Below are 567,683 nucleotides of genomic sequence, written 5' to 3'. Positions count from 1 at the left end.
TCTTCTCCACAACTCAACAGATCAACAATATTTTTCAAGCTCGTAGTATTAACACAAGCTTGGTGTTGGAAGGATTTTCTGTGTAGGAAAGCTCTTACATGCAACTCCTAATTAGTAAAAATACTGTGAATCGGAGCTTCCTCCCTCAGAACCAATAAATCTATTCTGAACAATGTATTGCCTCTATTTTACCCTACAAATATCAGCACAGTAACATCTCTCCCAGAGGACAAGGGTTTTTCATTGAAGATGTAGGAATGAAGAGGGTGAGGGCTTAGATTCAGAAAATTCTAGGCCTCCAATACTGTTGGTCCTTGGGAAACATAATACTCAGGCGCCAATCAAGCTATATGCATCCAGTTCAAGGTTTCTAATTACTGTGATTTTTTAAAAAATAAACATTAAATTATTTCATTAGCCTTTTCAATTTTGTAAGTAGAGAACATCCAGAATTTTATGGCAAGAAAAACACAAATTAACACCTCCTACCATAGCCAAAACTCAAGTGATATCAGCCATGGAAGAAGATACTGCAGAAAATCAGATGTATTTAAATTTTCCAAACGAAAGCTTGTCAGTGTCTTCTTTAGTTTGATATCTGGCCAGGTTTTCCCCTATATTATAACTTCAGCTTTCTATATATCCCCATATGCTCTTCTTTTTTATTTAATTTTTGTTCATAGACATGTTTAGAATGAGGTCCTACCACTTTTTTATTCAAGCTACACACACAAGTAACTTTATTATAGTTATAGTCAAACTTTCCTGTTTAAAATGGAGTATTTAAAAGCTAAAACATCCAATATGGTATGAGACTTCTCCCTCCCATGTGACAGAAAACAGAATGATTTTAAGTCAGAGAAGAATGGAGATAATTATTCTGTTGATTTGACCAATATTGAGAGGAAGAAAAGGATGATCTACTTGGGCCTTCTGTATGACACTTTTGATATCTCTGACACCCCCTGAAGAAAGGAAAGGGCTCAAGTAGTCAGGCCATCGCTAGAATCACCACTCCTCTCTACCCTTAGTCTGTACATTAGTGAGGAGAAGAAAACTTAAATATGTTTTCTACACCATCAGATTTCAAGGATGATACAGAAGCGTCACAATGTTCCCTAAAAATACAATCAGGCCAAGATTTGAGGAAAACCAGTGTAGGCTGAAAGAACAGACAATATTTCAGAAGCACATCTGAAATGTATGAGAGAATACCATCAACATAAACATTTGTTCTAGAAATAAGTGCCCCTTATGGTCCATGTGTGTCCTCCGCTGCTGCCTGAGCCAGAGTGCTCTGCATATCCCCAGACCTTACTGCACTGTGCAGTAGGATACCTGAACAGAAAATTAATAAGGCTTTGGATGACTTGCATGTAAGAGCCCCCACTCATCACAAAACTCAGGTTTAGCTTCTCTGCCATCCTACTCCTCTCTTCTCTGTCCTTACAGCTGTAGAGAATGATGAGGAAAAAATATCAAGAATAGCCAGCCAATCAATGCCTGGCTACAAGCCTGGTGTTACCAGCAGAATTTCAGGATCATGGGTTGGTTTACAAACAACTGACCTGCTGGAAATAAAGGGTACACCTGTCTCCAAGGGGAAAAAGGATCTTTGCCCAGGAGTCAACAGGGTTCATTGAATGAGCTTTAAGCTAAACTTGAAAGGAAAAAGACCTAAAACTCAGCTCACAAGAGATAAACCAGGAGCCAGCACACTGAGGTCTGAGGGATGGGCTGCCATCTCAGTGAGGGCAGGGAATGGAGAGCTGTGTGGCAGCAAAGACACAAGGGTTATTGATGTGCTGGAGGCCACAGAAGCACAAGAGAATAGTGATCTAGCAATTAAGGCTTCTCCTCCCCAAGAAGGTGGGACCAATAGCCCAGCTGAAGGGCCTGTACACCAATAAACACAGCACAAGCAACAGACAGGAGAAGCTGAAAACAACCATGCAGCAGGAAAAATGCCATCAGTTTTCTGAGACTTTCCATCATGGAAACATGGTAGGGTGACTCACATAACCAGAGTGCTACAATGGTACACTCTTCAGAAAGGATAAACAAGGAAGGAGAGGCAGCTGAGATACTACTTTGCCTCGGTCTCTATTTAGTAAGACAAACTGCTCTCTGGGTACCCAGTTTCTTGAGCTGGAAAACAGGGACCAGGAGAGGACTAAAGCCCCCATAATCCATAGGGAAATGGTCAGTGACCCAACAGATTATTGAGATATTCACAAGTCTGAGGACATATGGGATCCAACCCAGGGTACTGAGGGATGTTGTGCAAGTGTCCACTGACACAATTTTCAGCATTTATCAACAGCCCTGGCTGACTTGGGGGTTGCCAGGTCACTGGAGGCTGGCAAAGGTGATGCCCACCTGCAAGAAGGGCTAGAAGGAGGATCCAAAGAACTACAGGCCTGTCAACCTAACCTCAGTGTCAGGGAAGGTCTGCCACAGAGCAGATCCTCTTGAGTGCTATCACATGATGCATAAAGGAAAACCAGGGGGTCAGGCCCAGCCAGCACGGGTTTGTGAAAGGCATGTCCTGCTGGACTAAAATAACCTCCATCTAGGCTAAAGTGACCCCATTTAGGAGACAGGGCTGTAGATGCAGTACACCTGGACTCCAGTAAAACCTTTGGTACCATTTCCCACAGCATGCCTCTGGAGAAATTAGCTGTTCATTCAGTTTCACTGGGTAAAACTTTGGTTGGATGGGCAAGGCCATGGTGAGGAGGTGAATGGAATTAAATCCAGCTGGTGATCAGTCACAAACGGTGTTCCCCAAGGCTCAGTATTAGGCCCAGTCCTGTTTAATACCTTTAATCAGATTGCAGATGACAGCAATTTAGGCAGGAGTATCAATCTGCTGGAGGACAGGAAGGCTTTTCAGAAAGATCTGGACAGGCTGGTTCAATGAATAAAGGCCAACTGTAGGAGGGTCAACAAGGTGAAGGGTCAGGTCCTACTACTGGGTCACAACCACACCAGGCAGTGCTACAGGCTAGGAAAGCATGGCTGGAAAGGTGCCCAGTGGAAAAGGACCTGGGGATGGTGCTTGAGAGCAGCTGAACATGAGTACCTGACCAGATGGCCAAGCAGGCCAATGGCATCCTGGCCTGTATCAGAAATAGTGCGGCCAGCAGGGCTACAGAAGTGATTGTCCCCCTGTGCTGGGCACTGGTGAGGCCACATTGCGAGTCCTGTGCTCAGCTCTGGGTCTCTCACTGCAATAAAGACATTGAGATGCTGGTGCATGTGCAGAGAAGGGAAAAGATCTGACTCTTTTCTCTAGCAACAAGCAAAAAGACAAGAGGAAACTGCCTCACCTTGGACTAGGGGAAGTTAAGATTGAAAATTAGGAAAGACTTCCTCACCAAGATTATCCAAGTACTGAAAGAGGCTGTCCAGGGGGGTGGTGAAGTCACCAGCCATGGAGATATTTCAGTGTGTAAATGTGGCACTTAGTGACATGGGTCCAGTGGTGAACTTGTCAATGTTAGGCCAGCAACTGCACTTGATGATCTTAAAGGCTTTTCCCCAATATAAGAAAAGTCAATGGGGAGGCTTCTTTTAGTAAAATTGACAGTAATCTCATCCATCTAGAAGGACTTAAAGCATTTCTAGGGCATTGGAGTATTAGATAAACTGTATTAGAAAACCTGTATAGTCACAGTCTTTTTTTTTCCCCTTCCAACACACAAATATTATAAAGAAGCACTGACTGCAGCAATCATCCATATTGATTATGCTGCTTGGGTCTGATGTTCTGCTGCATTTTATACACACAAAGTATAAACAGTTTTGAAAAAGTACCTGCCCTGAGGTTAAAATTGTTTCAGAAGTCCATTCAGACAGTAGTTGGCTCACATCTACTTTAACATACATAGTTTAATCTTTTTTTTTTTAAACTACTCTGAAATTTAATACTCTTTACATAGAGATCATCAGGGACCTCTGTCTAGGGAGAAGATACTAAAACCAGATAGTTATTCTTACATAGGAACCTGACTTCACATCGATTAAAAAGTAAGCTTAGTAACTGCTTTCAAGTTCAGCAGTTGAATAGTTTTACAAGTCTTGTCCTGGATCCTTTGCAACTAAAAACATCTGCAGTTGAGAAATACTATGAGGTGAAGCCCAAGGTCAAAGAACAGGTCAGCAGCACACAGAAATGAAGTGAGGTCTTGAATTTCCAACCCTTAGACCATCCCCAGCTGAAAAGGTGAGTGTTCTCAATACTTGAGCATATGTCAAATCCATTCTGAATCTTTCTGTATTTTTGATATAAAGAATGTAGAATGCCTTGAAATTCAGTAATTGATCATAGAGCATAGGAAGGGAGGTTGAAACTATTTTTGTATTCTTAAACTGTAAACTTGCACTTTATAGCCACTCACATCTCCCATTATCAGCATAATAAACAGGAGGATTCAGTATATATCACTATTTTTTGTCATGTATTTCTCATTTTATTTTTCTTGATACTTACCCAGCCTCTTTGCATTAAACACAAGTAATTTTTGTAACTTCAGACTGACTTTATTTCTGCTATATCTTTCTCAGATCAGAACTGAGCGCATTATTCAAGTGATGTTGTACCATTGATCTATATACCACAATATATTTGTTATAATGCTCACACTACAGTATCATTAGATGCATTTTCACTACAATTTTCTACCCCATCCCTCAGCATTGCTTAACATTTTGTTTGCTTTTATGTTTAGTGTTGCACAGTAAAGCAAAGATTTTTCACTGAGCTGTCCTCAGTGACATCCAGGCATATTTCCTCTAGGTTATAGTTAATTTAGAACCCAGCAATGTGTATGAGTAGTTCAAATTGTTTTTTTCCAATGTGCACTACGTTTCATCTGTCAGCAATGAATCATTTGTCATTATGCTGCCTGTTAGCTCAGTGAGGTGCCTCAGAAGTCTCTCACAGTTTCTTCTAATCTCTATAAACCTAAGCTGAAGTGAGCTTCTTGCATATATTACTTTTTAAAATACTCATAACTGTCCAAAATTTTCCACAAAAAATTTCATGGGGGACATATTCAGAAACTTTTAACAGTCAGAAAATATAACACCATTTCCCCCTCATCCTGGTTAATATTTTTTAACAATTTTCTAATAGATTAGAAAAGCACTTTTTAAAAGCATTAAAGGCATTCTAGTTTCTTCAGTAAACTTAAGTTTTTTGTCTTTTTTTAACTTTCAAATACATTGTGGATGTTCTATTGTGAAACACTCCTTGGCTAGTTTTACTCATTGTTACTGGTAAGCACTTCTAAAAAATGTTTGAACACTGATTTCACCATTGATTTGGCAAAAGAGAATCAGTGGCAGAACTAGAGCCACAGAGCTAAATGCAATCTTCAGTCCATAGTCTAAGTGGTCTGAGTAACACTGCAGGTTTCATTTCCTGACATGTGAACAAGGAGAAAAAAAAAACTGCTTATGCAATACACCTTCCACAAGTGTAAAATCCTTATCCTTGGGGCCCCAGTATATGCAATATTTTTGCTGGTGGATTAATGCAGCTAATAGCCATCCATTTCTGCTGGCAGGAACTTCTAACACAGAATGATGCATAAAGCACTTATGCACAGCTCTGCAGAACATAGGGGCAAATAAATTTCCAGCTGTACATCAGCGCTAAAGGTTTTCAAACCCCTCAGATGAAGGGATACTCCAGTTTGGCAGGTTTCTCTCAATTTTTTTTTCTTTTTAAAAAAGAAGAATATTAATAATTTGTCTCTAAACCTTTTATATGATCTTCATGCTCTCATTTTGATGTTTCTGTTTCAGGAACAAAAAGTAAACAGGTAAAACTCATAAGTAATACCTTGATATGTGCATTCTATTCATTATAACAATTAAATTTACAGAGATAGGGAATATGCTCCTGAGAATAAGCTTCCTGAAGTTTGACTTGGGCTGGAGCCAAAACATTTCAGGTTTAGTACTCATGAGTATTATTTAGAAGATAAATTGCTTGATATCAGATTTTGGGAAAAGTAGAATTAGCATCAAGTCTTGTTCCACAGTAATTCATTGGAGGGAACATACCCTGTATTACTTGCTCATGTTCACAATAATAATTAAAAAACAAAACAAACCTCTGGCTCAGGGAATTTAGCTTTAATAAAATGTTTTGAAAATCCTGTTAGGGAGTATTCAATTGAAGGAAAAGCCATAAACACTTTCCTCTTTATTTTTATGTTATAATATTTTATGGCTTCAAAAAGATTTTGTTCACTATACAGTCTTAAAAGTCTTTCACCATTAAAGCTGATCATTCCTATGAACAGGGGACCCCATTATTGATCTTGAACTTTTGAGTGACAAAAATAATTATTGAACCACTATGCAGCAATTCCTCACAAAATACACTCTTGCAGAAAGGATTACATACAACTAAGACTGTTTTCATGAAGAAACAACAGCAGCAAGGAAATACAAACTGCTTATTTTCCCTTTGCTTCCTTGGAGACTAAGCCTTTGCAGATGTTGAACTTATGCTTGTAGCACTACACGTGCAGAAATGTGCACACACACCATTCACATACACACATCTGAACAGGAATTGACTCATAAGTAACAAATATGCTTCCTCTTATCTTGCAACTGCAATTTTCATCATGAGTATGTAAACCTTCTTTTCATGCAACACTGTAAGCAACCATAAAACTTGTGTTTGTTTGCAGATAAAACCACATGGATATTATTCCTTGAAACTACACTACTGCACACATGCTTATTCTTCAATATCGGGTTGAGCTGTATGTATTGCATTATGTCACTTCATTCACATTTCAAGTACAACACAAGTTTAAAATTACTTTGAAAAACAAAAACAGATCAATCTAAAATTAATGATAATAAGCCTGAAGTTGTACAGGAAACCGCAGATGTCATAGAGCAGTCAAAAAGAATGATGCTGAAGTTTAAAAAATGGTCTCAGGAACTAGTACTCAAATATATCAACTACTCACTGCCTACTGCTGGCTTGGACCTATCCTGAAGGTCATCTTTCTTGAGATACACCTCTTTACGAACAAGGAATAAAAACATGAAACAATCTAAATGTATTAATGGGGAGAAAACAGCTGGTGGCACTGAAAGCCTCAGAGAAGAAGGCAGTACAAGTGCTTTTTTATTTTTAAAAAATTGTTTCAACTTGCTTAGAAGGGGAAAAGAATAAAAAAGCTTCTCAGCAACACCACCTGTTTATTTTACTTTTGATTCCCACTTATGTGATTCTTATGAGGCCATTTCAGCATGCTTTAAAAGAATTCTTAAAGCAGCTCTTTTTTCCTTTTGGTTGGTTGCTTTTTTTGTTTGGCTAAATTTTTTTTGTTGTTGTTTGTTTTTGTTTTTTTTTTTTTCATACTACTACTAGACAGTGATACTGCACCAACAAATATGACTTGAGCCTCTACTTTATAATGATGTGATTATGTTTTGGAAATGTGGTCAGTTTCACACCACCCTTGTGGTTCTATTTTACAGACTCCATTACTATGGACCTCTTGTTCCCCAGATTCTGACAATGCAAGAAATCTATGTTGGCAACAGCCAAAATTAATACATGAAGGAGCAATAAAAGGATCAGATTATTTATATGGCTAAGTATTGCTAATACATATAGAGATAGCAATATTCTCTTTTATCAATTTCATTGTAAACAGTTTCACAAATTAGTATATTCCAGAAAGTCCATTTATCATTACAGGGTTTAGCACTGCTTCGTAAACTGCATTACGTTGAAAGTGGTTTTTTACTTCAATCATGATGGCAAAATTACTACAGTCACATTTTTTGGCGAGGGGAGAAGAATAACAGAGGAATGCTCCATTAAGAGACATTCATTTTATTACAGAAAATCATAGATATCCTATTTCCTACCACAAAATTTTGGGAAAATTAATGTTTATCCAGCAGTTCATGCAGTTTCTTGATTTCAAAGTCAGTAAAGGCTATCAAAGCAATCTAGATAATAGCACAATAGACTTCTTGGTGCAAGCATAAATGCCCATTATATCTTCAATTTGTCTTTGCTTTCAGTAATCCTTAAGTAAATCACACTCAAAAATAAATAAATAATTAGTCAAAATCCTAATATTTAGTGAATAACTATTAGCTAGTAATCAGGAATGAAGAAACCACTTTATTTCTGATGGTTTGTTGTTTTTTTTTTTCTTTTAAGTAAAGCACTGGGTTTTGTTTAGTTTTGCAACAGCTTTAAAATATCTTATTTCAAGAATGGTCTCCTTACTTCAAATGTAAGTATTGGATAACATGTTTTTACCTTTGAAAATTCAAATATTAGTAAAAAAAAAGGGCTATATTAGTCAATGATAAAGTCAAAGGAAAATGTGCAGTCACTTAAACATACTTAACTATTTGACACATTTTTTTTCCTCAGTAACAACATAAACTTTATCAGATACATTTAGGAACAGCACTCCTCTGTCTTCTCAGTGAGGAGTTACTCTGGCTGCAAACATGCTGCACATGCTATTGAAAGTGTTTAATAATAGAAGACCATGCACTTTCATGTAATTCATAATTAGAAGATGACTACAACTGCATTATTTAAAATCAAGCCTTTGTTATCAGCACCAGTTTTAGACAGAAGCTGAGAATCATTTGTGAGCTGTGGCAGACCCAGACTGTTCAAAGCAATTGCTGTTCAGCATGAAAGCTGCAATGGAGGTCACGGAACAGGTCAGGAGGAAAGATAGTGTATCGATTTCACACCAGGAATAGAGGCGAAGCCAGGGCCCACTGTTGCTGCATGTGATGTATTTCACTTCAGTGTAAGGCACATTTCATTCCAATTCAAGAGGGGGTGGGGAGCAAAGGGTGAGCGGATTTCACACTGAATCATGATGAATTCTGGACTTGTGTATTCCAGTAAATATCTCCTTCCTGACATTAAGTATTTCTATAGAAGACTGAATACAATGGGAATTAGACTGCAATCAGATAGCAGAAGAGGACTCCTGAGGAAAGAAAAACCACCAAAACCAAAAACAAAACAAAACACAGCCTCAAAGAAAACCTGCCACCAAAACCTATAAAAGATTAGTCTACTGCCTCCCAGATTAGTACATACAAATCTTGTTTCAAACCCAGAAAACTGTTACAGATGAAGTCCACTAAAGAAACAAAGAAACTGTACTTTCTTCCAACATTCGTGTTGCTGAAGACAACTTTTTATGATATTCTAATATTTCATTAAAACATCGTTAAGTCACATAAACCTAAGCCAAAAGGCTTCAAAAACTAAAGGACAGAAAGTCTGTTCACACAAAACTCCCAGCTAAGCACACACAAAGGCATACTTGCTGCAAAGAGAATAGAATTCCTGAAAAAATATTGTAAATGCATCAGTACAATAAACACATTAAAAACTGGTGGGTTTTCATTTTATATGGTAATATAAATTGATATTCCAAATGACCCTGATTACTCCAGCAAAGGATATTAGCAACTATCCCTAACTGTTTTATAGGAGAGGTTTGATGATTATTCATACTTCATTGCCTAGTAATAATGACCAAATTCTGCTCCAGCTTCTTTTTTAAATAAAAAAAATAAACAGAACATAAAAACATCCGTTCTAATGAGAAAAGCATTAACTGCAACTAGAGGGATATTTCTCAAGTTACCTGGATAACAGGCTAGCCTTGTTCATTTTTTTTTCCAACACTGAGCAACTTTATTTCCAGTACTTTTGCCCAGTATACTGTAAAATTGTCAACATCTAAACTGTTCAGTTCACATACAGGGTAATGGCCAAATGCTAAGATTTTTATGGATATAAGTGCTCCCTCCTTCCCCTGATCTTATTTTGCATAATTTGTTCTCTGAAAAACTGCTCCTCTTTTTAAATGCTGACTCTGCTCTTCTGCTTGTGACAATATTTTACAACTTTTCTAGATCTTTATATTGGCTCCATAACACTACCAAAATAGCCAGACACTGACATATTTCAGAACAAAAAAAGGACTATATTTGAGACTGCACAGAGATTTCCTATTAAATTATTTATATTAGTTCACTTCCACGTCATTATTTCTTTTCAACTGTTCTAAGGCATCAATGTCAACTTCTTGAACCCTCTCATGAAAGCTTTGCTGTCATCAGGCTCTATTTCAGCATCCTTAATTCTGCATAAGGAATCAGTTACCCAGCAAGTTTCCAATCACAAAGGGCCAGATGTTCCTCTCTGCTACATGCTGGAGCTGGCCAGACGGGCCCCTCACTAAGACTGAGGGGGGCAAAAGGTGGCTGTGCAGAGAGAGGGAGTGTGAGTGTGTGTGTGCTACTGGCCGGCCACAAAACAGCTGAGCCTGCAGCACACGAACAGAGAAAAAAAACAGTGGAAATTGTTAACAAACGCAAGTGATAGTAGCAATCAAGCACTCCATGATCCACAGGGAAATATCACTAACTTGCACTGTGAAATTCCATAAGAGTTACCACTTCTAAATAATTTGACAACTTTGATGATGCTATGCTGTAGAAACATGTAGAAATCTCAATGCTGTGCTCTATAAATGTATAGAAAAGTTCCACAGGCTTGAGTGAGGCTTCAGTGGATTAGCACCTGCTGGCTACAAAGTCAAAATCCACTAATGCTATTTGATCTACAGACTCCTGCTGACACCAGGCATCATGAGATCCTCCCTCCTCTGATATGTGGTATATAGTTAAACTGCCTGTGATGGCTCCTCTCAGGAACATCCAAAAGCATTGTGGTGCTGATGATTGTTTCCTAAAGACCATGAAGAGCAGAGTACCTGCAGACACAGTTTCATGAGCAAAGACCAAGAGGACAGACATCTCTCTTCATGGTGCTGATATCCAGAACTACCTCCTCCCATTAAAGAAGGGACAATGCTAGCATTAAGATCTCTTTCTCACACTTTTTACTGGACTTTCAGATAGTACCAGCAGCCAAAGTAGTAATTTTTCCATTTACACTTGGACAGACAACTGCTATTTTTTAATGGATGAGGATTTTAGCAAGAGGATAAACCATTAAAACCAGTGTAGTCTAAGCTATTCTAATAAGCAATTTGAAAAGAGCTTGGAAGTCACCCTTAGGGAACAGAACATAAATCCCAAGTAGTTACCCAAAACACAGTAATTCAACATAGTCCACAGTGATTGCCGGGCAATATTTCAACTCCAAACCTAACCTGAAACTCAGTGCTATCAGTGGCATATCAGTTTTATACACCCTCATATTCCTCCTGAATGCTGACACGGCAGTTTTGCTAAAGTGGGACCCATCAGCTGACACACAGGGAGAAGTGTACAGCTGTGGGACTTGCTTTCATTGCAGCTCAAGCCAAGCCCAAGGCTTCCACATGCCACTGATAGGTTTGTGCCATGCATTGCTGCTGCGATTCCGTGCTCAGGTGATGCAGCACTGCAGTGGGGGTTCCTCAGAGCTCGGCACCAAAAGCTGTACCAGCTGCACCCACACGCTCCGTGGCTGGGGAAACATGGCAGGAGCACCAGTGGTACCGTCAGCTGGAACGGTGATTGTGGCTGTGGGCTGGGGAGGATGTTGCATTCTTCCAAATTTCTAGATCCCGAGTTTTTCAGTACTGGCACAATATCTATCATTCCCACAAAGCGCTCCATTACTTCATTAACTGAACTGACCTGTGCTGCCAAAAAGAAGCTCACTAAAAATTCAAAGAAATGTGAAATTTGAGTATTTTCTTTTTCCTCTTCAAGAGTGTGAAGAAAGGGGAATGAGAAACAAGAGAGAAAAGCAAAGGGGCTTGGGTTAAGTTCAATTAGCAGTAGAGCATACTCAGGAAAGGTGTGTGCAGAAAATACAGGCCTCAGGGAATAACAGTGGTAAATAGATAAATTAAACTTCAAGAGTCTTTCTAACCTCTCATATAAATAATTTTTCTTTAATATTTACTGAGTGTAAAGAGATCAGCCTTAGACACTTGCAATGAACATGATAAATGGTTATATTGCATATGTGTTAATTAATACTAACCCCTCTCTGGATAACAAAAAAAAAAAAAGCAACACAAGAAAATCCATACAAACCCCAGAACAAAAAAGCCTAAAGCATTTACAGACAATATACATGCTTTTAAGCAAAGTGAGCCTGGCAGGTGGGTGTGTTCCAAGTAAACTGCACCACCATTTACTTCCTATATGGAAACAACAACCTGAAAGAACGATATTCAATCAAGTGCAAAGCATTAAATTGCATCTTCTACTTGTTAGATGCTTTTACCAAAAAATTCAGCCACTTCAACAACAATCACATCCAAACGACAACATTTGGAGTAAATGGTGTGAATAGAAACTTTCAGTTCTACACTAGGCATTTTCACAGATTGACCTAAAACACAGTGAGCTTCTGCACAGTCGACTTAATCCCTAGCCAAGAAGTAAATGTGCTAGAAGCATCCTTTACAACACTGTATATTAATCCACACCATTTTTGCTTCTGCTTTGTTTTTTCCAACAAGGATACCAACACCCAACATATCTCAGTTAATACAAAAATATGTCACCCAGTTCTTTTGAGAATGAAAGAATTCCCCTCAATGGCATAAACAACAAATATTTTTTTGAAACATCCACAAATTATTTTTTCTCCTAACCATTTGCCTAAGCAAGAAAAATCTCCAAAGATAATACTTAGAAACATCATAAGTGTTACTCATTCAAAAGAATGGCAAAAATCAGTATTTTAATCAGGTTTATTTGATTACCTTTTTCAGCCTTACTGGGGTCTGGGGTTTTTTTCCCCCACTACATAGCCAGAAGAAAAGTCAGAACTGAACCAAGCATACTAAAACCCACAAAAAACCCACACAAACTCCCACCCAAAACACCCCCCACCACATGTAAGAAACTCAAATCCTGAAAATAACTCTGCAGCCTGACGGTTTGAGCTTTCTGTGGAGGATTACTTAAGGACTACATGTAATTAACCACAATGGCACATTACCTTTCTCAGTTTAAAGAGGGAAAACAACCAATGGGCTCTTTCTGATCACTGATAACATTGTCACCTGTACTTTAACAATAATTTATTTGCACTGCAAAACACAATAATGAATAAACTTCTGAGATTTCCACCAAGTACAAGTAGCAAGACTTGGTTTAGAACCAATATCAGAACAACTGATCACAATGCTGCAATTGCTATCTGCTTGCTTAAAGGATGACTAAAAATGAGGTGGTATTCTGTTAAAGCAAAACACTCATGGACTTGATATTTCAGAAAAAGGACTGCATTATAATGAGTATTTTTAGTATTTTCATTTATTGCAGGCATAGAGGGTGCTATTAGTCCTTCCAATTCTGAGGGAATGAACACTTTAATAATGTGTAATTCAAGGATGAAAAGGTTGAGAGCAAGGGTTTTGAATAGATATTTTAGGTCTTCCAGTTTAGAAGACATTTCAAAACAAAACTGTTTTTGTGATCCCTTGGCAGAAGGGAAAAAAAAGGAAAAGAAAAATCTGAAAGGCAAGCAATGTACTTTTTATGTAATATTAAAGAAAACAATGCTGTTTAAAAGAAAAAAGCAGCATGTCTTTCCCATTTTATGTCCTAAGTGGGTTTAAGTAGTGCCTATTACTTGTCAAGAATTCAATAGCAAATAGAAACTTTCCAGGTTGACGCGCTGGGGCAGACGAAGGTCATTCTTTAAAGCATTTTCTCCCCTGAGAGGAAAACCTGGAAGGATGCTGTTTGAGCAACTTATACCAAGCACAGCAAGTCATTAGATGTCTGTGCTGCAAGTCTGCCATGGTCCCAATTCCACAGCCATGTGTGGTTACCATGGTGGGAACCAGCTCCAAAAGCCAGTGGACCAAAGGGGCTCAGAGGTGTTTTCTTCTCAATGTGCTGAGCAGATATAGGCACTGTAAATCTCACACAGAACAGCAAGGCAGCAGAAAAGGTGCATTGCAGAGATGAACACCACACATTCTTTTTCAAAAAAGCAAATTTTCAGTTTTGGAAGGGGACACCTGATTGTGGAGGGGGAAAAAAAAGCAGTTTGCAGGTAGGAAAACATTCTTTCTGGTTAGTGTTTTAATGAGAATTTTTCTCCTGATTCAGTTTGACTTCTAAGCAAAAACTAAACAGTAAGGTATCTCAATGCATCAGTGAGTAACTACTATACTCTTAATTTCAGAGTCAAGAGACTTCTATTCTAAATAGCCAAAACCATATAATTCCTGACCTGTACTTTGTAAAGATTTAAACTCAGCATTTTTGGAAAACCCAGCCATCCAGGAAGAATACATGGCTTGCAAATAACTCCTTTTTACTGGAGCAGGTTACAAAATGATGCAAAGACATCAAGTTTTTAGTTATAGCAAGCAATACACATGAGCTCATACAGAATATGACCTTATTCCATTTGTATGGGCAGAACTTCAAGTCTAATACAGATCTATATGTCCAAAGAGGAGCATAAATGGATCTATTAAGTACAAAAACTCCTGTTATGCACACAACATGTAGCACTACCTAATGTGTGATTTTCACTGTAGATTTCAAGTCACACAAAACCAAAAGCATTTTACCCAACAAGAACAGAGTATGGACAACCCTACTCCTCCTCCTCTCAGGGCTTTTACATCCCAGTTGGCACACACTCCTCTACTTGCTATCCCCAAGGACAGCCCCATCTTGGATATCTCAGCCAAGCCAGAGACTTCCCTTCTTGTCATGTACTGCTTTACTGGCTTGTTCAGAGTCCTTCCTATGCCTCTAAGCCATATCAAAGGAAAGTTAATCCTCAAGTTTTTGACCAATTTTATCCTACCCACACTTGTGGAATGGTTTTGTGTTTACAGGTTCAGCGTGTCTGAAAAAGAAAACGTAGGAACAGAATTGTATGCATATACATTATTATTTTTAACTCTCAAGCTTCATTACAGAATTCCTACATTTCTATACAAGCACAGTATAAGTGACTTCATATTTTATGGCCTCCTCAGAATACTTTCCTGTAACATCTGAATTTGTCCCTTTAGCTTAGGGAGCAATATGAGCAAATTTAATATCCTCTAAGGACATCCTGCATTTCTTGTACATTTGCATATCCCAATTCCCTCATATTTCTAACACTGGGAAATTCATCAAGTTAAAATTTTATGGAAAAAAAAAACCACTTTAAAACAGGAAATTAAGCCACCAGAGTCACCAAGACAAACAAAAGTAGAAAAACCAAGCAAAACACCATGATTAGCTGCATGCTATCCAATTAGCGTCTCCAATAGTCTTTGTTAAACAGGACTACTGTATGTTAAAGGTGGGCAGAAGACATGCTAAGTCTTGCTGTTTCCTAACTCTCTTATTATTTAGTCAAACAAAAAAGCATTTCTGTACTCTACATTTACTTATCTCCACCATAAAATAACGAATAGAATGCATATCACGCCTAGAAATCAGTTTCCATTAACATCAAACATCAGCTCCATGTATAACTTTATGTTCTTCTCTCAATAGGAAAGTATGAATGCTTTTGTCCACATGAAGATTATCCAATTACCTCTCTAACATCAAAGGGTCTTAAAATAAATTATATATGCAACCAATTCAAACCTTAGGACACACAGGAGAAAAAAGTACTGAAAACAAGGGAGATTTTAACATACATATGAACATTAAGGCACTGATATTAAATTTCTAACAGAAAATTCCTTTTAAAAAGCCACTGCACCTCTATAGCTATATTCTTCTCTATGCATGGTCAAAGTCCCACAGAAATCAACATCAAAACACATATGCATTAAATAAGGACCAACAACAGTCATCATTCTGTTAAAGCAGAAAATTCACACCACATTCCAAGCAACATGTTATTCAGAGGTTCTTACTTCAAAAAAATCTGAGAGCCCACCAGCACATAATGAACTGATCACAACTTCCTCAAAGGTCAGAGTATATATTTCATTTCTCTCTTTTTTTCCTAAGCACACCCATGACCAGAAAACTAAGGTCTCTGGCATATTTATTACGAGATGTCTGCACATGTAGAAGCACTATGTATGCACATACACACATGCACCTTTAAAGCATTATTATAAGGCTTCCCTTCCAGTATTATTAGCAGCTGCTTGCATATATGCAACTTCTTGTCCAGAGTGACAGCTGTATTTTCGCCTGTTTTGACATTGAGTCTGATCTGGGTGAATAGCTCATATCCATTAAAGTGCTATTACAACACTGAATGACTGCCAAAATACTTCCTGATCAATTTTAAAAGCCAGCTAGCTGTCATCATGTAATCGCAACAGCAGAAAACAAATCTTTGGGGAATAAAACAAGATTTTAAAACATTTTTTAAAAGCAGGGTATTAAGTCTAAAACCTCCAAACTATTTAAATAAAAATCACAAGCTTCAGCAATATCTAGGTAAAAACCTCTGCGCTTTGAAAACCCATATACTTGTTACTGACAAGCATTCTAACAGTCTCTAAATCTACCATTTCAACAATCTCTGCAGTTTGAACCCCTGCCATTACATAACTTAATAAAGCAGCACTGAAAACAATCACCACAGAGTGTGATTGCACTCACCATTAAATTTACTTCTGTAAAATTTAAGACTGAATTCAATCATCTTTGTGTCTTTGGTTGAATGATGTGCTGGTTCAACTCCTTACTTCTGAATAGCTCTACCATATGCATATTTTTTAAGTTTCAGTACAAACATTATTTCAGCCTTTCATTTATCAAGCACTCTTGGAAGGCTATATAATTCAGAGACAGTTAAGACCACTTGAAGAGAAGGCACAGTTGGCACAAATTTGGCATGGCTTTCAGAGAGCCTGAGCAGTGCTGTACTTGTAATACAGCACATTAAAAAACCACAAAAATGGGTTGTAAGAAGTTACATGTTGTATATGAAAGATGTCCAGTAAGACAAGCAGGCAATGCCTTCATGCACATATAGTGACTACTCAATGTACAGATGTCTTTTTAATTTCTCCTTACTGCACTGTTTTCTCCCCAGCTCTGTGCAGAATTGCCAATTTGATGTGGTCAGTCTGTTTTCATCAGTGAAATATGAAATATTGCTGTATCAAAATATATTATGTATGAAACTAGCTCAAAGAAGTAGACCCACCATCTACTCCACAAATATCCACACTGGCTCAAAAATTAAACTCTGCACTTGTCATTAGAAAAACACCATGAATTAGAAGTTCTTTGAAGAATTTCTTCTGTAGCTCTACTCAAGCTGAAATATCAAACAACAATTAAAAAAAACAAACCAAAACACCAAAACCACCTCACAAAAACTACACTAGGTAAGACTGTTAACATTCAGTTTTACACCAAAATAACTGAGTAACAAAGGGGAATGCTCTTTCAGTTCTTGTTCTCAGTTAATTGAACTCTATGTTTATAAAGTTATAAAACCTAATTAGAAAGATAATTGCATTACTGCCTGCCAAAAATAACATTATTTGACACTTTACAGCATAATAATAATTAAGAAATTTTGAAAGTGTTATTTTATCCAGGATGTTCATGACAAGAAACCTCTCTCTATGTAAAATGAGAAGCTAGAGGATTAGAGAGGGTTCTGCAAGCACAGGTACAATATATTTTATCAAAGAGTGACAATTCAGATGTGAAAATGCTGAAGGTGTTTGTGCAGAATACATATCGTAAGACTTTACTGGTTTTGGCAGCATGTCAAAAAATGCAAACTGCATAAGAAGGAACATTGACAGTGACTCCTGCATTTAAGGGACAACAAACATTTTCAGAAAAGCTACAGTGATGTCATACTAATCATTTAATAAAAGGAGTCCCCCTACCTCAGGCTTTGGTCCAACCCCAACAAAGTAGACAGAATCTAAGTAAATAATTTAAATTCATTTATAAAAATATAAATACAGAGACTTGTTCAGACACACATGCAACAACATTTGTTTTGTATATTGTAAACATTTAAAATTTAAAACAAATTTGTATCTATGCATTCTGTCAAGGAAGAGGAGGTCTAACACGAAGTAATAACTAGCATTATGTCAGCTCCACATGAATATGGCTGTATTTTCATTTGTGGTTTAGACATTTAAGTAGAGAGGATCCCAATTTCCAATTAGATCCTCTAATGTTTTTTGAGAATAGTATTAACCTAAAGCTAGTTAATAACATTTACCGGACAAGTACCTCCATTTATGTTAGTTTAGAAAAACCCAACATATTATTCTATCACATGTTCTTAGAAGATCTAGAACCAACTCATAAATTTTACAGCATTTTTTCATGGTTTTTTATTATAAAAATGTGTTTTAAAATTTAGCTTAGGAGGATAACATGTTGATTAACTGTTGATAATTCTGGATAATAGCACTGGTGATGAGTAGCAGCTGCATTAATAACTACAGTAGGAAAGGACTACTGGGAATCTGCATGTTTGCAAAAGGATTCTGAACTGCTAACGTACAGATTGCTACAAAATCCAGTGCATGAAAATATACATTGCCTCCTAACTTGACATCAATAGTGCTGCCTATTAAAAATATAATCAGTATGATATTTCCATTATTTGGTCTTATTCTATTTTTAATAAAATTTTTATGGTATCAAAATTATCATGGGTTTTCTGCCAATAAGATTGTACAGTAGAAGGAAGGTATCAAGAACTGGCTTAGAGAGGCTGAAGAAAACTGATCTTCATCTCATCAAGCAAAGCCATTTATCAGCCAGAATGGTCCAACTAAATAATAGAAGAGTTGAAACTCAGCATAAACTGGCTAAGTCAGCTAGTTAGCATTTATCCATTTACTGTTTTGGAAGGAAGGCTTGGAACACATCATAATGAAGATCCCACTCCCAAACTGGCAGGCTCCCCAAAATAGACTGGCATGCTGCCACAATGTTTAATCTCAGCAGGAATACACAGCAGCAGGAACACTACAAAAGACCAGTTCAGGAAGGAGGGACACCAGCATTCTACAACCCTGCTCCTCTGTGATATTTGCAAAGGAAGGAGATCATCTTTTAAGAGACACCCAAGTCACATGACAGTGACTCTAAAAAAAAAAAAAAAACCAAAAAGAATGAACCTTCCCTCCACAAACACACATTCATATTCCAGCAGATAGGAATGAAGGGTGATATTTGATTCATGATGCCAAAAACTATCATAATACTCTATGATACAAGTATGAAGTTACTATTAAACTAATTTTAGAGGTATTATAAAGAGCATGAGTCTGTCATATTTATTGCCATCTGCCAGAAGTGATTACAGTACTAAGCATACAAAACAGTTATTAGAAAACCTATCTAAACAACCAGCTTAGCAATTTCAGTGTTAGGAAAGCTTCATGATGTAACACCCATCTTGCTCGCACAGGTATTGGCTGAGCACATATAATATCACATAATGTAGTATTAATAATGACAGTAGAGAGGACTTCGCTCTATTTACACAGTGTTGCAGGAGAAGTTGCTTATTACATCACAACCCCAAGCCAAAGGAACAGAGCAGAGAAATATATGCAATTCTGCAACAGTTTAGCTAACAGTCATTATAAGTACCATATCAAGCTTCATGCCAATTTTATTTTTTCTTAAATGAAATTAGTTTGTCACACTGTTCATGAGGGAGATAGGCAAGCCTTAGACTGCAAGTAAATACACCAACACTAAAACCTCTTCCAGATGTCCAACTGCTCTCTGCAGCACAGAGATATTGCTTAGCCTTTAAGCAATATGAATATGAACTACTAACTGAACTGAGTAACTGTCATATGATAATTTATCAGGAAAAAAAGTCACTGGAGAGTCAGGGGACTGCGCATACTACCAGGGATGTTTCACCCTTTGACTCTCTAGTTTACAATCTGATTGTTCTGGAATGTTGACCTGCTTGTCAGCTTTATAGGATCTGTGCCTGGGGTCTTCATCATGGAGATGCACTGCACAAAGACATGGCCTCCATTTCCTCCCTCAACACCCTTGTCTCTGACTCATAATCACTAAGAATCTATCTTCTCAATATTACCTGCTTCCAGAGCAATTCTGTCCTCCCAGTTTGGAATGAAGGCTCACCTTTCCCTGCAGTGTTCTTCCCTTAGTTATTTTCCTCCTGATTCAATCAACTCACAGGGCATTGCTTCAGCTAAAGGTGAGACTGGGAAGACAGAGACAGCACAGGTGATGGAGCACCCAGCTGCTATCATAAATGGATATCAAGAATCACAACAGCACCACACAGTTTTCGGTTTTTTGGAACAATGCATCTTAAAATTAAGCTTCTATGGAAATAGTAGTGACTACTGTACCTCACCCCTGTTATTACACCTGAAAGTCTCCACCCATCACTGTTTTATTAACAAGGACCATATAAAAGTCTGGCATTCAACTGCACTTCCATTTATGGTTGTCATTCATAGGAAAACTTGGCCTCTTTTTTGCTTGGGATATTTTCTATCATTTACAAGAGAAATAAAGAAAAGTTGCATAGCACATGAAAATTGAATGCCTTCAAGTCATATTTTTTGCCATTTTTCCAGTTCTTTTTTCAGCAAGAGAGAGATACTGGCCATGACACCAAAATGGTTCGATATCATTCTATGTATGAATCGTCTCACTAAAAATGCCTTAACTTACCTCTCATTCCAAATGCATATAACTGATCAGGTCTCACAGAGCATCATTCTAATATACTAGGAAAGAGAACATAATTGTAAATAGCTGGTAACACTAACCTCCCCAGCAACAGAAGGCAGAAAAGCATGTTCACTAGCAGCCTAAAGAAGTACAGCCAACTATTTTTGCCAATCAGCTAAAATACTATATGTAAGGGGTGGGTGGGTGGAGAGATCACCTAGGACTTCATATCAAAAGAAAGAAAAATTCAGTTCCAGTTATGTCAGAGGCCATCTTTGAATTAAAAGTCACACTAATATTGTGACTCAGCTACCCACAAATTATTTTGATGCCCTATTATTTACATCTGAAGTGACCACCACAAGCAGACCTTGTTTCAAAACCTCCAGACTGTTTCCTGCCAATGATGGTCCATAGCTTTGATGGTGTCCTGACCAGAGCAGGTCTGTGGGCCTCACTGGAGGCTGGCAGCCCAGCACCTCAGAGCTCTCTGGCACTGTCAGTCCTATGGACTCCTGGGCCAACCTGACACAGAACAGATAGAAGGAAATGTGGAAAAAGCAAAATGGGTCGGGGTTAGGATGAGCATCATTCCATGACTTCATGTCTATAGCAGAAAAGAATTCTTAATTAAGCTGCCTTGTGTTAAAACTGACAACTAAGACTTAGATTTAGATTTATACCCAAAATTTCCATATTGGGCAGCTGTAAGGTATTGCTATGTAAGCTACCAATCACTTGATATACTGCTATGGGGCTCACCACATGAATATTGTTAGATACTGTTATTCAGGTGTAACATTCAACAGTACTGTAATTATGGGAGCACCCCCAAGTGTGGGCTTGATATCTACCAAGAGAATTCATTCATTCATAGGTTGTTGTGAATGTAAACCTATGAGAAAGGGGGATTATGACTCACTTTGCAACTTTTAGCACTGGTACCTCATCTATGCCACATGTCTTCCCTATTAAGCTATATATTACATATATATTTGAAATTCGGAAGGGATGCTGTTCAGAGGGTCCTTGACAAACTTGAGACAAGGGCCAATACAAATCTCATCAAGTCCAGCAAGTGCAAAGTCCTACACCCGGGTCACAGCAGCCCCAGGAACACCTAAAGGCTGACCAGAGAAGTGACTGAGAGCAGAGCAGCCTTGTGAAGGACTGGGGTGGCGGTTGACAGAAAATTCAAACTGAGCTGGCAATGTGGAACTGCAGCCCAGAAAGCCAAGCCCATCCTGGGCTGCAGCCAAAGCAGCATGGCCAGCAGAGACAGGGAGGGGATTCTGCCCCTCTGCTCAGACCCCACCTGAAGCACTGGGGTCAGCTCTGGTGCTGAAGCAAGTCAGAGGAAAGCCATGGAGCTGATAAGAGGACTGGAGCGCCTGTCCTGTGGAGACAGGCTGAGGAAGTTGGGGCTGTCAAGACTGGAGAAGAGAAGGCTGCATGGACACTTCACAACAACCTTCCAGTATCTGAAGGGGATCTACAGGGAAGCTGAGAGGGTCTTTGCATCAAGAACTGCAGTGATAGGACAAGGAGTAATGGTTTCAAGAGAAAAATAGGAGAAATTTAGGTTAGATATTAGGAAGAAAGTCTTTACTGTAAGGGTGGTGAGACACTGGAACAGGGTTTTCAGAAAGGCTGTAGATGACTCAACCCTGGCATTGTTCAAAGCCAGATTGGATAAGGCCTTGGTCTTAAACCTGTTCTAGTGGGACATGTCCCTGCCCATGGCAGGGGAAGTTGATCTTTACTGTTTATTCCAATCCTTAACACTTTATGACTCTATTCTATGACTAATTTTATTTAGGATTAAAAAGCTTTCAAGATCTCAGATTTGTTGAACTTTTTTCCCTCCCCAAAAAATAAAGTGCAACTCTCTTTTTTTGAGTGTACATAAAGAGAAGTGGCATGTTGCCATGGAACAAAATAGGAAGGCAGTCTAGGCACTCTCTCTAGTGAAGTCTTGAAAAACTTCCAGTTACCAAAATAAAGTGTAAGTATGAGCCATCATTTCTACATCTATACAGGTGGAGTTAACAATCCCCTTTTCTATCTCCAGTCTAAGTGGACTTTTTGTGCCTCATCTCTCTCCATCACTTTCATATTGCTCATGCCGGCCATCCAATCTTTACAGCAAATATTTCATTTTCCTCTCTAAGCATTTAAGGTGTTTGCATGGGTGCTTCAGAAACTCTATAAAGCAACATGTGTTAGTAATTCTTGCCTCAACTGCACCAACAATCACCCATGGGGAAAAAAATTAATATAGTTAATTCCTACTTCAACACCAAAAAAAAAGGCTAAATGCCTCTGTGGACTTCACCTTCAGGTGAGGTGGGAAGTATGTGTGGGGCAGGGGTGGTAAGAGGTCAGACAAACCAAATATGCACACCTCTTCATGAAGGCTGCCCTCTGCATGTTTCACAGAGCAAACACTTTGGATACCTTCAATCATATAACATGCAAAATGCTGTGACATCACTTACAAAAGAATCTAGTAGTGAATTACCACTCCATTTATTTCAGAGCTCCTTTCATTGAGTCAGGTGTGGGCGAGCTTGTTGTTTCAACATGCCAAAGTTATCAGCAGTGAGGATTACCATGAGTATCAAGAGAGCATGGAGTGGGTGTTGACACTTCAGAGCAAGAACTGTTAACACTTCAGAAGCACATCATGAAAGAAGGGACTGCAAAAAGTCCCTGCCCTCACAGCTCGCTGAACTTCTACACCTGAACTTAACAGCTTAGCAAAGCAAACAGATGACAATAGGTGTTACACTCAAATCAAAGTAATCAAAACTGGGTGTATAATTCCTTTGCAAACTACCCAAAACAGTCTTATTTGACAATGTCCCTTTATCTACCATGCCCTCTAATTTCCAAGTTATAAATGGTTGAGTTCATTACAAGTTAGAGGGCTTGTCAGCACAAAATAAAAAGAAAATTAAAAAGCAAAGAAAATCTTCATGCCAAGTTACCCTACTAATTAAAGCTGTATCCTTGTTACAAATAAAGTACTGTGTTTACAGCATTATAATTTTGCAATAATCTATTTAGACAAAAATTTCTGTTTTATACTTAGAAGGGGAGTTTTTTGTCTCCAAAATATTACATGTTTTGGGATCTAACATTCACTGTTAGAATAGATAAAAGCATAGTGAAGCTTAGCCATGCAGAGTTGCCATCTATGATATACAGACAAAGAATATTTGTAGTAGTAAATAAAATGATGAATAAACTATCAGTCATTCATAATAAAAAGAATACCTTAACTGTGCACACAGCTTCAGACCAGACTGTTTTCCATATCTTGTTTGTATACTCTTAACTAATTCTTTAAACATACCAAAACATGTATCAGTTGCTTCTGAACAATCTTCTACAAAACTGAACTAGAAATGGAGCCAGACCAATGCTTACACAAGAAATGCAGCTTATTACATTTGTTGCACTCCAAATAAATATTGATTTCAATCACAGAATGCTATGAAAGGGCTTGCATCAATTACACAGTACATCTCAGTCATGATGCAAGTTACCTCATTCCAGTGATGCACACAGCAAATCAATCATTCACATCCACACAGCTTGGTGAACCAGAGCCACCACTGCTTACCTTTATCTGAACTTTTAAATACTGCATTCATTTTGGAGTGGCATTATAAAGGAAAAGGTTTACAATGAAAAAAATATCAGCTAATCTGCCAAAAAACCTGCAGTAATTATAATTACCTCTATTCATGTCATGTGTGTTTTAATACATACACAAATGAGTAAAAGAGCCCTTAATGACAACAACATTATGAGGGGAGGTTTCCCTTTTGCATTATCTATTTATTCAACACAAAATTATTAGGCTATTGTGATAAAGCAGCTAGAGTACAATGACTTTCCTTTAATCACTAATTAAAATGCTGATTGCCTGTTGAGTGAGACGTGCAGTTATGGTCAAACACCAAGTCCCATTGTGTGATAACAGCTTGGGCTGGCCTTACAACTGGGTGGGGTTGAATCACTACTAAGTAAACAAACCCTCTATGGCTGAAAAACACAATCCCTTCAGCTCAATAAAATCCTTAAGTAACTTTTAATTTTACAGCCTTAGACAAGCTAATATTGCAGAGCACAAAAGTTCAGAGATAAAGAGACCTACCGGGTGCTGGTATAAACAAGCAATTACACAGATTGTAGAAGAGCAATACTGAGTCTGTATGAATTAATTTATTCTGTGTACAAGCTGAGGTGGAAATTAATTTCATGGGGCCAAATTCAAAGGACCACTGGGACATTATTGGCTTCATCTATTCAGCTTCTGAAGTATACTCAAATTGCACCTCTGCAATCGCACTGAGAGCACCCCAATGTCATTTAGTGGGGTTTCACAGATATAGGCAAGAGAACCCACACACTCATATTTCCCTTACATACTTGATTTATTGCAAAATAAATTAAGTAAAATAAGACCCATTTATCTACAGTCTTGTATTCCATGTAATCATTTTAAATGGCAGTAAAAAAAAAAGAGAAATCTGCAAAATGACATGGTTCACATTTGAGGACATAAGAAAAATCAGTAACATTGTACTTGTCATTTACAAAAAAAAAATAGAATTATTTTTCAAGAGACAGTAAAGTAAATACTTTTCAGTTAAAACCAAACTAATGTAAAAGCTGATTCTAGTATTATGAGCTTAATTTCATGAGCTACCCAAGTACCAGTGCAGCATTTAGCATTTTCTGGAATAAGGGGGAAACCCCCACTTTCTTTCAAATATGGCTGGTTGATATTTTAAGAATCAATTTAATCCATAAAGTTAACATAGCATAGAAGAAACAAACACATCATTTTTCAGCAGTAAACTCATTTCTTTAAAAGGCCATTTCAAACACCTCCATCACATAAGAACAAATTTGCTTTCTTCCAGTTCAACAGGTTTATTTCTTAACAGAACAAATAATAATGAGCTGTTTAATGGACTAACCTTTATCAAATTTCAAATAATCACAAAGTTTGGTGTATTTTGGCTTTGTTTCTTAAAATACATGGTAAAAGATATTTTCTGAGCATATTTTTGTTATAGTTATACATGTATACTCACATATTACACATAATTTGCAGTTACTATTACAGAAACCTCAAATTAATAATTTCTTACAGTTACTTTATATGTGCACAATGCCACAAGGAGAGAAAAAATTTTCATTCTATACCTCTTTCATTCTATAACTCTTCCGCCTTTTGCTAGTCTCTTTTCCACCAGTTGCCTTTTATATATATATATACATGCACAATCAGTTCAACTTCTTCACAAGAATAACAGTTTTTAAACAAAGAAAGAAAACCTTGACCACATCACGACTCTTCACTTGCTGCCACCTTTCTCCACCTTACTTGTAAGAAAATCCAGTTCACCTCTCTACCTGTAAAAACAGCATCTCTCACACTTAAAATATCTTTACTGTTTTTCTCTCATTTGTCTGTAGAAGACAATCTTAAAATAATTCATTGTTTTAAAAATGCAAACTGCAGCGAAATACTTGCTTTTGGCATTTTTCCTTCCCTTTTGCTTGAACGCACCTGAAATCAAAATGTTTTGGGGTTTTGTTTGGTTTTTTTTTTGGTCTATATGCAGCTGCTATTTATATAATAAATCACCTCACAGAGGAAGAAAAAGTCCATACTCAGTTTTTGGAAGGCACAAGTGCACAGGGATCTCTGCTTCCCTTCTGCTGCTGTACAGAGAAGCCAGTGGACATGCTACATCTTGCAGAGTGCCAGCACTACCCATACAGAAGGGAATGTGTCAGACTGTCTCCCACACCCCAGGACTATTATTACCAATTGCAACCGATGGCATGCTTCACTTCATTCTTTCACGTTCAAATAAATACAGCTACTGCTCTTCTTTTACACAATTGTGCTGCAAGACCAGTGTCAGGAAACTGCAGCTGATGTAACAGCCAGGATCCAGCCTAAAGTGAGTAAAATCCACCCGTGACCCAAGGCAATGGCTCTGCTCTCAGTGCCTCTATCAGTGGGTACGCTACATAATAAAGACATCATCAAAAATATATAAAAGGACAACATGAAAATCTGAAGTACAGAAAACCGCCCAAATATTGTATTTTCTACCAAAAGTTTACAAAGTTTTGTTTCTAGATTTCTGTAGAGCCTTTAGTGATCTAGCCAGTGCAGAAGGCACTGCTATAGTTAAAGGATCAAGAACATTTTAGAAATAGGGCAAATTCTGATGGCAGCTATTGGTAGAAGTACTTCAGAATGATGGATAAAACAGCTCAGGCCCTAATCTTCCATGAAGACATACATCATTCTCTGAATCCCTGCCTATGTTTTTCAGCCTTTGCAGAAGGAGGTGGACGTGGCATCCAAGTGTCAGACTAGAATCTAGAGGCATGAAGTCTAAGGGGTTTATTTCATAAGCATTCAACAGAACTATAAAACTTAGTTTTATTCTAAAACCTCCTCTAAGGCTTACAACTCAAATTCTTTTATCCATTTAACACATTCAAATATTTTCCACAGGGTATCAGTTTCCCAACCAGTGAACAAATACTGATTGAAGGCAGTGACCCATCTTTCTAGACAGCACTGCTGTAGCTTTCATTTGATCACTATTTCTCAGCTGTCATCAAAAAGTTCTCTTACTGCCTGTAATACTTGGGTAACTTGGCAAATATAAAAGTTGATTTTTCATATTGATTATTGAACATTTCACTTATTTAAAAACACATCCTTATTTAAACAGGAGTGGACTCTATACACCAACAGCTTTAAACTTCCGTAGCTTAACACTGAACTTGCAAAGATATCTACTGACACTTTTAGAAACTTGCTACCTCTACCCTCTGTGACCTCCACCAAGCTTTGGCATACAAGTAACAAAAGTTTAACCAAATACACATGGATCACATAAGATTATTATTCACGTGTGCAAAACTAGTATCCATTTAACTGCAAACAAGAAACATTGATGAGAAGCACTACTATGAACACATGCATCATTGGAAAAATCTTTCTAAAAGCTGAGTGTTAAGCCATAGAACTGCCTGATTGGTAGGTGGCAGAAACCCACTCGCTTTTGATGATTACACCTGAAAAAAGTAGACTAGAAAATACACTTTAGAGATTGACTTTATATACACAGAAAGACTGGATGATCCAACTGGTCGTTTGAATTCCATGATTCAGTATCCTGAGCTTTATGTAATCTTTTCCAAAGCCTCACATAGTAGTAAACCAGAGAAGCATTTCATATCAAACAAAACACTTTTATTCCACTTCCAGACTTTTATGAATGTTCACTTTCTCAAAAACCAAAACCATTTGGTTCGTATCTACTCTAAATAATCTGAGCACAACATTTCATAAGACAAATATTATATACAAACTAGTACATACTAGAAGACGTGTTTTATCACAAAACAGAAAGGAGCAGAAAACTCTCACATACAAGAGCAGCCTTTTTGACTTCATTCTGATCATAGACGATAAGGGAAACAAATAGAAGGATTCTCTAGCATCATATCCCAAGACACGTTGTGCCATAATTTGAAGAGAAGTCATACAGTCTTGTGTTTTGTGGAAAAAAAAAAACCAAGCCCCCCCCAAAACACACAACCAAACAAAAAAAACCACACCCCACCACACATGTGAAAGCCCAAACCCATAGGAAAACACACCCTTCTAATACACACCAAGTTCAGTTACATGCCACAGTACATATATGAAGAGAATGTGATTACTATATCAGTTTTATAATGCCAATATGAAGATTGCATATTTGTGAGTTATTAGGAACAGAATTAGCATTTATGAACAGGTTACATGTCAGTACATAACTTAATTCTTACTTTATTAGCTGTTGAAAAGCACAGATATGCACATCAGTATATTTTCTTTTTATGAAAGGAATGTTTTCAATCAATAAAATGAACCAGTTTGAGATGGTAGTTATTACATGGACTGGGAAGCCTTTCTAAAGCAGTTCAAGAAGCTGTTGCCATTACTTGTACCCAAAAATGATTTTGTTTGACCTTTCACAGTGTTCGAACACACTTTTATGAGACTGAGAAGAGAGGTTGTGGTTTTTTCCATTTCCTTGTCCTAGCTCCAGGCTGTCACATTTAAAGATTTTTATACACGGTTCTATATGTCTCCGTCATTAGGATTTCCTTGTTTAAAAAAAAACCCTCAAATATTTTACTTTTAGAAGGCATTATTCAAAATTCCCATTTCACAACTCAAAATGATGATCCAAATCATGGTTTTTGTATTAACATGCCATACTTAGCCTCAAGGCCAGTTTGTTACCTGGACAGGACCCCAAGTTACTTTTTATCTAGATCATCATCTCACCAAATATTTAAAATCTTAGCATTGCTTAGCTCTTTAGTGAACTGTATATATTTTATTTCTTCAGTTTAACAATAAAATTCAGAATTCTATCCCTGCGCTTTAAAATGCCCACAGACCTTTCCCTCTGCAAGTAGCTCTAGGTTAACAATTGCAAACCAAACAAGAATTTCCTATTTCTTCATCCAAGACATCAGTGAAGGCAAACATTACCACACCATGAACTCCCTCTGCATTGTTTAGGACATCAGTTTAGTACCTCTGCTAGAATTCTAGGCTTTCCAGCAGAACATCACTTTTTCTCAATCATCATCCTGACCCCCTTTTTATGGTAATTTCATCTTCATTATGTTCATCATAGAACAGCTGAACAAAATGTCAAAACTAAGATATTTAATAAAAGCTAGAATTTTACTAAAATCTATGTCTATCAATTTTGTTTCTCTAATAAGGCATGCTTATTCTATTACTGTAGGTAGGCACTGTTGACACTATGTTTGCTGAAGAAGTCATATTGACTTTTTCCAGATATTGAAATTGGTCTGTTATTTCTTAGGTCAAAAAGATCTTAAAAGAAGTTTGTCTGAAAAAATATTACCCACTGACACCTTCTTCAGGAAGTCAATTAAATGCCTAAATGAAAATTTCCAATAAGGAAAGACACTGCCAGAGGAGCCCCCTGCCCCCACTAGGAACCTTGAGTTATCTTTAGTCACTATTTGAGGCCCGGAGTCCTAACTTAGGGATCAGACTTGTGCTGAAGTGAGCTAAGCTCTACACCTCCTAGCATGCTAGGAACCTTACCAGTGCTCCAAGAGTTTCACAGATTATATTGTCAGCTGTTTAAGCTGTCTGGTCAATTCTCAATTACTCCTGGATAAATATAATTCATTACATAAAAAGAAAAATATAAAAAATCGCCACACTGCAACCCTACTTAGGCTAGGTATTTTTCATTCCTTAATTTTTTATACAAACACCTGAGTTTTTCAAATTTGACACAGGTGTAATTAGTAAGAAATCTCATGACATTAATACTTCTAGTGAAAATTACGCAGCAAGAAATCTCAAAATTATTCTATGAATGCCAAGGCATCTCTACCTACTCACTGGGCAATGTGCAGGCCCTTTTCTCACCCTCCCTGTCTCAGTGCTTTGTCTCTTGTAAATGAGCTCCTCTTTGTGCCCAAGCCTCTCCAACTTTCATGTTCATTTTTCCATATCATTTTTTTATGATCATCCATAATAATTTGACCTAGTTTCAGCTTCTGACAACATCCTTCAAATTTTAGGTTACTAAAGAGCTCATGTTTAGTTAACCCAGACTTGTGTTAAACTTTATTTCTTTGCTCTAGTAAAGCTAGTGTTCAGATATTTTGAATGCTTCACTAAAGAACTGTCCACTGTCTTCATATGAGGCCACACACTTGCTTCCTACAGAAAGCTACGTACCAATTTTCCAAGTTCAATCAAATACACTTTCTTGAACCCTGCCGCCTTTATAGCATAGGATACATTACATCTGCACACTGCAAAAACTGTCCAAGTATCTGACAGCCAGAAAGGCAACAGGAAAATTAATCAAAAAACTGAAAACCAGCCAAATGGTAGCCATGGAAATTCTAGAGACTAGCAAATAAGGCCAAGCAACTGGAAGCATAAAAACCTAGAACTGCCAAGGTTGAACGAGACCTTTAAGAGGAGTGACTTGGAAGTCACTCAAGAAATAGTGACAATATGAAAAAGATACAAAGGTATTAGAAATCCTCCAAAGGAAAGCTACAAAGATGGTAAAGGGCCTGGAGGGAAAGCCATAGAGACAGTAGCTGAGGTCACTTGGTCTGTTTAGCCTGGAGAAGCAGAGACTGAGGGGACACCTCAATGCTGTTACAGCCTCCTCGTGAGGGGAAGAAGAGAGGCAGGCACTGAGCTCTTCTCTGTGGTGACAGCGACAGGATCCAAGGGAATGGCCTGAAGTTGTGTCACGGGAGGTTTAAGTTGGATATCACAAGAGGCTTCTTCCCCCAGAGGGTGGCTGGGCACTGGAACAGGCTCCCAGGGCAGTGGTCACAGCACCAGCCTGACAGAGCTCAGGAAGTGTTTGGACAATGCCCTCAGGCTCAGGGTGTGACCCTTGGGGATGGTGCTGTGCAGGGCCAGGAGCTGATGGGTCTCTCTCTCAGGGCTTTATATAATTCTCTGAAAGGCTATACATTGCATACAGCCCAGCACTTTGGTCCTGAATTGCAGTAGTGGATTTTTGGACCCATCAATTACATTACATTATGAAAATTAATAAGGTAATTTGACCTAAGAAACGTCCTATTTCCTTGGCACTAAGCATAAGTACACACCATTAGTGTAAGTAAACTCTGCAGTAGGCAGAGTTTGTCATCACTATCATTGGGAATACCCAGCTTTAAAAGTTGTGTCCATTCAATCAAGGAATAAAATGGATCATGAACTGAAAGAGCTTATATTTCACATCCCAACTAGTCTCCTAAATAGCATCCCTAAATCACTAAGAACTAACTTTACTCAGATTTTTGTTGAAACTTTTGAGTAGGTAATATGTTTGAGGAAATATTTACAAATAATTGGTTATGACAAAATCTGTTGTGAATTAGTCTTTTTTATTTATTGCCCATTAGCTGCAAATAAATTAGCTTGTTCATAATAACACATTGCATTCTATATCAATTGCACACTATATTAAATGAGCACATCAATGTGCAAACTTTTGAAATGCCTAAAACAAAAGGTAGGCAAAAATTTCCAGTTACTAATGCTCTAAATATTCGACAAATTGTAAGACCAGTCAGTCTGAACAGCATAATACAAATAAGACAGGCAGAGAAAAACAGCAAAGCCTCATAGGATATATTGCAAATAAGCTAAATGTCCCCCACAGCTGTGGTGGTACCAGTAGTCCAGAATGCAACAGATTTTTGCATCATTTTATCAGTGGGAAGCCAGCCAGATCTGCTTACAATTGGATGGAAGGCAGAGCTATGCCCTACCACTTGCCAGGCCTCTCCATCTCTGTTTTAATTTAGTTTCAACTTCAAGCAAGTTCTGCATCTGCACCTCCCCTCCCTGTGCTGGAGGCTTCAGCAGAGTCCCACATAACTATTGTGCTGCACTTAAGTAATTTTTTTAAATATTTTTCAGTATAAGAAATAAATTAAATATTTTATCTTTAATAGTATTTCAGTTGTAGTTAAATATTTGTATCTTGAAAATTCAAAAGCATTCATATTTCCCAATTTACTGAGATGCTTGCTTTTCCAATAACTTTGGCTAGTTTCCTTTGTGCAAAAGTCATTATGGAAAGAAAGAGCAAGTTTTTTTTGTAAAATGATACATCCTGTCCTTAGTGCTTGTGTACTGTTAAGGTGTGTAAAGCTCATCAGGCCCCTTGCTCATATTAAAAATCGAGTATTTGAAGATGCATACTTCTTTAGGGGAAGAAACATTTTTATGTGCCAGAAGGAAGTAAATCTTTAAAATATTTGTTACATTGCAAAAGCCACTCTGGACTACAAAGAGAAAATAACAGATTTCTGGTAACCAGGTTAAAGGCCAAGGCCACAGCTTTATTGAAATACAGTAACTCACACTACAGAGTTATCTGACAGCCAATAGTCCTTGCAGCAGTAAATAATGAGAGCTCAAGGCAAAGCACCACTGGACCCCAAAGAAATGCAGGCCAGCCCTAATGTCAAACTCTTAAGTCTATCAATACTGATGAAACTTGTTTTGAGGTATGAAAGATGCAAAAACACTTGTATATGGCAATAAAACTTTACAGTGGCTCTTCCTTTCCTGTCTTCATACTGCACACATCAAAAAACATTGTTGAAAGTCAGCTTTAACAAAAATTAAAAAGCAATAACCAGAAAAATCAAACATATTTGACTGTTCACCACCAAATCCATTCAGAATTCAGAGCACTGGATTCCTAGCAACCTTTTACAGGTATTCAAGAACCTCTGCCATATTAGATAAGGTATAAATTACTTACTACTCAATTTGATCAACGTCAAAAAAAACCCATGCACATTGTGTCATTGAAGCCACCAGAAATTTGTACATGCACTAATATATTTTGCTGAAAAAAATAACTTTGCTGCTTGCTAATTTCTCAGCTAATACACCTGCATATCTTGAGACAACTTCACAAAATTACTTTAGTAATCTTATACAAGGTCAACATTAGACTCCTGTACTTCAAGGGTTATTGATCCCTTTTAATGAAAATCAAGAAAAGGACTCATTCCTCATATTAAGTTGTTCCATTTCAAGCTCAACATTTAAAATCAAGTCCATCAATACTGTTTGTCTCCTGCCCAAGACTATCATTCTGGACAGAAAAAGACCACTTCCAGCCTTTTTTCAGAAACATACTCCTTATTCTAAAATGTTTATTAGTTTTGTAATTAATAAGAATAAGAATGAATAAGAAGCAGAACAAAGTAAATTAAAAAAATAATAATTTGAAGTGTTATGTCCTCAGGCAAAAATGCTGGGAAGAGCTGATTTTGTCTGCAATTCATATTAGCTTGAACAAGATATTAAAAAACTTTGTATATATAGTAGATTTATTTGTCCACACACAGATGAACCAAGCAATAGTTCAGTTCAAACATAAATTAAGATGAGCAAACTTTGATCTTTAAGTTTCCTGCTTACCCAAGCTATTCTTTGATGCTATGAACTTGCAATCCACAAATAGGAAGAACAGACCTCCTCAAAGAAACCCTCCTCAAAATGTGCATGTACAGGAGCCACTGCAACAGGTACATACTCTGATTTAGCAGGGATCTTCTCACAACCTCATGACTTAGAGGCTCCTACTACACACATTTGATTGCTAAAATACATAAGCAAATAAAAGGCTCATCATTCTCAGTCACACATAGGTAATAGACCAATAACTGGTGTTCTTACCCGCAAAATCATGACCTGAGTTAATATACATGGATTGTTATCAGTCACACAGAAGACTTGCATCACTCCTGCTCTTTATCAAGAAGATCTACAAACTACTGCAATGTTATTAGCATCTGAGAAACAAACCACTCATCTGGAACAGCAGCTCCAGCTCAGGATTTGTGCAGGCACTTGAGTACCCATGCTTTTCCCTCCTGGTGGCTCTCCAACTCCTAGTACATAATTTTTTGTCACTGTAAGCTGAAGGCACTGCTGTCATTTGCAGATCTCATTTAAACCCTGTAGCATGTCTACAGACTATTTCACAAACTGCTGCTGCTACTCACTTCTTCAGGCTAGCTGCTACAGGGTCATAAAGGTCACTAAAGCCAGATCAGTCACTAGGATCAATTTTCCCTTGAAAGATGGGAAGAAATGCACACAAGAAAAGTGGTGAGAAATCCAGGGCAGGTGTGCCATCCCTACAGTCTTTGTATCAGCAGCACCTACAAGGTGCTAGAAGTCAATTCCCATGCAGGCGGGGATCCCTGTTTTTGCTAAGATACTGTGCCTTTAAAAGAAACAGTGCAGTGGAAATGAAAAATTTCTGCTTCAATATTTTGCTGTTCCTGGTAAAAAGGAATAACCTTTCAATCTTTTTGCAACTGCTATGAGGCTTAAACAGAGGAAATCCTACTTGGATATCTTTTAAACCAGAATAACCTGCCAAAATATTCAAGGGAAAGAGCTCATGATAGTGTTATATTCTTTTCTGAAAGCTTAATTTAGACAACTACCAGCAGATCCCTTCATGGACACAGCAAAATCTTAAACTCTCTCTATTTGACTGTGCTAGCCTAAGGCATTAAGTTCAATCCACCATGTCGCACCTCAGTAACTCGACACAGACTAGGAAATTCTTACAGTCAGCTTCCCCAAGGGATTTGTTAAGTTTCACATACATTTAGTTGTGCAGTTGGCCTGTTCAAATTGATAAACTTGTTGCTCAGTGCTTGCAGATTTTGTCACTGGGAAAAATAAGTACTGGAGTGGGGGAAGGGAGGCTACTATATTTCAGTAATAACTTTAAAAAATAGTAATTACACATGCATTACTGCTCCTATCTCTTCTTGAGAGACATTTATTTTGCAGAAGAGACAGGCAGATACTCTGGTGATGGGCACATTAAAAATGCCACAGATAGACAAGATGAATGTCATTAATGTGTGAAAAATGAATAGAACAGACAGACACAAAAATTCTACTCAATCCTATCGAATATAAAGAAATAATTCGCCACATGAATATCCTGTGTATCTGAACAATACACATATGTAATATGCAGGTTACTGAAAAAGACCTCAATCTGGAAAAGCACTTAAACATTCTTACTTTTTAGTAAGTGAGCAGTGCATTGGAATCAATATAATTATTCTCTGGATTAAAGCATATGTCTGAATATTTTTTTTGGTTGAAAGCTGTATGACTGACATGTAACTATTAGATTACTTGAACAATGTTGTAACATGCCATAGTGATGTTTATGGTATTACTGAGTAAAAGCAACTTCCCTCACATCCAACTGATGCTTATGGGTATAAAAATTACTAGCCTATGCTATGTACATCATGAAGCAAACCAGTTCAACCCAGTATCTGCAATGGCTTTTGCCAGCATTGGCAGGAAACAAATGAAGCAGAAAAGACAGGCTGAAGAAATAAGAAGCATGAGGAGCCTCCTTTCCAGAAGGGTAACTATGGACCTACAGCAAGCACAAAGCCTGTGGCGCTGGCAAGAAAAACCAGGCATGGTCACAATCAAACCAAAGGAAGGTATGATGAACAGAACACACAAATTAAACACACAAATTAAAACTCTCTGTAGCCTGCAGAGCTCCTCAATTACTTGTCATTACTATTGTGTGAGATAGAAAGCATTCAGTCCTCAGTGTGTAGCACAGATAGCACACCAGACTTCTCTTTCAGCTATAGAGTCATGTATTTTGATGACAACCCAAAAAGAAGCAATTGCTTTCTCCATCTTTCCTCAGATGCCTTTGTTATGAAACACAAAAAGCTTTATTATCAATCCTTGCGCCTAAACTGCACAAGGATTTCCAATGATGAGATTAATTTACCAAGTTGATGCATTGCAATACCAATGACAGAGCCACCTAAATGAGTGCCTTAGCTTTATAGTTCTGCAGGGACTGGTGATCTGCAGTTTGTGTGATAGTCTTAACAGTTACAGGCTTACAAACACTATGTAACTGTCCCTGTGACTTGTCCAAGCTGAAGACTTCCAATTTCAGAAATGGGAATCACTGCCTTCAAAGAAATCCAAAGTGTCCCATAGCCTTTTTTTTTAATGTGTTTTAAAAAATCAAGTTTATTTTGCAGTATGTAAACTGAATTTAACAGATAAAATAATGTAAACAGAAATACATATTTTCTAAAAGAAGATAAAGAGCACTTAAGTTATGAAGACTTAATAAAGGTAAGAGAAAATATAGACATATATATATATATATATGTATATATATATATATATATATCTCAGAGGCCATTCAGGACATAGAGCCTATAAGGTCAAGTGTTTTAGTCAAGTTTAAAGACACATTTTCAGGCACATAACCTAAGGGCCAGGACATGCAAATTGGTATTCAGGTGCAACAAGATATGACTTAATGTTATTTTCAGAGGCAGTTATAATACCTGGGCCAATAGACAAAATTGCATAAGTACAGGCTAGAATCAGGCTTATCTCAGAAAACAACAACTCTGCAAACAAATAAAAATCCCAAACAGACAAACAAAACGACACTAAAACTCTATCACCAAAACAAACCAACAGCAAAACCCCAAAATACTGCACTTGCATTTTGGGGTCGGTGTTCCCTGCTTTTTCTCACGGCCAAGTCAGGTGTCTCAGTAAGCAGACCAGGTTGCAGAAGCTTTCACCTCACTGCACCTGACCTGTGAAGAAACAGGAGCTCATCTTCAACTGACTCAGGGATTAGACCTTCACAAGCAATGAATAGCTAAATTTGGGGCAGCTACACCTTTCTTCACACTTGAACTAACGATTGTCAGCTTGTGAAAGAGAATCTATCCTAAAGGGAAATTTCCTCTTGCCAAAGCACAAAAGAGCCAGACAGCCCATTTGCAGTAAGCTGTCTTTTGTAATTACACTGCTGTATGTACTGCCACAAAGGTTTCATACCTACTCAATTACATACTTATTTTTAATTTTGAAAAAGTAATAAAACAACCGACCCTTTTTCCCCCCTCCAACTTGTTATATTTTCAAGATGCAAACCTGTAGCATGGTTATAAATTACTGATAAACAAACGTCTAAGCATCTTGTAACTACTTATTTATCCTAATTTAACATTAAAGGATTGCCTTTATTCTGCCTAAAAGAATGAATGCATTCATAACAGCTTTGCAACCTGATAGGAAACTTTTCTCAGAAACATGTATAAAATGTCATTTGCATAGAAATTTTATTTCATTCTTTTTTTCTATGGACACAACGTTCAGCTTGTCTTTCAAATACAAGGATTGGCATATCAGCTAATCTCAATGACAGTGATAGTTCAGTTAAACATACAGTACACTTGGGAGATTAAAAGGATCTTCCTCAAAAAAAGTTAGTTTTTCATTAAGAAGAATTCTCCTAAGGTGGATATGAGCCACCTTTGTCTGGAAGAATGGAGTCTCCCACCAAAATGCATGCACTGATTGAGCAACTACATAAAATGTACTTCACACACTTGGAAGATAAACTCTGGGAGTTCTCATTTAAAGAGGTACAGTAACTAGTTTATCCACTCAATTGAGCTATTTATAATTCTCATTTCAAGCCAGTTGTAGTTTATTGCTAAACTGAAGGTTTCTGTACTGCTCTAAAAAGAGGTATTTGGTTTTCCTGTTTGAGAATATCAGTTTTCAAACAACAGTCTGCTGGCTATCTTTAGTCACAGTCAGATCTTCAGCAATTCTTCACATCTTTCAGAATGAGGCAAGCATGAACCAGGAAAACACCACCTATAGTACTTATAAAGATCTATGATCAAGTTCAAGCCTTGATAAACAGATTTTTGAGTAAAGGTAAATTTTATTTTATCATCATGAAATCCTCAATTATTAGCAACCAATGAAAAACATACTAAATAGTGATTATAGAAGTAAAATAATTCCTTCTATATACGTACCCTACTATAGTACTACTGTTCTTGTCACTAGCCATAGGGCTTCCTTTTATGAAACTTTCATCAGTAATTGAACTCTTCATACCATAAGTACAGACTGAATCTTGGAGTGTTTACTTGCAAAACTGGCCCTTCAAAACACAAAATTCCTCCTCTTAAACATGAATTTAATCAAGTATCACAAATACTTAGCTCTCCAAGACATGTTATTGGATTTTTGAATATGATACAACTTCTGAAGGCAGAAACAGTTTTCTCAAGAATCAGAGTCACCAGAAAACAAAACAGACAGTAAATTCTCACTCCTCCTAATTTGTTCAACACTCTACTCCATACACTTTGACTCTAATATCAAATTTAAAAATTCTGCATGTGCTATATTTTGTAGCAAAGGACTTCTGAGGAAGAAACCACAGCACAACAAGAAAAAGACCACCACTGTGTTTTTTGTGAATTCAGATAGTCAAACTGACAATACTACCATTAATGCTTGCAGCATCAATGTTAAGCAATAACATGAAATTTCACCAAGGTGGACACAGAGAGAAATAATGCAAAGTTCTGTACTTACTTGGAACATGTCATAGCATACAGAAGAGTAGAAGCCAGGAACACCAAACACCCTATTCCTGCAAGCATCTTTAGAGCAACCACTCTCTAGAACCATCCCCTAAATAGCTCACAGCCAGCTCTGGGAGGCAGCAGTTTAGAGCCAAACCCACCTGCTTTACAACCCACCTGCTCCACCTACAACGGCCCTAATAATGATTTAATTGGGTAATCCTGCTCTGACCAGTTCACAGCTGATCCTACTGCCCCACCCAGCCAACCTGGCACTTGTGTGCTGTGTCTTCTCCACTGCTTGTTGTGCAAGAGGAACAGGCACAGGCTCAGCCACTTCCTTTGCCACACTGATACATGATGGACTTGCTGACCCCTGCAGCTGCTTCAAATCTGAATAAAATTAGACCAGACAGCAAATTCTTCAGTGAACTACAGGGTTACTGAACCAGCAGAGCTGCAAAAGAGCAAAAGGATACCAAAGCCGTTTCTATGCACTGACTCCATCCTCCCACAATTGAGATATAACCTATAAATTATGTTAACAGTTAAGCCATGAATTGATGCTGACCTCTTCCTGTACTTTGCTTTTGTCCACCTGCAAAACAGGAATAATAGTTGTCGACTATCTCCATTAGGACAATAAAAAAGGGTTTATTACCATCTGTAGCATAGTGGCACATACATATATACATATATATATATATAAAAGAATACAAGGAAACATAGAAATCTACATAGCATAAAGTCCTTTGAAACCTCCAGATGTCCCTCCTAAAAATTTGAAGACAAAATAGGAAAATACAGTAAGGAAATAACAGAATAAAAGTAGGTGTCATGCAGGAATTTCCAATTTTTTTACTTTTTTTTTAAGTGTGCAGAACAGGTGCAGCAAGTATCATTTCCCTCCTGCTGGTTGGCCCACCTGCTGTCTGCCTGATGGTTCTATCTTCACTACCTTAGTATTTATTTTCAATATGCAAAGTTAAAGATAATAACTTTATTTTTGCATTTTTTAAAATCTCAATTTATTCTAGGTATATGTCTCTCCAAATAACTCTGTGTATCAATGCAACTTTATTGTTCTTTCAGGTAATGGTAAAAAGAAAACACACAACAAAATTCTCTCTGAAGTATTCTGTTGTACAGATATGACTTGCTGCAGAGAGTCCATACAAAAAACATTATGTGCCCCTTCCTCTGTTTTGCTTTTCATGCATTGTGATGCTTCTCAAGCTGCCAGATGTGAAAATGGGTGGTGTCTCATTTGGTGTGAGACATTGCATGGATTCATTGAACAGGTACCCAGTGTAGAAGGGCTGACAACTGCAGCAATAAAAATCTCATGAGAAGCATGCCAGGAATAATAAAATAGTAATAATAACAATAAATTTTAAGGTGTAAGATTTCCTGGTTTTGAGCCTATAAGGATTTCAGAGTCTCAATAAAGTTTTTGGCTGAAAGAAAAAAAACATAAGCACAGGATGCTAGGGCATTTCAAGTAAAACATTGAGTCTCATTAACTCATAATTAGATGAGAATTAGCAACATTATAGCAATTCTTTCTTATCATGCAATTCTCTCTCTCCTTCTTCTCCCTTCTTCTTCCACAAGCTTTATAAAACAACACATACTATTCACACAGATGTTTACAGAACTGGGGAAACTTACACAGAAACTTGCCTTTCTGAAAAAAAAAATCTGTAATTCCCTGGTTTGCTTCAGTGCTGCAGTTCAGCTGATACTCAGCTTCTTGGACACCTTGGTTCATGTCTCCCCCAGCTCACTGGGCTCCTACTCAAAGATTGCTGGGTGAGAAAGGTGCAGAGCAGGCAGCACACTTCCAGGAGGGGATGCAGGTGCCCCAACAGCCTTTCAACAGCCACACTTGCTCTCCTTTCAGCTAATGCTGCTGCTTCGGGGATGCATTCTCATTTGTCTGCTTAGATGACAGACCCTTATGTTGGTTTAATTTATCAGAAAAAAATCTAAATTTAAGGGAACTCATAATCAACACTAAAACCTGGATGACACCTGCAGCTTATGGCCCATTCCCACACAGAACAGCTGCAGGGCAAGGAAGTTTCACTGATGGTGGGGACTGGCAGCTCTCCCATCTCCAGCCCTCCATGCCTTCAGTGCAGGATGTGACTGACATCTGCATTTGTGAAATCCCTGCCACCACACGCTCTCAAGGACACTGTTTGGACCTTTATTCTGTCCTAGAAATCTATGTAGGTTTTCACAGCAATGCACCAATGGTTTGATATGAAAGCATTCATACCTGATCACGTGAACTTAAGCTTCCCTTCTCTCCTATGGGCTGAAGTGCATCTTAAGCCTTCTCCTTTTTTTGACAAGAAATCTATTGATCTGCAATGAATAATTATTCACTAAAATACAAGAAGTAATTAAATTTGAAGTTTCATGATTCTGAACAGTGATATCCCTACATTTATAACTGGTGTAATTCTTAATTTGAAGCAGTTACTAATTTCATTACTTTTATTTTACATTTTGTTATGTGTTTTTGTTAGTTCAGAAGATACTTCCTTAAGCATCACCTTTTGCTATTTTTAACAATTTCTCAATTCTTTCTTTGACTATCCCAAGTGCCAGTGAAAATTACACCATGCCAAAGAATAATGTAACAGCTACTGTCCAAGCAATAATGTATTTGTTATTGCTCAAGAAAAATAAACACTTTCATAAATGCAGAAGTTGTGAGAATAATTAGCTTTCTTTATTAATATTACGTGAAAAAATAAATTGAGGTCAGACAAAACAAATATTAACTGGCAATGAAAAAACCTTAGGATTTTTGCACTGAGTAAATATCTTTCTTAAAAATTTCTCCCATCTAGAGTAATGTATTAACTTTTCTATATCTATGTACTTTTTATATTTCCATTCCAAATTTTTCAATCTTTACCTGTGGCCACATGCATTTCAGCACACAACAAAACAGCAGTTTTCTTTATTTTACTGTGCTGTTACACAGGGCATAATTTTATTATTTTAAAGAAAACACTTCTATAAAGTCCAATAAATCAATGTTTCTTAAAGATAAAAGTTTGCAGAAACATTATTTGCTCTGTTTTTTTTCTCTTAACTGGCTTTCTGTTTAGCATTAATTTTAAATGTAATGTTATTTCAGTCAACCAGTACTTTTAAGCATGCTGAATAGTGTGGAACATTCCTTTATTCTGATGTCATGCAGAAAGCATTTTTCTCAGAAGACATCTTTTGTAGTTGTAACCAAAAGGCAAAAGAAACTGGAGATCTCAAAAGGTGGGGGGAGGCAGGGAGGGGGGGTAAATGGGGGGTAAAGGCTTAAAACTCCTCAATCCTGTCACTTCTAAAACTGTATTAGAACCACACATATTTTTGGCAGTGACATCTTAAAATAGTCCCTTATAAGCCAACACTTCTTTGCCACATTCAAGGTATTATACTCATTTTTACAGGTTTTGACTAAGAATTCCTCGCATTATTGTACTGTATCACAGGGAAGTTCGCTATAGTTTCATGAAAGACGTTTTCATTTCTGACTGGCATCTCCTCAATAGCAGGGGGCCCAGGCATACCGCTCTCTTCCAGGCAAACCTTTCTGCTCTTAAACAGTACAGCATTCATAATTTGCTTTCAGCACTGCAGGGCAGCTACACAGAGAAGTTTCTGCAACTAAATAGGTTACATCACAGAAAAGTCCACTATTTGGCCAAGGTGTAAAACATAAATACACCCCTCGCTCAGTTCTGCACCTTACAAAAATAAAATATTATCTAACCTAAAGACATGCATTTTCACATTCAGCCTGGTATGCTCTCTATTTTAATGTGTTTATTACGTATCATCACTCCCAATTAAGTACATGAAAGGGAAAAATCAACTACAGAAAAAGGAAACTTAAAAAAGGTCTCAACAGGATAAATATGTGTACTGGCAATAATTTTTCTTTCTGCAAATAGTCTGAATTCTCACTGCATGAAACTGTACTTTATGCTGAATGTTACTCTGTCTTTACTTCCTAGGCTGTCTTACAGGCATAAACATAAAGGGAGGGCATAATAAGGTAAAATTGCTGAAAAGCATCATCAGCATAATTCAGGAACAAGAACTTCTCTTACAGGAAGGAAACTTTGGGTGATCCCAAGATAAATAATGAAATTATAATTAAGAAAACTTTGATATCATCATATACTAGTCTACTGGAGCATTCCACCAAGATATATTTAGAAAAGGAAAAGAAAGCATTTTGCAAGTACATTTGAAAGATAGCTATGTTCTCAAAATCACAGAATATGCTGAGTTGGAATGGACCCACAATTACATTGAAGTAATCTCCTGGCTTTGCACTAGACCATCCCAAGGATTACACCATGTGCTGAGAGTGGTGTCTAAACACTTCCTGAACTCTGTCAGACTCGGGGCCATGACTGCTTCCCTGGGGAGTCTATTCCAATGTTCCACCACCTTCTGGATGAAGAACTTTTCTAATATATGATTAGAATGCTAAGCCCAGCCTTAACAAAGACATCATTGTACCAGGGAAAATGGCATGTTATCAGTATAGAGTTACACACTGTAAATGCAGAGATATATGTACTTAGCCTGTTGGAACTGAGAAATTCCAACTATTGTTGCAATCACAAGTAATAAGACACAATGTGCACGAACTTATGTGTACTTCTTAGAAATAAATATGCTTTAGCTTGTGCATGTTATTGGATGTTATTACTGAACTGAGATATAGGTGATATGTGTATATATATATATATGTAAAGTAAAATAATACACAGCTGAAAAAGATGTTACCACCCATAATAAACACGTGCCTGTTATTTTCCTGAATACCTACCAATACCTACACCAGCTACAATATATTCTGCCAAAAACATACCATGTTTCAGGTAGGAAAACACCGCAAAAGTGTCAAAAATCTGCAACGTTAAAACAGGAGAAGCCTGGTTTCTATTATCTTGTCTTAAGAAGTATCCCTGGAACACATTCTGCCAGAGGTGGGACTTGAGAGAACCTTGACTTTTCATGTGTAAATTGGAGCTGGGATCCCAGTCTTTTCCTTTGGAAAGGGAACCAAGCTCCAAACAGATCAATAATACTATATCAAGGTAAATCAAAGAATCTTTAAGGTTTGTAGGGACCTCCTGAGATCTGTTAGTCCAACCTCCCTGCCAAGGCAGAGTCACCTAGAGCAAGTTACACAGAACCACATCCAGGTGGGATTTGAATGTCTCCAGACAGGGAGACTCCACAACCTCTCTGGGTTGTGCTCTGTTCCAGTGCCCTGCCACCCTCAAAGTAAAGAAGCTCTTCCACATGTTGAGAGGGAATTTCTTGTGTTTTGGTTCATGACCATTGCCCCTCATCCTGTCTGGGCACCACTGAAAAGTCTGGCACCACCCTCCTGGCACCTGCCTCTGAGATATTTATAAGTGTTAATGAGATTCCCTCTGCCTTCTCTTCCCCACACTAAACAGGTCCAGCTCCCACAGCCTCTCCTCATGAGAGAGATGCTCCAGACCCCAAATCATCTCTGGCCTCTGCTGGACACTCTCCAGTAGCTCCTTGTCTGTCTTGTACTGAGGAGCCCAAAACACTCCAGATGTGGCCTCACTAAGGCCAAGAGCGAGAGGATCACATCTCTCAGCCCTTTGGCCACACTCTTCCCAATACACTCCAGGATAACAAGACCTAATACTTTAATACACTTCTCCAATGCAGGAATGAGATGTGACTGTTACTACCATTCAAAAGAAAAAATATTTTAAAATATCTTTAAACACAGTATCATGTTATTACAACTGCTGGGAATATTCATAATTGCTTTAATGGGAAAAAGTGTTTTTCTACTTTCAATTTTTCTTTATGAAGTCAGCACAGCTACAGGAGAGTAAATGGCTTATGCATCAGCAGAACTGGTAGGGGAAAATTCCAGCAACCAAGTCCTCAGTGCTGGTGGTCCATACACCAGAAAGAATATAGATAGACTTTTAAATTCCAGATTGAGCTTGTGGCACTGGCAGTCAAGAAAAACACCTCTTTACTTACTCCTTTTTCCCTTTAATTCTACAAAATTAATGAAATTATCAAAGGAAAAACAATCCACTGCTTTATGATTATAGATTTTTTTTAAAGAAAAGTTTTTGCTTTAAGAAACAACATCATGCACTGAATGCACACTGTTAGCCTGTTGTTCATCACAAGTACTGTGCCATGTGCTCACTAAAAAGAGCATTAAAGCATAAAGGGAAAAAAAGTGAGACTGCTTTTGAAGGAAATCATGGTAAAAAACTTCAGAGAAGCAGTCCAAAATCAAGAGTTCTAAATGTGAAAATAATGTAAGATTCTCTGCCACAAGCAGGATCACTGAACAGATGAAGGCTAAACAGGGCAGGATTTCTGCGTGTTTCTCAACCATTGCTTTTGTGTTGCTGTGGAGGAAAAAAACCCAAACAAAATACTGTTTTGTGTTTCAGTCATTTCGTCTTCTTAAAATTATTATTTCCCCTCAAAATTTAAATTAATGTGTAATACAGACCTTTGATACTAGAAGGGACTACGCAGCACCATGAAAGTTAAGCAATAATATGGTGTACCTATATGTTTTTGGAAGATATACCAGACAACATTTTAAGTTGAAACTCAGTAGAATAAACTAGAACTATACACAAAAGATCATAAGTGTCTATGAAAAATACTGCAGAACAGCCTCAATGATCAGTGGAAAGACCATGCTGAAAATGAAGTTTACCTCCTACACCCTCAAAAAAAGGCATAAATTCCTATGTAATTTTGTTTCACAAGCTCAATAATAGCAGTTCTCCCCAGCCTCCCGACTATGTATCCCCTTAAATGACAGCACTGACACCTGACAGTGCAAGTACTTCTTTATTTTCTTCTACTACTAATCACCCTTAAAGTTTATCATTCTTCATATTTATAACATATCCACCAAAAGCAAAAATTCAGTGTTGTTCATAATACTTTGAAGAGATGCAGCTTCACAAATGATAGGAACCTTGGGGCATTTAAAATTGAATGCATTTTAAAAATTGCTTTAAATTTCAACTATGGACTGTAGCTAGGCCTGCTAGCCTAAAGATAATGCTCTGTATTACCATGCCATAGATCTGGGTTAAATTTCCAGCCTCTATAGCTTCCCAAGCTGGCACAACCTGGGGTGAGACTAGTACCTCTTGTTATCGTGCAAGCACCACTTCAGCCGATTAAGGAGCAGCACTGTTCAGCTCTGAAGAGAATCTCATCCTCCTCACCAAGAAGCTGTGTCTTTGAGCACAGAGAGAGGTTAAAAACAGGGTTGAAATGGAGTATATCCTCAGGGCTCCATCAGGGACATGAAAGACAACCCCACAAAGTATGTTATATGACAACAAAGACATCAAATAATTTTAGTGGAATAGCTGCCTTCTACCTCTACAAGTTTCCCTGGCACTTCCATATGCATACAGTACCTTTTTCCCTTTCCATCACAAGATTTTTGTGTATTGCTCTTACATGCTATGAAACAGATGCTGTATTTCACTCTAGATAGCTAGATTACAATGGTGGATTAAGTTATTCACACATAATGGATCAATTACCAGGATCTTCTGTACTCAGTGAAAAAAAGGAACTACTTGTAAGAGGGCATGGCTGGGTTCAAGTTTTGCTACTTAGTCCTCTCACTCCCAGTCCTAAAATGTCACACGATCTTGTGCACTCAGCCCTGGTTACAAGGTCAAAATTTAATTTACATTAAGGAATGAAGGGGTTTGTTTCACTGCTCCCAGGTGCCAGCTAAACATTCAAATTGTTGCTACGATGATAAACAATCTATGTGAGTAAATGTGGTATTTACACAGAGATTCAAAGGCAGTCCAGACACAGGAAAGAATTTCACTTAGTTTTTGCCTGCCTTCTGAAGAGAAACAAAGAAATTCCATATTTGAACTGCTTGTTGCAAAGCGGTAAGGGATCCTTTAGAAAGAAAGGTATCATCACACTACATGGTGTTGTAAAGACAATGTTGCTACACTTAGGCTCACGGTACAAGCTTTTATCTGGTGACTTTAAAGCTTTGTAGTGTGACTACTTGGCTTGAAATCTGATTTTCTCCATTAATGCAGTGATATACAAAAGAAAAATGACTTCCAGATTAAGGTAAGCAGCTGCATAATAATACTGAGAGTAAAACCAGCATCTCTGGTCTTGTGCAAATCAGTATTAGTTTAAGAATGGATATTGACAAATAAATGGCTGGAAGGCTACATACTTGCTGGAATACAGAAAAAGCCAAAAATTCCAGTGCTTAAGTGCCTAAAAATTTGAAAGATATATACTGCTGAAAATTAAATTGAAATACATTTTCTAAATACCTTCTGCAACATAAGTGGCCTGTATCTTCTTTCAAGACAGAGTATCAGTTTATTTCAAATTTAGAGATATTGGCCTTGATTCAAATTCATGGCAGTTATAGAAACCAATGTTCCATGGCTTGATTCAGGTGGCAAGCATTAAATCTTTTTCCTGCTGTCATGCAACAACAACTTTAATACAAATTAGCACTGCCAAACTCAGTTTCCTGAGCTCAGAAGTCCTTGATGCTACTCTCTGAATTTTATTCATACTTTCAAATGGATTGTGCTCTGCTGAAATTGTTGTAGCTGACAAGAAACAAAAAATACAATTTAATGACACTGGATTCAGTATTATAATTCATGACATCGAAGAAAATTTAACATGCGGCTCTTCATTATTTTTTTAACTGACGTAAAGCTCAATCAAATCCATACAATGTTTGTGGAGGGTTTTAACGTGTAAATTTGGTTTCTATTGGTCCCTTCAGATCATTTGTTTATGCTGAACCTAATCTTGCTAGTCAACAATAACTCATTTTTCAAGATACCAACTCGACTTTTTAAATGTCCTTCTTAGAGTTCAAGAGAAAAGGATCCAAGCCTCTGAAAATATGAAGCAACAAACCAAAATCAACAGTTTTTTCTCAGTTTTCCTTCTCAACGGGAATATACAATTAACTAAACTTGACACTCCAGACAACTCAGAATGAGATCCAGAGGGTAGATCTCAGTCAGAGAAAGCATATTTCCACTTAAGAAAGAACCCTCTGTTTCTCCAATCAGCCACTCCAGACTGATGGGCCCTTAATTGCAGAGTTCCACAAAAAAGAGTGGGAAATGCCAATGAGTACCTAAGCCTCCTCGGTTTCCATGGCCATGCTCAAAAAACCCTGGCAAAAATTTGCATTTCAAGGAACGCCCAGTTCCAATTCCTTGTGACTCCCATAGAAGTAAACCAAAATCCAAAACCACTTCCTAGCAAACTTTCTGCCAAACCAGTCAACTCCCTGTAACTTTGAAATGAACAACTCATTCTGTCTGAATGCAGACTTCAATTTACAGCCAGTCATTCATAAGTCTGTTTTCCCTTTTTATTAATATTTTACCACTAATTTATAATCCAGGAGTATCAAAAGCTAATCAAGCTCTTGGTTTCAGTGTGCTGCCAGTAAAGAGGCATGTAATGGTCAGTCCTGGTCAGAGACTTACAATGTGTGAAGAAAAAAGAAGCAAAACAAACTAAATAACACCCCTTTTCCTTCTCAAAATACTGTAATGATGAGGATAGCCTTGCTTGTTCTATGACTTAACAGGATTTTCATTTAATATCTGACTTTAACCTTTTTTTATTTTTTAATAACTGCAGCCTAGCTATTTTCTAAGTGACTTGCTTTCGGAATTTTTTTCACTTCTTCATATAAAGAAGACAATCACCAGTTTCTCAGCTACCTCTTTATCTGCCTACCTGCAACAACCTTTGCCCAACTGCCTTGCAAGTGTGCATAAAGAAAGAAACACCAAAGACAGCCCAGGGTGACATCACTGAGGCTCTGAAGACATGATATACTTGTGTTCTGGCTGGCCCTTCCTGCTCCCTGTCCTCACAGGGAATGCTGGTGCTCTTCCTAATAACAGAGGAAATTATATTTATGATTCCACTCATAAATGGGTTTAAATGATTCTCCAACATAGGAGCAATTATTAGGACTAGAGTCATTCTGACTTGCTCTTCAAAAACAAAGAGACCAAAAATAGTGATTATCATGTTGAATTAAAAGTGTGCATGCATGTGTATATGTGTGGGGGCTATGAGTCTTTTGGAGCTACAAAACTTTACACCAATCAAAGGATAATGTTTTTAATAACTCATGTTAACAATGATACATGCTTACCAAGGATATGTAGCTATTTTGTCAATAGTCAGTGCTGAGATAAAGAGAATTTTGTGGAAACTCTGCTCCTACATAAAGGTCATATAGTAGAAAATAGACTTCAAAGAGCACCATAGGTGTTTACAAAAATAACAAAAAAAAAAAGGAAAGCAACAGGTTCAAGGCATACTATGCATTGATAAAATCTGCTCTATACCTTACTGCATATCAAGGATTTATCAATTGTCAGGAATATAAATACTCTTGTATTTATGCATTCCCATTTATGAGTCTTAAAAACATGCTGGTTTTAAGACTCATAAATGTGAATGAATAAAAAAGACTTCCAGTATCTACTTAAAATTTGGAACTGCAGAAATGGAAGGGTTATCTAGCTGACAGAGAAGGGTCTCTCACTGATTTCATCTGCAGTAGGCCTGAGTGATTAAAAAAAATTCGGATGTTTTAAATGTAAGTGCAAGCTTCCAAGAGAACCTGAACATCTTACTGGCACTGACTTATTTTGGTGACTAATAGCAAGACATTATATAAAACTTTGGCTCTAGTACCTACAGTAAGTGAATGCTTTTGCATCTAAGGCATAAAAACCTATACAGAGAGAAAAGAATAGGAAAAGCAGAAGAGGAAAGTTGGAAGGAATTTTGATGGGATTTCCTAGCTGCACTGCACATACTCAGCTGGATACTCAGCTTGTGTAAATTCACAACATAGCACTGGAGCCAGCAGAGCCACAGTACTCAAGGCAAACTAATAAACTGGCTCTGTGTACTGCTGTCGAGACAAAAATAAGCACAAGCTTTCCCACCACAGAGATTAAAATATAGAAGTGACTCTAATGAATATAATGGTGTTTGGGGAATTCCTGTATCTTTTGTGCAAATCAAAAGAAATGATGAAGGGACAGAGAGAGTAATGGTTGAGCAATAATGCCTCACGTACCCTCACTGCTAAGAGATTCATAATTAAAATCTTCTCTAGCTGTGTGCATAGTGCCCATGGCAATGTGTGCCTTTGCACTTCACAGAAACGGGGAAAAACTTACTGACAGAGGACTGTGGGGCTAAGATACAGCACTGAAAGAGGTATTTAAACCTGTGAAGTATGCTGCACACATGTTGAGAAATTCACAAAAATGAATGGTGATATTATGGGATGGGCCAAACATAAATAACTAGAGATCAGCTGGATGCTCAAGGATTAGAACAATTCAACTTTCTTTATTAATAAAAAAACCCCTTCTCTTTTTAAATAAAACTTTTTAGTGAATGTGAGTTCATAACTTTTCAAAAATTTTTCAAAATCTAACCAAAGTCGCAACATCTGAAAAATTAGTGCAACATACAACCTGGACAGATTATGTTTTGAAAATTCCTACAAAGATATTTTCTGGCCTATCTGATAATTCACTTTTTTTTACAGTTTTTCTTATGCTTATAATGTGAAAAGTATCTTGCTGCCCTAAACTTCTGGAATAACTCTCAGTTTCTGAGAAATAATGAGTCATTTCATAGGCACTATCTAGCAAGCACAGTGACTACTATGATCATTTATCAGACAAAAACAAAGTAAAATATATTAATTTTATTATTCTGTAAGCCTAATTAGAAATATTGACACATTAAAACTGAACTAAGCAGAGTTTTAATAAAAGTTATACTAAGAGAATAATTCAAAATCACTTGAAATCAGTAAGAGTCTTTCCATTAATTGACTTTTGTGAGCTTTGAAACAGGGCTGAATTGCTCAGCAATGATGCTCCAAGGCACATCACAAAATAAAATGCAATTAGGAACATAGAAATATGCAATCATTGTACCCCTATCATGACAGAAGAAAAGCCACCTCGTCAGTAATCTCTGTCAGAGCTTCACAAAGCTATACCTAAGTATACTTAATACTACACCGTTTGTCAGGGATTCTTTCTCCCTTTTTTGGGACACATCAATCTGAAGTATTTAAAGCAATCGTGGCATGGCCTGAACACAACAGGGGAATGTCCTCCATGAGAAATGCCAGGTGCTCCTGCCAGCAGAGCGATTCCCTGACCCCAGGAGCTGGCAGAACAGAACGTCTCCATTGGCTCCGAGCACCACCAGCTTTCTGAGCAGCCATTTAGCAACTTCCCCAGCCACAAGCAGAAATAAACTTGTGCCATGAACTTCAAATAATAGCAAGAAAAGGCTAGATGGGGACACAAAAAATCTAAAATAAAGCCCTCTGCCTGCTTGCTTCTGAATGGTAAGGATAGAACAGATCACCATTACAACACAAACAGAAGAATACAAATTCCCTAAATCAGAAAAATATTTAACATGAATTTATATCCCAATGCTCTTTTTTTCCTCCATTTTGTAGCACTGTATCTGTTTCATATTCTAGTTTTGCCTCTTTTAATTTTAAATAAGTCTTAAATGGATGCTCTGCTCTTTGGATAACTTGATGTTCTGATATACTGTATGTTGGCAATGAGCACTCATTTACTAAATATATGAGTGATTCTGAAATTCTTTAATTGGGTAACATCCCTGTACTATTAAATCTAAAGTAGAAATGCAAGGGTTTGAAAGGCTGGGCCAAAGAGTTATAACAGGAAGAGAATGTGTATCACCATTCTTGCTGCATTAGCATAACACTTAAAAGATCACCAGTCCATTTTGAAAGTTATATCATCTAAAAATACAAGATAATACAGAATTGGTTTTAAAATTAAACCTGAAGTATCTGCATATTTCATCTATTTTTTTAGGCTTTAAGTGTTCACATGTGAAATCCTGACACCCTTCACTACCTACATCTACTGCTTAGTATTGAGTTTTCACACCTTCAAAGAATTTACCCATTTCTTTTAAAAGCATTTCTTTCTGGCAGAAATAAGGAACCCAGTCCAGCTTCTACTGAAAACTGGATGAAGTTCTGTGATGCTGGCATGTTCTTCTGTGAAAATCCAAGTAGCATTTTGTTGCTAGTGGGCAAAAAGTTAAAAAAATAGTAGTGATTGGGAAACCAAAGTCACATTTTTCAAAATAGGCCCTTAAGCACCTACATATCTTTGTGCTTTTCAATGAGATTAACTGTTTCTGTAGATAAAATATATCTGAAAGTGAAATTTAAGATTCTGAACCACTTTGACTGTTTTGAAAATATTACCCTGCAATTTCAAATAATTGTTCAATAAAGAACATTGCTTATTTTCTTGCTTTAAATTAGCCTTTCTCTAAAGCTAGAAATTTTAATATCATTTACTAGGACTTATAGAAAATGTTCACTTAAACACATCTGCAAACCCAAGTTTCAATTTCTTGGGCAACTTCAGCATCTGCTTTGTTTATACTAGCAAGTGAAATTGAAAGCAATACATTATCCAGCCTTAAGGGCTTGCTTCTCTTTCTCCTTTCAATTAATCTTGTCTCCAAGGAGTCCTGCATTAAAATAAAATAAAATAAAATATCAATACTATTCTTTTTTAATTTCTATGTGTTTAATTATAAGCAGCAATTAATCAATTTTTTTCAATTTCACTACTTCTTGGGGGCATCTCACTGATAAAGCTAAAATCAACACCAATGTATTAATCAAATAATCACAAAACTTTGAGGCAAAAAAGTGTTTACCCCATCAAGATTTTAACCTAAAGCTAAGCAAATCCCATCTTCTACTTGAATTATTGGTAGAACTCATTTATTTTTCCTCAAAAACATTTTCAGCATATATATTAAATTTCAGTAGGAGAGGGCCAATTTCTCTTTTCAATTACACTCTGCAACTTCATTAACACCAGTGGAATTGTTTGGATATAAATAATGGCAAAAAATTACTCAGAGTTTACACCTATTTTTCTGGTTCCTTTCTATAAGTAGTCAGATACTAATACTTTCTATTAGAGAAAAGAGAGCTCACGATTAATCCACACTGATATTCCCAGTATGATCCTAAAGCCTGGAAAATGCAAATTTCAATCATTTTGACATTGTTGTTGCTACTAAATCCACTTTAAATGGAAGAACGTTAGATACTGCCTCTCTGTTCAACATTTTAATATCCGTGGATCAAATCAAATCTCTCTGGATAGGCTTGGATTTTGATCTATGTGCAAAATTAGTTAAGAGTCACCCAGATTTTCATTCAAACCCCTGAGTTTCTAAGAATTCTCAGTCTATCTGACAAGTTGGCCTTCCTACTCCAATTATTTTTTGTGACTATATATAAACTCCTCTGACAATGTATTTGACCTCATTTATATAAGAACTATCATTACATTTTTTAGGTACTGTTACAGATAAGAAATTCGACTATTCCAGGAGTTAATTTCAATTTCTAGAATAATTCTTACAATAGTAACCTCTTTTTTGTTGTTGTTTGTTTAATCTATTTAATTATTTCCACTCTCTTAATCAGTTCAGATAACTCAGTTAACTGCAGCAATCTCTTTACATTTGCACAGGCAAAATGTTGTCCATCAACAGACATCCTGAAGTATTTTCTTCTAATCTGTAAACTGATATTTTCCACTGAAAGATTTTAAAAACTTCAGTATATTTCTGCTGCACAGCTAAGTTCTCAAGAAAAAGTGTAGGCTGATTTATATTCATTTACCTAAATAAAATGCATCTGCCAAATTATTTTACATCATGCAGTAGTAAATTCATCACTAGAGCAGTAATGAACACCCTTCCAACAAGAAAAGTGTAAACACTGACATCTCCATCACAGCACATTCTGCCACACAACTTCCCCACTCACAATCACAGCCTCTGAGAGAAGCTTTGTGCTTCCTGCGAAGGAAATTATTTGTGATCAACTTACTACCACTACTACTTTTCTTTGTTAATATCTGGATCTCTTACACAAGAGGTGCCTTTATTTACAGATGTATATTTTGTACATATAAGACATATATACTTATCTGCCTTATTTAGCCTCAACCAGAAAACCTGAATATGTGAAAACATGTGTCTGACTGGCAAGTTACTTGAGAAAGTAAAAACTTCATCGTAAGCACAAAACAATTAACAGAATTTGTTTACATATTTTTGAAAATGTAGAACTTAAGTCTGCTTCATAAATTTCATCACTTTTAATTGCAAAAAGGCAGCCAAGGATTCTTTTTAATAATTTGTTTGTGATCAAGAGTGATCATGGTTTATTTTCATCATTATATTTCTAGCTCAGTTTCACACAAGTGGTAATATTTTATGAAAAGTTAGCTCTACATTATTTTGATTAGTTGTTTTGCTATCTCTATAGACAAATAAATAAATCCATAGCTCAATAAGAACTCAAATAAATACTGTGTCAGCAAAGCAGCTGATTACATTATCTTAAAAAATCTGATGTAGAGAAATGTATATTGACAATCACTTTTTTTTTTTGTGAACCTGACCATAGAGATAAAACCTCCAAATTCTGTGTTTTTAATGCTGCTGGCCTTATGAAAAAATGACATTTTTCTCTTGATCTGTTGGAATCCATTACTTAACACTAATAAGGAGTTTTCTAAGAAAATATTTAGGTGCTCTCCAGAGGTAAAAACTTTCAAGTTTGATGTAATAACAACCACTGCTAAAAACATCTCTGTCAACATGTGATCTTAAAACAATCTCTTTAAGAGAGGAATACCTCATGTATTATTACAAGACACACTTTTAAATACCTGTTAGCACTTTATTAAGCAGTTTATGTAGTGCTATTTTAATGATGAATCTGTTTCTTGCAAAAAGTTTTCAGCATCTTGATGACTTCCACATCTTTTAAATCTTATAAAGCATCTTCACAGTTCTCTAAATCCATACCAAGATTTTTTTAACTACCTATTCTATTGGGCCTCAGTTTAACAAGCCATCACTAGTACTCAGCTAAGGAAATCAGTTAAAAATAGCTGTCCAGAGCAGATATCTACAGAGGTGAATGATGATTTTAGTTCACTCTGTTGAGAAATAGTTCTACAAATTAAATAAAAGTAGTTTCATGTCGCATACCACAATGACATCTGTTTACCAACAAGGACCTGGGCCTGTAATGTCCACCTGTAAGAGAGTTCAGGCTTCACCCTTTAATTTAAAAGTCATGGAAAACACAAAAAGCATCAAGTCATAAAAAGCAAGAAAGCATACCAATTTTCTTTTCTTTTTAAAGGTGCTTATTTCAGACTTTGATTATAGTATATTTTACCTTTCAAAGTGAAAGCAAGATGCTTAAAGCACCAGCTGCTGGACAGCAGTGGGTCTTCAAGGCTTGGTCTCCTGTTTGCACTCTGTCCTGCTATCAGGAGTAATGCCTGCTCAGCCTTCCCCACCTTCTTCCACCCCACTGCTTTGATGGAGAAACACACAGCACTTTACAAATCCTTCCTTCTCCTTTTTCTACACGAGTACTTACTGTGACAAAGCACTGCAAATCTGATCTTGCCTCCTGCCTTCTCCTTCACTAAAAGAGCTTAGAGTATTTGGACAGCAATCCAGTTCACCAAACCATTCAAGGGACATAGGACGTCATCCTTGCCCATGTCCTGGGCTCTTTAAAAAAAAGGGAGAGCCCCATCTTATCACCAAAGGATGGGCAGACAGCCCCTGGAGCTGCAACACAGATGTGCTCTCACTGCACAGCCAGATACACCTTCATCAGGATACCTTGGACATTTTGGCCCATGGGATCAAGAGAAGAAGAAAGAAGTGCCCACAGCACATATAGCCCCAAATAATTCCAAATGGAAGCTAAAGAGAGTTCCAGAAAAATGCTGCCCACACCAACTAACATTCCTTTCTTCCTCCTGCAGATCAAAAGACACTTTCTGCCCTCAATTCAGCCATCAGGTTACAGTGATAATTTTCAGTACTTTTATCTGGTCCTTCTAGCAAAAGCTGTGCAGCTCATTGCAACCATGTAAGACTCCACAGTACTTTTACTTAGAAGGTAACTTTTCACCTGAGAGATTCCATCTGGGACCCTCTGTTTCACAAATGAAGCCCAGTTCCTTAGTGAACATGAAGCCATTTCCTTCTTTACCATGGTCAGCTTTCCCAGAGAATTTCTTCATTTCTTTTCAGCCCTCTGCCCTCCCACAAACAAGCACAGTGTTTCAAATGTAAGGGCAGAAGCAAGCACCAGACATGCAATGTGAAACAAACAGTGAAATCATCTGACTGCAGAGTAAAACAGCACCTAATTATATGGGTAGTGGTCTCACATGTTCTGCACTCAGTGTAACGCTTTATGATTCACTTCAAAAACAAAATGCTCCCCTTAAAAAAATCATGTTTAAATCTGTGTGCTGCCCATTTGAACAGTAGGCATTTCTCCAGCAGCTCGATGTTGCCACAAAACAAGATCTTCTTTCCTGTAATAATTCTATTTCCAGGAAATAATAAGCATTAACATGATATGTAACAGTGGTTTAAAAAATTAGGTTTTGAAGTGGTAAATGATCACAGGAGCTCTTTTTTAATGTCCAGAGCAGTTGTTAAAAATTATCTATCTACTTTATTTTATTCATTTCTATATGGCCAACTTGATGCAAAACATTTCTGTACAATTAAGGAAAAATTTAATATTTAATCTTGGTTTTTTCCATTCCTGAAGCACCTCATGTCTCTTAGAGACACATCAGACAGAGCTAACCAAATGCTTCAGCTTTTATGAGTTTTTAAAAGTTATTTGCCATTTTCTCATCCACCCATTTCTTATGTAGAAACAAACTTTTCATCCTATTTTCTTCCTGTCAAATTTCCATTTCCAGTGGACTTCTTTTTAAGGATTCACTGTCACTGGACCTCTGAAAAATTCTCACTTATTTCAAATTACCTATCACCTGCAATATAGAACTGACTTCCTTGGTTTCTTCCAGAATCATTAGGAACATACTTGTAGTAGCCATAAAAAAATCCCAAGTGGCAGGAGCCCTCTTGATGCCCAAGGCACAGCTTATAAGCAATTAAAAAAATATGCAGACACTGAATTTAGCATGAACCACTGATGCTAAAGAATGTCTGTAGCATGTTTCCATTTCTGATTAATCCTGTCCACAATGTTAGGTAGTAGAGGAACAAAAAAAATTCTACAGTTCCCAGAACACTGGAACTGGAAACTCTCTTGCATAATTTTGGCTATTAAAAAAACTTCTGATTAGTACCTTCCTGTGATTTTTCCTTCTAGAAAATAACTGATACTCATTACCTATGGATTGCGCTAAAGCCATAATTTTATGACTTATCTATTATGATCTCTATTATAATCATAATATATCTATTATGATCCTCAACATTTTAAAAACCTCTGATTTAATCTTTCTTTTCTAGACTCCCACTGTTCCATTGCAGGTGAATTTCTATCCCTTCAACTAAATATACTCAATTACATAATATCTAATATCACATATAACAAACTTCATCACAGTTGAAGACTGCCCATCTTCTGTGGTGTATCTTTTAATCAGGGTTTGTCCAGCCACTCAAAATTACTGCTGCTACTGACCCATCCTTAACATTATTGTTGCAAAGTTTGCATTCACTATACTGCACTAGCATGAAAAGATCAGTGTTTCATATTAAATAGCTCTAAAATTTCGGAGCTGGTGTACTCCCCACAAAACATCAAATCTCCGGGCTGTGCTGGGCCTCATCAGTGTGCAGCCCTGCAGCAGCAAAGAGGGCCAATGGCATCCAGCTCTATTAACTAGAATGCATGCAGTAGGTGCCCCTCTCTTTCCAACACCAAGACACAAAGAGGACTGTACTACTATGAGAGGCTGAGAGAATGGGGTTTGCTCATCCATAAGCACAGGAGGTGAAATTAAAGACATTCCTGTGTATAGCTATCTAGTGGACTGCAACACAGAGGATGGAGCCAGACCCTTTGCAGATGTGTACAGTTTTAGCACAAGAGATGAAGACAAAAGCTGTAATACAGGCAACTCCAACTGAATATTAGAAAAACCTCTTTTGCCATGAGGTGGTCAAACACTGCAAGTTGGTCAAGTGATTCTACAAGTTGTGTAATCTTCATCCATGGAGATATTCAAAACCTAATTTGACACAGACCTGGACACCTGATGCAGATGACTCTGCTTCAGCAGTGAGGGTTGGACTGCATGATCTCCAGAGGTTCCTGCCAACCTCAGCTCTCTGTGATCTGAAGCAAGTCATAGCCTAAGCCTCTCATGACATCATACAGTAAAACCAGGCCCCAGTGAGGACCGGTGATGGATGTTCTAACCTGAAAAGAAATCAAACTATTTCCTACACTTCCAAGTTTGCTGTGGAAGAAATCCAGCTTCCTTTCACTCTCTTTCCAACACATTCCTGTAGGTTTCTGAGCTGTATTTATCTTCCACTAAAGTCTACTTTACACAATGATTTTCTAGAATATACAACTATCAGTTTCCCTCTCAAGGTGACAGGAAATGTGCACACCCAACTTTCAATTCCCCTCCTGAACTCTCTAAATCTCTCCTTCTGATTAAAGACTTGGTTTCCAGACCACTGCTATACAATTAGTTATGGATACCAACCTCTTGATGAACAGCATCACACAATTCGTCTTTCACCGCCCTTTCCTTAAACCAATCAAAACAAGAGGAATTATTTCAAGCTAGAACTCAAGGAAGAGCAAATTGTATACCTGTAGCTACCTAGATAAACCTGAAGCTTTTCTAGTAGTGCCAAGTCTACATTGATACAACTGAAATAGATGACTTCAAATACTTGAGCATACAATTAATTAAACTCACATACATAACTTATCTCTGCTAACATGCAAACTTAGATATTCATGAAAAAAATTATCACAAATCAGTTACTTCTCAAAAAATGACATACAGAAATTATATGGGTCCAATCTTGCATACCTTTGACAAAAGTGATCAATGCATATTTCAATTACATATCCTTTAAACTAATGCCCATATCACTACTAGTTTATTTTGTTTACTTTTGTCATATATATAATAGCCTGTATCCTGGTCTAAAAGTATAATACTTGCTGAAGTTCACACGTGTTCATTGCAATTTTCAAGTCAGCACTGCAATTAATTTTATGCCATTGGGGTTTCACCAAGCAAAAATAATATCCAAGCATTTAATTTTGCTGAATTCAATCTGTTTAATATGCACTTTGCTTGATCATAAAAAAATAAAACTTCAAATAGGAGTGTAAAATTAACTGTGTTACAGCAAACCCTTTCCAACAAATGAAGAATAAACAGCAATTAAAACTACGAACTCTTCAAAGCAGGCACTCTTTTTTTTTTCCTAGGCATTGTATGGTATGATGCCTTGTCCATACAGTCCAAATAACATTTTCCTTAATCATATCAACATGAGATAAAAACACATTAGGTAGGAAGGGTAATTAAGCTGTGACACATCTCATATCCATTCATGAAATGCCCTGAAAATGATGGTAGCCAAAACTATTTAACTGAGACAATTTTCTTCAACAATTTTCTAAGTGAGAGAATCACCAAGGAAACTTGCTACAGCTTCCAGAAACATTCTACACAACAATGCAAGAACAGGAGTACTGGGTCAGACCAGTGTTTCCTGTATCCCATCTCCAACAATCCTCAAACACAGCTGCAAGGAACAACTTAAGAAAAGTGACAGCATATCTAATACACACCCAAAGTCTCCATCTAAAAATTTTCAGTGCAGGCATTTCCTCGAATAAATATGTATTTAGTAACATTCAGTGGATCATTCTGTCATTAATTTGTTCCATCTCCTCTGAATTTCATAAAAGCTTGTCACACCTTAGCACATTTAAAAGACATCACTTCTCTTACAGGAAGTCCTAATTCCAGATCAACCAAGCACACTGATAAAACACTCATTTTAGCAGCAGTAACAATAGTACTAACACATCCACTACGTAACCAAGTGCCACAGGACAAAACCCCTGCCTGAGCCTCCAAAATCCTAGAGAACAAGTATCAAATAAGAGATAGGAAAATATTTAGAAGCAGTAAGATGACAGCCGCTAGCATCACAAGAAATGATATCTAGTTAGAAGTAGCTTGATGCTTTTGTAGGCATTTCAAGTAAGGAACAATTTGGGAAGAAAGATGAATCCAAAAAGTGATGCTACAAAGGAATTCTAGTCCAAGCGCAAGGTATAAAACAAATGCGTGTTTGCAAAATAGTAAACGGGCAACAGAGCTGGTGTTACAGCTGGAAGGAAAACCTTGATAAAGAGAAATAGTATGATGGAGCTGGGTGAAGAAGGACTTCAAACTTAGGGCAAAATACTAATATTTCATATACCAGAGAAGAGATGTTAGGGGGACATAAAAGACATGGTCCGTGTGAGAGTCTGTCATTCTGAAAATGATCTCTGTAAGACAATTCTGGATAGTTAAGACTGGAGAAAAAATATTTCTCGGTGGTAGTGAGGATGAGCGTTTAACTGAAGAATAGGCAGGAAAGCATACAGCAGGAATGTTAGGCAGAAAAATCCTGCAAGATTTTGATGCAGTCTGAATGCAAAGAACTTCAGAATAGAACAAAAGTTACACTAGGTCAGTAAAAAAAACAATATAGCAGAGAGAGTATCCCTTCCCATGATATTCCATGTCAGCATCCAGCAGTCAGCTGTGTAAAAACTTCCTGAAGTTGCATCATCACCATCACACTTAACAGCTCCTCAGAGATGTAACAGAGTAATGCCTGATGCATTTTTGAGCCTGTTCATATTTTGACCTCTAAAACACCCTTTGGCAAGGAATTCCACTGAGCAATTCAATTGCATGCTACATGGTAGGATGGAAGGAAGGCACACAGAAAAGCCATGAAAACAAAACAAAAAGAAAAAAAAATTACAGCTACTGTCAAATGTTTTAAAAGTGCTTCCTGAGAATTTCACAGTATGTTTCCTTGTTCTCATAATATTAAAGTTAATGAATACTCTTCCCCAACTACCTTCTTGAGGCCTTGCTCAGTCATCTCTTTTCCAAGAGGAAGTATTTTATTTTAACTCTTCCTCTGGCAAAACTGCTTCCATCTATCTCATCAGCCTTTATGCCCTTATCTCAAACTACAGTATCTTTTTTGAAATAATGAAAAGAAAAATACACACCACAGATAGATTTCACACACTGGATTTATGGAATGCTTTCAGTTTGTTTTTCTATTTCTTTCCTACTCACACCAAATAATCTATTTGCCTTTTTAACTACTGTGCTACAAGGAAGAGGTCTGTATCAGTGAGACTGCCAAATTACAGACCTCTCCTAGCAGGCAATATAGCAATGTTAACTTGAAAAGTAGATGGAGGGCTTGTAAGGAACTCTAGGAGATCTGTTTTGACTAAGGGAATCTAAGATAGGCAATAAGGAGATGACAGAGAAGCAAGACTACATTTTCATTGAGATAGATATACCATAAGCCTATGAATCATCTGCAAAGAGATGATACTTAAATTGTCTTTCCACATAAGATTATGCAAAGATGAACAGCAGAATAAGGGGGGAAAAAGGGGGCGGTTGAGAGACAGCATGTTGCAGAACTCCCACACAAAGCTGGGTAATGAATGAGAAAGATCCTCCAAAAGATATGCTGAAGAAGTGATCAAAGTATCCAAAAGCAGCAGAAAGATGACATTTGCCAAGAAGTCACAGGGCAAAAAGAACAGGGACATGGTCAAATGTTTTCACAGCTGGCTGGCAGACTGAGACAATCAAAGCTTAAGATTTGAAGTGCAATTTACAATTATTAAAGTAATCTTTAGAAGTCCCTATCTTGCTAGGAGAGACAGTCTCAGAAGTGATTCACATGTGCCTCTGCTCTGCCTTTCGGCATGCCCTTAGCACTACTGCCCATCGCTGCCATGCACTCTGCACTGTGCCTGCTCCTGCTTCAGCAGCATAGGGCCGTGGCAGGATGCTGAGAAGCTGCTTTACTCATAGTATTGCAATACCCAGGGCTTTTATTTAGCAACTGAATTTGCCTTATACAGTCTCTGAGAAGAAGATCATATTGACCTGAGCTATTATGAATTCCAACTGGAGGTGAGTAGCTTTGCGAGGCTCCACCAGGAACCGGGACACAAGCGGAAGGGCGGCCCCACTGCTATGGATCTGCATCACCTTTTGTGACCCATTCCAGATCAGTCAACCACATCTGCCATCTTCTGCTAAGCTTTCCCTTGCCAGAGAAGGAAACTAACAAAAAATTTAACAAGTACAGTTTCGCAGCCCGGATTGTCTTCAAAGAATTGGTCTGTGAAGTGGAACAGCTAGAACAAAATAACTACTTAAATTTTTTTGATCCTCCTATTCCTCTCTATTTTGCATTCACACCTCCCAGGAAAGATGTTTTGTACATGGGCTGTGTGATTGCACAACAGCCAAAATGAGTAAGAAACTCTATAAACTAACTTGTTTTCCAACAATGACGCACGCACATGCAAATACTCACAGATCCTTCTATACACCAACTACTTCTGAAAATACAAATGGAAATAACAGTAATCTTCCAAGCTCTCTCTTTTTCATTGCACACAGCAAAGAAAAAGGGAAAAAAACAAAACCCACCACCATTCTAACTGATATACTTTATTTATTAACATTTTCTATCCCTTAGAAAAAAGATAAATTAATTATAATTAGCTCCCATTTGGGCAATTTTGTGTATAGCATTCATATCAGCAATGTGTTGAATAAAGAGCTAAAATCAACACATACATTTTCTTAAGTGAAGACTTGAATAAAACAAAGTCAGGCACTTGGTTCCTCTTTCATTCCATATGATACACAGCTGCATCAATCCCATCAGGAAACAGGCAACAGGAAATTCTTAACATTCTGAAGAGATATCTAAAGATGTGTCTCATCACCCTTCCTCCTGAAAGTGCTTTTCGATGTTTCGAAGAGCTAAAAGATGTTTATACAAGTTCTAAAATTATTAATTACTTTCCTTAGCTTTTAAGCAGCTCTAGGCCTCATTAAGTAGCTAACAATGAGACAAAAAAAAATTCTTTTTATAAGTTGCCTAGAATTTTTCATTTCATTCATCTCAAAATATAAATTGTTAAGGAAACCTTGACACCTACAGACAAAATCAAAGCCAAGTACTCTAGCTATTGGAAAATGTTCCTTCATAATGTGCTGCTCCTGTGTTATTTGTGTTTCTAACTACAGCTCTTGCATATATAATTCCATTATACTTTTATAAATCACCATTTTGAAAAATGCTTTTGAACCATTAATATATTTTCCTGGTTAAAATTCTTTGAGATGTTCTTAACAAGAGTCTTAGATAATGAATTTGGGCAAACTCTGGAACAGTCTTTAGAGTATTATCATTCTCATTAATTTTCAGAACTACCCACTGTGTTGAGATGATTGTCATGGGCCTAAGACTTCAATTTGGCTAAATATTTTTGCATATATTTCAACATATAAGTAACCAACAGATGTTTAAAATGTTAAGTTCACAATCTAGAAATAGTTAAATATTTACTGTAGTATCGTAATTTGGTTTTGCACTTATTTTTATTTTTCTGCTTCTATCTTTAAACACTCTTTTAGAGTCCTGCTTCGCTGTAGGCAAAATGCTTTAAAACAACATCACATGAAAACAAAACATACTTGATTTAGTAAATACAGCTGTGTTTTTAAGAAAGAAAAGAAATAAACACTTTAAGGTACCACAAATTAAAACAGAGAAAAGAAAAGAAAGCATTCAATGTAGAAATGTTACTTTTACCTGAGGTCCAGGCTTAATGTAAAACCTTTTAAATTGTTTGCATAATAAAAGCTCTAAAATTCATGTTTTATTTCTGCTTTAGAAACCTTATACATTCTACTGTCTTACACCATTCCTAGAAGGCTCTATTAGATGAAAACAAAATTACTTTCAAGATGCTCATACACAGCATATATAGTATCTTACTTTAGTCCAAAATATTCTTTTTCTTTGCCTTTTTTTTTTTGTTTGGGTTTTTTTTTGCTTTTTTTTGGGGGGGGGGTTTGTTTTGTTTTGGTTTGGGTTTTTGTTATCTTTGAAGACTGCTTCTGTTTCCATTGTTTCATCCTTAACCATTCACATATCAGAGCAATAAGTATTTCATTACTGGTTTATCTGTCCAGAGGCTTGAGAAGCAGTAACAATTAACCCTCCCTTCACAGTGATTGATACAGGCTTTGCTTTCAATTTGTTCCACTACACAGATCATGAAATTCTGAATGCGATCATCCTTATTGACCTACACTTTCAAACACACGGCTACAATGAGATGAAAGTAATTATTAAAAGGAACACAGGACTACTCAATGCTGAAACAAAGTCTTGAAAAATCTTTTAGATGACCTTCTCATTAAATTAGTGTCTTTTGATATAAAATAAAATTATGGATTATCTTCAAAATCTGGAAATATTCAATGTAAATCTGATCAAAGTACAATATCATTATATCACATAAGCCCAGTTCTAATGTCACATCAGTTCATATCTGACCCAATAAACAGAAACTTCAACCACAGTGATCAGAAGAGGATCACACCCTATATATTTTAAAAGTTCCTCTGTCAGCTTTATTTTATGCCAGCTCTGCTGGAAATGTTGTGTTGAAAATGACAAGACGGTAATTTCTATTCTATTGCAGTCTGTTTCAAGAAAGAAACAGTGTTTCCTTTTAAGATTCTGGACTTCTTGAGGCACCTAATGTAAGTAAGTAGAGAGGAAATTCAGACTGCTAAGGAAAAATGAGAAACTCAAGTCAGATTTCCATCATCAGCTGAGATGAACCAAGACCTATACACACCACTGCTGGAAACTTACTGCAGTGGAAAAAAAATATTTTTCATAAACCCTGGAAAAATAACCCCACAAAATGTTAATTTCTTTTAACAGATACATTTTTAAAAATTAAATACGATCGGTAGGTGAGCAGTAATGATAGAACTACTTAAAAAATGGGATGCAGTCAAAGAAAATCAGGATAGAAAACTGTGCAGAAGGATGTTCTTACAGGCCCGAGGCTCTAATCACAAAACAAAGTGATGGAGATGAACCAATACTGCCTGGATTAGCAATGAATTATTTTGAACTATAATCATGTGCCAGCACAAAGGGGGTAAAAACTAGCCATTACTCACAAGCTGATCTGCAGATAAGAACCAAAAATAAGTGAAAAAGGGAAAAATTTATATGCTAAACTGAGCCAGGAGAATAATGAAAATCTAAAATGTTGTTACACTTCAAGTAACATTATATTTAATGTCTTTCATGTACTGTATAATGTCGAGTATTTACACAATAAGGTCTGTAAGACACTAGGGCTAAAGCAGGGTTAAACTGGATAACTCTTCTGTAAATTAGTACTGCATAGTAATATGTGCTAAAAAAATATCCTAATAGATGAGTTAGTTTTAAAATAGCACACGCACACATGGGCACTAATTTCTTCCACTGTAAGACTGCAGGAAATACACATATATGTACACATGCATAGATAGAGCCTGGTACAGGTACGAAAATGTGTAAATACACACACTTATGTATACACAGACATATATAATGAGGGATTTAATTTCCATTAGTCCATCTGAGAGCTAAGCATCACCATCTTAAGGTTCAATGTTAGTTTTCCCTTCAGAACAAAATGTTTAGAAATAATTTTGTGAGAAAAGAAAAATCGAGATTGCTATCCACAAAGATTCCTGAGATTCTTATGAACAGACTGTTTAAATGAAGAGCACTTTAATCAGTAGAGGAATCCTCACGTTTCTAATGTCTTGCTGTGCATTCTGCAGGTTATAGTAGCAGCTGGTAGAGGTCATATATCTTTTGTGAGCATCCCAAAAAGGCTCACTGCCAGACTGTTAAATTATGAATAAGCAATGAACAAAAGAATGCAGATACGGTGGTGACAAGATAATCCAAGCAAATTTATCTATGACAAATTTCACAGGATTAACAAATTACATTTACACAGAACAATAAAAATGAGGAGAAAAAAAAGGGAAAAAAAAAAAAAAAAGAGCCTACTTTTTGCTCACAGCATTACAGAAAAAGAAAATCTCCATTCCAGTACATGTATTCACATTCAACTTTAGATAAAGTAAGACATAGTTTGCTGAAGATGAGCAACTAGAATTATTTCCTTTCAAGGAAATACATATTCTGTATCTATCTAATATACAACACATGCCTGCACTTTGCAGTATACACGTATATAAGTCAATGGAAAATCCTTTAAAGTTTTCCTCATAATTACTAAGAAGCATAAGTAATAGAAGCATGGTAAGAAGAGTAAATACTGAAGGACTCTAATTTAGCTTTTCAGGTGAAGTAACTTTCCATTTTCTGTCAGTTAAAACACATTTTTTCCCTTAATCATGTTGGACTTTTTCCTATTTGAATTAAACAAATATTGCAATAAATTATAATCTCCACAAGAAAAAAGTAATGGATAGAACTTAAATCTCTTTGGGTTTTTTTTTGGTTTTTTTTTTTGCAGTAGCACCATAATAAACTTTTTTTTTAAAAATCACTCCTAAAGGAATTCTATAATCTAAATACTGGCTGCTCCTAAATATAGACATTCAGTATGTCAAATAATCTGGGGGGAAAGTAAAGGAGATTTGCAATGTTTGCTACATCTTGCAGTCTCCTGTTCTGGTTTTTGAAAGTGATACCAAAAAAACTGAAATACTACTCTTAAAAAGCATGGAATATCAATTTCAAAAGTGCAGTTCTGTAGAGAAGCATTTTTCTTCCTATTAAAAAGGAATGAATAGGAAAATCATGATAGAAAAAACACTCAAAGGAAAGACAGCATCTCTTAGCTAGGAAATTTGAGCATAAATAGAGTGATTGATAAAAGAAACAGCATATATGTTTGACAGATCGGGAATCAGCTGTATCTTCTCTATCATGCTTCTCATCTGAAGTCTATTTTCTGTCACCTCCATTTACTTCCTGTTGTTTGTTAATCTGAAACAGTTGTTTTGTAAAAATAGATCTTGAATAAATATAGGCCTTCTGAAACCATATTATCATTTATGCATCAAATATATGTTCTTGTTACAGAGCACTGCCTACAAACAGGAAACCTCACTATTAAAGTGAACATCCAATTAATTAAGATACTTTAGTAAACTACTTGGATTCTGCAAACAACTACTTGAGTACCATTTATCTAGCTCATTCAGCCAATGGAAAAAATTACTGCACTTTTGATTTTTCCCAAGAAATATAAGTTTTGTTGTAAAACTGAACAGCAGCTCAGAAGGAATGAATAGATAAATTAGCCCAAAGTGCTTGTTTTTCTTTTTATGTTCATCTTCTGTTTGTTACTTAGCAAGAGAAAACAGGTTTGTTTTTTAAAATGCAGTTCTTTTTGAGAACCTCCTGTCCATACTGTTAGCAATTTATGCAAAGGTGAAGCAAACATGCCAATCCTACATCTAACTATAGTCAGACAAATAAAATCAGCTACTTTTTTTTTCAGCTGTGAAGGTTGAAGGATAAGTACCACTGGCAGCTATTCTCTTTTTTTTTTCTCAATACTTTTCCCCTTTTTTCATCCTGTGCCAGCACTGCACAGATTCAGTCACTCAGTTCTTTCTATTGACCTCAACCTTGACCTGTGAAAACTGCCCACTTACATTTTTTTCCCACAAAGTTAAAAATTCTGCTTCCCATCATCTCCAAGAAAAAACAGCTTTTTAACAAACATTTTTCTAGAATTTGGTGCATTATACTTTTGCTAAATGAACTACAGCTTTGGTATCTAACTCATATAGGTCTAGGTTGTGAGTAAACTGATTGGAAATGTGAATTTGTGCATGACTTTCAAACATGGCATTTAAGCAAGAGGGAAAGAATATCCCCTATCCCCTATTCTACTATGTAAATACAGAGTTCTGATATATAAATACACAGTTCTAATACACAGTGCCTAAATTTCAGCAAAACTATAACCCTTTTAGAGTTTCACCCAAAATGACTGTTCAAAGACTATTCATTACACAATAAAATTCAGCTTAAAACAATGTAATATCTAATGAAGCCTGTTCTAAATTTCTGTTGGAGACAAAATTCCCAGGCAAGTATCTTAAAGGCAGGTTATAGAATTTAGGTACCCATATTTCACTAAAATGCAGTATGCGTTTAATGCCTAAATCCAACAGGCTCTTCAGAAAATCCAAGCCCCTGGGACATTATCGTAGATTACATACATACATATTATTCTGACTATATCCCCTAAGTTCACTATATACATATGTAAACCTAACATGCCTGCAGGTAATGGAACAGTACTTTTCCACTTAAATTATTTAACATAAGTGTTGAACTTCCATTATATATCAAGCTAACAGCTAATTTTAAATTGCAATCAAGCCATTCTCTGAAAGCACTTTATTTCAGTGGAGGTTTTGCCTGTAAAAGAAATGTAAATCCCTTTAATGAAGGCAGTGTAATCTTTGAATACACAGTCAAAATGGGGGCTGGAATTTTATTCCTAATGCTAACATTGACATCTTTTGCCACTTCTGCTAGTTCTCAAGAATTTTTTGTGTGTAACTATCTCATCAGTAAAGCATGTAGAACAGCATTTTCAGACCTTTCGAAGCGCGCAAAGCCAAATAAAGAAGTATATCTACAGAAATACTCAATATTAATATTAAAGTCTTCTTCAGACATTGGCTGACATCAATGAGGAGTTCCCCAGAATAGACAAATGACAGAACATGACAGAACAGTGAAAGTCCAAAATGCATACAAGAAATTCTGGGAAAATAGCCTTAGTAAGAAAATCTTCACAACTCTGCTTTCAGTAATCTTTTCAAATTCTTTGTAACATATCACTTGTTCTTTAATGTGCCTGGCTCTCGCCTGCATGTAGTGCTGGGTAAGGGCTGGCATAACTCTCAGTATCTGGCTGCAGCAGGCTGGGATCAGGATCTCCTTGAGAATCACTCCGCTTTTACTTGACAATCTCGAGATTTTCGCGTTTACAATAACACACAGAGGCAGAGTTCACTCCTCCTCTCACTAAGTACATTTGTCATTGCTATCTCTCTCAGGAAACATTCACATCTATTAAATTATATGTTAAAAATACTTTTATCCTTGCTTGGGATTCTCTGTAGTGTACTTTAATTGTGCACATAATTTCATTTGGGACTTTTCTAAAGATTAAGGTACAACTTGAACTTAATATTCTCCCAAAGACAGGGTCCAGTTCTGCCAAGTTAGAGACACAAATACTATCCTACCCTTACTGTACCTTCTTTGTCCTGTGTAATATACTTCTGTGGCATACAAAATTAACGAATATTTGTACTACTCAAAGTCCTGTTCAAATGAATGGCACAACGGTCCTATTCATTTGACTAGGACTTTGTGTATTGCAGAACCACTGCTTGAGCTAGTCACAGAACAATGCTCTAGTCATATAAGACGTGGCAGCAACTATTATATTCTTACTATGGCACATCTTCTTATGCAGCAAAATACAATATTATTACAAATTATCCTTATTATGCAAAGTCCTGTTAAACAAAAAGTCGCACACCTCATTCACACTAATGGGATTTTGTATGTTAAAGATAACATACAGTAGCCTTATAAATATTACATAGAAAGAAACTGCCTATTCTGAAAAAATTTAATTCTTTTGAAATGAATTTTCAAAACATTTCATCTCATGGCCTTAAATCTTTGGCAGCTTCTTAAAAAAAAAAAAAAAACAAAAAGCCAAACATTAAGCATAAGCAAACAGACCAAAGAAACAAACTACTGGGTGAAAATGCAGTCTTTGCCATGTACCTTAAAAATATCCTATGTTAAGCATATGTAAACAGATTTACATCCTGCAGAACAAGTTTGTTTGATTCATTATAAAATATGCTATGACTATGCCGACATGACTATGCTGAAAACCCGAGGTGCTTTCATACCTGCAAGAGCTACTGCTGATAATAATATAAAATTGATCTGATGGAATAGCTGAATGTAAGGTTTATTCACATGAGATGAGATTTCAGGAAATGGTTTCATAACAGTAAACAGTTACTTAATTGCTAACAAATGAACTTTTGAACATTGATAAAATGGCTTAATTCTACTGACCTCAGTGAGAGAAAAATCATTCCAAAAATGTTAATAAAATGGTAACAGTTTTCATGATCAGTATCAGTTACTCAAAATTCTTATCTTAGAATACATTTTCCAGTAAAGAGGATATTGTTATAAAGATCATTTTATGAAACAAAAAAAAAAAAATTAAACACTCTTTACTTTTTAGGAAGTATGGTGATGAAACTAACACCTAGAATGTCAGTTTTCAACAACTGTTTTACATCACTCTTGCAGTAAAATTCCCATCTGGGCTGGCAACTTGTGTGCCAAGTTTCAAACAAATGCGATTTGAAATTGCCAGTATATAAGACTCTGAAATTCAAGTGAGATGCTAATAAAAAGAGATGGGTACTGACAATAGATTCTCATATTCTCTTAAAAACACCTATGGCTCCAAGTGTTGTACTAATCTGTTAACAAAATTCTCCAATTATTTGTAACTTGTAGTATAGCATTAGAATATAATGCCATCAAACTGTCAAAAAACAAACTAACTGGATATAGTTTGTAAGAAAAAAACAATTGTGCTGTATGTAGGTAAAGAATGTAAAAACAGTGCTGCAGACAAAACCTTGTTATTCAGAATCCCATTAGTTACTGAAAATACCTAATATAAGTTTTGTTGATCAATACTCTCATGTAAGCTCTAAATAATGTATGATTCCAGTGGAGAAAAATGCAGCAAATCAAATATGGTGGGAGAATGTTTCAAATTATGAAGAGTAGTATGACTGCTAATCCATAAATCAGAAATCAGAAAGATTGTTGTAATGTGGGAGGGCTCTATTTAATAAAGGTCATTATAACTCCTGGCTCTAGAGCTATAAGATCTAATATCCTCTCTGGTAGCTCTATGATATGCCCATGCATTACTGTTCTTGTTGACAGTCTGTTGCCTTGGAAATATTTCATTATTTCAGTTTTTCCATTTGTAGACCCTTGGCCTTGTGATATGAAGGCCACCCTATTTCATATTTTCGATTATCATTTAAGCAATCTTCTGGAGCTATTTATATAAAAGCAAGTGTTAGACAATGCATATCATCATTTATCACTGCTATGTTTAAGCTCATGCTCTAGAAAAAGTGCCAAAATAAAGGTTTTTTCTCTTTCACTTTAAACCAATAACACTCTAATATTATGATATGCTATACAAATCAATGCTGGCATATCATATGCATGGCACTTCTGTCTATTTCATTTTCTTGGGTGTTGAAAAAACTAAACTGTTGCTGTAACTGTAAAATTTGCTAACACTCAGAGTTTAAAAGAAAATCAAACAAATGTAAGTGCGTAACTTTTCATATATCCTTTTAAGATCCTAAACAGGTGAAAAAAGTTTCAAAACTGTTCAAGTGCCTGTTTACATCAGAGACTACTACTTTTTACATCTATTATGTAAGCACAACTTTTTGCTTGAAAAAATGTAACACAATCTATCTAAATACCTGCGGTAGTGAAGACTGAAAAACAATGTACACAAAATTAATTTAGAGGATTCTTAATCCTGAGAACTACTTTACTGAAGCAGTAGCTATGACACTGCAAAACCCTTTCAGTAAGTGATATGCTCCTGTATTTCAAACATCTTGGTTCCCACAGATGAAAGGATGTGTACAAAGACAGCTAAAATAGTTACATGCAAGACTTCATGAGCACATTACCCAACTTTTAATAAAATGTACATCAGTATCTGTTTATTAAAGCATTGATCCACTTTCTCCAAAACTTTAAGGAATAAACGGACTAACATTATTTTTGCTACAAAAAATGTCATCAATTCTACATGCAATACTTAAACCTAAACTATCCAGAACACGGTACAGAGTGACAACAAAGTGAACCCTAAGGGCAAAAACCAACTTCTTGGACACTAGGCCAAGTTTGTGGCTATTAGTGTTCTAGGAATTTAGACTACCTTTTCCCCTGAAATGATTACACCTCCCACTCCCTACAGGGAAAAACTACTCCGATCCAACCTTTAAAATGACAGCATCCGAGCTGAACAAGAAGATGCTATTAAAGGGCATTAAATTAAATACAGTATATCCTCCTACAACTTCAATCAGAATTTCAGACCAAGTGTTATTTAGTTCAGCTCTCAAGTGGAGCAGAATAACAAATCGCGCACTTTGATTTACCTTCTCCGAATGCCAAATGGAGACAGGTGATAAAGAAAGCACTCATGCACAGGCTATGAAGTTTCCCCTAGAAATTAATTCTATCTTCAAGATTCCTATCTCAGAGAAATTCCCAAAATGGCACACAAATATGCTTCTGCTGGAGAGATTACTGAAGCTATCCTGGCAAATACACTTAGCACTAATATAGTAACATTCTCAGAAAGAGGACAGCAGAATTGTTTGTTGTGGGGGAACAGGACTTATTCATATGAATTGTTTTTCCAACAAAGAATTCTGCAGGAGAAAAACCTGCTGCTTTAAGTGTTATTAAAACAGTAGAAACACCTTTGCAGCCACTGGAAGGAAGATTTAAAAAAATGTTTATAGTTGAAAATGAAAATCTGTAGTTAAGTCATTGACATCTGAGGATGCACTGTTTTCCCATTACGTTTATCTCCTAATTTTGTTACATATCAACATAGCCTTGTCAAAATGCAACAGTTAACACTAATGCATCCAAGACAAGCACACTAACACTTCAGTGGGAAATATGAGATATATAGGCTTTTTATACCACGCAGTCTGCTTTCTTAGGAAAAATGGTACAGCTACTTAGACAAAATCTGTGGGGTTTGGAAGCTGTACTACAAACGCTGATCATTCTAAAATATGCAAGTATGAAATTAAGGCTGAAATACTATTGCTTAAATATTTTTCAGACTTATTTGTGCTGCAAAATATACACCGACTAACACATGATCCATCTACTTTTAAGGGCTATCTAAATGGTAATTTTCATTTTTCTAACCAGCCAGGAACCTTTCTCACCCCTCACACTCAAGTTCACTTGTAACCCTAAAGGGGCGGGAGGGAAAGAGCCCACCCCAAACCCTCTGGCTGCTCTTCTTCTGGGCATATATCTCGTCGCAGTGTAGCAATGGAGCTTTGAATACTTTTGTAAGAATCACAAAGTAACATCACATGAACTTGTACTCTTGTCTCCTACCAGTCACTTCTAGAAAGATTCACTTTACTAGAACAAATCCGCTACGGGCAATTCGTGTCACCAGCAGAGCACATTAATCACAAACACTCTCTCCCAACAAAAGTACATGGGGCAGGCGGCGGGCCGGGAACCAAGCGGGGGGGCAGCGCGATCCCCCCGCCTCCCTGCCCGGACCCCGCGCACCGCCTCCGTGCCCGCCCGCCCGCCCGCGCTCGGCTCCGCTCTGCGCGCCCCGGGGGCCGCGGGCACCCGCGCCCGGCACGGCGGCGTTGGGCCGGGGGGGCGGGCCGGGCAGCCCCGGGGGCGCAGCTGGCGGCGCCCCCCCCGCTCCGGCCTAGCCGCACTTGAACCGCACCGGCGGGGCCGGCCCCTCCGCCCGGAACGCCGGGCCTGGCGCGGCGCCCCAGGGCCGCCGAGCGGCGGGGGCCGCCGGGGGGGCCTCCCGGCACACACACACACACTCACACACACTCACATACACACACGCACACGCACACACACACACACGCGCGCGCCCGCTCCACAACGCGCCCCGCCAAGCACCGGCTCCGGCACCGCGGCGGTGCGGCCACCGGAGCGGGGCCGCTGCTGCGCGGCTTGTTCTGAATGTGTGTGCGTGTGTGTGTGTGTGTGCTTGTGTGTGTGCGTGTGTGCGTGCGGCTGGCGGTGCGCACTAGGAGGAACTCACGGTGCCCGGCTGTGCGAGCGGCGGGTGCCGGCGGCAGGTCCCCCCACCCCGGCATGGCAGCCAGCCCCGGCCCCCGGCGCCGGCGGCTTGGCCCGGCCCGGCGGTGCTGCGGCGGCTGCTGCTGCTGCTGCTGCTGCAGGTTCAATAAAGAGAAAGTGTTACCGTTCTCGCCTGGAAGGATCCTGCTGAAAGCTTGGCTTGGTGGGCGCCATCTTCCTGGGATTTTTTTTTTTTTTTCTCCTCTCTCCCTTACTTTTCCCCCTCCTGATGTTGGTGTGTGTTGTGTGTCTAGCAGCAGCAGCGGCGGCAGCAATGGCCCCGGTTAGCCAGACAGGCTAAGGAAAAGTACTGAGGCCAAAGCATCGCGGGCTCCCACTCCTCCGCGCAGTCCTGGTGCAGGTTGCTCGCTCGCTTGCTTGCTAGCGCTGCTGCTGCCGCTGCCGCCGTCCATAAGCCGAGGAGCGGAGGGAGCCGGGGCCCCGCCGGCCCCAGAGACATGCCCAGCGCAGGCAGCGGCGGCGGCCGGCGGCGGCGGCGGGAAGAGCGAGCCGCGGCGCAGCCCCGGCGGGCAGCCCGGCCGCTGGCATCGCCCGGCAGGTGCGGCACACGCACACACACACGCACACACAGACACACACACTCTCTCACACGCACGCACACGCACTCTCGCACACTCGCTCACACACCCCCGCGCCCGCGGGCCGGGCTACGCGGGGTGCCAGGCCATCGGGCTGGCGGGGCGGGGGCGGGGGAGGGAAGGAGGGGTGTCAGGGATCTCCGGGCTTGACCGCTGTGAAAGTATTTCTGGGCATTTTCCAGCTGCTTTCCCAGCTCCGCTCCCGCTCGGCGTGCAGGGGACACAGCCTCTGCTGCCGGCGCAACAACGCCACTCAGTTGCAGTTTCGCACACTTTCTTCCTCTGGAGTCTGGGCTCCAGCGGCGAAGAGGAGCAGGGACTGTCTCTCCAACACCGCGGGCGCAGAAGCGCGGCGGGAACACACCGGGCACGGGCAGCGTGTCACCCGTGGGCTTCCACGGTGGAGGACGGGCTCGGGTGGGAGCAGCGGGCCGGGGGACGCGAGGGCCCTGCGACCCTCGGGGCCGTACGCGGGTGTGCCCGGAGCCAGCCCGGACGGGCCGGGCCGGGGGAAACCCGCGCATGCCCCAGACACCTCCGAGAAGGCGCCCGCACGTCCTGAGAGCGGGCATCGGGTACCAGCGAGACAAAAAGGGGTAATGCTGGAAATGTGAACTTAAAGCGATAACCCTATTTGTTGGCAAAGGGTGTAGCACTTCGCGCGGTTTTATTGGAGATCGTGAAACTAATCATGAAGTAAAGGAGCGGGCAAAAGAAACCGCTACCTTAATCGTTCCTTCCAGGACACCGGGAGGACCTAGTGCTGGCCCTGCTAGCCCTTATAGAGGAAATAACTCGTTCGCTTAAAGCTTTTCATCTCCAAGGTAACTTTGTGGTTGTCTACTGCTGTCCTGGAAGTACAAATGCCCGGGCCTGATCCTGCTCCCTGGGAAAATCCAACGGGCTTCCTTGGGGAAAGGGGCAAGCCCCGAAGGTCGGCCGCGTTTATTCACGAGAAACGTTTCCGCCACTACTCCAAAAGTTTTTTTGGGGGCAGGGGAGGAGGCTGGGGGCCGAGGGCGTGTGCGAGCCGCAGGGCAGAGCCAAGGGGCACAAGTTAGCGGAACACCTGGAAGTTTGGCTGCGGGGCGCCGTCCGCGCACCGGGCCCGGGGGATTCCTTTCCGCAGGACAGGAGGCAGCCGGGCCGGCGTCACTGGGCGCGGGGACGGGGACACGGCCGCGGTTCGGGGCCGCCGGGGCTCGGGAGCCGCGGGACCGGGCCGGGCCGGGCCGCGCTGCGCTCCGGGCGGCGCCAAGGCGGGCACCGGGGCTGCGGCCTGGGGGGGCTGCCTGCCTACGCAAAGTAGCAGATGCCGCTCCCGGCCGGCAGTCCTGTCTGCTCGCCTCCGAAATGAGGGGAAAAAAAAAAAAAAAAAAAAAAGAAGAAGTTAACAGGTGTCTCCTTGGCTGTGGCAATAGAGTAAGGAGGTGTTGTGTCTGCCGTATTTTAAGCGTTTTGAGAAAGCGCGGAGAAAAATCGTCCGACGTAAACCATGCTGTTTCATCCATAATATAAAGTGAAAATTTGGAAGAAGTGCATTAATGTTTCCTCTCGTAGGTTAGTGTGCGAGGCATCCAGAGTGGTCTGGATTCGTGGTAGTAAAAGTACTTGAATATCTATTAAGCACTGTTTGGATTAGAGGTGTTAGTAGTTTGTCAGAGAAGTATTGCTTTTATAACTTCTTCCTGATTACAGACTGATAGAACCAAACTATTAAACGCGAAGTACTAAAAAAATTGTATGCTGCCTTGTCTACATAATTCTGTTTAACTTAAAGTCTCCAGAGGTCTCTTTCATTTGTCTAAAAGCCAATCTGACATTTCTGACCCTTGACTTCCCCACTTCACAGACTAAACTATTGTGATTGCTGCCTGTACTTCCTCGTTAAAGTGTCCGTCAGTTTCCATTGTAATTTAAATATTTCATAAGTGACAAAAATCATACAGAATCCATAAAAAGAAAGAAACTTTAATCTGTTCTTTATAACTCTCACGTTCAAAAATTTTTTTAAATTTTTTTCTTTTTCTTTTTTTTTTTTAGTATATGAAGGATTTGGTGTTTGCTTGAGCAAAACAAGACTCCTCCTTAGTTTCAAATATTTCTTAGCTAAGAACGTCCTTAGGTATCATCAGAGCTTATTTCAGGAGTATCAGCTCCCCATTAACTCTCATTTGATAAAGCCTACAAAAGTTACCATCAAACGTTTTCAATCACAGGCATCAAAACTATGGGAAGCAACACAAGTTGCTGAACGACAGAGTAGGCAATGGTCAGTTATCTAAATCTGGCTCCTAAACTTACTAAGTTTGAAATATTATGCTGAAGCTTCCTATTTTTTTTTTCTATTTTACATCATAGGGATGTTTAGTTAGGACGTTTAAGATTATACAGCATTTTTTCTCGGTATTTAATTTAATGCAATAGTTGAAAGCAAGATACTCGAGGCAGTGCCCTTTTTAGAGAAATGTAAACGTTTTGTTCCGATTTCAGTAGATCTGTTGTAGTCTACTTTTTTTTTTTTTTTTTGAGGGTTCGGCTACGAATATAAGTTTACGTTAAAGCTAACTAACAGATTCAGACTTCAGGTTTAGAAACATAAAGAAATGTCAGGTAATTAATTAAGCTTCATGTTAGTATCAGTATATATCGATGAATTGTTAGGGCAAATGGGGAATGTCTTTAAACTTCGTGATGACTTACTGCCAACTTTCTACGCTCTGCTTCCTAAAGGCGCTCTCTGTGAATTTCCTGCATTTGCATTAGAATGCATTTACGATGAAAAAAAATAGCAGTGCTGAGTATACTTAGAGTTTCGGCTAAATTTCCCTGTAGTAACAGGTGACATGCTAAAACTGTTAAAACTACAATGTGGAATTGCAAGTGTGCAACCCCAAGTGAAAATTGTACTCATTCTTAGTTGAAAGAAAATTATCAATCAGCATACCATGATCAATTATCCCCCTGGCTGCCACACACTGGGATTTGCACAAGGCATTGACATTGAGAAATTCCTCTTTAGAAAGGATGAGCGGACGGGATCCCAAACTTTGCAGCAGCCAAGCTAAGATGCCGGGGTCTCACTTTTTTTTTTTCTTTCTCTTTTTTTTCTTTTTTTTTCCTATTGTTGCTTTACAGCTCATCCAGGACAAAACTAGGAGATTGTGTTTACTTCTCAGTGCATTTTAAAAGATGCTGTATTTTTAAAAAGTAAAAAAAAAAAAAAAAAAACAACAAAACATATACCCACCCCTTCAACCAAGCTCTCCCCCCACCCCGCAACAAACAGAAATGAGAGACTTAAAAAAAAAAAAAAAAAAAAAAAAAAGGAAAACAAAGAAACACAAAAGCACAAAGAAAAAGCAAGTGAGGGAGCCTCAGGAAGAGGCGCACACCCCTCGCCCAGCCGGTGCTCACCGTTGTTGGTAGGAGGTGATGCCCTGCACGTTTTGCGGGTTGCCGTTGGCCGCGGCGCCGGCTCGCCCCATGCCCGGCGCCGCCGGCACCCCCCCGGCCGCCCCGCCGGCCGCCGCCGCCGTCACCTGCACGCTGAAATCCGGGAAGATCCTGATCATCCCCGCGGCTCAGCACCCGGCGAGTGTCGGCGAAGAGGTGCAGCAGCAGCAGCGACTCTCCCTCCGGCGGCTGCAGCAGCAGAGCCAGGCACACTGCAATCCCATTAGTGAGTGGCGGCCACTGTGAGTGAGGACGGGCGCTTTGATGTGAGCGGCTGGGCTGAGATTGAGGAGTTTGGGGGGGCTAGGGGTGAAGGGGAGAGGGGGGAAGAAATTTACCGAATTGCAAACATGCAACGCGTGAAAATTTGGGAAGAGAAGTGGAATATCAGAGCTACCAAAAAAAAAAAAAAAAAAAAAGGTATGTCGAATACTACTGGAGCTGTAGATATAGGCGAAAAATCCAAGCTGAGGAGGGACGGGGAGGAGAGAGGGGGGCGCAATTACTTTAGCGGTGCAGTGAAAATGATGAGCAGCAAATGTTGCCTTTTTTCCCTCCTCCTTCTCGTCCCTCCACCCCCCACCCTCCACCCAAAATGCAAGTCTTAGAGGATTTCTCTGTCTCAATGAAGTAATAATAAAGGCGGCTGACCACAGTCTGGGCTAGCGCCAACTGTGCGGGGGGGCCAGGGGGGGTGGGAAGGCGGGAGGGAAGGGGAGGAATATCCCTACTCCCAGAGTCCTGAGGAGAAGAGGAAGAGTGGAGGATTGTTGCAGCACAAGTTCTCGCTCTTGGTAACTTGCTTTTGCTCTCCTAGAGGCACCCGCAGCCCCCCTCCGTCTCTTTTCTTTCTCTCTATGAAGGGACGGTTTTCACAAGCGAGGAAATGCGCCGCTTTTGTGCAAAGGCAGAGTTTGTTCCTTATTCTAGGGAGCTGACTCTCCTCCCCTCCTAGTGTGCAGCAATGTTATTGCGAGTGAAACTTGTAAGGTGTGTGCTGTCTGTGCACGCACTGATCCCTATTGCTGCTTCAACATATCAATTATAGGGCCGGGCGCTGCGCGGAGCCCCCGGCAGAGCCACCCCCGGGGCGCGGCACGCACCGCACCGGCGGAGGGGCCCGGGGCCGCGACTCCCCGCCGCCTTTGTGCCTCGCTCGGCCGGGCTTGCCCTCATCCGCCTCCGCCAAGCGCGTATCCCCGGGCGCGGCGCTGCGCGGCTCCAGCAGCCCCCGGGGCCGCGCCCCTGCCCGGCGGGGCCGCCGCCACCGAGCGCGCCCGGGCGCGGCGCTGCGCGGGGCGGCGCGGCAAGGACGCGCGGAAAGTTGGGCGCTAGCGCGGGGCGGCGCGGACCCTCCGCGGCTGAGCCCAGGCGCCTCGCTTCGGCCTTGGGGCGGGCAGCCTCGGCCGAGGGGACGCGGAGACCCGAGCCCTCCTCGCCATGGTGCTCGGGAGGTAAACCGCGGGCTGCTCCCTCCTCCCGCGGCTGCAGCGGGAGACGAGGGGCGAGGATCACGTCCCGCAGGGAGCCCAGCAGCTGTGCCCAGTCAGAGGCAGCAGGGAACGGCAGAAAACTCCTTCCTGCCGGAGGGTCCCACCAGATCGCCTCTCTTCTGGGGGCGCCTCTGAAACCACGGACCTGGAGCCCCAAGCTGCTGATTGCTGGAGCTGAAAAGCGCGGTGCTTGTGGAGAGCTGGACTCTTCGCCAGCCCAGTGAGTGGACAGCTAGAGCAGAAAGTAACGCGCTGCGTTACTGCACCTTACACAAACAGCAGCCGTGCTGCTAACTCGTTTCTGAGGAAACCGAGGCTCATACCAAGAGGAGCTGCATGGGACAGAACGCAGGTAGTAGCACTCCAGAATGTGTGTAGTGTTGGAAAGGCTATGGCAGCATCCCAAAAATGAGCAGAGATCCCAGGCTGTCCCCTCGCTCCAAAGGCATTGCAACCTTCCGTGAATCAAAGCAGTCACCTGGGCCAGTCTCCCCTTTTTCCATTCAACTGTGTGCCTTTTAGAGTCAAAGCCTGGCTCCTAATCTAAAAATATCCCCTCGTCTTGACTTTTCTTCCCATTGCTGTTTCAAAGCAAATTAAGACACACCAACTTTATGTTAAAACAGAGACTGCATTCAAATCCTTTGTATTAAATAGCATCTGTGTTTGCATTCTGTTTTAATACAAAATGCTTTGGATTGTAGCTAATACCAGGAGATATGAAACTGGTTAGTCCCCACATGTTGCACATAAAAAGAATTCATAATGAGCATCTGTGGGATGTGGAATGGATCCCATGAGTTAGCTGAAGACCTCATAACGTAAGAGCTGAGAAGCCTAAGTGAATTATGACTCTCTTTCCTCGCAAGTAGGATTAATTTTCTATCCCACTTATATTCATTATCTATCCTGTTTATACTATAGGGACATCAATTGTTTGAGTGTTAAATATGAAGACTTTACAGAAACGTGTAGGTTAGATAGCTTGCAGAGAAGAGGGGGGTTGTTATTGCTAGGAAAACTGTTATTCAAACTCCATGTTTAAAGACCAATATTAGATAAAGCTGCTCACTTTTTTAAAGGACTGCAAATTCTGTGCCATTCTCCTACGACATATTTAAAATGTAAGGTTTACAAAGTACTCTCCATCTGTCTGTGGCCCTCCCAGTGATGTCAATAGGAATTTTGCATGCAGATGAAGGCCCCTATATGGCCTTTAGAGAGCAGGTCAATAAATGGCTGGAGGAATAATTAAAGACTTCTGAGCTGCTCCTTTCCTTTTTCTTACATTATAGTACAAGACTGGCATGAATATAGGCTGGGCTACCACTCTAATTGGCTATGGAATAACACTGAAAGGAATTTAAATGTGGGCAGTAGCCATTTTCCAAATGATCACTCCATTACAGTAGTTTTGTCTGTCAATGTATGGCCAGGCAGTAGAGTGGATGTAATCATGCCGAAGTGCCCATCCATTGATTGTCACTCTTCGCTCTACATTGGCAACTCTGAGCAGATTTTCACATCTCAAAGAGACAGCCTGGATGGAGAGCCTGCCTTTAGCCAAGCTTGCTTCTTCTTAGTCTTGAAAGTCACTGCTTTTCATCCATGTAGGCACAGCCAGGATCTCTCGATATTTAATAACATCTTTTATGCGTATTGATTAATATCTAAAGTGTTAATGTAACTAAAAGTTCGGTCTTGATAACTTTGCTGGCACAAGTAGACCCACTAAGTCACTGGAAGTACTGACAAATAGTTTTGTATGTTAGAAGACAAGCAGGATTCAAAGGTAGGTTTGTGAATGTCTAGAATACAGAATCATTTTCTTTGCCGGAGCTCTTAAAAGACACCAAATAAAAGATATTTTCTCGTATTTGAAGAAAACTCCATTTTGATTGTTTGTATCTTTTGTTCCCCCCCAAATTAATCACAATGGTGAAATCCAGTAGGAATTTCTGAGACTTAATTTATACACCAATGAAAATATCCATCATCAAGCATATGCTCTGTGCCATATTAAATAGTGTGGACCCAATTTGCCACATATTTCACCAGTGCTACAACATACCATGATGGATTTAACTTAATTTGCTGCAGCATGCTAGCGTAAATGAGATGAGAATAAACCCCAATATTTTTAATTTACTTTATTTCTCATTTTGGTCAAATTATTGACAGCTTCTGGTGTCCAAGTGACATAGTTTTTGTTTCAATACCATATACTATTGCAAGATATGCTGCAAGTTGCTTTAGTATTGATTAAGCAAAGAAATATTTTAATAGAGTACTGCTGTTTCTATGTGCAGTAGACCTTCCTCTCAGGCAAAAACACAGCAAAAATAAAAATTAAAACCACATGACAATATGCGATGCAATAACATTTAATATTTATGCTTTTCATATACCTCTCTATCACAATTATATATTATATCTTTATTCGCATTGTCAGTATACTACTGTTCCTTTCTCAGGTGAAAAAATATCTCTTCTCTGGAAATTCATTTCCATTTACTTAAAGTTAAATGGTTTGACTTTGAATTTTCATTATCTGCTGTTGGAAGGAGCCTGTGACAGGTATGAGAGAGAATGCTACAAAGCTTCATTGTATCATCTAATTTTTGCTTCACTTTAGTCAGATATCATTTAGGTAGAGAGTAAAATAGTATACATAGAACAGGATAAGATAGAACAAAACAGAACAGAAATAAAATGAAAATAGGATATATAATGAATTACAGTAGAAAAATGCCTTTATCTTGAAGTGATTTTTTTTTTTTTTTTTTAGTTATACTGATTCCTCACTAGTGAGAAAATTGAACTAATTTTATATAAAAGGAATATGTCATAACAGGATATGGCATTTATCTTCCTGAGATAGGGGTGACCTCATCATTCTCAAGTGGTGTAGCTATGAATGAGTAATCAGCCTCCCCACCCATTAAGTGTAGATAAAGTCCACATCTTCTGTCTAAGTATTAAATATTCGATTTATTATTTTACAACTCACCATCTCTACAAGTGTTCACTGACTGAGGCTTCGGTTGCTGCTGCCAGTATGTGTTGTCAGTGGGAAGCAGAAGAAGCTCCTCAAAAGGTGCCCTGCATAATAGAGAATGAAAGATGAGAAGGAAAATGAAAATAACAGATGAGAAGAAAACAAGAGAAAATGGACCTGCAGGAAAAAAAATTATGGGCAGAACAGGGATAAGGAGATTCTTTAACTGACCTATACTTTTGTTGTCTGTAATATTCCAAGAGCTTTATAACATACAAGCAGTGAAAATATTTTTCATATTAATACCTCACATATATCAGCTACCTCCTATCTCAAGTTATATTGCTCAAGCTATTCCCAGAAGAATTTATATATGTATAATGTGAGAGAAATATATAGTTAGGAAAAAAAATCTTTTTACTATTTATCAGCAGTGCACATTAGGGAAGAGCCACAGTTAAAAAAATACAGTTTATTTCTAGAACTATATAAGATAACATAATTTTCTCTTTCAAATGATGTCACGTGCTGCATTTTGTTTTCATTCCTTTGTAAAAGCAACGAGTGCAGTTTAAAGAAAATATTCTAAATTTAATTTTAAATCCAAAAGAACTGTCTGTTCATCTGTTTTGAAGAAAAAACTCTAAATAGAACATGAAGTCAGGAAAAAAGACCGTTACAACTTATATGAAACTACTCAAATATTTTCCATCTTCACCATTCCTTGACGTGTACTCGTGGTTGGAAGAATGGATAAGGGAAATGTCTTTTCTGAAAGGTTTGGCTAGGACTGAAGGGCAAGTTTAAGGTAGCCCCTTCCCTCCACCCCCCCTCCCCGTATTTAAAACAAAACAAAACAAAAAGGCAGGCAGAGAGTAAGATACAAGGAAAGTGCCTGGGGAACATAGCACCTCTATCGAAATCATAAAAGATGTATAAGGACGTCAGTGGAAGAACTAGAAGAACTATTAGAGGAATGCCCTGCAGGGCTGTCCCAGTGCTCAGCGATTAGCGCCCCGCGCTGCCGGCGGGAGGATGCGGGGAAGGTCCGGGGCTGGTCCCGGATCTCTTTCATTGGCACTGGCACCTGGGAGCCCTGTGAGCACGGCCGGGCCCGGAGGATGCGGGGAAGGTCCGGGGCTGGTCCCGGATCTCTTTCATTGGCACTGGCACCTGGGAGCCCTGTGAGCGAGGCTGGCTGCATGGGGAAAGGCTGGCACGCTGCTCACACACCCAAAGGGTGAACCTGGGCTGTGCACAGACCACCGAAGCTGCCTCCGGAAGGAGTATCATTCTTCCCTACCATCGGGTTGTTTTTGGTTTTTATTTTACTCTCTGTGGGAAAGCAAAGGAGCACCTCTGGCCCACCTCGTAATGACAAAGGACAGGTCACCTTCCAAGGCTGGAGCATCAGTCTTAAAGTCAGTTTCTCATGTGTTGCATACTTAGCTCTGGCCCTAAATTTTAGTGAGTGAGTTATCCCTTAGCACCGGAGGTTTTCTGTAGTGTTGATCACCCACAAATTTTCTAGCATCTCAAGTAGATTGAGAAGCAGCCAGCTCATTTTTTCAGACTCTACCTGCTTCTGCAGATCTGTGATGTGTCTCCAGGCAGTTTTAGCACCTATGTTTTAATTTCCCATCTCTTCAAGATCAGTCTTATGCCTCCAAAGTAGTCTGCTACTTTACTGACATCAAATTAGGGCTATGGAGACCACAACTAAATTTTGCTGTTTTCACGTTCTCAAAATCCCCATTCATGCCTCACAGCCTTATAAGAAGCCTTATTGGAAAAAGAAATCAAGCAGGTGTTTTTTATCTCCATGATATGATGGCTTCTAAAAAATGCCATCATATTATCCTGTGTTCTCACCACATTCAGATTTTTGGTGCTGTTCATCCATAAGTGAAACTTAAAAAACCACAGAGCTACTCAACACACTTTTTTTCTTTTGTGTATGTGTTTACATTTATTTGTAGCCTCTGCCCACGCTCCTAAACAAAATAATTTGCAGAAGCACCCATTAGTGTGTCCTGGAAAGTCAGGATCAAAAGACAGCTCAAGGTTTTTGGCTGCACTTAGAGGAGGATTCTTACTCCTTCCCTTACTAAGTGCTCAGTCTCTTCTTATTCAGAAGGAATGGAACCAATCATGCTCTCTTTCTCCTGATTATTTTCTGATTAACAAATCCAAGTTAATGATACATACAGCAAGGAAAGCATTGATCTTTCACACAAGCCCAGCCCAGTCCAACGCAGCCTTTCCTCTTTGGCGGTGGCTGTTAGTGCTCTGCTGAGTCACACAGCAATGCGCATTGAACGAAAATATTCCCGTGCCTGTGTCTTATCTCCCACTGTCCAAATTGCATCCAGCGCAGTTTAAAGCTGTGCTAGGTCCTCAAAGACATGCTTCTCCATAGCTGGTGTGGTGGGGCTTTTTCTGTTTTATTAGAGCATTATTTTTCCACTCATTGAAGGCAGTGCTTTGTGTTCCTGTGTAGCAGTCCCAGGTGGGCAGCCACGTACATCTGTGCCTCTGCTAACAGTTTCTGAAACTTCAAGCATACATAAGAATCAGAAGTAAATACTTTGATCCTTAGTCTTAGTGTTTCTCTAAAAATAATTAAAACTTATAAGGATGTATATATGTGTCAGAAACTTGAATGCAGGCTAGCCTGTTTGAAAATGCATCATTGTGCAGGCATAGGAATCTCTAACAGAGTCCCGTTCTTATTTAGAACTATTTATTATTCTGCAGTTTCAGTTCATCCTATGAAGATGATTGTCCTAATTTTTTCATTTCTTTTTACTTTAATTCAAGCATCAAGCATACTCACAGGTGGTCTTCAAAATTTAAGCATATATCTAATTTTACTCTTTCAATTTCAAATTTCTCTTGGGTAAAAACCAACAAAAACCTTCCTAGTATTTTTATATGGTCTATCACAAACCTTAAAGAGGAAGCTTTATTCCCTTCAAAGATAGACCTCCATCCACACTACTTGCATTTCTATTGTTGCTATCCATACTATAATAACTATTGTAAATAACAACCAATGTTACATGCAGCACCTGAGAAGGGTTCTTACATTTCACACTTCAAAATTCTTTTCTTGGGGACTTAATTTTGACAAAACTGGAAAACAATTGGTTAGAAGACATCTTAGTCCACTGCTGGACCTTTATTTTAATTATCTTTTTCAAAGGTAGGGTAGCCCACCAACTGGCAATAAATTGTACCAAATTTGGTATATGTTGAGTTAGTTTCTTTATTTCTTCTTTGGCTGTAAGTATTCTCCCCATCTCAAAGTGTATTTTCATTATCAGAAAGCAGTCTAGACTGTAGTTTGTATCTAAATAAAGTTGAATAGTCCATTTGTTTAAAATTACTCAGGAAGGCTACCTGACATTCTTGACTGTTCACTCCCAGTGTATCATATTATCTCATTTTTATATTAATGAGTGAACAACATAGAAAACATCATTGTGACTTTTGAGACTCAAACAAGATTAGGTATTGGCAACATATTGGATGGAGAACTTCTGGACACTCTGAAGGAAAACAGATAATGTAATTTTCTCATTGTCAATAAATGTTTTAGGTATTACAGAATTAAGCCACTATTCTCTTCATTACACAACTGAGGCAACATATATTTGTCTATAAAATATCGATAATTTGGGTATATATATATATGTCAATCGGAAAAACCTTAAAGTTTCTCTTAGTTCAAAATTCATTAAAGAGGCTTTATTGTACCTTTTTTGTCTTTGAACCAATATGAGGAAAAATTCATTTTATTAGTACCTCCATAGGACAGGTTAGTAAAAATTATTACTTGTTGATGGTATGGCCTATTTCTTCTCCATACTCTGACAGAAGGAAAAGCAACAGGAACTCCTCTGGCAAACTATCATTTTTTTTGAAATGTGTTCTTCATTTTAGGAAAAAACCTCCTACAGATTTTCAGGAGTATTTAATTTAATACAGGTTTGGCCTTTTTTGTACAGAACAAGAAGAAATATTGGAGTGTCCATACAAATAGATATTATAACAACAACAACAACAACATCTGCATGATGTCAGAGTTTATTTATAATTGCAAGATGTTATAATCACTATTTATTTCTTCCCTTAACTGACCTAAATCAATATTTTTTCCTAAAGTAATTAAACCATATGGAGATAAAAGCTATCATACAGGTAGAAGCAAAATTTGAAAGTATTGATAATATAGCAGTAATTCTAACATTCAAATGCAATCACTAATTCATTAAAAAGTTACAATTTTTGTTGAATAATGTTACTAACAGTCCGTGCTATTTTCTGTGCTGTCAATTCAGTAACAATTTGTCTATATGCCAACTAAGCACAGTGGCTAGTTTTATCTAGAATATATTCTAATCTGTTACTCGTTCCGAGGCAGAACTTTTGATTCTAATCAGTTTTAGTCAACTGTTTTCAGTTTATAATTAAATACAGAGGGTGAAATTGTGCATAATAAAGAATATATTATATGCAAAAAAGTCTTGAAATAATAAAATTACTAAAGCTGATATATCAAACACCTGAAGAAGAAGAAAAAAAAGGTTAAGATGTTTCTTGAACTCATTGTACACCTTACACTTTTTATGGTATGCATTAATAATACTTCAAAGTTTGCATATCCAAAGATGAGAAGAAGAATGTTTCCATTTAAATAGCAACAGTATTCTTACCTTTCAGAATATTCTTATGAATCCTTGCTACTTCCACTAACACTGCTCTTTTACCTTTGCTTTTTAGGTGAAGAAGAGTCTGTGACTGGGAATAATGCAAAATAATTTTACTTTTGAGGGACTCTAAACTCTTCAAACCATTGTTATAACAGATGATGCTTGACATTGCCAATTATTCCATCTTCCTTTTACTTGTAAGTCCTGATATCAGTGGGAGACTGTGTACATGCATTCATATGGTGCTGTTTGGTTTGTGGATCACACATGTCTGGAGTTAATTTATTTAATGTATCGACTTTAAAATATCTGCTGTCTTCACTGTTAGTTGGAAAGATCTTTAAAACCTGAAAGAATATCCCTTGATATGGCTTTCAATGAAAACCAGCATTTGGGGGAAAAGAGAAAATAAAAATAAGGCATACTCTATACATGCTATGTACATGGCAACTTGAATATACATTTAAAATACCAAACAATATTTCTTCAAGTAGGAACTTTATTTTGATATTGTTGATTATATCATGCACACATTATTCCATAATTTAAAAAATAACATCATTTTGCAAGCATACAACTAGTGATTTTTTTCTTAGGTCCAGTTATGATGCTGCAAGGAGATAAATTAATACTAACCTTTCAAAAGGATTCCAGGGTTGAATCCTCAGTGTCATATATAGGCACTAGAATTTGACTCTCCTGTTATCTTGGGGCGTTGGGCCACTGGTTTTCATGCACAAGTATTCAGAAGTCCAGTCAATCCAGAATGGAGACCAATATCTGAGATGCATTCCTTGTTTGGAGAGTCAAACTGGGCATTTCCTGAGGCTCCATGCTGTGAGAGGACAGCAGGGCAGGCAAAGATGGGTCAATGCCTTTTCCCACCACCAAGTACTGAGGTTAATGTGCATTTGAATCTCTGTTTCTTTGTTCAGAATGACTGTAGATGTTCTCTTGTGGAGAAATTGCTCAATCTAAAGATGACTGTAGTTACACAGTCATTCAAGTGAATTAATGTAGGGGAGCAAGGAGGACTCACTCCATCACTAATGGACACAAGCCTTATGCAGTGGCTGACGGATGGCTGGCTGCTCTGGTGTCCCAGCCTGGGTACCAGCAACAGTGTCTGCTCTGGATAGCAGCAGTGGGTGCCTTCCTAACAGCTAATTATTTCTGCAGAGTGACAGTGTGATGCTGATTAAAAATATATATTAATATATATGGTATATTATACCTATAAATATATCTTGCCTGATTTATTTGGTCTGAGCTCATCTATAAATTGTCTGGCTTCTGAAGGAAAATGGCAATATTGTCTTGCATATAGAGGGATAGATTTCGAGTTAAATCAGAGGTTAGAACAAAAAATCCGAATTAATAACAAACTCTCAAGAGCTCAAACAAAGCAAATTTTAATACATGAATATCAGAAGACATGTGTATGTCTTGAGCAGAGAACAAACCTAAGATATGGATGGATGAGAAAAAAAGGTTGGATGATACTTTCCCTCTGAAAAAACAAGAATAAGAAGAGCATTCTAGTACAGCATAGTGGTTAGATTCTCAATAAGCCTGTTTCATTCATGAATTTGAGTAATGGAGATGCAGTCTGTTTCAAGCAAGGAAGCAAAAGCAACCATACTCCCTGTCTGTCAATTATCTCAATTTTCATTTTAATTTCAAGGAAGAAATTAAAGAAATCCTGCCTTTTCCTGAAAATTAAACTGAAAAAGAAACCCCAACCAACCAGCCATCCAAAAAAAACCCAAAAAAACGCAAACAAAAATGCAAAATGAAACAAAAGCAAAACAAAAAAAAGAACTCCACACAAAATTAACATCATCAAAAAAACCCTAAAACACAACAGCATTCTCAAAATACATACTTATATGGCACTGAACCTTTCATATGGCTTTCATGAAATTTAAGGAGGAATGCTAATCCATTTGGTTTTAATATGTCATTCTGGGTTTTTCATTTTTTCCTACAGCCTCCCCAAAAATGTTTATAGGGGTGTACTAGAAAAAACACTGGAAGATGCTTCTTTCTTTCCTATGAGGTAATATTCAGTACTGCTTATCAGTAAGTCAACTACCATCACAAGAAACAAGTTTTCACTGAAGTATATTGATGTTTGCTTTTGTCTGCATAAGGTGTTTGAACATTCAGTCTTGAAAGTATGATAGTGGGATGAGTGGCCTGATGCTGTTAAAAGTGACTATTAAAGTGAATCAAGAGTAATTTTTAATAGTGTTTCATTGGAATCAATGGGCCAGTATTATCAGAAGTGAGTCTCATTGGAGTTGTGGAGATTAATTGTTTTATGTGAAGTCACTGAAGTCAAAGGTAACAGGCTACAGAAAGTTAACCCCACACAGCACAATTACATTCCATGTAGCCTCATCTTGTGGCAAATAAACGAGTTTATTAAGTACAAGACTGGTGTATCACTTTCACACAATACATGAAAACACCCAGCAGGGTAGTGTTGCAGAGGATGGTGAGGTAACCAGTGCAGCTAGGCTTTTAGGATAATTGCACAATGCCACTTTAACAGCACACATCACATACTACTACAGCATGCTTTCAAGAGAAAAATGTTAGGCAAGATATCTCATATCCTATACTCTTTGCACAGTGCCTCAAGCTCTTGCTTTTGCTAGATAGTCATGAGAATCAGGCTAAAGGACTCTGATGTCTCATCCAGAGAGTGGCAATTGTAAAAAGGCACATTCACTGCCCCTCTTTCTGAAAACTAAAGAAATGAGAGCAGAACTACCTTCACTTTAGTGAAGGTTTGGAGGGTTTGCAACATTTGATTAATGGAGAATAAATTTAGCTACTTAGCAGGAAAACTAATCTTCAAATTTTTTTTAAACTTAAACATAATCACAATTAACTTCCAAAACGTTCAGAGGAGCTTATGTAAAACCAGCAGATGCACAACTAGATCCTGTTATGTTTTGTATGAGTCCAAAATGAGAGGCATCCTTTGCTTTACCATTCCTTGGATTCTGTCATTCTACAAACACCACAGTATAATCATATTACAGTAGAAAACAGTGTCAATGGAAATATATACAAAAGCATGAACCAGATACGTGAAGTATAGAGTTCAAAGTGATTACATGTTGTATAATTGATGTGCAGTTTTAGGTTTTGGGGTTTTTTTCCTCCACAAATCTAAAATATTCTCTATGCTCTAGATCTATTTCCTATCAATTTACTGTTATAATACAAACTCTTTTAGTACAAGTACAGCAATTCCAAGTTTCACTGGATGCTTAAATCTTTATATTCATTAATGTCTTTGCAGCTCAGAATAATTCTGTAATTGTGGAACCCCGGGAGTGAAAGTATTGCTTAATGTCTCATTGACACTGGGACAAAGGACATAAGCCATCTTTGATGTGTATAGGGTAACAAAAGTTCAACAAAGTATTGTGCAATATAGGATTTAAAAAGTCTCAATCAGACTGTAGGTTAAGTCTCCAATCTATCCTCCCAAACTCCAGGTTGGCAGTGATGAGAATGAAGCAGGAAAAACACAAAATATTCTGTCTCTTTAAAATTTTATAGGTGGTTTTGTTCATTCTGCCTTAGCTACTGGAAGCAAATCAGAGATCCCAGTACTGAAGACATTTCTGTAACTTGGAAGTCACACCAGCACAGAGCATGCTTTTCAGGTCCACTTGGAACTGTTGGCTCCTGACCAACTACACTGGTACAATACTCTGCTACACACTCACAATGATGCCAGCTCCCTTTTACTGCCAGCTTTCCACAAAGATTGTGAAGAACTTTTTTCTGTTCTTGCTTGGCCTTGTGGTGCAGATTCATAGAAACAGGTAGTTGCAAGGAAATATCCTGCTTTTTACCTTTTTATCTTAAACATTCCCTTTGATTATTTTCATAATAAAATTGATAATTTAAAACTTTTTCTGTCGTAAAATAGAAAAAAACCCCACCCTAAGCTATATTGTATATCTGGAGATATTCTTTAAAAATTCTTTTCATGGAGTTACTGAAATATGTGGTAATCAAAAATTATTTTGGAAAAGCATCACAGTCAGTCTTGGGCAGGTCACTGAAAACTGGCTTACTGGTTCTGGCCAAGGCAAGTCCTGTGTGTTAGCAGCTGTGCTCACTTCTTCCTTGGAGAACATAAAGGGGGGACAAGTCAGAGTCCCAATACTTTCTGAAGGATTAATGTTACTGAAAAAAATAATGAAAAATATGTTTTGACAGTTTAGTACCTTTTGAAAAAATAATTGAAGTTAGAAAGTTAGATGCCAGGATTAGTCAAATCAATGTGACATGAAATGGCAGAGACTATAAACCCTAAAAAGAAAAATCTTTTATGGTAACTTTATCACAGTGTTCATCGTAGAAGGGCATATATATAATTATGTATGCATGGTAGAACCCCTGTAAAGTAATAACTTTTAATGAATAGCCCTGTTAAAATAATACATTTCTGGGCACCAAACCAAATATATACAGGAATACAGTGCAAACCTTCTGAATGATAAAGCAGGAAACTAAAAAAGAAAATAAAGAAAACTAACAAAAAAGAACATTTAGTAGGAAATTGGACTGATACGCCTGCTTACATTAATAGCTGTACATGTTTTCATGAAATCAAAATAAATTTGATAAAAGAGACTTTTGAAATTACTATATGCTGTACAAATATTGTTTAATAAAAATAAAAGATTTTTGCCTAAGAAGGTTGATTCTAATTTCATCTCTTTTGCTGATTTCAAAAGAATTATACCAGGAATGCATCTGTTCCTTTTAGAGTATTTGATCATGGTAGTTGTATGTTTTGTTTTATTAGGACAGCACTGCACGCTGTTTGATAGGAAACCAGTCTCTGATCAGCAAACCTTATTCTACTTAAAAGCTTTACCTCATGGAGAGCTTAGATCCATGTTCTTAAATAGTTTTATATACCCAACTCTTTTGTAAAATAAAAAAGTGATACTACCTAAGTTTTAGATCTTCAGTGCTACTTCATTTTCTGAACCTCAGTGAGTGCCAAGGTCATCAAGTCTCAGTAGGCAGCCAGCATATGGATGCTTCAGACATATGCTGTCATTCTCACATGACATTCAGCCTTTTCCCCTCAATTTGGGAGCCAAAACTGCTGACTATATGTAGCCTGAGAATGATGGGAACAGGGCACATGGATGTTTGTTTAGTTTTGGATAAGAAATTGACTCATGGGGAGGATCTGGGCTTTGAAGGACCATGTCAAACATTGCATTATTTCCCTGAGCAACAGATTACCAATGTACGAGATCCTCAGGAATGTGATTAGCTTATTAAGACTTTCATTAAGATTGTATCTTCCAGATCTCCAGTTCTGAGATCAGATCAATTTGTTGCTGAAATTCATTCTCATTTCAAAAGGGAAGGAGACAATGCCTCTAGGAGAGAAGGAAGTGACCCACCTAGTGAGCAACTTTCTGCTAAATGACAAAAAATCTTAAAACAGAAAATTTCTCAAAAAACACTGGGAAATTAAAATTGTAGAATGAATAGCAAGGTGTAAGAAAGAAAGAGTAGTGTCAAATACTACAGAATATGAAAACATCATAGTGAATTAATTTTCTAAATTTTATTTTGGAGTTTAGTATTTCTTGACTTGATAAGACTGTAGTACTGGTTTCAGTGTCATTTTTGTGCTTCATGAATTTATTTCACTTTTCACACACTGTTATTTCAAAAAACATGTTTTACTGAGAGATTGTTGAAAAGATTCCTGGAAAATTCTAACAGATGATACAAGAAGAGTTAGAGCTAGTGTTAAGAGATAATGATGTTCCATATCAAGTAAATTAGTTTATTTTGTGTCTCTTTATGCTTTAATCCAAACCCAGGACTACCTCTGTCTCCCTGTGACAACTGTGAGACAACCTTCTGCCATGGTGACTTGTTTTGAAGTTGCTTGAATTAGGAGGCAGTGCTTGGCATCTATACTTCTATGGATGAAATACAGCAGATTAAGTGATTCTGAGCTGCCAACCTCAGCCTCTATCCTTCTCTCTGTTTTAGAGCTCTTGTGATTCATTGCCATTCTCCTGAAGTCATAGAGAAAGGACAGACGGTTTTAATTACCATCACAAAAAAAATCCCCAAAAAACTATCAGGCATATGGAGATAACAGCCCAGAATTTTTACGAGACCTTGGAGAAGTTAGCTTGCCAGAACTTGAAACCCTAGAAGTTGACTTATTTTAGCTTGGGAGAAAATTTCCTGAGCCTCTGATTATTTTTTTCTCCAGAGTAATCTGATAATAAAATGACTAATATATGGCCTTTGCTTAGAAATAGATGAGAGAGAAGATGTACAAATAACAATACCTGAAAAATTGTGCATATTTAAAGAAGTAATTACAATTTGTTTTCAACTGCATTTTAAAGCTCATCTTCATGAGACTTGCTTGACGTTGTACTGTTTTAGACTGAAGTCACCAAAATTTTATTGTACCAGAAAGGATTGGGTCCTTGATAACAACTTTATAAGGGCTATAAAGGGTTTCCACAGTAACATATGACTTAAATGCTGGAAGATTTTTTAAAAGCTTAATATTAGGCATAAGGTGGGTCAGTGAGGGGACAGATGTTTCCTCATGTCCTGTTGAGCGATTGAGAATTTTTAAAAAACTATATTTGTTGAAAATCTTATAGCTTTTTTTCCTAATGGAAATGTTAAAAATCAAAACATCTCTATTCCCAAAAGAAGCAGCATAGGATTATTCATACTCTGCTGCTGAATATCTTGGTTTTTGAAGTCCACTGGAACCAGCACCTGATGACAAGATTTCATAAATACAATTAGTGTGAGGCAGTTTACAGAGGTCTCCCAGGCCACGTCCTGTCCCTACCTGTTGGCTTCTATGAATGAATGCTGGAGCTTGTTGGGTGTTTACTGGGGCTCCATTTGGCCCCAGGGAGAGCTGGCTTAGCTTCTGACACAGCTGATTTCCCACCTACATCTTGCATGAACTATTCTTTTAAGGACCAGAGTGGGGTTTTTTTTTTTTTCTGTGCAGAGTGAAGTTACCTAGCAGCAGTGAGTTATGAGCAATCATTGACCATTTGCAGTAATAACCAGTTTATTAAGGAAGCTATTTACAAAGGTACTGCAATTATAGCTAACTTCTAAATAAATATACACAGACTGATTTCTTAGTGCCTCCAAGTCCTTTTCTCTTCCAAACTGTATTTCTTTTACAGACCTACAGAATAAATCCTGAGCAAACATAACAGTATGTGGCTTTTACCTAAGCCCATTTTACCTCAATCTAAAGAACTTCAAGAAGAAAAAAGACTGAAAATAGCTACAGTAATACTGCTTCTTGGATAAAATTCTAGGAAACCCATATTTAAGAATTCTGTAAAATTCCAAAGTTATGATTCAGAGCCAAAGTCTTTCATTTACAATAACTGTGTCTTAGAACACTGGCTCAGCAAGTGCTTTTTGGAAGCAGGGAGGGCTGGCCACACAGCTGAAGCAGCACCGTGAAGATGCAGAGGCAAATTTCAGGTGAAGCACAGGATTGCATGGCCCTTTTAACACCCAGGCAGGGCTTGGGGAATCAGCTGGGTTTACAATTTGATTTTGCCTCCTACATGGAAAGTTGCCATCCTGTTCATAAAGCTTGAGAGGAACTGTGTTCAGCTTATAAAACTCTCTCTGTAACTTTGTAAATTCATAACTTGTCATCACATTTTCCCCCATAAATGGAATAATTTAAGTATTTTCCCACAACTTAAATTAATCCTTACTAAATGCTCAAAATTTCACCAGTGAGCACCAGCAGTGTTGACTGAAATCAAACCATAGCAAATAGTGCTCAGCGCTGACAAATTAAACTTACCCACCCAAGACAAAAGTGGCATTACTTTGAAACCCACATTAGTTCACTGTTCTTGCCTAAAGGCATTGAAGTGGGAGTTAAGGACCTCTCAGTGCAATTTTTTACATCCATCATGCATAGATGCCTCTAAACAAGCAGGAGTATAGTGTCTTCTGAGGACAAGAGACCAGCAACCAAACTGCTATTGAATTAGTTGAACTGTGAATACAATGAAGCCTAGAGCTGTAGCCATTTGGCAAAGAGCCTTGTGATCTGTTGTGCTGTGCCATGGGTTTCCTGAGGAGATTTGGCTTCATCATGAATGCTGGTGGCCATTGCCATCACTGTGTGATTGAGGTGCGGAGAGAGTAACAATATGGGAGTGGCATTGGGAAATTCAGAATTTTTTTCTCCCTTTTTTCAACTTATTTTTCCACTTCCATGTGTTTTTATTCTGATTTTGAGGACAGAAATAATCACACACTTACCCTGTAATAATGTAGTAATCTGTCATATAAATACCCTGCCATTATATGGTAATTATGGTTTCATTAAATGATCAACAGCTACCATGTTAGCCAAGAATAATTACACATTTGTGTCCTGTATCTTAAAGTGTTCTCAGCTCCCTTTTTTTTTACTGAAAAGGGGAAAAAATGTTCTCTCGTGAATAAGATCACAATTTGGCCCAATGTATGCATTTATTCAGTATGACTTGGATTGCCACAATCTCCTATTTTGACTTTATTCCACAGCATACCAAGGCCTCATTTAAGGGAACTTCACCATGGCTATTATGGCTGCACATTTTCAAAGTTTCCTGAATAAGGGGCCATTCCACATTACTGCTTTTTTTCCTTTACACTTCCAGTGCCAGTTTATTGCTTCCCAGAAATTTCACAACACTGTAGTGTCTGCATTACAGCTCTCTGACTGTACCACCTAGTTTAACATTTGACATTGACTCAAACAACCTGAGACCTTGAAGGTCTCAGTGATTGTCCTGAGCTCTAAGTATCTTCTTGGAATTAGTAGAGACATTCTCCATTTGCAATTTTTTTTTTCTCTAAGTTGAAATTTGAGATATTGGACAAAAGAACCATATATAACATTCATTGAAGCAGCCTTAAATTACACTAAATAGATCAGCGAATGTAGATCTGTTAAATTTTACTATGTGGACATGGTAAAAAAGATTGCCATTTCAGCTGTACATCTTCCCACTGTTGACCTTTTAGCACAGATGCATGATTATTCATTACATACAGCTTTTGACCATTCATTGAAACTGGTTGTCAATAGCAAAAAACTGCTGGATAAAAACATGATGAGTGAGTTTAGGTACAGTTTGGGTGCCTTATCATGGCATTTTTAGGCCCCTGAGTCACCCTGGGGTACCTAAGCCAGTGACACAGGGGTGGCAGATCCTGAAGGAAACCTGTGGGCTCCAGGAGAGGTAACTACAGCCCAGGTGGGATATCCTTGGGTAGCACTAGTGACAGCAGCCCATCTGTGTTTGGGCACTGAGTTGTGCCCTAAATTTCTGATGCTGGTCAACTCATCTTCCTCCTGGACAGGCTAGTGGTGTGATGAAGCTGGTACCATAGCTCTATTTCAATTTACAGTATCAATAGTTTGTTTCCAAAGACATATTTGTAAACACTGGATGGGGAAGAGGGGAGGAAGGACAGAAAGTGGAGAAGAGGAGGGAAAGGAAGTGCAATTCTGCAGCTTCTTCTGTAAGCCATAATATGCATAGCTTTGGTCCACTGATTTCTGTATTTCTCTTCTGCCACCAACTATTTCTGTTCTGCCAAGAGCATGCTTCTGCAGGCATTTTATAGGTTTTGGATACACTCTTCCTCATCAACTTTCCCTTTTCCTGCTCTTTCTGAAGAGCTTCTGTTGGAGTTGTTTTGACCTATTTGTCAGCATTTTTCCTTTCCTTTTCCTGTGTAGTTGAAATTGTCAGTTCCAGAGTTTCAGGGAACCTTCTATTTACAACATTCATAGGCTCTGATTCATCATACTAACTTGAGCCACATAACTTGACACATTCATTAAAATTACACATAAACTGAAATAATTGAACATGTGCTTCACAGAACATTTTCCAAAGCATTTCACCTCACTAAAATATAAAAAGGGCAAGGTTATTGCAACACATACTCAGCACTATTTCCTTGTGTTTGGAGTGGCTCTAGAAGAACCTATTTTCATTTTAGATAAACACATATGAAGTTTACATTGAGTTAAATGCAACCAAAATTTCAAACTTAATACACAGCCAGTGGTTGAAGGCTGTCATCCTGAAATGTGGACTTTCATCCAGGTGAAAACTATTTCTTTCCACCATATCCTTATGTTAAAAATTTCTTTATATTTTTTGGAGAGACAGTAAGTCTTCCTTTCTGTGATAGAAATAATTTATCCCAAATTGGTAAGACAGATCAAACTTTTTAAAGTTCAAGACAGAATCTGGATGGGATGGGGGATTGAGTACTGAAGTCTAATCATAACATGCTTTATTCAGCGACAGTGCTTGTCCTGTGAGTACATGCCCCAAATCACCACTAATCTGTTCTGGAGCATAGCACAGACTGCGGTGTACCTTTCTTTATTGATTTGTAATTGTGCCACGCCACCATTTCAAGTGAGATACAATAAATCAGTAAGAAACAGGCAACCTAACATGATCTTCCAGGTTGTATGAGTCCAACAATCAACAAGTGCCTGTGAGGTTGTTGCTTCTTGAAAATAAATGAGTAGAAACACAAAGAAAAAGGTGTACAACACACAAGAATGGCGAGTATGCAGATGTAATCCTTAACTTTTGTAAATCATCACAGGTGCCATAGTTTATGAGACACAATGAAGTCCTGTGCATATTGCTGAATAAATAAAGAGGATCTGAAAATCCAAATAATTTCTAGACACCAAAGAGATGTTTGTCTACTGCTCTTATATTCCACTCAATCATAAACATTATTTTTAGATACTTCCAGGGCATTTAAAAAGTGTTTTCCAACTAGAATCTATTCCAAGTCTCTGTTGCGACTGTACAAGTATAAAGAAAAGAAAAACTTTGGCAACAGAGACAAAAATGCAATCAGGAAATTCAAAGCAAGATTTGTACTCCCCCTCCCCACTTAGCACTCAAGAGAGAAAACCTGACTGTTGAGAGGGGAAAAGCAGCTCTATCATGTTTTATTTATATATTTATTTATTTTTAAAAACCTTTACTAAGAAAGGGAATAATTTAATACCAGGAAGCATACAAAAGAAAGATGACCACTGATACCATATGCAAGTAGAGCATACTCAGGTAACTTGACCTATATTTTAAAATATATATATTTTTTCTGCCACTGACTGCCAGTACAAAGGCTCTGGTCTTGCAACTGGAGATTTCTCATTGAAGCTCCAGGCCTGTGTGGAACCCTCCTGGCACCGGGATCAGCAGACGTGCTCTGGAGTGGGAGACAAAGTTCCTGAGCAATAATATCTCTATGGATGGGTTAATTGAACTTTCTGGATGCACTGATAGATTGACTAATACATTGAGTGTTTAAAAACAGCTGAATATAGCAGCTGTACAAAGCTTGCATCTTTTATCTTTATGTATCAGCCTTTTTTCCTTCTTATTTTTCATTTATGGTTTGCACATTTTAAAAGTGAGCAAGTATTCAGGATTTTATTAATGCAAGGGAAACATCTAGAGATATAAAAGAAGTGAGGGTAAAAACATAAGAATGAGGTGAAAAATGATACAAGCTTTGAACTTGAAAACATTTTGTGTTGTAGCTGAATGCCTTGGCAACAAGCCTTGTGATATGTGTACGACCCACATGGGCAGTTGAAAATGCAAATGGTAAGGATGCAAGGACACTTTCAAACACATTTTCTCTGTCATGTAATTTGTTGTGAAAGTATATATTACAGGAAAAACAATCTTTTAAGCAATACTAAAGTTAAAAATCATGTAAGGTAATAAAACTGTTCAGTAAAGCTGGAAGTAAAGCTCTTTGTACTTAACATTGCCTTCTAGGGCCGTGCCAAAGTGGTTTTGTTTCTACCTGTATTTATTTTGTTCATTTTTGTTGTGTTTTTGAGACATTTTAAAACCTTTTGAAAGAGTCTTGCCTTCCAAAGTGGGAAATCCTGTTAGTGAAGAATATCTCAAAAGAAAAAGGATTTGAAGTGCAGATGAAAGGCACTTGAAGTGTGACTGCTTTACAGGCTTACAGATCATGTCAGGTGAAACCAGGCAACGTTTAACAAGGTAAGCAGCCGAACCCTTGTGGGTGGCCCTCCATGGCTCCTGCCTGCTCTGAGAAATGGAATGTTCTTCTCAAGCCTCTGGATTTCAGGTTATGTAATTTGTTGTTCTTTTTCTTTTGAGTTTCCTTGGGGGATTTTTTATTAGAAACAATGGTCACTGTCATTCTCATTTCCACCTCAGACAAATATATTTTTTTTTTTCCTCCAGCTAGACGCATTCAACGAGAATTCATGTTAGAATGTCAATGACATTTTAGGTACCCTCCTTTATGTAAACTACAATTACTTTCAAACTAATGGGAGTTATGTTAACTCTGCAGTGTTCCTTACAAGACAATAGGAGAAACATCAGCCCACTAGCAGTCTCAGTAATGGCATCTCACATAAAAATCTTTCTTGGTACTCAAAGTCTGAAAAACAGTCAACAAGATAGAGTAAAAACTGATTTTAGCTTACAAAGCATCAATATGCATTTTTCTCCTAAAGAGTGAGCAGTCTGGGGTATTACTTCTGGTAGTACTACTGCTAGTACTACCACCTTTATCATTTAAGAGTAAGGCATGCTGTTCTGAGACTGTTGGGTACCATTCAGTTGGGTAGTCAAAAATGGAGCCTGAGGAAACAGTATCAAAAGCATCGCACAGAGCAGTACTTTTCCTGGTATACAATCCCAGCAGTCAATGTTTTTCTCTAAATTCTGATGCCTTACCAAAGCTGGTTATCCTGGCACTCAGGACTTGTTTCCTAGAGGTGCTGAAGATCCCCATTCTTCATATAAGTCAGTTTGGGTTTAATATAGCATAACTATGTAGTCAGTAGCTAGAACTAATAATTTTTATAATCAACTGTCATTAGACCATAAACAGAATAAGTAAAATATCTGCTAAGTCTGAAAACCTAGAGCTAAGATCCATTTTGAAAATGGCTGTTCCTTGCCCTGCATGATGGTTCCTATGGAGCCTTTTCCCCAAAAAAACCTAGTAACTATGGGGGGAAACCCACCCCACCTCCCCAACCCCCAAATAACCAAAACTCAGCCAAAATCAACAAACCTAAAAAACCTTAACTTTCTTTTCTAACATCTGGAACACCCTAGATGCAGGAGACAAACCAAACCCAGATCTGATGCTTATGACCTTGCTAAGATTTCCTATAAAATACTTGGTGTACTATTGGACTTACTGTTGAGTTCTTCCTGGTGTAACATTTGATCAGGAACTCCATCACAGTGGAGATATTGCTGGATTAGATAATGAATTCTGGGCTTTTTTTTATGTGAGCACGACATCTAAGCAAAGCCACTATTTTTCCTTTAACAAGTAACAAAAAGAATTTTTAGTTGCAACTCAGTCTTTCTTCATCTTGTATAGAGCAGATTTTTTCAAGGTCACGGGAGACTTAGGCTCTTGAGTCTTGTTTTCCAAGCTTTAAAAAGCCACTGAAGAAAAACCAGTGAGATTGAAATATCATTTCTGAGCATGAGACCGACACCTCTATTATTTACAAATAGTGCAATGGATTTAATGTTAAACCCTTGCTCTTACCTGTAGGAGTCCAGATAAAACTGCCAGCTGATTTCTTTTTTTCTTCCATTTCTTTGAATGGTAATGTCTAGATTTTAGATATACTAAGGTAGTACTTAAGATGAAAAGTTCTCAGATAATCTTTGTTCCACAGAACCCTTGAGTAAACCTGAAAAAGCTGTTTACTCCATCCTTCTTCACTGTAGCAATTTGTCCTTCTGATAACGGGACCAGTGATGTAAAATGTAAAAAAATGTAAATTTTACCTTCTCACAGCAATGATTCCAGGACGGAGTAGTCATACAGTGTGGGGAGTCATACTACAGAAGAGGCTGCAAAACATTTTACTTTAATTACATTCCTGACTGCAAGTGTAGCCTTCTCTGTCTTGTGCACTTTTGTAACATCTTTGCCATGGAGGGAAGAAGTGGATCAAGAATTCATTTCATGAAGGGTTTAGAACAGGTAGCTGGATCCCTAACTGTCTTGAATAGTAAACAGTAAATGGCCTAATGCAGTGCAACAAATTAAATTAATTCCTTTCATGTGTATTGTCTGCACCTAGCCTTTCTTTTCTCTCTTAAAAGAAAACAAGTCTAATACGTCCCATGTAATACAAAACCATATATCATAGTTAATTAAGTAATTGCTCTAAATTGCCATAACTAACGGGTGCCTGCCTAGGTATGTTCACATTGTGAATCCACAGAAAAGGACATAAGGAATTAAGGAGATTCAAATGGAAGAGAGATCACTAGATTAATTACATTACTGAAAATATTGCCTCTCATACAAGAATGGATACTTTAAAATTCCAGAGATGATAAATGAAGAACTTCATTAATTTAGGTCTTTACCCTTGAAAGAAATGCCTTTTTATATATACATACAATTTTTTTCCCTTCCTCCCCTCCTTTCTGCTCTCATATTTTTGGCTGTAGACATACAAAGCAGCATCATTGTGATCCAGGATTTATTTGAAGAGATTTCATCTGGAATGGAGTCTAGCAGAGCAGTGGCAGGGGAGCTTTTACAGATTATGACCTGTAATCTCGTTAATACTCTGAAACACAAAGACCCAAATGTTGAGTAATTTTGGGAAAGACTACAGCCTATGTGGCTACATGCCCTTCTGACAAGACATCCTGGAGGCCAAGATGAAACCAGCTACTCAAAAGTCCAGCATAGATAAAATGCTGCTTATATAACAGCTGACACTTAAATTTAATATTTTCAACAGGAGCAACATAAACATTAAATCCCAAGACCATCTCTTCATTCTCTGTCACCTTGCACAATATTTCTCCTCACAATAAAGGCATGCTCAAGACTTAATGAAATATAATTTCACCCAGTACTGCTAAAGACAGCAGGTCAGTGGCCATTAAAAGCAAAAGCTTTTAATCTCTCTTTTGGAGTTCATCAGACAGTAAACTGGTTCACTGAGGCTGGCTCAGGTCCTTAGCTCTTGAGTAAATTTCACTCTCTCATGAAAAGCTAATTATCGATATAAAAGTACACTTAGCATCTTGAGCTTGAAAAGCTAGAACAATGTCTAAAAAAAGTGCTGTGTCTAGATCAGAAGTTTGTTGTTACTGTCAAATGAAATAGCAGCAAGATTGTTATGGTTTGTAAGTAGCTCCTCATGCAAACCATGCTGAAGAAAGCTTTCCTGGGGTGGGTGTATATTTTTAAATGGTGCAGAGGCTCACTTTGAAAGGCCTTCTGGCATGACTTCTTGGGAACAGGTGGCAGAGCAGCAGTAGCTGTAAGGTGGTTTATCCTCACAGTAATTCTTTGGTACTCTCCTTCATCACAGAATCATAGAATTATTGAATGCTCTGTGTTGGAAGGCACTCATCAAGATCATCAAGTTCAACTCCTGGCCTTGCACAGGACACTCCAAGAATCACGTCATGTGCATGTGAGCATTGTCCAAACACTTCTTGAATAGAGACAGGCTTAGTGCTGTTCTTTGTGTAACCTGTTCCAGTGCTCAGTTATGGTCTGGGTGAAGAACCTTTTCCTGGTATCCAACCTAAACCTGCCCTGGCTCAGCTTCGTGCAGTTTCCTCAAGTCTTGTCCCTGGTCACAAGAGTGAAGAGATCAGTACCTGCCCCTCTGCTTCCCCTCACGACCCAAATGAGGTCTCCCTTCAATCTCCTCCTTTCCAGGCTGAGCAGACCAAGTGACCTTGACCATTCTCCATAATGCTTCCCCTCAAGGCCTGTCACCATCCTTGTGACCCTCAAGGAAAGTGCATGGAGCTGAGTCAAGAGAGGTTTATGTTGCATATTAGGAAAAGTTTCTTCCCCCAGAGGGGGTTGGGCACTGGAACAGGGTCCCCAGGGAAGGGTCACAGCACCAGCCTGTGAGAGTTCAAGAAGTGTTTGAACAGTGCTCTCAGGCACAGGGTGTGACCCTTGGGGTGTCCTGGGCAGGGCCAGGAGTAGGACTTGGTGATTCTTGTGGGTTCCTTTCAGCTCATCATGTTCTTTGATTCTCTCTGAGGAAAGCCTCTTAAAACCTCAATTTTTTTAAATTGAAGGTAGTTTATAATTTTAAACATACAGTATTTCTCTACTGTGGAAGTTCAAAAGACAGAAAGAAAGCCTTTTGAACTTGCTGAAAGCCAGTAGCCATGTACCTAAAGCCAGAGCTTGTTGGAAAGCTAAACCACCTTCTGGTGGCAACCCTGCATATAGATTCAGAGAAAACATTTCCTTAATTTCTGTTTTGCTAACGGGTTCAGTTCATTATCTACTTCTTTCAAAACTGTAAAACTGATTGAAATTTTTAAACAGCAGGAAAACTTTTTTTCTTCTTCTAGTCTATGAATTATAGCTAGGCGAAATGAATTGGATTATTTATAAAATCTTGGACATAGTAACTAAAAAGAATCACTTCTTTCTGTCTTTAGTAAAATTGGATATGAATTAAAACCATGTTAAAAACTATACTTGATTGTTGTAAATGAAACAGTAAAAAAAAATGAAATTTAAGGGATCTAAAAATATTATTTATCAAGATGTTTTACTGCTCATTTACTGGGTAGAATAAACTTTTCCTTAAGGAAAATAAAGTACAAATGCAGAACAAGACAATATTCAATGGTACAAATCCAAGCTTCCTGTGTGCTCATTTAAATCATTCCACCCTGAATTCAGTCTTTCCAGTCTCTGTGCTTGTGGTAGTAGAGTTTTCTGGCCTTCCTTTAGTTCCTCAGCGTCTTTGTGGTAATGGTTGTGCCTAAAAAGGGAATGAAATGTTCCAAGTGACTTCACACAGACATGCCTAGGGCCTGATCCAAGTCTATTGACGAGGCTGGAGCCCTTCCATTTGCTTCAGTGAGCTTTGAATTGGATATTTTATAAGGATGTTGCCTCCTGGCTTCCTGATACGATAGACAGGCACAAAGAGGCCATATTTGCTCTGCTCCTTCTTTTGTACCCTACTGAACAGTACCTTCGTATCTAGCTTGCTCTCAGCATAACTTACTGTCCTACTGAAAGAACCATTTTAGGTCTTTTTCTTCGATTTAGGTCATTTAAGAATATTGTATTAACTGTGCTTTCATTTCTTTTTTGTAATGAAATATGGCTTGATTACCTTCTATTCACAAATCTAGTTTTTCTAGCTTTCCTCTGCTATTATTTCTCTGTTGCTAACAAGAAATTTTTGCTCCCCCCAATTCAGCATAGTTTATGAAAATTCTTAGCTTTATTTATTGAGTTTCTGGGGTTCTGAATGAAGTAAAAAAGGTCTTGTGTAGTACAGATTTCTATGGTAATGTAGGTTTCTCTCTGCCATTGACTGTGATGCTTTATATCAATACCTTGTGTATACAATCATCCAGGTTGTCATATCAAGTGATAACTATCTTCCAAATCAAAATAATCTGAATTTTATAAAACCTAATAGTAAATAGAGCTTAATGTTTTATCAGAATCCAAATGTAGTACAGCCAGCACTATAAACTTCACTTCATGTTCCTTCAGACAGTTTCTTACAGACTTTCTTACCTTATCAAATAAGGGCATCAGTTACTCTGCCAGAAAACAAAATCATGTTCAACCATTAATTTTTACTAGTTTTACACTCACAGTGAGTATTTTGTATGACTATTTAGTCATACAAATGTTTAGTGGCCCTGTTCCTCCTCTCCATGGCACATAAAGTAGTCACTCTTCAAGTTCTGAACACTTTTGAAAGCTGAAATCCCTCCCCTCCCCTCCCCTCCCCTCCCCTCCCCTCCCCTCCCCTCCCCTCCCCTCCCCTCCCCTCCCCTCCCCTCCCCTCCCCTCCCCTCCCCTCCCCAGTCATGTACATCTTACTTTATCAGGAATTAAAATATATAAATGTGGAAATTATACCATTTCATAACTTTACTCTTTTGGTACTGCTAGAGTGTCAGTCATCTTAAACAAGCAGCTCAGAAGTGCTCATATATTCCAAGTATTCTCTTTTTCTGTTTTTCAGTCTTTCCCAATATAAATTTTACTGTGCCTGTCTGCCTTAATTTTTATGCCCTTTTCCTCTTCTTCTTTTGAAGAAATTATCTTAAAATTGTTTTTACTGTACCTTATACAGTTTTAAGGCATCATTTTAATTTCTCTTTTCAACTATGACCAGCACTTTGCTCAACCTTGCTCCTTCTAAAGTAAACAGGAGTGCAAATGGTGCATCCAGACGGTTCAGGAACAGCACTGAACTGACATTTCTCAATGGATATATAGCTCACCTCTGTGCCAGGGTGAGATCAAGCCTGGATCTGCCCCACCAGGCAACTTGGTTTCCATGTGAAGGCAGATCAGGAAAGGAGCTGTAACATATCTGAAAATACTCTTGATGAACACACAGGGTAAAATACCTTGTCTGTTAGACTGGCTTTATCCTTGGTATTAGAGAGACAAGTTTCTTTTGCTAAATTACATCACTGGGTTGAAATGCTTTCTGTCTTCTCTGAGTTTTGGGGTTGGGTTTTTTCTCCCCTTTAAGTTCTTTCCATTTTCAATTTCCACAGCAACATGTTGATTCTTGCTAAAGTCTTATTCCATCATTCATCATGAATTCACAAGGCTGCCTCCTGAACCTCACGCTCAGATTTTTTTATTTTCAGTACCAAGTGTACTAATATGTTTTGATAAAAGTGACATTTTGGCATCATAGGCTTCTTCTCAACTTGCAAATTTTAAGTCTTCATTTTGGTCTTATTCATTACATCCTAAAATCATTCCTCAGCTAAAATTTTCAGAGGATTCAAAGAGAACTTTCTCTGAATTAAGACTGTAGTTTCAGGTTTCTTTGGTGGGTTTCCATTGCAAAATTTGACCTGACTGATGAAGAAGGTGTGATGTTTTTACACCATGCTTGTGTTATATTAAAAAAAAAGGAAAAAAGAAAAAAAAGAAAGAAAAAAGAAAAGAAGCTGCTTTCCAGCTTTGTTTCTTTCTTCCAAGTAAAAAATTTAAAATTATTTAATCTCTTATTTTATTACACAGCGCTACTATTAATATAATGAGGAAATACACATCCATTTAAGGAGTAGTAGATTCTTTTATATTTTAAAAAGTAAGGAAGTAAGACACCTGCTATATTAGATGAAGGAATAACTCAAGAAACCTTGGTGAATAAATTTCAGTCAAAAATCCTGAAGTGGCAAAGAATGATTGTGAATCTTCAGAACAAACAAACAAAAAAAAAAAAAAATCAAAAACAAAAGGTAAAACCACAGAAGATTGAAAGCAGTCTGTTTCTAATAGGCTTTCTGAGCATTAAAGCTCTCTTAAAAACATCAGTCCCAGCTGCATGGGCAACCTCAGGAGTGACTGAACTCAAGCTCTGGAATCACAGAGCACAAACGAGTGTCTAAACTTAACCCACTGAGAAGGTTACTTCTTGTAAATGGCAGACTAGTCCTCCTAGGGTGGCCCATTTCTTTCATTCTTTGAAGGTAGAAAATGTCAAAGTATATAGGAGGCATTAAAATAATAAGCCTTTAGGAAAGCAACAAATTATTGTAGAACATGGTTCCTCTAGATGTGAGTAGAGTTCTCTTTACAAGTAATTTAACTATCAGACTGTGAGAAAAAATAAATGGTTTTCTGACAGTCAGTTTGGCTGACCCCCACCATCAGCAGATGCTCTTGCTCAGGACACAAGTCCCAGATTTTTTTTTCATGTTCACACTATGTGAAATAGCAGGACTCTGATCTTGTGTTCTCATTCCTCTGGGCAGAGCTCCAGCTCTAAGCTCACCTCATGTATCTTATGTGTGGCTGCCAGGCAGGTAAAGACAACTGTCCTTTAGAAATTACAAAGCAGATTTAGAGGCCTGTGAATACCTTGTTACTGAGACTGATACACCCTCCTAATTTTTGGCGCTGCTCCTTGGAGGAAAAAAGTAATCATGAAATACAGTAGGGATAATTACCAAATTGAGAAGAGAAAGCTTTCAGATGAGCAACAGGCATATTTTGGAGGAAGGAGAGGAGAGTGTTTGCTATTTTTAATTACAGCTCATTAGACACAGAGAATCAGCTCTCAAATCAGCGGGGAGACTGGCATTACTTCAGTAAAAGTCAAATGAAACACCAAAATATCATATAAATTGGAAGTTTCTTCTCTCTGTTTTGAATTGTTTGCCTCTATAAATCTGCTTCTTTTGGCTGCACCACTTCATCATATAAACACAGCCTAAGTCAGATCTGTAGAGGGAAACATCTGATGCTGAAGATCCAGCACCCATACCATGAATTTTCTAATGTATATCCACCTAAAGGATGGGAAAATGATTCTTTCAAACTTGCTTTAGTTTGGTGCTGTACATCAGAACTGTGTGATAGAGCTCCTATACATTAGGGCATTGGGCCATAAGTTAAAAAATGTTTTACCTGAGAGCAGTGCAGGCTGTGTGCTTTCACATCACTTGCAATGTGAAGCAAAGTCTGGAAAGTGGAAATATTGTGATCTACTGCTCAAAAACATGCTTTGAATCCAAATGAAAATGGTTGTATTAGTATAAATCATCTTAAATATGAATGTTCTGCAGCAAATTAAGGCTATAAAAGTTGTAGGCGAACTTCTGCAAGAAAATGGCCAGCAACTGGGAGAGATATGGCAGCTAATTTTTGACCAGGAAGTGGCTAAGTGGCAGCATAGGAATCTGTGGTACAAATCCCACATTCATATCCATAAAGATAAACAACTCCCTAAGTGATGCGAGTGTGATATCACATCCCTGAACTATATCTCATTGTAATATAAACACTACTAGCTGCAGGTTTGGTGCATTTTGATGCCACCAAGAGTCTGTCATAGGGCAGTGATTGTAGAAAATTATTTATGCTATTGCAACCTCATGTTTTACCTTCCTTATGTTAGCATTCTTTTGTGTCCCTTTTTTTCTTTGCCATATATTTCTCCTTATATTTAAAATGTGGAAGTTGATGGATTTGGTGTAAAATTGGTTTAATTGAGATTTCATTTAGATTCTACTCTATAGTATGATGAAATTCCAACTAGTCTAACACTGTAATTAATTAGAAACCTGTTTAAGACATAGAATGGTATGTCTCAATTTCTAAATTGCCTATCAAGAGCATTGCATTAAATTTTGATGTTTTCATGCGGAAATAGTACTGATGTCTATAATAAAATGCCTTTGGATCTGAGTTCAGAGGGTGATGCTAAGACTGAAAGGAAATGAGTCCAAGTGATATATAAAATGTAAATCCTCACATGTACATTAATTCTGACCACTTGTAACCTTTGTGTCTCTCCTTCACACCTTTTCCTTATGTCTCTTTCTTCCATCACTTTCCCATTTATGTGAAAGGCTCAGCTACATGTGAATGACACAAGAGTTCTCTTCGAGATATGAGAGAAGCAGGTACAGAAAGAACTTCCTTTACATGATTTTTTCAGAATTTCCCTGCAACCCTGTGCAGACAAGACATTCCTCATCACATGTTGGCTCAGATTTCAGAAAGATGGGAAGGAGCAGAAAGGCTAACACAAAGTTATATGTCTACACAGAGTACTGGTCCAGTAATTTTTGGGGAGGTAACTGCCATAATACCCATCTATGAGAATTAATTGCAGGAAGAAATATGCTGTGCAGATGCTATTAATCCATTGCCATCAAGAATGCCATCAAGAGCGCAATATTCTTGCCACAACCAAAAAGGAATCAATAAACATATTTGAAACCAGACTCAGGGTTGGCTTTTTTAGCTACAGTTTCCTCACAAAAACCTTAAGCAAATAGCATTTTCTAGGCCATGTAAAAATAGGGATCTGACATGAGTTAGTCTGACTTCTTGTTCAAAGCATTTGAAATGGACTAATTTAAGTAATGTTAACGCAAGGAAATACATTCAATAATTGTTGCTCATGTTTACACTCCTTCTCTTGAAAATCCAGCAGAAATAGAAAGTGCCTAGCACCAGAAGAACAATATTTGCATGATATAATTATTTTTCCACATGAAAGAAAAAAATGCTCTGTAGAATTAATGGTATTACAGAGTGAGCAGACAACATGATGAAATTGAATAAAGCTTATGGGGCAATGATAGGCATTGATTGCATGTGTTGCAGCAAGATGATGCAAAGTTCAGGTATTCTTTTTGGGCCTCCCCTCAGAATACAAAGTAATAATTTTACTCCTTTGAAACTAGAGATACTCCAACTAAAATTTTCAGGAAGCTTTGAAAGGAAACAGACATTTATTATAAGCACTTTTCGTAGAGGTAAGAAACGTCGTATTGGAGGAGAGAATTACAGGGAAGTTATTCTTCATTGTGTACAGATTAAGCAATATTTTAAATTATTTTCTTTTTTTTTCTCTTATTTTATCTTTGATATAGTAAGATAAGCATTGGTCTTTGGTGCACTGACTAAAGTTTTCTATTAGTTTTTCATGTGATAGTCATGCTTTGAGCATGTCTATAGACATACAGCATGGTGTAAAGGAGCCAGTGCACACTTAAAACATTAAAAACCTTTTACTAACTTTTACAGCTTTCCAATTACCTACCCTTCTCAAAGCATGCTATGAATCAAATCCTCTGTGTTCATGGTAAAGTAGTACTTTTGAAAGGTACTTTAGAGGTTGAAATCTTCTATTGAGCTACATAGCAGAATTAGTAATAATTGTCCAATTTTGCCCATTACTACTTGTCCAATTTACTGACTGGATTGACTGTTTTCAGAGAAAAACTGTCATTCACATTGGAGACCTCTGCAATGGTTACTCTCTTCTTCCTACACTTGAATAAAATACACGGTGCTCATGTATTTATGAAATAAATATTATTGCTGGAGTTCAAATCTCTTCTTTCCTGTGATATTAGTTCAGTTAGCTAAGTCTCTACCCACATGAGTCTCTCTAATATAGTCGCTGTTAACCTGCAGTATCAGACATTTTCCATCACAGCTTTAATTTTCTGTCTAGAAAAGGGCTTTGTTGATTTAGATTGACAAGGAAGATAACAGTTCTTTTCATTTGTTTCATTGACTTTGGTAAGGCACCAGCCAGGAAGTGGAGCTACATCTGTCATTTACAGATACACTATTTACATTTACAGATTCTGTGTAGATTCCCACTAAGTGAATTTAAGGTACCATCAGCCTGCAGTTCTCAGAAGTAGCTGTGTCACAGCTTTTCTGTTGTGGGTTATTCTCATTAATGATAAATTAATAGCATGATAAAAATATCTGGGAAATAATATCAAGAGAGATCAGAAGCCATTTTGAACTCTATTACATAGATTTAAAGGGAGAAAAAAATCCTTAAGTCAGTGGACTTCAGATGTATAGAATAACACAATGAGTTTACATGCATGTGCAAATGCCCAAAAGGAGAAAACTATTTTGAACAAATAATGTTAAATCCAGAAAAAAAATGCGTTGTGTATCATTCCACTAATATTTTATCTGAGAAAATAACTATGTGAGGGGCTAATCCTGTTCTCTACACGTACAAAACTCCCTTCAAGTCAGTGAGAGTTTTGCTGGTGTTAGAACTGCCTGATTAGTACCCAAATTTATTCAGATTTACAGTTTGAACTGACTCCTAATCTTTCCAGCAAAAATACAACACTTAGTGGTCCCGAATTCAGTGAAGACGTCCACATAGACATATTCTTATTTACAGCCAGAGTGATTTACAGGGGCAGAGACTAAATCTGCCATTAAGATTGTTGACATAGCCTTCCTCAAAAGCAGGCCAAGAAACATTAACGTAAAACTCTCTTCTTATTACTGAGTGTTGTTTATAGCTGTTCTGTCGGTTGCTCACCTCATATAGATTCAGTACAACTGCTCATGAATTCATTCCCCAATGCCAATTTTTGTGCTTTATTTCCCTTTCTGTTAAAGAGGCCTAACTGCAGCAAAGTAAATATTCTTCTGGTACTGGGAATATCGAATTTATATACAAATTCCATGAGAAGCTTTTATATATAGGCAGGCCATCAGCTTAATAAGATTATAAAATCTGCTTGTTTCATTAAGCTGCAAGAGCATTCCATTTGCACTGGCCTTTTGGACACTGTGACAGTGTACCATTGCACATGAACTTGTGCTCTGAATAAGAACTTCAAAGCAATTTTTAAATCTTTTACAAAATCTTCTTGAATATTCCAGATAGATTCTATTCTCTTGGCATTGTCAGAACAAGTGATTAAAATTAACAAGGAACATACCAATTAAAATAAACAAGCAACATACCAAAACAGACAATCTGAAATGAAACTCCTCACTGTATTATTAGAAAAAGAAACTGTAACTTGTTTTACCTGTCCACCAAAAATAATTTATATAATCTGGATAAAATATGCAACTTTGGTGAAGAAATAGAAAGAAAAACCATGAAACTAATGCATTTGTAATTTTGAAGAAAATATGGCAATATTTCCAGCTAATAGCCTGACTATATAACTGTACAAATACCTTTCGAATCAAGTCTTTCAAAATAAGGGAGAGTTTTATACACCATCCTTGTAAACTGAAGAGGATTTATGATATGTTCGGAAATCATTTTATTACCCAAAAGACTTGAGAACTGTTTGGATGACTGGTCTTCCTTCAAAAGAAAATAATGTCCTATCTACAATATCTTTGTGATAAGAGCACTCCTCAAATATGGAAAATAGTTTAAATTACTCTGCCTCAGGAGACTTGAATCTTCATTTTCAACTGTTTGGCTCATGTTGCAACCACAAAACTGCAAGGATTTTGGAAAGGAAATCCTTGTTAGTCCTGTCTATTGAATTATGAAATATTCACAAGGACAAAGACTGTGAACGTAGCTCTGCATCAGTTAAGACACCTGTTGGACTTGATGTAGTACAAAAGACACGGGTTTAAATCCTCAGTCTTTTTCATTAAGAGTTCAATGAAAGCAGATATTTCCCTCTGGATTTTAAAGCTGAACTTTCAGCTCCTAGGGAATTTGAAACAAAAATACCTTGGACACTCAAGTTAACTCCAAGCATATTCTAACTACAGCATCAACATCACCCAGCATCAAGAGCTGACTTAGAAATTTGAATGGCACTGGTGCCTGTGAGGACAATGCACATTCTTTCTGTTTTCTGATCCCTTCCTGTAAATATAGACCATATAGACCAATTGTCAGTATCAATGTCTTTATATGCAGTTAGGATATTATCTATGGTATCATATATCATTATTATAGCTCAGAACAAGCTGGCCTTATAGTTGCACTCCTCGTTTCATTATGCTTTTACTTTTGTTGTAGTGTGTTATAATAAATACCAAGCATATAATTGATTCTTTGCATGAAGTCTATATTTCTTGGGCAACATATTTACTGTTATCCCACTGCAAGACATTCGTTCCAACAACAGTAACTCCTGGGAGCAGAGTAACCAATTATATTTAATTTTGTGAAATTAATTACTTTTTAGAGAGTAATGCATAATTAGAAAGCTAATGTAAGATGTAACCTCTGTGTATAAAAAACTACTGTTGCACCTAAAAACCCAAACCAACTTGAGTACTTCCTTTCTCCAAAGGAAATAATTAAAAGTTAAATCAGAGAAGCGTGGTAAGTTATGCAATTAATTATTGGAAGAGCATCTGGATCTTGAAAGATTTAGCAAGCACAAGGAAATAACTGCAGGATCTTCATTAGGTTTGGTACATTTTGCATAACTTTTTTGCTGTTAAATGAATCATTGCTATTTGTCACTCAGATATTTCTGAAGTAATTAAACTACAACATATCCTGGCTTGGTCCATGATATACATCTATAATGCTATTTCAGAGGTCAAACTCTGTGATAGTCTTGATTATTTCTGATTTATTGTCAAGGCAGATGCATGGTTTTTGTATGTGTTCTCCACATCTCTGCTGAGTTTGTAAAACGTGCTGAGCACAATGAGCTAGGTCATGCTGCTCTTAAAAATGTGTTTTGCAGAAGATTTAATAGAAGAAAAAAGTGGACTAAGTATAGGATTTTGTACTCATTGCTGGAAGCATGGTCCATATCACAGTCAGTTTGCATTACAGTAGTATTGAGCTATACGTTGAATTTTGTTTAAAACTCCATTGCTACTATGAAGGATGATCTTTAGTTTCAAAAGCACAGAAAGAGAGAGTGAAAGAGAACTGAGGCAGTAGAGCCACAAGCCATATTATCTGTGAAAGTTATATTTAATGTAGGCCTTGATAATTAAAAGTTTTCTAAGAGCTTTGAAAAGCATTCAGATCATCAGATTTAATGACTTTGGGGTGCCTAAATTAGGTGTTTCAAATTTGGGAGCCTAAATTCAATCTACATGACCTAAATTGAAATCTGTCATTTAAACAGGGCCGATCAGAATTTCTGAAAAACAACTCTCATGTTTTAAGACTCAAATATGGATTAAGATCCCCAGTTTTGAGACCTACATTCAGTTATTTTGCACTAGATCATGATGTTCTTTCTTTTAGAGCTGCAGAGAATGTGGAGGGAGCCAACATGTCTAGAGCAGCACAACATGGGCATGTCTCTATTCAGATCTTGTTTTTGTAAGAATGGATGAATTTCGGGGGTTTTTTTCCCTGTTTCCTTGAAGTGAAACAAGAGGGTATTTTTTAAGGTGTTTTATGACATTAGTGGCGTACTGTGAAGTTCTAAAACTTCTTAGAAGATACCTGTCTAAGAAGAGGGGGAAAAAGGCTCTTTTGTCAGTCTTGATAACAAATGCTATATCTTCAGAGCTTTTAACAGAAATTGTAAACAGTGAGATGAATAGTTGCTGTTGACAGGAAGAAGTAGGGCACAATTTTTAGACAAGGCAAGGATTAATAGAATTAAGGAAACGTGGCAATTAAAAGACTGAGGACATCATTACTAACTTGTTGATAGAGATTCTTGTTCATAGAAAATAAATCAGAAAGTTCTTAATTATCACAAAAACAATGTTTTGAACAAGACCAGAAATGGAATAAAGTAGTGACAGTTTTGTCCCATTACACATAATGCTTTACTCTCTTCAGAAGAACATTATCTGATGTGAATAAATTCAAGAACAAGATGCAATACCTCTAAAGATCTTCTTAATTCCTAGGTTATCCTTGCTACCTGGAAGTTGTCTGCTTGAGTTTTAGTTATGAAAAGCACCTTTGAAAAGCTGCTCAGTAGGCTCACAGGGACAACCAGCCTATCCTTCCCACATTCAGAGATTCTTGAGGGCTCCTCCCAAACTTGAGAGGCAACTTGAACCTGTTTACTTTATAAGGCAGGCAAAGTTTTCCATTGAATAAAATTTTGGCTTAAAGCTCGTTCTAACTGCAAAATTCTGTGTTAGCCATGGGAATAAGCACAAGGTATTTGTCTGCTTAGATTTCAATAATTTATCCTCTGAGGCACCCAATGGATAGCAAGTTTAGCCAAGTAGTTTGAGGGAATGTTTAAACAGAACTTTTCCACGTGTAAAACAAACATTGATGACTGACAGTAAAGCATAAGTTAAAGTCATAAGAAAAATAATCACAGAATCCATTCCTATGATAGAGAGCTTTCCAAAGGTACATGAAATCCCATCTGAACATAAACAGTGGAGCCCATTACTGTCAGAATTTCTTCTCTTTTCTTAGCCTTAGATATTATTTGACTTGCCACATTTTTAAAAACTATTTTTGCATAGCTGTGAAGTGCTTGGCCATAGCCTGAGCTTCCCACTATGGGGAAGTCTATCAAGTGACATCTTGATTGTTAACCACTCTGTCAAGATGGGAGTATTTGAAAATGTAATTAATAGCTCATTTTTGTGGTAACTTTAGAAGTTTTATCCTGTATTTCCAGACAATTGCTTTGAAACATATTTCTTAGTCACCTCTGCTTAGAACTTCACTTTCCCCTCTCCTTGATCTTTAAAAATGAGGTCAAACTTGAATTTCAGGTCACAGTGGAGAAGTACAAAAAATTGCAACTACTTCATACTGTGCCTTATAATAACTGCTTCATATATCCACCATCTTGATGTTTTATCAAAGAGCTGAGAAGCAATGAGTTTCATACTTACTAATTATTAAAATGGCATATCATTTTGATTGACAAATAATTCATCTTATCAATATATGATAACCTGAAGACTTCAGTGTTAAGTCAAAACTTTATTTATTATTTCAAGTTCAAAACCTTAACATTCTAGAATTAGAATAGTTTTTGGATATGTTTTGCCTGGTTCTAAGAGGAATGAAAGCAGTTTAAACTCAGCTAAGGTACTTCTAAAAATTGCTTTCTACCAAGGTAGTGTCTTCAGAACTCTGAGTATCTATTAAGGGTCTGTCTTCATGCAACATTTTGTATTTGTACCTTGTATTTGAATTCCAGCCAAGGCAGGAATATGCATGGCTTTGCAACCTGCCAGTCCCCTGCAGTGTTCCAGCACCCAGAATGAAGTTGTTTACCAGGACCAGAAATTAAGTTAGTTCATTTCAAGCAATAGTCAATAAAAAACAGAGGGCAGCTCAAAATGAAAACCAGAAACAGTTTGGTCCTTTCTAGAATCTCACATACCCATGGGTAAGGCTCCTAGGTGCAAGGGCCATACTGGTACTAAAGACAGAAACAGGGGAGGCAGTAAAAGAAGTGAACAATGACTGTAAACCCTACCCCAAATTCAGATCCAGGTTCTAAGAAGGGCTTCAAAATGTAAAATTACAGGCACCTGAAATTGTCCTTTTAATTTCTGTATTCAATTATTAAGCTTTCACTGGCTCTTATAAAAAAAGAAAGAGAGGCATAGCTGAGGCTGGAAGACTAGCAGAGAAGAGATGAGGAAAGCACAGTCCCATTCTCTTTGTTGCACCTCTTTGCTATAGAAAACTCTCACTGCCTCTTTTGCAAACTTGAGAGAGGTCAAAAAAGAAGAACAAATGTGACCCCTAGAAAATAATCTCTTTCATCCCTCTTGCTCTGCTAAGGATACACTTCTTGTCTTGCAAATGGAGCCGTTTGACAATCATTGCTCTCAGTGTCTGGTTAAGCTTCATCTTTGGTTCTAACAACTAGTGCACTTTTGACCTCCCTGTGCTGTCCTAGACATACAGTGGCAAAAAAGGTCAAGGAAGAACTTTTCCACAAAGACTATAGTCTGGCAAACCTTTTCCTCTGGGCAGCCTTAGAACATGGATATTGGCCTTATTGGACTGATTTTAAGGAAATTCAAGGTTGCTGCAGTGTAAGCAAAGACTGTGTCCCTTCTACTGTTGCTGTGGAGCCCCACACTGAGACACACTTTCCTTTAGACTTTCTTCCTTGTATTTTTGGTCAGCTTTCTGTGCCTTTCAAAAGGGAGGGCAAGAAGAGTTTTTTGTTCTCTGCAAAAATATGGGCTTGTCTAGTGAGAGCAAAGAGGCCAGTAGTGATTGGGACAGGAAAAGTAAGTGCACTTTTTGGAATTACTAAATTATTCAGCTGCTCAGAGGTTATATACAAGCACCAGAAATACACAGAGTATTAAATATAAAAATACATTAAAGTTTCTGGTTTTACACCAATAAAAACTAAGCCTTTCAGAAATGTCTTATATAAATACTCTTAACTCTTAGGTTTTAAAACAAGTTAATAGTGCAATAACTATTTCATTTTTGACTTAAAAAATATTAAAATCTTAGTCTTGCACAAATGGCCAGGAATTTAAATCAAGGCACTAGCCTATCATCCAATGTAGGAGAATTATTGGAAAGATACACTTAAAGATCTTTTCCTGTAATTGTTTCTTTTTTTTCATGTTTATATTCTAATACACATGGTATGCTAGAAATAAACTTGGTTTCTCTGTCATTAGCCAGTACTAAAGGGCAATTTGTCCTGTGTTATTACACTGTGCATTTAGCAGCTTGAATTGTGAAAATTATCTAAATTCTGCAAAGTCTAGTGTTGGCAGCAGTGATCATCCAAGCCATTTGAATTACAATGCAAATTAAAATATACAACTAGTTAATGTATTGTATAATTGATAAATTTCTTTAGAATACAGGAATTTATATTTCCTTTTCCCAAAATATTTGCAACAGTAGAAAGTAAAGATTTAATTATTAAGTAAATTGTTTTAAACCTTCTATTTCTAACTGAACTTTGAAACAGATTTCTATGTCTAGAATGAGATAATGATAATAGTAAGTAATATGCAACACCATAGCAAGCTTACCATTCTTAAAATGCTAGAATGCTACTTAGCCAAAAGTATTGACAGAAGATGAAGTATAGTCTGGATGAAACCACTATAGCATGAGGAAATCACTATGCCTTTTTAAAGCAGACAAAGATTTGTACTAAGCAAAGCCACCTCAACACTTATTTCAGTCATTTGCCACACTTAAAACAGGTGCTGACCACCTGATTCTTTAGGCAGATTCATCACACTTCATTAGCATGTTCATGAGTTCGTATTAGTTGTTTCTGGTTTTCACCTATGTAATGGAAAACTATCTTGCATAAAGACTGGCTATTAAGAGGCCACTGTGGTGTGTTTTACATCATAACAATACTGCCTTTCTAAGCCACTGTATCTTAGTCTCATCCAGTTTCCCATATTGTAACTTGTGTCACCACTTATTGATTTATATACTGCTTTGCCCTAGTGTATAGAAGACCTCACTGTACAGCTTCCACTTTCCAACACTGTAAAAGAAGGAATCCTCAATGACCTTTTCCCCCTTTCACTCTAACCATGCTCTCTGTGTTGAGAACAGATTTTCGTAATATGCAAAACAAATCATGAGAGTCTATAGCCTGCTTCATGGTGTAGGCAATACTAGTACATGAAACAGCAAGAGCTCCTTTTTCAGAACCACTATTTAGGGATCCCTGTGCAGGAACAGCTTGGCTTCTGTTCACTAAGATTGTCACAATGAAATTACACTTATGGACTTCAGACCTGTCTTTAAAAGGGGATGGGCATAAATGGAAGAACTTTATACTATGAAGGTTTGCTTCTTTTCAAAATTTGGCTGATGAGAAACAATTTGTTTATGTGAGAGAAGGAGTACAGAGGAAGTTTTGGGAGTTGTTTGTTTTTACCTTTTAATAACAAACAGATATTCTCCCAAAAACTATTATATTCTTACCGCTAGTGCAAGGCAAAAATAACAATATAGTCACAAGAGAAGGACTGGGGAAATTTACTCAAATGAGATGTTCATTTGAATGTTTTGGCATGTTGTCTCATTGGTAATGAAGCATAAGATAAGGACATTTTTATCCAAACTAATGTTTCAGCAAATAGTGTTGTAAAGATATATTTACTGGGTAGTTTTTAGATTAAAGTATATAATTGTAGACATTGCAATAGTTCTTTTAGGAGCCCACACCTACCTTGAGAAATATTTTTCTTTGTTGTGCAGAAGCCACAGCAAATCACTCTACTCCATGTGCTGGCTTACATACATCACTTATAAAATTCTACTTTCCAAAGAACTGATCTGTGATTTCATTCTTTCCTATTAAAGACTGTCAGCTGCCATTCACCAGGGTGTCTGGGAAGTTTCTCTCACATTTTAAGCCTTTGTTTTCCAGTGCAACACACAAATTCAGTGCTGAAAGTCAAGATTTTCCCCAGAGGCCCATTTTTCCACAGCACCAGATCTATGTGTTTGTTGCAGACACTAAATAACTGCAGTTCTAATACCTCTAAAAATGTCATGTCAAACTTCTTTTTAGAAGAGCTGGATGAAATCTCAGCTCCTGTTCACAGAAGCCAGGGTTCAGCTGCAGATCTCTTTTGATGAAATCTCAGCCTCTGTTCACAGGTGCCAGTTGCCGAAGGTGAGACAGGGCAAACCAAAAACATTGTTCTGGCAGTGCAAGAGTGACAGAAGTAAGTTCCAAAATTTTTTGTCTTTGCATAAACTTCATCAGTATACAATAAAAAATAATTATTAGAATGTAGATTTCTAAAATTAACATCAACTTTCATCATATCATCATTTTAATTTTATGAAGCTTAAGACATACTTTGAGTTATATTTCCTCAGTGTGTTTACTGTCATGGTAAGAATCAGTAAAGAAAAGTGCTCTTGATCATGATTGAAAAAACATAAAAATTTAATTTTAGTGTATACCATATTCTAAAAGAACCACTTGAATCTTTGTGTGAGGATATAGAAGTTGGCTTGCTGTTGAAACTATACAGGTTTTTTTTCTAAGAATTTTTTTAAATTAAGAATTCCAGTTGCATGCAAAACTTAGTTTCTCTCTGGGCTCATTTAAAGACTCAGGAAGTAAAAGCCCTGGTACAGAATTGTCTTAAATAAAAAAAAAAAAGTATATTATTGCATAAAACTTTCAAAGCACCATGAACGTCTAAGACAAATATAATTATTATTATTGGTGTATCATGTTGTTGTAAATGTCATGATATCAGATAAGTTTGAAAACAGTTTTCCATTTTGCACTTTATTTGACAAGGTGATTCATTGTGTAGAGCAGTTTAAGATGTCAGTCCCTGTGAAAAGAATTGAGTTGTACTGACATGCTCATGAGCATTCCTCCATCAAAGTATGTGATTAAAGAAGGGTTATTCTGAAATATTCTTACGCAACTGGCCTGAAATATGAGTGTTTCCTTTATTGAAATATAATTTATCACAGTCAACTCCATCTAACTAAACATGTGTATGTTAAGTGCAACATATGAAAAACTGGTTATAATTATCCACAAAATCATATTTGTGGTAAGTTTTTATGCTGCAACACAATGGTTTGTCAAGGAATTAAAATAATTTGGTTCTGACACCACATCTTCATTTTCAACAGTGGAATGATGAGTAAGGAAAAGATACCCAGACATTTTCTATGCATTTTGTATGTGCCTTGAGTGTGTCATTGGCTCATTTTTGATTGCATCAGAGAAAGACAGAAATTTTCCATCTTGCTTTAGACATTTTTGCATTGAATTTGGGAAATTTCCCCTGTCCTTTCAGCAGACAACAGATTTCATCATGGAGAATTAAATTTGCTCTCCATTGTCATTCATTTGGACTAACCTCCTCTTTTTGGCACACTGCCCATTCTATATTTACACTCCCTTACAATCTCACTAGGTTATTTGACTCATAAATTTAATGACAAAATGAAATTCCAAAGATTAATTCTATATCATGTGAAGGAGTATAGTATCTCCTTCCATCATGTCTGAATTCACTATCAGTCCATTTCCATGAGTGACTTGTTATTATGTGGCTAGGAGAAGAAGAAAGACAGATTTTTCTTAACCAAATCATTCATTATTTTAAATGCTATCAAGTCTATAATGTTATAAAATGCTATCAAACAGTTATATACTACAGGCATAACTCAACCTGCCTTCTCACTCTCCCTCCATCCTTTCCTTTCCCTTTCCCTTTCCCTCTCACATATTTTACTTCTAGACAGACAACATTTACCTTTCCAGATGCAGTATATTATATGGCTGAGGACTAATCTGCTGATGCACTTGCTGCCTTTGTCTTCCAATCTTACTTTGGCCATAAAGAGTGGTGAGCGGCACAAAAATATGTACTAACAAGTTACAATTTGACTTTTCTCACAGCTGACAATAATTACTAAGAACACATCCCTCCCCCTCCAAAGAAATCACACAGATACCCCTCCCTCTCTGAGAAGAAACCTCCTCTTCAACACCCTGTGTTTAATGCAATCAAATGTTAATTAACTGACAATGGTACACCTGATTGATATGCTTGGCATAACTGAACGGCAGATTCAAAAAAATGAGTATTCATGAATAGTATCACTTTACACTTCCCATAACAAGTCTAGCAATAGAGATAAATCTCTTTCAAAACAGTGTATGCTCCTATTATTCTACAAATACTTTAACCAAAGCTAGCTCCCATCAGCCATCCTTGAAGCTCCACCTCCTCCTCTGCTTCTCTCTTCTTTTTCTTTTATCAGCCAGCATGACATTTGCTGATCTGAATCCTCCCTCCAGTCTACTTGGCACAGCTTCAGCATCCTGCATCTCCAGTAATATTTGTACTCTAAAATTACTCAGTTACACAATTCTAACTTCATCTTTTAACTTAGCTAATTCCCCCACTCTCCAGAAATAAAATAATACCGCTTGCTATTGCAAAGGAAATTCCATTTTTAAAGCACTGAAGCCCTTAGAATTCTTCCTGCCAGCCACTTTCTCTTCACTCCAAGCCACTACGGCTCTGGTGCCACTTGCCCATCTTTTAAAGCATTACCTTTAAACTGTCTATTACAAACTTAAGTTGAAAACACTTCATTTAATTTCTGAGCTGTGCAAGAAGAAAAGGTATGAGTGGAGAAATGTTCAGCTTGAGGAGCAGGCGATAAGGTACAGGAATATATACAATGACCAGCAGAAAGTATGAGAAACATTTATGTTGTCACTTAAGGCAAACTCCTTACAGAGGAAGCTTTCTTTAGTAGTCATATTAATAGTGGAAAATTGAGGTCTATGTGCATGAAAAGCTCTTTAAAGGCTTTGCCTCCACAAAATATGGCCAAAAGCAGCACTGATGAGCTCAGCTGGCACAGACAGCAACCCAAGAGAACTATGATGTCAGGATTTTTTGATTCATGCAACCATCTCAACCATTGAAATGGCATTTCCATAACCTTTTCAGCACTTTGAAAAGCCCTATTTTGAGGTAAGTAAAGCAAAAACTGCAGAGATTTATCTAACATCAGTGTGTCAGGATAAATAATGATCAGTAAATAGAAGTATAATAATGCTACTCAAGTTGGAATATTCTTGATTAAACTAGTGGCAGGTACTACTAGGGTTTATAGAATGATTGCTTTTTTTGTTTTCATTTCCTTTTATAACTTTTTTTGTCTGCCATTGTGTATTATTTAAAATCTGCATGCTAAAATTTCTTTTTAAAGCTTGTTAGAGGCAGATGTTCCTCAGCCCAAATTTGGTCCACTTCCTTATGAAGAAACAACAAAACACATGGCCTCCAAAGTGAATTCTATGATCAGGTTTCTTATTCAAGAGCTACAGAGCAGAAATTCACGTATATATGCACCACAGCCTGTAGGAGAAATTGACATACCACCTTGCCTAAGGGCATATTATTTTCAGTACTACTTATCTCCCCAGGAAAAAAAAAGAAAATATTTGGAATATATGGTTGATGTTCAATGGAAGTTCTTTCTAAGTCTGATTTTTTTTTCATTCTGTAAATGAAGTGTATCAAGAATGGTTTGTCTTTTTCACTGTTGAAATCTTGTGAAATATGCCTTTCCCTGTCGCTCTCATAATGTTTGGAAAATGCTACAACTAGATCCTTGCTGCATTCAAAACATCCTTACACTAATTACAAGAAAGAAAAATGTTTAAAATATTTCATATGTTTTAAAAATTATTTTCCCTTCCACTTCCAGAATGCCACAGATACATGGGCTCAATATAAGGCTGAGGTAAAAATATTTACCTATCTGTTCTTTTCACATTTAATTTAATTTTAATCATTATATAACTGCAAATTTTAATAACTAGTTTGACAATAACTATGATAGCACAGTAATATTTGTAATCTAAATTTACTAATTTATACAATTTTAACTTTAGTTTTAACTTAGCTTATTTCTCCACTCACCAGAAGTAAAGTAATTCTGCTTTCTAGTGCAAAGGAAATTCCATTTTTAAAGCACTGAAGCACCCAGAATTCCTCCAGTACACAGACTTAAATGATGCCAACTTCACTTATGTCATAGTCCTTAGCACATTTCTAATATTAAAGATGAACATATATTTACTGAGCAAACAGTGATCATATGAAAAATGTAAACTTTTGAGGTTGGTGGAAAAGGCATAAAAGACAGGGCAACTCTGAAAAATCAGACACACAGCACTGAAGGCAATAGATCAGATGTCATTTTTTGGCCAAAACCCCTCTCAAAGAGATGCTATTATTAGGAATACGTTTCTTATAACTTGTCAGTGGAGGAGATTGACTTGGCTAAGAATTTGACATCCCTGTTAATCCTCTTGAGCCAAGTACAGTCTGGCCTAAACATTAATAACCCCTTTCCTGCGCACAATAGCACAGAAAAATTTACAACATTGTTCCCAATGTCTTCTGGCCAAATAAAAAAGGACCAAAGAACCAAAAGCAGACATCTTAGCAGATACATGTTATTCAAAATATGTTGTTTTCATCAACACAGGGGAATTGCAATGAAATGCTAAAATATGTGGTGTGGAAGGCTATGTCCTCTGTGCTTCCTGTTACCAAGGAGGAAGGTCAAGATGTTGTCTAAATGACAGCAACTCTTTATTTGAGTTTATTGCAACCAAACAGGAACAATTTGAGAATATTTTCATGTGCTTGCATGCTGATGTGTACACTTGTATACAATGAACAGCACAAACAACCATAAGAACATGGAGACACCACCTGACTTTCTTCCCAGTACAGTGGTACTGCATAGGTGCATTGTATCACTAAAAATAATTTACTTACCTTGGGAAAAATGCAAACCATTAAGTGAGAGAGACTGAGGACGTGGCTTATCCATATTTAAAACTAATGTGAGTGAAAAAAATGTTTTTAACTGTAGTCCCAGGCATGTATTTTAGCACTAGTGTTAGTGTGCAATGCCTTTGCTTAGAGCTGCAGAGCTCTGGCTCTCTGTGGGAGAAATGTGAAGCAGGGAGGAAAAGGAGATCCATGTGTCAGGGCCATTGCTGTCAAATGGCCTCCTCACACATTGCAGATGTTGTTCAAGCATGAGCCTGGGAGTGTGTGGAATAAAAAGCAGCCTGTGGAACTTTAGTAGGGAATAAATTCTGCAGAAAGCTTGCAGCATTCCTCTCTGCCACAAAAGAATTTCACCAGCAGGAATGAGTTCTATACAGGACTCTTTGCATGGGCTGATCTTAAGGTACTCTTGGTATATCAACATTAGTTTTATACCATACCAACATTTTCCTTTAGGAAATTGCATGAAGTTCCAGCACAATATGGCCATAAGCATGACTTGCACTAAGAAAGGAAACAGTCCTGTGGAATATATATATCAGTGTTTCAATTAAAAATCTATTTTTATTGACAACAAAGTCAATTCTGAGAATGAAAATTGTAAAAGAGTAAATTTTCTAGCCAAAAAAGCCTAAAAATGGTAACTTTATCTCATGAGACCAAATAATATAGATGTGGGATTACTAGTCAAATTAAAATGTTTCAGTCTCTCAGAGAGGAACCACAGAAATTTGAGTTGTGACCACATAGTATTCCAGATATTGTATGATGAATATGTGGTTTATTGATTTGACAAGTAATACTGTTTTCCCCCAGGAAAAAAGTGAATTTGTGGCAAATGGCCTAATAGAATGGTACAAGTAATTGATGGAGTTATGCACAGTCTGTTGGGTGAGATGACAGATCTGAAAAGCCACTGAATTATTGGTTTGCCTGTTGTCACAGTGCAAGGTATGACCATAGTCAAAGTAAGTTTAAAAAAAAAGATAGCATAAATCAGAAAATACTGGGGAAAAAAGAAGAATAATTATTAACTCAATTCCTCTGTCAAGACCATTTAAAAAATCATGGTTGAGATAACTCATAAATAAACATAATTGTCACTGCAAATAAAATTAGGAATTATATTTTGAATGACTTTATATATATATATATATATATATATATATATAAGTTTAAAATACAATAAAGTAGTATTCAGCTATATAATTATACATTTTAGGTAATTATTGGTTAACTTGTTAGACTTATACCTGATAAAAGATATGCATGTGCAAAATCTCTGCAGATTCAAAATGTTCATATAATAAATACTTCTTATTTATACTTAAAGATAAGCACTGTTACTGCTGTCCTACAAACCTCATAGTTTGCCTAAGGCTACACTGTAGAAATTTAAATTGAGAGACAAATAATTTCCCTTTTGCAGTAATAGGAAGCTGTTAATACTTTGGAAAACATGAGATTGTTCTTAAATGTCTGTTCCTTCAGTGTTGCATGAATATATCTGCTGGTCAGTGTAGCTTCTCTCTTCTTTCAGCTAAGCTTGTCAAACTGATGTCCATGTTTTAAAGGAGGAATGCTGAAGCTTTTTGTAAAAACGTTTATATAGTTGGAAATATAATGATTAAAGGTGGCATCAGAGGGCACTGCTTGTCTTAAATTTCCTGACATTCCTTCCCAATAGTGTTTTTAGGAGATGAATGCCATGTTTGCAGAGTTAACATATAAAGCTGGCTGGTTGGCTTTTTTTGGCCACTCAATATCTTTTAGCAAAAGACAAAAGCACTGGAAATGTACAATCTAAGTCATCTAAACAGCCAACTGCTAGAGCATCTAGATAGAACTCATTCAATATGATTATGTAAATGAATGAAATTTTAAGAATTGGACAACAAACTGTTGCTGATGAACAATTAAAAGGTCTGCTATAAAATACTGTATGAGATACTGAACATTTGTATCTCCTTGTTTGGCCCAAAAGACCTATAGAATGTTTAAAGACAAAGTTCTTTACCTGTGAGTTAGACAATACAAATCTTCACCAGTTAAAGAGTTGTATATCTCTAAGGAATATTTGCAAAGAAAACCATATTCTTTGGAATTTTGATAAAGCATTGCTTGGAACGCAGGTAAAACAGATCACCAATTCTGCTTTTTTTTTTCCCCAATAAACTATGTTTATTGTGCCAATTCTAATTACCATGCAATCTAATGGTTTTAAGGCTTATAATTTCCACATCACTGGACATCACAAACATGAAAGCATTTTATACTGTCATTATACATCAATGTTTGCAGTTGGTTATACATATATACAGAAATTATTCACACATCTTAACCTTGCTATTTCCTCCTTTCAAACCAACATAATTTTACTGTGAAAGCAGCTTTTTAATAAATGGTATAAGAAATACAGCAAGGCACACATTTTTTAAAAACTTTTTTCTCATTACCACCTCAAGAAGCATAAAAACCCAAAATGTTATACTTAATTCAGTAGAATGTCAACAGTTTCTAATATACAACACTATGTAGTTGTTTCTTGAAGTGTTGCATAGATTAAATTTTTAAATTAAATAAATAAAATGCCATTTATTTAAATTGCTTAATTTTTAGATGTATTGAATCAGGAGGACCAATGACTTCTTTTTGCTGCCATCCAACAAAATAGTCACTTTAAAAGCAAAATAGTTTCAATAAACTTATGCATTATACAGATAAATATTAAATTTGATACATAAAATAGAAGAGTACTGACAGGTACAACTCTGAAAAGATGAACCAGACTGACTGTGAATTCTATAGTACTTTAAAGAACAGAACCAGTGGTAAGTAGTACAGGAGCATCCAATTTAGGAAGGGGAGGTCATTAGAGGTAGCTTGGGAGAGGAATCCATATGAAGGCAAATGGCCTTGCTACAAAATAAAATGATCACTGAAATAGGACTAGCATATGCAGCCTGACCACAAAGCCAACATGGACAAACCACATTTGGAAAAAAGAATTATCTTGGGAGTCAGTTTAATGAAGGGCAGTGATACAATGGAATTGGAGGTCATCCCAGGGTTTACAGGATGAACCTGCACCTGAATTGCAGCCAAGTTTCTAAAAGGAAACAGAAAAGTAATAGTAGGTTACAGAAAATGAAATTTTATTTGCAAAACATAGGTCTTCCAGAACAATAATATATAGCCATTAAATGGTCACATGCCAGAGTCTTTAATGCAGAAGCATACAGTAGGCAAAAAATTACTTTTAACAGCCTGAGGTACAAGTAAATGTGAAAAAATTAATTGATGTAGAAAAGTCACTGATTTTCATAAAGACTTTGCTTCTAAAGAAACAAGGGTGTTCATCACATTGGACCTTTTCCCTGGATCATATCCTCATCGTTACCTGTGAACTTACCTCCAGCACACAGAAGTGCACCAACCAATGGAAACATGGAAACTTTCAAAAGTCAAGCAACAAAAAGATCTATCTAACAATTACTTTAATATTTGTGCAAACATACATAGTGAGACTTCAATGGAGAAGAGGAAAAGACTGTCACAGAAGTGGTCTGTGAATAGAATTGTCAGTATCATCCCTGCATTTTAAAATTGTAAATAACTATTTATACACTTCTAGTACCAGCAATGAGTTAAATTTGCCTACTATAGAATTATCCAGCTCAGAGTTTATGGTAAAACTATTCAGCAAAGAGCATGGGCTTATGATGAGAATTATGAAGAAATAACTGTCAGAATACAGCTCAAAGATTAGTGCAAAGTACATCTCATAGGCATTTCCTAGGAGGCACTCCAGACATGCATTATGTGCCTTCCAAGTTAAGCAGGAATATCTGGATCTATCCAGTTACCATCTCCTTTGATCTTCTTTGTTGTAACTGACCACATCCTTCCCCATTTATACAAGAAATACTCTTACTTGAAAATATTGAAAAGCTCAACTGTCTGTTTAGATATTAATGAAGAACTGATCTGAATAAAGTGGCAGATTGTATCAAAGGTTTCTACAATTCTGACATGAGTAAGAAAAGTCTCACTGATGGATTTTTCAAAAATTATGTAATTCATAAATTTCAATACAAGACTCTCTGTTTATTTAGCTTTTTTAAAGTCAGGTACTGTAAGGAGCTAAAAAGTCAAGACTGCTTTAAACTCTATAAAGAAACTTTATATTATTTACTTCCCTATAAAAATCTCTAGAAAAAAAAATTAAGCAAAGATTTAGATTATTATTGTAGTTCCAGTCTCTAAAAGTAAATTGTTATATACTAACTATGAAGTAAATGTGGGGTTTTTCCTCCTGTAGGAAATAAATAACCAACAGTCCTTTGCAGTTATGTATCGTCTTTTATCTGTGGATCTCAAAATACTTTTACATAAATAGGCTATTCTTCATAGGTCTCACTTATTATTATTCTCATTACTTTGTTGCTAAAAAAATGAGACAAGAAAGGAAAATGTCATACAAAATATCTATTGCTGAGCAGGAAATAACAGTCAGACGCTTTGAGCACCAGTGCTGGGTTTCTCCTGGTGATAGTAAGTGGCAGAATATTCTATCTAATATTGCAGCACTGTCAGATAAAATCAATTTTGTTTTCTTAAGTGCAAGTAAATTATTTTTCCCCTAAATTAAGTTAAAACTTAAATTTAAAATACAGAAGTAAGGAAATAGCTTTTATTTACTTGTAAGAACTAACAGATTACACACAGAATTCCAAGGCATCCTCTAGAAAAGACTTTGGGTAGAACACATAGATGTCCTAAATGTATTGATCTCTATGCATATTGAATTTGTAACTAAAAGTTCCCATCCCATTGGTGAGTCATGGGTCACAGTGGCAGCAGAAGATCACATGATCTCATGTACAGATAGATCTTTCAAGGTGACCCCTAATTGAGAAATAAAATCAGTGCAGCTTTATGAGCACCTTTGTTGAAGAACTCTGTGTCAGCTCATGTGAAGGAGTAGTCAGTGCTGTCAGAGAGATTTTCGAATCTGCCCACAGAATTATAATAATTTTTCCACAATGGTCTTTTTTTTTTCTTTTTTTTCTTTTTTTTTTTTTTTTTGTGTAGCACACTGTTAAACAACAGGACTGCAACATTTGACAAAACTATTCATTCACTATTTGATAAAACTATTTATTCACTATTAGTTTTATTCCCCTGTAAAGCCAGGGTAAATACTAAAAAAGTACAAAATCAACCCACATTTGAAAGCATGTCTTTTTCAGCTTTGAATTCTCAGTATGCTTTTAAGGTACACATATAGTATAGATTTTTTTTCTAAGTATTGCAGCTACACATGGAATTACACATTTAAATGAGCTTACAGCACAGGTGTTTCAGGAAAAATAATGGTGTTTGCCATTTATCTTTCAAATTAAATAATGTGTTTTTAAATAGTAACTTTTTTCATAATACACTTATGGGAACAACATTTATCTGTCACATTTTAAAAGATGTATTAGTAATAAATGTAAATTACCTTTGGAAAATCAGTAATTAGCCTCATCAAAAAATAAACAATCTGCCACCAAAAAGATAATCTTTAGCATAGTTAAGTATAATAACTGTTATTTGAATAAGTTAACAAATTAGGATAGATTGCTTCTGTAATTCATTCCCCATAGCATGAGAGATGAAGTTAAAGCATCAAGCTTGTGGATGGGGGAAGGGAGCTCAGACTTTAGTGAAACCAAACCTAGCAGCTCGTATTTTCATTTTTGGTGTGTCAGAGATAAACTATATGTATTCTAGAACTTTACTACTGGGAATAATACAGTACATAGTTTCCATGGAAGTAATGCTATATGTACAAGTTAAGAACTAGTGTATCTTCCTACATTTAAAAAGTGGGAATGTAGTGTGAAGAGCTTTGTTCTCTGAAAATAATTTGTCAGCTCCTGGGCAAAAGTGAAAGCTATAACATAACCCTATTAAGTTGTTGTATCCAGATTTTGCATTATATTTTATTGCATTGTGGGGCGTTTTTTATTAAACCTATCCTCTGTGTCCAATCTTTGAACTCACACAAACTGCATATTTTCATTTCCAGTCTTATGGAAAAAAAAATCTGGCTACCATGCAAATAACTATAAAGTTCTGAAGAGTGAGGTAAGTTTATGCAGTATTTTGAGATCCTCAGAGCAAAAGTACTAACAAATTGAAAAGACGTCATTATCAGTGAAAGAATGAGAACAAGGATAAAAACACACTCACTACAGCACATATTCTTCCTCAAAATAATATTATAAAAATGAGTGAAAAAATGAGAAAACTAGCAAAACAATAACTTGGAAAGCTTATATTTATATCAGTTTCAGTTAAAAATCTCAGACTTTTGTCATCATCTCAATTTCCAAATAGAGACTTCTACATACACATAATCAATTTAATTTAATTCTAGAATACATAGAATTATCTATGAGTTTTGCAATTCGTAGTTCATCTCCATTGCTTCTCCGGTTGTTTGGATGTGTCCAAGTATTAACCTAATTGGCAATCAGCAGGTCATGATGGCCTATTTCAAAAACATTCCAGACATATCCTCTTTGCTATGATGTTTCCAAGATAATGCATTAGTCAAACAGAGATGTGTTGAGATAGCAGCAAGCTGTAGACTATTGCTGTCATAACCTAAAGGCTTTGCTAGAAATATATATGTGACTGTGGGAATGCTGGGTAAACCACCAATAAATGGAAAGCCCAAAGCTTACAAATATAACATAACAAAATCAAAAAATGAGAAAGTTAGATCTCTAAGAGCAGCAAATAAATCTATTTTGTACAAATCATATGTGATCCTCTGCTACAGCTACATAGTTTGCCATAGGAGAGTATTAATGTTTTCCATGGGCAGTGATGAATAACAGCCTTTTATCCTGCCAACATCTTGGAATCATAGCATAATTTAGGTTGGAAGGAAACTTGAACATCAACTGGTCCAACCTCCTGTTAAAAGGAAGGCTGTTTTCAAAGGTAGAAAAGATTATTCAGGGCCATGTCCACTTGAATTTTGAAAATCTCCAGAGGTGGAGACTCAAGAACTCCTCAAGGAAATCTGTCCCATGCTTAGCCTTGTTTTTTATAGTAAATTCCCTTGCTACACCTTCTGGCAAGCAGCAGCACTTGGAATTGGATTGGCATTTGGAGTTGCTGTTCTGGCTGTGGTCTGCTGGAGGAGTGTTTCCAAAGACTAATGGCATTTGATAGAGCTGTGCTGGCTTTTGGGTCACCAAACTAGTGAGACTGAAAACAGCAGTGATGAATGCTAGGAACTGACCCAAAAGTGGTTTTGTAGATCCTCTTCCGAAATTAAATGTGCAGCAATTGTTCAACATTTATGTGAGGTCAGAAATTCCAGATCTGAACCACTTTCAAACACTGGTAGAGATCAGGACCACCTTTCTGCCTTAGGTTCCATCATCTTATTCATATTTCAAAATGCTTACAAGGTTGCAGTACTGCTGGGTACTGGACAGTCATGAATTTCCATCTCCATTACCCTCACATTATATACTTTGATGATGTTGTAAAGATTTGTGGTTTTGGAAACCTCAGCTTTTGGCCTAGTGCTATGTTGTAATAATTCTGTTCTTAATAATGGCTTACTGAATTAAAATAATGGTTAACTGGCATCAGGAGATTACTTATTATCTCTCTATTCTCCAGTCTGCTTAGCCATTCTTCATGGTTTGTCTAGAAATATTGTAGAACTTCAACTCACTAGTCAAACAAACTAGTTCTTGTAGAACTGGAAGTTTAGCTTTATCAAGCGCTTTTGAACCCCTCCTAAGACCAGATGCCTGCAGAGAAAGGCATCAATGAGCAGGAATGGTTTCTGGTTCCCTCGGCTGAGGAGGGAATGGAAACTGATATATTATGTTGGAGGAATTCCCAGGTTCTGCAAGATAGCAGACTTGTTCCAGAAGGGAGCAGCTCCAGACAGTGCAAAGCCAAAGGGCAAAAAGCAATTCGTATTCACTGCATTTGTTGACTAGTGGCATGTAAACTGGGATTATAGTGTAATCAAAACAAATGACATAGCACTATCATGAAACAGAAGCCCTGGCTGATGATTCATGTCCTTCCATTGTACAAAAAAAAAAGTTAAAAAAGAAAAGTAAAAAAAAAAGTAAAAAAAAAAAAGTGCAACTTGTAGAGTACATACCTGTTTTTAGAATAATCTATGTACCTGGAGAGGGTTACATTCTATCTGTGCATATTTATATGTCTTTCCTTATGAAGTTTGAGGAGATTTTCTTCACAAGTAAGAGTTTTTCTGTTCTGTTGTGAACCATCCTTTTTCTGTGAATGGCCAGGCTTTATCTGAAACTCTGTACCTGAGGCCTCTTCAGAAGCAGCAACACATCCTTTTTTATTTTCCGTTCCAGGTGATTTTCCTGCACTACTCTTTTTAGCGCTAACCTCTGGAGAATTCTTTTCCAAACTTTCATTTCGTCCATCTGAAAACAGCAAATTATCATCAGCATTTTTTGAATTACTTGATGTACATTTTTTGTTAGTATTTGGAATATTTATATCATTGTCATCCCCACATAAGAAAGATAAATCCCTACCTTCAGAAGAAGTTTTTAACTCTAATGACTCTGGAGTCACTTCACCTAGTGACTCTGCAGATGTTTCAGAAATAGGGTTAGAAATAGGTTGCTGCTGCTCAACTTGTGCTTCAGGAGAACCATTAGAAATAGACTGTTGCTGCTGCTCAACCCGTTCTTCCTCAGGACAGGCTTCAAAGAAGCATTCAATATCTTCTCTCTCATCCGTGAAGTCCAGTGGCACAGGAGTGCTGCTCTTTTCCTCGATGTATTTGATTACTTCTCCACAGTCACTATCATGAGAAGAAAGTGAAAGATAAGAATAGAAGTCCCCTTTTCTTAACTGGATGGGTCTGTGAGAGTGTTCTAACACTTTTTCCTTGATCTGTGCTAATGAAGCTGGAGCAGATGACTCACATTCAGGTTGTGACTTACTTTTCAAAGCTGTTGATGCCATGTCTATTATCTCCCTGACAAAATTGTGTACTGAGCCATCTTCCATGGTTTTTTTATCAAAATCAGCAGATTCACAGTTACAGCACATATCAAAACCATTGGCTGATGAGTTGCATTCTGCTTCACTGGATTTCAAGGCAGCACAGCAATCAGGAAATTTTTCAGTAGCATTTATTCTATGTTGTTGACCACTAGGTAAGGATGGCTGTAAAGCTGTATCTTGTATGACTACAGAATTAATTTCTGAGGAAGATTCAAGGCAAGGCTTTTTTGCAGGAGAGGAAGCAACAGAGTGATGATCAGGCTGAAGATGACTTTGACATTCTCTTGGAGGGTTCCTGGATCCAGCTGAAGAAAGAACAGTCTCCTTGCCATCCATATGTGAATCATCTGAACTGTCTGTAAATGCTTCACAGACACCACACTCATTTTCAGCTTCTCTGACATCAAGTGATGCATGAGTTTTGGGGGTTGCTGTGACACTAACAAGACCTTCCTTTTGGCTGCCAAGAGTATTTTCGACATTGCCATTTTCCATATCATCCACAAGCTGATCCTTCACAACCTGAGAGATGTCTTTCACTGGGTGACTCTTTGTCCCTTTTCCACGATCACATGGTATATTCTTACTATTGCCATTATTTTCTGATATTTTCTGCACTGAACCATTCAACAGTGTTTCAATGCTTAATGTATCTGTGGCTTTTGATGTCTCATTACTAACTTCTTTACTGCGCTGAATTTCATCACTGAGGTTACTTTTTCTTTTCTCCCTTGTCAAGGAAAATTTTGGTCTAATCCAGGTTTGGAGCTCATTTTTTATATAATCAAGTCCTGAAATTAAATTGCATTCTTCATAAATGTCCTCATCAGTTGCTATACTGGAGTCGTCATCTTCATCTTTGATACCTAGCTCTTCCTCAGTTAAGGTAAGGGTGGAACTTGAAAGCAAATCACTGTCATCTTCATCATCAGTACAAGCAGAAGTGCAGGAGACATTAACAATCATGCTGACATTGACATCACTCTCATCAGCTACAGATCTATTAAGATGTTTCCTAAATGATGCATTTGAATCTGGTATTTTATTTCTGTGTAGTACAATGTCTTCAGAGCAAAGAGAAAGATCCTCGCTGCTGCTGAGTTCAGTGAGAGAAGCTGCTGAATCCTCATTGATTGAAGATGCAATATCTAGAGACAGCTGTCCAGTAAAAGACATTTTTTGAGAGCTACTTTGGAGTGTCATATCAGAGATGCTGCGCTTTATTTTTTGATCTGAAGGACTCTGGATATTCTCTAAGCGATTCAGAAGATCTAATGTCCTTTTACTGAGCTCTCCAACAGAATCACTGCTTGCACTTATGTCTCCAGAGCCATGGTGACTGAAAAGATCTTCGTTGCTTTTGTAGGAAGTCAGCCAGCTCTCCAAAGAGGCACTTCGCTGAAGACCATCTCCACTTTTAAAAATACCTGAGCTGAACAAATCACCTACTACCGACAGAGATTCTAAAGAAGAACTATGAGATAAAGTGGAAACCTGTCTTGTATTCTCTGTAACAGGTAATTTTTTTACAGTTTCTACAGATTTACCAGAACTGGGATCTGATTCTCCACAGATACTTGCCAGAGTATGATCATGAATAAACCCATCTGGTTGTGACTCTCCTGACTTATGTTCGGATTTACCAGATATTTTGTCAAAACAAAAGTCATGAAACAAACTACCCTCTGTATGTGTTTTTTCAATCTGTGATTGTTTCATTATCACTGGTAATTTGAATTTGGAGCCTTGAAGATATGAATAATCATAAAATGTAAACACATCATGTTTTCCTTGCAATTCTTCTGGACAACCAGGGTTGGACATAGTAATGCTGTCCAAATCCTCATCATTTTCACTTCCACAGCATACAGAAGGAGCCAACTGGAAATCATCTGAAAGACTAGTATGATCTTCTTCATCTTGCTTTAGTTTTGGTTTTATTACATTTTCCACTTGGATTTCCACATGCCCAATTTCAGGATTACTCTGACTGCTTTCAATATCATTTAGCAAAAAAATTTCTGAATTATTTGTAGTTTCTGTATCACATTCACTCACTATCCCACTCTCACTCTCAGAATGCCTGCTTATGTTCCCACTCTGATACATGCAGTTATATGGTTTTGCCAATGTGGTACCTCCTATCAGATCTGGCAGGGATTTGGTAGATGAAAATGATGAATCTTTACTGAGACTTTTGTTTAAAATGTTAGACTGCATTACACTGGAGAGTCTGGATGTTTTTTTCAAAAAAGGGATATGTTTTTTTTCTGATAATTCAACATTATGAAGACTATAGACCTGATAGATGTGAGGATTTGGAGGGGAAGTAATGTTGGGACAATAAAGAGGAATTCCATGATTACTGATATTTTCATCCTCATTCACATCATTATCACCACATTCTTCTGGGGCAGGTTTCTGGTTTAGATCATCCTTGCTGAGCTCCTGATCAGGATCACTTAAGTCTTCATGAATACTGATGAGCTTATTACTTATGTCAGTTTCATCCCATTCTAGTGCATCTTCACTTGGACCATTTAGATCCATCAAACTGGGATCAATAACATTTAGAGGCTCCTGTAAAAGAAAAAGTCAAAGATTAAAAATATTTACAGCTGTACTTTAAATGTGCTCCCACTAAAATCATGTAAGTTAATGGAAGTAAAGTGCATTTTTGGAACAATGATCACTAATAGGCTTTTAATTTTGTTATGCCTTGTGTGCTATTAAAATGATCAATTAAAATGAAACCAATTACATTTTCAAAGATTTCTTAGGCTTCTTTGTTTCTTTTTATTTGCTGTCAAAATATAATACAGAAATTTCAGTTTAATATATTAATTGTGTAATTGTGGTTAGTCATTTTATAAAGTTTTTAACTTGGAATCACAACAGGAGTGTGTAAGTGAAAAATATGCAATTATGTTGAATATATGAAAAACTTTCTTAGCCTGCTTAAGTTTAAAATAGTTAAGATGTAAAGGATTTATGAAAGGATTTTTGAAATGTTTATAAAAAACTTCTCTGTAGTCAGCCTTAAAACAACAGATCACAAGTCTTGATGAATTTTTGCTAGAATTTGTATTTATTCTTTACTTGATAATAAAAGCAGTACAAATGATCAGTAGGTAAGATTAATGAATTTGATATGTTCAGCTGAAAGATCAAGTGCTACATGAGTTTCAAATAATGTCCGCTCTGGTACCCTTCTCTGAAAAAGGACTGACTGATAAATAAGTGTGAGAAACTTAATTTTCTTTTTAACATATTTGTAACTTTCCAGTAATGTTTGTTATTATGACTCAGAACATGTGATAACAAGAATTGTTCCTTCTAGAATTGTGTGGAAGAGGAAGAATATCTTGACAAATTTTCTTACTCAGATGTGATTTGTCAAGTGGCCAACAGTATCAAACCACTTTAAGCCCTTGAAAATAAGACTGAAATGATCCCTGATTTGGAGGTTGAGCACAAATTAATTTCACTTTATTCTTCTATTTCCTGAGAGGCCTCCATATTAGAGAAGGCTTTGCTTTTACAAGGAGTCTTGTAATAGAACTGTTGACTAATGTAGAATTGTTTAGTTTAAATCATCTGAACAGCTGAACAGCAATCACTGTATCCAGAAACACAAACACTTCTTCCAAGAAACCTCTCAACTCTGATCTTCTGCTTTCTCCAATTTTCTTTGAGCAAGTGATGTTTTTAAAATACAGCATTGACATGATGCCAAACAGCAAGAGCAAATCCCAGCAAATATTAAGCAGATAAAATGAAGTCCAATAAAGTGCAGTTCTGCACAACTTAGTTACTGACTTAGATTCATCAAAACTCGGCCAAAGCTAATTGTGCAGGGAAAGGCACGTACTTCTGACTTCAATTCTCAGCTGGAAATCTCTTTGAAGTACGAACTAAAGCTTCACAGCCCTTTTGTGAGTTCCATAGCTAGGACACAGATTTTGGGCTGGGACACTTTGCCAAACCGGGCATAAGTGATATGAACCAAGCTATTCTCTCAGGAGAAGCCCTACCTACATGCTGTTCTTAAAAGAAGCTTGCTTGTCCTGTATCATTTTGCATAAAGCAGATATTAATTTGGTCATAGATAGATGAGGATAATTTTGTCCTGCGGTGCTGTGTTTGGCATGTTTAACCAGCAAGAGGCACAGACACAGATAGTGCCAAATCTCTGCTCCAGTGCCTATTTAATTATGGATATAGGTGGCATTGTTTCTGTGCAAGAAACAAGGCTATATCATCCCTGTATGTCCACTAAACAAAAGGCTAAAACAATCAACGGAAATCAGGCGGAATTATTTCCCCCAAACTGGGCAGCTATCCACCATTCATTGGGGTGATGTGATTTTTAACTTATTTGATAAATCAAGACTCTCTCCATCTAAGATAAATCTACGTGCTCGTGCTTCATTGGGCTTAGCTGTAATGTAGGTCCCTGAGTCCTGCAGCTGTGTTAAGAGATCACATATAGTAATGGGCAGAACTGCAAGTGTGAAAGAATTTTTTTCATTCTTGGCAGGTTAGGAGGCCTTTGGTATTTCATGAATCTGTCATGACTAATGTTGAAGGTTTGAGTCTCTTTGTGAATCTACCTACCTCAAAGTTTTTATAGAGTACCTTTGCTAGAGTTCTTTCTCTTTCCCCCATGAGACATTGGCTAAAGAAAAATTCCTGCAAAAACACACATTTACTAGACAGTTATGGCTATCAGAGCAGTTCTGTTCATTGTGGATCCAGAAATCTTTATTTGGATTTGCCAGTTTGCCGTGTTTTAATAAAAGCTCCTGGTTCGTACTTGGCTGAACTCAGTTTCCCAGCTGTAGATGACCCTTAAGTAACATTTAAGTAAAATGTAAGAAAATGAAATTATTTGAAAACCTGTTAGATTAAAAAAGAAATCAGATTCAATGGCTCATTTTTTCTGTGTCATGTTTTACAATCCTGTCATACTCAGCATTAGGAAGACATTGCTGTGGGAAGTTTCCTAAACTGCTTGATTTTACTGTTTTAAGCTTCTGGCAGCTGCATGAAGAAATTACTAAACGCAGGAAATCAGCAGCAGGTTCCAAGAATTTTATGTTCCATAGAATCTGATTCTGTTTCAAAACAAAACATTTGGTCCTCATTGGTCAGGAAGATAACCTTCCCTCTGTAAATCAGCACTTGGCTGCTTGTTTGTTCAGCAAGTCAGATGGACTAAAACAATAAAACATGTAGAGTTGTGACCTCAGCCCATTCATCTTCACTGAGTGCTCCCCACTTCAAAGCCTATTTTTTTATTCTTAAAATGCACATGCTTTTCTGAGTCCTGGCATATACTCAGAAGTTTTGCAGGCTTAGCTTGATGGCAGGGGATTTTTAAAATTCTTAATTTTATTTTATTTAGTTTTGTTTTCTTTTATTTTCCTTCTGATTGTTGCTTATATTCGCAAAGACTCTTATGTAGATATGGTCATTTTACTAATATAGCTTTCTCTCTCCAAGGAACTGACTAAATTGATATTAGTAAATTACTACTGTAGTTATAAATATCATATCCCTTGAAGTACAACATTAGTGGTTATCAGCTACACTGGCAGCCCTTCTAAAATACAGGAAAAGTTTTAACTTTGAAACAAACCACTCAGCTTAAGTCACACACATTTTGTATTTGGCATTTTTAGTACAGGTATATATTTTCCCTATATTTTTTTTTACAAAATTTAGTGAACTGTTCAAACAAGGAAGAGATTGAGGTAGTTTTTGGAAGTGCCACACCACAGCCTCTGGAATAAATCTCTGGAGTGAACAATGGAAGGTGGTGTCACTCCAGCTGACATTTGCCCTGACAGCAGTAGTGAGGTAAAATCCCAGGAATTTTTAGGAACCATTTTTATCATATCAGATATCTCTTTTTCAGGCTGCTCAGTGCAGAGGTAGGATGCTGGATGATTAGAGTTATCATGTTAGTAATAGATTGTTAGGTTTTGCCAACAGAATGTTTAAAATTCGCCAACCTTATGCTTTACTTGGTGTTATACAGAGGAGGGTACAAATGATAAATGTCAGATAGGGCCAGAGAGAAATTCTCACTTTACTGGGAAATATGGTGTTAATTCTTCTTCCATGTTTTCCATTTGAGTGAACTGTATAGTATTGTACAATTCATCTTCCACACAAAGTAGATGAATCTTCTACTTCCATTTCCAATTGGGAAAGATTTATTTGTGTAAGAGCTGCAGCATGTTTTTTATTTTGTTTCAGTTAATTAAGAATATGTCTTTCCTGGAGAATTTGACTCTCTAGGAAGACTCCAAAGGACATTCTACCTAGCCTGGATCAAGGTATCTGAGTGACCTGGTCCAGTGAAAAGAGTCTGTGTATGGCAGGGGGATTGGAACTAGATGATCTTTGAGGTCCCTTCTAAGCCAAACCATTCTCTGACTGTATGATTCTCTGATTCTATAATCCCTTCTTGAAATGCAAATACCCAAAAAGGAAGGGGTCTATCCCAGACAGACATGCTGATCTCCACATGTAAGACAGACTATATTTAAAGAGAGTCCTGGAGTGTGCTACAGAACATCACATTTCAATGGAGTGAGCCCTCTATGCTGACTCTTAAGCCCTGGCTTTGCTGGAGTCTGTGGCAAAACATTGCAAAGGTACCTGTCCTGTCTGGCAAAAACTATTGTGATATAGGTTGATGGCACTAAATTTCCTGGAATTCAGAAACTTTTTTTTTATATATGAAAGAATGTGTAAGTAAAAATGTGTATCTAATTTTTTCTGAAAATGGGTAGGTTTAAAGTAGGTCTGAGTGGTCTCTAACACTATAAAGTCACTAAATACCTCTACATTTAGAGAAGATTTCTAAGATCAGTAAGAATAGTAAGAAACAGCAAATAGTTTTGACCAAGAAAATTAAAAAAATCTCAATATAATAAGAATCAAAAGATGCACAATATTATGCATACTCCTATTTTTTGCATATTTCCACTAGATAAACACCACTTAGGAAGCATGTACTGTTGCATGAAAAGTTTTAAGTAAATAATCAATCAAATTATAGACTCAGAAGAGTGAAAGGTTAAATTAATTCTAATGTATTTGAAAGTGCTGCTTTAAGGATTTTAGCTATTCCTACTTTGAATCCAGAACTATTTTGCTCAGGAAAGCATTCCCATTTCAGTGGGATAACTCTTGTGAGCACAATTAGGTGCGTGCTTAAATCCTTGTAGAGTTGGTGTGTAATGGCTAACCGGTTACTCTGCAGAAAATGTTAATGGGAAGAAATAAGGTTATTAAGCTAAATAAAGATATTTCCTCAGCCCCAACGCTCTTTAAGGAAAAGTGTCAAAATGAAATTTTTTATTTGTTTGTTTGTTTTTTTTTTACTAAAACAAGAATAGTTTAGCTTTTTTCTGAAGCAAATTACATTAAACAATGATTCTCTGTTTTGGCTTCATTTGCATGTGCTACTCCAGTACAGATACTTAGAGTTGGTGAAACAGGCCTGTAATGTAACCCCTACGTACTATTATATTTTTTAAAGGAATTAACATGAAAAAAAGAGCTTTTACAATAATAAATACAAACTCTGTTCTTTCTCCTTCCCTGCAACATATCCTTCAGTTACTGTGGCCAAATTATCCAATCTCAACTGCATTTAAGGGCCAGGGAAAAAAAGAAAACGGACAGAAAACCATCCCCCACCTCCAGGAATGTGTGCACATTCAAGGAAGACAAACATGATTTTGTCTTTTGAAAAATGCAAGCATTCCAAGTACTTCTGCTGAGGGAAATAGGAGTGTACAGTGCCACTTCACCTCTGCCTCACTTAAACTCATTTTCTAAATGGTGTTCCCTATATCACAGTCATCAAAAAAAATATCCTCATGTCCCAACACTAATTTTTAATATGCATAAGCATATGTATATGCATAATATTCCCTGTGCATAATACCAAAGTGGCCTACACATTACAATATCTTCTCAGAATATATGGAAGCAGCATGCTTTATCACAGATCATGAAAAAACATACATGAACTTACGTATTTATTACAATTGCAATTAAAAGCAAGTATGCATTTATTTCCCGAGAAAATAAGAACTAAATCTGTGGTAATCTCTTACTGCATTTTACAGTTATTATTGCTTCTCTCGATGACATTACATGCTCAATCCTGCACATGCAGAGTTCCTCCTGCTCTTTCAGGGGTCACGTATGCTAACAGGTAGTGCCAGGGTCCTACATGGGTGGTTGTATGCACAGAGTCCTGTACCACAGGAAGGACACAGACTTCGCCTCTGCCCTCAGCAGCCACAGATGTCACCTGCAAGGGTCTCAGTATAAGCTGGGAACAACAGAGACTCCACCTCTGCTCAGGTCTCTATGATGAGGTTTGAAGTTCTCTGATAATACTCAGAAATAACAGTTTAAAGGACTACTAATTTCATATCTAGGTTTTAAAACAGGTAATTTTCTTTATCATGGCAGCAGGTTTCTGGGCACATCTTCTAAGCAACAGGTAAAATAACTGCAGTGGCATTTTAACAGGTTGCCCAGGTGAAAACTATTAACTCCTACTAGTAGGAGAAGTTTTTAGAAGTCAGGGAAAATGTCCATTCTCTAAGCATTCTTCTGCCATTTCTATGTCACTTGATGCTAAGTAAAATTCTGGGGTCAGTTGAGCCTGCATAGGAGTCCTATGAGGGTATTCTAACTCCCTTGGTAAGCTGCCTGCAGTGTCAGATGGACAAAAGAGTGAAAGGCTCCAGCCTCTATCACACTCCACTCACACATCACACTGGAGTGTACAAGCCAGGCTGAAACAGAAGGTGAGCCATGTCAGCAGAAGGCCTGCAGGAACTAACTTTGATCACAGATCAAGGCAAAAGCAGGGACTCAAGAAGTTCAGTCCCTGCTCTGTGTCCAAAGGATCATTGTTAATGACCTACCCATTATCTGTTTTCCATCCTCTACAGAAGCATTTGCCTGTTTTTTTTTTTTTTTTTGCAACCATATCCTTTCTAACATCTACGTTTCTTATTTGCAGAAGAATCCCTTTAGATGTTACTAGAAAGAAGAACATCTATAACATTTTTATATTGAGTAATATTGTCATCCAAATAGGTTTACAATCCCAGACCTATATCCCAAGTTGTGTATTTGGGCTTTTTTTTTGTGATGAGAAAACCTGGCTACATGACATATTTTACCAACTGTTGTTTTTACTGCTTTGTAGCTTTCTTTTCATCTGTCAAGAGGTTACATGACAGGATTTTTTGCCCTTGAATGTCATTTCATATCTCACCTTTACTTCAGAGAAATATATGTTTTTCTTTGTTCAAGAATCCATCACAAGCCCTTTATGAAACTCTTAGAAAAACACTCCTGGCTTTATCTAAATCCAAAATGTTTCCCTGCACACATAGTTCAGAACAGAGCAAATCCTGGCACCACACCTCAGTACATGCCCATGCAAGTTGGTGGGAGTTCATTCATGCAGAGTCTCAGAATTTGACCCAAATGGCTTCTTTATAGTTAAGACTATAAAATATCCAGAAAAACCAGGGAACCTGTGGAACATCATATTAATGCCAAATCAATTGCATTCCGCATTTAGATGCTCATAAAAAATTTGTACCAACAAAGCAAAGTGGGACAATAAAATCACTGTTGCTTTGTCTTTGTACTAGTTAAGAGGTCTGCAAACTGCTAATAATACTTTCAATTTAGTATCATTTACACTGTAACTGGTACTCCTTTAACAGTGTATTCTCAGTTAAACCAGAACAACTCAGTGGATGCTATGAATGGACTCAGTAGATACAACAGGCATCTCCAATCTACAGCAGGCACACCAGGACACCAAAATCATGGCTTTTTAAAGAGCTTTGTTTCAGTAGAAATGAGGGTTTGTGAAAAACTCTGAAGAGTGAGAATCACCATAGAAACATAGACAGAAATAAGGTACAAAAGAGCAGGACATAAGCCCTTGGGAGCTTGACCTTAGAAGAAACCTAGAAAGAAAGTTTTCTCATGAAGAGCTGGAATAGAGAGACTTGAATTTCTAAATAAAAAATTCTTCCAGTATACTGGAAAGGGAGACTTTATCTATTATTTATGAATAACAGGACTGCATGAAAAATACCCATCCCTATCATCAGTTTCTTCTTCTGAATCAGTTGAGAGACCACCAAATTCAAATTATCAATGAGAATGGACTCCCTGTCCCCCTTATTTAAATTTTCAATGCAATTTCTCTGCAATTTCAGTTCTGGCATTTCCTGAAGTGATTGATTCATCATTTGTAAATTTAAGATATCAACTCGAAGGGAGACAATAAGCAAGTATTGTTAAATCAAAGGCTGGAAGAATACTGTATATTACAAGTACTTGCACAGTCTGCCCACCTATGGATTTCCAAGTGCTAAGTTAAACACCACAGCTGTCAGTAAGTGGTAGGGAGTTCTGGCAATGAATCAAAATTACAATGGTAAGCACTTTGAGGCTACAACAGCACAATTGCTCCTTGCCATTACACAGCCTATATCTAAGAAAAGCTGCTCTTGAAATGTTGCAATATAGAAACACTGGCCTAATCTCCAAATATAAGCAGTCCCTAGGTAGGCAGAGGTCTTTCACCAAGATCATCTCATCTTTGAACTTCCAGATTATTTTCTTTTCACCTTTTCTAGTAAGTGATGATGTTTATACCTCTCTCTATACATAATAGATGTCAACACGGCTCTGGAGCTGGCTGGAAAAAAAGGATTGGAATTTCCAATCTAAGCTAGTACATTGAATAAGTCCTGTGCAGCATCTCAAGTGCACTGTTTGGTTTGGTCACTTGCAAAATTATTTGATATAAGCAAACTTGATAGAAATTCACTTGGAAAAAGCCAAAGTAGTAGACAACAATACCTTGCTATTGTGAGGGGTTTATGCATGCCTGTCTTAGTTACACAGAGTAAAATATTGCAATAAGGAGTAACTCACTGTTACAAAATCACTATATTGCCATTATTCAACTTTCCTCTCTTACAGGTGAGTTTATTTTAAATGTTACACAGCTTAAATTTGGGCTCAAAATCAAAGCATAAGTTGAAGATTTCAGTCTATCCACAATGACTATTTTCATTGCTGGTGAGGCACAAAAAGTCCAATAAATACTAAGAGCTTACAAAGTAATAACTGAGGGGCACAGGGCTATTAGTATGAATGTTATCAGTAGAAGTGTTTTTAATATGCAGTATAGAGCTCTAAGTCTTTCATGCAGCTGTTCAGGTTTTTACTGAAACTGTATGTTTGACATGTACTTTTTGTGTAGTGCTTAGAAATTTTGGAACAGTTTATGGCATTTGTTTCACACTGAAACAATATTCCTCCCCTTTTAAAAATTAAAATGGATTCTTAGAATAAAGTGTCTTTCTGAATTGTTCAGTAAACCAGTAAACCTGCTGAATGAGCTGTGACTCCATAAAGTTTAGGAACTCATTTATTATGTTTGTAGATCAGACACTGCATTTATTCACAAAGTGAATCTCTCAAACTTAGCTTTCATTAGAGCTGCGGGGAGGCCCAGTCCTTCTCCCTTCGCTTGAGAAGGTGAAGCTCAAGAAGATAATTAACCATGAAACAATGAGGAGGCTTGCTGGGTAAGCACTAGTGTGAAAACAGTTACTCCTCACAAAGGCGGGGAAATTAGCTGGCTGGATAAAAAAGGAAGTGTCAGACAAGACTGAAAGGACTGCAAGTGTAAGTAGATAGCTCTCACATCATTAATGCAATTTTTTAACATTTAAACATCACTGGTTTCTAAATTTAAATGCACTTAACTCTATGTGTTAGGGGATATTAACATGCCATTTAAAAATAATTTTTCTCAAACTTTCCATTTTCACATTTCACCATTTTTAGTCATGCTTCCCACGCATGAAAAAGTCACTGCCTCTTAGTATTGTATTATTGTTTACAAAGTAGATGTAAACAGAGTGTTCTAAAAAGATTCTGTTTGCTCATTGTATTTTACAAACTCATTATTTTACGTTAATACAGGTCTTTTTTATGAACAGAGTTTCTCTTGATTATACTGTTTCACAGAGTAAGGACTCATGATATATCTTTCCTTTCAAAACTTCCTTCGACTTGAACAGTGTTCCCTGGAGCAGCCACATTTTTGGCAGAAATTCAGTTGTACGCTATGCCAAAAGAAATAGAATAAACAAACACTGCTTAACCCAGCTGGCTAGGTAATTTACATATTACTGCACACACCAAACACGAAGACCTGGATATGGATTAGAGCTACAACAATGACACAAATGTCTTGTATATGAGGAGAAATGAAACTTAAATGATCCTTGCTCATTATTTACATTTTATTATTTAATGTGTATTATAGTATTACTATAGTACCTCTGATATAAATGTATGTGCATATTTAAATATTAAGTAGATGTATTTATTATCATTTCTGCATGTTTTACAGAAAAACTATGCTAGAAATGTCTTGGTAAACTGTTAAGTGGGTGCATTTTTGAAAGTTTTTTTCTGGTGAAAACACACAACATAAATGGCTGCATTACAGCTTTTAGAAATAGCAAAACCCCCTCCAAATACAGTAAAAACTTTCTAGGCATATTGTAAAACTTCTTCGCTGTACATATAGCATAGGTAGTCCTCCAAATCTACAAGTTCATGTGCTTTCAAACAGCCACAGTCATTTTAGGTGAGACCAACAGTCCATTCAACTAAGTTCATCTCCTGAGGTGGTTGCTAGTGAATGTTTATGGAAAAGTTAGAAAACCCGCAAACACATAGAAGAATTTAGAAGCTGCCCTTCCAAATTTGAGAAGTCAGCCTGTGGGGACTTTCAGAGTTGGAATTTAATAAGTATTAATTGATGTCTCCTTCATTAATTTATCTGATTACTTACTGAAGTCATTTGTATTTTTGCTATCCTCCACATCCTGTAGGAACAAATTTCATTCTTATTATTCACTCCATGAAAATAGCATTCCCTTTTAATTGTTTTAAATCTCCTGCCTGATAATTCTGTTGGATACCTTTTCCTTTGTATGTTAAGAAAAAAAAAAGAGTAAATAATTGTACCTCGGTTATTTTAATTTACTTTAAAAATAGTTTTTTTTTTATTCCTGTCTGCTTAGAGCTGGTGCAGCTCCTAGAATATGCTATAATAGTGAACAATGAGATACTGACTTTGCATATACTTCCTGAAGATCCTGCAAATATATTTCCATAGTGGCATAAATGTTATGGCCCTATCATCTTATACAGAAGGCCCTTGTAAGATTGAAAAAACTGCACTTCAACCTATCAGAAAATAAGTTTTCTTCCTCTTTTTCTAAAAACTACTTTGTTTGAGAACTCTTAAAAAAAAAAAAGATCTGAAGATTAGCCTCAATTACACTCATATACTGTTCCTTGCAGAACTGGATTGATTAGACATGCAGAGCAACAAGTCATTAAATTAACTAAAAAATCACAAGTTTGCGACTTTCATATTTCCCTTAACTGTAATTTTTAAAACAATCCTGGCTTGAGTCATGAACTTATGATTAGTGGATATTAGGCATCTAAATAAAACACTGACTTCATCCTGTAATTTGAACACAAGGCATTGCAATGAGAGTCAGTGTCTGCTCCGCACTATTAAATATCTGACCCTGTACTTAAGTGCCTAAACAGGAAGTGAGTTCTTTTGAAGACCACTGTCCTTGAAAATTAAAACCTAATAATTTTAGCTTTTATTTTTTAATGAGGTATTTTTGCTGTTTAAATGGCGTTTGACAGTTCTTTCAGCATCGACGTGCTTTGGAAGCATCATATTTCCAATTTCTGAATATCACTTATTTTCCCACTAAGGCTGATTATTCCTGAGAATTTGTCTGGTTTGGCTGGGGTTATGAGTTTTAACTTCCCATCACTTTACAAAGATGTGGCAAAACATGACATCTGCCAGAGTGAGGGAAATGGTGGAATAATATATAGCAGATTGGTGAAATGCAGGAAGCATTTCACCCTTGGATTTTTACCTTATACTTTTAGTTGTGACAGAAAGATTTGCAGTCTCTGAGGATAGAGTAGAGCCCTCTTTTGAAAGACTTAAATATATTTCTTTTTTTTCTTTTTATTCACTCTAAAAACGTACTGTTGCAGGTGACCACTCAGGAGACTCCCAAGAATATAACAAAACATTTATCTGAATTTTGACTAAAGTTGACAGGTTCTGGAATTTTTTACTAAGATCTGCTCAACAACAAGGGTTTTCCCAGCTTTGTTTTACCAGATCATCCAGACTCTGTGCACTGCCATAATGACTGCCCTCATAACTATGGCTGGTCCTCAAGAAAATGATGAGAAACACAGAATTTCTTGCAAGAATGTGGGATGTATTACCTATCTTCAATTAAGTTCAAGAAAAATCTAGACCTAGGTTCAGCATCTGCTTAACTATATTTTAGATTCTACTGGTAATTGTTTCATGTCACAAATCAGACATGCAATGCAACCCAGAAGTTCAAAAGCATACACACCTCAAGTATGAGGATGGTGCATCATATTACAAACTCTAAAATCAAATATCCATTCACTTGAAAATTGAATATTTTAAGGAAGCACCAAAGTGAGCAAATGCAAGCCATCAAGACAGTACTGTCATAGACTATATGGAAGAGATCCAATACCAAAACTAAAACATAAGTCATTAAATAATTTGTAGCGGCTAGATCATGTAATGGGTGTTCAGCACTTTACAATATGTAATGTGCCCTTCTCATCCAATTAAGTTAATCAACTCTCAATACTTTGCTGTGCTAGACCCTCCTGATGAACTTCTAAATTTTATGCAAGATTTTTAGCTAGGATTCACCTTACAAAATGATGGCTTATGATGAAATAAGAAACTTTTAGAAACCAAGTTTTTCAAGTGCAGCTATCTAGCAAATAACTGAACAATGTCATTTTTTGCCCCTGAAACAAGGGGGTTTGTGTGTGTTTTTTAAGCTTAGAACAAATGTCATTCTATGGGTTGAAAAAATATTGTATCAGTGAAGTAAACATAGAGAAGTGAAGACACCATGCCTAACATTAGTAAAAACTGTTTTCTTTCCCAGAAAGCATCACAGAAAGACAAATAGAGTAAAAGAATAAAGATACCAAATCAGAAGCAATATAATATACTTTAACAATTTGTTTTCCCAAATGCATTATAAAGAAGGAAACCAGGAGGTTGTCGGGTAAAATTCCTGAACAGCCATTTAAGCAGGCTCTTTACCTCCTAAGGAACAAGCTTGTGGAAAGAAGTGCTTTTCTTTTTTTATTCTTTTTCTTTTTTTTTTTTTCAAGTGAGCTGTCTCACCATTGCAGATTTTCCCAAGTCCTTGCAACTCTAATTAAAATGTGGTAATTGGTTATGTTACCTCAATTACCATGATGCATGGACATTGATACAAAGCGACACCAATTGAATCCCTTGGGTGTTATACCCCAAGGCCATCCCATTTATTGTGGCCTTATTATTTTCAATTATGTGGCTGGATGTACAGCATACTTTCAAGCCAATACAGATGAAGGTTCCACTGGACTTTCAGTGTAATGTACACATAAGATGAGTCAGAAAAAAAGAAATAATTTTTTGTTTTCATGAGGTATAGTAGTGAACTTGGTGATCAGACAAATTAATATTTCAGACATTTTCAGGGCAATGTGAGAATTAGGGCACCTTAACCCAAATTGCCTTAGCTCAAAACCTCCATTTTAAATGCATGAGTAATACTGTCCCTTCAATAATTAGCCCTCTCTGTTGAATAAGAAAAGAAATTGTCTGCTCCATAAAACAGGTATGTTTCTCATTCAATGAATGAGCATTCTGTATAAAAAGCAGCTTCCCCACTCACCAAAAAGGCAGGAATATTGAATGGCAACTAAAGTAAAATCCACTAGAAACCACAGGTTCTTTCCCTTTCTCCCTGTCCCAAAAAAGTTAATTTCCACGGTCACCTCATTGCAGCTTTCTATACAGAGACAAACCTGATCTGGGCAGGACATACACAAATTGGAATCCTCTGTAGCAGCTGGAATAATCCATTGAGATAAACACATAATTTGCATTCGGTATGCCTCTGACTGAGCAAAGAAGTTTAAAAAAATTGCTGAAACAACTTACATATTAGCACTTTGACTTAATTTCTGGGCACAACTATGACTGATTCTGTCCCAAAACCTTTTTTAAATTTTCAGTCTTCCAAGTACACTGTAGGTTCTAAAGGAAAGTGCATAGTGAGTTAAAGCTTCTCCAGCTGTTGAGCAGGAATTTTAGATGGCAATTTTGAGTTAAGTTAAATGAAGATTGTTGCTATTGCTATTGCAATTGCCAGGCAGTATTCTTTTTCCTTTAAGATGATTGCTAGCAGGGTCTTGTTAGACAAGCTATAAGGCATCTGTGTAATCCTGAAGTTAAAATTAAGGTGATATATAACATTATATCAGCAAAATATGGAATGATAAATCTGGATGAAAAGAATTTACTAGAAAAAAAAAACAAACCAAACCAAACCAAACCAAAAAAAAAAAAAAAAAAAAAACCACAGGAAAAAAACCCCCAACACCAAAACAAACAGATGGGGGAGATAAAAACCTCTTTTGCTGAAACAAATTAGGACTGCTTCCAGTTTTCTGAGTTTTTTTCACTTTATGAATACTCATTCTATATAGCTAGATTAACCTACTGAATCCAATCATATTTCATCTTTCTGGAGCCATTCTTATTGATAATTTCACATTCTACATAGAACTCTTTGATTATGAGTTTTTACCTGACTGTAGGTGCATGAAGTACATGTCAATAACTTGTTATTTGTAAACTTATCGTGCCCACTATGGCAAAAGGTGAGCAAAACTAAAAACTGCTGAAGACCATAAATGAAGACAATTCAAAAGAAACATAAAAGTTTTCTGTGGTTAATACCAGCGTACCTTTGTAACATTTCAGGTGGCCCAGATAAGTGACTGAATGTAAAAAGGGGCGGAAAGGGGACAAAGGAAGATCTCAGTACACAATTAGAAAACAGTAGAAGATGAAAGTGACTCTTGCACTGAGGCTATATAATTATCTGGGGTAGGTTATTTACTGTCAGCAAGTCAGATGCCATGAATGAGTCAGATGCCATCAGGCTATAAAAACATCTCATTTGTTTTCATAAATTACAGTATTTTGTGGGCAACCACAAAGACAGACTTGTTACCAAGGGATATAGTTTTTGTGCCAAGACTGGCACACCATCAAATACAGAGAGATACGGTAGCAGAAGAAATGGTTCTGGTACCTACCCAAGAAATGACTGCACAGGAACTGAGTGAAAAGAACCCTAACATGCCAACTCAGGCAAGGAAAGTCAAAGAAATCCTGCAGTGGCTGGAGCATATTTAAATGTTGAGAACATGGATAGTTTTATCAGCAAGAGAAACTTGTAGTTACTGACATACTTAAAAGAAGCATTATTATAAAGCAGCCTAAGATGAGAGATTCCAAAACAAAACGGTGAAAATTAGATGAGCATCATGAGCAGCCATTTAGATAGCTGCTGTCTTTCAGCAGAAAGAATGACACGCCCCTCAGCGAGCGAAAGTCAGCTCAGCCCAGCAGATAACTCCAGACCACCCCAGGCAAAGTGGGAACAAAGCAGTGGGTACCTTGTGAAGTTCCAAGCCTCCAGATATCAAGTGAGATTCTGTGCTCATATCTTCACCATGCCTTAACTCCTGATCGATTGCAATCCCAAACAGAAACACAAGACTCCACTCCTGCTGCAAGAGCAGCACCTAGCTCTAATTACCTCCTAAAAGTTTATTTAGAGCAGCTGCTTCCATACAGCAACTGCCCACATGCAAAAGAGGGTATGTTCATTACAGTAACTTGGACCTCTGTCAGCACTCTCTAACATATCTCACAAATGCAACCTCTTTTTGTTCCAAGTCAAACAGGAGACACACATCTACTAAAAAACAACCCCAAACCTACTGATCTGTGCTACTTTACCTTTAAGATAACACAGCTAGAATGTGGTTCACTCTCTCTTGGGCTATTACAGACACAGCAATACTCAGCCTCTAACAAAAAAAACAGTATTCCGAGAGCTGTTTTTTGTTTGGTTGTTGCCTAAATACTGCACATACTTATTTCTGAAACTCCAAAGTTCAACTGTTCTTCTACTGCTGGTCAGATCATTAAACATTTTGTGTAGCACTAACCAAATTTATTAGAGCTATTGCTGCAGCACATTAGTAATATGACTAAAAATATTCCTAAGATGGAACTGTCACAAAAACATAACCAGCATTTCCCAAGAGATTAAAAATCTCTGCTGCTGTATTTTCTTTCTTTATCAATCTTTTCTTATCCTCAGCCTCATATTTGTCTTCTAACCCATTCACTTGCCCAGCCTATTTCATTAATGAATTCTTTTACTTCTGTTCTCATTTCTTGCTCTCCCAGACTCATTACCATCAAAACTCTCAGCAACTATTGAGATGGCATTAGTCTTCTTTTATTTCTTGACTTTCCTCTCAATTAAATGTAATGTATTGTTTCAAACTTCTACCTACAATTTCCATAAAACTTCTTTCTGGATCCTCAATAGTTCTGTTTTTTCTTTAATTCCACTGAAATTTCTGTAACATTTTCTCACAATCTCAATTATCTTCACTTTTTACATTGCCAGTTGACTAATCCCATGCTTATAAAAGCAACGCTAACACTACATCTGCTTTTCAGAGATGAGTTCTTTCCATGCTACCTCATAGAGAGCCCCTTTTGGCTTGTCCTAACAGTCTGTTCAAACCTCTTCCTTCATCGAGTCCCATTTCTATATCAATACCTAAAGCAAAAGAGCCAGTAAAACAAACTAGCAGAGAAGCATTCCTATGTTATAAGTTATGGAAAAGGCTGGCAAGCAACATTTTTATTCCCTTCACCAGTTCATTTGTCCACAGTGTCCTTCTCACTAACTCACCATTTCCTGGGCTGCTCAGACTATTAGGATTTTCACTCAGGAACTGCTAGAGTTTCTAAACAATGCCTTATGTATCTTTATACTGTAGGACCCTAACTGAACCAGAGAATTATAGCTTCTGTTATTTTTGTAAAGGAACTTTAAAAAAAAGAAATCAAAAGTAGTATTTCACTGTTAGTCAGATAATTGTTAAGAAGGATGTGTTTAGATATTTTTCCTTTGCTTTGCTTAATAAAAACCTAAAAAAATATATCACTTATTCCCAAATCTTACCAAGACTCTTCAGTATATGAACTACATAGGAACTACATATATTGCTGTCAATCTGGCTGCAGTATTCAGACTTCAGCAGTGTCATAGTTGCAAAAGACATGCTGAGCCAATTCATCCATTACAGTCAATGGTGTTACAGTAGGGATTATTTTATTCCCCCTGCTTTGTAATATAGTTTTATGCTGTGGAAAACCAATCTAATTCATGCCACTTAATGGATGGTTTAAACAGAATGCTGTTTTGCCTCTTAGGAATCATTTCCCTGAGATAAAAGCAAATTACTACATTTTACTTATATTCAAATAACAGAGGATTGTATATTAATCACATACCCATGGCATTCTATGTGAAATACACATCTACTGCTGGGATGCTAATTAAAACCAGTCTTAGTTACACAGGAAACTCTTTCTAAGATATACTTACAATCAGTGAAATATGTCTCTGGGCCCAGCTCTGTTAGGTACTGAGCAACTTAGCAGCAGCAGAGGATTTGGTTTTTCTACTGGGTGGGATCAGATATGATGAGCTTAAATATCCAGCAATTACAATATGTATATGTGAGTTTATATTATCAAACAATGTTGTCCATACAATACTGTGTAAAAAACTGAAGATTCATTTGTAGACAGTAAAGACTAAGAATGGCATCTCTGTCAGAAGAAAACACTCAGAGATGGGTATGTTTTTCTAGTGCTGAAAAAGTGTTTCTTGTGAAGAATGAAATCCCACGAGACCTTTTTAAAGCAAGCATCACTCACCGAGTCTTTTTCCAATCGCTTCTGTAGCCTGGTTTGCCAGTGGACAGCTTGCATGACAATGGCTTCCCACCTCCTCTCAAGGTTTACAATTATCAGCTGCATGGACTGGTGATCTGCATTTAGGTTGCAGGTCTCCTGATCATCCAGGAGGTGCTGGCATAATCGCAGCACAGAGGCTACCCCACGGCGCCTCTGCTTGATCTCAGAGCATAGAGACTGAAGGACAGACAAACAGCAGATGTCAGCATGGAATACTTTTCAAACTGAAATATTAATTATTATCTGATATTTAGTGGTGCCCAATCTCTGCCTTGCAATATTTTTTTCAGGTCTTCCATAAATTCCCATACTTCTGTCAAAGCTAAGTGTTTTGTTTTCAGATAAATACAGTCTTAACAGCACAGACAAACACTACGTTCAGTCTTCTTCAAACAAATGCCATACATAGCTAACTGTCTCTATAATGCTGAAAGTTTTATAGTGTAGACTCGTTTATTCTTCCTTTCTTTTTCATTCAACTGGGTCACATCTGAAATGAGTTACCCTGACAGTAATCAGCTTCAGAAATTCTACAGGAAAATAAGAGAGAAAAATTGTAGTCATGCAATGAGAATATGTATATTTTTAGAAAAACAATAGAAATTATGGGTCATATGTGCCCTGTCACAGGAGAAACATTACAGAAAGAGAAAAATCAGTATAAAATTGTTTACAGATGTTTTTTGTTATCATAAAATATTTTCAGGGTAGTTCCATATTCAAGTAAATGTAGGAAAAGTGTGACAACTGTATCATCCCTGAAAAGGAGTACATCACTGCATTTACTTAATATACTGATTCCAGTGCTACTGAAAATGCAGTCTGACATATATTGGATGATGGGAGACAATTGCTAAGCCCTAATACTGAAACTCGATGGGAGCCAGGATATGTTGGTTTTCCACCAAAACCCTAAGAAACTGTACTGAAAATCCTGATGAGTGACAGAATAAATAATGCATCCTACATGCCAGAACTAGAGCGATGTCTACCACCAGGAAGCAGTTAACGGCATGGGTGCTTCCAAGCATGGTTTCATCTGTGATTACACTCTACTGTCACTGAACATCAAACCAGGATTTTTTTTAACTCATAACAAATTTTAATAATAACATCTATGAAGCTGGGGTAGAGAAGGCAGAACTGCACATGAAGATGACTGCTTCAGCCCAGGTTCTGAGATCCTTTACTTTTATAACATTGCAAAGCTCAAGTATTCAATAATTATCATAGGGATGTGCTAGTCCTGAATTTAACAGGACTGTGCTCTACACATGGGAGCTTTACAGATAATTTAAATTGTAACTTGCCAACATCTGTTTCCCTCTGTGGGACACCACAGATGAAAGTGCATAACCCCATGAGAAAATCTCAACTATCATCTTTTTTGAAGACAGGGTATTTGCCCCTAAACTTTCAATTAATAATAAGAAGCAAGTAAAAAAAGCCACAATATCTCTCAAAGCTGTTCAGAAGTGTTAACTGATAAAAAACCAGGATCATCTTTCTTAATTTTATCAGCAAAACAAAAACATTCTATAGAAAAGTGAATTCCAGTTCCAGTTTTTGTGTCACCGTTTCTTTAAAAATTGAAATTTATAATTAGAAATGTCATAACTCAAATGAGTATTTTGCTGCTGTTCTTGATCAATAATAGCAAGGTGAAAGTGTGAGCCAAAAGGTTGGTATATACAGCTAAAAACATGCATCTTTTCTTTGCATAGGGATAGTGTGCAAAAGACAGGAATTTCTTTTAAAGCCTTCAAGAGAAATGATGATTAAACTCACAAACATAGCTGAATTACTAATCTACTTTCACCAGCACAATTGGGCCATCCTAACAGATTGCTTATTAATCAACAAGGGTAAACAAGGCAATGCAATCTCATTTAAAGCAGAAGTTTTAGTGCCTAAAAGTATTTGTGTTCAAAATGTTATTCCCGATAAGCCTTCATTAGAAGACATCTTAAAATGATTAAGTACATTTCATTGCAAAGTACACTGAGTAGTATAGTAGCAGGTGGACATTTCATACAGATGTTCTACTTATTGATATAATGCATTCTATAGCTATTTAAATTACCCTAACTCTATAATAGCTAGAATTCTATTACTTCTGTAATGAGAGAACCCTGTACCTTTAATATTTCTGAATTTTAAATAAGGTGAATGACAAATTCTCAAACCACTATTTATGGCAAAATATGACCAGGAATTTTATTATTCAATTTATACCAGAGCTGCATTTTCACTTGCGTTTCCTGAACTTGCCCTTATTTATTTTCCTAGTGTTCATTACTAGTTTCCTTCGTGGTCCTTGATGTAACCACCACGTCTGGCGGTCATTTCCCTTCTGATGCTGTTCATTAGCTTAATGTCAGATCAGGAAAAATACCAGCCAACCAAACCAGACCAAAAAGTCTATCTAAAGTCAGTGTTCTTATTTTACATTTTATAAATAACAGCCAGGCAATTCAGGTTTTTTGGAAGTGATGGTGAGTTATACACCAATCACAGCCAAATTTATGTAGGTCTGCATTAACTTCATAGAAGTCAATATAGCTCAGAATCAGGCCCCATAACATTAATTTACCTTGATCTATCTGATTAAGTCATCCCTTATAAATATTGGTCTTTTCTGATACAATGCCTTTTAACATGATGAGGTAAGGAGAATTGCATTCATAAGCCATTATAGGGGACTTTAAGTGAGGCCTTTACATTGTGTTATCTGAAAGCAGAGCTGCAGCGTCCAAGTAATTTCTAATTTATATCAATTTTACACCAGCATAATAACAGTAGCTTTACTGAAGTTATTTCTGATTTACATGGCTTTGACAGAACAATTAGGCCTATGGCACTTTTGTTTCAATTTTATTACATGATATTATGGTTAATATTAAACAGGAGAAGAATGAAGTGCTTATATCTAACAGTGTATTGAAATAGTTGGCTATAGAAACAATACTTTAAAACCCAGAGAACTTAATCATGTAAAGACATCTTTAAGCCCTATATAATAGCACTAGCAATAATGACTTTAAGCAGTATTAGGGTCTTGTGTTCAGTGTCCTAAAGGGACACAATAATTGCCTATAGCCCATGACATGATATATACACTGTGGTGTTGGATATCCATCCAGGTTTTTCTATTGTTAAAATTGCATCCTTTTATAAAAACCTGTCAATACAGTAATTGCACATGCAAAATATGCTTCCAGAATGACAGTTAATTCAATTAATTATTTGCAAGGTACATTGTGAATGTAGAAGCTATAATTCATGTTTGATAAAAGTAAATTAATTTAAAAATTTGATGAGTAAGGAAATATGATGAGTACCTCTCTTGAGCCTAAAGCCTTATGGTTTAAAGCTGTTATTGTAAGCTACTGGGCACTTCAGAAAATTAGGATGTGATCTAACTGAGGTGCATCACTTAGGCTCACTTAGTCTTCTGTGTGTGCAAAAGATTTGTTGAAGCATAGATTAAGAGATCAAACACTTACAATTTTGTCCCCTCATACCATCATGTGTCCATTGAGCTGTGGTAAACGTAAACACAATCCAAATCTTTGCAAATGTGGGAGAAACATATTCACTTAAGCCTTTGCAGTGAGACTTAAATAAATGTATTTGACTTTTTTGCTGCAGGCTAAGAGTATACACAGTAACTGCAACTGCTGTGTATGAAGTTGACTTCGTGTCTGAGTCATTTGCTTCACAACAGATACCCTGGTATCATTGAGGTGTTAGTCATTAGAATGTTTTCATGGTCATGGCTTCCCATACTGAGGATTCCTGTCCAATTCTTTACTTCCCCCTGCCTACTCCTATTTTCAGTGCTTTGAAGTTATCACCCGCATAGCTAAAAAGAGCTACCTGAAACTACTTTCACAGCTTGTTAATACCATGACTTAAATCATCTGGAAAAGTCCCTGCTGAGTCAAATGACATCAAACACTCCTTCCAAGCCAAGGGCTAATGGCACTATCTATGGGGATGGAAGTGGCCATGATCTGAAGAGAAGGTGCTTGGCTTAGCTATGTGACTCCTGAGTCGCATATGACCAGAAACATGTGCGCAGCTTCAGGCAGCACCAGAGAATATGAGAGGCATAGAAAGGTGGGGAGTTGAGGAATGTTACAGCTCCTCAAGCCCCAGTGAGTTTCCATCCCTCAGCCTTCCTGCAGCATATCAGCACCTGAGCTGTGCTGCACCACCTGCTCTGCATGACTGAAAGACCTGTATGGGAAGTCAGCTTTCTGACACGAGATGTAAGATGAGTAGGCCACTTAAACAGGTTATATCAAGAATCTTGACTAGCTGTTTATATTAACTGTTTAAGACATTTGATGAATTCAATGGGATTAATTATCCTTAAAAGTAGTTTAAAAGTCATAGTAAAATTAGTTGAGTTGCCTTAAATCCACATAATCCACACATTCACCACATAGATTATTGAGATTTTTTCATAGCCTCATTTATAACATGTTGTTTGGAGAATTTATTTTTATGGGATCTGAAGCTTCTTGTTTTCACTCTACAACTGGACTAAATTTTCACGTAGAGATGGCCAATTGAAAATAGTTGGACAATGACAAACAAATGGATTTTCTTTGGACTTTCAGGTCCAGAAGAAATGCCAAGGTATACTGAGATCAGTGCTATTTCAGGGCTTCTGTGTACACATGAGCAACACTGACTGTTTTTAGGAACACAAAAGAATTTCAGCTGCAGATAAATTATGAGATCTAAGAGAAAATGTCTGTTTAACTTTGGTCTGTTAAAGGCTAACTCTTCCTCCTTGTTGCATGTGGGTATATGAGGGAGGAAATGATACACTTCTGATTGCACCCGTTATTTTTTGATGGAAGGTGAATCTGCTGTTCTTTAGTACAACAATCACATGCAGAAATTAATGCAGGATCTGAGAATGGAAGTCACTCTTCTGTGTACACCAATCAAAATACACCTTTTAGAATTTATTTGGCTTTTTATGCCTGATTTTTGGCTAGGGCAACATTTCAGGTTTTAAAAGTGATAATGTAAAACTTTAAGTATCACAACTAACAGAAATAATACATCAATAAGGAGAAACAAGAAAGAGGAAAAATAAAAGAGGAAATGCTTGCAAAGTTTGGGTAAAATGTAGTTTTCAGTGCTGTCTGTGAAATGGCAATGCCTGTTGGAACTTCTCAGGGTAATGCATTCTTGCAGGACAGATGGTGAAAAGAAGAATTTTTGTTTCGAATGAAAAAGAAAACCAACAATTTCTCAAAAATTATTAATAGGGGAGTAATTCCTTGAAATAAAAAAGCTAAATGACGAAGATAGAAAATGAATGATTACTCATCATTGTTTAGAAAAATACTGCCAAACCTGTGTGCTTTTGCTGATTTCAAGGTTAAAAGAATATGTCACCTTATATGGGAAATCTACTCAGTTGCATACTGTGTGACTTAATCTATATCGAAGCTAAATATTCTATAAGCATGCAGTGAAGTGCAAAAAACAGCAATTGAAAAATGACATGATTAAATGGCACAACATGCAATCATTTGCTCTCAATTATATCAATGTATCTTCTTCATTTCAAGGACGCAGGCAGAAATATTGTTTTTTAAATGCCTCTATTAAATTGGGCACCAATAATAAAATAGATGAGAGCCCTAATAAGCTCATTTGCCTAACATATATCACACACCACAAAACTATTCTCTCCAAATGGGTTTGTTCATAGATCTGTCTCCCAGTTGTCACCAGTCTTGGCTATATTAAAAGATTTTAAAGGCACAAAGCTTGCAGACCATTGAGTGAAAAACCTTTGTATTTAACCCTTGAGAGAAATGTAATGCTAATTATGGAAAAAGTATTGATATAATATCTTTCCTGTCACATTTTATTATGATGTCACAACAGAATCTGGGAATGACATTTTAGAAATATCATCTAATTGCAAGTCAGAAATACAGAATGACAGTTTAAAGTAGAATATCACTTCTTTCAAAATAGTGAACTGGTTCTCTTCATTTAAAAGCCCTACTTTTAATAGTATTACAACCACTAAATTGCTACACTGATCATATCTCTGCAACTCTCTGCAAAGTGTTACGATATTTCTCTTACAAGAGAACTGTGTCTCTTTCTAGACATATTAAAAATGACAATGAACTAGAAGGAAAATAATACTTTATTTTTGCACTAGCTTTAGGAATATACATAGGAGTTTGCATTCTACATATAAGCAAGTATTTAATGAATTTTTTTCATTAGCTTTAAAAAGTTACATGGGTATCTGTACTTATTTGAATAAATAATTGAATTATTTATTATTATATGTGTTCTTAAAATATTACATAATTTATATGATACTTTATTATTATTTTAATAATTAAATTAATTAAATAGGTAAATATATTTACATTGAGTAAAATCTTTACTTTTAAATAGCATTCCCATTTTTCTGTAGAAGCAAAATTTATGCATTAAAAACAGTTGCAATTCAGATTAGATGGTTCTGGACCCATTCCATAAAAGCTACTATTATATCTGTATGGCATTCTTTAACTTCTTTGTTCTATTCCTTATGCCTGTTTAAGTACCTCAAAATATTTGTTTGTAAGAATACCATTCAATGGTCTGTTATTTAGCTCATACTCCCATGTAACTAGTAATATGTAATATACTCCTCTTCATAAATTAAAAACACTATTAAAATTCCAGACGTATAAAACAATATGAAGATTAAGTTACTATAAAAGAAACTATAATAGCTTACAGATTGCTTGTATCATTACGAAAGCGCTGGTATCTATTACAGTGTCTCCCTGGAATAAAGAATGCACTTTTGGCAATAATCTGTTAAAAAAAGTGCCCATTATTGTTAAGATGCTCCTATCTTAACTCTAAACTAGTGTGCAATTACAGAAAGATAACTTTTAAAAATAAAAGTAAAATGGTGTTGGATGAAAATGAATCTTTCCTACTGAAATAAAACATATCTCTTCCAAGACTTATTTTTCTTGCATTTCATGCAGGGAATTCGATTCATTTTCAAGAGGAAGTATTTTAGAGCTACAAACTGCCCACTTTGAAGTTGGGGTTAACTTGGTTCCAGGGAATAAGTCAAGTCACTCAGATAGAGGAGCCAGAGGGGATGGCAGGAGAATTCATATTTCTAGTCTAGCATCCTGTTTATAAATGGCTTTGGTTTGTGTCCTCTTCTCATTTAATTTGAGATATTATCTTTCCAGTGAAAAAGATTCAAAGGAGAAATATTGCAGGAAGTGCCACAATTTTCCAGGGTTTCATTTTTTGCCCCCAGAAAATGCTAAGATAAAAGCAGGCTAATCATCAGAGAGGTAGGATAAACATCAGTGTTGTGTTTTGCTTTTGTAGTGAATCCTGAACTACACTGATCAAAAATATGTTTACCTATATTGGACATTTTAAATTTGAAATTTTTGTTAGATCACCACAGTGAGTAGAGTTTCAAATGAAATGTGTATAAATTCAAGACAGGAAACGAATTTAGGCACAGGTGGAAACTTTTCTTAAAAATCATTTAGGTTCAACTTGACTTCCAGTCTTTGAAATTCACTTAGAATTATATTTTAAAAGAAATCAAGATGTTTCTCCACATAGATCACATATTTGATGCCAAGAAACCACCTCCAATTGCCTAAAAACTTTAGGTACAAATTTCAGGCATTTTTATGGAAGAGTTAAAACTGTTAAAACTTCATATTCTATCTTGGAGCTATATTGAGCTTTAAAGGAAAAACTTCCTTGCATGGGTGTACATCAATATCTGTAAATCTCAAGGTGAGGTTCAGATGTTAACAGCATACTCACTCCCTTTCTTAATCTAGTTCCCTCTTAGGTGGTAGACACGTATTTTTGCTGTCCTTGTGCAATGGGCCTGGTATATTCCAAAATATACTGAGAGCTTAGACCCTATTCTGAATCACAAAAAACATGTCCTGCAGTGTATAGGTATTACCTTTTCTATGGGAAAGCAGCAAACATAAAATAGATTAGACTATTCTTTTGGTGACTTCAGAACAGGAAAGGGGAAATAAACACATGTAATAAGTAAGGAAAAAGATATTTCCTCTGGCTTTTTTCTTATGTCAACGAAGTAAACTTCACCTGAATGCAAAAACAGCTGTGCCAGAGTAAACTGAGGAAAATAAATTGTGATGTTTTCATGTCTATCTGTATACGCACAGGGACAACAAACAGGCTTTTCCAGAAATTGTGTTCATCTGATTTCCAAAAGCAGTGCATCCTCAGAATGAATATACATTCTTTTGCCTTACCTTAAGCATAAATATACAGTCAGGCTCACAGTTTTGGGTTCAGTTCAAGACAAAACTAAACGTTCCCAACAAGAGAAGCTACTTAGAGCAGAATCAACCAGAGCCAGGCAGCACTGTGTAGGCTCACCCCTCTCAGATGTAGGGCAGCTCCCTCAGTACCTAACCTGGTAAATAAGATCAAGACAAGTGATCACATTGACTAGGGAAGTAGTTGTCCCTCTCTGTTTGCCCCTGGTGAGGCTGCATCTCAAGTCCTGTGTCCAGTTCTGGTCCCCTCATCCAAGAAAGACATTGGGGTGCTGGAGCATGCCCAAAGAAGGGCAACGGAGCTTCTGAAAGGTCTGGAAGGCAAATCATATAAGGAGTGGCTGAAGGAGCTGGAATTGTTCAGCTTGAAGGAAAGGAGGCTCGGAGTATCACTCTCTACAACTATGTGAAAGGAACTTAGTGCCATGGTTTAGTTGACATGGTGGTATTCAGCCAAAAGTTGGACTTCATGGTCTTGGAGGTCTCTTCTAAAATTTATGATTATGTGATTCTATAAATATGTTAAGTTTTAAATTAATACTAACTCGCCCCTTGTACCAGTTAGACGGACATGACTGACACACACAGTTTAGTCCCAGGACTATGAGAGGGCTTGAATTAGAAGGAAGGACAGAAGCAGTGATTTGGTCAGAATGAACTGTAAATGGCAGACAAAAAGCTAAGGGTTATCAAAAACCAGATGTCTGGCTATGGTGACTGCTTGCTGTGATGGTCTTAGAGACTCAGAGGTACTCAAAGTATTGTGCCTTCAAGTGCCATATTTACACTGCCTGGATGATAAGATTGGGGTGAAAAGCAAGAGGACCATGAAAGAGGCCTTCACTTCTTCCTTCACTAATGCTTAGAACATAATGAGGCTCCTCTTATTGACCAAAATGTGAAAGTAAGCATGAATGTGACAAAGGGAAAGGTGGTTCCGTAAGAATGACATTGCACCATCGGCCATTGACAAAATGCAGAGAAAATCCATCAGATTAGGGGCCAGGCCTTCAGTTTTATTCTGACACAAGGAAATGCACCTCTCCCCTGAGAGAGCAGTAAAGGAGTCATCCTTCAAAGGACAGGAATCCACATAGTATATTTTTTTCCCACTGACTTTATGCAGCAAGTATTATCTAAGCCACTCTCCTGACCCTAGAAATATGGTACTAGTCTACAAATCCCATTGCTGACTGACATCTCATATTTGTGATCCATAATTTACCTGATGAGGACTGCAATAAACACAAAGGAATGTATACTGAGGACCTGTTCTCTTACACTCATATTCTTACTCATAATAAATTACCCTGCAAATTCTACTAAAATCAATAGATTTCATGGCAGTATGAAATTAATTTTCAGTATAAATAAAGGTACTTACTTTAATACAGGTAAATACAGTCCATAAAAATACTCCCTATTGGGACTATGATCTTTTAACTTACATACAAAGACAAAACTTGGGAAAATTTTTCAGCATGATCCACCAATTAAACAAAAACCTCATTAGTAGAGTTTAATGGCTCCAGAGACACTATTCAATCAATAATCCACTAATATTGGATAGATTTGCACCTGAAAATGCAATGCTATGACTCCAAAGAGGCAGTTATAGATAGTCAAATAAATCATCTAATCACATGCAGTAATACAAAGTGAACTTTGATGGAGATAGTGCAGTGAATTTTTCTTAACTGTCTTATATACCCAGTCCATGCTGTACTTGTTTTTATACATGTTATCAGTAACAAAGGTAAAGCTTTGAGGCCAACCAAAGTACCAACCCTCTCTGTAAATTAGTGCAAGTCAGTCCTGGCTTATTTTTAGGGGAAATATTTCTTTCTTGTTTTCTTTACTCATCTTCTGCTTTCTTCTCATTTTCCTTTTCCAGGTTGATAGTAACAGAAGAGAATGATTCTGGTTCTGCTGTAAATAAGTCTTCAAGGCAATAGCAGAACAATAAGCAGTCTTATTTTCAAGGAATCATTTGGATGGATCAAAATGAGAAAAAGCAAATTATATCTTCAATCGTTAATGAAAATAATAAGTGATAGAACTGAGAATGTTCTCTCAAAAGAAGCCGTTTTTTACTTCTACACATATGAGTCTTCAAGAGGCCATGACTTAGAGGGGGAAATAAAGCTCCAAGTCTGTAGGTGTCATTGATATGAAAGTCTTGGGAAAGGAACTGTAAGCCCTTTGTCACTATGAAATTGCAAGCTTTACTTGGTAATGGCCAGTTTGGAACAGCTTCCTCTGTAGGCCAGCATCTTCTGTATTGCTCAAATTAAGTGAGACCTGAAGTCTCTCAAGCTTACCCACGACAAAAGAATGAAAAATAGATCCTCACAGTATAGTAAGAAAGACAAGGACAAGGGCTCAACTACCCCCTCAATAGTTCCCATTAATAAGATGGTTCAAATGAGCACCCTATTGCACACCTAGGAGGACTGGAAGAGAAATTTGGGCTTAACCTTTCTGGAAAATAAATAAACCTGTAATTAGTGTAGAAGAACCTCACAGATATCAGTAAATCATTCTAAGCGGAATTGCAATTGTCTCATCCCCAAGTCCCTCTGTCGTAATGATACTCCTGATAATTTCTTGAGTGGGATTCATCTGAACTAATAGAAAATGTGAGCCTGAGACAGTAATTTAGAAGCAGGTATTCTGAGGTACAGTACCTCTTCTCTATAGCCTAAATTGTCAGTTTTTGGTTTTGGATGCCTAAACCAGAATGATTTAATTGCATCCCAAAAGTACTTTTCTCCCTTCCAATTACTAGAAAAGAAACTTAGAGAAGATCTCTGCCCTGTAGCAAGCCTGTTTTAACATGCCTCTACTGTTTGCGGGACAAACATCTTGGTGTATCAGAAATAAGGGGACAGTACATAAAATAGACCTAAGAAATAAGTAAAATATGAATTTTTATCCTAAAATTAGCCACTAGGTCATTCTCTGTCCACCCAAGCATTCAGTAGAGTGCTGTATCTGAGCTCTGCTGAGCTCAGCTCTTCCTATTACTAGAGAAACCTCCATCCCACACCCGTCTTAGTCCAGAGGCTCTTCTGTCTCTTCATTTGTCCCAGCAAAGGGAGCAATTGAGGGGGAAAAAAAAGGTTGAGACAACTACATATTCTTTAAGATTAATTTTGATGTTTTGATTAATCAGAAAGTAAGTAACATTGTAAAAAACCCTCAGAATTTACAGTTCAGGATTCAAGCCAAAATGAGATGATGGAATGACAGCTGCTATCTCAGCAAAGCATTTATTCTTAAATGGGAATTCGATGTCATATCAGTGTTACCTTAAATAGGGAGAGCTTATTGAAACACATAGCGAAATTTTTTCAGTAATTAGTATATTAAATAAAAATCTGAGGTAGATTAAATATCTAAGTGTTCTCTGTTTACGTGCATTTGCATACATACATAGCATTGTGCATTGATATTTTAGTAAATTAAATCAACTCAGAGATATAACCAGGTATTACATTAGGGCCAAAAAATATGTATGTACAGCTGCTTCACTATAAAGATGAGTCTTCCCATTTCAGTGGTCCACAGAAGTGCTACTTTGGGATGGCGGGTCATGGAAATTCAGTCTGAATTCACTTTAAACCTTTGTAAGAGGCATTAGGCTACATGCAACTTTGGAGTCCTTCTTGGTTCTGTACAATTTAGTACTGTATGCCTTTCAGTTTGCTAAAATTGAATCCAAACAAAATTTGGGTAAAGAATTTTTCATCTGTGAAAAGTTTTAGGTCTCTGAAGTCACACACCTTTTGAGAAATTTATTACAACATTTTTTTTCCCATCATAGAGGTGTGAAAAGGATTAAATCCAGCTTGACTTCTTTTGGACTTTCTGTGGCAGACTGTTTTGCATACTTTTGTTACATGCATATTGAAATTCTCTAATTCTTTGATTGCAGCTCTGCCAGAAACATCATTCTAAAAACTGTAAAGGATCCAGAATGCAGTGGTGAAAGCAATCCCTGTCACCAGTAGGAACAGCCAGCATTTTCTTTAATTTCTGAGTCTCCAAACCTTTATTCAACATTAATAGTTTTACTTCATTTTGGCCATAATTTTAAATGCTTCCAAACTCACTTGTGTTTTATTTGGCTGAAGTACATTTAGCTGGTTTTTTTTGTATGATGTACAGTGCTGACTCTTCTACAAACTTTTCAGTAAATATAAAAGGCATCATAAGACATATTGACTCTTAATTACCAATGCAACCTATATTATTTAATCAGAAAGTTCAGTTGTCTTAGGCTTTGGAGAAATAAGAGATGTTGCTGAGAAAACCTTTTTTTTTTTAAATGACACTACATCATCTGGTATGCTCAAGTCATAAATGTAGTGGAAGATGAAAACTTACAGTTCTGAGTGGGTCTAGTCATTAGAAATAGTTACAACCAGCACATAATTTACACTGTTTACAAGGTAAGCAGAAATGGCAACAAATAATACTAGCTGTGGAATTCAATAACTTTTAGAAATTTCAAATGAGAAAAAATTTTCAACATGTTTTGTATGATTAAGTAGTCTGATTTCTTTAATGGATATATTGACTGAAGTGAATGAAAACCACAAGTTTTCAGTACTACTGAAAACCAAGACTATTTTTGTTAGAGACACAAACAAAGATTTAAGAGACAGGTATGACTCTATATAGCATGTTGCTTATTGCTTCAAATAAAACCAGATCAGGAAATGACATGAAATGCAACATTGTTTTTGCCAAACACAATTTAGCAGAAAATGTCTGCTAAAATCCTGTTCTGAAGAGGAAAAATCTTGTTCCCCATCTCAGTTTGGAGGAGAAAGAGAACAAGGTCCTTTATAAATCTTGCTTCTGGAAACACTAGAGGCTTTCCCAGTTGTACATGATTGAGAAAGGATTCTGAGACAGACAGGCACTCACAAGTCTAAGCTTGTTCTCAAGTATCTGGTCCATGAGCCAAACCCAAAACAATTTTTGAAAGCTGATCATTCTCTGTACAAAACACTTAAAATATTAAGTTTTATTGCAAGTGACAAAAATATATGACCAATTATTTAGGGTCTCTTGCTGCTTTTTGAGGGAATTTTGCAGAGAAAAAAGCATGCTTTTTGAAGTCCCAGACACATAAAAGAAACGTGGCAGACCACTTCTACTGACAAGCTAACAGGCTCATAAATTTCTGGCTAGACCTTACTCAAATGAAACTTGGTAAAAACTTTCATGAAAGAATGCAAACTCTTTTTATTATTGCTTCTCATTCTTTACAACTCCAAATCTCTCCTGACCTACAAAATAGCTGTATATTGTTATTTTAGAAAATTGGTTGTGCCAATTATTAGTCTCATTATATCTGGTATTTCAGGGGCTATAACTATGTGTTTACCTGAGAATTTTGGATTTCATTTAAAAGGTAAGATTCTGGTTCTTGTCCACATCATTTCCTGTGGAAAGCTAGAAAACGTGAACTCAAAGGACTTAAAGAGGAATAAAAAGCGTGAGTAAATAAAATAAACATATATTTATTACTATGATGAGCTCAAGAATTGCAATTAATTTTTATTTTCTTAGTTTACATTTTGTGTTGCAACAGACACCCTGGCTTCCCCGTTTACAGCTCAGCAACTTGTGTTCGTCATTTCTCCCTTCTTGAACAGAGCTGTAGCTATGCTACACTTGACTTTCTGTGAAAACCTTGAAAAGTCATTTAATCTCCGTGTATTTTATTTCCCTCATTTCTAAAAAGGTGATGATAATAATATCTACCTTAAATTTTTAGTGGGGCTTAGTTCAGTAATGTGTGTGCCGCATGTAGAGCTCCTTGACTGGACAGTACTATAGAAATTCTAGGTATTATTATTACACAGGAGTATTCCAAAAGGAAATAATGCAGTAGTGAATTCTTTAATAAAAAGAACACTCAAATTTGTATGGCATGATTTTCTATAAAAAAGAAAAAGAAGTCAAAATAGTTTCCTACCAGTGAATTTAACAACTACTCCTCCCACCACATCACTCTCATCTTGGGTCCCAACTGCATGTGAGCTACACATTCAATTCACCCCCCAATTGCAAAATGGAAGGAGAACACCTCAAAAATGGAATAATGGTTTTACCTAAGGCATAACTGTAATTTAAAGCATAACATTATGGAATGAAAATCAATGGCATTGTTGAGTTTATTTTATTAAAAATGTTTCCCTGTGTACAGTGGCTGTGTGTATTGGGATGGTGCATCACAGTAAATTTCCATTAAGAAACAATGATTCACTTACCACAGTGAAAGCAGTAATAAGGTTAAACTCTTAAGTGGAAAGTAAGTCAAACTAAACCCCAGCAGGTTTTCTACTAGTGGCATAGCTAATGTTTTTGAAAATGTTCTAAATGTTCTCTCTCAAATATATGTATTATACATTGCAGTATTGTTAATTATATCCATTTTCTCTTTCATACACTTCCCCAGGAGATCAGTGAAGAATGGAAAACTTACTTATAGTGAATTTCAGATTTAATGAGACAAAGATGGTTCAATATATATGACAAAATTATGTGCTCTCACCATATTTGATAGGTAATTATTTTTTATACTCTAATGGCTACCATTTTGAAAATAATTAATGTATTATTTGTGTAATTAATAGATAATCAACCAAGTAAGGAAATACTCTGGCTACATCATGGTGGATAACACTACGCTGTTTAACATCTCTGGAGCTTTTGGCATGATATCATATCATATATGTATAAAAAGATTTAATTTGAGAGTTTTATGCACAAAATATGTAAGATTGGCATAGTACTACTCTGTTTGTGTGTATGTGTGTGTGAGTGTGTGTATACAAATATAAAAAAAAATTAGATTTAAATAAAGCTTTCCTGAAATTAGATTTTTAAATTCATAGTTCTGCACTTAAATAAATGCCATAATTTTCTACAGGAATAAAAATGTCCAGCATTTCCTATGGAAAATATGCACCTGTTGCTGTGAAGTTCTGCAGGTCTATCAACAGCCCTTCCTAATCAATTGCTTTGAAGTTTGCTGATAGATCAAACAGAATCACCATGACTTTTTTTCCCCCATTAGCAGAAGACTCCAAATAATTAAAAAATAGTATTGATGTCATAAGAAAACTCAAAATTGCTTTCAAATGGACAAGTTCAGGAACCTGAAAACCACTGACTTTATCTACAATGGCACACCCTTCTCACTAATCATCATTATTGAAAAATGAAGAGTCAAGGAATGACTAAATGGGAAGAAAATAATATTTCTGCTGATGTTTTATTGAATGCTTGTACAAAACAAAGTACATTTAGAAGTGTTGGCAGCATACTCTTTGAGGTGCATATTTAAGAAATTGTCCATCCCCTTGAGACTGCTGTTGCCGTAGACACCCTGGTGTACTAGTGGAAGAGAAAAAACCTCTTTACCTCTAAAGCTCAACAATGACTTGTGATTCCTTTCTTATTCTTTGGTCAAAGATCACTTGCAGAGTAAAGTGACCTGTAATGATGACTTGGGTGAGGGTTTATTTAGAAACTATGAAGAGAAGAAAATTGCACAGTTCTGCCAGGTGTGTTTGCTAAATTAGCCCTCTTTCCTGAATGTTACCACTACTTACAGGGAATGGAACAAAACATGCAACCTCCACTAAGTCAGTTGCAAAGCTGAACACTGGCCTTCGGTTGAAAGAGCTTATCATCTGAATAAAGCATTGTGACTACAATCTTTTCCCTCTTTTTTATTAATCTTCAGGCTTAGGCTTAGGATGTGGCCTAGATTAATGCAAATCTCACAGTCTATATGTTTTTTCCACATATCTAGTCACCACAACCTTGAATGTTTTCTCATGTACGCTAAATTTAGCTCACTGTAATTGTTACCTCAGATAGGCTGTTCTTGACTCATATGTGCAGACAGGTTATTAAACTGATGATCACACAAGACCTTAATTACCTTATGCTGAGAGTGAAGTTTGGAGTGAAGCTTTCTGAGACAAAATTCAGCTGCTTTTTTTTTGCCCCTCCCCATTTCAGGGGGGTTGGGGTTGGAAATAGAACATCTTTAGGGTCTCCTCCAACCCAAGCCATTCGATGATTGTACATTTTACATTCAGGTAGAAGGAAAGAATACTATTGCTTTTACAACTGTGGTGCAATTAGCCCTCTAAAGACCTCTTTTGCAAAAAATAATTATAAATATTATTGTAAGGATTCAATAAAATAAACATGAGTGAACACATATATAAAAATGAAAACATATCATTAAATATATACATGCATTTCATTATGTTATGTTAAAGATACATATTTTATCCCACCATAAAGAAGAGTTTCTCTACGAAAGCTATGATAGGTTTTTTATTACCTTAAAATATTGCAGTTGTTTCTCAGCATTCATTGTTCCTTCATTTTCTTGTCTCAGACAGGAATTGAAGATGAAAAGCTCTGTATCTCTCAGCCACCCTTTCAGCTCTTTGATCCTGACCTCCAGCTGCCTTACCAGGCTGCCGCTTTCAGGCGAGAGCAGGTCACGTGGACCTAACCCACTGTGCCCTACCATTGTGTCTTGGATCTTCTCTCCTAGGGTTTTCTAATGCATCAGATGAAAAAAAAAAAAACATAGATTAGTCTTATGTACCAAAACATATATAGGTTAATGTGCAACAATAAGAATCTCTTAAATAGCTAGAGATGTTTTTTTGATAATTATGACTAATATCAATCAATTTCATTCTTTGTTTCCTTGTTTCAATACATTTCAATTTTCCTACCCTTGTTTCTCACTTATGCTGTTCTCTCTGGGTCACTGACTTAGCTAGAAGGATTATAAATTAGTGTTTACTATGAATAATTAAGGACAGAAGAAGCAAAATTTTTCATAACTTTGTAAACTAGTTAGTCTACAGAATTGGTTGGTGACTTCAGACACTTATGGCTAAGAGTATAAGACCAGTATATACCAGTATATAACCAGTATAAGAGTTACTGGTTTCTAGACAGCAACAGAAAATATGAAAATCACTGAATTCACCAGACTCCTATCCAAGGTAGCATTAACATTTTTGGAGAAACACTGAGATATTTTTTGAGGTCTGAACAGTTAGGTTATAATTTTCATTCATGTAGCCCTGAGGCTGTATAGAGGAACAGTTAGGTCACAAAAGCTGGTATGTTTTTAAGTGGTTGAACTCATTCAGACACCAAAAATCCTCACTGTTCCTGAACATAAGGCCAATTTTTTAGGCAACCAAATTCAAATTTCAGTTCTCCGTGTTAAGAATCCACTTTGAGATAATGGACCAGACGAAACGTTTGTCTGCCACTGCTAATGAAACTAATTTACTCCAGCTTTTCAAAGTAATACTTCTAATAACAGAATCACTGAATAACATTTTGATAGTGGATGCTGGGTGCTTAATGAATATTCTGAAGAGGCCAGGGATAGAAACTTATCTTCCTTTTCAGTATTTTGAAAGGCAATCCTTTAACATCAGAAGAGAGATGTGCTGTTGCCTGCTTCTCCTATGCCAAGCAGTGTTTTATCTGACCTATAAGAGGCTGTCAGGCTGACACTTATTATAAGCACTAGATCTGTGTTACTGATTGTAGAATATTGAATATACACTGACACTCACATCCAATAACCTTTTAAACTGATAATTAGTGGTGGTTAATTGTTGTAACATGAAGATACAGTTTTAGGTGACCCAGTATGTCTGTCTGTTGGAAGTGCATGCTATACAAGTTACTGGAATATAATTTATAACAATGAAATTAGCTTCCAAAAATACGCTTTAAAACACAAATAAAATTAGAGCAACAGATATTAATCTGCTACGTGGCATTCTGTAAATCACATCTTTAGGAGATCATAACTGAAAACATGCTTTCTTGGCAACACCCTTCTATTTTCATGGTGCAAATATTGATAATTTGAAGACCCTCAGTGGAATCTAGCACTAGCTATTGTTTTTATGCTGCAACAAAAGTAGCAGCAGGAGGTGAAATCAATGCCCTTGGAGGGTAGGGTCACAAAAAAGAATTTATTGCCACTTTTTTGTTCTGGAACAGTTTGCAATCATAAATTCTTCATAAACAGAATACTTCAGAGAATGGTCCGTCTTCATAAATATACGACAGAGGACATCAATTTCATTTAATTCACAATTTGTGTCAGCACAGCAGATGCCAATGCCTGCCTTGATAGGGTTGTTTAATATGCAATTGAGACAGAGTAATATTCAGCACAGGGGACAAAATTTCACAGATTAAACTGTACGCACCACTGACATTTCATTCTAATGTATTTCCATTCCACAGTGTTCACCTTAGATGAAAGTAATATTAAAAACCATATCCCTCTATTTTGCCATTGTTAGAAGTTAAAATCCTTGTCTTTAATTTTTTTTCATGCCAATTAAAATGTAATCATGCCAATTAAAACAGTATGTCTAGTGCTGTTAGTTTCTGCAGAGGTTTTTATTAAATTAAACAAAATTCCATCAAACTCTGCTTATTATTCATGAAACTGCATTTACCAGAAACACTGTAATATTATTTTTCTGTAAATGCTGAAATTAATGGCAAAACTTAATATGGAGGTATATTTTGATTTTAACATACTGAGAAGCAAAGGGCTTCAAAAATTTTAAGACAGTTTTCCTAGATTTTAAGAATTATGATCTTATTTCATAGTTTGATATCCTACCAGCTTTAATCAGTGCCACTAAGCTGATTAAATACACTGAAATTCATAAATGTAAGGCTTACATCTAAAATTATTTAAAAAGAAAAGTTGTCATGATCAGATGCAAAAGATTGGGTTAGTAAGTCCTTTCTAAATCAGAACATTTATTAACAATCAAAAAAGTTCAAAATGCTTATAGTGATACTGCAGATTAAAATTTAAAGTAATAAGCTCACTGCTCATAAGGCAAATTTTAACATTTTCTGACAATTTGCACATTTAGAGAATCAACTGATTAGAAGCAACTCTGCTTAACTAAAAACCCCCACCCTTAAATGGCTATTGCATTACCACATCACCTAAAGTGACTTAAGTCAGTATTTAAAATGCTGTTGGGAGGCTGCATGTATATCTTACTAATAATGTATTAGAAATATTTTTTAAACTAGGATAATAGCATGCAAAATTATGCAATGTAACTGTATTGCTAATATCACACATCTATAATTAATCATTTAAAGTAATTTATAAATTTATCTTACCCTTGATTTGAAGTGAAGGCAATTAAGGAGAGTGGATGGAAAAATATATAGTTTGACCTCTCTCTCTCAGCTGTTTTACAACAATGGGACAATAGTGTCTCCTGCACAGTGCCATCACCGGTCTCTGGGTAACAGAATCCCTATATTGCTTTTTGCCAGATTCTTGTATCTCACTCTTTGGCTGAGACCCAGCCCATCATAGCGTGAAATGAATTACATGAAACTTTTTTGGCTTTTGTCAAAAGTGAGATGAATACAGCAGCATGAAACATATCCTGGCTGTATTCTCAGCTTCAGGTATGCAGATTTGTACTGAATCTGTGTATTTGTTTTTGAGCCATCAGTGTGACCTGAAATACGCAGTGACAACCCCACTTTTCATCTTAAAGGTATAGTAAATAGTTAAACAGTAGATGTCTCTAACATGTACCTTCAGAATAAATTCTATTAACATTCACTCAAGCATGACAGTCAGTGTATATCAGATATACTGCATTATAGTTGACTTGGTGCATACCCATAATACACGGCATATTTTACTTACATTTTTTATGTATTAAAGAACTAAAATTATTAAAGTCAGACAGGAGACAAGCATGGAATAAAAAAATCAACAGAAAAGGAAAAGGCTACGGAGTTTTTATAATAGAATGAGTAGCTGGTTTGAAATATACGTGGTGGATTGAAAGAGAGAGATATTTGTGCTCCAAATTAGAAATCAGACAGACAGTGTACTTCAACACACAAAAATGTACACAAAACCCACAAACAGTAATAAAAATGCAAATACCCCAAGCAGTTCCCATTTTTCATTAATTGAATCCACTTTTTCAAGGAGATCGTTTGGTAGTAAAACACCACTTTTCTTCAGAGCTTCAACCTTACTAAGCAGTTCCATCTTTTTTGGGTGCCTGATTGACATTTCTACATTGTATCTCTAAAATGAAAAGAAATGTATAGTATTAGCTGCTGTAGAGAGTTTTTTCCATAAAAAAATAAATTTTAATTGTATGTGCCCAGTTATGATCATGCTCCATCTGACATTTTCTCATTTTATTTTTTTTAAGCATACAACCTTCTCATAACACATCATAAGAGATTTGGTTACCAAGCACATAGTGTTCTGGGTCGCACATCTGTACAGGTGGTTAGCAATTGATTACACATAGTAATATTCACTCTCTCACAATATTCACTTGTACACTAATATCCACTAACACTCTCCCATCTGAAGCTTTATCTGCCTCTGTCTCATTCAAGTTAGTGGTATCTTACTTTTAAAAAATACTACTTCAGCAAGTAACACTGAGGCTCTTCATGTAAAACAAACCAAAATGAAACTAAAAACCCCAAGGAAATAATTTCATACTTATGTTTCCTCTAGAGTTTATTTATTCTCTCTCCCATTGTGGTTTCTGTGTCACACATGGGCCAGAAAATGTGAGAGTTTGACCTTCGAAAAACAATTAGAAATAGTTCCCCTACAACACAATAGCAGTTACTTGATTTTTATTGCATCAACCAACAGGAACAGTGAACTGGCCAACAAATGAGAACAGCCACAATGTTAATACAGTCCAATAGTTTCTTCAAGTTGAAAATACCTTCTATTTGTGCACTGTTATTTATTGTTAAAAAACAAAAAAAAAAAAAAAAAAAAAAAAAGAAGAAAACAGGTATAAAACTAGAAGCTTCTTTCAGAAATTATTTCATAGGACTTTCTAAACATTTAGGTCTATATTATTTACATAGTCTATAAAAATGTGCTCTAATATACAGACAAACTAGAAAATAAATATTTTTCTTAAAATTGTATTCTCTGGAAACCTGACTTAACTATTACATGTAATGGTTACTATAGTGGTTAATTATGTTTTCATAGTTGGTACAGTAAATTTAAAAAAAAAATTAACACACAGGCATCCACATATACAGATCCTCCATATAGTTAAGCTAATTAAGTGTGCAAAGACTTATTGAAATGAAACTTCTGATATGGCCAAAAATGTGCCTTTTACTGAAAGAAGAGAGTTCAGTATATATACTTGCAAAGGTGTTTACAAGACTTACATAAATTATGCAAAGCTATTAGAAAATTGCTTCCTAAACGTTAAGCTTTCTTTGCTTCAAATTCAGTCAAGAAAACTGCTATTGCAGCTCATACTGAAAATGTTAATAACTGGGAAAAATATAAAAATTAAACGAAAATTAGGAATGTTTAAAACATGGGTGCCTTTGCCAGATCCAAGAGCATGCTCTGTAGGAAAACAAAGCAAAAATACAATTGCAGACAGCTTAAAGAAAATAATAAAGGTGTGAAATCACTGTTTCAGCTAACAGGTTCTCAGCATTTCCATGCATATGTTTGCATATTGTTAGTTTCATATTTTAATCTCTCATTTACACAACACATGCACATCATTTGTATTATGTAAACTTCAGCAAATATTAGTCATTTGTGGATCATAGAGCAAATGTTTTAAATGAGGTGATTTAAACCATTTCTCATTATTAATGAACACTGATCAGGTGTCTGCGCATCCAAAATTGCATGAATATGCATGGTAAAACCCAAGGAATTGTTTATGAAGAACTTGCCTTTTGACACTCGCTGTGCTGTGGCTGAGGTTTGAGATGTGTACAACTGTGGGAGCGCCTACACCAGGCTGGGCACTAGGGCTGGACCCCAAGAGGCAGCACCATTTTATTTGACTGATGTATTCAACAAGTATGATTCCTGGTCCTGTTTTATTGCCTTCTCGGCTAGAATGGCTGCTGGAGGAGATTACAATCTTCTTTATGTAATCTGATTTCTATTTAAAGATGATATAGCCGAAAAGGATTTGCATAATTATTTCCATAAGTACATGTAATATCAAAGGGAATCCAGAGTCCAATTTGCTAGGCACTGAAACCCAGTACGCGCGACTCCCTTTCTTTTGTCAAGTGAATTAATAGACTGAGGGAGTCCTCTAGCTGTGTGTCACTGGTGCAGGCACAGCCAGTTACTGCTCATCACCTGCTCCAGGCTGGCACTGGCTGCTGCCTGGGCTGGGGATGTTCCTGGGCAGTGCAGGACTGATGGCAAAATAAAACACACTGCATGTTTCAATGCTCTTGTTAACTTAGAAACGGAAGATATTTCATTTAATTTTGGACTAGATAAAATAATTCAGTGCTGCATAATCCAAACACTGTGACAGATGTTATAAAAGGTTATTATATTAAAAACTAAATAAGCTAGGTTTTATGTACGTGCTTTGTCACCGGGTAACCTACTGTATAAACAAGCATGACAAAATTGCTGATTGACAGAAAAGGCATTATACAGTAACAGTAAAAGATGAGAGATTTCAGTTGATTATCAGACGTATTGGTATATGACTGAGAGTCAGTATTGTTTCACTCCTGGATATTTAATATGCAGTGCATATTTTAGGTTAAGGGAAGAACTTAATGTAAAGGAGGTATGGTTTGAGAAATGATAGCATGAGATGCTATTGCTAATGCTATTTTTTTAATCCATTAAACACCTACACTCTGAGTAGTTGCATGGAAAAATTAGCTACCAGCTCTATCAGTGCTGCACAACCCTAGTCTGGTAGGACTACTTAATCCTGTGGTGAGAAGATAATTTAATCTTCAGATTCATTCTTTCCTCAGCTTCAAGTGAGCAAAGACTGCTCTATTGTGACAGTCTGTGGATCTCATGATATAGATTACTGTTTAATAGTCAAAAATGAGATTAAGTAAGTTAAGGTCACAGTTTTCTTGCAACAACCACAATAATAAATAAATGGGTAATATTTCATTTCCCACAACACCTGTGATATAAACTGGGAAAAAAAACCCAAACAAAAAAATACTGTAAAACCTGCAAAATATTTACAGCATGATTAGTGGCGTGCTTGCGTGCTTGGTTTTGTGTGCCCAAGGACACTCTAAATAAATCCAAAACATTGTTATGTAAGTTAAAGAATTTGGCCTTTTATTCCTTCTCTCTCAATACGATCAATACTTCTCGAAGCACAAAGAAAGGAGTTAAAATAAATGCAGTACCATTTATCCATGAAGAAGTTTGGCAAAAATATTTAAACCAAAAGAAGTTGAATTCCAAAACAAAGCAAGTTAAAACCTTATTTCCCCTGATAAAAACATTCTAAGAAATAAAGGCAGGCTGATTGAGACACATTTTTCAACACTTTATGCTAAACTGTGTCTTTTTTTCTTTTTTATTTTCTTTAAAAAATTATATAAAACATTTTTTGTGTGAAAAATCACACCCGAAAATTCTGTCCAAATGGAGACTGGAACAATGCCTTGTAACAGTGTTAATTGTCACCATGGAAACCAGAAGAATAAGCCATTTTGAAACTGGTATAGAAGGCACACATTGAGCAACTCAAGCATTTTTCAGCCTCCCTCGGTGTTAAGGAACAAGATGCCTAGTCACTGAGAGGTCAGAGAAAGAAATCATCATGAAAGGTTCGTAGATGTGCACTGTCTGGTAAACAATAAAAAAATCTGTACACAGTTAACAACTCTGTAAGACTGCGCACTGCATCTTTCAGAAAGAGAAACACCACAAAAAGATGATCAGGAGATCAGCAGATTCCACCCCTTGAGCAAAACTTTAGGGCAATATTATGCGAACCTTGCCCCTAAAGCTCCCTGGGAATTCTGTTGTTGTAATAAAACTTCAGAAGAGAAAAGAAAAAAAAAAGAAGCCTGCATGATGGAATTCAAAATAATGCTCTAAAAGCACACAGAGAGATTAAGACATCCATTGTAAGACTTTTGTATGGTGCTTCTGTTGGTTATAGTGAAAAGAGACCAGACATACTGAACACACAGTGGAGCTATGGCTACGAAGTACAGAAGAATTGAGCCAATGAACTTTCTCCATTACTGAAATAAGGGTGTGCTATTTGTAGATGTTCTGCATTCCATCATTCGCATGCTAACAAAGTATCTTCAGTCACATGGCACTGTAGGATATACAACTGAGATCACAACTGAGTGACTCGCAGCCTTAGTTTTACCTGCATTGAAATTCTGCATTTTAAAGATTTGCCTTTTGGGGCATTTTGACTGTGGCAGATACCAATAAATACAGACATATGCCCTCGGTGTTGCACGTGCATGCACAGTCAGCAATGGCTCAAATTTGCAAAATATCCTGAATGCAAAAAATTGAGTAAACAATATTCTGCAAGCAAATTCACCAAATACATAACATAAATAAATACATATATATAGACACACACACACACACACACATATATATATATGCATACATAGCAATATTTGTCCATCATCTCTTCACACACATTCTCACTTTGCTTTCTGGATAATGTTTGCACTCTTCATGCTAGGCTTCATGGTGGCCCCTTAGGAAGCCCATGCCTAATGCCATTCAGTGGTGAACAAAGAGTCTTTTTATTCTAAAGTCCAGGGTCCAAAGCTCAGCTGTATACAAGCAAAGTGAAGGAATCTGCTAGAGGCCAGCCTACCCTTCACAATAGCTCTTAATGCTTCTACCTTTTTGGTACTGTCAGTGTGAAACATTTTAGACGCTGTCCAGAAGCTTAGTTATATTTCTTATGTTGTCAATAGCACTGGAACCTCTGGATAACATTCAAGATCTGGGCAGTGTGATCTGTCTAGATGAAAAGCAGTTTCTGTTCCTTTCAAACTTCATGTATTTCTGCATTAGCAATTTATGGCAAATAATTGCACAGAGAAATTATAAAGACTCCTACAATTGTCCTTGTAAATTAATAATAGGCTTTCTTGATTGGGATAAATTTGCTGCTGAGCCTTTGGAAAAATTAAAAAGTGCAATGTCATTTAAAATTGCCAGAACTCACACAGCAAATTACATCTGAGGTTAAGAATCAGTTTTTCCTCTTCTAGTTTATTCCATTTGCATGATCTGGAAATCATATTACATTGGCTATGTATTGTTAATTGGACATAGATTGCATTATCTTTGATATAAATCAAACTACAAATATTAAAATGAATTGCAAATTCTGTAATAGAAGATCGTAAAACAATCTTTTTTAAGTATCTCCCATTAATAATTTAATTCCAATTATATCACTCAGAAAACTCAAGAAGGAGAGTGCTAACTTATTTCCATTTGCCTTTTTCCCCTACAAATAAGCACAACAGCACAATATGTATTTGTGTGAGAGTGCATGTGCATATGGGTGCACGCCTATAAGACAAAACAAATCTTAGCACTTTCATGTTAAACCCCTACAGACACCTGAGGTTTTTATGTTTCAGAAACTAACAAATGCAGATTACACGTCTGCTATGCATTTCCTTCTGTGGCAGCTTGAGAAATAAACACATTGAAAGAAATATTAAGCAACTTCATGAACTGAATTTTGCCTACATTAAAAAATTATGCAGTTGGCATTCATTGTTCTGCCTTTTTTTTTTTAAGAATACTGATCCCAACACTTTAAATTTTACTATATATGTAATATCTTTTTGAAGACTTTGTGTGCCCTTTAATGAATTTATATTAAATATTTAATACTGTTTAGGGCATATCCACTACTACCAAAAACAGTTATATTCCCAGCAGTCCCACTGTTTCAGGCAGAGGGCTTGATTGATCCTCCTAGCCTGAATTGAGTAGAATGAAAAGAAGCAGTTGGAAAATAGCTGCAATCATTTAATGCAGATGACCTCTGACAGGCTCACAGCTCTTCTATCTGAACAGAAATTTGCATGGGGTCTCTGTGCAGAGGAACAATGTAACCTAAATGGTAGACAATCTTTATTCTAATGAAGTGGGTGTCAAGGTCAATGTAAAACTGCAATGATAAATGGTGCACCACTAGGCAAGAGAAGTTGCATAGGCATTGTAGTGCTTTCACATTAATTGAAGGCTGAAATGCACCGAGTGAAAGCATAAGACTCTCTTTTCACCATAATGTGTTAATGCACAAATGTTTAAATGTTTTATTCAAGCCCCTAGCCTGTTGGCACAAATCTTATTGCAAACAAAAATACAATAGTTGGCCAATAACCAGAAAAATAGAACTTTTTATTAGCTTGCCTTATTTCTTGAATCCCTAACAACTTCCACAATCTACTCAGAGTACCAAAAGAATAACAAGTCTCCAGACACCTAATGTAATTCCCATGATCCTTTTTCTATTTAGGATATCTGTCTTTAATTAGTTCCAAACAAGCAAGCCTTTAGACAAGTCTTCATTAGATACCATTCCCAATGAACTAACTGTGAGAAGAAAAGTCATGCTTCAATATTATTATTTCCAAGATTCCAAGTTTTCTTTTAGTATATAGTTAACATCTCCAGGTGCCTTTTGTTCTCTCAAAGAATTAGACCAGTAAAACTGGGTTTTGTAATGCAAAGAGTTGTGTGCCTAGAGTGGGGACTAAACTACAATCTGTTATTGTGGCTTTGTCAAAACTGCAATACAACTATAATTATAGTACTTCATCAGTCGATCAAGCAATTTGTGGAAGGCAGTACATTTTGTCTTATAAAAATGAGGAGGACAGTAAGCTGCTTTTTAAAATCCTGAACTGCTTAAGCTTGTTAAGGGTATATTGTTTGCTAATACACTCATTAGCAGCCAGGCATTTTAACTTCATCAATTAAACAGGAAATGGTGTTGCACCATTAGTTTCACAAAATGCTAAAAAACAGATAGCAGTCTACAGTTAAGAATTTTAGAAATTCTATTTTAACCTGCAAACTGCATTATACATTTCAAATCATTTTTATGCAGCGACATATACATGGGGAGTGTGTGGGTCTGTCTGTGCATGAACGTAGGTGGTGAAAGCCCTGCAGATAGTTGTGAAGCTAATTATATATATACACACACATACACCCACTTAAAATTTCCTAAGTCCCCTAAGGATTGCTGCTGAAGCACAACGTCATGTCTTGACACCGATGAACATTTACTCATCTGAGTAATCCCAAGCATAACAGAAGTTTATTCCTGTGAACTACTAACAGCTCTCCTGGATAACTAACAGGTTCACAGTATGGATGACAATTTTTGAGTATTTATCAGCCTTTATAGTGTTAGGCTCTTCTGTGTAAATAGGCATTGACAATATGATTAGAGATACTAGACAAGGAGCTATAGTTTGTTATTAAAGAGGATCTGCAGTGCTTTCAGTTTCTGGGGATCTGTGAGTGGCACATACTATACAACGCCATTTCTATTTTACAACTCGCTTGAGCAAGGGAATTTTCCATATGGAAATCAGTCTTCAGGATATTGCAATTCAGAGAATAAACTCCGCTGGAGTGTCTGGGGGGGGGGGGGGGGGGCGGAGGATGGGAGAATTGTAGTGTAAAGGAAAAAAAAAATCCAACCCCAAAAAAACCCCACGTTAGTGATGAAACTGTTTAAAAAACTGTACAGCTTCATCTGTGTGTGATTTGTCAGGTCTGAAGCTTTGACGTGCCCAAGGGGCAGACCCCAGCGGGGCGCAGGCTGCAGAGCTAAATAGCTGTGAAAGAAGTCTTAATGTAGGATGGAATTCAAACTAACCTTGACATGACCTCGGGAAAAATATGCAAAAAGTAAAATGAATGCACTCTGCAAGATACATCCTAATTTTGTGGCCGAGCTGGTTAGTTTCACAAACATAACTGGGACTTTAAAAGCAAAATAAAATGCGAGGAAAAAGGGGAAACTTCGGAATTCAGAGTAAAAACTCAAGCAGGCATGGGGTGTTGCTGTGGAGGCATATGAATCATTTGGAAACAATCCAAATAAAAACCAACACCGAACAATATTGTTGTCAGCTTGTCTATTCAGGAAAATTGTTTTTTTAGGTTGAATATAAATGACACAAAGCCAAGATTACATCATTGCATTACAAAGTCTGTTGTGGCTTTTAGCCGAACAAGCCCCATGGATCTACTGGCTGATGGCAGTAATTCAGTAAGAAGTTTAAAAGGCTTGGTTGTTTTGGGTTTTTTTCTTTTTTTTTTGAGCCTTGTTACTCTAAATATAGCAGAATTTTTCTCAAATATTGATTATTTAATTTTTTAAAAACCACATCCCTAAGTTTGTTCTGCAAGCTTACTACTTTATACAAACAATAAAAATTTGAGTGGGTGTATTAAGCCTTGATTTGGCTTTATTATGCATTTGGTCCGTCTTGCACAGTGTTCAGTTAAGCAGGAAGACATCCACCTTAATACAGCAGCCAAGAACTGGCTTACTCACTAGATATATGGAAATTGTAATTGAGTGTCAACTTGCGTTGTAATTCAATCCCATTACCTTCAGAATGCAATTTTGTAGCCATACCAGTTATTTACTATACTATTAACCAGTTTTTAAACATAATTAAATTCTGAGAACACATAGCCAAAATACAGTCTTTTCAATTCATATGGCAAGGGTAATCCAGCACCAGGTGCATAAGAGCGCACTAAATCCGAGCAGGCCACCCACCTACAATTAAAGGCAAAGCCTGGCAGGTATGTTAGAACATGGTGCCACTGCACAGGTTATGGTGCACTTCAGGTAAAGCCACAGAGTTGGTACACTTAATGTTTAACAACCCATCAATCTTGTAAAACTATGTGTTTTGCTGGGATCTTTGGCTGCTTTATGAAGGAATTTCTGAGACTGGTCTTGAACTGATTGCAACAATGCTGTTGGTTTTGAGTTTGTTTTCATATCTTGCACCAGAGGCGGGACTTCTGGTATAGACAAATACAGATGCAACCAACAGACATGCTTAACATATTAGACATCGATTTAGCTAAATTTACATGTATGTAGTTGCCTGGATAATTAATATCATTTTTTTTAAATGGTGTTCTTTAGAAATTAATAGCTACTATACTGTTGTGTTAATGCTCAGGTATAGTTTTTTGAGGGAAAAAAATCCCCACAGAGTAAGGGAGATTCCAAAACACTGGTGTATTACTACAGTCAGTCCATCATTGAGCAGAAAATGCAATTGAAGAAGGAGAAAAAGATTGGCCTGGAAACAAAACAGGTGTAGTTGTAGCTCCATCCTTGCCTGGATATTCTTGAAATCTCATACTGATGCACTTTTACATTTGCATTTTTACAAACTAAAATACAACATTGTAAGATTATGGAGATTTTTTTTGAGATATTCAAAGAAAATCATTTATAACCTGTTATCCTCTCTTCTGCTAAGCTCTGCCTGCTGTTGCAGTATGCATGAAACACAAAATTGGAACTCCTCTAGAAAAAGATTTAATTCCAAATGCACCTACTATTGTCAGGCTGTACGTTACATGCATCATTCTGTTTTGAAATGGATGTTCTTGTGCATTTATCTTTCACAGACTGGCTCTTCTGAAGTCCTTATTCCATTGTTACCCTGCTAGATTGCTAATGGTGATCAGTAATATCCTTCCATGGGAGAAGCTTGACTGAAAATCTACAAATAAATTATTCACTCTTCCAGCAACACCACTGGGATGTGTTTGGGGTAGAATATCTCTGGATCCTCATCTTCTTACCTATTTGCTATATTTTTTGATGGGAGAAGAGGATTCCTGCTGGAAAAACATCCAAATGGAAATTGAAGCTCCTCAGATCAACAGAGGCAGAACTCAGTCTCCAGCAAGGCACAGCTAATTCCACAAAGATCAGTACACACACTGCTTCAGGCACAGTGGCTTTAGTAATGCAAATAACTAGACCTTGTCAACTGTGAGAAAAGAAAGTCATCCATGGCCTGTGACAACAGCCCTACAGCCCTCACAGGCTGGTGAGCGACCCAAAGTCAAGGTCAGAAAAATTCTGCATCTGGCTTGTTCAGTCTCCAACCTCAGAACATGTGGATCTCAGTTTCCACTATCTGTATTATCTAGAGTACCAATGTGATTTTTAAAGTAATTGAACTTTTTCCTACACAACAGAACTTACACCTGTTTGACTGCCCATCCAAGTGATGATTGGAAAGGGTGCTGACAGCAGATTTCTCCATTTGCCCTATAGTTGCAATGAAAAATGTTATTTTTATTTTAAATGTACATCCTGTACTGTATTAAATACAGCGAAAGCTATAGCTTTTACAATGTGCTATTTGACTTTTTCCTTACAATGTCCCTTGCGTTGTGTCAAAGCTGGGACATGCACCAGGTCCATGGGAAGTGCTAAAAGATCTCCACTATCTAAAACAATGGCACATGCTGCAATTCCTCTTCCAGCAATACCATTACAGCGACATCAAAACTATTGCGAAACACATTAAAAGGTAGGTCATAGTTAACTGCTTATGCTCATCTGCAGACAGCCATACTCTGAAACTTTCAAGAGACACAGCAAATAACAGTGATTCTCTTTGCCAGTACACATTAATGTTACTAAAACAAAAGGAGAAATTTGGCACCCTACACCCCCAACCTTATCAGTATTTACAACGAAATAATCTCATTTTAGAAGAATTTTATAAATTGTTAAGAACTCAGTATTTCATTTCTAATATTATTCTAAGAAAAAACATAGTTCTTTTATACAAAAGAAAAAATATTCTCAATTTGGAATGTTATTTTTATGATCAAATACAAACTGCTCTCAAGAGCAAATATATAACAGAACTGCTGACACAGCCTAAAGTATGGCTGTGTGAATGCTACAGAAAAAAGCTATTTCAGATAACATTTTTAGCAATAGGAGAAGTCCAACTTTGTTTAAACCTGAACTTTTTTTTTTAACAATATCAAGTAATGTTAACAGCATGCTGAAAATGTTAAGGCTAAGTGTACAGTGTCAAAATAGATTGAATCTCTCTGAAAACTGGAAATTCAAGCTTTTTAAACATAATCCAGATGTTTGGCTTTTAATCATATTTCAAGAAAGAGGAAACTTATGCAATACAAAATTCATACATGCATATTTCATTAGTGTCTTTCCTATCACTGAATTAAAAATTTCTAACATATGTTTTCCTCAAACAGATAGTGTTTTAAATTAGAAGAGTTGGCAAGAAGTTGTACACCTCACAAATGTCACTGGAGTATTTTAAGTTAAATAAAATATTTCATTTTTTATGTTATTAACAGCTTTGATAGCAAATGCAATAGCAATGATCATTTTTGGCCTTATCAATAGGAAGTTCAATAGTCCCTGAAAAAAACTAAGCATATAAAGATGACTGAGCAGCAAGAACTAAGGACTAGACCTTTTCAGAATACCTGAGACTGATAACGCCGTGACAGACCTGGGAGTATTTAACACAGATGCTTTCCATCTTCGTCATTGGTGATCAAAACAGGACAATGCTATGTTTCTTCAGCAAAAACTAGACAATCCTGAAGGTGATAGAACTTTTTCCAAGATCTATTTCAACTCTAGAACATTAACAACACCACTACATTTGCTGAATAATATTAAAAGGACTATATCACAGCGGCCATTGTTTCTAAAAGCTAATATAAATGATAAATTGTACAAATTTTTTAACCTCCAGTCTTAGAAAATTAGACTCTCAGTTCATTTGTAAAAATGGAGTCTCTGAATGTAATAATATTTTAATATTTTAAATAATTTAAGACAGACAAAACTGAAGCTATAAATATGAGAGGAACTATCACACATATAATGGGAAAAGGGAAAAAGACAAATTCTACCTCTGGCTACCTGCAGAGGCATTGGGCCCGCTCTCTTAGACCCCTGTATCTTCCAAGGAGCATGTGAAGTGTGCTTGTACACCATCACAAGCAGAAATTTGCTGCTGTTATACTGTGATGTGACTATGGACTTCAAGTCTGTGCAGGAATGTTGGAAACTAAATGCAGGACATGCTGAAAGCGTCTCTCTGCATCTCCAGCAGCTGCTGGGCCTAGGAGAGACACTTTGCCTCTTTCAAAGGGCCACCAGCAAAGGTATACCTAATGCAGCCTTTTACAGGCCCAAGCTTGCTATGTTCAATGAACTGCAGTCTTGCACCAGTCATGTGAGATAGAGAAATATTATTTTTGATTTAAAATGGGAAACTGAGGTACAGATGGACACCATGTACAGCCCCAGGAAGAGAAGGTCTCTGATGTGGGAACACAAGTCTTCCAATAGTCAGCCCACTATTCTGTCCAAGACAATATGTTTTTTGAGCTCAGAACTACTTAACACTCTATTTCACACTAGACTAAAAAGAACAAAAATAGATATAGCACGTACAGTATCATTTATTCACTGCAGAAAATAGATCTACACATTGTTACATTCTCAATGATATTTAGGAACTAACACTAATAGTTACCTTTAAAAGAGTATGAGAATGCAGTGACACTGAACTCATTTTGTGACTGAACAACTATCAAGACAGAAATAAAAGAGATTTTCCCTCTGTTTCTTTCTATTTCCATCATTTCAGGTGTCTGTTCTCAAGGATTTATGGTGCTGTTATACATGAACTCTGCTATTTGTTGGCATGATGAAAGCTGAAATCTTCTTATCTCTAATGGCATTCTGCCAAAATATTCTCTGACGAAACTTGGGTTGATTCACAGATCTGAAGTTCAAAACTTCTCATAATCTAGCCTCCCCACTTGTATAAAATGCACCCTAATCTTATCATCTCTACCTATATTAAGCTGTCGGATTTCTGGCTTGGAGAAAATATTTTGTTATTGCATCTGTCCCTGACTTAAAGACACAAATAATAGTAAATTCACAGAATTCCTTGGTAAAATGATAAGTAACTAGCTTTTTTCACTGTTAGAAAATGTATGCCTCACTCCTAGGTTTAATTTGTTTACTTTTAACTTCCAGATGTTTTATCTTCTTATACAGTTGCCAATAGCTTGAATGTCTGTGAAAGCATGAAGTTACTACAAGAATCAAACATGAAAACAGATGACTTGCATTGATCTTGAGTTATCTCTGTTTGATGTTTCTGGGATTACAATTTATAGAACCATAACCTAGAGAAGATGAACTAATTTTGCAGAGGCTGGTAAACTCAAATACACACATTTTGGAGATTCTTAAGGTGCTTGGTTTTTCCTAGGAAGCAAATTTTCGATAACTTGACCCTAATATAAAAGAAAAACAATGGATTTGGATTTAATTTGTGCTTATGGACAGCATTGCCTTGTACTTCCATTTTGGTATATGCTTGTTGCATTCTCCTGGTTCACTTAAAGAATGACGCTATTTGTGCTGGAAAGGCGAATAGGGGGAAGGAGAAAAAGAACATACTAGCAGGTGAAGTTGATGACAAAAAAGACCGCATTCAGAGTACAAATGCCATACTTGCTCTCATGGAACAACACCACTGAACATCAGAAATGCTAATAATCAATGACAGTTTCATGCACAACATGAGTATTTTCTACTGTGCACTATCAACTGCTCTAGATTCACTCTGGAAATTGTCAAGTTGAATGTGAAGTGGTCTTGACAGACCAAGGAACCTGCCCCTTTGTGTTTAGCACTTTGTAATGAACAGCGCAACACCCATATAGTAATAGAATCTGTCATAAGGCAATTAAAAGAAAAAATAGTTCTCTAAAGGTACAGCAACAAAACTGCAGAAATTGATTTCAGCAAAAAACCATCACAAGATCGTGATGACTTATGTTGTCCCACTGAAATGCTAATCTCTGTGCTCTAAACCAACTGATAAACTGGTAGCTATAGCATCGATACTCAAATCTATGTAACACTTGCAACATCAGTGGATATAGAGACTTGTAAGTTATTGCTATTTTAATGTCTGAATTCTACTTAAGATGAAACAGGACATGTCTTGAAAATGGGAAAAGATAGGCATATATCTGAGAGGCAAAAAAATGCTTCAAAGGACTGCAGCAGCAGGAAATACCAGGACACAAAATGAGTAGAGAAGTAATATAATACAAAGCAAATTCAGGACATTTTGAATGTACTTCAGCTATAGTGAACACTAGGGAAGACATGAACTCTTGTCTTTCTGGCATTCTCTCAAGAGATTCTGGTCCTGCTTTGTGGAAAGCCTGTTCTGGTAACCATGCACTCCACGATAGCTGCCTGGCTGCTCAAATACAAATTGAAAAGGTCTGTGGCCATTAAAAAAAGATATATGCTTACAGTAATGTGTATTGATGTCTTCAACTTTAACTGCTGACTGTTTAATAGATGTTTGTTATGGGAATAAGTGTAGGGAATTTAGTAGTCCCAAACAAAGATGGAAAAATGTAAGAAAACAAATCAGAAAGGATGATGGATAAAGAACAAGAGTCCATTGCCTACTCTGTGTTTTTCAAAAATTTTAAGGAATATGTTCTATTGAGAATATCAGCAAAATATGTGACTGATTTTTATGGTGACAGAACCTTGATCAATGATATCTGCACTTCAGTGACATTAATAAAGTGGTCTCACTTCAAGGTTTAAGTGGCTGTATTTCCTATCTTAACAATAATTTTATAATTACTAACAATTCTAAAAAGAAAAAAAGTACCTGTTGTTGAATACTCCACATTCTTAACAGTACGACATTACCTTTTTATTCAAATCTATGTCTAAGTCAACTATTTTAGGCCATTTTGTTTGCTATTTTGCTAGAGGTATAATATGTTGCTATAGAACTATAGAGGTATAATATGTTGCTATAGAAAGTCCAAAGAAATGGAAGTAATGAATACATATTTTAGAACAGGCCATAGAGCTTTTATACCTTAAATTACTACACTAGCACTGCATTAAGCCTATTAAAATTAACTTTTACAGCTCATTGGTGACTGGCATTTGGTACTGATGTTTGAAGAATTGCCATTGTATTGATTTTATTCTATGCTTCTTTAATAAAGAGTGAAAGCAATGGAAGAAGCAGGATTTAACTGTCCTTTGGTAAAACTCTTAAGCTCTTAAAAAAAAAGTTCAAATATTTAAACCATGCAAAATCTTTAGGTACATTATATTTGTTTTCAATTTTCCAACATTTCATAGGCCTGAAAAAGTCCCACTAGTATGAATACATTTACACTTGATTGATACCACAAAAAAGACCACATTCAGAGTACAAATGTCACATTTGCTCTCATGGAATAACACCTCTGAACATCAGAAATCCTAATAAACATTACTGTAGACCCTTCTCAGGACATGAGTGCACATGCTGACATCACAGTGTAGTAAGCCACCTGCTGGCCAAATCAGCCAATTAGCAATTTTAATCTAATAATTAGAGGATCATACAAAGAAGAGATAAACATAAAAGAATAAACCTCCTAACTAAACCCCACCAACTAAAGACTATTGGAACTAATGTAAATGTATATATAAAAGGGAGTGATCCTTCATCTTATTTTAGGTTTTCCAAATAAGTCTGGATACGAATTGATGAAATAAAGTTCTCTTGTGTTAAAAACACAAAGTAGCTATGTTCTTAGGCTTTTACACACCACTTTATAAAGTAAGGTTCCATGGCAGGTCATCTTCCACACTATACCAGTCAGCTCCTCAGGAATGACTAGAGGAGACTCTGGATATGAAAATCCTAAACAATTTGCAAGCAGCTTCCCTGGGAATACAGGCTAAACAAAAACATGTTGGCTGACATCACTCCTTAGAAGGATGTAGGAATTAAGCCTACTGTGCCCATGGGTCTGGATCCAAATACAACCATACAAAGCAAGGACTGACCACACAGTGCCTTCAGACTCACAGAAGCAGGGCATATGAAATATAAGGACTGACAAATTGCAGAAGTGCCTGAACAGATGAATTATTTTTAGAATTTCAGCAAGATCCTCAACTTCTGGATGACCTGACAACTAGAGATCAAAACATGGGAAAGTGCCTGGTTTTGAGATTTACTCAATCAGAATCTGCTAGAGTTAAAATCTGCAGCAAGAGGATAGCAAATTCTGGCCATGGCAGGTTCAGTCAGCAAGTTAAAAGACATAGCTACAAAAAGAATTCAAAGATGCAGCAGCTTCTCAAGAACCTGGAAAATGGACCTTATGCTCCTGAATGGAAGAATTTAGAGAGCACAAGAGTGCAAGGCAGAATGTGTGTGACTGGAAAAAGTGTGTGTTCTGTGCTATTTTTAGCCTTATGAAACCATAAACATAAATATAAAAGCCTTTCCTCATGAGACCTCATCATTAAATTCACAAAAATATCATATGTATGATCCAAATGGTCTATGATGATTTTAATGAAACCAAAAGCCTGAAGCATCGGATCTCCCATCACTCTGGGTCTCCCTGTTTGGACAGTGGAGAGTTGTTCATGACACATGTGGGCACTAATAAACATAACAGTTTTTGAATGGTGTGCAAGTTATTATAGGAGTATATTTCTAGCGACTGACTTGAAGGGAAGGAAACGGGGAAATGGTAGAAGATTAATATTCTGGCATGAATTCACTCGGGTAAAATACAGGAAACATTTTTCCTCACTATTTAAACATACAGGGGCAAATCAGAATGTTTTAGCTACCATTAGAGCATACCTCAGTACTAAAGGCAAGATTTCCTACCATGGCAGCAAAAAGCATTGTCTATGGAAATGGTTAGTTCACAAAGAGAATACCCTGTTCTTCAGTCAAGATACAGCTTGTGGCAGGCTTGGCTTTTAGAAGAGATGCAAAAAACTCCTGCCACATACCCCACAAAACAGGCAATGCTTGCCACTGCTTGTTGCAATTGGACAGCAATATTCAACGTCTCTTTTAATCTGGCTTCAAACAGGAAGGACTGAATTTAATTAATATGAACCAAACATAAATGTTTCCATGAAATGCACATTTTATTGCTCAATATTTAATACACTGAGTAACTTTGAAATGTGCCGAGAAGAGTAAAGTTCACTTATTTAGCATTTGTGCTGTTAGACAAAATACATACGTACATATATATATCTATGCACAACTGAGCTAAATGAAAACACGCTTCTTTAAATAGCTATATTCTCCTCTCTTTGCATCTAAATGCTAAATTCCTGAATATGTTAATCTGATTTTATGGAGGACTGAGTATTGATCATTGATTTGTAGAGATAAATTCAGCACTGGAATTAGAAGATAAAAACAGGTAGGATGTGGGTCTGTCTGTAGCTGAAGGCAGCTGGTGGTGTCTTAAAGGTGAGCTATTGCCACCAGGTAACTCATGGGGAATTACTTATGGAAGACAAGTGAAATGTGCATGAGAAGGAAAAAATTAGGCTGTTACTTCTAGGCAAGACAGAAATTTCTAGTTTCACTGATTTTAGAAATCTGAGCTCTCTGAGGGTCTCAGCTGGAAGGAATCCACTGTAATTCCAACTTACTCCACGCTCATTCACTACTTCTGCTATGGTGCCAGGAAAAATCATAGAGGAATTGCTACAGGAGCTCTGTATCATCAGGAGATTCTCCTAATGCCCAGTTCCTTCAAATAATTGTACTATTAAATGACTGGTATCTTGCTGCATTGCCCACCCCTCTTCTCCTCTCTCCCCCTCCTCTTTTTTATTTTCTCTTGGCCATTAACCTCTTTTATTCATCACTTTGTATTGACCATGGCAAAAATCCATAGGCTTTTGCCAAGTGTGTAAAAAATTTGTAAAAGTGTTCATTTCTGTTACAGACAGAATCATCTGCCAACTGTTCTGCCTGTTTTCCCGGGGTACTCCTAGTTTCTCCTGGCCAGCAGCAAAACCCTTCAAAAACCAACATATGGCCCCATAAATGACTCACATTCTTTCATGTTTTCTGCATTTAGATTAATATTCCTGTCCAGGTTTCCATTTAAGGGTTGTCAATGGATTGCCTCCTCTTCGACATTTCTGTTTCCTATGCTTAGACTGACATCAGATACTCACTACAGGAAGGGTGTCAGGTCCATGTTACACTGAGCTTCTAGGGAGCTAGAAGCTCAGAATGATGAGCACAAAAGCCTACAGATACCTGACAAAATACACAACAGAACGACTCCGCTGTTCTTTCAGATCACTGTTCCAAAACATATTTTTGACACCATGGTGAGTACTGTTGCCCTGAAAAAAAAAAGTAAAATATCCCATGGTTTTGGCATTTTGTGCAGGTATTTTGGAATCAGTTTATACCACGATTTTCTGACCAATAGTAAATGTTTTATCCATTACATTCTGCGGGGCTAGGGTCTTTGCTTTGCCACATCGCATTTTCCAGCAGTTTTACTAGGCTAACGGAATTCCCTTTTGCTTTTCTCTAGGGTGATTTGGGGAATTTTCAATTCTACATTTAAGTGCTCATCTGCAGATATGCTATATTTGGCTAGAATGCCAGGGAGCAATCACAGTGACTTTCCTGTTTCTTTCAGGTACTGCTTTGATTATTGTCTTTCAATTGAAACCAGAGCTTGGGTGAGTAGAATTCTTCTAAAACAACTGTAGTAAACTTTAAGAGATGGCATCTCTTATTTCCATGGTTGTTTGTTGATTGACTGCACTTATTCACTGGTTTCATCATGATTTCATTGCCCATCTGCAGTGCTTGGTTGCATCTTTCCAGTCTAATTTTGCTCCTTATCAGTGTTGCTCTGCAGCTGACTCTATAATCCAGCTGGTATCAAATTAGTCATTGATCTAATAGCATAGTTGCAAATATAGCAATTGAATGCCTGGCAGCCTTCTGCATTGCTAGAACACTGAGAATCTTTAGATTTGCTTAAGCCACATTGCTGATATCTACTTCTTCATTAAAACCTTAAATTGTCAATGGTTTCAGACAATATATTATAATTTCAAAGGTAACTGTGATATTCAATCTGGCTGCCTGCCTCTTTTTTGTCAAGAACATTTCTATTCCTACTTTTTCTGCTGCCTGTTACACTACATATGTTGCACTGAAAAGCCAACATTTTCAGCCAGCCTGCATCTGCCCTGCTTCATGGGTTCTTTCAACTTACATCTATGTGTGTGCTCTGCTCTTTCTATTCTGGCACTTCTCCTGATAGTTCTCCCACTGTTTGGAGACATATATTAGATTGGTTTTACCTTAATGTCTTCCCTCTGAATAAGAACTGTGTATGTCACAAGTGATCCTGGCAAAGAGATACAATTAAGAAATGTTTCATGTCTACAGTTACACAGGGTTGCTCTAGTTCCTGGCACCTTACCATATCCTCATTTTTTGTTTCTGGTTTTGGTTAAGAAAACTTTCTATAGCTTTTAATTTACTTTTCATTATTTGTACCCCTCTGACCAGTTCTTCTTAGAGGCTAAAAATTACATATTCTTGCTGAAAAATCAAAATAATAGCAATGAAATTTTTTAGGCAACAAAATGGGATCGCATGACTGTCCACTTCTGACCTCTGATGGCATTTAATTGATCTTTCAACACATGACAACAAGCTTAGAGTTCTTAGGAATTATTGTTCTTCCACATACATCTTCTTTGTGTCTGGAGGAAGGCCATCAAAAAATAAGCATGTTAGTCTCAATTCATGTTCAGCTTTAAAAAGTTACCACCAGAAAAATTATATATCCATAGTGGCCTATTTCTGGGAAAAAGCAATGGGTAAAGCAGAGATAATCAAACTCCAGTGCAATGTCTGTCAAAATCTAAATGTATCACAAATAAGTTTCAAACTGGAGTATTGCATAAACATTATACAGTGGTACAAAAAATACCCTCTTTTTTGTGATACCAGAATGAGTGAGTGGCAAATTTAGAGTCTGATCTTCATAGCCTCTTTATCCAATCACAGGAGAAACAGGTAAGAGAGAAAAGTGTTTTCCTGAAAATATTTCAGAGTACTTAACAAGCTTCTGCTCTGAATTACCCCTTAGAGAAAACTCCTCATGACAGGGGCTGGTCTACTTTGCTCCCATGGCAGTTAAACCAGTTTTCACACATGACTCCTTGTCCCAGTGTATTACTGGGGAAATGACAACCTCTGCATAGTGTTCCCTGCAGCTTGTAACACATCTGGCACATGTCCTTCGCATCTATAATAGCACCTGTCATTCCAGAACAGGATGTGAAGGGCTCTACAGCTCTTTCCCTCCAAAAGCATCTCTTCATAGAGCCAACTTTAACATTTACAATTTCATGATCACTGGCACTCTATAGCAACCATGATTTCTGCAAAACAACATCACCCACAAGAAGTTAAGAACCACAAATATTTCACACTCGCCACAGGAGTTGGTTGCAGCCTGTCCTAAGCCTCCACTGGACCTGATGCAGCCACAACTGCAAAAATTATGAATTAAAGTACAGTGATTCCTTATTTTACTTTGTTAGAAGGAGAAATTTGGACAAAATGATGTAGCTATTTTTAGTACAATATATGAAAAGTGTATACACACAAAGTAAAAATACCACCCAACCTTAAGTATGTAAAAAGGTTTCAAATATATACACATAAATAATTTATATTGATATTTTACATATTTTCAATATATAAATACAGTCTATCATATATATTTATAAAAATAAAAAGACAATACATATACAAATAAAAATTCAGGAGATTATAAACTGATACACTTCACAGGAACTTATTTTTTATCATTTAGACATAAATTCATTGTATATATTGCCACTGAAAGTTTATGGAGATTTAGTGAATTTGGGTTTCATATAGAAAATCTGCCAAAAAACTATTCTATGGTCTTTTTTTTGTTTATTTTTATGAAAGAAATATTACAGTATTGATTACTTTTGAGGTATACTGATGAGGAGTAATTTGGGAAGAAAATAGTAGTTCCTGTATTATCTTTATGAAGCAAAACATCACAGATAAACCATGTAGTTCCTATGAGTTTAAAATAATTTCTATTTTCCCCTGGACTATGATGTGGAAAAATAGGGAAGTGCATTAAAAATTGGCAACTAACTTGAGGAATAGAATAATAATACTATTGCCACCTATAATTTTTGCTCATTATATTTTTATCTTCACTGCTTTAAAACAGATAGATACACCAAGCTGCTAAAAAAATCAGTATCATGTCAACACAGAGCTTCAAAAATCATGTTGTCATTGTGTTATTAACATTCCTCATTTTATCTTATTTAAATATATTAACTGGAGAGACCAGGGGAAGGCAGCTTTAAAGTCTCACTGCTTAGGACCTTATCTAGCTATTTTATAGCAGCAAGGGCACAAACACAGAGCATGTGGAGTTGACTAAGATGCTTGACGTGATGACTGTAAATTGTCCATGTTTTGCAGCTGTAGTAAGGAATGGTGATGACAGCTATGTGGTACACATTTACTTTTGTTTGAAGTCAAATGCCTCTTTCATTCTAGACACACTGCTTTAATCTCCAAAAAGCTGCGCTGGTTTTTGCTACAAGCTCAGTAAATACTGCATTGCTACAATGTGAAGTTCATCGTCAACATCATGCTGGGAAGCAGTAGGAGAAACCCACTTATTCTTAGGAAATGCATGAAGCCACTTCTTGCAAAAATCTGGAAGTCTAGTCTGTAGAAATTACAACACTGTCTTCAAAAATGCATGTTTGCATTTGAAAAATATTGTGAAAGCAACCAAGAAAATGTAAAAATATTTTTCACATTCTTTTTGTATTCATTTTCTATATATTTTAATTCTGTAGATGTGGCAATGAATATTTTCCTATTGCAAGTATATAAGACAATAAAACTTAACATTTCTCTGCTTTAAGTAAGAATTTTCCCAACAATATTTATATTTTCTGCTTTGAAAAATACAAAATTTGCCAGAATTAGCAAGGAATTTAATCCTGTTACATGAACATATGAACCACTGAAAAATGAACTAGTTGTTATAGGATGGGTCACAAAGGAATTATTACTCTGTTCCCCAGTGCAACTGAAGTGAAAATACTTGTGCAGAAAAATGTAACCAATTTCATCACCCCTTGTAATGAGAGAGTGGGAAACTTTGCTGTGTCAGGTCCTGAACTCATTTAGTTAACACTGTAATAGCAGTCAGACTTTTACTGCTATTTGGTATATCCTGCATTTTTGAGACTTCTCATACAAACCATGATTTTCCTACCTAGTGGAGAAAGTCATAGAGGTTCTTAATCTGCTGGGGGAAAAAAAAAATCCAGCCTAGCACATGAAAATTACTGAACTTTGTGAAGAACAGTAACTGAAGCCAGTTCTGTGCCAAGTCATTTTAAAATACATGACAGTTAAAAACATACTACAGTGTAAGAAACAAAGATTAACTTCCACTGAGACATGTATCAATTCATGTATGTAGACATAAGTACAGACATACTATTACCTAAGTAATAGACATGCTATTGTTCGTGAGTATCTCTATCTTAGCAGATATTTTGCAGATAAAACTTTGTCAGATGAAATAAAAGCTTTCACTTTAGGACATAACTGCTAATAGAATTAAAGTAATTTTTCATAAAGGCGGTGATTTTTGCAAGGTAGCCTAAAAGTTGATTAGCAAACTATAATGACTATTCTGATTGCAATTAAAAAGCCCTTCCAAATGGGTCAACACACCTAAGTGCTATCTGCAGTAATTTAGATTTTAACATCATGGTTATTACTTATTATCAGGCTGCACAATGAGATATTGATTACTTTTAACCTTTAGAGCTCAGAATTCAGGGAAAGTCAAGGCACTAGCACAGCCTACCTTTCCTGTCTAGTAAACTTATGGCCTTTAGTGGAATTCTAATGATTCCTATTGGCAAGGCCAAACTGAAATTAGTTTATTCTTTTGGCTCATGCAGAAATGATGACATGCCTAAAATTACTGCATGCATAGCAGATTTGTAGTTACTCCCTACAAGGGTCTCAATCCTGACATGTGCTGAGAGCTTCCTCTAAACTGACAACCATCATTTTCTTCTGACTAAAACTGACTATTTTAGCAATTCCATGCAGGCACTGATGGGTTACCAGACAGACAGAAAGCATCCTGGACTGTGCAGAATATGCAGCTTAGGAGCAAATAACTTCACATTTTATAGTTTATAACCAATCCCCTAAGCATATTGTCCAAATATATCACTCTGCAGGCTGTTAATCTTTTAATAAGTTTTCTTTGTATGAAAAATCTACTTGAAATAAAGACTGAACTGCAATGCAGCTTCAGAAGGTACGTGGAACTTGCTTTAAATGGAACAAAGTAATCCAATTAAACTAATCTGGTTTACAAGTTAAAATGATACTAAGAACATTAATTGATCTTTATAGGCTGCTGCTATTTGAGCCGTCTCTCTGTTTGTGCAGCATTTGGAACCGCTTTGCACATTTGTATCCTCTAACAGCTGAGAACTCAGGCCCCCAGTTCAGGAGAATTATGGGCAAGAGAAACATATAACTCTTATGTGTTAGATTAATTTGCAGAACACTTGGCATTTCATTGCCAAGTAGTCAAATTGTTCCAAGTTGTTCCGGAAGGTTGTTATTAATAGTATGTTTTCTGAGGAAAGTTCTGTCTACTTTTGGAACTGCATTTCTGTTGCCAAGGAAACTCCTTGAAGCACAGCATTCTAGGAGCACACTGCTGCTTTTGTTTGCCAGTATCCTATTCATATCATCTAAGTAAGCACTTTACATACTTTAGCCTCCAGTTTCAAATGTTGAAGTCTTTATGTATTTATATTACCACGTTAAATATAGTTTGTGCTTCTTTTTAAACTCAGGGACTCTTGCAAGATTATTTTAACAGTTGTTTAAAAAACAGTTTTTTGTGTTTTTTTTTTTTTTCACAAGTTTGCAATAAATTAGTTTTAATTTGAATAATAGCTCCATAGGTTATAGCACTAGTCCTTAAGTGTTAATTATCTTTTCACTCTGAAATTAATGTAGTCATTTCCTACTGACTCCTCTACACCATTATTGAAGTGCTGAGGAAAACATGTCATTGAGTTCTGAGCCAGAACTGTTGTTGTGATTAATCCTGGTCACATGGCCAATCTCTGCCAAAAGGAGATCACTGAAAAAAGGTGACAAAGACAGTGATTTCCTGTCAGCAAAGAGTACGACAGGGCTGTCTAGAAGTGATGCAAATGAGGGAAACTTTCACCACGGTTTGTTTGATCCACTCCGGGCCACAGCACACTGAGCCAGCGAGAAAGGCACAATGGAGCAGCAGCACACCCAGAGGAGGAAATTAACTGCACCTTCCAAGCAGGGACAGAGCTTCCAGCAGGGAAACAAAAAATGCTGGGAGATTTTTTCGCCGTCAACTTTTTTTGAAATATATCCTTAGTTTTTGATGTGCATTTTTGTGTTATTTAATACAGTGGACCACTTCCCCTTGATGAAAGAGCTCAGCAGTTAACCTGTTCAAAAGCTGTACCAACTAAATGCTTTCAAAATCTTTGCATTACTACATATGGACCTTTTTCCATCTATCATAATCATTGCTGAAGAATTACTAGTAAAAGACTTATGGCTTATGCAGTTTGCATGAAAACCACCATACACTGCTTGTAATCAGAAAAAAAAATATTTATTTTATTTTATATTTTCAAATGCTTGGTTAATTTTGTTCTGAACATACTAACAATTTTAACAATCATACTGTACTTATTTAAATAGGGTTTTAATCTAACACAATTAAGTTTTGTAATTAATCTTCAGAGGAAAATGGAAAGAATTATCATTAACTTTTCTGCCAGTATACTCACTTCTAATCTCGACAGTTCTTGTAAATACTGATTTGGTTCATTTTTGAACATTCAAGGTACAGAATCACTCAAGTTCCTACTAAAGGGCTAATTAGCAGAGTTTAAATTCTTTGAGTTTGATCCTCCAGTAACAGCATATGAATACAGCTGAAGTCAATGCAAGTTCTGTGTACTTAGAGCTTATAAAATCAGGCACACATGCAGTAGATTAAAATGAAATAAACATGATACATTTGGCATCAAACTGAGCTGCTATAGAAGTACAAAGAAGTAAGAATCCAAAACATGGAAGTGTTCCTTTTAGTTTTTTCTTAATTAATAGATAAAGCATTAGAGGAAAAATAAACTGCCATCAATTCATTCTTTTACTGCCATTTTATCAAAGACTAGCTGATTTTCAAAATCATTAGCTAGTTTAGAGCTATAAAGCAGAAATCATTTAGGTCTATGTTCTCTTTTTTTAAAATCTACGAACTGAAATCTAGGAAGTCTAGAGAAAGTAGTATATTCATATTCAGTATTATAAAAATATGGCTATGCTGTTCCTATTATGAGAGCAAAATAAAACCTACTTAAAGAGGGATAATAGGGATCCTAGTAAAAAACTATGAAGTTCATGGAATATTAGAAAAAAAATTAGAGAGTTGACTTAAGTATATATTGCCTCTGAAAATAGATACTGTGAAAATACTATAACCATGGAAATATATTTCATTTTCCTATATGCAATATTAGCATTTATATATTGTGTTATGCTGCTTTAATGTATGCTTGCCCCTTCTGAATTACCTGTTTCATCATTGCTCCTTCCCATTCATAGACTCCTTAGGGGCAATGATTACTGTTGGTAATAGTGATACCACAGCAGGTTCCCTGGCAGGGGCTGCTTGCTGAGCTGGCTCTGAGCTGCAATTACTTGTCAGCTCAGCAACTGAGAAGAGAGATCTGTGGTTTTAGGAGAATCCAGGAAAATGCAGAGAGTGCAATTAGCACGTTCACATTTGAAGATGTAATTGATAAAGAGAAACCAGAGCAAGACCTGTGTTTTCATAACACCCCACATCATTGAGGAGCTCTGGTAATAATCGCTGCCTGGGTTTCTGTCCCTGCAGACCAGAACGGCTGCGCTCTCTGGGAAGCGCAGGCAGTGCTCATGAGCACTCGACCATCCACGACTCTCAAAAAGCCTCTGAATAAAATGGGTGTCACCACTGATCAGAAGAGAGGTTTACTAGGCTAGTTTTATAAAATTATTAATACTCTTTTTGAGGACATGATTCATTGTTACACAAATCTCTAAAATTAGGGATGGTAAAGAGCTAGAGATTTATCTGGTCTTACCTTTGCTAGTGCAGAATTGTTCCCTCAATTCCATTAGCTAATGTTATCCTTTGTCTACTTTTAAATGTCTGAAATTATCGGGCTTTCAACACTTTGAGAGGTTGCTCATTGTCGTGTTGGAGGTTTCTTGTTGTTGTTTTTTGGTTTGGGTTTTTTGGTTTTTTTTTCTTTTGAAAGAATGATCGTTCTAAATGCAATGCACTTAAGATTTTTACATTACCTGCAAATAGTCCTCCTGCTTTGTGGACGCTTCTCAGTAAACTTTTAAGCAAACTCCACATCTCTAGTTAAGGCTTTTATTCAGTCCTTAAAAATTTGCTTGCTGCTCTTACTAGAAAGGTAAATGCAGTGAATAGTCACAGCAGGAGGGCAAGGAGTCTGTTCCTACTCTTCTTCAAGTGGTTTTGTAGTGATCAAGTACCAGATAAGCAGTTTTGGGATGGGGCACAGTAGCCTGTGACCTCCTGGCAGAAATTGCAGGACAAATAAGCTGCCTGTCCTTTGGAATCACTGCTGGTTTGTCTCTGCGGCACAGGCTGCAGACTCAGCTACTCTGTCATACAAACTTTCGGAAGTTTCATGCCTATCACATTCAGAATTTCATAACATTAAGAAACTATTCCCACTTTGCATATATAGTATTAACCATTTTTCACCATATTATACTGTATATATTATTAAATTGTTGCCCTGTTTTACTCTTCTTGTCATGCACTATTATCTCAGCCTTACCATCTATAATTATTCTTAGGGGTTACATTGGGAAATAAGAGAGGAAGTATACTAAATAGTATCTAAAATACTTGAACTGGATGCTTAATCTTTGTTCCTTCTCATATTGATGGATGGATTGTTACCTTAAAATTTATGTTTATCAATTTATTTTTTTAGTATAGGACCAAAACTAGAGGTTAAATTTGTCACACTACAAGCTGGCCTTATACAGACAGGCCCTAACGACGAAAACACCTTATTTTAGACATACAAGAAAATCTTTACTCATTTCTGACATTGTTTATTTCTGAGCCTGACCAAGCCAGGTCTGTTAATGTGCGATTAAGTATGATTAAGTATTTACAGTGTTAGGAAAAAGACAATAGCAAAAATAAACAATAATTGTCAAAGCAAGAAATGGAGGCCAGTGAATGAAACTCACACCCTAAATAGTTTGGATCCAAACTATATTTGCATTTATAAACATATTTTAACTCACATGACAACCCCTTCTTACTGGGTATTTTAAATAGAATAACTAAAATAAGAAAGAATAAACTTCAAAGACACTATCAAGAAAATAGGATGCCAAAGCAAGAAAAAAATAATTGTATTTAAGAAATTATCGAATCATGCAATCATATAAGGAAGAGAACAACTTCTATTTGACCTTGAATGTACCATTTATTTGATAAGAAATAAAAAAAAGCTAGAGGGTAGTTGTTTCTTGTCATTATAGTGTTGCTGATTCTGTGGTTAGTTATTAATTTTATTTTTTATGATTCACAATCTGCTCTTTGAAATATGCCATATGCTCAAAGCAATTCAAGGATGACAACTGTCAGAATTACTCCAATAAAAATTGCCTAAATGAGGAAGATTTACTGCAGCCTGATATTTCTGTTGAAAGCCCCTCTTTGCCCCCCCACCCTTCAGACCCACAGCTCCTCAGACACACAGTGAAGCCTGAATCAATTTTAGGATCAAGTCACACATTTTGAGGAAGTTCTTACAAGTATTATCTATCTAAAAGAAATTATAAATCTTCTGGGTTAAGGTTACTATGGCAAATAAAAGAAACCATGTGTGTCTGTATGCATGCATGTACATATACACATACATATATATATATATATATATATATATACACACACACACATGTACATATATATATGCTAGAATTAGACCCTATAGCTTCTCCCTACAAGTTCAAAATCATGTTGCTCAAATCACAACCAAGTGTGAAGACTTAACATGACAATATCTACTTTATGTGTAACTAATAAAAATTAAATTGGAAGAGTCCTGAATCCTGGCAGCAGCAAACCAAAATCAAGGCAAATGTCTTTCTTTCCAGATGATGTCTGAAAGGTGGATAAAAATCCAGCTGAAAGCTCCAATCAAAACACATTTTGTTAGAAGTTCCCATTTCATTTTTTCCTTCATTTTGTTTCAGTCTATTTATTAATGCAGTTTCATTTATTTCTATTCATCTTGAAGACAAATCTTTGTCCTTCTATAGAATTACACCAAATAGAATGTGATAAAGGGAACTTTCTTGCAATTATGATGTCGGTGCAGCCTGTCAGTGCACAGGAGATGGAAATGAGGTTGGGGACAGGGAAGGGAATTCTAATAGACACCATGATACATACAATGAACGCAGCGATATCCTGTGAGAGAAAGACTTGTCAAGCTAATCAGATCTTCTATAGCTAGGTAAAGGCAGTAACCGTAGTGCTAACCTTGTAAAGATGCTGCTGCTGCTCCTCTGACATCATCAGGTCATGGCTGTCCATCACAATGGATTCCATGTCAATCAGCCAATCCCAGAGCTCCTGGTATTCTGAATCAAAGTCCAAAAGGCTGTAGATAAGGAACAAAATGTATTATGCATAAATACTGTGTAGTTGTTAAAATCTTGTATTAGAATAATATATTCTTGAAAACTCATGATGTTCCAAGTTATATTTCTAAAGAGACATTCTGTATTTATACAGTGTGGATGAAAATGAAAACTGAAATCCAATTTAATCCAGTGCCATGACCTAAATTCAGCAGCTGATGCCAAATCCTGACTACTGTTGGCATACTGCATTTGCTTCAAAAATTCTGAAATATGAATCCCCTATAGGTGTTGTTTAATTATTTTTACAGTGCTGGCTTTATATTGAGCAAATTTTGCTACAATCACCTTGATATAATTCATATGAAAATAATATTTACATCAAAAAATTACTCAATCCATTCAGCCATCCCTCTGCTGTCTATCTGCCTATCTTTGTAAATATCCTACATTTATTTTCATGGATGAGTAGCTAGCATTTCAACTTAACGCCTTAAGATAGGCTTGAGTGAATATGGTAAGCCAGTGAGAACTAAGGCCAGATACAGTATTAGACAGGTGTTCCCTACAGACATGTAAGAAACAAAGGTAAGGACAGGAAGTCAAAACAATGAATCCTTGAATAGCCAGCAATCATTAAAATTCAAAGGAGGATCACTACGGTTTTCAACAAAATAAATCATTAGAATAAGGAGCTTAAAAGGATTAATGTGATTCTCTATTGAAAGCCTAGTGAATAAGTAAAGCATAGATTCTTCTAAAACACTGTGATACAAGACAGAAAGTACATGCTGAAAAACTGCACATTCGTCAAATAGATACCTCTTAAAACGGGATCTTCAAATTTGCAAAATTGAAACTAACAAAAGCCTTGCCAGTATCAAGAAACTCCCATACTGATCAAAGAGCAGCGCATGTTCCACTAAAGCTAATTTCTCCAATTATTAAGAACTTTTTTTAGCAAATCCATTAAAAAATGAGGAGTGCTTCAACAGAGAAACAAAAAACTAAACACACTTTTAATGTCATTAGTACTACTGCAGTTTTATTTGTTATTAACTAGAGTACCACGTGCGTGGTAATTTTGAAAGCTTACAGATAAAGTTGTGACAAGTAGAACTGTCTTTGCTCAAGAAAGCAGGCAAGAGAGAAAAAAGCATTTGCTTTCCATGGTATTATTTTCAATGAATTGACAACAAAGAAAGTATTGTATAATGCACAAGCACTGATTCCTGCTTCTGAAGTAACCCTCTAGTTTAATCCACTGTACTTAGTATACTTAATAATTTATGAGGTGCACTTACTTAAAACTGCTTGCTGCCCTGAGAAGGTAAGCAGTATTACCATAAAGAAAGAAGAGCAAGCAAAAAAGGTCAGGTTACTATTATTGAAATATAAGTCTCACTTAGAGTTCAGGGCTTTTTTTCTGTTTCAGGAGGTATTTGACTCAGATATCATTTGGAAACTAAAACAAAACTAAGCTCCATTTTGAATTGTATATTTGGCAGTGTTACTGAATCTTCATCCCTTCCTCAGAAAGCAGTATTACCATTCTGCATCTTCAGTACCTACTGCTCCTTTTCTTCTCTTCCATCTTATCTAAATATTATTCAAAGATGTAAAACTGGCAGGCAGTTATTAAAACACATGTTCTATAACAGAAGATGTTAGATTTCATAACCTGTAAATTGCTATAGATTCCGTTCGACTTGGATGGCTTGTACCAGTGAAAAATCCTAAATTCATATATGAAGATGATGTGAAACAAAGCCTACACACAGAATGGCATGGGATGCCTTTGGAAAATGCACTAGGAGGTGGACTTGGATTTTTCTGTAATAGGCAAGAGACCTGATGGATCCAAACATATCCTTTGTGTCTAAAGACCCACATATTACCTACAGTCCAAGTTGGTCCATTTATCGGTGTATTGAAATGAACCAATCTTTTAAAGAAACAGAAACGCACTTTTCTTTGACCTTTATAAAACATAGATGAGCACTAGAAAATGACTGAATATTTTGATTTCAAAGTAATGTTCTAAATAGAAACTCAACCCAAAACCAAGAGTGAGAGAAACAGGATTCACTGGAAAAAGCCCAGGAAGGGATACAAGACAAAAGAGATTTGGTTCTCTTCCCCATAGTTTACATAATGTACTTATTCTCTCCTTTTTTTAAAGTGTTTTTTTTTTTTTTGTTGGTTGGGGGGTTTCTTGGGTTTTTTGTTTGCAGTTTTTGAGGGGGGGTGGGTTTTTGGTTTTGTTTTGGTTTTTTGTCTGTTTTGGTTTTTATTATTTTTTCTTGTTTTCTGAAGTAAAGTCAAGTAATCTAGGAGTGTTTTTAAGCAACTGCCTATGGGAGTTATTTGCCTGAGCCTGAAGATAGCGAAGTCAGCCTACAGAGCATCATCAACACGTTTTTAATATGTTTGCAATACTTTCAGTGGTTTTAGAATATCTCTGATACTTGATATTTTTAAAACCAGATTTTTTTAAAATTAATATCTTGCATCTAAATGAGTGGATTTAGTGATCACTATTAAATTACTGTTTGGAAGAGGATGCAAGTTACTAAGCTGCTAAAAAGATATTTTAAAAAATCAAGGAATTGTAGGACTAGAGAGAGGTTAAGATTGAAACATATCTGTCAGTATTTCTGTGATATATTTAATATTTCTTTTTTATTCAGAATCTACTTTTCCTGAGCTTAGCAGATCTTTCTTTTATATCGCCACAGGCAGAACCACGGAAAGCATGACTTCTAAAATACTGATGTGTATCAAAGATGCAATTATCATAGAAAAGATCCAATTTTGGTTGATCATCTGAATTCACCAAACACTAAAAAATAAATAAATTAGTTCATCTGTTTATTGAAAAAGAAAAAAATCCTCTATTAAAAGTACCCAAACATTGCCAACAAAAATGTATAATATTAGTTAAAGGGCAGGTAAAAACTGCTTCCTTAATGAAGTTTGTTGGTTAATAAGCTAAAACCATTAGCTATGTAATAACTAAAATTACATTAAGAAGTATATTTTGTCTTGGTAAACCAGGAATCAGATATGCAGAGTTGCATGTCTAATCCTTTGAACCCTAAACATATTTCTTAAAATGTGGACAATTTATTATTTTGAATGAAAATTCATGAGCACCTTTCTCATGAGAAAACCAGTTCGTCTGTGGCATTAATAAATAAAAAGGAATGTGAAGCTATTTCCATCAGCCTTTTTCCCCATGTTTAACACACACTTCCAGTTTGTTGTATTTCTTTGATGGAAGAACTCACATGGCATTTAGAAGTACTGTAAACACACTGGTACACCCACCAAAAAATTCAGCCAGACAAAATCTCTCTTCAAGTTTCCGGGTCATAATTTTATGGAACTCTTTTGACATGTTTTAATTAGGGAGATACAGAGGAATTCAGAGTTATCACCTTACACAATTTTAAAACTTCCCTATGTTCAGCACATACTTAAAGCCCCCTCTAATGCTTTTCTCTCAAAGTCTCATGCACGAAGGCCCAATACCCAGTGATGACAGGATCTCAAGTTCTGGCTTTCATGCTGTGCAATGGTGCTGTCCATATCTCCCAACAGGACCTCAATGCACTCATCTCCAGTTTTGAGGGGATACAGTATTTCCAGCCAGATTTACCATAACATTTTGGACCTGCCATAAACTACTCTCGGGTACCTCTTAGCTCCTGGCTAGCTGGTGTTCTCCTGCAGTGGATACTCATTCTTTTCTCCTTCTTAGTCACTTTGGCCATTTTCATGCAAATAAATGAAAACCTTCTCTATTGCTGTTTTAACAAGATTACTGGTTTGCAGGAAATCTCTGGTTCCTTACACACCCACTAGAATCACACTATTCCGCAAATACTACCCTACCTATCTCAGTTTAGCTGTTTCCTGGACAAAGTCATCTCCCTAATCTCCTACACACACACATGCACACATCATATAAAAAATTCTTAGTTTAAAATGTCTCTTGTTCTCCCTGTGGACATGCTTCTTTTTCCTAGATCAAACTTCCACAACAGCAAATGGATACTCTTATTTGTGCAAATGGCCCTTTCTCTGTAGAGATCTGTCTCTAGCTAGGTCATGCTACTGTGGAGTTTCTGTCCATTGTTTTTATGCAATAAGGTAATGTTGCATCAATTATATTTTTAAATAGCTGGAAGGAATTTCATGTTTTTCAACACAGCACCTCAGATGGGTTGAACTAAAAGTTTTCCAGCTGAATTTAGTCCCTGCTAGTTTCTACAATGGCTGAATAAGTGGTATTGTACTGGTCTGATTCTAGCCCTTTGGCTTCTGAAGTCACTGTTAAGCCTCTATGGTCTGAGATGGCCTTATGGGCCCAGAAAGGCAGCCACAGCACTAAACAGGTTTGAAATACTACCAGATGATCATTTCCAGTTCAAAGCATATAATTACAAGTGAAAACAAGTGCATTTAAGAAACTATTTGATTATCACATACGGTATGCAGAGTTAAAAACTGGATTTCTCTGTGAAGCATAAAGCTTTACATCCCCTCCCTTCAGGAAAATCAAGCATCTGTTGATGTGTCTTACATCCTCCTCAATATTCCAAGCTTAAGCCTTGCTCACATTCAGTGATGGCTGCAAAATTAGAAGCTGGTTTTAAACATGTAGCCCTCAGTGTACATTTATATACATATACACACCAATTCTGAACAAATAATTTTTATGGTTGCCACTAGCTGCGCTGGTGTGTTTGAGAATCTGACAGATTTCTGCATATTTAATCAAGATCTCAGTAATCCTACATAATTAGCCCAAATCAACTTTTCTAAAACAGCCACCTTTCTGTATAATAAGAGGGGATGTTTACAAGGCTTATTTATCTTTACGGTTGGTAATTTAATAAAACTGTGTTTCCAAGACCTGAACATTGAGTTAACAATTGGAAAGGGGAGTTCTGGAGATAAAGAACTCATGAACACCTTTGTCAAAGACTTTCTTGCATAGGAAATTGCAGGCAAAAGTTCTACTCTACTTGCCAGTTACAAGGAAACTTCCATCAGGACGAGGGCATCCCGAAACAATGAGCACTAGTTGGGTCCTTTGACCTGCCTACACTATTATGATCCCACTGGTAGGTTTTTCTATGTTCATTTTGGGGCACTAGTAGTTGGAAGATATGGTTTTCAGAAGACATTAAAGAAAAAGTCTTCTTCCAGAACTGCAAGTTTCCTCGATTGTGAAAAAGAAAGCTAGAACTCATTTTAGCATATTCCAGTGATTAATTTGTTCAAATATTAAGAAAGAATGCTTTTGAATGCACATTTTTATATATTATATACACATGTATATGTGTGCTAACATTAATTAAAAGAAAAAACAAAGTAGAGGAAAAACAGCCTAAAAAAAAAAGGAAAAACAGTTCAAATCAATGCTTTCTTGAAGTACAAAAACCTGGATGCTTGAACTACAATTGAATGGCTTCATATTCATATTTCTTAGTCACTAGGAGGACAATGATTATAGAGGTCTTGCAGAGATACGATTACACTATCAAGATTATTCCTTGGAACGTGTTAAGAAATCAAATAATATGAAGCTGCCGGAGAAGAAAAGCATAAAGAAAAAGGACACAATAATTTTTTAAAAATTCATGTAACAGTTAACTATTAGATTATATTAGGTGTTACTATGAACAAACCATCATTTGGATAAATTATCTAGAACTCATTATTTTTGCATCCATATACTTTTAAAAAAAGAGAGCAATAAAAACAGTTTTTCCCTACCTCTTGGCCTAGAAAGAAAAATCCTGGTTAACTAGTAGTAAGAAAAAGTGTATCGTAAAAAAAAACCAAAACAGATCAGTGAGAATAAAACAACAAAAAGAATAGTTCCCTACCCATTACTTCCCACTGTGTGAACTTTTGACATATCAGCAAACTCTTCCTTTCGCTTGCTACTACTGTTGTACTGCTCACTGTACAGTTTTAAGGACATCTGTTCAACAGCATCTCTTTGTGCTTCCAGATAGCATAGCTGAACCTCAGCCTAGAAAAAGAAAACAAAGAGGGGAGAAAACAAAACAGAACATTAAAAAAATAATTCAGAAAGAATTCATTTAAAACTAATATTTTTGGACTGCAACAGTTTTAACCAAATTATTCACACCATTGTTTTCTCCTTTGTATGAGATAGTGAAAAGACTGAACCATTAAGTCAGAGAAGAACTACAGCATAATCCCAAATGCTAGAAATGAACTATTGAAGCTTCTATCAGAGAATTTGTTATATATTCCATGAGATGTATATCCAATCAAGTGCTACATAAAAATGTCTAAGCATGAATAAAAATGATATTAGAAACCAAGCACCGTGATAGAACAGGTAGATACATAAAGATATTTTTCTTACAGGCTTCAAGATTTATGTTGTTAACACAACGTCTGTGCTTCATAATTAATGAAAGCCATATTGCTACAGGTATTTTTCCTTTAAATAGTAATTGTAAACAAACCCAAGCAGATTGGCATTATTCACATTCTCCTTTCCTGTATCTGGAACAGACTGATTACTCAGCAACTTTAATTGCAAGGAAAAAGGCAATAAGTGAGATGTGCTGTTTTCCATCAGACTGTGCCTGTCCAGAAGAATGTGGAATAATATTTGGCATCATAACTTATTGAATAGACACTTTATTTATTGCAGCTGTGGTGATCAGTATTCTTCTGAGGCTCAGAGAACCAGATGACACAAGGATAAAATCTGCTGTTGGCCACACTTGCCCCTAGGAACAGCAGAAAGAACAGAGCCTAGAGTAAGTTCAAAAGCACTTTGGGGCTGATATGCCATTGTTTTCTTTTAATATACTTCATTGAAAGAAAAACGCATTACAAATTCTGATAATGCTTCAAAAACCACTACTTCTGTGTAACTACATACTGCTATTTCCATTAGGAGTGGAATGCCTGCTTAAATATTTGGTGCTATGGCAAGGAAATGCAAATGGCACAGAGGAAATTTTTCTATAAGGACTCTCCTGTAATTTCTGCTGTGTGAGGCAGGGAAGTAAAGAGTTTATTTGTTTGCTGACAGCACAGCAGAGTTACCAATCTGTGGAACAACAGAAGCCATAAAGAGAAAGTAGTGAAAGGGCTAGAGAGAAGGGCAGTCTGCAAAATGTAAGAAAAATGCAAGCAAGTGAAGGGAAACAGGCACTGAAGAATGTCAGTAGGGAAAGTCTGAAAGAAGACTGGAATGTCTTTATAAGCTAGAGGCAATAACAGTTTCTATATTTGCTTAGGCCTTGCCTTAGTGTAATTTTTGCTGAAAAATAATGTAAGTGATTTGGAAATTCCATTTCCTTTTAAAATTTCTCATTCAAACTTTTATAGCTTTCTATCTCAGCTGCTTCTTACAGTGAAATTAGTTATGTTTTTCAATAAGTCCCAATATGTTTTTGAGAAATTTAAAAACAATCCAACAAGCAAAAAAACCCCAGAAAATACAGAAAATTCAGCAATTTTTTAAGGAGATAGAAGATAAAAATTCTGACTAGTCCATGCAGGTTGTTCACTGTGTATTTAAACATAACTCAAGGCCTTCATACCTATTTTAAAATAGTGGAAAATTAAATCACAGAAGTTACCAGTGAAGAAACATTAGCTAAAATAGCTGAGAATGTCCAGTTAAACGCTAAGTTTTGAGAGAGCTATAAAACTATTCTGCTTTCTCAGAAACTATAACTAAAATTGCCATTTATATAACTCAGAAACAACCATGGCAGCAAATAACCTGCATCACCTTTCTGTTCTGCTTCCCAAGTGCATTTTCCTCTGAACTGATAAACAGTCCACTTCCACAGTATATAGAGGTTCCTGAATGAATTTCTTTTTTTGGAAGGATTCTTCACCAGTAAGGATAGTCTTTCAACAGAGTATTTTGCATTGTGCACATAAGGCTATGAATCTGTTCATTTAGTTTGTTTTTACCACAAAGCAGTAATCCACTGTTACAATTTTAATTTCTGTTATATATGTTGGCATGACACATATGTTATATATGTTGACATGACACATTCCGTCTAAAGCCCTGTTGTCAGTAATCAGTAATTTTCTAAAACAATTAGATCTATCAATTAAAATCTGTGACCGTTTTAAGCCTTGAGGGGAAATCTTGTGGAAAACTTGAAACAAAAAAATGCCCTTTTTTCAGGACAGGTTTGTAAATCAAGTAAGTAATTCCTACTTTTTTAGCTATGGGTTTTGGCTGCAGTTTAGGTAGAGGTTTGGGGGTCTTCTTGGCTGTTATTGAAATTGTGTACAAAATCTTCCTTACCCCTCCCACCCCAGGACACTAAAAAGAGGGAGTAGCCTAAGCTCTGGAACATCACACATCATAATTAAAACTGAACCCTGAATTGTATGAACACAGGCAATTTCTTAAATAGCAAAACTATCACAATAATTCAGATAGTTTTTTTCCTTGTATTTTCTAATTCCCTATCCTACAATTTCCTCGATATTTTAAAATAAAAAAAGTTAAAAATAAAGGCAGCAGTTTTTCACAGGTTGGTCATGCCCTGTTCACTTGCAAAAATATTTTTAGGGAAACCAATAACAAATATGGAAAATGGGAGAAGAAAATCAATGATTAAATAGAATAATGGAGGAAAGGAAAAGCAGGATGTAAAAGGCACGTAAATATATGAAGAGGGATAAATAAGAATCCACAATTTCTTCCTTGCAGCTATAAGGCCCTCTTATACTAAGGATTATGAGCTCCATCAACAGCATACCCTACGAAGCCTGAATACAACCCAGTTCCTTCACTTCAGAAATATGATCTCTCTATCAATCAACTATTTTTATTTTTAAATCCAATTTCTATCTTCAATGTTCGTGAACAATTACAGCAATTCAAACTCAGACAGCACAGAGTTTCAGATGGATCTCTCTGATTTCTTTTCTCTATGTATTCATCTATCTCACTGTTGTACTTAAGCATTTTTTTTTGTCTCTGTTATACTGATATCAACTGCAAATCCAAAGAGGCTTTGAAGACCTTGAGTAGGTATTGATCAGTTTAAGTCTCAAAAAACTACATTTCACACAATCTGAGCTAACAGGTACAAGGCACAATATAGAAAAAAGTACAGAGCACAGACATGCAATAAACCTACTGCAGTTTCTTTTCAACTTAAAATCTTTAGTGGTAATGAAGGACTAGTTTTGCAATATTCTGGGAGAATAAAGTAACAACTTTATAAATTCCCAATCAAATATAGAAAAGCTACTTGATTTACATTTAAGCCTTTCATTTTCAGATTGCCCTACATATAATTCATTACATAAACTTAAGAGCAATCTTTACAACATACCTTTATGGACACAGCAAACCCTCAAAAAAGTCTACTGGGATATGCATAGTCCCAAATATTGCTAATAGAAATTGGGTGGGAGGTAATTATTCACTTACTCCTAGTGGCACATCTTAGAATTGAAATTCAGTTCCTTCTTTTTTTTGAGGATGTAGTACATCAGAATATGTGAAAAACTGAACATGGGGGGGAAAAAGGTTAGGAATTACATGCAGCAGTAGTTTTCTGCTTCATAGTCTTCTTCTAAGTGATCATTTTTGCAATAAAAAGACAATGAAGATGCTGATGACGGTCTTGTTACACACTTGTAGAGATTCTCTACCTACTAGGATGGAATGAGTTTAAAATATTCTGTTTTAAATTAAACTGAAATATTTCCAATAATCAAATGACAAAATTCTCTCATTTTCCTGAGCCTGAAGGAACCAGTCTCTAAACAAGACTTAGAAAAAACTATAGTCTGAGGAAAAAAGGTGAAAAAAAATCTAGACTAGTGCCTAATACTCAGTTCTAGTGATTGATTAATAATGGTAAATAATTTCAAGGCTATTTTCTAAAGCTCATTTTCTAAAAACCAAGAACTTATAAATAAATTGGGAGAGCCTGGAGTACAAATCTGTTCCTTAAGACTGGCTTTGCAGGACAACATAAAACGTCCTTTACTATACAGATCACTATACAACATGAAGGAGTAATCAGTGACAATACAAATCAATGAAAATACATTGTATTTCTTATTAGACCTACATGTTGGAATGACCTTATTCTGAAGTGGAGAAAGGCAAGGGATAATGACTCTTACTGTAGGAGGAAGGAGAATATAAGGTTATATGGTATAATGTGTCAAACAAGAGACTCAAAATTTACACCAATGTAAATTGGAGATATGAACTCAGAGATTTTCAGCTACAGTTTTGTTTTTTTTTTTTTTTTTTATTTTGGAATTTACTAGAATAAATATCATTGATTTGGTGTTGAAAGGAAAGTATTTTCAGACAGTGTCTCCCAGGGAGCACAAGTGATTTGTTAGGAACCACGTTACTGTAGGCAAATAATTCTGTGGCTTAGATATACAAATTATATATAATACATTCAGTTAAATTTAAGTGATGAAAATATCCTATCTTGCATTACCCTTTCTTTACAGTTCTGTAGAGAAACTTTACTTCTGCCACACTACACTGTACTTAGTGAGAATTATATAAGAAATACATATATTTTGTTCCTCTGCCATTATTTGAACTTCAGCTGAATAAAAACAGCCTCTGAAATTAAAGCACACAATCCACTTTCTGCCAGAAAGGAGGTGGTCAGATGGCCCCAGGCAGCATGTAAACTTAGAATACTCACTCATATGTATACTTCAACAAACTGCAAACTCCGATGTCACTTTTTAAAAGGATGCACATTCCAGCTTGTCACTCTGCATATCTGCAATTGGTGAAATTTCTTGAGATTTAAAATTGAGAATAATTTCTTTCCAGAATTAAGCTGATGAGAGTAGCATTTATGTGCTTACAATTTTCTTCTGTCACAATATTCTGAATACTTGTCCACGTATTTATTAGAAGGCTTTATTACAGAACACAAAGAAGACCCTGGCTGTGTCACAGTACAGCTACTGAATAAATTATGTTGAGAATTATATGGTTCAGAATATCTTCCATGAAGATGTAGATTACAAAAGCATTCTTTGGCAGGCAAGAGTTACTCCAAAAACTCTATACAGACAGACTTATTCATCCATCATGCCATCCCTACACCAACCAACAGGTCTTTTATGGAAGAAAACACCAAAGGTAGAAGGAATACTTTCAAGAAGTCACATCAGAATTTTAAAATGTGACTTTGTCACATTTGTATATAAAATTTGTATAACGGAATAATGGGATCATTTAGGTTGGAAATACCTTTAAGATCGCTGGGCCATCATTTGGCAGCATTAGGCTTCTTGGACTGCATTAGGCTTCAAGCAACTGCTTCTACCCTAAGTTTAGGCATTTGTTTTTCTCTCCCTACGCTGCATAATTAAAACAGAGACCTCATTGCTACTGAATACTTTCTTAGTCTGTTATCCTTCCTGCTTTTGGCTTCCTTGACTCTTCATCTTGCACACTCTCTTCAGAACTGAATCAATATTTTTATCTTTTTTTAAATCCTGTATCATGAAATGTTTACTTTGAGCTGAATATTTAAGAGTCCTGTTTAAAAGGACACACTGTGTTTTGATCATGCAGGAAATTAATTCTGTTAATCAGGGCATGCTTGTTACCAGCTAGAATCTTAGCTAAGTGTTTCCATTGTCATAAATCTCAGAAATGTTTTTATATTAAGAATAATGATATTGCTTTGTTTTCAGTGTGCTAAAACCATCACAACAATATGAAACCGCCACATAGAATGAGCAAAATTACAAAACAATGTTCATACATATCAAGGTACTTAAATTCCATGTAGAGTTTAAGTAACAGCACAGTGAATTTTAGGTCTATCTTTAGAGTATAAAATGAAATTTTAGATAGTTAGGGCTGTGCTATAGCAAGAGGAGCTTCAGACAGTTCTCAGAGCCATCAGAAATTATGGGGGGAGGGGTGGGGGAAAGCCTATAAAATATGAGTAATACTTTTTTGCAGGGTTTCCCTTGGCTTTCAGATATCCATGACCTGTGACTTTCAGGACTGGGGAGTGCAAATGCAATCAGTAGTGTGGGCTCAGCAGCACTGTCTGACCAAAGCCATGAAGATGCCATGATCATGCTGCTAATTTAAAATCTGCACCTTTTGTGTCTTTATTCCTGACTATTCACCAGCCTCTCATTCTATTCAAGGTAACATTAAACACAACACAAGAGCATGGCATGCCCAGTGCATTATACAGATCTCAGTTATAAACCCAGAGAAGTTCCCTGCATCATAAATATCAAAAATCATTGAAGGAAATTATGAAAGAATTAACCTCTCCAGAGGTTAATTGAGACTGAATAGTTTCTGACAACAGCACCCCAAAATTGCCAGGTGAAAAAAAGTTCTTGTAAGAATGGAAATTGAACAAAGGCTGGGACCCTTTTCTACTTTTCTTGTCTTGCAGGTCTGCATCTCCAGCTTGCATAAAGAGAGTGACAGAGAGTCTAATAATTGGGGGACAGGTGGGGAACAGGCTTGCTCTGACAGTGGAAAGGGCTGGGATGACAGAAAAGTGTTTGCTAAAGACATGTGGAAGACACAAATTAACAAGGATGCAGATCCAGCCAAACCCATCATCATAATAGAGAGAATTTCTTCGTAGCTGCCACATGCCTTCCATCTCCTTCCGTGACACTTCTTCATATGCCACAACTGTAAACCCACACAGCCCAATTCTTACAAACCCAGAAATTGTCCTATTAAATTAGTAATTAATCAACACAACCTTGGTTTTTTCCCTGTCAGGGAGAAAAAAAAATTGCTATAGAAGGCCAGAACAAAAATATGTTGTACATAAAGAAGATTCAAGACCTTTCTAGGTCAGCCTCAGGACCCTCAAACAGTCAAGAAGAGAAAAGACTAGTCATGCACAGAAAGTGCTAAAATTATAAACTTAATCTTACTTAATTAAAACCTCCATTATTTACCCTGCTCTTATTGTTCCTACTGTTTTCTGTGTTTGCACTTCTAGAGCAGTGCAGTGTCCTAAAAAAATGGATGGTTAAAGAGTCTGTGTATCATCCAATGCACAGATAGGTCTAAAAGTCATATTTCTCTATAGGGTTTCTGTACCAAATCACACAGACCAGCAACACATCTAGCTCAGTTCCCAGGGCTGGGCATTCAGAACAGCCATGCTCTTAAGGCTAAAGCTACCCAGGTTCAGGATTTAGGACAGCACACTTGTGCAAGAGAAATTCCAGAGTGCTGGTGCACATTCCGCCTCCCACTGTTCCCATAGCAGATTGACGCATACACGTCTACCTAAAAATAGCAAGGAAAGGTAAGTTTCTCAAAACCAATGCTTCCTATGGAAAACTATGCAAAACAGCCCAGGAAGGCATGGCAGAGCAAACATAAAAATGTTATAGCCTTTTCTTAGCAATTTTATTGTGCTGTACTCATAGTACAAATGCAGCTTATTTTTTCCCCTAGTAGGTCCATTTTAAACTTCTATATGCTTGGGAAATGCTACATATTTATTAACCTAATCATTAAAAATATGTGTGTGCTTAGTAACTAGTTCCAAAATTTCCTAGACATATCAACTCACAAAATTGCAGAAGTTTTGACCTAAAATCTTTCGATTCAATGTTTTGAGTCAAATATTTTGAGAGGTTCAATAGTGTCAAACATTTTGAAGTTAAAACTCCTACACTGTGTTCCTCAAAGACACTCATTGAATGCTTATTTAACATGTTCTGAAATTGAAGGAGATTCTTTCCATGCCTTGATAGTCTATTTGATGCTATGTTACCCCTAGAAATGTGAATGTTTTCTTACTACACAATTTTTTCCTCCTACAGGGAGAAATTACTGGGAATTTTTATCAGCTTTTTAGATATTGAACTATTAATAACATAAAATTGTGCAATATGAAAACTACTTTGTCTCCAATGCACAATTAAGCAAGAATAGTCAGACTCTGAAGAAGGATATGTCAACTAATGTAAATTAATTTATTTAAAAATAGCAGGGAAATGCGGGCTAAGTATTTTCCCCTTTATGTTACTTTCCCTATCCATATATATAAATGAGTTTTAGCAAAAATATTAGCAATATTCTAGCAATGACAAAACATATAGCTTAAAATGTTGATTTGTGCAACTGCCTTGCTGTGTATAAAAATCAGGCACAGGCTGCTGCTCCTTTGAGTTTATTTATGCTCCTCTGATGAGGAGCCTCTTGACGCACCTGACACTTACTGAGGTAGAGGGAACTGTAAAAAGATAACTGTTTTAAACATAAAATATCTGTATTGCTAAGAGGTCAGCTTTGCCGCTGCTGACTTCATTGCAATTTGCATACTATTAAAGCATTACCCATAATGTTTGTAAAATTTAATTTTAAAGCTATGCTGTTAAAGATGTTTACTGAATTGTAAGCACCTAGAACATTTGGGAAATTTGCTAATCCTGTAATAGTTATAGTAATTCTGCCTTCCTTTGCTTCTTATTTAATCCCCTCACAAAAACACAGTATTTTCTTTCATTTTATGACAATGAATGTCTTTTTAGTGCAAGCTGAGAAACTTTAAAAAAGTATACTGCAACAATACAGTGATCGAGATAACTTCCCCTCTTATTCTCAATATATTTAAGTTTGTTAAAAATGTCACTAACTTACTTATTTACTTTTACTGGGGCTGAGATCCAATTATACTCCTATAGTCTAGAGGTGATGGTTATGATTTTCTACTTCACTCTAATACAGGCTTTCTCATTAAATCTCACAGCTCGGTAATCACAGTCATCACATTTGTGTTTCAGTGCTGCATCCACACTCACATTCCCCTTCCCTGGATTTCCACCCTCCTTCCCTCATCCCCTCCCCCAGATCTTTATTTACTCTCTAGCAGAAACTGCAAAATTACAGATGTATAGTGTGCAGCTACAATCTTTGCTTCCTTTTCTCTGGCAGACTAGCACTCTAAAGCACTTTTTTAGGGAAGCACTGATATTAACTCTGTTACTATAGTACAAGAAGTACCATTTCCTTTGAAGTACCATAAAAAAAGTTTTCCTTAGATGATAATGGAAAGGATGAAGTAAAGCAGGAACAACAAGAATCACTTTACATACTAATAACAACAATTTAGTTATCAAAACAGTACAGAACAAGAATGCTTTTATACTATTCTTTAAAAAATTTAGCTTCCTAGGGTTCTAATAGTCTTTTCCTATGGTTCAGGAATGCACAGTAGCATTCAGCCCAGTGCCTGTATCCTTATTTCAAAGAGAATCATTCAAACCGACATCCACCCTGTCAAGAATCTTGACTTTGAGCTGCTAATGCAGAATAAAAATCAATATAAATTTTGATCATTTGATGAATATTTACTTCTTTCTTTCGAGCCTGGGGATTTAGAATTGAAAACTGCTGAATCAAGTCATTTTATTTTTTTTGTGTTTGTGCCAACACCAATTTACTACCCTCCTGAAAGTTCCTGAACAAGATGTCTCATGTGGCACTCATGTTGGTTTTTCCTGTCAATCATGACTGTGTGCCAGTAGGGAACCATAAACATTTTCCTTTCATACTCTTAGTTCTCCAAAAAGGAATATTTTGATTAATTCCCTGGAAAAAGGTAAACTTGTCTTATTTAGACATACTTTAAAATACCTGTGTCTATTTTTCTAGGATAGCTGCTGTGTCTATATTGAAACTATCCATTAAATATTTCTTTTCTGTATGAGTTGCTTCATACAAAGGAACAGTTTACAATCACTATAAGTAAAGCTTAGTAGCACAAAACAGATAAAGATCTATATTGACATTATCACTTCTCCTATATATTTTCTAAAAAAATGCATGAAAATTCAACCAATATAATGCACACCAAATGTTTGTGAAAATGAAGATAGCAGGAGTTAAACAGATCCCACAAGTGGGCAATTAAGATATGACTTTAGTCTGCATTTCATCTTTAAAAGAAATGGGCCTCCAATCTCAAAAAAAAAGAGTTTATAAAAAAAGTATATGTAAAGCTCTTATGTTTCCATAGTGACTGGGGTGGGGGTAAGAGAACAGGGAAAAGGAAAAACGATGCTTCTAAATTTGTAAAAGACCTAGAATAGTTTTACAAGAACTGTAAATGCAAGCAATTTTTCATCTTGCAAAATTTTTTTATATATGACTCAGTGGCTGACGGGCTTTATCTTGAGCAATTTTGTTGGTCTCTTATAAATGAAATAAAAGTGGCAGCAGCTGTCTTTCAGAAGGCTGATATAGGTTTGTATAGTCATATGATATTATGTAGACAGATGTTTTAAATAAAATAAAATATTTAGATTGCTAGATACCTTGGTAGATACAAAGGCAATTATAGGATGTCTTTGTTAAATTAAATTTCTCATTCTTTTGAGAAGAAAAAAAGGGAATTGTCCTGGAAACTGTACCAACAGGAAATGATTCTATATCTAAAACAGCTGGAGACTGTAACTAATATAAATTTGCTTGAAAATAAAAATTCTGTATGCCTCTAGAGACATGCAGCAACTTGCAGTAAAACCAGATGTGATAAAATAATTTTTTTAATAGTGTGTTTATATAGACATATAAAATATTAAGATAAGATCTACTCATGTAGAGAGACTGTTCAAGGCTAAAACAAAGCAGCAGAATAATTAAAGCCCAAAACTGTACAAAAAGAGTTATTTGTTTTTCTAATAATAAAAGATGCCCTTTTTGCTAATTGTTGCCTTTCAGAAACATGTCAGACACCTTAATTTGACAATTCCAATGTGATAATACTTTATAGCTTTAACAAGACAAAATACAGTGGAAAACTTTTCTCTCAGCAGTTTAAAGTAGATTTTGATACACATCTATGTTATATGTATCAAAGTTCCAAAAATAACTTTAAAAGTAAAGCAAATATCCAGTACTCAAATTCCTTAGCTGCATTATTTAGGTAAGCTTTCCACAGTGTATAAGGGAATTTTTCCAGAGCAAAGACTGTGTGTGAACCCTTCAAAAAATAAACCACTCGTTCTATCTAGCCCATGTCTAACGCGACTTCACCAACATTCTATTTCCATTTTTGTTGAAAATGCTGCAGTATAACAGACTGCATTCTCTGCACTTGTAGCTTTATTCTTTGTCAAGGCCTCTGTTACAAGCTTGTCATGATTCCAGAGGCCAAACCTGCACAGCTGATTTGTCTAATGCACCCAAGCTCTTAACTTATAAAGAAAACATTCCAGGAGGAATATGAATGCCAAAATGTAAGAATAAGAGTTTTACAGGTCTGCCTTTCAAATGACTATTAATAAAAATCCATCCAAATTTGCATAGTCACCTTCTTCCTTGCTCTCTAATACAAAGATACTCTAGCATTGCTTGTTCAGTATTATTGCTTGCTTTCTAAGTAATTTTATTTTGTAATTTAAACAATGAATTAAACATTTTTCATCTCATACTTAGAAAAACACTCCAGCTACACAAAACCAAATGAAGCATGCTCAAGATATTGGAAGTGCTGTATTATAGTCCCTATACAGGAGAAGTAAAAGGGTGTTAAAGATTCCTTTTAGAAAGCTTCAGGTTGGATTGCTTTCATTTTTTTTTCCAATAGCCTTAATTGGCTAAGTGCCTTTGGGCCAGCTAATACCCAGAGAGACCTAATCTCAGTAATCTTGTAAATACAATGATTTCAACAGATTTTCATCAAAGACATGACCACTACATGAGATTCTGCCTGTTTGGTGCTGTATTATTTCTCATGTAGAATGTAGTTAAAATTGCCATATTAATACAAGATTTATTATGGCAGATTCTGTGTTACTAAGAGTCCAACAAAAAGGAGATATTTAGCTATTTCATTAAAGTTTAGACAGCTATTTAAATGGATACGAACAAATGTTTTCATTTCAAAATCAAAAGGAAATAGATTGAAAAATAGCAAAATCACCCTTCTCAAGTTATAATGTCCAAAGATGACATATGTGCATAACAAATGTTAATGTGACTATACATTTACAGAGTTTTTTTCCCTTCAAACATTAGTAAGTCTAACTGAGATGACAATAACATAGCACAGTATAATAATCATATCTACTGCATCTTTTTAGTTTAACACTCGACCCATGAAAATGTGACTTTTCTGCAGTTAAAAGAAGATGCATAGTGACTCAAGGAATCTGAAGTTCAATTACTACAAATATATGTCAAGGGAAAACTTTAATGAAAAGATGCACATTTCCAGTAACCATAAACAAGGCAGTAAATTAGATATTTACATTAAACTGTTAAAGAAGTTGAATATCACTACATGGAAATTCTGGGAACTCAGATTACAATAGACTGTAATCTGTTTTCAGAGACAAAAAGAAGCGTGAGTTCTAAATCATCTAATGATCTTACAAAATGGTGTGGGACACAGGCTCCATAGAAGTGAAAATATTGAAAAGAATCATTACACACTGATTAATCTAGACCTAAGAGAGGTCACAAACTGATAAGTCAAGGGTTATTACATATTTTAAAATAAATATTTTAAATGCAGTTTGGTAAAAAGGTTTTATTATAATCTCACAAATTTCTTAAACAGATTAACTGATACTGTGTTTTTTGTTTTTTTTTTTTTGCTTTTGTCAAAGCATTAATTAATATGGAGGCATTAAGCCTGAGTGTTACAATGGAAGGTTATATTAGAGATTTTATTAATAGGCACAGGCAATCTATTATACAGGGAAGTCAGGACCCATGTAGTGGAATGGTCTAAAGCCTAAGGGTATTTTTAGCAGGAAATAGGTAGGCACAGGTGAGAGATTACAGCTACACAAGTAACCTTGTGCTCCAGGTCCTCTTTGCTGAGCATGGTTGAAAACTGACTTTGTAGTAATATGTTTCCACAGATGCCACATAGGAATTACGCTTAGAGACACTTTTGCATTACATGTACACACAAAATTTGGATCCAACCACAAAATCCTACACTTATTCTTCAATTGTGTGTCCAAACCAGAAAAAGTTAGCATGCTTTTTTAGGGATCTTGATTTCTTCGTAACTGAACCATCAATATTTCAATGGAGTAGGCTCAGATTAAAAGTTCAAGTCTTGGAGCTATCAGAAATAATTATCCTAGAAAGTTGTATGGTAGCAGGACATTATGGTCTTATTTATGGAGCTTAGGTAGAATTTTCAATCAGCATGATTGCATCTATTTCTAGTGCTTTGTTAATCGCTTCCTGAAGCTGCTCATTAAAAGCTCCTATGTCAACACGTAATGCTGTGGTGGTTGAAACAGATATTGGGAATACAATCACATCTCATGGTTTGGCTGAGAAGTACCCTGCAACATTGTGCACTTTATCACAAATGCTGTTTTCCCATTTGATAAAATGCCTTACCATGTCATGGAACAGTGGTCATTTATTTCAAAGGAACAAGCTGAATCTTCACCATTAAATGCTGGATGTGAGAAAACATCATTCTATTTCTGTCTGCCTCAACAATGGAATTGCAGTGCGGCCCAAGTACAGCAATTTAACATCTCTCTTACAACAGCCACAGAAGTGATGACAGCCCTAGACAATAATCACTTGCCAATACCACAGTACTTACCTACTGACTGTGAAAGCTCTCACAGCCGTAGTCGATAATTGAACCGACCAATTCCACTGTGCTGTATGTGATTGGTGATATTATCCCTTTAAGTGTGTTATTTAAGTTTGCAATGCAGTTAATTGAAACCCTACTAGATGCAAATCAAAAGTTTCAGTCTTAATTGAGATATTTTGAAAATTGAACCCATTGCTTCAGGCAGGTGCTACATGAGATTCCATTAATATAGGTAATTAACATTAGCCTCTGCTTTAATTAACATGCACACTTTAATTAGTAAAGCATTAACCAACATTAAAAAATCTGATCTTCATGCATCACAAAAACCGCAGAGTTATGACTATGTTATTTTTTCCAAGACTGTAAATCATACAACATATAAATTCTTTTTTTCTTTAACTACATCAAGATATTTTAAAAATAAAAATAGACATACAAAATGTACATCTGTGCTTTAACAGAACATTTAAATGGTGGAAAATATTTCTTAAGAATATCTATAATATCAAGGAAGCTCACATAATACTTCAAAACTTTTGCTTGAAATTTATAAATATTATATACGTCTATGTATCTATACGTCTATGTATCTATCTATGTATCTAACTAGATACATAGACGTATATAATATTTTATATTTTATAAATTAAAATAATTCAGTTGTAATCAGAGTCATTGGTTACCACTAACTCTGAGGTGGAATCCAAGACAGCATTTTCCAGAGCAGGCATTTTGAAAACAAATGTTCTTTCAAGAGTACCAGCTTTGTTTCCAATCATGCTCGTTTTATCATGCTATGATTGCAAATGCGTGTGAATATGAACTGAACTTGCTCAAAGCCTAAATAACTTCTTCAGGAACTAGCCTGTTGCTTCAAACTGTGCCATAAAGCCCACTGCAGAGTGCCATCCCCTCTGGGACATCAAGTAACTGGAGAGCCAAAGTGATTCCACTGAGCTAGTTCAAGATCAGCCTTTCTGCACAGCAGCTCCCATTTACAGCTGTACAAGCTCTGTATTCAAGGGAGCTTCACAAGGAAGGGAACAACTGCACTTACATTCATGCTTTCAGACCAAAAGCAGGAATTTTTCTTTGATACTGACAATCTCCTTTCGATTCTGGATTAAATTAAAAACTATTTAGAACCATAGGACATTTCCAGACATATAGAACATAAGGAATCCCATCCAAGTCCATGAATTTAAATGTTGCAGAGCTCCAGATAAAAATTCTTGAAATAATATTTAACATCAGTATCTTTCAAACTACATTTCCAAACAAAGCAAAGATGCCTTCAACTTCCTTATCCTTTCCTTCTGCTATGTATTTATCCATTTGATCCTGATAGCTTTGCTTTAAATATAGTAAGCTCCATTTCTACAAACTCATTACTATCACAAACAGGATTTCTGATCCAGCCCACTCACTTGATTTCCTCTGTTTTCTTTCTTAATATGTGCAGGTGGCACATGTATTAATTATTTTTATATAATTCTCAGAATGCTGGATGTGTTGGTTAAAATAATAGTCTAGCTCTGTTTCTGCAATTTCTGCACATTCTGAACATCCACTGCAATTGGCATTGAAAGGAATGGTTAATGGTTAATGGTAAAGAACTATATACTCCATTCATATTGCATCCAAATAACCCAAGATCTCAAACATGCACGTATGCAGAGAAAAGAGCGTGTCCTTTCTGAAGCTCCTCACAAGTTCCACATTAATGTCACATCAGGGCTCTGTTTGTTTTTGGTAAATGGGAAAGAACTTTAATGAAGGAAACATAAAGATTTTTTAAACATATTTAAAACTGGAAAGATTCACTGAATCAATTTTAAGTACTTTTTCTCCATGGGAGGAAATCCCACATTTTGTTTCATATTCATAGCACACAGGCACACACATCTCAAATGTAAGGCTTTCTAGATACTGAATGTAAAATGCTTCCGGCTAAAAAAAAGCTAGGTCTGTTTGGTGCAATTTGCCAGGTTTTGTGGGAGTCTGCAGGACATATTGTGGAATTTTGACAATTCTCCCTGAAAGTAAAAGAGTATTACACACAAAATAATAATTTGCTGAGTCCTTTTCATGGCATACTATTGAATTCACCATATTTTATAACCTGCAAAACCACAGCTAAACCAAAACCAGCATAAATAATGAAAAATCTGCCCTGACTTATATGTGAGGAACTCACAGTGAACTGAAAAAAATTATTTCTTATAAAGAAATGTGATGACATTTTAAAAACAGCGATTTTCACAACAGAGAGTTCTTCTAGGTCTGTGCATACTCAGATTTACATGTAATGCTGAATGAATCCATCCATAACTTTTTATTTACTTGATTGAATTTGACTATATATTTTTTCCCATGGTAAGTAATGGAAAAACAAGAAAAAAAAATGTAAAACTGACCTTAGAAAATTCTAAGCAACACACTGAGAATCAAGCTAGACTTATCCTGAGGTAGAGAACCCACAGTATATTGACCACACAATGATCAAGGAGCTACAGAAGCTCCTGTTCCTCTGTTGAACCATTCAACTCTGCAAAAGGGCAGGTCCTCAACAGCACCATCAGAAAATCATTCCCAGGTCATCATTATACCCTAATGAAATAGTTGGTTCTACCTATATACCTTTTTCACTGCTTCAGAGGAATCCTCCCTATTTTTGGGCAATGGAGAAACAGAAGGATACAATCAAAAACTTCAATCTTGATTGCAGTAATCTGCAAGTGGTGTTGAGTTTGGGTGAAAGAGAATTTCTATTTGCTTTCACAGCATGCTGTTACTTCCATGAGCGTGAAGTTTGGTTACAAACATTACAGTCTTCATTCTATTACCACAAAGTAAAAATAGGCATATTTCCCCTTTAAATATCAAAATAAAAGTTTGGATTAACTGACCCAGAAATTCTATCATATAAATATCAAGTCTTCATTAATCTCTTCCACCATTTCTGAGTTTCCTTATGCAAACTTGTTCAGACCTTTTTTAAAAAATGAACTAGTTAAAACAGTCCTAACATAGTAAAAACATGCACTGGTCATACAATATTATAAATATGCCACTTCAAAATTTGCTAAAGCTATCATGTTTAAAATATAGAAATTAATCTCTCAGACTGGTCAGCATCATAGGTATGATGCCCTTCTTCACCACAGTGATCTCTGTAAAAACAGTTGTCTCAAAGAAATTTTCAGTAACAAGAAGTATAAATATAAAGGGAATGAAGTGCATTGAGTACATAGCATCTTGAAATGTTTCTCCTTTTTTTGTCCCCCCAGTGAGGTCATTGAAGTGCTAAGTATCAAAATCTTCTAACACCCGTAACAAAATAGGGTAAACCTAGAAAATGAAGGATGGGTTGCATTCTGTCAAAGTCAATGGAATTTTTCTTATTATTTCAAGCAAGCAGAACATGCTCTTACAAATCAAGTGACAAAAATTAACATATATCTAAATTCATAATTTTAAAGACAAGGATTCTGGACACTAATATTCTACACATTTTTAAGATAGGGAATTCATATAATTGAATAAATGATGGGGTTAGTTAAGATATGAGGTTGCAAACAAAGCAAAGTTTGAAAGCAAATTCAGAAAAGTCAGTGAATTTTACTTCTCCAAAAATAATGTAGGCCACATTTATCATGAGATAAACAGGACAATATCATGTTCAGTTACTAACTTGGTCTGGGACTTGAAATATCAGCCTTGCTTCTCCAACACAGCTGCAGGAAGAAGGGGCTGGGGATACAAAATCTATTTTGTTCCCCATGGGAAGTGGATTTTATACCTCTGGTACTAGCTGCCACTCCTTCCAACACAAATTAGTCATTTGTAACTATAGGTGAACCATGACAGGAGCAGACAGCTGGGTCATGTCTACCACAACCAGCCACCAACCTTGCGTTGAGCTGAGAGGCATCCCTGAAGATTTCTTTTCTTTTTCTGACTCAAGCAGGTGGTCTGATAAAAGACACTAAGCTTTGCCTCCCTCATCTATGGTTCATACTTCTCCTTACACACTAATGTTAGAGCAATCTTGTACCCTATAGGGTTTGACATGTTCTGAAACACAACTTTAAACACACCTGGAACACTTTGGTAGTGACTAAAAATTAAAAGTGTGTACTATATAGCACCCAATGTCTTTTTGTTAAGAACCAGTACTTTTCTAAGGATAGGAAAACACATAGCTAACATCTTCTATAAAGTGGAATGATAACTACTGTTTTTGTTTCTTTAAGGTTTATATCTAATTTGGCAAATGTGACTTACACTTAAAAAAGTAACAGTGAATAAGAGAATTCACCTTGGAAGTTACTTACTAAACCAATTTTTAAATCCTACATTTTATTTTTCTGTATTTAAAATGTCATAGTATAGACACTGGAACATCAAAAACAGTCACACTGAGAGACCCTTTTTAAAGATAGCAGAGAAGTGTGATCTTCTAATTCCAATTCATACCTGAGTTGCACATAACCCTCTTTAATTACATAAACTCAACCCTGAACTTAAAAATCGTACCACAAAGTAAAAGTAATCCACTTATATGTTCATTTTTTCCCCCTTGTGTTTGCATGGTTGTCCCAGGATCCTGGAAAGAGTATTTCTTTCTGTGCTGGTCTTGCTGCTAGCCAATGCTGCCATTCACTATTTGTGCCTCTGGCAGAACTTGTGTTCCCCACTTGATTTGCTGTCCTATTGAAACATTATCAGGAGCATGGGAAGTTTGCTGCTGTACTGAAAGGGAACACTTTCTGTTTCCTTTTTCCTTCTTTCCCATCTAATGAGAACATCAGCTGTAAGAAACCTCTTTAACAAACATACCTATTTTCCTTTACTACATAAGGTAAAAAAATAGAGAAGTACAATATTTCTTGATTATAAATATAAACACTACGTCTGTGTTTATTCTGTTAATTGGTAATAATTTCGTGATAATCTTTAGGCATCGTATGCTAATTTTATTCAAGGGCAATACCTGCAATAAGTCAAAATACCCCAGGACTCATTGGCATTTTGCATCTCTCTAGACAAAAAAAAAAAAAAAAAGGTGTCTAGAAACTGGAGAAAAATTAATGATAGGCCAGTTTTGATCATGTATTTCTTCTTGCCAATTGACACACATAATAGAAAATGGTAGAGAATAGGTTAAATAGTCTAAAAGGATTTTAACCTTAAATTTGACAGAAGCTAAATGGCTGTGACATTGGGTTCTTCTACTTTATTCCAGCTAGTAATCCACCTTCAAAGTTCCTGTCAGGTAAATGACCTTGTATTTCATTAACTGATAATTAAATGGATTTATTCCACTAACGGTTTTAATTAAAATGCTAGAAATATTGATTACCTCTCTCATCCTTATTCCCCCAGATGAAAAAAAGGTTTTAGGAATGTTTATTTAGAGAAGACAGAGAATTAAATTAGATTGAATCTCTATGAGACCTGAAGACTGGTTCTTTCATTTCTGCTGCTCAAGCAGAAAAAGGTTTCAATTTTTTGATGTTTGATTAATTATTTTGAAATCCATTTATGCTTACCTTGGTGTTTAATTAAAAATGTCATTTTTAGCATAATTTAATTGGCTATCTGTGGAAGACTAACTTCAAACTTATATTTTAAAAATGTTGTGTTTTTTTTTAATTTGGGGTAAAAGAAACTTTTACTTATTTGCTTTTGCTGTAAAGGTATCATCTCATGAATGAAGAACTAAGAAGGGCTGAAGCTTAACTGGATTTACTACATTAGAATATGAGGATACATATGCTTATGAGTAATGCAGCTTCATTTGGCTGTACACTTGAATCCATTACCAGCCATTTAGAAACCCTAATCTAACAAAGATGGAGTGTATCCCTACAAGTATTTTGGATGTATTGTTACTAATACTAACCAAACTCTCTGCAGTGTGGCCATAAATACTTTTAGTATGAGCTGGAATCCTTTTGCAAATGATTTATCTTCTGTATGCATTGCTGGAAAAAAAAGGATTCAGTTCAATTTATAATTAGCAAACAAATATTAGAAATTCTAATTTTATTTTTTTAATTACCTACCATGTGTGAGTATTTCACTGTTTTCTTATCTAATAGTCTTACTGATGTAAGTTTTGGTTTCTACATGGATCACTTTCCACTGAAGAACCTACTATTTTTCTTTTAGTGAGAAAGTTTTAAAACTAAACTGGTTTGTATAATGCTCTTATAATGCATATTTTGTTACCACTTGCTAGCTATAAATTATATGATCTAGAATATTGTCTATGAAAAGTGACACTACTTTCCTAATAAAAGCACAAACAAAATAGCTAAACGCCTAATTCTGTAAAACACATGCTCACCTTCAAGCATACGTCTGTCCCATTGAAGGGCAATAGTATTTCCATTGTTACTGCTTCAAGTCATGGACTTGCTTAAAAGTTTTGGTGATTCAAGGTCTCCACCTCTGTTTATTTTTCTTTTTGTGTTATTTACTGGTTAATTGAATGCTCCTTAATTATGGGCCTAAAATCTCAGAAAAATTCACTGTTATGGAAAGACTAATTGCAGTAGGTGATTTTATTTCAAGTCTGAAAAGGAAGAAAGCTCTCCTCTACAGATATGACACTGGACTCCTAGTCTTGTCAAAAACACATTATTGATCTATTTCACATAGTCAAAACAGTTTATATTTCTCCCCTCTTTCCTCAAGTGTTTAATGAAGAAAACTTTTATAGCCTGATTCCAAGTCCAATGAATCAATTAAAATATCCTCATTCAAAATATTTGTCTCCAGACCTCCATTTCTTTACAGTTATTCTAAAATACCATGCAAGCCTGAAATATAGTTAGGTGATAGTGGATTTTGTATGGTCATTAAGTCATTTAAGAATGGGATGACTAGAGATCTTTTCAATGATTTACTGTCCGAAAGTCATCCTTGGCTTTTAGCAAATAATGGCGAAAAGTGAGTGATGAAAGCCCCAAACCAGCTTGTGCATTTGTGAGCTGCAGAATACTTTAAGTGAGGAGCTGAAGATGAATTGTGTAGTATGATAATGCCTGTCAGAAGTCACCGGATATCCCTACTCCCCTCACATGCCCACTGTTATATTTTCGAAACACTGCACACAGTTCTACTTGTGCAGTTTTCTGTGACATCACTGCAAGTTCAGTAGGCAGCACACCAAGTCAGACTCGACAAATGAATAATGTAGAAAATTCCTAGAGCCCTATTTCCAAATCCACGGCAGCTACTCCAGTGATCACATGTTTCCACAAGCATAGGTTTGCCAGATGAGGCTGTTACTGCTTTTTGCTCTAGCTGTGAAATGGAATGGTTAAGTTGGACCAGCCAACTTTCACAGACTCTGTCCTAGTGAAGGCAGCAAGGCCTGTCAAAGCTTTTGGTCAAGATTTGACATACCAAGTGCCAAGACACATTCCTGTCCTCTTTCAGAGAAGGAAGAAAGATCTTGGTCATAGCATTTTATCTCTGAATTACACTTTTATTGCTTGCTTCATTTTCATTACTGTGAATGCAAGGAAACAGAGTACTGTGTTATTTTCATTTAACTTTCTTCTATTGATTCATCCAATTTCTAACAGGATATTTTGCCTTATTTGGTTAAATTTTCTAATTTCTTGTGCAAATTTATTAAGTTACACAAGAATTTTTGACCATGTGATGCCTATAAATTAAAATTCTGACAACGATGTTCTATTGACTGCTTTCCATGTCTACTTTCAATGATGATTTCCAAGAAAAATGCAAATAAAAAATATGTCACTTAATACTAGTAACTCAGGTCCATGGACAAAAGAGGATTGAAAACATGAACATGTTGAAGCGTTTTGGTAAAGAGCAATCACTATTCAAAACTACAGAAATTTCACAAGCAAATCCATGTAAAAATGCTGCCTTTACTATTGTTACCTTTGGGAGCAAGTGAATTTGTTTGTTTTCAGAGGCATGTGAAATAATTTTTAAATATGCACATGGCATAGGTTTTATGGGTTTTTTTTCCAAAACTTTTAAAAAATAGCTAAGATGAATAACTTTATTTTTAACACTGATATATGACACATTTTAACCTGTCTACACAGAAAAGTAGTGCTGTTAACAACTGCAACTTTCTTCAAGTATGCTATGAATCACTGTATTCCTTTTCCCTTTTTTCATGCACCATTGCCACTATCTTACCTTCAGCGGTTTTGCTAGATTTCAATGAAGATGGAACCAGAGGGCACACATTAGAATTTTATATCAGTTCAAGAAGGGGAGAGAAGAAAGACATATGAAGCTAGAATGACATTCATTGAAGGTTCCCTAGGGAAGATAACACATGTTTTTGTCTTTCACCTGCTAGGCATGCTAAATCAGTGCAATGATAAGCTAATTTATGAAATATATTTCATTGAAACCTGGACATCTTTACTGTTGCTATTTTGGATATTAGCTTTTCAGAAATAAAAGGCAACTAATTTAAAAGATGCTAAAAGACTGGGTTTTTTAGGTATTGCTTACCATGTATGTTCACTGAGACTCTGGATTGCAATGCATAAGCATTTTGAAAGCAGTTGGGATAAAGCTAAAATTTACACTTAGAGCTCCTTCAAAAAAGGAGTAACTTTCTTTCAAAACCAAAAGAGGATTCTACCCTATTTTTTAAAATGTACTGGAATAGCACAGTAGCTGCAAGAAAGGTGACAGTGTCTTTCTTATCCAAACAGTGTCTCAGCTACCTTCCACAGCAGATGTGTAGCAATTCAACACTGAGCAGTTTGTTTATTATCAAGGCAGTATAGGTTGTCTTTTGTTCCTCTCAGGGTCCAGTGCATAAAAGCTCACTCTTCAGGAGAGACTTTTAGGCTACCTGTGTTCAGGGATTGCACACTAGAAGATTTTAAGACCTTTTCATTTCAACTGTGGGAAAATGTATTTTACGGCTGTTAATGGAACAGGATGCTAACATAAAACTTTATAATTTACTTCACCATCTAAAGGAACACTGGAAAATGTGATACCTGTGTTTTTGTTGAGGGGTTTTCTATAAACAAGAGCACCACAACACTTTACTGTTTTGCTGAACACACACTCACAAGGATTTAGACATTTCATAATGCAGATGTAGAGACATACAGTTCAAAATGCATGTACTAGAAGGGTTATATTTTATTAAGTATCCAACCTGTCTTACAGATAATTCTGTTTAATTTTAACAATTTCATGATCAGACACAGGTGTGAGCTTAATATCAAAGAGGATTTAATGCTCACAACAGTTATATATCATAATTTATTCTATTTATAATTTTGGTGCTGCATTAACAATTTTTTTATTCTTAAATAAACCAAGCCCAGATTTTAAAGAGAAAATGGATTTTGAAATACTGGTCACATCTTCTGGCTGTACTACTGGAACTTGAAAATTCCTTATTCTGAAAAAAAGCCTAGAGAAGTTGGAACACCCAGGAGCTTAACTACCACTGGTAAATATAAGTACCTTCACTATAGCCAGAACTGAAGGATGCACTAAAAGCTTTGTCTTTAATCAGTCCTTCAACTGCAGTGTTTGTTGGCCCCAGTGGAGTGAGGAACTTTAGACTCATGAGCAGCTTAAGCAAGGTCAATGCAACAACATATATGCTTTAGGGTTTAGTGCATGTTTAAGCATTTCACTGAATTCATGCCACAGTTTCTTTTGGAGCACTTATGCAAGAGGTAAGGGAAAATGTGTCAGTTCAAGTTACCTGCTCATTTGGGGGGATGAATAAAATCTCTTTTGCTCAGTCAAGTTTCCCTGGCTATTTCCATGTCTTTATTGATGTGCTCTTGACACTGAAACATTTTCTTCCTACTGATAATGCATTTTCAATCATTTAAGAGCTATTTATGCCCACACTAACTTTTATACACCAAGAAAGAGTATAATTATCATCAATTCTTATTTATTATTCTTCCGTATTGACTTAATACCTTTAAAACCATTGATCTAAATCAGCCCAAATTTTTGCCACCTCAATTCAATTTCCTTTGTGAGAACTTCCCAGAGACTGAATGTCTCTAAATTTTATCTTCAATTCCTGCAGTCTGCTGCAAATTGATAGACTAACCCATTTGGACCCCAGAGTAGAAAGCTCCACTGCAGTCAGCAGGTATCTGCTCAGGAATAAGTAGTTGCAATATGAAGATTTTAACATTGAGAAGCTCACAGCTACGTATGCATGTGTCCAAATTCCCATCATTTCTGGGTGACATCAATGCCCAGCTTATACAGGCACTTCTTTAAAAAGCACCTAAAGGCTTGTAGACCCTTGGGATGTTTGGGCACCGAAGTATCTCAGCAACTGTCTCTTTAAGTGACTGCAGCACCATAGTATTTTTTGAAGCCTGAAAAGTATGTGTTCTTTGACTATCTGAATTCCTCTTTTATGCTTGCTATCAACCACAATATATACCTCTAAACTCTTCTTTTAAGGAAACTGCCACATTTTTTGTTACATTATTTCTCATTGTTTCATTACAATTAATTTTCCCCAAAAAGTAACATTAAATGCACAGGATTATGGCATTGCAGCATAGTTTGGGGATCATGAGATAGTAACTAGAAATACATATAATTTTAAAAATATTTTTAAACACAGGAGAAAAAATAGTGATAGCTGGCTACTGAGATCTCTTGTAGCCTTTTATAGAAATGTGGAAGATATAACTGCAAAAAAGAACCCATTCCAGAATGTAGGAGTATCTGGATTCAGATTGGAGTTTGGCATTTTCACTGTTGAAAAGGGAGAAATAAACAATATTCTTGATTATTCTAGTCATTTTAATGAAAGGTACTTTTTCAGCATTAGCATGACATGGCACCTGCTAAAAATAAGCTTTAGCCACTACTGCTTTTTAAAATGTGCACAGATTTTTGCATAGGAATTAATAACAGCTTTTTTTCTGCTCTATTTTTTTTTTTTTTTTTGGTGCAGAGTGTTAGAATGGTAGTGACTTCTTTTGACCTTTAGAAAGGACAGCCTTTTGAGAAAGCAGATATTCTTTTATAGGGGAACTGTGTAAACATAAGTAATGCGCTTGTGAACATTTTATGGTCAGGATAATAATAAAGGATTTAGCTTCAGTATTTGCCACACAAAATAAATCTTTAACAGAGCTGACTGTTTTGTGACTTCTTCAGCTGAATACAGTGGCGCTTATGCTAACTATATCTTCAGTGCTGGCAGCCCTATGAGAACTCCCAGAAAACCTTTCATGTCATTAGACATTCTCAGCTGGTCTCCAAGTGAAGGAGTATCCAGCCCCTTGTCAAAGAAAATGTCATCATAAGATTACGAGAAAGAGAGGAGTGAAAGTAAAATTAAGTAAATCAGGGAAAATGGAATCTGAGGAGGATGTGTAAAGTATATTTAAAAAGTAGTGAAGATCAGCATCTTGCTTAGTACACATTTGAATATTCCTACAGGAAAAGAGAATATAAAATTGAACTACTGATCTCCTGAGGACCAGACTACTGTAGGGAGGATATTCTCTTTTTCTAAATTGACAGATTCTGTGTAGCTGAAAAGAGAAAATAATTCCTACTCACTATAAGAAAAAGGTAGGGTTCTGAAATGAACACTATCTTGGAAGCAGACAGTGTGATTTATATGTACCAAATATTTCAACTTGGAGATACAACAAGAGCAAAATTTAAAATTATAAACTATAAATTAGGATATGGAAAACTAGATCCAGGTGTATTTTCCTATGGTAACCCCCTGGACTATCTACAGGAAAAGGGATAAACTTTGATGGTGTGTTACTTTGAATAACCATGAGTTATTCATACAGTGGCTGACAGGAAAAGCCACTGCTAATAATAGTTAAGAAGATTACAAACAATATGCACATACATAGCTGATACATGGCTGTCCCTGTATATTGTTTGAATACCTATGATTCATAGCCTTTAACTTCTTTTCCTCTTGAATGCAGTGAAATTAAACTTCAGCCCATCAAACAGTAAAGAGATCGAGAGGACCTCAGAGGGAAAACCTTTTTTCCAGGAGACAATCTGATACAGATAATAAGATAAAAACATTCAGACATACAATTATATAGCTAAACTATTACCTGGACATTAAAATAAGTAGTCTGCTTGTCAGAACTAGTCCCTCTCAGCCCTAGCTCTTGCCAAAAAAGCCTGAGATACTCAGGCATTGAAGTGCTGATTTAAGTATGCAGTCTTAAACACTTAGGTTTGAATATTTTTACTTAAGTGACCTTTCCAAGGTCAGGAAAAATTTTATGCATAACTCTCTGTTGACTTACACCTACTCAATTCAGCACTTTAATATTAGGCTCCCTGCTGTTTAATCTTTTTTTCAGCCCAAAGTTGTAACTAAAATCCTGAATTTGCCATGACTTATACATATGTCGAATAGCATGCACCTAAAAACTATGTAAAATTAGAGAGAGACATATCAGACATAGATCAAGAAACACACATGGGAGGGAATTTATAAACAGAGTTCAAAGTACAGGCAAGGTGGCCAACTTCTCCTTGCAAAGCATGGAGATAGCTGGGTAGCAAAAATGGGATTTCTGACATTCAGTGTACTGAGCATAACATTAAAAATTGAATCAATAGGAAATAATGAAGAAAGGCCAAATTTCCTGCTGTCACCTATAAGCCTCAGATAGAGGTCACAGAGGTCTGGAATTCAGACTAAAATGCCTCCTGAACATAGAAAATGTATATAAGATATCCCTCTAGGTTGCTCTACAGGAAATGTAGACCATTGTTTTCTTTGAAAAAAAAATCTGGGATTGGAGCTGCTACAATTAATCTGTTTCTTGATAGCTTGTTAATTACAGCATTCTCTTGGGAAGCTGAAAATAGAGATTTGATTCCTTATAGTAACTGCTCAGATAGTTAGACTGCATGCGAGGTATTGTCTGCTCTCTCTGCTGAAGCTGGGCAGTGAGAATCGGAAATGTGAGATTCATGATGCCAGAGCAGAAGAGAGTTGCCCACCTATCATCCAGTGAGAAGGATAATCTTTCTGAGTAAAGAAAAAAACCAAAGGAGACAAACCTGTTTTCCTTGCCCTAACCTAGAGAACAATAGTAATTTTTCAGCAAAGAGTTTTTGAATAAAGGTATGCTTCAAACAGAAACAAAATCTGAAAATATCTCCTTTTCAAGAGTGAAAGAGTATTTTCTTTACCCTTTCTCCTTCCTTTCTTTATGTATTGTTATGGATATTATATATATTACATATATTATACATGTATTCTTTAACAGTATTAGCAGTTTTGTATCTACACTAATTTTTGTCAGCTGTGGTTGTTCTAACAAAAAACAATGAAAGAATGAAGAACTAAAAAGATAATCTAAGTTTTCTGTTGAGCTGACCATTTTCCAATGTATACTACTATCATCATGCATTTACCCTGGGAAGTGTTCTCACAGTACTATTAGTACTTTAATGGCTTCATTATAAATTTACTGGGACTTATCCAACAATTTTTTAACAATTTACTTTTTCATGTTGTCAGAACACAGCTTTTCACATAGTATAACACAGAAGTACTTCCACAGTTTTACACACGGGCATTGGTCCAATTTTCTGCTATTGGTACTATCAATTTAAGAGGTAGATATCTAATTTCAAGGATTTCCTTTTTGCATTTTATTTGAATGAAATTTACAATTAAAATCTATGAGAAAAATAGGCAGCTATAGACAGGAAGTATCAGTGGAAAAAAAATCCCACCTTTTGACTGAAAGAGGGAGACAAGTAGCTACATTAAAATTTAAACAGAAACAGAATTCTTCTACCAATGACAGTTTTGGCAAAACTGTGCAAATACAATCTTTCTGACTGCAAGCCTACTACTGAATGCAAGTGCAGAATAAGGGTAAGACTCCAAAAGGGCTGTGGTAAAATTACAAAATATAATCCCAACAACTGAACTATAATCTTTCATCTTAATTTTGTTCTCTTATCATCAATATATAGCTAAATATAACAAGAACAAAATAGTAGTAACGTTAGTTTGAAGACATGAATAAAACCCTAAATAAAGTAATACTGATACCTAGCTAACTAGGTGAACAGTATTTTATGCTGTGGAATAGCTTCCCTCAAACAAAAAGACTCCATTAATGATCTGTTCTCTACAAATTATAGTACATTTACAGAAATCTACTCTTAACCAATTATTTTCTTAATGATAGAACTGAATTCTTCAATGGTCAAAGAGCTACAAACACATTTTTCATCATAAATAACATGATTTCTATGCCTCTTCACATAAACAGATACAATTTCTAAACTCAAGACAAGATTCCTTAGAATTACACAGGAATATTCCTTAGAATCTTCTTTAGAAGATTCCTTAGAATTCCTTAGAATTTCTTGGGTCTCTCCCTTCCATCTTAAGATATGTGCATCTGGTCTCCAACTTTAACACATAAAGATATAGAATTATTATATTTTACTGCTTTATTCTTTCAGGTTCACAATACAACAGTCACACATACAGAATTATAGTTGCCAGCAAGATAAATAAGCAGTGATAAAACCTGCAATATCTTTTTCCATCCCAAATTCCTTGAATCCTTGGGAATTCCTGAAGTGTATTTTAGCCCTTAAAACATGACACAGCTAGCAGCTACTCAAACATGAAGAGATGAAATACAGATTTAACATTTTCTTGAGCCTTTGTAATAATGTTCAAGCATCTTCCACTGTTCTCCAACTTCTGCTTTACTGTTCTCCTAAGTATCTAGGATATATCCTGGGATCAACCAGTATGTGGATTCCCCCAGTAAGGACTTCTTGTCACAGTACAGACTTCTAATCTGCCTGGGAATAATTACTTCTAAATTATTTTGAACTTTTTCTTTTAGCTTATTTTATTTTACATCTTGCTCTGGCAAACATCCCTTAAGTGATATATGTCTCTATTTCTAATATTTACAGCATGGGTGAATGGTAGTGACTATTTTGGCAATTTCACACATTTCCTATTTGAATACAGGTCAAGGCATGCTTTAATCCTTTTATAAATAATAAAATATACATTACTCTAAACAGACAAAAAAGTATATTATTAGAGTATTATAATTGTACAAATGTCTCCATTTCAGAGAATTCTATGAATAAGTAACCTTCTCTAAGGATTGATTAGAACAGATGTTTATGTTTTTACTCATGTAGCTGTTTATAGATGGTTACAAATGAAAATGGATATATTAAGTTTCTTTCCAGACATACAACAGGCTGGAGAAAAATGATGACAAGTATCTGGGGCAAGCCCTTAAGGTCTTAGGAGAAGGAGGGACTATTCTTTCCCAAGGCCCCATAATCATTTAAAATGATGAGGGTTTTTTTAATGATTTAATATAGTGAGTTGAGCTACATTCCATTAGATATAATTAGACCTAGACAGGAAAGGTAGATCTGAAAAGCTAATGAAATATTATTCAGATTGAATCTAAGATTGTTGATTAGGATAAAGCTAACCCTGATTAGTATAAACAAGATAGGTGTTAGAGATCGTAGTTTTTTTAATTTTAATTTCATTTTTATGTTAGTCAGAGGAGACTCATAACTTGTCATTTACTTAAAGAAGGTACCTCTTGAAATATTATTTTCTTTATACTTCCTAATATATTTTCCTTTCATCCTGTTATACTTTCAAAGTCTTCATCATTTGACCTCCTCTATGCCTGTACTCTCATTTCAAAAAATATACATATGACTCCTAAGACTCACCACAATCCTCCTCCATATGGTAAGTGTTCATTTTGCAGTGAGTTGGCACAAGATCAGTGCTCTGCATGAGTCCCCCTTAAGCTCCATCATAATTTCTTCAAACAGTTCATAGCTATATAAACCCCAACGTTGAGGGATTAACTAAGATCTAAGTGATGTATAGATTTTGTGCTGGCCTTTCCCATAGCAGTGAATTTCATCTTCTATCAAGTCCCACTCCCAGCTTTAAACTTTCTTCGTACTACTTCTTAACGCTTTCATCAGCTTCCCAAATCCTATGTGTCAAGCAGCATTTGAATCCTCATACAAATCTCCCTTTAAACCTATCTCTTTCAAAAAATCACCCTTGCTTCCAATGTCTAAATACATAATGCTTTTGGGACTTTAAAAGTGCTCAGTCTGAAACAGACTTCCATGGAAACAATGAAGTGTTGCTAAACTCTGTATGTGTCCCAAAGTAAACTTTGGTTTTGGTGTTCAAGCAGTGAATTAATGATACAAGATGCTTTTAGCTTACTAGTTTCACAATGTTCTTTCAAAACAGACCTTGAAAACACGAGATGTCCAAACAGCTTTGGTTTGTGAAAGGTCTTTCGGAAACTTTATATGTGCAATCTGAATATTTTTATCAGTCATCTTTGTATGTACAGAAATGTTGTTTCTTAATTTAAAAGTAGTTCCAGAATTAATGGATTGAGGTTTATATTATATTGTCCCAGATTTATTATATTCCCAAAAAGTGTTTATAAAATTATTATATCGTGCATTATTCTCACCTGGAAACTTATCTGGAAAATATCCTGCCAGTAATAACCTACAGTAGTAAATTTTAAGAGGAACACCTCATCTGCCTCTACAAAATAGAACTCTTTTTAAAAAATTACTTGGAATTTTCAGACCAGATAAGTAGTAATAAATAGTCATAGCAATGAATTAAATTATAAAAACCCCTTAGACACTGTATTATGAATAGAAAATATGTACACACATACATATACATATAACATTAGCTTAATTTGTGCCTTGGTATAAATACACAAGCAGAGGGCATTAGGTGTGCAGAATCCAAAGATAGGCTCAGCTAATCGATAAGTGGGCATTGTTTGGGCTTGTGATTATTCTTGTTAATGAATTTTTTGTAAATGAACAACCTAGACCACAGTTACTTTTTGTAGTCTGTGCTGCTGTAGGAGCACACAATGGCATAACGGCATTCTATTTCCAGCCAAGGATAGAAGTTACCTTGAATTTATCAGACATAATTTCTATCAATGCTATTTCAGATTACATTTTAATTTATTCCTCTAATCCATCTACAAAAGACTATTAGTCACAACTAATTTACTAATACAGCTCTATTATAGGAAATGCTTTCTGAAGTAACTCTGATTTTAATTAATCTCTATTGTGTGCTCAGTCCAGATTTTGGAGTGACAGATACATAAATAGAAAAAGACAATGAAATACACAAACACAAATCCTCTTCCTTTCATGCTCATATTTTAATATGACAAAACAAAGAATTTTGTTTCTTACATACTAACACCTCTGTAATTCTTTTTTCTTTGTGGTTTCATACCTTTGCAAGAAATATTTAATTTCTTCCTACATTAAATTGGTCTTTCACAGTAGAGATTTGTGGCAAGGGCTATGGAATTTAAGATACAGTTGTAACATAAGGACAAAATTCAGCTTTGTTCTAAAGCTGCAGTTGTGGTGCAGCTGGAAACCAAGGACATCATGGGTCTGGCACTTAGTCATTAATTCCTGGATGGCCCAGGAACAACTTGCCCAGTCTCTGAACAGAGATAATGGGTTGATTGCAGGCAACAGACCAACTTAAGAGGCAACTGCCTGACTGCCTTGCCACCTTCAGAAAAAAGTGCTACGCTAATTGTTTCATGAGCTCTCCAGGTGGGACTTTCAGTCTTGGAAATTCCTGCAGGCAGCTCCTGCTGTGCCTAGACCAACTGACAGATAAAACTTGTACACTTCAAAGTGCTGATTTGCATCCTGGGTGGATAACCTGGCAGGACCAGAGGCTGCCCAGCAGCTCCTGATGCAGAACTGACTGGATTGGACACAAATAATACACTTGTAAATAGTCAATAGAAACTGTCTCCGCAGATGAAGAAATGCTTATGCAGAAAGATATTCCTTTGTACATAATTAAGACAATAAATAGATGCTTTATATCTAATTGCTAATAATTGGTGGCAACAGCCCCTTCACATGTAAGACCATGGGCCAGCTAATTATAAAAATTCAGCAGCACATTGAGGAGCCTCATATGAACTTGCTGAAGCCACCATTCCAGAGCCCTTGCCCATTGCCACCTGGAATAGGACTGTTCATATTGAAGGATTTGATTCTTCATGGGAATGTATCTCTTTGTGTGTCTCCATGTGCACGCGTGTCCATGGATGTGCATTTGTGTCCACATGTGTGTGTGCATGTGGTGAATGGCCTGCACTCAGTAAAGCTTTATTATACTTAGAAGAAGACAAATTAAAACTGAAGAAAACAAAATACAGAGCAAACTGACAAACAAATCAAAACTGAACAAATTTCTTCATTCACTCCTATTTTTGCTTTAAATGATTTGAGGGCACTTAAACTCAGCAATGGGCAATAGATTTTTTTTCTTTTATATCTTTGGAAACCAGAACACCTAACACACAAAAAGAAGTGAAGACTACTTGTTAAACAATTCAAAGTGAAGAAGAATTTAAACATAGCCGCCTTTCCTGATTTATCGCAAGCTGAATCATGATATAAAGTATATAAATGGCAGCTTGCAAAACTAAGACTTCCTTTCAACACTGTCATTCCCAAAGGATCTGCAGAAACCAGCTTGACTTCCTTCTCCACAAATTCTCTGAATTTGTAAGTTCATTAGAAAGATTTTTTTTTAATGAAGCTTCAGGTGCAAAAGGCAGCAAAATCTGCTACTAGTGTTAAGTACAAATGTGTCAATAGCAGTTATTCCCAAACCCATTCACACCTACTTCTTAAAATTAATTGAATGCAATGAATGCTGAGTAAAACATGTAGATAATTTTCTAGCACTTCCATTTTTTCAATGTGTTAGACAACATATTTTGGAAAACATACAGAATCTCAAATATATTACATTCATCATTGAGATTAAATCCTAGAGGTGAAAAGATTAAAATTTTCCATATGTCAAACTATGGTCACCAGCAGTAATTGATTTATTCCTTTGCACAAAACAATGTTAGGACTGGAAAAAATCAGTCAGGACACAAAAGTATACAAAAGTATATTCTACAAAGCAAGAAGTCATACTGTGTATTCATTTTCCAGACAGTTGCTTGTATTGTTTAACAATATATTTTGTTGTTTTGTAAAAAGCACTTTACAACAACATTTTATAACCATTTTTTAGTATGAATTGTGACCTACAATTTTCAGTTTTCATCCTGAAAAACCATGCTCTATTTTTTTCAGTGAGAAAAAAGGTGGGATGTTTTCCAACTAGCAACAGTTGTAAGACATTAAGATCCCTTCAGACTTTTCTTCTCTTTTATGATAATGAGAATATAAAAAACCAAAAACTTAATTAACTTAAGTTTTTAATTATAGGTATACTTTAATGAACAGACAACTCTGCATGCATGATGAATAAAGCGTTATCTTTTCCCCTTTCAGACTTTATCTTGGTTTTGTTTTAGGGCTTTGTTCTGTTCATTTTTGGGGGGTTTTTTCTGTATGGTCCACAATCTGAGCAACAAAGTATACAAGGGGATAAAATAATATCTGCTTAACAACATAAACAGCTTTGTAAAGTAATGTTCTGGATCTATCGTGGTCTGGGTGGGAGAAAACAAGCGTATTTTTTCAGGCAGTTTCATCTCAGGGTTACTTTTATCAATTACATAGTATTAGGTTAGGCAACAAAAAAAAACCACAGAGCATTTTCCAAGTTCCCTTTTTATATCTAGACAGCTTCCTATTCAAACAGCAGCACTCAAGATGAACATTTAAAAAAAAAAATCACAGATAAATGAACTCAGACCAATTTGTCATTTTTTCATTCTTACAGTGTCTCCCTTTAAATTAATGTCCATTTGGCTACTTTTCAACATCCAGCTTCCAAACACCGAGGAATTATTTTTATTATGGGTAATAACAATTCTACCTACCAGAATTCATTTTTTATTTTCAATATCAGTTTTCTGTTCTAAATATAGGTATGCCTGGTGTAGAATATATTGAAAAGTCTCTTTATACTTATCAGGAATCATAGTATTTTGTGAAGAATGTATATCTCTGTGTATTCTTATGCGACATGTCCCCCTTTAAAAATGACTGCCATTTACTGGATTGTACTGAGGTCTACTCTGACACAATTATGATGTCAACATACATAATCTATTAGAGATGGAGCTTTTTAAGTTTAAATAAGCAAAAAATAAAACTGCATATTTAGAAATTATGTGTTTAAATACAGAACATGAAATATGTAAGAATATGTGCCTTCAGAAAATGTCATATTAGGAGAGGTGCAGAAAAAAAAAATTAACTCACTGTTGCTTTGGGAATCAACATCTCTGGAAGCTCTCTGTGCCCTTACTAGAATAAGGGAAAAGACTTGGAAGATTAATTAACTAATGCTTCAAAACTAATATGTGTGAGTTAAAGTGCATTAACACTTGTGGACATTCATTCAGGACTAAAGTGGCCTTAATTTCCTGTAGCTTAATCCTTCTCAAAGGAGATAGAGCAAGCCATGGTGACTTCGTAACATCCATATGGGAATTTAATGCTCTTTAACTTTTGCCCGATAACATCATAAATTTAGTAAGATTTCCTACGTGCTCACAGTGTAAACAAGCTTTTAAACGCAAAAGGAACAGTATCACTGCTGACCACTCCCTGTGGGAGCTCTTCCAGCACTCTTTGCTAATTGAAGATAAATTGTACTATGTTCTACCACATTTAGGTAGCTACCACTGGGCTAGAAATTGAAGCAGACTGGACTTGCAGAGTCATAGAGAGCAACAGAGACACAGGACATATGTATCTGATTTTGCTTTGTTTCTGACCTGCTATGAGAACTTCTTAATCATGCTGCCATCCCTTTGCCTCTGATTCCCTAACTATAAAACAGAACTACATCTTACTTCTTATTCACTTGTTTCTGGTACACATACTACTAATACAGGTTTCCCACACCATAAATTTCCTCATAGCTTACATGTGTGCTCTGAATAGGGACTAGAAGGGATGAAATTGCAGGTGCAAGCCTGCAGTGCAGCTGTGATTTTTCTACATATGTCTGATCAGCACAATTTAAAACTTTGGTTTACAAATGTAACATGTGATGGCAAGATTAGTTCACAATCCCTACAAATCAAAGTCACAAATTGGAACCAGATACCATGTGACACTAAGCTATTTCAATTACAGTTAAAAATCAATACTTCTGGTCATTTGACTTTTCTGACAATATTGCTCACATAGCACACGTGAGCCTAACAGTGCAATTCATATGAGAGTTGTCAAAAGATGACTCATTTATTCATATAGTCAATGATTTTTAAAGGTGGGTTTTTTCCAGTCTTTTGGGGATAATATTAGTGCTCTTATAAGGAAGGAACTCTACTCAAGCTGATCTTTCACAAAATTCTCAAAATAAACTAGACAGTATGAAAATTTGCCTTATTTTCACTGCACACTTTAAACCCAGAAAACATGAAAAGCACCATATGCCGTGGTACTACCACAGGAAGGACATTATTACTCATTCCAGACTGCTCATACAGCCCCTATCTCTACCTCCTCTGGAAAAAGTTTCTGAGAAGAGCTGAGCTTTTCCAGGAGAGCCCTGATCACAGCATCAGTTTGCACCAGGGAAACAAGTTTTAGGTCTGCCTAGCCTGTTCACCCCTGCTGTGTTTTCATAACTGTAACTTCTCCAGATACATCTTCAGTATCATTCATAACTGCATCATTTGATGGTGTCAGGCATGTTCACCATTGTTTTACCACCTCTGAAAAAACAGCACCCATTCATGACAGGTAATGCAGAGCAGCTCTGATTCCATCAAGCTTAGAGCCCTCTTTCTTGGGCTTAGATAGGCTGGTCATTAAACAAGAAATGATGGCAACCTTATTTTTTGACCCACTATTTTGATTTATATTGCTTCTATTCCTTATATTTTTATCATTGCTTTTTCAATTTTTAATCACATTCAGCCTGCTTCATACACCTTCCTTCTCCACAAATTCTTTACTCCAGACTGCTGTTCCAACAGGCAAATGAGAAAGGACTGTAAATATTCAAACAAACTTGAATTTGGGCCCTAATTTTTAGCTACTACAATACACACATGGAGTGTCTACACCTTCTATTGTTGTTTTTTCCCATTTCTCCAAACTCTTACCACCACCAATTTTTTTTATCCTTAATCATGGTGTGTTTCTGAATCACAATTCTGGCAGCCTTTGAGAACTTTCTTAGCTCTACTTATGTTAATCTTTAGTAAGATCATAACATAGATAATGCATGTGCTAATACTTCAGTGATCAGTACTATAAAGTATTTTTGCTTTTATCTGGCCAGTGCTCCAACTCTCTCCCTACCTACTCATCTCTTTATCTTCTATTAAGGTCTCCTTCAGAGGAAAACCCTGTGGATGAAACATCCTAAAGATATTAACGGTTACTGACATTGAATTTACTCAAGGCAGAGCAAAAACTAAAAGCAACTGTCTTAACAGAAGAATCTCATAGAAATACCTTTTTAAACATACATATTACAATGGGATGTAAGGTCCAGAAGAAGATACATTACACAATGAGGAGAACTTAAAGCATCAACAAAAGGAGTAGGAGAGAAAGTGCACAGCTCCTTGAGTAAACATTTATTTACTAGCAAGTTAAAAGGAGGAGTTCATTCCTTGTACAATCAAGGAATATTTCCACATATTCACCAAAGGAAAAGAAACTTTGTCCTAATAAAGAGGTTGGCCAGAGAGTTTTGTCTACTAAAGAAAAGAGTTTTAAACAGCAAAGTATTAAAACACCCTAGACCTCAGAGGATAACTCTTCCTTTCTTGTGTGTTTGACATGGAATTTATCTTGACCTTCATTTATTATTAGTTTAGTACTCTGATTAAAGTTTGACAGAACAAGCCCATACAATGTGAAATATAACAGCAAATTGATGGTGATCTTCAAATACATCAGAGCTTGCCACACAGGATGAAGTAACAATTCTCTCTGTCTTCTGGGGATAGGACAAGAACAACTGTGTATAAACTGCTGTAGTGTAAATTTAGTGAAGAGAATCGGAAAAAGCTTTCAAGTTTGCTAAGTACTGGCAGAAGTTGTTTTGGATGTCACAGAATACCCACCACTGGCTGATTGTAAGAAAACAGAGAAACAGCAGAAACAGTTCAGATACTTAACTTTTTGTGCATAGGGCAGGGCAGAGAACTAAATGACATTACAGAATGTCTATTAATAATTTCTTCTATGATTTTTTGTAAATGTCATGTACCTATGAATTAGAACGACAAAGACTTGCACATCACTTTGTAGAACCTATCTTCTGCCAGTTACAAGACTAATACATTAGACTTCTTCACCAGGTAGCCACAGGAAAATGCTCTACAATACTGAAGTAGTCTTTGCATGGAAATATGCACACACCACTTTCCAATTTTTCAAGAGGAGTCAGCAGCTCAGTAGATATCATTGTTATATTGTGTTATGATGAATGATGTTTTCATAATGATGTGACATGTCTAAATGACACAAACCTGGCTTCCCACCAGAAATTTAAAGCCCCTCAATTTTTTTAAAAAGAGAAAAACAGCCATAATCAGTTGTTATGGTAAATTTCTCTGCAAGAAAATGGCAGTAGAGCAATTTAATACAAAGTATTCACCAAGTCTGTAATTACTATAAAACAAGTTCAAAGGATTTTAGAAGCAGAAGATGCTTTCATAGAATGGTAGATAACTTCATAATTTGAAACTACGGAAATATAGAATCAACAATGGAACAGAAAGTTTAATGTTTTCATGGAACTTTTGCAAACACGCAGAACATTTCAAAAACCCAGACCTTCTTTTTCCTCTAGTAAGGTCAATTGGCACTTTTCCTCACTGCAAATCAAAACCTTTCAGGTAAGAATGCAATAAATAACTACTGTTTGACATAATTTGGTTAATCTGATGTGTTAAAGCAGCACAAAATCTTTTGGATAGCATGTCCTTGTTTGTTGCAAATGCCTTAACCTGAGATTCTTTCCTCCTTGCAACTTTATAAGACTGCTAGATCTCTCTCAATGTCATAGGTTTTCATAAATACAATATAGCTTTTGGCTCTGAAACAGTACCTTGAAAAGTTGCCATGACAGCATTGAGGATTCTGTTCAGCTTGCAATCCTCAGCAGGCTATGCTGCTCCTTTCTTACCCAAGTCTCTTAGCACCTGCCCAGACATGCACTTGGCAATGTGATTAACTCCTAACATACATCAGCCATGTTTTTGCTTATCATTCCTCCATGTGAGCGAAGCACTGTTTAGTATTTTGCTCTGGTAGCATGCTGGGTTTGATTTCTTATTTTACAGCATGTTACTGTATCCTCAGGTTTGAAAGGCAAGGACAGAAAATTCTTTTGCAAGAGGAGGAGGTGGTATGACAAGTGATACTCCTCTGGATTCCTAAGAAGCAATTTTCCAGTCTCACATCTCTTCTCTAGTGCTTCAGCCCTTTAGACTTAACTCAGTAGCCTATTCCTGAAATATCCTAGAGAGAAATACAACATAAAAAGTTGGACCAGGAGGAATACTCAGTAGTAGTTCAGCATTTCCATGTAGTAGCCGGTGTTTCAGGTTCCTGGGAGCCCCTGCCAAACCCTGACTCTGGTTCTTGCAGTGTCTGGAAGGACAAGAGTAGTACTGTCCTTACACACCTTCAGTATGAGATTCTCTGTACAACAAACACTGAACTTAGTATGGAACTATAAATTTCAGAATGAAATCAGTGCTGCTGCCACCATGCATCAGATTTATAAACCAGATCATTTTAGGCACCAAAGGACGGCTTTAACTTAGCAGGTGTTTTGAGATTGTATGCAACTATTTTTATGAAAAGAAGTTCTTTTTGATTCAGAAAATATATTGTCTACATTTGCTATGGGTCAAGATGGGATCTTTTCCTGAATCAGTCACCCAGCCCTAATTCTAATAGAATACCTCTGAATAGTTTTATACTAATAACTGCTCTGTAGAGACTCCTGAAATTATAATATATTAAAGACTCATCAGCCTATCAGAAGAACATGTAATTTTATGTTCATTACTTCTTGGTTCCTGACTATAGAATTTGGATGGTTGCACCTCAATTAAAAGTTGAATCAAAGTTAATATAATTTAAATAAAAACTTCAATAAAAAGTTAAAGTTCTGTTCTTAATAACATTAATACCCTTTAATGACCGCTACGGTCATTACCACTAGATAACTGACCTTCTTGAACCTCTCTTCACATAGAAACCTTTCTCCCAACACAGGCAATTATTTAGCAGTAATGAGTGCTCTGTAAGAGATTATTGTTTAACCAAGTACCTTGACACACTGCTTTTCCCCCGTTATCTCTATTCTTCAACAAATGGTACATTTTTTTCTATTGTAGGCTTTTCAGTTCTGAGTATAGAAGCCTGTGGTCTTATTCTTTCCAATGCAAAAGTTCACAATATAATTGGCAAAACTTCAGAAATAATTAAAATCTTGAAAATTAGGGTGCTATGAAATAATGTTTGTGAGCTATAACTGTGGTAAAGCAGAGCAGTTCTGAAGGCAGGTTTGAGATGCCAAGGGATAATGAGGAACAAAACCGAGAAATATTGTTGGGGATGAAAAGATACAATTCTTTCATGGCATGTGGAAAAAGAAATAAAAAGAAGAAGTAATTATAATAAGACAGAAATATTTGGGAGCATAATGGAAGCCAAAGGAAAAAAGTGAATGGAAGAACAAATAAGAGCAAGGAAAACAGGCAAGAAAAAATAAATTTGGGGGCACAGAATTAAATTCCATAAAGAAAGAAGTATTTTTGGCAGAGTCCTGGAAGCATTAAATGTTAAAGTATGTTACTGTAGAAGCGTGAATTACTGGTTCAATGAGCTCAACACAAGCCTGGAAGACAAAACTGCTGAATTCTAATTCCAGCTGGCCTAACAACTCACACTGTAGTTGTGGGGAAGGCTCTACCCCCTCTGCGCCTTGGTTCCTTTATCTGTAAAAATTACCTTTTTTCAAAAGGCATTATGATGTTTACATATGCTGTGCTTCAAAAATACTAAGCATTAATAGGTACTAATGCCTTTAAGCATGTCTTCTTCTTCAGTTTTAAATGTAAGATTCATGGAACATGTTCCAATTCAAATTCTCAGGCTGAAATATCTCAAGCATTTTGCACAAATTCACTTAGAAATATCTTATTTCTTTTTCCTAAAACAAATCTTGCCTAACCAATTTAAGAGAGTGAGAATCTTCTAATTGGTTTATTTTGAATATTCTGACACTCTTGCACCTCTTCACATGAATAGTGTTATGGTCAGATTGTGGAATAAAGCCTGAAGAATCCAGTAGAAATACCAGTGTGCTATATTTAGAGGTAAGATAGAAAATGTCAGCTGGTTAAAGACTGCATGGCACAATTGTACATTACTTCCTCTATTTTGGTCCAAAACAGCAGAAAAAAGGTAAGTCCATATAATGCCTTAAGAGTATGCAGAAAAGAATAGCCAAGTGAGGCCTTTCCTCATTTAAAAGCAATAAATATATTTTAATGTCCTGGATGAATTCCCATCTGCTCTCTGTCCTTAGAAAAAAGGCCTCTAAAACTGAAAGGTGGGGGAACCTTTTTCCTATTTCCAACACTGCACTATTTAAAAGAAAACAGGAAAAATTTCTCAAAATTATTTTTTCACATTATTATTCCATCTCCTAAAGCCTCACCTTTTTCATAGTATAAGTGTTAAATTGATTGAGGTTCCTCTAATAAGGGGACAACAGAGGACAACACGGAGAGGGCTTTTAAAGGAAACTGCTTTTGACTTGCCTTCTATCTTAAACGACTTAAGCTAGGTTTTTTATTAATGACAATACCACAGGAAAGTATAATATTCTATTCAGTTCTGGAAAATACTACAGATAGGACTGAAGTGTATAGAGCCTTGTCAGCTAGACAGTTTACTACAATGGAGGAAAATGGAGCAAGAAGGATTTTTTTATTTGTATAAAATATATTGTTCTTCCAGGCTGTAGTGAAATAGTTTCTATTTAATTGCAGAGAAATCCTAAGAAGGTTACAGCAGTGAAACATTAAAATTCTAAGGGCAACTAATAACATTAAAACTTTATAGCCCCAGATAGAATAATTTAGACAAAAACAACATGAACATATGTTTTGTGTAATAATAACAAACATTTATAGCTGTCAAGAGAGAAAAACACAGGTTTATGCACACCTTAATGGCGTGCATGGGTGAGCATGAGTATATTTAAAACATAATATATTACAGAATTGACAGCAGGCATGACTCTTCTGGGTACTATGTTAAATCAATGAATAAATTACCAAAAGTGTGTTGTGGCTGTTTGGATGTGTAATTGAGCTTAACGTATGTAGTGTTATTTCAAAAGAAACTGTTCAAGGAGTTTCTAGACCAATCCACTATGCATCTTTACTAAGCTGTTTACAAATAACAATAAATGAAACTGTCTCACAGTAGGAAGGAAGTTTAGTTATATGCATTACATAAATGGGAGAAAAGTTAATTTTAATATGTTTTTCGGGAATTAAAACCAAACATTATAATATTGCTAGGATTCACTGAATTGGAAATCAACATTTTTCATGTTTAATTATAGATTTATTTTAATTAGCTGATACTCTACAAACAAAAGCCTTTGTAGCTATACATGTCAGGAATAAGTCTACTGAGATAAATATGGATGCTTCTTACAGTACCTATACTGAAGAGTAAGAATCAATGCCCAAATAAATGAACCTGCAAAAATATGAACTTAAAATTACTCTGTTTATTTACTTAATACATTTCCCGTCCAATGTCTAAAAGCATTTAATTATGATAGAAAAGTATGAACTTTTAAACCTTATTGTTCTTGACTAATTAATACCAAAAAAACCACAGATTTGCAAACTAACCCATTAATTGCCGTATTTAGAAAAAATTGAGTGTATACATCTGTTCCTTGTTTCAGGGCTGCTTCATCTTGCTACACACAGAATTTTTAAAAGATAAATTTACCCTATTTGTTGCATCTATCTTTACATTTTGCAGTTCTAGTAGTACTTTGTTGTTATGCAATGCTCTAACTGCTTGCCCCTCAAATCTAAGACAGGAAGGACAGCCTGTACAAAGTGATACAAGTACTCAATAACCTTGTTGTCTCCAGGAAAATTTGCCAAATCAACAGCAAGGACAGAAAAGACAAGCTGACCTGACCTCAGTCACCTTCTTGTCGCCTTCCTCCAAACTGAAATGATAATCCTTGAATGTACACAGTCATAAATGCACCATTCTAAAATTCTGGTGTACATCACAGCTTTAAGTCAAAGTATTTCAGAACACATGGTGCTGAGCCCTTAATCAGATCTGAACTTTTTCTTCTGCAATTTTCTTTCTCTTTCCTCAAGACTTTTTTTCATTTTGTAAGGGATGATGTAGACTGTCAGCATCAACCACGCTTGTGATTTTCTTAGGGCTCATAAACTCAAGGATTCAGGCATTCTGTGCTAAATGCCTGTCTCCTTTCTCTGACATGACTGCAAAGAGGCAAAATAGGATGAAGAAATGAAGTGTACACGCCCAGATGAGCTATTCTTTCTCTCTGGTGTGATGATGGTTCATGAAGCATGCTATGGGGCGATTATAAAAGAATATGGGGTACCACCTGTCTGTGGTCAGAAAACCCATTTTGCATTTAAAGCCATCCTAGGTTAGCTGTAATTAATATTTACAGCTGCCCATGAGATATGGCAAAGTACACTACAACAACACATTTTTTTGTTGCAGTTACTTCCAGGTGTTTAAGGAACAAGTTTAAATTGCTAAATGTGATGCAGTCCCCATCCTATCTCCCGCATTAGTTGCATTACTTTGGGTAAGTATAATTATCAATAAATTAGCATCTCAAAGCATCTGAGATACCTCAAGAAAGGCTTAATTAAAATCCAGGTAAAATACTAAAACAAAAAAAAACAGGAAAAAAAAAGGTATTACCCAAAAGTTACTAGACCTGACATACAAATGTACAAATGCTTTTAGCATAAGCATCTTGCAGGATTTTAATGTTAGTCTATATTTTTACCAAATGCTCTACTGATTTTCTTTTTTTTACACAATGTAAATACAAATAAAGAAGTCAGGTCACACATATATTCTCAGCACCATATTCTGTTGTCTTCTAATAGATTGGCTTAAAAAACTAGCAAAATTTGTAATATCACTTTGCATTTAAAGCTTAAGTGTAGTCAAGTATACTATGCCACAAGTATTTAAGAATAAGTCAGCTTGAAAATTCAGTATCGTCCAAGTAGATTTTACCTTCAAACATTGTTTTTTCTCTTTTGTGACCACCCTAGTGAAGAATAGAAGCTTAAAGTGCACAGCTAAGATAATAACTGAAAGATACTACAAGTTAAATAATTTCTAGATGTTCTGAAAGACTAAAATATGAAGTGAATTGGAAAAAAGAAAGGTAAATGCCACCAAACTATGCTGAGTATAGAAGTAATTAAAATAATTCTAAAAGAATAAAAACATGAAGAAGATAAAATTTATCTTTATCTCATAGTATCTTTTTTCACATCAATGTTTCTTTTGTTCTTTATTACACATTTAATCACTCTTGGACATCAACCATAACAGCAAAAACTCAAATACCTAACTGATAATTAAGCACAGTAATATTTATAAGTTAGTTTATTCTGTAGATAGGAGCATTAATTTAATGCACAAATACAATGAAAGTAAAATTTCTTTTTAAAGATCAGAGGATTGCCATGCCAGTCACTCTTTAATGGAATAAAGCAGTAATTTTTTTTTCACACCAGTAATATAAGTTTAATAAAATGGCAAAGTTAGAATGCTATTAACAGAAGCAACAATCTTTAGAGATGACAATTGACAACAGCCTCCCTATTGAGCTGTCCTATTTAAAGTACAAGATTTCTATGAGACTATATCAAAAGAGCAAAATTAGATTTTCAAACATAATTTTTTTTCAAAAGCAAAACATGGTGGAACAGTCTGGAACAAAAAGAAAAGAAAAAAGCATCTCAGTACAAAAGGCAATCTTAGTTTAAGCCACTAAATCCTGCATTACCAGAGGTAATTAGGATGAGAGGCATGAGTTGATATTGCACTGCTATTACCAGAGCTAAAAAAAAAAAAATGGACTGGTGGAGATAGAATATAACCTTGTAAGTCCAACACCTAGATCTTTGCCACATCATGTTATCAAGCCAAAATATTTATCATTGTGATGGCAGGTAAACAACACATGGGTAGAAGACACACTCAGGCTTTCCCAATCTGGCCAGCACCGCATTTGTCAGGAGTCAGACACGATCCCTGCCAGACCTTCCGTCCCCTGCACTGCCAGCACTGAGCTCTGGGAGACAGTCTCCCCACACACTCCTGTCCTATATTTCACTTGTGACCCTGCTGAAATCCTCAACTGCTTTGAGGAGCAACAGATGGCATGGAGGGAGAGGGAGCAGGAATAAGATATGAGAAACTGAACTGAAAAGATCTGAATTTCAATTAATCTGCTTTGTTAAGTGATCACGGTCTTTAAATTCAACCACAAACTTGTTTTACTAAAGCATTTTTAGTCAGCTAAGATTCCTTACTTTCACTTACTTATTTATTAATTTATTTTAGTGTGTTCCATCAACTTCTGAACTCAAACTAAAAAATAAATTTTTTAAAAAGCTCTCTTTCTGCTGTGCTTTTAAACCTTGAATGAGCTCATGGGATTCTAAACCCTTATAGAGAAGTAGAAAAGTAATATCTCTGACAGGCTATCCCAGAAATTTCTGCTTTAGACTGGGAGACATTGACTTTTCAGTAAAATAAATCTGTATTTGTGTCTGCATGTTACTAAAAGTTATTAAATGTGTATTTTTCTAGAAATCTGATAAGCACATGAAACAATGGGCAGATATGAATAGGTGAAAGCTTCCACCAATATTCAATTCTGAAAAAAATGTTCTATAAAAAATAAAAGAACAAAAATGCAGCAATATAATTGTGTAGAGAGAGCAGAATGGACAGATACAGGCAAAATAGGAAATCAATGTCCTTGAGTGGTTAATACTTCGTTTATGTCACTTAAGGAAAATGTGTTCATATGAACACATACTCAATGCCCTTCTGTTTTTATATTTTCAAACACAGGCCAAACCCAAATGGGATTTTTGCATAAATAAAACTTGTCAGAGTTGGTCCACTTACACAGGGGAAGTAACAACAGCTTAACATACTTTCAGAATTCCAGGTAATAATGTTCAAATTCAAATAGCATTATGATAAAATAAGCCCCTTGGGCGTATGCTGGTTTAAATATCTGTTCTCATCAAGTTCTTAGTCTGCACTTGTTCTCAGAGGAGAGATTTAGATTTAAAATATCTTTCAAACTGAACTTGATCTATGTTTTAATAGAAAGTAGCCCTTCTCATTCCTGAAGTAAAAAGTCATAATTTCTTTGCTAACTATATAAGCATAACTGCTTCTACTAACAGAGATGGATGTTAACAAGGCAATAGCTGCTAAAAGTCATCAATATAAAATATTTAGAATCACCAAAGTGTAAAAATTGTAGAAGCATATTGTAAGTACCACAGACACCTCAATGTACTTGTTCACATCTTCAATTAAAATATGACTTTTGATATTTTTGTAGTAAATTTTATAATATGCTGGTCTAAAAAGCACCTATGCTTCATAACAGGATTGAATATTGTGCTTAATAGTAGATACAATTCTGCAAAAAAAAAGATTTTTTAAAGTGTGGCTCTCTCAATTTTAAACCTGGTAGTGAGTTAAATAGCTCACAAATAAGATTACTGTCAGATTCAATGAAAAAAATGAGGACTTTCACTACTTTTTAGAAAGTAGGCTTGTTAAAAATTATTAAAATTATTTGAGATGCTATGAAAACAATACTGTCATATAGAATTTGCAGGAGTTTGATGGATATATGAGAAAACAATCTCTCCGAGCTAAAATGGGACCCAGATTTGCTTGACCAAGGCTTTAGGGACATCATTACTTGAAAAACTAGAAAAATACTTAGTTAATTTGTGATATAGAGAAGTTTTACCAGGACTCATGTAACCTGAAAGATGAGGTTTAGGATGGACCTATTATTCATTTGTCTTATTGCAGTCCAAAGAGTGACTGCTTAGATTCATTCATTTTTCTGAGAAGGGAGGTTCTAAATTAAACACAAAATTATTCCTCCTGCCCACTAAAAAGCACACAATTAGGAAATCAAGAGAAACAGCTCCAATAAACAACAGAGAATCAACCATGTGGAACCTGACAAGCCTGTTGGTCTTTTGGGGTTTTTTTATGTACACCTTTGATGCTTTTGCTTCAATCATTCTGGAAAAAGTGATGAATATTTGAACAAAAGAAACATTTTCAAAATAGAGCTCTTGTAGATATGTAACACTTAAAATCTATCAACTGAAAAGTACTTCCAAAAGCAGTGGTCTGGTGTTACATTTACAAGCCCACCTGCATAATCCTGCACCTTAACCAGGCATTATCATGCAACAAAAATTAAGTTATTATTGCAATATTTTACCCTCAAAACATTGAGTTAGATTCCTCCCAGGTGGCCTCAGTAATACAGACTGTGACTTCCAGTCAATTGGGAGTAAGGCATTTGGGGAAAACCTGCATCCTCTTTCCCTATGAAGCAGCCAACCACCACCACAATGGGCTCGAAGAGTCAAAAGGGGAGGCTACCTATGACATAATTTGATTTACAGCCTTTCCTGGAAGATCTCAGCTGTGTAAATCCTTATGAACAGCCATATGAAATGCAACACTCACCCTCTGGAAAAGGAAGAATAGTTCTGACCCCTGCCTCTCTCCGGGTGCGTTGAGTAGAGGAGTAAGCCCTTGTAAAAGAGCCAACTAAGGCTCAGTTTGCTTCTGCCTATGTTTGGAAAAAAGGCCACGGTCTAATGACACAAAAATTCATATTTTATCAGCTTGGAAATGTAAAATCCCCCAAAAATTACTAGCTCAGTTAAAGCATTTTAACAAAGCAAGAACTTGTTCAGCTACAATATTCCTTTACTCAAGGATAGACATAAAATACAAGGCAGAAGAACTGTGGCAGTTTTATGAATACTATTCTGTATGAAACATCAACTTAAGAAAATTTAGAAGCTTAAAGGAAAAATTCTGTACATGAGAGATTACCTGATTACTTTGGCTTTGCCTGGGTTTTTGAAAGTTTGTGTTTAGTTGAAGAAAATTTTGCTTCAAAATATGATGAGTCACACATTATTGTCAAGGCACTGGTTTTGCCAATAAAAAGCCCTGTACCAGAAAGGTACTAAGCAGTACTAAAACTCTGTTTTCTTTCTATCTGTACTAAAATTATCACACAAAATATTTCAGCTTATTCTGAGCGTGAGACAGTACTAGTCAACAAAGCTTTTCTACTCAGTTGCCACAGTCACATCTTTTATATCCTTCAGTAGATCCCTTTCTTCTTGTTTCTTCAACAAAGACTCGCTATAAATCAGTCCCATTCAATAATCCATATTCAGACTCTCCTTTTAGCAATGCTATTTTCTCCTTCTAAACTTATTTTAAACCATCTTTCTCTTTCCTTTTACTCTTCCACTCTAAAACGGTGTGCAGAATTATGGTGTTATCTCTCAAATCCTTTTTGAAGATACTTTTAGCTACAATGATAGCTCGGTCTGTGCACAGTCTAAATAATGTCTGTAACATTAAAATTACATAACTTATAAAGCAAGGTATTAAAAACTAGAAAACGAAGGAACTTGAAGTGTCTAACTGTGCTAAAAGACACAAACTTTACTTCCTCTTTTCATTGTTACATGAACATAGCTGTTTTGATTAGCTTGGAAATTCTTAATGAACATTTTCAATCCTGTATTTGGATAACAATTAATATCAAAAGAACTCAGTCATGCTTCACATCCTCCAGTAAAAGCACTGAAAGACAGGCTTATTCCTCACAAAACCAAAATTATGTCTGTTGATTTATAGAAGGATTTCGTAAATACCACTACCCTTTTCATCTCATTGGCCAATTCATACATGGTTCGAATCCCCGCCAAAGAAGCTGACAGATCAAGACTACCGTAATGTCATATAATTAAATACCTAAAGCCAAGCAAAACTGTAACTGCAATTAATTTTTCCTATTACATCAGAATTAACAGCATCATTTGTACTTATGACAGTATCTTTATTCTAGATTTCCAAAGTTTCCAAAGATTCAGAATTGAAATGTCACATGAATGCTTTTAAACTGTTCAGCTGTTAGGCACAATAATAGTATTTATGTACAGATAGCATTTTAAATATTCAACAATATGAGACTATGCCTCAACATATCAGAGGCTTCTGTTCTAATTAAAGGAAAGCACTTCCCTATTACCATCTTTCAAGTAGTGAACTGTGGACTAGCTGCAATACTCTTCAGCACAGAAATACGTTGCAGGATATTATAAAGCATTGTTTTCACCAGTGAAAGGTAACAACTATTTAACTGTGCCCGAGATTATCCAGTTGTTCTGAACAGAAGAGACTAACACATTCAGCTGAAACTGCAAAGAATTAAGGTGGCAGATGGTAATTACTGATACTGGAAGTAAGCCTGGGTAAAGGTGTTTAGAACTTCAGTTTAATGTGTCATCTATGAGGTGTTGCACTCATGAGATAAAACTCTCTCATATTTAGATGGGAATGTGGCTCATTATGGACACATTAGAGGAAAAAACTACTTCTTTTAAAGCACAAATTCCAACTTTTCTTGTACATCTCTTTTCCAAAAAAAAATACTTGATTAAGTCATGAGACAATAGACCAGAATGGCATGTGTATCACTAGATGAAAAGCCCTTTCCATATGTCTGTACATCAGAGAGTAAAGTCTTATTTCCATTTCATTATTTTTTCAAATTGTTAGTGAATAAGTAATGGCTATTTATTTGACATTTTATTCCACAGTATTATGAACATGAAACACAGGATTTAATCCACAAGCCTGATCCTGAGGTCTTCCATAAAGAAAAATAGAGAGAGACTGTAAGTTAAATAAACAAATTCAGTTTGAGATGTAAAGTTTTAAAATTCTGCTCCAATCTAACTCCAGCACGCTAAGTAAAATGATCTTTCCAGCATTTGTTATTCCTGCCTTCCACTAGAAGCAAGTGAAGGAGAAGAGAATGAAGGCCAGTTACATGTGCCATTTGACAACTTCAAAGCACTACCCATTACAATAATACATGCAATACTCCAATTGCATATATTGGTCACCAGTTTTGAAAGTGGCTATGTAAGTAAAATATTAGATTTTGAAATCATAGTCTCTGTTATCTGTTGATAATATTTAAATGTGTCAGTAATAAACTTTCCCTGTTTTAAAACAATGACAGACATCAGAAAAAAATACTGGTATATTGCTTTTAATATTATAGCCCATGCACCACACTCATGAAATACAGAACTGATAAAAGACACTGAGGAAAAGAAAATTATCTACCCACAAGTATGATATTTCTCTGTACTAATCACGAAGATGCCAAAACACTTCATTTGTATACTTCTTTTACATAAAAGTATTAATCTAAATGTGGCAGTCATAGCAGCCTGATTAGATGGCCAGGACAAGTTACAAGTCTGAAGTAAAAAAGAAAAGACTGCTACCATTCTCTAAACTTTGCTCTGCCTTGCTGCCCATTTCACAAATTCATCTTTGTATGAAAAGACTGAGCAGGATATAATTGTTCTGAGCTGTGGTGTTTAGTCCACCCACGAGGTCTGAGACCAGTGTCACTATAAAGCTGTCTGTGAAGCAGCATTCCCAGAATCACAAGCAGTGATCAATACTAAACAGCTTCACCAATTTTTCAATTTTTAAATGAAAATCACTTTTCTGTGTACTGAAGACTGTTTGTTTAGAATGATTGTAAAAGCTGTAAAATTATATGCAACTAAGTGGGAAATGATCCTGGAAGTGTGTGATGCTTAATTACATATCGAGAGGAAATTACACGAGTTTTCTTTTTCCCTTCATACAAAGGTTTGTTTAACCACTTCAAATTCTGTTCCTGAGCCACCCACTATTTCTGTGACTTTCAGTTTATTTGGTTAAATGTGGTTTTTTATCTCTTTGTCCAAAGAGGATACTCTTCAAATCCTGACTGCTTCTATCATTAACCCACTGACAAGTCCATTTAACAGTTAAGACTTTCTTCCCAAGACTGTTTTTTACCTAGAACAACTGACTCAGATTTCCATGTTCTGTGTATTAAGTCAAGTGTCTTAACCAGTTACATGCTTAGTTTTCTGAAGCTGGAATGGGAAACAAGAAGTGTTTTTCAGTAATTATATATATAATATATATATTTGCAGGGTATACCATTATTCTTTTGACCTACCAGCCTTTAAGTTCTGATGTTACATTCTGAGCTGTTACCAAAACAACCCACAAAACTAAATTCAAACATTTACTTGCAGAACAAAGACATCCAGATCTCAAAATCATAGTAATGAACTAACTGCACAAATGCATGCTGGGAGCAGTACTTGCAATTGACACTAAGAATATTATTCCATACAATGTTCAGTGAAGAAGAATGTGTACAATGGGCAAATGCTATTAACACTTGTATGCTTTTAAAGGACATCAGTTACAAGACAAATTTGCAGGTTCTTCAGAAAGCAATGAACTTTTCCAACAAACTATGAATTAAATAGATCAGGGTAATATTCGGGTATTTACACTCACAGCCACTAGATATGAAAGTAAATCGTGTTGTTTTTCAATATCACTCTGTACAGTTTATTTAAAGCAATACTGTTCCAGTAGTCCTTTTGTAATGGAGAAGTGACCCGATTTAAGAGACCACTTACAAAACAAGTGGTCTCAGACATCTTCAGAAAGTGAAAAAATGAAAAATACACACATATATTAGACCATTCCTCCTATATTCCAGATATTTTATAATATTATTGTGATTTCCATCAAAAGAAAACATACACTGCAGCTAAGTCCCTCAAGATTCAGAATCAGAATTCAGAATGTGCATTTTACATCTCATGTACTACTCATATTGTTAGATCAGCACTTGTTGAACTGTGTCATTTTTAAAGGCACACGTCAATGGAGCAAGAAGGCAAAACTTTATATCCTTCAATTTAAACTGAATACAGGCATCAATTCTTCATTTATAAAAATGACTGAAAAATATTTTTAGTAAATACTTAGAGAACTCACTGTTTTCCTAAGATTTTACAGAGGACGCAATATATTAGAAGAGATTACATATCAGAAATGTTTAAAATCAATTCTAAATCTTCTATGGCAATCACTCTAAGCCACTATGAAACTTGCATACAAAAAAGGAGAAAAAATTTCCTAAGCAAAATCTGAATTCTTTACTTCAAATGTTGACAATATATTTCTAGAGTTCAGAATGTCCCTTTCCCCCTCTGACTCTTCACTCTTCTCATTAAAGATGCCACAGTGCTATGAAAACATGTTTTAAGAAGTCCTAAGGGAAAAGTTTCCAAGGGTCTTTGAAATTCCTCCTTTTCCTATTTCTTTACAGATTTCTAACACCAACACTCTTCCTGTAGTTTCTCAAAAAAGGGAAAAATAAAAATACCCTCTAGGTATAATCTTTCGATTTTCTATTACACTTCTTGGGCTCTTTTTGGTTTTTGAAACAATACAAACTGAAATGTGCAGTTATAATATTAGCTGTATTTTAGTTTTAGTTAATCTTTTAGTGTGAAGAAATAGATGGTATTCAACCGCTCTACTGCACATACTTACAAGAATCACTGAAATAACCTGCAAATACATTCAGTTTGATCTCTTTTTTTGGTCCACTTTTTTTAAAATTTATTTGTTGGCACAAACAAAGAAAACCCCCCAAACCAAACCAAACAAACAAAAAAAGTATTTCTTCAGTTTCCTATCTCTATTGTAAAAAGCACAAAGCAAGGAGCTATCCCCTATCTATATGGGAAATTTACTGCAATATAAACCCTGCCTCCATTTCTCCCTTTACAAGTAAATATTTGAATATAATCATTCCAAGCTAGGGATGCCACAATTTTCATCGCAAAATCCAGGATTTTAAAATTACTTGTTACATGATAATTTTGATTAAGCTGTTAAATGTTTGGCCACATTGACTTAGATGAGTAAAAACATTCAGAAATATGAGATCATATTACAGGCTAAAAACAGCTTTGAGTTAGTCTGTTTAGTTTAACAGATCCCATTAGGAAATCAAGTGTTGCTCCACCACCTCCTTTGTAAAGGAGGAGCTGTATGGCCTAGGAGCATTTTCCATCATGCAAGTGATGATGGATATCAGTTCAAATTCTGTCTCCTGCATATATGTGTTTTCCTGTATTTTTGTTTAATTCTTCTCCTTGATTGTTCCTCCATCTCTAAGACCATTCTTGTTATGTAGAATTATAGTAGGAAATCAACAGAACTTTTCATAAAATCATAGCCAAGAGTCACTCAACAAACCACTCTCTTGGAAGCACTGAATACCAATGCTAAGAATTGTCTAGCATCAGAACCAGAAAATCCACTCAGCACAACCATCTCTCTTGTTTCCAGAAAGAGAAGCCATGAATTTTTCTAAACATTTCAGCCAGATATGCGCCAAGATATTGAGTTACTGGATTGTTCTCCTGCACGTTCTTTGCTTAAGAAACAGCTCTGCTTACAAGTGATGGTGATGAAAGATCATGGACCCTAAACCAGAAGTTTCTATTGTGTGCAGTATCCCTACACTGCTTGCATCAATTTTAATAAGTATGGTCTGTATTTAAAACGCTCGTATAAATACTAGTTTTGGCAACTGGTAACTATTATAGCCCTCTTTAATAATTAATATCCACAAAATTATGACAGGTGACAATAACTTACTCTTAAAGTACTTGTATTCAACACAAGCACTATTATGGACGACTTAAACTTGGAGCAAAAAGATTTGTGGAAAGGCATATGACCTTCTTCCTACTACAATGGCCATCCCCTAATTAAGCAATGCATCTGATAGTCATTAACAGGAATGAGATAATGAATCACTTTCTCTCTTCTTTGTTAATTTGCTGTAACCAAGCGGCTAATGGATGTCAGAGCTGAGTGATTGCACTGATTATAGTGATTTATAGTTGCAACAAAACAATTTAAAAGCATTCTGATTATTCATGTTAAAGATGCTTTATGTTTTGTTTACTAAATGTTTTATGTTCCCCCTCATGCTCCTCTACACACAAGACAGGTCTTGCTGGAAAACTTGAAAGTTCTAAGGTTTTTTTTATTGTTTCAGAGTAAGGCATTTCATTTTGTTTAGAAAAAAAAAAGTTTACCCAGTAGAAATGAAAAGCCTTAGGGTGGAAAGAAAACTTCAGTGGTGCCTAGTTCAAAAGAAGACGGAAATAAGAGGAAATAAGGCAAACTTCAAGCCACTTACCTTAGGGCTCCCAGTCCCTTCCTCATTCTCTGCAGACACATCAGTAGCCAGTATCTCTGCTTTGATGATATCCAGAGCCCTAAGAATCCAGCTGTGTTGCCGTTTGATTTGCCTCTGTAGCTCCTTCCATTGACTTGCAATCATCTGCAGCATGTCCTTCAGTCCTTCTCCAAAATGAAGGGGGAAAAATAAAAGCTGTAAACTCAACAGCATCTTTAAATATTGCCCTTCATTCAAATAATTAGCAGGATATTTAAAATAATAAATGCAACAAGAGTTTTAATGTGTTTTCTCATCAATAAATCCAAGCTTTACTATTATTCATCCTGCAAAACAATGCTATAGAGACAAACACTTATTTTAGCCATCACGTTAAATTTTGATTGAGTTTCAGCTGACAATTTCAAGAGAAAAAAATCTATATAAACTGTCATTTCTCTGCAATAGGGAACACTGCAGAGAAATCTCTCCCTCTAATATCCAGTCTTTGTCTTGAAATATTTTGTAATCCTCCAAAGACATTTTCCTTACCTCCAACTCCTTTTAAATACTTCCTGTAATTTACACTTACTGTTTCCTACATCTGTGATGACATGCACTACCCTCCTTAGCTATGGCTTCTCTATCTTTTTGGAACTACACATGGAAGTCAATAATTTTCTACAGCTTTCACGTTACACAGATATGTCTGATGCTGTGAAACAATAGAGGCACACATATAACATGATGAGAAAACAGCACAGCAAAGAATAACTTCAACCTGGATGAAAAGCATGTTAAGTAGGCCAAAATGAAGATGGCATTCCATAGCAGTACATGCTGATTAAAACCCTATTAGCAGACAAGTCACGCAAACATCTAAAAATATAGGAGGTGGTAGGGATAAAGGGAAATCAGAATATCTCTCTTCCCCCTCTCAATTTAAGGCCTCAGAAGAAAAAGACAAGCCTAACCAAAGGAAAAAGGTATTTTTAATTTTAATCTAGTCCTCATAAATATATTTAAATCAATGTAAGAATTAGTTTAAGTGGTAAAATAAAGCTTTACCAATGCAATTACTCATGCAGAGTATGTAAATACACATATATATTTGAAATCCTAGTTCATTATCTTAATGTTATTTCCATAGCACCTACATCAAAGAATATGTCAGTGTGAAGTTTTCAGTGATGTGATTTCAATTGAAACTCAGTCGAACAGCAAGACCAAAATAAAATGAACAGACTATTTGCAGGCAGTATTTCATTTTATAAGTATCACTGCATTGTATGCAGTATATGAAACATTTATAAATCTTGAAGGTCAATCTGATAATGTAAATATTAATAATACATAAGGAAGTGAATATATGCAGTAATTTACAGCAATGCTTCTTCATTCTTTAATAGTCTGGAGACATAAAGACTTGCAATATTTCAGAAGGATTTACCTGATTTGTGAGATACAATAAGCTCAAGAAGTTGGCGTCCTTCCTCTACCACTGCTTCTTTCAAAGCACAGTGGCTATCTACATTCAACTTAAAACTCTGCAGAAATAAAAGAAAAAAAAAAAGAGAGAGGGGAAAAAAACCTCAGCATCAGACATTGGAGAGGCAGTTATCATAAAACACACATACAAAATTACTTGCTGGTTTTTATCAAGAACCACATACCAATTCACCCAATAGCCAAACTAATTTGTGATACTAAAAGCTATTGATATTTTGAATCTGGGCTCAAAATGTTTCCATTAGATCAGCAAAGTGCATCTGTGTTGAAACAGCTGACAAATCTAGACATTCATTAGGTTTTATGAAAAGTCACAACCCGTAGGCTATATCTGAAGTAACAGTGTTCTATAAAATACACTAAATTTATGCCACCACATATGAGCTCTGTTTTTTTCAGAGTTCTTTGAAATGTTGGTGATAGCACTATTTATGAAACCATAAAAAAATTACAACATTGAATATATTGGCCTTATGTGCACTTATACAAATCTATTAATATTGTGTTCCTGAGTTAACGCTCATATCCATTTTCAAAGAAAAAATCAGTCTGCTTTAGATCTCTGCCTTCTTACTTTGTAAAGCAACTATTTTTAAACCTTTTTTTTTCTTAACATTTTTAGTAGTCTGGAAAGGATCTCTGTTTTAACAGTTGATAAAATACTTCTTTTTTAATTATTATTTTATTTTTACAAATTGTATTAAGCTCTAGTAATAAAGGAACCAGAAACACGATCTACTATATGTTATGCTATTTAATACACCAACGATAACTCAGATAATTTTTTTAACCATTTTCCAGACCTTCTCACTATACTTGCCTGTAAAAAAGTGAAGAAAAATACAATACAATGCTGTATTTAATCATAAATTGTGTGCAGACCTAAAACGCATACAGGCAACATATTTTTCTCTTTGAAATGTCTATGGAATAAATGGAAACAATATTTGACCACTTGGAAAAAAAGAGCTTTTCCTTCTCTTGGGAATAACTTAACTGGCAGAGATGAAAGGAGATTTTGCAAGTGCACATTCATAGCTTCTGGTTTTTATAAAACTTTATACTTCAAATGGTAGTGACCATGCTAGAAATGGAGTGCTAGGTAGCACAGAATACTCAAGAGCCCTCAATTCTTAAGGAAGCAACCATTTTCTTTCTTCCTTGCCCTTCTAGTCAGGTTGACTGGCATAGCAAAAAAAAAAATTAAAAATTGCCAGAACAGTAATAAAATAAGTTACTTCTACTGTAATTTTTCATGCTTGAAAAAGGCATGTTGTTCAGAGTCTTAACAGTTTTTCAGGCAGCATTGTACCTCACAGTGACAGAATGTTTTTGAGAATTTTTCATTCGAATAAAGAGCAATAAACAGAAATTTTGCTACCTTTAGCATTTTTACTAGCCCAATTCTCTTTGTAGGGACATCTGAATACACTGTTTTGTACCAGCTTCTGAACAACTGGGCCAGTCAAGAGAAGTTAAAAAGGAAAAAAGATGCCTAGTTTATGTCTGTCCCTTTCTTAAATCTAGAGTTTTATGAACCAAATCTACAAGTTCTTTTTCTTTCATAAGAGCATGTCTGAACAAGCACTGACAATATTTAATTTACTGTTTACTTAAAACAGGCTTGTACTGAATAGTTTGTAATCATGCACTTCACAGGAAATGCACTATGCGTGTGCCTCACACAGCAAAGAGAACCTAAAGGACCTGAGAGTAGGTTGCGTAATTTCATATAATTGAAGTTGAGTATAGATGCAGCTGGATGTGGCAGTGTCTCAAGATGATGTGGATGTGTTTGATAGGAAAATTGGAAAAGATGAGGTATTCTCTTTCATTAGGAAAAAAAAAAGACACTTGCTGTCCTAGAAAAGATTCATTTAACATAACGCACCAGATACCACAATACAGCTTGATTTTCAGGTGCACTTATTAACCAGTAATAACGTTACACTGAAGAAGCAAAATAAGATGAATAAAGATGGGGCCAAACTTTTGGTTTCTGACTAGCAATATTCTCCTTGTGCAAAATTCTTATTTTATGGATAAATTAGGAGTGGCACAAATGTCATGAACATGCATGAAATTTAGCAGAAATAAACTTTTCCCAGCAGTGAGGCAGCATGTCACGGTTTAACCCTAGCCAGAAATTAAGCATGACACACAGTCTCTCACTTACTCCCCACTCAGTGGCATGAGGAAAAGAATCAGAAGGGTAAAAGCAAGAAAATTTGTGGGTTAAGATAAAGACAATTTTATAGGAAAAGCAAAAGCTGTGCACACACAAAGCAAAATGAGAAATTTATTCTCAATTCCCATGGTTCAGCCATCTCCAGGAAAGCAGGGCTTCATCACACACAATGGTGACTTGGGAAGGCAAATGCTGTGATTCCAAACATCCCCCCCTTCCTCCTTCTTTTCCCAAATTTAGGTACTGAGCATAATGTCATATGGTATGGAATACTTCTTTGATCACTCAGGGTCAGCTGTCACAGCTGTGTCTGTATCCAACTCCTTGTGCACCCCCAGCCTCCTTGCTGGTGTTGTGGTACAAGGAGCAGAAAAAGCCTTGGCTTTGTGCAAGCACTTCTCAGCAGTAACTGAAACATCCCTGTATCATCAATACAAATCTATAACATGGCCTCATACTACCTACTGTGAAGAAAATTAACTCTATCCCATCCAAGACCAGCACACATTAAAGGAGAGAACCATTCATATAAGTAAAAATGAACAGTAGTGAATGTTGTTGATGTACTGCAGTATGACTTTTGAATTTAGATTTATACATGTATATATAATTTCTAGTCATTTCCTAAGGAAAAAGAACTGGACAAGGAACAGTGGAAGGAATAGCCCTCCATCAAGGCTCAAGGTTTCTCATATCTGAGGGGATGAAAATGTGACACATGAAAAAGACAGGAGTTGAAGATGTAACAAGTATTACATGTATATACAATGGAGAAATGCAAATTTACACAGCTAAAGATAAAATCAGAACAAATATTTGGAATGAAGGAAGACCTTCAAACACAGAAGTCTCGTCCCATCCTGGATATTTCCTGTTCCCTACTGTTTACTTATGGCATTTGGAAAATTGTAACTCTAACAGCGTGTGACCCAGGTACTCTGCTCCCCTCCTCCTCTGATCTTTCCTGATAATGAATGGAGCCTTTGCGTGTGAAGAGAGGAAAGAAGAGGAGGGAAGTCAATTAATCAAAGCCATTTTTCCAGGCACATTTGCTGCTATAGAGCAGTCTAAATATCACACATGAGCACGTATACATTATGGAAAATGCATGTGCATTGGCCTGACAGCAGCTTTTTAAACAACACATTAATGTCATCCCTAGAACTACAGTGTATAAAATGTAGTTTACAAGCTGCAACAAGCAAAATTTCCTTACAAAGTTCTCTTCACTTTTTGTGATCACCATGTACTTATAAATAACTATCAACTGCTCTTATTTAGCAAGAAAGGAAAAGTGAGGTAGGAATCACGCAGTTTTAGAAAAGCTGCACGACTATAATAAATGAAATTAAAACACCAATGGGGTAAATACAAGGCACCAAGAGTGCTATCTTCTGCTGTTGGCATGGGGCAAAGGAGCCCAGCCTTCACAAAATGAAGGCATCCCCTCACTTTCAGGAAACTTATTGATCCAGAAGATTACAATAGTGCAGAACATCCATGGGTTAAAAAAGCAGCACCTCCTGATCTATGCTGGACTCTGAAAAGACTAAAAATAAAAGAGCACTATATAATAATCTCTCCCTCACATCTTACTTTTCTGTACAAGTGGGGGAAAAAAATGTGGAGAAAAAAACTGTGGGGAAAAAATATTTTAAGTTCTTCATAGGATTTATTTGATGGTTATAGCTACTTAAATTTAGGATGCTTATATTGTGTAGGTATCCTACACTGTGTACACATATTGAGCTCTGATATGTAACATTTTCCCTCTGTTCTTAGAAAATCTTTATAACTTGGTAAAACACCCAGGTCTTTACCTAGTCATCTCTGCAGTAAGGACAGATAACTAGAATTTATTTGTTTGTTTGTTTCCAGAGGCACAGAGAGTTACAATAAGCATGATTTTTTTCAAGTCATAATGTATCAGTTGATTGTTTCTAATGCACTGTCTCTGAAACACATATCAGCAACTAGGTATCATGTGAACCTACAATGTATACATAAATATAGGTTAGTTTGGATGACATAGCAGTTTGCACCTATTGTCAGATTAATACAATGTATTAGAAGAAATATCTTAATTTTCTCAGTTCAGTATACTATCAGAATGTGTGGTGCACTGGGGTACCCCAAAAGAGAATTTTCTTTAGGTTAATTTTTTATATTTTTAAATACCTTTATGAATAATATTACTGTTTCTAGAATGTTTATTTCTTAGAGCAATAGTACAGACAATTAAAAATTATCTAACCCTCCTGGATTCTATGGTTTCAGAATTTGAAAAAGGAAGATTAATTTAAAATTTCCTATTAGTGTTTTTGAGACATCTACACTACTGAAATATGGACTTCTACATTTAGGTATAGTTGCACATATAATTTGGCTAAGAATGTAGCACTTTTAATATAACACTCACTGTGACAGATATAATTCAATTGTGAAATCTAGAGCAATGGGAACAGTTGCTGGTAGAAAAGATACGGCATGCCCACTTCATTTGTCTTAAAGGGAATATGACTTGAAACAATTCCTGAAAAATTATTTTTATATGCTTAATATACAGCTACTTTTGTAAGTACCTGTGTTACTCCTAGCACAGTTACCTTCCAATAATTTGCTATTACAAAATACCAAGTTCTGAACTCAAGTTTTGGTCATGGAAGGTCAGCTGTCTATTTTCTTCTTCTTCTTTTTCCTTCAGTATTTTTGATGATACAAAAATTTTCTGTTTGGACAGTGCCTATTATTTAAGAATTTGTGTTAATAATTTAGGTTAATAATTTGAGTTAATAACCTAATAAGCCATGTAATAACCTAGTGGTATTTTCAGACTCCTGACTACTAACTTCCAATGACATTCAGTAAATCAAAAAGAGAACTACTGCATGAGTTGTCCTTATATTAACATAGAAATGGTTATACATTTAGCTTCTAGTAAAGCCTCATTTTTTAAATTAAACTTACTTGGTATTAAATAAGCACCACTAGGATATGTTTTCCTGGGAACTAAATATTACATGTGAAATGGTTTCAGTCAATGTGTCCTTTGTTCATGCTTTCCATAAAACCTAGGTGTCTACAAAGAGTTTTTAATTTTCTTCTTTGATTTTAAGCTGCATTTTCATCTGACTGACACTCCACCTGCTAAAAGGAGCACAAGCACTATGGAAATGCTTTATGGAGCTCCATAGGCAAGGTTGAGTCTTACAACAGCAGGGATTCTACCTTTGCTTTTCAAGGAGAGCATGATGAACCCTCCTCTGAAGCATCAGCACCCACTATGTGTTTTTTCTTCTCTTTCTGGAACTAAGAACATGCCTTACCTACAGCAATGATGACCAAGGGGCCAATTATCACCAAATGATAAACAAACCTCTAATGCTTAACAGAACATGACCATCATTTGCCTTAGATGAACCGTGGATTTTCTTCTGTAACCAGTGGAAACTGTTAGCTATTTTTAAGAGTGAATAGTTAGTGGAAAGCAGATTTGGTCTTTTAGCCTCTGCTACAATGAGAAGACTTTAAAAGATAAAATTTTTTGAGTTTCTCTGGGGGCAATTCTTTCCACTGGCAGCTGTAAGCAGATAAAAATGGGCAAAATAACTATTTTACTTTTTATGTTGGTTCACAATACCAGATCATAATATAAAATGCCTTTAAAATTGACATAAACCTGGGAACCTCACTACTGAAATTCCATAATCATCATGTGATATGGGCATTGTGCTACTGTAGATGTGGATCAGATATGGTTTGACTGCTCAGATAATTTCTCTCTGTAAGTTTATCATTCATCTAAATAAAATATTAACTGAAAATTCTGGGATCAAAATGCTTAGTAAAGAGCTAACTATAGCAACCGTGGGAATGATTTTACCTTCTGATGATTCATATGCATTCTCCATCTTTCACTTGATCTGAATGTACTTTTTGTCTGTGAAGAATCAACTGCATTTACAAGGAGAGAAACTGTTGGGTGTTTAGTGAACAAGCAAAATTTCTTTAAAAGTGAAAATGGTGGAACAAATAAGAAATAAACAGGATTAAATGTTGATTAAAAGAAAGGTCCTTCCTGCTTTTGTCTGTTTTACATTTCATGAATCTGAACACCAAGTAGAAAAAAAGACTTAGTACAGTATCAGAAGGTATAGTAGATGGGACTAATGGAGTTAAATTAAGAAGGAGAAAATTTAAGACAAATATTAAATTTCCCATGAAAGTCAGATGTATTGTATTACATTGTATAATAACCTCCTAAGGGAAACAGTGAAAGCCCAGATCCTTTGAGACCATTAAACCTAGACTGGATAAAAATGTGGGAGTAAGGACTGCAAATGCACTGACAGAGCAGTAACCTAGCTCTGTCACATGGCCATAGAATTTGTGTTGGGTTGGCAAAACTAAATACAAAGAGGCAGGCTCTACTCCAGCAGTCCCATAGTAATTCATACTTCTGTAAAATCACCTCACCCCTTTCTTCTCTGTCACATCTTCTGCCATACTGGTATTAAACAATCTATGGGGTTTTTCCCTTAGTTACATCTTGAACATGAATAACTCAATCTTCCTCACATTAAATGTTTCAGGTCTCTCAGTTTCTGTTTCTCACTCCTCATTGTGTTTGCCACCTTTTAGGTAATTTAGCCAAGTTTTGAATGCATAATTTTAGATATTGAGAAAAATTATAGTTAGCCCTATTCTCCAGGATGCCTATTTTGCAGATTTAGAAGACATAGAGGCCATTTTTGTGGATATTTTTTGTTTCAAATTCACTTAAATTCTTCTGCTGCCAGCTCTAATTTATTTTTTCTGTGTTTCACTATGTAACTTTCTCTTTGATTGTGTCTGTCCAAACATATTTCATTGTCAAAAAAAGTTCACATGAGGCTTCCTAAATTGAATCTCCATTTGTCTATTATCAAGAGACAATGAGGGAAGAACACAGGCAGGAATTGGCATGGGTAAAATTGCTATACAGTGAAACAATTGCTAAGTTGCCATAATCATGGTGAATTGCACATGCAGCCACTGTATACAATTGCCCTTAATCATTTCTTGCCTTCTTGAGATACTCAGAAAATAAGATGCAGAAACCACAGTTTTCTGACTTGTTGTTCTGTCTTATCTTACACATTTCTAGGTACATCTCTTCCACCCAGAGACACCATGCCCAAAACACTACCTAATCAAAATATGTCCAAGTTGTATTGCCCCACCATGCACAGAAAAAAAGCCAACCAAGAGATAACAGCTTTGGAAACCAAAGATGAGTTCATGGGGCATACCAGCCTTGATAAATATGGAGTTACCAAGGGGAAAATAACTTACACTTGTATAATATTTAAATCTTATTTAAATTTACTTACTACCAGACCAAAATGAACTCTCTGGAATTAACACTATGGAGTTTTAAAACAGTTCTTGAAAGATCTCAGTTTCAGGGGAATATGAAGGAGATATATCAGGGGATATGAAGATTTATATATGTACAGATATAGTTTTCATGTAATTTGAAGGTGAACTAAAATTCCATCTTAGCAAAATGTAGCTAATAAATTAAGATGTCAGATTATTAACCCAATTCTTTTGTAGAATTAAGAAAGAGAAAAAAAGTATCATAGGAGATGCAAATCAAAATATTTACCAATGAAACCTCCATTCATTTCCTGAATTTTCTGTATATCTCCTGAATGCTTTGGCATTGCAAACACCAAAACAGGGACAATAATTCTGCTACTCTGAGTACTTAAAATGTGAATGATATTATGTCTCTGTCTAACATAGTACACAACCATGGGAGTGGTCAATAGCTCTTCACAGCTATTTAAATGCTGCTGAAAGTGTGCTTGTTTGTCCTTTGAGATGCTGGCATTATATTTTTAATTATTTACAATCTCCAAATTTTATAAAAATAAATTTCATTTCATTTCCAAAAACAAATTACTGACTGCATCTATATTGATAATACCAGCATAACAATACTAAAATTTCAGGCAATAGCATGCATTTTAATAGACAAAAAAATTACAATTAAGAGAGTTCCTACATAAGCGTGGTGCAGTTTATTACTAAAATAAACATTAATTTCAAATAATTTTTAAAGGTGTTTCAAAAGTTACTATGATAAATTTGTGTAAAGAGCATGAGTAGGTTGTCATACACAAAGCTCCAAAGCTTCTAAGTCACAATTTATGTGAAATACTTTTCACTAAAATTTTCTTATTAGGTTAGTGCCTAGTATTTTATAATGGTGATTCGATTTCATTGTATTATAGTCTCTGAATCCCCTATATGCAAATAATGTCTTCTGCAGGCCAAACACACAACAGACCCAGTGCAATCCCTTTCACCACTCAGACTTACAGTATCTCCTTTTTGGGATACCTCAGGACATAAAAGTTTTACAGTTTTGGGTAGTAAGAATTGAGAGGAAGTGAACATTTGCAACACTGCCAAATCAAGTTATCCTGCCTTGCTCAGATTTACCAACAAGTGCAAATGAATTTAAAAATTTCCCAAAGTCTGAATTCTAACTTTTTAAACCTCAAACATCATGCATTAAGAAAACTAAAACAAGAGAGCAATTTGTTTTTGAGGCACAGATAATACACTATAGTTTCATATATGTAGAATAGAAGACTTCAAAATCCTCACAAATGAGAGTTCAGATTTTGAACATTACAATTTCCCTTTTCCTTCAGTAGAAGAAGCAAAGCTATTCTAGGATAACATCCTAATATGCTCTGCCTCTGGTTTATTGTCCCCTCTGTCCAGAGATGACTGTAGCTCTCAGAACTAGAAAAGCTGGTACAGTTCTCTGTGAAGGTAGTTAACAACCAATATGTTACAGGCAGGCCCAGCAGACCTGCCTTTCATTATGGGGCCCTATCTCCTTCCTATGCGAAAGAGGGGGTAGCAAAGACTGTCCTGGGAAGGTTCAAACCAATCAAAAACGAAAGTAAATGCAATATTATTTTAATTTGCAGCTGCACAAAATAGCTACACAAGGGTAAGTATCTACAAATTTGAAAGACAGGATAGAAAAAAAGTAGTACTCTTAAGAGTATGAAGTCTTTAGGAAAATTCCAAAGAAACTATTTCTTATACTCCAAGCTTGCACAAAACAAACCTCTGGAGTGGGACTATGCGTACAGGAAGACAGTAAATGGACATTCTCTTCCTTCATTAAAAACATATATGGTAATAACTGACCCAAATCATAATAGATCTACTTCTGTGCTCCTAGGACCATAACCACGGCCCACTCCTTCTCCTTTACAAAGAAAAGATTTATGTCAGCTTTTTTCATTGCATGACCTTATGGGAATCATCTTTAGATCAAATGCAGTATTTTTGTATTGGTCAGGACAGCAGTGCTGTTATTAAAAGGGCAATATACCTGGGTTTTCTTTCTTATATGCTTGCTTTTACTCTCCCTTAGTCACCAAAAATGTGTTTTAAATTTGAAGAACAGTCCAAACAGTTCCAAAACCTCTATTTTTCCCACAGTCTGCAATTTACATTCTCTGGGTTCAGACTATAATACAGGTAGAGCCAAATGTATTGGAAAGACAGCAATATTTTTATACCTTAACTCAAGAAACAGAAAAGTTTACATGGAGGTTATTTGGTTTACAGATTTTGAAAGCTGAATAATAGTCAAAACTGACAATATACTTGTATTCTGTTTAAGTTTGCTGTCTTACTTCCTATTAAATCATTTTATTAGCCTGTGAAATTTGAGTTACACTCATGCACACTCAAAATGCCTTTCAAGATAAAAAACATCATAAAATTTAAAAATTCAAACAAACAATAGGCTAAACAAATCCAAATCCTTAGAGAAACAAAATATTAGGCCACTCATGGTGCTCACTCTTTAGTGCCATCATCCTGAAGAAAGTATTCTATATTTTGAGGAAATTATCTAAATTAGCTGCCATGCACATTGGAAATTCCCATACAGCAAAAGTACAATACATAACTTAGCCATTTCAGAAGCTTTAATACCTTTAATAAAATTACCATTACTGCTGCTACTACAAAGACAGTTGGTAGATTAGCCCAAGGCATGTGTATTTAACCTTATTTTCAATAAGAATAGATATTTAATACTTCTCTAAACTGACATTTTTCAGAAAATGAGATTTTACAGGGAGATGAGAATGATCTTTTTTTTCAGACATAGCAGTCTTGTTACAAACAGACAATCAGGTATCATGAAATATCACTGAGGCATCATTACTTCACCAACACAATTTCTTAAATGTGAAAATACAATCTATTTTCTGTATGAAGGCATTTGCTATTTTCAGCTCAGAAATTGCTGAGCTATGATGTGGCCAGAAACATTTATAACAGAGACAGAAAAATTCTTATTTCATTTCTCTTTGGATAATAAACCTCAAGCCCCCGGTATCTTAAGAAGAATTTGGTTCTAAATGGAGATGATATCTTAACTGTATGTACAGAAGGAAAGGAAATGCTAGTGTGAATCAACTTGTCTAATTTGCTTTGAAATACTAATGATGCTTGCACTATGATATTTTTAAGACTCTAACAAGTAAAGTAAATATGGTGACTAAGGAGGTTAATATAATGAACTGATTCTGGGCTAAAAGGGATTTTAATGTGGCACAAAGCTTGTGACTAAATCGGAGTAAATATTACTGACAGGGATCTGAAAAGAAAATTAAGAAATTACTAATGATGGATATTATCAGTTATACCCAAACCACACTTTGTATTGCAATAACTACATGCAATCCTCACCACCTGTGGTTTTTACAGAACAATATTTGTTATTCTAGTTTCAACTAAGCAGAATATATATTTTTGCCTAAGAAATCCAAGAAGCAAGAACAGTCTTACTGGACAAAAATGGAGAAAAATACTTGACTACTAATTCCAAATTTCTAAGAAGACTTTACCTTAATTAGTTTTATCTCTACTGAAAAAATATTGTTTGCCAACATCTACTAATAATGCAAGAAGTATTCAAAAAGTTGCACCTAAATAAGTGTAAGATGTTATATTTTTCATTTGCAGGATCCCATTTAAATATCTTGTGCTCCCTAGCCCTAAGTATGCCTCCAGATACAGAAATGGCTTAGTACAATGACCTAAGAGCACACCACACTACACTGCAAAAGTAGGAGTTGTGCAGCAACAAAAACACAAAGTACTGTGTTAACAGCAAAGGAAAAAGTTAAAACTATAAAAGTTCCAGGCCTCAGCAAATATATATAGTACCTTTTGTGTAAACATTTTCCTCAGTGGTTCTTCTGTTCTTCGCAGCAGCTAGCTTACTTCTTTACTGTGCTAAAACAATGTATCTTATCAGGCCATGGATAAAGTTAAATGTCTTTTTTAGCCAACCTAAATGGTCAAGAGATACATGGTGTATTCTTATTTGTAAGGCTGGTTAGAAAGTCAGCTTGGTTTCACAAGCACAGCAGTACCACCTAGACAGATGCTTTTAGCTCATAAGCTGCCTTCAGGACACTGTTTTTAATGAAAACTGATTTGCATACCACAAAGTCTAAGCACAGTGTGCTAGCAGCTGATTTTGATCAGGGTGCCAATGGGCAAGAATCAGCATAACAGAAAAGGAGAGATACAAAAGATGAAGTGAATCAGGAACCATTTTCAGAAGTTCCTTTTTGGTAAGGCAAACAAAGCCATCTTTTCATTAGGAACTGATTTTAACCTAATTGTTCCAAAAATTTTAAATCTGCTTCATTTTCTCTCTAGTAGGACTGAGTGAGACCTTTGTGGAAAAGTAGATTTCTACTGAAAAACATGCCTGTTTTATGAAAACATATTAGTGTTTTCAACATCTGCTGGCTTGGGTGGCTGCCTGCAGAGTGCCAGATGTTCAAGGGGTGGCTGCTCCATGTCAGCCCTTCCATATGAATGGGAAGCACACAGCTCCCAAATCAGTTTAACCAACATTACTGAGTTGTGAAGACCTGTAAAACTGAAAGAATAATTTCAGTCACTGTTTCAGGGATCTCTGAGAGCATTTCAGTTTATAGATTTGTGCTTTGGTATTATCTAAAATGAAGCATATAGCAACTTTTGTTCTGCACAACATCAGGGAGCTAGGTTTTAAAATTTGCAAGAAAAATGGTCTCTAAGCTGAAGATTGTCTATTACAGCACACATTCAAGATGTAGAATACCTTTCAGTTTGTAGAAAAAAAAATCATACTCCTCAGCAATATGTATGGTTTCTCATCGTGGCAAAATCTACGGAGTGTAAGTTGTAGTTGTGATTTTAAGAATGACATTCCAATAGGTCTTACAGTTACTAGTTATAATTGTGGTGTATTTGGGTATCAGGCCTGTGCCTGCATGCACACACAGTGCATTTAATTGTGAATTCCCTTGGTGGTTCAGGAACTCCCCAGCTAGTCTCTGTGCAGATGAGATAATTGGAAAAAACAGACCAAACTGAGGAGAGGCTGCCTTCCACCTTCATCACAGTGTGCTTCACTGTTTCGGGAGCTGTCCAGGCAGGACCTCCAGACACCTACAGAGATGCCTCTGCAGGCAGCTCTTGCTGAGCCAAGAGCTATAGACAAACACTATTCATGTGCTTCAAAGTGTTGATTAACATCCTTGTGGACAGTATTGCCAGGCCAGGTACAAGAATTAACAAGAATAATTGTTTGGGGAATTGTACCAATTTAAGCTGATGTCGGGCTATGACACTTGAATTGCCATCCTGTTCAAGAGATTTGACTCCTCACATGAGCATTACCTCATGCAAGGATTTTCACAAGTTGATGCTGTAGGTTTTTTGTGATCCCTTTTTTTTTAAACACACTCTATTTATGTGTCTGTGCCACACCATTTCTTGAAATGTCAAAGATGAAGAAAAGTAAGGCTAAGTGGGGAGAGATTTTAAAATTCAAACCTTTTTCAACAGTTTACATTAAAATCCTAAAGTGACAGCCTACAATTTTACATACTGAAAAATTTGGAAGATGTTCTCAACCGTTTCCTTGTCACCTCTGCAGAACTTTTCCCAGCCAATGACAAAGGGAACAAGTGCATTTTTTGTGTTTTCTTGCTCCTGTTATTTTCTTTTCTTAAATTTTGACAGAAGATATTTCATTCATAAATGCAAAACATTCCCCCTTTATGGCACGAATTTTGTCATCATAACAAATGTACTTCAAAGAAAACAGTATCACATTTCACGGAATTGATAACTTGTGCCAAAGGCTAAGGATATATCTCTACCAATAAAATCAACTACATTCAAGTTTTCACCCATTCTGTGATGAGAAAACGTGCACCAATACGGAAACAGTTATGAGATATGCTGGTGTAGATGCACTACATAGGAAACAACCAAGACATTTTCTTTGTTTTCCCATCTAATTTACTACCAGTGTCTGTATTATAAACCTGTAAGTCTGGAACCTAATCATGTAAAGTTCCAAATCCTTTACTTCAGCATATCTTAGGTGAGTCTGACATGGATAATCTGACTGGCAAAAGAAGAAAATGAGAAGTATAAGTCCCTCATACAAGCCACGATCGCCATGGCCTTACAATGCTTAACTAAGGGAAATTTCAACAGTGAGCTTAACACGAATTGAAGTTCATATACTTCTGTTTAAACACAGATTAGGATGTCTGACAGATAAAAGCCACTGAAAAGCTGACAATCTAGTTAATACAAATAACTATCTTCCACGCTACAAAATGCTCTGTATTTTCTGCTGTGTAGAAACTAGTATAATAGCATACATTTTCTGAAATCCAAGAAACAAAACTCAGTTATGGTTTTTCAGGTTATGCAGTGAGTTTTTCACTGGATATAGATGCCATAAAATAATTATAATATTATCAAATATAAAATAGAAACGGAACCATTCTTTAGACATTTTACTTCTGTAATGAAGTAAAAAAAATCCCACCTTGCTTCATAACATAATGATCCTGAAAGCATATGAGAATTTCCTTAGCCCAGATACATAGAGGGCAGCTGGGAGCCTAACTACTGACAGGGGAAAGTACAAGTGCCCACATACTCATTTTTCTGGACTACCTCTAGCAATGATGGAGTTGCCTCTGAGCTACTATTCCACATTCCAGTTCTGATATAGATGGGTTTGGCCTCACCTCCCCAAGAACCACATGGAAAAGTTGGAAGTAATTTGTCTGCAAATGAGCTACTGTGCTCCTCCTCATGGAAGAAAGGGGAAAAGGAACTGACTGTGAGAGTTACTCAGCCTGGTGATTGCCCTGCTACCTGGAATATGTTTCTTTTTATCCAGTCAAGAGTGGAAATTGTGATTCTACTCATAAAAGGTTCTCATCAGAAGTTTCATGTTGCAGAGTACAAAGAAAACAAATTGAAGTGACCAATGCCTTTTCTGAGATCTCATCTCACGATGCGCTCTGGGCCTTCAGAGCACCTGTAAACACAATGGGAATCATGGAACTGAGTGTGTGTGAAGGCAAGGCAAAAATCTGAACTCTGCCACAGAAAACAAAATCTGCAACATGAGGAAAAATGAAGTGTCTTCATACCAGATTTGATAGACTAGCACGATGGGCACTTAATCCAGTGACTGCCCATAGGCACTACTACAACAGAAATGTTTAAGAGCAACAGACAGGAGAGCTTTCTGCAAAGCTGAAACCCCAAAGACAGTTTTCAGTTTGGTTTTAACAGTACATGTAGTTGATGTATACTTGATTAATTTAATAATGGTCACTCCAGCATTACGGTAGGGATTAAGAGAACATTTTTTCCTGTAACGCATCACGTGACTTCCTGGGACTGTCAAATCATTTTCTACCATAATATTATCAGAGACTGGAAATGAGGCTGAGCTTTGGGGGTTTATGATCTCATGTGGGCTCAGCTAATGCACTGTTTCATATCACTGGGGTGTCTAGGTCATTGGCTCAGAGTAGTGCTATCACCACATTTTCTTCCATTTCATACTGGTAAGAACCTAAGATCTTGGCAGAAAGAGAGGAAATTTCTTAGTTTAACTTTCTGTACTTTTTTTTTCTTTTTACCAGCTAGAGTAGTTTAATTTTTACAAAGCTATCAGTACATATTTCAAGTACAGAAAATAATTTGTTGGTATCTTCATTAAAATAATTTGTTGGCATTTCCATTAAAATAAACTGCAATGCTGCAAATCTTACATTAAAATATAGACGCACACTAGTAATTATAAAGTAATAATCAAATAAAAAGCACAGCAGAACAGTTCAATTACAGACAGCAATCACAGTATAATCTTGTCCTACCAAGTGTGTCTCCAGGTATAGTTTCAGGCTGTCTGTCTCTGCTTTAGGAGGAGTCCAGTTCTCTGTTGTTTCCATGGCTTCATTTAACCAGTGAATGAATTCATCCAGCTTGCTTACAAACCCCTTTCCATTTAAGAAAAAAGAAATAACAAGTAAAGCATTGGTTAGTAAAATGGCAATGTGAAAAATGTATGCTCAATTTTATTATATTTTTTAGCCAAAAGAGTAAAATTTTACCTCTTACAACCTAAAACAAACAAACAAAACAATTAGAGAGTGGTCTTTTGGTAACTGCATAGCAGAACAATGTTTCTGGGAATAATCCAATGTGATATTTTGGGACAAGACAATGTGGAATCCATATGACTGGATGAAATAGAGAAAACAGCAAAGTTTTAAAGAATATGAGGGAGATATATAAAAAGCTTCATAGAAATTATAATGAAAATTGAGCTTAAGACCTTGCACTGAGCAGATTGGGTTACTATGAGCACTGAATGTTGACAAAAGGGCTGAACAAAGCTGTATTAACAAGGTATACACAGCAGATCGAGGGAAGAAATTACTTGTCAGAACTTGGGTGTTGAGATTCCTGTTTTGTTTCATAGCATGAGACTCAGAGAGAGGAAATCAAACAGTAGATGAGGCAGAATATATAGCATTTAATATAAATATTGCTGATTGCATTTGAGCCACACAGATGGTGCTCCAGAGAAGACAGGAGCTCCTGTTTCTCAGGAGCACCATTTATTTCAAGATTAGTACCAATTATATTGTCTGATTAAAAATAGTGCCCCTGAATTTACATGATTGGATGATTCTATCAGCACATACTGAGTACAGATAATTTTACCGAAGTCTTATCCACCACAAAGCAAGAGAGTAAATGGAATAAACTGACCGTGATGTTTATAAGCACCCTGAAAATTAACTCTGAAGAGGAATGTGCATCTATTACAAGTGTTGTAAGACTAGATTAAGTTAGGTCTAATACTGGTTATATTATTAGTCATTAGCTATGAATTTCCAGCATAGTGGGAATTTTAATTTCCAGATGGGTAAAAACTCAGTATATACACTCAGTACACCTCAGTCTCCCTACTCTAGTAAGTGATTTCTGCTAATAATTAGTCCATTCTGAGGGCTAAAAGCAAACTAAGCATAGAACTTTTAAACATTTCTTGAGTGTCTCAGGAGCCCAAAACCTCTTCTCCAAAGTTGCACATGAAACTGGAATTCTAAACAAGACAGAAAAAGGAGTCTGAGCAGTAGGCGCATAGCTATGTTATTTAAAGGGGCAATGGTAATAACTGAGACCAAGCAGAGCCACACTTCCTTCAAAAGTCAAGGTCGAAGAGCCATTTTGATCCAGCACTGGCAAGAATCAGGATCCAGCAACCAACTCTTGAATCCCATGCTTCTAAACCAAAGCTAGAGTCTGGCAGGAAGCTGCAGTGCATACTGCAGGCATGACAGCACCCACTTCAGCACTCAGAGGACTAATTTTTTTATGTGACTGCCCACAAGACCTCAGGATAAGGAGACTATTGCTGTCTCTATTTATGGAGCCCACTATATATCAAACCATTATAAGGAAGCAAACTGGTACTGTGCAGGTTTCATTGTAGGCTATTTTCCAGGGCATTCCAGAAAGAAGGAAAAAAGACTGGGAGAGCAATCCAGTGGCTGTGGTGACTGTGACAACATGCCTTTATTCTGGGGCAAGTAATGAAGGCAACCATATCTGCTGTCTCCCAACAGGCTATCATACCACAGGAGCTATGTTTCCCCATGTCAATCTATGGACAGGGGCAGGAGCAAGATGTTCTCCTTGCTCCATTGCTTACTTTCTTCTAGCTCACAGTAGAGCATGAGATGAGTAGAGCCAGAATGGCAGAGGAGTGGGAGACATGAGCCGAGGAGGAGAAGAGCAGAAGGAGTAAAGTCCTTCTTGTCCCTCCAATAAATCTCTGCCTGCATTTTAGCTATGTGCTGTCCTTGAGAGACAAGGTGATATGGTAAGCAAAAAGAAAAAAAAAAAGGCTCTCTCTTGTACATGCGCCATGTATTTTATGAAGACAGACACGGACAGACACGTATAACATCTGCCGGCAGTACTCAATGTCTGTATGCCTTCAAAAGGGTGCTTGGAAACACTGAAGGCTCGCATCAGTATAAAAAGCAACTATTAGCCACGGAGGTACTTCTGTCCTCTCACAAAACCTGCCTGTGTTGCAACATTTGCTACTTCCCGCTGGTGCTCAGACACTCGCAAGCATCCAGCTCCAGCAGCCTCGTGCGTCCCCTCGCCACCCAGGCCAGGCGGGCCCCAGTGCGGAGCGGGGAATGCCGGGGGCCCCGTCTGGAGGCCCGGACAAAAAAACATAGAGACGGTCTCTTAGAGAGCCACCATGAGGCACCTTATCTCCGAAAGAAGAAAAAGGAAAAGAAAAATAAAAAGAAAAAGAAAAAAAAAATGCCGGAAGAGCCAGTGCCACCTGGCACGTTAGGACCGTGGCGGGGGACACTGCGCCCGAGGGGAGCCCGCGGCGGGGGGAGCAGCGGCCGCGGCCAGCCCCGGCGGGCTCTCTTCTGCCAGGCTGCACAAATCACAATAATCCTACCATTTTTCAAATGACGGCTATAAAATTTTATTGAAACCATTCACAAGCGCACATCTGTAGCAGCCGAGGGCGGCGGAGCGCGGGCCGCGGGAAGGGCAGGGCGGGACGGGCGGCGCGGGCCGCCGGCTGAGGGAGCGCCGCGCGCCCGCCCGCGCGCCGTGCCTGGGCCCACAGCGCCACCTCCCGGCGCCGGGACAGCACGGCGGGGACAGCAGCGACGGCACACAACCGAAGGGACACCCCTCTGCGCATACCGGGGCACAAATTACAGACGGTCCGGTTGCAGCTGCTAGAGAGCGTGAGAAATAGAAAATTATTTGTATCGCAAATTGCACGTGAGATTAAATCTCAGCAATGCAGGTCCCACTTCATTCGCCCTGAATTAGTGATCAAAACAATGCCCTCGGATTTTCTTTTTCCCAGCAGTGCCCAGGATTCAGTCCTACTTATTTGAATAGCCTGATGCCCGGGGGAAGGAAGGAGCCGCCCTTGATGAGCCAGCCGCCAGCCCCGCGGCTCCCTGCCCGGAGGGAGCAGCGCCGGCTCGGACACTGAAGCCCGTGCCAGGATCCGATCCCCGAGCCGGCGCCTCGGGAGGGACGGACCCGGCCGGACCCTGAGCGGCCCTTGCTCCTTCCCACAGGCTCCGAGGCTGAGGCCAGTGCCCGCCGCCGGCTGTAGCCCAGCCCTGGCACGAACGACCCGGCTGGGCCGGGCAGCCAAAGGCACAAGCAAACGCCGCCTGCGCTCGCATGCTTAGAGAAGGAGCGGTATCGGAGTCCCATGTAGCCCTGTCACAACTACAGATCCGGATTTTTAATCCTCCTAAGGCTCATAACAGAGTGGAAGCCCAAAACATAACTTATCCCTGACTAAAGGGCCACTCCCCTATGCAGCCTGACCACCACGGAGTCAGTTCTGTGTAATCAAGGTGGCCCGGTTAATTAGAATTCAATTAATGATGTACATGTCGTCAGGGACACAAACAGCATTAGAATAGCTCCTCACCATCTCAAATGTTTCCCAGGATATGTGGGTGGACACAAAACCAGTTCTAAAAAATAATGTGGAAAACATTGTCTTAAAACACAGAAAATCTATTGTGACTGTCTCACAGAGATGTTTTTAAAAACAGATTACAAGATGAATTATATTAAAACAAAGGATAGGCAATCCTAAAAAGATAATCCTAAACCCCAGTCCAGGAATATTCAGTGAAAGAAATAAATTCACAGGATGGCAAACTTTAACCAATGGAGGAGATTTTTTTTTCTCTGCATTTAACAAGATATTCATAAAAACACTTTACATCCCTTTCTAGACACTTCTTACCTTTCTGCCTTTTAAAATTGAGATTATATTTTTCTTTCTCTAGATATTTTTCTTCATAATTTTAAGATGGGAAAAAGGAAGATGTTTCAACAGGTAAAAACTTCAGTAAAGGTATGCTGATTTTTCCTGTGTAAGGATCTGATCTACACAGCATCAAACAACAATGAAAATACTGTCAAATCTACCCAGTTTGCATTTGGTAGAAATTTACAGGAAATTAAAGCATTGTATTTTCCATCAAAATTTACTGGAAGTTGAAAACTCACAGCTGGCTACACTGAATCCAAAAATTACTGTACAATTCCTCAGAGAGAATCGAAGGGAACAGAACAGAAAAAAGACACACCAATATAATCCAGTCTCTGCCTTTAGAGCAGCTGGTTCAGTTTTGCAAATATAATAGTTTCGCACTGTGCTAGCAAGCTAGACATAAAAACTTGAGCTCCTACAGCATAAAATTGTTCTTAGTCTACACTACTTAGTAGAGAAACAAATGTTTCTGGTTGTTATTGGATGATTTGTAGCTGCTTCTGTAGTAAAGTTTGAAGATAATGATAAAGCCATACCTCACGTGGGAAATTCTTAAACATTGGGCTTTAAAACCTTCAGCTTTCCATTTTGTTTCATGACAATTTTACAAATTCTCCAAGGGGGAAGAAGAAAGTCCTGATCACACACCCCTGAAAAAAAGCTAGAGCAAAAATGGCTTCATTTGAAATTTAGTACATAGAAAGCTGGGGGTTTTTGTGGTCTAATTCTATTTTCTCTGGATGGGTAAGAATGAAAAAGACATTTCTAAATATGGGGGGGAGAGAGCTTAACTCAGTGTATCTGCTTAATTATCTTATAAAATGAAAATATACTTAATTCAATTGTTCTGCACAATTAAGGAATTAATTAATTAACTGAAGTATTAAATATAAATTTGATGGGATTTAACAAAATATCATGACACTTTCTTATTAATGACCAGAACACTCAAATTTTTTAAATCACCAGAATGAGAATTCATTTGCTGAGTCATGCAAAGGCATGCTCAGAGGCCAAAGGCATGCATGGATATTGGGCTGAGGAAGGATGTGCCTGGAATTGTGCCTCCTGCCCTTGTTCTGTTAAACATAAGGGCATACAGAAGATACAGACGCCCCACCTGCGGCGCAGGGCTGCAGGGCTCTCTACACCCAGTACAGCTGCACAAAAGATCTTGGTTTAGGCAGCCTGGTTTAGTCTGGCACGTGGAGTAACAGAGCAGAAGAGCAGCTGTGGTGCTGTGCCACCAGTGGAAGAGACCCTGGAGCATGGGGGCAAGGCCTCCAGAGGTGGAACAAGTCTCACATGCAATTTGCTACGTTTAATAGGCCTGTGTATGTGTTCTATCCCAAATGTTTTTAATGGACACAGAAGTAGGTAGCCTTTGGCAATCAAGCAGTTTGTGCCTGACTCTATCCCTTCCTCCTGTTTGATGGATTCTGATTTAGATATTTCTCCCTAATCAGGATGACTGCTCAGCACACCTCACTGCTCACTACCTGCACCCCACTACTGCCTCTTGGCATGGACCAGGATTTCCTCACTCCCTGTATTTCTACAACTTCTACAGTCCCCTCCTAAGCTTTCCCACTGAATTTCAGAAGTTCACCCCATCTCTGGTCAAAGACCATCCATCCTCTTTTAGAAATATATCTCCACTAACTTTCCACTTCATAGTTTGCAGTAACAGACCTGGCAATGATATTAATGTCACCAAATGAGTCAATCAAATAAGTTTTGGTATCTGGTCATAGCTATGCTTCTGGAGTTGGTGGGACAGCCGATGTTCATGGTTTAAAAGGACAAAATAGAGCCCGGGAGAAATATTATGGGCTGCCAGCAAAATAAGAAGGAGTTGATCTAACTAAACTTCTGGTAACAACTAGAAAGCTAGTGATAACTATTGAAGTGCTTATGAGATTATAGAAAGGCTCCAGCTCCTTATGATATCTTTGCATGTTCTCATACTTGTCAGGGGTGTTGCTCAGACACCTTTTCATTGGGTTGCAATTTTCTGAGCAGCACACAACTAAGACCTCCCAGAAAAGCTTTACTATCACAGTCATGAAAAAACTCAGTTGGCTATCGAGTCACTTAAAACTATGCACACATGCTCTCAGCTATGTTACCACCACTTCTTGCACTAGAACTTTTAGAGTTTCCTAACTTCATGGCAGTGGTTTAATTTTACTTTTACATTACAAGCTCTCCTTTTTTTTTTTCTTGGTCAGATAGGAAAGTAAACAGTTCTGGTGTTCAATAATTTTAGCACTTCAAATGATCTCATTTAGACTTTGAAGTTCAGCTTTCATTAATTGAATGGAATAGGAAAAGAGGCAGTATCTATCTCAGCTGCAGCTATCACTTTACAACTCCAGCTTTTATTGGACCACATTTAGAATGGAAGTAAACCAAAGCCCAGTTCTGTAGTTTTGAGCTTTAGTCCAAAAGAACATTTAGGGCTACCAAAAAACAGAAAGTGGAAACATGTAACCTTTTTTAAGTGTTCTTACACTAAAAACAGGAGTATTTTATATGGATTTAGTAGATTTTTTAATATGGGATTCCTTTAGATGGGGAATTTGGATATACACATTTAAGGAAATGCATAGACCGAAATTAATATTGCCAAAATTATGCCATAAAACAGAGGAAGCAACTGCACCCAACTAACACCATTATGAAAAGTTTTACGGTACTGATCCTAGATCAAATTTTGGGTTTCCATTTTAAGGAAAAAGAAATGGCATGGGTAGCAAATTTATTTCAATATATTTTGGCCTGTAATTTCAAGCTATGCAATTTTAACACCACTCAATTTATTACTCTTACATTGTCTTTTTACATGTATGCTGGCTTATACTTAAGACACTTTTGCCCATTGCATTTCTAAAAGTACAAAGCCCTTCTAATGACCTAAAATAAGATTAAAATCAGAATAAAAGCAACACTGCAGACCATTAAATGCAAACATTCTAAAATTATCTGACATGATAGCTAAGTCTGATGGTGGAAGGTCTACTCTGTTCCACAAGCCTCAGCGTGGAAGCACTAGACAACAGTGCTTGTTAAATCACTACCCCAGACCTTTTTTCTTTCTACCTTCCCTTTTATTACACAAAGGGAGTTCTCTTCTTAAAAGAATTGGTTATGAGGCTGTGTGCTTAAAAATGAATGCCCAATTTTGTTGCAAGCCAGCAGTGTTGTAAAGTTTGTTCCCAATTTACAAAAAGACTGAGCTCACAGAGGTGTCTGTGTACAAGGATGGGCTGGCTCTTAGGGCACTTCTATCACAGAATACATTAAGAAAACCCTTTGTCTAACCACAAAAGGACTTGCATATTAGTCTCAGGAGGAACACATTCCTGTCCATGGACTTTATTTTCAAAAGGATAAAAGTGTGCTTTCTTCATAGGCAAAGGTAAGGCAAAGAAATCCAGGTACTCAAGAGGATGAGGCTGCAACAAACTGCCACGGTCAATTTAATTGGAGGTAGAGCCAGAAGCAACAATAAAACCATTAGCAATACAGATGTTAGGGATCCCAAAGGAACCAAGATGCCACAATGGAAAATATTCTTTGTGTGATATTGTCAAGATTCTGTGACAGGCAGTGACCTCACAGAAACATAAAACTGACCAAACACATCCATAGGATGGAAATACTTAACTTGTGGTTCAGGATGTATTCACAAACTATTCTGAAATACAGCTTGGAGGCTGTCTCCTAAAGAAGTGCTACATTTACTCAATAACCACAGTTTATCAGAATGTGTGCCTTAAATGCTCCCTCCAAAGTGGTTAAAGATCAAATACTTTTCTTAGTGGACATCTATGTAAAGACATAACAACTTTTATATATTGCCTACTTCTATATAATGTCATTTCAAGGACTGTTTAATTACACAAATCTTTCCTGAGTGCCACCTCTAGGCTTTGTGCCCACCTACCACACACAGAAATTATTATTAAATGCATTTTATCTAATGGGCATCTATTGAATAGGCCATGAATTAAATAGTTATGGAACTTTCTGTTCCATAACCACAGGATAGTCAATGGCTCATTATTTTTCCTGGGTTTAGAGTCCAAGCTATTTTTCCATACTGTATTCTGACTATAGCAGGAATAGCAAAAAATATGTTTAATTTCTCAATTTCCTAAAGCCTTCTAGGTAAAAGAACCACAAACATAAAGATAGGATTTGCTTTAAAAGCATGAAAAGTGAAGAGAAACATGTGAAGTGTTACTTTTTAATCCAATAAAAACAGCTGTATTTGACAACGGTGCATCCAATTGTGCAACAGAAAGTTCACCGCCCCAATGGGACTATTGACTTTGTTTCTGCTTTTGGACAAAAAGCAGGTTATGGTAATCCAAATATTAAAAATCACTCTTTAATGTATCTCTGTAGATACTCAAACTTTTCCATGATGCTAAAAACATAATTTTTTCTTTACCCTATACATTGTCTTAAGGTGAAGGTCTACTTTCTCTTTAAAAGTACTACCACCACAAATCCTTCACTGCTGTTGGAAACTTGCAAGATGTAAAAAAGGGATTCTCAGTTCCCGCAGATTCACCGTGAAGCAAAGATAGATATGGCAAAACTAAGCCAATGCTGCCAGAGAACACTGTTCTAATTCTTAGATTAGCAGAGAAGATTCCAACATCACTGGTAACATTTCCCTCAGGCTTTTGAAGGATCAGTGAACACCCAGAACCACAGAAACAAAATCCATGGGCTGGAAGGACAGTGCTGGGGAGAAGCATGTAGCCATGAGGCCAAGAGAGCTGTGCACAGGAATGCAGTACAGCAGCATAGGAAAAGCCAGTGTCATTGTGGCTTTGCATGGGTTGAAGAGCAAGGTGGACTGGCAGAGAGAAGGAAGCGGAAAGCCAGGAACACCTGATTCTTACATCATTTACAGAATCCTCTGGTAGGAACTGAACAGCAGTATAGGCTGGTTGTAAACCTCCAGAGATGCCATCTGCTCTGATGGCAATGGCTGCTGGCATCTCTTCGTGCTGACGTGGCCATGCGTCCCACCTGAGATGCAACATTAACAGGAACAGAGCCAGACAAAGTTCCTGCATTCATTCAGGTGAGGATTGAGGTCACACTGAGAAAATATGGGCGCTGTACCTCAAAAGCAGTGTGAGGTTCAAAGCACTCCTGGGGACTGAGTAAATAAATGAGCACATCCTTCGTGGTACAGAGAAATCCTACATCTGCATTCACATTCTGGATGACAGACACTAATTCTGTTTATCTGCATCCTAAGTTATCATGCCCACTACTTGGAATTCCAGTTATTTTCAAAGCAGGGCAGTGAGCATGAGCCCTCTGGTGGAGGCAGGATGTGCCTCCTGCCAACGCTGCTGGGCCACCGAGGAGAGTGGGAGGGACTCTGACCAAAACACATCCCTGTACACAGACAAGCTTTATCTCCACTGGCTTATGCAGGCACACAGGTATCAGCTAAAAAAGCAAATACTTTCCACTGTTCTAATCAGCACTGGCTCCTATCAGAAACCCTCTACAGTGTGGATCTGTAATGAAATATTTTCAGCATTCAACTTGTTTAGCATTCTGAAGGTGGGAGAAATTGCTGGGGTACCCTGGAAAAAGGTTCCTTAGGAAACAATATTGACACTATGGAGTGAGTAGTATAAGCACCAGAAAGGAGAAACCCATGAGTTGAAGGAGACCAAGAGCCCTGCAAATGAGACAGAAACAGAATGAACAGACTATAAGGAAACGGGGCATATGCAGGGAGAAAAATGAAGGAGGAGAAAGTACAACGAAAAGAAAAAAATAGCTATTTTATACTTAGTTTTTTTAAAAAAGGAAGTGTGATAGTCTTTGGCAATAAAACAGGCAGGCAGAAGCTCTGAGTTAAAAGTGGAACAGTCAGAAATCAGATATTGAGTGATCTGAGTCATGTACAAACTCCTGAAGGATCATACAAGTCTGGTCTTCAAAGTTAATCATACTACTAGGATTGACATATAGTTTCTAAAAATATATTTATTTACAAAGAGCAATGTCTTTTATTGGTCACGTCTCACAGAAACTCTCCTTGCTCTTAAAACAACTTTTTTTCTGAGTAATTTCTTTTCTACATAAAATTCAGGAGGTCAAAGCAGCATTAAGGAAACAAAGAAAGATACCCAAAGCATCTAATACAGAATAAGTTTTGTCTTATGTATCATAGCATCCAATACACTAAACTAAAGCCTTTTTAGCTGATACTTTTTATGTGATCCTGTCTAAGTCAAAGACTTAACATATCTAGAGATCAGTTAAGACATGTGAATGTTTTTAGGTCACATATTCTTGTTTCACTCAGTAAACTAGGGAGAAAGAATGTCTCCAGAAATTTGTAGCCAAGGATGAGAACAGCAAATAAATCTGCCTGAGCCACAAAAGATGATATCAGTAATTCCCAGAAAGAGAGACTTCAGCTCTGCAGCAGCAGCTGGGAGGAGTGTGTGGATTCTGAAGGGACCACGAGCACAGCAGAGGAGAGGGGCTGTCTTTGGTAAAAATGCCAGACACCAAAATGAGCTATTAAGTAGTGTATAAAGGATAGTAGCACAAAGCTGTAGTAAATTCACATCCACTTTACAGTCCCAAATTCCTTTTTTTTTTCTTTTGTGCACTCTAAACTAGAATAGAAAATGTAGAAGTTAGTTCAGGACCTCTTGTTTGAAAGTACATATTTATTATTTATTCTACAGGTCCTAGAATCTATTCTACAGGACCAAAAATCATGTCTCCTGAAAACATGTCTCCACTGTTCCCTTTCTTTCAATTTGAAATGTTTGTCACTCAGAAACATAGATCCAAGCTCTAATGATAATGAAAGTTTCTAAATAAGATGTTAATTTTCAGCAAATTTAGGACTTCGCCTGATGCTTTGTAAAGTGCTGCCGATATAACTATGGATGTTGAAGAAACTTAGAGTGATGTAAGGGTACTTGGAAGTACTGCATTTCCTCTTCATGTAATTATTTTAAATGTTGTGTTGACAACATAATTTATTTTCAGATTTTTTACCGCTAATGTATATATTGATTATGAGATGAACTGCATCCAAAAGACGAACTAATCTCCATTTACAACTTTGTCCATATTACATCCTTTATGTAACAGATTAATATAAAGCTTTATTATGCTCTGAAAAATAGGCAGTTATGGATGGCCATCATTCCTTGGTTTACATACCCTGAGTGTTTGGGCTTCAGAGGGTGGACTGGGGGTGGAACGCCCTTGAGCAGCTGCTATTCCCAGCTGATGGTCAGCTGCTACCTTGCACGTGCATGTTGGGCACTGGAGGACACTCAATTTGAGCCATGGAGGCACCTCCCCTAACTGGTCCCAACATTTATTTCCTCTTTGATCTCACAGTTGCTAGAAATGCTTGTTCCCTGAGCATGTAATTCCTTGAAAGGTACAGGATATACACACACCATGTTATGCCTGTAGCCTGAAGTCTGAGTGGAATGATGTCAATTAAACAATGCTTTGTGAATTTCCAAAAATGCTACATTTTCACAAAGAATAAATCACATTAAAATAATGAAATTAGCCAGATTTTATACTCTTACATCATAGCGCAAAATTAATTCCATGGGATTTTCAGTGCCTTTTGAATGAAAGTTATGTTCATTATTTTTACAAAAAAATTTTAGTAAGTTAGCCAGTAAGTGACAAAGAAAGGGATAAAGAAAGCAAGCCACTATGTTTTTGACCCGATGGTCACAAAGCCAGGGCCAACACTGTTTATTTAGATAATATTACTCTAGTTCTCTCTTTTAACATTAAATTTGTTGGGACAAAATACATAGCAAAAATTTTCTTGGAGACTACACTAGAACAAAAATCATATTAACAAGGAGGAAATGTTCTAGATTATGATTTATTTGTTCTCCGAGTTTCTAACAACCGCGTTTGTAAAGTTGTGCGGGGCTCATTCATTTGAGAAGGAAATCAAAAAGCTGTGAAAGAAGTGCAGTAAGCAGTTTTGGCCTCAAGAGGGCAATATATCACCACGTCTGAAAATTTTCGAAATAAAAGGAAAAAAAACACTTTTTACTAAAATAGAACAGATGCTGTTCGCTTGTGGGCAAGTGCTAAATATATTGACCTCTGCTGTATCACTGACATGACTTAAGATATAATGACCACCATTCCTTTTCGAAATCAGAACGTTTAATTCAGCATTTCCTATTTTTCAAGGCTAATTGGTTAGAAGAGGTTAAGTCTGTCACCTCACAAGAGATATTGTAATTCTTTGACCCATGAACTTGTTTTGCAGTTAAGATTTCTGAATTTTTAAAAAGGGAAATTGTGATTGCCACTCTTTGCTAAATATGGCAACAGCAAGGAGAGATTAAGATTCACCACCTCTTCTCTTTACTCCATTATTATTCCTCTGGTTTCCTCATTTAGCCTCCTGTTATGCACCCGGTTCCTGTTCACCTGCAGTCTCCAAAGAAATCCTGTCACTATTAGTTCCTCCATTAACTTCTATTCATTTGCTTCCTAATTCATCAACTTTGCATTTTAGAAAGCTTCTTTTTTTAGTCATCTCTAGGGGGCCTTCTTCTACACCCTCTTCAGACCCTAATTCTGAACATTTTTTATCCCCAGAGTTGGACATATTTATGGAACAAAGTTTTAAAAAACTCTCGGTACTTGTTTCCTTTTACCTTTTCATTTTTAATTGCAGAATTGCAGAAGCTTTTCTGGTTTTTTACACATTTGCTTTTTATCCCCTGGCTTTCTCTACCTCAACAAAGCTGCAAGAGATCTGAGCTACAATACATGACCCTAGTTTGGACATACCTGAGACATTTTTAGGTTAGCTGCTATAATTGTCTTGTAGCTAATGGTGCAACAGATGATTTTAAATTACCCTGGGTGTCTTCAGTCATATATAGCTCAGTGAGGAAGCATTCATGTAGTCACATGCTGGCATCAGCAGAGAAAAAGCACTTAGTAATATTAAGTTACTGTGACTTGAACATCTACACTGTCTACTACCAAAAAATCTGTCTGCTTAGTGGTTCTTCCAATGTTAGCCTGGAGAGACTCCAAACACTGGCAAAGGAAACCAGAAGCAAATCCAGCTCTTGTTTGAGAAAACCTTACTTGACCTGAATCTAAGTCAGTGATCAAAATAACAATTTAGGAAAATTCAGATACAACCCCAGTTTGATACAGGAAGAATACCTCAGCTGTTTGTGAGGTTTATCTCTGCTCGAAAACCTGAAGCAAAGACAAGAAAACTATTTTTTGCCCTTTTGGTTACTTTCAAAATGAATAAAGAAAAACTGCATAAGCACACAGGCAGTCTGAAACAAGCCTCTGAGAGACAGTTTCCTGACCATATTTACCACAAATTATATTCACTGTGATGCCTAATGATGACAATGATTTGAGAGTCAGCATGATTTAATGGTTCATTCCTGATCATAAGATACTGGAAAGGATGAAGGAAAGAAAACTAGTTGCTGTCAAAATACATAAAGACACACAAGAAGAAAAAGATATGAAGAGATTTTGAGAAGTTATGCAATAATCTTATGTAAGTGGATTTGATCTTTCCTTTCAGGTTAATCCTCTCAAGACCCTTGCTCATTTGCCTTGCTCTGACTCATCTCTAGCATGTACACATTTTAAGGCAATGATGTGTTAACAGTAGATAGACTGGAATTTGATTTAGGTGAAAATTAGCAGCAATGTATTATTTAAAAAATTAAATATTTAGAATAGAGCATAGTGATTTTTGTATATTGTATGCTTCTCGAATATCCTGTACTTCCTCACAGAAGATACATTATACATGTGTACCATAGAGACTAAGTATATTATGTAACGTAATGTTGTAAGCTAGACTGTAAAACATTGTGAAAGGCATATCCCTATGAATGTAAAAGGGAGTGAACATTCTCTCTCACCCCTTTGTATTTACAATTTTTAAGGAAATATTAGTAACCATAATTTCAAATGTAATGGTTTTCCGTTTAATAAAGGAGGCACTTCAAGGAGCCGTAAAAACAATACAGTAAGTAGGTAACAGGAGAGATCTGAAGTTATCTCAAATTCTTCCCAATGAACCAATCTTCTTCCCAGCACCTATAAGACACAGTCACAGATGACTCAATCATAGAAAATCCTTCTTAAACCACCACGCTCACACTGAAGTAAATTCCCAATAGCAATTTGACTCTGTTTTGAAAGCTTTCAAACCTGCTTCAGTGATTTCTGCATGTCTTTCTCTGTCTTCATGAGAAAACTTTTGCACCAAACAATCGCAGACAACAGAGCTTCAGTGTACTGATAGAAACAAGTATAGCATAAGATCGCCTTGAACTCTCCAGTGATTCATTGTCCAAACTACAGCTGTGTCCCTGTTGAATCTGGAGCTCTGTTGGCTATCCAGGTAAGTTACCTGGCACCCACTGCTCACCTTCCTGCCTATCCTTGGCTACAGTGAGAGCAAGTTCACCTCTTGCAGTCTTAGTCTTCCATCTCTCCACCTTCAACCCTTTTACACCCTTTACCCTAATAGCAGAGATCCACAGATCCTCAAACAATATCAAGAAAGTTTCCAGTTCACAAATAAATAATGTGGATTCTCTCATTGTAGCCTGTGGCTACGCTGTGGTATAGATGATTAAAGACATGATTCTGGGTCACAAAGCCAATGGTCACATAAAGCTGACCTGACTGTGTAAGAATGGAAATGGAGGGCTCAGAAACATTTATATAAAAGAAGCTGCTTCTTGGTTCATCTAAGCTGTTCATAGCCATCCCTGTGGTATCTAAATATGTACAAAAAAAGACAGAATTATGAAGCTTTTTACAGTCAGAGGTCTCACATCAGATGTGAGCCAAACATTGGATATAGGCATATCCACTACCACCAGTTCTAAATGCTAGTGAAGACATACCCTCAAAGCAATGCCACTAAAATTATTTGGGAGCAGATTTCTTTCTATTTCTTTCTCTCCCCCTCTCTTGCCTTCCCCCCACCACAAATTATTTGGAATGACTTGCCAAATCCTGAATGCAAAAAATCCCTGATCTAAAACTACTCACTGCCAAATCATTGTGAGGTCTTTACAGTGGAAATTCAAACCATTCTGAACAAGCGAATGCTTCACAAGAGAAATGTTTCATTTAGGAAGCATAATTCCTGCAGTCAGCTGCAGAGTTAAAAATGCAGAATTCTCACAGTTTAGATAGAACTTGCCATTTTTTTGGAAATTGCTGGTTTCAAACATGCTCAAACTATTTCTGGTAAAGCAAATGCCAAAGAAAAGTGACTGTACTTGGCGGAGCTGTTTAAAATTCAAGCAAACTGTTAGGAACTAAGTGTTTTGGAGGAACAGAGGGCTTACTGTATTTCAATATCTTCTAGCAAAGCTCTATTTGTCTGCCTAAATCTGAGAGTTCCATATGTATACAACATTATTGCTTAATAATGTTTTAACCAGCTTGAAGGCTTTTGAAGCAGGGGAGCATCATCAGACTCAAAACAGCAAAGCACAAACTTGTCTCTCAGTACAAAATGTGAAGTGACATTTTCAATTATGCTGCACCAAGCAGCAAGACTGCTGAGAAGACTGCAGAGCTGCCAAGGAATTTCTGGATCTGATACCTCTTTCACTTACTGTTTTTTATAAACTGGTCATCAACCAAAAGAAGTATTTCAATCTAAATTGTATGAAGCAGTGTAAGTAAGATTCAGAAATGAACAGATTTTGGCAAGCATACTGTTAGGAAAACTATGAAAAGCCATTTTTTTAAAGGAGCAAATATTAGAAGCACCAAGTTATTGAAAGCAAGAGATATAAGGGGAGCACTACAACACTTTAAAAATTCTTTATCTGGTAATTCAAAGAAGCCAGGTCAGTGCCATGTTGATTATGTTTGCTTTTTTGCTCCTATTCTGACATTACTGATTTCAGTTCCATGTTTCTCTTTGTTGCTAGGCTTCATCAGAGTTGTCAGTTCCTATTTGTTTTTCACTACCTTATCCCCACAGCTCAAACTGCATTTGACTTCTCTGCAAGTTTTTCCCTCTTATCACCTCCAAAATTTCCCCTACAGCAGTCCAGCTTCTCCCTTACCTAACTGGTGAGTTTTCAGTCCACTCTCTGTCCATAAGGAACTCTGTCCCCTTTCAACCTAAACAAATTATTTCTCCTCTGTTAAAAAATGGTTGGAGAGCTGACACAAACTGGCTCTCCACTACTCAAATGGACTTCCAGCCACATCTCCATACCAAACTTGCTCTACCAATCCATTAAGCACTTTATTTGTTAAGATATGATATTGCACTCTCCTCTACAGGCTGCACTGATCCTTGGGACCCCCTTAACAGGAAAGTTATTCCCATCACTACAGTTTAAAACAGGGGTCTTAGATCTCCGCTCTCCTGGGGCATCCTGGGCTCAGGAGGGGTAAACGGTTAGAGAAGGGTGAGGGGCTCCCTGCCTGGGTCCTGGAAGGCAGTAAAATTTTTATCCATCTCTTTGCTATAGGAACCCTGGGTCATGCTGTAACTGACAGCTGAAAAACTCATAGATCAGCATTATTTTATCTCCTTATCACAACCACAAGGTGGGTTGCTAAGGCTGACTGGGCAACACAGACAAAATATGGAGTCAATAGAGTTCAGGACAAGTTTATGAAACGTCATGTACTGAAAATATGGGATCAATCGATATCAAATTGCTTCTTGCAGAGGAAGTACAACTGCCTCTTTTAAAAATTGAGCCTGTGATAAAACAAGCTATAAATCTATATAACAACAAAAACAAACAAACAACAAAAAAAAATAGCAGTTTGCTCCATTCAATTAACCCAGAGGCCTACAAAGCAAACACATCTTCACTTAAATGAAGTGCCTTGCAAATGGTTAGAAATGTAAATTTTAATAGTGCCCTCTGAAAACAAGTAGATGGAATTATCAATGACCACATATTACAGCACAAGGATATCAGTATAGTCAATTTAGTATCCATTTCTGGAAAAAGATAAAACTGCCTGAACAAGGTTACTTTATTGTTATTGTATTTTATTCACATAAAATGATTGAAAAATAAACAAAGTGCCATTAGATCAATTCAAAATAAGTTTTTGCTCCCAATTGAAATATTTAAGTTTGCACATAAAAATAGGGGTGAAACCCAATTATTCACATGATTTTAAGGAAAACAGCTTTCTTACAGAAACAAACCTTGAAGCATTCTCAAACTGATACTCTGAAGTCCTAGTGTCACATATGAGAAGTGGCAAAGAGCCAAATTCTTATAGCAAAGAACTCTATTGGCATTATCTGTGAGAATGCTGCTTTTATAGCTGTTCCCTTTTTAGCTACTGTAACAGAAACTATACAGCCTATTCTGCATTCTAAAATTCATTTGAGGCAGCTCCTAAAAGCTGGACTAAAACAATGAGAGGAACTTTGAGAATTTGTTATCACTCCTTTTCACATTTAACTCCAAAAAATAATTTCTGAAACATAAAAGTAACAGTCTCATAAATTGTTTTGCACTCCAGAATAAAGGTGCCCATTACTAAGGGTACAAAATACATGTGCCAGAGGGTTACCTCCAGTAGAAGACAAAATATGACAAGATTATGCAATATTTATTGCAAAGCAAGAAAGTGGCCCTATGTAAAAGCAAATGGGGCTGTAGAGCAGAGTTCTATCTGTAGACAGACAGGAATATTAACGGGATGATAATGCCCATGCAAGGACATCAACCTAATTTGCAAGTATGAAAAATAACAATTTGTCAGTTTCTGCCCATGACTATAATTTCTATAACTAAGGAATTATTAATTTTTAATGCTTAAGCATATTTTCAACAATTTACCTTCATTGATATATTACTAGATTTATACTAATTCAAAATTATTCCCATAATAATCATAATAAAATACCAAAATTTCCTTGTTTTTCCTATTACCTAGCTAAAATATTACTTTCAATGATTTTGAGGCTTCCTGTTGTTTCTAAGTTGTCATAACCTCAAAATGAAAGACTAAGTTATTTTCGTTTTGCTTACAATCTTAATAAATAAAATACATCATGCTAGACATTTGCAGCAGTACAACTGGATTGGATTACTAATGGGCATAATATGCTTCTTCTGTCCTCAAAATTAAGTTTACCTTTCAGATCTGACTTCTTCAGCACAAAACTGCTGCTAACAAAAGCAGTACTGAATTATTGCTAAGACATATATTTGTGAAATTAGGAAGTTCCTTTTTGAGTAGGATACATGTTCTTAAGTAGCAGAATTAACACAAGAGCCAATTTACAATAATTGAAAAAAGCAATGACACGTTTTTGATTCTTGTCTTAGGGAATTGGGAAGCAGGAGATCTAGTAAAAGAAAGAACTTAATTGTGATATAGGTGTGGTATTTTTCCTTAGATTCCTCTTTGTCCACAAGATTTCATAGCAGCTCATAAAGGAGGCATTTTCTGTTTTCTTATCACTTATGTCAAACTAAAGTATCTCAGCAAGGCATCATATTGTCACTGAGGCAGGATTTACCATGGTCAGAGCTTTTGAAAAAGTGAAAAATTGGTTTTTAACTAGTCTTACAAGAAGATTTAATAACTAGTAATAATAGAAAAACTTGGGTAAATAAGCAGCTTGGGGAAAACTTATATTTCTTTAAAAGAGTTTAATTTCTATTAAGTATTTCAAAAATTTTCACCTGGTTATTTTTATTCACTATTCAGGAAGCACATTTTGTGAAATATGAAACTTATGTGCTGCTTTTAAGCTGATGGAATACTGAGCTCTCTCTTCCTAGCAGTCCTCTTTGCATCTGCTTTTCTTTCTGTTTTAAGCCCTTCTTTTACTATGAGCCAAACGCACTTCATGAGATTATTTCCAAATTCCACATTAACACTTTCCAAACATTCATCACAACCAGAAACACTGAGAAATTGTAGAAAATGCAGTGTCAGCAGCAATCAAGCTCCTCAAGGACAAGAGCAGCAGCTTGAGTCAGCAGCTGGAAGGGTTTACCCTGGCCACACAACAGCTACCCACTCTTAATTGCTGTCACAAGCTCAATCCACTTTCCAGAGGAGGTGAGGAAAGGATGGAGATGTTACAGCTGATTCTTACTGCTCCATTCTGGTAGGATTGAACTGCAGCTGCAAGGACTCACACAAAGACAGACGGCCCCTCAAAAGACAATTACCTTTTCAAAAAGTTTGATAAAAATAAAGATCGTGATTTGAGAGTATGATACAAGAAGTTTCTCTGCCACCTGTGTTGTGCCAAAAGGAAGTCAGCATCTAGTGGAAGGCACTGGTCCCCAGACCAACAATCCCATTCTTAAACAGGCTCTTGCAGTGTCATTTGAAAGGCAGCATCTTATGTATTCACGAGGAGCTTTGATGGGCTTTGTTGCTTGCACAGAATGAAGGGCTCTGTATCTGTCAGCTTCAGCTGGACTAATTTTCAACTCTACACAGACTCCAGGACAGAAACAACTTGCACTTACTAAGACAGTTCTTTCTTACAAAGAGTCTTTCTTACAAAGACTCGAGGATGAGCCCTACCCATGAAGACAGAGGGAGAAGTTTGCATCATTACACACTGCCCTTTACAGCTGACACGTGTTGCACCCTCATTTGTTTAAGCAGAAATTTCTCTTTCTTTATTTTCTACCCCTACTTTATATTCAAATATCTCTAGCTCAACTATTTCCCTACTAGTCATAATACTTCCCATGCCTTCAAAAGTTATAGAAACTGTGCTTGGTAAGAAGGACTTTCTGGCCATATAAAACTAGTCCTATATTGCAGATATCAGATTTGGCATTTAGACCAACATAACCCTTTAACACATGTTAAAGCATTTTGAAATCCAATAGAGATTGAGCTTTCTATTTCTGAAAACTTAAATGCTGTTGAGGATGGACATGAAATGTTTTGAGGCAAAGAGTTCTCTGCAATGGCCAGGAAGACAAATTAATCAGAAAACTGAAAGAAACATTTACTGTGAATGTAATCTAAGAATTATATTAGTGAGACAGCTAGATCTTTATTTGATTATTCATTCAAATTCACCTCACTTTCCAAAGTTTATCTTTATTCTCAAAAAAACTTAGTGAAGTCCCATCTCATCTGAAGTTTAATGGAATAGTATACAATTATTGCTCTAGCATATTGCACTAATACACTGCTATTATTTAAGAAGGATTATATAAGTTAATAAAAATAAAGTGATGCTTAGTTCCACCAACACAGGAGGGAAAATAATCACTGCAAGGGAAGAGAACTAATTAAAAAGAAATGTTGCTATTATACCTAATTTGACAGGAATCAAGATTCCTATTCTTGGACTAAAGCAAATCATTTTAATGAACAAAATAGGCAGATGATATCAAGTATAATTTCATTCAAATACAGCAAAGATCCCTCATTCTCTAATTTTATTTTACCTTTCCTACAAAAAATACCCATGTACCCAATCCTGGCAAAGAGAAGTGCTGTTGGTAAAATAATGTTTTACCAAGTTTAAGGGCATTGATGTAAGTAAAATAATATAGGCAAATCCTATTTAGTTAAAGTTAAGTTCAATCCATTATAATTACAATAACTGCTGCTCGTCTCTACTCCCAGCAGTCACTTGAGAAGATGATTTTCAGCATTAGAAGAAAACAAAAAAGCAGCCTTATCCCTGCCAGCATCTCCATCTCCACACATAGGCTCCTCAAGAACATAGTAAAAGAATATAGATTATTGCCTTACCTCAATTTTTTCCCATATGGCTTCATAATTCTCTTGATGTTGTATATCTTGCATCAGTTGATGAATTAAAGCTGATTTATTTGAAGGAGAAGTCTCATTCCCTGTGGGCTGAGTGGCAGCAGTCCTTTCTGACTTTTCTTCAATGTATTTTTTAATGCAAGATACAGGCATACAAAGATCTTCATCAGAGGGAATATCACTGAGAGGCCCAGATTCAATACTGTCACCTAAGGAGGATACTATATCACTTGAAGAACTTGGTGAAATTCTACCCCTTTTTTTGTGCTTTTTTGTCTGATATGTTGGATACATTTCTGAATCTGAGTTCATTTCTGACAGCTCCCAGTCATCAATGTTTTGAATGGTTTCTCTTCTGGGCTTTTGGGGCAGCAACTTTGTCAAATTTTCAAGTTTTAAAGCTAATACTTCAGTCTGTTTGAGATGTGAAGGAAGTGCTAAATACTCATCAGATCCATACCACACCTCGCTGTCCTTAGTGGTTTTTTGAGTGTCATGTGGTGTTGAAGATAAGCTTTTATTTTTCTTCCTTCTCAGCAGAAGAGGGGATGAGCTGGAAAGCTCAGAACCAGCTGAAGAAGCACTGTTTTGGCTGTGCACTGGGGAGCTGAAGGGCTCAGTTTTACCTTGTGATTGCCCATTTGGATCTCTCTGGTTACAAGAATCTGAGGATGCAGAAGAATCTGTTTCTGTCTCCTCCAGAGACTTAGAGCTATGAGAAGTAATTCCATTCTGCACAGAACACCCTCCTTTTTTGACCTGGGTTGATGGAGCTGTTTTACACATACTTCCAGGTGTTCTGTCAGTTTTCAGTTTCTCTGGAGAATCACGAGACTTCTTGTGTTTTGATTTTTCTTTACTGTTGTAGAAAGTACACTTTCCTAGAATTATGGGACTGTCTTTAAAGTGATTATTTATTGTGTACTCAAGATTCTTATCACTTATTGTATTTAAGCAATCGTATGACTGACTAACTGCAGATGGACTGTTAGTATAGGGAGGCTGTAAAGCTAGGCAAAGCTTGGACCTGTCTGGTGGATCTAACAATGAGGGTGTACTTCTACTCATTTCATTTTTAACTATTTGAGAGAATTGCCTTTTTAAATCGTTGGCTTCTATGTACTCTTTAAACACATCATCTTTCAGAAACAGACCTCTTTTTGGCAATGTAGGCTGCGTAGGAGAGTCTTCATTATAGTTAAAGCAGTCTCTTATGGACCTCTTAGGCGTTGAATTTTCACAGTGAGAGTGTTTGATATTTTCACCAGTGTGCTGTGGAGGATTGCACTCTGGATTCTTTGATATGGAAACTGCTTTGCTGTCAGTAGGTAAACCACCATTTTCAGAGGAAGGTTCTTTAGAAAGAGAGGAATTTCCAGAAGGAGATGCTAGTGAAAGATCATGTGATGCTTTCTTGTCTTTGGTTTCTTCTCCATCTTCTGCTGAAAGAGGTACATGATTTTCTTTCTCCTTCAAAGCTTCATTACACTGGGAAGCAATGGAATCTGTTGCTACTGCAAGTAAACCCACACTTCTGATAAGTCCTGGAAATTCCTTATCCATCTCACTGTAGTTCCACGATTCAAATGATTTTGCTTTCCCTTGACTGGAAGTCATGTCATCCAGAGCACCAAGCAAATCCTCACTAGGACTGTAGTCAGATAGTTCAAATGCAGTAATACCACAATCCAGGGACAAGTAATTTTGAGAACATTTGATGGTTAACTGTCCAGAATCATCAACTTCAGTTAAAGAGTCAAGACGATCCTGAAACACACAAAGAAATGGTTTGGGTTTTTTTTGGAATATTAATTTTCATATACAGAAAACACAAAGTACTGAAACAAAAAACAATTCCTGTGTTTCACTGCCTAACATTTAGAGAAGGGTTCATCACTGACCTGTCTCTTTTTGCCCTGTAATAAGCTAACCATTCTGAAGTATTTGGGAATTAAAAATGGCAGTAAATTGAAAAATGCTTCATTTCAGTCTGGTATAGCAAGTTACCTAAAACAGCAACTCACTTTGGTGTTGGTATTTTCCTCATTTAATTCTGCTTTCAGTTCTACATACTGAGTAGGTGGGGATTCTGAAATTCTATGCAGCAGACTTGAAGTATTTCCTGTGTTGACTACATCAAACAGGAGGGAGGGTACCTTGGGGGCAGCTGAGTGTACCAGTCTCCTTGTTAATCCTGTTTTCTCAAAAATCCATGCTGTTCTACCATCTTTCAGTTGATTGGCAGAATGTTTTTTCCAAGCATCATGTAGCAATGATGGACATTTGTTCCCATAATTATAAGATAGAGACTGGTAATTACATTTCCCCTTTTTTTTTGTAGTATTATCACCTGAAAATTTATTTGCCAAATATTTAGAGCACAAATGAAGAATGGCACAAGGAAAAGAAACTATAATGTTAATCCTCCAGACTGACATGCTCTCTTGTCAATATTTTCTCAATGGAAGTCCTTCAATCTCGGAAAAATGGACATAGCCAGAGGAGACCATCTCTGGTGGCAAATGAGATTTTAAGATCAAAGTAAAATTAATGCTTATAAATATTTTGGTCTCTTTTGAAGGACAGTAAAAAAATCTGATGAGATTAAGATCCAAAACTGCATGATAAAAAGCATTCACAGCAAAATTATATTTTGTATACAGTGTAAAGCATATTTTCAGTAGATCTTCTAATATACAAGACTTTTGCTTATAGAGACTACTTTAAAAAAATAACATGAAGGGGAGAAATTAATGTTCTAGGATTCTAATTTTACATGCCTAAAGCAGTATACTGGTCTTTCTTACCAGGTTTGTTCTCATAATAGTTTTTTGTATCAAACTCTGAGTATCTTCAATAGGTTTATGTCTGAATTATTCTCTGGAATAACTTGTTTCACTACACTGCCCAAATCCATAGTTTAAAGACCCATAGCATCATGTTGAAGAAGGCGCAGTAACCATGTAATCTCTCCAAATCACAATAAACTACGTGGATTTGGTCTGAACAGGAATCCTGTTGATAAAGAAGGCTATTGTTTGCCAATGCCTATAAAAACATACAATATCTGAGCCCTGTACTCCATCCACACCCCCCCCTTTACTTAAAGTAAAAACAGGATAAAATCCTCCAGATAAAAATATTTATTGAAAAAAAATTACTAGAAGAGTATTAGCCAGAGTCTTGGATACTGAATGTATCTCTTCTTTAGCAAATTCTATCCAGATGTAGATCCCAAGCCACAAATTTGGCATTGTCAACAGCTCAGAATAAAAAGGGGAATTGTCTATAAATCTGTCAAATTTATATATTGGAGCTGCATTTGTTAAGGAAAACAGTGACTAAACAAGCTGCATTGTCCGTCTAATCTCAGGAAATTATTAGAAACTGTAAAACCATATATAAATCAAAACCTTTCCAATGCCCCAAAGGCCTTTATTTTTTCTGAATAATGAGCTCCATTCCTTTGTCTCTTAAAATGTAGTTATTTACATAAATAAAATTTACAATCATATGCATTAAACCATCTTACATTTTCCAAGCAGCCTCTGAAATGTGTGCTTCAGATGAGTTTTATTTAATGCCAGTGTTATCATGCTTTTATTGTTTTTATTTCAGAAAAATATTAAATTTAATTATTTGTATGGCCACCAATAGGAATGCTGTAGTTAAGTTTTTTCCTTTCCATGTAGTAATGCTTCCTTTAAATATCCAAACACTAAAAAAAAACATGGGTAAGAGTAGATACAATTGTCCCTACATTCTATTTTATTTATTTTTATGTTCATCAACTAAAGCCAGTATCATTACACCTCATAAAAAGCTTGAGTATACCTGAAGGTTAGAAACTGCAGAGCAATTTCTATGGACCTATTCAAGCAATAGGGCAGAAATTTGATATCAATTTTGTATTCCTGCTATTGCTAGCCATTAAATTTATCAAATATTATTTATGTTTTAATTGGGGTGGATAAAAAAAAAAAAAAACTCAGTGTATTTCATGTCATAATACCATGTAAGCCTATCTGGCAACATGTGTTTTCCCTACTGAAAAATAATCTTTTCTTGCTCAGTCAGTCCTTCTCTCTATAGCAGAGATGGTTTTTACAGCAGCTGCAATCAGATCCAGATGGAACATTTCCTGTTTCTTAGTATCTGAATATGCCGCTTCTTTATGTCTTGAAATTACCATGTCCTTGTCATAAAATAATGACTCCCCACTGACTCACAAACCTGGGCATAAAGACAAGAGTAGATTTCCTTCAGCCCTGCCAGCATTTTATCAGCAAAGGCAAAACAGAAATTGGATCTGAAGGAGCCAGGTATATACACATCAGGAGGAGAGGATGTGGAAGGTGGCCCTGGGCATCTCTGTACATTGATTTCTGGACCACCTCCTTCGTTGTGCCAAAGAAAAATATAAAAACCAATATGGAGCAGAGAATTATTCACATTCTCTTTGAACTTGAGTGATATGAAATTTGGGACATGTCTAAGGGACTTCTGGCTTCCTCTGTAACACAGGTCACAGAATTCATGTCACTGATCTAGAGGTCTCTTTCTGTAAATGCATCTAACCTTTTCAAAAGCATTTCAAAAGCATATCTTAATCTGAGGACCATCAAATGAAAAATCTGCAACATGCTATCTATTAGCCATTAATTACCAGAAATGTCCATCTTTAAGTTTAAAAAAAAGTAGGCTAATAGTATCCTTCTAATTAAGTAAATTTAGTAATGATAAATTCAGAGGAAAAGGCATTTTAGTTAAATGAACTCAGCTTTAAAAACCATTTACAGGTATGTAAATTTGGCATACAGTCAGAGTAAACTGTACCAAATTTATGTATGCAGAAGGGAAATGTCTAAACTTTCGCTGAAGAAATCACAGCACACTGAAATTAACTTCTGAATTGGCTGTAAACCTTAAATATCCAAGTGACCAGATGAACCACTTAGGAACAGATGCACCTCTGTAAGTGGTGGGTTTTTTTCAGAAATGATTTGAAATAAAGAAAAAACATTGCTAGAAAACATTGCCACTAGTATTTTATTTCTGAAAGTTGATCTTAATTTGCACTAATTTGGTTCCAAAGAACAGGTATCTGCTAATTTTTTTTTTTTTTTATTTAAACAAGTGTAGCAAAATACCTAGAAGTAAGTAATCTTTAAAACTGTCATCCAAGCAATTTTAAATGTGCAAGAGGGATGAGGTGCTTGGAACACAGATAAAACCCTTCAAATTTGATTTAGTTACTGTACCTCCTTAGTCTCTTCAGAAAATGCTTGCAGAATATCAGTCTGCCTGGTGTAGTTTCCATTGGCGTCCTGTAGCCCCTGGAGAATCCGTTCTCTCAGAACCAGGACAGAAACACGGAGCTGGTGCCAGAGCAGTTGCACTGTATGGATATCGACTATCACATTGACAGAGTAAGACAGAAGCTTCAGGGAAAACTCAGTCTCTAGCAGAGCATGAATTTGTTCAACGTGATCAGATATATCTTCACAAATATCCTGCAATGGAAAAACAAAGGAGATATTTAGCTATGGGCATGGTCCCTTCATGGATCAGATCTACTTTTCATGTACTTTTAATTAAATGTGGGATAGATTTTTTTCATAGAGGAAATATACTGTAATTAATACATCCAGACTTTTTTTTTTTTTATTCATGGCAATGCTACAGCAACTGAACCAGCAGCTGTCCTGTTTGGCAGCACTGCTCAGTAAGTGCAGACACATCATACAATAAAAAAGGATGGCACAACATGATCACATGAATCACAAGCAGAAAACTAACCCCATAAAGTGACATCCTAGAAGACAGCAATGGCAATGAAAGTGGTGAGATTGCCAAGAGCTATCTCCCTCTCTGCTACACACACACACACATACCCACCATTAAAATGCCAAGAATCTGGTCTGTGCTATCATAAAAAAAAAATTAATTTGAACAGAATTTAAATCTAACCTCTATAACCAAGAAGGACAAAAGTCTGGGATAGACTCAATGGGAATAAGCTATTTCTGCTACCCATTGCTGTCTGTGGTGATGACAGGGCACTGATTTTTGCATAGTCCTGCTCTGGGCACAAAACTGAACAGAAGATGGGGGAAAAGGAGAAAGAGGGACAACAGAGAAGCTGGAAACAGCTATGTTGAGAAAGGAGAAAGAAAATATAGGTTACCAGGTTATAAAGCTAAACTTTTAATGGGATGGTGTCCTCCAAATTTAAAATAAATGTTACAGATTATTAAGGTTGTGCTGCATACAGAGTAAAATAATTTCAATCTACTCTTCATTCTCTCTGTGAAAGGACAAATCACAATGCTAAAGAACATTTGGGCATATGCTATTGAGCAAACCACTCTATAACACTTCTGTTTGAAAACTATGTTTAAAAAGCATATTCTATATAAGTAAGGAAATGTGACTAAACCACTGAAAAAATTGGCACTGGACCCTAGAAGTCTTTTTCCAATGTCTCTGGCAGTGACTTAAGGTGAGTAAGATTAAGGTGACTTATTAAGATATTTAAATTCAAGACCTACTTATTAAAAAATATTAATTTAATTCAAACCTTCTAAAATCGCCTTTATATACATATAAATAAAAGTGAAAATAATCGTAATTTTGCATTTCAAATTTGTTATTGAAACAATACTATCAGACAATTGCAATGAAATCTTATGTCTCTGATGACTGGGGTTTTGTATGGCAGTAGCATAACAGGAAAATCAGAAAGCGTGATTATTTCTAAATTAATAATACAGTACAGTACTTTCTTTAAGTTCAGATTTGGCATCTTGAGTATGAAAGTAACGACAAAGTATTTAATATGTAATTGCATGTATGTAACAAGCCAAAATCAAATCTCTAGATAATATTAAATAATTTTGTACAGCAGATAGTACAATATTAGCTGTTATCAGGTGCCATTGGTTGGGACTCATTTTAATAAAACACTGACAGTTACATCAAGGCCTCTGCAGGAGTAGTTCTCAGAAATGCCAGATGAGCACAAAACTTTGGGGTTTCAATGAGCAAATCATTGCAGATGCATTGAGAGAAAGGCAGTATCTCTTCTCCTGTACCCTCAGCCCCTTGCTGTAACCAGCAGCATCTCTGTTTGCACGTACAACACACACAGCCCCACCTGCCAACAAGCAGTGCTGCAAGTGCTCAGGGCTTCCAATATCCACACACTTCCAGGTGAGCAAATGGACACTCTAGTTACCAGATTACTGTGCTCATCTAATGCTAAAAACATACAGACAGAGCTAAAACTCTCTGAGCTTTGGAAAAAGATCATATTTTCCATTTAGCCAACTACAACTGATACTCAACTGAAAAACAAGCTGTAATTGTATGTTGTTTCAAATGTTTTAAAGAATATTTCTAATTAATTAGTTGAACTCAATTTGCATTTACTTCTTCAAGATTGTTAACGGTTTTTTTCCTCTTGGCCATAAAGAAGTTTAATTTTCATTTCAGTGATTAAAAAATAGATTGTGTCCAGTAACTGTAATTTTGTAAATTAGACACAGTCTACAGAAAAGTACTTAATAGACTTCCATTTAGAGTATTTATGTGAGTGAGCTTAAGGATGTGCCAGACTCCAAAACAAATTTTTCATATTTTCAGGCTTCACACATAGACTTACATGCTGAATTCAACTACCATATGAATTCTCAAAGTGGTTGAAAGCAGAAAGCCATAAGAAGAACTAACAATGAACAAGTGTCTTCTGACAAATGTTTGACAATGTACTGAAAATACTGGCTAATGCATCCAGGTAATATTCTAAATCAAGAATTCAGACCCACACTTCAGACAAGTTTTCTCTTGATGTCCCATTATGCTCGCTACAAAAGCATCTCAAATTTCTGAAGTAAACTTTCCACAACAAACCAACTTTGTACTGAAATGCAAATCCCAGCACCATTTGGGGTTTGAAAGAAGCAGATATTCAACATATGCTGTTAATTTTTGCATGCTGTGCTACAAGTTATTAGTTTTTTCTCAAAAAGCAAAGTCTACTTACTTACAGATTACTGTGTCACACAGCAACAGCCATGTGCTTTATGTACTAACAAGGAATTAACAACTCCTTGCAGCTTCAGTAATGTAGAGAGAACCTAAGCCTGAACTTGGTCACTTTCAAAATCACGTTGTCTGATCTTATCATACAAAACTATTATGTCAGTAAAAGACAAAGCACCAGCTCTTAAAGGATTTAGGTAATAGACAGTATGGGTGGCTTACATAAAGCTTGTAAAAAATGAATTTTGGGCCCTACTGACACCCCCTTTCTTTAATTTTAACTGTCATATAATGGTGTGAAGGTGAAGGCTGTGCCAATGACAGAATAACTGTGTAAAAGTTAATGCTAGCCTTCAGGAGCAAATAACTACAAAGAAATGCTAACTTTTGCCATGTAAGTTAATTCTGATTAGTGTTCAGCAGAACAGCATTAATAAATCTGCATCCTATTTATTTGCATCTTGTCTCTACACCTGACTGGCACAAATCAAGCATATTGAGAGGAAACAATACAATATTAAATCCACTTGACATTTTCTAGTTACTCTTTTCCCTTTTGCTGTAGCTGATGTCTAGATTTACATATAATTCAGTAAAATTAAATAATTACAAAAGCACAGCTTTCATTTTAATAATTTTCTGTAATAATTCACACAGTTCAAATAGTGTACAAAAAAAAGTCATGTAAAAGTCAAGTAAATTCATGATTTTATTGAGGTTCAGTACAAAGACCTGGTGCAATATGGTTTCATTCTCCTCATTCTTCCTAACTCCTTGTAGGTGACAGCAATAGATAGAGCAAAACCAGCAGAATACTGTTTTGTGCCTTTCTACACTTTGTGTTTATAAATAAAGAACAGCAGTGTCACAAGATAGTACCTAAAGGCTGCCATGAGTGCCACTTGCTCTTACCAGAAGTGGCAAATAGATAAAATAAATCATGCTCTTTTAAGGAATAATCTATTGGCATCTCTTTGTAAATAGTTCCATGTCAACAGTAATATAATGCCTATACATATATGGACAAAATCTTCCCCATTTTAATAGTATATGGTTTCATATCATAATAATATAATTTAATTTTTAGATAATATAATTAGATTTTTAGAAAGCACCATTGCCTAAACAATATTTATAATCATTAATCTCACATGCCAGCTAGGCTTTTTCATTTTTACACTGTTTCATAGGAATATTAAGCTAAAGATTTTATCATCCTCTCATGGGCTTTCCTGTAGCACTGGCTGTGGAATTTTTCAGGCTGCAGGGGTTGTACCCCATTTGGCTGCCAACTGCCCACTTCACTCAGTCTTCCAGACAGCTGATCCTGTAATCTGCAGCTGCTGAATCCTTTAGCCTGCTCATAGCCCTCAATGCCAACTAAAATAGCCTCAATCACAAACACTGCAGTAGATGAAGAAAAGGAGCATAAACAAGAGTCAAGAGTCTATGGAAACCACCTTGATGCTGACTTTTAAAAGTATTTTCTCTATGATCCCTAAGAAATTGTAATAAGATGTACATGAAACAACTGAAAGATGAAAGGTTGGAATATGTTGCTTTAGAGTTAGTATCAGTGACAGAGAAGCTATACTGGAGATTTTTTCTTTGATCTTGCAATAAAACCTCAGCAGGAAAAACAGATTGCTAATGCATCTCACAACTGCTGTACATGTAAATATAATTTATGATTTAAGAAAACGTCTATCTATCTGGTCTTTCTTTTAAGTGCTTTTTAATTCTTCAGAAGACAAATATTCCAATCAGAATGTACAAATTCTTCCCATCAGAAAAAATAATTTTGAATATATACCACAGAATTTTAAAATTTGTTACTTTAATTGGACTTGAAAATTATAAATTAACTCTCTGCACTTTTATGCTTATGCATATATAAGAAAGGAAAAGAGAGAGATTTTTATTTCTGACCATTTTTTAGAATGGTATTTTTCCTTTAAAATGCACTCTGACTCCACAAAGAAAGTTTCATCTTTCTCATCCCTACCTGCTGTACATTGTGTTACAATAAAGATAAAACTGTTTTCTTCTATTATTGGTAAAATCTTAAGAGCAAATGCCACACATAATTTTTTTGCAGCCATTTTTAAGTAAACAATTAAGTCAAATAAAATAACTATATGAAAAATCCAGACTTTGACTAAGCAAAATCAACTGCCAGGGAAAGGCCTGGACTTACTTAGAGTTACCAGCCTGTCAAAAAGCCACAGAAGTACTACAGTGCACCTTACATGGCTGTGGCATTCAGTGACTACGGGAAATGACTGCATTATGCTGGGTGAAGAATGCAAAGGAAAGCAGCTACCAGGAGGGCTCTGAGATCACTGACCCTTGCTGACACTGACAGCTTGGAAATACCTTGGTCCCCAAAGCCTTGCTGCTCTTCCCTCATGATACCACTGATACCACACATGCTACTGATAGTTTCTTTTCCTGCCCCAACATCATTTTCTGCACATTATTCTCTTTTCCAGCTTGGCTTTTATTTTGATAAATTTACTCTCCTTTTTTTAAGCGAGGAACACTTTAATTATTGCAAAATTCCAGTAAGCGGATCTATGATGTTCCACCTTCTATTGTACAAATATTGCTGTTGAAAAATTCTCAAAAAATGTTTGAAAATAAATATTTGCTTTGGTGAACTCTAAAGAGGCATGTTTCAACTGTGTTTTGTTATCTCAGGAATTGGTGAGTTACATTCTTATATCCCTGTCCTTAGAAATAATGTGAAAAAGATGTCAAATTATCAGTTCTTTGAGAGAGCTGCTAAAATAGCAATGGTTTCTATGTAACTGTAACAAACACAGAGTTTCACTGCGATAATTTATTAGTTGCTTATGTGTTTTATTAATTTACTTGCTGTATAAGTATATTGACTGACTATTTTTCTGCAAGGAAAATGAGCAAGAAGAATGGAAGAAGTAAGATATGTTATCACATGCCAAGCACTTCAGGCTGAGGAAAAATGCCTGAAATGTTAATGGTGAAACTCCTGTCCTGGGATTCCAACAATTGGCATTTGTTTTGCCATATGGACCATTGCTGGGGCCAAAGGATCAAACATACAGGGAACATGCAAAAGGATCCTTTTGTCCAGAAACAGGGCAGTTGCTGCTGGAAGTTATTCCAGATCACTTGCCAGGACCAGCTGCACTGTCTCACAAACCTAGGCCAACCTGTGCTTTTTCTGCAGGAGGGAATGGCTGCAGGGAAGAGAGGCTGCCATCAAATGTTTATTTCCCCTACTAAATTTAATCAGCAATTTAATGGAAAAAAACTTTCTGAACACAGCATTCACCGCAGGTCAGATTCTTAATTACAAGGAAGCATTTAGATCACCCAGGCATCTCCAAATACCTGATGCACTAAATCACTCTTAAGGCCTGTGGTAGAACTGAAGAGTCACAGGAAAAGTTATGGCAATAAAATGAGGCACATCAGAGCTGTATGGAAAGAGAATTGTGCACACAGGTCTGGGCTAGCCACTTCTGAGATATTCCTAACAACAGTAACATTGACACATGAATTGCATTTGTGAAAGGAACTGCAAAGGTGAATGTAGCAGAAAGTTGTTGTGGGAAGTTATGCAACCACTGCAGTAAATATTGTTTTCACATTCCTGAACTTCCACTGGTTCTACTGTGCAATGTGCCCATAGCGTTTGGAGAATTTTCCTATTAAAGTTATCACTGTAAAACATTCCTGCTATGCATAACTGTACAAATTTTCATTTATCTTAGTCATGATAAGCAAACTGATTTTTACCAAGGCCTAAGTTCAAAATTTTTAAAATAATTAAAACTTGATATGAAATGTCATATTTATGCTGAATGACGTCTGGTTTTGTACTACACTCTGGAAGGCATCATTGCAGAGGTACTCTAGAACAGTTCTTCACACAAGAAGATAAATAGTGCTGAACCGTGCAATAGAGTAGCAGGTTTTGTTTCCAGCTACTTCTGACAAAAAAGGAACAAAAGAGGTTTTCAAACTCTTATGAAAACCTAGTAAACCAAGTGGTAGTAGAGGCAAGTTGGGAAAAAAATGCATTCTTCAACTGCCTGTTCATTGGATAATGGTAATTATAATATATATTTCTAAATTACACTGACTATTTAAGATCACAAATAAGAAAAAATATGAGTTAGCTTTATACTAAATACACTCATCATGTGTTATATATTCATATCTCTAAATGGAATATCTATTCATATTTATTAAATGGAAGAAAGATTTATTAAAACATCCTTCACATACTATGTAATCCTCTTAACATAACTCTACGTTTCCTACCATAATAGAAGAATGTAGGATATATTTTTCAAGTCTCTTGATAGCTACCTTTGATTCTTACTTTTTTCTCTCTTTACTCAGCACTTTCTTGCTTTCTGTATACCATATATAAAAAGTGTAATTTAAAAGCATTTCTAACTGTTTTAAATTATTAACACTCGGAAATAAAAATTGAGGATGCAAAGGGAAGTACATTTTCCTCAGAGTGAACATTTAAACTCTGCAGTAGCTAAGCCAACCAGTTCCTGGTAGCCTGGCCAGGACAAGGCAGATTTCAACCTCAAAGTGTAGAGAGCACTGGCTGTGAGGAAACCCCAACTACTATTCCAGGCAATACAGACAAAAATTAATGCTATAAACAATCATGTCAGCTATATGAAGAATCAGAAAGAACACTCCTATTATTTGATCATAACTTCTATAATTTTATCTACAATACACAGGAGGTAGCAGAATTCAGTGCTATTTTCACGAATCATTCAATAATTTTCCAGCAACACTGGTTATCCTTTTGACAACAGTGAGCTTCAAACATCTATGCTAGCAAACTATTAACCCTGCCAGTTCACCTTTGAATGTGTCCCACTCTTGTTCTCTCATAATTTTCAGTTTGAAGATTTGGAATTACTCTTGGCATAGACTAAGAAAATTTCAATAATTGTTTAGGCTTTCTGCAGGGCCATAGGATCTTTATTGTCTGAGCTCTATTTTCTGGTCAGACAATCAAAATATGTGCATTTATCTTACTTTTTCAGTTTATAGATTTCTTTATAAAGACTCAAGTTTTTATTAAATTCAATAGATTTAATTAGGGTTTTTGGGAATAGCTGCTCTCAAGAGAAGACTTTTTAGATAAAGAGAAACAAAATTCTTGGGAAAAAAAGTCTTGTTTTTCAAATAATGAAGTTTTAAATTACCAGCAAAATGTATCCTTACATAAATAGCACAAAGTACTTCGCACAGCAGTGAACTACTGAATGAAAGGGACTTCAAGTTCACACATGAGAAAAACTCAGGCCTTCTGCATAGGCATGGAGAACACAACAGAAAAATTTTAATCAAAATATTTTGACTTGCCTAAGCCAAAGAACACTAAGCCCCTTCACTCTCTTTGACTGACGCTTAGTTACTACAACAGAATTTAATAAAGGATGGTGAGACTCTACTCCCATCTCAAATAAGATATGAAGAGTCAGAAGTGAAGAACTACCATCTGTGCCAGGTCTCCTATAATGAAAATTGGTAGCATGATAGGAAGTTTTCAAGATAAGTGGCTGCTTATATCACTGCAGCTAAGCCTCCAAGAGCTTCTGTGACATGTCTTTGAAGTTATTTTCCATCAGTCATTATTTAGGACAGCAAAAAGGACAGAATCTCTCTTGGTCTTTATTACCAGTATTCACTTTATTGGCACTGTGGTTCACTTTTATGTTCTTCATTGAATCATAGAATCATTTTGATCAGAAAAGACCAAGATATAGTACTTAATTAATGCAATCTTATGGGGATTACTGAGATTTTTTTACTCGGTTTAGAAACATGGAAAAGAAGCCTTAGAGTCTATTTTGCATGCTGCTTGATGTTTGTGACCTTCCTGCTCTCTTCTCCTGAATGACAAATACTGAAGTCAGTTGGAAAGCTGTTGAAGATCTCCCAATGAGTTAGTAACAATTACAAAGCACTTAGAGCATCTGGAGGCACTTCCTGTACTCTGAATCAGCTACCACCTACCCAGCACACCAGGAGGATTCTTCCATTCTGGATATCACTTACTGTATTGTAAGAGTCAGGGTTAGAGTGTATAAAGCTGTGCTAGAAAAAAAAATCAAATAAATAAATACCCACATACCACATTAAAAAAAAAAAACCACAGACACAAAAACACACACTAACAAAAAAAAAAAAACAAAACAAAACAAAACAAAAAGAAAAAAAAAAAAAAAAAAAAAAAACCAAACTAAAAACCCCGAACCAAACAAACACCTAAAGCTATTTTACATACTTAACATCTTCAGTGAATGAAGAAATAAATTTAGGGAAAAACATATTTATATGTCTTAAAGACATCTAAAATGTACAAGACTTTTATTCTAATTTCAATTCTGTAATTATGCATGAAGTTTATTTATTTAATTATGGAAAGAACTCTTTGGGCAAACTAATCAAGTCTCTTATCAAAGAATGGTTTGGGTTGAAAGGGACATAAAGATCATCTCGTTCCAACCCTGCTGCCATGGGCAGGGACACCTTCCCCTAGGCCAGGGCTTGCTCAGAGCCCCATCCAATCTGGCCTTGAGCACTGCCAGGGATGGGGCAGCCACAGCTTCTCTGGGCAGCCTGCGCCAGAGCCCCAAACCTCCCCAATAATATCTCTTCCTTATATCTAACCTAAACACATTCTCTACCAATTTGAAGCCATTTCTCTTGTCTTGTCACTGCAGTTCCTGACAATCATGATTTTTATGATTCTTGATTAGATGATATATTAAAAATTTTTCCTCATTAGTTTCTGATATATGATACATATGTCACAGAAATTGTTCCTGTTGTTTTTGACATGAAATGCAATAAAGACAAAACTACATCCCCCATCCCCCCCACCCCAAGTTTACACTCACAAAAGGAAAACTAGGGTAGGGGTTTTTGCAGGCTTTTCTAGAAGGAATATAATGGAGATTAAACTGGAAATCTGTACTTATGGGACTGGCATGACATTCAAAGCTATCTGAACCATTCAAACCACATGCTTACGTGAGACTTTACATACAAAAGCAACTAACAAATATTAACTAGTATTTCATGCTCTCTGATTATTTCCAAATCTCACTGTCATCCTACATGGCTATAATGTTCATACAGATGTATATTTAAACTTCTGTGTATACTATATTATCAAAAAAATTATGTCCATAGTATCCTTGAATTTTTGATTTAGAAGTAGGAAAGAGTGTTGTATAAGTAGAAAATGATCAAAACCTCAGGTTTTACACCATATTTGAAGAAAATGGGTCAGAAACACTCCTAAGATAAGCTAGTAAAATTGCCATATCTACAACATAAAGCACTTCTTTACAAAAAATTGTCCCTAAGGAAACTAAAATTCTCGGTCAATAATAGTTGCTTTTTCTGGCTGCTTATAAATATAAGCATGATAGACATTAGCATTATAACACTAGAATTAGGTCTAAATATTTAAATTAGACATAGCATTTTAATTAGAACTATTCAAATACACTGTACTTGTAATTTAGAAACATGTTGCAACACTGTAGAGCACATTCCAACAAAAAATTCCTACAAGGCATATTCCAGTGTGACAGTTCTGAGAAGACAGCTTGTGCCCTGTTAGGATAATGCTGGTAGTGCTGATTTTTGGCTTTAAAAGAGAATTTTCTGGTGTAAAGCACTAACCACTTAATGGCTATTAAGACGTTGCTGCTTCAGAAAGTGCTTGTGCACTACACAGTAGGACTGGAGTGCTTTGAAAGGAGGAGGAAATGAGCAGCGTTTATCTAAATATTTATTCATTTTTATGTTTACAAATGTATATATACATATATATAGGAAAATTATATTTATTACAGGTTGCTAACTGAAATAGGATCCTTGATTTATAAAGCTCTTCACAGTCAGTGTCATTTCCATCTTTAGGAAAGCAAGACAGGATGGCCTGTGAGACAAACAGTTTCTTATGCTGACAGCAAACATTTTTATCTCTGAACAGGCTTCTTTATATGCCATTTTATTTTCAAGCTAAAGAGAGAACTTATAAATTATCTTTGTCTAGACTGTAGCTTTCAGTGATGAGTGTAACTCTTGCCACTGTGCAGGCTCAATGAGAAAGAGAATGGTAGTTTCCATGCTTGGGCTTGTAAAGCAACCCTTTGAAATTCAATAGTCAAACTTGTCTGTGCAGAAGTTAATGAACCTTAGTGGCTTCAAGCTTCTAATGTGTATTTGTGCCTTCAAGTCATGTGTAAAAATTTATATTTCTTGCAAAAATAGTTATCAATTTAGCCTTGAACTAAATCCTAAATTTAGACAAAGGCTAATGTTTATCTTCCTCTGATAATAAGATGCACAATAAATGGCACTGGATCCCTGAATTGTGGTATTCTGGAGTATAGACAGGGAACAGAAAAGCTAAGTGGCACACAAATTTCAAGTGTTCATATTTCCATATTCTTCTTGTAAGAACTGGGCTGGCTCAGCAGAGCCCTAGCTGGGTCCCAAGGTTTCCTCTGAGCCCAAGGGGCCGTGCTGGGCTGGATGTGAGCCTGGAAATACAGTAACCCCTGCTCGGTACTGCTGCAGCCAGCAGCCCTGCCAGAGCCTGCTCACCCTGCCCAGCTGCCTCCCCCTCCACACGGGTCACAGAAAACACCCAGGGACACTGAGGGACTGTCTAATTCTGGCAGGTTTCACTGTACAGCAATCTTTACAGTTTTACTGTACAACAATCCTGAAAACAACATTTTGTATTTTCAACACATTTCAGAAATGCAATATATTTCTGTGCAGGTCATCTACCAAAACATGAAATCCATAAGGTTAAAGAAAAACAAAAAAAATTTTCCTTTTCTCAACAAGTCACAGTCAGATGAGCCAATCTTGGCAAGTTTGAGTAAAATGAAAGGAGCTTTGGTATTTTGAAACAATCTTTTTTATTTCTCTTACAGCTCCTAAATATTGAGGCCTTTTCACAGACACATTTTCACCACTTCATCAAGAATTTTGTGAGACACTGAGTAACTCTGAGGCAATGGGAAGCTTGGTCAGCTGAGAAATTCTTGAAATAGTATTGATACCAGCAAATCTGTTAAATCTAATATATTTATATATCCCCTCTACATCCATTTTCTTAAAATTCTACCACTGACTATAATTCAATATCCTGCCCAACATTAATCAAAAATGCCCTACATTAATCAAATGTTAATATGTTATGTAGAACATTGTGATTCCTCTCAGCCATTACTATGAATTAACTTCCAGCAAGAAGAGGTACTAAAACCCAAACCACCTGTTTAGTTCCTTTAATAAGGGGTCAAGGGAGGCCATAGTTCTTAATAGAGGTGTATCACACTCCAAGACTGAAGCATGAAGGATGGCAGAACATTACAATTGCTCATTGTAATGACCCTTTACTGATAATGACCCTTTATAATTTATGGAAATCATTTTGCAGACTTAAAATGAAATTCACGTAATAATCAGAATTGAACTTGACTCTACAGTTTCTGATTTTGTGTCTGAGAGGTAAGCATAGTGCAAAACCAAAGTAAACCAGGAGAAGTATTCATTCTTGAGAAAATTTCTTCACTTTTCAGTAAACATGATAGATATGGAAGAGGCAATTACCATACCAACCATGTATCTCATTCAAGGCAATCGCATTAACATTAAATGCAAAATCTGTCTTCACAAAAAGTTATCAAGTCAGAAGCAAGGCAAAAGAAAATATCACCACAGATGCGACAATAAATGAAGCATAAGCAGAGACAAGGGAATTGAGTAAGCAAATTTTAAAAAGAAACCTCTACAGGACAAGGACTGTGAGCAATAGCAAGCAGTTTGCACATGGAGGGACTGCTCCAGCATGAACCCAAGAGTGCTGAATAGGGATAAACAGCAGATCCACTTCAAAATCACATTCCCAATCCAAAATAAAATGGTAGTACAGACATGCCCACAGAAGAGCAAAAACACCTCCCTAGTTTTACTTATATGGAATAGAATGAATTCAGATCCCTACTTTACTGATACATCAATAGATGAAGCAGCAATCAGAAAAGGATATGAAATGGAGCAATAATAGGCACCTACTACACTTAGCCTAGTCTTAAGCCCATAAAGCTGTAGCAGAATTTTCCACTCCTTTCTGAGCTTTAAATCAAACTTTCACAAATAGCACTTTGGAGAAGAATATGGCAACTGCCATTACGGAGATGAAAAGTACTAACTTGTTTAGCCAGCAAAGCCTAAACAAGAGCAATTGGCCACTGATGCATGGGCAGCTGAAGAGCAAAAATAAAAACCTTTTAAAAGTCAACGAAAAATTCCTATCCAAATAACAGATGCAACTGCTGCCATAATCTATGGGCTGATTTCCCATTCGTCTGGCACCTTGCAGAATCTACACGTCAACAATTCTCCATCCAGTGCCAATTTTTGCTTCAGAGAAGTCAAAAACCTTTATCATCTTAAGCCAATGCAAATCTTGAAAGAAAACAGCCGTGGCTAACCAAAAAATTCTTGAACTTTTCCTGTAGACAATTTCAAAAGAATGAATAATTTTGCAGAGAGAACAGATGCTTTTGAACAGTCTGAGCATATTCCTCAGGATATGGCACACACAGAATTTTGTGAGCTGAGAGCAAAACTAAAACAAAGAGCATTTGGAAAGCGTACAATGCTCAGAATTCTTTTTAAATGGTCAGATAAGCTAGTGCAACTGTGACAAGCAACAGATATTTTAGGACATTTTGTCTTCTTATGAAAAACTACAGAATTTATTAAGGTTCTAATAGGATTAGTAAAATTTGCATATAATGATGAAGTTCCTTGTTTCCTATTACTTACTTTATTTTCAGTCTGATGGTTTCCTAACCTTTACTAAACACTTCTTTCTACAATATAGGTCAAAATTGCAGCCAAAGTAATGCAATTAGAATCTTAAAGTGTCTATTTCTAATTATACTGTGACCTATAAAAAGTTAGCTGAGTAATGTCTAAGAGACTAGAGAAGACTGAGCATTAGGTTTCACCTCAACATCCAGTAAAAAGCTAAAATCTCCACATGGAAACAGGAGACCAAGAACTTTACACATTACAAACATTTTTTACCTTCAGAAGTGAAAGGCTTTAATTGTTCAAGCCTAAGATTGTGATTGCAGAAGCTTTACAGTGTGTAGAACAGTGAGTGAAAGAGACTGAAGAATTCAGAAAGCTACAACTACAGAGAAAAAAATCTGCCAATTTTGCAAGTTAGATTCACAGTGCACAGGAAACACAATGTACTGTTTCAAACCAAACACATTTAGGTCATGCAATACTTCTAAAGGACTTCAAAACCGACTGATTTATTAAAAAAATCAAACTTTAAATTTATTGCTTTACACTTTTTTTAACATTTTGTAAAATATTTTAGCTTAACGGTGTCTTACCTCATGTATACCGAAGGAGAGTTCTCATTTTTCAGCTTTGCAAAAAAAAAGGACTGTCCCATTTCCTTTCCTCAGCTAAAAGAGTTACATGCAACCAGCAATTCAAAAAATAAATGTCTGTTTGAAAGACAGACAAGTAAGCCATAGATGATCTGTAACCCAATCCATCTTCAGTGCAGAGTCAACATCTTTTGTTTTACAGTAAATGTAGAGAATTGTCTGCTGCCTCTACCTGTGTTATTGTGCAGATCAAGTTTAGGCCTGTCTGCTCTTCCCCTGCACGTTCTAAACTACAGTAGTGATTTCTCAACATCCAGATCTGCTGTGTGGCAGCTCACTGAAATTTCAGCCGACACTTGGAGACTTGCAATTAGCAAGGTTATTTTAAGCACTGACCTAAGTTCCAGCAGAATGTTTATGGCATTATGACAGGAAGGAATCCAGTATCATATCAGTCACTTGGTAACCCTGTAAAGCTGATCTTGGAGACGAGACCCTCTAATTCACAGCATAAAATTGAATAACTGACCCCAAATTTACTTCAGCTTTTGCTTTTAAGCTTTGAAAAGAGTGGAAATATCTACTTGGTTCATATTAGGAAGCTTAAAACTTATTTTAGGACCTGGTAGATCATATGCTTGGAACAAATGTATTAATAGGAAGTTATTACTTCCCTAATGGAGAGATTTATTACTTACAAAACAGAGACTTACTTTTGCAATGTTCATATTTGTAATAATTAACTATTACATTCTAAATGCGAGAAGAAAATAAGTTTGAGTCATTAAACTTATTACAGCTGAACTCTATAACAATACCTTTTGGTTATTTTGAAAAGGGCTCCCTCTTCTGTACAGGCCTTTGGTAACCCTGGATTCCTTTGGAATTCTCTGGCTGTCTAACTATTTCTAAGTCATGCTTAAAGGCTCAGTCATTCCTCCACACCCTCATTTGCTGTTCATTCTCATTCCTTCCCCTTCCCTCCTCCCTCCCCTCCTTTCTTTTTTTCTAATTCGTGGATCAGCTCTCCTGTTCCCACCCATCCTCATACTTCCAGTAGTGGCAGACCTAACCTCACACAGGGAACCAGGACAAACAGCTCATCTGACTGTAGAGGTTAGAGCTGTATTGGTCAGCCAGTTCTTCTGTGTGCACACACACCAAGAGAGGCTTTTCTGAAAGCACTACAGTCACCCCAGATAGTGTACAACACCTGAATGCATACACAGTGCTGAAAGCTGAGCATAAAGACAGAAACATTACTGTTATTATTACATAACCACCTTCCTTCAGAAAAGTAACTTTATGAGAACATTTCTTATTAAATACCATAACATAACAATTTGAAGACATCATGAAAGCATTGGCTTGCTACTGCAGCATAGCTTCAGCCAGTAAATGCTATAAGGAAGTTTAGAACAACTTCTGGCTAAATTTTTGGAAAATAAATCATTGCTCAAAATGATTTCAAATCATTTCAGTTAATGATTTCTTCAGTTTAGCTTCAAATAATTCTGGATTTAGAAATATTGTATGTTTCCTAGGAAAAACCTCAGTTTCCATCAGCTGCTAGTATTTAAACAGGTAGCTACTTAGGCTACAGTAGATTGTATCCTTTTAGCAATGTGAAATAGATTTTCGAAGTTAGTTAAAACTGTAATTTTTGCATGACACATTGAGATGCTGTGATTCTACCAGGGATTCCTCTGGTTTCGGGCTTAAATTGTAAAATACTGAAAAAGAAAAACTGATGGCGAATCGCTCAGTTCTCTTTGAAACTTGATTCATACCTGTCTAACAGCAGGAAATCCATTTTTTTTTAATATCAGGTAACTCCAAGAAGCACATCTCAGAATGTTGTTTGCATTACTAGGCAGCTTTTACTTCTTGATTGCAATCCCTGTTCCAAGAGGGAGCAGTAGATGAGTCAAGTTGGGTGAGAAAGACACATAGACAGTTGATGAGTTGGAAATGGACTCCCATCTTAATTAGAAAAACTACAAAAATCATAAAATCATACCATGGTGAAAGAAATACAGACAGAATAACATACATGAGCTGATGTTAATTATGAAACACTGCATAGCAAGAAGACAATTCAGCAAAGCTGCAAGGTTTCATCACAAGTGTTTTGAAAGATCTTTATTGCTAACTGCAAAATGGGACTCATTTTTAGTGAGTTATTCTGGAGGTGGAAAAGAGAGAAGGCCAGAAGGAAAACATCTGAGGTTAGCATTAAAGAATGAGTCATATGTTTTTCTTGAAATACAAATACACTTTTGGAAGGGTTAGGTAAAATGCTCAATGAAGTGACACCCACAATAGATTTCATCACTTGTGTTGAAATCTTACACAGTCTAAATGAAATTACTGGAGGTGTGTGTGTATTATTGATTTATATATTTATTTGCTAAAAATGAGGGGTTTGGCAGTTATTTTAGAGGAAAAAAATTTCAGAACTTATCCGAAAGGCTTCTAATTTCAAACTTGTAACATCGCTGTAACTTTTTTCAATTACATACTTTTGCTTGAGGTTTAATTCCTATGCTTTTCCCCTTGAGCTAACCTTTACAAATCAGACAGCCTACAAAATTTCTTTTATGAACTCAACGTTTTTTATATAAAAGACCAAAAATGCCATCCTTGTTTTCAACTAACTTGATATTTTATAAGTATAAGCAACCGACCTGGATAAGAAGAGTTAAGCTAGTTTCAAATTTTCCAGTTAAAGAAATCTTCACTGGAAAAAAATATTCTTGACTTAAATCAAAATTTTGCTATGAAATTTCAACTGGAAATTCTTCTCAAAAGCAGAACAGGCTTTCTCTCCATGATATCCACTTTGTATAAGTGACTCAAATGTGTATGACTAAAAAAAAAATGTTTTACATTAGAAATGTTTTCTATTACATTTCTGTGATTCTTAATGGCAATAAAAGAGACCAAAATTCAGATCTCTTTTCTACTTGGTATTTACTGATTCACACAAGTGTAACTATCTTTGGAGTGCATCAAAGACCTACACACAATAATTCAAGGTGGGTAGGAGGGATGGGAAAAGCTTGCTTTCACATGCACAGAACTTTGGAGCATTACCAATAGTGATTGGCAAGTTTTATAAAATATTTATCTGAAAAAATTGTCTTTACTAATGTCAAGTTTAGCATACTTGCAAAATAGAATGCTTGATCTTGTGGTGGTAAAGATGACATAGAACCCTCAGAGAAATATGTGGGCATTTATGTACATATATATAGATATGCACTTCTGCTACCTTGAAACATTCAATATCTACAGTGATTTTTTTACTATTTCTCTATGTCAGAAAAATACCAGTCTTCTTCTAAAACTTTAAGATAAAATTCAAGATAAAAACATTACGATAAAATTCAATTTGTGTATTTGAATATAGCAGCATAGGATGGTGTCATTCTCTTGCAGGTAACATAACCAAGTCTAAATACAGAAGTGGGAATGATCAAACTTAATGAAGATACAATTAACAGATCATTTTATTATTTCCCCTAAAATTTTCCCTAAGCACACCACCAAGTCATTATAAGCAGAAATGGAAAACATTTCCATTGCAAGCAACAAACAGATTAAAAGCAAAGCAGATGAATTTTAAAAATACAGTTTTTGCTGTCTACCTCCATAATTAAAAATTAAAGTTTAACAAATGTCTCCCAAGTGCTTGTCCAATTGCCTGTATTTGCATTTATTTAATATCTTCAGAATAACTACAGGAAGAAATGCATCTATGTGAGACAAAGAGAGGTAGCAGACATTAACATCTCCTTTTGATAAAGGACACAGGGAACACCACCCTTGGCACTTTCATTACCATAATTTAAATGGAGTATCATTGAGAATCACTTTTTTCACTGCATACCTATGAGGTACTCCTTGGATGCAGCCTATCTTCCATTAGCACCCAGCCAGACTGAAGGTTTAATCTCGTCCTCCCTACACTTTCAAATGCTTTCTTTCAGGAAACAAGGAATTAAATGGACCTGCTTGGAGTGCACACATTGACTCCCTTGTTATTCTAGCAAACAGCTGAACTGAAAACAGCTGGAGCTGCAGATTTCACTCACACAATTCAAGCTTAGGATCCTATTAAAAAATCCTCAATGCATTATCATTACAAAGTATGAGCCGACACATTTGAAGACATATACTGCAATTCAAACACTCTGAGTGGAGTCAGACTTCTCTGTTACAACATTTCATCATCCTCCTGACAAACCAAAAGATAAGTAAGGTTACTGGAGAGAAACACTTTCTCTAAATTGCATTTCTAAAATTTCACAGAGAACAAATAGAATAAGTAGGTTGAACGAGGACTGCACTTTTTTCTATAAAAAATATTGAGTTCATAATACAAAAACTGTTTTCCGAAGGATTTAATAATGAAAAACTCTAAACATGCTATTTCCTAGGAAATGAAAGGCTGGCTAAAACTGGTTTTCCTTCTCCTATTCCAAGCAATTGATTGTCACATTCTAGACATTTCTAAGCAATAAGATTACATAATTCAATTTTTTTAAAAGAAAACAGCTGTTACATCCAATATTCATGACCTGTAAATTTTCCATATCAAGTTATTCAGCTGCTCTTTCAGTCCATGTGAGTTGCAGTGAAATGAAACTGTGCAGAAAGCCAAATAGTTTTATTCCATAGTTAAATGAATGCCCATATTGTTCCAAAGGAACAGAAAGAATAAAACCCCTACAAAAATCTTGGTCTTATCACTGCTTCAATGGACTGGAAGCCCCTTATTCAACCCACACACAAAACCAGTACAGTATTTTGTTGCATATTTCACATTGCTTCTTATTAGCATTTGATGTGCACAGCTGTATGTGCTATGTGTGAATAATTCTTACAGAACTTCACAGACAGAAAGAAAGGAGCAGAAAACTCACACAGAGATTTTTAAGACAGAGTACAGATAATTTTGAAGATTCATGCCTGCTCTCATAATCAGCTACCTCAAATTTTGCATCCTTTCATCTTTTTCACTGGTTTTGTTTGGATTATTTTGGTTTTTTCGCTGAAGGATGAGTACGTTTGGATAAAAGGAGCTGATCATTTAGAAACATATTTAGATAATGGATATTTAGATGCTCCTAAACTTATCAAAGGAAATTAAACAAAATCCATTAGTCTCCTTAATACATAAGGACATTTCTCACGCTAAAATTTTATCATGCTGGGTGCATTATGTTTCCAGGATGTCGCTAAATTGATGTCGGCAACTCTTCCAGAAAACTGATTTTGTAATAACTCTTTCCACAAAATATAAGTGCTCATTTTGTTTTAAATAAATTTGGAACTGTAAACAAAACAGTGAGACAACCATGCTGCTACAGAGAGAGAGTTTGCCTTAGGGACTGCCTGGGAGGGTGAGGGGTGATAACAGCAGTGGTCTCACCAGGGGTTGAGCTGCCATAACTTGCTCTTACTGCTGATTTTTCTGCCAGTTTATTCTGGACATCTTACAAGCCCCATTGTGTCTGTATGGTCTGCACTATGTCAATTGTGCAGTGGGTGTGCTGTGCAAACAACTTCAAAACAGGGTGCAAAACCTGCCGAAATATTAATTTACCCAGTGATCCATGTAAACCTGAAGAAGCTTTAATTTTGTATCCAAGCAGGAAGGGCTGGGATTATAGCTATCTCCATCTTCAGGGACACCCTTAATTTAAACACTGTCTCCTGCTAGTGGTATTACCAAACTGGTATTTTTCTGACATAGAGAAATAGTAAAAAATCACTGTAGATATTGAATGTTTCAAGGTAGCAGAAGTGCATATCTATATATATGTACATAAATGCCCACATATTTCTCTGAGGGTTCTATGTCATCTTTACCACCACAAGATCAAGCATTCTATTTTGCAAGTATGCTAAACTTGACATTAGTAAAGACAATTTTTTCAGATAAATATTTTATAAAACTTGCCAATCACTATTGGTAATGCTCCAAAGTTCTGTGCATGTGAAAGCAAGCTTTTCCCATCCCTCCTTATTTCTTTTTTCCCTCCTCAGCAGCACTAGGCAGCTCCTGCAGCACTAGATGGTGCTGCAGCACAGCTGCAGCAGAACCTGCTGCCTCTGATGTCTGCTGGACCTGAAATGTCTCACTGCTCTTTTTAATACTGAAGTTACTAAATACTATTGCCCAGGGCCTCTGGGTGTTTGATTTCTTTGTGTTAACATAAGTTCTAGCTTTCTAGGACCCTATGCTTTTTGTGGCTTTCTTGCCCATGCTGTAAGAATAGAAATAAGGAATAAGAAGAAGACTGACATACATAATAAGTGCAATTAATTACACACAAAGAAATTTTTTAAGGTTATCACTTACTTACTTTGTCTTATACAGTGAACCAAGAAGAGAAATAGCAAAGATCTTCCTACCATACTACAACACAAAACTTCTACCTTGTGAAGGTAATTTTTCTACTAGAAATACAATTAAATAAAATCATAGAAGTAAATAAAACACTACAAATATGTTATTTACGTGTTAAAAACTAATTCAAATGTGTTATTAAACTCTCCATTTCTGTACTTCCATAGAGTTCAACAGGATCCCAGGAGTATAAAGTTGCCTATGTGTGCATTTGCTCAACTTTATTTAAATGTCCATTCATTTCCTGTCTTTCTTTATATTACTAAATACAAATATTTTGATTTTGTGTATTTATTTTTAATTTTTTTCTATTATTGTTGTATTTTTGCTATTGTTATCATTGCTGTTACTATTATTGTTGTTGTTCTTATTATTATTTCTGTTTGGTTGGCCCTGCTAAGTCGACCTCCATGCACTGGGTAATTTGCCAATTGCAACTGGTTCTGCAAGAGAGCAAAGTCCATTTGCTGAGGAAGTAAGGCCTTCAAAGAAGATTTGAAGCATCTAATAATTGCTGTTTAATGGAGAATTTTTAGGAATTCTTGTAGCTGTTTAATTTATAGTTCCTCCCCATTCGCAGTATTTCACTACCAAAATTAAATCACCTCCCTTCCATAAATGCTAAAAGCTGTATTTCCTATTCAAGGACAAACTACTCAATCATCAAGGCAAAATCATTAGTCATTCAATTGTAACAATTGAATCTTCATCTTTCATAGGGGAACAAACAAAACTAAGCATAAAACCTCCAATAAAATCAGCAAGGTCAGATTCCAGTAATGCAGTTGGTGTTAACACAAAGCCAGGGGCTGACTACCCAGATGCTGCAGGAACGTACCACAACCACACTCAAAAAACTGTTTGAAGTAAGTCCTGCACCCTAATAACCTGTGCATTCACTGATTTGAGCATACTAGAAAACTTATTAAACACTTTAAACGGATTATTTTTCACCCCTTTATGGTTATAGACATTACACAAGCCCAGAATTCAAAACAAAAATGCTCTACACAGAAGTAAGGCCCATGTGTAGCACTGTCATCTACTTCCCTCCTTCATTTTTAATGCAGTAAGTATTCTCAAACATGTGCTCTGTCAGACTCCTGCTCTCCCCACAACGTGGTGCTCCAGGTTTAGGAAGGAAGCAGGGATGTTTGAAGCAGCCATTCAGCATGGCAGCAAATGACTCAGCATTGTGCTTCAGCCAAGGACAAACAGGAGGAAGAAAATCAAAAATGACAGGAATCAGATGGGAGATTTGGAAGACAAAAACTTTGAGAGAGAACCAGAAAAGAGCTGAAAGGAAAATAAAACAGGAGAGAGAAGCTAGAAAATAAAGCTAGCAACCAACAGCTAGAACATGATTTGCAACCTAACAAATAAAAGTCCCAAGCCAGTCTGCACCTGAATCTGATGTGTATTCTTGTGAATAAAGGAAAATGCATTTTTCAGATGTTCTGTAAGATACCCATATAACATGGGTTTTTCCTTGGCAATTTTCAAGCAACCTCTTTAATAACTTACAGGTGTGGCTCCTTGATTCTGATTTGCTGTCTCCTGTATCAGATAACACAATAGAAAAGAAAATCCATCTAATAATTGAGAATTGATCAAATTCACAAATCACACCCAAATGCTGCAACTACAAACCTGAGCACAGTAATTTAAATTGCAGTGGAGGTTGCCATGAAGTCTTTGCTGCTCAAATGGTCAGTTTGGGGATTTAGCTATTCATTAGCTTAAAAAAAAAAAAAAAAAAAAGGAAGATAAAACCAACATTAAGAGATACTAAAACTATTTCATTCATACTTAGGATCAAAACTGAATCTTGAACAGATTTGAGACAGGGAAGCTATTCTTGCAGATCTCAGCTGAAAATCAAAAGCACATCACCTAAATTGTAATGTGGTTTAAAAAAGTGTCTTCATCACTTCTTATTCTACCTAAAGTTTGAAAGTAATACAGCATTCAGAATTTTGAGAGATTTCTGAAAGTAAACAATCCTATTTGTAACCAGAAATGCAATGCTTCTTTGGAGGAAAGAGAGTGGGCTCCCTTCCCATGTATTCTTCAATTTACCTCTGTTTTGATGCCTCGTACTGAACTGCTGGTCTAGATTCCTAAACAAGGTGAGTACTTTAAGTACTTTTTGAAGAGAAGGTTATATTTGTAATAATACATATGAGGTTACCCATTTTACTGTGTAAAATTTGGTATTTGAATCCAATGTATCAAAGTTATTTATTTCAATTTAAGATTCTAGTCCCATGTGAAAAAGGGATCCTGTACAGATGATAGCAGATAAACAAATGTGTAGCAAACTGTTTTGTCTTCAGTTAAACAGTTATACCAAGCATCTGAACTATTGGGAAGTCCCCAGAAATACTGTATGAAAGAAGTGCAGATGACCTTAGCAAAGAAAACACAGGCTAGCTACAGTGGTACCATGTCTGTACAAATCCTACTGTATTGCCTTGGAAATAGCCCTCTTCCCTTTGTTTTATCATGAGTCTTACAGTAGCTGATAATATTCTTAAGTGTCCAGATTATGAAATTCAGTTAGGGCCTAAAAATCCTAGATTTAATTAAAAGTATTTTAGCTTTGTTTTCTTCCTCAAAATACCCATGGAAGAGCAAGTAAGAATGTTTCATTTAGCATCTTAGCTCTATGATGTTAGAGCATAGTTGGCTAATTGTTTTGCAGACTTCCATTTCATGATTTTGTCTGCCTGGCTGCTGGACAGTGCTGAGATGCAGAAAGAGATGTCAGCCATACCTTTCATACAAACTGATTGTGTGGTGTATCAACCACACTGCTTAATGTTCTTAAAATACAATGCTATTTCTTTATTTGTGGGGCCTTTTGGATAGTTTACTGTACTCAAAAATACAGACACTTGGGACCATTTGAAATAAAACATTTCTCCTTGACTATAATTTTTTTTTTTTTTCCCAAAGGGTACTAACCGTACTCTGTCCCTTCAGAAGATTTTATTCTGTCAGTGTATAAATAGACATACAGACACAGAGAAGCCCCTCAATATCTATGGAGCACAAGGTGAACTGCAAACACAGAGGTCTTACACATAATAATGGTGCACTAATGTGAACTGTAGTATCATTTCTCTAGTATTGTAGGGCAGGTAATTCAGAAGAATTTTTGAGAAAAACCAGAAATGCATGAGGAATAAATGCATATGCAAGAGTAGTAGTGGCACTGTATTTCTGTTATGGTACTACAAACATTCACATACAAATACACTTACACTTATATATATGCCCATATATGTATGTCAGTTATGAAAATAACAAATTTCATAATTTCAGATCACAAACATACTGGAAGTGCATGTCTAAAAATCATGTTTTCCCTATACATTAGCAGATAAACTTATTAAATCTACAGAACCTATTATGAAGAAACTTGCTTTCTTGCCTGTGGAATATCTGCATTGTTTCTATCAGAGGCAAATGTATTCATCTCTACACAAAGAGATGAAAGGCCTCACCAAAAGAGAAGACTGTATCCTGGAGCTTGCTTCAAGGCCCTTTTGAAGTATGGAACAACAGTGAAGGGCATGTATGGCTCCAGAGCCAGCTGAGGAGAATAAAAGGATATGGCTCAGACATTTCTGTGATACCTTTTCTCAGCTAACACATTAGGAAAAGGAAGTACACTGCTCAGCGGGAAAGGAAAACTGCAAAGTACTACTAGTAGATTTTATATTTTGTGAAAACTTATAAATGTTCTGTCAGAACTTTGGAGTGCTTTGATTTCTGTAGTATAACACTGTCATGCAGTGCTGCTTTATGCCTTTTGAATTATATGTGTTTTCTAAAAACAAATGGAAACACATTCAAAAAAAGAAGTGCTCTATCTTTTGAAATGCAAGGGTTAGAATAATAACTGACTACATGAAAACTGCTGTCTTTCTCCAGGGAATCACTTACAGGGAGAAACTGGCAGGTATTAGTTCTCCTTTTGCCTTCTGCACAAGAAAATACATAAAACCTGTTTGTTTTGCTGACTTACTAAGCAATCACATCAATCCACAGCAGGGTTTCTAATAGTTAGCTAATGAAAAAGGGATTTCATTCTGAGGAGTAATTCACATAATGCAAGAGGCAAATATCCAAGGATGTTTAAAAATCACCAACTTTCAGAACCTGCTCTTATTAAAATGCACGTTTGTTATGTAATTGAGATATTCATACTGTATTTTTGGCATTCACACAGCAATCATCCTATAACCTGAAATTTCTTCTGTCAACTCTCCATAATAAAAGCTCATAAGGAAATTTTAAACATAATGTAACAAACTAAAAAATAAAAATTTCTTACAGTTTGTGCAATTTTCTGTGCCTGACTGTGACTGTTCCTTTATGCCATATTAGAATTTTTGGATATCTATTATAAGTGACACATAATTATAAATTGCAAAAGTAACAAACTCAGCCCCTATAATGGCCAATAAGAAATACATCCACAAAGACTACTGAAATACCCAAAGCAAGAAAACACCTGTGAACACCTCATTCACAATGCAGATCAGAAATAGTGACTGCCATAATACATTTTTCTACCTTCTAACATAGAGACTCACATAAATCATTAAGAAAAAGTCCCCACTAGGATTTATGAGGCATTGCTTTTGTGTCTGTTTTTGCTTACACACACATCTATATTTGCATAGATATCCATAAAAAATTATTGCAACAGTCACAGCTATGATAACAAATTCCTATCACTTACTTTTGAATAAAGATAATTATATACTGTTGATGACCTCTCATTTTAAAATTTGACAGTACTAAATTCTACCTACACCACTGAAATAGTTTTCCAGGAAATCTGAACATCAGTATGTGTTATAATCATCACATACACAAATACTAAAAAACACAACACATTCTCTCAGCAAATTATTTCTTAATGAATTTGTCCAATGGCCTGACATACAAAATTTTTTCATCATAATGAAATTTATATCATTACAGCATTGTATCCAGTAAATATTTCTATTTTAATCAGACTAAGATATAGGCTAGAGGAGACTGTAATAGGTAACATCTGTGCTGGAATATGATAGTCACTTTAATATTTCTCCAGGGACCACTGGTAGAGCATATTAGCTCATTTTCTACAGTTGTATTAACATATTTTAATGTAGGAGCAATATGGAGAGAGGAGAGGAAGAAATAATAATTTGTATTGACTCAAAGTGCACTTAGATGCATTCATGTCTTGGTGACATCTACAACAAAAATTTTGGAGTAAGTATGTTTCAAAAGTGTAAATATATAAATGAAAATGAGATTTTGCAGTTTTTATTTTAGAACTAGAAGAAGCTGTGACTCATAGAAGACCCACTTTTTTCCTCATCACAGGCAAATGTTCACCTTTTTCTTCTAAGTCTCCTGACTGCTGAACAATCTAAATGTCTATTTTAGGACAACTTCAACACCTCCACAGCACTGCAGATGCTGCTGTACTCGTATCTACAAACTCCCTGAACTACACATCACCCTTCTCTGTCCAAATATGTCACTGAGAACTAATGAATGCATCTGTATCCTTGGAAAAAAATCCACAGGTTGCAGAATTTTTGCTCAGTGTGTTGTTAGGTGTTTGCTTTGCAGAAACTCAAGCTGATTAAAGCTGTTCATTGCTTTAAGGGATGAAGGGCTTAGATACTCCACACATTGTTCAAAATTCCTTTCCCAAGGCCATGTCTATGACCTCAAGTGAGTCTATCAGGTAACATATGCATTTTCTTTTATCTTTTTTTTTTTAATCTGTTTTGCCCAAGCCTGGATGGAATATCCAGAGCTGATGTTCTACCCCTCCAAAGAATATTCAAATCCCTTCGTCACAAGAACACCAATTCCAACATGTTTTACTGGTCACCTTTCCTGCCTCTTCAGAAAGAAAGTCCAAGCTTAAAAGGGTCCAGAATGCTGTCTGCAACTTTTTTAAATTATTCATTTCTACTGATAAATTATGCAAGCAAGATCTTCCATTATCTCTGGGGCTACCAGTTAAGGCTTCTCCAGTTTTAGCTATTTTTATTCCCTTGATAGATAGATAACAGCAGACTAACCAAACAGTACTCACTTCTCTACTCAGAAACAGGTAGGAACCTCTTATTGTTTCTCAATTTTTTCTACTTTTCATTAGCTCTTAACTCTTTGAGCCTCTTATTTTATTCAAACCAGCAGCTTTTTATCTTAATTTTATCCAGCTTTCTTTAGAAGGCAACTGAGCCTCCTGTAAAATATATCTGCTCTTTCTGTGTTCATACAAAGCACAGTCCTGCATCATCTTTCTCAGCTGTAATTTAGCTTAGAGATGTCTAAATACCACAAAAACACCTCTTTTGCTCATTTCAGTGTAAGTATTCCACTGCCTAAAATTTTGCTTTTCTGAGCTCAGACTGCCATAAATCCTGACAAGTAATTTGCACCTAAATTGTAAACTTAATTAGTACCTAGAAAATTGGCTCGATAATCACTTTCATCCTTGGAGGCATCGACCTGGTAGGCAAGTGAACAGCCCAGGATGGCCCTCTGCACAGAATTAGCCTCTGTTTATGTTAGATAAAACACAGCAAGGGATTTGGACAGTTTTTGAGGGATGTGGGGAAAGTGATTTTTCCTCTCTTAGGCAGAAGAGAAGTTAGCCTAAGAACTACAAAACCAAAATTACTTTTACAGGTGTGCTGTTATTGTAATAGAGCACATTAAGATGTTGTAATCAAGTCACATCATTTTGCATAAAAATTTCAGTCTGAGCAAGACTGTAGAATTGCCAGACAAGTTGGAAGGTTTCTAAGCAATCTGATTGTTTGACCAGATAACATTTGAGAAACACAGATCTATTTCTGCTATTCCTCGACTTTTTTCCAAATCAAGGAATACGCTCAGGCCACAGGGGAAAACTGAAAATTTTAAAAATGTAGGCCTACTAAGCTATTCAGAAAATTTTAAAAAGCTAATTAAAGAGGAGGAGAAGAGAAAGATATCTACTGTACCCCGGATTTTACATTTTTTCAAAATGCTCAAAGCATAATGGAAAAAGGAATAACCTGTATCTAACTGCAGATATAATACATTCTAATACACTTTAATATCTTTAAGATCTTGTTTTGATAATTTCTCACACTGTCCTCTTAGCCAAGATTTAAATTCAAGGAAAAAGAGCAACTAAAAAGTCCTTGTCCCTCAAAAAAGTAGAAACGCAGATAGTGAAAGGATAACTGTTACAGGATGTTTGATCTCTCTCCAAAGTTCATGAACATTTTCTGGTAGAAGTCAAGAGGAAAAGGTGAGAGATTCAGTTAAAAGATGTTTGTGACCGACCCAGGCATCCTGGAAAAAGATGACTGAAGTCTCTCTACTTGGAAAGATAGACAATAGCAGTGTCTGCAAAAAAGACACTATCATAGCATAAATTGTGTTTGTTTCTATGCCAATAAATGATATATGGTTCAGATAATAAAGTCACAAAGCAGGGGGGGAGTGCTAACTCCAAAAAAGTTCTAAATTAACAGACATCTCAGATACAGAATATTACCCTAGATCATCCCAAATTACTTTTTTTCCCCAAAAAGATAGAAAGCAGCTACCAATAGTTTGAAACAGTAGACCTTTCCTTGTGAGAGTTAAGGGATATAAAGTAAAGCAGAACAGGAGCTGAATCCAAGTTACACCTCAGAAGGATTCCAAGAAAAATTTTGCTGTAAAAGCAAATATATTTTATTAAAAGTATAAAAAACTTAATGGATCATGAAAGCATCTCAGCATTTTAAGACAATACAAGGACACAGACAGCACTTGTATATTTGCTTGTAGCAAAACCATAATTTTTAAAAATCTCTTTTACAATATTCACAATTGCTAACAGCTACAGTGAATGTGTTAGAGCAATGTAAAAGTATCATAGAACAGCTTGAGTTAAGTGCAATGCCAGATGAAGGACTAAAATAGGACATTCTGGAATCTGAAGAGTTACAGCTCATCCAACTATCTTCCTGAAGCACTCATGTGAAGCTGAGCTTTCCAGGAAATTTCTCAAGGGACAATATAAGAAAAACCTCCCACTCATGCTATGTGGCTGGTTCTGAGAAAGGGCACTGCAAAAGTGAGACAAACAAGTATTTTCAAAGGATCAGCGGTGGGTAGTAAAGCCTTAGGTCATGTAGCATGAAAAGAGACCAGCAGCAAACATCAAATCCCTAGGGAACAAGCCACAATAAAGAAACAATGTTCTTGACTACAGAAAGAGCAGAAGCACAGACAGATCTGCAACTGAGATATTGAGTAAATTTTCACAAGAGAAAGAGATGATCTGTGTGCTGAGCAATTTTTCCAAGGAATAATACAAAGAGTCTGCTGTGGCCTGGATCCCCAAACCAGTCTTATCACCACAAGCCAACTGACAGCCAGAGGAAAGAAATCAGTTCTAAGCATCCAAAACAAATAGATTCATGAAAATGGAATCAGACATCTCCTGGCTGAGGAAAACAAACTATGAGAAAACGAAAAATTGTTTGTCTTACTGCTACATTTGCATTTTGAAAATTATATTCAGAAACCATGATGTTATAGACTTTTATCCAGTATCTATATAATTAATTTTTCTCATTATGATTTGGACAACGGAGCAGAAAGAAGATTTCTTAAATTTGCAGATGAAAACAATGAGTCTGCTTGGAGGAGATACTTGTGGAATGAGATAAAAGAAAAACAAGTTTAATAATAGACAAAAGTAAAATCCTACATGTAAAATTTCATGGATAAGAGAGAGGTGAAAATACCATTTTGTGGGAAATGAGATTGGGAGCTGCAGTGAATTACAAGCTGAACTCGAGTCAATCATCTCCTGTTGTTTTGGAAAGCAAGAAAATGCTAAACTGGTATGTGTTGTTTGACAGATATGTGAAACACTTTTTCCAGTCTACTCAGCAATGGTCAAGCTTCACACTGAGCTCACTGTCAAGCCTGGGCACAACAGTTCCAGAAGGACACACATCATTGGGAAGTAGCCCCTCAGGAATACTGCCAGAGGACAGAAGAAAAACAATATCTGTACAAGGATGTAGTTGGATTTTTTTGTTTGGTTAGGATTTTTTTGTTATGTATTTTGCTTCATTTTTGTTATATACTAGATAGATAAGCTATTCAAAATTTATCTAAAGCCTATGTTATATTATACCATATAAAATAATTTCAAAACACTTGTTTCTACAGTCATATTTCTTTTTGTCTGTATAGAGTTTTACAGGTTACAGAAGTTCTGTATTCCTAATGAGTTTGTTCAAACCTTCCTTAATTTGTTTACATAGCTAAAACCCTTAGGACAGTATTTTATGAACTCCCATTGACTCTTGTGACTTCACAAATAAACTTTACAAAGAAGAAAAACCATGAGGAATGCTATTCATTCACTGACTCATTTTATAAATAAAATGTATTAGTGGACATATGAGGGTGAGCTGTACGTACAGAACATTCCCATTTCATAAGCAGGCACAAATCAGTTCTGCTTGTGCTTTGAACCAGCCCAAAGCTGGGTGCAAACACCACCCACAATCTCCACAGAGCTCCAGTTTCAGCTCAGCACTGTGCTAATACAGCCACAAGCATTTCCAGATCAGGACTAGCACCAAGCCCAGCAAGACTTCTCATGCCTGCCTGCAGAAATCTTCTCACAGTATCTGATAAAAACTTACTGCACATTGTGGATTTAGTCCTTTCTTTTTGTCAAAAGCTGGCAATGTCTATCCTAATTTTTTTTAGAAAAACAGTGGGACCATTAATAAATCATGATCAGCTCTCTATTTAGTTAGGATTTATTACAGTACCATCACTCTGGTTGGCGTTAGTATACACTGTTGTATTTTAAGACAGTTTACAGCTACAGTCCTAAAATAAACACAAATAAAATACCATTGCACTGAGTGTGAAGGAAGACTGTGTTCACATAAACAAGCTTCAGAATGCAACTCTGAAGACAGCTCACTCTGAAGAGATAACATTTGTGCTATTTTTGGAGACTGCTACCCTCAAAAGCATGCTTCATCTGCTGCAGCAAACCAGGCCATGCAAATGAACATACACTTACGGTCCCAGGCATTACCTATTTGAATTTTGCCTTAAATTTCAAATGAGTGGCCCCGTTTACTGGAATGTTGGGAATTTTATTGGAATTTCATTTGGGAGTTTTAGATACAGAAGCCCATTAAAATCAGTGGGAATATTTCTGGGCACTTGTGAGATGGCCAGTCAGGTTACTGATAATGTCTTATTGCTTGCTTTTGGAGAATGAACACGTTCACGAATATGGTTATGACTGTTGAATTAAGTGATGAGCAAATAACGCTGCAAAAAATCTGATAATTGAGTGGTTTCTATTACCTCCCTTAAAAGGATTTATTCACTTTTTAACCCAGGCTGTCAGATATGCTTCCACAGTTAGGACAAGCCCTTTTGTTGATTTTACTAACAGCAGAGTTGAAAGAGAAGCCTGCGATACAAACCCCACCATACCTTGAGCTGCACCAGGTGCACATCCACGTGCTTGCTGTCCGAGTCCTGCTGGACGGAGTGGGTCAGGTCGCGCACCCTCTCGGACGTCATCCGCAGCCAGGTCTCAATCTCCGGCAAGTGGAGAACAATCTTCCAGTCAGCCCCCGTGTGCAGAGGAGGGGGCTTCTCATACTGCTGGCCAGAGTCCAGGTCCTTCATGACGTCCCCTTCCCCTTGTTCCACTGTGGGAGTCATGTTTATGAGCATGGGAGAGGCATCAGATGGCATGGGATCCAGTTCTTGTGTCCTCATGGGAGAAAGTGCTACATCCATGGCTAGCGTGTCAAAGCCTAAACCATACTTCCTTCAAAACCAGCTGCAAAGATAAAAAGAAAACACACCATTGTTTTGAGACCAAATTCAGCGACAAAATGCTCAAAGACAAGGAGTAAATGATAATGCCTGAGATGTATTGCACGTCTAAATAAATTCTTCACCCTAAAAATCTATACTGAAGTTCAAGACCAAATAGATTTTTTCAAAATAACTTTGTTGAACATGATCTTTGTATGAGTAAAGTAACGACTATTGCATTTCTCTCATTGTAATTTTCAATTGTAATTTTTCATCTAATTTCGAATCACCTTGGAAATTACAGTTTTCATTAATGAAAAGTATGTTCTGATTTTTTACAACTGTAACACAAATAAATGAACATTGACAAAGTCAGCAAAACTTTACTGAAGTCCTCAAGTTAATACAAGACTGGTATCCATAAACGAGTAGATATTGGAACATATTCCTTGGCCTGAAATTTAAGACTAAACACAGAATATTTCAAGATTTATTTACATTTCCCTACTGTCCACTCTACTATTGATCATGTACAACAAAAAATTTGCACAGAAACTTGAAGCAATTATTGAGGACACTTGGTTGATTTCTTGATTTTCCTTTTGAACTTTAAATTCTAGCAGTTTTGTTAGATTAAGAACTGTTGCAATAACCAACAATTCTAACAAAGCATAGATATAATAATTCCCAAGGTAAAAGCATGTACCTAAAATTAAAACATCATTTAACAAAGTGGCTTTATGAAAGGCCAAATACTCTGTCATCAATATACACTTATGAGATCCACTGAAAAAAGTAAATAAGTAAAATATTTTACTTTGTACTTCCTCTCTATGTTCTAGTTACATGTGTACTACACATGAAGAAGGCTGCTATAAAATCTATGCATAAAAAAAGGAAAAAAAACCACAAAACCAAAAACAAACAAGCCAAAAATAACCCAAAACAACTTCACTTATTTAACATAAAATCTCTAAGACTGTAGAAAAAACAGACTTTTCACTGTTCAATCAACACTGTGACTACTGAGTTATAGTCCTAAATATTTCAGGGGGTCTCAGCATCCAGAGACTACTGCTGCAGGCAGTGAGAGTATTAAAAAAGTATCCAGTCACAATTTCACTTGTCATAGCCAGGAAGGACAAAAAAATTATATTTTATGTTAATTCGATTTTATTTTCTACCCTGCCACTACTTAGTAAATCAGTGCTTGCACATCTATCACACTCACAAAACAGTACGTTAAAGTTATACTAAATAATAACACTAAATATAAATTTGGTACTTCAGAACAAAAACTTTAATCATTGCAATCAAGCAAAGAAAATGGAAGAAGAATCCAAATATTCTCAGTGCCTGCTGTATAATTTCCAACTCTTTTAGCTCAAATTTTGAAAAATCATTAATTAAAATGTGTTAAATAAAAAGTTCTGCAGCAAAGGTGGGTGAAAGTAACATTTCAGCATGCTAAGTATTTTCTAAGTTCATCCCTTTACATTACCTATTTTTCAGCTTAAACTCTGTTGCTAGAAGTACTCAACATAAATTGTTAGAAAAAAAACAGTGTAATAACATTTTTGTCTGAGACATTGCTGACCACAGCCCCGGTTCTAAAGAATTCACCCAACAGCTGAAACTATGTCAACATTTTAAACGTATTATTCACATTATTTTCTCCTGAAAGTGAAAGTTTGGTGAAACACAGGTGGTCCTTATTTCTGCATGTTTACTGTTAAACATGCGAACCAGAGAATCAGCTGTGAATCACTAAATGATACCAAAGCACAGGAAGAGCAGGGCTTCCTTCCTAGGTTTTTCACAAAAAAAAAAAAAAAATTTCAAACAAAACAAGCCTGGCACTCTTGCAGAGTTTTTCAGTATGACTCAGCTCTAGTAAGGACATTAAAGCAATTAGCAAGGAGAAATGAAAACATGCTCCTGCAGAAGCAAACAAAAGCTGCTCCATGCTGCATGCAGAGCACTTCCAGCTTTCATGCACCGAGCGGGCAATTAGCAGCCATTAGGAACCTGCTGACCTGGCTTTTGTTACGGTGCGCTTGACTCTAAGAGTGGCTCTCCAGCATTACAGCTAATGCCTCCTTAATCCTAGCAGCTCTTACACTCAAGTCCTTTGCATTCTTCCCTTTCTGCCAGACCACAAGTTGCAACACTTCAATTACGAATATGGGGAGAAATTTTAAAATAAAGAATTCTTTTCATCTTCTAAAAAAATTATAAAAAAGTAACAAAATGCACTGTGGATACTAATTAGCAAGGTCTGTGAAAGCTTTAAATAGCTCACAAATGCCCGAAAGGAGAAACTTGCAGCTACAAATGACTGAATCCAAACACTAGGACACAGATTTCTTCATACTGATTCCTGGCAGACTAAAAAGGCATCATCATCATCCAACTGTGCTGCGAGAAAGGACAGCTGGAAGGTTCATCCTGCGGACCGAAGTGGCGCGGCCACTCTGGGTCTCCCACAGCCGGCGGAGAAAGCGAAAGCTCCGCGTCCGCCGCCGTCCCCTCGGCCCGCCCGCGGCTCCGCCCGCGCTGGCACGGCCGGGCAGCGCCCTGCCCCAGCGGCACGGCCGGGGAACCCGCCGAAAACGGGAAATCCCCCGCGCAGAGGCGCTTTTACAAAATTCTAATGTTGGAGTACGAAATAGCAAACAACAAGGCCCAGCAGCAACAGCCAGCCTCGTAGATATATCCATTTTGTGCAACTCAGGAGTTACAAAACTTGCCAAAACACTCTGGGATCAGAAGTAGGTTGTGCTAGACAGAAGGGTTAAGAAGGGATGATCAAGTTAAACAATACTTTGGGGTCCTATTGATATTTTAAGTGACTGATTTAGATGCTGGACTTAAATTTGGTTATATTTCTGGAGTGTTTTGTTTTTTCCAGATTTTGTGACAAAATGTACAAATAGGGAATTGCAAACCACTACAATAAGTGTTAGAACATATCAAAACTGAATTAATTTTTTTCGAGGTGATCTTTATACCTTGCAATTCTTTTTTTTTTTTTTTTTAATGAGGTAAAGAAGGGATTATTTTCCTTCTAAGCAGGACCTTATCACTCCAGAATTTCTTTTTATAAAACTCAAAAGCTATGTTTAGTCTCATTTTCTACATCACAAAACCCTGGTAGCATCAATGACAATTTTAGGCGGGCAAGCCATACTAAATCACATCCCAGCTTGTTTCTAAGCCAAACCTCTTCTGTACCCAGAAGAGTTATACAAACCAGCTGATATTAAATTTGCAGGTGAACAGATGAAAATGCAATGTCAAATCAATAAAAAAGTTCCATCTTTCAACATGTGTAGGGCATAACCTTATTTTCATCATCACAATCAGACTGAGAGTTATGATCCCATTATTTCTAAAAAATACTCCTCCAATTATTTATTTCTGCCACTTCAAAAGCTACTGCTTCAGTCTGCTGAGGGGCACATTTAAGAACTATATAACACAGCCACCACACCTTGCATTCCTTCTGGTGGGAGAAAAAAAAATAGATGAATTGAACATATTTTTTTGCCTTGTGTTAATTCTTCATATACAGTTTTACATTGTCATGGATCCTTGTATAAAAGGTGAGAGATCCTGTGTAAGCACATGCACACATATGCTTTCTATCTTCATCTTCAGTAAGTGCATTACGCCGAGCAGATGGCTGATTACCTTCCACTAATCACACCGACAATCTCACTTTCCCCTGCTTTTCTGCTCAGTCAGATGCTAACACTCTTGCACAAAACATAGAATGTCTGTGTCAACCATAATAAAGTTTATCAATCACCACAAGCCTTGGAAGGCTTCTCACACTCATTCTGCTCCCCAGTTGTTCACATTTCCCTTGTTTATAAATTGCAGGCCACATTCACTCTGCCAGCATCAGATCATCCACCCTTTCCTCCAACAGCAGTCAGCTCCTGTCAAACAAAGCATCATTAAGCATTTTAAGCCATGGAGTAGTCCAGTCATTGATCAGTGGTGCAGACACTGGGCCGAATGAATGTTAATGAGCTCTAATTTCCCTTACTGTCACATATTGTTAAAATCAGCCACAATCACTATACAGCCACCTGTCTGTCACGTAAATAATTTATTTCAATCCCAAAAATGCCACAAAAAACCCCAGAGAAACTCCATCACTAAATAATTTTGTGTGCTTGCTGGCTTTGAAATCTAATGATGTAAATTTTAACATCAGATTTAACAAGCGCATTGAGGCTGAATTTTCTTGAATATATACAGTGAAAACAAATGTCTCACACAGACAAGTTATATTATAATGTCTTTTCCATTTCAGTAGTCTCAGGAATTCTCTGCCAAGTTTAAGGCTCATTATACTTTTCCTTGAAAATGTAATCAACTGTATCAACTACAAAGATAAATTATGTCAGTGCACAAAAAACCTGAAATATATAATGTCAGTTACATAGAGAGAAAATTGAATTTAATATCACATACTACACTGATCTTGTTGCTGATTTCTTATATGATTTAAGAAATAAAATCTTTGAAATAACTGAATTCTAATGGACCCAGTTTAGGTTCTTCTCTTCATATCATGCCTTGTGAATGTGTTTCAGAAATACTTCCTTTGCAATTATCCTATGATTATATTTAAAATTCTGACCAAACTGGACAATTTCTAATTTAGGACTGCTTGGCCTCCTATTCCATGTATGACACACTTAGAAAGTATATCTGATAGGGAACAGGATGATGCCTTGATTCCTTCAGGATATAGACCAGAGAGGCTTGCGCAGTAATTCCAGTATTAAACATGAACACTAACATGAATCATGATTACAGTTTTTAATGTGACTGACTTAAAGTCCATTAAAAAGTCTGCCCCAAGCCTTTAATGGCAGCAAAGCCAGACCATGAATTTTTAACTGAGGAAATCCAACCATGGATGTTCAAGTTCCTGATTATGTGAATAAATCAGAATTTAAGACGCCACAATGACCCAACAGAATCTTTGTTATTTATGGTTTCTTTTTCTAATATGAGGTGAAAGAAAATGTGGAACTCAAAGGCAAGTGTTCAGCCAGAAACTGGAAATTATTGTGGCAAATCAGGGAAAGTGGAAATTCTACTGGAGGATTTAGCAAAGGATCTGTATGAAAGTGATGGCCTAGCAGGAGAGACTGTGAAACAAACCAACAGCCCATAAGGTCCAGGCATTACATACCCAGGAAATCTCCCAGAAGCCAAGGGTAAAACAGGCAAATTGCCAGTTATGGCGTACATGACCTTCCATTTGGAACTGCTTTGGTTCTTAGGATATCCAATTGCAAAGAAAGGTTCTGCAGATCCTTTCACATCATGTTTATGCCATGAAAACTTATGGAAACTGTAGCAGAATGAGGCAACACCATTTTTTTAGAGGAAGACCCTCCCCTCCTGTTCCTGAAAAGCATACTACTGGTGAATTCCGACAAAATGCTTTTGACAAGATTCAGTGCCAAAGGCTAAATGAGTCTAAATAGCCATGGCATAAGAAGGAAGGTCCTTGCGTGGACAATTAATGAAAACAGTAAACAGTGGAATGAAGAACAAATGCGGATCACAAGCAGGGTTTCACAGAAACCTCTGCTAAGCACTATGTTTCTCAATAAACAGATTAATGACCTGAAAAATGGGTGGAAAATTAAGTGGAAAAGGTTTGTAGGAGGTATTGGGGCAAATATCAACTCTGAGTAAATGAAAGATGTTCACAAGGCAAAAAACTGAGCAATAACATATAAGATTAAACTTATATAGACAAATATTAAGTTATGTGTATGAAAAAGAAAAACAATCCAACCAATCACAAAAAAGGTGAAGTCTTGCCTGAAACAATGCATTAAATTTATCTGCTCCTAGCTCATATAATTTTATGTTCTCACTTATAAAAAAGCAGGCAGGCTAGCTGGAAATGATCCCACTAGACAAGTGCCAAGAGGTACATCAGAAAAAATTCTACACGACAACATATACAGACATTGAAAACAATTGTGTAGTGCCAGACTCATACAGACAGAGAAATGTATTCAGAGAGTCAAGCATATTGTGATGAGCAGTTGTGTTTCCTGGTCCTTTCTAACTCAGTACAGGCGTGCCTTGCAGTGAGTATCTGGGAGATGATGTGCTACAAAGAGATTAGCATTAAAATGGACAAAGACAAATTAGCTGCTTCATATGAACTCATCATCACTTCAACATCCTTTATTAGCTAACTGCTCTACACCATCTTGGGCCTTTGTTGTCCTAATTTTCATTCCAAAAAGCCATCAGTACATAGAGTCAATTTTTACACACTGATGTTTCAGCTCACATTTAAGTGGTTTTTTGTTGGCTTTTTTTTTTACGCATTTGGGCAGGTTGTTTCAGCTTCCCTGGATAAAGCCATTTTTGTCATTCTAGTGGCTAAGAGTGAGGAAAATACTTGCAAATATAAAATAATTTTTCCCTTCAGCTACAAAAGTCAGATGGTGAAGGATGCATAATAACTACTCTAGCAAGAAGATGGTGTCTTGTTCCAAAATTTTTCTCCAAAGAGATAGTGTGAAACATCTTTTAAATTGGAAGATAGCAAAATCAAGATTAGGCTTGGCTGAATATTAATCTGGATTTAAATGATCTTTCAGTATAGACAGAGGCAGTGAGATATAAGAGAGAACATTGTGAGCTGTTTCTCCTATCACAGCAAAATGAAAAAAACTGGTGCAACTCAGCTCAAAGTTAGGGCAAATAAAAATAACATTTCGCTTCAATTTCACACTCTAGTTTCATCGCAAATAAATGCTAATTGCTTAGGAGAAATCTTAACATTTTTTTCTGGGAAAATTTTCCAGGGGCTAAATGAGCTTATTCCTTTTAATTATGGAAGCTGATTATAAGAAATTAATTACATGTATCAAGAAGCAATATGACCTCATAATAGATCAGATAAGAACTTTCTCACATGTATTGTACAAAGTATGTCAACCACAGCCAATGTCTCGCTGCCTTCCAAGTCTTACGTCTTTCTCTAGCAGAAAGACCGTAATTTCAGCTTCTTCCTTAAATATGTTACAGGTACTACAATAGTGGATGTTCTGTCAATCAGTACAAATGTTATTTAAAAAAAAAACAAACCCAAACCAACAGCAATCCACCTGCAGAATTCTTCAAGGCACAACATTACTATGTCGGACCCAACAGTGCAACTAGAGGCATTTAAATTTCCCCAGCCCCAATCCTAATGATAAATAAATCAAAATAGCCACAAGACATGCCATCATTTCTGAAACCAGTTTTGTTACATTAAATTTTTTAAAAATTATCATAAGAAAGGTAGAATTTTGAAGAAACTGCTGCTTTTTGGAATTATGGACAAGGCAGCTGCTGACACCAGAGAGCCCTTGTGAAAATCAGCGTTCTGTGTAATATGAGACAACACTAAGTAAGAATTTACAGGGGCAGTTAGTCACAATCATGTAAAGTTTAACTATAAATAATTTACCTGTTCATTATAATATTTTCTCAGGTCTTCTTTAAAAGAACACCAAAGCAATTGCTTTTTTTCCTAATTTGGGGATTCACAAAAATAGACCAATTTCTTTGGACCAGAAGCTGTTTCATTGTACTGAGTCATGCTCATGAAAGGTTCTGCTATATTGTTTTGGTTCATGATAGTGCCTCATGTCAGTAACACACTATCAAATGTGTGCATGCCATTGTTTCAGACATTCAGCTATCACAGTAATAGTGCAGTGTAAAATAGTTTCTTTATTTTGGGGATTAATTTTTAATATACATTAAAACACTTGGTGTACTACAAGGATGACCCGCAGCTTCAGTAACTATTCTGCAAATTCTTCCCTCCTCAATCATGATGTGGATAAAATCCTGCCACTTCATGTTGATTTACTGGTCAGCTAAAAATAGATATCTAGTCCTGTTGTGTAATCAGTCAATTGACCACAACACACAAAATTAAGGCACAAATGTTTTTACCCTTTTAAGTAGTTCTCATATATTACACTGCTTTCTTCTGTCATAAACTTGATCAGGTACACCAAAATTAGGTTAAATTAGAAGAGGAATAAAAATTTTGATGGTTCTGAAAATTCATGGTACAAAATTATTTCTTCAAAACCTTAACTAGTTAAAAGATATTAACATAAGTTAACAATCACCAAACTGTAAATTGCTGTGAGTAAAAATTTTGGTTTAAAGATACTCACAATTACAAATTTTTCAGAAGGATAAAACTCTACTTCCTAAAGGCAAGCACAGGAGGGAAAAGTCAGTACTATTCAGCATATCCTATACAATTGTAAGGTTGTTTTCATTATTTGCACACAGTGTCGTGTTATCATGGGAAGCACCTGCCTCCATTCTAAGGCTTTACATGGTGGACTAGATGATACTATAACTGTACTTAAGAAATGACGCAAGAACTCTAGAAAATATGGCTAGAATGAGGCAAAGGGAAGGGGAAGGATACAGATTTAAAGCTCAGTGTGTCACTACAGGGAACAAGGACTCTGAATAGGAATTCTGCCTACTCCGGGTAGCTTTTTTCTTTCTTCCTGCCTTCCTCAATGGTTTTGACTCCTATTCTATGACAACAGGACAAAGAGACACCTATATACAGAAACTTCTTTGTAAGACCAAACTGATAAGATGGTGAAGAGATCACCTCACAAAATTAAAAACCATCTCAAAGATGATCTTGCACAATGGGTCCTGACCAAACTGCAGTATAAGAACAGATATCACAGACCCTGGCCACCTGCACAGTAGGTCGCAACTTGATTTTTATAGTAATCTGTGGGCTGGCATTGAAGAGAAAGATGTCAGGCTACAGCTACAGAAGCTGCTTGTATGTGAGGATAAGCAGGTTTGGATACTTCTGATTCAGATCCTTGAATCCCTGTAACTTGCAAAGCATTGCCTTTGTTTTCTGCCTCATCATGACTGGGCTACACAATGTCCTGCTGCACAATGACAATGTGCAGTCAGCTAAGGTTGTTCATTTTTGTTTATTGCCTTTTTCTCCTGATATAAAAATACAGGTAGCATCATGTTCTGAGACTTCTCTGAATGCTTTCAAGCACAGGAGATTCTCCTGGGAATGTAACTGAGGATTTATTTTAAATTTTCCGGAACCAGTAATGATTATACTCAGTAAATTGGATCTTAAGATACCACTTTCTTCATAAGAGTAGCTCGAGAACGACAGCTCTTACCCCATCTGCTGCCACCAGCAGGTGACATTCGCACCAGCACATTTTATGAATAAAAGACTTGCAAACTCCCCCTTCTCCACATATATATATATATGGTGTACACTTTTAGTCAATCTGTACAACTCACATAATTATCTTATTATTTTCAGAATTGTACTGAACAAGTTAATATTAATCAATTAACAGAGATGCCATAAAACAGTCCACAGGAGGTCCATTAATCTGCTATGCAAATTACATTTTAGATCAAGCACCTAAAAAAACAATAGAATCTCAACACTTAGTGAAAAACTGAAATAATTGTATGAACTGGTATTTTTGTTTGGTTACATTTCAAGTCAGTGTATATATATATATATATATATATATATATATATATGTAAATAAAATCACTGCTATTTCCAGTTCAGCAACTTTTTTTCCGTCCTACTACCAATTACGTGCAAAGGGAATGAAAAAGGCAAACTATAAATGGGCAGAATGGAGAAATAGTCACTTATCCAGAAGTAAAGCAATTGTTGCCCATGCTATTATTTAAAGTTTTATTCTATATTTTCTTGTTCTGTTTGACCTTCAAATTTTGTACACTAAAAAGGTTTCCATTATGATGAAATAACACCTAGTTGAAAAAAATACATTTATGTCAGTTTTTTGAATATACTGTTACAAGTCAATCATATGTCTTCAATTTATGGGGTATCTTTTAGTTATAATTTTTGCTCAGGAAAAGCAAGTTAAATTGGCAAAATTTGTTCAGACACCTGTGTAAACATACAGCTGTGAACTGCATGCATGCAGGATACTTTATTCTTCCAGAAAAAAAAGTTATTATGGAAAAATGCTAAAAGGTAGAAAAATAATGCAGAGTCATTTTAGAACTGTATGTATGGTAATGTATGGCAGATGTATGGTAATGATTGCAATCTCAGATGCAATTTCAATAATAATTTTTTAAGCATGAAATTATTGAATTTCTAAAAATTCATGCCATTCTCTATGTGCTTTCAAACCTTAAATAGCAAATTCTGTATTGAAAATACTATGCATCTGTTTATGTTCTATGTGGCTTTTAGTCTGGAAATTGGGATTTAAATTCCATGAGACTTCCCCCCACCAGATGTCACTGCTTTTTAGGTTTGAAATGTTCACAAAATAGCATTCCTTCCATGACACTTATTTGCTCCTGAACTAAACCAAGGAATTTGGAGGTGAGTAAAAGGCTTAGAAACCCACTAAAAAGTTCAAAACATGTTAAACTGTTTTCTCAAGGCTCTTCTGAAATAGTACTTGGAGAGTTTCAATTTAGTTACTTGCAGTTGCCAACCTGCGGTGCACTAAACCCTGCAGCAGTGATGACTACAGTAGCAAAACAAACACAGGTTTTCAGCATAAGTAAAAACACTGAATTTTTGCTTGAAAATGCAAGATTTTGTTCAGACAGATGGAAAAACAAACATGATTTTACAGAACCTTCAGCTAGTTGAAATTTCAGGATCATCACTTGGGAATGCTTAGACCTCAATTCCAACAACTACGTTAAAAGAAGTTTAAAGAAGTAGAATTAAACTGCAACAACTGAGCAAGCTTCACTCAAAACACCTCTTAAAATTCTTTTAAGGTGCTTCCTTTCAGAGTAGATGCCAGTTCCCAGAAGTAGCAAGAATTAGAGCTCTTGCTTAAAGATACCTGCAGCCATTTGTGAATGCAGGAGGAGCTACTCCACCACTTTTTCTTTCCAAATACAAAATGGTTTTATCCAGGCATAACACTTCACATTTAGTAAATGTGATTTATTTTTGTGTGGCTAGTGGTCAAGTATTCAGTATCTTGTTCAGTTGCACAGAAAATAGAGGAAAAATATTTTCTGCTTGTTTGTTCTTTATATGGAACGTGGGACTGGAGGAAAACCTTCATAAAATTCTGAATTGCACAGCATATGTGACTGTTCTTATTAGGACAAGATAAAGGACACATTTCTGTCCTTTCAGGTTTTTAAGCTCAGTCAGGGATAGGTCTTCGGGAACCTGATTTAGCAGGCAGAAAATGCAATATATGTCCAAATTTAATTCTGAAAAAATGTGCTTTGTCAAAAATTTTTAATGACACAATCTCTGCTCTGTTTAACCATCTGTTAAATTCCAATTTACATGTGTTATTCTACTTTCATGATATACACACATGGGATTACTAACTTGAAGTTCTGATCAGCCACAGAGCATATGAAATGGCAAAAAGTATCAGAATTAATGGCCTTATCTTTTTTTCTGCTTAAATTTCCACTTTCTTCAAAACCAACAGTACCAAGGTGCACTTTTATTTATTCAAAGACATATAGTTTATAAATTATTACACCAGTACCTATTTCTATCCCTCTTTCATGCCAGTGGGTGACTTCAGTGCATTGCAGGTATAGTAAAAGTCTGTAAAAACAGACCTAGATGACACCAAAGCAGTAAAGAAAATTATCTTACTAAACACCATTGGATTTGCACGTTTCAGTCATCCCATCATTGAACCAGTCCATGGAGACTGGAATTTCTTTGCATCTTTCTTTTTTATCTTTCTTTTCACCTGGACATTTACACTTCTAAGAAATAGTGACAAGAATTCAAATAAATAGTAATAGGACTCAAAAACACCCTGTAACCCTGTAAGTTAGTGTAAGATCCCATCTAAATATACTTGATAATATATATATATGTATGTATTGACATTATAATATGAAAATGTAATGTTCAAAATTATTTATTTAAATAACACTGATTGGAACACATTTTTTGCACTAAAACATGTCCCCTACATTGTACAAAAGTAGCCTGACAGGTTTAACAATGAAAGAAATAATCTATGAAATACAATTGTGTCTATTCTGTTCCTCTGCTCTGGTGAGACCCCACCTGCAGAGCTGCTTCCAGCTCTGTGGTCCCAGCACAGGAAGGACAAGGAGCTGCTGGAGTGACTCCAGAGGAGGCCACAAGGTGATCAAAGGGATGGAGAACCTCTCCTGCAATGAAAGGCTGAGAGAATTTGGGTTGTTCAACCAGGAGAAGAGAAGGCAGCAGTGTGACCTAATTGCAGCCTTCCAGTACCTGAGGGGAGCTATAAAATGGAGAGGGACTTTTTACAAGGCTGTGTAGTGATACAAAAGGGAATGGCTTCAAAGTGAAAGAGAACAGGATAAACTAGATATTAGGAAGAAATTCTTTACAGTGAGGGGGGTGAGGCACTGGCCAGGTCACCCAGAGAAGCTGTGGATGCTCCATCCCTGGAAGTGTTCAAGGCCAGGTTGGGTGTGGCTCTGAGCAACCTGATCTAGTAGAAGGTGTCCCTGTCCATGGGAAGGAACGAGATGACCAATAGCTGTCCCTTCTAACTCAGGCTATTCTAGTGTCGGTTTCTCGGCTGTTTGGGTGACCTGGAAAGGCCCGGGGTGGCCTTGGACAGCCCGCGCTTCAAAGGACGAGAAGAAGCTTCAGATCTTGTCTCGGTCTCGGTGTTTATTAATTGTTTATCTAAAAGATTTTCTCTTGGCCCGACAGAGGTCTGCACAGCAGCCAGCCATGGGCACACTGAGAGCCCCCAGGGCGGTCACCTATCTTTATACTCAAAGTTACCTATACAATATTTATCAATTTTCCCCAATGCCTTTTACCCTTATTAACCAGTGCACTTTTAGTAATAACCAATCCCAAAGTGCCACCACCACCACAGAAGATGGAGGCCAAGAAGAAGAAGAAGAAGGACAGGAAACGCCCCAATTCCTCCATCTTACTTACATCTTTAGACCCCCCTGTACTGAAATCCTAAACCCTGTGTTTCACACTCTAATTAACTTATCCCTTCACCATTCACCCAGTGAAACCCTCCAATCCTCATACAGGTGTCGTCTCCCGTGTAGGATCAAAGTCCAGCCACCAGACACTTCTGGCAACATTCCAGGACTCCCGAGCCCCCCAAGGGTGTTCTCGGTCACTCTGCACATCAGTCCTGAGGTGCTGAGATCCCACATTCTAGAATTGTTTTTAAGTCTGTTTTGATAAAAATGGCTTCAAGTTGGTAATTTCACTTTTAGGACTATGTTCCCTTCAAGCAGAAAAAAGTAACACATCAAACATTGGTTAGGTGCTTGAGCAGAGAAGTAATAAGGAAACAAACTGCAAAAATAAGTTTAAAAAAAAAAAACAAAACAACAACAGTGGTCTGGCTCATAAACTCAGCAAAGATTGTGATGAGCTTCAGTTATTCTAGAGCCTAGTGACTGAATTGATGGACTGGGATATTCCATCTGCCAGAAAGTGTCAGGAGAAACAGCGGAAAATGCTAGAAATGTCTGTGTTCCCAGCAGCTGCGGAATTAAATGCTATTTACAGAGCCAGCTACAAATGATAGCATTTTTTCTAGAAAAATCTTGAAATCTGTGAAAAGGGAGGGAAAGAGGGAGGGAGGGAGGGTTTGCTGGGAAGATAATTTCCTCTGTGTTGCCAACACAGTTAAAATGACATGGATATTTTCTGCATCACTCTTCTAATTGGTAACTACACCCCTTGAATGTTTTAAACAGAAACAGATGCTTCTGTCTTAAAATTGTTTTGCAAGGCAAAAGGGAAACAGAGCCATGGATGAGTGGATCTGTTGGTCTTTTATGTTCAGAAGAATTGATTTTGCAAGGATTACAAATACTTCTTTGTGGAATGCAAACTATGATAGCTTAAAAACTCCTCTGAGCTTTGAACAATAATTTATATAGGATAATGCAATAAGATTATTGTCCTTCCCAAGCTTGTTCTTCCATTCATTGATAAACACTTTTAGGAGGAACAAATTATATTATGAGATGGAACATATCATAGGAAGATAGTTACATGGTAAATATTTCCCTGCTCTAGTGTTGTCATTCATGCTCTCTATTGTGTAGATGAAGAGCAAACCATGTCAGACACCTATCTACTGCTCATTCTGCATTTATTGAATTACTAAGTCACCTCCCTATAGCTCTGTTTACATTCTTTGATGAGCAGATTCCTCAGGCCAGTAACTCTTTTCAGTATACACCAGAGGCAACAAAGTGCAGCCACATTGATATCTTGGAATTTTAGGCATTAAGGGGTGTAAACAGTAACTTAGAATGGAGGGGAAGGCAAAGTAAAATACACTGTGGATATACAAGCCTTAGACAGCACAGGGATTTCTTCAAGACTGTTGCAAGCAAATTTAGGTGTTTCCTTTTCTGTAGTCCCAAGAAGGTACCAGAACTGCAAAATCATTTCTAGATTTGCTTGATACTGTAATTTACTCATGTTCGCTGCCCTGTCACTTTTAGCCATTCCATGATCCTGCATGTTTATCTTCCTTTGTTCTTTGAGGAGGACACGTAAGGGCATTATGATCTCCTCCTTTAAAGAAGATCATACTTGATACTGCAATGCAGGTAAATAATGATATCACATGCTTGTTTGTTTAACATCCCTTTATACAGGCCATAAAAATGTACATCATAAAAAATCATTATAGTCTGCTATTCAGTAACTCTGCAATGCAAAATTATTCTAAGCAGTTACTAAGTAAAGGAAAGGTCTATAAGAGTAAGACAATAAATAACTTGGAAAAAAGTTCAGTCGTGGCAGCATGAAAAAATAGTAAAAACATGAGTGTATTTCAGAAGCAGCCCTAATATTCACTTCAAAAAGAAGGTTTTGTTTGATAGATATTTTCATAGCCACATGCATAGTTAAACTTTGTTTGTTTGTAATTATTTTGAAAATTCTCAATGTGATTTCATGCAAGTTTGGGCAACAGAGACATCCACAATTTGATTAGACTGCAGTCTCATTAAACATCTATGACTAAACAGCTTTTTACCCCTTCTCTTGTCATACTCCTTTCTAATTTAATTAACTTCTCATTCTTAAAATTAGGTGAGGTTCTTTTTAAACTCGTCTACAAAACAACCTCATACCCAGTGATTTTTAAGCAGCAGCCATTTTCCTGACCAATATCTACCCACTAGAAATGGGAGAATTCAACTCATTTGTCCAAGCACCATTGCCCAGACCATGCCTATTCAATATCTAGGATATTAGCTATGACATAGGAGCTACAGGAAAACTGATCTTCAAGACACAGGCCAGGCAGAATACTCTAGGATGGTGCAAACCTACTCTTGGAGACAGTCCCACTCCACCAGACCTTTAAAACCTGTGTTAGGAATCTCTTTCCCTTCATCACCAAGTATGAATGGTGCATATGCCAGCAGCAAGCCTTGCGTGACTCACCAGAAATGTTCTGCCTGTTCATTCATGAAACAACATTAACTGAATGCAGCTGAACAGTTACCCTACAACTTACTGCTTCATCAGTAAGAAACTGTCATCCCATACATCAAAAAGCAGCTCTAAATGCCAAGAGATGCAATTCTTTTGGAGTGAACATTCTTTCTGAATATTCTGAAATCTGGAAAAATTTGCCTTCATAGCTTATGCACCACTGTGTAACACAAACAGATAAAATAGAAATATAAAATGAACTAGTAAAATGGTTTCATTGTGTAAAAGTATCTGCATGAACAGTAACGGCATCATGAACTTCACCCTAATTTAATTTTTTAAAATATAAATAGATATTCACAATAAGGATGAAAGAAAAGTGGCAAAGCAAGAGGTGAATCCTCGCATTTGCTGTTGCTCTTGATGAAAGTTCAAATGCATGTTTTGTTTCAAACATCTTTGTCTTTGAAAGAATCCTTTTGGATTAACACAGCATGCTAGTAATTGGCATTCTCTTCTGTAACACTAATGACCCCGTTTTATCTTGTTCCCACTCTTACTCAGAATTGAAACCAGCTTCTTGTCTGCCCGAGAACAGAGAAAGAGGACAGTATTGAACACTAATTTAAAAAGTTAATTGAAAGAGTAACTCTTTAGAGTAGCATGCTGTGACAGTCTTTGCCGTTCCTCTGCTGCCCTGAATCTCTTTCTGGTTGAAAAAATCTGCTCATTTTTAACAGACACAGCTGAAATGGGCCTGGAGGCAGGAGATGCACTCCTCCAGCAAGGAAAGAAGAAGGTAAAACACTGCAAGTTTTTCCATAGCAGCCTATCCACTTTCTGAGCTGATTGCTTCCATTCAGGCACATAGGCAGGGTTTCCTGTGGCGAGAGTGAGGGCCTGTTAACCCCAAATTCATGCTTACAGTGAGGAGGGGTAAACACTAATAAATCGGGAGTGTTTTTTCAATAGAAATAAAGCACACACCAAAAGAAACAAAGATGTGGCTTGCTAGCTAAGGGATCGTGGGAAGAAGCCTTTGGTGGGGAATCAGACAAGGGTGTTCTGAGTGAGATCCCACAGGGATTAGCAAGGCCCAATGCTATTTGCCATTTACACCAGTGATCTGGAGGCAAAAATTAAAACACTGCTCATAATTCTTGCAGATAGACAGACTGGTGGAAAGCTAAAGAAGGACCAGTCTGGCTACAGCAAAAACCTCCCCTGCTTTTCAGATAAGTCACACTGGTGACTAAGGTCATGCTTTCTGAAAACTAGAACAATAAACAAAATGCATTTTAATCTAAACAAATGTAGGGTTGGACACCAATGATCAAGGAATGCAATCAATACCTAACATATGGGAGAATCCTGGGAACAATAGGAAAAAAAAAATAGCACAGCCTCTGAATATAAGCAATTGTGAGAATGGAATGTTGTATGGAGGTGTGGGATACACATAAAAAAATGTTGAAAAACTGGAATGTGCACAACAAAAGTCATTGAAGTAAAAAGAGAGATGTTTAAAAAGATATTCAAGTGTGAAAGTTGAAGACAGACAAGTTCAAATTATGACAGTCTCCAGCAATTAATCATGATAATCAAATTACAGAGAAAAAAAAGAGTGGATTCCCTGCCTGTTGCTCATCGAAAAAGAAAGATAACAGTCAGTCAAATGAAAGCTACTTGGCCCAAACACATACAAAAATTCTACAACTTTAAAAGCTAGAGACTGTTCAGGAAATTAAAATGTCAGAAAGGTTGCTGGAACATAAATGAGGATTTCTGCAGTCAGAATTCAGACCCTTGGGCCATACTACATTTCACAACATTAAAGAATGCTGAATGACCAGAAAAACAAGGATCTGACTCTTCTGATCATGCTGTAAAGAATTTTTAGTTTATTATCATTACTGTTGTGCATATCTAATATCTGTTTTACTTATAATCTCTCTTCTGCCACCAAATAAAGAGATTCACTAGTAAGAACACGCTAAAAATAATGAATTTTGCCATCTGTTAGAATTTCTAATAAATTTTCTAGTGTGGCAAAAAATAAATTTTATTTCAAAGCACTTTTGAAGGAAAAAGGAGACAAGTCAAAGAAGCTTTACATTAAGAACACTTTTTAATATTTATGGAGGTGTTTTTTCTTAATCTGTATCTTTCTATATTTCAAGAGAAAATATATTTCTATGGAAAATTCAGTCAGTCCAATTAAAAAAAATGGATTAAGGATTTTTCTTTAATCTATTAAAATAAATTATTCTAATAAACTTTCAGCCACTAACTTTTTTTCAGATTTTCAGAAAATAGACAATGGACATCATCTTCAGGACAATCTTTAAATAAATGTTTCCTGAAGCAGAGTTGAAGTAACGTGACTGGTAAAGCAGCAGTCTTTCTGGGTGCCTTCCTTGAGGTTCTATTACTCAATGCATCGTGCTGGTTTGATTCAGGCTACTGGTAATAGAAGTTTCTGACACTGAAAATAAGTTTCAAAAAGAGGTGTTTATTGTAAGTGACAAAAAATATATCTGCTTCCAAAAGTGCATAGTCAGAGAGTCAGGAATAGTTAGGCTGTTGCAACCCTTGAAAACACAGCCTGACAGAAGGAGGAAAATAGATCTCTTCTTTCATTTCTTTTCACCTATTTCATGGAATGATTCTGGTTAATTTCTAAAATACCAAAGCAGAATCTGAATGTTCTGTACTAAGATTCACAACCATTTCAAAAATACTGCAATGTATTCTGTGATTACCGCAATCTTGTATATTGCTTCAGTCTCTATTACTCATGGTTTCATTCCAATAGATATTTCTTCATTTGACACATAAGCAATTGGAAATTCACTGACTCACAGAACTGCTCCATGTTTGAGGAGCTGCAGAATTGTTTATGTAAATATGGTTCTAAACAGCAAGTCTGTCTGCAGTTCCTGTAAAACTGCTGTGACATGCCATGGGATTGTTGTCAAACCACAACCATCACATCCATTATAGACTCAGTCTAACCCTTTCCAGAGCGAGGGATTTATAACCTCACTTATACACTCCACAAACTGCACATCAGATCTTTTCTGGTAAGCTTCAGAATAAAAGAATAGCAAAGCATGACTCACAGCCTTGAAAAAAACACGTCCCTCTCTTGGGGAAAAAGTACGCGCAATCTCTACAGGATCTGAGCTGACGCCACGCAAGAGAAGGCCAGCATGACTAAACAGCAAGAATCTGCATCAGCTGCCATTACCACAGCTCTTGTTTGTGTAGTGTGAGATATGGAGCTGTCAGTGGCTAACCTTTCACAGGAGTATAAATAGTCCTGTCGGATTTTGCATTCCAAGCTCATAAGTTTTGCATCTCGTGCTGTCAGTAGCTGTTCACAGAAGAGCTGCTCACCCTGCAAGGGGAGGTGAGCCTCAGCCTGCCCCAGGCACCCCTGCCACGTAGCTGGGTGTGCAGACATGTGTGCTACCATGCCACTGAACTTTTGCTAGTGCCACAGATGGCTGCGCACACATTCCTCACAATCCCGAGAGCTGATCTTTGTGCCTGAAGGACTCTTGACAACCATGCTGACAGTTGTCTGTGTAAGTGACAAAATCTGTGCCCCTGTGTCTAAGGTCCTTTTAAGAGGGAGGGAGACAGAGGGCAGCTGGTGGGGCCAGGGGACAGCTGGCCACAGCTGCTCACCTGCTGGAAACCCTGCTCCAGCATTTCCTCCAAGACATAGAAGCAGTAAGGGGGGAAATTTCTCTTCTGTCCCAGACAGAGCAATCAAGTATTGTTACGCTACACTTCTCAATACTCTCCCCCAGTCCAAATTAGCAAAAATTAATAATTTGTGTACATGATGTGCCATACAAACATGACCTGACCAAGGGCATTGTGGGTGGTTAGCTGTTATTGTGCATAAAGCAAAACCCCAAGCCACAATGTTATGGGCTATGTGACCCTAGTACCACCCTGCTTCCCTAACTCCATCACACTTCCAGCTGTGCAAGCCCTGGCAGTTGAGACTGCATGCCTACTGCACTCTGCTAAAAAAGCCCTAAATCTGTCCTTTTACCACACTACTTTGAAGAGTCATAACACATTTACCCAGTTTTTCTACAGCATTAGTATCATTCTCTTCAGAGATCCTTTATAACTACAGGTGTTCAGTTATCGCTTTTATTTGATCATTGTGTTATGGGCCATTAACACAAGTTCTCTTTATCATCTCCTTTGCCCATTTTAAAGTTCATGATATATTTTACCTCTTCATCACAATACAACCACTTTTATTATGTTTAACTAAAAACTGCCCTTCAGGTCTCAAACATCAAAATCACTGCTTTCCCTCCCCCATGTTGTTTTGTTTCAGAAAATATATGTAGACATTCTACAGTCTGAGTAAACCAAGCAAGGGTAGAATTAAGAAATAATTTAACTTTCATTCAAAAGTTCAGTTCACTGACATTCTGCACCATAAATAAGAATGAGGAAAATAATTCTTTAGCAGTTACTTTACAACTAATATTACATGTTACATCAGGAAACGAGAGGCCAATTTAAATTCATATTCACAAGCTAATTGTATCAGCTACCAATTCCATCACTCATGCATTGCTCTTGTGGCTTATCTCAGCATTCATGTCAACTCAAAGATTTAAAATTTATGTTCCAATATAAAGAAAACTCAGAGCAAATGGATGGTGGGGAGGACTGTTGGTAGTTTAATATATTTTTTTAAAGACAGACTAAGGTTTGTGTTCTTACCTGCAAAACACTGTTTATGCAGTTATTACACAAACTTCTATTGGGGCAAAATCAGATCTAAATATTTATATAGTATTGTCTTTTTCCTGTTTTTATTTTAACCTCCTGCTGTTTTGACAGTTTGCTTTCAACTTTTAATTATCAGGCCACCTAGCTCTACACCAAAATGCTCAGGATTAATGTTCCACTGTATATTTAAATGCTCACTCATGAATACACTGGACATAAAGTGCAGAGGCAGAACCAAAGCACAGAGTCATCAGTAAGTTTAGGGAAGTTAATACATTCTAAGATGCCATGCTGCAGTACTAGATGAAATATCCACAAATCTTACTTGAATACCCATAGCACATTGTGAATACTGTGTCCTTACAACAGGTTTCATCCCCAGGCAGAAATAAGCAGTGGTTAGCTATCACCTAAACAGACAAGAAAGCGGGCATCAATAGACCAATGTGAGATGATCATACTTGCTTCTGGCTATGATAGCATTTTGATCAGTACTTTGTGGAATGCCTGAGACTGCAAAATTATAGGAAGGCCACACAATCATTAACATCATCCAAGACTGTTTCCCTAGGGACTAAATCCCTAGGAAGTTGATGACATTCAGAGCAAAGTACTTTGCTTACACGAGTTTATAGTTGGATGTTTGTTCAGGTGTCCAATTCTAACATCTAGCTGCCAATTTGCATCATCAAAACTAACTCAGACAAGTGTGAAATCCCTGGCACCTAGCAACATCTCTGAGGAGCCCCAGTCCCATTCTGGAGCATGCATTCAGCCACCTAAATCTGTTCAAAACTTAGTGGTCATCTCATACCAAGACCCCAACAGGATGCATAAATTCCCAATGTCCTCCATAGGAACCTGCTCCAGTGGATGTGGTCAAAATATGTTGCTTTCACAGACTGAACAGAGGGCTCTTGTAATCAAAGCTTGAGTTTGGAAAACGTGATCAAAGTTTCTTTCTTGGAAAGCGAGACAGATATCAATTCCCAGAGCAGAGAAGGGATTTTAAGGCAAATCTCAAATTTCCCAAGAGATTGTTTACCCTCTAAGTTACTGGGCTTGCAGTCTGAACTCATCTTTTAAGCTGTTTCACCTGGCTGCAATAATTAAATACACACTGAATCGTAGAATGAACAAGAACTGCTCTCCAGCTAAAGGTCTGAACAAATCATATAGGAGAATGAAGAGATGTATCACACTCCCAAGGTAAAATCGGACTAGAGTGCAGCATGAAATTTTTTGAGTCCACCTCGTGCTTAGTACATTTTCCCGCAAGATGACTCCAAATATTTCTCCACTAAGACTATCTGTAGCTGGTGTGGTCATAATCTCTTACTCCAAGGCAGAAAAAATAAATGGCAAAATGCAAAGCCACAAGTGTCTGAAGAGAGGAGTTTTTGAGCTAGGGGAAGGAATGTGAGGTCATGTTCAAATCATAGCTTTATGTCATGCTGGTTTTGTTTTAGGGATTTGGGGGGTTTTTCCCCTGTTTAAAAGGTCCTTGTTGAGCTACATCAAATACATGTTATTTCTCCATATAGCTGGAGTTTAATTTGATGTTATTAATTCTACAGGGTAGAAAGTCCTTAGGAGTTATGTCTTGAACTCAATACCACCCTGCTCCTTCCCTGTTACATGCTAGATGGTTTTGCTATTAACTTTTGCAAAAAAGCAGATACTTTTTTCTTCTTCAAAACTTCCTTAATGTTATGCTCAACCGTGCTTGTACCTGCCACAACTCTGCATGATTTGTGAATAAGTATTGCCAAGCCTTACACCAAAGGGGAAAGTTGGAGGATGAAAAATACATATTTAAAAAATCTTTTTAAGGCCAGAGTTGGCCATTTTTATTTAATCAAGTTCTCCAAAGCTAGAATCTGATAGTAAGAAACTTTTTCTTTATACTTTCAGGTCTGAAGTATGGACTAAACCAGTAATTTCTCTAGTTATACCACTTACCATGCTTTGCATGCTGACAAAAAAAAGCTCAGGGTTTTCTGTGAAACAGATAAAATGAAAGACTTGTTTTTAAATGCAGGCGGACAAGGACACAAGTCAGAAGCATATTTTAATAACTCATGACAAGTGTGAATGTGACTGAGAAGCTTCATATGATCAGATGACAAGCCCAATTAGGAGCATGCTGCTAAGGCAAGAATTGCACATTTCATAAGATCTTAAGGAAAGAATATTTATTGGTCCACAGCAAGGAAAAAAAAATCCTGACTCAATACCTTTCCAAAAGCTGCAGCTGTAGCCTCTCTCTTGCTCCTTTAAAATATTCCACTGACACTTGTCAGGTTGTTTTCAAGCAGGTAGGCCTATATTTTTCCCAGGTTGCTCACAGAAACAAAATCCATACCATGACAGAGATATGGTCTGATGAGAAGCTGGAGTTTGTGATCTTTTATTTCTGCCCTTCATATTTTATACACCTACATCTACAGAAATGACATGTGCAGGATTTATGCAAGTGCAGGGTGAAGGGTGGTTGCTTTTTTTAAAAGAAAAGATTGAAAATCAATAGAAACACAATGTGAGATAAGCTAGTGCTCCAAAGATAGCACTTTAGGTACATCTGAACAACTAAAAACTACCAGAACCATTTTCTGTCTTCCTTCATAGAGCTGTATGGTGATCAGCTGCCTATCCTCAAGACAAACAAAGGAACTCATCTCTCAGGAGGACCAAAAATTAAAAAGCACCTTTAGGATATCTTGGAATTTTTCCAAGTCCTTTTACTGGAAGGCATCTTCAGTGCCCAGAAAATGTAACCCAAACAGGTGGCCTGTTCAAGTCACAGCAGCCATCCTGAACTGAAGCACTGCCCTCTTTGAGCCGCTCTCTGACGCAGAGCAAGGGTCTGCTTATAACCTTTAGTTAGCTGAGGTTTCTTGCTCAACTGCTTGTTAATCCTGCATAAGCACCATGCATCTGACTGGGGAATGGCTTGGTTTAAAAATCCCTGACTCTTTGTGATTCACAAGAGGAATATCCACCAGCACAGATAACACCTTTTTCTGCTAACACCTTTTCTACATCTCTAGATTGCTCTGTAGCTTCACCTCTAACCTGCAGCAGGTAACACTGTGATGTAAGGTAAATTGCTGCCCATGATAGTAAGTACAGTCAACATCCTCCTATGGGCTATAGCATAATGGAAGCAGAGATGATATTTGTTGTAGAAAATCTGTAGAGGAAATAGTCATAGTAGGCACCCTGGAAACAGGGCATGGGGCAGCAAACTCCTTTATTGTAAGGATAAAACCCAGCTGTCAAAGATCTCAATCTGAGGATAGAGAACTACAGGAGCTGCTGTTTGGGAGAGACCATGATTTCACAGAGAGAAGGAAAAGAGATCCCAATCACACAGAACAGTTTAACTGCTTTTGCATGACCCTCACTAACTCAGGGACAGCCTGCCTGCAGGCAGGGTCTGCAGGGAGGAAATGGCTGGAAGTTGTTTCCTGCAAGTGCAAATCTCTGAAGTAGTAACATGTGGTGCTGGTTCTCAATCCTATGACCCAGCTGTGAAGAACAGTTAAGAGCCTTTTTGTTCCTCATATTGCTTCATTTAGGAGCGTTCTTTTAAAAATATACAAATATATATGCATATCCTTTTTTTACTAAATTAGTGGAAGAAACTGAAATACAGGCTGAGCAGCAGAATGGAGCACCCTCTGCAGTATTACACAGGACTGCTGTGGAACAGAATTACACAAGTGAGGAGAGCAATGGCATATATTGCAACGAAAGGAAAATAGAAGAGAACCATCTGTGCAAATATTTTGCATGCATTAGCTTAATGCTTGTTCATATAAAACATATTAAAATATGTCAGATTTGTTTGTTCCAAGTAAATACACATATCTGTTTGTTTAGATTAGCAGCAGACTGACTAACATAGTTTTGACAAAACTTTTGATAAGTGCAGTGGAATGCAGAGAAAACCAGAAACACTGGTCTGTGTTTGCAGTAAATCTTTAGGAGAAAACATAGAAGACTTTGCATAGCTGGTAATTTTTGGGCACGCCATGCTCTCAAAAACACGTGATCTCTTAGAAGTCCCAGCTGCCTTCCTTTGAACTGCACTCCTATCAAATGAGAGAGGATGGCATGCCAAAAATAGCCCATGGTAAACACACCAAAGAAAGAAAAAACTCCCCAAACAAACAATGTTTCACTTCACTCAGGCATGAATAAGGCATGCTTTGATGCAATTGCATCTTATCTTTATAATTTATGTTCAAGTAGCTTCCAGCAACCAGAGTCAAACAAAACCAAAGACCTGAATGCATGTAACTAACACTTACAGCAATAATGAGGATGACTCTTTTTATGAGCATCATAAAAAGCAGTAACCAAACAATCACAACTGACTAATGAACTGATCTGGGGTCTTGGGAGAAAGATTTCTGTAATAAATACTGGAACTACAACACTACATTGTAATGTTAATTAGGTGCATAACGGTAGGCAAAGCACTTCTCCGATTCATTTCAATAGTACAAAGGGAACAGATCCCCATGGCTTTGCTTAGGCACAGCATAATTTGAAAAATGGGAGCAATTCTGTAAGTATGATTAACCGAATGAACTACCATTTGTTTTGGACAAGATATGGGCAAGGAAACTAAAGAGCTTAGGCTACACAGGAGTGCTTAAAAAACAGCCGATGTATGCTTAACTAATATTTACAGATACGAGTTTTGAAAATTTGTTGGAGGCAGGCAATGAAATACAGCATGTAAAACTAATTTGGGCTGTACTTGTAAGGTGCTTTTAGGGAAATAAAGCAATCTAGCAATATAAGGGCTTTTAATCTATGATTGGCAAATAATTTTGAACCCGTTTAAAAGTTGAAAAGTAAATAGAAATTTTGTGATAATTGAATGTTCTGTCATGATGCATGCAGTCTGAAGCTAGAGCACTGCTTTGTGATATGAGAAAAGTTGCACTTTGTGTGAACCTTTTGTAAATCCCTTTTATCTCTTCAGTGCTTGCAAAACTGCAAAGAAATCATTAAAAAAAAAAGAGGAAAACTACATTCCTGCTCACATTTCCACGTTGAATACAAAATTCACCCTTGGAAATTTCAATAAGCAATGCAGGGTAAACTGCAACCAGTTGTAAATTTCACTCACATGAAGAATTTTTCAAGACAACATCTCCTGATTGGCTGTTGAAGCAAAACATCATGCAAGACATGAAGATAAACCTCCTGCCAGTATTAAGTTCATCTTTTACAGTATGCTTTTAAAGTCTAATTTTAAAGATACTAAAGTGCCTTAAAAAAATTCTTACTTCTGTTTGGTTTTTTTTTTAATATCACTAGCGAATCTATATTTCTCTTATATTTTGCAGAAGTTCTGTCTCCCCTTCCCAAAAGACATTCAAAGAAAATACAGCTTGAGGTATTTACCCATCTGGAAAACTTCATGTCCAAAGTTACTCTTTCATCAAGGTGTTACACACCACTTTACACTGATATATAGGAAAAAAAGTCACCTGCATATAAATCTAAATGCATTTGTATCTTTATGTGACCTTCCAGACACAAAGAAACAGGTCTCACTCAGCACAACATCCTTTTCTACTAGATAGATTGTATTTTTACCTGAATGAGCACAGTTTACAAAGCTCCAATAGTTTCCACATCCTAACTATTTTGCTGTGACCTACTTATTCCTATTCTTCACAGTCAGAAAATAGCCACTGGATGAAGGAAAGTTAAATAGCCATTATATTAAATTTTGCAAACCTGCCAGGTAAATGGGGGGAGGGGGTGAAAGGGAAGAAATACAGAAGAAAAGGAAGAATCTCAAAACAAAGCACATGAGCCCCTTGAGGTTGAGCATCAGACTCAATTAGGTTAATAGAGTTTCACTGATTTGCTCCAGTTGCAAAACTGGTTCAAGTGTGCGTTCAGAGATGCAAGAGACAGATTGTACCTTGCTCCTAGCTGAGCCTTGGTTCCAGCTGTACCTTGTTCCTGGCTGAATATATAGTGAAGAACATGCCTCACACTCCTGTCACTCGAATGCTTCTGGATACTTCTCCCAGTACAGTGGTGAATCACCCTGATCAAATGTCTTAGCCCTGGTGTTCTTTTAAGCCTTCCAATCCTAACACAATATTCACATATCTTTGCTTCTCAATTCTGTCTCACATCTCTAGCTCAAATCTAATTCTGCACACAGTCACCTTCAGTGGTTTCTCAGCACTTGGCTCTTTGGAGGAGTCAGAGGGCATTGCTCTGGGTGGTATCCAGCCTGCAGTTTGAACATTATGAAATTACAGCATATTTTAAGCACAGAAAAAGCATCCTAGACTGTCACCATGGTACATGTAGCTATCAAACAGCATTAGAACCATAGATATGCAGTCAGCATTTTCACCACTTTGGTTTCTAGACTAGTGCAAGTTGTACACAAGTATCTCTGATTGAAGTGCTGGTGGCTGGTCTACATCAATGTTCCTATGAGAGCAAGGCAAACAGTAAGAGTGAAATAAATAAAGACTGAAATAAAGAACATGTCTGGTGCCCCTAAAATAAGTTTTTACTCCAAGTTAATTATGGTTTTCACAAATCTTCTCTCTAAGTGATCTGCTAGCCAATAAAAACACCCAGATCCAAGCCCTAGGTAAGTTTGAGAGAGATTTGACCTCAGTCTACTTCAGTACAGGTTAAGGATTCAGGAGTTGACAGTCCTCCAGTGCATTCACTGAGGCTTCGCTCCAGCTTAGCTACATTCTCCTGTTTCCTCTTTCTCTGCTTCTTTATTAGAAATGCCTTGGCTTTTTTTTTACATCCTGGTCTACCCATATTTCTACATACAAGGCATTTCAGCTGAGAGGATTGACCTGGCAAGTCTTCCTTCTGACATGCTGCCCACCAGCAGAAAGAAAAAAAATACATGAAGATTCTGGACAACTTCACAAAGTGACTAACAGTAGGGCTCTTGACTTTGGAGCGGCGTTCAGATGCAGCAGTTCCACCCAAGAATTTCAAGCAACAGCAGATAGTTTTCAGAGGATGCTTATTTGAGCACATTTAAAAAAAAAATTGTGTTAAATGCACATGGAAAATCTATGGCTTATAAATTCAAAGGAACTCACTAAGAAGAGTTTGACCCTTTCCCTTTCTCACTGGCTACATTTAGAAGAGAAAGTAGTGGAATAATAGGAGCTCTAAGAACAAGTGAAGGCAAAATGTGGGGTTGGTGTCCACATCCACTCTGCTGACAGATCTTTGGCTCAGAGTTTTTTAAGTAAACAGTGACAGAGAGAAAAATCAATTATTATAGCAAGGGAAAAAACAGGTAGGAGTGATATTACAACAAAGCAAATCTTGCCTCTGTAATAATCTCATTTTGCTGTTGACATTAAACCTTGAAGAACCATGGTTTTCCACTCTTACATCCAAGATATTCAAGAGAGACAGGGACCAAAGTAAGTGTAGAAACAGCAGATTATTCTTTTTGGCAGAACCAAGTGCAGCAATTAATACAAGCTAAGCAGAATGTACAAATAAAGGCACACTTGTCTAGATATGATTTCACTATGAGCACTTGCTGACATCAAGACCAGTACTGAGTAATTTTAAGAAAAAATTAATACATTAAGGCCTCTATCATCTATGCCACTATTCAAATAAAAAAATTTTCAAATCTTCTGGTATTGCAGGTCTGAAAACCCACCAAATGTTGACAGGACATGACAGAAAGATTCACCTGCACTTATTTTATGCTTTTGATACTCACAAGACTTCTTAGAACTTAAAATGTGTATTAGTCATCACAAAATGCAGAACATTCCAAATGAAATGCCCAAAAAGCCTCTTTCAGCCTGGATCTCAAAAAATATGACACTCTGCGCACATTATAGTGCAATTTCTGTCTCATTTATTGGTAGGATCCCTTATAGCTACTGTCAGGACAGTGCCCTGCATCTGGATTAATTATTCCTAATTTCTGTTTATCACACCTTGTCCTGTCCTGTGGTTAAACTAGTTGGAGCAGTTTCTGAGCAGAGAATCTAAGCCTATACCTCAAGTAAATAAAAAGCTAGCATTTCCTCTATTCTGGGACTCAGTAACATCAAGGGGAAAAAATTTCTTTTCCACCTTCAGACAGAATAATAAAATACTGTTACACTGCTTTCACAAAACCCTGCTCCAGTTAAAACAAGGTATGTCCACAGGAGTGAGTGTGTGTCAGCAAAAGGAACAAGAAACCCTGAAGAAAAGAGAAGTGGTTGGAGGCAAGCTGCTGCAGGAGCTACAGAGTCAAACCAGCTTCTAGACCAGCACAGCAGCCAGGGCCTGCCTGCAGCTGAGCAGGTGCTGCAGGAGGCTGCAGCAGACTGCACTGCCCATTTTTTCCCTGAGGAGAGGGGGGAAAGGCAGTGCTGGTAACAGCTGAGCAAACTGCAAGCCAGGGAAATGCTGAAGCAGCTGCTGGACAGCAAACAGGCCCCAGCAGAAAGTACCCATCACAATGAAATAGAAATGCATGTACAGAGTTACTGTATTGTATTCTGCTTCCAACTCACTTCCTGCCTTAATTAGAATTAATATTTTAAAGTCCTAAGAGAAATCCGCCTTACACACGGCTGCTCTTGCAGTAATAAGGATTAAATCAATCCTTTCTTCCTTCAGCTCCCCACTGGGAGCAAACATATGGCTTCTGAGAGGGTTTGACCCATTTGCCATCTGCTAGTGACCAAACTAGAGGTAGGGAAATGCAGCATCAGCACCCATCTATGACAAGATGGAAGGAGACCTCCTGAAATTAAGGTGAACAGATTGATCAAGCAAAGATTTTGAAATAAAGGAAAGCTTTTTAGTATACCAGAACTCATTAATAAGTACAGCTATACATTTGTATGAGTGCATTAGGGCTTCATAAAAATTTATGAGTAATGCTATGATAATGCAAATTCTTCCATAGCAAACATTCAGCTGAAGTTATTAGTCAGTCTTCAAGACCCCTTTCATCATTATTTTAGTTGCTTGTAGACACTGCACATAGATAATTCTGAGGTGGACACTGTTGGTCATCCCTACCATACAGCAGGATGCAGCGAGGGGCTTCTCAAACTTGTAAATTTGATAACTCCAAAAGTAGCCATATTTCACTAATAATAATTCAAGTTGATAAATATATTTATTGTATTTATTTATGTTTTATATAAATGTATTTATTGATTATCTTTATTTTAGTGGAGCAATCCACTATTAGTGGATTGCAGCCTTTCTGTTTCAGTGGCTGGAGTTCTCTGCATCAATGTGCTATATGCTACAAAGCAAGCAAGTTGATTTTATTGTTGTCTCAGGATTTCTATATTCTGAGACAACAAATTGTTGTCAAACAAAAATATCTCTATTTCTCAGTGCACTTCATTATGGAATTGCCAGCAGCAGACTTGTGCCAGGACTCTCATCCCAGGATAAAAGAGATTTAATATCTGCACTACAGTTTTTTGGAGCTGTGAAGCATTATTCCTCATATGCTTATAGTCACTCACTTCCATCTTTTAAAAATATGCTGAAATACAGAGCAGATTTTTATTTCAGTATAGATGTATCAAGCAACAACCAGCCAAAGGTTGGGTATAGGCCTTTTCAGGTTTGCCATCATACCAGCTTTGAAGGAATCCAACACTGCATTTGTACAGTTTAGGAACAAATTACTGCAAGTCCCTTCCTGCTGATCCTTTTCTCCAAATTCTCTAAAGAACTTCACCCTTCATAAAACTTTCATAAAAAACAATGTACCTAAATTTGTATTAGTCCCCCTAACAGTAACATACGTTATCAAGTGCTAGATGACTCACAGATTTAGACTGCTAACTCAATTACCCACTGCTTTTCATTCTAGACAACATTCTCGTTTATGTTGTTCCTGTCTTTGTTCATTCAACAGTATCCATCACTTCTTAATTTAAGGAATTTTAAAAAGAGCAATGAAAGGTAAGAGTTGCGAAAATGAAAATAAAGTTTTTAGCTCTAACTTAACTTCCAGTCATTCAAAAATTATGTCTGCTACTTTGATTTTAGGAGAATGGAAGCTCAGTGTCTGATCAAAGCTTCGAGAGCTCACAAATTTAGAAACACATTCTTAGGCTTGTTATCCAGCACAGTGTTTCCTAAGGTAATTAGCTTCACTGATTTAAGAAAGTTGTGGTGTTACAGGCAGTAGATAGCAGACACCAAACTGTTACAGTGTTTTCTAGTATTTAATTTTTCATTTGGGTCATGTCAGAAAAACCACAAGAATGTATTCCCATAGTGCTTCACAATTTCAAACTGCAGAGCAAAGTAGGACAAAACGTCCCAAAAATTCACATCACAAATTGTTTTGAGGCCCAGGCAAGCACTTAGGCTAAGCCACATATTAGCCACAGGAATGTTTCTTTTGCCTTCTGAAAAGCCTGAAGAGCTTGACAAGACCAAATAACTCCAAAAGACCGATATATTTTCCTACACATTAAAGCTGCCACCTTCAAACCTACCTATTTTTAGCTGCAATTCAATTTCTCACTTAGATTTTAACTGTGTTGTTATATACAATACATTTTTCTTTATGAAACTGTCAATGAAAGAGACTGCAATGGCTGTCATATTTAATATGAACCTTAGGCTTACTATTAAAATGTCATTTATTTTTATATCCAAAAATTTTTATTCTGACAACTTCATAATTCTAGAACTACATACAACTCTGAATTAATGTGATTAAGGAGATTTTTTTCTGAAAGATTAGAAACTTGCAAGAGGTTTTAAACACATGGCCAGTGTTACACTTTTTTTTTTTTATGTTTATATCCCTTAATCCATTCCTTTCAAACTTGTCATAATTTTTAGTCATTAACAGCACTGATAAGAGATTTCTCTCATCAATATCAGAAACTGTGCCTTTAATTGCAAATTCTCTTATTGTTTAAAATTTATTTGTAAATTTTTAACTAAAATCAGCTTACTGAGAAACAAGACTTAAGCAATTAGGGTTATATTAGCTTTGCACCTACATTTCTCAGAATAAAGTAGTTCACATTTTAGAACATTTCTAAAAGATTTTTTAAATTTGGAAAAAGGAAAAGCTCTACCATAAATTACTCTAAATAAAAATCTAAATTATGGGAACCAAAGTGGCTTTTCAGTCTTGTTCCAGGATTTTTTTTTTTTTTTTTTTTTTTTTTTTTTTTTTTTTTTTTTTTTTTTTTACCTGGGAAGCCATAAAGAATTTTAAATTCTGGCCCATATCACTGTATTGAAAAAATTTCCTGGGTCTCACTCTGGTCTATGGATAGATAGTTCTGCTTGCCAACTATGGTACCAAGTCCTTCTGAATACTTTTAAAATCCTGAGGAATCTTCAAACTCCTGAAGAAAATGCACTATTTCCCAGAGAAAGGAAAATCATTTGCCTATTAAGTTTGTCTAGCAAATTGGTTAAAAAATGAATGTCTAACCTATGTGTTCCAGCTGTAAAAGAATATGAAATTGTGGCTCTCATTTAGTTTCACACAGAGGAAAATAGAACTTATAGCAGAATTTTAAGTCCTTCAGTGTTATTTTAAAGATAGCGTTTTACTATGTTTGGATTTATTAAGGAGACCATAATTCCGTATTGTAATCTAATAGTCATGGGGGAAGAAAGTAAAAGTCAGCAGTAATTAAATTGAGCTACATGCTAGAGGGATATAGTTATTATTTTCAGAAAGTAACACATCTACTGGTATTGTCTGTTCTTTTGCAGAGGCAAGCAGCCTATTCTTTGAAGTATCTGAACTATTAAATGTAAAGTCCATAAAAATACTTTGTTTACAAACACAGAGTTCTTTTTAAAATCACAGCACATAAGATTTTTTAATGTGGACTGATGCTAAAGTATATACAGGACAGATCTATTGTTTGTGACAGATGTTCTAAAAGAACATGAATTTTAATTAAATTCTTCTCTATTTACTTGAATTATGTTTTATTCATCTATGATAAAGCATTGACACTCAGACAAAATTAATGGTGAGGTAAACAGATGCACTAAGGCTTCATTAGTTAATTGGCTGAACACCTCCATAATGTTTAGTGGATGATCCTTCATTTTCAAAGGGTTCATGTAACATTCCTGACCCCAAAATATCTGTCTAAACAAATAAAAGGGCTACTAAGAGTGAATTACAGATATAGAACTAGCACCAAACACAACCAAGATTTCAACACTCTGAGCTTGTAAGCCTAATAAATTTAATATTTTTGATTATTATGTTATAATATAAATCTGGATAACACTGGGCACAGGTATAAATGTGGGGAGGAGTGGCTGGAGATGAGCCCTGCAGAAAGGGCTGGTGTTGCTGGTTGGCAATGGCTCAGGGTGAGCCAGCAGTGCGTGCTCAGGCAGCTCAGGGGGAAACCTATCCTGGGGTGCATCCAACCCATCTCCAGCCAGCCAAAAGGGGACATTTCCCCTCTGCACTCAGAGCTGAGGCCTCACCTCGAGTGCTGTGGGCAGGTCTGTGTCCCGCAGTTAGCAAGTGAAGGTCCTTGAATGCATCCAGAGGGGAGCACTAAAGCTGGGAAAGGGCTAGAAGGAATTTCTTATGAAGAGCAGCTCAGGACTTTGGGCTTGTCTAGTTTGAAGAAAAGGAGGCTTAGAGACAACATCTCATTGATCTCTACAGCTTCCAAAGAGGGAAGGTGGGGTAGGAGGTGTTGAGCTCTTCTCCCTGGCATTCAGTGACAGGACAGGTGGTTCAAATGAATGGCTCTTTGATGGTTCAAAGATGGCCAGGGTCCAGACCTGGCATTAAGAAGCATTTATTCACTGAGAGGATGGTGAAACACTGGAACAGCCCTCTTAGCTGTTGGTGTTTGATGCCACAAGCCTGTCAGTGTTTAAGAGGCATTTGGACAACATGCTGGTTGGCCCCAAAGCAGTCAGACAATTGGGCAAGATAATCATTGCAGGTTCTTGACAACTGAACTGTTTTATTCTACATTATTAAATATCAACAAGCAGAAAGGTTGATAAATTGTCTTTTGTTATTCCTGATGTTTCAGACAAGAGAAAGGTAACTTTTTTAATCTCTAAAAATCAATAATGTCTCATTTTTAGACAAAAACTGCTCATATTTTAAAAAATGCAGCTGATATTTCAGAAAGTTCATTCCTTATTTAGCAGCTCATTACATTACACTATTTCCTTCTTTTCACCCAGAAAATAAGTTTAGTTTATGGTTTCAATGTGTTTCTCTTCTAACCTCTAAAACACAGAGGGAGACAATATCTTTCTGGGCAGCATTTATACACAAAATTTTTCCTAATTACAGAACACCCTGTCAGTTTAGTTTGTCAATGACTGGCTTCCTCAACATCATCAAAAACCATGGTGGAACTATGATTGCCTCTTTTGACATATAACTGTGTATTAAGAACTTACTCATTAACTGCAAGCTTATTACCAAGAGGGTAAGGATACAGGCCTAAAAAGCTTTGTAATGGGATATACAGCATTTCACTGTTAAGCCATTCATCCACATCTGGTCTAGCTTAGCAGTGACCTAAAATCATTACCGCATGAAAGCCCCTTCCAAAGTTATGCAAAAGGAACCATTTAGTCCAGTTTTTAAACTGAGGACATATCCACATCACAAAGGACCCATTAAAATGTCTTGCAGAGTCTCCAAGGATTTAAAAAATGAGCTTGCTTAGCTGAAGTTAAATTTATTATTACTGTGGTCTTAAATTGCTGCTGATTCATTTTCTGCATGCTCTAACCATACAGAATAAAGCCAGTAGATATATTTTTTGCATATTGTACTTTTTAACTCTTTAACCTTATTCCAAATATGATTAGAAATAGTGCATCATACCCATTAAATGGCCACAGAGGAGTTTGCAATGTTCACATTACTTTGACAGGAGCTGAATAGGAGCCGAGGCCCATGGGGCTGTCAAGCAGCAGTTCTGGCCTGTTTATTTCAGCTGTTACCTTATTCTCCCTTGGTTTCTTGTAGCCAGAAACCCAATATTTCCTCCTCTTCTACCTGGGGTAGCTCTGTCCAAAGCCTTGTTTCCTGCTCTGTGCCCCTTCTCTGAGGCTTATGCAGGCTCTGACTCTCAGCAGCCAGACTGTTCCCACCTTCCCATGGAGCTGGAAGCCCTGATTCCACAAACGCACCCTGGGCACAATTCTTTTCTTCCTCACAAGTCCCTTCCCTGACTGCCTAAGCATCCTAAAAAGATACTGAGTCTCTTGTTTAGCACTCCCCATATATTTCTAGCAGCAAAGATCACTTTCCAAAAAACAAAAAGCTTGTAATACATCATGTAGGAGGTCACAGCACAAATCTTTAACACCCTCTCACATCCCTGCCATGTTCCTGGGAGGTGACTTTGCAGGCCCATTCACAGACTCTCAGTGCATTTGGGGTGGGGAGAAGATACCCGGGACTTTTTTGTGCATCTCTGCATGACTTCACATACAAGTCTGACAGTGTAGATAACAACAAGCATAGAAGTATAACACTAATACCAAAATGGATCATATTGCTGTGTTTGGTTTATTTGTTTCTAGGAGCTACAAAAAAACCCTTGGTAGTTATCATAACTACTGCTGACCTCTCCAAAATCAGGTGGAATTACAGCAGCAGATGGAGTTGTGATTTTGGATCCTAACGTTCTTACTGCCTGTGTACTCCATCACTGTTATCCCTGCTTTGTCATTAAATAGGACTTAATTCGCTAGGGCTATCATAAATAATTCCCGTAAATTCACATTTTAAGTTCAGCACCATGCTTTAGTCCCAAAAATTCACTGTGCAAAACTTTGTTTCCTATACATCAAGAACCTTCTATTTTCAGATTCAGTACTAGGATTTTTTTTTTACATTTCAAATAAGAACAAAACAAAAATCAATGAAATGCTAAGACATTATCAACCATTATAGCCCACTCCACATAAAAATTAGTAAATTTTTCAATCTTACTTTAAAGCCGTGGATACCTTACTTGGCCTTATAGAAAATAAATTCACTTCTTTAACACTTTTGATGCATTCCTGAAGATTTTAGCTACTTTACCCTTTTAAAGCCATATTTTAGAAATTGAAGCCAGGATAAAATTTGAGAAGAATGTTTTATCATCTCTCAAGAAGGCAAAATACTCATGTCACCTTCTTGAAAAATTAGTTAAAACCTACCTGCATAGCATTACTGGTACTCAGATCATAATCAGCTTTCCAGTACACAAAAATCACTTTTGTGCTTCACAGTACTCTAATAGCAACCGGAACTTCACAGGCAAAACTAATAACATATTCATTTTTTGGCAGGAAATTGAGGAGCAAGATTATTTCCAAATCTTTACAGTCCCACAACCCTTTATCAAACCTTTCAATCTCAAATGAGGCACATACATTTCTAATGTTTTTACTTCTTCCAAGAATTCAGCTTGGCTTTGTTCAACTTCATGACACTTTCCTTGGGGAAATCACAGAATCAGGGGAAAAAAGAAAACAAAAAACCCCTACACAACATGGGAAGATATTGGGCCTGAAGCTTTGTAATGACCCTGGTAAGCCTTGAATAAGATCTACAGATTTATATTTCCATTAGAAGTGAAACATGAGAAGTCAGCAGGAGTTGAGTTAGCTCTGTACCAAGAACTGAGCAGCACCTGAGGCAAGATTCATTGGCATGCCTGTAATAGGTGCAGCAGAGAAATAACTGTGAGAGGAGTAAGTGCTAAGGTAGCTTCAAGAATAACCTAACACTGATATTTTGGAGCAGCTCCAAAATATAATTTATCAGCATGCAATATCATCAGTGGTAAGGAATCCCACTCACTGCTGCTGTGCTGCAGATCCTGCTCCTCCCATGCTCTGCACAGCTCCCAAGGGAAGTCTGACAGCCTTCCTCCTCATCACTGCTGCAGGAATTATCTCACTGGGAGCCATTAAAGTACCATTATGCCTTGTTAGCTCCCTCACTCTTCTTTTAAAATCAAAAAGAACACTCAGAAGCTTGGATTTTAGTGGGGGTGGGGGGAGTGTTAATCAAGTTTTCCATACTGTGTGCTAGATTTGTTACTTGGAGTCAACATCCCTGGTGAACACCCATCTGTGTCAAGGCAATGATAGATATCAGTCTCCTTTCCTACCTTGTACATTTACTCCTATAATCTCTTTAAAGAACAATGTTTTTCCTCACATTGAAAAAGGATATAATTGGTATTGCATTACCACCCAAAAAGTCTAATACTCTGACTGATAACATTATCAGACTTTTCAGACTCTCAAGATGATGGAGTTGCTAATTGATCCATAACTTTTTTTTTATCAAATGGCTGGTGATCTGCCCTACATTTACATCTTTATCAGGTTTCTAACAGGTCACTGCACAGAATTTTGGGTTTTATCACATTACCTTTTTCATCCCATTTGAATCTCACTTTGGTTCTGTGATGTCTTGGAAGATCTTAGAAGAAGAAAGAAAGCTACCTTCTGCTTGTGGCCCAGCTGGCAGTTATGAGCTATCAATCAGTAAAGGAGGACTTAAATAGAGTCTTATGTCACAGATTTTCTTCTCCTCACTTTCAGTAAAATTATTTGAAAGGCTGGAACACATCACTGTGCATCCTGGCCCAGGAGATAACCACATCTGAGTATTCACTACATCCACCATTTTTCTCATAAAGGGATTTATTCTACCCAAAGATTCTTTTCTCAGCTGCCTGCAGGGAGAAGTCAAATGCTGGACTTTCTTCCACTGGGCTGTCAGGATGTGTTATTCTGCTGATCAAGGATCTTCAAGTACCCAACACTAATCAGTCCAAGACAGGCTAATTATAATCCCTGAGGCCGCCTCCAGTCTAGGAAAATATTGCTAAAAAAAAAAACCTATGAGCCTTGCCAAGCTGGCATTTTTCCTAGCTCCAAGTGGTATCAAATTTCACTTTCAGACTGTATAATTTTCAGGCTGGATCTAGCTGGGGGAAATATCATTTCACAGGCTGAAGGTTTGTTCAGGTTCTCTATAACCTCTGCTTTCCCTGTGGTTCTCCCATACCAATGAAAGCACCTGACAAATATAAAAAAATGTTATTTTATCTTCATACTTTTGCTTAAGTAATGGATGTCCATAGTCTGAATTTATTAAGGGCTAGTTAAAACCACGTAGATTAAAAGGATCCATCAACAATTAACAGCCAGTAAAAACACAGGGAAATGCACAATTCAATTTCTAAACCATTCAATAAAGTTCAATAAAACATGCTGTTGGAGTTCACATGTCTAGCAGTAGTTTTAGGGGCTGGGTTTAGCAGACTAGCTTGTTTAATTTACATACTAAATACATCCCTAGATTTAATTTTTAAAAATTCAAAATATGAATATAGGAATCAGAGTTACATGTCAGTATACAGGACTAAGACAAAACTGAAGTGGATTTTAAATTATATTGCGAGTCAGAAAATAATGGAGATTATTTTGAGGTCTACTTTTACTCTTTATCAGTCATAAAGTGCCTTTCTTGCTATGTTCCTCTTCCCTGAGCTGTTGGCACATTAATTGAAAATATTCACCCTTAGCTAACTTGACACAGCTATTCTGGTTTAAAAAATGAATATTTATTAGACTGGAAAGAGCAATATCTCCACAACCCAGGGGACTGCCTAATTCAGAGCAGATGTTGGTCCCATCATGTATCTTATATCTCATTTTAATGCATATCCTTCTGTCAATAGCTGGTTTGGTTTGTGTGCTCTCTGAACAAAACCTAGGCAATAAAGTTTCGTGAAGATCAACAACTGGTGTTTTGATGTGTCTGCAATAATTGAAAAGACAGCATCTTGTAGAATAATTCTTATCAATCTCTAATTTTGGAAAGGAACCCTTGGAGATCACGCAAAAGCAGGCAGGTCCCCCTTTCACAAAAACCAGTAATTTCTTTTTAAGTAGAATGGCATGCACATGTTGCATCCAGCTTCACAGAGGTGCTGCCTCTCTGTCTGTATGGAAATCACTTTGACTCAGCCAGTACAGATATTTGCCTGGTCATTTTAAACTTCATTGTAGAATTCAGCTGACATTTTCAATTCAGCAGACTCAACACAGCTGAGCATACACTACTTAAAAATGTAAATTTGTGCTGCCAAAACCACTGAGTTTTTGATATATTTTGTAAATGTTCTGCTGTGCAATCTTTTACCTAAGACCAAAAATCCCCAAAGCTACTTTCCTTGCTTTAGGGTTAACATGGCATTTTCCAGCACCCACATCTCTTCCATTCAGGCCTGTTCCCTTGCACCATTCTCTCTGGTGTGTGCCCCTTGCCTGTATGTGTGTCTCTGTGTGTAAAGTTAAACTGGCAGTGGTGTCACCTGGCACAAACACACAGTGGTTTGCAAAGGGAATCACTGACATTATGTCCATTCCACAGGGATGATCAAGGGGCACAGGTACAGAGCCAATATGAAAGGGGCACATTCAGTATCAGAGCCAGAAGCAGTTTCCAGTCTCCTTGGTTCAAGTGTCACAGGCCACTCACTACCTTTCTTATAGCTTATCACTTCTCTGACCAGCTTTTATTATCTATCCTATTACACTAACATTTAAACCCAGGAGTTTCTTGTACTAGTTTCAGTACATTTTCATGACAAGCACAGGAGGTGGAATACCTAAGCTCTTTTCTCAAACTATTTAAGTACCAGTGTTTTGTAGAATTCACCATTCAAGCCCTCAAGGTGCTGGCAAACAATTCTCTGTATTGCCTAACAAGAACAGGGACAAGAGACATCTGAGGGAGATTAATCTCTCTGGATGAAAGTGACTTTATAAATTACAGCAAAGAAAAGGGATCAAGTAGGTGGGACCAGCAAATAAAACTGAACTTCCAATCCAATTCAAAGTGACCTAACAAAGCAGAGCAGAAAGAATAATTTAGAAGTTTTCAGTGTAATTCACAGAAATACAAAATCAAGCCTCTACATTTATTTAAAAGTTTTCTTCAAAAAGCTACTGCATTGCATACAGGTGCAAAGCACTTCAGGGGTTAAAATTCTTTTCTTCTGAAAGAGTTAGCACCATTATTGCTGATACACTGTTTTTACATCATGCACAGAGTATATTTAGATTCCACCTTCTACAGATACAATAAAACCCAAAATCCCCTAATTATTTTCAAAGGTTATCTGTGCATATTAACATGAAAAAACTTCTTGCTGCTGTTAATGACCGAGTAAGATACTAGGATGAAATTTTGAGAAGGAATAAGACTAGATGGCATATTAGGGATCTATAGAATAGACTCTGCAGATTTTAATAGCTGACCCTTAAAATGGCAACTTGCATATCTGCTGTGTCATTGCCTTAGCAACAGAGTAGACATGCTGAAATGTGACAGATAGCAGCCTGTTCTAGCTGAAGCTATGAGCTTGAAGGGGAGGGGTTTTTAGCGATCTAAATCTGATTTATTATTCTAAAAAAATGACATGTTTTAGGAGACTAGCAGTGAAGCTTAAAGTACAGGAAGGACATACACTAGCTAGTACAGCCTTGGCCAGGGAATCAGCCTCTTCAGCAGGAAAAGATAAACATGATCTAACACACTTGAAAACTGTAAGTACCGTGGAGTAGCTTCATGCAACAGCTTTGAAAGATGTCCTTATTTGAAAACATTCTCAATAGACTATAGTTATTCCATCAATAGCACTCAGCTCTGAAGTACAGCTTTTCAGGACAAAAATTAAGCATCAAGAAAAGTTTTTCATTAGATTTTTTCAACATTAACTAGTATTTTGTTTAAGTTTCTTTAAGGCTCATTTTGCAATATCAGCTGAACAACAATTTTATACAGCCCTCAAACTTGATAATATCAGCCTCTTTTCTTTTTGGTTTATGTTCATTGTACATGTTCTATCTGCCTCTCAAATAAAGACCCTTCAAAACCATATATATAGATATAAAAATGTAATACAATTGACTGTTCAACAGCATTTCTTGGTGAACTCAGTTACCAACATCTAATGTTGTACTATGTAATGCAAAAAAGGCATCTGTCCTTTCTGTCCTTACTTCCCAATTTTCTACCTCATGAGCATAACATTTCAGTTGGTAGGTACATTGTTGGTTTTTTTTTCCTGTTATGCAGACATGTTTTGTTGTATCAAATATCTTGGCAGAGAATATTCCGTCACAGCAATCTGTTAAACAAAGGAGGAGCACTTGCCCAGCCAATAAAGGAAATGCTAGTCTAAAACTTTCAAAATAAATGTGGGATTTTGTTGTGCTGTGTTTTTTTTTAACCAAGGAGTGCACAGAACTCTTTCCTTTTTGTTGTATATTATGTTGCATAAAGGTGCAGCTTTTTTTTTATTTTAATCAATACACTCAGTTTCTCTAAAACACTATGATAAGCAGATACTCCTCTTTTGAAAACTAGAATGTTCCATGCTTCTTGTGTTAATTTGCAGCCTAGTTTATAGCAGGTAACAAACATTTTTTGCCTTAAATCCCTTGGAAGTTCATGATGGATCTCCACTAAATGCTCAGCTTTATCCAATAAAACCATGACCATTAAAAAACAACCAACCAAGAAAAAAGTCAGAAGCACAAACAGGAAAATACAAAGACAGGCAGATAAAAGAGAAATTTTTTTTAAGTTCTACACAAGCAACAGGAAAAACAGCTTTTTCTCCCAGGTCTGCCAGAGGGTTTCCAAGAAACTTGTGCACATTACTTAACTCTTATAAGGAAATATTTAAGAAAAGCAAGGGAAAAAAATTATTCACCTCAAGTTAAGCTGAAAATCAAGGCAAACAAGTCAGAAAAGACTTGCCTGTTTCTCAGGCAAATCATTACAACCCCTAGCACTGTAAGAGTTCTATCCAAGCTCCAGTAGAGAGATCTGAATTTTATTGATTTAAAACGTAGTAATAACCCTGGAGTCCCACAGAAACTGTCCAGAAGAAAGGCAAGATTTTTCCAAAGTGTTTAAATAAGAAAAGAATGACAACTTTGTAGAAGAGAGCAATTACAGTTATACAATTCAGAAACAGCAAGCTGGAAGGAGAAAGTAAGACAAAAGAAGTCAATAAATGATGGAATTGAGAGGAGCTGAAAACAAATACAAGTCTAAGATAACCTGCAAGGAGGACTTATGGAGGACACACAGGATGCATTTTAAGACTGAAGTAGATTCAGCTACAAGCTTTCAGACCAGAGGAAAAATGCTGCAAAAATTACACAGAGAACAAACAAACTTGGATTCAGATACTAGTCTTCTTTATTTTATCCACACGCCCAGCCAGCAAAAAATTGACATTAATATCTGACAGCACATGTCTGCACCCTAATTCTGAAACTGTGACAACATTGGACTAACAAGAGAATCACTACAGGGCAGCTCTTGAAAGACAAAAATCATATACAAAAGTAATAGATATACAGAAAGACTGAAAGCAGAACTAATCACAGCAGCTGGGTGCTTCCTCAGTCCAATGCTGGGAGTTCTTTAGCACAACCTCATGCTAACAAAGCCCATCTTTCTAAGTGTGTCAGCTCCCATAAGACACGGTACCACAGAGGCTGAGAACAGTATTTTATAGAGCTATTTCCTCATTGAATTCACCAGCACTTGAAAGACCTCTTTGCCACAGAGAGAATGCAGAGTCCAGCTAAATGCTTGGCATACTTCGGGCCTCTGAGAAAGCAGCTGGATGTGGGGCAGCAGCAGTGCTGGGGGTCAGTAATTCTGTGCCCGCTGTCCCAAGGATCTTCCCCTTCTCAGAGCCTCTCTACAGAGCAGTGAGTCTTCCAGAGCCAGCTGCTGGCCCTCAGTGCTCTTAGCAGTTCCAGAAGCCACTGGGCTGGCCAAGGCAGGGAAATGTCGATGCAATTTACAGTGCTCATTCTCCACCCTTAACTTTGAGGCTGATACTCTCCTCAGGACACAAAGATTATCCCTCAGGCTGCAGGACATGCTATATATTTACAAGCTATCTCCATTTTTAGGCACCTTAGAAGACATTCTTGACACAGCTGAGGGAAAATCCCTCCTTGCCCGCCACCAGGACTGAACACTGGACAAGCAGGAGGCAGCAGCATTTTGGCCGAGTCTGCCAGGGCAAGCCTGCATCTGACACATGCCATGAGAACTGAGAGTTCACACAGAGCATTCCTGGCTTGAAACATCCTTTCTGAAAATGCCAGACATTGTCAAGCACATTGAGCTGAATATTTTGACCTTGGAGGGATGAAAAGCTGAGTCAGCCTTGCTGGGATTCATAGCACTCAGGAGTGCAGATATTTGAAACCTATCTTTCATGCACCAAACAGGAAGGGAAGAGCTATCTGGATTGTTTTTTAATTTATTCCCTCTTTTCCTCAGAAGCAAAGCTTTTCTGAAGGCTTGTTAAAAATAAGAGAAATTTTGCTTCAGGAAAGTACATTTTGATACTCAAAGAGATTTCTGTGGTGACCCTTCTGACATTATATATGCATATAAATATGAACATATCACACTAGTTGAAGGATTTATATTCCACAATTTTAGCAGGTTTTTTAATGGATATGAAGTTAGAGAAAGGTACTTTTAATTTTAAACCTACAAACAATATAAAATATAAGACTGGATATGAGGAGGACAATACTCCACAGGTCTTTGTCCAGGAGCACAGGTCAAACAGGATACATGCCTGTGCAGCAAGCAAGGTACAGGCAGCCTTTAAACACTGACTAAACAGAAAATGACTACAGTAACAGCTTGTTAGGGTTAGAAACACAGCTGAGGCCTGCCTTGCCCTCTGCCAAAATCTGAGAGCCTGAGAAGCCCAAGATGGGAGCTGCCTTTGCAGGAAAACTCTGGATCATGACTGTGATATCAGATATGATGTCCATGCATTGCCACTTTCAACCACTTACGTCCTGTTCCCTCACTAATCTGGTCTCCTTTTGGCTCTCCATCCAGCTCAGCTTTTGCATTGATTCCTTCCTCCTGTGGCAGGAAAGACTTGGCCCAGTCTGGGTAACTCATTATAGAGGCAACATTTGCAACTGTCATTAAAGTAGATTCTAGCTGCAGAAAAGGAGTGTTTGTTTTTATAGAAGAGGAGAAGCAAAAGTCATCTTTACCCTGTCCAGTCCACAGAAATATTAGTATTCAGACAAATTAGTTGCAAGATGATTTCTTGATGTCATCTTCTCATTCATGTATTATTAATTTTATCCCAGTAACACCAGTATATCATCTCATTACAAAATGTAAAGAAATTTCAGTATAGAACATGGGCCATATTTACAATACAAAATATAAATATAATATTTCAAGAGAGAAACATGATATCTTTTAATACACTTTTTTTTTTTCTTTTTAAAGCAACTCCAGAACTTCAGACATTCTGCCCCTCCCTGAAGCTATGAGTACTCGGCAGAGACCGGGGGGGGAAGTCAAGCCCAGAATTTTGTCAGTATTTCTTTCATGACACAGCAGTGACTTTAACGGAAGGGTGCAAGTAGACTGGGAGATGGCATGGGAATTTTTCTAATTATTTCCAATTCCTCAATTATTTTGAAGGAAATACTTCACCAGTATTTTGGAAATGCCATCAATTCTAATCAATGCCTGAGCACTTCTGCTAGAGATCTCCTTTGACTGGACTTTCAAGGGATGAGTTTCTCAACACAGCTTCATTCTGTCAGAGGTGGGAGGCACAGGACATCCACTCACTGTGCTACTGTAATGTGACCCACAAAAGATAAAGCTCAGAGCACTGGGTTCCCTCAACTCTTCTTTAGAGAAGAAAGAAAACTTTCTTCCATTGAGGGCATGCTCTGATCCCCTCTAGGTAGGCTTTGTATTGTTGCATGGTGAAAAAAAACACCCTACCAAGTGTTAAAATTGTACCAACTTCCATTGCTGTGGTCAGGTTTTGTCATCAGCTGCTATAGCTGCTTTGGGAAGAACCAAGCTTCTGTTTCTCTCTGCACTGAGTGCTAAGCAATGTAAGAACCAGTTAATTGATCATATAATAAAACCCTTCAGAGCAAAGTGAAGATTACACAGTAACATCCTTTCAGTTCACTGGTACACACCCATCTCCAACCCCACGTCAGTATGATGCTGCAGACACAGAAGAACTCTGGCCTTCAGAGTAACTGCCCAAATGCAGCCACCTCAGGGAAGAATACATGTATTTACAAAACATATTGCCTTCAGTAATGGTATAAGGCCAGCTGTGAAACAAAGCTGAAAGCAGCACTATTTTCACACTGTCAAATGCTGTCTCACTTGTACCAGTTGTGAATCTGCCCCAACAACAATCAAAATTGTGTGATATCTTTAGTGTTTCTACATTTGGTCATGCTCTCAGGCAATCAGGCTTGCTCTTCATAGTAAGACTCTCTTCATCACTCCATACTATTCCATATCCTCACATACAGATCTCAGTGCAACACTTGGGCCCATACAAAAATTAACAGGAAGCATTCTATAATCAAAGTACTCAGCAGGAGTCAGAATTAGCTAAGATTAACAAGAATCAAGTAGTGCCATCACAGCTCCATCATTAGCAGGTGTTTCCCAGGGCAAACAATGCTGTAGGAAGTGTGAGGAATAGATAGTAACAGGAACTTGTTAAGTGTTTAAAAATCACATTCTTATTAAAAATCACAGTATTCTTATTATTAGGGGGAAAAAAATTCTTCACTGAGGGTTTCATAGTAGGTCATGCCTCCATTAATACCATCAAAAGGTGTTCTTTTTCACCCAGTATGTTTCCCCTAAGTTTTTACATTGATCTGAGAAATTCTAGTTGTAATCAAGTCACTTTAAAAATCTAAGAAAATGCATTTATTATTGTTGATTATACTAAAATCATAATATTTAAAACCAGAAATATCTGACATCCATGTCTCATTGGCTGTTCTTGTATGATCCCTAAAGTTGCACGTTAAGGGCATTGCTCACCAGCTCCCCTCACACCCGATTCTGCCACTAGGCAGACATCAGCCGTCCTGCCCTGCCCCCATCCTCCTGCTAACTCATCCCTTCCGAGTCTGCCTGATGGGAACAGCAAGTGCAGGAGACCACCACTTTCATACTGTAAAAATGTATCACAAATAAATAAAACATAACTCTAATTATGAATTTACAGTCATTTGCTTTGTGTTTTGCAGTGGGGAAAAAACCCCAACAGAGGTACCCAGAGCATGCAGAAAAAAGCAGATATGATTCTGTACAGACTGCCTAATTAAGATATAAGGGCTCTATTCCAGCTTGTGCCAGACAAGACCATCACACACACCCCTACTGAGGAGTAGTCAGATCTCACTACATTTATTATTTTATCAAATAGAAGGGACCAAACCCCACAATAAATTTTGATATCACTACAAAATTACTGATTGCTTTTTTCTTGCTGCACTTTTGAAGTATAAACTACACAGGGAGAAACAGAGCCAGGGACCACTCCCTAATTCCTAGTGGACATATTGATCAATTAAAATGACATGTGTCTGGTCTTTTCTTTTCCTTCTAATAGCAAGCAGCTGAAAGACAATATTTCAAACATGCAAAATCAAACAATAATGTTGTTATATACCATCCAGCAAGATAAACTTGAAGTTAAGCAAAATAAAGCTAGGCTCCAAAAGAAAAACCTTAATACAACATAAACAAATACTGGACATTGTAAAGAACTACTAAATACTGTAGACATTATTTTAACCAGCTTTCTAAATATAAAAGATATGTGTTTTCTTCCCAAGATAGAGGTCAAAACCTTTTTAATTATTGCTATTTTATTCATAGCAAACCCTCTCAGAACGCTTGAATCTTTGGCTACACCTTTTACTGCAGTTGCAGCAGAAAAAAAAAGCTTGTTTTCTTTCCAGTAAAAGATAGTTCTAAAAATTCACTAAATTCATACTATAGCTTTAAAAACAGAGTCAAAGAAAGTGAAAGAGTAGAAGAGCTAAAAGCTACTGTCCTTTCAAAATACTTGGTTATTTTTGACAATTAAATCTATGTTTTGTTTTTTTAAGAATACCAGTAGAAATAGGACAGTACTGAACCATGTTTAAAATCAATACTGTTCCAGTTGCTTGTTCAGCACCGGTTTGCACAGCATTTTCTGTGCTATCATGCCATGGAAGGCCAATGAAAGTAAATAGGTGATATTAATGCTACCGAGAAAAAAATAGGTTCAAAGAGGAGCTAAACATAATAAGAATGCTTAAATGAAGAGACAGGGAAAAGAACAAGCTATGTTTATGGCATTAGAATTGAAAACAGATATTCTTTCCATTTAAGCAAATCAGACAGTAGCCACTTTAATTGGATTGTGAAATTTAAATATACTCTCTCCAAATATTCAGGCTATTATCACAAATGCAAAGGCAAGTCTAAACATTCAGACTGAATGCATTTTCTGTAGGCCTTTGTCTTAGCCTGTCTGCCTGAAAATAATACTTAGGCATGCAGCATCTTCAAAATGATTTTACAAGGCAAAACCCACACACTTACATTAGGAAAACCTTACAAAACAGGAAAAAATAACCCTGCAATTAAGAGCAGCAGAATATTTTGCAACTTACCATGTCCTGTTCAAATCATCCTCTTTTGATGTTTACGGCACATCTGTAAGATGCAATACTAGGAGGTGCCTTGTGTGACCTGCTGCATGATGCTGTGACATCAGTTCAGATGATGCAGCTCATTATGGGAAAGGCTGCTGTTGCTATGGCAACCGAGATGTGATACGAATCCTTACTGCATTTCCAGGGGAGTCCGAGACAATACGGAAGCCCTTTAAAGAAACAGACAAAATGCAAACAGCCTTTTAAAGTATGGTGCCACAGATTTCAGAGCCCATGTTAGTACATGCCTGTTGTTAAGGAATATTTTAAACAAATGATTCCTACGTGGCGATACAGAATTGAGATGTATGAGCTATAAATTATTTCTATATTTAAAACTTAATATCGTATGCACCAATTTAAGAACAAATTTTATAAGTCAAATTTGGTTATCATTTAAGGGAACCTTACTTAAAACAAACAGTCAGTAGCATGATTTTAACACTAAGGCTCTAAAGGCAGTAGTTATTGAACAGTATTTTAAGAAATATATACTTTCACTCTGCCCCACCCTGCTCCTACACCCAATCTGTCACTTACAGAAAAATCTTGTTGCTAGGGGAAAACACTTGATACTTCAAAAGGAGCAGATTTAACACTGTTGAATGAATGACAATGAGTTTAAAAAAAATGTAAAGGGGTTGGCTTTTTATTCAGGAGAGGGTAAAGAAGTTTCTAGCCAACCAAGTAAAAATCTCCTTATCATTTTTCAACTGTAGGACAAACTACACTGCCCTCTGCATGCTGAGTAGCCTGGCTTTCATGTGCCCATCAGACAGAGAGATGAGTGAAGACTCTGAAAGCTGTGGGCAAGCTGCTGCTGTGCCCAGTGGGCCACACTGCTGCCAGCCTCCAGGTAGAGCAGGAAGGCTGGCAGAGCAGAGCCCCTCCCCATAAACCTCGTGAAGGCCTGGGGCTGGAGACTGAGCCTGTAGCCATCATCTCCTGCACCAGGAACCTGCTCACACCCTCTGCTCAGAGTAGCAATGAGAGAAGCAAAGGTTATGTGAACAAGTACTAAAAGGAGCTGCCTGGAAATTAAAATTCACAACTAAAGAACCACCAGCACATATTTGGCTACTTGCCAGTTCTATTTGGATGAGAAAAGTTTCTGGCAAAAACTGTTTTCCCTAGCCATGAAAATCCCTTTCTAGATGGTAGGAAAGAAAGTACACAAAAGGCTGGACCCTATACCCTTGATATGTTGAAACCCAGAGTAACACAAAAGCTCAACTTTAAGTAAGAAGCCCCAGTTCCCCAAAGATGTCCAATAATGTCCAAAGCGTGTGTTACTGTCTAAAACCCTTCAGTCCATTAAACTTCAGCCTGGGAGTAAAAATTTTGATTATTGATTTCAAAAGAAACAATAGGAAGTAATAACAATAATAATATCTCTTATAATAATATCCCAATATCTCTTAGCCACCACTCAACTTAGAAAGAAAAAACTTTGATACCTTTTGATTAATGTGTCACAGCACATGCCACAGTGGAGACAGCCAGAATACACAGAGCATCATCACACTTCAGAGAGCTTCAACCCATACAGAGCAAAACCATCTCACTTCAGAAGGCTGCAAGCATCTGCCCTTCTTGTTCTTCAGCCCAGCCTTTTATACCCCTGATGTTGATGCACTGCACTGTGTGCCTCTGTTCCCTTTGGTGGTTGGTCAGTGCCCCTGGGCACTCCATGGCTCATTGCTGTCAGTGCTGCTCACCTGCTGCTCACAGCTGTGCCCATTGGGGATGAGGCTCAGCCTCAATTACCATAAACTGTGTGCCTACATTAATGAATTAAATAAAGTCTCTCCATAAATCTGGGAAATGTCATAGACTTTCTAATTAGTGCTGGCTTGACTTTGCATGATCTCTTTTTTGACAGTTTCTCTCTTCCAATCCTATGTCATTCTAAACAATAAAATAAAGCTTTCAAACTGACTTACTATCAAATCCAGTCTAGTTATATATAATGAAGAGTTACTCACAAAACAGCTATAGCTCTAGAATTTTGAATGTTTGAAACTTCCTTAGGTGTCTGAGAATGTAATTCACAATTTAGCAGAGGAAAACACGATTGAAACTTCATTTGTGTTAGACTGACATGAAAACTGAGGTATGTCATTTAAGTTAACAAAGTTTATGGTGTGCTGCATGCCATTCTATTCAAATAATGTGAGTACCTGAAGTTCTCCTTAAAGGAAATATTTCTATTTTGTTAATTACTATTTGATATTATTTCCACTACCTTTATTGCTATGGAAATGGAGTTGAAAAGAGGCAGTGAGCTTTTCTTTTTCTTAGGAAAAGGAGGAGATTCAGATCCATCATTAGGGCAAGCCAGGAGTCATAATCTAGTTGATACCAGAGCTCTGCCTCATGCCCATGAGCTTGTCCTTTGTTCCCAAACACTGGGAAGTGGCAGTGGTGGGGTGGGCACATTGGGGAAGCACATGCAGAGCCAGCCCCATCACGGTGGGGTGGCAGTGCCCACCAGACACCCTTTTCCAGGCTCCTGCTCCAGACTCTCCAGAGCTGGCTGCATGTGACCTTCACGTAAACTTCTCTGGCAGGAGTGAAGCAGCAGCATAGCTAACAGGGACACAGAGGAGAATGGAGAGGGAGGAAGGTCAGGAAAGAATAGGGAAAATATCAGGCCATTTTTTACAAAGACTTCTGCCTACTTATTGCTAACTATGGGCTGTATGTGTTTGTTTATTCACACATGCAAATTATATGTAAATTAAGACAAAATTATAATGTTTTTCCTGACTTTTGTATGTTTGCTATTTTTTTAGATATCAGTCTGTTGTTAATTTTTCCCAAAAGTGATTTCTCATGAGCCAAGGCACATGTCAGATTGGGAGCAAGACAGCTACAACAGGAATGTCCCATGCTGAGTGTGAAGTATTTGTTGCACAGGTCTAATGGTACTATAGTGGCTTTACATGGAGGACTGCAACCACAAGATGCTAAAAGGAATTTCTACTTTATGAATACAAAATGTAGCACCCACAAACTTTGCAATCTCCTAATTAAATCTGCAGGTCTAGAGGAAGATAGCTTGACCTAGCTTCTCTGGATCTTTTCTTATTTTTAATAAGGAAAGAAAAAATTAATCTTTTTTACTCACCCAATCCAGGACTGACATATCTTCTAGATTTAAGCTTTTAAATTGCTTCCTATTCCTTACAAATCAGTGGAAGAGGAGGTGCAGAGAGAGAGCCCAATCTACCCTATTACCTCACAAATACATTGATCATTTTGAAGTATCACAAGCAGGTTTCCAAGACAAAAGCACAGGGCTTTGGCTATAACTTTTTCCTATCAAAATAGAAATACTTTATCCTACTTTCAATCATAGCAATTCAGATTAATGATAGGCATAAATTACCAGCTTTAATTTCTTATTTTAATTACATTCTGGCTCTCCAACACATGTTGTGTCTTTCCTTTACTCCATTGGGACCCCAACAGTTGTTTTGAAAGGACTGATACTCACCTGAAATGGAAGAAGCGTCTCATCTGCCATTGCTTTCCCTCTTGGTCAGTTTACATGCACAGCTAACATCTGCACAACCCACAAGGTTTTCAGTAAACAAGTCACAGTCATTCAAGTAGGCATGGCTTTAACTTTAAAAAGTTTTATTTCCCCTCAGTAAGACCAATAATAAGCCAGAGACTAACCTTGACATGATTTACTCTCTATTTAATTATATTCAAGAAAATGAGTTAGGAGTAAATTCACAAACACAGGAAACCTTAATTCTCATTCAAGATTTTGTAATCCACCTCAAAAACCCATGTCCCAGATTTTGCATGGAGTGCCTTAATTAAACAGCTATATATACCTGGGTTTCTATTCCACTGTTGACTTTGTCAGAAGTAAAGGGTAGGGCATATACCTTGATGCCAACTCCATCCTGTTTCCCTAAATGGAAAGGGATATTAATCAGGATCTTATTGACTTTATTGTATTGAATCCATCAACTGAAGCTTTCATTGCAAACATGAGAGTTATACATAGTGTCCCTTGCCTAAACTCATTAAACATCTATTTCTACCCACATTGTTAGGTAGGGAATATTTTCCATCCTGTCACCGAGGTCATCTGAGCCTCTATTCCCAAAGTAAGGGAGACTAAGAATGGGAGCTGCTGCTCTGGTGCAAAACTGCACCTCATATGAAGTATGAAAAGTGGTAATGTTCCCACAGCTGCACAACCCAAAGACACCAGTCAGAGCCATACATCAGTGTAAGTTTGGAGCCTCTCATTTGTATGAAATCATCATCTAGAGAAGTCCCTGGTCACACAATGAGCACATTCACACTTGTTACTACAGACTGAAGGGGATCTGGGTCACTGTTTCCCTATCTGCATCTCAGTCTCAAGAGAGGCATGAGATTAAAAGGCTGAAACTCAGTCTCCTACGTGGATCTGCCTTGCTTCATTCTTTAGAAGATTAATAAATTAGTAACTAGGAGTGCATTTTTCTTCTTTACCAATAACATGAATGCATCTAGTGCTAATATCCAACAAACAGTCTATTCAGAAATAGCTTCACAAATTATTTTTTAAAAATGTCAAGAACACAAAGACAGTGGTAACTCTACAACTGGAAAAATCACCTATATTCTACATCCATATGGTAGAATAAAATCTTTCCATCCAACATTATTTAGTCACAAAGTATTTTGTGAGAAAGCAGGACAATATCCTCATTCCCAACACACTGAAAGATTACAGCAGGGATTTGAGTAATGGGACACTTGTGTCAGCCACTACTGAGCTGAGATCCTCAGGTGGGGAAACACATAAACTCCAGGTGTTGTGGTCTAGCTCTGGAGCAAATGCTATGTTATTAGAATACTCCAGGGCATAAAATATTGTGATGTTACTGTATTTGTTTTTCTTCATTCTTATGCTTTCAACCACCCAAGAAGTATATTATTAACACAATAAGAAAATGCCCTAGAAGGTCTTCAGCTTATTAAAATAACATTTATATTAAACGAAATTGGCTTGAGATTGTTCTCCTTATGTTCTTAAATACAACCTATATGCAATATAAATCTCAGTCACTTCTAATAATAAAACTTTAGCTTTCCCAGATCAAGTTGTAAATCTTGCCTCCAAAATTTCTGCCTACTCCATTTTTTAGTATAAAAGGCAGCACCAGAAGTCACAGTCTTGGTTTTTGCCTCTGTTACAGCCCTATCTGTCGAGTCATTGTATACCTCACTGTGTGCACCTTTCCACATTTTCTGAATTCATTTCTCACATTCCTTCTCTGCTTACACAGGTCTTAATCACAGTTGAGACTTGATCATTTCATGTCTTGAAAACCACAAAATCCTTCTCTCTGAACCCCAAAGATCAGTTTTGTCTTTCTCCATTCAGGGTATCAACAATAAATTCATCTTTCTGGCTTATTTTACAGTGAGCTTTAAATCCCTAAGCATTAAATTAAACATAATTAATTCTATTTTTACTTCAAACACTCTGGAAACCTCTGCATAGTTTCATCTTCCTGGTCCTACAGAATTGACTACTTTTTGCTCTGCCAGTAACTTTCCAGCCTATTCATTCTATAAGCTCTTAATTTTCCACTTCCTCCTGCCAGCAAGAAAAATGCCCACCAAGAAAACCCCACAGTATCATGAATAATCTTCACACTCATTCACACAAACATTCTACTAAGATTGGTATGCACAGTTCTAACCTGATTTGTAAACAAGTAGGAAAACAAAAACCTGACTGCCATCACTGATTGACTTCCATGCTGTTCTTGACCAGTGTGTTCTAAATATCCTGTTTTGCTTCCTCCACTTCAGCCCCCTCCACTCAACCTATGAAACTTCTCCCCACTTGCCTCACATGTTCACTATGTATTACATTTCAGGAGCAACAGGGCAATGGCATAAATTTAGTACACACAGAGACTCAAAATACTAAAGGAAAAAAGAAATAATAATTTTGGCTTCGTGCTGTTGGATACACAGGTATTTTCTCTGAAACAGGCTGGTTTAAAGTGAGCTGAGCATTCTAGTATTAGGTTAAAACTTTAGTTTAGCTCAAAGATAAGTCACCTACTGTATGTATCCCCACAGAGATTAAACACACCATGGTTCCCTGCACTAGTTAAAGCAGGGATCTATTTCCAGGATTTCAAGGCAAAAGTCATTTAACAAAAACAAACAAACAAACAAAAAAATTGTTCTCATCTGGATAGAGCCAATGATTTTAAGAGCACCTATTTACAACATGGCTGCTTTAATTTTTCATAATTTCTTTTTTAAAACATAGTTCAACATTCAGTGGAGTCCAAATTAGTACTTAAGCACAGTGGAATGGGAAAAAGTGTGGCTATTACTGTAATGGAATACAGAATTATAAGTTAACAAAGAAAAAAAACCACAGCAGGGAGAACACAGCAAGAAATAGCAGAAAACTTCTGATCTTCCTAAGGCACTAAACCCTACCATATAGATGAAACACTGGCAGAAAACAACTCGTTATATTTTTAATAAGTAAATGTTATATGCCAGTTTGATAGCCCTAAAGAAAGCCAACTTAAGAATGGAACAGAGTCCACCAACTCATTAGAAGCCCTACTTGGCATATTACCACTTAATTAGTTTGTGAGGTAGACAATTTTATAAGGAGAATAAAAAACATTCCAATCATTAACCTCTGCTGAAATCACCCAGATGCTGGGACATACAAAATTATGGAAGGAAGCAAAACATTTTCTTCAAGAAAAAAAATAATTTTAAAAAGCTGTGGCTTCTCATTTACTTCATCTTGGCTTTTGGTACTAAAGAACAACCAACACCTTTTACTATCAAGTGAAAAGAGTGCATGCTAAGGTGAATAATGAGAGGCAGTGACACAAATAGTGGCTCAACTCTGATGGGCAGAGGATATTTGTCCAGCACCCAAAAGACAATTAAAGGCCATTCTGATGTGAGGATGTGTGTAATATAAAATCTAGTCTAAAAGTAATTAGCTCTGGCTACAGTTAAGAGTCCATACAAATGTTTTGGGCTGTAGAGACAATAAAAATAGTTGAGCAGTTGTAATGTTACCACCCCTAGCATTGCACAGTTTTAATGTCCCAGTAAATACAGGCATACTGCAGATCACACTGCTCTGAAAATACATTTTTCAGATGGAGATGGCACACTGAGCCCCAAATCTGCCCCTCCCTTGCCTGTGTAAATGAACCCAGTGTCCATATGACAAAACCAAAAAGAATCCCAACAAAAACAAGACAGAAACAGCTTTTCACACCTGGGCCCCTCCCAGCCCCTCCTTCCCCGGTTCCCACACCCTTTATGGTGTCCCAACCAACAGGTTTTTAATCTGGTCACCAAAACAGTACAGGAGGCAGGCAGCTTCTTGCAGCTCTTGCAGTCTCAACAGGGCCTCATCATGCAAAGTTTGACCCTGGAGCAGAGGCTGAGCAGACTTCTTGCTGGAGAGTGGCTGCAGGTTCTCACATAGGAAGTGTTTGGTGACCAACAGGAAATATTCTGGCTGGGCTGTCTCACAGGAAATGGTTCTGGGTTTTACCAGAATTTCCTTCAAAGTGGTGAAGCTGCCAGGAATTTGAGAAGAAAAGGCTGAAGCTCTGCTGGGGATCAAAGGCTGAACAGGACAATGCAAATCAACTTATTACAAACCTCAGCCACACAGCAAATTTACCCATCCTCTCAGATGGCCAGTCAGCCAATGAACATGTATTTAAAACAAAGCGAGGGACTGAAATCTAAATGAAGCAGGCTTGGAATCTGAAAACCTGGGTGCAAAGCAACTACTACCTCTCCCCAGAGCCAGATGTGCTGGCAGTTCTCAGCAGCAACACTTGATCCTACCATGGCATTGTGGCCCCAAAAGAACTCAAACACCGAGAGTCAGAATTGTCTCCATGACACTTTGAATGCAATGGTCCCCCCAGACACAGAAGAAATGCCAGGGAAATGTCAAGCCATCCAGGTGTTTTTTACAAGTCAGACTAAATCCAGATTAGTTGATCCTCCTGCATGAACTTAAATTAACTTTCTGATTCAAAGCAAGAGTGTGTTTTCAAAACAATTCTCCCAATCATGCACATTTATTGTACTTGCATTCCAACCACTGAGCAGTCCCCAGGACATGGACAGAATTCCTTTCTCATGAATCTAAACCAGAAGATGAACTCCATGAGTGCACCCAGTGCACTCCAACTGCTAAGAGGTATTTAATCCTGGGAACTAGACATGGTTTGGTCTGTAGTGACCCCCTACAATGTTTCTAGTGCAGACCTCGTCTCCAGAGCCTGCTGTTTTGTTCCAAAGCTCTTCTCTCACTGAGTAGGCAGGTCCTGCTTGGGGCAGCACTGTCCCTGAAGCAAGGTTCTGTTACCAAGCTGAACCTCTGGGGTCCCTGCCATGCACCTTCCCTGCAGTTAACAGCTGCAGGAACAGCTGGCTATGAACCTATATTACAATGCAGTCTCTGCTGCATTAGAGCAACCACATAGCCTCAAAATCTGACTTCTCCCTGAAGACAGTACAGCTGCATTCACACTACACAGCATCTGGTCTAATAAGTCCTAGTACAGCTCTGCATCACTGCCTCTTCCCCTTGCACTCTAACAGCAAAACCACATCTTTCCCCCTCCCTCTTCTCTTTCAGACTCTCTTTATGCTACAGCCATCTCACCACATCTCTTCTTTGCCTTCATCCTCCCCTAACAAATTACCTGTATCACTCAACCTCCATGTGCTTGGTTCTCAAAATCTCTCAACACAGTTCACCTCTGTTGGTAGAACTTACCAGAACTGGCCACAGCCTCTGACAGCTGCATTCTCCCTTGGTGTGCCTGTGCCTCAGCAGTCCTTGGCACATCGGGGCTGAGGCTGGCTCATGCCTCCATAGGCCTTTGCCTGCCTGGAACAGGCATCTGTGCTTTGGATGATAGACAGAAAAGAGTTCTTACTATTGCAAGACTCAATTTCATGGTTTTGCACAAAAGAATCATAAAATGCAGCTGCCGTGATTCAGTGGTTCACTTTTCACCAAAAAAATTAACATAAATATTAATCCTTCCTTCCTAGACCCTTAACTTTCAGCAGTGCAGTTCCACACCTTCCCTCACACTAATGAAACTTGTCAGATAATTTCATCAGCCCACTTAACTCACTAGTTCAGCAGAAAATGATCCAATTTTTGCTAGGTTTGTATCCTGCCAAATTGGTAGAATTAATTGACTGACTGAGGCTGAACAGTTGAGTCTGTGGCACTCCCATCTTTAGGAAAAATATGCTGATAGATGGTTCCACCTCTCCCTCCAAACTGCATATTTCTCTGGCATATTTTCTCTGGGCTTGGTGAGGCAGGGTTCATAGCTCAGACAGTGCTTGATACAGGATCAGGGCTGGTGATGACAGAAGACAGCCTGACATTTTATTCAGTGCGGTTACATAACACTTGTACGTAGTGGACCTTTTATGTGCTTGTCCCTCCATCACCTGAGGGGTTTATACCTCCTATTCACCAAATATCATCAGAACATATATTTGCCTGTCCTCTGTGTCCTTCTTTTCATACTGTGCTTATATAGGTTTTGCCTTTTTCATGGGCTTTGTGAAACACTTGTCTACCCTCACTATGATAAATTGTTCTCTCACAGAGATATATTTGTTCACCTCAGAGGCACCATCTCATTTTCCATGTAAGGTAGGTCAGCTTTATTTAGCATGTTGTTCCTCCATCCTGCTTTATTCTCATTCAGTGGACAGCCACAGGCTAGCATGCATTGTATGAATTCAAGGGGCAGAATGATTAAATTTAATTGTGAAGCTTTCTAAGCTTTCTATATACTTCTTCCTGGGTACCTGAAAGCTTCACAAAACCAAACTCCTTCAGGCTCACAAAATCTCTAATGGAAGAGGTTTTAATCCTGCTTTCAGGAAGATAAACAAAGGCACAGAAAGATTAAAAATAAAAGTATGACAAATATTGTGGTTCTGACCTTAGGTTTGACTTTTCAAGATCACGTTTTCCTATAGCATGTTTTTATCTGAAGCCCAGCTGCTGTTGATTTCAGTTTCAGCTGTGAGCAGTTGGCAAACCAGTTCCTTGGGTTTCAAGTCAGGATCAAGAAAACAAATATCAACGTGACAAAAATTTAGCCTAAGTAAGCTGGTGAGCATTCTACAGAAGCTTTGCAGTAGAAGTAGAAACACAGGCAAGGACCTTCTGAACTTGATGGCCTGATTTATGAGCTTTTTAAAAAGTTTTCTGTACTTGCTGCATGCTTTCAACTTCTGCTACAGAGGAATGATGGATACTACAGAAATCTTCTCCTATCCTTTTTTGCTTTCACTTATTTATCCCAGATCCTTCCCATGCAGGCATTTTAAGGGGAGGAAACAACAGATGATCATTATAATTACAGACAATATTAGAAAGCAGGGCCAGTTAAATATTAATTCTAGTGTTTTCTGTCTTAGCCAAGACAAGCAGCCAGATCCTTACAGTGACCTATAAAACAGGTTTTTTTGAACAACAGACATAATTTTTTGTGTTTTATCCTACATGAGGTGAATCCAGATCCGTATCTCTGATTTACCCAAAAATCAAAGGTCCCTAATAAAATGTTATGTACAACATAGTTTTGATGCAGGTACCTGCATAGGAGCCACAAACCAAGGCCAAAGAGCAGACCCAGCCGACACAGTCTGGCCATCAAGTGAAGCTAAATTTTGATGCTGTAAAATAGGCAGAGGACTGATTTACAGTATAAGTGACTTTTCTTTAGTAGTCTTTGGATTATCAATACGTAATAAATCAGAAAACATTTTCATATTGAGAATATTAGGTGATAATATATAGAACTACTGGCTGCCAGCAAGGGAAACAATTCATCATTTTTATAGTGCATGGTTATTTAATACATAACTGGCTATCTCAATACACTGAAAATCATAAATCTATGCAGAGTTTGTGCTTCTACTTAAAACCTTCAGTTCTGAACGTGCATTTACCACACAATATAATTATAAGCTTTTGATTAAAAATAAAATCTGTATCTTACATGACTCCTGGAAATTTTCATTAAATAAATTGGTTTACTTTCTAGTTTCAGTTGCTTAATATTCTCTCCACAAATTAATTTTCTAGTTAGTAAGAATGTACACTTTATTATATTCAGATATAAAATAATAGAAATCGGTTATATATGTGGATTTTTACAGTAGGAATACTTGACATTCAAATAAAACCAAAAATAAAAAAGGTAGCCCAGCCACAAATTCTCTACATCTGCCTCTTTATGATAATAATTTGAAAACTGAAAGTGACATTAATGATGTAAAAAAAATGAAAGTGACATTGTTCTTGTACATTGTTCCTCCAAAGGCCAGAATTCACTTTAACAAAGAAAAACTCATCCCTTCAACAGTCAGTAAAATTACCACATGCTTTAAACCCTGTGGAGTGCTTTTGCCTTATGGCTTTAGGGCACATCCCTGCTTCCTGCCCATAGACACAGCTATAGATTTAATCCACTTAGTCATCATTTAATGACTCAGTTACTGCCACCTTTTGGTACCTGACCTTGGTCTTTGGACTGAAACTAAAGCCATTTTTTGTTGACTGTCACTTTGCCTGCATGGCTCTCTGCATTCCTCTGCTTTCTCACAAATGTTAATTATTTGTTTCAATTTCAGTTTCTTCCTAATAAAACACTACCACATCAATCTCTTGTTGTTTCTATCTCCAAACTAGTTTAAGGCACAAAACTTCTTCATCCTTAAAAACCCCCCAGAACAGATAGTTTACTATCATTCGTTTGTTTGGCAAGGCTTCTCATAAGCTCTGAGGAACTTTTTCACAATTTCATAGAAATATTATTTTAGGACTCCATTATTTTTTCTATGCATTGTGCAGGTTTTAAGGCAGAGGTATCAAGGTATCAGCAGCTCTTCAAGCTGATCAGTACTAGAAGTGAAGTTGAAAAAAGACATATTTTCATTAGGCAAACTTCAAAAACAGGAAAATTAGTCTTTCCTTATAAAAATAAGAAAAGAATTTGAAAGATATGCACAAGCTAAAAAAAAAGCTTTCCAAAAAAACCCTTTATCTGAAAGAGAAGAAAATGGAGCTGGTACTTAAGAGCAGAGAAGGGTGCTGGATAGAAGCAATACAGTGATTACCTCCAATAAGAAAAAGTGGATAAATATGATATATAAAACAAGAGGGCATAGTTAGTGGCATGCAATAAAAACACAACCTGAAATTAATATAACTTCAGAGTAGCATATGACACCTTCAAGAAGTCATGATCAAGAGTTTTTCTGTAACTTATAAAAACTCTATCCTTACAGGAGAAACAATCCACCATAACTGAATCAATTTCAGGAAGATCCCTATATAGACAGCTTCTTAAAAAGAGGCTGTATGAGGAATCTAAGAGCTAAATGTTGCAGGCAGGCCTAGAGACTGGCTACTTTAGACACCACTTTTTAGCTGCAGTAAAAGTACATCATCAATCAAAAATACTATGTGGATTTCCAAAAGGTACTCAACAAAGTGACTCACCATAGGCTCTCAAGAATAATAAACAACCAGGTAACAAAAAGGAATTTTTAGATTAAGTATATGAAGGAGATGGTAGAAGAAAAGTGTTTGTACAGTACAGAGACATCACCAGGGGATTTCTGACAGTAGGTGAGGTGGGGTGTTGTGCTGGTAATTCAGATTCAGTCTGGTAAGGACAAGGGCTGCCTCTAAAAGGGCACACAAAGAAGTTATACAAGTGGCAGTGCATTAAAATGGCAGATAAATTTCAGTAGACAAAGTACCACTGTAAAATAACATACATAGGAAAAATTATCCTAATTTGCAAATATAGTGGTAGGTGCTGATATGTTCATTATGAGTCAGGAATGAGAGCTTGTGGACTTCATAAATAATTCAATGCAAACCTTAGCTCAGTGCTGTAGAAATAAAATAAATTATCATTAAAATAAAATAAATTAAATAAAATAAAAACACCAACCAAACCAAATTAAATACTTTACTTATTTCTGAGAGACTAGCACCAGCAAGTGCTCGCCCTAGTCTAATAAGGATATTGAAGCCAAAGTCAATGTCTCCTCTGCTGGAGGGGAGCCCACAGCCCATGTGTCCCTCCTCCTTGGTGTGGAAATTCTGGTCACTTTTCTCCTTTTCTCCACAAGCAGGAAGACCACATGTGATTCATAATTTCGTCATTCAAGTCTGATCTTTGCTGATGGTTCTACCTGAAATTGCTCAAATACTCTACCAACCACCCTGTTTTACCTGCTGAGGGAATAGCTTTGTTGGCAGTGCACTGAAGATCCTTTGCTGGCTCCCAGCAGCTAGAAATGACTGTCACATTCTTCAGTAAAATTAAACCTTGAATGTGTTTTATAATGTCTGTTCAGAAACTCTCCTTATTAGAGAGGTTATTTTAAAATACATGTCAATCATATTAGTGCAATTGGGAATAAAAGAATAATTTGTTTCAATGTCTGTCGCCTACCTTTTCCTAAATACTAATTGCTTACTGGTATTATTAAAATTGCAAGAATATTTGACTTCTCAGATATTTGGTGAAAATTTTTTTCAGAAGTCTACATTTTACGAGGTGCTCTTTGAATCAGTAGCAGAACACAGAACTACCAAAATGTTTGCCTCTTCAACTCTTGTAACTTTCGTATCCTGAAGATGTATACAGACACAGAAAAGATGGCAAAGGGAACAAAGATTATGAGTTTCCTTACCTGAAGGCAGTTGTTTAGTGCACTGAGATTTAAATATGTTCACTAATATTGCCAAGAGCTAATTTCAGCATCCATGAAGCAACATAATTTAATGAACAATCCTCGAGTAAGTTAGACTTTCCCATAAAATTTGGTTGCTCTGGAACACAGATAGAGGGTGATATAGCTATTGTAAAGTGAATGAGAGAAAAATTATTGTAAAATGGAAAGAGAAATCCATAGGTCCCATACCCTAGGGCAATTCATGACAATACTAAGCTTTCAATCTTTCACAAATTTATTTTCAAGATATATTTTTGTAAGATACAAAAATAACAGAACATTATCTAGAGGCATTTCAGAAACGCTGAAAGAGAAGAGAGAGTTATTCCAGGAATCCTGTAAATGTTATGTCAGAATTTTGAAAGAGATATCCCAGAAGTAGCTTTGGGTACACTGCTGATGTTATTTCCTGGCTAATTAAGGATATATGCTCTCTCCCAGCAAGATGAGTGACATGGTATGTTAAACCAGGTCTTGCCAGGAAAATGAAAATTTATGCCCATTTCAATACATCATCTTCTCTTCCTGGAAGTATGCTTAGTCACCATCCAAATTTGCACAAAAGCAGCAGAAAAGCACAGGAGCATGAACACTGAGTCTGCAGAAGGTTCTGGTGTAGTGTGGATTTCCACTCTATCTATTTTTTCCACAGCTACTCATCTCTGAAAGCAGCAATGCTAATGTTCCTCTCTGGCTTTTTACCCTCCTTCGTCTTCTTTTATGAAAAGACCATAATGTAAATTTTAAAAAATTACCAAAAAAAAAAGAAAGAAAACAGAAAATCCATAAAAGTATGTGTGCTTGAGTAATCTTACTGCAAGGCAAGAACAGACATGCATATTACTCCTGCAGAAGACTCAGCTTAACTGTGAAAGATGAGAACTGAATTCTTCCTTTACACTGGGTAATAGCCCTCCAAGATTTTGCAGCTCATGGCTGCAGAGGATGGATCAATCATAGAAATTATAGTTGGAAAGAACTTCTCCAGGGGTTTGGTCCAACTCATGGCTAGGATAATGTTGGGCTGCTGCCAGCACCAGATCAGGCCAGTCAGAGTTCTCCTGCCAAGTCTTGAAACCACCAGAGGATGAAGCTCTCCCAGACTCTGTGTAACCTGCTCCACCCTCCCAGTGAAGAGGCTGGTTTGTTTGGGGTTTGTTTTGTCTACATGGGAGAAGAAAGTACAGAAATGACACAACACAATTTAAAAAACCCCACACTACATATGCTGCATGTCCTGATGGTAGTGTCATAGTCTGTCTCTGACTTGATGGGGACGAGGAAACAGCAGTGGAACAGTGAGGAACAGAGGGAACAGTGAGACGCAGTGTGGTAGCTAATAGTGGGAAGAAGGAGTGGAATTTCTTTTCTGCCCTTCTTGCAAAGCTGCCTTTGTAAAAACAAAGTAGAATCTTCCCCATTTGTTACACAGTTACGTAACCGCCTGTTATTCTTGAAAACAGCCTGCCTCAAAAAGATAGGGTTAAAACAGCAGAGGACACAGAAAGCATCCCAGTTTTGGACCCCCTGAGCTCAAATGGGTCATGCAGAGTTTTGACTAAAATGTCTCAAAAAAACTGAACTCAGATTTAGGCTACAGTGGGTTAGCAGTAGTGTTCTAGGGTGAAATGAAGAGTTGTCATGGGCTGAGGACCAGAAGGAGGCAGGGTTTAACAGCATAAATCTTTTGAAGTATTTGAATGCAATGGGGAAACTAGTATGTCTAAAATCACTATTATTTCAAATATTTGTTCACTGCTTTTGTTGTCTTTTCTAGATTTGAAACCAGCCTGACAATCAAGTCACCCTGGATTCTGCTGCCTGAGCCTTGGCCACAGGAATGTCAGCCTGATTCACGCTGCCTCCAGCCCTGTGAGCGTTTCGTGCTTCAGAGAGACCAAACAGCCACGTCCTGACAGTTTCAATGGGCGGTGTCAGCCTGTTTCCAGTGCTTTCAAAAGAAATTCCATCATTTCATGAATCATATCATTGTGTGGAACCTCTGAGATAATCAGACTCTGAACATCATCTCACAACACCATTTTGCTCGAAGACAGGGAAGCATACATGCATTCTTTTCTACACAGATTTTGCAGGGGAAGTAGGGAAAATCCTGCTGACTGTAAGACTTTTCTTAGCTTCATTTGCAAAAGGCTGGATGCTACTAGCAGGGGACAAGATGGAACTGGTTGGCCACAGATTGCACATCTCAGCACAGCTTAGCTCTGCTTTAAGCTTCTGCACAGAAGAGTGAAAGAGAGTCCCATGGGATGTGAAACCTGCTAGAGCTTACTAAGGGCATTGGATTGAAATAGTTGCAATAAATCCATCACAGTTCAATTTAATTTTTTTCCTTTTGCTGAATTTTTTTGAATGTTTTCCTCTTGTTGGCAAATTGAATGAACCTGAGTGCAGATTACAGCCTACAGAGGATGTCTCACCTACAGCTTACCATGATGCAACAGAACATGACATTGAGATGAAATTGATCTGCAACAAAAAACTTAAGTTGTCAAACCCTACACTGCAGCCTGACTTGACTATTTAGAATCCTAAATGGTGCTGAACATTCTTTATACCTGAGCTTTTATTTTGGAAAAGAAGTTAAAACTTATCAGAGGTCCCGCCAAAATTGAGACCCATAGTTCAACTACCACTTTATCTGACTCTTCAGAATAGTGTTTCTGGGTTGCGCTCTGAAACAGCTTTTATACATGTAAGTATATATAATATAGACATACATATATGTGTATATATTTGTCTCAAAAGGTTTTATTCAGTAACTACTCCTTCATTTCATTCAGTCACTGCCCTCCAGGCTCAATCACACTCTGGTATTTGACCTCTTCACATATGGGGAAAACAAACCCCAAACCCGCAGTATGTTCTCTCAAGGAAGAATTTCTTGCCCTCTGAAATAAAAGAGCAAAGTTGATTGAGGAACTAAAAAAAATAAATTTTTTTACCTTGCCCGCATTGTTTTGCATAAGGTGTATGTTAAAATTCTCAGAGTTTCCAGATCATATGTCATATGAGAGCAATAAATTACTTTAGTAGGCTCTAGCATGAATTTCAAATAAATGGAATCCTTTATTTGTATGTTTGCATTTAAAATTGAGTTTATTTTTCACATTAAAAGGTCATGTGTTCTAATTAATTCTTTAAATTAAAAGATAGCAATGTAAAAATTTCTTAGCAGGAGGAGTAAACAGAAAATAACAGAAAATAATTAATAACTCAGCTTTTCTGAATTTGCTAAGTATTTTTTAAGTACTCGGCTGATCTCTGCACAGTACTGAATTAAGACTCAATTCTGTTGACTCAAATATTTTCTTCAGTGATAACCTGTATTTATTTACACAGACAAAACAAAATCTCTCTTCTGGTGACACAGGCACTGAGGAAGATGTTGCTACCTCTGTTGAGGCAGTTTCCTTCTTTGTAAAATTATCTTCGCTTGAGGCACTGGGTCAGGGACTGCACAGAATTTTCACTATAGATCAAAGGAGTTAAAAACAGGTAATTTTTTTTCTTTCTTAAGCACAGATAACTACCTCAGTATCATTGTCTACACAAAACTAACCTGAGTCTCAGCATTTGGACTTATACTTCAAAGTAAGAAACACTCCAGGAGCTAATAGAAGTTCCTAAAGGCCAGACAGCCATAACACAAAGCCAGTCCCTCTGGGAAAGTGGGAATTCCCTTCTTCTCCAGCTTTTTGTCTGCTTCCCTCATACAGCCCCCTCCAAATCTCTTTGCAATCAAACTTTCAAGGGCTCAGCTAACATAGAAAGAGCTCCGGGCGACAACAGATAGAACAAGAGGACGCAGTCTCAAGTTGCGTCAAGCGAGATGTAAGTTAGAATTAAGAAGGAAATATTTCACAGAAAGAATGGTCAGATACTGGAATCATTTACCCAGTGAGGTGGTGGAGTCATCATCCCTTGAAGAATTCAAAAAAAGACTGGATGTGGCACTTGCTGCCATGATCTAGTTGAACAGTTAGAACATCGGCTGGACTTGATGATCTTATAGGTCTCTTCCAGTCTTGAACTTCTGTGATTCTGTGATTCTGTGATCCTCCACAGCACAATGGAATAATTATGATTAATTAACAGACACAGTTATTAAGGCCATTTCATGTTGTGATACTCATTCTCAGCAACAAAATAAGTCTAGGTGATTTCTGCTGACTGAGACCCAAGACTGCTAGCACTACACTGCAAGCTGCTTAGGACACAACAAATCTGCCTCCTCTCTTCTATAAAAAGCAGAATGAGGTGACACACAGAGATCCCACCCTGCCCATATTGTGCTTTTCTGCCCTGTGCTGCTTTGGGCTGCATTGAGTCAAAAATACAGTAAGCTAGAGCTTGGTAATCAACTATATTTCTATTCTCTGATATGCTTATGTTCACAACCTGTCTTTAAATACTTTGATAAAATTCAAGAAAAAGCTAGGGACTGCGTTCTTTGCTACATCTGGCAGTGCTAAGTAAGAAGAAAGCCAAGTGAACTGAAAAAAGAACTGTCAAACTGAAAATGTGCTTCCTAAAAGCATTCCACAAAATGTTGGTCACTTGCTACAGATCCTGGTGGAAATTACAGTAGATTTCTGTCATCCAGAGCAAAGATGAGTCAGGGCATTGGCACACTGGAACTGAGAAAGACATCTTTGTAGGGACTGGAATTATACAGCTAGTCAAAACCAAGATATAGATATTTCTACCACCAACATCTATGTTCTATCATTTGTTTTTACTGGGGAAAAAAAAAACCAAAAAAAAAAAAAAAAACACTAATGCATGAGCTCTTTCTCTGCAGAGCTGTAGAAGCAAAGAAAGGCAAACCAGTAAAATATAAATTTCTATTGTCCTCTATGAAAAATTAAATGCTGCTGTTGAAAAACAGAATTAAATAGTAATGAAAATAAAGATAATTTAGAAGCTGTAATAATTGGTAATCTAGATATAAAAACACATAAATGTTATTAAATTGATAATTCTTTTGTGTTAATCCATGGAATTTATATTTTTTTTGTTTTAATTCCATTCATATGGAAGACTATGAATGTTTACAGAATTTCACTGGAAGAAATCTGAGTTTATTTGAGAGTTTTGATGCACACTGCCTTCATGATCTTGGGAGGCTTCAGAGGCATATGTATATTGTGCAGATGATGAACGCTGCTCGCGCCAATAGTCCATTCTTTCCACATAAGTGAAGTATTCACAATTATCTCTCTGCAGCACCAATGATCCATCCCGTACAATGCAGAACAGTAAGTAATGAGCTCATGGCTCTTTTCCCTTTATGTATCCCTACTGCCCCACCATTTGATCAGATCATAATATGTCTGGGTGACCTGTCACAGAAGAACCATCACAGAAGGGCTTTGGTTGGAAGGGGCCTGAAGGGTGACCTTGTTCCAACCCCCCCAGCCTGGTGGGCAGGGACATCACCCACCAGACCAGGTTACTTGGGGCCCCACCCAGCCTGGCCCTGAGCACTGCCAGGGATGGGGCATCCACAGCTGCTCTGGGCAACCTGTGCCAGTGCCTCAGCACCCTCTGGGCAGCACATATGTGGAGAGCACCTGGCACAAAAGGAATCCAAATCTGGTTGGCATATATCACTCTAACAGTAGCTGACAAAAATCTTCTGTTTGAATAGTTCACCTCTGTAAAATACTCTAAAATCAGGGGGGCTTTTTATCTAGTTTAAAGCATTCACATAATCATTGAGCACGCAAAATGGAAGTGGAGTGAACAAAATTAATATTTTCCCATTTCTTTGAAGTCCTAAAACATGGAAGAGGCAAAGCTGGATTTTCTGTCCTTTATACAGCAGAGAAGGAAGAGCAGAAGGAAATTTGACAGTCAGTCAAGAAGTCACACTTTGTGACTGACTGTCAGATGCCAGGAATCTTCAAAGGAGATTTTACTTCCTGGTTCATTGAAGATCTGTAATGCACAGAGCTGCAACAGTTTGAACTTTCTACTTACAGTCTATAGTGCAGAGATTTTTTATATATGCAGTTGAGGGTTAAATATAGTCACATAACAAATTCTGACATGTCTGGGTGAAACAAATAGTGCTTCCAGGTAAGATTAATCTTTTAATAACTTGGCTACCCTTGACAAAAAGTTCTGCATTTGGCAACAGCATAATTTCAGTGTCTATATCCAGGCTGGGTGTTGGAGGCTTAGCCAGGAATTAGAAGACAGAAATTATTAATATCTGGTGCTCTCTAACATTCACCATAGCCAGTGAACAGAGGTTGCTGCATCTCTAAGGCTAATTACATGTGCTATGACTGAATTAAAGAATAGCCGTGGCAACCCTTGTAAAATAAGCTATGAAGTTGCAGGTCCTGTGAACCTATATTGCTCAAAATGGGTGAGCTGGGGAGGCCAGGAGTGGTGTTATGAAGGTGTGGGTAGGAAACACAGAAAACATGTTGCAATAGTTTAGTATAGTTGCAAGCAGTCTGGGTTTTAGCAGTCTGGGATGATCTCAGCACTTTTTTTTCAATTAATTTAAAACACTTTTGGAGAGAGCAATGATTTCTGTTCTGCTACAGTAGCTCCTAGACCCATTTATGAAAAATGTGGATTTTAAAATTCATGTCTTCTTTTCCATTTCATCTCAACAGTTTAGTGATTCTTCCCCACAAGGTGGCAGAAAGACCACACAGTTGACCAATAATGGTTAGAACCAACGTCTGCCGTGTCACAGAATTACCACCTTAAAAGTCCCACTACCCAAGCAAAATAAAACCTTAAAGAATTAATTCTGTGTTAAATGAAACAGAGCAACATATCCATCTGATATTACAATGGTTTAAGGAAGAAGATCACAAACAGGAGAGATTAAACTGCTTAGTCATCATGACCTACTCCAACATTATTATGCAAATGGAGGCTTTTGTACAAGTGCCAACTAGCAATACCTTGGCCATATGAATGGAAATGGATATGAAAGCAATTTGGATAAGAAAGAGAATCATATTTGAATACAAATGAACCCAGCCTGGAGGGCAATAACCTCCTGTTGGATGAGTTTTCAAATAATAAAGATTTATTAGAAGAAACTCAAGGTCGGGCTTTTAAAACATAACTTTCAAGATGGGTAATGAGGGCACATGGCATGTGGAGAATGCCCCAGCCTCAGACCACGCAGGGCTGTGCATGTGGCCATGGAATGGGGCAGCAGTCGGCTCTGGAGCACAGGGCTCTCCCGAGCAGGGTCACCAGGAGAGGGGGGAGCAGGCAGGGCAAAGGTTGCCTGCTCAGCTGGTCATGAGAGCCTTCCAGCAGGACTAGGACCAGGATCCAGGGCAGGGGCAAGACCCCAGCATGAACGAGCTCGGGATGACGGTACCAGGCTCTGCAGCCTGGGGCAGCTCATGAGCTCTGTTCATGTGTGTCAGGCTGGGAGCCCTCGTGTGCCACAGGGGGATGGATGAGCCAGGGGCTGGGCCTGGAGCCCTGCTTGCTGCCTGGTCAGGACCCTGCCCAAAACATATGAGGGACTTCTCTAAACCAGTGATTACATCTGTGTTCCTCTCCTGGATGCACCCAAGGTAGCTGATCACAGTGATGCACAGAGGAAGCAACTCTTGCCCAACACTGTATTTTTCAACCTCTCCCCTTACAGTATCTCTCTTGGTATCCACCTGACATCATTTCCTTTTTTTATAGTAGGCAAAAAGACATGCTACATACACATTAGAATCCTTCTCAACCTCTGTACCAGATCCTCCAGTTTTTCCAACACCTCTAATCAATAAATTGCAATTTCCCCCTTGAGGATCAGCATTAGGAATAATCCCCACAAGCTCTGGAAAGGGCTCTGGCCCTGGCATACCAAATGAGTAACTGGCCTTTTAAGAGGCTTAAAGACCAACAATTTAGGAAATATCTTTCAGTAGAACTGACTGTTGTAGTTATTTCAGAATAAAATAAGCAAAAGATAACCTGAAGTCAGGGCAAAAGCCAGTTAAAGTGAACAGAAGCATTAAAGCCAAGCATACAGCAGCAATGGCAGTAAAGAGTCATGTGCCAAAAAGCTGGACACGACCATGTCTCAATAACAAACATCTTCTTCAACTTGTGAAAATGCCCATATTTTAGTAGGAAAAAAATTCCAAAGTCAGTTCAAGCCAGAAAATCAAATTAAGAAAGCATTTAAAAATCAGCTTAAAGTGATTAGAATTTTTGTGAAGTGTAGAAAAAGGGATTTTTAAACCATTTTTGCTTGTCAGGAAGAAAGCACATCATTTGCCCGAGACTGTTGCCCACACACAAACAGAACAGCTAGAGGAAGCCAGGCTGTGCTATGTGACAGCTTCCATGTCCACCACGGTGCCACAGAGTCTGCAGCCTCAGCAGTGCCACCCCTCCCTCCTGCTCCAGGCCTAGAGGTCAGCAAAATAAGTTTGTAAGAATTTAGTTGGCCATTTTTGTGCTTTTTCTTCCCTTCTATAATGAGGTGAGCCAGACCAAAGTTAGGAAAATTCATTCACTGAAATGCATTAAGATGTTTGGTGTGCCACAAGAAAATTTTGTTGTACCTTCTACTGAATTTTGGGTTTTCAGTTTAAAGCAGCCAGATTCTCCAAGGTAATTTAGTGGAGTTTAAGAATAGCTTCTGTTTATACCAATGGGACTGTGCCTCCACAGAGACATTGCCCTAAATCTAAGAGAAGCCAGTGCATATAACAAGATTCTCCTCACAGAGAAAAAAAACCACCACATTTCAAGTGCTTCTATTACATGTATGAAGAAGATTAAAATGATGATAATCTTATTCATGACTGAAACTGGAAAAAAGATTATCTTACAGCTGAAATTCAGGAGACAAGGATTTGTCACCACGATGGTTCACAGATCCCCACATAGCCTCAGGTGAGCTGCATCCCTACTCTCATCTGAGAAGTAACGAAGGTGGTGTGTCACATTTCCTTCAAGTGGGCCTCTGATCTACTTAAATTGTCTCCTTTTTAGGGCAGGAACAGATGCTGATGTTTTGCTCTTACTTAATAGAAGACAGATAAGGTAAAAATCAATAAAATGCCCTGCACTACATTAAAATTCTTGCATTAAACTACTTATGGCACCACAGAGAAGAGACAATGGCAGGTCCTTCACTGGCTGTTGCCTGAGGGGCTTCTTGTCTTGCCTTGATCTCTGGGAAAGTTTGTATCTGAGCCACAAAGGAGGTGTATCAGAGCGGGTCAAATGTCCTTTTTCCATGGAGATGTCATCTCCAGCATAAGTTTGATTGGTATTTTCAGGTCGAGCCAAGCAGGGTCAGTTCTGATCTCCCTAGACCACATTGCAAATTCCCCCCTAGATAAACATCCCCATCCTCTACCAGGTGCATGATTATTCTGCCTGGCAGCCTTTACGCTTTCACACTGCCAGAACATGGGACATGCAGAAATTAAAGGAATGAAGCAGCTCACTGGCTTTTCTGTCTTTTTGCTGAGATCTTGCAGTTTTCCTAAACTGCCAGGTTTCTGTGCTAAGTACCTGAGTTACTCATTAAGAAGATCTGCTCCTCGCCCAGAAGAATGTGCCAGAGGAAACCCTGCAAAAGGTTCCCAGTTTTCAACAAGGGTGGGGTTGGCCATATAAAGAAAAATCTATCTTGCAAAGCTATTTGTTGTAGTTAATGGATATCAGGGTATGACCAAATGTGCTTAGGTAAAATAAAGATAAGTTGCTGGAGCACTACACACAAGGAAGACACTATGTTGCCAAGTTAAAATACCACTCGTCTCACACAGCCATAACTGCTTTGCCCACTCTCTGCAAAACTGAGAGTGGGCAAAAGGTTTCATGCACTTTGTATCTCTAACCCAGTAGCAATGATTTAGTATCACACCCAGATAAATAGTATGAAGTTCTAAAAGCAATGCAGTCAAGAACCTCTCTAGCAGCTGTTTGTTTTCATGGCATGTTCACAGATGATTTATCCCAGATTAACCTGTTTAATTAACTAAATGTGGCATAAACAGCAGAGTTGTGTCTTTCTTATTCCAGGAAAGCTTATCTGAAGGGCAATCAGGTTTGCAATTCTTTAAAAGACAGTCAGAACCGTATCATAAAATGTAACAAATTTGAACAATCATCTAAAAACATGAAAGTATTTATAACACTGCATATTCACTTGCTGGGAATATTAAATGTAAAAGGAAAAATTTAACACAACCAAGAATTTATCAGATTCTATAAAAATCACACAAGAAGAAAATTTGCTCAATGTCAAGTCCTTAGTCAGTTAAGCTCTAATTGCACTGTAGTTTAAGATGGAAATGACTTACAGAGCTCATCAAATTTATGTGACTGCAAGGGCTGTCAGAGAAGATGTATCAGATAGTAAGCTGAGGATATATTTGTTCTTAGTAAAAAGGCCAAGCAAAAATCTATCTTCTTCCTACATCCATCAGCTGAGGCGAGAACACATAACTGGTTTAGAAGATAAGCCAATAACTAATTCAGTCATGTGGAAAGAGCTGCCATGAAATCCCTCCCACCACCCACAACATTTTTCCACCCACATTGTTTGTGCTGCTGCACAATCCCCACCTAAACTTTTAGAAACTGAAATTCATCTCTTGGCAATCCTAATGCTTTGTTATTTCAACCCACGATTCTTTGCTTCGTTGGTGGCATAATATGGTAATGACAATGAAATCTCCACAAGCCTAATTCAAGACCTTTGGATGTCCACAGCAGCAGTCACTTGAAAGGGAATCTATCCTTATTAGAGGAGAGAGGATTTTCAATCAATAACTGTCAGCTGTACATTTTCTTAAACATGCTGTCAATGGGATTTCTCTCCTTCCTTATATCAGCCAAATGCTTTTCATACTCACAAATGTGAGAGCCATTTAGTCACTCCATGCATCTGTTTGGATTTTAGATTCTTCAGTGAGAATGCCAACAAGAAGGCCAGCGTTGACTGTGATTTCTGTGTTATCTGTACACACATCTAGCAGAAACTGTATTGAGACCATAAACTCATTTCCCATTCTGTAGGTCACTGAGCAGCTGCTGGTAATGATTTTTACTCACTAATGACCTAGGTTATATTTGAATCAGTGCCCTAGAGGTGAAAAACTCTGTATTCCATTACTGATTCCCTGAGTCATAAAATCCCCTGATAATTTTTTTCCTAGCTGGCTTTTGCAGTATTGTTATTTATTTTCTTATAAAAATTCCGTGTTCATCAAGTGTCAGGAAAATGCAAAATAAAAAGCTGTACATATAAGAGATGAAGTATTTGCATTAAATGACCCTCAAAATGGGGCAATACAATAGAATCAACACCATATAATAGTCAAATGGGTCGGAAGTAAGAGGCTTGTGACCCACTGAAAGGAAATACTCTGTCAGGAGAATAGAATTGTATAACCAAATATATGAGTAACACATTATTTCTGGCATAGTAAAAAAAGCTATAGTCAATGAATTATAACCTTGGCTTTTAACTCCATTCTTAGGTAATACTCCAACATATATCACTTGCATATTTAAGTTAACATGGCCACTTCCTTGTTGGTCCCTTCCAACTCAGCATATCCTGTGATTCTGTGATACTTCTAGTAAGATATTATACACATCATTTGCCACATTATGACCTCCCATGTGTTGCATACACAATTCTCCTGATGCCAATGTGGGATTAATGAAGAGAAACACCCAAGCCTTTAGGAGAAAAAAAATTTACTGTGAATCTTAAAAACCACAGATTTGTGTAGGAAATGTAGCAAGCTGTTAAAGAGACAGAGATAAGTGCTTTAGTGTCTCAGTGTACCAGTGCTTTTACATACTAGACTCTTCCTACCTGCTGTGCTTAGCTTCAAAATTCATCCCTGCCACAGGAAAAAAAAAAGTCTGTTTGCTTTTTCATGGCTGCACCACATGGCTTTCACTTTCATCAAAACACAGCAAAAGTGTCACAGGGGAATCATTCCCCTGGCTGCCTGAGCACTGCTGATCTTTGACCTCGCAGGGAAATGGATTCCAGGCACACTTCTGCCTGACAAGTGAACCATGTAAAATCTTGATGAGGTGTGTGTTTTGTTTTGTTTGATTAACAAGCCCTAAAAATCGAGGGAAAGCTTTGTCTAACAAAAAAAAAAAAAAAAAAAAAAAAAAAAAAGCCCACTTTCTTTATCCATGCTTTCCTTTTGTAAATTTACTGACCTAGAACAGTAAATGCTGCCTTGTACATAGGTAAAAAGAACATTAGTACATCAAAGAGGCATTTTGGAAAGACACAAAGGGCACCAGCTACGCGTGCAGACCTTGGGCAAAGGGGAAGCTTAGAGCCATGACGTCATAAATCTCAGCAACTCTGCAATGCACCGAGCACGCACACGCAGCACAATGATTCTGCTCCCTGGAGGAAAAAGCTTAGGAGCAGGAGGAAAGAAAAGATTATTTTTAGCTAAGGGAACCCTTTGTCTTACAGCATTAAAAATCCTTGAGTTGGCTTCTCACAATAGCAGCCTTGTGCTGTGCTCTAGTTTTAACTCACGGCGTGCTACAAAATGTAACAATTACAGAGTAATGTGCTGCCTCCTAAACTTCCTGTTTGCTTTTACTTTGTGCCCTTTTGTCTCTGATTAAAATTTTGTATACACAAAAGCTTCAGATTTAGCCAGAAAATGCAAAGCTCCTGTTCTCATTAATTACCAAGTTACATTTTTTCATAAGTAAAACAGACCTAACTAATAGGAACAAAAAGCAACATTTATTAGAGTGGTGAGTTTGAATGTAATACGTAAATTTAAACTGAAGGTGCATTCCCATTTGAACATTTTATCTTGTGAGACACAGATCTCCCTTTTCCTCTAATGCCAAAGAAATTTGATTCTACATCCATTAATAATCCCAGATGTCAGCCACAGACAACATTTTCATCAATCATTGCATTAAAGCACTGACCAAAAGATACACCTATAAAAGAAGAAAACACACTTTCCACTACCTTAATGTCTTTAATGTGTTTTCAAGACTTTAAGCCATTTTGCTGAAGGCTACTTTTAGTAACATGAAGAGACAACTGCATATACATCTCAGCTGCAAAAAATTTGATTTTGTTTAGCAAAGAAAAAAGAAAATTTATAACCTATTTTAGCTGCATCTTAGATAATCCCAAGTACCCTGCTACACTTTGTGGTATGCCTGGCTGTTTGCTAGAGCTAATTTGGGACCAGCTTTGACCCGGCCTCCAGTACATGGGGAATTGCTGTGCCTGCCTGCTTTGCTCCATGGGGCAGGGGTGGCCTGGCATAGCTCTAGTAAATGGTACAACAGGGGTATGTCTACATCACACAAATCAAACCTGAGGTGAGCTACCCACATGGCCTCTGAAAACATTAATTCAAGTACCAGCAGCAAGACAGACAGTGCAGTATTAGTCTGACTAATAAGCAGGGATAATTAGTCTGTATAGAAGCTTGTACTAATGAATTTCAATGAAAATGGGCTAAATCTAATTACCTAACATTTTTTCTGGTTAAGAGCACATAGACAAAGTGTTACTATGAATTTTCTGGTCCACAGTAGCTGTCCACACATTTAACCTTTCAGTGCAACTCATACCATGTTCATTCCGCAGCCATACCCCTAGAACAGGCCTCCTGACTGCTGGTTTGAAAAGTTATGCTGAAGAGAGAAGGAAGATGTAAAACTGCCACAGGTGATCCTTTACATTACAACACAGCTGGAAAACAGAAAAAAACCCACATGCCACTACCATCACATCACAACAGTTCTCCACTACTGACTCCTGCTTGGGGCAACCTTTTAAAAATATTGGCATGGGGTAATGGAGAAAATAATTTTAACTCTGGCAGGGAAAGAGGAGAGAAGTATTACCCACCCTTCCTTTATCCAAAAATCCCACATTTTGCCATCCCACACCATTGGGCAACTCCTGGAAATCACATGGCTTCAGTGAATGAGAAACACAGGTCATGATAGATTCATCATTTACCTGCCACACAAAAATTACAACACTGCAGGACTCAACTGTTTGACAGCAGCAAGTCTGCTCCACAAAATTCAGCCTCTGTCCCCATTTCTACAGGTATTGTTGTTCCAGATAAACAAATCAAACTGTTCACAGCTGGTGATTTTTTAAAGACTATTAGAACTTGGCTCACTGCTTCAAATTCAGAAGAAATTGAAATGAGGCATAACCATTCAGAGACTTACCTTTCAGAAAATTGCTTCAGAACATGCAAAGTTGCCATTTTCATACAGAAGTTTGTTCACTGGTATTTCAGGAAACAAGAAGATCCTTTTACACAGTATGGCTATCCTCTCCATCACTAAACAACCTGCCTATAAGGATTCCTAACCTTATTAATAATTGCTAGTTATCACAGTAATTAGGAGTTTGAAGTGTTATAAATAGTTGTCAAATGTGTCCTAATTTAATAGCACGTACAGTAGATAAGGCATAGTGCTTACTGATATCTGATGCTATAGATGTGCTAATTTTACTGGCATCTACCGAAACCATAAGCAAATAAATACATTGCAGAAAAAATGTCCTAACTCAAATGTTACAGTCTCACCCTTCACAGGAAAAGCATATGAAATCTGTTAATAACTTGAACTTTAGCTGTGTCTTAATAAGATATTTAATTCTTTTAGTAAGTGAGGCAGCAAATTCAAATGTTTCTAAAAATAGATATGACAATCCATTATGACCAAACACTTTCTTAGCATTCAGTTCAAAAAACAGTACCAATGAAGCATGATAATCCTTGATGGTACAGGATGTTTAAGCATATAATTAATATTAGCAGGCAAAGTCTAATCAACAGTTGTAAAGAAAGTCATAATACGGTGGTCCAAGAGTGACAAATCAAGCAACACTTGCTTGAAAACAAATCCTACCTTGATTGTCAATACTTGGGCATTAATTAATTAATAAGTGCACGTAGACAGTATGCAGACTAGAATTAGTTACTGGGGGGGAAGTACTATCAACCAACATTTTTCCAAAACAAAAAATTTCTTCATTGTTCGGTTATGTCAAAATTTTAGATTTCTGACAAGGACACTGCAATGGTGAATAATATGGATTAATAGAAGGCTCAAGGACTAGTGAATCTAGCACTTTTTTTAATATAAAAATTTGTATAATTCCTGGGGGGAAACTTGCATTAAACACTTACTTGGAAAAGTCTTTGGCCCTTAGATTGGCACAGCTGATGGGAAGACCTGAGATCCTAGGGAAAGGATCTTGAATTATGAAGAGTAATCTAGTCAGATAGATTGCATGTCCAGTGAAAGGACCATGTTTAACTGTACTAAATAAATAAATGTTGTCAGGGTAAAAGAAGAATCCTTATAGTAACAAAAAGGTCCTGAGAAGTTAAAAGAAATGGACATATTGAGAATCACAAAATAGGTTACCCTCTGTAAAGCAGGCACACAGTGGTGAATGCAGCAGAGACATTTTCATGCTCTCCAGAGGAACATGAATAGATAAATGTGTTTGATAGCATTCTTTACTAATGCCATGCTAAGGTAAAAATGAGAGAGGAAAGAGAGACTGCAATATGGGTCCAGAGGTGAATAGATAGTACTGAAATTCATTCATAGAAATAATCACCAGCCATTGCCTCATAATTTTCAAACATTATTTTAAAACCCTGTGGTAACACTACCAAAGACCTGTTTATTTCTGCGTGAGACAGTGGTTTTTATAGACTTTATAACCAAATAATCACTTTCAATAGGAGCAAAGACAAGACAAGCTGATCTTGTCTTGAACAAACTTCATTTAATATCCTAAATGTAAGTATAGAAATGCATACCTACATTTTTATATATAAGTACATAATTCGATAAATACTAATGCTTGACATTTTCTGTTTCTGTAGGGCCCACATGGGACATACTTAGCTGAACCTATTGGACAAGCAATTTTATGGACTTTAAAATAAAGGGGACCCTTGGAATTTCTTTGAATCAGATAGGCATGTTTCCCATAAATTGTATATGAGTCAATGAAAGAAAAATCTTTAATGGGATTAACATACCAGACCCAGCTACATAAACAGCAACAATTGCTAGGCTGAAAGAGAGGCCTGGTAAATATGAAAGCCAAGCTGTCAGTCTCCCATGTCTTGTCTGTACAGCTCAGAGAGCAAAATTGATGGGATCCTGGCCAGTACTTCATCTGAAGGCAAATATTCATTTTCAGGAACCTTCAAATTGAGGTGTTTTTCTGGAAAGTGCATCCCAGCAAGATTTTTCAAGGGCTGGGTTTTCCTTCTGTGTCCTGCTCTACTTCTGCTTTAACTCCTGAATTGTTTGTTATTGGGCCACCCTGCAATGCTGTCTTTCTGTATATGTGTTCATAATAAGGCTTACACTTTTATTATACAAGAAGATATGGGGGTTTTTTGTGAACATTTATCAGTTCATTAAACAACATTTGAAATTCATTAAATGTTATTACGAGCTACGCTAGGAACCCTTTCCTTTGGCTGATACAACTGTGTTTCTCTACAGCTTTTTATTTTTAAAAAGCAAAAAAGGAGACTTTTGCTCATCTTTTCCTGATCTTCTCTTGCAGACAGCTGAAGGCTCTCTAGCACACGTGTGCTATGACAGTCTGCTTTAAAGGACCTGGGAAGCTGGAGCTCTGATCAAAGAGGACATCATTTCATAGTCTGAGGTGAATAATCCTATGCTTAAATTTTGAGAACTCTGGTCATGAACATCCAATTCAGAACTGGGTCTAGGAAAGCAGACAAATAAACAAGGACTAGTTAAATCCTATTTACTGAAATGATCTCTCTTGGTATTTGGCAGGAAAAATGAAGGGTGTCCACCTGGCAACCAATATGGATTTGCAATTATTGGAGTTGATCTCAGATGACTTCCAGTGCATGACAAATGATGACTTCCCTAATTGCTATGGGGGAGAAGGAAAATCTTCTCATGCTGGTGAAATTGCATTTTTTAATGGATTCCTAAGGATTTCAAAAACATTCTCTAAGGTCATTGACAAACAGGTAAGGAGAGTGAATCATCTCTGTGATACCAGATGTTAAATGAATTTCACCATTAAAAAACCCTGTTATCCCTTCCCTTATGACACACCATTTCCTCTCTGACTTTTCATTATCCTAACCACATAAATGCTAAAGTGACCAGCTGGAATTAATGAGCACTTTAATTGACCACGTAGAACTACTACAAGTTTTTTAATATAAACTAATCCTGTATTCTGTATTGAAAAGATATTCAGCTATTGCATCTCTTTGAACAAATTTAATACAGAAGAAAAAAGATGAGAAAATAAAAATGGAGAAAATGGTGCCTTGAAATGAAGAGAAATTTAGGGTAAGAGCACTGTACCTCTGAAAACCATGCAAAGGAGAGCACACCATCATACCCATACAGAAAATAAGAGAGTACTCTTTTTTTACCAGGGATGAGTAGTAGCATCCCCTTAACTTCTGCTCTTTTTTCAGTTGTTAGTGCTCTGAAGTAACATTTGTACTCACAGCTGCTAGATAAGCAGTACTGATATTTCAGGTGTCTGCTGAGAGCTTGTGCTATAACAAGTTGTAAAACACACTGAGGGAACACAGGAAATATTAATCCCCATGTTTCAGGATAACCACTTCCAGGGCTCCAGAAGGTCAAGATGACATTTCCTGCACAGTATATAATTGCTCCCCAATTAGTACAAAGATTTTTGCCTAAAAAGCCCTTGTAAAGCCAGAATAGACAAAGCAGTGATAAGATACTCTGTTGCAATAAAAAGATTTTAGTTTTTAGGTTTTAATTTTGAAAATTAGAACCATCAGACTGCAAAGAAATTTAATTTTAATTTTCTTTTTAAATTAAGTGAAAAGGAATTTTTTAAAAAGTATTTTTACTATTACTGATTGATTTTGTAAGAATCTGAAGCAGCCTTTTCTGGTAAAGGAAAAATAATCCAAATACTTAAAATATTTTCAGAAAAAAAAAAGGTTAAGAAGGCAGACAAATATTTTTGCTGATTCAGGAGTAATTTGACTAAAATATCATCTGGGAAAAAATATTTTTACTAGAAAAGAAAACAGAACAAGGGTGTTGGAGATAATTCTGAAAGAAGACAAATTTACAGAATGTTGCAAATTTTCACCAAGGAAAAGATGAAATTAAGTCCTCATAGTTGACCAAAAAAACCCCCAAGCAAACTGTGGTGTCAAAATGACATTTAAAAAAAAATGCAAAAAGGATGTAAAGCTCTTCATCATTATTATGGAGAAGAAGATAAAAAGGAAACATATGAGCACCTGCATATTCAAGAGAGAAGAACAGGATATTTCAGTTTGTTTTGTTTCCTTGAAATATTAGGTGTCTTTTCTTTAAACACCATGGGCCTGTGTGAGACCTCTGTGTAACAGTAACTGCCAAGCAAGGTGAGGCTCTGAGGCTCCATCCATTAGCATTGCTAAACTTGGGAAACTCAGCTGCAACATCCTGTGCTGAAATGCAGAACTCTCATCTGCATTCTGATGTAATGAACAGACACGGTGTGGAGGGTGCTTAGAATAAAAATTCCAAGCAGGGTGAGACTGACTTAAAGCTGTGTTTTCCAGAGAACTGGTTACAAAAGGCTGGCAAATCATGGAAGGTATGAGAGCTTTCAAGAAGAAAGGTTCTTTTAGGGATCGATCACAGCAGTTTCTTCTGGCAAACATTAAGGCTCACGTGCTTTGTTTGTGCATTTTTCAGTGCTAAACTTTCTCAGATATTTCAATAGCAACATCAGATGCGGTTGAATTCGATCACCACAAATCAGATTTGTGATCAGGAAAGTCAGTCACCCATATGAGCTACTCATCCTGCCAGTACCATCTTTTTCATTACCATGGCAGCAGATGCTGTGAGCTGCATTCTCCCATTATTCTCCCCAAGCAACTTTTCTGCAAAAAGTCTTGTTGACTTCAATGCATAAGTGAATTTTATTCTCACTGGCAGGAGATCTGATTGCAGTCCTAATCATAGGCTTTTCCCTAGCTTCTATCCCCTATCATTACCCATCAACCTATGATCTTTTTCTGAGAGCACTTACTATTGTTGGAAATAGTAGTCAATACTTACATTTGGAAGAGGTGCTTGTGAGCACCTGTGCTGTGCTGCAGAACAGATACCATAAGATAGGAAGGAAAGAAATGTGGTGAAAAATGAGCAGTTTCTCTAATAGTTGTTTCCTTTTGGGGAAAGAACCTCTTCACAGCCTTGTTCCAGCTGTGCAACCTACCTTGCAAATAAAGCATCAGTTGGATATTAGATTTATTGTTTTGAGCTAATTAAATTTTTTCCAGGAAAGAGAAATGTCAGAGCATTTAGCCTACTGCATGTTTTTCTGAAATATGGTGCCAAGTGCGTGTGTGTGTGTATATATATATGGTAAAAAAAAAGAGGATTCACCATATTCCTGTGTTCCTCTGAAACTTGCTTAGTTCATCTTCCAGTACTGAATATTTTTAATGTGAGATTCCAAGATTCATGTCTTCGTATTTCAATTGTAAATGGATGAAAAGATGTGTTAACAAAAAACAGGAGTGTACCACTAGAATTAGTCATAATGAAAGTTTTATAGCTGAAGAAAAAGGTAGGGGAAAAATGAGGTCAAGTTCCCTTCTGAACAAAATGCTCCCACATCACCCCACACACTAGCAGCAAAGCAGATAACCTATCTGCAAAGCTACAGCTCAGTTACATGAAGGTTTCTGTCTCCTCTTGCTATAAAAGGCAAATGGAAGAAAAATTATAGTTAGATGGCAAGTGAGTTTTGAATATTAACATGAAAGTGAAGAAATAACTCACAAGCAAGACCCTTCTTTTTCTTTAAAACATTTGAGACATTTTTTAAAACATTAGAAACATTTTTCCCCCCTAAATTTTAGTTGTCTGCTGACGCATTCGCATACAACAAATAAAAAAAAAAAAGCAGTAAATAGATTTTGGCTCAGGATTCAACCTCTGACAAAGAAAATTGTACATAAAATGTACAGTCTGATTTAAACAACCCACTCAGGAACCTAAGCCTGACTGCAGGCCATAAATTTGCAAACAAAAATCTTTTTCATGGGCAGGGATTACTGTTCATAGAACAGGTGGGGTGAAAACTATATTTTCCTTCTTGGTTTTTGAACTCACTCCTGTTACCATCCATAGCCCAAAAAAATGGATCCACGAGTGCCAAGGGCTTTACCCAGTGGGATGAGTCCATGGGTGGCTGGTCTGCACCAAAGGGTTTGGCTGTGTAAGCCTTCCAAGACTGGAGTCTTTGTGAGCGGCTTGCTCTTGTACACCCACTCCAGCCACAGCTCAGGGGAAGGGGAGAGAGAAAAGCAAAACTCCAGGAAGGAGCCTGAGAGAAGCTGCAATTAAAATAGGCCTGGCCAAATGCCAGCCCTGAATGCCTCTAGTTACAATGGGTCCTAAACCTAAATTAGGCCAACTGCCAGGCCTGGGGATGCATGCACAGCCATAATCTCCCAAGAGCAGACAGACAGCAAAGTTCAATTAAGTGTTCTCAGTTCACCAGTCAGTCAGAGAAATCCTTGGGCATGGCAACATTTGCCAAACGTTTTTCATGTACAACACGAATAAAAAATAAATAAAAAATGTATTCAATTCCTATCACTTTGGATAAAAAGAGGGAGAAAAATTGAGATATGGGAAGAGAAATACTAAAAAGCACATATGGGCAGAGCTAGGGAAGAAAATTTTAAAGCTATTTTTTGACAAGGCCACATGCCTACAAATGAATGACACTGATTTACCTTTCATTAACACGCACAATTGCAAAAATGTTGGTGAAGAGGGAACAAATTAAATAAGAAAGCCACATGGCAATATAGTTTGGCTACAATTTATGTTTGTTGCATTCTCAGCTTGTACGAGACAGACTTCCAGTAATCCCCTTTTTGACACTAACACCATGATCCAAGTTATTCTCTTCATTAGGCTCAGTTATTGGCCATCTGTCTGTGCAAAAAAAAATAGTCTGAATATCATTTCTTCCTCACAATGTGGAAACAATAATGAAATGCATTACAGGAAAAGCAAGCTGGAATTAGGATACTTCCCAGTTCAAACGAGAGAGAGCTGGAACCCACACTAAGGCTGCTGGACTCCAAGTCCTGCGACAGCCGCATACCAGGAGCCAACTGCAGGGACTGCCAGTGAGGAAAAAAGGCATTAAATCACTGCCAGCACTACTTTGGGCCTGGAGTCCAATGAAAAGAGAGTTTTAGTTATTAATAATGCCACTGTAAAAAAACAAACCCCGCAAACATGCACACTTGGAAAGCCCCGAGCGGCCCAGGAAATGCGGCCCTGAGGGTGAGGTCAGTCCTCACGGCCTGCTGCAGCACTGGGCTCTGCTCTCCTTCACACTAAACACAGCCAGGATGCTGTCTCCAGCTTGGAGTACCAGGATTCAGCATCTTCCACCCATCCTCTCCTCCTTTCCACAGCACAAGAAAAAGCAGGGATGGGTTGAGAGAGATGGTTATGGCCTATCTGGAGCCTGCTGTCCAGGAAGTGCCCTGCAAACGGTGCATGGCTGAAGCCAGGGGCACGCAGAGGCAGGGCTGCAGGTGTTGGGGACAGTCCTGCTGGCTACCTGAGAGGTGGCTCTGCATCCCAGGAAGGGAGAAGCAGCCCAGCAGGTCAGCAAGGCAGCAGCACCATTGGTCTGGCCCAAAAGGACAACCCAAGGATCTGAGACCAGGCACAGACACCCCACCTGCTTGCTGGTCAGCCATGGGCCAGCAGGGCTGCACAGGGCGGTCAGCAGCAAGGACACAGGGCAGAGTGGGAGCCTGGTCACCAGGAAATACAAGATACTGTAGGCAAAAAATTAGGGAACATTTTGATAAACATTCTCTGACAAATTCTGAAGACAGGGATATAATACTTGGAACGCAGCTCCCAGTAGCTAAACTGAAAAATTTGGCCCAACTAGCCAAGATCCGCAGCAATGAAATTAGGTATGCCCTATTACTTACCTTTGTCAGTCTGAATCACTAATTGTATTTTTGCCTTTCTTTTGTACACAGTGTTTTTGCAGATATCCTCATAAATAAACCTGAGGATATTGAACCTAACCATCTAATAGATGAAAAATTAATTCTTATGCAATAGCTGAAAAAATGATTCTCATCTTACTGATCACCAACATTTCTAGGAAATCAGAGGTACCAAAAGAAAGAATTATGCAATGATTTCTGTGTACCTTTTCCCCAAAAGATAGAACCACAATAACCATTGTTTGGGGTTTTTTTATGATTGACAGAAGTAAAGAAAGTCTCCCAAAGGAGTATATAAATAATTTAAATAGCACATACAGTGGCTGCCAGAATTACCTTGGCTGTAACTCTGCTTGGTGCTTACATTCCATCTCCAAAGTAGATAAACCAAATGTGTAATAGAGAATTAAGAAAGATTAAAAAATACCAGTAACCCTCTCTAGTAACAGTTATAATCTGTCTTGATATAGATTTGAAATCTAAGCTGCATTTTCAGAAAGGTTATAAGGAAATTATGTGTTGAACTGCTCTGGGATCTTGGGATGGAAAACACTACATATATTCCAAATCTTTGTGAACTACCACAACTTGCATACCATTACTTTGAACACAACCAATCCAAAGTTAGTGTACAAGGTGCTGTAGGAGTGTTTTAAGTCAGGGCATCAAGCCAAAGAATATTAAAGTATATAAGCTGCCTTCCTGTCTCTAGGGGTTTTAATACAACGAAGGCTTGAACTCCTGTTAGCCTTGTTACATGAATTATGATGTACTAACTGTTCATCTGAGCACAGCCAGTCCATTGTAAACCTAAGGAAAAGGGATATTACCCTCCAGTGAAAACTAAGCATTGTTTGCTCTGATTTTTTTTCTTGCAAACAAAAATTAGGTTAAAATTTTCATTTCAACACTAGAAAAAATTTTAAGACCTTGGTTTTTGTGATGGTTGCAAGAGCACACAAAAATGGCTTGTTTGTTTTTTATATCATTAGGGAGTGAAGGTGTTCTTTTTCTTGTAAATATTCTAAATATTTCTAGAAGTAAATGTGCACACAAATTCATTTGGAAGTTGAAATAAATTTCATTACTTTAAAGAAAGCTTGGTTAGCTGCGGCAGTGCAAGGCAAATCTGTGACCTGTATTTTTGTATTTGAACATCTTGCCAGCTACAATTTGAAATAAGCCTGTGCTGACGGAGACAATATATACAGTTAAAGCACAAAGTACAAGCATCATTAAACACTTCAAAAGTCTTTGTCAGAGGTGAAAATGTTCTGAGAGGAAAACCAAAAGAGAAAATGAAAAATTACTCTTATTTAAATTCCTAATATGGGATTTTACCTCTTAAGTCTGTTAGAGCTCATTCCTAATCCACAGCTATAGAGGCATTTTTTAATAGCAGCACTCAAGAACTAAATGTTTTGTGGTTTCCTCTACATACAGAATCATTTACTTAACAACCAAATTGTTTGTGATATTAAGAAATAATTGTATGGGTCTTAACACTACCTGTCAAGAAACCTTCTTTTCCCCCATAAAAATACTGCAGCTCATCCTGCACTGCTGTGGGTTTAGGAAGTCAGACAGATGTAAGCATCATTACTGAACTGGAATTAACTGCACTACACCAATTACCATGGCAGTCCACAGCCCTGTTATCTGTGGAAGGAGCTCCCTTTCAGAAAGTTCCAAAGAACACATCTGCCTCTGAACTAGCCATTGCTAATGGTGATGTTTCCGAAGGCTCCTTGGGGAGAGCAGTGTTCCTCCCACTCTGGTACATCCACACCACTCTGTGAACTCCATTGAAATCATCTTACCTAGGTCTCAATTGTTGTATTATTATTTCTGTCATGTGTACTGCCTCAGTAGGTGTTCTGTCTGCTCTATCTTTGCTCAAGCTCTTCAAGTGTGTTCAAAATTCAAAAAAGGATCACAAGTGACATTCACTTTCTAAAAGTGTGGGGACACGAAACGTGGGCCTGGTATGCATGTATGGCAAAAGCTTATGTTTTTTAACATAAAAAAAGTTATGTACAAAACAGTATAAAAAGTTAAATCTAGCATGGATAAAAACCACCAGGGATGTCAGTGTGGGTTTTAACCCAGCAAACTCCTCACAATTGGCTCCTCTTGAAACCTTATAAAACAAGTATTAGATGAAACAGAGGTGATTTTACAGCATTCATAGAACCTGCTTTACAAGTACAAAGAACATGTACTATTTATCTGCATGTGTAAGTAATTAAAATTCAAAGCATTAACATGAATAGTAAGAATAACAAAGACTTTAATGAGTCCCTGTGGAACACAGGCCAAGCTAGTTTGTTTGGCTAAAATCTTTCATAAATATAACTGCAGTGGAACTGTGCACACAAGAACAATAAAGTAGAGCAACTGCCTGAAAAAGAAAACCCAGTAAAGGTGAACAAAGGGAAAAAGTACACTGGAGTTGCATGAATAAATGTAACTCTAGTGTAGCAAATATAAATGAGAATTAGAGACAACTCTATCAGGATGTAGTCAGGAAGGCAGCTAAAGCATTGCTGTCTCAGCCACTGCCTTTATCTCCCACTTCATGCTTGTTTCACATCACAAAATCAAGACAAAAGCAGTAAAAGTGACTTTTGAAAAAATAACAGATGCATACCACAGCATCATACTGAAATGTATGCAAAGACAAACCACTTTCACCAGATGACAACTGAACAGTCAAAAGTGGACTCTGCAGTCCACTTCTGATGCTGTAAATGGACCTGAGTTGGCTTGTTCAACAAGAGTGTGCATCAAAGCGTGATGTCCATCTCCAGAGGAACATCTTTTAATAACCTGATAAGTCTTTTGAGCACCAGTTTTCCAAATACGCTCCAAGGACACCAAAGAAGTCAGTCACCCCAATCCTTGTTTTAACTGAAGGATTTGATCAACCATCCAGAACACATTACCTTGGGACACATGACAAGGTTACATCTCGCTAACTCCATTGCATGGATTTTCAAACTCTTTGTGAAAAACCCCCAGAGGGCTGTATTACAGTACAGCTTTAAAGCACACAGAAATGAGAGAGAGTTCTCTGTAAAATGTTACATTTTAACATAAAATGTAGTCTCTGAATCATAATCAACTTGGACATGGACAGAATAGGGCAGAAAGCCTGGAGGAGTTAGAGTGGAAGTTGTTTCAGCACACACCTTCCCTGCTTATTTTCGGAGGCCTGAGAATACCTTTTATTAGTCTGGCTGGATCCACAGCTGGCTTTCACAGCATCTGGCTTTCAGCACTTAGAGTCTAGTACAACATGTAGCTTTTAACTGGGACTTAGACTGCTCTTACGATGTTATGAAAGGCATGAGGAGTAAAAAGTGGATGTACAAAAAAGTTGCAGCTCATGTTGCAGAGACTGCACAGAGTACTACACAATTTCAGAAAGCTTCAACCCATACACAGTAACACCATACCACCTCAGAAGGCTGCAAGCATCTGATCTTCCTGTTCGTCAGCCCAGCCTTTTATACCCCTGGTGTCGATGCACTGCACTGTGTGCCTCTGTTCCCTTTGGTGGTTGGTCAGTGCCCCTGGGCACTCCATGGCTCATTGCTGTCAGTGCTGCTCACCTGCTGCTCACAGCTGTGCCCACTGGGGATGAGGCTGGGCCCAGCCCTACTCCAAATTACCACAAACTGAGTGCCTACACAAAAAACCAGTCCTGGGAGCAACAAATGGACCAAACTGAGGTGTGCGAATCGTGCTTCTGAAATTCAGTGTCTCCAACAGCCATTGCTCATAAAACAAAACCAGGAGACCAAGTGGTGGTTCTTTAGTTTCATCCTATCATTAAATGTCATTTGATACACAGAAAAGTTGCATCTAGATCCATTCTGCACTTGACACATTTTGAATTTTTTTCCTATGCAGGCTGCTTTAATTGCTTTTTAAAAACTGAGTTTGAATATTTGCCACAAATAACATTTATGTACATAACATTCAGTAAAGCATGAACAGAAACAAAAAAAAAAAAGCAGTAGAAATGTTATTTTTACTTATTGGAAGTCAAAATATTAAAACCTTTTCAACATGTAGTAAATGTGTATGTGTAGACATGAAGTCACAGCAACAATGTCTGCACCAACAAAACCCAATAATATTAATCTCAGTTATCTATAGTGAAATGCATTGATGCAGCACTGGAAGTCTTCTAAATGGAAATAATATGCTTAGACACATCAGTTTATGATTCTCTCTATAAACAGGATTTTTGCAACATTTACTTTGATCAGCTTCAGCTTGTCTACTGACACTTGAATTGCAGCAGGTTTCTACAGTATAAGAGCCTGAAGAATAATAAAAAATGGCTTCCTGATTCAAGAGCTTAGCCTCTAGCACAGACAACCTTTATTCTGGCTATAATACAATTCACATCTGGTTAAAAGAGATGTAATGCATAGAGAGGGTCTGTCTGTCATGCAGGCCTGATGCATTAAGTCTTTATTTTTCCTGTTTGCTGAGCTCTAAGGTTCAGTGGTGAATGTGAATGGAGATCTTACAGACCTTTTCTTTTTTAGCTTAGAGGTCAAACCTACTGCATGAAATACAGAAATAAAACCCCCTTTTTTTTAAACTAACTCACAGTAAGGATTATTATTCTTATGCATTCTGTCAAACAAGGAGAGTTACTTTTTCCAGTAAGGTCATTACTTAACAGAGAAATTTCAGTGCTTTGCCTCAGTTGCTTTCCTGACAAAATAAAGTAACAGTAGCAACAGCAAGATGACATTTGTTTTCACAAAGATAATTATTTAAAGTGTCAGTAGTGAGTATCTCACAGTGGTAGAGAAAGAGAAAAGCTGCTTTCTTAAAAGAACAGACTTGGAAAACTACATGCACAATAAGGATATCTCAAAGTAACAGCTAACACAAAACCACATATAAATGCCATGAGCTCTGTTTTACATCCTAACCACTACACATGCTTATTTTCAGACCATGAACAGGCTCAAACCAAAACTTTTTTTAAATGACAAGGAGTAATTAATTGAGAAACATGAAGATACTTATTTATCTGTGCATATTGGTCAAATTCTAAGTAGCAGTAAAGTTCTCATGAACTGAGTGAAGAGATTAGGGAGGTTTCGATATTGGCAGAAAAAAGATTTTTAGCCAGGAAAAATGCAAGCAATACATCTGTGAGAAAAGAAACCAAAACACAGTGATAAAATATGAGCAAACATTCAGTGGAGGCATGTGATCACAGGCAAAGTGGGACAAAGCAAAGAAAGGAGCAGAGGTGTTGGAACTCTGCAGGGGTCACTTCTCCCAGGGCACTTTGCTCACAGGGCTGGCAGCGTGCCAGCTCCCAGATGTTAACCTGGAGATCTGAGCCATGACATAAAACCTCTGAGGGAAAGCATCCTCCTTTCCTGTTGTCCTCCTTTCTGCACCACACAGGAACTCGGGGCTGTGTGCCTCCTGGCCTTAGCTCTAATGAACTTGTCTGCTGTCTTAATGCACAGCTCTCTGCTGGGCCATTGATTCAAACATGTCCTGTCCCCTGGCACACATTGTGGGGCTGGAGACTGCAGCCAATACGAACCATCCTCTTAACAGAGTGACAGCCAAGTGGCAGAGAAAGAAGGAATTCCTGTGATGTTGCTCAACAGCTTCTGTGTGCACAAGGTCTGCAAGAGTTCTGCTTGATTTGCTGTCCAAGTTGCTGATCAGCATTGCTGAGCAGAATCTCTTAGGAGAGAAAGGAGGAAGACATTTAGACTGAAAACATGAGCATCAGTCCTACATTCAATTCAGCCTGAGAAGACCTGAAACAGTGAACACTTTCAATGACAGACATCAAGTTGTGCAAATTGAGTTGTGTATGATTAAGAGAAGAAACCTGAAAACTGGCCACAATATTTAAATCAAATAGAAAGTAAGAAGTTTTTTAGAATGGTTCAAGTAGGTCTGATTTTTCAAAGTGATAAATTAATTTCAAAAGAAGCAACTTGCATCGATCAAACAATTAGGTATTAATTTTTAAATAAATTAAAACTTAACACTTTATTACTGAAAGCTTGTGCAGTGAAATATTTCACAAATCCTACTGTGTTCCTGAAAACATTATGGTATTTCATGGAGAACAGACACATTTTGGAATTTGCTTTTGATCTGCCTAGTTTTATGCTTTCTTTTGCTTGCTTCATTGTTAAAAGAAACTCATTCACTGAGCTCTGAATTTCAGCTGAAGGCAGCTTACTTGTGGTCCATTCACAGCACCAGGTCCATGGCTGGAGACCCCTGGCCACATTGCACCTTATCCTGCCTTCACAGGGAGCACACCAACTATAAAATCTCACTGCTCAGGCCCAAGCTGTGGGCTGCTGCTCAGAATAAAACAACCTCTTGTGGGCAAATGAGTAATACTAAACTGAGCTAGCAAGCCTCCAGATCCCCCTGACCACTGAAATGATGATGGAAGCTTATCTAAACCACATTCACAGCAAAGCCTTTGCTGGCCAAAAGAATTCACATGTCCCTGTTAAAGATAAGGTATTTTTGTGCCTATTCAAAACAGCACAATGAAAAATACACTTGAGTTCACTGGGGATCTTCTCCTTCCACTCCAAACTCAAAGACACATGGTCTTCAATAACATGAGCAGTACCCAGTAAAGCCTCTCAGTTCCCAGACACACATTAAAGATGTTCCAGTTGTGTGACATAATTTGGGCATGGCAGTCCAGAGACACCAGCAGGCAGCACACACAGATGGTCAGGATTCCAGGCGGGATTGTCAGGCCCTGGTTCCTTGGGCTCTCCTCACCATATTGTCTTCTGTCTGGAGGCCCAGCTCTATATTTGGGAGGCCTTCCTTTTGTTCCCTGTGGTGAATACCCTTCTGTGGGTAAAGCACCCTCTCTCTTTGAGATGCTTTTTGCCCTTGGTAGTGCTGTGGTTTTTGTGATTTTAGTAAATTGTTATTCCTGCTCCTTCATTAGCAGAAGGGGCACAGGGAGAAATGGAGCATCTTTAGTGGGGTTGAATTTTTCAGCTGGCTTTTAAACCATCACAATGTACTAGTGCTTTCTGAGAGGCTTTGCAATCAATTGGTCCTATGGTTATCCCACACTTTCAATAATAAAGCCTTCACATTCAAACCACAAATTATTGCAGAACAATGCACAGTAAATGTACTGTATATTGTTTAGATCTGGTGTGCATAGCTGAATATAAATATATCATGAAGAACATTAGAGAAATACATTTCCTAATACGATGTTTTTCTTAAAACAATCCTTTCATGTTGTTACCTTTTACAGGTGTACAGTAAGTTGTTTGTCTTGTCATTTAACAAACTGCTGCTTCAAGACTTTGGAATGCACTATCAACACTAAAGGGAGTGATATTGATATCACATTCCAAAACCAGCAAAACTTGATTAATGGCCTCTATTGCAACGAGGATTCACACTGCAGTGCTGGGGATTTACTTTCCTATGAATGTAAAGAAAGTGAGAAGAATGAGAGGGCTGTGTGTTTAAAAGGCCAGATCACGGACCTTCAGACAGTGGTATTTATTCCACAAATTAAAGTTTGTGGATTTGGGGGTGGGGGGACTGTTGCTTTTACCTAGCCCTGGAACTGATGAAGGGAGCCATAAACTGAATAGTCAATAAACCTTATGGAAACATAACATTGAGTCTTAAATTAGCATGTACTAAATGAGATATTTATGACAGGATTCAGGGCCAAGTATATTTGCATTGTTTGTAAAACATTGCATGTGTCTTTGCAGACAAAGCTAAGAACACTGTAAGAAACTTTTTCAATTTTAGAACCAGGAGTTATAAAATGTTGATTAGGAACTCTGATAAATGGGAGGAATTTAAACATTTTGGATATATTGAAGTCATTCAGCTATGAAGATATCTAACTTACATCACCCTACTATATTTCTCTCCTGAATGTTAGAAGCATCCAATAAAGAACAAACATTAATTCTTGAATCCTCACTAAACAAAGCAATTTTTACATTTCTAAGCAAGGCAGCCATGATAATGCCATTTGCATTAAGTATACATGCCTTAAGAGGCACATCTGTTCTCATCATTCAATTCAGTAACCATTTTTAAAGGCTGCCTTTGCTCTCACCCTGTGTCTTTTGTGTTTTCTCTATCATCCTTCTTAATGACAGAATTAGATCACAGAGTTGTAGCATGATTTAATAGCTAGTGTTTCAGGAGCAATTCATAAGAAAGCCTCCTGCCTCCCCACTTCTTCGAAAGGCAGAATGCCTCATCCCACATCTCCCTGTCACTCACGTGCCTACTGAGTGAGGAGGGGCCTGCAATACAGGGGTTCTCCAACTGAGCTTCTCCAGTGGACACAAACACGCACTAAACTGGGTAATAGGGGAACAAGCCACTCCCACAGAATGAATGGTACTGTTTTAAGATGACACACCGGTAATTCAATCAGGGCACATAGTACATTAGCCACGGGGTTAATCAGCCTTACTTGTTATTTACAAGACACAGGAGGTATTAAACAGGTATAATTTGTACTCATAGAGTGGTCAGGGCTGCACCCAGTTTGGACCACCAATATACTTAAAAGAAAGGCAAAAAAATACATTTTTAAACAAAACTACAAAAAAAAAGCTTAAGAGATTGTGTTACTTGGGCAAAGTTAAAGGAGTCACGAAAAGCAGTGAGAGAAAAATGGGCCATAAAAGTCTTCTGGCATCTAAAGATCACCATAAAGGTGACAGTAATAAATATCCACCATGTCCACTTGCAATAGAACTACAAGAATTCCATATATCTTGCAGAAAAGAAGATTTAGCTTGGCTACCTGCAGAATCTTTCTTCCCATAAGGCTACTGAATCACTAAAACAAGACACAGAGAAAACCATGAAATCTATTTCACAGGTTTGGAAGAAAAACATGGATGAATTTTCAAACCATAAGAATGATTACAACCTACATTTGTATATTGAATGACCACACTTATTTTATAAAATCTCTGGTGTGTCAATTGTTTCATTTCAATACTAGTGTAAATTTAAAAACCTAATGAGTGTATTGTATTAATACTGATTAATAGTGATTAATGAGCACGATGTATTGATTAAACAAGACAACTTAAATACATAGAAATAGCTTTAAAAATACATTTGCATAGCATAGAGGTAGAACTGTTACATTAACGCGTGCAACCAATCCCCCATACAGCTTATTTTTGCATCTTCCCCTTTATTAACAACTATGTTCTTCCCCCTTTTAAGACCTTTGCCTTAACTCTAGTTCTTATCCATTTCCATATTTGGGTCCCTATTTTATGCCCTTTTAAAATATTATTATGAAATGTTATATAACTCCAACCCCTGCCTCCAACCACACATTTCTTAAACAATCTGTGCAGTTTCCACAAATTCCAGAATTTTGTTAGCAGAAACAACCAAATGGCCATGGAGGTCTACCACCTACAAAGGGAAAACAGAAAAAAGTAAGCCAGGGGGAAAAAAAAGGTGAGTGAAAATAAAATCATTCTAAGGCCTCTCAATTCTAAATGCAGTTCCTATTTCTTTTTAAAAATATACACAAAGCTATTACCATCCTATTGGTACTGTATCCAATAAAATTTTGCCAATATGATTCACAAATCTCAGCATAATCCCAGCTATTGTACACTCACTTTTTTTTACTGTACAGGTGTGGTCCCAGGAAGGTGCCAAATACCCCTCAGAAAAGTTCCTTGTTCCAGAAACTTGTAATTTAAGCATAATACAAGAGAGAACAACTGGCTGTAATAAATGGGCAAGGCAACAGAGAGTGCAGTACTGGGTGATGCAAGTCAGGCAAGGTCACTCTTTGCTCCTTGTTTCATTTGGGGAAGTAGGGAGGACCAGAGAATTTTTAGCAGTAAGCTTGCTAAAAATACCATTTGCAGTTCTTCCAATAAACTGAAGGGTGAGATCAGATCCCTAGATTTGAGAAGACCACCATTCTCATGCCCATGCATTTTTACACACATCTTTATAACAACTATTTTTTAGTCAAAAGGGAAGATCAATTATTTCCTCAGTATGTGCACATGAAGATGTTATGCACATATGTGAACTTCTTTCTTCCATTTAGACAATTCATTCTCTCCTACATCAATTAAAATCAATAGGATGAGGGAAAGTTTGCAGTTGAGGAATGGAAGTGTGTTCCTTTAAGCCTCTTGAGGAAAAGGGCAAAGACTCACACTGCTGATGTGAAACAACAGGATAGCTTTCTAAATTTTATTTTCAAAACCAGAGGGACAGAATTTTCCCTTGCAATGTTTAAAGAGAACAGTACACAGCCATTTACCAAAGGTTTCAAGGACCCAACTGCATATGAAATGCCAATCTTTGAGACTGTGCCCTGCCTAGAAACAAAATACTCAGCTACCCTGAGAGCGCCTGTAGGAACAATGCAACTGGATCTCTTCCACAGACAGAACAGGGGCAAATTCCCAATACAGAAACTCCCAGGTTTTTCTGAAAGTCATTCACCTTCATTTTCTTCTCTGCTTCATAAATACTTAGTATATTGATAAAGCATGGATGCTGTTCAGGAAACAGACTAAAAATGCATGCACTTACAGCAAATTCGAGTTTCTAAGACAAGGTGGAAAACTCAACATGTTGTGCTATACATAGCTGAATCTGAGACATTTGGGGACACAGAGTTCCTAGATTAATGAGCAAACAGCAGTGTCAGAGAGCCCTTTTCATAACCCCCATGCACATATGCGAGACTTCCCCTGATCACGTCGGAGCCGTCTGCCAAGGACTTTGAAAGTAAACAAAAACTTTAATTCCCTCCTCACCAACTGAACCCACACCAAAGCACAAGTGCAACATTGCCATCCTCACTTAGCTTCTACTTCCCCTTTAAGGTGAAGACCAGCATTTTAAGAACAATACATGATTTCCTCTACCTATACCAGATTAACCAAAGACTGTTTTCTGACAGCACTCACTAAACCTTTTAATCCGAACTAAGACTGCCATTGAGTTAGCATGATTTTGGGCATGTGTAGGCATCATCTTTTTTAAAAAAAAGGAATTGGGTACAGTGAGAAATGAAAATATAATGAATGCAGAAACACCGGTCTGCTAAATATTTTTGAGAGACAGGTTAGAGAATACACATCTGGCATTTATATTCCAGCCAGATTATGTCCTAAGACTATAAAACAGACTATGGCAGTAATTCTTGCAGTCAAATTTCCAGTAAGGAAAAAATAAAGACATGCTTTCATCTGCTCTACCTAAACTTCTCTCACTGAAAGTTACATTCACAGAATGGTTCTCTTTCCTTTGTACATGGGTGCTCCAGATACTGCAGTCGCACTATTGCCAGCTGCAGTTGAAAGCAAACTTCCTCCAATCCAGGCAAAAAAAGTCACCCTAGTGTTCTTCAACAATAAAGAATGTCAGCTGTCTCCTTTATATATTTTCAGGAAGAAATCAGGATTTCTTTCACTTACCATCAGAACAATGAATAATCCAGGGCCTCCTGTATGCAGCTACTTCAACACAGAAACTACTACATGCAACTATATTTTTAAAATGGCATTATTATCCCTGCAAACAAAACACACTTAAAGCCTTAAAAAAGAATCTAGTTGCTAGTAAGAAAATTATGAGGTCGCTAGAAAAACTAATCACAGATGATTTCCTTTAATTTGAATACTTCACTGGTATTTCCAGGTTACTTAGCTAATTCTAATCCTTTCTTTTAATAGTAAACTCCAACACCTCTCATTAAAAAAAAAGGAAAAATTTGTTTTCAATACAATTTTTTTTTTCTTTTATAAAAAAAGGACAACCAGTCAAAAAAAAAATCTCCATAGAAACTGTTGGGATTGTGGTTTTTGCCAACAAAATTCCTGAGAATTTTGTCAAGGTCGGAAACTCCTTTATCCTACATGAAACCTTTTAAAGCTCTTGGGTTTTACATTGAAAGTGAAAAGGCTGATGCAAACTGCCTTTAGCATCTCCTCATCAAGCACACAGCTAGATGTTTAAGAGCACTGCAGTGCTGGGAATGGAATGTGTCAGGACATGTCCTCATGTATAAACACAGACAGAAGCCACTGAAAACCTAGAACGGAAAGAACACCCACCATAAACATTTCCTTCCGCTCACTTCACAACTCAGCTCTTAAAATCCCCATTCTATCTTGGTTTCCTTCTGATGAGCTAAGCTATTTGCACGTCCCATTTGCTCATATTCAGCACACTTTCTAGCAGTCCTTCACTTCAGCTGGACATGCAATTTGTCTGCAAGAAGGCAATTGCTTACTTTTTTTTTTGGCTAAACAATTCTGAATATAAAGATACTTATAATCCAGATGAGTTCAGGAATGTAGTTCTTATTACTATTCACTGCAAGAATAGCTGTAGGTTTCCTTAAATACATCAGCTACTCTTTTCTTTACATTTCAGAAGGAATTTTGCCATCCTAGGGCTCTGGTCATGTGTCCTGTAAATTAATGCACAAAAACAAATAACTGCCTCTAGACATTCACTTTGGCACACTCATCCCCACCAGCTTTAGGGAGAAGAAAAGAACAAGGTTTGTAGCAAGTCCAGAAGTTAGCAAACAAATTCTTATAGTGCAAAGGAAGAGAGCCAAGCTCTAAAGCCAAGTACTCCCAAATGATAAAGCCCTGCAGCCTGCAGGAGAACCCTTTCCTCATTATGATAGAACTCTAGCTGGACAGCTCTTCTGTTTTGGAGACAAGCAGGAGGTGTATGGGAGAGAAAGAAAATAAAGAAAAATGTAGGGTGGGAAAGGACTGCATTTCAGGCAATCAGACTCAATATATTTACAGATCAGTACCTAAAAACCACATTTATTACAGCAAATGTTTTAAGTAAAATAATGGATATGGGGCAGCAGTCAAAATCCAAAGCGAGATAAGAGATCCTTCCCTTCACGTAAAGCACATGCTCTTGGAGAAAAACAGAAGCATCCAGTTCCTCCCAATACTCTGTATACAGATATACATCTATGAAGGGATGTAGATGTCTGCATTGACTTTTAGTGTGTTTGATGTCAAATTTTTTGCTTATTTCCCAACAGGGTCAGAGCTCAGGTTTGACAATCACATCACCAGCTTATCCCCCACCTGAATAACAGAAAATAAAACAAAAAAACACAAAACATTAAGTTTCCTTCAAAGAGGAACTATTGCCATGACTGAGAATTTGTTCTACAATTCACTTACTCTGCCACAGACAGTCTTCCAAATGATTGAAGCAGGATTCACATCTTCAATGCCTTCACTGAATGACCTGGGCATTTACCTCATGGTGTCACTATCATGCTATAGAAACACACCTCTGACAGATAACAGTTCAGTCCTCTGATTTTTCTTAGAAAATGCTTTCTTTGAAAAGAAGAAAGAAAATAAAATAATACTTGATAGTACTGTGCACAATCCCAAGGAGAATAGAGCTTGATTTCTACTTCCTCAGAAGTATTTCAGGTCAGAGAATCATTGTATCCTCTAAATAACACTTTGACCTGCAGATCATGGTGGTAATACCACTCAAAACTATTTTAAAGTAAAAACTGACAAAACTCTCAGGGCAGCATGTTTCAGGAGCAGGGATGCTGATGAACAATTGAAGGCTTGCATGTATGTCCCCAGTGCTTTGCTGTACCAAGTTCAGTTGAAGCCCACATGCTAATCCCTGACTCTGTGGGGTCAAAACTCCACACTGGACACAGAGAACTTTGTGCCCCAAACTTTGTAAGACTAAACACTCACCCTACAGGTTAGAGACAAGGGTACATAGGTAAGTTTTCCATCACCTCCTCCCTTTTACACTACCAGTGGAAGGCTTAAAAGCACCCTACACACAAATGTCCAGCACAGAAAGGAAGCACAGTTGAGATGAGCATCTTCACCTCATTGATGTACTGAGAGGTCATGTTTATCCTTCACCATTTTTAAATGGTTTCCTTGCTGGTCTTTCCAGCACTCTTTTATAAAAAGCAGGAAAGGGATCCCCCTGATATCTACCTGCTAGCAATCAGAGATCTCCAGACATGAACAAGTGCATCCTTGAAATTGCAGTGCAGACATAAAAGTCCAGACAAAAAGAGACAAAAAGAGTATTGGCAGATTTTATAAACCTTAAGTGGGACCTGGTCTATTTTATAGGAGACAAGTAGTATGATCGTGTTATGAATTTTAAGTTTTGTGTCTAAGTCAAAAAGAAGAATAAAGAAAGCAGTTATCTACAAAAAGAAACTTTCCAACTCATAACAGTGACATAAAAGACGTAAAATCAGGCTTATTTGTGTGACCACAAGATAATAGGATAACAAAATTAAACTCATGTGAGAGCTAGACAATTCACCAATACCAAAATTAGATAAAACTGTTGACATTAATTTTTCAAAACTCTACATCTGAGTTATAACCAATATTTACCTGTAGCAGGCTGACCGCCTTTACTGTTAAAACCCCTGCATCAACATCCACTTCTTTACTAAGTTAAAAAGCATGCATACATACATACATATTTCAATAATCAACCACAGACATTTAATTCCCCATATTTATTTTATTTACTATACTCTATGTTTAGTAATTTAATCTAAATATTTTCAGAGACAGCTGCTCCAAGTTGTTTTGTTGGGTTTGGGGTTTTTTTTGAGGTTTCTTGATGTCTTCTTCATTCCCAACTAGCATGGGATCCATGTGACCAAAGGCTGTTACTGCAGATTCAGGTCACACTGTCGAGGACTGAGAATGGAGCCTTCAAGGGGAGACCGTAACACCTGCACTTTGATAGTGCAACCTGGGTTTTTTCTACATGCTTCATTAACTGATTGCATTCAGTGTCAGTTAATTCAAAACTATTACTCCATGTTTACTACTTTAGTAAAACACTGCAAAAGCAATTTAGGAGCCCCTGGCAATTCTCACCAGTGGAAAAGCTGAGAACTCCAGAAATTGATGAGGACAGCCACTTTGCCCTCCCATCACTTCTTGAGTTGTGAAGCAGAAAGATCTGCAAGAACAGATAGATTGTGATACCATAATTTCTGGAAAAATATAAGCTAAAGCTACACTACAGAAATTGGTCAGTCACATAAGCAGCCAGAGGTACTTGGCAAGTCATTGCAACTAACCCTGAAGCACTGACATGCAGCTATTAGCTAGAGTCACTACAGCATCTCCTTTCCACCCTTTCTAAAACTATAGTAGAAGCAACAACAGTCTTTTGTTATCACGCTGTGAAACGGAAAAAAACCCACAGCTGCTATACTGCAGGCACTCAGTGAAACAATTTCATTTATATTTTCTAAATCACAACAAACAAAAAACTAGTAATGGTCAAATTATTACTGATCAAATACACTAAACTCTTTTCTGCAACATAAAAGCACTATGTTGTCTGCTGGGCATCAATGACACTCAGTTCAACAACAAAATGTCAGCTCTAAACACACATGCATTGTATTCTGTAAGGAAGACAAGAAACATATGGGAAACAGTCATGAGATGCACTAGCTACACACTTAGGAAAGAAATCGTCAGTAAGGAAGGCAGGAAGTGTTCAGTTCACTAATGATGACAGATTAACTTCATCCTTTTCTGATTCCATGGAAACCATGAATTAGCTGAAGGACTGAATCTGACACAAGTGACCACTGATGTTACACTTTGGTTCTCTGGGACAGCTACTCATCAGAAACTGGAGTCTGAACAGTGCATTATATTTCAGTCAGATTCAGTAGAGCTGTTTTTTGATAAAGCAATCTAAATAACTGAGATTTGCACACTGAGGAAATTACGTAAGATGAATCCCACTTGAGGTTAAAGTGCTCCTATCTGGATGCATTACTCTGTGTCTGTGTGTGTGTGTAATAAAACCTGAACCATGTTCAGATTTGAAGACCGTAAGGAAGGTTTTGCAGTTATTTCTGCACCAGCCATATGACTCAAGATGTTCTGAAAAAAACTAAGTAAGCACAGACACTGCGAACATGAGAACTAAGAGCAATACTACTATCAAAACTGTGTTCATCCCATATCGTTAGCAGAATTATGACCAATAATGTACAACTCTGATGACTTAAAGCTGACCTTAAAAGCCCAGAGTTTTTACTTCAGGTTTAAAAATTCCACAGGAAAAATAGATTTAAGAGACCCATGAGAGACAGCCTCCCACCCAAGAGAAACTTAAACGTACACTGTACTCTTACTTTAGCAAGATTTTGTGCTAAATTTCATTTTTGTGTCTGTGAAAAATAGAGTGCTTTTGCCTTTAACAATTTAGTAGGCAACTAAACTGAACATTATACACAGTAAGCATCTTAGTATTTTATTCGTTGCATCTTTTATACAGAATAAGCTTCACTGATACTTATTTCACTGCAGTATTCTCCTGATGTAGCAATAAAAGATTACATTATAAACAAAGAACAAAATTTTTACTTGAAATTTTTTTAAATGTGTGCAATTTTTGCAGTTAACAAACAGCATCACAATTACTGAAAAAAATGAAAGAAGCACATAAACTATGGCCTGTTTTTAAATCTCCAATTGATAGTTTTTCTATGTTTATCATAAATATGAGAAGCTAACTCTAGTAACTAAAAATAAACATACCTATAAATTCCTAGCAACCAGGATTCAAATAAAGGAGAAAACATATAACAACAACAAAGTTTCTTTTCACTTAAGTTGACATCTGCGATCTATTTACACTATATGAGTTCAAATTCCACAAGATCATGAAGGGTAGAGATTTTTGAAACAACCTGTTAAAGCATTACTTAAAATGGCACTTTTGTAACTCAGGTCTGGGATTTTAGAATTGCTAAAACAGTGAAAGACAATGCAATGCAGTATGTCTATACCATTCTATAACATAAAAAAAAAGAAACTACTCCATAAAGTGTCACTGAGATGGCTCAATCAAAGTAATATACATTTGTATCTTTATCAAGATAGATATTATGGTAAAAATGCTCACATTAAAAAATATAGTTATTATTATTTGGATTTTCATTAAAACTAGAAGGGTCTACATGAGCCAAAGTATGAGGAACTTGGATATAATAACATGCTTCCTCATTTTATAGCACTAATAAAAATAATAATTGAGAAAGCTCTATTAAAAATCTTTAATAACCACAGTTTAATTTCCCAGCATATTTTAAAAACTTTACTATGTGGGTGTATGTGCATGCATGTCTGCATAAACACACAAACAGATAAAAAACTCCAAGTGTACATATTACACATACACACATGTCCACATTCCTGCACACAACAGTTCCATAATGCAAACAGTGTGCAGGGACTCTTCCATGTGACAAGCAGGCACCACATGCCATGCTTTATTATTTCTCTATGTTTATCCAGTAAATATAATAACCCTTTCATATTTGGCTGAATGGAAGTGTTAAGATTCCTAAAAATAATGGTGATTTAGCCATTTAGCCACAACATCATACATAAAGAAATGGAACTGCAAATACTGCTGATCAAAAGTTCAACATGAAAGTTCATAATGAAATGGAATGTAAATTATTCTAAAAATTAGTATCCAAAGATCAGTTAAATATTATGGCAAAAACCTTGGAATTTATAGAAAATTTAAAATGCAATTCACATTACAAAGACTGGAGATACTTTATAGATGGAATTTTTAAATATGGATATGACTGGCATTTATTCTTAAGCTTACTTCTATTAGAAATAGACTTGTTTCCTGTACAGGTGATGCTTTGTCTACGCCATATACAGTAGAAAAATAAATTCTTTAGCAACCTAGAAATAGTTTATAAAACTCTTGAAGTTTCATTTTCTTTGCTAAACATGCCAAGATTAGACTGAAAACTATAAATAAAAGCTAGATAGACAACAGGTAAAGTAGAACAAGTTAGGAATACTACAATTTACAGGACAGACTTTATTGTACTATTCATTCCTGTGTGCTTTGCAGTAGGAATAGGGTTGACTTTTCTTTTTTGTTTGTTTTCTTAAAAAAGATAATTACTTGCAAGAATATAACACGATATCAAGATAATTTATAATATACATGTACTTCAAAGAGCAGCCAGGTTTATGGTATCTTAGTAATCTAGAATGATAATCCAAGTCAGTGGAAGTACAATACCTAGGACATAAGTGGGAAAGGCAAATTTTATTTTGGGAAAATGGAGCAAATCAATCTCTAAATAAAAGCCTTAATTCTCAAAATCATCTATTTACTATAATACATACAAGACGATCTTAAATCTTGTTATAAGTGAAGATTACAACAGTGACCATCATAAAGCTTTGTTTTTAAACTACACAAAACATTCTAGCAGCTGAATGAGCCAAAACTTTCTTCTTTGCAGACCTAAAAAGGTACATTTTGAGCATGAAAGAAAAAAGCTGCTACGAAAAGTCTCACAGGTAGTGTTTATCTATGGTCTCCCCTTTGCTACAATTTGTAACCTTCTAATTTACCACTATCAAAATATTTAACCAAAAAGATTTGTTTAAATTAAGCAGCATTCTTTTACAGCAAAATTTGTACCAATATAAAAGTAAAATAAATGAAAAAAAGATAATTTAAAAATACGGTGAAAAAAAAAAAAGTCATTTGAAATTTTAGTACAACATACCACAGGAAAAAATATGAATACAATTTTATGTGATTTTATATATACACACTCCAAAGAGGTTAATTGTCAGTACCCAAAGTATTTATTGCCATGTATTAGCAATGCATTTTTGTATATCTTTAGAGGGTCACATAAAAATAGATTTAAAGAATAGATTAATTGAAGTCCTAGATTAAAACATTGTTTGGTTTAGAGAATTTTACTACAACAAAAGTCATGTTTATGTATGAAAAGTTATATAACCTTATATGAAAATGTCATGAACTATTTTCTAAACACTACATGTATTCCCAAGAGGGAAAAATTAAAATATCTAAAATATATTAGATTAAGTTTACAAGACCATCAATGATCTTTTAAACATGCAGCTGTTTACAGAATTAACAGTTTTACAAAATGTTTAGTTCAGTAATGGAACATAAAGAAATAAGTAGGCAACATCAAAATTTTTGTACAATATTTGAAACTCACTTTTACAACAAGCATGTCCTTGGTATTGTGCTGTAAGAAATAATAAGCAAGTTCACCCACCCTTAAACTGTCCACAGGTTTACTTATATGTAAAGATGGATGGTGAGGGATCGTAAAATTCTCAACAGTGCATTTTGCATTCTTCCATAAACCACCCTAAGCATAAAGTCACATAAGTAGCCAGGAGATTACAAAATAAACTATAGCTGGGCTTTAGTTGTTTACACAGAATGCTTGAATGTGAATAAAATTGCCAAAAATAGCATGTTAAATAACAAAAACCAGCCATAAAGCAGGCTGTAAGCACTGAATGTTTCATAAATGTAATTTTTTTAAATCATTTAATTTCTATAGAAAAATTTTTATTCACAATATATTGTGACAAACCGTCACAGGAATGATATAGTGATTGCAATAAGGTATCATGCAGCAGCAGCTTTGTACTTTATAGCTATTTTTGCTTTTAAAAATTAAACCTCTCCAGTCATGCTTCTCACATAGTTTTTATCTGCAGCGTGTACAAATGAGGAACACAGTACGGGATATAACAAAAAAGATGTCCAATCAGCTGGATGGGAATTATTTTCCATAAATATGAAGTACATTACTGTATCCTGAAACATGCATGTCTATAGCTTGTCTCTACTGTCCAGCGCCAGGCTGCCTGCAATCACCATCTCTATATAATGCCCAGAGGGTCTGCTGGTAACTGCGACTGGATCAGCTGGGGCTGCAGCGGGGGCGGCAGCTGCAGGGGTACCATGGGTTCCACCATCTGCACTGGGTTGGAAGGTGGTGGCTGACAGGCCACTGGGTTGGGTGCTTCTACAATCTCCCCGTTGTAAAAGAAAAACTGACATTGTTGAATGAAGGTCTCTATAACTGATTGGTGGATTTTGGTGGTGGAAAGAAACTCTCTGTTTTCAAAATCGGGTCTCATCAAAGTAGGCCAGAAACAAATCGATAAGTTATCAGCAGTCATATAGTTGGTCTTATATTGCTGACTAACCCTGAAATGAGAATGATACACACAGAGTGAGTTAAAACCAGTATGCAGTCAAGTAGAAATATTCTTGAATATTTTATGCGATTATGCAGAGGAAAATATAGAAACCATGTCATTTCCAGATTTGGATAGTTAACTAGTATAAATCTGATTGAGCTTTTAACCAAGAAAGAAATTCAACATTCCACTAGTATTTTGAACTGACAATAATAAACAAACTGAAACAGGTTCTTCACTTATTATCTAAATTCATTATTGCAATACTATTACCAAACAAAAACAAAAAACCTTCAAAGGATAAAAAGCCATCCTGTTATCAAATTTATCATCTACAAGGAAATACCTACTCAGAAAAACAAAATCCTTTCCACAGCAATAGGCTAGAAAGGGCCAGGGTATTTTGTTTTCTAAAATATTCTGTATTCTAAACTGACATCACAATTTTATCTGAAAGCAATTACTGAGAGATCCATGAAAAATCGTGTGTTAGTACATCTGGCAAACACCTAAGGTCTGCATTCAGCTGGGAACGTGCATTTCCTATATTACAGTAGATATCATGAAGGTAGCGGAGCTACAATTGTCATGTAGAAACTGACAGAAAATAAAACTTCAGAAACGTGTCAGTTAGAATTTTGATGATTAACAAGAGCAGCCCACAAGAATTTCTGACAGCTGGCTGTAGTCCATAGACAAAAGAGCTGTGAAAGTCATAGTAAACACTAGAAGTAACACTATAAGAAATTATTTCCACTCATTTACAATGCATGTATAATGGTAAAGATAAAGTACAAAAAATAGTGTGAAGATATACAAATACAGCCTCTCAATCTGCTTTGACTAAGTATCCAAATGTCCTTTGGACCAAACTATTTCTGAGTGTCAGTAAAATTCATAACCTCTTTGCTAAAAAACTTATATTTTAAATTTATTTACAGATCAAAGAATCAATGTAAACTTCATTTTGCTTAGCATTAACATGCTGTACCCTCACAATCATCAGACTAAATAAAGGAAGTAATAGATGTGAGAAAAAAAAAAGAAAGGCATTGCACCTTTTCCCCAAAAATGGTTCATTCACAACCAGATTAAACAAAAAGAACAATCAACTGCATCCCCTCCTGTGCTTCAACTTTACCTCTGTACTTTCTAAGAGTAAGCAAAACCCTACCAAGCCCGTATGTTGGTCTCCTACCAAATTTTCTCTAACTACTTTAGAATCTTCTTCTGTGTGCTCAGCTAGTGCTCATTTACCTTCCATGTTCACTCACGATTAAAAATGACATGCCTCTCTTGATCCCGCCCACTTCCTCCACTGCCAAGTCTCAGGAACTTCAGACTGTAAACCCTCTCTGATCAGACCTTAAAAGCTGCCCACTGGTATCTTCCCAGACCTCAGAAGCATATTATGCCATCGAGGTCCTTATGTAGGAAGGGTCTTGTTACCAAAGAACGTGTATAAAACACAACTAAGTATCAAAAAGCCCTATGTCAATACAATGCTATCTTGTTTTAAAAGCTCACTTCTGCTTACAGTTAATTAACCACAATTACCTGAAATGCTCAGAAAGGTGTTTATAACACTAAAGAAAAATTCATCTCACTGGTCTCATACTATGTGGATAATACTTGTATTTTTTGTTTCAACAACCAGGTCTTGTGCTTGTGGACACACCAAAATAATATAAATCACCAATCATTACTAACTATACAACAATAGTACATATTTTACTGTAATTACGTAGGATGCAAAAACAAAGCATCTAAAACATTAACTTGTGATGAGAGCTCTTTCATCATGTAGAAGACTGCTTTACCTCATCAAATGAACAATTCATTTGGCAAACAACATTTCCATTTTAATTATATACCAGCAGTATTTTACCACAAATTAGTCTCTTAAAAATAAATACTGTCAAGAATTTAGCTACAAGTTGCCTTTAAGATTCTGTACACAGCTGTATCCACCTCTTTCTATATACACAATTGCTTACATCCCAGCAGATTTCTTGCTGAATGGAATGCAACTACCTGACACTGCAAATGAGACAAAAAATGACAGCTTTCTTTAAGAAAAGATCATTTTGTTACTAGCAACCTGCAATGTAAATCATGCATCATTAATAGAGCAAGGACCAGACCAGAAAGTTCCATTTACATCACTTATGTTCTCCAGTAAATTCCATGATTAATATGTTTCATTTGTTTGTAGATATTAGAATTACTCAGGAATTTCTAAAATTATGTTTAGTTCTTGTACTTGCAGCAATCCAGGTACTTGACATTGTACATTCAGCTGTGTGTGCTACACCAATGACCAGATGAAGATTTTGACAGTTCCAAGACTGCCATTCTTCCACAAAAATTTCTATCAGGTTGATTAAGAAGTTTTTAGGTAAGTAATAACTGTGTCAAGTCTGAGATGTTTAGTTTTACTTTAAGATACTTGCAAGCACATCCTGAAGTTTTGTAATGTGGGGATCAGTTCACTGATATGGTTTTATCTATTTTAGGGCTGAATTTGTATTGGAGAAGAGTACAATAGAAAATTTGATCCAATTTCCCTGACAAGGAAAATGGACAACTTCATAAAGGTTAAGCAAGCTGAACATATGAAGGAGAGAAGTGTAAAAGTAGGCACCTAAATTCCAAAATCTTACACATTCTGTGAAAAGTGCAAATAGAGAGTACCTACATTCTCCCTGTTGACAAAGTAGGAAAGTTAAAGGTTCTTATTTCTACCCCTGTACTACAAGCTCATTAAATCTTTACAAATACCTGCAAAAACACAAACACACAAACAGTAGTCCAGAACAATTAAATGTCATGAAAAGCTTATTATATATGTGTTAATACACAAAATTGCTGGGCTGAAAAGTAACATTGCACAGAGAGACAAGAAAGTCCTGATGGACAACAAACTGAGCAGGAGTCAGCCAGGTGACCCTGTGGAAGGGCAGCCAACAGCACCCTAGGCTGCATTAGGAGTGCTGCCAGCAGCTCTAGGGAGCTGATCTTTCCCCTCTTCTCAGCACTCCAAAGGCCACATCTGGAGTCTGGGATTCAGCTCTGACTCTCCAGCACAACAGACATTTAAACACACTGGAATGAGCCCAATGAAGGGACACTAGGAAGAAGATTATTAAGAGATCAAAGATCCCTCAGATGAGGAAAAGCTGAGAATGTTAAGATTGTTTAGCCAGGGGAAGTCTTATCATTGGTTATAAAGAAGATGAATTGAGACTCTTCTGAGTGGTGCTCAGTGACAGGACAAAAGGCAACAGACACAAACATCCACAAAAAATTATCTTAGCATAATAAAACACTTATTATTGTAAGGATGAATGAGCACAGAAACATGCTGTTCTGAGAGATTGGAGTCTAACTTCTCGGAGATACCGAAAACCTAACTGGACACCATCCTGGCCAATCTGTTGCAACGGACTCTGTCAAAGCAATGGGGTTGAACAAAACAATCTCCAAAGATCCCTTATAACCTCAACAATAATATAGCTTTATCTCATTCTGTGGATTTCAGAGAATAATTTCATTTTAGCTGAATAAGAAGCACAGGTAAGCTGCTCTTTTTCTCTCTTTTTTATGACAATATTCTACATGTCAAGGCGCAGATTATGATGTGATACACATCTATTAATACTATTTTAAAGTAAATACGGAAATAACTTTGAAATATAAAAACATTAAATTTCATGCAAGAAGCAAAATTTAAGAAGCAAGTGTAACCAGTTTACTGTTACTTACAGCTTTGTTGTACATTTATCTATTCAGCACAGGGTTTGTGCTCTATATTATAGATTTTGATTTAAGCTAGCCCTGTTTTGGCAGGAGGGGGAAAGAGGGAGAGGGGAAGAGGGTATTTAGGCCTAATGATTCAGATTCCTTAAACCTAGATTAGTTTATAATGTTAATAGGTATTACTTCTTGGGGGAGAGGGTCTGTAATAGTTATAATTAGGTGCATAGTTATTATATCTATATCAAGCTTTTATTATGTCCAGCATTCTTATAACTTTATAGTAGCAATGATGCCAGATAAATACATGTTAAAAATATGTGAGAAACAAACCTATAAGGCTTTAATAATCAACTGTAACTCCTCATTTTCTTTTTTCTTTTTTTCAATTCTAGTAGATAATTCATTGTTAAAAAGACAATCTTTTTTGCAACTGTTACAACTTAAGCAAAAATTGAAAAATACTAAACCTGTTTAGATGTGTTATTATGTATCTGAAGACATCATAGTTCACTGGGTGGAATTTCTTCACAATCTCTTTTAGCTCGTGTAGCCGTTCTGTCTTATCCATGATTTCTATAGAAATAAGTGACATTTTCTGACACATCTAGAAACATACTGAATAAAGTGTTGCTAAGTTTTTTCCTAGCATAATGGTACAGGTAACACAAAGAGAAATATCAAGTGAGAAAATATTTAATAAAATTCCTATTTCCATAGAGTAGCTTTTTTATTATACAGTTTGTCCTGGTTACTCTAAGCACACTAATAAGTACACCCACTGCAAGTTTAACTAAGCACAAAAATATTTTTCTGAATTTTAGCAGAATTATTTATCTCTGTTCAGCAAATAATTACTTGACTAGCTTACTGCTGGCTTGTAAAATTACAATGTGACAGGGTCATTTCTTGTTAGAGTTCTCTCTGCTTGCAAAATATCGTGACAGAAAGACATTCACATGAGGTTAGAATATCCTTAAAATTCAGTTATTCAAATAATAAAAAAACTACAAATAGGGCTGGTGCAGCTATTTTAAATATGCTGCCTAAAGAACAGGGATTCTTTACAGGCCCAAAGGACATTATTCATGCTTCAAACAGGAAATAGCCAACAAGTAGGAAAGAAATATGAAATAAACCAACAATTTTATTTTAAAAAACCAGCAACTAATGCTGTGGATCCATACATTCTGCAGAATATGCTTCCAATCAATGATGATTCATATCGTAAAAAGGAATATAAGTTCCCCTCTATTACCTGACTGCATTGCTAAAAAGAACTTTGATCTATCCTAATGGCATAGAAAAAATGTTAAATACAGTCCAGTATATCCCAAATATAAGTTTAGAGCAGTATTAATGGCATTTTAAAATAGTAATTATACTTACATTCTAAGTTATTTTATGTTTTGACTGAAATTTAACTATTACACATTTAAGAAAAGATAAAACCAAAGTAACTACATTAAACAAGCACAATGTGCCTGAAAAGCATAGCAGTAATACCAGAAATAGCTATTTACAGATATCAGCAGAAAATACAAAATTTCTAATGGGCTATATATTAATCAAGTCCAGGCCCAAGCCTTAGGCTTACACCAGTGCTTCAATAGGAGACACTGATTTCAAAGACAGGAATACTATGCAATGTCTGAAAAACGTTTGTAAGGCAAAGGCAAACAAAACTAAGCATTTTACAAGAGTTCCAAAAGAATTTGAAAAAAATCAAAGTGAATTAGAGAATTACCATAATATCCCATAGATGTGTCTGATTTTTAAAGTCTACTTTGAATGTAAGAACTCATTAATTCAAGGAGTTTTTCCCATTAAAAACTGCAAAGCTGCTCCAAGAGCTTTCATCATTTTCATCACTTAACAAGGAATAGAAAAAAGTAGATGTCTCTGAATTAAATTTTCTTATTTTGAAAAATAAGTGTATTACATTCCTCTCATCATATATAGTTCTTCTAATTTTAAAGAATATTAAAAAATACGTGTGTCTAAGGAATTTAAAAAACTATTCCATGCAGATAGTCCTTTCAACTTACAATGAAGTAAAAATTGCAAGAAGGGCAATGGAAATAACACAATTAAACCAAGAAAAGGTTGTTAATTGCTTACTTGATGTTTCTAACAACTCTTGATGCAAAGAGTAAGGAACTAATGGATCTGGCAGATCTGCAAAAAAAGCTTTCAGAGCCCCAGCCACAGCATTCACTGTTACTCCCATTGATTCTAGACTGATATTATGATCTGCAAAACAAAATTTAAAAAATAGCAGTGTAAGTAAAACCTACTGTTATCATTCCTTATAATACTTTATGAATACAATTTATTCAAAACATTAAAAACTAAAATTCTGCTAAATGATTATTAAATAAGGAAGGAAAAGGTGAACCTATTGAGAAGCTGCTATCACACCAACCCATAAAAAATCAAATATAAAAAAAATCTGACAGCATTACAAAACAGTAGAAGATCAGAAAAATAAAGTTGTCTAATTCTCCATGAAGACTTGAATGATTTTGTATTTGTCATTAACTGGCTTCTGATTAATCTATTTTTCCCAGTAAGGAGTTATAAATTCTATTTCCCAAAATGCTGCTAAACAGCAAAGCATAAAGAAATAGCACATTTCTTTTCCGTAACACCTAGGAGATATTTTACAATTTTTCACAGACTCAACTTCATGATTAACATTCAAGAACTTATAATAAATATTTTCATTTTAAAAGATAAACACATCAAAGTGAACAGTCCAAACTAGCAATCACATTTCATTATATTCTACAATGACAAAGGCTGTATTAGAAATTATTCAGACTTAACTGTTAATGCATGTTATTCAAGACAGCTTTCACTAAAGAATTACTGTTTGTGGGGCATAAGAAGCAGGAGTGAATGCCTTAATACCTAGGGCTGATGAGCTGTTAACACAAGGAGCAGCTACGACTGCACTTCAACTCTTTCAAACCTTCAAATACCAGCTAGATAGTATTTTAACAGCATTGAAGCCAACGGCAACAACATTCCCCTCCTGTCCTTGGAATTCACTGGTAATATCCTGGACTATACCAATACAACCCACCAGACCATTAAGGACACAGTGCTATGTGCAATCCTTTCATATTGCACTGTGACAAATCCTTGGAGAATTCATGCTCTGTTTTAGGTTTAAATAATAAAATCTCTGATTACCTTGATCAAACTGTTTTTGAATGTTGTCTTGATCTGTTTTATTCCCACTAACACGGTACAGGCCTTCAGTACATAATCCTTAGAAGAGGAGGAAAAACAAATATTAAAAAGCAGGTTTGTATACTATAAAGCAAAGCAGAACCAGGTGTAACTACTAATTCAGAATCAAAAGTAGGAATACATTTCTTAAGTGCCTAAAAAGTTAACAAATAAACCATTATAGCAATATAGGAATACCAAAACACAAACTGTCAGTTGTCTATTGAGTCCATCATTCCATTAACATGAATCAAGGGAAATTACACTGGAGGATAACAAGACTCTGATGCAGACATTTGTTGAATAATGCAGCCAAAATTATTCTCTTACTGATCTCTATTAGACTGTTGTTATTTGCACCATTTTTTTAATAATCACAAAGCTAAATTTTGTGGTACCCCAACACTTATGTTTTTAAAAACTGTCTTCACAGTTTGGGCTTAACAATTTATTATGGCAAGCAACAACACACTAAAAATATTCTGCAGGGTAAAAAAGACCCAGGCGTTTGTAACTGAATCCTGATCTTTTAATTTCATGGTGTAACACACTCCTGTATATGACAAGAACTTAATCTTCCAACATGCTTTCCCTTTTACCATTTGTATTTTATAAACTTTGAATCTATTTCTCCTCACTTCCTAGCTAAGGTAAATTATCCCATCTTTTACAAGTCTTTCTTTAAGGGGTCAGGGAAAAGGAGAAAGGTGTTAGGAAGCAGATGTTTCCCAAGCTTCTATTATTACTTTGTTTTACCACACATTAGAGTCATCGTAATTCCACCAGACTTTCAAGGTAAACATTGAACAGTCCACCTTAATTATGCACACACACACACTCCACTCCAATGATTATGCTTCCTACCACATTGCTGTCTTTTTTTCCCCACAGCTACTCACAGAATGAAAGAGACCATCCTGATAAACACACCATTACCAAAGATATTTTTGTTTTTTAATTTAGAACCTATTGAGCAATATAAACAATTTATAGTTCCTTAATTCAAGTTACCTTTATGGGTGCAAAATTACCTATATACTAGATCTTGTTAACACTACATTGCATACATGAGTTTATTAAAAATTCACTGGTCTCAAAGTTTTATGAAATCTCTTGGCTTTTTGCCATCATAAGCCAATAACTGAATGCATTTTAGATTATCAGATCAATACATAACTGTTCTGTCACACTGCAATCCACTGAAGGTGTCTTTTAAGTTATCAAGAAACATTAAGAATCCTATGAAAATGTTCAAAGTACAAAAAATCACTTGGCTGGTTCATACAGCTGGGATATTTTTAACAATTTCACATGACTCTTCTCACTCCTAATTTCCTCCTTAATGTCTCAACAGCTCAACATGTCTCTTCACTGGCTGCATCAAGGCTTATTTAGTAAGCATTTCTTCTATAAACTCACATGTCCATCATTTAGCTTTCCAATTCAATAGCCAAGTGTTTTCCTCTTGTAAATAAACACCTGAACAGTCCTTTCAAAAAACCTGAGCCTTGTCCACTGATACCCTGAACACTACTAAAAGGTAGAATTTGGTGGCACAGAACAAAAAGTGGTTTCAATGATTCAGTGACTTCCACATTTTGAAAGGAGTTTCAAACCTGCCTTCAAAAATAAAATCCCGAATGTGTCACATGTGATCACAGCCAGAAACACTTTACACTCCTCTTCCAAAAGCTGTAAATAAATACAAAAGACCACTGGTAGATGAGAATAAGCTATGATCAAGATTCTCTTTGTCTAGTATGAGAGAATTCTCTGCTGGAGACCCTACAACTGCAGGACAGTCTTTGTTTTATCCAACTACTATTCACTATCTTTCAGCACAAAAGAAACTGCATGTGCTGCAATAGCATCTCTGAGAAGTCTGACCCAGTCACTGTCTAGTAGGAGTTTATACATCTCAAATACTTGAACTGGCTGCTTTGGAGACACATGCTCTAGTGTGCTATCTGCACTACAGTTCTAAGAAACAAAGAAAGACAATTTACAGTACTTCAGAAAATCTTCAGGTTAAATAAGGAGATGCCTACTGAATTTAGGCATCTTCCAAAAATAATGAAGTGCTGCAATTCTGGATTAAGCTACTAAATTTGTCTTCTGAATTCCTCAAGGAAAAATTTTTCTTGCTTGTGGATGTTCTAGAAAGTCATGCTTCATGAAATGGTTGGTCAATTGTCATTACACTTTCTCTAAGGCACGGAAGGAGACAATTTAATCTGTGTGCAAGCACAAAGCTAGAAGTGTGAAGGTATTATTTAAGTAAAGTTCCAATTCTCTGTTGCTTTCTATTACGCAACCACGACTCTCAAATGCTTCTTACACCAAGATCTTCCATCAATTATCAGACATTCTAGTTCACTAGTTTTAGCTTTTAAACTCCCTGTATATCTATAGTACGTATCTATAATAAAAGAGGGAGAGATAGAGAGCCTTCAACATGTCTTTTTTTCTGACAGTTTTTTAAAAATTTGGTTCCTTCATCTGCATCCTTTTGATTTTCCGTAACTTTTTTCTATGTTCTCACTCTGTTTGTGTTCTGGTCCAGTTGTCATTTTCAACATATCCTCACCAAACATAATTGCTGCTGCAATATTCTATATCAGAACAATATGAATTATTTGCTTCTCTGTCCTGCTAGTTTTACAACACCTCTAGGTTTAAATAACTAGATCCTTCTTACATGACATCACAATAATCTATTTCAAGACAGTGCACATCCTCTTTGCCTAGGCTACTCTTTTCTCAAAGTATCTCATAGTGCCTAATAAATTCTCTTGCACCTTCTTTTCTGATGCCAGTTGTGACCAGGGCTCCATCCCATCTAACTAGAACTTCACCACATGGGGTTCAAAGCATTTCAGAGAAAACAACAAGGTGGATCTGCACCTAAATGCATAATCAGTCTGCAGGACACTTCCATTTTTAGGCCCCAACATATTTTCACAACTCTTGGTTTCTCCACAGAACATACTTCAGCATAAAGGAAGATCAAAGTCTACCTGGCACAATATTCATTTTCCATATCATATACTACACCATGCAGTATATGCTTGAGAAGAGTAAAAAGGGCAAGAGAGAAAAAAAAAACTACCAGCAATATTTTTGTGGTATATGCTCCCAGCTTTCTCTAGATGGTGGCTTACATAGGCTTTTGCATAAGGTGTTGTAAGAGCCATCTGGGGATTTATCCTTCACTAATTCACTCCAACTCCTTCAAGTTATGTACTTGTGGTCCTCACATCACGGTGAATGCAGTTTTGGCATTCCAGAATGTACATTATGAAAGCACACAGAGTTTATGCTCAGTACCTAAAGTTGGCATAATTTTTTTCACTCAACGAGAAGCAGTAACTTCTCTACATCTTCCCAGCATTGGTTTTGTAAATTTATGTAATTGCTCCTCCTGAGAAATGTTCTAAGCTAATCAATTTTGTGCATCTTTATCCAAGAGTTACAATTACTCCCATATGTATTATCTTTTCCAATTCTTTCCTGTTCTGAGAAAGGCTGAACCAAATTGCAACCAGTATCAAAACTGTGTATATAGCACCACATTATGTAATAGCATGATTTTTCTCCCTCCAGAACATTTACTTTTTTTTTTTTCTTGCTTGACAGCAAGTACAGAAAGTTTAAGTTTTCAGAGAGCTGTCTATGATGATTTCAAAGTCTCTTCCCAAGTGACAACAGCTATACTAACATTTAGACTGCTGAAAAGTCATAGAGTGTCTGCTAACAACATCCACAGCCAGGTTCCTATCATGTTCAGTCTGTGTTTCTGAATACATGCCACAATCACAGTAAGTCCATCTCTCCCAGTTCAATTCCTTCCCCTACAGTGGCCAATGGAACTTCTCAGGACTCATTCTCCACTACAACAGGTGAGACTATCATTCCCACACTTAGGTTTGTAAATTTGGTGATCTGTGTATTTCTCTAATTTTATTCCACAGATGGATCTGGTGTACCTCAACTCCCATGCTACAACACAAGACTACAGAAACTGCCAATTTACTGATCCAAACCAGTAATTTCTATGTACACCTAGAATGTATATAATTACTGAGCAAAGAAGCCAATCTCTAAGTAAGAATCTCACACTAACTTTACTTACACAAAACACATTTAATGTGTCCTCATCAACACTGACATTTAAAATCCCATGACATTCAATTCACACACTGAAATCCAGAACCAAAAATAAGTGTTTTACTGTTTCTTGTAATAAAATAATTTATAGCATATTGAAATGTTCAATAAACAACAAGTAGTGGAAGGAAATAAGCAGTCCTTTTAGAAAGACCCTTATAATAGGAAGCTCTCCAAAGCTGAATTAACATTACTATAATTTACACTAACTGATTATTAAACAAGGTCTCAAACATTTCATGAAGTGTCACTCAAGCCCTTATTTTAAGGCCTACCCATTCCAAAGAAGGAATACAAGACTACAATTAATATGACACTATGAAAATGCCTAGGAGAAGGTAGGTGCATTCTTTGCTTCACTAAAAATGGGTGACAACAGAAGCATTGTAGTTTTCCAGGCATATAGCTCTTTGGTCACTTTGGGTCTGGAGAATGCTGAGGGAATAAGTGGAGCAGGATAACTATCGTACATACCCTGGCACCTTGGTCCTAACTGAGTTGTTTAGGAATTCTTTATATAATTCTCATTATGTTTCCTTTGAACAGATACCTCATTAGCAATACAACTCAAACACACAACATGTGTTTTATGAGTATTTCAAAACATATTTGTTTACAGTTTTCAGTGATTCTCTCGCACTACTAAATTAATGCATGTGCTCCTCCCTTGTGTGGTAGTCAGTCTTCCATTAGGAGAAATGACTGATGCCTGTTTTACCCTCTTGAGTTTGTTTCCTCTCTGTTGATTAATTCCAAAGTTACAAACACAGACTGGTGTACAGTCTCCTAACTACTGAAACCTATTCTATGCCAATTTTGAAGTGATCACAGAAGGAATTCTCAGGAGATCATCTAGTGCAACCTTCTGCTCAAATAACAGTCAACACTGAAGTCAGATTTGGGTGCTTATCTAAACTTCCCTTTAATATCTCCAATTTACCCCACAATCTCTCTGGATAACCTGAACCAGTGTTTTAATAAACTTCAGAGCAAAAGTATTCCCTTTCTTTCTACTCAGAACCTCCTATGTTAATGACATTGTACTTCAGTTCTTTAGCCTGGCTGCACCTTTTCAGTAATCTCTTCATAGGTATGGGAAGCCTCCTCTGGTACCTCCTCAGCCTCTTCCTCTCCAAGCTGAATAAACCCACATAATATTAGCAACTCCAGCCCCTGACCCCCTTTTGCTAGACTCAAGTTTGTCAACACCCTTCTTGCAGTATTTCAGATGACGTCCAACAAGTGAGTGTAGAGCAAAAATTAGTACCTGCTTCTACTGCTGTAGTGTCTGCCCCTTCTACTGGGAAAATCCAATACAGAAGGCATGATCAGCCCATTCTCCACCACAACCACAACATCCTTTTCATTAGCACTGACATGGACCCAGTCAAGTGCTCAGCATCTACTACTGCAGGGGTTTAGTCCTTGCAGTTCTAGTTGAATGGCCTGGCTTTGTCCTCACTGAATTCCTTCAAGTTCCTACTATCCCATTCCTCCAGCTTGTCTATGTTCCCTTCAGCAGAAGCCCTGGTCTGAAATACATTAACCACACCACCCACTCTGGAATCACTCTCCAACCTAATGAAAGTACCAAATGTATTGTAGAGCCATTTAAACCAGAATCACAAGTAGGAGTCATGGCCTGTGTGCATTTTTTGCTAAACATAAAGCTTCATGGGCAGTTGAGTCAACTTCACTGAACAATATGACTGAAAACAATGGTCTCACTCCCCCCTCACCCATCACTCCCTCCTTGCTCCTGCTCCCTGCCTTGCACTTGTTTTGGCACATGTTTGACTCTTAACTTAGCAGCTGTAATACTACATAGCAGAACTTTTACCATTTTTGCTGATACAGCTTTTCAGAACAGGGAATTCCACTGATTCAGAGACATCTGACAAGTGCCCAAAACTAAAAGTGACAGAAACTCATACACCATACCAAGGGGGTGTCCAGGTCTGTTCTCTCTGCCCAACACAACAGGTTCCTAAAACCCTCCAGCTCTCCCCAAGCCCCTTGAGTAAAAGGGCAAGCAATCAATCTTGAATTTCTCAATTTTCCAGCTACAAGGAATATATCTCAATGATGTACCTGACTTCTTTACCACAACAAGCACTGCTGACTCATTTTCTTTGCCTATTTCTACCAAACCTCATTCTCTGGAGACAAACTTTGCCTTATCTATACTGTCAATGTAAAAATCTAGCCTCGCAGGATATTCAGCATAAAAGACCATGGTACAAGGTAGGTTTGAAGGACATTTGAAGAAGGCGATATTCTTTTACTTGAATTACCTCCAAAACTGTAAATTTCCCAGCATCACAAAAATAGTCGCAATATCAAAAGCAGCAATTATTGTACGTATCCCAAGTACATAATTTTTAATTTCTCTTAGAGCTCTCCATAGGAACCATGTGAGATAGCAACATTTAGCTCTGTCAAATTCTTTCCCACATCTTTATTCCATTCCTTGTCTCACAACTGAGAAACTGAATTATTAAAACACAAATTATTATAATAAGCATCTCTTTGCTAAAGTATTTAATGTACAATTACCACTCCATTAATGTTACAAGTTTTCTATGAAGTATGGAATCTAAAATTTATAATCTGGTCAATGAAGTACATGGATAGCAATATTCTATAAAAATTAAAAACATTTGAAAGCTCAGAGGAAAAAAAACATTAAAATATTGATATTAAAGTTGAATATCATGAAGAACTGTATGTAATCAATGGCAAAACTACTAGTATTTGCAATGTTAATTTGATGTCTCCTTCCTTGGTAAAACAGAATGAAATATAATCTATGTCAAACTTCTCACCAATGCATGAACAAATACAAAAAGTAAACCCAAAACACAAAAAATTACTAAAGTAAAAAAAAAAAACCTGACACGCTAAGAGTATCAGATAGCATTAGTCATCTTACCTGAATTATTTTAAGTATGGGAAAACTTAAAAATCAATAACAGTAGGTGTTGACTAGTACACAAACAGTCCATGGAATAGCTCATCACTAAATCTGAAGTGTGTGTAACAGCATAAAAACATTACCAACAAAACACTCAAGCTACAAAGTTGGCATAAATATGTACACTTTTCACACTTAAAATTGGACATTCAATAAATATTTTTTCCATTATACTGCAAAACAAAATTCAAACCATATCAACATTTTGTTGAAGACATTAAATCACCCTCCAGAAATCTGTTCCTCTCTGTCAAACTACTGAATATCTACCTTATTCTCTCCATGAGTTCTTAGAGAAATACAGAACTCATGCAATTCATACAGCATACTTCAAAAAGTATCTCAATTCTGTAACGTATTTTGAAAAAAGGTAACGGTCTACATTGGATTTTCTTATTTAAAAACAGCAGGTAATATTTTTTTCTAGTATACCTTAGCATAGCACCATTACTTGTATATAAAAGCAGCCACTGCAATTTTCTTAAAAATCAAAGTTTCCCTGCTAAGTACCTTTCCATAAACCCGGTTTACCAAAAACCAATATCTTATAAAAATTCATTTCAAATGATGCAACAAAATGAAGTTCTCTTCAGTCCATCAGGAGAAAGCAAAAAGCCGACCAGAACACCTATACAATCAAAATACTCTTTTGGAAGCTCATAATCAAAAATAGCTACCAATGAGAGTCAATTCAAATAGTTGTCCTCATGTGCAAGTTACAAACCAATTTGAAAAGGATGTGACAGAGGTAAAAGCACACAAATACCATACATGTTACTAGTAACAGGAAAGTGCTCAAATAGTCTGTAAAAGGTTACAGATAAGACCACAATATGTTAACCAAAAATCAAGTTTTTTGAAAACATTATATATTTATACCAAGACATTTAGTGAAAAACTTGGTAATTCATCATTAGCAAGTTACTTACTTGAAAGGAAAAAAAAAATCTTTTTATCATATTGTTCAGTGAACCAAGAAAGAGCTCTGACAACCAACACCCAAATATTACTCATCCTGCTATAATTACAATGAATTCAAAAATTAAAGGCTCGGACAGAAAAAAGGCTTTCCTATAATTGTGGACAATGTAAAAACACAGAAGCAAAGCTTGTTTACAATATTTAGCAAATCTTTCCTCCTTTCTTATCCAGAAGTGACAGTAGTATAAAATTTAAAATGTTCTCACATGGTATTGTGATTTGTTTTTAATCAATAGATTCCAACAAAACCAAGTATTATGTGCTCTTGCTGCCTGGCACTCCCAGTAGCAGTGACAGTGCAGGTGGCTGTGAAATGGAGGTTCTAACACACATTTACAGCTTACCAGCCTCACATCTACTCAGGCATTGACCTGAGTTAACTGCCTCCCAGTTTCTGCTTCCAATACTACCAAAAAGATTACAAGGGGATTCAAGCTCTGTGCTAATGTTTCAAGAACTAATTGGTTGGCTCCATAAAGTTATACCAGTTTAGAATAAAGCTTTTTGTTGAAAAATACTAAAGAGGAAGAGAGACAATAACCTTCACTTATATGAACAGACTTAGGTTCTGTTCCTTATCTTTACCAGATCACCCTTTACCTTGACAGGAACAGTATGGCTCCTTCAGAAGAAAAAAAATCTGTTGATTTATAAAAGGCTAGAAAATTAAGCTCCTGAATTTTCTTTGGTTTTTCCAAACTGTCCCTCTTCTACTGACACACATTTTTTTTTGGTGAGGATGTTTCCAGAACATTATGGTAAAACAAAAATCTGATGGTACTTTCTGCATGGGCTCAATTCTTTAAGGTTTATGGTGGAGCAAGAATCTTCAAAAACACTTCAACATACTATTGTCTCATCCAGGCATCTGAAATAGAGGAAATTGTTCTTCACTGTGTACTTTCTAGCCTCAGTCAAAATTTAGATGAGAGGGTACAAAGCATTGCCTTGTATAATTTCACGAGACAGAAACAGGAAACATTAAAAATTAAGATCAGCCTTTCAAGTCGAGATTAATCACAAATTCAGCCACAATCTCAATTACATGGGAAGGAGCTGAACCCCATGGAAGTACCTGATGAGGAAACACTAAACAACTATATCCTCTGTAAGAGAAATAACCAGATTAGCTGAGTTGGAAAAGACTGCACTTCTTGATTAGGAAGACAGTGATAATAAACACTGGTATTCAGTGCAGTTGACACTGACAGCAGACTGACTGCTATGAGACAGACGAGTGCTGAATGACTCCCCAGGGCCAAGCAGCCTTATCACACAGGAATGGTGCCACTCTCAACTCCAGCTGCAGCCAATAGCCCCTGACTTGCCTTGTGCAGGCTGATAATCCCCACCACATTTGTAGAATTTTCTCAGACAGTCACAAAGTCAATGATGCGACCGTATATCAGTACAGGATTTGAAGGCAATGCAAGTGAACATTCTTTTCTCTCAAAGGCAACAAATACATTCTATGAGAACCCGGCTTGAAACTCAAATACCCACAGCATATTAATTCAATATAAAAATAACACACACCAGAAATAAAACTCTCACAGCTAAGTATGGAAGCTGAAAGCAACACCAAAGCTACTTACACACAATGCAGAGTAGAAAAAAAAGAGGAGAAAGAAAATTCTAGTACAGATCAAAACCAGAGGTTTTGTTCTACGTGTTTAACAGAACTAGGAAGACAACTAGGGGCATCATGTTAGTCGGGCTGACATTCATGGCCAGAATTAAAACTCTCCAGGTGTACAGCAGCATTCCAGGATGAGCTAACATAACACAGCCAATGGAAAAGTTGTGCCTTCTGAGGGGACCCTACATTTTGAACACATAGCAGCTTAACCCAACATCTTATTTTCCCAAGACAGGTCATGAGAAGAGAACAGACGTACAAAATGTTTTGCCTGTTTGCATGGTTTGATGATTACAATGAAAAAAGGGAACAAATAATGTTCTCACACTATTATAGTTCTCCCTCTTCCCCACAAGCTGGTGAAAATTCTTTGGGAGAAGTACTTTTTTTTTTTGAAAGTTCTTCACAAAGACAACAATATTTTTAAGCAAATAAAACTTCTAGAACTGGACTTACAAGAATACTTTCATTGTTTGAAAGTATTCTTAAAAAGTGGAACATGTTCAAACTAAGTTATTGCTAGATTCTACAAACTCTTGAAATTAAATACCAGCCAATATCTGTTTTATATAGCTATGCATAGTAGCTGTACATAGCCACTTTTAAAGAACACCAGTGTCAGTGACTCACCTATAAATGATGCTCGTTTGACTTGGGTTGGGGCCTTTTTTGCTACAAAAACCAGCAAACACAACACACACACACACACACACACACATATATATATATATATATATATATATATATATATTCCTCCTTTCCCATTTTTAACTAGATGAGCTGGAAAAAGCAGAAGTAGGAGGGCAGAAAATACAGCTCTTACCTTTAATGCATAGAAAGTAAAGGTTAAAGACAGATCTGTACTAATACCTCTGACTCCAAAGAGATCAGTGCCTGAGGTTTCACCTAATTTCTTTATTGCAATAATGCAGTATGTAAGTATTCAAAAACAGCTATGAAGCTTACCACCTGTGGTAGTTATTTTAGAAACACTATTCTTACAGATGGCAACAAAACTGAATTTTACTGTAAGAAAGAAAACCCTTTAGATTTTTTTCTTGCTAAAACTGCTACTCTCATCTTACAGTCAAAATTGTATTAGAGATATAAACAAATTTGGAAAAAAGATGCTGTTTTACTTTGCAATAAACAATATTCTCATTCCAGACACACATCTAAAGATGGTCCTGCACATGCTTCAGTTCAGTCACACTGTCACTTACTTCAAATACAGCAATATAGGATTTAGAAAACTTCAGAGCAAGCAGGACCTATACACTAGCTGAAAGCTAGTGCTCACAATCTTTAAAAACAAACAAACAAACAAAAAAACGCCCAAAACCCCAAACAAAACCCAACCAAGGATACTCCCAAACCTCAAAACAAGTCCCCACTCCTAACTGTAGTCTTCTGTTTGACCAGCAAAATCGTCCTACTTGCCCCATGGTCACACACTAAATAGGCTGAAAGCAGGGACAAACACAACCATAAAGCCAGGGAGATAAGAGAGAGAAAACCATACTGTGAAATTTCACCCTAGTGTAAACACATATATATGTTAATATTTTACATTAAACTGGGAAATTACATCTTCAATAGATTAACATTTTTCATGGAGTATTACACAGTATTTAGAAAATAAGTGTTTCTGTCTCTGCAACAAGTTAAAATGCAAAATCAGGTTTACCTTCAAAATCAAAAAAGCGAGCAGACTAAAGATACTAAGTCAGAAACCATTTCAAACACCTGTTTTCTATAACTGCAAAAGGCAGATTTCAGAGCTTTTAAATACATTAAATAAAACACAGTGGCAACAGTAAGACATGTAAGACTGGACTGCCATGGGGTTAAAAGTCATTTGGCACCAGAAAGTGATGTAAGTTTTATTAATTACAGGGAACATGTTAAACCTCAGACATTTGTCAAAAGGTATTAAAGTATTTGTATAAATAAAGTCAAAAAACCATCACATATTACACATAAAATTTAGAAAACACATTCTACTTTTAAAATGCACCTAGCCCCCAATTATTTATTTCTAGGATAAAATTCTAAAAGTACTTTAAAACAGAAAATGAGAGGTATTACTCATTATGCAAAATGGGAAAGTCTTTCCTCTAACAGTCCTCCTATCTTACCTGTATCTTCAATGAATTGCACACATTTTTCAACAAACAGAGGTATGGGTTTCTCAGGTGTAACCAAATCCTGTAGGGGCATCCCAAAGTAATTACTTTCCCAGTTTCTACGGATTGGAGGATTGAATGTCTTAGTTTTCTTTTTCGGCTACAATAAAACAGAGTTATTTAAGTAATATTCAAGCAAAATTTTAACCAGCTCATATTTCAATCAGTCAGTAAACAACCATATCATACATCTATCAGACATTAAAATTCCTCTACAGCAAACTGAATGAATAAAAATTAAATGTACTTTTAAAATTACGAAGTACTTAACTATAAAGTAATTATACGTTAGATAAAAAGCACTAAACTTCCATAAGTTTTGATCCTTTTTGCATTACCTTAGGAACAGGATTAACCCATATATCAGTAACTGAAATTATTACAGGAAGAGAAGTAAAGACAGCACTTGTTTAGAGTGCTGTGATTTGTTTAGTCTTTCAGCAGTGCTCACAGGAACCACACCTGAACCACACCTCTTCAGAAATTGCAAGGGTCAAACTCCAGTGTCATTCACCAAAACAAAGTTGGTGTCTTCTGCACATACCTAAAGATACTAAATAATCTTTATATTGCAACTACACAAGAAACATGATCATGGAGAACGACTAACGAGCAATAAAGCCTTGAAGCTAAAGTTTCAGCACTCACACTAAGCATGAATGCTTTGTCACAGGCACAGGATTTTAGCCAAAAGGAGGTTTCTACACAACCAAATCTAAGATGGTGAGTTTGATACAGAATTTTCCCGGTTTTATTTTTTTTCCACTGAGAAGGACTTTTATCAGTGGAACTGATAAATCAGCCTTGGATGACTACAAGAATTGTATTGTATCAGATATCATAATTCATGCCTGAATAGTGATGAAAATATAAATTACATCAAAAGTATTTATTTAGGCAGCATCCAGTTCAGATGGGCAACAGCTGAAAGGGCCAAGCTGAAGCTAAACATGTAAAACTCAGTGAAAACATCTTTGTCAAATGATAATGTCAGATCATTTTAGATACATATATGAAGGCAGAAAAGAAAGGAAAAACAATTCAATTTCTTTTTCCCAAGGTGTTCAGTACACATCACCACCACCACAGAATAAACAAAGCAAGATATACTCAAGACTGTATAGCTAAGATCAACAAGACAGAAAAGGCTCTGTGTGTCTCTTGGAAAGCAGTTGGATAAATGGAATTATAAGCTAAGACTCTACAGAAATTTATGAAAATTACAAATATTATCTGCATAGAATACCTGGAAATGGTATGAAATATTGGACACAGCTACAAAATTAAAGAATGCTCTTTTCTAATAGTTGGCCTGCTTTTAGAAGACAGGTTGCAAGGGAATGCCATATCATATTTGGTATTATGCACACAGAAATGCAAAAGGTTTCTCATACGAACTCTTTTCCTGAATACAGTTTAATCCCTAATTTGAAAAGTGAGATTTTTTTCTCTAAAGAACTTAATGAAACATAAAGAATGAAAGAATAAAGAGAAAAAGGAAAGAGAAAACCCCAACCCTGACATCCTCTGCAAACTGGTCTAAATGCAGAGTAGAAGAGATGACCACTGCAAAACTATTCCAAAATCATGAAACTACAATTTCACCAGACAGTTACAACAGTAAATTTATCAGCTATTTCTCATTATCTATCATTATGTATTTTGCATCTCTCCTGTCCAATATTTATTAAAATACCTCTCTCTCATTATTTTCCTTTCTTTTAGGGTGTGTGAGTGCATAAACTCTCCACTGACAGCATAAATCAAATCCTCCCACAAATAACACTAGCTACATGATCTTCAAAAACAATACTTCTGCAAATCAAAAGTAAAATTTTAAGGCTTTAAGAAAAAACAACATGCTCTTTCCTGATTTTAGACTTCCATACTTTCCTAAGTCTAGATTGCTTAAGTGGAAAACTTGTTCTGAACAAAAAGGTGTTCTGTGCTAAAGACCTGATTTTGCCTAAAGACCAACTGACTTGAGGGAAAAAAATATGGGGTCTTACTGCTAACACAAGTAAGTCTCAGTGAAAGCTCTTCTTTAATCCCTGTTCCCCACTCTGAGAAAACAGCATTTTTTCTGATCCATCAGACATAGAATGGAACTTTTAGATTTGCTAGTCAAGACAATGACTACCATCATTTTTTCTGTGTAAAATTAACTTTTAAAAGATCTCTAATGAAACAATAAAGAAACTGTTAAACATCAAATTATTCATTTAGTTAAACAGCACCTGAGTAAGGTGAACCACTTAAAAATTCCTAGATTTTGGCAGAGAGATCATGATTTTGCCCCAGATATTTTTAGTTCAATCATCCCCCCACACACCTACGCCTTCCAATGCAGCAGTCACGTAATACTGCATGCAGCAAGTACCAATCCAGGCACAGCCAAAACCAACTTTTATGCTTCTTCTACATCATCAGAAAAATGGACTAATGGGCACCAAGTTAAAGTTTAAGACAGGAACCAGCACAAAAGTTTTGTTACTTAAGCCTAGCAAAAAGCTCCTTGTTCACATACCACTGTTTTCATGCTAGTAATTAAAATACAAGCCCAAGACCATAAAGTTGAAATCCCTAGTTTTCCTAGAGATCTGTGGGGCTTTGTATAATGGATTGCTGCACTTATGTTGAGCTTTCAGCATGGGTTTCATCACTTGCTCCTTGCCAAAGACAACTGCTCTTCATACCATAGCAGAGGTTAGCGCCAAACCTCCAACTGATCCTTATATATTGTGGCAGGAAAGCATTTTAACTCTGAGAATTCCACACTTGCCTTGCATTGCATTTACTTGCAAAACTGCTTTCTTTTGCAGTACTTCAATCACCAAAATACATGTTGCAAAAGATTAGCTGAAGTCCTCTTAATGTAAGACAAGGTAAACATAAAAACATTTGCTCTAGCATGGTACAGTATCCAAGTCTTGATTTCAAAACCAGAAATATTATTACAAAGAACATTAACTTCAAAAATACAAATATAAAGAATACTAAGCTTAACCCTCTTGACCACGGGAACTAGGGAGTCAGCTAAGCAGTACTCGTCATCTAGAGAGAAACTAGGCTAAGGCTTCAGCCAGCTGTGAGTTTTGAGAGGACAACACACATAAATACAACCTTTTAAAATTAATCTAGAAAACTAAAAACTGCCAAAATCCTATCAAGCCTCTTTATGGATGGGCTGCTTACTTTAGCAAGCCTTCTGTTCAAGACAGGCTTTTTTTCCTCTCATTACCATCCCACCAGAACATCCATTAATTATTTCTTTATTAAACAAGAAATTCAGCCACTTCCCTACCTCCAAAAGACTTCACTACTACTTTTGATGCAAAGGAAATTTTCTGCCTGCTTCATCTGCAGTCGGCCCTAGGGTCATGGAGGGCAAAGTCAGTATTTTCAGAACTAGTAAAATACTTCATAAAACCACGCACTGAGAACAGCATTCATTTTATAGGCTTAATAAAAGTATTTGTAATCTCTAATTCACAGCTAGCTCTCCAGAAACTGCATGATATATGAATAATGCAGATCACTGTCCCTAACATGCTCTTCCTTCCCTTCATGCTTTCTGCCATTTTTAGAATTCCAGTTTGTTACACTGTTTTAAACTACAAAGGTTTAAGAAGACATATGGCTCTAAATATGCATATTAAGAGTGTTAAATTTGAAAAGAGAAAACCTGAAAGTACAGATTCTGGTATTTCCTATAATTCTCAGTAGAAAAAAAAAAATCACTGCACATTCCAGTCTGAAGTAGACAGTATTTTACTAAATTAACCAGTGAATTTACACAAGAACAGCTGAATAAAAATCTAAGTTGATCTCCCATTGCTCACATGTTTAGCATAGTCTTACTAAAACTGAGATCAACATACATGGGATCTACAGTTCCTCACACTATTTCCATAATAGTTTTTACATAAAATTTCATACAGTGTTGAAATTTTAAGGGCAAAAAGCAAGTTTAAGCATAGAAAAAGAGATGACAAATGCACTGCTTCGTGTTCTAAAAAGCCAGAGTAAAATATGTGAGAATTCATGAAGATGGTAGCGGGTTTTTCCTACTAAAATACCGAGAAAAGTTTTCAGATTAATTTAAAGTAAAAAGTATCTTACAATCATCTTGGTATAAAGGAAAATAGAAAGAGGTAATTGACAAACTTCTTTGGAAGCAATGAGTGTTGTCTGCAGACAGGGTTACAAGGCAGAATGTTTTAAAACACTGTTTCTCAGATTTAATTTAGCAATATGGAAACTGCATTCACACAAAAAAAAAATAAAAATCAGACCTTGAATAATCAAAGGTTATTGGCCAAAGAACCTAAAAAGTGAAACTTTTCCAGATTTTAGCAATGGCATGCCAAAGAATTATCACTATGCAGTTAATTTACTATATTGTTTACAAGATCTCTCTAGTTTGGATTTGTTTTCAGAAGTACTTAAAAAATTCAAGAGAAGGCTCTGCCTCACCCATTGCAAAAATTCATTCAGGATATTTGCTGTTCTTGATATGTTGTGGAGAATATAAACCTAAACAATTATTCTCTCTATAAGAGGTGAAAAAAATACAGCCTAAATCCAACACTGAATATATCTCAAAGTGTTCACAAAGAGAGGAGCTCTAAAGTAGGTGGGTAAAGTGTTAATACTCATCAATTCCATTGTAAAAACAAATAATAAGGTTATTAATTGTCACTATATGGAATTGCTACAGGTTTCCACATCAGGCAGGCTTCCTGCTGAAGAGGGAATTACTAAATTATGACAAAGGTCAAAAATAACTAGCTATTATTTCATGGTAATAATAACAATAATTCTTCCATACTAACTTACAAATATTTTTTTAAAGTATTTACATTGGGCTTGTTTACACAGTGAGGCAAAGGAAAGCCAAGGACTACTGTGGTTTGGGCTTTATATTAATGCATAAAAGGCATCAGCTGCAGCTTTAAGGCTACTCAAGCAGTTCATCCTATCTAAGATATCAGAAGGCTTCCCTCAGCAAGATCCTTTTCCTCTAGGAATCCTCATGCCCTTTCCTGACCTGAAATTCTCTGCAGTTTCTGTTGTTTTGCATCTCCAAACTCATTAAGTTAAACTGAAAACAAAAATAATTTATGATACAGCTGGCAAGCCCTGTGCTTTCCATGTGTACCAACACCACTGATGTTTACACTAGACCTTAATGTTAAAAGTTCTAATTGAGACAAGCATCTAATTGTAATTGCCACTTCCAGTTTTGGATAAAGACACGTAGAAGAATGAGCACACATCTCAGCTGGAGAGGACTAACTTGGCAAAGGAGAAACAGCTGAGGCAAAGCTGCATTTTAACACTTCAAGGTGTGCTCAGTTCCTCTTAAGTTTGTGACCACCATGAAGGAAATAAATAATGGAACATGGAAAGCATGCCAACATAGGGGAGAATTCACTCAGCAAAATGCACTTTTTTGCTATTTTGTTTAAAGGCAGAAAGGACAAGGTGCTTTTTTCCTAGGAGAAACCTTACAGAAGAAGTTCTGCAGGTGAAGAAAAGAAGGCCACTACGGTTAAACAAATATTAGCACACAACACGCACTTCAAATACTGAACAACATGCACTTGAAATATTTCAAGCCCACTGTGCACACACAACTACACATGAACCTGGCTAACAAGTCCTGTGATTCAAGCCAGTCTGCTTGCTTTCTTCTCCTCCTCCTCCTTATTGCTCTTCATATTTATCCCCACCAGAAAAAGTTCAATGGTTCACTTGTTAATAGCACATGCAAGGTCTTATCACAAATCTTCTCAGAACATATGTGCTAATAAAATAAAATAGGATAAAGGTGGGTGTATCACAAATTAGATTATAATGATTCAGTTTTTTCCACTTTTTCTTTTCTAGAGACAAAGACTGAACCATCTGTTGGTTTTACCAATCTAGATTTTAGTAAGGCACGTGGTGATGGCATATAGGAAACTACAGCCACAACTGGAGGAACAGACAAAAGAGGATACTCAGCAACAAGAAGGACAAAGTCATAGCGTAATGGGAAAATCCTGCACTGGAATGCACAACTAACCAAACTTACGTGCTGTAATGTGCCTGTAGCACATGCTGTAATGTACAGGTACTTTACACGTGTGCATGTACAATAAACCACCTGTACTGTGCAGTATGGAGTCATTGCCTGGAAATTACCAAGGACATGAGCAGGCCAAAGGTACCCAAAGCAGCAGCAACTGCAGCTAAGCAAAGGTTGGGTGCAATCACACAATTGTGTTGGGTAGTAGCTTCTAGTTGATATCAGCAAACACTTGGATTGTGTGATGCACTGTTATGACATTCCTTGTAATACTATGCACAGTTTCAGTCATCCTCATTCAAAAACAGGTTCAGAGGAAAATTCCTTTTTTTTTTGTTTTTAATCTTCTAAAACTCAGGCCAAGAAGTAGCCATTTTCTCTTCACTGGTGACTGGCCAAAAAAAGAAACACTTCTGGAGAAAGGATACAATAAGGAAGGGTGAAAACTAGGAATTGCAATATTCCTCACCAGTACAGAGGAAATAAAAGCTCTGGATGAGTTTTTCAGAGTAGTAAGAATGAGGAGATAAAAATCTTCAGAGGAATTATTTCTGTGATAATTGTAAGAAGAGCTCAAGGATGATGCTCTTCCAGTTCTGACTACCAGCATACTGAAACAAGATCTAAGAACACCAGCACAGTGTTATGGACAAAAATAACAGGCAAATAATTCAGACCAAAGCACACTTGCTTAACTGGTCTGAGTTTTAAATTGTTTCTTTTGGCAAAAAGAAACCTTATGTGACCTGGCAAGTAATGTTACCTGCTTGCCACAGGTTTGACATCGTTATACTTGCCACAGTAAAACATTTTAATTTATGCTTCCAAATAGCAACAAGTAGCACAATTCTGAGTATTTACTTCTGCCTTTAATAACATTTGTCCTCAATAGATTTTTAAAGTTTGATACATGTGTGTTTGCCAAACTCCAGCAGTTCATTTTTCTACTGTTTGTCAAATCTTGCTTCCCCCTTCCCATTCACCAACTCTTGCCTTTTTCCCTTCAGTTTTTCTACCTGAACCCTACAATCACTTTACATCCATTCTCTGCCTCCCTATATCTGTCCTAGTGCCTTGTTTTAAAATGTGATTCTATCCTGAGTAGGGACACTGGACGTGAAAGGATCAGGACAGAATGAGCATCCTTCAGCACAGTCGTGTCTCTCCTGAGACACCCTACAAGAAACCCACCCAGAAACACCACATCTCAAACCAACAAAAATGCAAGAGTATCAAGAACATTACATCCTACATGGGCTTTAAAAAAAATAATCTTAGAAAAAGAAAATTCTGAGTCCAGACTTTAAAATTCAAGTTTTTCCAAACCAATTCATTTTGTTCGTAAGATTTCTGTACTTCAGAATCACTATAATTAAAGCAAGAATAGTTACACATGTACCCTATTTTCCCTTTACATAGAGCTGAAAAATTCAGAAAAAGTATCAGTAAGAGATTTAAGAAATAGCCAGAAAGAAGTACACAAGCTCTATTTACCTCTTTCACATTCAAGGGGTCACAATTCTCAGGAAAACCCATCAAGCAGTCCATAAATAGTGGTGCACTAACATCTCTTGCATGGACCAAATAACACTTGACAAGGACAATATCATTTGAATAATTTTTGTGTTTCTGTAATAAAAGACTACTAGTCACTCATCCAAAACAACACAGGAAAACATCCAGAAGTAGTTCCAAAAACTAGAAATGCGCATCTCTTCTGGAATAAAATTAACTGCTAAAAAACCCAAAGAAACAGATAATGAACTAGAATGACTCACTTGAACTGGAACTACTCTAACATCAACTTCATTCAAGTCAACACACGGAGAAGTCACTACTCATCACAAGCACTGAGCACTCAAGATACTTGGAAAACATGCAAACATTTGAGCTACCAAGTCAAATTTGTTTTCTTAATTACAATCATGTCCACAATTATTAGAAGTTTTTACTAATTTAATAGCAGCAGCTTTGCTACGTGTGAGTAAAATACAGCACCCTCCTTCAGAAAAAAACACTCCCATAACCAACAAATCACCAACCAACCAAAATTTAAAACAATTCTATTCTTCAAGAAACTTATCCACTGCAAGAATTACAACAGCCTGAAACTCCCAGCTTAGGCTTCTTCTCAACAGGCCAAAACCAGAAGTGGAGGCTTTGTTGGAGCAATTGGGGGATTTTCTGACAATTTTAGGAAGAGAAGACCCCCCACTATAGTGATCTACTCAGTTTAACACAAATATATTCAACTCAGAGTAAGTTGCTTTTAACTCAACACAGCTGCGACAGTAGGAAGATTATGCAACTGCATTTTGATTTCTATGTAGAAAGATTATTTAAAATAAAAGGAGTCCAGAAGCTGAATTCAATGACCTTTATGGGTACCTTTCAACTCTGGATATTATCAATGATTCTATTAAAAGTATATAAATTACAGTTTTTTTAAAAGTCCAAGTTTCTCCAAAAGAATAACTTCAAAGTATTTTTAACCATATGATTTTATACCCACAAGACATCATTATCCATGCATATGAGTAAGCCTTGAGAAAATTTAGTGGCCTTTAAATAAGTCATGTGTAATTCAAATCACAGCTGCATACCAGCAAGAATTTCATCTATTAGTTAAATTTAACTATGCTCTACTTTAACAAAACTTATTTCTGCTATTCAAGTACCATCAGATTTAAGATAAAAAAGTGACATTTTAAAAATGCTACAAAAGATAATATTACAAAGGTCAGATTATTTTGAGACAAGAAAGAAAATATCTAACTGATCAGGAACACTCCAGATTTCATGTCAAAACTATACCTAATACAATGACTGCTGGCCTAAAATGAAAACCTAAACTGTAAAGAATGTACATCTAGAATCCACACCACAAAGCCAGTCAAAAAATAAGTAACACTCAAGCATGAAGATGAAACATTTTTCAAGTAAACTGCAACTATTATTTTCCCTTTATTTCCCTGTTTTGTTCCCTTTATTCTGTTTTTATAGAGAACCATAAAGGTAGTACAACTTTCAACTTGATTACCTGTTTGCCCACACTAGGAAAATGCAGCAGTCAGTAGAACTACTACATAAGCTTTTCTTTTTATGACCCTGCTCTAGAGTTCCAGCTAGACAACTAAGAATTAAAAAGAAATCACTCCTTTCATTCACCAGCCCTAAACCTCATTCCAACAGCAAAAACTGCAACAACTGAAAGAATCGGTTCTACTCAAGAACGCACAAAGCAGCTTTTTCCTTAAAAAAACCACAGCACCTCACTCAAATGGAAGGAAGCCTCCACATGTAAGCAGAGATGAAAATAACTGGCATTTATTGAACAGCTGACTATATTGATAGACAAACTATATCATTCACTAAGGTTTGCTAGTTCCAAGCAACCTAACAGGAACTTAAGAGAAAAAAATCAAACAAATATAGTTTGAAAATTTTAAAGCACCTGCTTCAAATGAGGGTGTAACTCTTGCATATTTTGTCTCTTCCCATTTTACAATGCACCAGAAGTTGTAAATAAAATTTAAATTAATTGACTTACCTTCTTATCTTCTTTTACTTTGTGAGGTTTCTTTTTCATTTTTTTCTCATCCAATTCTTGGTCCGATGTAATAGCAGGATTATCTATGCCACCCTTCCATGTTTCAACAGGTGAGAGAAGTGGGTCTTCTTCACTTCCACGATGCCTTCCTTTTCTTTTACCTTTGGAGGTGGTAAAAGCCTCGTCATCACTTGCATCCGAATGGGTTCTCCTATAGTAAGACTTGGCTTTGCTGAACAGTGTCTTAGACTTGTACTTGTATTTTGAAGGTCTTCTTTCCCCATGACTTTTGGATACTCTATCAGAAAACCCATTTTCTTCTTCACCTTGGGTATTTATAACAATTGAGTTTCGAACTTTAATAATACGATTCTGACTATCCTCTGGAACGGCATAGATGTCATCTGCAAAGCCTTTATGTTTGTAAATCGTGTCAATAGGTTCAGCATAGTTGTCAGATTGCTCCGTATCTTCTGGAGGTGCTGCAGGCACTCGAGAAGGCTGTTTCCTGGGGTTTTTGCCAATACCTGCCTCAATAGTTTTCAGGAGGTTGGGGTCCAGTTTTTTCACATTGGTTCTTGGAACAAGCGGTTTCGGTTTTATCGGAGGAGGCACTTTATGGTTGCGTTCGTGGTCGTGACAATTGATTGGTGTACTGTGAACAGGATACTCATTTCCTTCCAAATCCAGTCGGTACTTTGAACGGTCGCTAGGTGCTGGAAGTAACCTTACATCATCACCAATGGGACTGTAAGGCGGTGGTCCTTCAGCATCATCCTCTGAATCCGGGTAATTATAGTCAAGGGAACCTCCTCTCGGAGACCTTGGAAAAACATCTTCACTTGTATGTGTTGACTCCCTTGTGCTGTCTGACATGTAGGAACTTTCAATCATGCTTTTCTTCTCTAATACATCACTGAAGAACAATGTGAAAACCTCAGTTTGACGATGATATTGAGATAATGAATATAAAGCTGTAAACTTAGCAGTAATTTCTGTTGCTATGTGTTCTCCTTCAGTCATGAGTTCCTTGATTGCTTCATTCTCAAAGAAGTCTGCCTGGCTATCAGTAACAGCCACCAACTGGACAGGAATTGTATCCTGAACTTCAGAAAGAAATGCTCGAAGCATTCCCATGGATGCCTTTCGCTTCGCAGAATAGACCAGTATATATCCATGAACAAGTTCATCTTTCCTTACACCAATGGAAGAATGATATGATAAAATAGTTATCTGTATTCGGCGTCTCTTTTCACCTATTATTTTATCAAGCATTAAGGAGTTATTCTGGCCAGCCTGAGCAGCACTACAGGAGTGAGAATCGAGGAAAGGTGAAAGAATAAGATCCACACTGAACGGATCGCCACACATGGCACACATGACAATCCTTAAGTCAGCTTCTGACAGATCTTTAATGGTGGGAACTGGACTTACAACATCAAAATTGTGTTTAACTGCTTCCAGTACTCCCCTCAGAGCTTGTTTTATTTGGGCCTCGTTAAACTTGCGTGGGTATGTACCAGCAGGCACATCTACAAAAGGACACTGTAACTTGTTAGCCAATTGCTGTCCCTGATGCCTCAGAATAGGCAGATTCTTGCTAACACTGTCCCTCTGGTTAGCCAATATTAATGTAAATGAAAGATTAGCCATATACCTGTCTCTCCTTATCTGAGATGCTTCAGCCCTTATTTTTGCAATGCACTCCCCAATAAAAGTCAGTGATTCAATAGAGTTAAACACGCAGAAACAGCCATGCGGTTTGAAGGCTGAGGTCCACAACTGAGTCAGCAAGTATGGGGATTTGGCATCAACTGGCCTAAGATCTAGTTCATATATTTTTCCATCTAATGCATACTCATCATCAGTGGATTGTGTCCGAATTTCATTTGCCAATTCTTGGGCAAGGCCATCTTTGCCCAAAATAAAAAGATTGATTTTATCAATGTTGGCACTATCATGGTATAAATTTGAGCGTCCGTGGTCCTGTTGCAGGAGACTGTTGGCAAGCAACTCTTCTACTTTTATGTCCATGCAGTTTTGGCCACTGAGACAGGTTTCTTTAGTTGGGTGATAAACAAATCCTATATGTTTAAGCAGAAGAGATTCTCTATCAGGTGCAAGTTTCTGTAAAGCTTTGTATCTAGGTTCTTCACTCAGAACTGCATGAATTTCACTCATTTTATCTGTACTTGGTGTTGCATTAAGATCCAGATCGTAAAATAACTCTGAGTGTTCAAAAAGCATTTCCTGAAACTCCTCTTTGGCTTTTTCAACAATCTCCCTCTGATGCCTAGCATACACTTCCTTACTATCTCCATCAGTGATGTATTTGAATGCTTCATCCTCCACCACAAAACATATAACTTCTTCCCATGGCTGTCCGGGTGAAATGAATTGGATTTTCTCAAGAGTCTTTTTGAATTTCTCCTTCATTTCAACCCTCCTTTTTTCAGATATAAGATGCTGCACATGGTTTTGATAAACTTTTTCTGCCTCTAGGGTACTGAGAAGGTCAAATGGAATCCTTCTGTCATTCACTTTATCTATGTGGTCAGTTTCATCCCAGGGTGTTTTTTCAAGCACTACAAAACAAGACTGGAAGTCAGGCCTTTTCTCCATTACCTTCAAGGCTTCTGACCAGCTCAAAAGTTCAATCTCATCAAGATTTGATAGAAGAGTATTAAGAGCTCGTGGCAATGCATTAATGTATTCTTCTTTTCTCTTTCTAATATGTTCCTGTTTGAGTTGCTCTATGTGTTTTGAAAATGTATTTTTGGCCTTTTTTGTTCCTTCCAAATTTATGTACTCCTCATAATCAGGGTGGTTTTTCAGTTTGTTGCTAACAGTTTTCCAAGTTGCATGATAGTCTCTCACAGTTTGGACAAGTTTTTCAAACTTATCTGTTGCCGTAACAACTAACTGTCTTTGAGTTTTATAGGCATCCAGATAGGGGATTATTTTAGGCTTACCACGAGTTTTATCCATCATTTGTACCAGTGCAGTAAAACATGTTTCAACATTGACATTGAATCTTGCTGATGTTTCCACGACCACAAGGTTCTTCTTATTTGAAGCAAAGGCCTGAACCTCTCGCAGATAATGATCCACACATTCGTCACATTTTGTTGCTGCTATTATTATGGGTTTTTTAGATTTTGAGAGCTGGATGTAAAGATTATTCACAAATTTAAGTTGATCATCAAACTTCCTATTGCATCCTTGGCTTACATCAATGCACAATAAAAACCCATCTATGTTTAATTTCCCTTCAGGCATTTGTTTTTGCTCAAAGTCTTGCTCCAAGCCTAGCTGATCTGTGCAAATGTACATGAGTTTTTCTGCGGACTGCAGTTTGGAGGCAGCTGCACGTTTTATGTACGGTTGTAAATTCGTACTCCGATGAGGCAAGAAAGTCTGATCATCAATGAACTCAGTCTGCTCAATTACATGAATTCTGCACTCAATTCCATCCTCACCGCTTTGTGCTACGTCACCCCAGTACAAAAAGTGATCATTGTTAACAACTCTTCCTCCAAAGTCAATTGTGCTAAGCACAGAGGTATGCTCAGGATAATATTCATCTGCTTTTGAACGAACGAATCTATTGCACAAACATGACTTTCCAACTCCACAATTGCCTTTATCCTTTTCAGTTCCAGACAGTCCAACAACACTAACAGCATAAGATGGGGGGCGTGGCTCTTTGTTTTTTGCCATCATAACTTTCTTCTCATCCTTTTGCAATTATCAAGGTAACTGTATGTGGTTTTCATTCTGGAAAAGGTTCCTACAAATTTGAATTGTATATCCAGGGTTTAGAAATCGCCTTCAGTTGTTCCTGCTTCAGCTTGTGATTAAGAGAACCTCAGATAACTTGGACAAGGAGCATCATCTTCCTAAAAAATACAGAGAAAAAAATATCAAGATTGCAGGTATTTTTTTGTAATATTCATGAGGGAAAAGAGATTTTAAGAAGCACTTGTGCAGCTTGATGACCCTGATTTTTTGTGTATATGAAAATTCTACAACTACTTTGAATGAGATCATAAATTCATAATTCAGTAATGCTAATGCTATTTATACTACAGATTTAAAATAAACAGATTTCAGGCACAGCTTAGTAGTAGTTTGTCAGCTGTTTTGATAGCTGAGCAGCATACTTCTAAAAAAAAGAAAACCCACACCCAAACTCCCAAACCACTAAGCCCAACCCAATATTCATGCACTTCTATTCACACTCAAATTTTTACTAGGTATCATGCTCATCTGTAACTATAACATTGCTTTTGTGTGCATTTGTAGGTTTGAGCTCAGGTTGCAGTAAAGAAAATTTCAAAACAAGTAGCTGTAAAAGCAGGCAGTTGGCCCAGCTGCTACCTATATCCAGAAGCAGACTACTTGATTGGTATACTAACAGCAAACTGCTTTTAAGGAAATGTTTCGAACAGGAATTCTACAGAAAAACAAAATCATACAAACACAAAGAGTAGGACTTATGTATAGATTTTAAGACTACAATGTTGTTGTTTCATTCCATCTGTCTCTATTAAAAAAACAAACTTCTATTAACTGGAAACAAAAGCTACTATATCTACTTTCAAAGTTCCACAGAATTACTACAAGGTTCCAGTGGCTTTATTGAAGCTGTCATCAAGTATAACAATTACCACCAACTCTCAGTTATTAATCAGAAGACTTTACGCGCATGCATACTGCAGATGGAAATGCATTTGCTGGTTTTGAATCAATTATATTATGAGAAAGAGAAAAAACTGAATACCCATATGAGTGGTCTCAGAGATGGTGACAAGTGGCATGAAATCTACTTGGGGGCCAGTAACCAGCAGTGCACTCTGCAGGCCAGTACTGGGTCCAATTCTGTTCAGTATCTCCATTAATAACTTGGATGATGGGGGAGAAGGTATTCTCAGCAAGTCTGCTGATGAATAAATTAGGAGCAGCAAATGATCCAGTCCTGCCTGCAGGGAGGAATGAGCCATGCACCAGTACATGCTGAGGCAGCCGCATGAAGAGCTGCTGTGCAGAGGGGGACCTGGGGATCCCAGAGGACATGAACACCACCCAGCAGGGTGCACCTGGCAAACAAGGCTAAGAGCACCCTGGGCAGCAACACGCAAAGTAGTGCCAGCAGGCCAAGGCAGGTTAACCTTCCCACTTTGCAGCACTGCTAAGGCCACACCTGATACACTCTCCAGTTCCACAGCACAGGAGAGATCCACAACTACTGGAGAATGCAGCAAGGGGCTAAAGCACCTCAGCAGCTCTCACTTAAGAAAAGGCCAGGACTGTTCAACCTGGCAAAGAGAAGACTCAGGGAAGATCTCATCAATGTGTACAAATATTTGGGGGAAAGGTGAAAAGAAGGCAGAGCCAAACTCATTTCCTGGTGCCCAGGAACAAGACAGGAGGCAACGGGCACAGATTAAAATACAGAAGATGCCATATGAACATCAGGAAACACTTTCTTTTATTGTGAGGGTGACTGAGCACTGGCCTGGTTAGCCCAGGGAAGTTGTAAAGGCTCCTGCACTAAAGGTATTCAAAAGACACCTGGACACAGATCTTGGCAACCTGCCCCAGGTGAGCCTGCCTGAGCAGGGAGGCTGGACAAGGTGACATTCAGAGGTCTCTTCCAACCTGCACTGTTCTATCCTCTCTGAAAATATTTTTATAAAAATACTTCTCATTTTCTTGGTAAAAAGACAACTATTACATGGCACTATAAAAGAAAGGCAGATACTATTGTACCTAACATATTTACTTTTACATTTGTAGATTACAAAGTAACAACACAAATGTACTTAAATATACCTATAAATAGTCCTTATCAGAATGAAAGTATAACAAGCATCAATACTGAAATGTTAATGTTATATACTTTGTCCTGCTTAGCAACAATCAGCTAACCAAAATATAAAATACAAACTACACACATAAAACCAGCTGTTCATTATGGAAATCACAGAAAAGGAAAGTACTTTTTTTAGGAAGAAAGTATCAACTTCATTAGAAAATTAAGGTGAACACCTTATTTTTGTACTCAAGAGCTTTTATATTGCAAAAACTGAAACTTTTATGCCAGATTTTAGAATTCTTTTTCAGTTAAATAAGATTACTCAAAGACCTATTCAGGAAGACAAGTCATATTTTAAATTTTGCTTCTCACTGTTTCCACTGTGTTTATTATATTCTTAAAACACAGAATTTGGACCTAACAGAAAGTGGCTCCAGGAATAAAAATACTTAGCAAAAATAACATCCTTTACAAGCAGTATTTATATTACTACAAATAAACCCAGTGTTTTCTTTCTAAAGCAAAGCTTATCATAGTAGCATCATTCAAACTGCTAGAATGAGAAATTCAGTCAGCACTTCCACTATAAAATGTTTTCTGTTTGCCACAGCACAATACAGATTTCATGTGGACTAAAGTAGAACACAAAAATCTTCATCCACATGATTACTTCATTTCATCAGGAAGACACTGTCAATTTGCAATTAGTTTATAAGAAACAATCAATACTTTCAGATACTCTACATCCTCAGTAGCAAAAGTTGTTCCTCCTCCATCTACAAAATGTTTTGTTAAATCGATACATTTTTAAGCAAGTAAGTACAAAGAGTAAGGTGAAAGGAGACACTGAGAAAGGGAGAACAAACACATCAGTCTCTCATTAAAGTTCTGACATAAAATATTTTAACCATAGTAGAAGATGAATCATTAAAGATATTTAAAACCAGCATGGGTTTGTTTTTGGTTTTTTTTTTTAAATGCAGTTCCTACTTTGCACTGATTGTACAAAGTCACAGAACAAAATCTGTGTTAATTAAGTAATAAAACTGGTAAAAAACTGACATTATAATGGCTTCATATTTAATATGTAATCATCATTAAACTGTTCTCCAAATGGAAGATTTTCCATTTGACTATACCACTAACGTAAATTTACTTTATCGTTTTGTACTGTTTTAAAGCATGCACACTGGAAATTCATTGTAAATTCATTCCATTATCTTAGCTCAATCTGCCTAATTCAATTATAACAAATTGCAAACACTACGATTCATCTAACCCTCCCCCCACCTTTGTTACAGATGCAAAGGTTGTTTGATTTTCCCAACTAATTTCAATCTTAGCACTGAAAACAATACAAAGCATCTGACACCACTGCAGGAAGGACCATCCACAGATGCACTGTAGGACCTTGTCTCTACAGACTTTTAGATTTCCAAGCATAGTTATAAAGTAAATAAGGCAGCAGTCTGTATTTATTTAAAGGTGGGTACCTTTAAACACATTCTAAAGGTCTAAAGCCCAAACTTACCCTTAGGAAAGAGGTGCAAAGCAAGATGACTCTCCTGCTGCGATCTTCCTGCAGTAATGTCACACATTTAAACAGTGCCCTTCAGTAAGTCCTTCCCTGAGGGATCTGAAAACAAAAAAAAAAAGAACCATTAAAAGTTTCAAGTTTATGGAGAAAGAAGCAGCAATCAGAGAAGGTATAGCACTTCACCTATGCATGAGGATTGTTTTCCTTATTTTAAACCCATTAACAAAACTCAAGCTGGTCTTTGTCTAAATTTGGAGGGTTTAAATCCTGTAATCACACCTATTAATATTTGAGCGAGGGCAGAGTTCATAAGTAATCATGATTTGAATTTCAACTTGATACTTCAACAATACCTAGGTTCTAGAAGCCTGTTATGAAAACAATTAATGTAGCTTCTTAGATAACATATAAAAATGAGCTATAAAAAACACTAATCACTTGTAGAATAATTTGGAATTCTAAAGTGTTTAGAACATAGGTTTGCAAGATGAAGTTGGTAGAGTCATAAGTACAAAATATATTAAACAGATGTATGTCTATGCATATATATTCTATTAATAGGAGAAAAGTACAGTCTACATCAAAACCCTTTTACCACCCCTCTAAATTAAAAGGGCTCACAAACTGTGATGAATTAGCAAGTTAAAGTATAACTGTATTTGAAGATTTTGAACTCTCAACTAGGATACAAATCATTAATTTAACCCTTTTAAGTGCTGATCTCACTGCAGGGATGCTCCTATAAAGTAATCAAAACCAACTCTCTTCCATTGTTCTTCCCTTTGCACCCACACAAAACCCAGAGTTTGCCAGCCTGGTGACCCACACACCTGATGCAGAACAGGAAAGGAACTTGAGGCACTTGCACTGGAATTTCATGTAAGCCATTTTCAACTAAGGAAAGGTGTCATTTTTAAGTAAGATGCAGCACCATGCTGCATATGTGCTAAATACTACATCAAAACAACACACCTATTTCTTGTTTTGCCATTTACAATTATATTCTTAATAATTTCACTTTGCTTTGGGAATAACATCCACTTTGCTCTAGTAAATTTTCCTTTGGACAAAAAAGGTTTGGTAATATTCATAAACAGTACAACAGTAACTAACATGGTGGTACAAAAGAACACCAAAATCAGTAGGCAGCAGTCTCAACAGTCTATCAGCCCTGCATTAAGCCTGGCTGAGCTTCAGTGCTAAATTCTATCAGTTAATAGAGAAGATAGGCAGTAAGGCCTGTTCCCTGCTCTTACCTCCAAGCTGTGGCACTCCTCTACATCCACAGCTAGCTGAGCAGACCAGATACTTGCTCATGAGGAAAAACACAATGGGACTCTGAAGAACTCAGAGTATGTGGAAGAGCAGACAGAGTGAGAGAAAAGCGTCTCCACTTGCAAGAATGCATCTGAGGCTTGAGGGACACTGCCACAAGAGAAAGCTCAAACACAGGCCCCCAAAACATCAGTCAGAAACATTAAGACACCAGAGAAAGCCCTATTTACAAATACATGTTTCCTAAAGTCTTCCAAGCTGAACTCTAAACACTAGAATAGAATGCCATACTATTAGCAAGTAATAAATACTTGAAGAATTAATCATCTATCAGTATTAAGTAATTGTGACTGCACAGGAACTTGTAGATGAGTCCACAGTCAAGAAAATCACTTACAGATAAATACCCTTGAGTATTTCTCAATATCCTCCAAAATTGCTTTTTTAACCTACAAATGTTTTAGGCCTAACGTGGCTGAAGCAAAGATGTTGTTTGAAAGAGTCCACAGAATTGCTCATGTCCATCAACTATTTAAGCAGTCTGCCAACAGGGAAAATAGAGTGTTTTCCACAAGTCCTTTACTCACTCTGTAGTGTTGCCTAGACACAACAGTTTATGGATCAGTATTTTCTGGGGTTAGGTTCAATCAGCATACTCTTGCAGCTGTGTTTGTAAATTACCTGGCCAAGCAAAAAGAAGCACATGTGAAAAAAAGGCCCATCACATCCTAGTCTGCTTTACCAAAAGAAACTTACTGTAACCTCTACAGCAGATCATCAAGTAAATTCAAACACATTTGGTGTCATTGAAATGGTCTGGAGAATGAGTTTGAAAGTGTTGTGCACTCAAAATACACAGATCATGACTCCAAGAAAGTTACAGCTGCAGATTCAAGTTACTACTGATACCAAGGTTTTATATCAAGTCATTCCTCACTTCATACTTTTTGAGAACCAAAAAGTACTGGCATTGGAAAACATTTATTACAGTACCTAATGTCTGAGATCTTTCAGCACAACAGTAACTATAGCCCGACCCAAAACAGAGTAAGAATTCCAGTTTTCTCTTCTAACAACCAGTTAGAAAGAAAAATATGTTGATGTACCTTAACATAGCATTGTCATTTCTCTTCCAGTATTTACCAAGAGTTATCTTTTTCACTCAAGCAAGTATAAGAAATCTTCCCTTCAGGTGAAAATCTTTTTTAGAAATGAAACCAAAGTATATCAATGTCACCTTATCAACAATTTCAAATCACTTAAGGCTGTTGAGGTCCTAACACAACGTGTCCTGTCCACTTTACAAACACATTAATATTCTTGCCTTCACAAGTGCTGGTAACTTTAACTAACCATACCTGAAATCTTATTTATAAATAATGGTAAATACAACAATTACCCAAGTATCAGCCAACATGAGAAAAAACATGATTCAGATTGCTTATCAGAACTTAAGCTCAACCAAGCAACAGCAAGACAGTAAGGGACAAGAGCGATCCTCTGGCTGAAAAGAAATTCAGTTGAAGTGGTATGCTGATTAATCATGCCAGGGAAATGCAGGATGGGAATGGATGACTCCAACTGCTGTTCATTTCAGATTTGGTTAGTGTGACAGCCAACTATAATCCCTAAAGGAGTTCTGTAGCCTACATAATTCTCTCCATACAAAAGCAAAGTAATCAATGTATTAAAAATAAAAAAAGAGAGAAACCTCAACTGACCAACTTCATATTATAAAGCAAAGAAAAACTGTGTTTAAAAACAGAAGTTCAAAGCTCTTAGTTCCTACTAAGTTCAATAAACTTCTTCTATTAATAATACACTGAAGATTGTCTATGTATTACTCAAAATTAAATCAGAGCCTAAATATTATTTCTGAACTCAAAATATCATTCTTTAGGTGGAATCTAGCAGTCCCAGGGCATCTACTATCATTATTGCTCTCCACAAAAAAAACTCAAACAAGAGAAAAACCAAACCAAGCTACATAAATTAAATCAAGGTACAATAAAAAGGTAAAGTGTAAAGGTTCAAATTACCAGCACAGCAGTATTCTGAACTCAGGCCTCTCAAGTTACCTATTTTCAGATTTTTGACTATCTGAAAGCATTCAATATAGTTTCAAAGCCTGTATTTTAACAGGGGAGGAAAGTGCAAGATTACAGAAGAAATAAATTCTTAATTCTTTTGCACAGGATAAGCTCCAACCAAAAACATGCAGAGTGGTCAGAGAAGTTTCTCAGGGCAAGTCTCTCGATCAGGCTTATTTGAGGAGATACTCAGGAAAAACACAAAAGAACTAATGGAGAAATTATAGAAAGGGGATCCATAAAAAAAACTAACAAAAATAGGAGAAAGAAGAGGAAGCAGACAAAAAAGGAGGGCTCAAAGCAAGGACAGAAAAAGGGCTAAAATACATTTCCTGGGAGAAAAAAAACGAAGAAAAATTTACATCCTGGCATGGGCAACTACAACTAATTTTACTGATCCACAGATCTGGATCGTTTCATGTTATTTTGCTTCATGAGCAACTGCAGTACAGAATCCAGGACTCAACACCATAAAGCTTAGTGTGTTGTTTGACCTTGTACAAGCTGTATGTGTCATTTCTACCTGTGTAAAGCAACACTGGTTAACCCCTATTTAAAATTACTAAATGAGAAAGGGAAACGGCCTATATAAGCAGCAAATAATATTCTGCATAAAAATTAGCCATCTTAAATCAATAAATGCCAAAATGCAACTATATATACTTTTCCAAAAATTGTGCATGCAGGTATTGGTTTTGCTGTTTTAAATGCAAACATTCTTCTGTCATGTTTGAATGTCAACTGATGCAGAACTGCAAAAATGCGTGGGAATTTTAACTCAAAGCCAAAGAAACAACTCTTATTTACCACAAAATGTAATGTGCAGAACTAGCCACAGATTAATTTTGTTTTCCAAGAGATGTACTAGAAAAACACAGTTGACACGCAAATTCAATATAACTTCGCAATTGTTTCAGATTTTCTTACTAGGAATTACAAACTCGTTTTTCTTTAAGTATTTCACCAAATCTGTAAATACAAGGAAGTGATGGGTCAAATAATCTATAAAACGCAATACTCTTCCAGCTCACTCACACTGACCTTTAGGCTAAAAATTCCCAGAGTGAAAAAGAAAAAAAGAACCAACCAAACAAAGAGTGATTAAAGAGCGATTAAGTATTTCGCGTGCCCATTAGGAGAGACGTAACACGGACGCAGGGGAGGCAAAAGCCCCGGGAGCGCTAATCCGGAGCTGCCGGGGTGGGTGAGCGGGACCCCCTGCGCCGGCCGCAGCCCCCTGGCGGCAGCGCCGCCCGGCCGCGGGACGCAGCCCCTCGGGAAGCATTCCTGCCTTATCAGCGAGCAGGAACGCACGGCGGGCTCGCCGCACGGCCGCGTCATGGCCACAGACCGGGCTGAGGGCGGCTCGCCCGGCGCTCCGCCATGGGGGCTCGGCTCCCGGGGAAGGTCACCCCGCCAAGAATCCTCCTGCACAGAACCCTAAGGACACACCGCGGAGCAGCCGCCACACCGAGTGATGAGCACTGCTTCGTGAAGTTTTGTGAGAAATATTCCTGAAGGATGCCAGTACATGGGATTTATCTCGTGTCAAGGAAGTACTTTTGGAAGCCTTAAGATAGCGTCAGCATCCTTCTCATATCTTAGTGCAAAAATAATTCCATTATGTTTAATAATCTACTCAAATAACAAGTCCCGACAGGGAAACTCACACAGAACAATCTATTATTATGATCAGTGCTTTTCTTTTCTACGAAGTCTGCAAACGGAAAAAAAACACCTACAGCTTTAGGAAAGCACATAGCTTGAAAAACATGTGGAGCATTTGGTTCTGTTAGTGCTAAATATAGCATTTTAAAACAATTTAGTCTGAGCCTAAAGTATTTAATTGGATTGTGTTACATATGCAACACCTCAGCTAAAGTAAAGTCCAATACCAGGGAGTGGTAGGCATTTGGTTGCAATTATTTACAATTGTACAACAATGGCAGCTGCTTTAGATAGGAATACTTCAGGGGTAAAATGCTATTTCAGCTCAGTATGTTCCACACTTATAAGCAACTTATGCTGAAACAAGTTAGTGGTAAGGTAACAAAAGCTTAAACAATTTCCCATACTTTAGGTACTGCAGACTTTAAAAAAACCCTTACATTCATATCATACTTTTTGAGCTCTTGTAAGAGAGTTTTAATAGAGTACTATAAAGAGAATTTTAAGAATTTTAGCACTTCTTAAAAATAATGTTTAAAGCAGCACAAAAAATGAAAGTAAACCCTTACAAAAATGCACCTGGATGAATATTTGCAATGCCCTTACTTCAGATATTTACTATAAATAAGTATCAGAAGGCAGTTAACTCTGGTCACTGATGTCACTGCTGAAAACAACTGTCATGTGGAAGTCTCTTCACAAGGTAGGACAGCACATCTGACAAAAATGCCAACTATTAACTCCACATTCTTTATGAAGTAAGCATACAAAAGTATCAGTGCTGCAGCTGGCTTCAATGCACAGGTTTAAAATGGACGGCCAATTGACCAGCTAACGCTGTTCTCTCTCTACTGCTTTTACTCTGCAGTGTAGAGTTTTCAAATTTCTGTCAAGGATATTTATTAAAAAAAAAAAAAAAAAAAAAAAAACCAAAAACCCACCGGTTTATCTGCACGACACTAAACTAAAGAATACACACATACCCCCACAGGCCTATTTTGGTCTAGATTAAAATCGTTCCCCTCCTACTTATTAAGGAACTATTCCACGCTGATATCAAAAGCGATACTGGAGAGAGCAAAAGAGGGGGGTACAGAGGGGTGGGGTGTACTGTGGGGAGAAGGTGACAAGTACGTCTTCCTTTTATAACTATACAGCCCTGCTTCTTTTTTAAATTAAAGCAGTGTTTCCTTATGTCCTATAGCTACAACACCACGGCATTACATCCGTATGTCTCTGGTGATTCCCTTGGGTGGAGAGAGTCTAAAGGTTATGCTGGTTGAAGGGATTCAAAACGCTTGAAAGCTGCAACACTGCAACTGGCTACCCTATTCCAAAGCCTTAAAATCCACCTGGTGGAAAAACAGAAATGCACACACATCATTAGGAGAGTGAAGTTTTCTGAAATTTAATATCGAGCAATATTTGAAGGTGAAAGGAAGGAGGAGGGGAATGGACAACTGTTCAAATTTAGTAGAGGAAGAAAAGAACAGAGAAGGCGTGAATGAGTATTAGGGGGTAATGAAGAGGAAAATAAGTACAGAGAAAGGAGAAAAGGGGGGAAAGGTAGTGGGAATGCAAGAAGGGAGGAAGCTAAAGGACTAGGCAGAAGAAGGGAATGAGGAAGGAAGAAGAGAGGAGAGGGAAGCTCCCCTTCCTGCCTTCCTCCCTCCCTAGAGAGCCGTGACCAGCTGGCAGCCTCGTACAGCAGGCTCAGACCCTCCCATTGCTCAGGCCTTCATCACCTGTCTGGGACCAGGCTCCCCGCTCCCTGCCCTTCCCGCCTGCCCTCGGCGGCGCGGCGGGGCCGAGGGGGCCGGCCGGGGGGCGCGGGGCCGCTGCCCGCTCCCCACGCGGCCCCAGCCCTCCGAACTGGTTACAGCCAGCGGCCGCCGCGCCGGCTCGCCGGGCTGCAGCCGCCTCCTCCCCCCGCTCCCCTTCCGCCTGCCGGGCCGGCCGCCCCGCTTCAGGCCGGGCCGGCTCCCACGGGACCGCATTCCTGCCCTCACCTCGCGCCGTCGGGATCCGGCTCCTCGGCGGCGGCGGGAGCGGCAGCATTCCCGGGACGCGGTCTCCGCGCCGGCGCCCCCGGCGGCTTCTCCTCCCCGCGGGGCTCTCTCCGCTCTCCGGCCCGCAGCTCCCGAGCGCTCCCGGCCGCCGCAGCCCCGTCCCGCCTCTCCGCTCTCTCCCCGGCGCTCAGTAATGGCGGCCGCCGAGCCTCCCCGGCTCTCGCTCGGCTGACGGAGTCTCTCTCTCCCCCTAACTTTACCTCAGCAGCTTCCCTCCCCTCCCCCCTCCCTCCCGCCGCCGCGGCTCAGCGCGCGCCCGCCCGGCCAGCTGCGCGTGCGCGGGAAGGAGTCTCTTCCTGCTGTCGCTGGATTCCCTGGGAAGCCTGGGAGGGCGCGCGCGGCCGGCACCCAGCTGCGCGCGCACGCGCGCCGCCCCGCCTCCCCCCTCCTCCCTGGCCCCTCCGGGGGCGCGCGCGGCGCGCGCCCGCTCCTGCCCTGGTGGCCGCGCGGGTATCGCGGGGAGCCGCGAGTCTGGGGGACCGCGGTTCGAGTCCCGCCTCCGGCAGCGGCGCAGGCCGAGTCGCGCCGCGCCCCAGCGTGAGAGCGGCTCCGAGGTGTGCGGGCGGCCACGGGCTGGATCCCCGGCCACCGGCACTGTCGGGTGGCGGCCAGCCTTAGCTGGGGCCTACGCTAAGCCTACAGCCAGCAGCGATGCCTCCAAGGAAGGAAATTGGCGGTTGACCAGGATGGAATTCAGAGATTCCAAAATGCTGGTGTGGTCAGCCCTGTGCCCCCAGCTCTTCTCCTGCCCAACTGCCTATAACTTTTCACAACATTTCCCAGGTTTCCCTAGTGTAACACAGCACTTCTTTCATTTGTTAATCATTAAAAAGAGAAGTAGCACTGCAGTGGGGCTGCGTGTGGGACACCCACCTTTGTGGGACAATGTGTAGGACATTTCTTCACAGGCCACACCAGGCACTGGCACCTTGGGAATCCCTCTAGGACATTCCTTCACAGGGCACACCAGGCACTGGCACTTTGGGAATCCCTCTAGGACATTCCTTCATAGGGCACACCAGGCCCTGCCACCTTGGGAATCCCTCTAGGACATTCCTTCACAGGGCACACCAGGCACTGGCACTTTGGGAATCCCTCTAGGACATTCCTTCACAGGTCACACCAGGCCCTGGCACCTTGGGAATCGCTCTAGAACATTCCTTCATAGGGCACACCAGGCCCTGGCACCTTGGGAATCCCTCTAGAACATTCCTTCACAGGGCACATCAGGCACTGGCACCTTGGGAATCCCTCTAGGACATTCCATCGCAGGCACACCAGGCCCTGGACACCCTGGCAGTCAGGTTAAGCCCCCCAGGCAGCACAGGCACTTGGAGGGATCCCCACATGGCTTGCAGGAGTGAAATCCCCCTCCCACTGTCAGAGCCCCCCAGGGTTGTACACAAACCCCAACCCCACAGGGATGGGGCTGAGGAGCTTTGTGCTCCTGCCTCTGGAGCTGGGTTTCTTCAGGAGCTGGCAGGAGAGGCATGGCACTCATTAAAGAGCTAGTGAGTAGGTGCTAATCTGTTCTATCCACCACAGGCAACAGGACATCTGTGGTCATCAGACACATGCACCTTATCTCTGTGCACACAGAAATGCATATTCTGTGCATCATTTATTACTAAAGATCGTTTATGTGTATGCATACAAAGGAACAAATTAATATTTTACTAGCAACCTCATTCTTGGCGCAGTCCAAGTTTTGACTGTTATATTTGTAATCATAATATTTAATAACAATATGGTTCATTCTGTGCAATTTTACATACTGCACATCATATGCACATCATAAGGTTTTACATCTGAAAATTAGGAAATTAAAAGATTTACAACGTCAGATCCTTTCTAAAGACACATTGCCTGTAAACCTGAATTTTTGAGAAAATCCTGACTAGCTAAACCATTTTGTGTTAAATATGACTGAGCAGCCTAGCATGGACATTGCATTGCATGAGAATATTTGTAGAAATACTCACCTTAGCTAGGTCCACATTTAAAAAATGTAAAATTATTTTACATTGTAATCACAGCATTTCCTCAAGAGTTTTTTAAAAATAAAGAAAGGACAGAAAAGCAAGCTAAACAAGCATGAAAACAGAACTTAATTTTAATTTGAATTACCTGATTTTGAGTTGTTTGAGGGGGGAGGTTGTTGAAAATAGGTATCTTGGAGTGTTAAAGTCCCATTTCACTTTACCAGAATCAAAAGCTTATATTCATACGACAAAAAAAAAAAAAAACTTCTGAGGTTTCTTAGCTTAACATAAATTTAAAGGAAATCTGTATCTTTCTGAAATTCTGCTTAGGTATTAATTGCCATAAACAGTTAATATTAGAGAATTTTGGTAAAGCTCCATCATGTAGGAAATCTCTCATGTAGGAATTGATTGTAGAAATTACTTTGATCCTGATTTTAGTTTAAAAAAAAGCTCAGCAAGGTGAATAGGCTTGGGAATAGCAGGAAGTTTTTCCCAGCAAGCTCAACCCTGTATTGTGCAAGGCCAGAGAGGAGTGCCTCAGTTGGAAACAGTGTGGAGGGACCCTCTTCACAAGGATGCACAGCAGCCAGACAAAAGGCAATTGGCACCAGTGGTTTCCTGTGATGTTACCCTGGTAAGACAGACCACCAGCTCCAAAAGCACTCCTTGTCAAAAGAAAAAAACAGGTTTTCAGGCAGAATTAGATCAGCTAATTTGTCTTCCTCTGATCTTAAATAGTCCTCCAAAAATTAATATAACACAGGAAGACTGTGAAGCCAGAAATTGATTTTCATATAGATTTCCTCACGTCAGATCACCATCATCAGAGGAAACTGCTGTGCAGAAACTCACTTTGCTTGTGGCCTTCCAGGGAGCACACAAAAGTTCTGTCAGGCTGCAGTAGGCATCTTGCTATGGAATTGCAGAGCTTATTAAACCCCTTGATTTTGCATAAAGCTACAAAAAGTCAATAATTATGTCCAATGAACCAACAAGCAGGGTTCTAAGCAGATTAGTGACACAGTGTTTTTCCTAGCCTCTATGAAATTTATAATTTTGCAGTTTAAGGTAAACTATTGGGGAGAGATATACCCATAGATCATGTCAGATGCATATTAAAAAGACATGCAAGGTTCATAAAGTTTCAAAGGTAAAGTGGTGAGAAAATTGCAAATTCATGAGGAAACAAGTAGTTTTATGCCCTTATGAGAGCAAAATATTTAGATTTCTAGGGGTACTTAAAGATTTTATATCACTAATGAAGTAGTAAGATAAATTAAAGCAACTCTATCAAGGTATTTTAATATAAAATTTTATTAAAAATTTTCAGAAATATTTGTGAATATTCATCAGAATAAATCTTTCAGAAAGCCCTTTCAATGACTGAGTAGAATACAGGGAGCACTGTAACTCAGAGAAGGCATAAAAATAAACTACAATAATGAAAAACAATTAATAATTTAGGTAGGTTAGTGTTTTGTAATTTATACAGAAAGGCAGTTCAAAGAAACATTTTAGTAAACCTTCGTAAACTCAGAGGAAAGCCATTAATGATTTGCAACATTTGTTATTTATAATGGCTATTGTTACTCGAGCCTTTTCCTGTAGCAGATTTCCCCTTAGAAATATCCTCATACTTCAAGGGCTGATTATAAACACAAATAAAGTAAGCACTTGGTATATCTCTAGTAGCCTGCACATCAATTTCCTCTGATTCTGGTGATCTGAAGCCAGAAGGGAGGCAAATGCATATCTCCTCCTGCTTCTGGAACTAGTGGATTTCAAACCACAAATCAGATGAGCAATGCACGTACTTCTCATGGGTACAGCATTTTCTTAATTGCCCTCAGTCCTCTGTCACTGCTTTCATTGCAGCACTTGGAAGTGCAAAACAAGCAATCTTACCAGTGTACTGAACCAAAAATCAATGTGCTGTTGGTGGTTGCAGAACATGAAATCTGCACATATTATTTTACTACAAGCTGCTTTCAGACCTCTTCCCCAACATCCCTCATTAAACAGGAGAGCTGCCAGGTCTGTCTCACTTCAAGGGAAAGGCATTGTTTTGCATAAAGTTTAAGAATCAGTGTTACAGCACCTTCTTTGGGAGAAAATCTTCAGACACTTTGAAATTGCTCTACTGTCTATGCTCATGTTAATTCATCGTGCTCCATGTAAAAGCATTTGTATAAAGGAGGAGAGGGCAAAATAGAAGCATAAATACTCCCACCATTGTATCAAATTATTAAGGGGAGCCTGTTTGGTCTCTAATAGGAATCATTTAGATAAATGCATTTACTTACTGAGACCCATATCTCTGCATAATTCCATGGCATTGAGGGGAAAGCTCACCAGCATTACTAGTTTTCTGATCAGTACACGTGACAAAACAAAGAGGAGACAGAAAACTCACCTTTTTTTACCTTTCTCTCTGTCCACCTTTGTTCTAATTTGGGGGTTTGGGTTTTGGGGTTGTGTTTTCCTAAATAAATATTATATTCAGTTTTAAAATTAAATACTACATTGATCACCATTTTTTATTAATTTGTATCATCTACCATTTCAAAATTAATATCAAGAGCATGATCAGTGATTTCAATGAACCTGGCTTATGCAAAATCAAGCATTCACATGATTCACACATTCAGTATTTGTGCTATGAAGGCCTGCTTTTTTCTAAGTCTTGCTATGTTCCACTCTGATGGTATGAACCCCATGACTTCCAGGGACTGGAAAATCCTAAATGAGTGCAGAAAGATCTAACAGAGCATGAGAGGTAGATTGAGATTGAGAAAAAATATGGAATCCGTAATTCTTATTTTAAAAATTAACTGGAAAAGAAGATTAGTGAGACACCTTATATGTATTCGTTAGTTCAGGAAAATAAAGGGGAAAAAATCCCCCCAAACTTCCAGAGTAGGTTTAGCATTTATATATATAAATATATATATATACATATATGTGTGTGTGTGTGCACTATGCTTATAAATATATTTTTATATATAGTTACCTAAATATTGAGGAGTGATTGATTGCCTAGCTCAACATAGAGAACATAGAGAAGGAAATAGAGGATTGTTTCAAGTTTTTATTTTACTTACAATGAGCCCCTTTTCCCTCGTGTCCCCAGCCCCTGGCTGCTCTAGCCCAGCCTTGGGGAAGCCTTGGCCACAGCAGAGCAGCAGCACCCGCAGCACCCTGCAGCCTTTGCTGGAGCCCCAGGCAGCCTGCCCAGCATCCTGAGCAGCCCACAGAGGGTACTGCTCTGGGGTGGTACCAGTTCCCATGGACTTACTGAAGATACCTCATTTCAGTACAGGCATCAGTGTGATGAAGGGAAAGGATAGATTTGTATGAACAGCACCTCTTCTGTGGCTTGCTTGCTTGTTGAAATCAGTGAGTTGAAGCACTGGGAGCTGCTGAGAAGAGATTACACTTATCACAGGTGAACCAGGAGAGGGCTGTGAGAAGAAGATACCAGAAAAGACTCGTGGGGTCAAGGTCATAAAGAAGACTTTTGCTATCACCCTGTCTCCCTGTGTGCTTTCAGACAGCTCAGGCTTTCCCATTCAGAGGCACGTTGGTTACAGGAGTACAGGGATAATAGAGATTTGAGTGAGAAGGTTTTCTTGATTGCTTTCTGCTAAGTAATTAGTATTGATATGTTTTTGTTTCAGATGCCTCAGGGATAATAGAGCTTTAGGAAATGGGTGTATTTCAGTTGCCTGTTTGCCTTACAGCTATAATTGAGAATTTCTTTTTCTAAAAAGGGGGGAAAAAAGGTGCTAAATGTGCCTCAGGAGAGGTGATGGAAAATATTATGACACTAGTCAAGATGATTGCAAACACGGTGAGGCTGAAATGTGTTCAGCTGACCTAACTGAGCATGAATAATACATTGCTTCTTTTGACTACAATATTTCTGGTCAAATTCTGAACATAACAAGGTGATTTCAATAACCAAGTTATTGCACTATCAGATAGTAACAGTTTAGATGTTATGAGAAAAATATGTTAAAACATCTCTAAAGAAACAGTACTAAGCATTGTGTTTTAAAGCAGTCTTTCTTATGGGGCAAGAACCTTTCCTTCCCTAATAAAATGTTGCCAGAGACTGTAATTTTTTAATACCACAAGAAGAGAAGATTCCTCCAAATTGCAAACATCAGAGGAGATTTAAAGGCAACAAGACATTCATTTTAGGAACAGATTACAATTACAAAGTGAGGACACCATTGATCATACTGAACATATTGAACTGAACACCATTGATCATACTGATTTCTACTATTGCAACTATCCTTGTAAAGGTATTTTACTTATATAGAAATTATAATTATTTATTATTTATAATTATTTCTTTATAAATAAATAATTATTTACTTATATAGAAGTTATCTTAAATAGCTAATCTAATGCACAGAGAGAATATTCACCAACTACCAAGCTTGCAATAGTTCCAAGACAAATTACTATTATAGGACTGTATGTGCTTGTGTCTTCTCTTCCCACATGTAAAGGGAGAGCTAGGAAAAAAGTATGCAGGAAAGAGCAGCTGAATCTTGCCTCAAAGGCTGGAGAGACAGAATCCTGGGCAAAGGCAAACAAATTCCTCTTCTGGAAATTACTGTTTATGCATATGTGTCTGAGTTTTTTCACCAAAATTTTATGTGGCTCCTCTATTTTTTTTCATTGTGAAGAACATAGAACAGCCATTATTTTCCTAATAGGTGCTAATTGCCTTCAATACAGAGCTATATTCTTTTGCCCAGTGTTATGAATCCAGTATTCAGTCAGGTGAGGCACATTAGGAGAGTTCAGACTGAGCTTGTAGTACGTTAATGAAATAGTAAATATTTACTTCTGAAACTTGGATTCCAAGCTATGACTCTGAAATGGGTTCTATATGCCTATGACAAATACTTTACATGCTACATTGAAGCACATATGCATGAAAATAGTCAGTCGAGCAAACATGTCTTAAAAGGTGTTGCCAAATAAAAGACTGAGTTATTATCCACCTACAATAAACAGGAAAAAGATCTTTTGTTGTCATTGTAAGATGAGTTAATGGATTCATATCAGTACATTTAAATGCAAATCAAAATTTATTCATGTAATAGATTTTTTTGACATTATGGTGTACACATCTCTTTTATTAAGGTAATTTCTGCCCAAATTTTGAAGAAAAAATGCAAAACCTTTGGATTTAAATCCTCAGTGTGAAGAATGAGCTTTAGAGCTCGACAACAGTGAAGAAATACAACTATGGAATATATCCTCTAGAAACCTATTGTTCCTGCACATATGTTCTATTTTTTCACCAAAAGTGTACGTGGCTCTTTAGCCTGTGTAAAGAATGCAGAACAGCCATGTCTTCATAATAGATGATAATTGCCTTGAACAGATATGCAGTTCTCTCCTTTTGCCCTTTTCTGGTGTCAATTCAGGATAGCAGGCCTATTCTTCCCATTCTCCATCTGTAGATTTTACACACTGCAGTCAAGACATCTACTCTACAGAGTAGAAGCAACTTAAATGCATATGCATTTATGGCAACCAGTAAACAACAACATAGACATTTTTCTCATCTGGTGTCTGAAAAGCACGAAAGGGGTTCTTTCATATGTAAAATCCTAAAATACCTATCACTTACAAAAGTTACATATTTACCTAGATAACATGACAATCAGTGCTTCCACTGTAAGCTTTTTTTCCTGTGTTCCTGCCTTTCCAGTTGCATGTGCGTGCACCCACTCTCACAAGCACCACATCAAATGGTCCAGCAACTGGCTGAAAGGCTCTGCTAGGAAGGTTTTGTTGCTGAACAGCTGCTCTCCTCCTTTAGTGTATTCATGAGCCTGCCAGCTTCTTCCTTGTCTGACAGTGAGTCTGTTGTGCACATGAAAGAGGTGTGGCACTCCTCTCTATCTCTGAACATGGGAATAAGAGAAAATATGGCATTTACTAAACATTAGGTATCATTATGTCCATTTTGTTTTCATATAATCAATTCCTCCTTTACCAAGTTTCATCTTAATAAGACTGAAAGTGATGGATGTATTTGTGAACTATACTCCTTATAACATCAAATATCTAATCTGGCACCACATTACTTTTGCAATTAGGGGCATTTTTCCTTTTAGTAAAACAGAAAATGAAACACATTTCAATCATTCTGGGTGCTATGGAATACATCAAGTGTTTAAACTGTATTCATAACTTTAATATAGACTTTCCGATGTAAATAATTTAAATTAGAGATGCTACGATCATTAATATCCTTAAAAAAGCAAAATGTTTTTTAAAAAATCAGTTACTCTTCAACAGTCACATGTCTGAAATTTTGTGTACTATAGCTATAAGGAAAAGTAAGTACATTCCTTGAACTCCTGCTCACAAAATTGATCTCTTCTCCAAGGGTGTTCCTTGAACTTCTATTTTTGCCTGGCAAACAAATCAGATTTTTTAACAAAAAGAGTAAAATTATGCAGGAAGTGGTTTACAGGATGAAAAAATTTAATAAATATTATTTGCTCATAAAGTATATGGAAGGAATTTCAGAATTGCTAAATGTAATTTAATACAGTCCAGAAGTGAAGTGATTAATATTTTATAGAAATGTCTGTATTTCGAGACACATTAATCACACAGATTGCATTCAGAAAACTGACTGGTTGGTTTTGCTCTTTGCTTTAAAAAAGAACATTTATTCTCACTTTTCTAGAAGTATCATTTTAGCTTTGTCTGAAAAATAAAAGTAGCAGTTTATTTCTATCTCAAGTGAAATGCATTACCTGAAGGACTTAAAGAGTTCATGGGACAGCTAATGGTTGCTTTGTTTCAAAAGCTTGCCAGCAGCAGGGCAGGCCATTTTTGCTGAGAAATATCCTACAGGAATCCATTAGTGTCCTTAGTCTCAACTGGCTTCAACTATGTCTGCTGTTTAGTCAGTGGGATGCTTGCCAATCTCCACTATGATCCAAATTTCTCCCATGATGCACATATATGATTTATTAATATAATAAGATGCAAGCAGTGTGTGGCGAATAATCCCCAGCAGAGCTGAGCCAAACCTACACCTAGAATACAGGCAGAAGAGCTCTTTCCCAGGTACTTACAAGGTTTCCCCACCTTACATTGGGATGTGCAATCCATTGTGGCCAACAACAGAAAAAAACAACTCTTTTTCCACCATCAAAAATCCTTTCTCCACTAGGAGAGGTAACTAGATTCTCTGGCATTTGCACCTTTGTACATCACACAAATTGCTGAATCTGCCTCAGGCTTTTAAAATTCCTTCCAAGAGTGCAGAAGTTACGGTTTCTGCTCATGGAATAGAAACATGTATTAGTTTTGCCGTTAAATTGCTTTGTGGAATCAACAAATTGCTTAGGGCCAGATTCAGAAAATATGAGCACATATACAAAGCAGAACACAAACACATGCAAAAACCCCTCCCAACGCACTGTTGTCAGATCACTCTGTGATCTGTATTGGCCAGGGAATTTCCTCAGGAGTAAGGAATCCTGGCCCTCTATTCCAGTGCTGTAAACTATATCAGTCCTTTTTATTTTTCTCTGGCAACTGTCTATCAGAGGATGGATAGGAAGACCAATGGTAAAACACTGGAACAAGCTGCCCAGAGTTGTTTTCGATGTCTCATCCCTGGAAACCTTCAAGGTCAGGTTGAATTGAACTCCAATTTTGGAGTTCAATTTTGGACCAGATAAGTCCAAAAGGACCTTCATAGGTCCTCTCCAACCCAAATTATTATATGATTCTATGAAATTTAGAAGTGCTTGTCTTTGAGGAAATTAAAATAGGAAAATTCATTTCCTGGCATATAGATTTACCATTGGTTAGTATTCTTTTTGATTTATTTTGGGTTTTTTTTTGTTTTTTTTGTTTGAATGGTTTCTATACTTCCTTTTATTTGCTCTTATAGTTCATGTGACAATGTTCCTCTATTGCAGTTTTCAGAAATCTTGGAAAAATTGTGTGTCTAATGTAATAATCATGCATCTGAGGAAATCAATAAGAAAATCACCACAAATTATTTTAACTTCTGAAGTCACAACATTCAACAGTACCTTGAGAAGTGAAGTCACTAATATTCTAGTTTATCCATCATTTAAATACATTTAATCTGTCAAGCCAGTCAAAGGAGGTGGTTGTTCCACTCTGCTCTCCAGTGGTGCAGCCTAACCTTGAATATTGTGTGCAGTTTTGGTCACTGCAATATAAAAAAGACATTAAGCTGTTAGAGAGTGTCCAAAGGAGGGCAGTGAAGATGGTGAAGGTCCTGGAGGGGAAGATGTATGGGGAGCAGCTGGGGGCACCTGGTCTGTTCAGTCTGGAGAAAAAGACACTGAGGGGACACCTCACTGCAGTTGCAACTTCATCTGAGGGGAAGAGGAGGGGAAGGCACCGATCTCTTCTCTGTGGTGACAGTGATAGGACACACAGAATGGTCTGAGGCTGTGTCAGGAGAGGTTTAGGTTGGAGATTCTTCCCCCAGAGGATGGATGGGCACTGGAAGAGGCTTCCCAGGGAAAGGGTCACAGCTCCAGCCTGGCAGGGTTCAAGAAGTGCTGGACAATGCTCTCAAGCACAGGGTTTGGCTCTTAGGGTGTCTTGTGCAGGGCTAAGAGTTGGACTTGATAATCATTGTGTGTCCCTTCCAACTCAGCATATTCTGTGATTCTGTGAAGTGTTTGCTGTATGTTCTCCTGTGTCAGGTAAGGTTTCCCCTTGGTTCTTGTTAGTTTTCAAAAAAACCCCATAGTAATCTTCTGAATTCTTCTTTTAAAAATGCATTTTTAATAAATCTTCCAGAAGAATGTAAATCTGTGGTGTGTTTTAAAGCACGATGATCTTAGGGCATTTCAATAATGTATATACTGCTCTTACAGTCTTTTACATTTTAATCTAAATATCTGTAGTTTAATTCAGTTCAGACTATTTGTTTATTTCTATTCTATGATCTTACTAAGCATTCTCCATTTCTTCTCATTCAGATTCCTTGACTCTTCATACTACAAATAGAGCTCTACCTTGGTATGGATATGCAGTCATTTTATTTCTTTGAAATGTAAACTTTTAAACTTTCTTCCCTATTTTCTAATTAAAATTCTCCAATACATACTCCCTGAGGCTGAAGAATTAGGTCCAGGCCTGACATTAAAAAGTGTAAGCCCAGATCCAGACACAGCCAGCCTGGGAATTGCTGCAAAATCTCCCTAGCACTTCCTCAGGACTCAAAATGGTGCATCATTCTGATCAGTAAGCCATTCTGATAGTGGCACAAGTAGCATTGTAAATTATTCAGAGATAAGACAAAGCTTAATTTATAAGAATATTTCCTGTCGCTGGGATTTTAAAGTGAGGTAGTTCAGCTGTTCAAAATTTCTTGCTTCTCCCCACAATTAAGATTTTTAAGTGAGTTGATGTGACTTTTGATATACCCTGAAAATAGTAAGAGCGTTTTTACATACAGTGCATTTTGGAAATAAATTAGTGGACAGGTAACAGAAATACAATTGTGAAGAACTACTTGACGGTGCAGGTTTCCTCAGTTCATCCCCACACATTGAGGGTCCTGTGACTGCTTGCTGCTCTTGCACTTGAATATGTTGGCAGAGTCAGCAGAAATTGCAGAAGTGGTACTAGGGAAAGCCAGCACAAAGTAATGTAAAGAAACCCACTTTTGCTGTAAATTAAACTTCCATTTTCATGAAAATAGAAACAGTAGTTGCACTGACCACAACATAGACCAAAACCCACTGATTACCAAATCCAGGTCTTAGGACCAGAGCTATTAAATTCATGGATCAGTCCATATATTAGAAAGGAGTAATGACTTAAAGCTACCTGTTAGGTATCTTAACAGTATCATCAGACATTAGCTTGCAAATGACCACAAGACCATCCTTGTAATCACATTTAGTGAATTTGGGCTGAATTATCATTTCATTTTAAAAGATCAGACATTACTGCAGATGAGTAAAGTAAAGATATGTTCCAAAGTTCTCCAAACTAATTTTAAAGATTTTTCAACAAGTATTTCTTCTAAAATGCTAATAAAAGTCAGATTTCTAGTGGGATTGCTGAAGTCCTTCAAGGATCTATGCTGAACAAATAAAACATACATTTAGAAAGAATAGACATATCACAAAAGGAATTTTTATTCTTGATCACCTCCAAATATTATACAGGCTTGTAAAACCACATTCTGATACTGTCACTTCTAGCAAGTTTTACCCAGTATTTGACATTGACATAGTTTTCACAACTTTATTTTCAAAAATAGAAATAGTGAATGTCTCAAAAAAGAAGAAAAAAAAAAACTGGCTCAAGCATAACCTGCCAAAGACGGCAGCACAGAAGTACACAGAAAAGAGCAAAACACTTAACTGAAACTTTATTTGAACTCTAAGTAGGACAATGTCCCTTTATTTGTCAAAACCCTGGTTAGCACAGGAACTTCCTATCTCCTCCTCATAGTCTGCCAGGTGAATACTAAGAAAGATTTTCTACTGTCTCCAAATTCCTAGAAGAATGTGTATATTCCTTTCGTATGAAGACTTTTCAGCCATGATGGAGAAATGTGACCTTTTTTGCTCCTACTTATGGCTTTTATCCAAGAATTGTTAAAGCGTCCTATCACTGCAAAATGCTCAGTTGCTGCTTTAGAGAGCATTTCACTTGGAATTCAGGCAAGTGGGTATTTTTAAGTTCAAAGAACTTTTTCGTGCAGCCCCATGGCCTGGCAGTAGGGCTCTGTTCATGACCTACTGTCACAGCACTATCTGTCATGTTGAATTCTTCAGTCTACTAAGCCTGGATTGAAGGGGATCTCAAGGTGCACAATTGACATGGCTAGGGATGGGCTTGTTCCAGGCACTCCCTGGAAGGCAGCAGCCAATGGCTTCCCCTTCCTCCAGAAGCTACCTGAGGTCAGACGAGCCTCTGCACAAGCCAGAACTCTTCCACAAAAGCAGAAAAACTACAGATCTTACAACTGGTCATGGAGTCAATGACACTCCTGGTTTACTCTCCCATCCCCAAAGTAATCTTGACAAGTCCCCGTGGTGGGGATAGCAAAGAGAGGTACAAAGTTGCCTTTGGGGCACCTCAGGATTCCTTCATGCCAAAGGTACCCTTAATAGCACATTTAGAAATGCACTGGAGATACTTTATGTCATTTTAACATGCCCTGGGAATCTGTCAGAAAGATGTGAGGATTGCATCTGAAAGATCAACAGACCTAAACCGTTCTTCTTTTTTAATCAGGATTTCCTTACCTGGCAAGAGGTGACTTAAAGAAAGGATCAAGGTTCATGGCAAATAACGTCTGAATACAAGCTTCAGTGCACTGGTGTAAGGTAATCTTTGTACAGCAGGAACTACCCTCAATTATCCACTCTAGCTGACCCTGCTTTAAGCAGGACATTGTTCCAGACAAGGTCTAGACATCCCTTCCTGCATGATTCTTCAGTTTTACAAATACACATCAGTATAATAAAATTGCTAGCGCATCTGAACTCATGTTTGTTATGAAAGTACTAGAAAATCTAAATACCTGTTCAGAATTTGCATTCTAAATCACAAAGGCTTTGGAACGCATTGCAAGCTTGGACAAAAGTTTGAAAACCTGTCTTACCCTGTATGTTTTGCTTCTCCATCAGAATAAGAGCTGCTTGTTTATGCTCTCAATTTGTTTGCACTGTACAGTAAAGGACCCCTTAGTCTAGTAATTAGGAGAATTCTCAAGTAATCAAGAGAATAGTGATTACAGGTTGCTGATGTTTTTTATTTAGTAATCAATTCATTTGATGTGGTGTCTGTGCTATGAAAGGAGCTGAAACCAATAATACTGTTCTCTGGTCTTAAAAGGTCAATGAATTTGGCCAATACAATTCAATATCAAAAGATTCTCAGCAATCAGCCACAAGTGGTAAATCAGTTGTTGCAGGAGACTAGAGCAAGTGTTTCTCTGTTGATTTTCATTTCCAAAGTTCACACTGTCAGAATCATATCTTTCATTTCCAAAAAAGAACAAAAATGGAACACACTGCAGATAGGCAATCACCCAGAAGAATAAAAGGTTTATTTTGTGACTAAGCATTAAAATAGTGGCAATAAATATTTACAACAGACTACTCCTGCAAAGACTTGACAGTCCATGCCAGCTGGAGACTTTGTTTCACAGCAGAGTTATGGAATTTCACACTCTACTTCAATTTATTCATGCAAAAATAACTAACACTACCATTGCACCACAGGACTTCATTGTATTTTACTGCAGATATTTATATTCATTTAGCTTTGTTCATTATTGTGACAGTGTAATGTATACTTCTGAATATATTAATCATAGCTGTAATGGGACATAAAGGAAAGAGAATATGTTCCTGTAATAATGTATTGGAAGTTTAATTTCAATTTAATATTCTCTAAAATCAGACAAATTATAGATATAAAGCCTTTAATTAAACTGATTACCCTGGCTATACCCATTCTATCTCTTTTAACAGCACACAGATGCACATATCATCTGCCAGACTCAGTCCAGTGCCCTGGCCTTGGCAAAGCCCACAATGGTGTCCATCTCCTGCTTTGGAAGGAGCACCATGAACTAACCCACAGGTCTTTGCAGCCTACAAACACAAACTTTTATACTGTGCAAGGTTCAGTAAACTCTGCTGCTGCAGACATTCTTGTGTTAAGAGCAAGGATAACTTTTCTTTTGTGTTAAAAGGAGGAAAATTTGATAGAAAATAAACCCCCTTGCATTCCAGCTGGTCCTCAGATGTCAGAGTGAGTGTCTGGGCATCACTGGGCTGTGGTCATGTTCAATAAGAACTACCAGGATAATGGATTCACAAATAATGTAATGCACTCTAAGCCAGGTCGTGCCCAAAGGAATCCCACAGCTGGACTAGAAGCCCAGTCACATTCAATATCTCTCACATCCAGGTGCAAAATAGTATAGTTTATTGAGCAAGAGAAATGCAGGTTCTTACTGTATTGCTGCTGATGTACTCTCTCCAGAAGCTCACATGAATACATGAAATATAAATGATAGAGCCAGTGACAAATAAATTCAATTGCAAGATTACTGTATAGTACTGCAAGTTGGACCACAAAAATGAGCTTGCCTTCTGAATTTTCTGCAGAAGCACTCAGTATAGCCAAGTATTCAGATCCCAGCCAATGAGCATAGGCATCCCTATGGGAAAGGAGACAGTTTCAGCCCATCAACTACCCCAGGACACAAAGGTGGAGCTCCTCTTCCCCACTGAAGCTATATTTATATTGTTTTCTTTGAGGAAGGAGAACATGTAAAGCTGCAATTGATGTCATTTCATGTTTAGGTGGAATTTTTTTGCTTTAGTCACACATAAAAAGCAAGTACAAATTTTTACCTCATTAGCATACACAGGGCATGAAAAGTAATGTGGTTTTGAGTTATTGAAGCAAAATTCAGCACTTGGTCATTCTTTGATGCCATTATCTGCACGTTTTTAAACAGAGTATGACTGCAACACCTCCATGCTGATCCATCCTTTATTTCATGCCTCTTTCAGAGTGGTACACCAAGCTCCTTCAGTGTTCCTGCCCCTAAAGTGTGCAGAGAGTTTGTTCCTGGCAAACTATAGCCAACACATACACTCCTTCTTTGCTATTTGGTATTTTCCCAACAGATATCTCCTGCAATCATCCCAGTGTGCTTTATATAATCTAGATATATATAGATATAGATTTTTTTTTTTTTTTTTTTTTTTTTTTTTTTTTTTTTTTTTGCTGTCCTTCAGGCTCTATCCTGAGCCTGAAGGACAGCAAAAACAGCATGTCAAAAGCATGACAAAGCCTTGCCATGGCCAGGAGCCTTTGTTAGCTAGTGCTGTGCCTGGACAAGGGTTAAACTTCCTCTCTGCAGAAAAACTGAGGAACATCCTTTCACATTTTACCACTTTAAAAGGTAAATCCACAGCCAAGTTAGCAAGCCAGTATAGGATGTCTGCACAGGGTGCTTCAGTGTTTTCTCACTTTCAAGTGGCTCAATTGCCATGAGCAGCAATACTAATCAAGTTCTCCTTCTCCTGTCCAGGTATTCTGCTCCTTTTCATCACACATAATGTCTCCTTTCATGACAGCAGAGAGACTTTCCTGATTTCAAGTTACCTGCCTGCCCTGCACATAGTACAACACTTGAACTGTGGACCATATGACCCTAACTAGTCAGTCATGGTCCACACCAAGTTACCAACAACACTGCCTGCCTTCCCAAACTTCCTTATTCTCAGAGGACACATATTTGTGAATTAATTGAGTGCTTTACCAAGGATTTGGCAGCATGAGTAGACAAGTAGATGGGACATAGCCCTCACCTAAGCCTGGCACATAACCCTGCTGTTGTCCCTTTGCCTGAGATTCCTTCCATGCTGAAGTTGGTGCATTTGTCCTGCTATCCCAAAGAGTGGCAGGAAAACCCTTTTTCCTTCCTAGAGTTATTAGGTATTGCACAGAGCCATACCTTGTTTAACTATAAAGCCGTCAATGCAGAGAAGTGACCAGAATGAGGCAAAAATCATGAGTATATAATCCTCAGGGGGAATGATACTGACTTGTGCCTCAACAAGTCCACAAGTCGAGCCAAAGCCAGAAGGGGGAGGTGCCTGAGAGATTGTCTGCTTAGGGTGGGGAGGGCCTGATCAGAGCCAGATCACACCACGTAATCATAACAGATTTCTGCCAGGTAATTGTTTACCAATCTGAGTGTGTGTTTGCTTTCAGCAGTTACATAGAACCACTTGAACGTGCTGCCATGGCAGCTAATCCAGGCTGGTACAGAAAGGGGAAGGAAGGTTGTATGTACAGGTCACTTGCAGGTGCCTGGGAAGGTCTATGTCCCTTGAGAAAGAAATGCCTTCCAACACTGTCTGCATTTTCTTACTGGACACAGGACTCAAAGGTATGCTAAGTTTGCTGATGAAACAGTTTGGAGGAGCTGTTGACTTCCTCAAAGGCAGGGGGTCTCTGCAGTGAGATCTAAACAAATGAGAGGACTGGGCAATCACCAGACATATGAAATTTAACAAGGGCCAGTGCTGGCTTCTGCACCTGGGGTGGGGCAATCCTGGATGTACAAACAGACTGGGAAATGAGAGGCTGGAGAGGAGCTCCACAGAAATGGATCTGGAGGATCCTGGGGAATGGCAAGTTGAACCTGAGCCAGCAGTGCCCTTGCAGCCAGGAGGGCCAGCCCTGCCCTGGGGGGCATCAGGTACAGCATCACCAGCTGGGCAAGGGAGGGGATTGTCCTGCTCTGCTCTGAGCTGGGGAGGCTTCACCTTGAATACTGTGTCCAGTTTTGGGTGCCACAGTATAAGAAGAACATTAGATAGGATAGGACAAAGAGGATATTAGAGAGCATCTAAATGAGGCTACAAAGATGGTGAAGAGTCTAGAGAGGGACCATTCAAGGAGCATCACAGATGTCATTTGGAAAAATGAAAAAACATTGTGCCTTAAAATGTAGCATGATTTTTGCATGTTTGCAAAAAAAAGTCTGACCACAAACTTCAGGTCAGACTTGCCTATCTCTTGCCATGTGCCTGATGATACCTGCTGAAACTGGGCTTTAGGTTATGGATGTCAGCTGGACAGTAGGAAGAGAGCACATCTAATGCTGAGAAAGGACAGATTATTTTGTTTTTCTGCTCTCATTCCTCATCATGGGAATGATCTGTGTTTGCCAGAAAGAACTGTCAAAGGTAATGAAACATTAGCTTGAAGTGATATAACACAGGAAACCTATAGCAGAATGCTGTTCAATCACAAATGGAACCAGAAAGACCTTCAGAATTAACTGTATTTTGTTTGAAGAAAGCCATGTTAATTTCTTGTCTACATGATAGGCAGAGCAGTAGCAGAGCTCCTCTGCTGATGTTATATACACAAGATATCAAAAACACAACACCAAGAAAGTTATGGTATTATGTGAAACCAATCCATATAAATATTTTATATTGTATATATCCTCCCTGGGATGAGTAAAAAGGATATGTGGTATGTCTAATGCATTGCTGAATTGAATATTCTTTTCGATTTATTCCCTAGCAGACAGGTAGAGCATACTGAATTTATAAACTAAATTTGGCTTTTCAGGCTTATGAGCTCATAATATGTGTGTAAGATATGTCCACTGTAAAGATACTGGGAAAAAAACTTGTGACATGTCTTACAAATATGACTTTGAAGTTAAGAAAAGTATGGAACAAAATTGTGCCTTTTTCAAGTTCATCATCATGAAATTTCACCAAAGGTTTTTTTTTAAAAAAGGATATGAATAATTTTCTGGACATTCAAAAAACTGATGTGGCTCAGCTGTATGACATTCCAGTTAGTAACAGTTATGGCTGGGGGTGGGGGTGCTGGTTCTTCAGGTACTGTTATAATCAGGTAACATATTTATAACAGCAAAAGTAGCACTTTTTGTAGGCTAGCTCTAAATAGCTGGCAATCGACACAGTAAACTCTTGAAGATGATCTTGAAATTTCCTTGAAGTTGGCACTATCAGACAGAAAAAAATTGACAGAAAGAGAAGGCTCAGAGAGGGACTAGAGATCAGAAGCTAAACGAAAGATGAGTGATGGTTGGTGCAGGAATCCCCCAGAAAAGTTAAATACTGGATTCACTGACCTGCTCCTCTGCTTGATTCCTACCTTTTCTGTGAACAGGCCCTGAATTTTCCCATGCTTTCTATTGCAAAGACAGAACCCCCCTTAGCTTCTGCTTGTAGACTCTTCCTCAGTTATGTTGTTCTGATTGCACTTGCAGTACTTTTGTTGTGATAGAAGGGGGCATAAAAATGAAATGCAGAGAGAGACCAATCCTTTGGACAGGGCATTGTAGATTCGGGATATTAATTTTCTTTCTTCTAAGGAAAGAATTTTGTTTTTCAGATGCAGCATTTGATTCTTTTCTACTGAAATAAACTCTCACAAATTTAAGTATTAAAGTAACATTGAACTTAGAGCCACACTATCTGTACAGGGTAGTTTTTCTCTATCACATTCTTAACTTTATCATTATGTTCATTGTTGGGTTTTAATCTTTGATCAGATTAGAAAGTTTGATACAAAGTATTTTTGCTTTAATGATTTCTGTGACATTATAAAAAAATTTGCTCTAAGTGTTGATTGTGAAACTCAGAGATATTTCCCTTGGGAAATTTTTAGTGCCCTTCCAAATAATCCATAAATAGGATGTTCTTAATAAACACGACAGTTTATTCTCTTCTAGGGATTTCATTCTAAGCTCTTCATTCAAGATGTTTCCAGAAGAGGAAGAAAGCTTTTAAAGCATCTACTCCCCCAGCACATCATTTGTTATGACTAATATGCCTCTCATGCTCTGAATGATAACGAAGCAACTGCACAGTGATTTGCTCTTTTCTTCTAAAAATATTTACTGCATTATATTTCTAGTCACCTCTCTCTTTTGGTAATACACAAACTAATGACAATGGTAGCCAACTACCCCCACTGACTTCCACCAGATATTTTTCTAGTGATGAGAAAAATTATGCATAATTCCAGCTATCTAATTTAATAGATATTTTTACTCTCTTTACTGTATAACTACAACATTTCATTTCTTCATATGAACACTTTTTTAATTGTCATTTTTATTATTGTGATGCCCCTCCCATAGAGTGCCACTGTATTTACATTCCAAAATATATGCAAATTTACATGCAGCACATACATAGAATACATATCCCAGGAACTTCAGAGGATTGTATTCAAATAAACTTTTCTTCATTCCAGGGGGAAACAAGTATAACAATAAAATCATTAAAAGGTCCTTCAGGCAGACAAATGTATTCCAATTACATTAATGTATATATATTTGCATTGCTTTACACAAATGCAATCTATTTACACAGGATTAAGTTCCTCAGTTAAATAAAGGTCTGTGAAAGATTGCATGTATCTCTTCAGTTCTATTTTACACATTTTCTTTCATAGAAAGAAAATACAAACTAGTATAGTTTGTTTCTGTCACACGCTGTAGGCAGGACAGGTGCCCAGAGCTTGGATCTGCAGTGAGAAGGACATTTCCCCTTGCTGCCCAGGGTGGCCCACCAGGGGCTGTGTGCTCTGCCCCCTGTGCTGGCCAGCCCCTGCTGGTGTGGTGCTACAGCTGGGTGATCTGGCCTCACAAAAATGGCTGCAGATTCTGGCATTCAGAAGGTGACAATATTGTCACACAGGCTGAAGCCAAAGCTCTCTTACTGCTCCCATCCTGGCTTGCCAAGAGGGACAGCTCAGGCACGGGTGGGGAAGACTCCAAACTCAAAACCAGCGCAACACACACCTACTGCCGCAGGCACAAGAACCAAGGAGCAGTGGGCTTTGGCTCAGACATAGCTAATATCAAAGCAAAGAACAGTTACTGAGACTACTGTCACACCTCATCTGGTGGCCTGTCCCTCATGACTTCCCTTCAGCCCACCAGCTCGCTGGCTCTAGGGCGACTTGGGCCAGCTTAGTGCTTTAGCAGGTGTCTGACTGAACTGAAGCAAGACCTAAGCACAAAACTAAAATACTGGCAAACCAGTGAATTGTACTGTCACTTCAGTCTAGATTTCATATGAAGGATGGAGTGGAAACATACGGGGCAGGGAGACAAAACAAGACTCATATTTTAGCATCTGCCTGTAGGTGAACCGCCTGCTGTGTAACAGGCAGCAGCACCACGCTCTGAAGGAGGACGTGAGCAAACTGCACACAGCATGCTTTCAAAGCACACTTCTACAAAACCTCAACCCCCCCCAAAAAAAATCCTCTAAGTTCAAAAAATGACCAGAAGTGAAATGGCAGAAATTTAGAAAAGCTGTCAGGTTAAAAAATAACAGAAATGTATTTACACAGCAACAAAAGCAGAATCAGAATAATTCAACAGAGGCTTTTATTAAATAAATGAAGTGTATTTAAAGCCAAATTCTCACCCTTGGACAAAGCTGAATTAGACCTAATAAATAATCCGGTAAACAGCATCTTCCAACTATGCTGAAATTGTCACAATCTGTTGCAACCTAGAGAGTGAACCAATTAATTTGTATATTGACATATATTTATTTACACAAACCACATTTTTGCCTCATTCTAATGAAGGCAAAAAATGAATTCATTTTAAAAGGAGTGACCAAAAATAGCAATAAATGGCATGTATGAGTACAGCTTCTTTCAACATGGCATCACCTACACATAACACTCACAGTGCTCCTGTCTCATGGTCCTTGATTACATAGGTAAGCTTTCAATTCCCAATATACACTTTTGGGTCACATGTATCCCACCATATTACTCAGAATTTTGATGAAACACCTCAGTTTAGCAATAAAAGTCTGGTCACAGCCCCGGAGAGGAAAGCAAAGTTCAATTTTATAAACAGACCTGGTAGAAGGTTGTTCTCTAGCTACTTTTTTTCTACTCTTTGGTAATTCAGAATATTTCTTGTAGAAGCAAAGTTGTTACAGAAAGGACCTCAAAATAATTCAGAAGCTTTCAAAAAAGGAGGAAGTGCCCTTCTTCTAAAACTGACAAATTTGGATCATGCAACCTTTTAGCGTTTGATATTATCCTTCAGAGCAGTCTTTGTTCCGGGGAAAATATTCCATGAACACTGAATATTATAAGGTACTTCTAAAACAAAATAAAAATTAGTAACTGTAGAAATTTGATACAAGCTCCAGAGCCACAGAAAAACAAACAAAAACGTTCTTCAATTCGTGTTTACATCCCTTCAGTGGCAGGATAAAGACACTCTCCTAAACATTTGTGGTTTGCCTTTTAGCTCCAAAACAAAGAAATCTTCAGATCACAAAAATTACGCCCCTTCAAAGATGTCCTTGTAATTTTTCACTACAGTGGCTGCCCACTATGATTGTCAACAACATCAGAGCCCAAGTCACTCACCCAGGAGACCACTCCTGGCAGGAGGTCCTTGACTCACCTCCCACAGAAAATCAGGGGTGACCCTGTAGATAACTTTGGGACCATTCCATCAACTTTTAGCTGGGCAAATCTCCCACAGATTTCCAGTGGACAGTGTTTTATCTGCACAAGCACTTCAGGCCCAGGATCTGGATACCAATATAATGCTTCCCAGTGAAGAGTGACCAGTCATCATTCACAAGTTCCCAGTGTGCCTTTCATTATGATGTCTAGTCACCAAGTCCAAGATCAATAAAGATCAATTTGCTTGCCATTCAGTTTTACCACTGTCATCCTATGAAATATTTACTCTAGTTCCACTAGCCAAACACATCTTGAAGCAAAATTGTGTACAGAAAACTTTGCTGACATAAAGGATCAATTTATAGGCACAGATAAAGTTTTAGTTAGTCACCAGAGCATGCAGCAAGGGTTTATGACTTTGGGGAAGATTTGATCCCAGGAGAAGTGCATGAGTGCATTAGTGTGCTTTTGGGAATTACAATCCCAAACTCTTCAGCTTCATTCTACAAGGCCAGGTGATGTGAGAGGAAATGATACTGTGATTCAGAACTGCATAATGAGACTTGGGGTCTGTAAGAAAGCATTGTCTTTCTGTGACAGCCTTGTGTTGTCCTGGTTTGGGGTTAGGCTGCCAAAGAGTTCACTGCAGGTGTCCACACAGCTATGTGCCACCATTGATACAGTGATGAATGTCAGCTACTTCCAGCCCTCATCTTACTGCCTCCCTTTTGTCCCCTATTCTGTTTGAGCCATGAGCTTTGCATTTCTGTCTTCATGAATACAGTAAACATATAAAAAATTGTAAATAGTCTGAAAGCTCTTTAAGGCTCATTGAGGTAAGGAATACCAGCTTATTGTGCAGGCTATAGTGTTAAATTAGTTTCATTCCTAAAAAGAGTGACTATGCACACTCATATTTGCTATTTGCATCATAATTTAAAAATCTATATTATTTGTGAGTAATTCCTTGATGATTAGAACCATTGAAAAACAGAACAGGGGTGGGGGACTATCATAAGCACAGATGAAACTTCCCTTGTGTCAGTAAGTAGAGGCTCTAAGGACAAATTTTGGAGCCCCCTGAGAGGTGTGGCGTCTGTCCTGTGAAACCCCCACAACTGAGAAATTGCTTATATTTTGTAGTGTTAGGTGTGCAGTAGCACAGGAAACAAAAATCACTATGGTTTTACAAAATGCCTGTATGCCTCCTTCCTAGTAAAATAACAGTACCAGACATGCAAATGCTTTAAAAACCATAATAGTACACTCCACAGTAAACTATTTAAAGCTTAAGTACCTGTAAAATCTGCACCTTCCTGCCCAATAATTTTTAGAAAACCTTTTAGCTACAGAGATGGATTTCATTCTATGTTGTCGCTGTCAGACCAGAGCTCATATTCCACCCATATTGCAGTAAATTTTCCCTAGTGTTAGTCTTCATACTGACACTTTGATAAACTAGAACTCCAGCTCTGATGAGAAGTAGTGTGATAGCAATCTCTGGCAAACATTCACAAATGAAAAAGAGAAGTAGGAACACTGATGTACTGTATTGCTTCCCAGCATTAGACAGAGCTCCTGCTAGAGGCAACTGGGCAGTTCATTGTACTTCTCTCTCCTTTACACTCTCTCTCTCCCCTATCTGCTCCTCATTCACTTTTAATTTTGGGAATTAGAAATGTAATGAGATGCAAGCCATAATTTAGCACAGTGTTAAAACAGAAAGTCTGAAATCAGTGGTATACTTGCTCTTGTGGCATAAATCAAGAGTATAAAGCTGGGAACTCAGACTCTATATTCACAATAAACCAGAAACACTGAGCATGATCAAATCAACCCATATATGATCCAGTTAATCTCATCAGTGATGCACTTGATTTATTGTATTTTATTTATCTCTTATAATGGCTCTTCTTGACAAATCACCTTCACTAATTACATAGGATTTTTATTAAACCTATAGAACTGAGGACTGGATCTAAAATTATTTCTTTGTTTGACTGTTGGTAATATTTTTTATTAAAAAAATCTTTAGCTGTCCTTTCCTCAATGGGTGATGCAATCAAGCTTCTCAGGTTGCTTGCAGCCCTTAGTATGCTATTAATTATGGCAGGTGACAGTGGTGACAGACACACTCCTAAGAATCTTCACATCATCCTCTCAAGTGATGCACACAGTTGGGGTACTGTGTCACTGACTGTCCAAACATCAAAAAGAAAAAACAAAAAAAGGGGGAAAAAAAGAAAAAAAAGACCAGAGGATTGTCTGGATAACTGTCTGAATAACTGTACATTTTGTGTGCTTGTTCTTTTTACTGCACCTTGTTAAAGATGAGAATAAAACTCACCTCCAGATGATATAAGAACCAGTGTTTGTGGGACATAAGGCTTTTATTCTGAGTTTAGACTAATTAATGTATTTATGTGTTCATTAAATTAACAGAAGCAACACATCAAAACCATGAAAAATGTCTGCAGAGTAAAATTTTATGAAAACATCTGAAATTGACTCAGAGTTGAATTTCCAGCTCTCCGATGTTTAAAAAATGTTTAAACATGACTGAAGATGCATGAAGATGCACCAATTACTGAGCTTTTAACTATCTACCTCTGTTGAGCATTTTAAAGTATCCCTCTAGGGTCCAGCTTCCCAAAAGGACCCCAACTGTACCATTTCTAACAGAGGAAAAGACCTCCAAAGAAGATATGTTAGTCTGTACATGTGTGCACTCTTAGATGAAGGAATTCTAGAATTGATGTAAGCCTTTTAGAGTGTGTAAAGAAACAAATCTTGATCTACAACTGAAAGATTCACCATAGCTAACTTCACTTACCTTGATACTTATATGTAAGTAACTTTTAACTATTCATCACTAGAACAATAAATGCCATATGAAAAAATACTTAAAAGGTAAGAAACGTTTCATACTTACCTCCAGTTTCAAAAAAGAAGTATCAAAATAACTTTAATCTCTTCTATAATTCTTACATAATCTTGCCCCGTATCTTCTTTGATAGGAAAAAACAGAGGCCTTTATTAGGACAACTCAGAAGAAGACATCGAGATCTAAGATGCACATCTCTCAAATTTGTTGCAGAATAATGACTCAATCCTTAGTTTGGAGTAAAAGAAGCATTCCCTCCTCCTGTGTCTCCAGGTTTCAGAAGGAATTCTGAAGATGCCAATGGAGGAAAATAGGAAGAAAAGGACAGTCTTTCCTCCATGCCTACTCTTGCTCAGCTATTCCATCTCTTGTCAGATATGTAGAGCGGGATTCTGATTTTAGTGACTGTTCAATGAGATCAAGGTAAGCTCGCAATCACTGAAGGGCATGGGGAATTCCTCTGGATGGAGAATCAGACACACAATGTGTCTCCTTGACAGCTGAAGAGAAGGGAAATAAACATTTGCCTGGCACTAAGAGGGAGAAATGGGAATGCACCTATGGAAGTGTCTTTCTGTTAGTGCAGCATCTCCTTGACTTTCTGCCTCCCCCTGAAACTGAGACAGAAAGACACAAGATAGAAAATAGAGTAGAAAGGAAAACCATGAAAGTGTCTCCTGTTTTATCTTTAATTGAACAGTGAAGTCCATTTTCCAATTTTCATTATCTACGTATTTCACTAATACAGGCTAATTGAGAATTTGAAGAAAAAATATACAAGATTATTAAATTTAATTACTCACCAGCTTTCATTAACATTTTAAATGAGCAATTTTTATTATTTCTGAATAAATGCAGACAGGACTAAATTTTTTCTTATTTTAACGTTCTCTGTGTAAAAAGTGAACAGGAATGCTTTTATTATTTAAAAAAAATATTAAAAATTTTACAGTACAAAAAGTACCAAAATTTATGTCTATATCTGTGCTATGAGAGCATCTTTAATTTTTAAAGTAGAAACAAAGTGTTCCCTGCATCATTCAGACGCACAAGGGTTTCCAGCATTGAGAAACAGGTTATTAAAAATTATCAGCTACAAGAATAAAGCATAACAAAAATATTTCTATTGTTTTTGTGGCTGGGAAAGTCCTCTTAGCAGTCTACCCATTTACATAAGTTTGATAATTTCCAATTTAAACTTAAACTACTTTTTCATTTGTCTTTACATCCCAATAGGTAGATCTGAGGACAGTGAAATAAATTTTTCATATTCTGAGGCTGCTCCAAGGAAGAATCCACCTCGCACTGCAGCAGCTCCATGAAGGCTGCATGCTTGAGCAGCATCTTGCTGCAGCGCATTGCAGCTCGTCACAAGCCCCCACCTCCAGTCCTGCTAATCTGTTAGCCTGGGAGAGGCTGGAAAAATGCTGAGAAATACAGCAACCTTTCAGTTGTGTGTATTTTAAGCCTTTTCAAGTGACCAGCTCTGCAAAGACCGCGCTGTTCAACCTGCTGAGCTGGCGCCGTGCAGAGCGGCGCTGTGCTGCTCAAAGGCCGGCAGATGTTCAGCCTTCAGTGACCCTCAGGAGGGTCGTTCCTTGACACCAAACCTGTCCCCACTAAGTGCACCTACACCTGCTGCCAGAACAGCGTGGAGTCTGTGTCTGGTCACAGGAAGGAGCACTTCCTGAAGGGGCATCAGGCAGAGGTCACTCGGAGCTGGAGCCTGACCAGGGTGTGGGAGGAGGCTCCAACAGGAGCCATCACGGGAAGAGCTGGACATGCACATCTTTGATCACTACATCCTCTTCCAAAATACACGTCCAGTGCGTGACTTTTCTGGAGATTTTAGAAAGAGGTTCTTTTATTTCCAAGCACTTCCTTGACTTATACACTTTCTGCAGTGCTTTAAATGCAGAAATGTGGGAGTAGGGAATGAGCTGGATTTTCCCTTCCGAAGTACCCAGGATCCATCAAAAGGCCTTGCTGCACCAGTCAAATTAAATAGGTACGCAGTTCTCACTAATATCTTATTAACAACCATTGTATTTTTGAAATGTAAAAGAATCAGACTGGTGGAACGTACTTTCTATCCCTCTCAAAAGTTTACTTAATCCTGCTTACATTTAATTAATCTTGTTTAAATGTTGACATAAAAGCCACAAAAGGAACCCCCAAATGCATTTTATATCATGACAATTATTTGGAGCAAAATTATAATAATCCTTATTCCTTTTATCATCATGATAGCAATTCATTATTTCTTTGCTCAAAAGGATTTTAAAAAAATATATAGAAAGGGCCCTTCGCTTCTACTAAAATCATATTTACTAAACCCACCAGTTACTTTCTCAATTTTATTTAATAGGTTGCATTTTTTTTCCTCCCTGTTTCAGAGTCCTATTTGCACATGTACTGTACATTGACATAAAACAGGAAAATAACAACTGACGGGCACTGTAGGATTGCAGTAATTATTTTTAAATAAGGCTGATTTGTTCTACTGCTTTTTTCCCTGAGGCCAATAACTGGAGGCTAGTAATACTGAAATTCAGCAAGCCATAGGAAAAGCACCTGTTGCATGTGATTATTCGCTATTAAGATGCAATGAATAATTCAACATGGATATTTTAAAAAGTAGCATCCTTATCATCCTTCTCTGTTCTTAGGAAAGTGTCTGTAGAGGACGAGAGAGGGGTCAGGTTAATCCAAAATACTGGCTGTATCCTATCAGATATTTTAGTCCACCCACTTTGTTATGCCCACTAAACCCACAATTGAGCTTTTCCTGATCACTGAGACAGCAATGATACAGCTTCATTAGAATCATAGAATGGTTTGGGTTGGCAGAGACCTTTAAAGGTCACCAAGTCCCACCCCTCTGTAAAGAGCAGACAGGTCTTCAGCTTGCTCAGGTTGCTCAGAACCCCGTCCAAGCTGACCTTGAATGCTCCCCAGGAGAGCATTCTGCTGATTTTCTACATTGTATTATTACATACAGGGAAGTAAGCAAGCTGAAAATACCCAGCTGAGCACAGTGATGGATTTGTGCACTGATCATTCCAAATAAGCAATTCCAAAACTAAGGCAGAGTAATTAAGGTGAATTTAATAGTTAAATGATTAGCGTTTCATCTGAAATAATTTCCCATTTCACAAACGTCAGCAGGTGAGTTCCTGTTGGGTGCAGCGGAATCTGGATAGATATTATTTAGCAGGTCAGTGATTCAGCATGTCTTACAATAATTCCTGTAATGTTAAAATTTCATTGAAGACAATAGAATTCTTCTGCATCAATGCCTCTTTGGGATTGACTAAGCACAAAAGATTTTAAAGAACTCAAATATGCCATCTGACTAATAAAAAATTACAAGCATACACCCTAAAAGTATATCAAGACTGCTTAGCAGGTTGCAGCACTGGGCTTGCATGAAATAAGAGAAAATTTCTTACCAATATACATTTCTTATACATACAAAATTTCTTACAAATATACATTTCTTACCAGTAAATATACATATTTATTTCTTCTCAAACAGCATATGAGGCAAGTTGCATATTTTCACCCTCAAGCATCTACAGAAAGAGAGAAACAGAAGCTCTATTCATTATTAGCAGCAACCATAATAATAATTGTTCTACATCCTGTGATTCCTGGAGCACAAACTAAGTCATCCAGACTCCATCCTCATTCAATTTTACCAAGCATCCTCCTGAAATTCAAACTCGGCTGCTGTAAATATAAATCACCAGAACTTCCATTTCTAAAAGCTCATTCACTCAGAATATGACTTACAGGGACAAGGTATAATATTCTTTCTATAGCTCTACACATTTACTGGAAAGACAATCAATAGTACTTATGATTCACAAGGGAAAATAATGCTTTTGTTTAGATCCTGCCTACTGGCAGATCAGGCAATGAACTCAGTAATATTTTCAATTATTTTTAATATCCTTTCACAAACCAATCATTAAAGTCATAGCCTCAGAGGATGGTCTAATCCTGATTAGACCTGTACAAAAATGCTTGTATTCTGGGAAAACAGATGCATTGCAGCACTGGGAGTGGTATTTCCAATGGTTTCTATGTACTTACAAAAAATACTGTAAGGAACTAATTTATTTCTGCAAATCAACATTTCTTCTCAATACAAAAACTTTGCAAAAAAATTTCCTCTTTTACAGTTGGGTAGAAAGGATGTTATCAAAATCCTCACTATGGACCCGTAAGGAAGCTCCTCTCTCCACACCTTCTTTACTCTTTTTTTACAAAATGCTCACAACTACTTAGTTTGCAGGCTGTGTCACAGCAATGCTAAAGTATTGTAGCAGGCTTTGCAATCATAAGTAACTTTAAACCAGCTACAGATAGCATCTCTGAAAATGGAGAGTTCTGCTTTTTTTTTTTTTTTAGATTTAGGACTTAAAAAGTTTTCACACATTTTGGTTGGACTGGTAAGAAAGATTGTGGATGGTCTCTATTTTAATTTTCACAGCTTTCTCTAAGATATTTCAAGCAATATTTAATGTTCATAAACATTGTTAGCATGGTTCTTCTAGCAACTACAATTTTCATGTTACCAGCCTTCTCTCCACCTGAGAAATCCATACCAGGTCAGAGTAAAGTCAAGTTAAACGAATTTTACCTTAATCAGGAGCAAAAGTTGTTCCTAAGATAAATGTTGGATTTGCATGATCAAGTTAAGATTCCTTATTTTTCCTAGATTATTCCAAACTTTTTCTGGATTAGGCACCACCTTCAGTTCTGCAGCTGAACTTGCATAATTGCACAAATTCCTCTGGTTTGTTTTAAAACCTTATTTCATCAGGATCCCCTTTATGGTAACACACATACTCACTAAGCGTTTCCCATTTTCTTTTTCCATATCATTTATGAAATTGTGAGCATCTCTCATCTTCCAGAAGTTGTTCTACTCTAGCCTCACTCAGAACATATGAAAAATATATGGTTTTATGGTCCTGTTCAGCTGTTCTTTTCTAACTCTTCTGTATTCATTTAGAGATGCAATCAGCAAACTTAAAGCAATAATCAAGATGTGAAAATATTACATGTCCACAAATTGCTGTAACATTATTTTTGTTTTGCTCTCAACCCCTTTCCTAAGTTTAATTAAATTCTCTTTGCAGTGTTGTGTTGTTTTCCCCGAGAACCCAACAAATGTTTCACAGAATTCTCCTGTGGCACTGCAATTCTGTTCCTTAGCTGTCTCCTAGCAGTCTCCTTTGGCATCCAGCATCCAAGTCCTCATCATCACCACAGCATCTGCACTTCTGCTGAAGAAAAGCCTCACAACATAATTTTGCTTCCCAATTGCAGTATCTTCCCTGCAGTGACCTCCTCCATGTCTCATGAGTTGTTTCACTGCATGAGTGGATAGGAATATCACCATAATTGCATATGGCACTGTTACCAACCCATCTCTTCCCATAATGTCATGTGATGTCGTGTCTCAGAGTGCCCACACGGAGCTTCTAGTGACACACACAGCCAGGCTGCCAGTGACGCCTCTTAGGATGGCTCCACTTACACACAGGAAATTATTACTCACCAAGAATCCTAAATATTGATGTTTTGAACAATAAGAAATCCTACTCTACGTTTATAACTAAAATATGATATCCCTAAAAGGTCAATGATGTTAGAACTGTTAATTCAAAATGAGGATAGTGGGTTTCAGCTGTCACCTGAATGACAAATTATTTCTATGTCATACAGTTTAGATCATCATATTTCTGGCACCATTACTTTTCCTAAAGAGTTTGACTGGCAAAACACTGCTGCAAGCTACAAACATGTGAGAAATAAGAAATACACCACATCGTTCTGTACTCATTTTACCCCTGCTATATTGGTTTGTATTTTTATTGCACCCTTTGCCGTTATTTAAAAAACAAACAAAAGAACAACATTCTATCAGAAGACAGAGTCATTATATGATAATACCAATTTAAAAATCATTTTACGTTGAATCAGTTTATTTGGAAAAAAAGTATTGGATAATATAAAATAGTGCTTTACATTGAACACTGAAAAATATACGTGGAAGAAGAATTTACCTCCCTAGCATCTGTGAGGTTTACCTTAACTTCCTAGTGACAAAGTTCTACCACGTTCCGTGTTCTTCCTCCTTAGCTCAGTGAAATATTTAATCTCTTTTCTGCTCCTCTTTGGTTTCCCCATTCAGAATATGCCATACATTGAGAACATGATCTGATTTCCTCACATGGCCAAAAGGAAAAACAAATCCAGGTTCTCTTAGGGCACCTCAGTGCCCCAAGCTAGAAGAAATGGCATGTGCTTCTTCTTATGCCTTACAGGAAGACAATGGCTACCACACATTTCTTTTTAGAGGGGTTGGTAATATTAAATGCATTCCTGAACTACCTGCAGCCTCAAGCCCTTGAGAAGGAAAGTATCTACTGTCCAGTTTGTGATTTTGATTACATCTGATCACAGAACAGAGACACTTTGGAGCTTGTCCAAAAAAAACCACCAAAACCTGGAAAGCTTTAGCTTAAAAGATAAGAATTCTGGAATCTTCAACATCAGCTGGCAAATCAAGCAGAGGTTTTAAGCACTAAAATATTGGATACAGGCACCTGAATTCTGCCTAAAGTGCCTAAAAGTCCTTTCTTAGGTCTGGCTCCAAATTTCTTTAATTATATGAAGAGGAAGGAAGAGAATCAAAACTTCAGGTGCAAATGTGTCTGGAAACAGACTTAATCCATCACATTCACATTATGTCATGCTGAAACAATATAAGAAGCCTTCTCTTACTTTGAAGAAATCCCAGCTGCAATATTTTAGCTCTACTTTGCAGGCTTTTATCACATTTTTAATGAAGTATAGTTGGTTTTGAAGTAAAAGTCTGTCGGTTTTCATTAAAAGAATTAGATTCTTGTCTTGCACTGCCTGATCAGCTTTAAAATAGGACTTAGTTCTCATTATCCTCCGAACAATATATTTTAGGGAAATTAATTGTAGTGATACATTTTAACCTGATGTCACGACTGGCTCATTATCAAGAGCAGCATGCTAGCAGGCAAAGATGGATTATCTAAAAAACAGCCTCATGGGAAGGAAGTTTAAAAGATTAGGCTGTCTCCTGGGTAAAGGGTCTTTTCACCAAAGTCAAGAGCCTTTGGAAATGCTCTGCATTCACTTTTTAATAGAAAATACACATTTAAGTTCTACAGAAGAGGCTGTAAATACCACAATTGTAACTTCTCAGACCATTATTCATTGGTAGGAGGTAAGCAAACATCTAAATAGAAGGCAACCCAGAAGGTAACTGCCTGCCTTCTGTGGCCCCAGCACTCTGGCAAGCACTGTGCTCTCAGAGAGGGAAGAGGTCAATATTGCCCCTGAAAATTTCCCATTGTGAGGAGGTACATGGAACACATTAGGAGAAGATAAAGAGAAAATAGTTATAGTTTGCTGCCTCTGGTTAAAGTTCTACCACCTCCAGATGTCAGCCTACTGAATTCCTAACATTCCATTTGCACCAAATCTCATCCTGCTACATTTGGCAATTGTGTTGTTGGCTATTGCATCCTGCTTCTTGCCTCTGGCACTTTGTGGCAGAGCTCTCACATGGGACTTCTCCTGCAATGGAGATGATCCCTGGGGATTCTGCCCCATCCCTCAAGCAGGAGAATGCCTGCCCACCCTGTGCCCATCTGCCAACGTGGTCAAGAGTGCCCAAGAAAGACTTGAGAAGGTCGTTCCTCACAGAGAAAGGCTGCACTCCCCACTGTCATTGGTGTCTGTGCACCAAGACACAAGTTTTGTACAGGTCCACCACCCTCAGCCAACCTTCATCTGACAACTCATAACCAGACTGAAGGCTGTGAATGGGGTTACTCATGGCTGGTGAGGGAAAATTGACACCTCACAATGCTGTGCAGCCAGCCCTGCAGTCACCATTAGCAGTGCTTCTCTAGAGGGAAATAGGGAGATGCTGTAACAGGAAAATATGGTATTTGCTTTAAACAGTCTTAATTGTGGAAGAATTACTGATGCAGCCTAGTGGCTTGACTAAATTGGAAATGAAACAGGCTTGAGAAAAATCTGTCTCAGGCATTTTTTCAGAGAGAGAAAAGAGCATGTCAGTATTTTTGCAATCTCTCCAGCACTGTGAACCATTAGGAACCAGAAGATTGTTCTTACAAAGATGAAACTACACGGAAATCTAATAATTAAACCTTAATAACACAGAGACTGTAAAATTAAAAAAAAATAAAGCCTTGAAGGAGACAAAAAATAACCAAAGAAATAATATTAAAAACTTTTTAAAGTATTGTTGAATATGTATAGTTACCATAGGAAAAAAAAAGTTTAAAAAGCAGGCCACAGGAGAAGGAAGAGACTTTTCAGGAAGAATCTGGAGAATCCAAAATGTCTTATGAGAGAGAGACATGAAATGTCTTCTCTACACAAGATTTATATAACAGGGGAAACTCCCAGCAGGAGACCACCTCTATGATTAAAACCAGAAAAAACAGTATCAACAAATTCCACTAGTTGCCAAATGTTTTTCATTACTTCCGCAGTGGAGGCTTCTGCCTTGAACTACAAAAAATGCTTTGGCAAATAGCTTCCAAAAACTCAGCTTGAGGAAGCTACAGAGTTGTTTCATTTATAAGCAGAGACTACAAATTACTGGCAAAAAATGTGGCTTCCCAGCTGCAAGACAAAACACCCCAAAATAGCGCACTCAATTAGGTGGGATTTTTGAAGGAGTGGTTGCTGCCTGGCAAAAATGAGGGAGCTGATTAACATAATATATCAGGCAAAGCACACTGAAGAGCCAGCTGCAGATTTTGTAACTGAAAGAGGCAACAAATTTGAAAGGATCTCACTCTTTGAGATTATACACCATTGAAATATTTTATTGATGGTGGTGGTTAAACCTCTCTACAAGCTCAATGAACACTAGCGACTTCTGTAGAAAATATTTTATCAGCAATCAAAGCAGAGATTTTTCAACTTTCTGTCTCCCATTTCTCCTTCTCTTTTCTTTTGCCTTTCCCTGTGTACACATGAAGTGGAAAAAGGAATAAGAAATCTGGATATGTGGGTAAATGCCCAAGCATGCATGTAAATACCTTGTACTAACTTTAAAGAGCACTGCTCAAAAATAAACAGTTTTATGGAGATTTAAATTTTCTGAATGGATAATTTTCCATTGGAATTTGTAATCAAACCTTGATTTAAAATGAAAATGCATTAGGGTGAATCCTGAACTGTAACTTTTAGCTTCTTTCAGAAAGAGTAATAAAAAGAACTAAAATTCTCATGGATATTGAAATAAAATTACAATGAACATAAATCCTTGTGTTGCGCAGTTAATACACTCAGTTACCTTTTAATATGATGAAGTTCTTTTAAACAGAGTGACTGGAGATCCACTATCTTTTCTAAAACTTAAACAGAAACTGTCTGTGAAATTAGGCAAAAAATATCTTGAATAGAATGACAAAATGTGGAATATTTATTCTACATGAACACGAAGGAGAATTTCTATGTTTGTGCTTTGAATTTTCTTCAATTTTTCTTCCAGGCACCAATTTTGCATCCTTTCAGCAGAAATTTTGAGAATTCAAAATGAATTAAGAAATAACAAATCAAATTTCATAAATAAAGAATTAATTACTCAAGATTTTTTACTAATTTTTTAATCAGATTTTCATTGAAAGGATGTCTGTGGAGAGTTCATAGGAACAAGAATGTGGTTTATTCTGTGACCTTGAGAGAATTATCACTGGCTTTCTTTGTTACATTTCAACTCTGAAATGCTTAAGAGCACATCCCTGAAATGCCTCTTTACTACAACTCAATAACAATTATTCCTCACTTGCCTGCAGATGCTGCTGCAGCCAGTATCTCTGCCAGATACACAGAGAAGGGCTGCAAAGACTTGTTGCCAGTTAGGAGGATACAAAAGGGAATTTGCTCATTAGGGTCAGGGTTGATGCTACACAAAGATAATGGTAGGATACCAAACTGCAGCACAAACTCCATCAAAGAAATTGCCATCTATTGTTTTCTTTTGGATCTGGAACAAGTGATGTAACCTCCACCACAGGAAAAATGAAGATATTTAAGAGCAAACATATCCAATTACTCAGAGGGTAGAAAAAACAGCAGCCAAAACAGAGACTACTGCTAAGGAGCAAGTGACGAAATGAGATCTAGTCAAAACCACTTCTCCTCTGAGCAAGAATTATTTAGAGGAAATTCTGTGTACATAAAGAGAAATTTGTGGCTTTGGAAGGAGACAAATTGTAAGTGACATTAGCTTTCCAAGCAAAAACAGGTTGAGGGAAATGCCACTAATAATTCAGAGGCTTGCTATTCCCCAATAAAATTACCAATTGATATTTTTACCAAATAACTGTTAAAGCAACAGGACAGAATTCTATTTTTAGGCTTGGTTTTGCTATTAGTGAAGACATTCATAAAAGAATTTGGTCACAGGAACCCATGAATTGAATGGTGTGAAGCTGATGCCATTTAAATGGAATGGAAGAGCAAACAAGAAGCATGGGCTGTAGCTCAGTAAACTGGGGCATAAGCAGAGGTTTAAGCAATAAACTGGGGCATTAGCAGAGGTGGAAAGAAAGCACCCTGAAGCTCAGGGCAGAGTGCAAAACCTACCTAAGAACTTCAGTAAGTTAGTCTAAGCAAAACTAACTGCTGCAGTTCGAGCAGGACAAGAGCAACGTAAATCAAAGCTGCCATGGATGTTTACACTGCACTGTTGTTGCTGCAAGAGTTGCAATGCTCATAACAGAGAAAGCTCCAGCTCAGAAGGACAAACTTTAAGGAAGTGAGGGGACTAGTGAAGCCAGCCAGGCAACACAGCTCACGTCTATCTCCGGGAAGCTGGGAGTGTCACTAAGTCAAAGGTGCCAATCTTATCTGGAATTTATACACTAAGGCAGAGGTTTGTAGGAAAAGTCTCAAAAACTTTACTGAAGATAAGGAAATTACCAAAAAAATCCCCAAAAAACAGTCAGCCAAGAAACAAATATTTTGCTGGTCAGGAGGTGTAAGAATAAAGTAAAGATATTCAACATTCAAAGGAAATTAAAACAATGCCCTCTAGTCATAAAACTGAAAAACAGGGAAAGAGAAAATTAATCTGATTATACATGAAGGAAACAGTTATTAAAAGACACATGCATACTAGGACATGCATGTGACACTAAAGGACACTAAAATTAAGCAAGTACAGGTCAGAAAAAGGATATGGAATTTGTCTTGGAAGTCAATGTCCACATCTGAAGGGCTCAGTTATCTCTTTAAGTGAATTTCAGAAGGAGGGACGCAGAAAATTCCAGATCTGATACCAAACATTAGGAATAAATTTATTCAGTTGAATGCTACTGATAACCAGAAGATCATGTATGTGATAGGTGTATGTGAAGTAGCAGGGAAGGAGAAAAAGGAGTGGTTGGGACCATGACAGGCCCATTAGACTGATCCAAACAAAATGCAAATCTGTAGAAAGAGTTTTGAAAGGGAAAACAGTATGACCTGAAGGTGCAATGAAAATGGAATGGAATATAACATAAGCTTGATCAATAGTTAAATACTAACAAAATCTTATCTTCCTTTTCCAAGGCACCCAACTCTAGCCAAAGGTAGTGCAGTACACCTATGCTGATTAGAAGTCAGTAAAACATTTGATTCAAAAAATCAAATGAGAACTGGCTGGTGGTGCTAGAGAAAATGTTTGTGGGTTTTTTTAGTGATCTAGTAATCTTGATAATAATGTGTAGAAATGTCATGTATGCCATAGCTATTAACCAGGCAAGACCTAAGGAAAGACTGAGAGTTTCTTTTCTCTGCCCAATAATAATAATTTCATTTATATTGTTTAATATTTTCAATATGCTTACCAATCCTGGACTAATGTTTTGTCCTTTAGATGAGAAAGACACTGAGAAAATGGAAGATCAGCTCATAATTCATGGCAAAGTAGAAAATTCTTTTGAAAGCAATGCTCGGCCTGAAATTCCAGCATCTTGCTACCTGAATTCCCAGACAGAGAACAGTTGTCTTTAGTGAGGCAGCATTTGTTGCTGTTTGCATACTTGCATATGACCACATAAGACACAGGAGGAGAAATCAGTCTATTGTGCCAATTATAACAGAGGCATTGTTTATTTGGCTTCTCCTTCCTCTTCCCATTGTTAGCAGAATGCTATTGAGGAAGTTAGAATTTACTGCCAGTTGCTCCAGCTGTTTATTTTCTGTCAAACACTTCAGGGGAAATACTTAGCCTTTGTCAACACACTTGTTTGGTGCTCTACCCAGATGTACACGGCGGCACAGCCTGGCAGAGGTGGTTAACGCTGCCCAGGAATTCTCCAGCTGAGGAAGCTGGCTCTCTGCCCTGCCTTCAGCTCACCTGGGCTACCAGGCAGTGAGAGGGGCTAAGGGCAACTCGAGCTGTCATCCACACTTAGCAGAACACAGACCTGACTCTCATTGAGCTCCCTTTCTAAATGTCATTTATTTTTTTGCCAGTTTGGAGGACTAATGAAGTGAACTGTGAGAAAACCCTTCTAGGGACTGGCAAAATATCTCACTCACCCTTGTATATGTCTCTGTTTGACTTAACTTCTGTGTGAGAGCCACACATAATGACCAACCACCAGTCTGGGCACCTTAACAGATTACCAGGCAGAGGGCTTGATGTGCATCCAGCTGCCATGGAGCAGCATATCCCTTCCACAGAGCTTTATGACATCACACGACTCACTGGCATTTTTAATATGGAAAATCAGCTTGGATTTTTTTCCTAAGAGAGAAGAAAATAGCCATTCTGCAAAGAAAATAATGTATAAATGCTTTGCTAGGTTTTACTTACAGAGTTTAGCCTTTGTTGCACTGTGGGTCTGACCAAGTACATACTTTTACAGTTACACATAGGTTACAACATCATTCACAAGGGGGCCATGCATACTTACATTGAGGGAATGCAGCCATTGCTGGCATGAATAAGCCAAGTAAGTAAAAGAAACTGCAGATACTAACAAAAATCTTTTTTTCCCCCCCAAAGAAAATGAGAACATAAAATAAGACCGGGATAACCTGGAAGCAGAACATCCATAATATAGGAAAATCCTCTTGAAAGCCAGCTTCCCATGCAAGCTAACCTTAAAGTCAGAAATAAACCCCCAAAAGCAGGGGAATTTAAATTAAAGCCAGTGTGAGATAGAAAGCCTCTGGGATATATTGTCAAAGTGACTCATGAGGTTTAAAGTCAATAGAAGTTGACGAGTGAGACTGAAATTCTGTGTAGTACTTTAAAAATATACCCTAAGGTACTAAGCAAAGAAATCAAGAGCTAATCCCTGCATACAAATACCATGCTGCAAACATTACTTCTGCTTTTTTTAAGAAAAGGTCACAGGGATTAGATTTTTCTGCCTGTCCTGGAGGGCAGAAAATATTTGGAAAGAAGCCTGACCTGCAGAGAGAGACAGCCCAAATCTAATGGTTTAAGTGAAGTTTTGGTGGTGTCCAGCTCTCCTTTTATTCCTCTTCACTTGAGATTATAACAACCATTACCACTGATATGGTTATCTGTAAAGCACATGCCCACCTGCTGCGTGTGCACTTTCAAACTCTCAATCCATGTACAAATTTAAGATGATTTTTCTTCTCACTTCTCCCTTCTCTTTTTATCATATAACAAGGACATGTAATAAAATGATCTGTGGCTGAAATCTTTCTGAAATCAGGACACTTGATTGTTAAACATATGCAAAAAATTATTTTGTTTACAACCGATTTTTTTTAAGTATTTCGTTTTCGGATTGTGGTTAAATCAGAGAACCAAATGAAGTTTCAAGTAATAAAAACCCCAGAATGCATGCAAGCATCTAACAAAACCCATTGAATTGTTCGTTGTTCTGAGTCATGCTGCAGTTGGGAATGAGGCAGAGACAGAAAGATGACCTTTCTATTTACTGAACTCAGCGCTGCTGGTGCTTAATGGAATTTGTATCCTTTTAGTAACCATTTCACTTTAGCATCATTTTCTATGCCTAGTTTCTCACACTTTTTATTTAACATGGACACCAGTACGAAAATGGGACACGACACTTCCTTGTGGACACTTCACCTGCCCCAGCTGAAGTTTCTGATGTGGACTGGGAGGACGGTGATTTTGGCACAGGGATGGCGTTCTGGGCTGTGCTGAGCCCAGGCTGAGATCCCTGTGAGATAGCTGAGCCCAGCCCTGAACAATGGCTGGCTGCCTCTGCTGGGTGGGACACACAAGTGGGCTCCTCTTCCCTGCTGGGAGATCCTGATTGGTTTCTCTCCAAGAATGTTCTGTGTGTTTATAGAGCAATTGTTGCAGTGGATAAATAAATAACCACATGCTGTAGAGACTTTTGAGCAGCAGCAGCATAAATGGTCATTTCCTCAGTTACTTCCTATGAGCATGGCCATGTTATCCTCATCATAAGGACTACAGGCAATAATAAACTATACTACTATTACAAAAAGCAAGAAAACTTCATCCATCTTCCTAAAATTAATGTCTTTAAACTTTGCCTGGTTATTTTAGCTGCAAATTATGGCTTAAGAAATTATTCCAGCATGAGGAATCTCTAGCAGGCTGTGCAGTGACAGCTTGTTTTTGAAAAGCAGCATTTGAAGGATAAAGCCGAACAAATTACAGCAGGACAATACTCCTCTAATGGCAACATTTCCATCTCTCCACCTGAAAGGCACTTCTTGAACTGGCCAGGCACTGAAAGGTTTTCCAAAGAAGTATTTCTAGACAATATTTCTAGCAGTGCTTTAAGATAATATTTTCTCATAAAGGAAAAGTTTCAGTTATTGTCTTTATCAAATTCCACTCAGATGAGCTGCAGATGAAGCTATTAAGAAAATGTCCTTGATTTAGGCTTATAAGACTGTGGCATTAAAGTCACAAAGGAACTTCTCTGACATCTACACTGGCATAAAAGCCATTAGGAGTGGCAAATTAGTGAGGAGTATCAGAGTGTGCAGTTCTGCCCCAGCTCCTGTTGGATGTCCTGGTGTATGGACACCCAGCCTCTCTGCTCTGCCATTCCCCAGGGTCCTTGGCACAGGTGCTGCCTCCACAGAGGGAATGGCTCCTGCCTAACACTCTGAGCACAGTCCACCCACTTGGTCCCTCGGGAGAGCCACTAAGAGCTGGAGTGGGCACTCGTGCAGCATGGAGCACTTCCACTGGAGTCGTGAGGAGCAGCCATGGGAATAAGCACGTGCCAGGGCAGAACTGTGCAGTCAGCTCCCAGGGGATGGGCTAATTGAGGACTAGCAGATGGCAAGTGCCACCCAGCAGGAGCTGCCACAGTTAATGCAGTCCAAGCAGGCTTTAACAGACAAGTACTCTTAAGACCATTTTTATGCATGGCTCTCTTACTGGAATAAGTTTGTTTTACCCATGAGCAATGCTAAGTGTTGCACAGGAACTTCTATGTAATGCCTCCAAAAATAGGTAAGTTAAAACATTTTTCTGCTACTAATCCAATTCACAAAATACCCATCCTCCCAGAAATAAAAGATGTCTGTAAATGGATTTCTCCACATACATTGCTCCTACTTCAGCCTCGCTGGAGCTGCTCTGCTCTCCCTGGCAAGCCCTGCGTCGAGTCTCACTGGAACATGTGCAGCAGACACAGTAAGGGGAATCACAGGTTGTTACCTGGACAGTAAAAGCTCTGCCCAGGCTGACAGACCAACCACAGAGCTCAGGCCTGGCTGTGAGCCCTGCAAGGGTCTGGGGGAGCAGGTTCACAGAGACAGGGTCCCAGACACGCTGCTAGACTGGAGTGCAGAGGCTGTTTGTTCCCTGTGTAAGGCAAAGCCTGGCCTTTAACATCTAGAAAGCCTTTTTGTAGCATCACTGATTAAATGGTGATTGCTGCAGACATGAATTTACAGGAAACCTGGAACTGACACAGTGAATATAATTGCCTGGAATTAACAGTGAGATTCCTGACAGAAAGAAAAAAAAATCGTTTTAAATCCATTTCTAATCCATTATTTCATTTCAAGTACTTTATCTTTCTACTTCATTGCCTATTATTAGTGACTCTTTTTCCTTATGCCCCATTCAAAATGAAAAAATGTTTACACTGATTAAATTCTGCCAGCAAAATGTTTGCATACAGGGAGTACTTGAGGCCAGCTTTCACTTATCACTTCAGCAGAGCTGTTTCTCCTACATTCAGGTAGATGCTCAGCCTTTCCATACCACCATTGTGAACACTCCAATCATAAATATATATGTCTACATACACATACATAACTTTTGTTTTACATGTAAAATGACTGAACGGAATTGTATTTTTAAGCAGCAATGTTAGCTTTCATTTGCAGTGAGGCCTTCTACCACACCTGATAACATCTGGAAGGGAAAGAAAAGGAGACTTATAGAACAATCTGCAATACCTGAAAAGCTACAATAGATGACTCTATGTTAATGGATGTGCTGTGTATATAGAGCTATATATATTTATAGGCTCATATAATGTATATGTATTAGAATATATAAATATATTAGAATAAATAAGTTTATGAATGCTAAATAGTCTCCAAGTTTTTACTCAGATATGCATGATTACAATTTGAATCTTTAAATAACATTTATGACAATTAACCACCTAATTATATAAATTAATGTCTCTCTTTTCTCATCTATAAGTGAATAGCAGCTTTGTTTTCAGCTATCTTACACTTAAATTACACATTTCAAAAGTAGTTTTGTATGCCTTTGTATTTATTTACTTAATGCATTTAAGAGTAGACTATAGTTCTTCCCTTGCATTTGAAATGCAAATACTTTAGTGGCAGTCAAATATTATTGTGATTTTGTGATTAAAACTTGACATCAATTTCCCCACAGACCCTTCACCTGTAGGAAAAAAGTTCGTACAGTCGGTTCTTTCTTCCCTGCACAGTAATGCTCTTATTTTATCTGACATTCGCTAAAAATAAGTGTGACTGAATGAAGGATTTAGGTCACCTAGTGACATTACCGGCGCTAGAAGAATATTCAAGATAGAAAGTTTGTGCCGGTGCACAGTGAGCAGTGCAGTGTCACTGAGGTACAATGTCAGGCTGGGCACAGCAATTGGCAGCAGGGCAGGGGCAGAGCAGGGTGCCCGGCCTCAGTCCCTGCCCTGCACAGCTCAGCGTGGCTCAGCACGGCTGCTGCTGGGGGACACAGAGCCCCCCTCACGGCCGTGGGCCCTAGCAGAGCTCGGGATCCCCTTTGTGCTGCCCCAGGTGCTTTGCCTGGCGAGAGGAACGAGCCAAACTGCGAGCAGGCACTGAGACAGCGAGAGCAGAGCACTCGCTTCTGTCACATCACTTCATCCCCAGGTTTTCAGCCAGCTCCATTCTCAGTTTTAGAGCTTCCTGCAGAGTCAGGAGCTGCACAAACCTGCACATCTTTTTTTAATAGGCAAACCTGATATAGACAGTTTTATTTATTTGGGGAAGCAAAGGCTTCATCATAAAGAGCAACAAACTGTTAGCCATGACAGTGAGTCCAGATGGGGGAATACTGATGAGCTTTGACCTTTGTATCTATGATGACTGAGCAGTGTGTAAAGAAGAGGAGGCCTGCTCCCTGAGTGCAATGTATTCTTTTTAATAATACTTACCTCCTTGCTCAACTGGTCTTTCATCATGACAACACACCCTGTCTTTGAAAACCAATCATTGTTTGGTGTTCCTTGTTTTGTTCCGACTCCAAAAGCGCAGTACTCTTGCTAAAAGAACAACATGCTCTCTGTGTAAAACTCACACAAGCTCTTCTGAGTGAGGGAACAAGTTCAGGATCCAAATCTAGTTTCCTGTACATACACTCCTGCCGGTGCTTCCCCAGTTGTAATGCTTGCAATGCTTTTATAGGCATCTCAGGATTTACACCACCACATTCATCAAATCAGCTGCACACTGAGTTTGTAGGTGTGGTGGTAAAACAGCATACACTAATATCTCACATTGCTGGAGCTGTCACACCAGCCACAATCAGCCCAGCTCATATGAAGCATTATACTGCCACAAAACAATCAGAGTGACCCAGAAAAACTGCACATACAGAAATCTTTATATAGCCATTACACCAGATCTGAATTCAGCCCCGTGCCTGCTTGATAAATGATGAGCTTTATATTACAGTGTTCGATTCACTGGGACGAGAGTCATGTGCTGAAAAACTCTGTGAGTCAAGAATCTTCCAGCACAGTGAGGAAATGCATCAATAATGAGAGAGCAAGGACAGGTCACTCGTGGCAGCAATGTGGGACTTCACAAGCTGCACTCAGGATGCAGCACTTTTGCCATGGTATAGAAGGTGCAGGGATCATGTGTGGGCTGTTTCCTACTGGTTCAGCAGAGTAAGGTACATTTTCTTTAGGTATGGAACAAAAATGACTCGTGAAAAACTGGGAAGGGCAGACATTCTGCAAGGAGTTTCTGTCTTCTACCTTCACACTGTAGAAATCCAAGAAAGAATTAAATCCACTCACCAAGGTGAAGAATCCTCCTCATATCAGGGCTTTCCAGGACCCTTCCTCTTGAAAGCAACAAATTTCACTGAATAAATACCAACAGATTTGATCTTCCAACACCCTTCTCAGGAATTTTACCAATGGAATGCAAAAACAACCCCAGAGAGTGCCTCAAGGACAATTTGAATCCACCTAAGTCCTTCCCCCTTGTTCCTATTTGTGTGTTCCTAGCCTTGACCAGCTTGACCAGAAAGCTGATCTAACCATGAACTAATGACTTTTCCTGTAGGATAGGTTTTCATCACTTCTCTGTAACAATTTGATCTGCAACCACACGAGCACCAGGGCAAACACAGGGTCAGAAGTGAGGACAGGGTCTCAGCAAGTTCAGTCTGTGGCCTGAGTTGTTCTGGATGGGCTTATTCAGTATCTTCAGTTTCCTAACTCTTTGTAAGGCAAAGTCATAACCCATCTCAAAGACATTCTTCTCAGTTGTTGCAATAGACAGTTCACCAGATAACTGATCAGTGCTCGTACACATTCATTGTTCTGAGACTGTTCTCAAAAGTGAGCGTATTTATGAGCTGGTAGTCTGATGAAGCTCACATGAAATTAATATAAATGCAAAACTCATCACAAAGTTGCCTTACTTTTGCAGAAGACAAAATCTAATTTCTTTGGCCATAGCAAACTTACTCCTGGCCAGCTTTATTTGTGTCTGAGCTGTGTGCACAGTGATCTTTTCAAGCGCAGCAGCTGCCCTGCTGACACGTTCAGTACCCTGACCACCAAAATGAGTGTCTGTCTGTCCTGCTCTCGCTGCCCCTGAACGCTTCATTGCGTTTTGATGACACAAGATTCCATTGTGATCCTGATGGACTGTGTTGATTGTTTTGTTCTTCACAGAGGTGAAATCTAAAACAGAAATTCTATTCTGAACCTCAGAGAGATAATAGCAAAAGATCTGTATTAAGATGTTATATTTCACAAAACTGAAGGCTGTAAAAATGAGGCTTTAGAATCCTCCTCTCAGGCATACAAATTCCTGCTTGCAGTTTTGTTTTCATTTTAGTAATCCAAACAGTTTCCAAAATAAGGACAAAGCTGAAAACAGAGTGCTTCTGTTTAATACTGTAGGACTTTTTTTAGGCAGCTGCTAAAACAATGGCAAACATGTACATGAACATAAAGTTTCTGGATGTAACACTGCTTTATCTATCAATCCTTTAACCAGTATTTGGTATGAGTGCAGGAAAGAGGACACAGAGGGCATGAGGCCATTCAGAGAAGAGGCATTACATATTTTAATGCAACCTGGCTAAGGAGAGGGAAAGCTTCCATGAGCGACAAAAATTTTTACGAAGTTCAACCTTTTGGAAATAAATTACTACTGTGCTTCACTTTAAATGACTGTATAAAGTTTACAAGAATGTTTTAAGGTACCTTGTTCTTTATTTCCTGTGGCTGTAAATGCCATTTCAAGAACCAGAAAGTAAAAAAAAAAAAAACAAACAAACAAAACAAACTTAGTAATTTTGCCTAAGGAAACACTGTTTTTTATCTAGCACACCACTAGAGAAGAGTTTAGTCTTTTCTACTGCATTTTAATAGTGCACAGGCAGGAATACATCTGTGAGGGTTTTTTTAAACCACTTTATACATTTAGAACTAGATTTGCTACAAGTCTTCAAAAGCAGATATGTAAATGAAAACACCCAATGTCACATGGACATGCAGATCCTTGACAGGTCCAGCTAAAAGGCCATATCCTTCTCACTGTTCAGCAGTGCTCTGCAAAACAAAGCCAAAAACCCAAACAAAAAAAACAAACCCAGAAACCCAAACAGTGCTCTGCAAAACAAAGCCAAAACCCCAGGGCCTAACAAAGCACCTACCTTGTGCTAGGAATCCACAGCACCATGTCCCACAGCCCCTCAGTGTGCTGGTGTGTAGCACAGCTGCTGCTCACCTCCATACTCAGTGCATTTCTGAAAGTCCCCTGCTAAAACAGCGCCCATTTCTCTGTCCAGGGTAAGAATTTGTGTTGCATGTCACCCATTTAACTCTCTTCTTCCGTGTATGTGTTTGAAGCAAGGCCAGGCAAGTGAAAAGAACATCTCTGCTTTTCCTTACTGAATTCATTTACAGCCCTGGAAGAAAGCAGTTTAGCATCTAAGCTATTTTCCAGAACCTGAAAAAAGGATTTCTGTGGTGGAGGCCCTGTTTGCTTTCTTTCTGTTCTTAGACTGCCATGGCTACAACAGCAGCATTACTGCAGCAGAGCAGATATCTCATGTACAGCATAAACAGAGCGCACACATAGAACAATTAACTGCCCTGAAAGGAGGCAGACTGAGAGGTATCCATTAGGTCTAGATAGCTCCCAAAATTATTAATTATATTCAATAACAATATTCATAGAGTTCTTCAAGGCCTGTGTAGGAAAGCATTCCTAGAAACTCAGAAACCTGAATGTCTAAAATCAGGTGTGTGTGGTCATATTTATTTACAGGTTTCTTTGATTTCTGGCAAGTTTGGAGGGCCTGCAAGGACAAAGCTGCAGCCTTGCCCAAGTCTCCAAGCAGCCTGCAGAGCAGAGGAGGGCAGGGCCTGCCCATGCAGACCACAAAGCCACAAGACAGCTCCTGCACCCTGCCCTGACCTGCCCTTCCTCCCTCCTCAGCGCGGGAGGAGCTCTGCAGCTGGGCACAGGGAAGGAGGGTCCCAGCAGCACGGCCAGCCCCTGCCACGAGGGGCCAGAGGGCACAAGGGGAGTTTGTGCCACTGCTCGGTGCAGGGGGCTGGGTCTGAGCTGCTCCAGCTCTCAGACACACATGCATGGCTTTCATGTCTTTCATCTGATTTGTCTTTTATGAGATGGGCTGAATACAGCTGAAAAATGTGTGGTTTGGGGTTTGCTAATATAGATTTCAGCTTCTGAGAAGTCAAGAAGAGGAGATTTAATCTGTACCCACACAATTCATACACAAGCACATACAGATATGATATAGCACGCTGACACCAAATGTCAACATTTGGCTATTCCACTCATAAAGAAAACCTCTTTCAAGCACACAAAAGATCTTCTTTACAAGCTTTTATTTTTTTTATTTTTATGATTCAGTTAAAGAAATGATCAAATATATTTTCTTTCCTTACTCTCTTCCTTCTCAAGTACTGTTCTTATTACCAGTGTTCCTCATTATCAGAGCAGATATGAAGGAAGCACTGTGAATAAACAGAAGGGAATTTGGACTTCAGGACACACTTTACTGCAGGCTTTTATCATCCAATATAGTTTGCTAGAACACATCTTTTATGCCACTGTTCCTTCCCCAAAGACATTCCTCATTACTGAATGCTACATGTTGCCCCTTTGGTCTGGAAGAAACATTTCATTAGCTACAATATCACTATAGATTGCATCTAGTTGCCATAGAAACTTTACAGAAGAAGCTTGGGTTTAACCCTTGGAATAGACTGGATTTTTCATCCTTATAGCATTATAACTTTAAAAGATACCATGTCTTTTATTGACCTATATTTTTCAGTATAAAAGCTGACAGCTGCTGATAATTCATATAGGGCTGATGACTGTGAAATATTTTTATTACAATATCTACTATTTAACTGGGACAATACATTGAGGGACAGAATTGTTGTTGACTTCTCTGCAACTGTGATTTCAACCTCAACCACTCAAGGTTGAAGGCAGCTGTAAAAGTCACATAAAAAACTTGTTTTACTGCTGTGTTTTGGGGTCAGGGAGAGCCAGCCAGCACAAGTGGGTGCCAGGCATGGCTTTACCATAACTTCTGTTGGTCACAGTTTGTTTTTGAAGTGGGTGTAAGAATATTGCCTATTTCTGAGGTGTTTAGAGATCCTCAGGTAGAAGGTGACTGTTTATGGACACTGTTTTCTTCATAAGGATAGAGGATGCTTAAAGAGATTTTTTTTTCTTCTGCAAGTAGAAACAGCCCTTCAGCCCAAAGCTACAGATTAATCCATACATCAGCCTTTGCAGCTTGCTAAGCAGCAGCACTGCTACTAAAATGGGGCTTTTTTTAACCAAACTTGGTCCCAGTGTGCATAGAGACAGTAAACTTCATAGTATTTTCACCCTGGAGCAATGCTCTGCCGTGCTCCAGATCACACCACTTGATCTGATAGCTAAATAGCTTGCTCAGTGGAGAAACATCAGCTCCCTCTAAAGCTGGAGCCACAATCCCATATCTGTCTGCACTTCAGACCTGAGCAACAAAGGATTTTTTCTTTACTGGTTTCACTCCTGTAAAATGAAAAGCCTGAATGAAGATTATGGCACTACCCCACTCACAGAAGCGTTCGGGTAAATTGTGCAGTGGATGCTATTATCACTCAATAAAGAGTTTCTTCTGCCCTACCAGGCTACATAAAAAAATGTGAAAAGCCTAGTCTCCAAAAGGTCTCAAGTTCTCCATCTCTCTTTTTCTTGTGTTCTCGTTTCCTCTCTTATTAGAAATACCAACATCAACAAATGATAGTTTAAGGTTACAGCAGTGGAAGGGCCTGGCTTCCTCTCCTGCCAACATTCTTTGCAGGGTGGCTTCTGCACACTAACACTTTTGTTCTTTTTGCTACAAGCTCCTTTCAATTTGCAAAACTCAGACTCTAGTTACAGCTGGTTTTGTTCCGAAAGAAAAACTGGAGGGGGATGTGTGTGCATGTGTGGGGATGGGGGAGCCCAGGCAGTTCTGTGACTTATTCTATGGCAGGGCTGTGGTGGGGGTTATATTTAGCTTGATAACAGAGGATTTGTTATTAAGATCCTTTTAACTACATTGCACAGCCCTTACTCATGTTGGTGGACCAAGGAGTATCACTGAAGTCAATGGGCCTGTGGAGCTTTATTATTTCAAATCGCATAAAGATCACTGAAATAGGAATGATCATAATGAAACACTTTCATCGTGAAGTCAATGGGTCTATTTGTACAAATGTTCACAAGCATGAATGAGAATTGCACGATTTAGGCCAATACATACTATTTTCTGACAAATTCAGTATCTTTTCTTGATAAAAACTCCATGAATAGCACTGTCTCACATGTGCAAACTACACAATGAACCTGCTTCTGCTTGGAATATCTAATTTGTCTCAGTAGCATGTCTCCAGAGGAATGCATTTAACTCTTTGGAGACGCTATTGGATTAGGACAAATCTGATGCTTTAAGCTGATTGACTAGGGATGGTGCAAAATAAAGGATCTTCTGTCCTTGAAAAACACTGGTTTTAAATAGTACTAAGTCATTTGCAAAGTCTTGCAGCTGAAGTAGCGTCTCAAAATGGTGCACCTATGGAAATTCACATGGAGGAAACAAGATCCAGTATGAGAATTCCTATTAGAGGACAATTATATAGCTTGAAATAATGAGGTACCACAGTGAAAGCCAGCCAGTAAATACAGAACCCATTTGCAAGTAGCTTTATATGCAATTAGCATTCAGTGCTTTGAGGCAGGAAGGCAGCTTTCTACCCAGTTGTACATTTAAATTCAGTATTACAAACACCAGCAAACCTAGTAGGCACAGGAATTCTGTAGGAGCTATCCCACTGAAGGTAGTCCCAGAATCATGAATGGGTAATTTGGCTGTGACAGCAAAACTGTAAACAGAGTGCTGCTTATCAAACATCCTACTCTGGATGAGGCAGATTCTTAGGTTGTGACAGGCAGGCACCTGATTTTTCCAACAGCATTTCCTATTACACACTGGATAATTCACTATACTGCCTTTCTCCTTTTCTACTGGCAGTTAGATTTCTTCCTTCTCTTCTATTTTTTCCTAAAATGACCCAGCTATAACAGAAACTCATAGTTGCAAAAAGGAAGGACAAATGATTGCAACAGGCTTCATGTTTTGAGCAAATAACCATCTGAAAGGGACTGAGGCAGCCTCACACCTGGCCTAGCTGGAATGGGAGTGCATGACCCAAAGGACTGAGACTACAGAGGAGCAAGCCCTTCCACACTAGTTAAGGAGATTCCTTCTGCTGGAATGTGGGATTCCTGGCCTTGTTTGCTTTGGAAGTGTAGCAGCATCAGTCCATGCAGAAAAACATGGCATTAATTCTCATCTCTGACTGCAGGAAGTTCATCTAAAGAGGTCCAAAAAGCATGAGGAAACCACATTGTTTCTTTCAATAGTGAGCCACAGTCTAATTATTTGCCTGGCTGCAGTATGTCTGAGTTACTCTGGACATGCTTGGATGTAAGAGGATGACTTAGGCTATTTTTCTGGACATCTGGTATCCTGGTTGAAGCAGATAAGAACTAACCATGATCATATTGACTCTAAATGACTCTAACATCTAAATGTATGCACAGTAAATCTGAAATATCCAGAAGGTGGATTAATGGCACATGAATGACATAGTGTACACACACAAATGTTTTCCTTGTTGAAATCCTGGACAGAAATACAAAAGTTCCACATTTTTTAAAGAGGCATATTCTGTAGGATGAAACTTGTAATATCTGGAAAAGTGAAAATACTCCAATGGTCTGCAGATGCCAAAGATAACCAGATAAGTATTTGTGATACTCTATAATTCAAACACAAAATCATTCTCTGAACCAATAGGAGTTCATCCTGTTATCTCATTGTGTCATCCTAGTAGGACAGAGCAGTGAGGACAAGCACTGTTGTGACCTTTCCCATGCTCATCCATCCCTAAAAAATCACCAACAACCCTGGAGTGAGCAGTCCCACAGCCAGGCAATTGTAAGTACCTCTAATACTGCTCCCTCTGGCTCAGCAGTTCTGTTTTGTCTTTGGCTTGAGCCTCCTAGAAAACTGTTCAGATTCTCAAGAACTAAATGTTATATTAATGATTAGGTTAATCTGTCCTTGTACATTCAAGATGCAGCAGAAACACTCAAGAGAAAAATCTGACCTGAAAAGTCCTTAAATTCTGACACTCAGTAGGACATACATTTAATGCCAGACAGGATTTGTGAGTTTATAAATATGCTGTCTGCCACAATTCTAAAACTTAGTGTACCTAAATTATCTAGCAGATGCATTTCTACAGCAATTCTACCTGCAGACATCCTGCCACAGAGAGACCAGATGTCAGTTCAACATCATAAGGAACATCTCTGAGCCCCAGAAGTGCAAATAGCTCTTATACCAAAAAGGAAGAACATCTGTCTAAACTATCTTATAAAAACACTACAGCATTCTAGAAAAAATAGCCCAAAAGCATGTAGCAATTACAGAATTCTACTACAGAATACTATAGGCTATCATTTTCAAGTTACTGCTTGTCTGAGTCTTCTAAAACCTGCACCTTTTGAAATATACTGAAGCATCTTTTCACAGTCCATTAAAGGCTGGTACCCAAAACTCTTATCAACCAAAATCAAGCCATTTGTGAAAATCAAATAGTTCTGGAGTTTCTTTTTCTTCAGGATAAAATTATTTTTATGTACATGTGTATAATAACAAATTGGTAGTTACCTCTAAGATATGACAGAAGAGCTTGTATATGGATGATGTTTGCATTGAATGTCATTTAAGAACAGTATATACACCAGTAACACTGAGCACTGTAGTCCAGGATCAGTTAGATGGTGAGATCTATACAATCTGACTTTGTATAGATTTGCAGGTGTGCTGCTGTACAGCAGAAGGCACTCAGATCTGTGCTCCCATTTTCCATGTAAAATAGGGTGAGGTTTAACTAGGCATGCCCACTAAGGTGCATGAATGAGAAAACAGCTGAAAACCTTCCACGGAAATGAAGTGCTTTAGAACTAGAATTGTATTACTGCTGCTAAATTGAATTAATGAAGTTTTTTCACTCAAGATACCCCCAGGTATGGAACAGGAATTTTTGTCTCACCCCACCTTTAGACTTGGACTTTGACAGCTACACAGGGCAAGTATCTCAAAAAGGAAAATTAACAGCTTGGTAATATAAATTCTAAGATATGTGAATTCCACAAAAATGGGTATCTATGTATATTTTCTTAGAAACTGAAAAAAAAGTAGTTAAAATTGAATCCTCTTTCATTTGGCTTTTCTAAAATTCTCATCATATTGACTAATCTGCACAGCATAGACACCCAACTGTTGTTTGTAAACAAATGGTTAAGGGATTAGAAACATACAGCAGTCACCCTGCCAGATTTATTGATGAGTCCTCAAACATGCAAGCCCTTGTAGAAGGATTTCAGTAAACAAAAAGCATTATGTATCTATAGAGACTGAGACAAGAGCTAATTGCACTTGCCAGATTGCAAACAGCACTGTACAGAGGAAATAAATACGTGTTTAATTTCTAAAGGTGAATTGGGTTCAACATCTTAACCATCCTGTTGCCTAGTGACTCCTGGTCCTAAGCCCACTGCTGCATGTTTTATAGAGAGAAATAGGAGCTAAAGAAAAGGGTTCACAGACATCAGCTGACAGTCCAAGCAACCATCTCAGCTTTCCAGCAAAAAACACTGCAAAGGCTGGAGCTGGAGTGCTCATGAGCTTTCTAAGCTGCCATAAAAACTCACATTTAGATCCTCTTCTAGACATCAGCATCCATGTCACATTTCTCTGTCTTGCACATCATAAAAACACATCATAAAACTGATCAGGCCTTGTGATATTTCAGTGTGGCTGAGCTCAGGTGAGCAGTCAGCAATCCAGAAGGAGCAACCACAGCAAGGGCAAGGCTTTCCACTCTTCCCTCCACCACACACCATTCACATCAAGCTCTACCCAAACAGTAGACTGAGAAGGGAACAAAGAGCAGATGGGAAAAAAAATTAGAAAGTAGAAGTGGCTCCCACCTACTTTTTGCTACCACCTACACTAACTACCATCTTCCTTCTCAAAGCCTTCTCTGGCTGTTTAGCAAAACTGCTTCCTGCTGCTAGAGGAGATTGAATGAAATAGTCTGAATAAAACGCTTAAATGTTCAGTGGGACAAAGAGCTTAAAAAACCAGTCTAATAGCCTTAGTAAAGACACATCCTGGGAAAAAATATGCTTCAGTTTCTCTTCCACTAGGAATATTTGTGTGTAGAAAAGCAATGTTCAAAGCAAAGTTCAACAGGTCTGTCTTGGGCTACAGATGTACAGACAAGTTACATTCACTCCATGCCTCTTCACAGAGTGAAGCCAAAAGAAACCACAAAAATTAATGAACAGATTAAGCAACATCTTCAAGTTTTCTCCATGGTGAAAGATTGCACTGAAACACTGTCAGAGATGTACAATGGCCATGAGCAATCCCTTTGGAGCTTTTCCCTGCAGTGAGAACAGCTCACCCCGACCGCACCCGCAGGCTGTCATGTCGTGACAGAGGTTCTTGCCCAAGGACATCCTTGCTGTCCCACAGTCCTTGCTCAAACAGCTAGCAGGGACTGTCATACCCTGAGTGCTGGTGAGCAGCACCCTGCAGGAGAGTCAGTGAGAGCCCACAGAGCTCACCCAATAAGCAGCCATTTCTTGGGGGGGAGGAAAAAGAAGGCTTCTCTGTTCCTCTTCCTTAATGACTGGGTTGAAATTATCCAGTAAAATACCTACAAAGGTGAATCTTTATTCGCCAGAGGGGAAAAGATTTATTCACAGTGGTAGATTTTGTTCCATTCCTCTCCCTTCGTTGTTGGGCAGAGAAGCATTACCACTCTTGCTAAATGATGGAATTTCCTGTTCTGGTTAGTACCACAGTTAAGACTTTAAATTAACCCTCAACTGAATGTTTTTCTGGTTTAATTGCCAGGCTTTGGAAAAAGGCCTAGCACCCAGGCCCTGACAGGAGTGCAGCTATGCAATATCCAGCTGGCTGCAGTCCCAAAGCAGTTAGAGCAGCCTCTGAGGAGGGAGATTTACACTCCTGTGGGATGAAATACTTGTAACTTCCCTTGCAGAGCTCCACCATCCCCGGCTACTGCAACCCGTGCTTTCCAAGTGACCGGGTTTTTTGTGAGCCTTGCCAAGCCTTGGGAGAGCTGGCCTGGCTGCTCTGTCAGTCTGCAAATGCTGCTGGAGGCTGCAGAGTGCTGGGATCTGCCCTGCATGCAGCCTTGCCTCATGCTGGCTGAAAAATCTTTGCAGCTGAGCTTCTCAGTGAGGAAAGGCGCTACCCCTTCCTCAACAGAAACAACAGTTTCTGATTTTCTGTGGTTTAGACAAAGTATTTCCACTACTACCAATGCCTAGAGTTCACTTGCTAATCTACATCCAGAAAAAAAGAATTCACTTCTTATTAACATCAATGTGATGGCTAATGTGCATTCATTCAACTTGATTATGATGATGGTATAAAGCCCCTGTTACTCTTTTCAGACTGCTGCTTTTTAGGCACAGTGCTTAATTCTGTCCCCAGCTCATTTGATTACTGTTATTTTACTCCTAAGCTGAGACTGAGGTAATAATTAGCTACCATCTTTTATTTTTGAAAAATGCTCAGTAATATTAGTCTCCTTTGGCTTTTTTTTTGCTTCTACTGGGTTAGAAGGGGTGACAGAAAGAATCAATTATTCACATGGAAAGGCTGTATCAGACTCAGTTATTCCTCTGTAGTGCATCCAGGGCTGTTGTGCCAATGTCACCCATGTCCTCCTGGCCATCATTGTACTGCTCCATTTCCTGAGCACTCTCCTCAGGAGTTTTCAGGCAAAAATCTCCTGTGCAATCCATGCTGAGTAGAGATCCCAGGCATAAAATTCAGTTCCTAGTGATGTACACCCACTCCCAACCACCCCATTGGTTTATGAGCAGAGCCCTAGAAGGTTATGGCAGCAATCCATCAGGTACAGCAGCAGCCACAGGTGTTCTGGGGGCCAGTTCCATAATTTTCCTGGTGCTTGCACAGACTGTGACTATTCCCAGAGCTGATTTTACCAAGAAGCTGCTTGGATTTCATCATAGTGATAGGGCAGGAAGAGTCAACATCAAGTGACTTAAGCCAGAAGCAACTCTGGCCTGCACATCAGTACTTAGCACCTGGGAGTGAGAGCAGATCCTCAAAACACGACACCTGCACCTAAGCCAGGATGCCTTTTCTCCAGCAGGCAAAAACGAAGTCTCTCAGTCCTCAGAGGGCTAGAGGCCCTTCTAAGAGAATCTGACCTTCTCCTCAAAGGCAATACAAATGGAAAAGTACGGGGGTGTCAATGCCGAGCTCCTCAGTTTGCTTGGGAAACAGCTGTAGCAGTTCAAGAAGAAAATATGTCACAGCTGCTCCAGACAGTAAATTCCTAGTGTTTCAAAGTGATGAGAAGCAGAAGATGAATGCAGGAAAACACTTTAATACATTTCATTACAAAGTTTAACCATTACCAAAAGGACTTAACCTAATCTGTGTGACTTGGCATTGGAGGAGGCCAGGAGGACTAATCCAGTCAAGCCCACATGCTCCTCAGCTGAAGGCCAGGAACCAGTAGCTGAGAGTTCACGGACACAGCTATGAGGCCACTGCAGTTCATACAATATGCCCTGAAGATTTTGAAACAGAAGCACAGCTGTGCCTTGGATTGTTCTTTTAACCATGTGTTGCTCAGACAGTTTCAATGGATGATGGGAACGGATGCAGGGCATTCGAAAGCTCACTTTGCCACAACCCTAATCCCAGACCTGTGGACATTATAATGTCTTTAGGTGTTGCAGATTTATCTCTTTTAAAGGCTCTTATCCAAGTGATTAATTAGCCTACAAGGTTAAAATATATTACAGCTGAAGGTTATGCTTTTAAAAGAAGCATCTTGAGTTTAGGCATTTAAATTGCATTGAAGTTTACATCTTGGGCTTTATTAAACTGATTATCTGACATCCAGGCAAAATATGGACATGACTGAAGTAGGCTTATGGCTATCTGCTGTTTGCTGCACTTGTCTTTTCTTATGAAAAGAGACAACCAGAGATTTCTTCAAAGAACATGGGGTGTGAATAAAGTAGAGGAGATCTTGTTCACCTCAAGTTGCCTTAATTGCTAAAGACACTTCTGCTGAATGTTGCCAAAGAAAATGGCACAGAAGATTACACTGAGACACAAGATGTCCCAGAGAAAATACTGACAGATGGGAACTCAAAGTTTAGGATGCGGAGCAGAAGCAAGGCAGAGGAGCGTGACTTGCTATTTGTGCATTACTGATTTTGAAAAGCAACTTATCGACTTTTTTTTTGCAGGCCACATTGTTGCAGGCTGTTACCCTGACCCTTGGAAAGCCGGGTAACTCAATGAAATGCCACTGCAAATTATATTTTTGTCAGCTCTCAAGAACATTGCATTCTTGAAAGAGGAACTGGCAGAGTTCAAGCTGCAGTTCGTGTGGGGGAGGCAGAAGCAGTGACCAGAAGGGAAGCATCTTGGGGCACTGGGTCCAGGGAAGAGTCTGAAAGCAAAACAAGGTGCACCAGAAGGGTAAAGCTCTAGGCAGTGCCTGCCAGGAGACAGACCTCTATTGCTGAAATACAGGCTTTTTGCACCACTGAGGGAAGATGCTCTTTGTTTTATCCCCTGGCTGCTCCCTCAGAGAAATAGCAATATATAGAACAACATACATGCACAGGAAAGAGAAACTTGGATTCCACCTTAGAATATTCCTCTTTTAGCTTTGAAGCAAAGTCTTATATTTGGCAGCAACATTACTGTGGTGCAGTATTTAAATCCCTTGAGAAAAGGAAAACCTCTGGATAAAGTACCAATTTCAGAGAAATTTTACCCCTGTTGGCTGAGTTTACTGTTCCTCATCAACACATTAGAGGAACAAACAGTGTTCTACATTTTGCTTAGGTGGATTTAAAATATGCATAGAGTAAATATACACTGTATGTTCATTCCTGCTTCAGTATTACCACAGTGTGCAGCTGTGGGTCAAACAACTATTAGCTGAATTACTTAGGCTGCATCAGGAAAACAAGGGAAGGATAGAAGGTGAAGCTTGGAAAGAGAGAGGTCTGTGCCTGATGAAGTAGTGACCAAAACCCAACTGCACACAGAAAAAACACTGAGGAAAATTTAAAGATCTACAGCTTTGGGAAAGGATGGGACAGGAGAAATGGGATAGTATGGGGAGTGGGGATCCTTTTCTGATAGTGTTTGGCTTTCATGGAGAACAGTGACCAAAGATGAATAGTCAGGGAATTCCTGTACCTCTCCAGCTAAACAAGGTGATTAAGGATAATTAACACAGCCATTAGGAACAAATACAGCTGGCTATACTGAGAAGTTATGAAAAGTAGGAGTGAATCAGGCAGCAAGTAGAAGGCTGTTAATCTCATCCTTGCACAAGCCAAAATACATGAGAAATGAGCCTCCATGAAAGGGAAGCAGCTGAGCAACATGTAGTGCAATATAGACTCTAATGCTCAGTGATAAGAAAGCACAAGCATGCAGCATATACACAACTCGTGGGGAATGTCTGTGATATGATAATAAGTTTGGCAGCTCTGCACACCACTGAAAAAAGAAGTTTCTCTTGTTTCTGTTACAGCTTGTGCAGCTAACACATTCCAGGACTGAGAGAGGGCAATTCATTAGGGAAATGGATATTATTTGCACACAGCCTTTGAGCCTCATCACTTTTGTTATTTATTTAACTCTGATCACTTCTGAAGTAGATGGCCAAACTTCCCCAGAAAGGCAGTGCCCAGTGACCCTACTGATTTGAGTGCTCACATACTCCTTCCCTTATACCGACAAATGTTTCTTACTGTGACTTCTACTCTCCCTGTTCCATCTAATGCAAATGAGGTCCAGAAGCTTGTACTATTAATGCAGCTCATCAAATCAGATCAATCAAGCTAACATAACCTTGCTGTCATGTGTAGAATCAATGCTTTGGCACCAAGACCGTTGCATCCCTCTTATAATTGAAATATGACCAGACAGGGACCATGTGCACACATTTACCAGTCACAGGCTGTAATATTTCACGTTGTTCTTTCCCTTGCCTGCTATAAGCAGTACAAGCATGCAAAAAGAAAAAGGGGCATGTAAGGCATTGGTCCAGAGGCAATCTGGATTAGAGGTATGGCTTTGACTTCTGCCCTTAACTTAAAGACAAGGTTTCATCTAGGAGATGGTTCTGAAGAAGATTAAGGAAAGTCTCTGTTAGCTTCTTACTGCTTCATTATTGTATACCATTCTTTCATTGCATATTATTATAAGACAAATTTTAAACCAAAATGTAAATATTTATATACTTGCAAAAAATAAATCATTTGAGTCTTTTCTATTCAGTACCATCTACAATCACTGTCTGTAGGAAAACAATCTTGTGCTTATTTCACAAATCATTTCACATTTATACAAGTTACCCCTGCTTCAAGTTAGAAAAACAGTTATGAGAATATATATTGGGCAAATGTATTGACCTTTAAAAAAGTATTTATACTACATATTTCTAATCTTTAGTCAAAGCATATCTGTGTGAGTTTCTCCTGAATTAAAAGGTTTTAGTACTTTTTTATTCAAAGTCTATGGAAAAAAAAAATTGTTTGTTACTTTTTATTATGTATAACAATGGAGAACAGTCTCTGCTCAGCTTTCTCAGATATCAAATGGTTGACAATTATGTTCTTGTAATGAACATAAAGTCTGCCAGTTCTGGTGCTGCAGTCACTGTGGGCAGGATAACATGTCTGAGCCTGTTTCCATGAGACAGTAGAGAAAACTTCCCTGAATTTTCATGGCAAAGAATGAAGATTTTTGAGGACGATCCACATTGTGTGGGTGTTAGATCTTTATTCAGAAGTCTCTGAGAGTTTGGAATGGACTGATTTGGTTGGCTTGAATCAATTCATTAGCACATTCTCCAGTCAGAAGTACATACCCATAAGGTATGTAGGATAGGATATCCACTAGGATAATGTGACATCTCCAAGGATGCCACCTTTTTACAGTGACCAACACTGCAAATATAATTCTTTAAAAATCGCATTATGCAAACAGCTCATTAAGAGCACAGTGTGTGTGGCAGCTTTCTCATTTAGATCTTCTAAGAGCAGCACATGATGGGGTTGTTTCCTTTGGGTTTTGTGTTTGTTTTCTGATTGCTGATGCAGGTACTAGGTCCTGCTATCGGGCCAGTGTTTGAAGAATTGGTATGTCCAAGGAGAGGGAAATTGCAGATGAGAGAATAACGGATGAAGGGCACTTGGATTCATGCTGCATTATTTCAGAGAATTACAGCCTAAAAACACAGATGACATCACCTAATGATTGAAGGTGGGAAGAAGATAGGGAGTTTAAGTGCAATTACTACAGGCAACATTTGTAAAAGTACAAACATTAATGTCACTTGTGGAATTTAACCCATGCTCTATTTATCCGTTATCAGCACTCATTCCTGTTAATATGAGAAAGGAAAATCTCATTAAAATAACGAAACCAAAAGTGAAAGCTTGGCATTGCCCACAATCTGTGGCTCAGAAGGGCATTTTTCTGCTTATCTGGCAAAGAAACAATCAAAATTATTTTATTGATAAAAGCAAAGATGGCAGTAAAGTGGAAGTAGTGTAACTGTGCTAGAGAAACAACCCCCATTGCATACGAGCTCCTGCTTTATGCAAAAAACAAGAATAAGTGAAATCCACTTATAGGCACCTTAAAACATCTGCTCTTAGACAGCTAATTAAAAGCAGATAGTTTAAGTAATCACAGCAACCAGCCTAAAGAAATACAAGATACAAGGGAAGTTGTAAGAACATACAAGAGTTGTGAGCCTTGGCAATCTTGGTAAAATCAGCTATTGAGAGTAATTCATGATAAGGTAAAGAAAGCATCTATTCCAATGAGGAGGAAAATCTGTGTATTTCCTACTGGCTCTCAGCTTGCTGGTTATGGGTTGGCAGATCCTTACAGAGAGGCCAGGAGAAGCAAATGGAGTAGCTGTTTAGGTTATTGTATGTCTCTCTAAATGCAATCCAGTGGGTTTTTTTCATCAAGTGAACTTCTCACTATCATCTCAACAGATTTATAACTTGTCTAGTATATAAAAAGTGCTGCCATAAAAATCACAGTAAAGGAGTTTTAATCCATATTCATTCCTAGAATCTCAGCTTGTGCAAATTTTCACTGAATTTAATAGGACTTTCTTCTAGGTAAAGGTGAAGGCACAAAGAGATCATATATCTGCTTATTACCAAGCCATTTTTCTTCTGGCTTTAATTGAATGCCCATACACCTGCAGGCGCTGGATAAAGAAATGTGCTTGACATGCCACAGACACAAAACTCCTGAACTGTTCCTTGGGGTCCAGGTGCCTGCAGCTGAAAGCTGCCAACACACACCTCACAACACCTCAGGGCACAGCTGGGCCCAGAGGCTGCTGTGAAATTGAATTCTACTGTACTCTGGTACCTTCTGAGGGGCTCTGGCTGCAGCTGCACAAACAGATCCCCAGCAGGGACATGGAGGATCATGCCCTGACTCCAGTGAAAAACCTTCTTCTCTTTGCAAACATTTTTGTCTGCCCTCTCTACGGAGGGGAAACCAAGGAGATTTCCTGCACAGAACTGCCATCTCCTTCAGGTCCCAAGACTTTGAGTGGAACATGGAATTTCAGTGTAACTGCTAGCCAGGGTGGTAGCACTCCCATTCTGCCAGGAGGAAAAAAGAAGAAAGCTTTTTTTCTGGCTCCTGCCAGAAGTCATGCTTGAAACAGTAATTATATCAGCACTGTACTTTTCTGTGTTGCTCCTCATTGACTTCCAAGGTGGTTCTTTTTTCCCCCCATTCCTGGCATTACTGAAATTTTGTAGTATTCAAATACGGTTCACAAGGGCTTTTTTTTTTTTCCTCTGTGCACTCAGTAATTTTTTGTTTGGGAACCTTGCTTGCCTTTTCAGAAGTCCTAGAGGTTCTTCTGAGTTTCCACATCTCTGATGTCAACTCTCAGCCCTGTGTCCTGGGCTCTTCTGGCAGAACAAAATATGTTGATGGTTCCTTAGGAGGCTCAGAACTGATCATCAGTCACTGGGAACAGCCACTCCTGAGCAGAGAAGGGCTCCATAGAAAAGCAACATGGAGTTTTCACGGTTGTTGCAAACCTCCCAGGCTGGTGATACTGCCTAACATCATGCACTGCATTTCCATTTACTGATGGCCAGGTGCAGCTTTGGGTGAACCAAGGGGGGGTTGCACCATTCCTTCTGCACTGGGAATGGCTGGAAATAGTCTCTTGTTCTCATCCTGGATCCTTTATGTTTTCATCTTACAAGGACATGAGAATGAAGTCTCCAGACATGACAGTGGAAACAGAAACTGGGAAAAACCATAGTAGTGAAGAGAAACCTATGCAAACAGGGGGTTTGCACATATTAGCTTTAATGCAGAAGCCTAGAGCTGTGAGAACACATTGCATTGCCTCCTTCCTCTCTCAGTTTGCTCCTGGTTTGTTATTTTTCCTGACTGTTGCTGCATCAAAGCACTCACAGTGAAAAGGGCCTGGCATGACATGTCAGGAACAAGATTATGCTTAGGCATGAGGCTTTGATCTTGAAGATTCTTCAGCTGTGTACAGTGCACAAAGGTGCAGCCTTGGTACACACTAGCAGAGGGAAAAAATTCCAGTGGAGAGTTTTGTCTGGTGAGTGCAGAGTTAGAGCAGGTCAGTAGTAAAGGCTGTGTGTGCAGTTTTTTTTGTTGCTGATGCAGTTTTAAAACACTGAGCATATGCAGAGGAAGTCCTCACATGGGGGTAAGTTGCTGCATGCAGACTTTTTTCTTATCTTTCTGTGTATTTTTAGATATGTACAAAAAATTAAATCTCCAACCAGTAGGATGTGTGAAAAGAACTTCCATTGCAATATGTGTTTGTAAACCAAATATGTAGAGAAAAATAAATAGATAAGAGTTAAAGAAAAATGTTCATATATTTTGCAGGCTCTTCCACATGTATTAATATCCAACTCACACTGCGGAAATTTTCTCTACTCATTGTTTCAGTATGCTGCACTTTCAGTATCTCTTGATTTACAGCCATGGGGATGAAAACCAAACAAATACTTTTCCTTTGTTTTCTAGAACGCCTTGTTTTGTTCCATTATAAAAACTAACCTGAGAGACTTTTCTATCACAGAGATAAAAAAGGAGATACAGAATGTACTGTGTGAACTGTGAACTTCTCTAAGGATAGGTGATACCTTTGTGAAGTAAACAAGCACACATCCCCCAGGGAGGTGCAGTATACTTAGGAAAGGCTGGAACCTCACAGAGAATTTTTCAGCAGCATGAGCGTGATGCTATCTGTGAGCAAAATCTGGCATATAAAATCCTTTTTTCCTTCTGTTTTCTATCTTGTGGTCAAGAATGGACAGAACCTCAACAGGTGTTTTTAGAGCATCATCAAGAAACCAAACAAAAAAAAAATAGCTACAAATCTCACTGTACACATCGCTTCAGTCAAAAGCATGTGTACAAGTTAAGCTTACAGGATGAGAAATTTGGTCCTGTACACTTAACTCCACAAAGGCTACTACATGTATCTTAAGACTCAGAATAAGATTTTAAAAGGTAAGGCATCACTCTACTTTTGCATTGCACAACTTCCACCTTTACAGCTACAGCTATATGGTGATATTTTTTCTAGATTAGAAACCATTTTACAAGTTTGAAAAAAAGAGAGTATAGCTGCTAGAAGTGACAGTGTGTTAATGTCGACATCTGATGAATACAAAATGCAGGGAGAATAGTTTGTTGCTGAAATACATTAGATCACAGCAGCAGCAAAATGTAGCAGTGAGACACCACCATCATCATTTCAATGTCTGTTCCATCTAATTGCAGAGTGACTGCGAGCTAGCAGGGAAAGCTATCTGTCTTTGGGAGTCTTGTAAATGACATGCTATTTAAAACAAAACATCAAGACTCTGAAAAAAACATTCAGAGGCTCTTCAACATCTATTGAATTGTGTACAGTCTTCATGGAACATCATAAATGCAGTTCTCAGAGGAAGTAAACGGCTGTCTGAAGACACATTGCTACCAATGCCATTAGCACAACTCATCAGCTAACAAGAGCATACACGTCTGTCTAGACACAAATGATATTAGAAGAGTAATCACTATAGATCATAGTCCTGGCCCAGTCCTGGAGGAGCTTTGTGTGCCTTCATTCTGTCCCTGCCCTGGCCCACACACTGAACATCCTCGCTCACAGGCAGTGGCAGCTACACAAGCTCTGCATGAGCAGCAGAGCTCCTGCTGTCCAGACCTGATGAAGTCTCTGTCTGGTGCAGATAGAGAGCTCATCACAAACCAAAGCTTTAAAATGCTAAGGAAATAGCTCCTTGTCTCTCCTTCTCCCATGACACTACACACAATGCTTAAAAGATTAGCTTAGATTAAACACACAGCTTTTTGAGAGGTAAAGAAAAAGGACACGATTTTCATTCAAGCTGTTAAAACTCCTGTCAAATACAGAAGCACAAATATTTGGTTTTAATATATAATGTTCTGTTACCATAATGCTCCATCAGTCAACATCATCAAGCAATGCATTCTGCTTGAAATTCATGTATATATTTAAACCCCTTCTGAAAATTTTTTTGCCTTTTGCAAAATTCTGCACTTTTCATTAAGAGTCCCAAAAACACTTGTCCTGCCTTGCCATATAATATAGCAGATTCAGAAGTGAAAATGGTCCAAATCTCCTCTTGAAATTGAACCTCTAATATGGGTAGTAGGGCACTTCCTTTTTTTCTATCAAATGCACATTATAGAAACAGCAAAGATTCAGAAAAATTCAAATTTATTGAGTGCCAGATTCATTGCCAATTTTTTATGACTGTGAGCTTAGCCTCTGGACAGGACCCTTAGAAGATTTAAAAGCAAAAACCTAGAGATAGAATTTACGGTACTTAAGCAACTTTATGTAACCAGCAAGTTGAATGAAGATTTAAATTTCTCTTGCTCATAAAGGAGAAACATTTGTCTCAGTATCTGAGACACTGTAATGGTTTCGGGATACTCAGTCTGTGAAACGTCTGTGACAAGGCTGGTAAGACACACATTCATCCCACTACAGCTTAGAAAAATACATTATATCATGTCTGTACACCTTCAAACACTGTGCCAAATATGCTAAAATGTAATAATGGTTCTAGTGATTATTTGTTTGAGCATATGACAGCAGACTGAGGTAATGCCATGTGAATATGAAACATGAATCGTGCACAAGTACTGCCTTTTCCACTGCCAAGTCTTAATGCTGTCCATGAATATCTATGGTCAGAGTACATTTCATAATAGTCTCCTGTCAGTTTTGGTTTGAAAAGCACAAATACCATCTTATATACATGGAATTAATTTAGTCTTTCTTTTTTTTTTTTTTTAGAACTCACCTCTTTTTTCCCCCAGAAGTTTTTTCAGTAGTATTTTGAGAAGCAAAATATTTACAGTTGAAAGATTTATTTTCACTTAAATCATATAGCTTTGTATATAAGTATGACACAATTTAGTAACATTTCCATAACAGGGCTAGGGCACAAGCAGATGATTTTGATACCTAACTTTTTAACATCCACAGGGTGAATATTTTGAGTTACAATAGAGAACAGTAGAGGGTAATAGAAGTTTCTAAACAAATTATGCTTGTTTATTCCAACTGTGGAAAGATAACTGTACAGTTCAAACACATCACAGTGCTTGGGGTGATTTTGTGTCTACGGAGTCACTGCAACAGAAGAAAAATAAGAAAATGTTTGGAAAACAGACTGGTTCCTCAGAAAACTTCTTAATGCACAGCTGCTGATGGGTAACTGTACTTTGCTCTCAAATGAGACTCACAAAGATGGGAAAAAATTTGTTCTTACAATCTACATTTTATAAAAGAGAGGAGGAAAAGGTTACTATAGGCAACTAAACAAAACCAAAATAAATTAAAATGTGTTGAATAACATTTTTTGGGGATAATTCAAGAACAGTTTTCAAAACACACCATTGCTGTGTTATCCAGATCGCAGCACCCCATTCAGAAGGAGATAAGCCAAGGTATCCAGTCCCATAAGGAAGTCTGAGATCTGGGAGCAGAACCCATAAAATCTGGGAGTGCAGAGTCTACCCTCAGTGTATCTGCCATCACAGGAACCAGCCTGTGATGTCACACGGCCAAATGACTCTGCCTTTAGGTAGGGAAGGAGAACCAGGACAGCCCTTTGGCTCAGCAGCAGTGCAGGGTCAATGGGACATTGCTCAGCTCTAGCTAAGAGCTCAGTAAACTCCCAGTGCTATGACTCAGCCAGGATGCTCTCCAGCTCCATTCACAACAGGTAAAAGCAACAGGGCTCTTGTGAGGACAGGAAGTTTAAAGAAATCAAACTTTGCCACCAGTAATTTCATACACACCTGAAAAGTGAACTCCAGCTGTTCAAACTGTCAGCTGCTAAACTTCTGTCATTTTAGGATATTATTCTTTTAATATCCTCATTACTACCTCAGAAAGAGACTGCACCTGTTCCCAGATCTGAACTTAACATATCCCACAGATTTCTCCCTCTCCTGCATTTATGAGTCTAGACAACCATGTATATACTCACCACTCAGAACAGTATCCTCTTAAATCACGAGGATTTTTCCATAACAGGAAAGAAATTAACAATAAAAAAAAAATTTAAAAGGTTCCAGGCAGCCAGACTTTGAGTACTGCAGTAATCTTTTATTGGCAGACAACACAAAACATCATGCACTAAACTTGAGAGTGAGCATTGAGTCTGCCCCCAATGGCATTGATCTCATTATCAAACACACAAAGCTGCTTCTGGTTCAGAGCCAGCACAAGCTGCACAACATGTTCCCAAAGTTATTTAGTGCATCACAGACCAGAGAGTAGACAAAGATGGACAATGCTATACTCGCCTTCACATCAAATACCAGATTTCAGGCACCCCAGGTGAAAACAGCTTCATTACAGATCATTTATTTCTAAGCAGCATAAGTACATCCAGAGGAAAGAAACTGATTCTTTTTGCAGTGTTGGTAAAGAGCTCACAGGTTTGTCACCTTCAGAAATTTCAAGTAAAGAGAAGCAACTGAGCTGCCAAAGAGCCTCTCCTCATTTTTGTCCCTAAAATCAGTGCAGGCATACAAGATTCTGGTGCTACATACTAGTCCTGCTGTGCTCCTGATATCACACAAAATGCCAAGGAGGACTTCACAGCACACCTCATCACTAGTGCAGCTTCCAGCCCTCTGGTAATGAGAATCCCAGCTCCACAAACAGCTCCAGTGCCACCACAATAACCTCAAAGACAGTGGCTCGCTCTCAGCCTACTAACAGACACCACAGCTGAGGGCACCTGCTGACATCTGACACTTTCTACCTTTGCCTGGACATGCTGGGCTTTCCCTGCTTCCACGTGGATTTTCAGTTTTCTGACATCTCAAGACAGACAAGAAAAGTGAAATGTGAGAAAAATGACAGAAAAACAAAGACCGATACAAACAATCTGGAAGATAAAAGATGCCTCCAAGTTTATCCTGCAGCTTTCCTGCACAATGAGAGAGTCTTATGTTCCATCTTGCTGCTGCCTGATCTCAGTTCCTAGAAATCTCCTTTGAAATGATAAATCACATCATCAGTCCCAAGTTACAACACGCAGCAAAGCTGGACCTTAACCACTGCACACAAAAGAGCACTCCACTGCAGAGATCACACAGAGCTCAGCAACTCCGAGTTCTGGTTCAGAACTGCAACTCTGGTTCTGCCAAACCTGTGGCCACTGGTGCATTTAAATTCCTGTGAATATTGTTATATATTTACTTATGTATCTATTCAGAATACTTAAATAAAAAGTGTTGCTGATCTCCTCATCTCTCTGTATCATAAGCTCTTCACTGTTCTCAAGACAAGAAGGAAACACTTGAAAATGTAAAGTTAGGGCACAGAAGAATGGATCTAAAAGGTGGAGCAAAATCAGAAAAGGGCTGGGTGAGACACAATTATGAAGAAACATCCCAGGCAAGAGGAGTGTATTTCTATAAATAGGTTATTAGTAAAAAGAAGACCAAGACAAGAGTTGGTTTGCTAGTCACAGGGGAGAAAGCTGCCAGTAGATATATGAGGCCAAAGAATTTAATTCATGTAATGAGTTTGCTACCACTAGTAGTACCAACAACAGATGGGTTCATAGAGCTGCCTGGAAGAGCAAAAAAGACAGCAGAGAGTGGCTGGATGTTTTCAGTTCAGCTGGTCAGGCTAATTTCATCATGGGATACTCGAAGCAACAGGTGAAACAGTGTCATGAGCATTAGCAGTTCTCTCTCAGAGCTCATGAATATCAAATGATGAGGTCTAGGAAAAGGGAAAAACAGTGATATCATGCTCTTATTTAAAAGAGGTGAAGGGAGGGGCTAGGGAATTTCAGACCAATCAGTGTAAGTACTGCAGCAGCAGCAGGGTTTTGTATCACAGACACTGTAGAGATACACACCAGAAAGGGTTGATAGGGAGAGACAATGAATTTTATAAAGTATGAAATAGATAAAAAAATCTCAGAGATGGTTTCAGGAGGAAAACCTTTTTAAAGCGGTCAGGAAAAGCAGCAAATAAACAAACTACTTCAAAGATCTTAGAAGAGGAAGCAGGAGGGAGAGAGAGAGAGAGAGATGAGTAAAAGCCAATAATGGATTTGTGAAGAACAAGTCATGCCAAGGTATTGTAATTTCCTTCTTTGTCAAAGAAGCAGGCATGATAATAGAAAAGAATAAGAGCACATCATCTTGACTTATGAAGGCTTTTGACACTGTTTCTTGTGATATTCCCTAGCACAAATAGGCTGGGGAAACACAGTCTAGATGATACTATTGGAAGGTGAGTACAGAACTAGCTGGGAAAAACCCTACACATTGAAACACAGCAGAATGTCACTGTCAGAGTGAAGGACACAAAGACTGGCTAGTGACATCTGCAACAATCTGGTTTCACCTCTGGTCTTCTCCTGCTGAATAATTTTCTGGGCAGCCTGAACATGGGAATGTGAATTTATTGCACCCACAGGTGACAGAACTCTAACAGGGCACAGACTATTTGGGGAACAGAATGAATCAGGCCCAAAGCACACCCAGCCCACCTGGGTAGTTTGTTTTAGCCATCACTGCAAACACCAGAGTCTTTCAGGTCCTCCCTGAAGGCCCTCTAAGCAAAATGTGGTGAGGTGTGGGGGGGACAACAGAGCTGATTTATGTGCTTGAGGTTACTCCAGGTTCAAGGAAAACTGTAAAACATATGGAATGCTTTTCAGAAGGTAGATGTTGAGAAAAGAGATAGGAAAATAAAATGAAAATGGAAAAATCAACCAAACTATTGAAATGACCACTACTTACAGTGGTAATTTTTCCTGTCCTATCCCAGCCAAGAGGTATGAGGGAGCTCTTCATTAGAAACTGAATAGCAAAGAATAGACTGCAGATAAGCACAGTTTATTTGCTCTTATCTAGGCAAAATCATAGAGATTATTTTTAAAGTATTTTTATTTGTCTGGTAAAAGATAAAACCTAGCCTCTGTTTATTAAGCAAGCGAGCTTTGCTCACCAGAAGTTGAGCTAAATTTTAAAAGTGAAACAACACAGAAGGAATTTACTTCCACTTAAACTTGGGCAGGGATGCTTATCTTTAAAGTACACATTACTTTATTATGGTTATTGAACTGGTGCTTTACCTGCAGCACTCACTGCCCAGAAGCCAGTGCCTCCCACAAATAACAGCAAACATCAGTAACACAGACATGTGCATTCTGCACTGGATTTGGTGAAGCAAAGGAAGGAAGCTAATCGAGTCCCCTGCCTCAAGACTGCTTTTACTGTTCTCATCCAGCTGAGTTTACAGCACAGCAGCAAGAAAAGGGTGTAACAAAAGACTTCCACATAGGCAATTTGAAAATGTAATTGGTTGAAGTCATTGTCAGTGCCAACAGGGCACAAGTTTATGGGACAATTGGTAACAGAACACAAATACTACTTGTGTGAAAACGACTGTGCATTTAACTACATGGAAATTAGCGTGTAGTGGCAGGCTGACAACATAGTGAGCACCATATCATTACAAGATTATAGCCTTCTGAACCACAAGGCAAGAATACAGGTTATATGCTAATTAGTTTTGGATCCTCTAAAGGTAATTACATGGTAATCTCCACGTAGTTACATGGTGTTTAATAGGAAACCCTATTAACTAATCATATAATTAAAGAGTAATTGCAAGATACTCCTTCCTTGTGACATCCATGGTGGCCAGATAAACTAAAAGTGATAGAACTTCACAGCATAACCTGTTCCTGTTACCAGACTTCAGGGTAGTATCATGCCTCTCAAAACACTGAAATAGATGGGAAAATGTTCCAAAACTCAGGGTGCTTATCATTCACTCAGTAAACAGAAAATAGCACCCAGAACCACTGTTTGTTTCCACAAAATTACTAGGAAGGGAACCTCACCATGTTCTTGGATTTTTCATCACATGATTTTCTTCTTTCCTTTTTCTCCCCGTTTTTGTCAAGAATTTCAGTTTCTGTAGCTTCTCAGAGTTACACCCTGTGTTTTGTCTTAGCATGTTTAAGTCACATGGAGTCAACTCTTTGCTCCATTACCTTCACTTTTTTTCCCCTTTTCTTCCTCTAACAAACTTTTCAGTACTTTTGCTACTTTTTTTTTTAATGCAAAAACTCCATCAAATTTTTGTGGAAAAACTTTTCTTTTTCCTTTCCCTCCTTCTGCTTTCTTTCCCCAGGACTCTCATTGTTTCCTCTCCTTTTTGTAGAGGACACTGCCATGCAAATGATAAATAAAGTTATGGAAAGTCTCCCCTCAGACCTTCTGAAGCCAGGACTGCAGCCAGCCAGGCTCTCCATCTTTGTTCCATTATCCAGGCACCTTTCCTGCCTGGCTTAGCAGAAGGTGCTCACTGCTGCCACAGTCTTTTCCCAGACTGATGCTTAGAGAACCTTTCTGGTGCTTCCTGACAGGTCTCACCACTGACCACAGCCAAAGCTGCACAGCACAGCCAGCTGCAAAGAGGTGGGCAAGCAGTGCAGAGCAGCACACAGGGCTGGCCAATGCCAAAATGCCTCTCACGTGAACTACTTCAGTTGCAAAAATGGCTTCATTCCAGAGTGGACGGAAAAATTGGAATTTCCCGCAAAAGAGCATTAAAACTCCAGTAAATCAAAACATTTCATTCTTGTTTTTACCTTTTTTTTTTTTTTTTTTTAATTCTGCCTTTTATCTTGTACCAACTAAAATTAGAGTTATATAATAGCATAATCTACAGCAGTGGATTATGCTCATCCACTGAGCGGGGAACAAAATAAAGATGGGTATGAATTCCAAAGGGAAGGGAAGGAAAGCTCCTGCAAGCTTCACAGTGGTAGAACCCCACATTGAGGTAAGAAATCTATGGGTGAGTACAATGTTACAGGAACACTGAGAGACAGGATTAAAATTCTGTCCACAAAATCAGAGTAGACAAAAGAGAGCAAAATTGATCATGGATTGTGTGAGCCAATACAACAAACACTCTACTCTCACCTTTCATTTTTCAATGTCACATTTTTTCACTGTTTTTTATACAGGTCTAGAGCTGGATTTATGCAACAATAACCAAGGATCCCAGGGAGCCTGCTGTTAGCCTAGAACTGCCCACTGCAGCCATAAGAGTGAGCTGTGCTGAGAGGGAAGAGACCGGGCAAGTGCATAGAAAATACATCAATTTGGTCTTTTTACTTTGCTGAGCTTCTCTGACACCTTGGTGGGAAGGAACATCTGCTTGTGCCCTCCCACCTGAGGGGGCTTGAAGAAACATGACAGACTGGATTGAGTGCATTGTGCCAGTGAACCAGTGATGCTGGGAAGTGCCATTCCTTTCAGCAAACTTGGCCCACAACCTCTAACTGCGCAGCTCCTAGCAGGGAAAATGCAACGCCTGGAAAGTTTGAAGGTAGAGGTAACACCTCTAGTTAGACCAACTGGTAGAGCTGGGAAGGCTGGGCAAGCTTTTGGATTTCCTCAGTTCTACAGCAACATCAGAATTGACACTTGAGTTTGTTTCTTGGATGGCTGTTCCTTGATCAGCTTTTCCCAGCTGACACCGTGAGACACTCCCTCCACCTGCAAACTGCACCTTGCTTGTACTGCTGGTCTAGCCCAAGAGCAGCAGAGGCAGCCCCACGCTGCAGGGCCATCCCCCACAGCCTGAGACAGCTCTGTGTGCAGGCTGGTACCCAGCCAGGCCCAGGGGAACCCCTTGGTACAGCCCACTGTGAATCACAGGCAAGGGGCTGGATGTTGTGTGAGGGTGTCACACTCATGGCACTGCACTGTTAGCATGACTAACTATGCCATCTGCCCTAAATAAAGAATCTGGGGGGCTTGCATGTCTTTTTCAGCTAAGTTTATCTATATTTCATCCTACATCTCCTATTATAAGCCTTCAAAATACAGGTTTAGAGGACATTGAAGCTAAGGAGAAAAGGAGGAAAGTGGGAAAATAGCTGCTTTCATGGCCACTGCTACCCTAGCATTGGAGGGGAAGGGAGGCAGTGGGCAAACCATACAGAGCCCTCCCAAGTCTCAGGCAGGGTTTTCTTCCCAATCTCTGGGCACCTCATGGCTGTTCAGAAAGAAGAAAACAAAAGCCTGTGTCAGGAGAGTTCCCTGAAAGAGAATGTGACACTGAAAAATTGTGTCTGATTGTGAGGCATTCTGGCAGTGAAACAAGTGTGCTGAGCCAGCACATTCACAGCACAGCCCTTCCCACGTGCTCAGCCTTGCATGGGCAGCTGCTAAGCAAGGGTGCCCCCAGAGCAGGGAACCTTTCAGCATCTGGACTTGGCTTCCAGGTTAGGCACTGCTGACTCAAATGTCTGCACAATTAAGTAAAGCTAAGCAGGAAGCACGAGTAGCTCACAGAATTACTTCAATTTGGAGATAACAAAGACTTATTAATGAAGAACAGCAATTACTCTAATAAAAGAGGTTATGAACTCCTTTTTTCGCTATAAAAGTCTGTGTACAAGTCTGCGTGCTGTGCTGACATTGACACTTTCCAGAAAGGCAATTCTATTTTATTAGCATACAGAAATAAGCTTCCAAAGCAGATTGTGGCTCAGTAAAAGACACTGGAGTGCAGAGATTATTCTCTCCATCACTGCTTCTCTTTCCATGAGCACTGGGAGTATTATGGCTCAGTCTCACAACACCCACTTCAGCCCCAAAATTGTGACATTGGTGCCTTCTTTCCCCTCACCCTGTGTGCTCTGGGTCCCTGCTTTAGCAGCTGTGGAGCTGTTGGAAAGCACCTCAGGCCATTATTCCAGATGCAGCTTGGGAGGGAGCAGAAGAGAAGAGCACAGAACGTGACATTCTCTGAGCTCCTGAAACAACTTTTACTCACTGATCTGATTAACTTCAAATACCCATTATCTCATAATTTATTAAATAAATAAGATCTCCAGAAACCCTGGGGATACTGTGACTAAGGAGCAGCCAGCAGCTGGTGAAATGGAACAAGTAAGGTCAGAACCAGGTGCATGAATGTCAAATGGAAACCTGCTGGAGGTCTGGAGAACTGGTGCTTTGCTAGTCTGCGTGAGCACTCTGTCACCCTGGGATCTCAGGCTGGAAGGGATGTACATATGAAGGCTACAAGAACCTGAGGATGAACTTTAAGAACTGTACTGAACTTCAGATCACTCTGAGTCAATATTAGCTCTGGATTTTTTGCTTTCACCTTCATTTTCATTTGCCTAGAGAAGTAGCCACATTAGGAAATATGTGGTTTAAAATATTCACCTTTTTGAGACACATATCTGCTGCATTTTAGCCACTCTGACCTCTTTTTTTCCCCTAGAAAAAAAAGCCAGAACAGGCCAGTGATTACTGAATTCTCTCTTTATAGCATCAGCTGGTGCCAGCTGAAGTCTGTGAGAGCTGTTTGAAAGGTGTCACAGGAGAGGAACCTTATGGTGCCTGAAGTCATCTGTTTTCAAGCTGAACAAAAGTGTTTTGCTCTTCACAGTCATTTCTCAATTCTGGCTTAGCTTTAATTATCCCAAATTGTGCAAATACTCACATGGTCAGTTCCTTTGTCACCCACTCAGATTCCTGTTTTGATAATGCTCCCTCTGCAATGCTGCATAAATCAGCAGGTTAGAGAAGATATTCAGGATTTAAAACTTTCCATTAATTCACACTGTGCAGAAGAACCAATACTCAGCAAATGTCCAGGTGCCCTGACAGGCCATATGCAGACTGTGCCAACCTGGTAATTATAATTTCTTTAGTAGATATGGCATGCATATAAGGAGGTATATCATGCAAACAACAAACTGGAAACAAAGAGGCTGTAACTTCCTCACCAAAGCTCCAAGTGACAAGGAAGTAACCTTGAAACATAAATCCAGGAAGTGAAAATGTAAACTCTATGAAATCTAAGAAACCACATCTCAGCATGGAAAATAAAAAAGTATTGCTAACAGACATCAGAAAAATCTGGATGATACGACTGCAGGCTAAGGCCATCATTCTCATGCAACATCATAAAGCAAATCTAGGTACTGGTTTTGACTTTTTAAATTATTCACAGGATTGGGTTCCCTGTTCAGCATTTCACTGGCTCATTGTATTGAAAACACATTTTCACTGACCTTTGCAAAGTTTTGTCCACTACCTGGTTTCTTGACAGAAAATAGAGGTATCTACAGCAGATACAAAGGGGAAAAAAAAACCCTCAAAGGTATTGTCTCATTTCTCTGAAAAGAAAAAAGTATGTGCTTATTAATAAGTTACAAGGCAAACAGATGCAGAAGTCACTTTCAATGCGTTGTTGAAGGTGTTTATGTCAATGAGACAAGCAGAAGAATTTTTAGATTCCTGTTTGCATGAGATAAATACTAAAATAAGGGCATACTAAGCAACTTTGGAATAGAAGTGATGGATTGTTCCCTATTGTTCTGAAAGAACATCTGGCGTATTTGTTCATACACACTTAAGGTGACCTTTCCTCACTAGAAGTGATTTCCCCTCCCAGTTTCCAAACCAACTGCCTGACAGCCCCTTATTCTATAAAAATTACATGAGTCACACCTAGATAGCTAAATTGATATAAACAACATCATTTTAATAGAAGGAGTATCCTAATTGTTCTATGCAAACAATTTTAAATCACAAATTTATTTCTTCTTTTACTGTCTCTTGCATATGAGAAAGAGTAACTGAGCATTCAAACCACAGGAGTCTACTGTGGTAATGGTGGTGAGAAGAAAAGAAGCCAAAGGAATAGAAAAATAGAACTCTTCAAAAGTGGTGAGTTTTGGCCTTGATTTACTTATTTCAGCTGAAGAAGCTCTCTCTGATCTTACAGCTCTTTTGGAAGTATATTTTGTTCCCCAAGACCAACTCAGGGCTGCCAAGGGGAAGTGTGAGGGACAGCAGCAGCTCGTGCCACACGCAGGGCAGGCAGTGACACCAGCAATGCCCAAGGGCTGGCAGGCAGCAGGGATGCACAGTCAGGCCTGTATGCAGGGTAAATGTGACAGTACAGAGGCTTCAGGTGGAGCACTGCTAGGCACAGACATAAATAAATGCACCAGGTACTGTGTCCTTGTACAAAAGCAGCTCCACAAACACCTTGCTGCTGTGTGTTTGCTGGAATTACAGGCACAGAGCAATCCGGGCTGAAAAATCTTCCCATTTTGGTAGCACGGTTTGCATTCCTTCTTACAGACAGCTTTACATCCCTTCACAGGCATTCAGTTAGTTCAGACCTGTTCTTTCCCTGGAGCAGAGATCCTTTTGTATGCCAAATGTGAGTACGTGGGTATTTTCAGTAGAAACATTATACCTGCACGATATGGAGGCACCAAGCATTCAGGATGCAAATGAAGATTACATCATTGTACAAACTGTATTCAAGGCAATCATACTTGAGAGCAAGATAAAAAATTACACAAAAGAGCTGGAATTAACATTATAAAGTTGGGCCAAAGCCCAATTCTCCTCCTCTGAATGCCAACTACCTGAGCCAAGCCATGATCTGTGCCATCTCCTCGTATTTTATTTTAGCAATATAACAGAGAGGATTTCTCAGCCACAAGTTTCCTTGCCTCTGCTGCTAACGTTTGTGACAAAATTATTTGGTTTGTAGATCTCAGAGAAAGACCCCAGGGGCATCTAATCAAGCCACCTCCAAACTGGACAAAAAGAGCAGAGGTTGCAAGGCAGATCTCTTATTCAGTGCCTTACCATGCCACACCAGGGGGAGGAGGATTACTCTCCTATCTTTTCCTTTTCAAAATCACACTATTAATATAAAGTAGGTCAAAATAATGTCATAAATGTATATTGTAGTGTTTCATGAAATGTAAATTGCAAGCTTGTAGAAGAGAATGTTACATAAATATAGTCATAATCAATTAGTTGGATTTAGAAGCAACTATACATGGTATACATCCTGTTACTATACACTTAGAAAAAAGATCAGAGGTAACTGCACATCTATTTATTTTTGTCACAGGATTTTAAATTAATGCACATAATTTTAACAATAGCCTGGTATACAATATACCAAAATTTCAAATAAAAATCCTTAAGAAATAAGATTAAATTCATTCCAGTTTGAAAATCAAAGCCTTCTTCTTACCACTCCTGTTTTGAAAATGTAAAGAAAATGTATCTATATTTTAAAAGAACACAAATGTCTTGAAAAAAAGCTTATTTTAACATCTTGTAGAGGTAGGCATATAAATATGAAATTAACAAGGAACATAAGTTTCTTGGCATCTGTCATGCAGATAAAGCCAAGAAAAATAAGGGTATTTTCTGGTAAAGAACTAAATTAGTGTAATCGACCTCAAATGACTATACTGCTTGGGTTGGTACATTCTGAAAGTCTCCCCCCAAATGCTGCCAGTTCCAAAACCTTCTGCTATTTAGAACTTAAGACCTAGCTCAATGTTCTCTGTTGAATAGCTGAGGCATTTAAAAAAACCAGAAAAAGTAAGAACTAGGGAGGTTTGTTTCGTTGTTTTTGTTTTGTTTGGGTTTTTCTTTTTTAATGAAAGGCAGAAGTCAATGAAAAGGAAGTAATTGACCTTTCACGGGGAAAATTTTTTCTGAACAGAAGTGGTCATGTCTCATGTACCTGCCTCTCTGTGAATGCAGTTTACATGTTTTGTGTGGGTAGCTACAAAAAAGCACTCCAGCAAATTTCTAAGAAATATAATCTGACTTTTAAATCCTATTCCTATCAAAGATTATCAAGAGATAAACTGCTATGTGTTACTTCATTCTGTTACAGCCACTTAAAGAAACCATCTCCTTGATGGAGCAGAAGAACCAGGCAATAGCAGTCACCCCTCCACAAAACTGTTTGTGCTGAAGAGTTCAGCACTGTGACTTTACTCTGATGCTAAAAAGGTGACTCTACATGACAAGAGCTCAACAGCATAACTCTGATTTCTAAGGTGCTCGCAATGCAGAATGAATCTTACAGGTAAAATCTCTGCCCCCAAGTCACTTACATCCTTTTATATTATTAAAGGCTGTTCTTTCATCTCCTAATGGAATAGTGATATTAAAGTTATGAAAGGAACATCTCATTTTGGGAAGTTATGTCAAGAAGGGTGATTCTCACAGTCATTGTGAGAAAAAAAAGTAGTATTTCTCTTTGAAAGGGAATAACTAGGTCAAATCCCTAACTTAGAGAATTACTGCATTAGTTACATGTGTGAGAGCTTCCCTGTACAACCACGACTTGGCACTTTTGCTCTCCCTCTTCCTTGCCTCTTAATGAAAAACTGGCAGCTATTGGGACATTTTTCTTTAGAAAACCCCAGCAGTTAGTTTGCAAACACACACACAGAGACTTCTGTGTACCTTGTTTTTCTGCATGCTCCCAGTACTCAACTTTGCATGCAGAAATTCACTCCCTGTTGAAACTGTCACCATGTTCCCTTTTGATCCAGTGTGGCACCCAAACACACCATACCTGACACACCGGTTCCAAGGAAGGGGCAGTAAGTGCAGGGCAGGACACAAAAGGGATCTGGAACACCTGGACTGGATTTACAACCTCCAGAGCATTAAACCCATATGGAGGCAGCAGGGCTGGGCCATGCCCTCACCGTGGGCTCTGGGAGCTGAGCCTTGCCCAGCCTGTCACTGAGCCCCAGTGCTGTGGCCCATTCCCACAATCTAATCTCTCCCAGGGGGTCACTTGGTTAGGGAAATTTTTCGTACCAAGAAACCCTAGGAAAAGCGTCTCCATTTTATAGATCTTTCTCAGTGAATTAAGGAGGTTGATTTTTCCCTTTCAAGAGGAGGTTTTGTGTTTTGAGCCCCTGTGACACAAGGAAAAGGGCTGGTCAAGGTGTACACAACAAACACCAAGATGCCCACAATGTCTTGCAGTACATATGAGCAACCCTTTAGCAGGAGCACCCCAATTCCAGGTGTGAGGAGCCAGCAGGGCCCAGGGCAGAGCAGCACTGCCCACACACACTCTGTGTGAAGCCAGAAACACATTTCAACTGCAACTGACCCTCTGAAGGCAGTGAGATCTTCTGTTGTCATATCACTTGACATTGCTTAGACCAAAACAACAGCAGAAGGCAGCAAAATGACAAACACTGGTAATGAGCAGTTAATACAAGCTCCTGGATGGAGGCTTTGACAGCATTTCTGCTCTTGTGGAACCTCTGCTTCACAAAACTATCTTCCAATGTAGCTCATTAAAAAATGCTCAAAACTCCCTTCAAGGAAGCAAGGCTTGAAGTAGCCAGGCAGAGGTTTCCTGGGTGAGAGGATGAGTCAGTACAACTGCACACACAGAGCTGAGCACCTCAGGCTGGAGGTCAGTCAATGACTTTTGGACCATGTGCCAAAATAAACTCCCAGATGTCTTCTGGGAAAAAATCCCTGGAGGTTAAAATTCAGAAGTTTCAAAGGGCTGAATCAGATAGTTTGTGTACAGTCATAACAAAAAATTGATCTCAATAAAATGAAACAATCTCCTTGAAGAATTTGGCATTTATTGCTAGGAAACTTCACTGCTGCTGTCTTGTCAAGCTGTTAACTGGCCCTCTACAGAAATAGAGTGATCCAGCTCTCCCAAATACTTGACAGGAGTGAAATGAATTCTTTTTTACAACTAGGGATTAGCAACAATTGTATTTCTAATTTGCAGAGACTTCACTACTAAGAGCTTGGCTCTGAGATACAGGCAACTTACCCTCTCTATGCTACTATGCAAACAGCAAATCTGCCTCTCTGCAATTAATTCGACCCCTTCTGCTCCATGGATGCCAGGCTCTACTATTTTATATTTTACTGGCACTAAGATAGAGAGTGGAGGTTAAAGGAAATATGCATTTCATACGGCCCATAAGAAACTATGGCACTGTATCATAAACAATTCTCTGAGTTTTCCTCCTTAGTTGAACATATTAAACACTGCTATTTCTAAAAGAAACCAGTTCTTTTAAAGATTAGGAATTTACTTTCAAAATAATTTGAAGATCAACAGTAGCATTAGAAACATCTTCACATTTTGCTCCAAACCAGGCTTAACAAGCGCACATTAGAATAGTAAAGGTTTATTCAAAACCTAAGAGTTACTTAAACAGAAAGCAAACAAATGTGTACTCCTTCTGTTTTTGCAATTGAACTCCAGAGGAAATCAGAAGTGTCACAGCATATGTCACAGTTGAGACAGCCACAACACAGAGTATCACTATACAATTTCAGAAGGCTTTTAGCATTCAGCCATGCACAGTAACACCACACCTCATCAGAAGGCTTCAGGCATCTGCCCATACAGAGTAACATCATCACACTTCAAAAAGCTGCAAGCGTCTACCCTTGTTCTTCAGTCCAGCCTTTTATACCCCTGGTGTTGATGCACTGCACTGTGTGCCTCTGTTCCCTTTGGTGGTTGGTCAGTGCCCCTGGGCACTCCATGGCTCATTGCTGTCAGTGCTGCTCACCTGCTGCTCACAGCTGTGCCCACTGGGGATGAGGCTCAGCCTCAATTACCACAAACTGTGTGCCTACAGAGAGGTACTGATTCCAAGGTGAACCTGCTTCTGGCCACTGCCAAGCTGGCAGCAACAGTGGTAGCACCTCTGGGATGTTGTATTTAAGAAAGGGGAAAAAGGTTAATGGGCAGAAGCAAATCACAGCCAGAAAACAGAGGAGAATATGTGAGAGGAACAACTCTGCAGACACCAAGGCCAGTGAAGGAGGGGCAGGAGATGCTCCAGACACCAATGCAGAGATTCCCCTGCAGCCCGTGAGGAAGACCATGGTGAGGCACCTGTGACTCTGCAGCCCATGGACATCCAGGGTGGAGCAGAGATCCACCTGCAACCTGTGGAGGAGCCCATGCAGGAGCAGGTGACCTTGTGGGAAGCCCATGCTGGAGGAGGCTCCTGGCAGGACCTGTGGTGCCATGGAGGACCCACACTGGAACAGTCTGTTCCTGATGGGCTACACCACATGGAAGGGACTCCCACTGGAGCAGTCCATGAAAAGTTGCAGTCTGTGGGAAGGACTCACTTTGGAGAAGTTTGTGGACTACTGACTGTCTCCTGCTAGAGCAGGTGGAGAGTGTGTGGAGTCCTCTCCCTTTTGAGCAAAGAGCAACAGAGACAGCGTGAGCAACTGACTGCAGCTCCCATTCCCAGTCATCCTACACAGCTGCTGGGGAGAAGGTAGAGAATTCAGGAGTGAAGTTGAAGAGGGGAAGGATGAATGAAAAATGCTTTAAGATTTGGGTGTCTTTCTCACCACCTTATGCTGATTTGATTGGCAATAAATTGAACTAATTTTGACAAGTTGAGTCTGTTCTGCCCATGACTGTAACCACTGAGTGATCTCTCCCTTTTCAATCTCCCCCATTTCATGTTCAAATATAGCACGGCAGGCAATTTCCTTACACCACTCTGTTGACCCTTAGCTGTCTCTGTGTCCCAAGAGTCGCAAATAAGCCCTTAATGAGAGTGGACAGTGCTCCCAGTGCCCATGCAGAGCTCCTTCCAAAGCAGTAGAGTCACAAGGGTAAGGTGTCATTTCCAGAGGTCATTCTCAGTGCAGGATTTTATCTTGGGAACACTTGAGAATTAAAGGGTCAGGCGTTGCCTACAAATAATGCAGCATTACTGAAATGCAAAGCAAGTCAAAGCAGAGACCAGGTCTGCTCCAGGTGCAGAACATGAACACAGTTCCTGAGTATTACACACAGCAACTGTCCTACAAACAGCACAGCAACAACCACCAAACACTGCCCAGCACCAGCCCTGGCAGGGACACTGTACAGTCTAATAAGGAGCACCAACACACCATGGAGTAAATAGAGCCCTGTTTTCCCAGGGAGAGTAGGTAACAACATGAAGAACAAACATTTCAGTGAGTCACTTCCTGTGTTAGCAAACCTACAGTCCAAAGGTTCAATGCTGACACAGTTCAGGGTGTGACTTTTTTGAACTGCAAATCACAGAATGAGCTTGGAGTTCACTTGAGAGGCAAAACCTGCTGTTTGAATACTGCTGGCTCCTCCAGGGCCAAGAACAGCAAGAACATGCTACATCTAGAACCTGGGTTCAGCAAGTATATTTTCATGATCCTTAACCATGACCATTAACCCATGTGGTTTTCAATTCTAAGAATTGCATTTTATCTGCCACAGTTCTTTATTTTTTCCATGCCAATGTCAGTAAGGTTAAATAAATTCATATTCTCAAAGAAAAACAGCTTCATGTTGTTTGTGGGTTTGTATTCTGAAGGTATGATTAGCAGCTGGTTACAAGAGCTCCAATCTGACTATCCAAAATTATGTCCAATTGGTACCTTTCCTTTTGGTGATTGTAGTTCTTAAAAACTACACAGAAAATAAAGAACAACCCTATCATTGACCATTTTGTTTTAAAGAAGATGATATAATCTCATTTCAAAGTACGAAATTCCCTCTAGGAGCCCCTGTACATAAATCTTTTTATCTTTATCTGAGAAACCAACAATAGTGAAGGGCTGGCAATGGAAATGTGAAACCTTTCTTACAGAAAAAAACCACTGGAATAGAACGAAACCTCAAGTTACTGCCTGTTAAGCTCAGGTACAATAATTCAGCAAGGTACTCAACATTTTCCTTGGTATCACCTATGTGTAGGGCAAAGGGCTTTGCAGAGATTATAGATCTTGTTATTGCATTCAACTTCAGCTCCTGTGGGATAGACAGTTAAAATGCTAACTTTAATAAAACATCACCCTGGGATGGCACATTATCTTTTGTGGAACAGACTAAGAACTGAGACATCCCATTCCTCAAGGAACATTCTGCATCAACTGTTTTCAACTATTCACTTTTGAATATATTTTTCAGTTGCTTCCCTAAATTACAGAAATAGTGTCCTGATGCTCTGCTGAGTCCTGTCACCTCTCTGAAGCACCAGGATCAACACAACCCCAGGGTGCCAGGCATCCCAGGTGATACAGCTGAACTTTTCTGGCAGAAGTGGGAAAGACACATCCCCTATTTTATTTCTGACCATACGACCTTTCATTTCCTTTCATATGCCAGTCACATTTACCAGCTAATAAAACTTCCCCTGCTTTGCCCTGACCCATCTGCCTTTCCTAAAAATGCAACCCTGCTTACATTTTTTGCTGTGCCAAACAAATTCCTATTGCTTCCTGGCATGAGATCATCCCAGGCAAATACTGGTACATCATCTCTCTTCCCTCCGGTCACCTGCTGCTGCAGATTCATACTTAGGATTCTGTAGACAGGCACTGATGGGGAATAATACAAAACTTCTCTGAGTCATCTTTCTTGTGAAAATGGCAGACCTTTTCAGGCAGTCGAAAGCAATCCATTTCAACAGCAAAGACCTTGTCCAAACATCTTAAATTCCATTACTTTCTTAGAAAAATATATTTTTAAAAATCTATAAATGGAAGTATTTTAAGTAAATTTTCCTCTAGAGTGTGATGTTTTCAATGTTCATGAGCTGTAAGCTCTAAATAATTATCAGGCATTTTATCAGCACTTTCATTTTGTTTTAATGAAGATGTATATCCCATCAGGGTAACAAAACCAGCAATTCACTGAGACAGTGACTATAATTTCCTATATTAACCCTACAGGGAAGAAAGTACTCAGCATCAAACAGCTCTGTCATTTCTTTCTCTACAGGAGTAACTTTTTGGATGCATTACCAACAGGCAAGGAAAAATAAACAAAAAGAGGTTTATTTACACTGTCAAGAAATAAGGCAGGAAGTAGCACTGTCTGTTAATAAGAAATGCATTTTTTAAAAAGTGCTAACAAGCTACAACTCACAGGTTTTCTAAAAGTTTAGGATATTAATGCATTACAGAAGAGATGCCAGTAGTGCTAGCACTCATGAACAAATGTGGGGCTGGTTTTCAAAGCCGAGGTGTATTTTCCCAGCCTTTTAACACTTGTTTTAGAAACTAACTCTGCAAAATAGCCATTGGGCCCCATTATCCTGCAGAGGAAAGTGTGGAGTGCAAACCCAAAACCTCCTGACTCCATCTGAAATGTAATTAATTAGGGGCCTCAAGGTACCACAGACAAAAGCCCATTTATATGGAAATTCCTCCTCTAAAAACAGGCATGTAGAAACTTCCCAATTCAGCAAATAATGTGGAAACTCATCCTTGCCTGTCTGACCAGCTACAGACTCATCTCACATCACCCTCAAATGCCTACTGTTGAGCAGAAGTGTGTTCAGGCTCCTGAACTTCACTTAGCACTTTAATGAGACAAAAAATATTTGCAACATTTACACAGTGGACAAACATCCCAAAATTACATCTACTGAATGTGCGTTTGGCTAAAAAAGATTTCTCACCCTGTTTACTCTTCCTAAGTGAGCAGCAAAACTGGGTTTTAAAAATATATTATAGCATTTCATCCACAATTATTTGGGGGAAAATGTTGTACCTAAAAGAAAGAAAGTGATAAGAATCATTAGAAATTCATAAGCTAACTTTTCAGAAAAAGTAACCAGAAGTTTGTATTCTGAAAACAGATCTTGTGTAGTAACAGGATGTACACATGGGGTAGGCAAGTGTGGAGAGTCTCCTGCCTTTCTCCCAAAGAAAAGAGAAAACCTCTGGATCACAGGAAATAACACAAATTTTAGAAAATCCCAGTGGTATGAGGGAAAATACTTCAAATAAATCTGTAAGTCCTGAAAACAATGCTAAAGGACAGCAGATGTTCTTTCCCCCCACCAGCTTGTTCAGAGACTCACACACTCCCTAGGAGAAGTCCTTTATTTGCATTGATTAAAGTGGGTATTCAGATCCAGACTCACACAAATGCAGAAACTGAGACAAATAGGTGCATAAGGAAGGACAGGCTGTGCCCATCCTCTCTGAATACACAAAGATAATGGAAAAATACAGACCTTCGAATATACTTTTTCTTCAGATTTCAATATCTTTATAATGTAAAACAGAGCCAAAAAAAATAAAGGCATGCCTTAAATTTAGGCTGAAAACTACTTTGGGAATTCATTTTTTCTTCTGCTGCTTTGTGATATGTGGCTGACAAACCAATGCCTTGGCTGAAATGCTGCCAAAATAAAATGTAATCATCACTGTACCTCCTGCTATTATAAGTCAATTCTGAAATTAAATCAGCAGTTCAGATTCATCTTATGGTAAACTGTTCTTAAGTAGGAGGCTTTCCCCCAGCCATCTCCACCAGGAAGCACTTCTGTTAAATAAAAATGGCAACAACAATATGGGCCCAGATATGGCCATGAGAAAAAAAAAAAACTGGTATGTGGGTATCAAAATCCAAATAAAAACACCAGAGCTTTATCTCAAATTTGTAAGCATATAAAATGCCAGGCACTAAATTAAGAATTGATAATTATATTCATAGCCTCATTAGGTAAAAGCAATCAATAAGGCTGGGAACAAGGACCAAAGAAAGCTCAGCACAAGCCATTAAGCAAAAAAAAAAAACAAAACAGATGTGATTAGCACTTCTTCACTTCCTCCACAAGCAATACAGCTTTATCAGGAGTGATGAACATTCCATGATGATCCTAAGCAAGGACTAAGACAGGTGACTGAAGACCCCTCCTAAATTTAGGAGCTATGGATTCGAATCTTCTTAACCAAAGCTGGGTGAACAAGTTTCTTGTGTCTTGGACAACTACTGCAAATCATGTAGGAAAACAAGCATGGAGACCCTCTCCCCACCAGTAGCTGGAAGGACAAGAGCAGCTCTTTGGGCAGTTGGGTACTGAGCTCATGTGCCAGTGTCAGGACTGGGGACGCTCTGAAAGAAACTTTGCACGTAAGTACCAAAATCCCAAAATGTAAATTGTCACACAGCAAAGTGAAACCCACACTTCTTATGGGAAAGATGGTAAAGGGGGTTTCAGGTGCTAAACTGGATCTGAGTCCAACTGTATGAAATAAATTCAGAATTACATGAGGTGTTTTGTTAATACACTGAAATGACCTGCTTCTGCCACTTCTCCTCTACATTAATATTAGTTCATAACTAATCAGAGCAACTAAACAGGTGGCAGTTTGAACTTTAATTGAATTAGTAGACAAAAAGTAACCTGCAAACTACTTTTTTCTCATAACTTCAAATAACAGGGGTTTTTTGTTGTGAGGATCTAGCACCTAAGTATTGCACAAACCACAGTCTCAAAGGCTAAACAATTGATTAGCTGAACATAGCAGTAAAAAATTTATACCGAAATACTTCACTAGCACAAACAATTCTATGCCTTCTTTCATTTTCATTAAAACCAAAACCTTCTGAAAGCCAAGAAATGCACTGTACTAAGACACAGCCCGTAGGCTCCTCACCCAAGAAACTGCAGAGATTATCTGCAAACACAAGACCTGTGGTCACTATACACAGGGTCATGTTGTGAACACAAAACTCCATCTGACAGCAATGCAGAAGGATCTTGGGAGTCTTGGGAATCTTGCTGCTAACCTACACAGGAGATAAACTGGGACTGACAGATGTCCCTGTCCCCATTCCTGCCTGTTTGGTCCCATGCCTCCCTAGCCTTCCTTTTCTTTCTCTTTCCTCCTCTGTGGGATTTTCCAGTGTGCAACTGAACTCACAGTGCTACAGACTTCAGTAATGCTGTGCTGGTAAGCCAGGAGCACAGTAAGTCTCCCTTGCTGGTGAGCAAAGAGCATCTACCCATACAGCTTGGAAAAGCCAAGGCCTCCTGCTAGGATTAGCATTTTTAGAACAAAAACATATTAGCACACTAGGGAATATCAATTAGAATGAAGTGAAATACTGCAGCTGAAAAGAGCAAACACCACTGTGTGTCAAGTCTATAATTTATGTTTATAAACTACAGTTAAATACCACCTTGTCCTGCTAAATCTCCAACTGATCCAACCAACTCCCCCATTCAACAAAATCATCAATGATTTTATTAATACAACTTCAAATGTAGTATGTTATAGTATGTTGACTGGAATTCATTACTATGTATTTAATAGTGTACAACATAGTAAAGAATACAAATATGTATTTCCATAACATTAAGAAGCAATAACACTTTGCCAGTGCCCTTCATTTACTTTGCAGGAGACGGTCTAGGAAACAGTTTTTCACTCATGAGAATGAGGAAAATCAAGCAAATATGATCTTAATTTAAATTTAGGTTGACTGTTGGAATCTTTAAACACAGAAATGTCCTACCAATTCTGTACAATTACATATGTATATATATGTATCAATAAATCAACTACATTATGTAATCCTTCCACAAAACTGTTAACTAAAATGAATTTTCAGCCTGGCACAGAAACTATGCTTAATCATTGTAACACAGTTCCTTGACAAAGGCATTCAAAATAATTCTGCAGCCGAAAGATTCAACAGAGCAAAACAACAGTACTTAATTAAAAGGGGGAAAAATGTAAAAAGAAGTAAAATAAAAGAAAACTTGAAAGTAAAGTTCATCCTTCAACTAACCCAAGAAATAATAAGAAACAAAAGGGGAGCTGAACAACCATCTATCTGTATACTGCTTGTTCATCCAGGCTCAACATGAACTGGGTGTCAGACATTCAAAAACTTTTTAACAGAATGAGAATTACAAATATTAACATTCAGATTATATCACTGTCTTTTGCTAAAAAAACAGTCAGAAGTCCCAGTTGTTCCACTGAAATATAAGATTATACTAGCCAAAACCACCACAGGATTATTTACAGACATGTATATCCACAATTATGTTATGTAAAGCAAAGTTAATAAAGATGCAGAGACAAAATTAAAAAAAAAAGTTATCAATAAA

The 567,683-nt window shown here is 37.4% G+C and overlaps 3 protein-coding genes across 11 annotated transcripts in view; all 3 read right to left on the bottom strand.

Annotated features, from left to right (window-relative positions):
• The window catches only part of NPAS3 (neuronal PAS domain protein 3), a 583,895-nt gene extending 509,759 nt beyond the window's left edge, over positions 1-74,136 (bottom strand). For 5 of the 6 annotated variants that reach the window (XM_058807169.1, XM_058807170.1, XM_058807172.1 and 2 more), the window contains exon 1: positions 74,087-74,136. In XM_058807169.1, the coding sequence (XP_058663152.1) occupies positions 74,087-74,136 (50 nt within the window). Of the gene's footprint in view, positions 1-38,767; positions 38,809-74,086 lie in introns of those variants that run through there. The other variant, XM_058807168.1, reaches the window with a different exon arrangement.
• Positions 74,137-126,071: 51,935 nt separating this feature from the next.
• Positions 126,072-382,818, bottom strand: AKAP6 (A-kinase anchoring protein 6). Of its 2 annotated transcripts, XM_058807157.1 has the most exons (15): positions 337,947-338,007; positions 335,578-335,932; positions 304,353-304,604; positions 299,074-300,858; positions 278,282-278,404; positions 262,746-262,842; positions 261,317-261,480; positions 208,024-208,172; positions 202,023-202,143; positions 173,454-173,600; positions 169,800-170,024; positions 153,033-153,248; positions 132,478-135,535; positions 132,069-132,363; positions 126,072-126,986 (listed from the first exon to the last, which is right to left on the bottom strand). In XM_058807157.1, exons 2-14 carry the CDS (start codon positions 335,887-335,889, stop codon positions 132,110-132,112), a joined length of 6,903 nt encoding a protein of 2,300 aa, XP_058663140.1. In that variant the 5' UTR covers positions 335,890-335,932; positions 337,947-338,007; the 3' UTR covers positions 126,072-126,986; positions 132,069-132,109. The 2 variants fall into 2 exon arrangements, with proteins under 2 accessions (XP_058663140.1, XP_058663138.1); XM_058807155.1 differs by lacking the exon at positions 337,947-338,007 and adding an exon at positions 382,784-382,818 and having other exon boundaries at positions 132,069-135,535.
• A 52,293-nt stretch (positions 382,819-435,111) lies between these two features.
• Positions 435,112-482,093, bottom strand: ARHGAP5 (Rho GTPase activating protein 5). Of its 3 annotated transcripts, none has more exons than XM_058806238.1 (8): positions 481,857-482,093; positions 474,809-474,913; positions 467,460-471,358; positions 457,789-457,936; positions 445,851-445,928; positions 444,774-444,905; positions 443,123-443,228; positions 435,112-438,903 (listed from the first exon to the last, which is right to left on the bottom strand). In XM_058806238.1, the coding sequence occupies exons 3-8, from the start codon at positions 471,180-471,182 to the stop codon at positions 438,573-438,575; spliced, it is 4,518 nt and encodes a 1,505-aa protein (XP_058662221.1). In that variant the 5' UTR covers positions 471,183-471,358; positions 474,809-474,913; positions 481,857-482,093; the 3' UTR covers positions 435,112-438,572. The 3 variants fall into 3 exon arrangements, with proteins under 3 accessions (XP_058662221.1, XP_058662222.1, XP_058662223.1); XM_058806239.1 differs by lacking the exon at positions 481,857-482,093 and adding an exon at positions 476,677-476,766; XM_058806240.1 differs by lacking the exon at positions 443,123-443,228 and having other exon boundaries at positions 438,622-438,903.
• Positions 482,094-567,683: the final 85,590 nt, after the last annotated feature.

This window comes from Ammospiza caudacuta, chromosome 6, assembly GCF_027887145.1.
Source record: "Ammospiza caudacuta isolate bAmmCau1 chromosome 6, bAmmCau1.pri, whole genome shotgun sequence".
Lineage (NCBI taxonomy): Eukaryota > Metazoa > Chordata > Aves > Passeriformes > Passerellidae > Ammospiza > Ammospiza caudacuta.
The sequence above is the reverse complement of the archived record's forward strand: the minus strand, read 5'-3'. Positions and strand labels throughout refer to the sequence as shown.

Coding starts and splice junctions, on each gene's coding strand:
- AKAP6 (XM_058807155.1), bottom strand. CDS start 335,889: ATGGATGTAGCACTTTCTCCCATGAGGACACAAGAACTGGATCCCATG. Junction 278,405..299,073: donor CCATATGGGAAAAAATTGAG/GTAAGGCAATAA, acceptor TTAAATGGAAAG/GGGTTTGTAAGCAAGCTGGA. Junction 202,144..208,023: donor CACACAGTGGGAAGTAATGG/GTAGGGAACTAT, acceptor CCTTATCTACAG/CCTTTTGGACTTTGATTCAG.
- ARHGAP5 (XM_058806238.1), bottom strand. CDS start 471,182: ATGATGGCAAAAAACAAAGAGCCACGCCCCCCATCTTATGCTGTTAGT. Junction 444,906..445,850: donor TCAAAAACAGTTTGATCAAG/GTAATCAGAGAT, acceptor TTTGTTTTGCAG/ATCATAATATCAGTCTAGAA. Junction 438,904..443,122: donor ATAATAACACATCTAAACAG/GTTTAGTATTTT, acceptor TTCTCATTTCAG/GGTTAGTCAGCAATATAAGA.